Here is a 510,010-nt window from a genome sequence, read left to right on the forward strand (position 1 = left end):
ATTCTCATTTACCAGTTCTATTTAGAGACAAAATTAAATTACATAGAATATCAAAGCCTAGGTGCTCTGAAGTCTTAAACAGCGGCTCCATGGCTGAACTTGCCTTAAAACTCAGAGATTTATGCTCTCTCTTTGGGGATAATAACGCCAGCACCAGAGAATTCGCAGTAGCCATGCCCTGAGAAATTCCTTCTGAAATATACCCTGATTTCTCTTTTCATGACCCCCAGGGAGCCAACCAACTCCCTGTATAACTTCCAGGATCTCCTTTCCACCAGGCTTTGTTAATTTCCAAACACCAATGATCGAAGATAATTTATGCCCTCTTCTCTATACAAAGCACGGCACACTCAGCACTTGAAAATCTTGAGTTGGGAGGAATATGGTGAAGCATGGAGTTGTTTGACAGAGCGGAGAGCTAGGAATTAGAAGCTTCCAGTCACACCTCTGGTCTTGCTTTACTGTGACACTATAGTGATGACAGCACCTTTCCAGCATGCCTTCATGTGCATGATGTCATTCACTCTTATTCTTCAAGTAGGTAAATAGAAATGTCCACAGCTAAGATCTGCATCTGAGCCTTATTTTTCCCTGCCAACTTGTTCACATGAATACACAGCCTGGTGTCTTTAAATTGAATTTAAAAGATAAGAGTTCACAGGCTACTGAAGACTCTAAAATGCATGCAAAAAAAAGTGTAAGACAATGTTTTCTCTAGATCTCTTCTCTTCATCAAGACACTTGTCAACAGTGACAACTTTCTTTTTGGGGTCCTACTATGTGTGACTTTACTTCCCAATGGGAACCTTAGAATGGTGCCAACTAATCTTACTGATGTCTGTGGTCTCTCAATCTCATAGAGTGAATGAATGAAAATATAAATAAACTTTTAGCAGACACAGTCAATTTGATTTTGTTTTATACCACTATATTTGGTGAAAACTCAAAACATGCATTGGGGTTTCCTTCTCTAATTGTATTCTGAAATGCTGATCAAAATATAAAAGTGTGCTTAATGTAAGGAAATTTATTAACATTCTACCTGTGTACTTAGACTTTTCACCCTGAAACCCAACTATAAATCTCTCTCACTATATATTTTGTGTGTGTACCTTTCTGTCTGTCTCTCTCTCCATCCCCTTTCTCCCCTCCCCCTCTTCTCTCTCCATGTCTTCCTTCCTCCTCCTCCTCCTCCTCTTGCTCCTCCTTCTTCTTCTTCTCTCTCTCTCTGTCCCTCCTTGCATTCTTCCCTCTGTCTCCCTCAATTTCTGTCTCTGTCTCCATCTCTTCCTGCTTCCTTCTCCTTCTCTCTCTTTGTGTGTGCCTTTCTCTCTCCCCTCCCCCATTCTTCTCTCTCCAACCCTCCTTTTCTTGTCTCCATTTCTCTGTCTCTCCTACCATTCTTCTCTCTGCCTTTTTGTTTCCCTATCCCTCCATCCCTCCCGCCCTTCCCTTCTTCTCTTCCATTCTCTCTCTCTCTCTCTCTCTCTCTCTCTCTCTCTCTCTCTCTCATGTGTGTGTGTGTGTGTGTGTGTGTGTGTGTGTACATGTCTCAGTAACTAAAGGGAATGTGTGAAGTAGAAGGTTTTTGGTTTACATGTCCTGATCACAGTCTATCACTGAGGGAAGCCAAGGCAGGAACTTGGAGATAGGAGCAGAAGCTGAGACCATGAGAGAAATTGCTTACATGCTGGGTTGATCCCTTTAATTTACTCAGCTTGCCTTTCCTCTGCAACTGAGGAACACCTGTCCAAGGGTGACACTGCCCACAACAGGCTCCGTCCTCCCATATCAATCACCAATCAAGAAAGTGTCCAAAAGACTTGTCAGCAGGGCATTCTAAGGGAAGCAATCTTCTCAACATTCTCTCTTCCCAGATGACTCCAGCTTTTGTTGACAAACAACTTCAGAGCACAGCGTGCATAAAGATGGAATAATTATCCTGAGGAAAGCCAAGGGCATGGCTCTGAATCTGACTATGAAGCAATGAGTCCTTGTTGTTGCAGAGAGCTGGTAACTACTCAGTTTGCCAAGCTCTTTGTTGCTGAAATTGACCTGCAAGTGCTCTGTAGTTATAATCCACACTTGAGGAGGTGAAGTGTGAACGTTTGCTTTATGTTAGGGATTGTTGCTCTTCCCTCCTTCCAAGAAGGTGCCTCAATTCATGCACAGGCCAACTCCTCTCACACATTTTGATTTAGAAGGTGAGGTCTGCCTCCATCCCATTAAAACAACCTGTCACTGTGGAATAACTCACCCACAGATGGGGAATGGGGAGAAAGCAACTGAAGAAGCAGCCAGATGAGTAAGACCATGGTTTGCAGAGTCTACTGCACAATCTGTTCATGCATGGTGCATGCACACTGGCTGGAAATTGGGACTCAGGGATGAACAATGTTTCTCAGCTACTTTGGACTCTGCATATTGAAGAGCTTCACTGGCAGCTACTCACGCCCCTTGCCTGTTGACCTTTTATGGGCCGAGCCCGCATGCCTGACTAACTGATTTGTTCCAGCTGCAGCTATATTTTCTACCTTCCTTGTTACTTAATTGATCCTGGCTGTGCCTGGTCCTGCAAGGAGCCCTCCCAGACCTTGCAACATGTGCTATATATCCTGTGTGTAGTCCTGTGTCCTGACAAGGAACATAAAAAATCAGAGATGGCAGGAGACAAGGGGAGGGGAAAGTCATACATAACACTCTGAATGCAAATAACTTGGCTCTCTGTGGATTCCCTCAACTGCTGTCCACTGTGTCTGGGATCAACTGACTTTCTTCCCACCGGCAGCTCATCTCTCGAGACTTGGATTTTCCCTTTAAACTTTAAAAGCTGTAATCAGCAGCAGAGATTTAAAGACAACAGAAAAAAATTCAGAACAACAAATGTTTCCTTTACTCGTTCTTTGTTCTTGTTGGCCACATGTATTAAAATCTTTCTAAATCCTTGGCACAGTCCCGGCCTCCAGGGAAGCAGGTGAACTCAGAGACCCTGGCTCTGATGCAGCTCTCAGTCTTAGAGAAAAAGCACAGAAACAAAAACAAATAGCAGAAGTATTGTAGTGCTTGCAACAGCCTAGCATAGAAGTTCTTGATGTAGGGATAGGGGACCTCAGATATTTTCAAGATCCCCTGAGAGGATCTGTGAGGTCCAGATTTACAGTAAAACAAGCAGGTCATCTGCCTCTCTGCCTTCATCCTCCCACATGTGTAAAGGGAAGTCTGCAGATGGCATGCCCTGCAGAATCACCACTGTTAGAATTAGAATATTAGAATATAGAACCAGAGGGAAAAACACGGCTGTCCTCTACAAAGCCCAAATCAGTCTTTACTCTCTATACCTTTGCCTTAGAAAATACTTATTCCTCACAGAATGGGTTGTTATTGTTTTTATCATTGATAGTCTTGCTGTATTTAGATGAGTAAACAAATATGTAATGAATTCTCAGAACTAACTTCTAATACAGTGAATACTGACAGATATAGCACGCATCAGCAAAGAGAGCATGCACACAAACATCTGCGGGGAATCTCAATAACTCTGTCAAGAGGCAACCAAAATAAACAAATAAATAAAGGAGTACAGAGTGAACCTCTGTATTTTTTGCCAGCCCATCATAATAGTCCATTGTCATAGCTTGCAGTTTGACATCAGTTCATTACTATTAGCTATATATCCTATTTGCCTGGGTTTATTATATATATAATATATATATAAGTTTACACACACACACGCACACACACACACACACACACACACACACACTCATATATATATCGCCACTGAATGGGCATATCAATTTGTTTGCTCATCACCAATCAACAGACATTTAAATGGCTTTTGGTGTTTGATTGCTAGAAGTAACCTATTCTGAATATTTATTTATAGGTTCTCATATTTTTTTTCCTAGACTAAATGCCCAGAACATGTATTCAGTGGCTCATGTGGAAGAATGACTGATGTTTTCAGCATGGTTTTATTGTTTCTTTCCCCACTATGCTGTGTAAAGGACCCATTGGCTCCACATTCTCTTCAATGCCTTTTTATTGCCAGTGTGTTTTAATTTGGCTATTCTAGTGAGGATGTGATGATATCTCACTGAAACTGTGCCCTGGATAGCTAAGAGCTAATCATACTGGATTTCTTTTCATATGTTTATGCATATCTACCTTTGAACAAGTGTTGGTACAAGGCCTTTGTCCACATTTTATCAAATTGTTTATTAACTTACTGCTTCGTTCAAAGAGTTCTTTTATATTGGGATACAAGCATTTTAAAAGACTTCATTTGCAACTATTTTCATCCAGTCATTGGATTGTTTTTAGAAATTCAGTTTTTTGCTTTTTTTGGGAGGGGGGGGTAGAATGCCTTTGTCATCAAGCCAAAGAATTCTCTGCCTAGCCCTAGGTTGTGATGCTTTTCTTTTAAATATTTATTAAAGCATGTGAAATATCTTTTTAAAGAGTGGTCCAAAAGCTACAAGCCTAAGTATGTGTGCAACACTTTCAAAGGGTAGATGTGGGACCTTGAGTTAGAACTTGCTTGTAAAGAAGAAAATGTGGTAAGAGAAGAGGGGGAACTAGACTTCTCAGCAAAGCAGAATCCCTAGTCACAATGTGGTACTTACCAGGCAAGAAAGGGCTTCCCGTCTCTGTCTCTGTCTCTGTCTCTGTCTCTGTCTGTCTCTATCTGTCTGTCTGTCTGTCTGTCTGTCTTGCCTTCTCTCTTTCCCTTGGCATAAGATGGGACAAAGGCATCTTAAATAGATGGAGCAATGGAGCAAAGGCCAATGGAGATGAAAACCTGGGCTGCAATCAGGAGCAGTGTGTGCCCCAGAGAAGTGGAGGCAGATGGGCAGAGAGGCAGAGCAGAGGTGGACGATGGAGTAGGTGTGGTGGGAGGGACAAGTCAGCTCTGAACAGGCTAGTCCATATCCTCCTTTGAATATTTTTTCCATTGCAGACTGAGCCTTATTGCAATCAGTTAATTACAACAACCATTATATTTTTGTCAGATCACAATGATTTTCCAACACGAACTACAGAGTCATAATCCTATTTACTATATGGCTACTAATTACATGATTGAAGAGTGGGTAGAAAGGTAAGGAACAGAGTTTAACTTCTATGCACAGACTCAATATAGCAAACATTTCACAGCTCCCCTTGAGAACCAGTGAGATTTCCCCCCCAAATGACATCCCTGTCAGCCTTCTTTTCCCATGAGTGTGGCCAGTGGCATCAGGTGATAGGTAAGTCAGGTGACACACACACAGACATTTCACACTAGCTTCTCTGTCCTCTCTCGCCTCTGACTTTAAGCATTTCAGTCGGATGACTCTGGTTGTCCCAAGACTAGGGGAAGGTGCACCTCAGGCTCTATTGAGGAGAGCAGCTGCTCTTGTGAGGAGTACCTATTTGGAGATTTATGTAGTCCATCAAGTTTCTAAAAGGCCACTCACAGTAGGAATTTTATTACAGTGACTAACATGGTAATGCTACAGCTACTAGAGAAAAGTATTTTCACTGTGTGTCTCTAGAGGAAAAGGGTCCCACTGTGTGTCTCTAGAGGAAAGAGGTCCCACTATGTGTCTCCCCTGCCATCCCCACTGGAACTATCTTCACCAGCAAACAAATACCATTTGGTCAGCTTTTTTATTTTAAAGATCATTTGCCAAGCATCATAATCACGATCAAACTATCACATGAAATAACAACGTAGAGACTGAAAAAGAAACCTACATTAAACACCACTTTTTGGTTGAGGGTCCTTTACATTCCCACAGAGAAGAAACCAAAAACAAGTGGTTAAAAATTTAGTATCTATTGCCTCAAACAGCCTCACAGCAGCTAGGTCCTGTTCTACTGTGACACTGCCACAAAACAGCTGCCACTAGTATTCCTGATATGGGCCACTGTTCTCTACAATAGAGCCTAAGGCCCACTTTTCCCCGGTCTTGTGGCAACCAGGATCACTGGCCTGAGGTGTTTCAAGTTAGAGGAGAGGGGAGAGCAGAGGAGTTAATGTGGGTGTCTGTGTCTGCATGTGTCACCTGACGAAACTTTCATCCAGATGTCCCTTGACATACCTACTTGGCTGGCATAGATGGCATTCTGAGGAAAATCTCACTGGTCTTTGGGGAGAGCTGTGACTTATCCATGTCTTATATTGAGTCTAGTGCACAGGAAGCAGACACTTCCATGTCCTAGTGCACAATCTTTATTGATGGCATAAATCTAGTGGGATCTTGGCGCCATAACTAGTGTTGAGCAATCTTTGAGACTTGACAAAAACTTTGCCACCAGCTATAGAAAGGACTGGAAAGTATTCTGAGAATTTTTGTCACATCTTGTGGTGTCTCCTGCTCTCCTGTTCTGCTGGCTTTGCTTCCAAGCAATATAGTGTCCTGCCTGGCTGAGGAGATGGTTCAAGGGGGAAGAGTGTTTGTAAGCATGAAGTCATGTGTTTGGGTGCCCAACACTCATGAGAAAGGCTGTGTGTGGCCATGTGTGTACCTATAATCCTCATCTGCGAGGGACAGAAATAGGAGAATGGCTAGGGCTTGGCCAAATCAGCCCACTCCATGTTCAGTGAGAGACTCTGTCTCAGGGGCCAAATATAACCAAGAAAGGCCCTTGACACCAGCCCAAATCCTCCACATACATGTACAGATACACTCCATCCCACACATACAACTTTCTGTTCCTGCTATAGTTAAGACGACCACAGACACCTTAGTTTCCTGCTTTGGCAAAATACTGGTCTGTCGTACGTTGATGGGAGAGTAGTTTCTTCTTTCTCCATGGTCCTCCTTTCCTAGGTCCAACATTTGAAAATTGGTTGGTGTCATTTCCAAAATCATAGTTTCTAACACCTCTGAAATTCTTTTCTTCATTGTTGAATCCACTGGAGCCACCCCTACAGCCACCAAGCTTACCACTACTGCAGCCACCATCATTGCCTTATGGACATTGAGAGTCTCACTACCTCCACCAAAGCCATTTCCAAGGTCACCACCAGTTATCAGAAACACTTGAAAATCTGGCTAGATTAGCCAGCAGCATCTTCCACTGGTTTCTCAAGACACAGTAGAGTCACCTGTAGGGACTGAACTGGCATCATAGGGTCTGTGCAGAAGGGTCTTTACACTCCAAGCTGTCTCCCAAGCCACATAACCATCACTTAATCCTCTTACAGAGACATTCAGCAACTTTCCCAAAGTGATAGAGCTAGTACGAAACTGAGGGAAACTGGAATCTAGCCCAGAATGTCTCAGTACACCGAGATTCTACTATTTTCTTGATTCCCCCATCATCAACCAATCTAATTCCTTAATATCATTGTTTGTTGTGGTCCTTTCTTTTGAAATATATAAATATCTTACACTTATATTTAACTAAAATGGTTGTTGTCACTAGTGACTGCTAGAACCAATGGATAAGAGAAAGTTCATTCTAATATGATCAAAGATTGCACTTGCCAACCACACGGAGTAGAGCTTATATTGATCCTTTGAGTAGAATATTTGCAAATCAGGTCTGAAGGACCTGGGCACTGGAGTATTATAGTTCTAGAGACTTCTGTTTGCAAAACTCAAGTTCCCTGCTATAGTTAAGACGACCACAGACACCTTAGTTTCCTGCTTTGGCAAAATACTGGTCTGTCGTACGTTGATGGGAGAGTAGTTTCTTCTTTCTCCATGGTCCTCCTTTTCTAGGTCCAACATTTGAAAATTGGTTGGTGTCATTTCCAAAATCATAGTTTCTAACACCTCTGAAATTCTTTTCTTCATTATTGAATCCACTGGAGCCACCCCTACAGCCACCAAGCTTACCACTACTGCAGCCACCATCATCTGTAACTCAAAAGGGTTACAGATAAACATACAGCTATCCACCACAACATAAAATCAACTTCATACACTCATTCTTTTAATTATCTACTAGCACTTTGTGGGTGAACTTGCTATTGTGATTTTCTATAGGAAGAAAAAGATTAACCTGGTGTCTCCTGTCAAAGAGCTTCTGTTCTGAGAGAGACAAACAGTGGTAGAGGGTCATGGAGTTACAGGTGACAGGCAGGCACTTCAAGGGAAGTTTGAAGAAAGCTGTGGTTCCAAGTCCTTGTCCATCTTCAATCTAATGTTCCATTAATGCTGCAAACATTGTGATGTTTGTTTTGGTGGGTGTCTTATAGAACAAAGATGTGCAGAGTGCTCTGAAGTGTGAGGGGAGGAACAGCCTACACTGATGGCTGGAAGATAGAGAAAGCTTAATAGAAGGGATATTTAGGGTGAATTCTGAAAAATAAATGGAAGTTGCCAGAGAGGAGGAGCATTCATTGCAGGTGGAATCAGAAAAGCATGTTCAATGATATAATGGGGATAAAAAGGCAAGTAAACCATTACTGAAGGGCAAGGAAGGGTTGGTTACTGGTCCTATAATGCTACAGGGGAGAGAATAAGAGATACAGAAGTTTAGGGTATCAATGTGAGCTCAGAGAAGACTGCATAGGGCAGGTAAAGTTTGCACTGAAGAACAAAGTAGCTGCAAAGATGTTTGAAGTTCTTCACTTTACTTCGTTGGGATAAAATTCTTTAATTCTGAGAATTGGGAAAGTTGTCTTGGGATATTTGATAAGATGGGGAGTAGAAATGAGAAAAGAGATGCTGAAGTCAATCAAGGAAGCCAGGGAAGACATCTGCAGGAAGAGGTGGGGCTGAATTGAAGCAGAGAGACCAGGTAATTCACCCGAGTCAGAAAGTTCAAGGAAAAATGCAGCTCATGTGGGGAAAGCAAGGGACAATGTGGTATCTGCTTACAGCCACAAATGGATTCTAGCACCTGGAACAACGAGAATCCTTGTAAGGGAAGAGAGAACACTGGTAGATAACCAGAGGCCAGAGGTTCTCATCCTTAGCGTTTGTGGGTCACAGGATCAGTGACCATTCGGAATATGGCAAGAAACTGAAAACATTGACCAAAACAAAATGGTCACAGAGTAGTCTCAATGGATGACCAGGGATTTAAGCATTAAGAACCTGGAGGAACTAGGAGTGCCCCTGGGCCTGAAACTACAGTGGGAAAAATGTAAGATTTAAGGCTGTCAAGAGAATGGATAGCCTGTTAGGAGATGTTAGAAAGGGGTCTATCCGTCTGAGATGTTGCACATGCCCCCTCTTCTATCCTCTTGTTATCTCTCTACCTACTACCTTTGTAATGGCTAATATAGATTACCAGTCTGCTAAGACGTAAACAGCTGTGGAGGATTATCTAGATCATGTTACCCTCTGGGCACGTCTTGAGGGACTCTGTAGATTAACATTGAACCAGAAAGATATTGCTTTACCTCTGCACAGCCCCGTTATTTAACCTGAGGTCTTAAACTGAGCAAGGAGAAGGCAAGCTGAGCATGAATAGTGCTTGCTCTCAGATCTCTGATTGCAAATGCAATGTGACGTTAAAATGCTGCTGTCGGGCCTTCCCTGCTATGAGGGCTACTCCCTTGAACTGTACCAGACATAAACCTTTTCTTTCTTACATTGCTTTTGTCAGGCATTTTGATATTGCAACAAGAGAAATAACGGATACAATTTCCAAATAGGGAAAATTGGCCAAGAACCACCACTCAAAGGTGTCCTAAGGAGGTGGGGTCAGAACTTACAATGAAGACTTCTTCCTTGCTGGCCCATATTCAAAGTGTAGATGAGTCCACACTGATTTTCATGGAGTTTCGCAGGTCCACAGTTACAGGATTTCAAATTACAAATATCTTGTGAGACACGATGTTTAGATGCATATTATAAAGAGGTAGATTCCATTATGATAAGATTCACTTAACAGTGGGCTTGGTTTTCAACATTTTGTTAAAAGCACTCCCATTGATGAAAACTATCTTTGAGAGAGTGAGATGACTCAATGGGTAAAGGTACCTGAGGCCAAGCCTGATGACTGGAGTTCAATCCCCTGGACCCACATGATAGAAGGGGAGAACGGACACTCGCATGTTGTGCTTTGAGCTTTATAACATATACTCACACAGAGACACACCCACACTAAAGTATAATTTTTAAAAAACGCCCATCTCCTTAGACTTTCAAATCTAGAACTAGTCTTTGGAATGCCCCTCAGGTACTAATTAGAGCCAAAAAATGCTTCATGGAAATTTAGCTGAGTTTTCTTGAGTGACATAGAGGTTCAGAGGAGGGCCTTGAGAGGAGATGCTGGTGGAGGAACAAGGAGGGAGAAGGAGAACACAGTAGAGCATTTGTAGAAGCCTGTCACTGAAGCTCTGCACAGCTGCCGGGCTTCTTTGTGCAGGCTATAGACAAGGAAACATCTAGACAATGGATGCAGACTTCAGACTGATGCTCTTCTAACACCAACATCCACACTCTTTTCACAAATGCCACCATGTCTTTGTGTACGTGCAATTTCAGCACTACATTTAAAAGCTCTCTTTAGAAAGAAGGCAAAAAATATTTTTTCCTTTTTCCTTCTGCTACTGCTCCCAATTTCTCTATGTCATGGGCTGTGTCTCATCCATGCCATGTCTCTGAATCATTTCTTGGAAAATCCACCTTACGTGTAACCATGTAACCTTTAGTTTTTAATAACTATTAAACAAATGAAGATTTTATAAAATAAACATTTTTCTATAAGCCCTAACTATATAAAGCATTTCTATAACAAGACAACAAAACCTTGCTTTTTATAGGCTCCTAAGGAAGAAAACAGCTGTAGTATAAAGAGTTATTTCTTCTCAAGAATATACAATAAAATGTGATCTAAAGGAATGTAAAAATGAGGCATATAAATTCTCTTTTACCTGTTCTAGCTCAAGGGCCATATGAGAAACTTATGGAAATTGTTGTCACCCCTGGATTCTTGTGTTGCCATGGCATCCAGTTCTTCCTCACAGGTTTCACCTAAAGTCCACCAAGGCAACTATGATAGGAGGAACAGTCATTCTCATGACACGACAGTTTCCACAGGCTAGTAAAAGCCAGCTCTAAACAGCCAAGTCATCATTATATCAGATGCTTCTGTCCTACGTTCTTGTTCATTGAAGTTGAACTTCCAGGAACACTATGAAGTATTTACTCTACAAGCACCTCCTGAGCTTCCCTGTAAGGCTTCAAATTAAAAGAACTGACACACATTAAGGGCTTAGCCTCATTCATTTTTCTTTATTAACTAAATTTTCTTTGGGCTGTTTCATCCTTGTATATACTGTATTCTGACTGCTTTCATCTCAGTCTTTTCTATCACCTCCCTCCCTATCCACTCATCTTTTTTATTATCAGTCTGTCTCCCATAGACACCTATTTTTGTTTTGTCTGTGTCCTTAAGTTTGATCAAGGCCATGTGTGTGGCCTTGGGATTTCAACTGTCCATCGGTGCCTGGTGGGTTCAGCAGTGGGCACACAACTGGAGACAACCCCCCCTTTCTCCAAGAGCCTAGAAATACATAATAGCTCAGAAGTAAGGACGAAGGTCCTAAGCCCCTCTCCCACCCATGATTAAACATTGAGACCTAACATGTGCAGTTCCAGCATAAGTACAGGAAGCTGCTCTGAGTTCACCATCATGTTAGTGATGCCATGTTGAGAAGACTGGACAGGACTGTCCTCCCTACCAGTTAGATCTTACATTCTCTTTACCCTTATGCCACAACATTTCCTGTGCCTTAAAAATAATGATAGAAACAGCTTGTTTAGAGCTGAGCATGCACCCATCACGTATTCTCAGCCATTAGTCTCTGCATTTGGCAGTCATTAGTCTCTGCATTACTGCTGTTCACTGAAAACAGAGACTTTTCTGATTAGGTTGCTCTAATCCTGAAGTGTTATGTTAGCCATGTGGAGTGATGCAGTGGGTGGGGTGAGAAGTTCTAGTTCAGTGTTGTGACCAGATGCCCTGCTCATCAACTACACTGTGTAACTTATGTCCCTTCTCCACACTTACTTTCCGGAGTTCTCACACCAGACTTCAGATACCCTGAACCAGTGCCATTATGTTTTTCCGTCTTTGTTACATACATTAAAATATAGTTTTGATGTGCTATGAGTATATAAGTTGATTAGCTGTGTTGACAAAACTGACATTATCTGTGCAGGTCAACACAACAAAGTGTCATTATAGCTAGGTGACTATAAAAGGTCTTTGGTTAGCACACTGCCAAGTATCCCATAAAGGAGGCATTGTCTGGGCTGCACACGCTGCTTCCCCTGGCTGTACCCTTCTTATGGGGACTCATACTTCAGCACACTGTAGTCGTTATCTTTTGCATAGTTGTAACAGAAACACTTGGCAGATATAATTAATAAGAGAATTGACTTTGGTTCACGGTTTCAGAGGGTTGTTGGGCCCCACACATTTGAGAAGAGACGTCATGGAGGCAGGAAAATGCAGCAGATGAGGATTGTTCCCTTTATGGTTGACCAGGAAATGGCCAGGGATCATATGGCTAGACCAAAATGCCCCCGAGTGATCTAATTCTTCTAGACAGGCCCCACTGGACTTTCACACTCTCCTAAAAATAGCAGCAGAACCTGCAAAGCATTCATCAAGAACCTCTGCAGGACATTACAGATTCAAACTACACCAGAACAGCCATTCTTTACTTTTGTCATTAAACACAGGCAAAAGTAGAAATAACACCAACAAATCCCCGAATTCTACCCTCAGCTTACCTCAACACTATCATCTCATGTTTGATTATCTTTTTTTCTTGCAGAGTAAGCTACACAGGGAGTGAAGATTATCCCAAAGGACCATAGGAGTTGCTGATAGGAATCAAAAAGGAAAAATGGCAGTCGGCTCTGTTTTTGAGCCAAGTCTCTCTGGTCTTTGAGTGGAAGAGAGACAAGAAAAGAGCAAGATGAACTTCAGGGGTACCAGGAAGGTGGTATGGAAAAGTTGATGGAATCATAAAGTACAAAAGTGGAAGCAAGCAACTCTAACTGTATTCCAGTGCAAGCAGAGTTTATCCAGAAAAGAATGCTGTTTATAATGCATTGGTAATTAAACTTAACCCTTCATTCACGATGACCCACTAACCTTCAGCTGGGAGGACCGAGCAGACACACACACACACACACACACACACACACACACACACACACACACTACAAAATCCAAGCAAATACACATTAAAAAAAATTATTACCATGGGTGTTCATACTTCTAGGATAAAAGCATCAATGAATGTTTCCCACAGTCATCTTGCTTTCTTGAGCTTATTCAAACATCAGTGGTTTTAGCATGAAGCTTAATCTTTACAAGTCTGCACCAGAGTTTCCCCAAACACAGCCTTGCTGACTCTCTCTCTTCTAGTGGTCAGTTCGAATGTTTAATGCACAGGACAAAGTCCCAGCACCAATGCTAGAAAGCTTTTGAGACACCCTCTGTGTTTGAGTACTTGCACTTAGCCAGTGAGGGTTGCCCATACTCAAATGTTAAGCAAGGAATAATCACTCACACCCTCACATGCTAAACAGAATATGTAGGGAAAGTGTACTTAAGACAAGGGCTATTGAAGCAATAGTGATCAAGACAGAAGAAAATGAAGAATCTGTTTCCATGCAAGTTCTACTCCAAAGGGAGAGAGAGCACATGAAACAAATAATAGATGAAATGGTGGTTAGAGCTGTAGAGAAAATTTAATCATGAAGTGAAGCCTTAATCTGGAATGTACAGAATCCACGTGCCTGGGGGACCCAGAGTGGGAGGAGATCCTATTTTATGTGAGTGAGGATGAAAGACCCTCCATTGTGTCTTTTTGTTTAAGTTTTGGTTTCTGTTTCCCACTTCAGAAAAACTGGAGAAACTGGTCTAAACGCTGATGAAATACAGATGATCATTATTTGCAGAGTCCATATTTATGATTTTGCCTGCTAGGTAAAATGCATTTCTAACCCCAATGCTATAGTTCTGTTGCTGTGATAAAACACTCTAACCAAAAGCAACTTAGGGAAGGAAAGGACTTATCTGGTTTACACTTTTAGGTCATATCCAGCATTGAGGGATAGTTTTGTTTTGTTTTGTTTTGTTTTGTTTTGTTTTGTTTTGTTTTAAGATGAAACTTTTGATTCAGGTTCAGGGATGTGACTATGGTCCCCTCACCTATGCTCATGCTCAGCTAGCTTTCCTATTCATCAGAACACATGCCTAGGGATGGTGCTCACTGCAATGGGTTGGATATTCATACATCAATTAATAATTAAGATGTCATTCTACATGCATGCCCACAAGCCAATCTAATAGTATCCCTCAACTAAGAGCACCTTCTTAGGTGATCCTAGCTTGAACCAAACTGACAAATCAATTCTTGTGGTACTATCATGGTCACTTAAGAACCTGTGCAGAGTAACAAAACACTTGAGTCCAGGTGTGCACATTCCTAGTCATGCTCCAGGAAAGTGATGCTTTGCCTTGGTACCTCTGCTCTTCTGTTATGAGCAAATGTCATCATTTTCAGTCTATTTAGCGTAGTTTCAATTACTTCTTTCTTTGTTAGAAGTATGCTATTTAATATGGACATTGTCTAAGTGCAGACTAGTATAGAGGCACATTCCCTATAGCTTAGCTAGTAAAAATACACATTACTTCTAGGCAGGCTAGTAGAATTGCACATTGCCTATGGGCTTGCTAGTATAGAAGTTACATATACCCTAAAGAGGAAGTGTATGTGTTAGAGCAATATGTCAACAACCAACAACATGTCTTTAAGGCACAAGTTCTCAACCTGTGGGTTGCAACTCCTTTGGGGGTTAAACTATGTTTTCACAAGGGTCACCTAAAACTATTGAAAGACAGATATTTTCATTACAATTTCTAACTGTAGCAAAATTACAATGGGGGTGGTAGTCACAACAACATGAAGAACTGTGTTAAAGGGTGGCAGCATTCAGAAGACTGAGAACCACTGCTGTAAAGGGTGTTTTTTAAGGGGAATAGAGAGATAGTTCTGTGGCTATGAACATTATTGCCCTTGCAAGAGACTCAGGTTCCATTCCCAATACTCGGGCTGCTTCACAACCATCTACAACCAGTTACCAGGGGCTCCTGACTTCTGTAGGCTACCACATGCACATAGAGAACATACCTACACTCAGGCATACACATGTACATAAAATAAAATAAATAATTGTTTAAAGCTATGTCTTTAAATAAGACTAGGCAAAAGAAAAAAGTTGTATGTTGGTGAGTTAGCAAAAGAGAAACCTGATCTCATGTTTTGCCCAGAAGGAATGATCTGTGGGCTTTATTTCTCATTCTGAAGTGAGGACACCCCGAAGACAATACTGAAGACCAACTGCATCACCTTCATTCTCTTCTTATGCTGAAAGGGAGTGTTATTTTTTTTAAAGCCAGACACTTTTAAGCTCAGCAAATCCAGATCTTAACCTGAGTTCTGCTGTTTATGTCCATGTAATTTGGGGCCAGGTTGTTAATCTTATTGGTCTCAGTTTTATGATCTGTAAAATAAATGGAATGGTGTCCACCTTGCAGGGTCACAGGGAAGGATAAGTACAATAACACGTGGACACGAATTTGAGGGCACAGAGTAGACAATACTTTAATTAAAACAATTTAAAATACCTCCATTTTCCAGTTGCTTATGTCTTGCTATTGCAAATTGTATGAGGGAAAATAATCACTTGCATACATTTCTTAATCTGAGCAAGGTTTAATTGAAAAGTATTGCATGCCTGGACTGAAAACATCAGAAGATACCTAGCGTACACACGAACACCTTACTTCACAGATTTTCCTCTAAAAAGTAACAGTTGTGGCCCATGGTATATGTTTTTAGAAGACATGTATACAAGCCTAGGTATTTATATATATAAATACTTCCAGAGTGGAGTTTCAGAGCACTCGAGATGTGGTTGCTTGGCCCCATATGCTTGGGCAGAACATGATAGTGATGGGATTATGTCAGAGAAAACAGCTGGACACTTCGTGGCAGAAAGGAAGCACACCACAAAACACAAAAAGACCAAAGACAAGATATCCCTGAGCATCTACCCCCAAGTTATTTCAAGAGCTATACCTCATTTTTTTCTTTACATTTTTTAATTAGATATTTTCTTTACTTAAATTTCAAATATTATCCCCTTTCCTGATTTCCCCTCTGAAAACCCCCTACCCCCTCCCCTTTCCCCCTGCTCACCAATCTACCCCCTCCTACTTCCTGGTCCTGGCATTCCCCAACACTGGGGCATAGAGCCTTCACAGGACCATGGGCCTCTCCTCTCATTGATGACTGACAAGGCCATCCTCTGCTACAAATGCAGCTGGAGCCATGGGTCCCTCCATGTGTACTCATTGATTGTTGGTTTATTCCCTGGGAGCTCTGGGGGGTCTGGTTGGTTCATATTGTTGTTCCTCTTATAGGGCAGCAAACCCCTTCAGCTCCTTGGGTCCTTTCTCTAGTTCCTCCATTGGGGACCCTGTTCTCAGTCCAATGGTTGGTTGAGAGCATCCACCTCTGCATTTGTCTCAGGAAACAGCTATTTCAGGATTCTGTCAGCAAGCACTTGTTGGCATCCACAATAGTGTCTGGGTTTGATTACTGTACATGGGATGGATCCCAAGGTGGGGCAGTCTCTGAATGGCCTTTCCTTCAGTCTCTGCTCCACACTTTGTCTCTGTAACTCCCTTCATGAGAATTTTGTTGCCCCTTCTAAGAAGGATGGAAGTATTCACACTTTGGTCTTCCTTCTTCTTCAGCTTCATGTGGTCAGTGAATTGTATCTTGGGTATTCCAAACTTCTGATTGAGTGCATACCATGTGTGTTCTTTTGTGATTGGGTTACCTCACTCAGGATGATATTTTTCTAGTTCCATTCATTTGCCTAAGAATTTCATGAGTTCATCATTTTTAATAGCTGAGGAGTACTCCATTGTGTAAATGTACCACATTTTCTGTATCCATTCCTCTGTTGAATGACATCGGGGCTCTTTCCAGGTTTTGGCTATTATAAATAAGGCTGCTATGAACATAGTGGAACATGTGTTATTATTACATGTTGGAGCATCTTCTAGGTATATGCCCAGGAGTAGTATAGCTGGGTCCTCAGGTAGTACTATGTCTAATTCTCTGAGGAACGCCAAGCTGATTTCCAGAGTGGTGGTACTAGCTTTCAGTCCCACCAGCAAAGGAGGAGTGTTTCTCTTTCTACCCATCCTTGCCAACATCTGCTGTCACCTGAATTTTTGATCTTAGCCATTCTGACTGGTGTGAGGTGGAATCTTGGGGTTGTTTTGATTTGCATTTCTCTAATGACTAAGGATGTTGAATATTTCTTTTTTTTATAATTGTTTTTTATTTATTACGTGTTTTCCTCAATTACATTTCCAATGCTATCCCAAAAGCCCCCATACCCTCCCTCCCCCCCACTTCCCTACCCACCCATTCCCATTTTTTTGGCACTGGCGTTCCCCTGTACTGGGGCATATAATGTTTGTGTGTCCAATGGGCCTCTCTTTTCAGTGATGGCCGACTAAGCCATCTTTTGATACATATGCAGCTAGAGTCAAAAGCTCCGGGGTACTGGTTAGTTCATAATGTTGTTCCATCTATAGGGTTGCAGGTCCCTTTAGCTCCTTGGGTACTTTCTCTAGCTCCTCCATTGGGAGTCCTGTGATCCATCCAATAGCTGACTGTGAGCATCCACTTCTGTGTTTGCTAGGCCCCGGCATAGTCTCTCAAGAGACAGCTGTATCTGGGTCCTTTCAGCAAAATCTTGCTAGTGTATGCAATGGTGTCAGCGTTTGGAAGCTGATTATGGGGTGGATCCCTAGATATGGCAGTCTGAAACTCCTTCCATGGGTGTTTTGTTCCCAATTCTAAGAAGGTGCACAGTGTCCACACTTTGGTCTTCATTCTTCTAGAGTTTCATGTGTTTGGCAAATTGTATCTTATATCTTGGGTATCCTAAGTTTTGGGCTAATATCCACTTATCAGTGAGTACATATTGTGTGAGTTCCTTTAAGTGCTTCTCAGCCATTCATTATTCCTCAGTTGAGAATTCTTTGTTTAGCTCTGTACCCCATTTTTAGTAGGGTTATTTGGTTCTCTGGAGTCTAATTTCTTGAGTTCTTTTCCCTATTTGCAGATGACATGATAGTATATTTAAGTGATCCAAAAAATTCCACCAGAAAACCCCTAAACCTGATAAACAACTTCAGCAAAATGGCTGGATATAAAATTAACTCAAACAAATCAGTGGCTTCCTCTACTAAAAGGATAAATAGGCTGAGAAAAAAATTAGGGAAAAAAAACTTTCATAATAGTGACAAACAATATAAAATATGTTGGTGTGACTCTAACTAAGGAAGTGAAAGATCTGTATGATAAGAACTTCAAGTCTCTGAAGAAAGACTTTGCAAAAGATCTCAGAAGATGGGAAGATCTCCCATGCTCATGGATTGGTAGGATTAATATAGTAAAAATGGCCATCCTACCAAAGGCAATCTCTAGATTCAATGCAATCCCCATCAAAATTCCAACTTAATTCTTCACAGAGATAGAACAATTCTCAAATTTATCTGGAATAACAAAAAACCCAGATATCAAAAACTATTCTCAACAATAAAAGAACTTTTGGGGGAATCACCATCCCTGACCTCAAGCTGTACTACAGAGCAACAGTGATAAAAACTGCATTATATTGGTACAGAGACAGACAGGTAGATCAATGGAATCGAGTTGAAGACCAGAAATGAACCCACACACCTATGGTCACTTGATCTTTGACAAAAGAGCCAAAACCATCCAGTGGAAAAAGACATCATTTTCAACAAATAGTGCTGGTTCAACTGGCAGTCAGAATATAGAAAAATGCAAATCTATCCATTCTTATCTCCTTGTACAAAGCTCAATCCAAATGGATTAAGGACCTCCACATAAAACCAGATACACTGAAACAAATAGAAAAGAAAGTCGGAAAGAGCCTTGAGCACATGGGCACAGGGTAAAATTTCCTGAACAGAACATCAATAGATTATGCTCTAAGATCAAGAATTAACAAGTGGGACCTCATAAGATTGCAAAGCTTCTGTAAGGCAAAGGACACTGTCAATAGGACAAAACGGCAACCAACAGATTGGGGAAAGATCTTTACCAACTCTACATCCGATAAAGGGCTAATATCCAATATGAACCTCATTTTCTAAAGCATCTATAACCTCACAACCAGCTGGGAGCCAAGAATCTAACACATGAGCTGTGTGGGGACAGTTCACATTCAGAGCATAACATGTTTCTTCAGATTCTAAAATCAATGCCCTGAGCAATTCTAGCTCAGGAGTTTAATTTGAGCTATGTCTTACAGTTGCTGAAAGTAACAGAAAGACTCAGCCATTGGATGCAAATCTCTGTTGGCTGTAAAGATAAGTGACATCATGAAATTCACAGGTAGATCTGGAAAATGTTAAACTGAATGAAGTAACCTAGACCCAGAAAGTCAAATTTCTTATGTTCTCTCTTATCTGTGGATCCTTGCTCTTACTCTTTCATACCTGAGTATATAAGCAATAGTAGCCACAGAAGCCAGGAAAATAGAAAGTAGCTGGGGGAGTGGAAGGAGAAAGAGGGAAAAATGTGGATATGTAGGTACTAAGCAGAGAAAGGTAAGAAAGAGGGGAGAGAGAGAGACAACACCAAGGATGTTTGAAATAAATGTGTTTAAAACGTAGTATTCTATAAATTTGCGCACACACACACACACACACACACACACACCACAAAGAGAGGGGTTGGAGAGTTGTGACACCCATGGTGATCATACAAGAGCCATGGATTATCTAACAAAACCCCTAGTGCCAGGAACAGGAAAACTCCCTTCAAGTTGGTGTTAGAGGTTATGGTGGGTTTCCAAGGGACTCCCAAACAATATAACCTATTTACATTGCCCTTATTTACCTCCAAACTTTATTGCTAGTAAAACTTATTGCTGAGTTTTAGACGCAGGATTTGAAGAAATCAAGCTCAAATTGATCTGGAAGTCGCCTCCTCCTCAAGGACTAACTCCAACATCACCAGCAGGAACTCTACAAGCTGCCAAGGCAGAAAACCAATCAGTAGTCCTGCCCAGCTGTAAGGCCATTGAGTCACAATGAGCAGCCCCACGAAATATTTCAGAAGATGCAATAGTGGTACTTTTATTTTATTTATTTATTTATTTTTTATTAGGTATTTTCCTCGTTTACATTTTCAATGCTATCCCAAAGGTCCCCCATACCCACCCCCCCATTCCCCTACCCACCCCCTCCCCCTTTTTGGCCCTGGCGTTCCCCTGTACTGGGGCATATAAAGTTTGCAAGTCCAAACTCTTTGCCTCTCTTTCCAGTGATGACCGACTAGGCCATACTTTGATACATATGCACCTAAAGACAAGAGCTCCTGGGTACTGGTTAGTTCATATTGTTGTTCCACCTATAGGGTTGCAGTTCCCTTTAGCTCCTTGGGTAATTTCTCTAGCTCCTCCATTAGGGGCCGTGTGACCCATCCATTAGCTGACTGTGATCATCCACTTCTGTGTTTGCTAGGCCCCGGCATAGTCTCACAAGAGAGAGCTATATCTGGGTCCTTTCAGCAAAATCTTGCTAGTGTATGCAATGGTGTCAGCATTTGGAAGCTGATTATGTGATGGATCCCTGTATATGGCAATCACTAGATGGTCCATCCTTTCATCACAGCTCCAAATTTTGTCTCTGTAACTCCTTCTATGGGTGTTTTGTTCCCATTTATAAGAAAGGGTAAAGTGTCCACACTTTGGTCTTCATTCTTCTTGAATTTCATGCGTTTGGGAAGTTGTATCTTATATCTTGGGTATCCTAAGTTTCTGGGCTAATATCCACTTATCAGTGAGTACATATTGTGCAAGTTCCTTTGTGATTGGGTTACTTCACTCAGGATGATACCCTCCAGGTCCATCCATTTGCCTAGGAATTTCATAAATTCATTTTTTGTAATAGCTGAGTAGTATTCCATTGTGTAAATGTACCACATTTTCTGTATCCATTCCTCTGTTGAGGGGCATCAGGGTTCTTTCCAGCTTCTGGCTTTTATAAATAAGGCTGCTATGAACATAGTGGAGCATGTGTTCTTCTTACCGGTGGGGAAATCTTCTGGATATATGCCCAGGAGAAGTATTGCGGGATCCTCCGGTAGTACTATGTCCAATTTTCTGAGGAACCGCCAGACTGATTTCCAGAGTGGTTGTACAAGCTTGCAATCCCACCAAAAATGGAGGAGTGTTCCTCTTTCTCCACATCCATGCCAGCATCTGCTGTCACCTGAATTTTTGATCTTAGCCATTCTGACTGGTGTGAGGTGGAATCTCAGGGTTGTTTTGATTTGCATTTCCCTGATGATTAAGGATGTTGAACATTTTTTCAGGTGCTTCTCTGCCATTCGGTATTCCTCAGGTGAGAATTCTTTGTTCAGCTCTGAGCCCCATTTTTAATGGGGTTATTTGATTTTCTGAAGTCCACCTTCTTGAGTTCTGTATATATGTTGGATATTAGTCCCCTATCTGATTTAGGATAGGTAAAGATCCTTTCCCAATTTGTTGGTGGCCTTTTTGTCTTATTGACGGTGTCTTTTGCTTTGCAGAAGCTTTGCAATTTAATGAGGTCCCATTTATCGATTCTTGATCTTACAGCACAAGCCATTGCTGTTCTATTCGGGAATTTTTCCCCTGTACCCATATCTTCGAGGCTTTTCAATACTTTCTCCTCTATAAGTTTCAGTGTCTCTGGTTTTATGTGGAATTCCTTAATCCACTTAGATTTGACCTTAGTACAAGGAGATAGAAATGGATCAATTCGCATTCTTCTATATGATAACCGCCAGTTGTGCCAGCACCATTTGTTGAAAATGCTGTCTTTTTTCCACTGGATGGTTATAGCTCCCTTGTCAAAGATCAAGTGACCATAGGTGTGTGGATTCATCTCTGGGTCTTCAATTCTGCTCCATTGGTCTACTTGTCTGTCTCTATACCAGTACCATGCAGTTTTGATCACAATTGCTCTGTAGTACAGTTTCAGGTCCGGCATGGTGATTCCACCAGAGGTTCTTTTATCCTTGAGAAGAGTTTTTGCTATCCTCGGTATTTTGTTATTCCAGATGAATCTGCCGATTGCCATTTCTAATTCGTTGAAGAATTGAGTTGGAATTCTGATGGGGATTACATTGAATCTGTAGATTGCTTTTGGCAAGATGGTCATTTTTACAATGTTGATCCTGCCAATCCATGAGCATGGGAGATCTTTCCATCTTCTGAGATCTTCTTTAATTTCTTTCTTCAGAGATTTGACGTTTTTATCATACAGATCATTCACTTCCTTAGTTAGAGTCACGCCGAGATATTTTATATTATTTGTGACTATTGAGAAGGGTGTTGTTTCCCTAATTTCTTTCTCAGCCTGTTTATCCTTTGTGTACAGAAAGGCCATTGACTTGTTTGAGTTAATTTTATATCCAGCTACTTCTTTGAAGCTGTTTATCAGGTTTAGGAGTTCTCTGGTGGAATTTTTAGGGTCACTTATATATACTATCATATCATCTGCAAAAAGTGATATTTTGACTTCTTCCTTTCCAATTTGTATCCCCTTGATCTCCTTTTGTTGTCTAATTGCTCTGGCTAAGACTTCAATCAAGTACAATGTTGAATAGGTAGGGCGAGAGTGGACAGCCTTGTCTAGTCCCTGATTTTAGTGGGATTGCTTCCACCTTCTCACCATTTACTTTGATGTTGGCTATTGGTTTGCTGTAGATTGCTTTTATCATGTATAGGTATGGGCCTTGAATTCCTGATCTTTCCAAGACTTTTATCATGAATGGATGTTGGATTTTGTCAAATGCTTTCTCAGCATCTAACGAGATGATCATGTAGTTTTTGTCTTTGAGTTTGTTTATATAGTGGATTACATTGATGGATTTCCGTATATTGAACCATCCCTGCATCCCTGGGATGAAACCTACTTGGTCAGGATGGATGATTGTTTTGATGTGTTCTTGGATTCGGTTAGCAAGAACTTTATTGAGGATTTTTGCATTGATATTCATAAGGGAAATTGGTTTGAAGTTCTCTATCTTTGTTGGGTCGTTTTGTGGTTTAGGTATCAGAGTAATTGTGGCTTCATAGAATGAGTTGGGTAGAGTACCTTCCGTTTCTATTTTGTGGAATAGTTTGTGAAGAACTGGAATTAGGTCTTCTTTGAAGGTCTGATAGAACTCTGCACTAAACCCATCTGGTCCTGGGCTTTTTTTGGCTGGGAGACTATTAATAACTGCTTCTATTTCTTTAGGGGATATGAGACTGTTTAGATGGTTAGCTTGATTCTGATTCAACTTTGGTACCTGGTATCTGTCCAGAAATTTGTCCATTTCGTCCAGATTTTCCAGTTTTGTTGAATATAGCCTTTTGTAGAAGGATCTGATGGTGTTTTGGATTTCTTCAGGATCTGTTGTTATGTCTCCCTTTTCATTTCTGATTTTGTTAATTAGGATTTTGTCCCTGTGCCCTCTAGTGAGTCTAGCTAAGCGTTTATCTATCTTGTTGATTTTCTCAAAGAACCAACTCCTCGTTTGGTTAATTCTTTGAATAGTTCTTCTTGTTTCCACTTGGTTGATTTCACCCCTAAGTTTGATTATTTCCTGCCTTCTACTCCTCTTGGGTGAATTTGCTTCCTTTTCTTCTAGACCTTTTAGGTGTGTTGTCAAGCTGCTAATGTGTGCTCTCTCTAGTTTCTTTTTGGAGACACTCAGAGCTATAAGTTTTCCTCTTAGGAATGCTTTCATTGTGTCCCATAAGTTTGGGTATGTTGTGGCTTCATTTTCATTAAACTCCAAAGAGTCCTTAATTTCTTTCTTTATTCCTTCCTTGACCAAGGTATCATTGAGAAGAGTGTTGTTTAGTTTCCCCGTGAATGTTGGCTTTCTATTATTTATTTTGTTATTGAAGATCATCCTTAGTCCATGGTGATCTGATAGGATGCATGGGACAATTTCAATGTTTTTGTATATGTTGAGGCTTGTTTTGTGACCAATTATGTGGTCAATTTTAGAGAAGGTACCATGAGGTGCTGACAAGAAGGTATATCCTTTTGTTTTAGGATAAAATGTTCTGTAGATATCTGTTAAGTCCATTTGTTTCATCACTTCTGTTAGTTTCACTCTGTCCCTGTTTAGTTTCTGTTTCCATGATCTGTCCATTGGTGAAAGTGGTGTGTTGAAGTCTCCTACTATTATTGTGTGAGGTGCAATGTGTGCTTGGAGCTTTACTAAAGTTTCTTTAATGAATGTGGCTGCCCTTTTATTTGGAGCATAGATATTCAGAATTGAGAGTTCCTCTTGGAGGATTTTACCTTTGATGAGTATGAAGTGCCCCTCCTTGTCTTTTTTGATGACTTTGGGTTGGAAGTCAATCTTATCAGATATTAGGATGGCTACTCCAGATTTTTCTTCATACCATTTGCTTGGAAAATTGTTTTCCAGCCTTTCATTCTGAGGTAGTGTCTATCTTTTTCTCTGAGATGAGTTTCCTGTAAGCAGCAAAATGTTAGGTCTTGTTTGTGTAGCCAGTTTGTTAGTCTATGTCTTTTTATTGGGGTGTTGAGACCATTGATATTAAGAGATATTAAGGAAAAGTAATTGTTGCTTCCTGTTATTTTTGTTGTTAAAGTTGGCATTCTGCTCTTGTGGCTGTCTTCTTTTAGTTTTGTTGAGGGATTATCTTCTTGTTTTTTCTAGGGCGTGGTTCCTGTCCTTGTATTGTTTTTTTTTTCTGTTATCATCCTTTGAAGGGCTGGATTCGTGGAGAGATAATGGGTGAATTTAATTTTGTAGTGGAATACTTTGGTTTCTCCATCTATGGTAATTGAGAGTTTGGCTGGGTATAGTAGCCTGGGCTGTAATTTGTGTTCTCTTAGTGTCTGTATAACATCTGTCCAGGCTCTTCTGGCTTTCATAGTCTCTGGTGAAAATTCTGGTGTAATTCTGATAGGCTTGCCTTTATATGTTACTTGACCTTTTTCCCTTACTGCTTTTAGTATTCTATCTTTATTTAGTGCATTTGATGTTCTGATTATTATGTGTCGGGAGGAATTTCTTTTCAGGTCCAGTCTATTTGGAGTTCTGTAGGCTTCTTGTATGTTCATGGGCATCTCTTTCTTTAGATTTGGGAAGTTTTCTTCTATTATTTTGTTGAAGATATTAGCTGGCCCTTTAAGTTGAAAATCTTCATTCTCATCCACTCCTATTATCCGTGGGTTTGGTCTTCTCATTGTGTCCTGGATTTCCTGGATGTTTTGAGTTAGGATCTTTTTGCATTTTCCATTTTCTTTGATTGTTGTGCCGATGTTCTCTATGGAATCTTCTGCACCTGAGATTCTCTCTTCCATCTCTTGTATTCTGTTGCTGATGCTCGCATCTATGGTTCCAGATTTCGTTCCTAGGGTTTCTATCTCCAGCGTTGCCTCACTTTGGGTTTTCTACATTGTGTCTACTTCCCTTTTTAGGTCTAGTATGATTTTGTTCATTTCCATCATCTGTTTGGATGTGTTTTCCTGTTTTTCTATAAGGACTTCTACCTGTTTGGTTGTGTTTTCCTGTTTTTCTTTAAGGACTTGTAACTCTTTAGCAGTGTTCTCCTGTATTTCTTTAAGTGAGTTATTAAAGTCCTTCTTTATGTCCTCTACCATCATCATGAGATATGCTTTTAAATCCAGGTCTACCTTTTCAGGTGTGTTAGGATGCCCTGGACTGGGCGAAGTGGACGTTCTGGGTTCTGATGATGGTGAGTGGTCGTGGTTTCTGTTAGTAGGATTCGTATGTTTACCTTTCGCCATCTGGCAATCTCTGGAGTTAGTTTTTATAGTTGTCTTTGTTTAGAGATTGTTCCTCTGTTGATTTTGTTACCCTCTATCAGCAGACGTGGGAGACTAGCTCTCTCCTCTGAGTTTCAGTGGTCAGAGCAGTCTCTGCAAGGCAAGCTCTCCTCTTTCAGGGAAGGTGCACAGTTATCTGGTGTTTGGACCTCCTCCTGGCTGAAGATGAAGGCCCAAAACAGGATCTTTCCCAGAAGCTGTGTTGCTTTGGCCAGGAAGGTGGCGGGTTGTCTGGAGCCGAAGATGGTGCCGCCTCAGAAGCTCTGTGGCTCTCGCCTGTCCCAGAAAAGGCTGGCCTCTGTATTCCACACCGTCACCCGTGCAGCCTGCCCTCCGCGGAGTCCCGGAGCCAAGGAGGCTCCCGCCAGGGCCTGAGGCAGAAACCGCTGGGGCCGGGTGGACCCCTGTGCTCTCACCAGGAAGGTGGCCAATTGTCTGGAGCCGAAGAATGGCGCTGCCCAGTGGTACTTTTATATTGGGGAGATGTGTACAGCTGGTTAATTATATCTAAGACCCTTTCAAGTAGGAAGATAACTAGAGGATGAGGATAACTGTGAATGTCTTCTAGACACTCCAGGGATGCTGCACCCATGAAATCTTAACAATATGGTTGCCTAATAACTATACCAGTCAACATGCCAATTTAGCTGGAAGAGATTTTCCAAGGCCCTGCCCCTTAAATGAACAGTTACAAGCAATCAATGGCTGTAGAGAAAGTGGGGGAGAAAAAATCAGCACCCCCCGTAGGGACAAATGTGATAGGTTATTCAGTCTCAAGGAGTCAGTCCTAAGCACATATACTTAGAAGCAGCACTAAATGGACTCAGCAGTGTGTATGTGTGTGTGTTATTTATAAATATAAAAGAAGGTTCATGAATTTGAAAGGAGATTAGGGATATATAAAGAGTTGGAGGGTGGAGAGGAAAGTAGAAATAATTTAAATACAAGACTCATGGATGAAATTCTCTGAACAAGAAATACTTAAATATAAAGAAATAGAAACGTTAATGTATTGGTAGATTTTTTGTTTTTTGAGATAACTGAGAGAGTTACTAAGAAACAATGACATCAATAATCCCTCCTCCTTCTACTGTCTCTCTGTGTCTCCAGAAACTTGTATATGAGTTGTCACAGATGCTGGGGCCCAGTAAGGGGATGGAGAAAGCAGAAACTGAAGATTCCTCTTGAGGAGGAAGCAATGCTCTTTGGGTAGCAAGATGTTGTGGAATATTCCTTACAGCATTTCTACTCTTTAGTTCCAGAAAGTGGTGCCAGGATCTGTGAGTATCTGGGCAGTGGACCCCAGGAGCTGAAACAGCCCCAGTACTGCACTCCTGTGTCCCAAAACCACATTATGGAGGAGAGGACCTGCTGAGTTGGGAAATTGAGCTTCATGGCAGAGATGTGATGTCACCCAGTAAGACTGAGTAAAAAGGACATTTCCAGCCTCCCTGATATTAAAGGAAATAATGTGTTATGCTTTATATCCAAACACTGTTGCTAAATTCAACTTTTGTCTGCCTTACTGGGAGCTGAAGGTTGACTAATAAGAGTTAATTGAGTTCAGCTCAAGTGGACAGTGCTATACTTAGTTAGTTATATATAGCAAGATGTGGGAACTTATGCCCATAATCCCAGTACTTGGGAAGCTGAGACAGAAGGAGTGTCACAAGGCCAGTTTGGGCTACAAAGTAAGCTCTTGGTCAACCTGTATTGCCAAGTAAACATTATCTCATATAAGCCAACCAATCAACTAACAAACAAAGCACTTCCAACAGTCCAGGGGTGCAGAGAATACAACACATGAAAACAGGGAAGCCTCTGATGATAGAGGAAGTGACAGTGGTCTCTATGTCCATCCCTTATTACAGACTGTGTTCAGGAGTGTGGTCTTCATTGTAACAACTCAAGATGGCTTTAAGTGTGAGTTCAGGGTAGGTTGATCAAAGAGGAAAAGGCATGAAATGATGGACAGATTTTGCATAAATTTCTTTGTCAGAACTGTAGAGAAAGTCACAGTTAAGTAGAGGTAAGGGTAAGGTGTTTCTTAGAAGAACATGACAACTTTTTGTAAGTGGTAATGGCAACTTCAACTAGAATTGGGACAACATGTGAGGGATTTGAGGAATAGCAAATACTCTGGCCAGACCTGGGGCCATTTCTACTGTCAAGGATGAGATTAACATAGATGACCTGGTGGTATGGCCCTCCTTGAGGAGTGTTGTTCCCTGAGGTGTAACAATCCACACAACGGCCAGAGAACATGAGAGAAAGTGGGGATTTCATTTCATTTTGAGAATGTGGTACTGCTGAGACACGTGGTTGAAGGTGAAGAGTTGGGCAGGTGATGCAAGAGAGAAGACTCTATGAGCTGTAGAAATGCAAGCAAAGGCCTCTCTATCTTTAGAGTTCAAGTTCCTTTCACTTCCAGCTTTCATAGACAATGCTGCTGATGGTGCCAGTAATTTTGAGAATGATAGTTTCTGTTGATGGATGATTATTCTAGGCACATGGATACACTTATTTAATTACTGTGATAACACTATAGGTTTGCCTGCTATCCTACTTTCTGTCTGAGAAACTGAGGCCTAGGGGCACATAGACAATCAGTCTCAGAGGTATAATCCACAAACAGATGATTGTTCATAAAAGGAGAACACGGATTATATTTAAATTATACGGTCATTGTGAAGGTCAGATATACAATAGTAAGTGACTTTGTGAAGCACCTATTACACACTAGACACTGTTTTATCATTTATTTTTATTTGTTCTTTGGTGATACTGGGAGTCAAACCCAAAGAGTTCTGTATGTTTGGTAACTGCTCTACCACTATTCTACAAGCCCAGTCCTAGACAACACTTTAAAGGCTCTTTCATTTAATCCTTGCAACACTGTTATGCAATAATGTTATATCTAACCCCATTCTAGAGCTGAGAAAATAAAGGTGTAGAGAACTTGAATAACAGCCTATGGCTGTGAGTCAAAGATAAGAATAGATCCTAAGATGTCAAGATCCAGAGTCAATGGTCTAAATACTATGAGAAACCAATTATTTCAGATTTATGACTAAGACAACTACTGATACATGGTAACTACTCCTGGTATAGTCTAAGGGAAAAAAATCTCAGGACTTAACCTAGAACATTGATCCAGTACAAAAATTAAACCCACATTCCCATTATAGGCTCAGAGCTGAAGTGAAAGGACATCTACCAGGAAGTACATGCTCAACATGTTAAATGAGTTAGCAAGTGGGTCAGTTCTAGGGAAGAGTGGGAAACGGATCAGATGAGAGTTGATATGTCAGCATCTCTTCCATGCATTGTCATTTGCAAATGTATAGTGTGAACTAGGAAAGACACTAATGGGTGCTGGGACATGGCTTAGCGGGTATAACACTTGCCTGGCATGCATGGAGTCTTGGATTTGATCTTCAGCAAAGCATACGTTACACATGGGTTCATATCTATAATCTCAAATATCAGAATGTGGAGGCAGGAGTTGACGATCATTCTTGATACTACCTAGTGGTTTCAGTGCTGCCCTGGGTACAGGAGATTCAACCAAAACCAAAACGAAACGAAACAAAACAAAAACAAGAAGTCAAATGGTGTATAGCTGGATGCCCACATACTTCAATTCTGCTCCTTGATAGACATACTAGTCTTTCACTGAAGTCACCTAGGACTGTATGCTCTTGGAAATCACTAGTGATACCACTCATGATACAACCTGCTAGGTAATGCTGAACTCCTGGATCCTTGAAGTCCCTACAGCTTTGCCATCTCATTGTTGTCTGAACTAAAATGTCCTGATATCTTTAGGTCTTCATGGGTCCATTTGTTGCTTCCCAATGTCTTCACTCAACTCCAACTCTAGACCCTTGGCCTGGAGGACCTATCTTTTTTTCAGGTCACAAGACAAAAGTAGAAAACACATAAAAAAAGAAATCCTACTTGTTCAGGCATCTGACATTGATACTACTGTGGTGACTTGAGGCCTTATACAGCTGTCAGCAGCATCCTTAATGAGAGGCCTTCCCATGTTCCCTTACATTCCCAGAGTTCTCAGAAACATCGGCCCTTTCTGATGTTCTTGTCAGCATTCTGCTCTCTTTAAATTTGTTTCCCTTCAGTTTGTCCACAGCTGCTATCAACCTGGACCAGACAAACCAAATATAAGGGGCTCTGGCAGACTCCTTCAACCTCTGCAACCCCCTGGGGTGTCTAACCTTTCCTTCTTTGTCTTCTCTGAGAAGCTGTGCACTCTGACTTTAAGACGTGTTTTGACTGGACACACATTTTAAGCAGCTCTGGATATCCTTTTCACCATCTGCTTTTAAGTACTTCCACCAACAAAAATGCCTTTGAGCATCATTTCCTATCCTCCTCCCACGCCCCTCTCAACACTGAATCAAGACCTATCACCAACTCTAATTGAACTAAGAATAACAGTATTTATAATTCAGTTGCATGGCTATAAACACTGATCTAACAAAGTGAGCACTGCCACCAACCACCATCCCCAACACCATGGCTAGCCTTAGGGAATTGGCAAAGCAGGCTGGACCAGGACCCTGTTGATTGATCCTGTTCCTGTGGCAGCACCATCAACCACTCTGATCCAAGGATTTCTTTTTCTGTTAAATGCTTCCATGGATTCAGCTACAAGGGCAAGGCCCAGTGTGATCCCAAGAAATGAACTGATTGGCAAAGAGCAATAGTGAGTAAACAGTGTCTTTGGGGCCCTTATCTTGAGGAAAGGAATGCTGTAGCTTAGTGGGTTCCTCAGACTTGGATCTCCTGGGGCTCTCTTGGTAAGGAACTAGCATGAAATACTTGTAGTGTCTGGCTGGGAAACCCATATTGCTTCTGGGTTCTTTCAGATGGCCCTTGGAAGATGCGACAATCAGGATGATACAGTGAGTTCCCTGCAGGTAGTTCCCTCCTGTCTTCCCTCTTACAGTGTGTCAGCTCAAAGTCCATAGGATAACAGTGACCTTTCATGTCTCAAGACATAATGTTCAGGAGTAAACTCTATCAGCTTTGTCCTGTTTGCCCTATTGGTTTGAAGCAAGACAGATTCCAACTGTGCTAACAGGGAGAAGGTTATACAGAGGTGGGATTCCTTGAGTGTCAATGTAGAATTCTCCATTACAAACATTCCATATTCCTATCTGTCCATGAGAATCCTACCTCCTTAGCAGCCCAGGGCAAAGAGGCTAAGGGCACTACTTGTTCTCAGTGGCCTCCAATCAATAAATCTGGAAATATTTGATGACATTATATTAAGACTTTGTGGATTTTTATGATTGTAATGATGATCATGATGGAAACATCTGTGCTGGGATTTGCCATTTATTAAAGTCTTTCTCTCCTTTTGTTTGATCCTTACAGCAACCAATAAGGGGAAAATCTTTATCCTTTTTCTTTAATGTGAGGAAACCAGATGTTAGAAAAGCTTAATGGTACAGCTGAGAAGTCACAACTAGGAAGTACAGCTCCAAAATGAGACTCGGGTTCTTGTCTTCAGGAGTGTGTATTTTAAAATAAAACAAATGTACAGATTTCCAGCAAGGCGGGTAACTATGCATGGGGTAAGTACTGAGCTGTATGAGGAGGGTGGTCGTAGAGGGTATTGCAGAAAATCTAGTCTAGCAGAGGAGGATTTCATAGGGGAAAAGCCCATGGGTTATATCTCAAAGAAAAAAATTCATCAACCTGGTAAGTTGAATATAGACGTAAAAGATCAAGTGGAGATTGTGATGGATAGAGTGGGAACATGGATATCTGTGAGTTACTGGGCATGGGAGAAAGATACCCAGATAGAGAAAAGTGTCTCCAGAATAGAAGTGGAAAGTCCATGTGAAATTATAGAAGCCTCTTTAGGGATCTCAAAGTTGTGGTGTTCATGGGGTCCTAAACCTCCTTGATCTTCTGAAAAATCTCATTCATAAGCCAAGTTCACAAAACTGGACACCCCATATTAAGCTGATGATGTCCGATGAAACTCAGACATGTGTTTCACCTGAAGAAGCAACAGCACAGAAATCATTATGTAGGTCTGGCTAACCATCTGCTTCCTAGGTAAGTGACTTTGATATCTTTGAGTCTCAGAGATTGTGTGTGTGTGTGTGTGTGTGTGTGTGTGTGTGTGTGTACGTGCGCACACATGTATACAAAATTTAAAGGGAGGGGCAGTTATAATTAAATTCCACTAACTCATTTGGTAGGGCTCTGTGAACTGATTTCCCAACACGGGCACACCCAGATAGACAGTCCACACAGTCACTGCATGACGTTTTCCCCCCAGTATCTACCCCTAAGAGTCTTCTTTAGCTGAAAGGTAATTAATATTAAAATTGCTGCTTTTGCTATTTTGTCATCAGTGACAAAAGTGAAAATAAATTCACATGTAGCTTAGGATGGGAGAAACTTCCATAGAACAGAGTATCAGTTCTCAACCTGGGAACATCTGGCTGCTTGCAGACATTCTTGCTTGTTATGGCTTGGGAGAACTCCCACCAAAGGAATTTAGTGGGTTGAGATCAAGAATACTGCTAAACAGATGACAATGCCTAAGAAATCCTCATCACTGCAAAAGTGACTGGGTCCCAAATGTCAGCTGCTTGATGTGGAGAAAAGAAAGAGAGTTGGGTTCTAGTCTTTGTTCTGCTTGAATCAAATCTGGGGTAGTCATGGTGATACTGCAGCATGAATGGGGTGGGAGAGTGGCTTCATCCTCATTTCCTGGCATATAACTTCTAAAATCTTTGGATTCTCCAAGGTAAAGTGATAATCTCTTCTTCTAGAAGGTTGACTGGCTGGCTGCCTTCAAGCAAGATGGGGGCTGACCACTGTAAAGACCAGAAGATAACAAGAAAGTTGAGGCTTCTAGCAGGATTCCCCAACCTCTGAGAACAAAAAAGCCTTAGGGTAAGTTGACCATCTAAGGCCAATGGGTTTAGTCAATCATTTCTGGAGCCCTAGGGAAGGTAAACACATGGGAGCTTTCAGGACAGATAACAAACACATCTACATACTTAGAGACAGACTCTCTCTAAAGTCATGTAGACAGGAACTTCTGTGCTTGGAAAGTCAGGCAGGCTTCTCCATTTATCTCTTCATATAGTTTTTTTTTTATGTTTAAAAATATCCTTTATACCGAACCAGTAAGCATATTCTCCTGATTTCTAAGAGCCACTGTAGCAAATTACCCAAACTGAAGGAAGAAGTTGTAGGAGCCTCGGATTATAGAGGATTGTCAGAAACACACATAAAAGCAGACTAAGGTTGGAACTGGTATCTGAAGACATAGAGAGTGGTCAGTCTAGGGAATGGGACCCTCAGCCTAGCACATAGAGTGTCAGCATACACTAGATTGGTGGACACCCAGTTTATTGCCACTTCTTTAGAGCTGCCAGTTTGCTTGCTGGTCAGGGAAGAAGTACTCATACCCCCCCCCCCCCCCGAGCAGGCAAAGTCTTTATGTTGTTTGGTATGTAGTAACAGCAGATGAAATACAGTAGGTTTTTCCTGTACAGTGACATGCCTGACAAAGAGTTTAATTGGAGGAAGACTCCAGCTCAGATCTGTCTGCAAATAAAGGAAAAAAAAGTGTAATAAAATTATCAAGGCACTTAATAGTTTGCCTTTAGAATACTACTTCTCAGACTGATATGATTCTGTTTACTTCGTGCAAAAAGTGATGCCCTTAAATGCCCTTTGTTTTTAAAATGTTTGCAAGTTAATATGAAAAGTAAGTGAATAAATAAAATAAAATTGTTTAGAAATTTCAAATTTAGAGAACCTAGCAGTCTATATGGTTTCAAAGTATAATCCTTCAACAAAGTCTAATCCCGTCAGAAATAATAAAAGAAGACTTTTATTAAGCTGCCTTTCCAGAAGACATGCTGAATGAGCCAACATTTACCTAGCAATCCAGAAGAACAATGGTCAGCAACTGTTGAGACCTGGGCAGCAAAGACCAGAGAAGCAGCATGGAAGACCTTGACCTCTAACAAACATACTAGCATGTGCACCACAGTTCATATCTATGTCTCCCAAAGGCCCACGTGTTAGAGGCTTGGGAAGTAGGAGAAGGAAGCCCTAAGAGGTGTGGCCTACTGGGAGGCTTGGATTACTATGGCTTTGTCCTCCTTTTCTTTTTTTACCACTTGGTCAGGAGGCCTATGGCTTTACTTGGTAACTCTCTACCAACATGATATGCTGCCTCACCATAAAACCAAACCAATAGGACCAATCAATCATGGAAATGTGGGCCCAATGAAACTTTTCCTCTTTATAAGTTGATTTCTTCAGGTATTTGTTATAATAACAGATCTAACACAAGGTATTTCTCACTCCTTAGCACACCTGACTCATGCTAAGCAGATATATCGTGCGTGTGTGTGTGTGTGTGTGTGTGTGTGTGTGTGTGTGTGTGTGTGAGGTAGGGGGCCATTAGGATATCTAATTCACATTTTTGTATGATGTGGGAATTTTGGAAGAGAGTGTGAGAAAAAATGCTAAGTTTACCAAGCCAAATATCACCATATATTTACTAAGCAGGATACTGCATCATTTCTGTGGCCCCCACCCACATCCCTCTTTCCATACCACTGAAGAATTCTGGGACTAACTCAAGCTTGGGCAGCTTATTTCTTAATGTGCGCTAAGAGGAGGAGGAATCTGAAGAAGCAGGCTACAGTGAATTATATAAATCATTACTGTTTACATAAATGTTTGATTTTTTTTTTTAAGTTCCTGGCCTGATTTGCAGAAGATCATGGGATGCTTTTTGTAGTTTAGAATTCCCTATTAGCATTTGACAAGCCAACAAGTCTCTGAGATTCAAATCCTGTGACCATCACATTAAGCTATAAAACAGAGTTCTGCTGAGGCAGTAATTGCCTGACATGGCTACCTGGTTCGAACTTGTGCTTAGCATGCAAATCTGCTCCAAGAATGTGTTTGACAATCACTTTTCTGTCCACTGAAACTGCCCCTTGACAGAATGTATTCCGAAAAGGGGGGGGGGGAGGGTGGGCTTTCTATTTTTTGCCTTTTGCAAGTCGGTGGTAGCTGAGAGCAACACCATATGCTTATAATTAGGATTACCGTCAGGGAATTCAACCTTTCTGAGAGAAGGGAAAGAGGCCCGCCAAAGGGGAGCACAAAAGCCCTTGGAAAAACAGCACATGAAACGAGCTTGCTCCATTCCTCAGTAATGGGAGAAACTGGATTGTGAAAAACAGTGCTGGTTCCACTCCAGATTCCCAAGAAAGGTTGCATGGGCAGAACGAGAAATGCTGACAAACAAAAATCAAGTTCCAGGCCCTGATTTCCATGCAGGCTGAGGGAGGCTTACAAAAAGCCAGGCCTGCAGCCAGCAGCTGGCCTAGCAAGGACTTTGAATTTAGGCTGGTGACTTGCTCCAGGCCTGTGTGACCTCATCGCTTTCCTCTTGAAGGAGGGGAGAGAACGAGACCCTCTTGTTTTTCCCTACTCTGAGTTTTACTGGATCCAAAGCAGGAGTCCATAATGATGCAAGTTTTGGGTCCCTGCTCTGATTTTTGCATGACATAGGAAAGTGATATACCTTCTCTGCCAGCCTCTAGGGTAGAAAAGAGGATGCCCTCCTCACAGAACCACTGTGAAAATGAAACAATATAGTACAGATGTGTAGAGGAAGATCTGGTGACTTAACAAGCAAGATAATTATATAAGGTATATAATTATACCTGTTTGGTGTGTTTCTGGGAACTGCTTATGGCTATGAGTTTTAAACATGTATGAATTTACTTATTTAGCTGGAAGTTATCAAAGGCCTACTTTGTACCTGGTACTTCTGAGCTGCAGTGGTTCAGAGAACAAATAGCTGCCTTCTGATAGAAGAAAAGAAAAGCAATAGACAGGATACCAAACGAGCAGGATGGTAGAGAAGCACCTAGAAGAGAAACTTTACCCTTGCCTGGGGGATGAAGGAAGGCTCCTGGACAAGGGGTTCTCTGAGACATCTCTCATGAGTCTGATCAAGATAGGTGATGGTGTTGAGGAGAAAAGAAAGGAGTAAAGACATGTAGCTTTAGTCCACAGCAAATGCCAAGTCTCACAATGGAGGACACAGTGGACATGGATAAATTGTTCAACAGAAGCCTGGAGAAGACCAGCAACAAGTCCATGGGTCACATGGTCAGCTAATGGGCACATGGGTTTAAAAACACTACTTTTTCCCAAGGTGATATGCCTGTGGAGTTCTTTGCATCTTAGGGTGCTCTCTTCTTCATGCTGTACACTTCATGGTGTTCTTGTAATAAAATCTTGCAGAATTCTCAATGTGTGACATTGAAACTTTTTTCTTTTCATTGTCAGAACCTGCATTTCCTATGCTGTTGTGAAAAAAAAATTGGCTACCATTCTATCAGTAAAAATATTCTGAAGAAACAAAGGTAATAACCACATGACAGATGCAACCAAGGTGAGGAGACAGATGGAGATGGCAGGAGACAAATTTGTTGCTGGATGTGTAGATAGACCACAGAGCCCACTGTATACCAACATATCTACCAATCTTTAAAAGGAGTTATCAATTATTGTCACAGACTTCTCTTGGTTCCAAGGGTCACTCAAGTAATCCTTATATGATGTTAGAGTCTAATGCCATTGCACTAAGGCTAATTGTAATTTAAGCCCCATTCATAGGAAATCAAGGTCAAGTTACCTACCTAGCAAGGAAGGTCCCTTACTGTATACACTGAAAAAAGTACAGTATGTTTACGAAGCCAAAAGTGTGTGCAATGATCTATTTAAAGCACCTAACACGTAGTAGACATGAAGTAAACAAGTGGCCCCTTTTCTTAGCTCTACACTAGGTAAAGCCAAAGAAAATAATTTTTGAAAAAAAAACATAGTGCCCTCTTGGGTATATATATAGTATCATATGATAGGTAGCACATGATCGTAATTTCAACATGTACTTGGAAGGCTGAAACAGGAGGATGGTGAGTTTCAAGTCAGCCTGAATTACCTAGTGAGACCCTATCTCAGAAAACAATACCCAAGAGAAAATAAAGCCATAATTATTGACAATTTTTAATTTACTTTCTGTAGCATGTCTTCTTTCCCCCTTACAGATCATCAATACACTTAGTGTAGACGGTCTACAAAGCCTCCTGTTTTACAAGATGGACAGATTTGTTTCCTTTAACTTAAGAATGGATCTTATTATGAACATGCAGATTTGAAGATGAAAAGAAGGAATATCAGCTGTTTACCATGGCAGCATGGAAAGTCACCAGGCTTTGAAGACTTGGGACCAGAAACCAAGGGCTCTCAGAATTGAATCCATTCCTTGGCCACACTGTGTCCCACCAGCAGAGGGGATCTATTGACTGTTCCTTAGACACAGGTCACTATGATAATGTGTTTTACCTTCTTGGTCTTCTCTGGGTTCATTTGGTCATTGTCATTTTTTCCAGTGGTTTGCCAAGCCTCCAAATCAACATTTAGCTCTGTCAGGGAAAAAGTGTAATTGGCTAGCAAGCCTTTGGTGCCCTTGTTGGACCAACTTCCAAGCCAAGATTGATTGTCATTATGACCATTGCCTTCTCTAGACTCCTGAAGCCAAGAACTGGACTCATGGAATCTTGGACTAATCAGCTCATTCCTATTCATCTGGAACTCTCTTGACTTAGTCAGTGAAGGACCTAAGTCTCAGGAGAATCTTAAACCAGGCTTAAAACTAAAAGCACCACATCCTGTGAACTCACTCAACCAAGTGCAAATTAGAACAACCAGGGATTATCCACAGTCCCAGAAATGGGATTTTTGCACAGGAGGTGTGAGTGAAACTGGACTTCTCACAGCAAAAGGTTGAAGAGCTCAGGAGTCTGCCAAGGTCTTCCTGACCCCATAGTCCATCTGTCTCACAGGACTGTCCTGGCAGTATGTGGAATTCAATACAGTCATGTGGAAATAATCTTTCAAATGAAAGTTCTAGAATCATAAATTTTGCAAATCTACAAAATTGGAATTTTATTATTTTCATCACATTCCAACTTTCTAGGCTTGTATTTAAAAATACTTGCTCTTGGTCTCAAATTAAATACAGTATTTGAGTTCAAAAGAAAACTTGTTGACTAAGTCAAGTAAAAATCAAAAGCAGTTTTAAGGTCCAAGGAACCCATGTACACAACTATATTTACCAGACTGCACAAACTATTAAGTGTGCTGACTTCCTGTATTTTTTCACTTATTCACTCCTTAAATCTGCATTTGGTAGGAAAAATTTCAAGAAAGTTATAGCATGTGAATACCCAGAGTTGTACACAGTGCAAGATTCGAGTCTTCGGTCAATTCAACATAAGGTCTTAAACACAATTATCACCTCAAAGATAATAAGAAATCATTTGTTCTGAAGCAAAGTAGAGTGGGTTTTAGATGTTATTGGAAGACACACCTAGCTTCAGGATTTGAAGAAGCTAGTGCTATGTTAAGTTCACATATCCAATGTTTGTATCTGACAATTAAAAAGCAGAAATGGTCAGTGAGTGCTTACAAGGGGGCACAAAAGATAGCAAAGAATAATTTGCCTCAAAATCTGTAACATCACACTCCACAATCACAAGGTTCAGCCAAATGGACCTTGCAAGATCTTTAATGTAGGTTCAGCTTTTCCCTTGAAAACTCTAGTTCACAGTTCCCCCTGTTGACCATGTATCACATTCTGTGCATGCAGAGGCCAAATTTTGTTTTAAGTCTTATGTTGCTAGGAAGTTCATCACTTGGATCTAATCAATATGAGACTCAGTAGTGAGCTGAGCAGTCTTTAAGAGAGAAGAGTAGTTGGCAAAACCATTAAAGAAAATATCACCTTGATCATATTAATTTTATTACCCATCATGATCTGGGTTTGTTGGTTTTTCCCCTTACCCTCCATATCTGACATAACATGTACATACGACATATATTAGGAACACTACACCTACAATAGAATACATTATAGCCTAAAGAAGTAAAGGGAGCTGACTAGGAAGGTCCCATCCCACTCTTAGGAAACCCTCTACTTATCACCATGCTCCTGTATCAGATTAACTGTTTGCACAGTGTCCACACCCATTTCTACTCCATTAAGTATTCTTTTAATATTTGGAGGAATTTATTTTAGTCTCTATTTTGCCCAGGTTGACTTTGTAGCTACAATGTCATGTTAAGTGGTTTGTTCTAATTTAAGAAGAACCAGCCTTTTATGTTGAAATTATTGTACCTGTTATTTGTGGCTAATATTTGTATTTGTCCTATGATTTAAGTGCTAGACCAGTTTTAGCTCAGAAGGGGTTAAGTGGACAATTGTATTACACAAATCATAAATTACTCTATTATTTTATGTTTTTTTTCAGTCAAATTATCTCTATATTATGTATCAAGTATGATGGGAGTCAGATTTGTAAGAAATCAAGATTTTGTGCATTTTGTGGTACTAGTCAAATCTTATTCCTTATTTTAGAGTTATGGTGCTTCAGTGAGAAACCATGCTGTGGCAGTGTCTACAACTTCCTAGTGGCAAAATATGAATATTATTTAGCATTTTTCCTATTTCAATTAACTGTCTTAAGACATACTCTCTTACGTTACAATTCTTATTTTTTTTAAAAAAGTCTTTAACATTTTCAAAATTAATTCTTTTTAAGGTGTGGCTTTTAATTTTTTCTTTTAATAGATACAGGCTAGCATAAAATTCCTAGTCCTGTATCTATGTATTCCTAGAGAGTGTTTGACTCTAAATTTGGACAATTTTTATTCAATAATAAAACAACCTCTTACTATGGCTATTGTTGTCACTTGATGTTGATAGCTTTGGTATGATTTGAATGTAAGAGTCAATTCAAATATTCCCAAAACTTTGAGTACCACTCATAAGAATCAATAGAGTCAAAATTACTCTATAGTATACAGAAGCTTGAGTATGCTATATGGCTACCAAGACCCTTTAATTTGTCAAATATTAATATTTTAATATCTGTAGAAACAGAATAACTCAGTTGGTTGGACTCAGTTAATTTCTTTTCTTTTCTTTTTTCTTTTCTTTTATTTAATTATTATTATTATTTTTTTTTGGACAAGGTCTTTCTCTAAATGACTGTGACTGTCCTGAAACTAGATATATAGATTAGACTGGCCTCAAAATTACAGACAACCAGCTTCTGCCTCCTGAATGCTTGGATTAAAGGTATGCAGTACCATACTCAGCATATTTATTATTTTTTAAGCAGGAGAAAGCTCTCTTATTTGAGTGACAAAAGTCGGATCTAAAATAGAAATCCTCTACCAAGTTTAGTTCCACTCAAAAGATTTAAACCAGGCCCCCGGCATCTGAAAAGTGGATTTTCATCCTCAAATTATGTTGTATAGTGAGGTGACTCTCCCATGAGTTTTGGAAAAACTTGAATCTTTTAAAACATGAAGATTTGGCTTCAAAGTAGGAAAGCCAGTAAAGCAAATGAAGGTTAACAAGAGACAGTAGGGTGGTCAGACTCGTTGGAGTTTTCAGTGCTCATGATACCTGATTGCTGATGTGGCTGACGAAGAGCATCATCCAGCAGTGCCAAATTTCAAGTGGAAGTGTTCCCTGAGGTTGCCTCAAGTTTGAGAGCAATAAGAATTTAAGTTTATCTCCTGAAGTCTGGGGTCCTTGGAAGTACAAGGTAGAGTTCTTTATACTGAGGAGTCTCTGGTACAGCATGATTTTCTAAGTAACAAAACCAATGGTTATAATTCTCTTCCTTCTGTTTCCCATTACCTTGAACTCATTATGGAAAGACTGTGTGTGACCAGTTCTTAATTTTTAGTTAATTATTTTCAAGAGTCCTTTACAATGGTCTAAGCTTGTCCTCCTTTAACAGAGATGGCTCACACAGACATTTGTTTATTTTTTTGTTGGTTACTGTGGAAGCCATAAGCTTTAGCCAATGTTAATAATTCAGTTTCTTAGTATTCATTGAACTACTAATCCAGAGGACTAGGATTTATAAGGAAAAGAAAAATCTATAAAATACACCAAATTTTATAGACACTCATATATTTGTCCACAAAAGTAAGTTTCATTATTACTGTGTAACATAGTGTAAATGACCCAAGCAAGAATAACTCTAATATAAATTTTTACTGCTAATATGGTGGTTTCCTGACAATGGAAAATTTTACAGCAATAAGAAAATATATAAACTTAGCATCAAGATATGTTACATCTTGGTGTTGAAGGCATTTGAATAAAATTTGATTATTAGATTTAAAATATTCCATTTGGTAAAAATTAACCAGAAAATCTTTTTAAGCCAATTTTCTGTAATTCTGTAATTTGTTACTAAGAGCAGATATTTTAAGATATTTTATTTATGTAAGTAGAAACAGACTCTGCATATGGGGGTGTTCTAAGCATGATATTTCTCTTGTCCCCTGAATGTCTTTCCCTAACAGAGTTTGTACATACATGTCTTACAATAATCTGGGAAACTTGCTGCCTATCTCATTCCAGTTTATTATGGCAAATTGAAATTCTACTATACTGTGAATTACCACAGTATAAAGGAAAATTACTATACTGTGGTTACCCTCAGTCTCTAGGTAGTTTCTTCTGTGGTCATCAAGCTGACCTCACATAGACTAATGGATCCAATGGAATCCTTGTCATTAGCAGAGCAAACTATCAGGTGTGATCCAGGGACCTCCTATGATTTACAAAGAAAGCCAAGTAAATGTTTACTACACACAACCAAGTGATTAACAATTCGTGTCCACTTTCCTATTAGTCCTCAGAAATCTATGGAGAATAGCAAGCGGCCAAGAAAGATATGCTCATTGGTGCAATACTAACAAGAATTCTATAGGGAAAATCAACTACTATCTGATTGAATCTAAAGTCCATTCCAGAAAATGGAATTTATGCCTGTCACTGTTAATGAGGTCAAGAACCTGGAGCCAGTTAGATCATAGCTGCTAGAAGAGAATCTATTGTTGTTATTTGACTACAAGGAATAGAAACTGTCCAATAAGCACTTAAATTTGTACCCATAAATTAGTACATCTCTCAGTCCTCACTAGAGAAGCTTCCCTCATAACTATGCACATAGAAATGGTGCTATGTGGACCTAGTGAATCTAAAAAATAATGCATGGAACTGGGAGGAAATAGTGGTGGGACATAGGGGCAGAATAGGAAAGGAAGACATGAGGGATATACATGATCAAAACACATTATATGCATATATGTAATTTCAAACAATAAAAAATATCTATGGGTAACACTACCATTATTCTCATGTATGTTCAAGGGTTGGAGGCACAGGCTCACAGGGATGAACATCAGTTCAGTCTGACCCAGCCTTTTAGTTTTGTTTTTTGTTTTTTGATTTTTTTCTTTTTTTGTTTTGTTTTTGTTTTTGTTTTGTTTTTGTTTTGTTTTGTTTTGTTTTGTTTTTTAGAGTAGAGTGTCTAATAGCCAGGATTTGTGAGATAACAAAATCAGAAAGGCAGGGGCCATGTATCCATCAGGGTACTGGTGGAAAACAGAAGATCTATACATTTGTTAGTCTTTTATTTTGGAAAAAAATGTGAAATAGCAAAAAGTGGTGTAGAAGCCTTGTATTAGGCAACAGGTGCATTGTTACTCTAGAGTTCTGACTATCAGGCTGTCTGTGAGAACTGGGTCACAGAACAGTAGAGGCAGCCAGTGTATAGAGAAAACAGTAGAAACAGCTCTCAAAGAATGTTACACATATAAAGTAATGGGTATTGGAGAAGGAAGCTATGATAAAACTGCTCCTCTTAATCATAACCTTTCCATTTATGTCTAACTTGAGTCCTTTTCCACATTGGTTGAAACAACTAATATATTAGAAGTAAGAATGATCATGGAAACAAATATGTATAAGCATCAGGAGACTGCTCAGTGTGGGAAAGGGTGGAGAGGCAGCCTAGAGAGATAAATAGAATACATTTTCACCCTCTGTTCTCTAAAACTAAGTATAGCAAGAAGAAATGAAGAGGCACAATATTGCAACAAGGTAATGGATGTATCAGATGGGGAGGGGAGAACTAAATATCAGGAGAAATCTTGCATCTTTAAGAATGAACACATCAGGCCTGGGAGGGCTTTGCCGGAGCACCTGGGGAAGTCATCTTGATTCCTGGATCCCTCAGAGACTGGTCTGCACAGGTGAGAATGTGGACTACAGAAACTGATAGCTTCTGGGACGGGCAGAGGCTGCACAGCTTCTGGGGCAGACCCTGTTTCGGGTTCCAGACATCTGGTCACCTTCTCTGCCAGAGGAGAGGTATCCACTTCACCCAGGAGGGCCTTGCCGGAGCACCTGATGGAGCCATCTCTGGTCCGGGATCTCTCAGAGACTAGACTGTGTAAGTGAGAGTGTCAACTACAGAAGCTGCACAGCTTCTCTAACAGGCAGAAGCGGCACGAATTCTGGGACAGGCCCTGTTTTGGGCTTTCATCTTCTGCCAGGGGACAGGTCCGAAGGCCAGATATCTGTGCACTTTCCCTGCAAATGGAGAGCTTGCCTGCAGAGAGTACTCTGACCACTGAAACTCAGGAGAGAGCTAGTCTCCCAGGTCTGCTAATAGAGGCTAACAAAGTCACAGGAGGAACAAGCTCTAACCACAGACAACTATAACAACTAACTCCAGAGATTACCAGATGGCTAAAGGCAAACTTAAGAATCTTACTAACAGAAACCAAGACCACTCACCATCATCAGAACCCAGCACTCCCACCTCAGCCAGTCCTAGATACCCCAACACACCTGAAAAGCTAAACCCAGATTTAAAAGCATATTGCATGATGATGGTAGAGGACATCAAGGACTTTAATAACTCACTTAAAGAAATACAGGAGAACATTGTTAAAGACTTACAAGTCCTTAAGAAAAACAGGAAAACACAACCAAACAGGTAGAAGTCCTTAAAGAAATACAGGAAAACACAACCAAACAGGTGATGGAATTGAACAAAACCAACCAAGTCATAAAAAGAGAAGTAGAAACACTAAAGAAAACCCAAAATGAGACAACACTGGATATAGAAACCCTAGGAAAAATATCTGGAACCATAGATGTGAGCACAGCAACAGAATACAATAGATGGAAGAGAGAATCTCAGGTGCAGAAGATTCCATAGAGAAAATGAGCACAACAATCAAAGAAAATGCAAAATGCAGAGATCATAACTCAAAACATCCAGGAAATCCAGGACACAATGAGAAGACCAAACCTACGGATAATAGGATTAGATGAGAATGAAGATTTTCAACATAAAGGACCAGCAAATATCTTCAACAAAATTATAAAAGAAAACTTCCCAAGCCTAAAGAAAGAGATGCCCATGAACATACAAGAAGCCTACAGAACTCCAAATAGACTGGACCTGAAAAGAAATTCCTCCCGACACATAATAATCAGAACAACAAATGCATTAAATAAAGATAGAATATTAAAAGCAGTAAGGGAGAAAGGTCAAGTAACATATAAAGGCAGGCCTATTAGAATTACAACAGACTTCTCACCAGAGACTATAAAAGCCAGAAGATCCTGGACAGATGTTATACAGACACTAAGAGAACACAAATGCCAGGCCAGGCTACTATACCCAGCCAAACTTTCAGTTACCATAGATGGAGAAACCAAAATATTCCATGACAAAACCAAATTAATACAATATCTTTCCACGAATGTAGGCCTTCAAAGGATAATAGCAGGAGAAAAAAAAAACCAAAACAATACAAGGTCAGAAGCTACACCCTAGGAAAAGCAAGAAAATAATCCTCAACAAACCTAAAAGAAGACAGCCACAAGAACAGAATGACAACTCAAACAACAAAATTAATAGGAAGCAATAATTACTTTTCCTTAATATCTCAATATCAATGGACTCAATTCCCCAATAAAAAGACATAGACTAACAGACTGGCTACACAAACAGGACCCAACATTCTGCTGCTTACAGGAAAACCATCTCAGGGAAAAATACAGACACTACCTCAGAGTGAAAGGCTGGAAAACAATTTTCCAAGCAAATAGTCTGAAGAAACAAGCTGGAGTAGCCATTCTAATATTGAATAAAATCGACTTCCAATCCAAAGTTATCAAAAAAGACAACGAGGGGCACTTCATACTTATCAAAGGTAAAATCTTCCAAGAGGAACTCTAAATTCTGAATATCTATGCTCCAAATGCAAGGGCAGCCACATTCATTAAAGAAACTTTAGTAAAGTTCAAAGCACACATTGCACCTCACAGAGTAATAGTGGGAGACTTCAACACATCATTTTCATCAATGGACAGATCATGGAAACAGAAACTAAACAGGAACACAGTGAAACTAACAGAAGTTTTGAAACAAATGGATTTAACAGATATCTACATAACATTTTATCGTAAAATGAAGGGATATACCTTCTTCTTAGCACCTCATGGTACCTTCTTCCAAATTGACCAAATAATTGGTCACAAAGCAGGCCTCAACAGATACAAAAATATTGAAATTTTCCCATGCATCCTATCAGACCACCATGGACTAAGGCTGATCTTCAATAACAACATAAATAATGGAAAGCCCACATTCACGTGGAAACTGAACAACACTCTCCTCAATGATAACTTGGTCAAGGAAGGAATAAAGAAAGAAAGAAGTTTTTTTTTAGAGTTTAATGAAAATGAAGCCACAACATACCCAAACTTATGGGACACAATGAAAACATTTCTAAGAGGAAAACTTATAGCTCTGAGTGCCTCCAAAAAGAAACTAGAGAGAGAGCACACACTAGCAGCTTGACAATATACCTAAAAGCTCTAGAACAAAAGGAAGCCAATTCACCCAAGAGGAGTAGACAGCAGGGAATAATCAAACTCAGGGGCAAAATCAACCAAGTGGAAACAAGAAGAACTATTCAAAGAATCATCCAAAGGAGGAGCTGGTTTTTTGAGAAAATCAACAAGATAGATAAAACCTTAGCCAGACTCACTAGAGGGCACAGGGACAGCATCCTAATTAACAAAATCGGAAATGAAAAGGGAGACATAACAACAGATCCTGAAGAAATCCAAAAACACCATCAGATCCTTCTACAAAAGGCTATACTCAACAAAACTGAAGAACCTGGATGAAATGGACAAATTTCTAGACAGATACCAGGTACCAAAGTTAAATCAGGATCAGATTAATGATCAAAACAGTCCTATATCCCCTTAAGAAATAGAAGCAGTCATTAATAGTCTCCCAACCAGAAAAAGATGGGTTTACTGCAGAGTTCTGTCAGACCTTCAAAGAAGATCTAATTCCAGTTCTTCACAAACTATTTTACAAAATAGAAGCAGAAGGTACTCTACTCAATTCATCCTATGAAGCCACAATTACTCTGATACATAAACCACAGAAAGACCCAACAAAGATAGGAAACTTCAGAACAATTTTCCTTGTGAATATCGATGCAAAAATACTCAATAAAATTCTTGCTAATTGGAATCCAGGAACACATCAAAACAATCATCCATCCTGACCAAGTAGGTTTCATTTCAGGGATGCAGGGATGGTTTAATATTCGGAAATCCATCAATGTAATCCACTATATACAAAAACTCAAAAACAAAAACCACATGATCATCTCGTTAGATGTGGAGAAAGCATTTGACAAAATCCAACACCCTTTCATGATAAAAGTCTTGGAAGACAGGAATTCAAGGCCCATACCTAAAAATGATAAAAGCAATCTACAGCAAACCAGTATCCAACATCAAAGTAAATGGTGAGAAGCTGGAAACAATCCCACTAAAATCAGGGACTAGACAAGGCTGCCCACTTTCTCCTTACCTATTCAACATAGTACTTGAAGTCCTACCCCGAGCAATTCAACAACAAATGGAGATCAAGGGGATACAAATTGGAAAGGAAGAAGTAACAATATCACTTTTGCATATGATATGATAGTATATATACCTGAGGAGTACCTGAGAGGAATTGATGGAGCCACAAACTTATGGCAAGACCTTACTTGTGAAGAAAACAGTGATACGTGTTATTAAACATGGAAAAGTCTGTTTCTGTTTGTTAGTTAGTTTGGTTGTTGAGGCAGAATTTCTGTGAAACACTGTCTGTTCTGGAATTCACTCTGCAGACCATGTTGACCTTGAACTCGGAAATCTCCCTGCCTTTGTCCCTGAGTTCTGGGTTAAAAGTATATGCCACCACTGCTTGGCTGGAAAAAAAAATCTATTCTTAACAAAAGTAACTGGAAAATAAAGAAATGCTAAGTCAGTTGGTTCCCTCTAGCAGAAGAGTGCTACAGATGTGTTATGAAGATGCTAGTAAACATGATGGAATTTTAGGACAATGGTCTCTTGGTGAGAACTTCCTTAAATCTAGACCACTTCAGGAGTCTTTTGGGGAATTAGAAAAAAGGTAGCTATCCTCTGCATTGACAACAGACTCTTAGACTGTGTCTACCCCCCACTTTTTCCTAAAACAAACATATTGTCAGTCCACAAAAACCTGTCTTAAACTACTATGTCTGTGTTCATAGAAATATCACCTTGATAATAAGAGGAAATTGGAGCAGAATACTTTCACATTATTGGCAATGGTGTGATTGTATTTAACAGTAGTAAATAAAAACAGTAGTTAAAAGCTTTGTAAGGCTCAGAAGAAAAGATTAAACCAATCATAATAGACTAATGATATAATATAATTAATATAATCTACAGCATGGTACATACCAAGTTCAAAATCAAGGCTTGCTGAATAGGTCACAGTAGGTTAGTGTCAAAGCTTACCCCAACACTGAGATAGTATTTTGTTCATAACCACAGAGGATTCAGTCTTAAGGGAAGAAAGGAACGAAGAATGGGTTATACTTCCTTCAGTAGTCATTGCTCTCTCATTTGATCACTTTTTCTTTTCTTATTGGCTTTACAGTTTTGTAAACCTGTGGCCAAGTGGCCTTCTACCGTTCATAGTCCACATCACTTAAAAAGACTCTCCTTCAGTCTTCTCTCTCAGTAGATAAGTAAATAAAGAATACCCTATGATGTGATGTTGGAAGAATGCTTGCTTCTCAGATGTTTCCTGTGATCAATATACATGAATGAGCTTTTGGCGATGTCCCTTTTGTTGTGTCTGACCATCCTATGTGGTTCTGACATGCTTATCATACTCAACCTTTGCACTCAGGGAACTCTCTTAGATGCCCCTTCAAAAATCTTCCATAGTCCTCACCTAGACAATTGTAATAGTTCCCTAACTCATTCTATTGCCACTGAGTCATAATTTTTATACTTCAGCTTCCAGACTACTAGAAGGAACTTTACCTGATTTATTTTTGTCTTTGAGATAGTGTCTCACTCTGTAGCCCAGGCTAGCCTGCAACTCACTACACAGTCTAGGTGACCTTCTTCAGTTTCATTATGGGCAGGAACTACCAATGAGCAACTCAAAGGAACTTTCTTGAATTAAAACTACATCACACAATGTTTTAGGAGCACCAATATACCTTTCATATAATATTTATTTGAGATTCTGACATATATTGACCCCTGTCTGACCTCCCAGCCTCATTATCAACTGCTATCTCTTTCAGACTATATTAAGCCCAATGAATGACGTGTTCCTCTACTGTTTCTGGATTCTATGACATACCCATCAAAACAAAATTCTTTAGACATGACTATCTTTCCAGTGTCCTACTGTGATGTGTGCATTCTTTTTTTTTTTTTTTTTGAATCTGGTAAATTATATATATATATATATATATATATATATAATTTTTTTTATTTTTTATTATTATTAGGTATTTATTTCATTTACATTTCCAATGCTATCCCAAAAGTCCCCCAAACCCTCCCCCCCTACTCCCCTAACCACCCACGCCCAATTCTTGGCCCTGGTGTTCCCCCATACTGAGGGATATAAAGTTTGCAAGACCAAGGGGCCTCTCTTCCCAATGATGGCTGACTAGGCCATCTTCTGATATATATGCAGCAAGAGTCAAGAGCTCCAGGGTACTGGTTAGTTCATAATGTTGTTCCACCTATAGGGTTGCAGATCCCTTTAGCTCCTTGGATACTTTCTCTAGCTCCTCCATTGGGGGGTCCTGTGTTCCATCTAATAGCTGACTGTGAACATCCACTTCTGTGTTTGCTAGGCCCCGGCATAGCCTCACAAGAGACAGCTATATCAAGATCCTTTCAGCAAAATCTTGCTGGTGTATGCAATGGTGTCAGTGTTTGGAGGCTGATTATGGGATGGATCCCATGGTATGGCAGTCTCTAGATGGTCCATCCTTTCGTCTCAGCTCCAAACTTTGTCTCTGTAACTCCTTCCATGGGTGTTTTGTTCCCAATTCTAAGAAGGGGCAAAGTGTCCACACTTCGGTCTTTGTTCTTCTTGAGTTTCACATATTTTGCAAATTGTATCTTGGATATTCTAAGTTTTGGGGCTAATATCCACTTACCAGTGAGTACATGTGAGTTCTTTTATGATTGGGTTACCTCACTCAGGATGATGCCCACCAGGTCCATCAATTTGCCTAGGAATTCCATAAATTCATTCTTTTTAATAGCTGAGTAGTATTCCATTGTGTAAATGTACCACATTTTCTGTATCCATTCCTCTGTTGAGGGGCATCTGGGTTCTTTCCAGCTTCTGGCTATTATAAACAAGGCTGCTATGAACATAGTGGAGCATGTGTCCTTCTTACCAGTTGGAACATCTTCTGGATATATGCCTAGGAGACGTATTGCAGGATCCTCCAGTAGTACTATGTCCAATTTTCTGAGGAACCACCAGACTGATTTTCAGAGTAGTTGTACAAGCTTGAAATCCCACCAACAATGGAGGAGTGTTCCTCTTTCCCACATCCTCGCCAACATCTGCTGCCACCTGAATTTTTGATCTTAGACATTCTGACTGGTGTGAGGTGGAATCTCAGGGTTGTTTTGATTTGCATTTCCCTGATGATTAAGGATGATGAACATTTTTTTCAGGTGCTTCTCAGCCATTTGGTATTCCTCAGGTAAGAATTCTTTGTTAAGCTCTGAGCCCCATTTTTTAATGGGGTTATTTGATTTTCTGGAGTCCACCTTCTTGAGTTCTTATATATATTGGATATTAGTCCCCTATTTGATTTAGGATGGGTAAAGATCCTTTCCCAATCTGTTGGTGGCCTTTTTGTCTTATTGACGGTGTCTTTTGCCTTGCAGAAGCTTTGCAATTTTATGAGATCCAATTTGTCAATTCTCGATCTTACAGCACAAGCCATTGCTATTCTATTCAGGAATTTTTCAACCTGTGCCCACATCTTCGAGTCTTTCCCCAACTTTCTCCTCTATAAGTTTCAGTGTCTCTGGTTTTATGTGGAGTTCCTTAATCCACTTAGATTTGACCTTAGTACAAGGAGATAGGAATGGATCAATTCGCATTCTTCTACATGATAACCGCCAGTTGTACCAGCACCATTTGTTGAAAATGCTGTCTTTTTTCCACTGGATGGTTTTAGCTTCCTTGTCAAAGATCAAGTGACCATAGGTGTGTGGGTTCATATTTGGGTTTTCAGTTCTATTCCATTGGTTCTACTTGTCTGTCGCTATACCAGTACCATGCAGTTTTTATCACAATTGCTCTGTAGTAAAGCTTTAGGTCAGGCATGGTGATTCCATCAGAGGTTGGAATATCTCTCTCTCTCTCTCTCTCTCTCTCTCTCTCTCTCTCTCTCTCTCTCTCTCTCTCACACACACACACACACACACACACACACACACACCAAAGCAAATACAGAGTTGTATGTTCACAGTCATCCATTAGACTGAGCACAGGACTCCCAATGACTGAGCTAGAGAAAGGACCCAAGGAGCTGAAGGGTTTGCAGCCCCATAGGAGGAACAATAATATGAAAGAACCAGTACCCCCACAGCTCCCAGGGACTAAACCACCAACCAAAGAGTACACAAGGAAGGATTCAAGGCTTCAGCCACATATTTAGCAGAGGATGGCCTTGTAGGACATCAATGAGAGGAGAGGCTCTTGGCCTTGTGAAGGCTCGATTCCCCAGTGTAGGGGAGTGCCAGGACAGGGAAGTTGAAGTAGGTGGACTAGGGAGGAGGTATGGGGTAGGGGGTTTTGAGGGGAAATGAGGAAAGGGGATAAAATTTGAAATGTAAATAAAGAAAATAATGAAAAAAATGAAAAAATTAAAATAAAACTAAACCAGAATAGGACAAGAAGGAGGGGGAGGAAGATGAAGAGAGAAGGGAGGGAGAAAGGAAGAGAGAGGAGGGAGGAGGAGGAAGAGAAGGAGAAGGAGGAGGAGGAGGAGGAGGAGAAGAAGAAGAAGAAGAAGAAGAAGAAGAAGAAGAAGAAGAAGAAGAAGACATGTTTGCACACACAGAAAATTACATAAAAACACCAAGTCTGAAAACATCACACACACAAAGGACTTATAAAATTATATTTAAAAAATGGCACTGAGTTCTATTCATCTACTGTTAGGCATTAGATCTGTCCTTAGGAGTGGTTTGTGTACCCAGTGAGACTGATGCAGAAAACAATGTCTTCTTTGGGAGTGATTATCAACTGGAGATAGCTTCTGGGTTAAGGATGGGCCCTTGTGTCTACTTCCCTCTCATGCGGGAATCTCATCTGGCTTAGCTCCATGCTGGCCCTGAGTATGCTGTCACAGTCTCTGTGAGGTCATATGTGCTTCTGTACTACTGTGTTGTTTTCTTTGTGTCCTCCATCCTCTTTGGCTCTTACAAACTTTTTGTATCCTCTTCTGCAGAGTTCCCTGAACCCTGAGTGGAGTGGTTTGCTGGATACATACCTTTAAGGACTAAGTGTGCCAACATCTCTCACTCTCTGCACATTGTCCAGGTATGGGTCTCTGTATTCGTTCCCATCTACCGAGGAAGAAAGCATCTCTGATGACGGGTGAGCAAGACACTGATCTATGGGTATAGCAGAACTCATTTTGTTGTTATTTTCGTTTAGCAGTAGTCTTTGGTTTCCCCTATGTCTATGGCCTATTTAGTTTCAAGTTTTTCACCACCTGAGCAATTTTAGGAATGGGTTTTAACTCATAGGATGGCCTTAAATCCAATTATATGTTGGTTGGTGACTCACCACTACTGTAGCAGCATTTCTTGCAAACAGGTCACCATTGTACAATTGAGGGTTTATAGCTGAGTTGGTTTTTACCTTTTTCCTTTAGTAGTGTGCAGAATACCTTCTAGTATGATAAGCAGTAGTCAGTAGGGATGTAGGGTCTACATAGGTACCAGCTTGACTTTTCCATGTTTAATAAGACGTATCAATGTTTTCTTCACAAGTAAGGTCCTGCCATCAGTTTGTGGAGAACAAAAAAATAGATTTGGCAATAGCCTGGGTTGTTTGTAAGTTTCCATTGGGCCCCTTTGGCCAATAATCAGTTAGATGTAACCAATTCCCCCAACTGAAGGTTATATTTGGTGGCAAGAGATGTCTAGTTGAGGTTTTGTCTCCTCCATTATTTGCTGATCCATTGAGATTTCTTTTATATATGTATATGAAAGAAATTTTCAGGCAGTGGTGGTGCACGCCTTTAATCCCAGCACTTGGGAGGCAGAGGCAGGTGAATTTCTGAGTTTGAGGCTAGCCTGGTCTACAAAGTGAGCTCTAGGACAGCCAGTGCTATACAGAGAAACCCTGTCTCAAATAAATAAATTAATAAAATTAAATTAAATTAAATTAAAATTAAAAAAAGACATTTTAAGAAGCTTCTACTGCCTTGGTTTATTATATAATCCCACAAATGGCTCTTAGTTTTAGCCATTTATCTCCCTATTCCCTCCTTTACCCTCTCTTCCATCTCTGTCCCCATTTGATCCATTCATTTCAGTCCTTCTCTCCTATCCCTTACTAGACAGATCCATCCTCCCCCACAGTCCTTTGCTTTGTACCTGACCTCTGTGGTTATATGAGCTGTAGCCTGCTTATTGAAGACTTAACAGCTAACATCGGCATATAGCCTTATCAAAGGACTTAACAGCTAAAATCCACACACGAACTTTGCCCTTTTGATGACCAAGAATTTAAAAAATGAGGCCCTCGTGGTTTTGCTGCTGGTTGAACTGTTACAAGTGGACTGGCCACCCCAACTCACAAAGCTGCCCAGGGCCTCGTGGTCTTTCCTACACTTAACGTATTCATGCCACCTTGGAACATTCCAAAATGCTTCTGCCTAAGAGAGGGAACTAGGATGCTGATATGAAATCTCATTTGATTTCACTCTTTCTACCTTTCCTTGAGTGTGGAAACTTAAAGCATGGCTGTTAAGACTTCTGTCTTTCAAAGGTTGGAGCAGAGACTGAAAAAATGACAATCCAGAGACTGCACCACTTGGGGATCCATCCCATAAACAACCACCAAACCCAGACACTATGGCAGATGTCAACAAGAGCTTGTTGACAGGAGCCTGATATAGCTGTCTCCTGAGAGGCTCTGCCAGTGCCTGACTAATACAGAAGTGGATGCTTACAGCCATCCATTGGACGGAGCACAAGGTCCCCAATGAAGGAGCTAGAGAAGGGACCCAAGGAGCTGAAGAGGTTTACAGCCCCATAGGAGGAACAACAATATGAACTAACCTGTGAACCCAGAGCTCCCTGGGACTAAACCACCAATCAAAGAAAACATATGGTGGGACTCATGGCTCTAGCTGCCTATGTAGCAGAGGATGGCCTAGTCAGTCATCAATGGGAGGAGAGGCCCTTGGTCCTGTAAATGTTCTATGCCCCAGTATAGAGGAATGACAGGGCCAGAAAGCAGGAGTAGGTGGGTTGGGGAGCAGGGGAAGTGGGGGAGGGGATAGGGGATTTTCTGAGGGGAAACTAAGAAATGGGATAACATTTAAAATGTAAATAAAGAAAATATCTAATAAAAAATAAATAAAAAATTTTAAAAATGTATATGTTAAAGATTTCACTATATTGTCAACATATCACATGGGTATGAAAATATCAGTGTGAAGACTTGGTCATTCATAGTATATGATATTGGAAAAACTCAATGTACTTTCCTGTTATACGTATGTTAGTTTCAGTATGTGAGAAGCTCTGAAGGAAAAGCAGAAATTTAAAGACTGAAGAAAAAAAAAGACTTCTGTCTTTGGGAGACTACAATGCAGGTCATGGAGCAATGGTCTTCAATAAGCGTCCTTCTTCTCTTTATCCCTAACTGAACTTGTGAAACCCCATCTACGTGACCTGAACCCTTTTTGACTTTTTTGAAGTGTCAGAATTTTGTCTTTGATCATAGACTGATACTGATAGGTTTAAGTCTCTCTTCATAGGTAAACTGGCAAATGAAGGTACTCATCCAGTCTCATGAGAAGCAATGGGGAGTGAATACAACCCAAACAAGGGTTAATTAGAAGGTCAGTTGCGATCAAGTCCAGGGCTATAAATATCTGGCCTTGATTTTTGAATGAGTTACTTTACATCTCTGTATCTTAATTTAAAAAAAAAAGTAATACTGAAGATGCATTTAATTACCCCTAAAAGAGGTTATAAAGTGAAGTAAACCCCCCAAAAGAGTTCCTACAAAGTTCTTAATAATAAGTTCTTTTGGTTGTTGTTGTTGTTCAGCCTCCTCCTCCTCCTCCTCCTCCTCCTCCTCCTCCTCCTCCTCCTGCTCCTCCTCCTTCTTCTTTTCTGAAGACAGTCTCACTATGAGTCTTGGTACTTACTACGTAGGAAAAGATGACATTGAACTCCTAAAAATCCACCCGCCTCAGCCTCCTGAGTGCTGTGGTTAAAACAAGTGTCACTCTTGATGTGCCAGTGTGGGATCTCTCCCTTCTCAGAGAACAAGAGGAGGAGGAATGTGGGAAAGGCTGTGTGAGAGGGGGACTAAGAGGCAAGGCGAACTGTTATTGGGATGTAAAAGGAATAAATAAATTAATGGAAAAATTTTAAAAGGCATGTGTTACCATATCCAGCACAAGGAATTCTTAATAAAACACTTGTAAAGAAGCTAAGCACATGCCTATCTCGTTTATTTCCATTTATAAATATAATTTCCTCTCACATAGACAGATACATGATGAAAGGGAGACTTTCCTAAACATTTATTTTAGCCTTTCTCATATGGTACCAGGCTATAACAGAGGAAATATATTTGAATGGGCTATGGGTACCATTGCCCATCCAAATGAACATAAAGGGCCTCTTTTTATTGGTTATTTTATTTATTTACATTTAAAATGCTATCCCTCTTCCAAGTTTGCCCTCCATAAGCCCCTATCCCCTCCTCCTTTTCCCTGCCTCTATGAGGGTGCTCCCCCTTCTGCCTCAGCATCCTAGCATTCCCCTACACTGGGTCATCGAGCCTCCACAGGACCAAGGGGCTCCCCTCCCATTGATGCCATATAAGGCTATCCTCTGCTACATATCCAGCTGGAGTCATGGGTTCCCCCACCCCCATGTACTCTTTGGTTGGTGGTTTAGTCCCTGTGAGCTTTGGGATGTCTGTTTGGTTGATATTGTTGTTCTTCCTGTGGGGTTGCAAATCGCTTCAGCTTCTATAGTCCTTGCCCCAACTTCCCCATTGGGGTCCCCACACTCAGTCAAATATTTGGCTGTGTACATCCACGTCTGTACTGGTCCAGCTCTGGCAGAGCCTCTTAGGCGACAGCTATACTGGGCTCCTGTCAGTAAGAACTTCTTGGTATCAGTAATAATGTCTGGGTTTGGTGTCAGCAAATGGGATGGATCCCTAGATGCGGCAGTCTCTGGATAACATTTCCTTCAGTTTCTGTTCTACTCTTTGTCCTTATATTTCCTGGATTAATACTTTTGAGGTGGATGGTTGACCCCATCCCTCAACTGTGGGCTATGCCTATCCTCTGGATATGGTTCTATCTCCCCTTTGTTGGGTATTTCGGGTAAAGTCCTCCCTGTTGGGTCCTGGGAACCTCTTGGGTCTCTGGCATCTGAGACTTTCTAGTGGCTACCCCTTCCCCCTCCCCCACTGCTACACACCTACTTTCAAATTCCTGACCCTCTGTACTTCTCCCTCATCTCCTCCCATATCTGAACTGCCCCCCCTTTCCTCCCTCTCTCCTCTCCTCCCAGATCCTTCTCACCCTCTACTTGCCAGAGATTGTTCTTTTCCCCTTACTAAGTAGTACTGTAGCATCCACACTTTGGTGTGATCTCCTTTCTTCTTGGGTTTCATATGGTCTGTGAGTCACAAATAATATGAAATATCTTGGCATGGTGCTAACCAAGAAAATGAAAGATCTGTATGACAAGAACTTCAAGTCTCTGAAGAAAGAAATTGAAGAAGATCTCAGAAGATGGAAAGATCTCCCATGCTTATGGATTGGCAGGGTTGATATAGTAAAAATGGCCATCCTGCCAAAGGCAATCTACAAATTCAATGCAATCACCATCAAAACTCCAACTCAATTCTTCACAGAGAACAATTCTCAAATTTATCTGGAATAACAACAAAAAAAAAAAACAGGAAATCAAAAACTATTCTCAATAAAAGAACTTCTGGGGGAATCACCATCCCTCACCTCAAGCTATACTACAGAGCAACAGTGATAAAAACTGTATGATGTTGGTTCAGAGACAGACAGGTAGATCAATGGAATAGAACCGAAGACCCAGAAATGACACAAACACATAAGGTCCCTTGATCTTTGACAAAGGAGCCAAAAGCATCCAGTGGAATAAAAGACATCATTTTCTTTTTTCTTTTTCTTTTTTTTTTTGTTTCATTTTTCTTTTTATTTATTTGTGGCGGAGTTTTATGTGTCTGTGCTTATTCCAAGTGGATGTCAGAAGTCAATCACAGGAGTGAATTCTCCCTTTTGACCATGTACATCCTGGGGTTCAAACTCGTCAGTGTCTTTACCCGCTGAACCATCATCTTCTACACAACCAATCTGGGTTGTGGTGGTAGAAGACATCATTTTCAACAAATAGTGCTGGTTCAACTGGCAGTCAGCATATAGAAGAATGCAAATTGATCCATTCTTATCTCCTTGTACAAAGCTCAAGTCCAAGTGGATCAAAGACCTCCACATAAAACCAGATACACTGCAACTAATTTAAGAGAAAGTGGGTAAGAACCTCGAACACATTGGCACAGGGGAAAATTTTCTGAACACAACACCAACGATTCATGCTCTAAGATCAAGAATTGACAAATGGAACCTCATAAAATTGCAAACCTTCTGTACGGTGAAGAACACTGTCAATAGGACAAAACAGCAACCAACAGATTGGGAAAGGATCTTTACCAATCCTACGTTCAATAGAGGGCTAATATCCAAAATTTACAAAGAACTCAAGAAGTTACATTCCAGAGAACCAAATAACCCTATTAAAAATGGGGTACACAGCTAAACAGAGAATTCTCAACTGAGAAATCTCAAATGGCTGAGAAGCACTTAAAGAAATGCTCAGCATCCTTAATCATCAGGGAAATGCAAATCAAAACAACTCTGAGATTCTATCTCACACCACTCAGAATGGCTAAGATCAAAAACTCAGATAATAGCAGATGCTGTAGAGGATGTGGAGAAAGATGAACACTCCTCCATTGCTGGTGGGATTACAAGCAGGTACAACCACTCTGGAAATCAGTCTGGCAGCTCCTTAGAAAATTGGAAATAGTTCTACCTGAGGACCCAGCTATACCACTCCTGGGGATATACCAAAAGATGCTCCAATTTGTAACAAGGACACATGCTCCACTATGTTCATAGCAGCCTTATTTATAAAGGCAGAGGTAGGAAACAACTGAGATGTCCCTCAACAGAGGAATGGATACAGAAAATATGCTACACTTAAACAATGGACTGCTACTTAGCCATTAAAGCAATGATTTATGAAATTGACAAGCAAATGGATGGAACTTTAAAATAGCATCCTGAGTGAAGTAACCCAGTCACAAAAGAACACACATGGTTTGCACTCACTGATAAGTGGATATTAGCCCAAAAGAAGCTCAGAATAAAGGGCCTCTCATTCATCTGCCCAGTGGAGAAAAGACATTTTGAAATTAAATACTTGAATTCAGCATCTTGGTCTGCTATTGTTCAGCCATGTAGTCTTGACCTCTTTGAACCTCAGTTTCCCCTTGAGTTGCGAACAGCTAGAGATCAATGATATGTGCCACAGAGTAAACACTGAGACAAAAGCATTAAGAAGTTTCTTCATTCCTTTGAAAGGAGGCCAAATCAGTCTTGCCATGCAACCTGTGAGAGGATTGCAATGGCACCCTCCACTGCTGTTTCTGATCCTTTTTTTCCTGAGAAAGTTCTGGGAAAGGGATTTGTTGATATGCCCTACATGTTAACAGTGTGGTTTTATGAGCTGCCAGTGCTAAACATTGTCAATGCACTTTCGGCCTGTTTTTATTTGAAATTTTTTGCATAAACTTCTCTTCTGCGTTGATTTGACCTTTTCAAACCTGCGTTCTCCAAGTGTCTGAGACAAGATGAGGAAATGTGTGGTGACATTGTGGAGCTCCCACCCTCTGGATGGAGAGGAGAGTGAGTCCAGGCATCCCTCTCCCATGCCAAGGAAGCCTATTAAAATATTAAATGAGGAGTTACTGACAGGTTTAACTAGCTTCTGTGGCAAGCCTCCAGATCTTAACTTAGTAAGGTTGGGTTGAGGCTGTAACAAACCAGCTGTCTCAAGCTGCATGAGCCCATTAATGATGTCTGTGGGCACTGATAAATTAACACCTGACAGCCATGAAAGGTTAGGGGTTTTGATTGTTCTGCCTTCTTTTGGCTTCTCTCTCTTTTTGTAATAGGAAATTAGCAATGGACTAGTTGTATGTACAAGCAAAAGTTAAATGAATTGAAAGCAGGAGCATAGCATTTACAAAGAAAAGGTACAGCACACTGGTGACCGCAGCAGATTATTCTCATGTCCGGTTACCTTTCATGGCATTTTATAATCCTGTCCTGGGAAAACATGCTCAATGAGTCAGATGGACTTACAAGAACTTTCTTGTACTTTTCTAACCAAGAAATTTAGGCTTTATTCTGAAGGTCTGCATTTGAATGATGATAGTTGTTTTTATTGAGCAGTTCCTGATGTGTTAGAATGGCGGGTCGTGTCTCAACAGCACACTAGGCCAAGACAGTTCCACGTGGAAGAGGTTTTATTGGGGGAAAGAGAGGGAAGGTGGCAGCAGAAAGAGAAGAGGGGAAGAGAGAGGGAAGGAAGGCTGTTCTCCTTATTTATATGGAGAATGACGTAATGCAGGTAAAGATGGGAGGTGAGTCAAGTGGATGTTGGGAATATGGTGCCTGTTGTCTTGGCAACCGGTCTGCAAATCTCAGGTGGTGCTGTCACCTATGTGATGTCATAGGTTTGAGAGGTCCTAATGCCAACAGTTATAAAGTACTAGCCACCCAGTTGTTAAGATTACCAATTTCATTTTTCTCCCAGTCAAAACAGCATATGTGTAAGACAAAGAATAAAATGTCACACTGAAGCATGACTTGCTGTGACCTAAACAAGGAGAATATAGAAAAGAGGAGGAGAGTTTGAGAATTTCCATTGTGTCCAACCCCCTCAAATTATAGCTGCCTTAGAGAGATCTCCAGCTGGTATGGTACCCAATTAAAGATAAGAGGTCTAAAGTAGGGATAAAATGGCTCCAATAGTTATGTTTGACTTAATGCTATGGACGGTTGACAGCTTATGTAGGTAGACTGGAAACAGGAGATCTCATGCTGATCATCGGAGCATTGGTGGACTGGCTGTAGTGATGGCTCCTGCTCGCACTCCTTAATGTGATCATTCCTCTTGACATGTTCCTTTACTGTCCTCTTATCTGTCCTGTTCACACACTGAATCATGGACTGGCTTTGTAACATTTCTTAGCTCTTGACCTTATGGCCACAGAAATGACCTTGCCAGCTAGTTCCTAGCTCAAGTCTTAGGAGGCCTAGCTTTTCCACCTGTTATTATATTTGGGAAACCACCAGGGCTATCTCACTGGACTAGGAGACAAAGCAGAGCTGAGTTGCTTCACGCGTCCTAGTAAAGGCCACTAAAACCGACCAGCAGCCATCAAACTGCACAACTTGGATTTAGTCCAGCCAATATCTACGAGGCATCCAACAGACCAGTCAAGGTTGGAAGAACCCTGGAAACCCAGGAACCAAATATTCCTCGTCTATGTTTGTCAGGAAGGGCTTCTGGTTTGCTATACAGCGTTACTATGAACACAAATAAATTGTATTCTTCTAAAAGCTACTGTTTCATTCAAAAGTAACAAAAACAAATTCATGTATGAGATCATTGCATATGGTTTGGGTCAGAGCATGAAAGGAAGGGATCTTAACACTCATTTGGCTTGTCTGTCCAATCTGAAATACTGGTCCTAGAGCATTCAATTCCACTTAACAAGTACACATTGGGCATTTATTGTATAACAGCTTATTAAGCACAATTCTGACACTTGGAAATCTGACTTTCAATGGAACTGTAGTACTAAGGGGACAGAGAAGAATGACCACACTGTAATTTACATAAATCACCTCACCTAACTCACTGAAATTCCCTCCTGATATTTCCCTCTTCAAGTCTGTAAATAGCTAACCTCTATTGCTAATAGGAAGAACTGTGTCCTTCAGCTGAACTGGTTGGGAAACATTTGAGACCTGTCAACTTTTAAAGTCAGAGCTAACTTTCTGTTGTCAAACATAACCCTCATTTGTTGAAAAAGGAGGACCCATGTGTGTTATTACAGCCGTGCCTGCCAGGCAGTCAGGAAACAAACGGCAGCACTCACAAGTGCCTGTGATTTGCAGCTTTGTTCTCCAGCTAACCCCCTCTCACTCAGTGACAATTCACAGATAGGTACAAGCTCTTTCTTGAGCTGGGAGACAATTATTCATCCAAAGCACTATACATGGGGCTCTTGTTAATGGATTTGTTCTTTATTCCATAACATGAAAACAGCATCACGTGGTTCACTTATGTCATGTCTTCCTTAAAGCCAGGCAATACAGTGTGATTCCTAACTCAGGCAAGGACTAGAAGTAAAAGCTTGTTTGTTTGTTTTTTTCAGTCCACACATGTATATGATAACAACCAGAAAAATCAGTAGGGTAAGTCACTCTCTAAAATTTATAGCATGTATTGCTAAGACCTACAAAACCACTTAAGTACTACACATAATCATCATGTTTCAATATCACACACACACACACACACACACACACACACACACACACACATACACACACACATACACAGTGGTTTGCCTAATCACTAATCTAGATCCTTGGCTTGAAATTATTTAAGATATGGCTAGCTTCTGCAGTCAGGTGACCGTCAGTAAAAGTTACTTTTGGTAACAGGTGAGCCTACTTCAATTAGATCAGTATTTTAAGAGCACAAAACTAAGGTTTACCAGGAAAGAAAAATTCCCCTTCAAAACTAACATTAAATCATGCCTGCTTTAAGCCTGCTGGGTTGTCTTACCGTTTGTTTGTTTGTTTGTTTGTTTGTTTGTTTGTTTTTTAATTTGTCCATAACTGCATCATCCAACTCATTAAAATGAACCCATTCTCTAACTCAGTATGAAATATATACAGATATCACATGCAATATGTATCCATAGACACATATATCTTAATGTGTTTTTCGTGTGTCTGTATGTGTGTATCCATGTGTATTCGTACTTGTGTGCAGGTACATGTCAGCATGCGTGGACATATACTTATGGAGGCTTGAGATTGTCACCGGGCGTTCTCAAGCAAGTCTCCAGTTTGCTTTATTTTTTACTTTATAAAGACTTATTTTGTTTTTAATTTGTGTGTGTGTGTGTGTGCATACATGCATGTGCTCCTTACAAAGGGCTATGGGCAGTAGCAAAAATGGTTGTTAATTCAACTCCTTGTTCTGGTGAAAAGGGCGCCATGAACACCAGCATCAGCATTCCCTCCTCAATGCTCCGTTCTTTGTGTGGTCCCCAGCTCCAGCCACAGAGGTTTCTGCTGCTCCTCAAACATGCCTGGCATGTTTGAGCTTTGTGTTTGCTTTCTCCCTGAAAAGATCCTCCCCCATCTCCATGGCACCTTTACTTCTCAGGAGTCTTTGATCCAAGTTTTTCTTAGTAGCTAATGCCCACCGTGTATAGCCTTCATTCTTCATAATCACTATCAACTCCATGTCCACAGGCTGTTTTATGTATAGTTTTGCCTCTACAGGAATACATTCACTAGTAATGCAGGATATATGTACTTAATTTTTTAGGTATTCTGTATCTTTTATTCACATCAACACTAACCACTATGTCTAATACAGAATGTATTATTTCAATAAATATCTTGATGAGAAAGTAAATTTATGCAATGCCAAGGCCTATAAACTCGTGTTATTTATTCATAGTATTTTTTGCAAGGGTTATGAGTGTCTCTGTTATCTCTCTTTCTAGCCACCAAGTTCTCTTACCTCCACAGGTAAACAATATGATTTTCACATATGTCACATCACAGCAACATTCATCACACATAAGAAAACATACTTTGTTTTAATATATTTACTGTATTATTTTTGGTAGTTTCACTTGAGTGGACACATACTATGCACACTGTTTTAGTAGATGAATAATATAACAGAGTTATTTCAGATAATTCTAAGTGGAAATGTTTCATATAATGTAAATAATACTTACACAAAATGATCTACCATAATTTATTTAGCTAGCCCCCCATTGATGGACACTGAGATTATTCCTCATATGTGTTATATTTTTGCACTGGCTTGTTTTGTGTGTCAACTTAACACAAGTTAGAGTCATCAGAGAGAAAGGAGTCTCAGTTGAGGAAATGCCTCCATGAGATACAGCTGTAAGGCATTTTCCCAACTAGTGATCAATGGGAGAGGTCATAGCTAATTGTGGGTAGTGCCATAACTGGGCTGGGGATCCAGCATTCTATAAAAAAGCAGACTGAGCAAGCCATGGAAAGCAATCCAGTAAGCAGCATCCCTCCATGGCCTCTGCATCAGCTCCTGCCTCCAGGTTCCTGCCTTGCTTGAGTTCCTGTCCTGACTTCTTCCAATGGTGGACTATGATCTAGAAATGTAAGCTGAACAAACCCTTTCCTCCCCAACTTGCTTTTTGGTTATGGTGTTGTTTCATCACAGCAATAGAAACCATAAGTAAAGACATTTGTACACTTATTATTTTGGTCATTTTCAAGAACTGAGTTTGATCATAAAATTGTATATATTGAGGGTTGGGAATACAGCTCAGTGGTAGAACATATGTATATAATTGCAGATATTCTAGTACTTTTGGCCAACTTAATCAAGAGTTTCATTTGATTCAGTTTACATTAAAAGGATAAATTTCTAGAGATGGAATCTTTAGATTAAAGGTTATGAACATGTAAATAAGTGTGGTAGTACTGTCAAATTTCCTTCAAGGGATATGTGCCAATTACATCCCTATTCTAGGAGAACTCAGATTTTCCCCCACACCCCACTGGCTCATAATGTTATAAAATGTTCTTAATTTTACAAACTTGATAGGTAGAAAAATGAAACCTCATTGCAGTTTTAATTTGCATTTCCTTTATATTAGGCAAGTATTCTTTCTACATTTATAAGAACCATTTATATTTCCTATTATATTAACTTTCTATTGAAATAATTGGTTTGCTTTTCTTTTAGGCTCCAATTCTTTTGTGTATTTATTTGTAGATGCTCTCTAAAATAAAATGACCTCTGTATTTACAATAAGTATTTTAAATTTGTCGCTTTTTGGTTTGTCTTCAACATAATTTTTCTCTGTGTACAATTGTGTTCTTACATATATTGGTAAAATTTATATAATTTTCATGTTAGTTTTATGTTATAGGAAATGGCTTCCTACTTCCAAGATTATTTTTAAAGAATTGTTCAATATTTTCTTATAGTATTTTATGGTTTCAATATGTACAGAACCATTAAAAAATGATATGGAACTCATTTTTTATATGTGTGGAAAAGTTAGATTCTGTGTGGGCAACTGTGTGAATGAGTGTGTGTGCGTGCCTGTGTGTGTGTGTGTGTGTGTATGCAAGACAAAGACAACGTGGTTACCTTATTTTTTCAGTTATACCTTTTGAATGTTTTTTTTCCTGTTTTATTCATATATTATGCCTTCTGTGCAACTGGGTTTATATTCTGAACATCCTACCTATTTCCTGGTAATATCTACATCTGCATGTAGCAAAGTCATTGTGTTTTAAAATATCTCTAACACCTAGAATGTTTCTAAATTCACCTTTTCTGTTTTGAATCCACACAATTGTCTATTTTCTGTGTTTCTTATATTCATTTTATCCACATCTCACCAAAGTTCTATCTCAACTGAACTTAACAAATCTGCTATTTATTCACTGAAGATGATCTTGACTTTGAAGGTAAAGTGTATTTGGCATACACGGTTCTATAGTTATCTGTCATATGAAGAAGTGCTCAACTCATCCTTCTTATTCACATATTTTTTATGATAGACCCTTGAATCTTGTTGAATAGTTCATCATCTCAAGATAATCACACTATTGTTCTCTTTTGATACTTTTCTATGATAAATTATATGAGCAGATTTTCTAACATTTAGCATCCTGAAGTTAATTCCCACTTGATTGTAGTGTGTTCACCTCTTAATGCACTTCTAAATCCTCTTAGTTATTCATACAGGTGAATCAGCTTGTTCTGCAATTTGTTTTATTTCTCTGTTTATATCTGGTTCAAGTTCAAATGCTACACCAACTTCATAAAAAGTGATTTTTGAATGTTTCCTTTTTACAACAATGTTTCTGGAAGAGTTTCAGAAGCAATGGATCTTTTTCTTTAAAGGTTTGCTGGCCTTCCTCTGTAGAGTCGTCTGGGATGCTTGCTTATGGGGTATCACACTTTGACAAAGCTCCTAAGTTTAGTAGATACCAGTGAAACTTCAGCTTCAGAGCTCATTTCCCTGGTGCCTAATATATGCTCCAAGGTCCCTCACAGTTTGTGACTAGGGTCCTAGCTTTTGTGACCTCTGCAATGAAAGATGTTTTCCATCTTAACTAGCTTAGGCCACGATCTCTTCCCATGGAAGTTTATGATTGGAAAGGAGGTGTCGTTAGACAACCACAGGTATTTGGGTCTGGGGAACTAGCTAAATTTAACTTGGAGGTTCCTAAGTATACACCCAGATAACCTATAGCCATTAGCTACTTTGTGATCCTTTAAAAGTCTTTAAAACCACCTTGCTGAGGCAGCAGAATTCTAGTAATACATTCCCCACCCCCCCCACCCCCAATTTTTGGTAGCCATTTGAAGAGAATGTAAAGGCTTGGTTGGGCACTTCAGGTCATCTCATAGATGCACTCTCACCGTGAGTACTGAGGCTGTCTCTAAGCTTCTTAGCTTTAGAAACTAACATCTTTTTTAAGGCTGTTCTACTTTGCTCCTTCTTCCATGCCATCTGTTGACACCAGACGACTATCCTATACCCTAAAATACTTCCTTATATCTCTTTCTAGGCAACCTGAAATGCAAGAGGAATGATGACTTTAGTATATTTAGTTTTTTTTAAATTTGATACTACAAACATGTACATAAATATATGGTTTTTCATCATTTCTGAGGTATTTTGTTACTTTGACAGATTTGGAGTATAATAATGATTTCCAAGTCCAGTCTTTCACACACACTGACTTTGGTCATCTGTAATCACAACATGAAAGCAGAAAGCAGGAAGTTTTCTTAATAGATAAAGTTTCCTTGGGGCACCCAGCTTTGGAAATAATGGAAGTAGAAGACAAAGTTTGAAGTGTATTGGAGTCAAAAGTTAATCTGTAGAAAACTTCCACTTATAACAGATATAAATATGCAAATGAATGACTTCTGATCAATATTCAGTCAAAATGGAAAATTTCACTAGGGAGAAAAGTTCTCAATATAGGACATAGCCACTTAACAAAAGTGTCACTCAAAAACCAAACTGCATAAAAGAAACCATCAAAGCCTCACCTATGGGGCAAGTATCTGCAGCAGTACTGAAAATAACAGGTAAATCTGCATGTGCAGCCACACACTGCCTGTTTATTTATTTCTGAATCTCTGAGCATTGAATTGTACCTTAGCAAGTCTTGGAAATTCCACATGAAGGGCAGTCCAAATTACCACCCCAAATTGAAAGAGCTTGAGAAAGTATTCCAGTGAGAAAACCACACATATTTATCAATATCTCAATGCATGTACTTTATGAGTAATTTGATTACACAATTATGCAGTTCAATACAACATAGCAGCAATTTAGAAATGCATTTAAATTGCTCTGGGTAATGAACAACATTCATTCAAATAGTATTTAAGATTAGACACTGCACAGGAAAACATAAAATACCTGAAAATACATCTCATCTATGAAAGAAACTCAATAGTGTTTTTCTCAAATTTGCCAACAATACTAGAATGTTTTTACATTATCAGTAATGAGCTGTGAAGTTGAAAGAGTCTATAGAGGGACAACAAAAAATTAATTTTGATGACGATTGCCAGAGGATGGACCTGATTGTCTTTTTTTCATCTTTCTATGGAAAATAGTGCTCAAACTGTAAGATTAAATAAAGAAATGTTAAAAAAAAAAAGCCAGCAGAAAACTATTGGTGGAAATCTATTAGATATGTATTAATATTCAAAATTGTACTACTTTCTGGGCTTTATGATATTGCATTGGCTTTAGAATTTTCTTCATTTGTCTTTTTATATATTTTAATTTTAAGTAAAAAGTCACTTTGCTAACATCTTCAAATAAAAACCTTTTGTGTTTTGTAGGGTGGTGACAAAATTTCTAAGCAAAAAATCCATTTATGTCCCATGTGTGTGTACATCTCATGTGTTTTGTAGCTTTTTCCATTTCTTCTATGGTCAGTTTTAGCAATATGTGCTTCCCTGGGTAGTCTACATTTACCTAGGGCCTCTTGCTACCTTTCCAGGTTCACACTTTTTTTTTGGGGGGGGGCGGGGGGGGAGGTTTGAGACGGGGTTTTTCTGTATAGCCCTGGCTATCCTGGAACTCACTTTGTAGAACAGGCTGGCTTCGAACTCAGAAATCCGCCTGTCTTTGCCTCCCAGGTGCTAGGATTAAAGGCGTGCGCCACCACGCCCGGCCAGGTTCATACTTTTTATATTAAAGTTCATTCTTTGTCAGTCTCCTACATAGCCTTTGCCTGTGCTCTTTATTCTTTTCCTTCCCCCCAAGCTTCAGTCTGTGCATTGAGACTAGACACTGGGGTCTAGTTACTGGTACTTCTTCTTCCTTGTCTGTTCCTACTTTGCAGGGCAAGAGACCCATGTGTATAACTGCATGCTTAATTAACACAGAGCCTTGGCCAGAGTCCTGCATTCATTTCCCCTCATGTGTCCGTGCTTTGACATCTGTGTTACTTTTCAGGGTCTCTCAGACTGGCCTCTTGATTTTAATTTGCTTCTCATTTGGTCTCTTTGAGTGACTAAGCCGCCACCTTCTTTCTTCCCTGGGAGAGGGAACCTGGCTTAATTATTTCTAAATGGAATGCATCTTTCCTTATAAAACTAATTAATTTCTCAAATACATCTTCAGGATGCTGAAACATATGCCTGGAAGTTCAGACAATTGCTGCATAGCCATAATTCTCAACGCCTTTTCTCTATGTTTTTAAAAAGCAAGCAAATGAAACCATAGAATTTGGAGAAAAAAATTATTCTGGCTTCATCACTTGGCTGTGATTTAGAAGAAAATATACACCTGCTGAGATCTGATTTCCTCACTCAAAAATTCTTGTTGTTTCCTTGAGCTATCATGGGGACCAGAAAAATTGATGTGCATGGGGGAATGTTTAAAATTTTAATGTATTACCCAACAATAGTTTTAATTGAAGTATCAAATTGAATCAAACCTAACCAGATCTGTTTTAAACAATCAGTATGTTTCTAGAAAAATATCAAATATAACCACTAATTTCCTTGCACACAAATCAACAAAGACCACTATTTAAATTTCTAATATATCCTAAACTTGATATCTTCTATTTTTTTTCTAGAATCTTTTTTGACAACTCCTCTCCCAATACCAGAAAGTATGAGTTGAGATTTTGCTTAAGCTTACAGATTTCTGCATCGCACTCATCAAATGGTAAGACAGCTAAGCTTACTACTACCCACTTGTCTTTTCATGTGTGAATTTGGGACACCCTTCCCAGCTGTACCCTATAGCAAGCTGTGTATACAGTCCTGAAAAACTAACTCCATTCAGTCTTATGACAGTGAGATCCAGGAATTATGCGGTTTATTTTGTGTTGGTCTTTATCATAAGACCCTGGTGTTCAATTTCAGTTTGTTTTTGTTTTTTTGTTTTTTTGTTTTTGTTTTTGTTTTTGTTTTTTTTTTTGATTCAGGGATAGTAAATTCTAATGAATAGCAATGACTGTGTTATATTCAAAATCTTTCTGTAGCTATGCATTTTAATAAATTAACAAAATTTACATGTTTTAGATTTTAAAATATGTCATGTGACCCCACTATATATGGTAATAAATATTCTAAATATATGCTAAGTACTTATGTTAATATCACCTTACTTCAGTATAGAAAGAATTTTCCCCCTTCTTATTAGAATTTTTTAATTTTCTGCTATTTCAGTCCTCTTTTTACTGGTTTCAAAAGTGAATATGTACTGAATAGCATTAACTATACAAATGCACAAAGGTACTTAATGTTTATAATATTTGTATAGTAGCTTTAAAATATTGATGTAGTATTCTAATTAAACACAAAGATATATATGTTCTCACATTTTCTAAGTAAACTACACATAAATATTTCATGTGAGATATTTAATATTTTTATTTTTGATCTTTTCTGTATACTACTTATAGAAATTTTGACAAGAAAGATATTTTTAGTCATCAACTCACATTAAAGGACACAGAACAACAAATTGCTAACTGGAAGAATGCATCTGTAAAATGACTGGTGGGCAAATGCCTAGAATCAATAATATTCAGAAAGTTCATTTAGATGCATAATGAACAGATTAGCACTCAAATAAAAAGTGGACTTCAGAAGACTGAGTGGGGATCAGATGCAAAATACAACTAGCTAATAATAGTATACAGAGATGTTTAATATCCATAGTAAGTGGGAAATATAACTCAAGACAAAAACACAATTCCAGAGCCAATTGATTGACAATGAATGCTTCAAGCCATTTTTGTGATAGACAAATTTATACTAGATTGATTGATACCAAAATTTAAAGATGAAAATCAAAGGGATTTGTTTTTCCTTTTTGGTTTTTGAACTTGAACCTCAAAAGAGTAGAGATCTCTCACTAAGCTACTTTCTTACCACACCCCCACCTAAATTCTTATATATAGTCCTTAAGAATAAATATAAGCTACAATTTGCAAAACACATGAAACTCAAGAAGAACGAAGACCAAAGTGTGGACACTTTGCCCCTTCTTAGAATTGGGAACAAAACACCCACGGAAGGAGTTACAGAGACAAAGTTTGGAGCTGAGACAAAAGGATGGACCATCTAGAGACTGCCATATCCAGGGATCCATCCCATAATCAGCATCCAAACGCTGACACCATTGCATACACTAGCAAGATTGTGCTGATAGGACCCTGATATAGCTGTCTCTAGTGAGACTAGGCCGGGCCTAGCAAACACATAAGTGGATGCTCACAGTCAGCTATTCGATGGATCACAGGGCCCCCAATGGAGAAGCTAGAGAAAATACCCAAGGAGCTAAAGGGATCTACAACCCTATAGGTGGAACAACATTATGAACTAACCAGTACCCGGGAGCTCTTGACTCTAGCTGCATATGTATCAAAAGATGGCCTAGTCGGCCATCACTGGAAAGAGAGGCCCATTGGACTTGCAAACTTTATATGCTCCAGTACAGGGGAATGCCAGGGCCAAAAAGTGGAAGTGGGTGGGTAGGGGGGTGGGGGGTAGGGTATAGGGGACTTTTGGGATAGCATTGGAAATGCAAATGAGGAAGATACCTAATTTTTAAAAAAGAATAAAACTTCTAGAAACAACAATTTCAGCAAAATTGCAGAGTACTTGTAATAATACTTACATAATGCCAGGCAGTAGTGGCACATACCTTTTATCCCAGCACTTGGGAGGCAAGGCAGGCAGATTTCTGAGTTCAAGGCCAGCCTGGTCTACAGAGTGAGTTCCAGGACAGCCATGGCTACATAGAGAAACCCTGTCTTGAAAAAAAAAATCTATCTATCTATCTATCTATCTATCTATCTATCTATCTATCTATCTATCTATCTTTCTATCTTGTAAGAATCAGCAGCCTTTCTATATATCAATAACAAACACATTGAAGATGCACTTTTATTTTCAATAGCATCAATGACAATAAAATATCTTGGAATAAAACTAACTGAGGAGGTGAAAAACCTCTACAATGCAAATTACAAATCTTTGAAGAAAGGGATTGAGAAATAAACTAGAAAATACAAAGCCATTCTGTGTTCATGGGTCAGTAGAATTAGTTGTGAAAATAGCCAAGCTACAAGTACAAGCTTCTTTTACAAGCTAAAAGAAATGTACAGATTCAATGAAACACTAATTAAAATATCCACATTCTTGACAGAATAAAATTCATATGAAATGAGAAAGGATCCCAGAGAGGCAAGCCATTCCTGAACCAAAAGAATAATTTTAGCGGAATTGCTAGCCCAGAGTTCTAGAGATGCCATAGTAATAAAACAATATGGTACTAGCGTAAACCATACATGTAGAACAATGGAATAATAGAAGACCCACATGTGAGTTCTCATAACTATAGCCATCTGATATTTGACAATGAGGAAAAACCTCTCGAGAGAAGAGATAGCATCTTTAACAAATGGCACTGGAAAACCTGTATGTCCACATACAGAAGAATAAAATAATACCAATCTCTATCACTCTGTACAAAACTTAGATCCAAATAGATCACAGATCTCAATTTTGTTAGTTTTATTTGTTTTTAATTTACTTATTTATTCACTTTACAACACAATATCAGCCCTTCCTCTCCTCCCAGTACTCCTCAGGAAAGCCCTCCTCCTATTCCACCTTCCCCTTTTCAAAAGAGAATGTGAAACCCCCTCTGGGTGTCAAACACCTAACCCCTCACGACCCCTACCCCCACCCCCTGCACATCAAATAGCTGCTGGACTAGTCACATCCTCTCTCACTGAGCCAAACAAGGCTACCCATTTAGTGGTATGGAGTCCACAGGCACACAACAGGCTCAGGGACAGCCCCCACTTTAGTTGTTGGTGGACCTGCATGAAGACTAAGCTGCTCATCTGCTTCATATGTGCAGGAGCCTAGCCCAGCCCATGCTCACTTTTGTTTTGTGATTCAGTCTCTGGGAGTCCCCAAGTGTCCAGGTTAGCTGACTCTGTTGGTTTTCCTTTGAGGTCTGTGTCCTCTTCAAGTCCCTCAATCCTTCCTCAAACTCTTCCTTAAGACTCCTTGAGCTCCATCTAATGTTTGAGTGTCGGTCTCTGTATCTGTTTTCACTGACTGCTGGATGGAGCCTCTCAGAAGACAGTTATGTTAGCTTTCTGTCTGTAAAAACAAACGAGTATTGTTAATAGTGTCAGAGATTGATTCTTGACGATGGGTTGGGTCTTAATTTGGGGCAGCTATTGGTTGGCCATTCCTCAGTCTCTGCTCTATCTTTGTCTTTGCACACCATGTAGTCAGGACACATTTTGGATCTAAGGTTTTGTGGGTGAGTCTATGCCTTTATCCTTCTACTGGGAGTCCTGCCTGGCTATAGGAGATGGCTGCTTCAGGATCCATATCCCCCACTGATAGGCATCCCAGCTATAGTTGCTCCCATAAACCCTATATGGTCTTTCCCAGTGACAGTTTGTATATGTTTGGCCCAGGGAGTGGCACTATTAGAATGTGGGGCCCTGTTAGAGTAGGTGTGACCTTGTTAGAGTAGATGTATAACTGTGGGTATGGGCTTTAACACCCTCATCCTAGCTGCCTAGAAGCCAGCACTCTGCTAGCAGCCTTCAGATGAAGATGTAGAACTCTCAGTTCCTCCTGAACCATGCCTGCCTCAATGCTGCCATGTTCCCACCTTTGATGATAATGGACTGAACCTATGAACCTATAAACAGACCCAATTAAATGTTTTCCTTATAAGAGTTGCCTTGGTCATGGTGTCTGTTCACAGCAGTAGAACCCTAAGACATTCACCATGCCAGGTCTCTGATATATTCTAGAGATTGCCCGCCCCCCCACCTCCACTTTCCCTTCTCTCTCCCTACAAATACTCTTCCCTACCCTCACCATCCACTCTCCCACCCATCTCCCTTCTTCCCTTAACCTCCAATATCTATTTTGTTTCAACTTCTGAGAAAGATTCAGCCATCCTCCCTTGGGCTCTATTAGCTATTTGGCTTCTTTGGGTCTGTTGATTATAGCATGGTTATTCTTTACCTTACAGCTAATATACACTTATAACTGAGTATATACAATGAACTAAAAAAAAAATCATCATGAGTGAAGTAACTCAGACCCTAAAGACCTCAATTTGAAACATAAAACAGTGAAACTTCTAGAGGAAAAATATGTATAAGACTCAGGTGTAGAAAAAGACTTTCTGAAAAGAAATCCATTTGCCCAGTAATGAAGGCCAAAAGTTGACAATCAGGACTAAAAACTATAACTATAAAGCCTCTGTGAAGCTAAGGAAGCAAGTGAAGGAAAAAAAAATTCACAGAATGGAAGAGAATCTTTGCCAGCTATACATCTGACAGGGGACCGATATCCAACATATACAGAGAATGGAAACAAATCACACAATCTAACTATTGTCTAGGAATTTAAACAGAGAGTATTTGATAGAAGAAGTAAGTATGGCTAAAAAAAATATACCTCATAGTGTTCATCATCCTTAGTAATCAGGAAAATACTAATTAAAGCAACTTTGAGATATCATCTCGCCTTAGTCAGAATGGTCCAGGTAAACAAAACAACTGATACCAAATACTAGTGAGGTTGTGCAGAAAGAAGCCTTCCTGTACTTATGGCAGAAATGCAACTTGGTGCAAGACACTCTAGAAATCAATATAGAAAATCCTCAAAAAAAAAAAAAACAACCCTAAAAACAAATCTACCATATGACCCAACTACACAACTCCTTGACCTGTGCCCAAAAGAACTCAACATCTTCCTCCACAGATACTTGCTTAGCATTGCTCATAGGCTAGCCAGAGAGTGGGAGCAACCTGAACGTTCTTCAACTGATAGACAGACAACAAAAATGTGGTACAGATAATACAATGGAACTCATGAAATTTGCAGGTAAATAGATGGACCTAGAAAAGGTAAAACTGAATGAGGTTAACACAGGCCCAGAAAGAAAAACAGACTGCTTGTTCTCATTCCTCTGTGGTTCCCAGATCCAAACCCTCAGATGTGAGTATGCAGCACAGAGTAAGCGCATAAACCAGAAAGTATAAGTGTGTGTGTGTGTGGGGGGGGGGTTAAGAAGGGAATAGCAGGATACAGGTTATGTAATGTAGGGAACAGAAAAATGAGGAAGGTCCCCATTTTGAGGTGAAGAACAAGGGACATCAATACAGAATGAGAAGGGACAAGGGAGAAAATAGCATCAAACTGTTTTGGTAAAGTCTCGATGGATCATTTTATATTTACCTAAAATTATATATAATGCAACACATACTAAAAGAATAGTTGCACCACTTGGGCTTACAATGTTCCCCACAAGAACCATAGACTAACAAGAACCCTAGGACCAGGCATGAGAAATCTTTCAAATGGTTGGTAAGGTTCACATAATTTTCCCAAGCAATATAAACCATCAATATAGCCCCTTGATTGTCTCTCAGGGGTCTATGGTGTGCCTCTATTGTAGAGGACATCACACATTTAAGATTCGAGACTGTAGCAATTCAAGCTGGATCTAGCATGACCACCTTTTTCATCTCATCTAGCTTTCACAGTACTAGAAAATATTATGCAAGCTGCAAAGGGAGGGGCACATTCAAATAGTGCTACTGAGTTGCTGCAACATCTATAAACCGTGACAATGACAGCATGAAAATATATCTCTAAGGGTACAGTAAGAAACACCCACATGTGGTGGTAAACCAACAGTTATCTAATTGGATTTAAGGCCCACTCAGGAGGGTGCTGGAAACCTAGTCAGCTTCTTAGACCTATTTAGGTCCTGGACCTTAGAAAATAATCTATTACTACCATTTTGCTAGACCAGCATAATTCTTTATCCTTATACCCACAGATAAGTGTAGCTACTATCTGTCATAAACAAATAAAAAAAACTTATTTAAAACAAATGGAGACCATCACAGAAAATCACAATTAGACACAGTGAAGTGATAATAGCTCGTGGGATGCTCAGCCCCAACAGACGCAGTTCCTGCATCTGTGGCTCAGAGAACATCACAGAATAGAAGATGGAAAGATTTAAAACCTCTGGGTTTATCAGACTCTTTTTTAAGTGGCTGCATAAAAGAGTTTTGGACAAAGGCAGTGTCAGTGGACATGTTAATGGGAAAGTGGAAAAGTTGGTGGGGGTGCACCTGTAGACAAAACAGTACAGACAACTAATGACTTTTCTGAGTGTGTTTGTGTGTGTGTGAGAGAGAGAGAGAGAGAGAGAGAGAGAGAGAGAGAGAGAGAGAGAGGAAGAGAGAGAGAGAGAACAATAATAAACATAGGTAAAAGGTCTATCAACTTGAGAGAGGGGCATAGGAGGAATTTGAGGGAGGGTGTGTGGAAGGAATAGAGGGAGAAAAGATGGGAGGGGAGAGTGATGCAATTCTATCTCACTTAAAAAATATATATTTTTTTGAAAAAGAATACAAGCTACCACACACCTTCAGGAGTTAATTTGGAAATCTCTGACACAGATAAACATTTGCACCTCCCATCAATGTTCTATTTCTCTTTTTGTCCATACTCAAGTGAAACTCATTCACATATGTACCAGCTATATAACAGTGTTCTGAAAATTCAATTTGAAGTAGCAAAATGTTGGGAATGAACCAAACTTTCATTGCAAAGTAAACAGATAAACTGGTGGTTTAACACAAAACACATTTTTTTTATATAACAACAAAGACGGGTGAGGTGTGCGCATTTGTTATTCTGGTTACTGCAGCACTACACCGCACTTTAGAACAAAAAACAGAGTGGGGAAAAGGGAGTGGAAGTAATGACATAAATAAATAAAAACTAAGTGAGATAAATAATCAGGGTCATGCACAGTCTGAGTCATAGTCAATAGACTTTTTCCATGCTACAAACACATTTCCAAAGACAAATTACTTCATTATATATGTTTTAATAAAATAAGAAAATTTAACTTCACTTCGGAGGTCAATTTTAAAATTACACACAGAATATATAAATATAAATTACATCTAATGCATATACTATATACCCATAAAATATATATATACTGCACACATGTGGATTTTGTATTTGTACTATACCTAAAACAGTATACATCTTTTATAAACACTGCTTGCATATGTTTTTATTTCTTGAAGAAAATTGGAGGTACTTAATTAATGATTTTTCCTAGGCTTTTCATAGCCTTTCAAATGGACTCTCACACAAGCCTGCACCCTTCCTACAACAGTCTTACTCCATGGCTATTCTGCATGCTGGCCCTGCCAGAATCTTATCTGGGATACTGGTGACATAGCTTCCCAGGAAGCCATCTGAGCCTCCATATCCCAGCTCACACTGGTCCACTCTCATTTCCCAGAGTACAATACTTCAGGCTCATCATCATCCAAGCCTGTTCCTTTCTATTCTTTTTCTTTTCCCTTTCAGAGTCATTTTTATTCATTAAGAGCTAACTCGTTATGCTCATTGGAACATTTCAACAATAACAACAACAAAATCTGCCTTCTCAAAATACACAGACTTGTGACATAGAAATGAGAGACATGGTAGCATACCAGAGAGAACACAGGAATCAAAAACAACAGAGAGTTGCTGGACACCAATGTCTAAATGGTTTGCGTGGCTTTAGGTTCAATGCAATCCTTCCCTCCCTATTTTTTTCTGGGCTGTTTTTACTGATCCCTCATTTTCTTTACATTTTCAGTGTCTCTCTTCTGTTTCCAGTGGTTTCTCTCATTGTACATAGAAAACCATCTCTACTCTGCTTCAAATACTGCATTCCACCTTCTTGTGAGCTCAGTGGGAACAAACAGTCTGCTATGGACTGGTGATCGTTTAATTGTGGACCCTCAAAGTTTCTTGAGATCAGAGGCTAGATTCCCTGGGTAGCAATTTGAGGGTGTCGCATAACCTTTTATGAGTAGTGCTGAATGGAAGAGCTTAGGTCACTGGGATATGTGGTAGTCTTCTTGTGGTCCCATGGTAGTTTGCCAGAGTGGATTGTTACAAAAGGAACAACTCAGGGCCCACTCATCTCTGTCCTGGAATCAGAATGTCACCAGGGTGCTGGATAGGCAGCTTAACAGTTAATAGTAGCTATCTCTTTTGAAGAGGGCATGAGTTCATATCTGGGTGGCTTAAGCCCACATGTAACTCTAGCTCCATGGGACATGATACCTCTGGTATAGTACACACATACACATACACATACACATACACATACACATACACATACACATACACATACACATACACATACACATGGAGGAGAGAGAGGAGAGGCAGATACAGACACACAGACAGAGACATAGAATTAAATCTTAAAAATAGATGTCACCAGTTTGTTCCTACTGATGTCCACCATAAGATGATACAGAAAGGGATGGCTCTCATCAGAACCACACCATGTCAGTTTGGACTTTGAACCTCCAGAACTGTCAAAATAGATCTTGTTTCTTCATGAGGAGTCCAGATCAGGTATTTGATTTGGGCTGTGAAAAGCTAACACCCCCTGCCACCACCACCACTTTTTTTAAACTAGTCATATATAGCCATCTCAGAGACTATTCTTCCCTACTTAAATGCTTACTGCTCACTAGCTGAACTTTTGAAGCCTGTTGCTCTAGGAAGTAACCAAGCTTAAGGTGTCCAATCTGAGATACAAAAACTGGAATCCTCTTAGGCTCATGTCTCTTGGAGGACGCAGTGTGGTATACTAGACAATGAATTAGACAATGAATGCATGAATCATCCATGTAGACCATGCTGCATTGTTTCTGTAGTATCTAGTGAAGTAGACTTGATTGACAGCAAGTATTTTGTTGTTCAATTTGCAGGCTACTTTTTCAAATTGTCTAGATACTTATTTTTTTCCATCTGCTATCATTACTATACCTCTAACCTAGACTTAGGTCAGAGGGTTTAAGACCCTCACTGATCCTCTTGAAGAAGTCTTGTCCGAAGCCCTAACCTTCAGAGGTTGTTTACTATGGGACATTTCCCTATGAGAGTCTAAATCTCCCTCCAGTACCTGAGACCAGCCTGGGTGGACAGTGAGCAGTGTCTGGGTACTCTGGCTTGGGTGTGGTCATTAGCATGGCCTCGCTTGCAATGGTCTGAGCTCCTCTATTGTTCCCTGTGCTTCTTTCCCCATTGCATAACATGTCCTGACCCTTTGCATACATAAGGCTAACTAGACACTCCCAGGGACACCAGATCTACCTTTTTTGCACTGAGATGTTCACCTGTTATGGACACCCAAGCATCAGCCACACCCATTATGGACAGCCAAGCCTCAGCCACATTTCTTATTAAAAGAATCCTCCTCTCTCCTTTATCACAGAGACCACGGTCAATATTTTACAACTGCTTCTCAGAACAATCTGACTCTGAATGATCACCTGGCCCAAGGACAGAGAAATATCAGGTTGATAATTGAGAACAAATAGTTGCAGTTTCCTTAAGATTCCTCAGCACTTGTCTTAGTTAGGGTTTTACTGCTGTGAACAGACACCATGCCCAATGTAAGTCTTATAAAGGACAACATTTAATTGGGGCTGGCTTAGAGATTCAGAGATTCAGTCCATTATCATCAAGGCAGGAAAGCATGATGCAGGCAGAGTTGAGAGTTCTACATCTTCATCTGAAGGCTGCTAGCCAACTACTGGCTTCCAGGCAGCTAGTGCTAGGGTATTGAAGGCCACAACCACAGTCACACACCTACTCCAATGACACACCTCCAAACAGTGCTGCTCCCTAGGCCAAACATATACAAACCATCACAGCACTCCTCCATCAAGGGAATGGGGGCGAGCCACTGAATCTGTGATTGCTTCAACAGAACACTTCAGGGAAGATGGTGCTATGCCAGGTGCCAATGAGGTATCATTGGCCATCTTTTCTTATTTCTTAAGATACCAGTTTTCATGAAAAATATATTTATGGGTCTGTATTTTAGCCTTTAAAACCCAATTTGTAAACCATAATCTAAAAATTTTAATCACCAGAAAAGAAAGTTATAGGAACCTTCATTGTCCCAGGGTTCAAGTACTGTGTCCACTGGTCCTACACATGATGCTCTTTGTCTGAGGGCCATCGTGATTACATGTCCCTCAACTTCCCCACTGCACATAGGCCTTTCAATTCACCAATCTTTACTTGTGGGCAGTATAAATCAGCAGTAAAGATGGAACACCTTTATTATTATGATTAGCTTTATTATGATTGAGTTTTTAAATTCTGATATTTTTGTCTTCAATTTATTTTTCTTTTCATTTTCAAGTTTGATGCCTTTTTGTGAGTATACTTCTGATCTTAACAACTGTAAAAAAAAAAAAAGCACCTTTGTTGCAACTTAGAACAGAGGCTGGACTGACAGGTGTTCCACTTAGGTATTAAAGCTCACAGCTCACAGGGTGAAGGTTAACCTCTGTGTTTAGCTTCGCTGCATTTGGAATCCCCTAGGAGACACAGCTCAGGACAGGGGAAAGCTGTGGGGTGTTTCCAGGGAGGTTTAACAGAGATGCCTAGACCCACCCTGAATGTAAGTCTGCAGTCCCAGATTGATCAAAAAGAACAAAAGCAGGAACTTCCCTGAATGCTGCACTTTAGCTAGCACACTCTGCTTCCTGACTATGGATGCAATACAACCATTGGTCTCAACCTCTTGCCACCATGCTCCCTCCACCATAATGAACGGTACTCCCGATCTGTGACCTGAGGCAGTCCTTTGCCCCTTTAGTTGCTTTTTGTTGAGTATTTTGTCACAGCACTGAGAGTAGATCTAATGTAACATATTATTTTTAATTTAGAGGACCAAAAGGACCTTTTCCAATTTCTGGCCACTGGTACATTCACCCAGAAGATGTCTTAGATACAGGGTTGTGCTTGGCCAGGTAAAGCCAGGGACATCTCCACAAGTGTCCTCTGCTTCCCTTTAGTTGTTTTGTTGCATAGTGACTTCTAATACTCTTTCTGGTTTTGCATGACACAACTTTAAAATATATTCTCTTTAGAAAGAATTAGCAATCTTGGGCTCAGAAGCCATTAAGAACCCAACTTCTACATAGGACAAGATAAAAATGTTAGAGGTACTGGGCAGTCTTGAGTGATCAGCAGTTCTAGTATTTTCCTGGTGAAGGGCACATACTTGTGTCTGCAACTCTGCTGTAAATCACACACACACACACACACACACACACACACACACACACACACACATACACACACACACAAGTAAAAATAAATCCTTTTGAAAAATGATGAGCATCTTAGCATATTGTTGATGGGCAGATCTTTATCAGCCAGTGACATCAACAAATATTGTGAAAGGGAAAAGAAATGCAAAGCAGAAAAAAGAAGTTGAGGAGCTCAAATCAGTCTCTTTGCCCCTTGTTCATTTTAAGCCAACACCAGAGAAAGACACTATCTCAATGCAGAGGGGCTGTGCAGAACATCACATGTGTTTAGAAATAAAAGCTTCTTGAATATTTTAATTACAAAAATATAATTTTCAGCCCATAAAACAGTATACATACATGAATGTCTCCAATTCAAAGATAATAATTTCATAAACTCCCTATTAAAAATGATGTTTACTAGCTGGGAGAAAATGTCTCAGATGATGCTATCACAGCTTATTCCAGCACAAATGAGCTGCTGTTCTGTTACTATTAATTGACTGTCAAATTCAAAGTGGGAAACAGCTGTTATGAATTTGTCATCAATGTCTATTTGGGATGTAACAGTGCCTGGCCATAGGTGACGTATCCAGACTACAAGATGAGGTTTTGTTACACATTTCTATACCACGCGATGCCTCCCTTCCCTTTAACAACTCCCTACAAAATATATTATTTTATCTGTACTATGTTAGAAATATAGTGTAGAGTAAATGCAGGTGAAAACGTTAACTAAAACTCTAAGCCGGGGAAATGGCTCAGCGCTTAGCTCTTGCCACGTAAGTCTGAGAACCAGAGCTTGGATCCCTAGACCGGGTAAATGCCAGCTGGACATGGTAGCAGGCCTGTAGAGCCCCAGTTCTATACCTATACACCTACACACCTACTCACCCACACATACCTATAGGCACACACACACACACACACACACACACACACACAGGAACATGCCAGGTCTCCCAACACCTAGAACCGGGGGTTGGTTAGCCTGACACTTGCCTGCTTGTGGATCCTGTGCCCCTAACTGGGATGCCTAGTCTGCCCTCAGTGGTGGAGAATGTACATAGTCTGCACTGACATGAGGGCCAGGGTGGAGGACCCTCCCCCTTCTAAGAAGTGAAGGCAGGATGGGGAAGGACTTGGAGGAGAGAGAACTGCACTTTGTACGTAAAGTGAATAAATAATTTAAAAAATGAAAATGATTTCCAGCATCAACCTTAGACCTGAACATGCTTATGCACATACATGTGCATATGCATGGACCTACCCACATACACATGTGGCCATATACAAAACATGTATATACATACACACACACACACACACACACCACCTACCACCTACACCATCAACCACCCATGTCTTTTTTTTTTTTTTTAAAGACAAGGTCTCATGCATCTCAGGCTGGCCTCAAACTCCCAATGTAGCTGAGAATGACTTCAGACTTCTGCTACCTCTCCATCCATGTCCTAAGTGCTGGGGTTGCAAACATGCCTAGTTTTACACTGTGCTGGGGACTGAACTCAAGGCTTCATGCATGTTATGTAGGCACTCTACCAACTAAGCTATGTCCTGTATACCCGTAGTCCTTTCTATACTATATCTGAGGCATTGAGCCAGACCTTGGGCAAGTCCTTATAGGGATAAAATGTAAGTATAGTATCTGTGCTTTGATTCTACCAGGGAGAAGACTTGACTCACTGGTAAGGTATTTCATGAGTGATTTTTGCTAGAAATAAAGCTTTTAAATTTATAGATGATTACATTTTTCAAAAAATGAATTAGAGTAGGTAGTACTTTATTGGTTTTGTGTGTGTGTGTCTCTTTCTTTCTTTCTTTCTTTCTTTCTTTCTTTCTTTCTTTCTTTGTTTTCTTTTATTTTTGGTAATAGCTTCCAGTGCCTATTTGAATTCTCCATTTAAGAGAGAAAAGAGATGATGGTAAAGTTTTGGATAGTCCTTATGAAATTGTAGGTAATAATTCTGTGGATCAGGGGCCCATATCTGAACATTGTTTATTATGACTTTTTGTTATACTGCACCAGGAAAAAAATAACAAGGAGCTCTGCAATGAAGAATTCATCATAATGGGTGGTTCTGTCTATAGACACGGTACCTACAGAATAGGCTCTGGCTTGCTGCAAATAGGTTTTTGTAGTAGTTGTGGAAACTAAAGTGACTGTCTTTGCGTTTGAGAAAGAAGAGATCAAAGAGGTATGACCCTGATTCTCACAAGCACAGTACAGCCTTACAGGGGATCTCCTGTGTTGGGCACAGACACAGAGACAGGAGTCAACTCTCACTCCTCACAGGAGCTCCCAGGCGCAGAGGGAGAAGAGCACCAGACAACTAAGCCACGGACACAATAGAAAATATCCAGTTCATGGAGCAAACGGCACAAGAACAAAGAAACCTTTGTGAATGGTCTGTCTGGGAAAGGAAATAAGTAAAAGAAAACAGAGATTCTGGAAGGTCAAGATGTGTGTGTTGTGAAGATTTCAGGTAGTCTAACAAATCAAGCAGGGTAGGAGAGCCTAGACAGGTAAATTTGGACATATTGAAATGACCTGATGTCATGTTGTGTTTGAACTGAAACCTCGTGTTTCCAAAGAAGAGTGTGTATGGATCCTTGGTTATATAACAGATTATTTTAAAATAGTTTTATTACATTTTGTTTATTCTGTGTGGGGAGTAATGGGTGTGATATTCCATGGGACATGTGTGGAGGTCAAAGGACTATCTATAGAAACCAATTTTCTTCTTCTGACCAAGGAGACACCAGAGATTGAGCTCTGGTAGCCAGGCTTGGCAGCACATGTTTCTAACCTCCAAGCTATCTTCCTGGCTACAGAACATTATGATCATTTCTAAAGCTTTTAAAAAATCGTTATTGACTAGCCTCAACTTTCCTTCTTATTTTTTAAAGAATAAAAAAACTTGAAATCTTCAAATTGAGAATTAATGAAGTCGATTCTTAGGCAAGTTACAAATATGAGTAAGTAAATTTATAGGCGATATAGAAGAAAGCACACGATGGTAGACGGCATAACATTGGGAAGCTTATACTAGAAGTCTGGGAGAGTCTGTGGAGCGGAGGGAGTCAGGAATCTCTGGGTGAATACCACAGGACACTGTCTATGGACTTTGTTTTGCAAAGGTCATTCAAGCAGCAGAGAGGCATCCTGGACCAAAAGAGGAAAAGGATGGAGCTCTGAGCTAAGGGGCCAAAGAGAATCTTAAAAGAAAAGAAGAGAGGGACACCTATTTGCAGCATGGCCAGTGTTGACAAAGACCGAGGGACAGATGCAAATGTGTTTCTGCTGCTTCCTGTCAAAGCCATGCATGGCAAACAGGCAGGAAATGAGGAGAGATGGCTTTTTCCCAGGTTGTTATCATTTATGCTTCCTTGTCCAATTACTGGCATTAGAATCATAATGTTGTGTGATGGTGGTGTTTTCTCCCGGTGCCCGGAAGCTGCTTCCCTAAGTGCTCATAAACATCTTTGGGAATGAGTGAGCCACAGACTATGAAATGCACTTCCTGAGTCTGTTATTACAGCATCTGGCCTTAACTGTGAGCCTGCTTGCAAGTGGCAGCATGCAAAAAAAAAAAAAAAAAAAAAAGACACTTCGAAGTTGATAGCTCCCATCAAGTATCAAACGGGAACTAATTCATACCAGGTAGGTTGATGGTCTTTTAATGTCATTTTCTGATGACCTAGCCAACCCCAAGATGCAATACTTCCAGCAAAGATGGTCAAAGATGGTCAATGGAGAATGTAGAGGGTCATGGGGTGGGTGGGGGGCAGAAAGGAACAGCACCATTCAAGTCATTCCACTGACATCTATCTTTATTTCATTTCCTTTGGGCTTCCAACTTTTTGCAAAAGAATTGCTTTGCCCCTTTCCTCCCAGCTGTAGTTACACATGACAGATGCCCATTCACACTCCGTTCTTCACAGCCACAAAGAGTGACTGGCTCTAACATAGGCAGCGGTATAAGGACTGACAAGGAAACTGAGCACCAGTCGGTTTCTTGGCATTATTCAACCAAGACACACTTTGTGTGGTGTTTAAATGCAAACCTGGGAAGCTGTAGAAGCCATCACATGAAGCAAAAACAAGCCCTGTCTGAGGAAAGTGGTGTCAAGACCCTGATGGCGCCAACTGGCCCTTCGATCCAGTTTCTCTTCCTTGAATGTCCAGTTTGTGGAGAGAACATCCTCCCCGATTTCCCTCTAAAGGCCATTTTACGTGAGCCTCTATCACCTGTATAATTCATCACACAGCAAAGCCCTGCAGGGTAGTCCAAAGCAAATTGGGACAGGATGAGTATGTCGTGGTAGGAAGGAAACATTAAAGGACATCTTAGCCCTTATTTTAATCCAATCCTGTAAGTGCTCACTGAGGATTTGCTATGTGAAATGTAGGGTGTTGTACAATGGTGCACAGGGGAATGAGGATATAAGGATTTAGAAAAATAAGGACTTGGGGCGGGGAGGGTAGCTCAGTTGGTCAAATGCTTGCCTTGTACTAGGACCGTTGAGTACTAGGACCTCAGTAAAAGAGGAGAAGGAGGTGAGATGATGGTGATGCTAGAGAAGGGGGAAGAAGAGGGAGGGAGGAAGAAAAGAAGGATGGAAGGAAGGTAGAAAGGAAGGAAGAAGGAAGGTCGCTAAGTAAGAAAGAAGAAAGGAAATGACTTGTCTTTAAGATGGTTAGAACCCATCAAACCAGAAACAAATGTGTTACCCCTTGATTTTTCCCTACTCAAACATGTGCCCTTACCACCCTCTTTCTTTGTCCCATGCTGCTCTGTCTAATATGAACAAAGAGATTGACATCTCAGCCAAAGGATCCCTCAATGTCTTTTCCACCGTATACTCTATGTCTGGGTACAACTGGCACTCAGAGAATTATTTTTGTAAGTGTATATGGAAGGACAAAGTCCTGAACTGAATGGTCAGAAAGGTTGAGTGGTGAAGTATAAAGGCCACCCTGGAGCCTTCCCTCTTCCCATGTCCTCTTCAGCACACAGTGCTTAGCCTTCTGGGAACTGCCCTTTAGAGAGCCGCAGAAATCAAGTGTTGCCTGAAATGCTTATAAAGAGAGAAGGGAGGGAAGGCAAAAAGAGAGGGAGGGAGGGAAGGAGGAATTGAAGGAGGGAGGGAATACTGGCTGCTTCTTGGAGTTTGTTGGCATGGAAACACAATATACTTCTCTCTGAGCAAAGATTCTAGCATACTGCAATATTACTGTGTGCCGGTCTCACAAAATAAGCACTGGGCAGGGATCTCAAAGTACTAGCAAGGAAAGGCAAACTGAACAGAGTCTAGGTAAAAAGTTGGGCAGGCATCTCCTGGAAAAAAATCACAGAAAAGCATCCAGGCTACAATTTGAACTCCTGAAGCTGTGTCCCAGATCAGCAGAGCTAGCAGGAAGAGGGTCTTCCTTGTCTCCTGATCAACCGGCAGAAATCAGGTCATCTGCAGATCTAGCCTGTCCTTTTCTTCCTTTCCTTGAGCTCTAAGAGATTTAAGCCATTTGTCATTTCTGTATGTGTTGAGTTCTTTTCTCCATCCCTAAAAGCAACAATAAGGTCTATAAACACAGTGAAAATTTCAGATGTAGGACATCAGGAGAGCGACCCCTTCTTGCTTTAGCCTAGTGAGGTTAAATGAGCACTGTGTTTGGAAATGTGATCTTCCATCCCAGGCAGGGAGATACCAGGGGAGGCTTCAAAGCAGGTGGTACTATTATATGGCACAATGTTTTCGAAGAAGTCACTTTTGAGGCAGTATCAGCATGAAGAATCCCAGAACAAAAAACCCAGGAACCAAACATGATCATTTTTTTTTAAACCACTACCTGCAGATTACCAAGAGATTCCCCAGAGGCCAACCTTCACTAGTCTTTAATCATTGCCCCACCATGGCTTTGCAGGGCTCTCCTCTTCTGACCTATTTTCAGTCTCCTCAACTTTCTCCTCAGGAGTGAGTTGGCAAAAGCATCACAGTAGAGGCTGAAACAGCTATTCACAGAGAAACCATACTATCATCCCTCACACAGCTCATCCAAGAGGCAGCTCAATCAATAACGTCATGAAACATTTATATTGAGGGGAGAAATGGGGGGAGCTGCTTTTTTTGTTTCTGATAGCCTATTAGGGTGTGACACTACTTAAGAATGGGGTTTAGCATCATAATTGCTCTTACTCTGTTTCAAAACCCAATGAAACCCTGAGCCTTTAGAACCTTGGGACCCTCAACAAAAGTGAAGTCCATTCTCATGTCACCAAGGATATCTACCACTATGACCTCACTTCAGTGCCCAAACCATTGTCTTGTTTGGTAGATGCTGCCCTGTACTGCTTCAAAATTTCCCTTGCATTAGTGAACCTCAGGCATCCCTATCAGTCTTCAGATTCACTAATCTCCCCTTGGCTGTCTTTATCTATCCTCATATAACCTAGATTGTCCTTGTATATATTTGTCTTCTTTCAATTACCCTTATCCATACCCAGCCTTACCTATGTGCCCAGTACCCTCCTCTGTCATTGTCATTCACAGTACCCCCTTCAAGTCTGTAGTAGTCTTACCTCCTTCTGTGGCTCATACACTGTCGGGGTCATCATGTCTGTCCTAGTGTGGCAGTGGCAACAAGATAACCATGATGACACTGTCTCTGGCAAAGTGCACTTTTTCAAGAACTGTCATTAGTCTGGTGGACTTACAGAGACCCCTGACTTAACGGTGGTCAACTTAATGGGCTTTCAGCTTTACAGAGATCAAAAAGAGATGTGCATTCAGGAAGGCAAGGGTCCACATACTGTATTCTCCACTTCTGGTTTTATACCCATTATGGGATATGCGTGGCATTTCACTACAAAGAGGTTTTCCTTCCATGACTTCACCCCACTGAAGGTGAACAGAAGTATTCTTACTATATTTAACATAGGCTAGGCTAAGACATAATGCACAGTAGGTTAGATATACTAAATGTATTTTGCTAACATTTTCAACTTTGACAATATATAATCAATACATGACCCCATTGTATTTATGCCTTTATATTTACTGATAGCTTGTGTCTTCCATGTCATTGCATAGCATTATCATTTAATCCTGCTAAAAATCTTGCAGAAAATGGGAGATTTGCCCTCAGATGAGTAAATTTCATGGCTTATGAAAGTGGAGTTACACCCCCAAGTACAGGCACATGCTCCAGTCCCCGTTTGCAGTACTGTGATGGGATACCATCCAGAATCACACTGAGTTGTGTCCAACTGAACTGCACACATAGTTCACACGTGTGGCGTTTTGTCCCCTCGGTCATAAGAGGAAGGAATTTTATATCAAAGAACCTGGAGCTCAGGAAGCCACCCAGCCTGCCACAGCCAGGATGAGGGCTTTGCATTTGTAAAAGGAAAGGAAAGTTTCAGCTGCAGCATTCTCAATTGGAGGAACTGGCTGAAAGTCTGCGGAGAATGATGAAGGTCTGTGTCCCCCTTTAAGTTCCTCCTTTTACTTCTAACATGGAAAGAAAAATAGGTCAGATATTGAAGTTTTCTGCCTCTGCTACAGTCCCGTCTATCTCAGGCCTTTCTCCTGCAGAGCACATTTAGATCCCTTTGAGTTAAGGCATGAGGTATGTGAGATGCTCTGTTATGCAAATCACAGGAGGAACAAGCAGGCTAGAGGAGGGAGGGGTAGGTAGAACATGCTCTGCTGAAGGGTTTTGAATTATTGAGCTGTAAGATAAGTAGAAAGACTAAATGTTGACCTACTTTGACCTCCACAGCAGATGGAGGATTCTTAAGAAATTGCGTTATAGAGGGGGGGGGGGGGAAACAGACAGGAAATGGAGATAGTACGGATTAAGGACAGACCTTATAGTCATTAGAACCTGAATTCTGCTCCAAGACTGCCTTTGTTCAACTCCCAGCTCCAACCTTGCTCCAGCTTACATAACTCTACAAGGAAAATACTGGTAGAAATAGCCCCTACCCCCAGCAGTGTGTACAACCTGTTCCAAATAAACACCATCCCCATATATTAAATGCACCATAAGAGTCATCCTTTGTGAGGCCCCTCTTTTTGTGGCTCTCGGTCACTTCCCAAGTGGATAAATAAAGCTGCTTTGCTCCTACAGTGCAACAATCTCATTCAGGCTGAAGTATGGAAGAATATCTCATAAAATGGAGAAATGAAGATAGAGAAGCATGGACGCTACTGAACACACAGGGCTTTGTGTAGTTTAGGGCTTTGGAAATACCCCTGACTAAATGGATGCATCTTGCATGGCATCTCTGACTTTTACTGGGCTGTAAGCTCAATGAAGGGACTCTATTGATAGTGCTTTCAACACCCAATAGAAAGAGGCTCTCTGGGGCTAGGAAGAAGACTTCCATTGATAAGTGGTGGTCAAACAAGGGAAAGAACTGGTTTCTCATCCTTTGTACTCACATGAAAGCTGGGTACCCAGCAGTAAGCATTTCTAACCTCAGCACTGGGTTAAGGGAGTAAAGACAGGGAGATCACTGGAGTAGCCAATAGGCCACTAGCTTGGCTAATCGATAAGCTCCAGGTTCAATGAGAGACTCTGACTGAAAAAAATAAGATGGGGAATGATCTAGGAAAACACTGATGTCAGCCTTGGACATGCATGTGTGCACTCAGGCATACACATACATGCACATACCACATACATACATTTGCAGATACAAAGGAAAGAAAAAAATGACAATTTTCTTGAGCTATGTTGGCTCAATAAGTCAGCATAGCTCGGAAACCTATTCCTAAACCAAAAGAGCACATGGGTGTCTGCCAGCTTATAAATCAGGTACCAATGGGTCAGGTGCCTACTCTGATCAATGAACTAAGGCTTGGCAGGGGAGGATTTCAGAGCCAGCTGAGTCAGGAGAGAGTACCATAGGCAAACAGAGTGCTGTAGATTTCCGTCTAAGATTAGGAGTTAATTCATTGTATCTTACACAGCTCAGTGAAGTAAGTCTGATTGTCAGTTTCAAAGCTCACTTTACTATGTGTGATTACTTTCAAGACCATTCTCACCTACTGGATCCAGTGAAAAGTGAGGCTGAAAGCCATACATTTGTGGAATGTAAACTTGAGAAAAATTAGAATTCTCTACGAGATTTTTAATACTGCAGTGTTTTCGTTTCAATAATTCTTAAGTGACCCTAATAAATCTTTGCAAAAATGTTTGTGACACTCTGACTTTTACCACCTGTCATTGATTTTATTATTACCTTGTCTGATGAAAGAGAAGCATACACCCTCATAGGCAAGGACAGTGACACTTAGGGGACAGGCAGAGAATACAAAATAACATTTTCCAAATGGAATTCTCCAAATTTGTTGCACATTAAACTCACCTGGGAAGCTTGCTTTACATAGAATTTTCCTGTGGTCTTATTAACATGCCATGAAATGTCATGATGTTTATGTCTATGATTTAATACTCAGTAAATGTACACAGCATTAAAACATTCCCGCAATGCAGCTGTAACATGGACAGAAACCTGGGAATTCTCCATCATATCAGAAAAGCTTTTCATTTTGGTTTGGATTTCTAACCACTTTAATCTCAAATTAAAACATGACTGTGTTTGGTGGGACTTCAAGCTGGTACAACCACTCTGGAAATTAGTTTGGCGGTTCCTCAGAAAAGTGGACATAGTACTACCTGAGGACCCAGCAATACCACTCCTGGGCATATACCCAGAAGATGCTCTAATATGTAATAAGAACACATGCTCCACTATGTTCATAGCAGCCTTACTTATAATAACCAAAAGCTGGAAAGAACCCAGATGTTCCTCAACAAAGGAATGGATACAGAAAATGTAGTACATTTACATAATGGAGTACTACTCAGTTATTAAAAATAATGAATTTATGAAATTCATACACAAATGGATGGAAGTAGAAAATATCATCCTGAGTGAGGTAATCCAATCACAAAAGAACACACATGGAATACACTCACTGATAAGTGAATATTAGCCTGGAAGCTCGAAAGATAAAATTCACAGACCAAATTAAGCTCAATAAGAAGGAAGACCAAAATGTGGATACTTTGGTACATCTTAGAAGGAGGAATAAAATACCCATGGGAGGAGATACAGAAACAAAGTGTGGAGCAGAGACTGAAGGAAAGGCCATTCAGTGACCGTCATACCTGGGGAATCCATCCCATATACAGTCACCAAACCCAGACACTATTGTGGATGCCAACTAGTGCTTGTTGACAGGAGCCCAATATAGCTGTCTCCTGAGAGGCTCTGCCAGTGCCTGAAAAATATAGAAGTGGATGCTCTTAGCCAACCATTGGACTGAGCACAGGGTTCCCAATAGAAGAGCTAGAGGAAGGACCCAAGGAGCTGAAGGATTTGCAGCCCCAAGGAGGAACAACAATATGAACCAACCAGTAACCCCAGAGCTCCCAGGGATTAAACCACCAACCAAAGAGTACACTTGGTGGGACCCATGGCTCCAGATGCATATGTTGCAGAGGATGTCAATGTAGGTCACCAGTGGGAGGAGAGACCCTTGGTCCTCTGAAGGCTCTAGCCCCCCCTTCCCCCAGTGTAAGAGATTGCCAGGACCAGGAAGCATGAGTGGGTGAGTTGGTGAGCAGGAGTGGGGGGTGATAGAGGGTTTTCAGAGGGGAAACCAGGAAAGGGGACAAATTGTAGGTTGAAGATTTTGTGGCTGGATTGGAGATGGCTGGTTCCATATCCCACATCCTAGGAGTCATAGAGTCACTCTCATAGATTCCGAGGAGTTTCCAGTGCCCAAGTTTTACTAGTTTGTCTCAGAGATGCATCCTACCCCTCACAGTCTCCCCTTTTATCTGATCCCTACCTTATCCCTCCTGTTTCTATCCGATCACCCTCTCCCATCTAGTCCTCTCCTCCCCATTCATCCCACCATGTCTATTCTATTTCTCCTTCTAAGACAAATTCAGTAGCACTCCTTGTTACTTAGCTTCTTTGGGTCTGTGGATTGGAGCATGGTTATCCTTTACTTTATGGCTAATATCCACTTACAAATGAGTACATACCAAGTTTGTTTTCCTGGGTCTGGGTTAGCTCACTCAGAATGATCTTTTCTAGTTGTATCTATTTCCCTACAAATTTCATGATGTCACTGTTTTTAATGGTTGAATAATACTCCATTGTGTAAACATACCACATCGTACTACATTTTCTTTATCCATTCTTTGGCTGAGGGACATCTAGGTTGTTTCCAATTTCTTGTTATTAATGAATCTATTAAAATAATTGAGCAAGAGTTCCTGTGGTACAGCGGAGCATCCTTTGGGTATACTTCCAGGAGTGGTATATCTTGATTTTTTTTATTTTTTTATTAGATATTTTCTTCATTTACATTTTGGTGGTGTTCTTTACCTTACAGAAACTTTTTAGGCTCATAAGTCCCATTTTGTCTTAGTGTTCTAGTCAAGAAGTTGTCTTCTGCACCAATGTGCCCAAGGCTATTCCTTACTTTCTTGACTACCAGGTTCAATGTATCTGGTTTTATTTTAAGGTCTTTGATCCTCTTGGATTTGAGTTTTGTGTACAGTGATAGGTATGGATTTACTTGCATTCTTATATATGCAGTTAGACTAGGACCATTTTTTGAAGATGCTTTTATTCCATTGTATAATTTTGGCTTCTTTGTAAAAAATCAAGTGTCCATTGATGTGTAGATGTATGTGGCCCTTCAATACCATTGATCAATTGTTTTTATGCCAGTACTATGCAGTTTTTATTACTGTTGTTCTGTAGTATCACTTGAGATCAGGGATAGATATATCTCCAGAAGTTCCTTTATTGTACAGAATTGTTTTAGATATCCTGGATTTTATTTTTTGTTGTTGTTGTTGTTTCATATGAAATTGAGTACTGTTTTCTCAAGGTCTGTAAAGATTTATGACAATATAAAATTTTAAGTTTAATTAAATAACACATGTCCATATGTACTTTTATGTACTAATATACTGATAGTAACTTATATAAATGATAAAAATATGTTATGGGTTCTTTTTCATGTCAATTTACATATCTCATTTTCTTATAATGCCTCTATTCCAGAGTATGAATATAACATAATTCATTTTACCCTCATTTTCCCTTTGGATAAAAATACAGGTCACTCATAATTTTGCCATCTCCAGTAGTTGTCAGCAACCCTCTTGAACTACATCCACATCTTCCTGCATCTAGATACAAATGCCTGTTACCTAGCCCTCCTAACATCCTTTCTCCTTCCTACACTCACTACAGGATTTGACTTACTAGGTCTAAGGTGAACCCAGGATTCTGTAATTTTGTCATGCACCTGCCCTGAAGATTCAGATCTAGACATCTCCTCACCATTGGCAATGATTAACATCTAGTCATTGTTTAAGGCAAACATTAATGACTGTAGTCAGAGACCCATGTGGGTTACATCCCAGCTCTGTCACCGAAATAGTATAATCTTGAACCTTCCTCATTCCTGTCCATGCCATACGGTCATTTTATTCATTCTTACCCATGCCCATGCACATAGTCAATCATTCTTTCATTCACTATTGAGTACACAAGCATTGAGCATCTTTTTATATGCTCAGAGTAATAGTCATTCGGTATAAGAGTCAAAGGAAAACAACAGAGTATCATAGATTCTACATTGGAAGGACAGTACACTATATATTCAGTGCAGGGTAATAACTAGAAAAGTCTGAAGTAGTATAGGAAAAGGCACACTTAAGTGACCCTTGAATTAAGTGTAGATTTTGGCCATTTTATTAGGGATGATCCCTCAGAGAAAACAAAGGGAAAAATGCCTGTGTGGATGTCAGCATGCATATCATGAGTTCATATTGTGCAAGGTCCAGGGATGTGGCTGGAGGGAGGTAGGATTACACAAGGCTTGCAACATGTGCCAGATGTCTCTAAAAGAGTTATACATGAGTGTACCATGATGCACTCACATCCTAGCACAGTCTTGGGGCTGAATACAAACGAAGGAATAAAGAGACTTGCATGGTGAGATCAGAGTATAAAATTAGTATGTAAGCTTGCCTTCCTGGTCAGGCTCTAAAGGGTAAGAACCATTAAGAAACCAGATGGAGCTTCTTGGGTCCTTTTACTTGCTCAAGTAATGGACTGATCATTCATGGCCTTGCTTTATTTAATATATCACCAAATCCAGTGTTGGGGTGGTCCTCCTGAAATTGCAAATTCTTACTCAAAAGATGGATGTACTGGCTAATGTATGGGTCAACTTGGCAAGACCATGGCACACATGTACTCAAACATTATACTATGGATCTCTGTGTGCCTTGGATAAAATTGTCATACAAACTAATGAGCTTGAAGCAGATTACCCCTTTTAATGTAGGGGAGACTTATCCAATCATTTGAAGGCTGATGGAAATGAAAATTGACCTTCCCTAAGGAAAAACAAAAGAAGCAAATTTTGCTGGCAGGTAGAACTGCAACATCTACTCTTACATATAGGTCTCTAGCCTGTAAGCCCATTCTGCAAAACTGGAACTTCTTACTCTTATTTTCTTGAGAATTCTCTGTCTATACTTTTGTCTGTCTGTCGGCCTGTCTCTCTGCCTGTCTGTTTCTCTCTGTGTGTATGTGTGTCTCTGTCTCTGTCTCTGTCTCTCTCTCTGTCTCTCTCTCTTTGTGTGTGTGGGGGGGGCATCTGTGTATTCATATGAGGCATGCTTATGAAGGCCAAGGGTCAATGTTAAGTGTGATGCCTTATATTATTCACCTTTTACTGGAAAGGAGAGGCCCATTGGACATGCAAACTTTATATGCCCCAGTACAGGGGAACACCAGGGCCAAAAAGTGGGAGTGGGTGGGTAGGGGAGTGGGGGGAGGGTATGGGGGACTTTTGGGATAGCATTGGAAATGTAAATGAGGAAAATGCCTAATTAAAAAAGAGAAAAGAAAAGAAATAGTATCTCTCATTAGCAAAGCACCTACCAAGTGGGCTAGGCAGGCTGTCCAGCCAGCCTCAGAGCTTTGTACATCTCTGCCATTCTAGCATCACTACTATGCTTGCCTGGCTTTTAAAACATGGTTGCTAGTCCCCTCTGCCTGTTTTCTTGCCTCTACTGGTTCTATTTCTCCAGAGACCTGAAATCACTGTATCAGTGTCCTCAGAGGTTCTTTCTAGGGCTACACTGTAGCCCTCAGAGCCTGATAGGAGAACTTCTCATGACAAGAAGAACATTTAGAGAAGGCCTCTTCCCTTCAGGCTCCAAGAAACATTCATGTTCCCCTAGCAACTGATTTGCAAGAAGAATATTAACACTACAAACTCTAGCCAGGACTGAGTATCCTGAAGTTCATGGATACCAGCTTTCTCTCTGCCACATCTTACAGATGTCTCCTCTGACATCAACCTTTCATTTTCTCTCTTTCCAAAACTGATGCTAGCCTGACCCAGCACAGAGTACCGCTTTGTCTGCTGTTGTTGTTTGTGATGATTACTGCATTTTGTTTTTCTTGTTCAAATAACTAAAGAAGATGCAAGTCCTATCTCAGAAGATGGGGTGTGTTTATTGAAATCCTGCACATATCTCCACTAAAGCAAAGATAGTAATCACATTGACATTTTCCTTGTATAAAGATCACTTTATAGTTTACCAATTCATACGGGGTTTAGTGAGCTTTTAGTCTCCATGATGAAATCTGCAAACAGTCAGATTTGTAACTGATAATACTACTATGATAATGGTGTGATGGTGCCTTGAAGTATTCAAGGGATTATGTGGAAATGTGCACATGAAATGCTTAGGAGCTCATGTGACATCTGATTGCTAGATCTTTCCTCTGCATTGTCTCATGAGATTATTCCAATGAAATAATCAAGATGTGACAAGTTAACTCTGTTTTATCAATGAGGAAAATGTCGGGAATGCAGGCCCTTCCTCAGGACTATCAGCAGTTAATGAGCTAGAACTTGAATTTGGAACTTCTGACTACAGTGCTCATTAATTTACACACTTGAGTTATAAGGCAGACCTTGACTTAGAAAATGCACAAAAATTCTATGCATAATAAGGAATAAAAACTGTATATTATAGGACTTTATAGAAGGTGGCACACAAATAACAGATGTTAGATAAAATTCATTGAAGGGAAAGACTCAATTATTAACTCTTGATTTTGTTAAATTTCTCTACTAAACCCCTCCCATCAGGGCTCAGAAAACCCTGTGGAAGATGAAGCAGACTCTAAGAGCCAGAGAGCATGGAGGATACCAAGGAAACAAGGTCCTCTAAATCAACAGGATTGGTGCCCATATGAACTCATGGTGACTGAGGCAGTAGACACAGGGCCTGCCCTGCTCTGCACCAAATGGCTCTTCTTGATGAACAGAGAAGTGGACACATGTTTCCATCTCTAACCCAGAAGCTATCTCCAACTGATAACCACTTGCAAATGAAATCTTAGTTTTCTCCAATGCAGTCTCATTGGAGAAACAAACTACTTTTAAGGGTAGGGTAATGCCAAGCAGTAGATGGTCAACAGGCAATAAGCTCAATGGCATTTTTGGTTGTTCCTTATCTCATAATGTCAGGTCACGGCTTGAAAAAAATATGTATATATGTAATTCATATGTCTAAATATGTAAATTTAAGTAATATAATATATACATATATACATAATACATATACATATGTATGTACATATGTATATATACAAAAATATTCATATACTCTCTTTTTTAGCATATAGGTCCTTTGAGTATATATTATAGTTTCTAGCTTAGTGTTTTTATGTGATTCCTGAGTGTATGACTGAATGTGTTTCTGTGTATGTATTTGTTTCTTGTGCCTTTTAGGGGGCTTCTTTTCTTCTGTTTGATTGTTTTGTCCTATTCTGATATGTTAGTTTTTGTTTTATCTAATTTTATTTTAGTATTATTCTTTAGAAGCCTGTTTGTTTTCTAACAAAAGACAGGAAGGAGGTGGATCTGGATGGAAGGGAAGGTGGAGAGGAAATGGGAGGAGTAGAGGGAGAGAAAAATGTAATCAGGCTATATATGGTGTGAGGGAAAAAAAGAAAAACTCAAACATATCATCAAATTTTCAAAATTTCCAGAGATCTACAGGTCCAGTGTGCACCTGCCCCAGTTAGGTCTCTGGTAAACACATGTTCCTGAAAGCCCAGGCCTGCAGCTTCCCCTTTTGAAATTCTTCACTGACTTTCTGTTACCCATTTCTTCATTTCCCCTAGTTTCACAGTTGTCTCCCTCATATCACATCACAACCTGCACCTGCTCATAAAAAATTGTTTCCTCCCAAGCCTTTGGAGTAAAGGTCAACTACTCTCACACAGTGTCAAGGCCATCCTTCATCCATTCAGTCAACAAGTATTTACGGAGCTCTGCAAAGTACTAGCCAGGACTCTTTACCCTGCTAAGTTAAAGCTCCTGCCTCTCTGGAGTTTACACACTAAGGAGATAAAATAACAAAGGCCGTTACTTTCCCAGTCTAGTCCTAGTCCATCCCCTGCCTCCAAGCTTCCACCCTCCCAGCTACAGCATTTCTCTAGACCCGAGTATGGTGTGTTTCCTCCTACCTCTGGGTCGCTGTCTTTGCTGTCTTTTCTGTTGGAAATACCCTTGATTTGTCACCACTTTCCAATGCATCCTCATCATCTCAGCTGTCTTTCACAGTATCTCCTGTATGCAGGGTTTCATTTCCATTTCCTTATTTTTACTTCAGTAAATCTAGAACTTTCACGATGGTCCTAGTCTTGCTTGTCATCGTTTTAGTAGGAAGGGGGTGCAGTGGAGGCACTGCAGGGTGATTACAAATGGTCTCTCCAGGGTTTTGCCCTTTTTCCCTTATATAGATGTCAATGTCAACTTATCTTAATTAAAAAACTGTACTCAATAATAGAGATTAAAAAACTGTACCCAGTCCTAAAGTATAATTTTGGGTACATCGGTGAGGATGCTTCTGGAAGATACTCAGTGGACTAAGTGAGAAAGATTCGTGTTCACCAGCGACAGTGAGACCCGAGCAAAGGGATGATATTTGGATAGAACAAAAGTATTTCTCATTCAGGATAGAACAAAAGGACAGAACATTCATTCATGCTCTCTCTCTCTCTCTCTTTCTCTCTCTCCCTCCTTCCCTCCGTCTCCCTCTCCCTCTCCGTCTCTCCCTTTCCCTCTACCTCCTTCTCCCTTCTTCTGTCCCTCCCTCTTTCTGTCCCTCCTTTTCTCCTCCCTCAATTCTTCCCTGATCTTATACATCCACAGTTCTCTGATTTTTACAGCATGGACCTTGCCATATTCCCTAATCCTACATCTCAGGTCTTTGGCTTCAGGCTGAGAATTATACTCTCAGTTCCTTGGCTCTGAGGCCTTTAAGCTTGGACTGAATTATATCCTATAAACTTCTCCGATCCCAGCTTTCAGATAGTCTCTCCATGACTCTTCTCCATGACTGCCTGAGCATTTCCTCTTAGTTATCTAATTATCTATGATTTCTATTGTTACTTTTTCTCTGGGGGACCTCAGTTGCAAGCTTCACAATATGATTTAGCAGCCCCTTCTCATCCATAGACAGAGTCATTTCCCATATCTTAAATCTGATATGGCTTTAGTCTATAGAAGGCCCTTTGGTTGTGAAACTTTATATGCCCCAGTACAGGGAAACACCAGGGCCAAGAAGTGGGAGTGGGTGGGTAAGGGAGCAGGGTGGATTAAGGGTATAGGGAACCTTTGGGATAGCATTTGAAATGTAAATGAAAATATCTAATTAAAAGAAGAAGAAGAAGAAGAGCACAAGATTACATTCTCCCTAGCCTTTGCTCTCTTAGGCTTCTACTTTCACTGAGAAAAACCATGCACACACTTGGAAATGTTTGGGGAAAAGACCTCATGAATCAGTCAAAATAGTCTAGTAAATGCCCTGAGCAGGTGCCTAAGGCAGAAGCAGACATGGCACTTAGCTAACATGTGAATCCATGAGAAGAATTAAATGCTTATCTTTCTGCACATTTAAGACTTGTAATTGTCTGTTCCATAATATTAGTGTACATCTAACTACAGCTGCCACTCCACTGGTTCTTTTCACTCACTCACTCACTCACTCACTCACTCACTTTCACTCACTCTCACTCACTCACTCTCACTCACTCACCCACCCACTCACTCACTCTCACTCACTCAGCATTTGTCTTTTCAGCAGACTTGTTTATAATGTACTAGGTACTAGAATACCTTAAAGATTGGTTTGATACATTCTCTGTGTCACCAAATGTCAGTGAAGTGAATAGTGACTTTCTTATCTTCTTTGGTGCTCTAGAGATAGGACCTTCCAATCTGCTCTGTAGAGCCTGTCCTAAATTTAATCTCCCCATGGGTTGCAAAGTTTCTCTTCTTGTTCACCCAACTCTCTGTTTCTTGTTTCTTTCATGTTTTTCTGAGCATCCATGTTCTTGTTCAGCTGCCCATGAACCTGGGAAGTAATGTTCAGCATCTGCTTCATAAAATTTTTTTCATAAATTTAAATTCAGTCATTAAGTTAAGGAAACAGTTAAGCCACTTTACATGTGCTGAGGAATTTATTTTGGGATATCTCTGTGGGAAGGGATGTTTAGGATTAATTGAGCTTTCTGGATATCTGCACATGAGCACCAGGGTTTTATATATAGAACCAGAACACCTGATCTCAGCACCTGCAAGAGAAATTACTCACTTAATCTCCCAAACTCCAATCAGAGGGAGGAGGGCCCTGAGACTATGGTAGAGAACCTGTAGTGAGAGTTAGGTCCCCAAGCTAGAGGCAAAAAGTACCTTGTCATTCCTTAAGTCCCTCTCCATTGCTGCGGTCTAAAAGCCACTCTGGAACTGGATTCTTAATCATATATTAATGCCATTATTTTTTTCTCTGATTCCTGTGGGTTCTGTCTTCTACTGTATCTAAGAAATTGGCTTTCTAGGATTATATATATATATATAACCTGGTTATTTTTTTCTGGTTTCTGCCACCATAGCGTCTAGAAAGCTAGCTTCTCTGCAGAGATTCTGGTGACTGCTCACATTCCTCTTGCTGCGATGACCGTATTCACATTGCTCTCCACTAGCCTGAGCATTCGTGTCAACAGGCCCCGTGTCCTTTCCCCATATTCACTCACAATGCTTTCGTTTTGACAGTCCTTGCCATCAGCCCACCCCCAGACATCCATCGTGTGTGCTTTGTTGTGTTGCTGATTCTCCACTACCATTAGAGCTTGGAATTTGTTTTGTTCTGTGTGAGTTTCTAACCAAATTTTAGAAGTTTTGTTTCTTCTTCTTCTTTTTTTTTTTAGTTGAAATACCTATAAGACGCTAAAATCTATTTTTGTTAAGCTCTGTAAATTTTGACAAATATATAGCGTTATATAACCATTGGTATAATCTAGACACAGGGCAACTTCATCACAGCCTTCCCCATTCCCTCTCCCCAATTCCCATGTCCCTTAGTAGCCAGCCCTTCCTCCAAGCCCTTCCTTGGCATCTAGCTTTCCCTCTCCCAGAATATTATAAGAATGAATTCATATACAACGTAGTCCTTATTAGTGTTTTTCATGTGCCAAAATGCATCTGTGATTCTTCCCTGTCTCATATTGTCAACATATTTTCTCATTTTTCAATGCTAGGAAATATGTCATTTGCATAGATAGTCCCATAGTCATTTGTAAGTTTGAGGGCATTTGTGTTGTTTACAGCTTGGTTTCTTACAAACAAAGCTGTTGTAAATATTAGCATACAACTGTTTTATAAACATAAGCTTTCATTCCTCTGGGGTAGGTACCTGGGAGCGGGATAGCGACTTCAGAGAGTAAGCATATGTTTAGTCTTACAAAAAACTGCCAAACCATCTTCCAAAACTGCTGTGCTACTTAGCAGTCTCAGTGGCAGTATCTAACAGTTATTCCACATCCTTAATCAGCTCTGGCTTTCATTGTTAGTTGCCAATTTTATTTTGCTCTTTCATGTTCTTCGCAGATATGTTTGTTGAATTTCTTGTCAGTTTTTAATTGGAATGCTTAATTCCTTATTTCTATGAATGTTGAGAGATTTTCATAGATAGTTTTTCATAGGATACATATAAGTCTATTAGCTATAATTTAAGAACTTTTTCAGTACATAGTTTGTCTTCTTCTATTCATTTGATGATGACAATAAAATGTAATTTTGATAACGTTCAAATTATCAATTCATTTTATTGGCTATGTTTTGGTGTTACAACTAATAAATATTTGCCTAAGCAAGGTTACAAGTATTTCCAACCTACTTTTCATATAGTCATGTTTATAAATTTCAGATTTAATACTATGTATGTGTTCCATTTAGGAAATATTTTTGTATTTGATGCAAAATATGGATATGAGTTTATTGCATGAATGCTCAAATATTCCAGCACCAATTGTTGACAAGCCCAGTTTCACTGTTTGGCTTTTCACTGCTGTGGCCAAATGCCTGAAAGGGAGTGTTTAAAGGAAAACATCATGTGGGGAGTAAGAATGTGTTGGAACAAAGCAGATAGGGGGCAGAGAGTGACATTCAGGGAGGAAGAGACAGGAGGCAAGACACAGGCTTGAAAGGCATGCCTGCAATGGCCGACTTCCTCTAAGCTGGCCTTATCTCCCAGTGCTTCCATCTTTTCCCCATAATACCAGTCTATTAGTTGATTCCTAAGCCTGCATGGTTCAATCGCTGCCTCAGAGCCCCAGATATTAGAGACCAAGCCTTCAATACATGAGCCTTTTGGGGAATGTTTTAAATACAAACCATAACATCTGGAAATTTGCTTCTGTTTATTGCTATAGTTCATTAACTACAACCATGTCTGGCACATAGCAAACATATAATAAATATCTGAAAAAATTAATGAATTATTAATTTGGTTTTTCCTATATAACTCATTAGCTCATATACAAACTGATATACTGTAACAACTATGAATTTAAATGGATGTATTTGCCAAGTTATATACTTTATATCAACTTCATTAATTTAGATAAAATATTTTTCATTGACCAGCATTTACTTAATCTAGTCTTTAAGCAGCCATACATTTCATTGACAAAACTGTGAACTACATGCCAAGTTAAGTACTACAAAAGAAATTCCTTTGGTCAACTCTATAAATTCTTTTCTAAGATCATGCATTGACAAGCATGAATACAAGCAAGATCACAAAGGAGGTAGATTATATGAAATACAGCTTTTGAAACATGTTTATGGCACAGTAACATAAAAGTTGATTTCTTTCAATCTCACAATATAGTTTAACAAAAAGTCTAGCAACTACCACAGTGTCAGAATGCTGATGGGCTCAAGATATTCTGAGCTGACAGCAACAACTTGAAATGTGATAGGAGAACATGGGAGATTCCTGATTCTGTGGCGTGTTTGTTGTCTGGTCTCATGATTGAAGGACATGCTAACTTTCTGTTAGAGATTAGTACAAAGAGAGGAACATTCTGTCTTTGTTCAAACTCCCAGCCTCGTGTATTTCAACTGCAGTGAAGAAAACTCTTGAGCTAGAGATATGTATGCATGAATAAAATGAGATTTCTGCTCCTAAAGAAATGGCATTCCAGGCATGGCAGAAGACACGCCAGCACAAGATGCTACCAGACAACAGAGTGTGGTTAAGGCTTCACAAGGTTGGAATTAATCTAAGTCAGCCCTGGAGGAACATAACGAGTCCTGTGGTTGCATGAGAAAGAATAATCAAATCTGAGGAAAGGCTAGGGAGGAGAGAAAAACATAAGAACTTCAATAACCAGTACCAATTTTCCCCCAAGCCCACCATTACATAATGAGAAGTATTATGCCTGTATTTTATGAAGCTTGGCCATTGCCAAACAATTAAAAAATTAAGGAAAGCATAAATCATTATTTGGGGCAAGAGATAGACAAGACGAATATGTTTTTCTGGGTCACAGAAAAGTCTCCTGTTCCTAAGAGGAAGTATTATGCCCCAGAGTTGTAAGGGGAAGATATTCCCTGGCCTCATTACTGGGGCCTTTTCTGGTGAGGAAGCCCACACCATGCAATGGAGAGAAAAGAGATTGGACATCATCCAGCTGCGTCATCAAATGAGTGATTGGCCTGTGTGTTTTAGGCAAGTGATAGACTCCAACTTGGAAATTCGTTGCTAGGAAAAAATAATTTTTATACCCCTAGAGTAATTCCTAAAGAAGGAGTAGAGATCACTGAGTGAAGAATTCAAGATTTGGGAAGGTGACACACCCAAGATATCAGGGTTTTTGTTTTTGTTTTGTTGTTGTTTTGTTTTTGTTTGGGGGGTTTATTGTTGTTGTTTTGCTTTTTGTTTTGTTTTTTGTTTTGTTTTTCAGCAGAGAACTGGGTATGCAGAGTGCCAATCTTTGTGATTCCCTCTTGCCTCTTGGCTTAAGGATAAGCTTGCTCATATCTGGCGCAGGCATTGACTATTGATTGGGGGAAATGACATGGGAAGGGTTAGTGGTTTTTATGTGCCCTCCATCCCATGTGTATTTATGTAAGTGTGAATCAAAATACACTCATGGAAAAGAAACCACACCAGTTATTTGAAAAGAGAGAGGTTAATACAAAGAATTATAATGCTGTTGCCTAGGTAACTGAGAGGATAACAGAGAATACAGGAGCATTACAGAGGTAGTAACTGCCACCCACAGGCCAGGGCCACAAGAAGAGGCTGCATCAGTACAACTCGAAATCTGGAACTGAGATGAAGACCTCTGCAGAGTGGCTGCTATTGGCCTGAGGACCAGAAATGATGGGGTCATGGGGAGTATGATGAGATAAGCTTCACAAATGTTAACGATACTTTCAAGTTGGAATTCAGCCCATTCCAGAATAAAATCTGAGGCTGAGTGATACTCATAGGAATGAGAAGACAGGAATACCCTAGACAGGTCTGGTCTACCCCTTCTCCTGCCATCCCTCCCTCCATCTCTCTTACTCTCTGTATCTGTCTCTATATCTCTGTATCTGTATTTCAGCCCCTGTCTCCCCTCCTCTCTCTGTCTTCCTCCTCCCCCCTCCTTCTCCTCTCTCAGTTTCCCATGTCCCCCATAGGAAGATTCTACCATCAAGTCTCATACAGTCTAATCACAGCCCTAGCTTCATTATGAGAGCTGAGCTTAAAAGGCAGATTTGCACTCTACAAACAATAGTGCAATTGGTATGAAGCATGCAGTGTGTGTGTGTATGTGTGTGTGTGTGTGCACATGTGCAGGGGTGCGTCCCTGTAGTGCTGGTATGAGCTAGAGATGGAACATAGAAAGTTACCTCAATTTATCCTGTTTTAAAGCATTTGGTTTCCTTATGTGACTACTTTATGATTCTCAGTTACCTAAAAATATAAAAGGATCATGTGACATATGACTCCTCACAAATCCTAAGAGACTCCCTTTAAAAACACACACACAAAAAAAAAAATCAACAAAGGTAGATTTTATTCTTTACTCCTCTGTTCCCTGTATACTTGATATAATGGATAGAGAAATTTCTCCCAACCATTTATATTAACAATAACGAATAGAGTGTTGATGCTTGAAAGAGGGGTTTTGTATTTATTCCATTTAGTTCTTGCAATAATCTTGCAGGCAAATATTATTTATTGATTATTTATTATTATTATTTATTCCCATTTTCTTTTTTTTTAGGGGAGACTATTGTTAAAAAATGGTATTTCCATTTTTCTAAGGTAGCTATAGCTCAGAAAATCTGGTAAGGAAGCCAAAACCAATCAATTGAACCAAAATTAAATAGCCAAGCTATGTACTTAATTTTTTATCAGTCTTTTTACTTCAGGGCTCAGAAATACTCCTGAAATTTCTTGATATGGCCAGGTCTGAAACCTGAGGATTCAGAATGTCTGAAGTTCTTCAAGATTTTGTAGTCTTCACAAGCTCTCCACATACCAGATACAGAATGAAGTTGAGACTCATTGGTCTTGCTATGTAGCTCTTTAATTGGTGGTATAAATGTATTCAGGGTAGGGGAGCAATTAATTGATTCCCTGGTGTATAAGATGCTATTTCTGACATGATTATTTGAGATTTCAATAATAATAATTAGTTGGTGCTAATTGGAATCCTTCTCAAAGTAGGATCCTGGAACAGCAGCATCAGGTTGCCAGGAGAATGTGTTGTGGTGAAGACTGCTGGACTATGACAGACATAGAGAATAGAGGGCTTGGTGCAATAGACACTAATGGTTGGGTGAGAAGTGGTGATGGATCTTCTAGAAACTACCACCCCACTTCCTAAACCTCTTCTCCTTGGATGACCAACTCCCCTAGCTACATAAACTGCATGAGCCACTAGTTACCTTTCAGTAGGCTCTGACCTGACCAGTACCCACACTCTGCCCATAATCCCTTATCCTCAGTCTCATCATGCAGACATCTCTGTCTTCCTGGGTCATCCTGTTCAGCCCTCCAGGCACAATTCTTTAAGCCAATGAGAACATGTACGAAACTAATTCTGCCCTGTTTTCATGCTCTTCCATACCACATTCCAATCCAAATAGCTATATGATCCATGTGGTCCATGTGGTCCATCACTCGTGGGTCTTCTCAGTTTTCTTACTTTAATTCCTTTGCTGTGCTGTGTTCTCAAATTCCCACACTGACAATATCCACTACTATACTGTCCTGACCTTGAACTTTCATAGTACACACACAAAGACAAACGTCTTACCAAGCTGTTAAGCTTCACATTGAATTCAGTCCTTGAACCACATCTCTTTGTATCTGTATTCACTCTGAGATGATATCTTTCAGTTTCTCTTTTTTTTATATTGTATGTACCACTCATTTCCAAGTTTGTATATTTTTAATTTATTTTTTTAATTAGGTATTTTCTTCATTTACATTTCAAATGCTATCCCAAAAGTCCCCCAGACGCTCCTGCCCCACTTCCCTACCCATCCACTCCCAATTCTTGGCCCTGGCATTCCCCTGTACTGAGGCATATAAAGTTTGCATGTCCAATGGGCCTCTCTTTCCACTGATGGCCGACTAGGCCATCTTTTAATACATATGCAGCTAGAGACATGAGCTCCGGGGGTACTGGTTAGTTCATATTGTTGTTCCACCTATAGAGTTGCAGTTCCCTTTAGTTCCTTGGATACTTTCTCTAGCTCCTCCGTTGGGAGCCCTGTGTTCCATCCAATAGCTGACTGTGAGCATCCACTTCTGTGTTTGCTAGGCCCCAGCATAGCCTCACAAGAGACAGCTATATAAGGGTCCTTTCAGCAAAATCTTGCTGGTGTATGCAATGGTGTCAGCGTTAGGAAGTTTGTATTTATAACCCAAAATTTCCTTCCAAAACTTTAGCATCATGCAAAATATTCACTTATGTATCTATCAGAGAACTCAAATGTCTCTCCAAAATCCCCAATTTCTCTTCTTCAATGTATAATGAGAATATCACAAAAAGTCAGAGAGAAGTAAACATAAAAACATGCTTAAAACAGGGTTGGAGAGTGTCTCATCAGATAAGAACACTCCTTGCTCTAGCAGAGGACCCAGGTTTGGGTTCCAGTACCCATATGGTAGCTTACGACCATCCTTAACTCCAATTTCAGAGAACCTGGCTCCCTATTCTATCCTCAACAGGCACTGTACACATGTGTTACATAGATACACATGCAGACAAAACATCCATACTTATAAATAAAATCTTAGTATTTGAAACAATAATGACTAAGAATTCCTTCAAACTGACTTTAGACCAAAAAAAAAAAAAAAATCTATAGATCTAAGAAACTTAACCCCAAGAAAAATAAAGGCAAAAGAAAATAATATTAAAACTAAAATAAGAAAGAAGGAAAGAAAGAGAGGGGGAGAGATAAATGGAGAGAGAGAGAGAGAGAGAGAGAGAGAAGGAAGGAGGGAGGGAGGGAGGGGGGAAGGAAGGAAGGAAGGAAGGAAGGAAGGAAGGAAGGAAGGAAGGAAGGAAGGAAGGAAGGAAGAAGGAAGGGGAAAAAGATGAAAAAGTCTGATAGAAACATAAATCAGAACTTTCTGAATCCACTAGCAGTTAAATACCAATACAGAGAATAATATTTAAAAGCTTAGGCCCTTAGCTGGCCATACTCTCAGCTAGCTTAGTCTAAATTGAACCAGACTAACTAGCTTATGACCCACCATGAGGCTAGCTCTTTACCTCTCTACTCTGCTCCCTCTGTGTCCTGTTGGTGAATCTCCTGCCTCAGTGATTTCTTCTTCCAGAGTCCTAATCTCTACATGGAAGTTCCTTTTTCTATTTCCTGCCCAGCTATTGGCTGTCAGCTCTTTATTAAAGCCAATCAGCAAGTGAGGAAGGTGAATGTTTATAAAATATGATGACAGCAATGGGCCATAAGAATAATACCACCAAGGTCCAGGTAGTACTCAGTTCTACCTATTTAGCAATGAACAATCTTTACACAATGTACCCCAACAGAAACCCAAGTGAAAAAACACTTAACGACAGAAAAAATTAATCATATAAAGTTTCTTTTGATAACCCATGTAAGAAAAAAAAAAAAAAAAGGACTGGAGCAGAGTTTTGAGAGGAAAAAACCCTACCAACATGAAATTTTGTACTCAGAAATGTCTTTGTGTTCTCTCCAAATACAAAGAAAAACCCAAAAACTATCTTAGACAAGTAAAACTTGGAGTAACTTGATTCCAATTCACCTACCTTGCAAGGAGTATTCAGGACAAAACAAAACAATACTAACAAAATATTAAAAGGCTTTTCAAGATTCACAAAAATTATGCTGTAGATTGTATCTACATGAAAATATAAAAGAACAGAAAAGTCAAAGAAAAATGTTCCTTTTGTTCTTCTTACTTGGTGTGATAGACAGCAACTTCTTTATATTACAGCAATAAAATGCTTGAGTATCTGTGTGTGAGTATATGTTTACACATATATAACTTATGTACAGACATGAATGACAGCAACAGGAAAGAGGCAGAAATTCTGGTTTAGTTTGTAGGAGGTTATTTAAAAGTGGACTTGGGTAGTGTACTGGCTAGTTTTGTGTCAACTAGTTTTGTGTGTGAGTATATGCTTACACATATATAACTTATGTACAGACATGAATGACAGCAACAGGAAAGAGGCAGAAATTCTGGTTTACTTTGTAGGAGGTTATTTAAAAGTGGACTTGGGTAGTGTACTGGCTAGTTTTGTGTCAACTTGACACAAGCTGGAGTTATCACAGAGAAAGGAGCTTCAGTTGAGGAAATGCCTCCATGAAATCCAACTGTAAGGCATTTTCTCAATTAGTGGCCAATGGGGGGAAAGGCTCCTTGTGGGTGGGACCATCTCTGGGCTGGTAGTCTTGGTTCTATAAGAAAGCAAGCTGAGCAAGCCAGAGGACGAAAGCCAGTAAAGAACATCCCTCCATGGACTCTGCATCAGCTCTTTCTTCCTGACCTGTTTGGGTTCCAGTCCTGACATCCTTTGGTGATCAACAGCAACATGGAAAGTGTAAGCTGAATAAACCCTTTCCTCCTCAACTTGCTTCTTGGTCATGATGTTTGTGCAGGAATAGAAACCCTGACTAAGACAGACAATATCTTGCTCATTCTTGAGCACCTATTGAAGCTGAAAAAATATAATGTATATGTTATAGAAGGGGAAGAACCAAATCAAATGCAATGTTCAGTTAAAACCAGAGGAAGCAGAAAAAAGATTACTAGTTTCTTAACAAAGCTATAGTGAAATACCACAAACTGGATCATCTGTGAGCAATAGAAAAGTGTTTGTCCTAGTTCTGGAGGTTAGATAGTCCAAGGTCAAGGCATCAACAGGATCAGTGCCTACTGACAGCTGTTCCCTGCTTCCAACTTAACTCCTGGCTGCTGCATTTTCAGGATGAAGGTCAGGTCTTCACAAAATGGAAGGAGTAGAGGGAGTAAATTCTATACCTAGGGCCTTATCTCACAAAGTATCTATGTATATGGACCTAATTGCTTCCTAAAAGCCTCACTGTTGAATACTCTTAGGATAGGAAGACATAGAACATCTAATCTACAGTAGAGAAAAAGAAAAAAGGAGGAGGAAGAAGAGGAGAAGAAGAGGAAGAGGAAGAAGGAGGAAGGGGAGGAGGGGGAAGAGGAGGAGGAGGGGGAAGAGGAGGAGGAGGGGGAGAAGAAGAAGAAGAAGAAGAAGAAGAAGAAGAAGAAGAAGAAGAAGAAGAAGAAGAAGAAGAAGAAAAAGAAGAAAAAGAAGAAAAAGAAGAAGAAGAGGAGGAGGAGGAGGAGGAGGAAAAGGAAGAAGAGGAAGAAGAGGAAGAAGAGGAAGAAGAGGAAGAAGAAGAAAGATCATCATCCAGGGAAATAAAAATGGGTAACAGATACAACTTTAAATAAAAACTATATTGACAATAATTTTGAACATTGCTGCTCTAAAGTGCAATTAAGATAGAATTAGAGTATATTAAAACCACACTCCCAAGTATATACTGTCCATAAGAAACTCATTTTAGATATACAAACAGGTGGAGAATAAAGTGAATGAATATGCACTAAGCCCTTGGAAGGAAAATTAATGATATTGACTTCATACGGAACAGACTTCAGAACAAGAAATATTACCATAAAGAGGAAGATTACGTAATGCTGGAGGGAACCATGTTTTCCAACACCACAGAAACCCCTATAGTGTATGTAGCCCCCAATTGACCCAGACCTCAATGTCAAACACCAATATGAAATTCATAGAAGATAATGTAGGAGAATATTTAAAATGACTTTAGTTTGAAAATATGTGTGTGTGTGTGTGTGTGTGTGTGTGTGTGTGTGTGTGTGAAGCAAGTACACAACACACAGAAGAAGGACCTGGTGAGATTGAGTTCTTTAGCATTTATATCTACTGTGTAAAAGTACTGCCTAGAGAATGAAAGGCCATTCAACAGCTAGGATTAGTTAGTTAGTTAGTTAGTTAGTTAGTTAGTTAGTTAGTTTTACTTTTGGTGTCTATTTATTTCACTTTACATCACCCAGAGCAAGATCAAATCATGTTTACATTACCCTCCTCCCCACCCCAGCAACAGGCCTTCTATGTCTTTTTTTTCCATTATTTATTTAATTTACATTCCAGTGTCTCCCCTCCTCCTTCCTGTCCCCTCTCACACACAGCTCCTCCCCCAACAATTGAAGCAGGGGCTGTCCCTAACTCTGTTGTTTGCCTGAGGATTTCATTTCCCTAACTGGGCTAGCATTTCCCTCAGTAGGAGATGATGCACTTAGCCCTGTAGTGACTTGATGTACTAGACTGGAATGATACCCAGAAGACCCCCCCCTTCTCAGGAGACAAAATATTTTAAAAGCATAACTAAAAACCAAAACTTGACATCCAAAATACACACGGAACTTTCAAAACCCAATAACAAATTACAAATAATCCACTTTAAAAAAATAAACTAAAGGTCTTAACATATTCCACAATAGAGATATGGTTGGCAAATACACAGGGGAAAAGATGTTTAAAACCAAGTGCCATCAGGGATACATAAAGAAGCATGATGCACCATTATAAACCTATAAGAATGACCCAAATTCAGAACGATGATGAGAGCAAATGCTGAAGAGGTGTGAACAATAGGAGCTCTTCTTTATTGCTGGTAGGAATAAAAGTGGTCAATTACCAAAATACTTTGGCAGCTTTTTACCAAACTAAGGATACCATATAATCCTAAAAGCACGCTCCCAGTATTTATTTGAAGTTCAAAGGAATTCAAATCGTATGCCCATACAAAGGCTACACACAAATGATGATAGAGGTTTTGTTGCTAATTTCCCAAACTTGGAGGCAACCAAGGTACTCCCAGGTAACTACACAGATAGACTATGGTGCACACAGACAACAAAATATTGCTCAGTGCTCAAAAGAAATGAACTGTTAAGACACAGAAATATGTGAAGAGACCATAAATATGTATTACTGAATATAAGAGGCAGATTTAAAAGGGAGTGATTCCAGGTATATGGCTTTGTGCTTACTTTGAGGACAGTGAAAAGATCCATGATCTCAGGGGTCACATGGGAAAGGAAGGGTGACTATGTAGAAGGCAGAGGTGTTTGTAGCGAGGTTGTCTTTGTTGCTAGAGTGGTGGGCAGACCATTGCACATTTTCTCAAACCCATAGCCACACACTCAAAACTGAGCTGTAATGCAACTATGGGTATTACATGAAAATATATCTGTGAATGTTCATAATCATAGCAAATGCTCTGTGCTAATAGAGAGTGGTGACAATGAAGGAGGAGTGTGTGGTGGTTAAATTGGGGTGCAGGAGATTTGGGCGGATCTTGCCCTCCAATTTTTCTGTGAATTGTTGGTTTTAAAAAACTAGCTGCATATGTATCAAAAGATGACCTAGTCGACCATCAATGGAAAAAGAGGCCCATTGGACTTGCAAACTTTATATGCCCCAGTACAGGGCAACGCCAGGGCCAAAAAGTGGGAGTGGGTGGGTAGGGGAGTTGGGGGGAGGGTATGGGGGACTTTTGGGATAGCATTGGAAATGTAAATGTGGAAAATACCTAATATATATATAAAACCTGACACATGAAACCTACACAAAGCCTATTCAAATAAAAACAAAACAAAAATAGTCTCCCGTGTGAGTTCTACCCTAGATCAACTGACACCAAATATGTAGAAGGGTAGCACCCTGACAAACCCACCGAAACCCCAGGTTAGCATCAGAAGTGCCAAGCTGCAAACCCTGCCCTAAGCCTCTCAATAAGAAACTCTGGAGACACGGACCAGCAATCGGCGTTTCACAACCCTTCCGGGTGATTCTGACCTGCTCTCAAATCTCAGGCTCGGCACGGGTGAGACAGAAGGGACTAGTGTGGGTGGTTGCGTAAGGAGGCGTGCAGAGGCGCCAAAACCCCTTTCTCTTTAAAACACTCTGTCACGTCTGAGCCTTTCTATACTCTGTCCACTGCACTGAGGCTGCCTTATGTGTTAGCACAGCAGTTCTCAACCTGTGGGTCACAACCCTTTCAGGATGGGAGTCACCACAACATGGAGGACTATAATAAAGGGTCTCAGTGTTAGGAAAGTTGACTGTGTTAGAAGATCAACAAGTACTGGCTTTCCAGAAAGAGAACCCAGGAATTTCCCTTGTGCCCTACAGACTCACCTCAGGCAGGGCCTGTCACTGTCTTCGCACAGCGGTGGCCAGCAGCTACTTGCTTTACTGCAGTCACCTGCTCAGATGTCCTTTCCAGGCCACTGGACCCTGAGCCTCTCAAGGACAGAGATAATGTCTTTGCTGTCCCAGCATCTAGCGAGGCTCTGACAGTTAAACAAAAGGTCAATAAATATGAATGAGGTTTAAGCGAGTGGAGATGAGTAAAGTCACCTGACACAAACTGTTATAGTCATCATAATTTATTGACCAGCTTTAACTTCTCAGCGAAGAGCCCTTTAATGATGATAAGCATACACCCATCACACACTTAAATCTCCCAACCGTACTCAGGGATTGCTGTTGCTTTTTCACTTATGCTACTTTTACAGCAATGAAGAATTCACTCAAAAATGTTTCAGCAGTCGTCAAGGCTGCCACCAGAGGAGGAAGAGATGGAATTCAGATTTCCAGGACTGGGCTGATATAGTGAAAAAATACCAGTGAATGTTGTGAAGGGATTGGCCAATGTACTAGAACATCTGTCCAGTGATGGCTGTTTATTCTGTCTTCCAACACGGATGCCAGCACAGGCCCTTGCTCCTTCTTTTGTTCTTTTACTACCTATAAATCTTTTTGGAGACAAGGTCCCTCTATATAATCTTGGCTATCCTAGAACTCTTGTGTAAACCAAGCTGGCCTCAGACACACACTGATGCACCTGCCTCAGCCCCCTCAGTGCTGGGATTGAAGGTGTGTGCCACCATACCCAGCGTCACTACCTTTACATGTTAACTAATTGTTTTAATAACCCACCAAGTCTACTCTGTACTGCTCATGTGTTAATGGGCGTGAGCTCTTCTGCTAAAGGAGAAAATGAAGTTGTGGGGAAGGTGGATAAGGCTGAGGAGTTAGGAGGGAAAATGATCATAATACATTATAAGAAATGCTCAAACAATTGATAAACGTACTTTTAAAAGGTTGACATAAATAACAGTTCAAAAATGTAAATAAAATTTCTTTTTTTTCAATTCTATTTCTTTTTTTATTACATATTTTCTTTATTTACATTTCAAATGTTATTCTTCCTTCCCGGTTTTTCCTCTGAAAATACCCTATCCCCTTCTCCTTCCCCCTGCTCACCAACCCACCCACTCCTGCTTCCTAGCACTGGCGTTCCCCTACACTGGGGCATAGAGCCTTCAAAGGACCAAAGGCCTCTCCTCCCATTGATGACTGACTAGGCCATTCTCTACTACATATGCAGCAGAGCCATGAGTCCCACGATGTGTTTTCTTTGATTGGTGGTTTAGTCCCAGGGAGCTCTGGAGGTACTGGTTAGTTTATTTCTAAATGATAAAAAAAAAAAAAAGCATTTAAAATGCAACCTAACTGGAAGTTTTCCCCTTTTGTATGTTTTTAATTGGAAACAATTTTTTCATTCAACTTATTCTGCATAGTTTTCTTTTTCCCAACTTCTACCAGATTCTTCCCTCCTATCTATTTACCCATCTAACTCCATAACCCCCTCCCCTCTCTCTCTCTCTCAAGCAAACAGACAAAAATGGCAAACAAAAATAAGAAAAAGCAGAATAAGAAAAAGAAAACTACAAGAAACACACACACACAGCCCATAAAATATGCAATGGAATGAATGGAAACAATGTATAAGTCCATCAACTAGTGAATGACCTCATGGTAAGTAACAGAAATAGGGACTGAACTCAAATGTCTCCAGAGCCTGCTTACCCACTGAGATGTCCTGCAGTATATATGAGAAGAGTAGGCAGCCACTCTTGGACAAGTTTTCACTGAGGCTCAAGAATACTATGTGCTATATGAGCTTTGACAATACCAATGGCTTTACTCTGTGGCCCCAAATTTCTGGAAGCTATTGATTTACTATAAGAAATCTAAAAATCTATTATATAGCAAGTACTGTCTAAATATTACTTTTAAACATACAGAGAATTTTGGGAGCATTCATTTCTCAACAAATGTTCACTGAGTACTCATCCTAAGCTAGACTCTGCTAAGAGTTTGATGTACAGAGCACCCCTGCCACCATGCCTTCCTTCAAGTACTTATGTGGAAAGCAGGATACAGTGTGAACACACAGGTAAATGCTGAACCAGATGTTGCTCCAATTACTATGAAGAAAGCCATCCCTCTGTCCCTACCCACTACCTATCTTGGGACAGTAAGGTATGTGGAGACTACTTAGTTAGATTGATGGTCAGGAGAGGTATCTTTGAGTTAGGATGATTAAGCCAAGACTTGAAAGACTTGAAAGATGAAAAATAGCCAGCCAGCTATGTAGTAAAAAATGCTCTCAGCATGAGAAAATGCCTTGAAGCTATTGAATTTAAGCAAGCTTATTTTTCCTAAACACTAAAAATAAATTTTCTATCATTTGAAACCCAAGAATACTTTTTAAGATAGCAAGGAGTCTAACCATATATTTTTCTGGAAAGTAATCCTACTTCCTCTATTGCAGACTCTATTGCATATGCCAGCATGATTTTGCTGAAAGGACCCTGATATAGCTGTCTCTTGTGAGGCTATGCCATTGCCTGGCAAATACAGAAGTGGATGCTCACAGTCAGCTATTGGATGGAACATAGGGCCCCCAATGGAGGAGCTAGAGAAAGTACCTAAGGAGCTGAAGGGGTCTGCAACCCTATACGTGGAACAACAATATGAACTAATCTGTACCCCCGGAGTTTGTGTCTCTAACTGCACATGTAGCAGAAGATGGCCTAGTCAGCCATCATTGGGAAGAGAGGCCCCTTGGTCTTGCAAACTTTATATGCCCCAGTACAGGGGAATGCCAGGGCAAGAAGTGGGAGTGGGTGGGTAAGGAGCAGGGCAGGGGGAGGGTATAGGGGACTTTTTGGAATAGCATTTGAAATGTAAATGAAGAAAATATCTAATAAAAAAAAGAATACTTAACAAAAAGCATACAGGCATGGCCACTTCATTTGAAACTAGCTTCCCCAAAGATCATACCTTTAAATATCTCCAAGTACTTTGCTACAATGAGCTTTCTTCTAGCTTTTCTTACTACAAAAAAAGGGGGGGTCTTGTTAAATTCTAATATGGTATACAAAAGAAAGTTAGGGAGCTAGAGAGCTGGCTCAGCTGTTAGGACATATACTGCTCTTCCAGAGGACCCAAGTTGGGTTCCCACCATACACATTAGACAGCTCATATCCCAACTGCTGTAACTCCATTCCAATTCTAGGGGATCTTAGCCCTCTTCTGGCCTCCTTGGGTACTGCAGGTACACATAACACACAATGATCTACACACAGATATACACAACTTTTTTAAAATTACTTTTAAATTAGGATTTTGCCCAAACATAAAGGGCCAGAGGAGAAATTGAAAAAATACTTTAAAAAGGACTAAATTTTATACAAACATAAATTGGCAAATGGCTCATGAATGAACTGATGATATTACTCCAGACCAGATTTAGACTCAATGATCTATGTATGCTGAGCCTGTGGATCACATCCTTTAAAAATCCTGCTTTTCTACTCTGTATTGTTTTATTTTCTTCTTTCTTTCACCTTTTATTTTTTCTCATTTTTCTATCTAGATGGAATTTTTCTCAAGCAATACAAGAGGACTTTGACACTCATCAAAGATGAGGAAATCTGGACTCTAGGGTCCATTCCAACTATGACATCATTTGATGAATCCAGCAAGCAAACCATACCTAGTATATTCCATATGTTTTCATTTAAGGTCAATGTTATCTGAGCATGCGTTCGCTGCAAGAACCTACCAGCGAGGTACCATAAGGGTGACAAGTCTCCTGGACCATTGCAAACAGAGTCCTGGCTTAGTGACCAACTCCTGGGAGTGCTAACTCTACCCAAAGAATCCATTTAGTTGACAGCATGCTGACTTGTACAGCGTGTACTAGGAGTCTGGGAGTCATTATACACCCCTCATTAGCATTGAAAAACCATCTGTTGGTCATTAGAAAGCAAACATTACATATAATACATTAGGCCCTAAAAACAATTTAATTAACATCAAGCTGTAGTCAAAATCCTCTATATCCAGGGAATTGTAAGATCAGGAGTAACTATTCTTTTCCCTTTATCTCTTGATCAAATGGGAAAATATATCAGGCCATAGTCCAGCAGGCTCTGGGCAATGCCTAGCTGAGATTCAGTGACCTCAAACAAAGGTTACAATTCTCTGGTCAATGTTTGTAACTTTGACTGTGGGTGAAAAAAATGTTCTCTCCAAGATACTCTAAACATAGCACAAAGGGGACAATACTGCACTCCCCTTTGCTGCCAGAGGATGGTTTTCCATTCTAGTATTTGATGTATCACCTTTGAAAGAGGTCTAAATTGGGAGCAGAAAAAAAAAAAAAAAAAGACAACCTGCATCCAGTTCTGCCAGCTTATTGTATATATGATCTTGGGCAGGCTGACTCAACTTCTCATTTTTTTTCCATTATTGGCTGAGCAGGGAGTCTTACCTGAGGCTTTGAGAATTCTACCAGAGAAAACCAAATGTCCATATTGGACTTACCAATGGTTCAGTTTAGAACTGTAGACTCATTATTGCCTGGGCTCCAGGTGGCTTCCACAAGATAGCAGTTCAGTGTGTAAGAGCCATGTCCCCAAGGAAACAATTCATACGCCAGCGCTGTTGATGACACAGTCCAGGGGGAATTCCCCAGCAACTACTTCTCCAGAGTACTCTATGCAATATATATATATATATATATATATATATATATATATATATATATATATATATATAATCTTCCTTCCCCTGGCCCCTGGACATGAGTACCAGTGATGTCTTTCAGGGTACAATAAGATAGACATCAAGCTAGACTCAAGAATACCCACCTCAAGCTTCCTGCCTTGATCTACACATAAGTCTTTCATTAGATGAATCTGTCCTGTTCCTAGCTTAGTCCTACAGCACGAGCCCTACACCCCCTCTTCAGGAATTTTACTCCCTTCTCTAGTCATCTGGATGGCCTTTCTAGTACCTACTTTTGGCTCAGCATCCTGTTGATATGAGTTACATGAGGCTGGGGATATGCTGCTTTGCCTGGGCATCTCAGAGGCAAGGGAAGGAAATATTACCAACAGGGAACTAAAATCCAGTGTAAGGAGTGATGAGGAATAAAGTGTACTTCTAGCCCTCACACACAAATTGTAGTCCTGACTCCACCTGCAAGCTTGACAAAAAGCCAAAAATCTCTTGGGTAGAGTCTGCAGCTCCATGGTATATTGCTTGTCTGTTACATAGAAACCTCTGGTTTCAGCCCTAATACCACTTACCAAGGTAGCCTATATTGTTCGATCAAGTCTGAGTGGCACTGCTACAGAAGACTGAAGTAGAATAGACAGCCATTCTGGTTTGTGTGGGACTGGAGGTATCCTGGCTTAGTGGAGCTATAGAGGCAGAAGTTGGATAGTTCCAAGCAATTCAGAATGGCCAGGCACCCTATGCAAGACACACACTGAGTTAGACAACCATGGAGGCATTGAGCAGATTCAAGAAGACTGATGACAGGAGGCAGGGCAAAGGCACAAAACTGTTCCCAGAGGTAGTTAAGTGTCACACTTTAATGGCTATCAGGAAGACCATGTGTGGGAATAAATGATATGGCTCAAAACCTCCTACCCACAACCTCTGTGAACAGAAAGTACTGTTCCGGTTGTTAACCTGCATACTGTAAGATTTCTTGTACACACAACCCGAAATGGTATGCGGCTAAAAAGAAATAGAGTTGAAAATCTCTGCTGTAGATGGGAAATTAGACTTCAGAGTGGGGAAAATCTCATGCAAATCCTGACACATTTACTGACTGTGTGATCATGACCACACCACGCACATTCTCTGAGCTTTAGTTTGGTCTATAAAATCCACATCATGTCCACGGTCCCCAAGAACAATCACAAGTTTGATAATTCACTAGAACTCAGAAATCAAAATTGCTGTTATACTTTGGTGATAGCCAATTACAGCAAAAGGAGAAATATAAAGTCACCAAGGAGAAAGATGGGCCAGGTTGCTCTCTCCTCCACAAAAGGTAAGAACATAATTTCAGTACCCTCTCTCACTGGCGTCAGGTGACTCCAGACATGACATCTGAGCAGCATGCACAAAGCCTATCACCTAGAGAAGCTCTCAGCAGCCATGGTGTCTGAGGATTCGAATGTGAATCAGTCATGTATGCAAACTTTAGTTCATCAGTCTTCTGCATCTCCAGAGGCCAAATCAATACAGACAAAAGTGGCAGAAGAACAACAGCTGCCATTTACCTTAAATGAATGTGTTGGGCCTCCAACACATTATCCAAATGATCTGCCATAGGAGAGATAGGCACAAGTTATCTCAGAAACTGGTACTGGACCATTCTTTGAATGCAGCAAGTCTGTTGGATTCCCCTATTGCTACACAGGAGACAATAGCCTTTACCTTGCCTGACTAATCTGGCATATACCATCTGAATGATTGCAAGGGTTTGCAGGCTGTTCCTGTTTATGGCTCCTATATTTTCCCCCTCCTTAAGCCTATCCACATCTTTCTTGTCCGAAACTTGCTTCTTTAGAGTTCTTGCTCCAAGTCTTTTTCAAGGGGATGATTCACAGCAACAGTACTCTTGCTCACTGATTCTGGGAACTTATAGATACTTATAGATATCAAACAAACAAACAAACAAAAACCTCAACCATAACAAAAAAAAACTAAACTAAACTAAACTAAAACAAAAAGTGCTTGTGAACTCCAACAAATAGAAAAGTGCAATCACATAAAAACCTAAACTAAATGACATCACCTCAAATGATCCCATCCTGTGGGTGGTTTGAATGAGAAATGTCCCTCCTGGGTTCTCCTATGTGAAAACTTGATCCTGCTGGTGGAGCTGTTTGGGGAGGCTGTTGGGTAGTGTAGTCTTGCTGGAGGAAGCATGCCACTGCAGAGGCAGGGGACATGGCTTTGAGTATTCATAGTGGCACCTCACTTCTAGTCCTCTCTCTCTTTACTTCATTTTCTTTTCTGTGGCTGAAGATGGGATCTTTCAGCTTTCTGCCCTAACCAGCTGCTCCCCCTTCATGATGGATGACAATCACTCTAGAACCATAATCCAAATAAAATCTTTCTTCTATTAGTTGCTTTTGGACATGGTCTTCTGTTACAGCAATAGATCCCTTAGTAACTTCTACACACCCTGAACTCATCACTAATGCTACAGATAAAAATAGTTCTCCATGGTTTCCTATGTGTAAGTTCATATGCTAGATTAGCAGATTTTCTATCTATAGAATGATGCTATTAGCATTGCTTTCCCTAAAGTGTTTACTCTTATTTGAATTTATCCAAACATAAAAGTTAAAAGGAAGTGACATTATGATTTTAGCGTGACTGGTGCTTTTATGTCAATCAATGTTAGGGAATAAACAAGATTGTCACATGTGACATTAGGTGCTTCTAACATTTAGGTTTTGGTTTGCAAAGCATTAACCAACTCCCTTGAACAAGGGACATTTAGGGTTCTCATGCTTTCTCCCACCAAGCCTCCTACCATCTCCTGGCTTTTGTTACAGTGTCTGTCTTTTTTATATTATCAAGGCTTGTAGCATTTACTTTCTCTTCCATAAGAATAGCTCACAGTTGTTTGTACTAGATCTGTACTCAAGGATACCCAATCCTCCCTCTCACCACATCCACCGTTCCTGAACTGAATGCTTTAGTTCATCTTGTAAGCAACCTGATTTCGTTTCCAAGTAACTTTACCCCCAGTAGTAGTTAACTCTTTCGCAAGTTTGGTGAGTTAGATGAGAATATCTGTCTTGTTACTCTGTTTCTGAACAGCAGCTTGGGTACATCTGACATGTTTTTTAGAGATCTGCTAATACTGACTGAATATGTGTGAGCAGCTACACGTATGTGTGGGCACCATAGGCGCACCTGTTTTCCTCAGGGGCCAGAGCAGGGAGTCTGATCACTTAGACTTGAGTGACAGGCAGGGTGAGCTGTCTGATGTAGATGCCAGGAACTAACCCAGAGTCCTCTGTGAGAGCAGCAAGTATTTTTAACCAATGAGCCATCTCTTCAGCCCTGTATGTGATTCTTGACTCATACGTCACTCCAGAACATTCAGTCATTAGTCATCAGGTCATGCCTCTTGTCTCATGTCCCACGTCCCATGTCTCATGTCTCTGTGACTTAATTCTTATTGGATGCCAAACAAGCATATTCTCCTCTCTGGAAGCCCAGCAATTGAACAAGGGTATTTCTACATGCTGGCTCTCTTTGCTTAGATGTTCTGCATCAAATTACTGTGAAGCACAGCACATTGATTTAATCTACAGAGTCTTGGACAGTTTTATTATTTCTTTATATTTTGAATAAATTTTCAGTTCTATTTATTGTATTCTTTCCTTTGAGAACTTCATTTTCATTCATTGATAAGCCTCCAATTTATCGCTTCAGTCAGACTTCTCTTTGAAATCCATCTGCACATCCAACTATCTCCTTGTATCTCTGCATGAATCAGAGTCTAATTCCCATCACCAACTTGCTTCTACTACATTGTTCCCAATCTCATGGGGACACAGTCCTCCCAGACATTTAGGCAAAGCCTTATAATTATTTGTAAAAATAACTTGTTCTCCTGTTCTAATTGTTGTCAAGGGGTCTTACAGCCTCAGTTTACTAACCTAGGCCTGGTTCTGGAAATGTCTAGCCTCTGTACAATCTAATCTAGGCCTAGAATATTTTCAGCCTCTGAGACTTGCTACTGAATAAGCTCACAACTCAGCTGTTTTGGCTCAAAACTCCTATCCATGCTAACTGATTCAATCTGGCTTCTCTCGACTTCTTCTGAATTGTTCTGCTTAACCTCAAACTAACTCTAGCAACCTGTTCTAATCTTCTGGCTTATTTGGGTGTTTCCTTCCACCCCACTGACCTGTTTCTCCAGCCAGACTCTATTGCTTAAGTGGTCTAACAACCTTCACAATAGTACCACAAGCAGGGGATCAAACACGCAAACCATGAGCCTGTAGGAAGCACATCTTAGCTTGGGTTTTAGCTTGGGTTGTAGAGGCAGGGAGTTCCAAATATGTAGTGTCAACATCTGTGAGCCTTCTTACTGTGTCATAACATGGCAGCAGGGGTTGGAGGAAGTAACAGAGGGGAAGGGAGCATAAGAAAGTTGGATTAGAGACAACCCAGGTTCAAGAGCTCAAGTTCATAACAACCCTGTCTTATAATAACCAGCCCACTCCTAAGACATTAGCTCATTCTTGATGGTGCATTCCTCATGATCCATTCATTCTTAAAGACCCAAATCACTTTGCCAACTACATTTCATGATGGAGAAGGCATCCAAATGCTAGCTCTCTCGGCTGTAAGTCACCAACATCCCTTGCTTCCGTTGCTCCAAGAACCTTAACATCCATATCCCTGCCCATCTATACAGTAATCTGAGGACTTGGACTCATGGGTATGATTCTCAATGTTTGCCAGATGAACTGAACTTTGAATAATCTTTCTCTGTCTGCCTTCCCTATCCCCTCCTATCTGTTTGCATGCTTTGCACATGCAACCAGTATTCACGGTGCTGTTACAAGCCTCTGTACCTCTTCTGTAACTGACCTTTCAGTAATGTTTGGTCCTGTTTGAACTTTGTGTTTAAATCTTCAATGAAAATATTTTATCCTACCATTTTCCCCTCTGGGGTGTTATGTTCCCTTGGGTGATGTTCTATTTTTCTTAATTCTCTCATCGTTGGGCCTATTCATTGTATATTGAATTCTCATTAACTGGGCTGTGCAACCCCTAAAAACACTTGCTCAGGATTGCTTCCTGTTCTTGTGTTGTCTTCTTGATTGGATATCCTATCTGCATTTTGAATCTTTTCTTTATTTTTTTCCTATAATTTATTTGTAGACTGGCCATGCTTCATTGCACCCCCCCCCCCCACTCTGACTGACTAGGACAGAACAACTCTTGGGTTAGTCTGGACAGAACAACTCTTAGCTCAGACAGTCATGGTCATTGTTTTCATCAAAGACATCCTCTGAAGGAAGCTACTGCATATATATATATATGCATTGCTAGGATTTCTGGTGACATCTCTTACTTCTAAGGGGTTGTCACATGTCCTCTTCTTTGCACCTTACAACCAGTATTCACTGTGCTGACATAAACACAGTGGTTGCAAGAACACCCCAGACTTCTTCCTTCATCATGAATTCCTGTTACTGGACTTGGTTGATTTGCTTTAGCTGTTGGCTTTGCTGGACACACATGATGGGTGCACAGGAGGATTCCATATGGTGAATTCTGATTCAATTCTGATTTCTATTTTCTGCTACCAGTCTGTTTTGAGTATACTCCAAAGATTAGTCAGTGTGCTGTTGGGGTAATTGTTGGTTTGTAGGGGACCATATATGCTAAAGAAGATTAGCATATATGGTCCCCTACTGCCCATATGGCCTGTTTCTTGTCCTCTTCTCAAATTAATCATAACCTAATATAAAATTTCTTCTTATTCTTTCTTCTTATCAGCCTCCATGCTAACCTAAGTTCTTTGTCTGAAGTTCTGCATGTTAAAATTATTCAGAAATACTTCTCTGAAATACACTGTCATGATGAAATTTATTATTTCTGAGAGAGAGAGAGAGAGAGAGAGAGAGAGAGAAATGGAAGGAAGCAGGAAAAAAGGAAGGAAGGAAGGAAGGAAGGAAGGAAGGAAGGAAGGAAGGAAGGAAGGGAGGGAGGGAGGGAGGGAGGGAGGGAGGGAAGGAGGGAGGAGGGAAGGAAGGAAGGAAGGAGAAGGAAGGAAAGAAGGAAGGAAGGAAGGAAGGAAGGAAGGAAGGAAGGAAGGAAGGAAGGAAGGAAGGAAGGAAAAAACCTGTTCACTTCAATTTTCTTCTTATTTTAAAGAAGGAAAAATTCACATCTGTTCAAGTTTTAACTCTGAACACTTTGCATAATCAGTTAGAAACCTTTTGTTAGCAGGCCAGATGGCTGCTGCACCCACCCCCCAAAAGGAAATTAAATATGTAGGCAGTGACAGCTCAAAGGAGGAATTAGAAACTCCTTTCTAAGAGAAAGGATCTCATCTAGAGGTATCCTGTAGGTCTGGTTCTCTGGCTGTACCGGCTGGTTTTGTGTCAACTTGGCACAGGCTGGAGTTATCACAGAGAAAGGAGCTGCAGTTGGGGAAGTGCCTCCACGAGATCCAGCTGCAAAGCATTTTCTCAATTAGTGATGGGGAGGGGTCCCCTTGTGGGTGGTGCCATCTCTGGGCCTTAGTTCTATAAGAGAGCAGGCTGAGCAAGCCACTGGAAGCAAGTGAGTAAAGAATATCCCTCCTTGGCCTCTGCATCAGCTCCTGCTTCCTGACCTGCTTGAGTTCCAGTCTGGTGATAAACAGCAATGTGGAAGTGTAAGCTGAATAAACCCTTTCCTCCCCAACTGCTTCTTGGTCATGATGTTTGTGTAGGAATAGAAACCCTGACTAAGACAGTGGCCAATGGTTTCCTACAACCGAAACCCTTTCCCAGCCAAAAGTCTTTCAGTACCTGGTCTTTAAATGATCTCCATAGGCAATAGAGAACAGAACCAACAGCCACAATGCCTTTCAGAAGAACAAGAAAGTCCATCCCCAAGAATGTAGGAGGATTGACTGCCCTTGCACCCTTGCAACCTGGTTTACCTGATGACACTTATGCATTCACGTTTAGCACCAGCCCCCATTTTTATAATCTATAGAGTCCAGGGTCCGGGAATATGCTGACATATATATGGATGTGTGTGTGTGTGTGTGTGTGTGTGTGTGTGTGTGTGTGGTTTCTACATCCAACTATTTTATGTACATATGCCCATAATTCAGAGACTTCATTAGTCATGGTTACCCAACCATTAATATTTTTTACTTGGATGATAGTGACCAACTCAGAACTGATCTACTGCTCCTAAGCCAGCATGCACACATGTGCACACACACACACACACACACACACACACACACACACAAACACATACTCATATACACTCAGAAATCAACCCTGCCTGTGTATGTAGAGTTGTCTCTACGAAAGAATATTCATAGTTCTACCCTATAAGGCCTTTTCATTTGGTTCTTGCTTATTTCTCCTACAGCCATCCACATGTACCTTTTCCCTTCAGTAAGCCCTATTATTTGTAGCTCCTTGAGTACACAGGCTATACCTGCTGTAGTTTGGGTGTACTTTGTCCCCTGTGTAGGGTTTGCTCTGCAAGGATTCATGTGCTAGAGTCTTGGCCTCATGTGTAACAATGTGGTTGTATATTTTGCATATGTATCAAAAGATGGCCTAGTGAGCCATCACTGGAAAGAGAGGCCCTTTGGACTTGCAAACTTTATATGCCCCAGTACAGGGGAACGCCAGGGCCAAAAAGGGGGAGTGGGTGGGTAGGGGATTGGGGGTGGGTGGGTATGGGGGACTTTTGGGATAGCATTGGAAATGTAAACGAGGAAAATACCTAATTTAAAAAAATTATCTATAAAAAAAAGAGAGAGAGAGATCAACGTGGTAAGGGGTTGAAGGTGGTTCATTGGTACTGCTGCCCTTAGAAGTTATTAAGTTCTCATGGGGCACTGGGGAGATGGTTTGGTCAATGAAGTGCCCATTTGCACTTGAGGGCTTAAGTTTGACTCCCCAGCAACAGTGCTAAAATAGGTCAGGCAAAGCAGTACAAGCCTGTAATCTGAGTGTGGAGGGATGAGCGAAGACAGAGGGATCACTAAAGATTTTTGGCCAATTAATTTAGCTAAATGAGTGAATTTAAGGCTCAGTGAGAAACTTTATCTCAAAGAATAATACGAAGAGTAACTGAGGAAGACCCCTGACATGGGTTGACCTTTGCCTCTCCATATACATACATATATATGCACAAATTATATATATGTATATATAATTTATATATGCATAAATAATTTTATATACTCACAAGAGCATGTATAGAGCACACACACACGTGCACACACACACACTCATTTGCACATGCACACATGCTCATGCTGTGTATAAACATTTATGGGGAATTTGTGAATAGAAGAGCCAGAGTCCCTGGCTTCCTGTTTTGACATTTGTGCCCTCACATACACATTCACCATGATGCTTTATGCCATGATGTGATATAATACAGGGTCCCTCACCAGAACTAATCAATACTTGTCTGCCACCTAGACAATCAGGTCCACAAATTGTGAACTAAATAAGTCCCTTTTCTTTATAAACTATCTTTCATTTGATAACTGTTATAACAACAAAACATACCAAACCAAGGGCAAAATATCATTTTTGCACACTAGAAAGTGTGGGAGTGGGTGGGTAGGGGAGTGGGGGAGGGTATGGGGGACTTTTGGGATAACATTTAAAATGTAAATGAAGAAAATATCTAATTTTTAAAAAAAGAAGTGTAAGTACTAACTTAACACTGCAGACAATGAGGCTCACTCTCCTCTTCTCCTGGTTTCTGGTCTAGAAGGGGTGTATCAGCAAGAGAACAGTGACAGAATCTGTAATGATCTCATATCTAGAAGGAGAGGGTCTCCTTATAAATGACTCCAGTGATGTGTTTAAATACCTCCCTTAGTCATGAGCATGAACCTATCATATTGTGGAAGCTAAGAAAAAGCTCTGAGTGAGCCATATCTTTCTTAATTATAAAATCTAATGTTTGTGTGCACTGATTACAGCCCTTTGTACATAAAAGACATCTCTCTTTAGAAACTGGTTGAGATGTGCTTCATTCTGCCTTCAACATCATAGTTTGAACTCTGTCCTTTCTAGCATTCCAGGCAAAGTGTTCTTTCTCAAGGATCAGTCTTCAAAGATTAGAAGAATCCTTTTATGCTCTCTCTTGGCCTTTTGTTCTCTACATTAAATTCTTTGAGTCCTTTCAACTGCTGCTCATGAGATGTGGCCACCAGCTTTTGTGACTTTTATTCTGATTGGGAAAAAAGAAAAAGAAAAAGGAAAGAAAGAAAAAAAATCTGTCAAGACTGTAAATGACTAAGATTTTTGTTAGTCTTTCCAAGTCAGAATTTAAAGGATTCAGCCAGAACTTAAAGGATGCAGTTGGAAGACACAAGATCTCCTGGTCAGAAACAAGAAAATACAGTCAAAATGAACAGCAGAGGTGTTATCATATTCTTGGGTCAGTTTTTGAATTTCTAATTCACAGTGATATCTGATTAGGACCAGAAATATCCATTCTTGGAGAACACTGCATCACAGACAAAGAATCACAAGCTTGAGGTTCCCAGTCTATATTATTCTACAAGCAAGCCTGCCTGAAGGCTGGTTAAAGGAGGACATTTTCTTCATCTTCCAAGCCTGTGCTTTACAAACTTGCTCAGAGATCACTCAGAAAAGTCTGCAAAGATCTCTGATTCCATAATGACCAGAAATGTGAAAGCACCATAAAGAATTGCCTTGCAGTACCCACTACACACACACCCCAGCATTCAGGAAATGAAACAGTTATATGACCATAAATGGGCCATACAAAGGAGACAAATTGGAAACAGCTCCAGTCCCAGAAAACAACGGTTTGAGCCTCGTCTTCAAGTTTATAGAACAGAAAGAATCAAACCTCAGAGAAGCCATGGCCCTGAATTATAGAAAACAACAGTCAGTGGATGCGCATCTGTTCATTAATTATATATGAGCCCTTTCCTCCTCGCCCCCGCCTCCCCCCAAACTTGTATTTAGTGAAACAGGGTCAAGACCTATGGAATCCCCTTAGGAAGGAATTCTAAGTCCCTGGTGGATAGTGCCACTTTTATTTATTATTTTAATTACGCTGTGGTAGTCGGTGCATAAAGTCAAGCAGAAGGCGTGTGTCTGTAAAAGCTGATGCTGTTATGGAAATGCCTAGTGGCTTTTTTTATGAGCATAGTGCTCAAGAAACACCTAAGTCCTAGGCAGAATGATTATGAAGTAAAGGCCAAAGTTCCACCCAGATTTTTCAGGATCTCTCAGTCATATGCCTCTAGGCTTGAGAGGAACTTGGGTTCTATATGTCTGTTTACTCAATGAATACACATAAACTATAGTGGGCACTAGTAAAAGTGATAAAGGTCAAAGAAAACAAAAACGTCAGCTGGCCTGCATAGTAGAGCCTACATTCTAAAGTTAAAGGTCAAAGCAAACAAGAAAATACATGGATGAACAATTTTAGGTTCAATGAGTCTGGAGAACAAAAGTTTCCATTGTGTCGCTCATTTCTAAAACCTCCAATGGCCTGGCACTCACAGATCCAGATTCCAAGGAAATACTTGTAGAGCCAACCTCTAGACTTATTTCAGTCTAGGATATCCCTTGTACCTCCAGGTAAAGGGTATAAATCTGAGAACCCATGCACTGGGCCCATTCTTGTGGATTTGATATCCAGGCTTACTCAAGTGGAACCCAATACTAGGATTGTCTCTAAGGACCTAAGAACCAGTCTAATCTAATGAAGTGGGCACCAGGCAAGCCCACTTGACAAGTAAAGCAGAAAATCCACCGAAAGTCCTTGCTAGTCAGCTCATGAAAAGTCACTAGATAAATTAACTGTGAGTTTGAAAAGACTGGCGAAATGGCTACTCCATCAAAGGTGTTCACAATTCAGAAGTACTATGAACGAACACAGAAACACTGAAGCACCAAAGGGACATAGGGAAGTACCAGAAACTTACCCTAAAGAGAGTTTTGTGAAATCCCTGTCAGAGAATTAAAATTGACAGTCTCAAAGAAACTCAGTGAGCTGTAGAAAGCATAGGCACACAGCAAAATGAGAATGGGAAAACAACAAAGGAAGAAAATTGAAAAGTTCAACAACATAGAACCACGTAAAAAGAACCAAGCAGACATTTTGGTATTGACAACAAACATGTCCAAATTGAAGAAAAAGAAAAACAGAAACGGAACAAGCAGACAAACAAAAAACTATGGAGAATTTTAGGAAGTCAACTCAATCGAGCTCAGGAAAGTATTGACAAACTGGGTGACAGTTTATCTACAGCACCCAGTCTGAGGAATAAACTCAAACAGGAAGAATGGAAAAAGTGAAGAGATCCTATGAGACTCACAGAACTCCATCAATGTCACCATACACTAGTCACAGAAAGATAAGTGATACATGGTCTTGATGCATGGAAGCTATGAACATCTAAATGACAAAAACAAATTATTATAAGATGCTGCTTATCGGGATGTGGGGGTGAGGAAAGTAAGAAGAAAGTGGTCAACAGTATAAGGTTTGGAGTACATGGGGTAAATATGTTCTGGAGATCTAATACATAGTGTGCTGATGGGAACTATTAATACAACTCAATATTGATACAGTATTCTCAAAAATGGCAACTATGTGAGGGAATTAGTTTAATTAAGGCAATTACCTCATAGAGTATACAGATGTCAAGATATGACATCAGGTTGCATTTCTTTTAAAAAAACAAGTTATTTTATTTTATTTTTATTAGATATTTAATATTCAAATGTTATCCCCTTTCCCAGTTTCCCCTCTGCAAATCCCCTATCCTAACCCCTTTACCCTACTTCTATGAAGGTACTCCCCTACCTACCCACCCACTCCTGCCCCACTTTAGTATTCCTCTACAATGGGGCATTATGCCTTCACAGGACCAAGGGGCTCCCCTCCCATTGATGACAGATAAGGCCCCTTCAGCTCCTTCGGTCCTTCCCCTAACTCCTCTATTGGGGTCCCTGTGCTCAGTCCAATGGTTGGATGCAGGCACCCGTATCTGTATTGGTTGGGATTTGTCAGAGCCTTTGAAGAGACAGCTATATCAGTCTCCTGTCAGCAAGCACTTCTTGGCATCTGCAATAGTATCTGGGTTTGGTGTCTGCATGTGGGATGGATATCCAGGTGGGGCAGTCTCTGGATGGCCTTTCCTTCAGTCTCTGATCCACTCTTTGTCCCTATATTTACTTTAGACAGGAACAATTCTGGGTTAAAATTTTTGAGATGGGTGGCTGGCCCCATCCCTCAATGGGGGAGGGGGGAGCCATGCCTAACCTCTGGATATGGTCTCTTAAATATACATATATATATATGTATATATATATATATATATATATATATATATATATATATATATATATGTATACACACACACACACACACACATATATATATAATATTCATCAGTTGCATCTTAATAAATTTGTGGGTGACAAATAAGCAATGGTAATCACAGCATAGGACATAAAGAACAAGAAGGGGGTAATAAAAGAGGAAGGCTTGGGGGTTAAGCCTAGGACTTATCAGACAGCTGAGTGGACTGTGGAAACCAGCCTGCCTGCAAGGCAGAACAGCAGTGCAGTGTGTGGGCTCAGCAGTGCAGTGTGTGGGCTCAGTAGTGCAGTGTGTGGGCTCAGCAGTGCAGTGTGTGGGCTCAGCAGTGCAGTGTGTGGGCTCAGCAGTGCAGTGTGTGGGCTCAGCAGTGCAGTGTGTGGGCTCAGCAGTGCAGTGTGTGGGCTCGACAGAGAGTAATTAAGATCAAAGTGGCTAACTTGCAAGAAGATGGGGTGTGTTTGAAGCTCAGATTGTTTTTTGTTTTTTCCGTGTTTGTTTGTTTGTTTGTTTGTTTGTGGTAGTATTATTAAAACACATTGGAAAACAGAAGGTCCCTCCCCCCATGTTAGGAGACAAGTATGTGTTTCTTTGAATCCTCACCCACAATTTAAAACATGGAAACTATCACATAGTGGTTTAAGATAGTTTCATAAGACTACTTATATTCCAATATTAAAACTTTTCATTAACTTTCCATTTCGTAGCTCAACATATAATCATCTTAACAACTTGGGCCATTCTCCAATCTCACCTTTGATGCTACACAAACCCTTTGCCATTGCATTCAGCTATGACCAAGTCCTCATGGATCCTTCACCAAACTACACCTCCGGCCTTTCCTTCTAACAACTTTTCTCCCCAAAGTACTTTTGTCTTCTCTTCTCTATGTTGTTTCAAGACATCCTGAAAGTCTTAGTACTCATATCACTTCTCTGATATCTCAGGTGTAAGCATCCAGTCAGTGTAATATATACCCTGCTATGTCTTCACTGCTTTCCTATGTCTTTCTATTTTCAATTTTAATTGCTTGTTTATTCCTTACCATATTGGTTATTGTGTTCCAAGAAGGGAGAGAATCTTAATATACATTTTTTTCTTGTGTAAATATTCTGGTATGCATAATATATATTCTATTCTCTCATTTTAAAAGAGATTTTTAAAAAAATCATTGTGAGAATGTGTATGTGTCTGGATGTGTGTATGTGAGTACAGGTGCCAGTAGGTAGCAGAAAAGGCATGCTAGGGTCCCCAGAGCTGGCGTCATAGGTAGTCGTGAGCCACTTGATGTAAGTGCTGGAAACTAAACCTGGGTCCTCCGTAACCCCGAGCCATCTCTCCAGCTCCTATACTTTCAATTCTTAACAGGGTGTGTTTTCTTTAGTAGAAACTCCAAACTTTTTTTTTTGAAAAAATATATCAATGAACGGATGCTATCTATACCTCTGAATGCTTTCTCTATTAGCAGGGAACACTTGAATGTACTCTGGACCATGGCAGCACCTTCTCTGATCACACTTGACAACACTGCTGAGCTATGCAGCACATGATCCACTAGGCTGTACTATGAGTGTATATTAGTTACCTTTCCTGTTGCTGTAACAGAATTCTCTGACAAAGGTAACTTAAGAGGGAAAGGACTTATTTTGGCTCACAGTCAGGAAAACAATTCATCATGGCTGCTGTACATTGAGGCAGAGGATCATGTGGTATCCACAGCCAGGGACCAGAGAGTTATGAATGCTGGTCCTCAGATCACTAATCTCTTCTTATTTAGTTTAAGACCACCCAGATGGTACTGTCAAAGGTGGGTCTTTCCACCTCTATTAATCTCATATAGATAATCTTAACAGGCATATCCAGAGACTTGTCTATGAGGTAGTTCTAGAGCACATCAAGTTGACAATCTGTATGAACCATCACAGGAAGATATTTGGTTTTGAGACGAGGTCTATGTAGTCCGGCCTGGCATGAAACACATGATGGAGCCCATCCTGGTCTTGCTTCATGGTAATTCCCGTCTAAGTCTTCCTAGTACTCCTTTCTGACCCCAACTAGCAATCATATCCTCTTCTGGGAAAAGCTAGAGGTAGCCTTGGTTCTGCTGGACCAAGGATCTTTTGGAGGCAGGACCACCCTTGCATCCCTTCTCCTCGCCATCCACCTGATCACATGTATATGGCCTCTGCCGTTCTGTCCCTCTGACTATTTCCCAGCCATAGCTTCTGTGATTAATCACTGTTCACTTTAAGTTGAGTCTTTATCAATTGGTGTTCCTTTCCATTTTGCCAAATGCTTTTGATCGGCCCTATAAATCTCCAGGTACTCATTTGGTTTTGTCTTTATTGTTTTGTTTTACTTTTGGCTTATTTGTTTGCTGAGTGCTAGCACTGTCTTCCTCACCAGACCACTGTCCTGAAACTCACTGACTCACTGTTGTGTATGGATGAAGGTTGTAGGCTTTGGGAGTGGGGGTATTTTTTGAGTAGGAGAGTAGTTTACCTTGATACAAGCTAAAATGGTGCTTTGGAATGTTAAGTACTTTGAAACAACAAACATCCAAAGGCCTTAGAAGCAACCTCAGCATAGGGATCTGTCTTGCGACACCCTGTCCTCCTGACCTGGGCTCATTCTCACTGCGAAGCAGTATAGAAACCAGACTCTTCCCCAAAGCAGAACTTGGAAACTCAGATCCCTCTTCCCATAAACAAAGCCAGTCATTAAAACCATCACCATCAGTGTGACTTTGACACAGCTGTCTCAGAGCTGCTCCCGAAGAAACTTTTTCATCTGCCCTTGTCCATTAGTGGATGAAGAGACCCTTCCTTCAGAGGATGTGTGGCCCAACCCTAAGAAAAACAAACGCTGTGCCTCAGTGATCAAAAGTCTCTGAAAAAAGAGGCCTTGCTTCATTCACACAGTCTCTGCATCCCAGACCATGCTCATTCTGTCTGATCATAGATCTGCATAGCTTTCCCTGATTTATTGAATATAAGAACAAGCAGGCTTTCTGCTGTGTGTTTAAGTTTGAATTCTGGAGGCTGCCACATCTACTTATCGTGTCTTTTACCTGCTTAACCTGCTCCTTTGCCATAGCAATTTTTGCTGTGACCCTTGTGATGGATAGACAGCAGACCTCCCTCTCTTCTCCAATGTCAATATTCGAGCATCTCTTTCTACCTAATCACGTCTGTTGGTTCTCTTTCCATGGGGAAGGATGGATCTTGCTCAACTAATCTTTTTTGTTAGCATTAGAATAGAGAATCCTGAAGTCAACAGCATAACCAGGTATTGCTGTGTTAAGATACTAGGTCTTTGAGAACACTAATTTTTACCAAGTCAAGAGTCTAGCACCCAGAAGGTACAAACCTTGAAAGTACCTTCTGAACACACACACACACACACACACACACACACACACACACACACACACACTCACACACACACACACACAGAGTTCTGCTGGGCATGCTGGCTTCACGTCACAAAGGTTTCCTGAACAGCAGGAATTTTAATTAAATAGGAGAAATCTAATTTGGCCTAAATTGGCTTGCAACAAGAGGTGTTAAGAGGAGCAGAAATTGTTCAGCGACATGGGTGTTTTTGGAAGTGAAGGGCTAAATCCATTGACACCTGTAATGAAAAGTGATGCTGAAAATAGGAAGGTAAAGAACATGATAAAAATTGTGTAGATTCTCATCTGTATATTTTGATAACATAAATAACATAGTATAAACATTCATTCCTGGAAATAATTTTCTCTGAAGCAACACCAGATACCAGAGGTTGATCCCTGATATACCTTCAAAGAAATGATACATATAAACCCGTCATTGTTTAGACTGAATGTCAAGGCTTGAACAGACAATGTAGTGTATTGGCTTCTTTATCCAAGCCATGAGGACTGCTAGACTGATAAAAGAACCTTTGCCAGGAGGGAGGAAAGAATGACTAAGCACAAGTAGATAAGTCAAGCAAAGAGAGAAGGTGGGACATTTGAGAACCAACAGTAGAGCTGGTGAAGTTCTTACCAATCAACCAAGATTTAGCAAAAGAGAAAGTGAAACTCCAAGGAAAGGAGAGGTGACTTTGGTAGCAAAGGGGAACCAGGGGGGATAGCAGCTGCAACATAGCTAAAATTTAAAAGTATAGTAGCCTTATTAATAATAGCCAGAGAAGCAGGAAAGAACCCAGATGTCCCTCAACAGAGGAATGGATACAGAAAATGTGGTACATTTCAAAAACGGAGTACTATCCAGCTATTAAAAACAATGAATTTATTTATTCATAGGCAAGTGGATGTATCTGGAGTACATCATCCTGAATGAGATAACCCAATCACAAAAGAACACACATGATATGCATTCACTGATAAGTGGATATTAGCCCAGAAGCCCTGAAGCTCGGAATATCCAAGATACAATTCACAAACCACATGAAACTCAAAACGAAGGAAAACCATAGTGTGGATACTTCAATCCATCTTAGAAGGGAGGAACAAAGCATCCATGGAAGGAGTTACAGAGACAAAGAGTGGAGTAGAGACTGAAGAAATGACCATCAAGAGACTGACTCACCTGGGGATCCATCCCATTTAAAATCACCAAACCCAGATACTGTTGTAGATGCCAACAAGTGCTTGCTGAAAGGAGCCTGATATAGCTCTCTCCTGAGAAACTCTGCCAGTGCCTCACAAATATAGAAGTGAATGCTCACAGCCATCCATCGGATTGAGCACAGGGTCCCCAATGGAGGAGCTAGAGAAAGGATCCAAGGAGCTGAAGGGGTTTCCATCTCCATAGGAAGAACAACAATATGAACTAGCCAGTACTCCCAGAGTTCCCAGGGACTACTAAACCATCAACCAAAGAGCACACGTGGTGGGACTCATGGTTCCAGCTGCATATGCAGCAGAAGATGGCCTAGTCAGTCATCAATGGGGAAAGAGGCCCTTTGTCCTATGAAGGCTCTATGCCCCAGTGTGGGGGAATGCCAGGGCCAGGAAAAGGGAGTGGGTGGGGTGGTAAGCAGGGGGAAGATGTTGGGGATGGGGGAGGGTGTTTTTCGGAGAAGAAACTAGTCTAGGGGATAACATTTGAAATGTAAATAAATAAAATATCCAATTTAAAAAAAAAAAAGAAATGTAGCCTCATCCCTCTTAGAAGGGGGAACAAAATACCCATGGAAGGAGTTAAAGAGACTAAGTATAGAGCAGAGACTGAAGGAATGACCATCCAGAGACTACCCTACCTGGGGATACATTCCATATAGTCACCAAACCCAGACACTATTGTGGATGACAACACATGCTTGCTGATAGGAGCCTGATATAGCTGTCTTCTGAGAGGCTCTGTCAGTGCCTGACAAGTACAGAAGTGGATGCTCACAGTCATCCATTGGATGTTGGGTGGTTCATCTGCACAGATGTTTTCCACAGTGACTGAAGGAATTGAAGTGAGGACAAAAGGGTTTGTACAATGGCTAGGGTCTTCTGTGTATACAAGAGAAAAAATGTCTGGAGTTAAGAAATAAAAATCAATGAGTAATAAAGAAGGGTATGGGTAGGTATCATTATTCTCTCAGGAATGGGGGTTTTTATGCCCACAAGTATAAAAAGAATCATGATCCAGAAGCAGAAAAAAAAAGCTATGCTTATATCCCCTTGAGGCTTGAAATATGAGAGAAAATTAGCCTCCAGTCAAAGAGGAATCAAGCATCCTTGCAGGTCCAATGGCTGCCGATGAGACATGGTACTTCCCAGTGTGCTCTGTGAGGACTAGCTCCCTTGGATGTGTGAGGTGAGAACCAATAACAGATTGCATGATTGTATAAGTCTAAGATACACTGTGCCATGTTGTTTCCCTCTCCATGAAGACCACGCTATGGATTAAAGCATTAGGAATGTTGTGTGGTAGATGCAAGGTCCCCTAAACTTTTTATATGTTTTTGACCACTGAACCATTCATTGTCCTGACAGAGACATCAAACAACATCATAGAATACTAAACAGGCATCCTATATGTTCTGGTCAACGTTTGTCAACTTGACCCAAACTAGAGTCATCTGGGAAGAGAGAAACTCAGTGGAGACTCTATCAAGACTGATCTATGGACACATCTATGGGGTGTTTTCATGATGAATGTATAATATGGGTTATTGCCACCCCTGGGCAGGGGCTTAACAGGCTGAACAATTCACTGAGATCAAGCCACTAAGAAGCACTTCTACCTCCAGGTTCCTGCCTTGAGCTCCTGCACTGGCTTCTCTTCATGATGGGTTTCACTTTAAAATGTCAGATGAAGTAAACCCTTTCCTACCCAAATGTCTTGGTCAGTGTTTTATCACAGCAACAAGGAAGCTAACTAAGACTCGTTAGCATGAGGAAACACAGAGTTAAGGTAAGAAGAAAGGAGGCCTCTGTGGAAAGGTAAAAAGATTGAATACAGGAAGACCTGTATGGAATGCAAGTCAGCTTGGCTGGATTTGAACTCAGCTCTGACATTTCAAGGCTCTTTAACCTTGGATAAACCATTTTACCTTGTTATGCCTGTGTTACTTTTCTAGGGAAGAAATAGGAGGATGAGGGCCAGGAGCCATGTGACAGGATGATGATAGAAATTTGATTCATAACCACAAAACAGCTTAGAAAACTGCCTAGCATGTGGCATGTGTCCCTCCAGATAAGAGATGCTATTATGGAGTCTATCTGCCACAGCAGTTATTCTGAATGACAAACTGTTCTCCAAGCAGCAAGACCTACTAGGAAGGAGCAACTGCAGCTGCAAAGAGAGAATGCAGGAGGCCCAGCTCTCAGATGGACCTGAACTGTATAGGAACCCAGATCCCATGTGCTGGCTCCAGAAACATAATTAGAAATCTTACCTCCCTGCATAGCCTAAGGGCTCACAGTGTAACCATTTCACAGTCACTGCTATATGGACTGTCGGAAACAAGAGAGACACTTCCCAGTGCCCTGATCATGGGAACTTCCTCCCACATGAAACTTCTGTGCATTTTCTTTGCCCATTAGTACAGAAAGAGCATTAGTGATCTTTCATCTGAAATGTACGTAGCTCTCCCAATCTTCCACACTGCTTCTCTTTCCACAGCCAAGAGCTGGTATATCTCTACTAGTTGAGGGAATAGCCTTCATCAGAATAGTGAGAAGTAAAGTCAATCAACTTTGTGTGTGTAATGTATGCATCATATGTATGTGCACATTGTATATATGAATAAGGACACATACACCATAGCATTCATATGAAGAACCTTGCCTCACGCCTTGTTTGAGAGAGGATCTTTTTGTTGTTTCTCTGCTGTGTATGACAGACTAGTATGCCATGAGCTTCAGGAGAGTTTCCTATCTCTATTTTCTATCTCCTTGTAGAAGTGTGACAATTACAGAGGCCTAAGCTCTGTGTCTATTACTGGGTTCTGTGGATTTGAACTCAGGTCCTCGTGCTTGTATAGCAAGTGGTTTTATCCACTGAGCCATCTCTCCATCCCTTCAGCCTACTTTATAATAAGGAAAGGGAGTGATAGATACAGACGTATTTCTAATCAGTTTCTCTTCAGACATTTAATGGTCATTTTTTTCCCTGTTCATTTATTATATTTTCCCAAGGCATCATTGCCCTCACTTTAGCTAACAGTTTTGAATTGAGAATATTACACTGTGTCTACACCTCAAATTCAATAAGACAGAGCATGCTTTCCCTGCCCTCTGGTTGAGAATGAAGGAAGTAGAGAAGGCTGCTCTGGGTCACAACAAAGGTGCCCCGCCCAGTTAGCTACACAGCGCCAGATAAGTCACATATTTATTATTCAGGACTCAACCTGAGAAAGCATGGTGAAGTGGAAGTTTGGGGAAAGTTTCAGATTAAAATGATTCCTTGCTGTGTGTCTTAACCCATATGGGACTTTATCAGAATCTCCCACTTTCCTGTTGTTGCCTATAACAACCGTATTTTCACAGGCAGGCCAATGTTGGTGAGATAATACCTGACTTCAGTATTTCTTTATGTATCAGGACATCTGAAATGGAATAATCTATGTTTTCAGAAACAGTCAGGGGACTACTTACTTACTGTGTTAACAGAACTGATCACAATAAAGGTGCTTGTTTACTCGGTGATCTGATGTTTAACACCTGTTAGGCGGCTTATTGAAGCACTAATTACCTTTTATTTGGTATTGATGGAGTAGACCATCAATCCTGGGCTTAGCAGCCTCTGTACTTGGGTTTATTCTTAGAGTGGACAGGAAACCACAATGAGGAGAAAGGGAAGATGTGGAAGAGGAGTTAAAGATAATTTAAAAGACAAGAAGGAAGGTGCATAGGTCTACAAAAGAGAAAAAAATGTCTTTTGTCAACTAAGCAAGATTCATAACTGGCACTCACATAATGAAACAGAATAGTAAGAGGAAAAACATACTAAATTTGCCAATATTATGTTCACCACACAGGAATTTTAGAAATGAAGACGTAAAGACTCGGGGAAAACTTCTTGATATACATACTGTTGCAGAAGGAAGATGGGTTAACAAAGACACAGCTAATTTTGAGAGAATTCAGCAAGGCTGAGGTTTGGGCTGCTCACCTATTTCCTGAGAAGGAGGAGGGAAGCCCTTGAGACTAAAGTAACTTAAAAAAAAAAGTGAAGTTTTCAAGATGTGGGAAACTCAAAAAGCTAACAGACTCCATAGGTCCCCAGCAGAGCTTATACAAGCAGAAATTGGCTACTGGAGAGGGGGAGATGTTAGTGATACTCCCAGGTGGGCAAAAAGCTGCTGGAGATGCAGCATTCATGAGTTGTCACCTATGATGGGTAGGGCTTTGGTGATGCAGATGTCCCTGAACCATCCAGTGTCCTAAGTAACTGCAATAAACCCGTTGGTTCACTAATCTGAACTTGAATGGAATTGTTTCTTCCCTCTGCTGTTAGTACCCTCTCTGAAGGGAGAGCACAATTGTTCAGTTCTCCCCAGGATAAGTACAACAGCAGTGGTTTGTTCAGATTCTCCTTGGTCTCCTGTGTGACACTGCTTCTCTTCAGGTTGGGGCAGGACACCTGTCATATGAGGGTGATCAAGAGAGAATAAGAGAAGGGTCCGAGAGTAAACTTCCTAAAAAGCCCTGGCCCTGCCAAGGAGCCACATTTGTAATTAACATGTTGGAAGCCCTAGTAAGACTAAGAGACAGATTTTTGGACATGACTTTCCTGCCAGTTTCTTTCCTGGGTACTACATAGAAAGCCATATCAGCACTTTGAGGTCTGTACATGTCATTTTTTCCTCAGAGGGCCCTCTTAATGTTGAGCACAAAAGCTACAAAGCAGTAGAGATCTCATTTTGCTTTAAAAGCTAATGCAACACTTCTAACAACCTTTGCCTTATATTCTTACCACTGCTTTGCAAGGAAATGCTCTGTTGATGGGCTGGGTCCAAAATGACATGACCAAGATTTTTATTGACCAAGGCTTTCAGGGAAACTTAATACCAGTTTGTTCAGCTTCTAGGCTCGGTCACTCTGTGGATTCACCAACAAGAGGCAGAATGTGAGCCTTTCTGGGCTCCCTTTCCCAACTCACCAAGAGCTGCACAATTCACATCTGTAATATCAACTGGGGTTCCGTATTATTATATTGCCCAAGGTTTCTATTGCTAAAAACAATCAAAGTTTGGAAACCATAACATTACACTGGGCTGGAAAGATTAGAAAATGCTTTTCTCCATAAAGTTGCTCTCTAGGGAAAGCAGTTGTCATCATCCTCAATGAAGTTAGAATCTATTTGCGTGGACGAAGTCTCTGAATGTTAGCAAGCCCCAATCAAATGTTCTGCTCTGTAAGCGTTCCAGGGTCATGATGTCTCTTCACAGCAATAGAACACTGTCTAAGACAGCACCCAAAAGTTTATTTGAAAAAGGTCTTTCTAGAAGTTACAGTTTAAACATGGGTTCTCCAGCATTTTTTTCCTGTGTGTGTAATTGCATATGTGAGTGATGTGAGTACTTTGTATGTCTTTACACATTTGAATGGAAGCCATGGGATGACCATATGTGCGATTTCCCAGAATCTACCCATCTTTAATTTGAAATAAGGTTTTCAAATATGCCAAGTAGGCTAGTCTAACTTGAAAGTAAGCCATAGGCATTCACCTACCTCCATCTCACAGTTCTTGCATTAAACATCCATGCCAGTTCAACCAGATTCTTTCATGGGCTCTGATGATTGATCAGAGGTCCTTGTGCTTATAAGGAAAGTACATTTCCAACTAAGTTACCCCAGCCTGCTTACCAGAATTCCATGAATTACTTATGTACTATGAGAGAGAAAACAGGGCAAAGTGAAGATGGCCATTTACATAAAATATATATATTCATGCAAACATATACATATTCATATAAACTATATTCATATACACATATACGTATATATTCACATAAAAAGTATAGCATAGAAAATAAAGCAAGGAAGACAGCTTACTAATTCCCACCTTCATTATACCATGTGTTGTTTATGAATGGCCATAATTTCATTCTTAGTGAGTGTGTTGATACACACCAGTAACTGAAACATTTCAGACACTGAGGTATGAGGACCACAAGTTCGAAGCCAGCTTGGGCTGCTGTGTCTTGAAAGAAAAAGAAAAAGAAAAAAGAAAAGAAAAAGCAAGCATCTTTAGAGTAAGTAGGCCCATTCACATGCCTCCCTGTATAGGGATTCTTATAAATTCTCAATACCACTCATTGATAATTGCCTCAACAATTTCCTAAGGGAACCAGTTGATTCAATTTTTAGTCACATGTTTCAAGGCTTAAATGTTCTAGTCTATTGACTCAAGATACGCCATTATAATCTTCTCTCCAAACACTGAAATTAGACTTTGTGTATCTCTGCACATGTGTTCAAATTTCAGTACACCATCTTTCTGCTTAACTAAACTCACATCTGTTTCTGTTCATGGTAGGAATCTGTTTGATTGGGGTGCTGGGAACCCAACTCAGGTTGTATACAAGAACATTCCAGCCCTCTCACATAATGAATCTCTTAAAGTGGGATATTTAAACTGTTTCCAATTTTTATAAGCTATTACTTGTAGATATTTCCCTTAAGTGAAATTATAAAGGAGGGAGTCATATCAGAAGACATTCAAAAGTCTGTATTTTATGAATGCTACAGAGTCAAATTATCGCACAACAAGAATGTTGACAGCTTTGTCCATGACAAAGACAGGGTAATAGATGACTTCTCCCGTTGATACAGATGTTCTAGCTACCTACCATCCTATTTGATGCCAAACTTGAAGGTAAAATGATATGTCATTATTTCTATTATACTTCTATAAGTATGTTTTTATTTTGCATTATTTAAATGAGCTCTTTTGTGAATGACCTTTGCTAAACTTTCCTACTGATTTGTGAAGATCCCTCAATTTGTCAATTATATAATTACTGATAGATGTAAAACAATAACCCACTCTTCAAGAGCTAAGCTTGGTGACATGCAATGCACATGAATTTTCAACCAATAATTTTGTCAAAAACTCTCCACTGTGATTAATTTTTCTTATGTATAGACATTCAGGGTCCTTTGTTTATTAAATAACTAAATATATAACTTTTTTCTTTTGTTGTATCATATTTATGATGTCTAATCTTGATTGTGAACTTGCTAGGATCTAGCACCAATCAGGAGACATAGCTCAGGATAAGTTGTAAAAGAATTTCTATGAAGGACTACATGAGAGGAATTTCTTCTCTAGAGTGGACACATCTTCTGGCATATGGTCTAGATACAAAGAAGGCTGGGGGACAAAAGCAACATTTAACTTTTCCCATTTTTTATTAGATATTTTCTTTATATACATTTCAAATGATATCCCAAAAGTTCCCTATACCCTTCCTCCGCCCTGCTCCCCTACCCATCCACTCCCACTTCTTGGCCCTAGCATCCCCCTGTACTGGGGCATATAAAGTTTGCAGTACCAAGGGGCCTCTCTTCCCAGTGATGGTCGACTAGGCCATCTTTTGATACATATGCAGCTAGAGTCAAGAGCTCAGGGGTACTGGTTAGTTCATATTGTTGTTCCACCTATAGGGTTGCAGATCCCTTCAGCTCCTTTGGGTGCTTTCTCTAGCTTCTCCATTGGGGGCCCTGTGTTTCATCTTATAGATGACTGTGAGCATCCACTTCTGTATTTGGAGGATATCATCCTTAGTGAGGTAACACAATCACAAAAGAAGTCATTAGATATGCACTCACTGATAAGTGAATATTAGCCCAGAAACATAGAAGACCCAAGATACAATTTGCAAAACACAAGAAAATCAAGAAGAGGGAAGACCAATGGGTGAATACTTTATTCCTCCTTAGAATAGGGAGCAAAATACCTATGAAAGGAGTTACAGAGACAAAGTTTGGAGCTAAGGATGGACTATCCAGAGAATACCCCACCCGGGGATTCATCCCATAATCAGCCACCAAACCCAATTTTTTATTAGATATTTTCTTCATTTACATTTCAAATGCTATCCTGAAAGTCCCCTATACCCTCCTCCCACCCTGCTCCTCCCACTTCTTGGCCCTGGTGTTCCCCTGTACTGGGGCATATAAAGTTTGCAATTGCCTTTACTTCTTGTTGATAAATGTGCCCTTCCTACTTCTGCTGCTGCCATCAGTGACATCATATTCTAGTTCCTACGGCTTTCCAAAATGAACTGATGATCAGTGACTCTTGGGGACATCCTGAAACTTCAGCTTCAGATTGGAACTTCTGAGATGTCTGGCTTGTAGTCTGAGCAACTATTAGGTTCTCAGTTTCTCCAGCATGCACATGGTGCCATTGTTAGACATTGAAGAATTACCTATTGTGTACATTTATCAGACTATATATATAATTTACATATTATATATTACACATATAATTTGATTATATATTATATATAATCTGATATAGACATATACATATAAAATCTGATATATATGAGATAAACACATCCATATGTACATGTATGTATATACTCATGCATATATATGGATATTTATATCTCTATGTATATGTATGTATATGTATATGTATGTATATACACAGATACACACACACACGCACACACACACACACACACACACACACACACACACACATATATATATATATATATATATATATATATATATATATAGAGAGAGAGAGAGAGAGAGAGAGAGAGAGAACTCTGCTTTCTATAGACTGTAGTACTAAGAATGAGGTCTTTCTTTCAAGGCACCTTTTGAATTTTCCCTGTGCAGAATACAGGAACCTTTTTAATGGAACTAATCTCTTTAACAATTTGCAGCTGCTTTCTAATCACCACTTATTCAACAACTTCCAATTCACTCACTTCCCAACAAATAATGATTTTTCATAATTGCTGGCTGCATTCGATGCTGTCTCACTGTAGAACTAGATAAGAGCTATAAGCAGTAGCTATGACATAGCCTGAATATCTTCCACTCTTGAGATTTTTCTCCACCGAACACATTAGTTCATTACTCTTCCATCAGCCTCAACAAGTTCTCTGAACACAAGCAAAATGCAGCCATACTGGTTGCTGCTAGACTATACCATAAAACCAATAGCCCAATTCTTGAGAGAGTTCCAGTTTTTCTTTGGAACCTCAGTAGTCAGACTTCATTGTGCATATTTCCTGCCACATTCTGGTCTTCTAAACTCCCATCAAAATGATCCATCAAACTCTGCCAAAAAGCCTTTTAGTTATTTTCTATCCTTAAGTTCCAGACTGCTCCACATTCCTTGAATAAAGCAGTTCCAAAAGGTCTATAAACCATGCAATTAGTTTTATTGCAGCATCAATGTCCCTATATACAGAATCAATTTTTCTGTATCACTTTGCTCACTGCTATGACCAAATAGATAAGAAGATGTAATGTAGAGGGGGAAAGGGTTTCTTTTGGCTTGCAGCATAAGGACTACACTCCATCCTGGTCAGGAAAGCATGGCAGCAGGAATGTGAAGTATCTGGGAACTTTAGTCAGTAAGCAGAGTAGACAGGAAGTAGAGTTAGGCTATTAAACCTCAGGGCTCACACCCAGTGACTCACTTCCTCCAGCAAACCTTTACCTCTGAAAGATCTCTCAGTCTTCCAAAACAGCACTGCTATCAGGGTACCAAGTGTTCAAACACCTGGGGCTGTGGGGGAATTTCACATTCCATCCTCAACTATATACTCCATAAATACTCCTGTATTTTCTTCTATTGCATTTTATTTTCATATTTAAATCTTTAATGTGCTATATAATTTGCAAATGGAACAAGGCACAGATCTAAATTTTCCTCCAGAATGGGCAATATTCGTGATAAGCCATTGAATAATTCTTCCTTTTCATACAAATTTTAAATGCTATGTTTATCCTTATGTTAAGTTCTCATAAATGTCAGGCGATGGATTTCATTCCTGTCCTAGACAATTTGTACACTTCCAAGCAGTATCAGGCTACTTGAATTCTTTTTAATTTTTATTCTTTGATAGTTATATTTTATCCTGTTTATATTTCTTTCTCTTTGTGCTATATGCTTATTTTTCTTTCACATTAAAGAATCTTAGATTTTCATCTCTTTCAAGAATGTCATTCAAGTCTTACTTCCTTTACCTCATTAATTCATTTAACAAATGTTAATTGATCACTTACTATAAACTAGGGAACAAAGGTTAATGAAGAGAAAGGATTGAGAAAGCAAACAAGTACAGCTGTACCTTCAGACTTGGCCACAGATGGAAGACTGTCATCTATCTAAAAAGAATAAAAGTCATATTCACTTAAAGTAATAATGTACTGGAGAGAGAAATGAGGAAAGATGGAGAGTTTATTTCTAAACCTTTGCCATGTTCCTTTTTCCTTATTCATTTTGTATTAAGAACAGTCTCAGAAGCTTTGCTCTTTTTTTTTTGGATAATTTTGCTTTATTTCTTCATTATCATTTTCCTAAGGTTTTAAATAGAGTTATGATTATAATTATCATTCATCTCACATTCATGAGAATACAAAGAAAACTTCTTTGAAGTTTTATCAGGATGGATTATGCTGGACATTCTACACCAAAGAGAGAGGTAGAGGAAAGAGAAGGAAGGGAAAAAAGAAGGAATAAGAGAAGAAGGAGGAGAAGGAGGAGGAGGAGGAAGAGAAGTTAGGGAAGGAAAATAAAGAGGAGGAGGAAGAGGAGGAGAAGTTAGTTGTAGGAAGAGAAGAAGAATACAAGTCAATTTCCTAAGGAAATGTAAGTGACCAAAGCTAACTCATGAGATGTTGGTCCAGGAACATCTGTGGACAATATGCTCTTGTTTTTTCATCTTTCTCTGTATCTGGGATATATCTTTTATATCTTTTATCATCTCTAGTGTTATGTGTGTGCTTTTACTGTTCTTTCTTTCATGAAGCTTCCAAAAAATATGCTTCTTTTATGGGTCTTTCCAAAGAACCATCCCATAAACATTGCTATCATCACTGCCTATTTCGTCTCATTGATTGATTTCTCCTTTTATCCTTTTATCTTTAACATTCCTTGATTTGTTCTTCTTTCTAATAGGGTTATAAGTGAGAAAAGGGCAACCCTTTTGTGCCTCCTGTTATCATGTTTCTATTCTATTCCCATTGCTAATAACCACATTTCATAGGATGCTTGGGGTCATGCTCAAGAATGTAAATCCTGGTGTGTACCAGTGGTCCAGTCTCATCACTCAGCTCTGCCCTGAACAACTGTGTATTATGGTTACACAGTTCCACATATGCAAAGTGAAGAAGATGATGATGATTATAAAACATCTCCCAGGGTTAATATGAAGATTACTTGAGCAAAGATCTATAAAGCTCTTGAAGCAGGGCTTGGCACACAGTCGCTGCTGTGTAATGCATGAATAAATTACATTGATGCAGTACTTGAGTCTTTACAAAGCTTTTCACATTAATTTTCTCCCTTAGAGAGCAAGACAATCCCATGAGGCAAGCAGTCTACATCATGACTTTATGTAAGATAAACCCTAACTCTAAGCGGATTTAATTTAGTGAGCAGGAGAGCCAGGTCTTAGGGCTCTCTGATCTGGACATTGATTTAAGGCCAAGTGAACTCTTATGCTCTCTTATGCTCAGGACACTTGGGTGGGTCAACATCAAGAAGTATGTGGCTGGCTCAAGTCCAGGGATTGGCAACAAGAGCAGTCTAGGAGCTCCTCCTTGGGACTGGGCTGCAATCTACCCAACACTAGGACTAACAGTTCTGTCAACTGCTATGGGCTTGCCTGGTTCTACCCAAGTACAGGCAGCTATTCCAGGAAGCAGTAGAGGAAGATCTTGTCCAAGTGCAGATGTGTGTTTCTGTTGTGCTCCTGACTGGACTTTATTTAGTAAGCCTAGGATGGATAATTTCCTCCACCAATCTTGATTTTCTCCAACAGGAAACAGGAAAAATAATTTGTATCCAGCCTCCTTTATAAATGCACTACAAAATTCAAAGGATGCTGGTGTTAGTATCCAACCTGTGGCCTGTGGCCTGTGGCCTGTGGCCACATATGTTTCAGTAGAGCTAAATCCTAAATCTGATAGGGGGCTAATATCCAATATATACAAAGAGCTCAAGAAGCTGAACTCCAGAAATTCAAATAACACCCATTAAAAATGGGGTACAGAGCTAAACAAATAATTCACAAATGAGAAATACCGAAGGGCTGAGAAGCACCTGAAAAAAATGTTCAACATCCTTAATCATCAGGGAAGTGTAAATCAAAACAACCCTGAGATTCTTCCATCTCAAACCAGTCAAAATGGCTAAAATCAAAAATTCAGGTGACAGCAAATGCTGGCAAGGATGTGGAGAAAGAGGAACACTCCTCCATTGCTGGTGGGATTGCAAGCTTGTACAACCATTCTGGAAATCAGTCTGGCGGTTCCTCAGAAAATTGGACATAGGACTACTGAAAGATCCAGCATTACCTCTCCTGCACCAAAGGTGTAATGTGGAAAGTAACAGAGCAGGATGGCCGACATCCTTCTCTGTCTTCCACTTGCCCACAGAGGTATGTATACACAATGTTATATTGCAATGTCATAATGTTTGCCATCATGACTGTTGTTTCTCACCACTAGAGACATCTCATATACAGAGCTGATATCTATATCACAAATGTCTTTGCTTACCCAACTCAAGAATGAAATGTAAAATGGAAGCAGCTTCCAAGTTTCACAGTAGGTTCCACAACTGTATGCCTAGGAAAGTTCTCCACTCATGCTCATATTAGGAGCATTGATACTCTCATGGCAGAGGAAAAAAAAAAACTTCTAGCCATTCATTCATACAGAAACACAGCTTCTAATTGTCTTCTACTTGTTGGTAAACTGTATGTAAAACACAACAGAATTTTCCATGAACAATTTTCAATGTAACCCATGCAAAACTAAACAAGAGAGGGCTGGGTATGTAGCTCAATGGTAGAGAGCTTACCTACCATGGACAAGGTCCAAGACTCAACTCTTAGTATCACAAGAGAAAAAAAAATACCTACGTAAAGGGATAGGGATAAATCTCTGTGGGAAAGTCTACTTGCTATTCAAGTATTAGGACATAAGTTTAAATCCCAGGGACCTACAAAAGAAGGTGACAGTGTGTATGCCTATAAGTTTGACATTGTTAAGGGGGCAAGAAAAAAGGATCCCTAGGCTTGATGGCTGAAAGCCTAGTTCCAAGTTCAATGAGGGACCCTGCACCAAAGGTGTAATGTGGAAAGTAACAGAGCAGGATGGCCGACATACTTCTCTGTCTTCCACTTGCCCACAGAGGTATGTATGCACTTGCACAGTCATGTGCCTTCACATGCATGTAAACACACACACACACACATACACACACACACACACACACACACACACACACAGGAGAGAGAGAGAGAGAGAGAGAGAGAGAGAGAGAGAGAGATCTGCCCTTCTGGTCTTTGCTACTGGGACAGACCCCTAGTTAGTCTGCTCCCATAAAGACTCCACATCCCAATTCATCATAGAGGACCCGCTACACTCAGAGCAGTTGATACAATCCTAAATCTGATAGGGGGCTAATATCCAATATATACAAAGAGCTCAAGAAGCTGAACTCCAGAAATTCAAATAACACCCGTTAAAAAATGGGGTACAGAGCTAAACAAAGAATTCGCAAATGAGAAATACCGAAGGGCCGAGAAGCACCTGAAAAAAATGTTCAACATCCTTAATCATCAGGGAAATATAAATCAAAACAGCCCTGAGATTCTTCCATCTCAAACCAGTCAAAATGGCTAAAATCAAAAATTCAGGTGACAGCAAATGCTGGCAAGGATGTGGAGAAAGAGGAACACTCCTCCATTGCTGGTGGGATTGCAAGCTTGTACAACCATTCTGGAAATCAGTCTGGCGGTTTCTCAGAAAATTGGACATAGGACTACTGAAAGATCCAGCAATACCTCTCCTGGGCATATACCCAGAAGATGTTCCAACTGGTAATAAGGACACATGCTCCACTATGTTCATAGCAGCCTCATTTATAATAGCCAGAAGCTGAAAAGAACCCAGATGTCCCTTAACACAGGAATGGATACAGAAAATGTGGGTACACTTACACACTGGAGTACTACTCAGTTATTAAAAACAATGAATTCATGAAATTATTAGGCAAATGAATGGATCTGGAAGATACCATCGTGAGTGAAGTAACCCAATCACAAAAGAAGTCACTTGATATGCACTCACTGATAAGTGGATATTAGCCCAGAAACTTAAAATATCCAAGATAAAATTTGCAAAACACAAGAAAATCAAGAAGGGAGACCAAAGCATGCATACTTCATTCCTCCTTAGAATAGGGAACAAAATACCCATGGAAGGAGTTACAGAGACAAAGCTTGGAGCTGAGATGAAAGGATGGACCATCCAGAGACTGCCCCACCCAGGGATCCATCCCATAATCAGCCACCAAATGCAGACACTATTGTATATGCCAGAAAGATTTTGCTGAAAGGATCCTGATATAGCTATCTCTTGTGAGGCTATGCCAGTGCCTAGCCAATACAGAAGTGGATGCTCAGAGTCATCTATTGGATGGAACACAGGGCCCCCAGTGGAGGAGCTAGAGAAAGTACCCAAGGAGCTGAAGGGGTCTGCAACCCTATAGGTAGAACAACAATATGAACTAACCAGTACCCCCAGGGCTTGTGTCTCTAGCTGAATCTGTTCTAAAGTCCTATATCATGAAGTTAATAGAGTCCTTTAAGGAGGATATCAATAACTCACTGAAAAATATCCAGAAAAACACAGGTAAACAGGTTAAGGAATTGAATAAAGAGATCCAAGACCCAAAAGTGGAAATAGAAACAATAAAGAAAACACAAATGGAGGCAAAGCTGGAAAAGGAAAACATAGGAAAGAGATTAGGAATTACAGATGTAAGTATCATCAACAAAATACAAGAGATAGAAGAGAGAATCTCAGGTGTAGAAGATACAGTAGAAGAGATTGATACAGCTATCAAAGAAAATTCAAAACATAAAAAACTCCTAACCCAAAGCATCCAGGAAATTCAGGACACAATGAAAAGATCAAATCTAATAATAATCAGAATAGAGGAGAATAAAGATTCCCAGCTCAAAGGACCTGAAAATGTCTTCAACAAAACTCATAAAAGAAAATTTAACAAACCTAAAGAAAGAGATGGACATAAAGATACAAGAAGTCTATTGAATAGCAAATAAGTGAGACCAGAAAAGAAAATCTTCTCATCACATAATTATCAAAACACTAAATGCACAGAGCAAAGAAAGAATATCCAGGGATCCACCCCATAATCAGCTTCCAAACGCTGACACCATTGCATACACTAGCAAGATTTTATCAAAAGGACCCAGATGTAGCTGTCTCTTGTGAGACTATGCCGGGGCCTAGCAAACACAGAAGTGGATGCTCACAGTCAGCTAATGGATGGATCACAGGGCTCCCAATGGAGGAGCTAGAGAAAGTACCCAAGGAGCTAAAGGGATCTGCAACCCTATAGGTGGAACAACATTATGAACTAACCAGTACCCTGGAGCTCTTGACTCTAGCTGCATATGTATCAAAAGATGGCCTAGTTGGCCATCATTGGAAAGAGAGGCCCATTGGACACGCAAACTTTATATGCCCCAGTACAGGGAAACGTCAGGACCAAAAAGGGGGAGTGGGTGGGTAGGGGAGTGGGGGTGGGTGGGTATGGGGGACTTTTGGTATAGCATTGGAAATGTAAATGAGCTAAATACCTAATAAAAAAGGGAAAAAAAAGCTGTAAGATAAAAAGGCCAAGTAACATGCAAAAGTAGACCTAACAGAATTACACCAGATTTCTCAACAGAGAAAGCCAGAAGAGCGAGCCTGGCTAACAGTCATGCAGACTCTAAGGAAACACAAATGCCAGCCCAGGCTACTATACCCAGCAAAACTCTCAATAAACATAGATGGAGAAAACAAAATATTCCAGGACAAAACCAAATTCAGACAGTATCTATCTACCAACAGAGGATCCTGGAAGGAAAACTCCAACACAAGGAGGATACCTGCACCAAAGAAAGGACAACAAAGTCAAAAGCAGAGAGTCACAACCACATAAAACCACCTGCAAAAACAAACATATCAGGAACCAACAGTCATCTCCCTTTAATATCTCTCAATATTAATGGACTCAACTCACCTATAAAAAGACATAGGCTAACAGATTGGATACTTAAACAAGATCCAGCATTGTGCTGCAGACAAGAAACACACCTCAATAACAACAGCAGGCACTATCTCAGAGTAAAAGAATGGAAAAAGGTCTTCCAAGCAAATGGTCCCAGGAAACAAACAGGAGTTGCCATACTACAATCCAAGAAAATAGAATTTCAGCCTAAAGTTCTCAAGTGTAATGAAGAAGGATACTTCATATTCATCAAGGGGAAAATCCAACAAGAGAAACTCTCAATTCTCAACATCTATGCCGCAAATGCAAGAGCACCCAAATTCATAAGAGAAACATTACTACAATTCAAAACACACATTGATTCCCACACAATAATAGTGAGAGATTTTGATATCCCACTCTCACAAATGAACAGGTCATTGAAATGGAAACTAAACAGAGATACAGTGAATCTTAGAGAAGTTATGAACCAAATGGACTTAGCAGATATCTACAGAACATTTCACCCTAAAACAAAAGAATACTCCTTCTTCTCAGCACCTCCTGATATCTTCTCCAAAATCTAACATACAATTGGTCACAAAAACAACCCTCAACAGATCAGATCACCTATCAGATCACCATGGCCTAAGGCTGGTCTTTAATAACAACAAAAACTACAGAAAGTCTACATACACATGGAAACTGAACAACTCTTTCCTCAATGATAACTTGGTCAGAGAAGAAATAACGAAGGAAATTAAAGATTTCCTGGAATTTAATGAAAATGTTGGCACATCATATCCAAACTTATGGGACACAATGAAAGCAGTGCTAAGAGGAAAGTTCATAGCACTAAGTGCTAAGAAACTGGAGAGATCTTACAGGAGCAACTTAACAGCACATCTGAGAGCCCTAGAACAAAAAGAAGCAAACTCACCTCAGAGGAGTAGAAGCAGGAAATAGTCAAACTCAGGGCTGAAATTAACCAGGTAGAAACAAAGAAAACAATACAAAGAATCAGCAAATCCAAAAACTGGTTCTTTGAAAGAATCACCAAGATAGATAAATCCCTAGCCAAAGTAACTAAAAGACAAGAGGCAGTTTCCAAATTAATAAAATCAGAAACAAAAAGGGAGACATAACAACAGAAACAGAGGAAATTAAAAAAAAACATTAGATCTTACTATAAAACCCTATACCCAACAAAACTTGAAAATCTAGATGAAATGGGTGGTTTTCTAGTCAGATGCCACATACCAAAGTTAAATCAAGATCAGGTAAATTACCTAAACAGGCCCATATTACACAAAGAAATAGAAGTAGTCATTAAAAACCTCCCAGCCAAAAAAACGCCTGTAGCCAGATGGATTTAGTGCAGAATTCTACCAGACCTTCAAAGAAGACCTGATATCAGTTTTCCTCAAACTATTCCATAAAATAGAAACAGAAGGAACATTACTTAACTCATTCTATGAAACCACAATTACTCTGATACCTAAACCAAACAAGGACTCAACCAAAAAAGAGACCAGTCTTGCTTATGAATAACGACGCAAAAATACTCAATAAAATTCTTGCAAACTGTATCCAAGAACACATCATTCACCATGATCTAGTAGGCTTCATCCCAGGGATGCAAGGTTGGTTTAACATATGAAAATCCATTAACATAATCAACTGTATAAATAAACTCAAAGAAAAAAATCACTTGATCATCTCCTTAGATGCAGAAAAAGCATTTGACAAAGTACAGCATCCCTTAATGTTAAAAGTATTGGAGAGATCAGAAATTCAAGAAGTGTGGACACTATGCCCCTCCTTAGAAGTGGGAACAAAACACCCTTGGAAGGAGTTACAGAGACAAAGTTTGGAGCTGAGATGAAAGGATGGACCATGTAGAGACTGCCATATCCAGGGATCCACCCCATAATCAGCATCCAAACGCTGACACCATTGCATACACTAGCAAGATTTTATCAAAAGGACCCAGATGTAGCTGTCTCTTGTGAGACTATGCCGGGACCTAGCAAACACAGAAGTGAATGCTCACAGTCAGCTAATGGATGGATCACAGGGCTCCCAATGGAGGAGCTAGAGAAAGTACCCAAGGAGCTAAAGGGATCTGCAACCCTATAGGTGGAACAACATTATGAACTAACCAGTACCCCGGAGCTCTTGACTCTAGCTGCATATGTATCAAAAGATGGCCTAGTCGGCCATCACTGGAAAGAGAGGCCCATTGGACACGCAAACTTTATATGCCCCAGTACAGGGGAACGCCAGGGCCAAAAAGGGGGAGTGGGTGGGTAGGGGAGGGGGGGTGGGTATGGGGGACTTTTGGTATAGCATTGGAAATGTAAATGAGCTAAATACCTAATAAAAAATTAAAAAAAAAAGAAATTCAAGGCCCATACTGAAACATAATAAAAGAAACTTACTGTAAACCAACAGTCAATATCAAATTAAATGGAAAAAAACTTGAAACAATCCGACTGAAATCTGGGACAAGACATTTATGCCCACTCTACCCATATCTATTCAATACAGTACTCAAAGTGTTAGCTAGAAGACTAAGACAACAAAAAGATATCAAGGGGATACAAATTGGTAAAGAAGAAATAAAGGTATCATTATTTGGAGATGATATGATAGTATACATAAACGACCGCAAAAATTCTACCAGAGAACTTCTCCAGCTGATAAACAACTTCAGCAAAGTGGCCAGATATAAAGTTAACTCAAATAAATCAGTAGTCTTCCTTTATGCAAAGGATAATCATGCTGAGTAAGAAATTAGGGAAACAATTCCCTTCACAATAGCCACAAGCAATATAAAATATCTTGGGTCAACGTTAACCAAACAAGTGAAAGACCTATATGACAATAACTTCAAGTCTCTCAAGAAAGAAATTGAAGATCTCAGAAAATGGACAGATCTCCCATGCTCATGGATTGGCGGAATTAACATAGTGAAAATGGCCATTCTATCAAAGGCAATGTATAGATTCAATGCAATCCCCATCAAAATCCCAACACAATTCTTCAAAGTCATGGAAAGAGTAATTCTCAAATTCACCTGGAAAGGCAAAAAACCCGTAATAGTGAAAACAACTTTTAACAATAAGAGAACAGTTGGGGGAATCGCCATCCCTGACCTCAAGCTTTACTACAGAGCAATAGTGATAAAAACTGCATGGTATTGATACAGAGACAGACATGTTGATCAATGGAATAGAATTGAATACCCAGAAATAAAACCTCACACTTATGGTCACTTGATCTTTGACAAAGACACCAAAAATATACAATGGATAAAAGAAAGCATCTTCAATAAATGGTGCTGGTCTAAATGGCTGTCTGTATGTAGAAGAATGAGAATAGATCCATATATTCATCTTGTACAAATCCCAACATAAAATCAGATACACTGAATCTAATAGAAGAGAAAGAAAGTGGGAAAGAGCCTTGAACTCATTGGCACAGGTGAAGATTTCTAAAACAGAACTCCAATGGCTCATGCTTTAAGATCAAGAATTGATAAATGGGACCTCGTGAAAGTGGAAAGCTTCTGTAAGGCAAAGGATATAGTCAATAAGACAGATCAGTGGCCTACAGATTGGGACAAAATTTTCACTAACCCCCATCTGACAGTGGGCTAATATCCAAAATATATAAAGAACTCAAGAAGTTAATCACCAAAAAAAAAATTAACCCAATAAAAAAATGGGGTATAGAACTAAACTGAGAATTCACAACTGAGGAATCTTGAATGGCTGAGAAGCACCTAAAAAAATGTTTAAATTCTTTAGTGATCAGAGAAATGCAAATCAAAATGATCATGAGATTCTACCTTACACCAATCAGAATGGCTAAGATCAAAACCTCAGGTGACAGCACATGTTGGAGAGGCTGTGGAGAAAGAGGAACACTCCTCAAATGCTGGTGGGATTGCAAACTGTTACAATCACTCTGAAAATCAGTCTGGAGGTTCCTCAGAAAATTGGAAATAGATCTACCTGAAGACCCAGCAATACCACTCTTGGGAATATACCCAAAAGATGCCCCACCATGCCTCAGGGGCATGTGTTCCACTATGTTCATAGCAGCCTTATTTGTGATAGCCAGAAACTAGAAACAACCTAGATGTCCCATGACAGAAGAATGGATGCAGAAAATGTGGTTCATTTACACAATGGAATACTACTCAGCTATTAAGAACGAGGACATCCTGAGTTTTTCAGGCAAATCGATGGAAAATATCATCTTGAGTGAGGTAACTCAGACCCAAAAGGACATTCATGGTATATTAGCCAAGGGAAAAAAACAAAACAAAAACAAACAAACAAACAAACAAAAAAACACATACAGAATACCCAAGATACAGTCCACAGAACTCAAAAAGGTCATCAAGCTGAAGTGCCTGAGAGAGGACACTTCAGTCCCACCTTGGAGGAAGAAAGCAATCATAAGTGGGGAGTGACAGAGGGTCTGGGAGGGAAAGTGTACAGGGTGGGGAGGGAGTGGAGGGGGAGAGAAACCTGATCTGGTATTCAGTGAGGGAAAAGACTGAAGCCCTGAGGGCCAGCAGAAAGAATGTAAACAGACAATCTCAGGAAATAGGAGGTTGGGGGGCAATCCCCTAGAATGCACCAGAGACCTGGGAGGTGAGAGACTCCCAGGACTCAAAGGTAGGGACCTTAAATGAAAGCCCAACAGTAGGGAGAGAGCCCACCTCCGGGAGGAAGACAGGACATCAAGTAAGGGATGAGGTTACCATGCCACAGTCTCACCTCTGACCCATAATTGTTCCTGTCGGAAAGAATTACAGAGATGGAAATGCAGAGGAGCCTGAGAAAAAGAAGATCCAGTGACAGGCCCAAAGAGGGACCCAGCTAAAAGGGCGTTCCCAAGGCTTGACACTATTACTGAGGCCATGGAGCGCTCACAAAAAGGGACCTCTGAAAGACTCAAGAAGCAGCTGAAAGAGTCAGATGCAGATATTTGTAACCAACCAGTGGACAGAAGCAGCTGACCCCTGTTGTTGAATTAGGGAAGGCTGAAAGAAGCTGAGGAGAAGGGCTATACTGTAGGAGGATCAGGAGTCTCAATTAATCTGGACCCCCGAGATCTCTAAAACACTGGACCACCAAACAGGCAGCATATACCAGCTGATGTGAGGCTCCCAACACACATACAGTAGAGGACTTCTGGGTCTGTGTTCATTCAGAGATGATGCACCTAACCATCAAGAGACTGGAAGCCCCAGGGAGTTTAGAGGTCAGGTGGGTTGGGAGGTGGAGGCATCCACATGGAGTAGGGAAGAGGTGTGGGATGTGGGAGCAGAAGGCAGGTGGATGGGGGTGCAGGGAATGGAATATGTAGTGTAAAAAATAAATTTAAATTAAAAGAAAAAAGAGAAAAATAAAGACAGATATGTGTGTATGCACATGCATACACACACGCGCATACACACACACACACACCACACACACACACACACACAACACACATCTAACCACAAAACCTAAACAAGAAAGATAAGAAACCAAAACTTTCCCTAGCTTTTCTTTGTTGTTGCCAGAGTATAAGACACCTGGAGCAAATTAAATTTCGTGGGGAAAGAGATTAATCCACATCTGTTCATCTGCTACTTGTCACCAGGACCATGCCCACTGAAATTTATGTCTGGATTCTGAGAACTGTCCACTGTAATTCCCTGACATTTTTAACTTATTATATTTTGGTCTTACTTCTTGTAACATGGGCTGAATTTGTCCATTAACTAGCTTATATTTTCTAGATGAGCAGTTAGTTTCACTTTCATAAAAATTACAGAATAAAAATGGAAGAAGATGTATAGGTCCCAAGTGTAAGAAAGGCTGGTAAGCAGGGGAGGCCAGGCCTTAGTTTCTGATTTCTATTCCAAGTAGAATCCCCTCCCTGCTCAAATATGTGAATATGGAGTTTAGAATGTTTTCTCCCTTTGCAAACACATGCAGATATTTGCACCCAACCAGTGGACAGAAGCAGCTGACCCCTGTTGTTGAATTAGGGAAGGCTGAAAGAAGCTGAGGAGAAGGGCGATACTGTAGGAGGATCAGGAGTCTCAATTAATCTGGACCCCCGAGATCTCTAAAACACTGGATCACCAAACAGACAGCATATACCAGCTGATATGAGGCCCCAACACACATACAGTAGAGGACTGCCAAGTCTGTGTTCATTCAGAGATGATGCACCTAACCCTCAAGAGACTGGAGGCCCCAGGGAGTTTAGAGATCAGGAAATACACACAGAGGGGGGAAGGGAGAGGGGTAGGGAGAGGGGAGGGGGACAAGAGGAGAGAGATTTTTTTTCTGAGAGCTAAAAGGTTTTATTCTCTTGCTGTGGGGGGAGGCAGGGAATGGTGGGGAAGGAAAATATTAAGTAAAGAAAATAAAGAAATTCATGTTCAAAGGATTTTTTGGAGAAGACCTGGGCTAGACTTGCCATTTGAGAGGAGGCTACCATTGCCCTGTGGCTACTCATGAACACACCCATGCCTATTCAGGCCATCAAAAGAACCCCAGGGTTGCTTCCCCAAAGCTCCTCTGAGATAGGATTCAATATATGTCCTTAAGGAAGTTATCATCTACCCCAATTCTTCTGCCCTCATCAGATGACCTTAGAGCCATACATTCACTTGCAGGCCAGAAAGGTAAGAAGGCATGAATGCCGATTTCAAACCTACTGCTAGATGCTTAGCTATACACATACCTCAGATAATCTCAGGGAAATAAAAACAAAACTAAACATCTCATCTAACCCACTAGAAAACAACATTTTTTCCTGTTTTACTCACTTAATATATGTAAAAAGTATATAAGCAATGTCTGTAAAATGAATGAATGAGTCTTTATAACTCAGTAAAGATGTCATAATTATGATGATGTTACAGTTCGTATATATGGATTGAACATGTATGATCTCTAATGCAGCAGTGTGCATAGGTGACAATTTGAGGAAATGATCACGAGTACTCTACTTACAGTAATGAATTAATCTATTGATGGATCAAATTTTAATTGATTATTAGGAGGTAATGGAACTGTGAACAGTGGAGCCTCAGTAACAGAAGTGTCACTGATAACATGCCCTGGACGGATATATTTATCCTAGATCTTCTTCTGTCCCTCTGTCTGCTTCATGGCTACCATGGGGAAAGAAACTCCATTCTTCTACATGTCCCTCCCCTACGATGTTCTGCCCTGTCCCCTTGTCTGGAACAATAGGGCAAAACAATCATGGGCTGAAACTATGAGTGATGATAGCTAATATTTGCCACATGTTTATCCCAGCAATAAGAGGCCAGGCAAATAAAATTAGTCTGCAACATTTCAGAAATGCTAGTGGGATTCAAGGCCAGATATACCTGGACTATACAACCAATGCATTTTAATGTACCTTATTGCCCTCACGTAGCCATGATGAATGCAGAGAATGTGATCTGGGACTTCAAGTCACATTCTACAAAGATCCAGTAAGGAACGGAAATATTTTTCTGAGAAAATAATGTCTCTACCAAACTATACCAAAGCCCCAGACTGAAAGGGTTAATCCAAGGACAAACAATTGACTTATATACTTCCACCCAGAACTGCTATTCCTATAACAGCCTGCCTTCCAGCATTCCTTCCCACTGAATACTTTCAGCAATGGTCCATGCACCCTTACCCATAGACTGAAGCAAGATGCTCGATAAATGTTCTTTGATGTCACTAGGCTAATTTCCAGTGCCCCTCCTTCAAATTTGTTTTTATCCATTGCTGTTTTTTTTTTAATCTTATCCTTGTTTTTTTTTTTTTTTTTTTTTAACAATGTGAAATGAATCATGAAAGTCTCCATTCTACCCCAGAAGTCATGGCACAAAAGCCCGGGTAGACTCTAGGTGTTTTCTAACAGTGTTCTCTATTAAAACTGCCTTACAAATTAGAAAACATTGTATTAACAACAGCTCATACAAATGGTGATGGCAGGAACAGATGCCCTTTTCTGGGATTTAAACAATGACTCTCGTAGGTACTGCATCACATGAGCAAGCTAAAGCAAAGGGCTGGGCACATTTTAGATGGAAAGAACTAGCTCTGTGCATTGACTCAGTCAACATTTTCCTGGGTTCTATATGCAGTGAAGACTGCCAGGAGACAAGTTGACACATTGGAAATAACAATTTCTAAGCAGCATCATGTTTGGATTTTGGCCAATCTTGAGAACTATAAAATAAGGGTTTACTTTTTTCCCCCCCTTAATGTGAGTTTCACAGCTGGGTATCAAGCTTTTGATGGTTTAGCAAGAATATGAGGGAAGATTTTATATTGATTTGTTTCCAAGTTTACTTTTTAATAATTCTATCAATGCTATAACAGTATAAAGCTCAAATCTCTACATTTGAAATCCTAGCCTATTTTGGTCTACTTAGGGTTGGTAGTTTCAAACAATAGAAATCAACTCTGATTGACTTAAGTATTAAGTAGGAAGTAAATGCACAGGATAGACAAGGAATGGATCTGATGAGTGAAGCAATAGGCTCAAGAGCCTGGACATCATGGGAAAGCTGGCCTCAAGGGTGAGGGCATGAGAACAAGAGAGCTGGCTCTGCCTCTCACCAGCTGCAGCACTTGGGAGAGCTGGTCCTGCACCTCATCTGAGCAGTGCTGGATTGCTGGTCCCAATGGTGTGAGCATTGGCGAGGTATCAGACTGACAAACTCAGCAAATATCTAGGCCAAGATCCAGGCCTTTGAGTTGGTCCAGCCCAACAATGAACTGCTATAGCACATAAAGGGTCTGGTCCTCCAGAACCAAAGCTTCAGAATCTCCATGACAGATGGCAACAAGAGGAGTCCCAGTGAGGATCCAGTACTGATGATGTAGCAGAAGCTAGAGGACCTCAAACAGAATAAGGACTCACTGCAATATCCATTTGCAGGAAAAACTGTTTGGGCAAAAGGGTATTCTGTGTGACACACAGTGACACATTGAAGCTTCCATGGTGAGATTGCTTGTTTATTTGTTTGTCTGATGTTTTGTTTTTTGGTTTTTGTTTTGTTTTGTTTTGTTTGAGGGAGAGGTTGCAAGGGCAGAGGATAGATATGGAGGAATGGGGAGAGGAGTGGGATTGGGGTGCACAATGTGAACCTTACAAAGAATCAATAAAAATTTTGAAAATAAGGAAATGATTAAGATGTCTTATCACAGCCAAAATCTTGTGACACCCATACAGACCCTGATCTCCTTCTCAGCACTCTGCACTATTAGATACAGATGCTTCAGATACTAACTTCAGACACCACACCATGAATCTTGTCTGTTTATCCCTATGTCTTTGCATTATTTTTCATAATCCACTCAAGGATAATCACTCAAAGTTTGGTCCAAGATCTTGCTGTCATCAAGTAAATACAGAAAATAACTGCCCTCTTCTTTGGCTTCTGTTCCCATAGGAAAGTGTTTAAGAGCTGGGCAGTCCAGATGATGAAATCCTGTTAATATGTGCAAATGAATACAAAATAAGTATTTCATGTCAATGAGATGCTTCAATGACAAGTACCTGTAACTTATTACTTAATTTCTTCAATCTAAAGCATTATACAATATATAATATATTATGCATAATATATTATATATGTATACTTTGAGGAAATGCATTATATATAATATAAATAATCTTCATTATCTCTTTAAACTCTACGTAGCATCTCTAGTGTGATAGATATTATCTCATTAAGCCCAAGAAAGAGAAACTCAAGGTTTCACAATCAGGGTTACACAATTTCTAAACACAAGAGCCAAAACTCAAAGGAAATCTTGAAGCCCACACTAGTTCCATAACCACTGAGCTGTACTTTCTCTCAGTGTGCACTGTCACCCTGCCTTGGCTCTGGATATATGATTGCTGTTTGTACTAGATACTCAGAGAGCGCTTTCTATGTACAAGTCAATGTTGGGGCAGATGTAAATATGAGAAAAGCACATACTAGTACCCACCTACAAAGAAATACATGTCAGAGCCAGGGACAAGACACAGCCTACAAAGTACTTGAGGAGAGGACTTGCTCTTTCTTGTTTAGTCTATAATCTCGGTGCTTAGTATGATAATTTCCCATTATAAGCTCTTAGTAAATGGAATAATAGAAATATCTAACAGACACTCACTAAGCTCCTACTATGAGACATGAACACTCCCAAGACATCTATGAGTTAATACTATTGTCTGCCTTGTATCCCCCCCCCAAGAACCACATGCAAGTGAGGGCCACAGCTGCAGTGCAAATCCTGAAGAATGCACCCTGTATATAGAAGGGCCTATGGCCTCCGATGGTCATGTGACAGCTAGCTATATCAGTCTAGGCCACCACATTTGACTTTTGTAGAAGTCAGGCTATCTTTTCAATTGCTCTTCCAAGAATGCAAAAACTGTTTCCCCCAGAACTCGGCCTTGCCTTCCCACTCACCCTTTTGCTACTAAATGACTGGAATAACTCATATATGCACTTCTAATCTACCATCTGTAACTAAGGTGAAATAATGAACTGACTGGCTTCAGCCAAGTAATTAGATAGAGGGACATGTTAAAGGGTAGTAGGGATAAGGCTTAATGGGGTTTAGCCCTATAGTAGGAGGCTCAACTTACCCTAGAGCTATAGACTGTCTGGAGATGGGTATCTAAAAATAAATTGGGATTCAGTAGTCTTGAAACTGCACCTTGCCCTAGCCCCTAAATATATAGTCTCCCACCTCTATTTTCATGTGTATGATCAAATTTATGTTGTAGACTAGTCACAATAAAAGAATAATCGTAATAACCAATAGAAAGACTATGGTGGCAGTTTATAGTAAGAATTATATGAACATGCTCTCTCTCTCTCTTCCTCTCTCTCTCTCTCTCTCTCTCTCTCTCTGTGTGTGTGTGTGTGTGTGTGTGTGTGTGTGTTTGTGTGTGTATAAGTGTCCTTCTACCATGCTTCTTCTTTCTGGTGATGTTGTGAAGGTGCCGTTCCTATGTGGAATAATGAGGTAAGCCTAGTGGTGTAGGTGTGGTGACCTAGCGTCAGCCTAGTACTACACTAGGAGAAGTTTTGTACAAACCCTGCAACACTGAAACTTTGGTTTGGTAGCCATGAGACCAACTAAGGGGATAACAAGTCAGTGGTATTTACAGTAAGGGATGGTTCACGTACCATATCACAAAGCACAAGTTTGCAGGATATCATCACACTGCTTAGACAGGGCGCAATGTAAAAGCCAGGAATTGTTTACTTCTAAAAGTTTACATGTAAAATCTATGGACTAAAGTTAACCATGATTAACTGAAATTAAGGATTCACAGGGAGAATGTACTATGTACACTATAACCTCAATTTTAAACTTCCTACATTACCAGTGCTCAACCAAAGTACAAAAACTACCATGGTAAAGCATCTAGTATCCAACTCAGTATCCAACACCATGTGCCTTCAACCTACTTTTGCTGCCTCATTCCCAGCCACTGTATATCTCCTGTCCTTGCACCTGAAACTAACCATCCTTTCCTTTTAATGTGATTCTGCTCAACGCCATGTTTTTGGTCACGTTGCCCTTGGCCTCAAAGCTTTGCAACACTCCTGAAGAAAGGTAGCATCTTCCATCAGCTCTAAGCATCCCCCCTCCCTCTGCTGAATGCGTATGGAGCTGTGGCTCCCCACCCAGCACTGCCCGGCATCTCTATTACATGGGCCCTGGAAATTGCTGTAGTAGGCTCCTCTCAAAGCTGCCCTTGTCCCCAAGACCAGGCAGAGCAGCTGAAGGATAGATTTGGGGAGGCTATTTTTAAAACTTAGTTTTAACGTATAAACAAATGGATTTCACTTTAACATTTTCACACATTTAGATCATTAGACTTTATTATCCCCCAACTCACTTCTGGTCCCGTCCTCCCTCTTGCTGGATCCCTGCCTTCAAATCGTCTATGCTTTTGCTTTCAAATCAAATATATTCCATTAATCTCTTTTCCCCTTCTCCCTGCCAATCTTCAAAACACACACACACACACACACACACACACAGAGAGAGAGAGAGAGAGAGAGAGAGAGAGAGAGAGAGAGAATGCTGTCTACTATCAATTCTCTTCACATTTCAAAAGTGGGTATTTGTTTACATAATCATGTTTGTTTTCTATTTCTCCTTTGAAAAAAGTACAAATTCTTAGGTGGGGGCATGTCTCTTGCACAACCCCACCCTGCATCTGTCCTAACGGTTTAATAAATATTTGGTGAATAAATATAACATCTGGGGTTAACAGCTGCCTGCAAAATGATGCCAACCATTTTTCCATCCGTTCTGTCTCCTTCACCAATGAAATAATACTGGTATTGGAATAAAGGAGAAGCCCAGCCTTTTTTCCAGGCATCTTTTTATAGCTTCAGTTGGTGCAGAGATACAGACCCAAGTCACGTGATTTTGTATTTAGAATATTAATTTTCCCTAGGTCAGGCAGAAGCAGCAATACTTTCCTTAATGAAATGCTCTTGTACTAATTTCTATTTGTATGCAAAAGACGTCATGGGTTTAACACATTGAGACAGTCTCTCCCAGCTAGATCTGCCTCGAAAAGAAGGGGAAGGCATCTGATTTATTACATATAAACAAAATGAATAAGATAACATTTTATTAGTTAGAAACCATTATAAAAACAGCAATGAAATGGGGTAGTACAAGTGGAAGACGCCCTTATCAATAAATCCTGGGGAAGTTTAGGACCCTGGTACATGTTGGAATAATAAAAAAGATAATTAAAAAGATCACATTGCAGACCTATATCATATGATCAAGGAGCTTTGAAACAATAGGGAACATCAGGGCAGCCATGGTCTGTAAATTGCTAGCCTTTTGGCAAAGGAAAGGCGTTTGCCGTTCAAGTTGGTTTAGTACATTCAAGAGGAATCCATTTTTAGGTTCTGTAGTGTTTGAAACATTTAGACCCAAGTAAGCAATCTCTTTCAGATCAGTGCATTTTAGGGTCTGGTTTCTGGTAGAGAGACAATAATGGCTTTATGAAATTAGCTAGCCTGTCAATTACATTTGTTATAACTAACAGGGGTAGGTGACAAAGACTTGTTTTGTTATTTTCTCTGGGAAAGACTCCTAGTTTTCCTTCCCTTGTCTAAGAATCTTCATTTCATCCCCGAAAATCTTTATGACACATGGAAAATACTTTTTTATATATACGAAAATCATGGCAGGGAAACACAGAGAGCTGGGAGGATTTTCATTTCCCAGAGAGCTGTAGTCAGTTTTTAGAAAGTAAATTGTGTCCTGTGCTCCCTCCCCCAGGTCGGTGTCTTCCTCCCTCCTCCTGGTCAGTTTAATATGAGTCACTGCCAGGGCTTTGTTGTGTGGAATAACATTTTCTCCTGGGACTCAGTTCATGCAAAACACACCCTGCTGAGAGAGTGGAAATTTACCCATAAGACATTCTCCCAGCAGCAAGACCCTGGAGGAAACCTGATCAGAATGTTTAACAACCTCACTGCCTCCTTTGCCTTTAACTCCCCCAAATTTTTCAGAAAGCGAGGGAAAAAAATCCTCAAGCCAACCACATATTTAAGACCCATCATACCAAGTGATAACATACGGTGAGATATGGTCTGATTTAGAAAGAAAACTGAAAATGAGTGGATTTTTTTTTCTGCCGTTTTCCTGCCACTTTGTCTTATTTGGCATTTTCTCTTCTTCCTCTTCTCTTTCCTCACTTTGGTTTATAGTCACTCTGCAGTCATTCATTTGATCAATGCCTGGATATTTCTAAAAGAGAAAATGTAACTGCCACAAACTCAATAAGTTACATTAAGCCAAGCAGGTATTATTCTGCAACATTTTTATAAACTCCGATGTATTTTATGTGGTGTGACATGGATTACCACTAAAATAATATATGTGTTCATAAGTGGTATAAGCCACAAGCAAGATCTGTTGAGACTGCCTCATAAAAAGTGTTGGAACAAGCTCATCTTAGCAATGCATACAGATAGAACATAGTTAATAATATAATATGAAGGCAATCCACAAAGGTAATACAGTTACAATACTAACAGAATTCTATATAACTAGTGGTATGATGTAACAATGTAAGGTACAGAACATACGTGTGCATGCTTCTAGGCACACATACACCTATCGATATACATATTGCTGCGTTTAAGGAGTCAACATAACGATTACAGAAAACATAGGGATGGGAGCTCCGCCCAAGAATTTTGTTCCTCTGCCATCAACATTTATGGGTTAGTTATGTAAAAATAACATTTCTCCCAAGGCAGCTAGCATCTTAGAGAAGGACCTGACAGTGTTGGCAGGAGCCAGCAGGCTTGGAAAGGCATCAAAAGTTACCTGGCCTGATGGTCAAGGCAGCTGAGGTTTGATAGCCTGTGCGCTAGACATTGAATCATCGCACCCCCACCCCACTTCACTGAAAACATTGTTATCTAGGTTTTCAACTGTGTACTTATAATGCACTCCACCATAGTATGTGGAGCTGCACAGTGTAAGCCTGTATAAAAGCCCTGTTAAAAATTTCAAAGTTTGCAAACTGGAAGAATAAGTGAGTGGTTCATTTAATTTATTTTAATCAGTTCTATCAGGAAAATGCAACTCTATTGAAGGCAAACCTTTGCAGAAGCAGGGAGCAATTATGTTTTGCGTGTGGAGTGCTCTTTTTAAAAAGACCATGTGTGCAGCATTAACGGGGAGGGGGGGGGGAGCAAAGCTTAGCAATGTCAATCATCTTGATTTCACATTCCTTCAGTGCAGTCCTTAAACACTGCAAAAATTATAGGAAGCTAAAGCTATTTCTCCCAAGATTCTGTGCAGCTGCCTTCTGCAGTTCTTGGACAGGTTTCAGAGAAATGCTTTCACACAGGTTCAGGTTCTTTAGAAGTTAAAGAGAGAGCATGGGGACGCCACGCCTGTCCTTTTTGTTCTTTGTTTGTTTGTTTGTTTGTTTGTTTTTGTAGGTTCTCATATCTTCAAGTAATGAAACATCCCACACTCATTACCATCATGCTTTGCAAGAGTAGCCCTGAGGTTGAGGAGGAAACGGTAACCATTCAAAATGGCGGCTGTTTCTAGGGAAATGTGTTAGGTTGTTGAAGTTGCTTGTTGGGACGTAGGGACAGCATCTCTACATCATATATCAACTTCCAATGGCAGGGCTAAGATTCTATCAACCCCCAGAGAGAGCATAGATCAGACAGAGTTTCTTCTTCCTTTCTTTCATGGCTTTGAATGTCCTGTGGGCTAGCAAGCTGGCTAAATAGGTAAATGTTGTCAAGGCTGACAACCATATGGTGGAAAGAGAGAACCAAGTTCGAGAAGTTGTTCTCCGACCTCCATACATGCACCACATTTTATGTCCCCCAAAACACACACACACACACACACACACACACACACACACACGTAAACTAAAACCAATGCATGTATCTCACAGACAAAGACATTCGAGTTTCCTTTCTATCCAATGTAAGTACATCAACTCTGAGCTCAATATTGAGTGGAAATCTCTTGAGATACAATGACATGCACCCTGTCTGGGTATTATTAGCAAACGCCTCCAATTAAAACGGGAATATTGATGGCTCGTGACTGCAGCTGATTGCACAAGTTCTCATCACTACATAAAGCCTTAGCTTCAGGTCTTCCTGGGTCCGTAGCACAGGAACTTGTATACATTTTTATTATTATTAGAAATTCAACCAGCAGGTTGAAACTTCGAACAAATACTTCAAATCTCCTGGAAGAAATAAATCACCTAAAAGTAGAGTGTTTCCTACTTAGACACCGCCCCCCCACCCCCACCCCCTCTCTTAGAAGCACACTGAATTCCCAAAGTCTTGGTGAGCCAGTGGTTTAGTATTCAGAGCACATTTCCCAACAGAAACAGTTGCAGACATTACCACAGCTTTCCTAAGTTAGGAAAAAAAAAAGCCTAGTTAACTCCTAATGAGCCAGACGAAAGTGCTAATGCTGCAGTGACATCGATATAAACACATCCTTCGGCCATTTCTGTTACTATAACTGGAGAGAGAAATATTTTAATTTGAATTTTATATCAGACTCCTGAAAGCATGTCTCTCACCCTGTCCTCTAGAATCAGTGACAGACAAGTCACTGAGCAGCAGGGAGGCCCAGCAAATACATTCGGATGTTGGGCTTGGGCGTTTGTTAACTCTCGCAGCCCTGGAATTGCACATGAAGCTGATGCTTTATTCTATGCTATTCATTACCTGTTACTTTGAATCAGGTAATAAAATAACGGCATAACAGACTACCGGTTAGCCCTGTGACCTTGGGCTATTTAGTTACTCTCTGTGTGCCTCATAGAGTTGTTGGGGATATAACCATGATTAATTTTTCTACCACAGACACTGACTTTCCATCATCAGTGGTCTCTCCATCACCTTGAGATGCCCTCATCCTGGTTTTGCTGGGGCTTGGGGGTCGAATACTCTTTCTCTCCTCCAGTTCTTATTTATCTTGTGTAGTTAATGCTCCACCTCCAATGCTAGGATGTGATCTGAAATGGCTTCTGGGGTGGAATCACAGAGATAGCTTCAAAAACAGGCCATCTCCCTGAACGGATCCAGGAACAATGAATCTTGGGATGCTTTTCCCCAGGCAGTTCTATTCCAGACATCTTCTTATCTGCAGGGTCTAAGCCTGAGAAGACAGCTTCAGGTGCAACTGGAAGCCATCTTCATTCACCTCAGTGCTTCTCAGTGACTCACAGGGGACCCTTAGCCATATCTGGAAACATTTTAAGTTGTCACAACTCTAGGGAAGGAACCGCTCTTCTCATCTAATGAGTAGGGCCAGGGATGACTAAATGTCCTAAAATTGAATTCCCCAGCAAAGTAGACCTCCTTCCACGGTGTCAGTACTAGAACTCAGGAGCCTCCTGTATTTCACTGAGAAATTTCTCAACACCAAAGAAGCAGAGCTGAAGATGAGGAGCACTGGTAAATCCTACCTGGTCACTTCTCTCTAGATGAAATTATTAAGTTCAGGACATAATGCCTGCCATTCACTAGGCATTCAATCAACAGTAGCTCTTTTCATTTAAAGTTACTCTCTACAAGGTCACTATGAGACCCCAGATCTGCAGATACTCAAGTAACAGTTACTGTCTGCAAAAAAAGCACATGCTTTATGCCCCATGTCAATGTCACACATCTGTGCCCTTGGCTGGTCACGGTGCATTCTATATTTCTGATTAGTACTCAGAAGAATGCAGACTCAGATTATGGTACTATCTGAGTCTGAAATTTATAGTGTTATCTAACTTAGAACTCAGAATTAACCTTGTCCATCTGATAGGAGACTCAAAAGGAAAGAAAGGAAGGAAGGAAGGAAGGAAGGAAGGAAGGAAGGGAGGGAGGGAGGGAGGGAGGGAGGGAGGGAGGGAAGGAAGGAAGGAAGGAAGGAAGAGAGAGGGGGAGGGAAGGAGGGAGGGAGGGAGGAATATCCATGCAGCAACAATTAAACAAGAAGCCATGGTTCAGTGCTGAGAGGGCATGGGGAGAAGGAAGGGTTTGGGAGATGAGGCAAAAGTGAAAATTATGTAAACAAAATGTTCTCATGTATGAGAATCTCTCTCTCTCTCTCTCTCTCTCTCTCTCTCTCTCTCTCTCTCCCCTCTCCTCTCTATCTCTTTTTCTCTAATATAAAAGTTTATATGCCAGACTTTTCAGGTCTTGTATTTCTAAATTATGTCACAGAGGGAATGGTATCAGACGCTTATCAACAGGATAATTTAAACATCTTTTTCTTTGTTGTTAATGTTGTCAATTCTGCCGAAAGTGGTTCAACTAAAACATACTTGCCAAGTCAAAGAGTTCTCATGCGTCTTGGTTTTGTAAGTCTGTAGCTTTATGGGCATAAGTTTCTCAGCATTTTCATCCTCTTAACAGTTTGTGCATTTTCATTCCTCTGTAATATATGAATATCTTACTCTAAGATATATTATAGAAATGAGACCATTATTCAAGAAGAGAATCTTCCGTACTAACAGAATCACTATTTGTAGCATACAAGACTAAATAGATGTCTCCCATGAGTGAGTAAATGCAAAATAAAAAGTAACCACTCAACTTTAATAGTTTAAAAAATGCTATTAAACATAATGGCTTCTTGACATTCAAGTAGCACTATGTTTTAAGTGATCTTCCTTCTTAAGAACTACTTTATTTTCATTTTAAATATTGATGGCAAACCAAGTTCTCCAGAGTATGGAGACATGGGAGGAAACTCTGAGCATAAAACAAATTACCATGGACCCTGGAGTTCCAAGGTGCTGGGTTTCTGTTTGGTTTTGTGTTTATGTTTGTCTTCTCCTGAGGCTGTATAAGAAGATCATATAGCTGAAGAACTTGAACAATCTTGTTTCTCAAGATTTCCTTCTTCCTCTTTGGTGTATTCTTGGAATCACTTCTACACTTTACCTGAGTTTGACCTTAAGAGGACGTGTGGATATCCTTCATATCAGATGAAGACCATGATGCCCCAATGGCTCAGTCACAGAATAAGTTGTACACAGAAAGGCACAGAGAAGAGGAAGGAGGAAAGGTGAAGATTTTGTCACCTCTTGTCTTAGTCAGGGTTTCTACTCCTGCACAAACATCATGACCAAGAAGCAGTTGGGGAGGAAAAGGTTTATTCAGCTTACACTTCCATACTGCTGTTCATCACCAAAGGAAGTCAGGACTAGAACTTAAGCAGGTCAGAAAGCAGGAGCTGATTCAGAAGCCATGGAGGGATGTTCTTTACTGGCTTGCTTCCAGGGGCTTGCTCAGCCTGCTCTCTTATAGAACGAAGACTACCAGCCCAGAGATGGCACTACCCACAAAGGGACCTCCCCTCTTGATCACTAATTGAGAAAATGCCTTGCAGCTGGATCTTGTGGAGGCATTTCCCCAATTGAAGCTCCTTTCTCTGTGATAACTCCAGCCTGTGTCAAGTTGACACAAAACTAGCCAGTATATCTTTGCAGAGGTCTACACTGGAGTCAAACTGCAAGGGAAAAGAAAACTTTAGGAACATGGCAGGTGTGCCCATCCATGCCCAAGGTTAGCCGGGAATTATGTGATGGGCACTTTGAAGTTTTGTATTTTGTCCTACCCTGACTTACCAGGACACTGATAGAAAGCCCTGGCTAGAAATTGTGTGCCTGGTGTTCTCTATGTTACATTAAGTGTATGATGTTACATCAGGATCAGCCTGGACTCAGGGTGAGCTCAGGCAGGGGCAATGCTTCCAAGTGAATACCAGAGCAGTTGATTATGGGGTGATGTTGTGACAAAGATCCCATTGTCTATCTGTTAGACCCTGAGTTCTCTGAAGGCAGCCTTAAGTCAGTATCAGCCCCAAAGTGGAGTGTGATGTGATTCCTAAAGCCTAAGAGAGTCCCTAGGGCATGGTTGATAATAACTCTCTAGCAGAAGAAAGAAACTAACTGCCACTCAAAGTTTAGAGCAAGTTGCCTAGCCTTCTTGGTTTTGTCTTACTCCCAAGGACAGAACTGGATTGAATAAATGAATTATCTCATCCCACAGTGAATTTATTAAGAAATGTCCTCTATGATTTTAACCCAGGATTCGAATTTTATAGAAATCTACCCAACTGACGACCATTCCATTATATTGTGTCACTCAATGTCACAGTTGATAAAAATTAAATACATGAAAATACTTGTTAGGTTGTCATATTTGAATTGACTACTCAAGTTTATTCCATGCCATTTCTAAAGATGGATCTATTTGAGTGACCATCCAACTGGGAGTATTTTTATCCATTTGTGGTCAACAATCACATGGAAAATGATTTGTTCTGAGTTGTCAGAGATTTTATTGTCAGCTCACTGATCTGCTGCTATTGTTGATATTATGCAACAAGAAAAAACTACATTGCCAAATCATAAAATATCTACAGAGAATTGACAGGCCAGGCATGGTAGCCAGAGGACAAACACTGGCATGAGCTCTGTGGGAGCCTGGACACCAGTACCACACTTGACCTGCTTGAGTGGCAGCATCCTCTTCTGGGATGGGGCAGCAGCTCTTGCTTGATTACATTGTGAAGATAACAGAAAATGATACATGAGAAAGTGCCCACAGCTCATGGTGAAGAGTAGCCACTGCTATTGTGTAAGACCATTCACTTGTTCTGACACAGGAGAAGAGAAATGCAAGGGATAAAAGGGCAAACAATAAGTTCTCTTTAGAAGATGGGAAATTGAAAAATCCAAGAAAGAGGCATTTAGAGTTTAAAAATCCAGAACATCCCCTTTCTTTATCAAATATATGATCTGGGGAAAGTCATTCTATTTTCTTCTTCTGCAGAACACAATTAATCATAAACCCTAGAAAGCATCCTGGAGAGAGAGAGAGAGAGAGAGAGAGAGAGAGAGAGAGAGAGAGAGAGAGAGAGAGAGAGAGAGAGTATTTGTGTATTAGTTACATGCATGCAGGTACAAGTTGTGGAAGCAAAGAGGCCTCCATCAGGTGTTTTTCTCTATTAATGTTTACCTTGTCTTCAGACAGGGTTTCTCACTAAACCCAAAGCTCACCAATTTGACTACACTAGTTGGCCAGGGAGTCCTGAGAATCCTAGTTCAGTTTCTACCTCCCCAGCCCTGGGATTAAAGGTATACTTGAGTGCCTGTCCTCAGGTATTTTTATACAGATCTTAGGTATAAAATTCAGATCTTTAGCAGTCTACCAACTGAGCCTACTCCCTAGCTCCACATTCTCTGTATTATAAAGCACTGTTCAAGTGTTAGGTGCAAATATTGTGTTGCATTGGTGACATTCAGACCAGCGATACAGGTTTGCACAAATGGACAGAGCAGTGCACAGAAGGAAAGTAGGAGCTGTAGATTTACATGTTCGTGCTGTGGAGCTGGGGGAAACTGATCACAGACTAAGGACTTTTCTATCTTTTGGCAATTATAAAGCAAAGGAAGCAGAAATAGAATAGGAACCATTTCCAGGCGATTCCAGCAGTACTAGCAGGCTCTGAAACAGTCAGACAAAACTTGCCTGCACAGGACAGTGTCCAGAATTATGTTCTAAGAGGGAATATTATCACATCTGACTTCAAAGCAGGTTTTGTGGTGTGTTGATTCTAAATTGTTTCATGTACATACATCGGTTTCAGAAGGTAACATACCAACACTGGACAAGAACACTGTCTAATCCTAGTACTCTGGAAGATGAGGCAGGAGTATTGCTGTGAGTCCACGGTTCACATCAGCTACACTGTGAATCTCAGACCAGTATAGGTGCCTGAGTGTGATCTTGTCTCATTTAAAAACATCACATCCTGAAAGACAAGAGAACAAAGCCTTAACAGCAGAAAACATTATTGTAAGATACTTAAAAAAAAAAAAGAATCACACAGAAATTCAGAGAAAAGAGAAGCAAGCTCTTTGTGTACACACCGAGTATATCAAAGGCTACCTCAGAGGTTAGTCAGGATATCCTCTCCAGCCATGTCAATATTGCCACAGGGTTTCCAAGAATCCATAAATCACTCTTCACAAACCAATCCCCGCCAGCTTTGACAAACACTGGAATTCCTTAGCAAGCCAAGGTAAGATGAGGAGTGTTTTGCCGAAGATGAATGGCAAGTTGGGAGGAGTTGGTAGTCCACTGAAGGGGCAGTGGAGGGCCATAAAGCCTAGCTAGGCATCAATCTCCAGGAGAAAGCCAGGGCTAAGGTCATTATTGATATTATAAACTAAAACTGAAAAGGGAGAAAGAAAACGAAGGCATGCTGCTCTTTCCATGGGTGACACAGTTTCAGTTGGTGCATATTGAGCATTTCTACAGATTTAATTAAGCAATCAGATTGCTTGAGTAGTCTCAATATTCAGTGCCTTTTATAGAGTTCTTTAATGACTATGCATAGAATTATTCTGGATACTTTATGGACCATAGCAAGTGAAGCTTTATGTCTTCTTCCCAAGAACAAAGTGTATCTCTCTACCACCACTCAGGCTAAAACAAAGATGGTTATTGTTGGTTTTGGTCATTGGGAAGATTTTTAGCGTCATGGCTAGAAATGTTCAGTCGATGAATTACGATGAATTAAAGAAGAGGTAATTTTGGTAAACAAAAGAACATATGGCTTTACCTCCTCATGATTCACTTGTGAAATTCTGGCAATTTATTAGAGACTTTGCCGGTATCTGAGAAGACAAGGAGAGGCGATGTTTCCAGCACTCTAGACATTCTTTTGTTTATTCTCTAGTCAAAAAGACATAAGCAGTATTTTTAGAATGAAGGCTATACAAGAGAACAGAATCAGTGAGACTTGTAGCCACACAAAGAGCAAGCAGCATTGCTAAAGGACTTAGGATCTTAGGCAATTCGCTTTCTCTATGTGCCTCACTCTCTTTGTCTTTAACATGGGATTCAAAGAATTCTTTCCTCATAGGCTACTGTAAAGAACAAGTAGGAAAATCTACAGAAGGCAGAGCCCTAAAAATAGTTCCCAGCATTTAGTATGAATTATGTAAGTGTAGCTTACCAGGACTACGTTTTTGCCCACAAAAGCAAGGCTGTATGTACAAAGACAAATAGGCCAGATATTTGTAAATAGTGATAACTGATACCACCCACAAGAAAACATCACACTCACACACACACACACACACTAACTAACTAAATCATTAATATAATTGTAGTAGAGCAGATTTTTCACTAAATTCTCTGTGAAGTAGTACATGCATTTAGCCTTGGACCCTGGATGGCAGGGCTAGGCTGGAGAATTAGGTGAAATGGGAGAAAAATAAGCTGCCTTAGCTGATTAAAAATAACACAGGTGAGTTTTAAGAAAAATTAACTTTACATCTTCGAGGTCAGTCAATAACATGATAAATACTCAAACTGGAACCAAACTGTCTAATGGCAATGCAATAGTTTCCTATAAGAAGGCTATATAAGAGAACAGAATCAGTGATCACATGTATAATCATGTGAAATGAATGGGCTATCCTGCATGACTTCTAAGTTTGGGGAACTCTACATTTCTGTGGTTCCAGGGCCTTCATATTTTACTTGATAGAAAATTCACCAGATTCCCAGAGAAATTGGGTCACATACAAAATTACTTCTGTAATTTCTACTTTTCTCAGCCCTTATGAATATGTACAACTTTGTGAGTATCAAGTTTGGATTTAAACAGTTCTAACTTATGGGTACAAATACAAGTAGTTATCTATATCTATAGCTATACCCATATCCATACCCATATCATATCCATACATATCTGTAATTATAAGTACCCTAATCTTTTGAACAATTACTGTGGAAAATTGTTAATGAACAATTCTTTGTTAGACACCACCTGTACACAACATGTAACTTAGAATTCCATTTAACACACACCATTAATAGAGGGAACCATTTTATGAATATTCAGAACCTTGTGACTATCAAGTTTAGGTTTATATATTCCTAACTTACAGATTTAAATACCAGAAGTTATTTGAATACCATATATAATACATGCACACACACATACACACACACACACACACACACACACATATATATATATACACACACATATCCTAATTTTTGATTAGTCTGTAGGATATTGTGAATGAAAACTTTTTCTGCAAAAATCACTAGCATTACACACACACACACACACACACACACATATTCAGAAGTAATAAAATGAACCATTCTTTCTTCTTTCCTTCCACTGAGTTTTTTTTTACTCTCTCTCTCTCTCAAAAAACAGCTTAATACATTCTGCCTATAAATAGAATGGACTGCCTCTATATCTCTAATAATTCATTAGATTCTTAAGGTGTAAGGGGGTTTGAATATGTAATGTTCATCACAAATTCATATGTTGGAAGTGTGAGTTGGGCTTTGGAGAAGTGATTGGATCCTGAGAGCTCTGATCTAATCACTGTACATGCCAAGAAGTAAACTTTGAAATGCAAATAGGTCAAGATGGAAAATTTTCACAAGTTAACAGAGTGATCAGGAAAATGGAAGTATGGAAATTTTCAGAAGTTGGAGAAGTGATCAAGAAAATGGAGGTGCGATCTCATCGTTTGAGCTGGTAACTCTACAGGTTGATGCGTGTAGAAGAGAGGCTTATTGAAGCTATGTCCTACTCTTGTTCCTGTTTCTGTGATAAAACACTGTAACCAAAAGCAACCTGGGGAGGCAAGGGTTTATGTGGCATCCAATCATCAAGGGAAGTCAGGGCAGGAGCTCAAGCAAACGATGAGGCAGGAACTAAAGCAGAGACCATGGGGTAAGGGTAAGGCTGCTAATGGTGTCTTCTTGTGCATTCTTCAGTTTGCTTTCCTATACATCCTAGGACCACTTGACCAGGGGTGGCACCAACCTTCATGACCTGGGACATCACTCCTCAGTGATCGAGCAAATGCCCCCCCACAGACTTGCTTATAGGACATCTCCTAGAGGCAGTCCCTCTACTCAGGTTCTCTCTACACAGGTGACTCTAGTTCTGTCTGGTAATCAAAACTCATCACTGGGTGACTAAATATCCACTGGTTGCTGCCTGGATGGATGAATGATATAATGGCATTATTAGGAGATGGTGAAAGTGGGGGGTGAAGCATATTTGGGTGAAGTAAGTCACTGGAGATGTACATTTGGTTCTCTGCCACTTCCTCAGCTCTCTCGGCTTCCTATCTGATATGAGGAAATATGTTTCTGCTGCCATGATGTTATGTCTCACCATGGCCACCATGAACTGAACCTTCTGAATCCAGGAGCTAAATAAGTGATTCCTCCTTTTGAGTTGCCTTGTTCAGAGTTTACTAACAGAAACAGAACACAGCTGACTACCACAATGGGCTAGGCTTAGAGAATCTTTGCTTCTTCACAGCACCTGGGTGTACAATTAATGGTGAGAAAGTCTTCTTTCTTTAATAAAATATAAAAACAGGCCCTCCAGAATTATCCCTGACCCTGTGTAAGAACACTGAACACTGTAGGAGTCCATGGTCTGCACAGGTCACATAAGATTAGTTTCTATTTGAATTGTGTAAAATAAACGTTTGTTAGTCTAACATCTAACATCTCTAGGGTGGAATCACATGCTAACTCAGGTCGCAGAAGGAGAGTTATCCAGACTCCTACATTCACTATTCTTGTCCATCTTCTGTGCTCACTATTCTTAATGAGAAAATGAGATCCATTTTCTATGCATAATTTGGGCTGAAGCAGAGGTAACTATCACTTCATGAGAGGGTAAATGGGGACATAGTGGTGTCTAGAGACAATATGATACAGTGTTGAAAATCCAAAGACTCATAATTACTTCCAGCTGTATCATTAAGGGGTCTTGGGAGAGTCACCCTCGTCTCTCCCTTAACTCACGCATATCTTGGCCCTGAGCCTATTTAGGCTTCTCTAAAATGAGTTTAGAACTTCATTCGTTTTCTCGTGGTGTCCTTGACCCCTCTAGTTCCCTCAGTCCTTCCTTTTACTCTTCCATAAGACTCCCTGAGCTCTGCCTATCATTTGGCTGTGGGTAAACTGACCTGGGCCGACTGAGGCTCACAGAGACTGAACCACCCACCAGAGAGTATGTATGGGCTGGACCTAGGCCCCCTACACATATGTAACAGATGTGAAGCTTGGTCCTCATGTGGATCCCCCAACAACTGAATCAAGGGCTGTTTCTGACTCCGTGGCCTGCCTGTGGATTACTTTCTCCTGGCTGGGCTGCCTTGTCTGGCCTCAGCAGGAGAGAATGCTTATCCCTGCTTTGACTTGATGTGCCAAGGTGGACTGGAACACTTGGCAGGCCTCCTCTTCTCTGAGGAGAAGGGGAGGAGAGAATGGGGGAGAGAGGATGGAAGGGTGGGACTGGGAGGAGAGGAGTGGAGAGAAGAGAGGAGGGAGGGGTTGTGATAATGTTGTAAAGTGAATAAATAAATAAATAAATAAATAAGGTAAAAACAAGAATTCTGTCACTATTTGCGATATTGTAGTAATAAGATTATTTTCTTTTTTTTTCTATTGAATTTTGTAAAATAAATTATTCTAACACCGTGGTCTTAGCCCATAGTCTCTGCTTTAGTTCCTGCCTCATGGTTTCTGCTTGAGCTCCTGCCCTGAATTGTGTAAAATAAATTATTCTAACATCTTAAAAATATATCACTAAGGCATTAAAAAAAGAAAAGAATTTCATCCGTGGCTAGGGTTAGAGAAATACCCAAGTGCTTGAAAACACTTAAGGCTCTGTCTGAGAACGCCAGTCCAGATCCCAGCACCCATGTCCATGCCTGTAACCCCAAAGGGTCCAACGTCCCTTCTGAGCTATGTGGGTACCATAATACATGTGCATGCACACACACACACACAGAAAGAAGGGGGGTGGAGGGAGAGGGAGGGGGGGAGAATCTTTTTTAAAAAGTCAAGTCTCTCAGGTTGAAGTCCATAACTCTCCCTCAAACAGTCTCCAAGACAATCGGGTACTCGAAGGGAATTTTCCTCCTCAGAGCTACATTTTTTACCCTGTATCCTCAAGCACACTGGATTGTGAGCCTGTTGCCTGCACAGCTGCACACTATTTAACGTACTCACACACCCCTTCCACCTAATGTAAATCCAGGTCATTTGAAAGAGACCAAAGGTGAGAAGCAGTTAGATTTCCAGATATTAATGACCCAGCATGGGGACAATGCAAAGGGTTCAGCATTCAACAGAATCAAGGAAAGCAAAATGAGTGTGAGAACTCCAGCCAGCCTGGAACCTGCCCTTTGCAAATGCTTAAAGAATTTACTTAAGGTCTCACTTCATTCCAGTGTAAAAGTGAATGCTATTATTTATAATTACCATGCAAATTACAGGAGAGCTCAACAGGCTTAGCTAAATATACAATAAAGCAGCTAATGCATAAAGTCTAGGAAAAATTGAGCCCCAGACTATGTTTTTTTATATTTAAAGATGTTTTATACTATAAATATGTGCTTATGACTAAAGAACAAAGATAAGAATTAACAGTTTCTGTAATTGCTCTTCATGAGTGTATGTCTCTTTGTATTTTTACAAAGTATAAACATCTTAACTAAAATTGGACAATATTGAATACATTTTTAAATCTGACTTTTTAATACAATATCTGATTATCAGTTTAGTTCAAACTGTACACCGTATCACCATTGTTTTATGTTTCTTATGCAAGTCTGGTTTTCCATCCATTGACTAGATAACTCTCATGAATTCAAACCACCAGCTATTGTTAGAAATATCAGTTATTTCCAGTTTTTCCAAGAGCTATGAAAATATCTCTAACCAGACCTTTGCCTTCCTCGAGGAATATCTGAATATATAAAGCATATGCAAACTTCTTGTTAAAAATTTCAGTGTGTGGGTCCCCAAATCCATCCTTACCACTACTACAGTGTGTGCTGGATACTATCAGTCTCTGTACTTTTAAGCAAGGTTTTAAAGACTGCTTTACTTTCTCTCCAACACTTTACTGGTCCTCATGTCTTGGGTTCTTTCCTCAATGTGAGGAACTTTCATCAGTGGCTAAGGATTTAGCACCAACACAAGCTGTGCTCTGGACCTTGGATTTTCTCCTTCTACTCTCTGTGACCACGAACAATTTAATAGCCTAAGGTTTCATCTCACGTCCACCAATGACTTCCATGGCCTAATCCCAGGGAAGAGATTTTCTTTTGTCCTGGTATCTGTGTGGGATGAACAGTGGTCCCTCAAAAAATGTTGCCAGAGAATCTGAGACTGTGCCTTTATTTGAAAAAGAGTACAAAGGTAAGAGTCTTGAGATTAGAGCATCCTAATTTGATTTGATCTGTCTAAAGACAAATATATAACCTAATAAGAAAAGATGGAAGTCAGATCAAAGAAAACACAGACAGCAGAGGGCATGTAAAAATGTGGTAGTCAGGAGCCAAGCATCTTACTTTTCTATTGCCATGAGAAAACACCAGCAACTTAGAAAAGAGAACATTTAAATGGGAGCTTGCTTAGAGTTTCAGAGGATGAGTCCATGGCCATTCTGGTGAGGCAGACATGACCCCGGAGCAATAGCTGGAAGCTTACATCTGATCCACAAGCACAAAGCAGACAGAGAGAAGACTTCTAGAATAACATGAGAATTTAAAACCTCAAAGCCCACCTCCACTAACATACCTCCTTCAACAATGCCACACCTCCTAATCCTTACCAAACAGTTCTATAAAGTGAGGACCAAGCAATTAAGTATGTGAGACCATGGCAGGGGTAGGGGTACATTTTTATTCAAACCACCATATCAAGGAATGCCCAGAGCTACTAAATACTGAAGAAAATAAGGGAGGCATTAAGGGAATACATATCTGCATTTTAAGTCCCTACATTTCTGGTAATTACTGAAGCCCTTTAAAACCTATACAATAACCTATAAGAGAGCCCTGTTCTGAGTGGCTGTTAGTCACTAAGGAATTCTTAGCAAGCAAGCGTCATAGCAGTTGATAACCATCTTGGTTAGTCTATCTCACTCATTAGGTAAGTATGCATTGAGTACTTACAAGTCTTGTTCTAGGTGCTGGATGGAGACAAAAGTGAAGAACATACACTCATTTCCTTTGAGAAATAAACATTAGGTAAATAGCCACTATTTCTCTATTTACTGCAATAGGCTAAGTACATAGCTTAAGGCCATATAGAGTACCAAGTGTAAAGCTTGCCTTGCCCTAATAGCTGATGGGGCTTTGCAGGATTCAAGCAACTGTTACCAAGCAGGCTCCTGTCAGACTAAATTTCCTTGACATCTACTCTAAAGCTAGCCTCTGCCTGTGCCCATAGCTCTTGGTTGAACTCACCTGATTCTCTGTCTACCTACTCTGACTTTATTACTAAAACTCAAGTTCATTCTATCTCCAAGTCTCCATGGTCATGCTCACTGCCAAGTACATAGCTACTTTTAACATCTGCTCCTGTGTAAGTGGCCATCTGAGCCCAGGTTGCCACATTTGTTCATTTAGATTGGCTTACTTAGCACATATTATTTTCCAGTCTCTGATGGTTCAGAAACTAGCAAAATATAGACTGTCCTGAAGACACTTGCCATCTATAATTTGATTTCTTAGGGTGCCATAATAAAGTTCTATAGAACAGATAGCTTGAGTAACAGAAATTTTATTTTTTTATCATTCTGGATATAAGCAAGGTGCCAGCAAGGCTGGGTCTGGTGATGAATTGGGTGGTAGATGATCACCTCATCTACTTCATGTAGGACAATACATCTTTTTCTCTGAGCCTGCATTCTTTTGGTTCTCCTCTTCCATCTAATTACCACAAGGTCCTGTCCTTCTAATCTCACAGAAACTTAATTATCTCTTCAAAGGTTCTCTTTCTCCAAATACAATCATAATGGGCTCAAAGTGGAGTCCTAATTGTCATGGTTGTCTTCCTCTCATTGTAAATAAACACCACGATCAAAGCAACTTGGAGAGAAAAGGGTTTGTTTATTTCATCTTACAACTTACAGTCAACCATGAAAAGAAGTCAGGGCAGCAACTCAAGGTAGGAACCTGAGATAGGAACTGAAGCAGAAGCTATAGAAGAATGCCCTTACTCACTCCTGGCTTGCCCCTGGTTTGCTCACTTTGCTTTCTTATACAACTTTGGACCATCTGTCCAGTGGTGGCACTGCCAACAGTAGGATGGGCTCTTCCTCTTCAATCATTAACATGGAAAAAGTCCCATAAGCATACCTACAAGCCAATTGTATAGCTATATTTTATCAGTTGAGGTTCCATCTTCCCAGATGACTCTAGTTTGTGACAAGTTGACAAAAGCTAACCATCCTACTAATAAAATATGAAGCTTGATGGAGGAAACATCAGAAGACAGTCTACCCCACAAGAGTGCCACCATCTAAGTTAAAAGGGCAAGCCTAATAACAGGTAACTGCCCTGCAATAGGACAAATAGCATAAAGCTGCTGTTATCTCTGTGGTGAAGCATCTCGTCCATCCAGGTGGATCTTGAAAGAAGACAAAGTGTAATTCACAGGGCTGGATGGAAACAGAAAAGTCTAAGTGGAGGGAATGATTTTTGCAAAGCACATATAGAAAGCAGCACCTTCTGCAAGGTAGGTGACAAATCATTTAGAGTGACCAACAGAAAGAGAAAGTGGCTCTGGGTTTCATGAAGCAATATGCTGTGTTCTCCTAGAACCATTGTCCCTCTGTGACAGCCCAATTGCCATTGCTATAGTAATTGTAACTTCTCTTTCTTTAATCAAAATACCTATACCTTAAAGGACTTACATATTTTATATAGCACTTAAGAGTTTGCACACAATTGTTCCATATGACTTGTCTCTCAGTTGTCCCAGTGGAGGATACACATTACTATACACATCTCTAAGATGAAACTGAGATTCTAGTTATCTCTAAGATGAAACTGAGATTCCAGTGATAATGAGAGTACCCTAGCTGTTCATGTTCTGTTAAAAAGACCTGATTTGCCCAAAAGCTGCATGAGAGGTAGCTTAGGGGTGAAACCAAGATTTGTACTTTGGACTTAACTGCATTCTTAGTTTTTTTGTTACTTGTGTTGTCTGTTGTTTGTTTCCGATGTTTTACTTCTCCAGTCGTGCAGCTATTTAGTTACACCTTGATAGAGTTTTCTGTCAAATAACATGTTAACCAAAAGAAAAAAGTATCTCTCAGAGAGTAGAAGTGTTGGGGTTAAGGTTTTGTTTTATTTTATTTTATTTTATTTTATTTTATTTTATTTTATTTTTGCCTAGACGGCCTGTCAAAGCCCATTGACTCACATCTGCCTCACAAAGAGGCAACCCAGAGCAAAACCCATGGGTATACTTTGCCAAAAGGAGCAAATTAAAGCACTTCCAAGTCAGGAAATGCCAAGTAATGCTTTTCTGTGGTGTTAACTTACAGACCAAAGTAGACCAAATAGTAATTTACCTACAGCCTCTCCTGCTTCCCAGAATCCTCCTTTGGACCTTTGTGTGTGTTGCCAAGGCAACAGTAACTCCTGCCACTATGGCAATTTTTAGTTTCAATCACAAATTTTGTATTGACTTGGCTGAAAGTTTGACACAGAAAGCTTGAAGTCAGAGGAATGCAAAAGGAAAAAAAGTTCCTCCATGTGTAGCAAAACTCTGGTCCACCATGTTGGGTAGGAATTTCTGTAAAACTCTTCTCTCCTGCATGACTCTCTCATGCAATCAGTTGGGGTATAAAATAATTGAAGTTTCTTTCTCATGACTTGGGTGTCAGAGTGACCCTTAATAGAGTACAATTCCAACCCTAAATTATGTCTAAACTTGATTAGTTTGGGCAAGGTCATGCTTCACACTCGTCTACCTTTCCAACCTCATGGTTCTTAGTCTTTCCACATCCTGTCTCTTCCAGGAACATGGAATTTACCAGGAACTGAGGGACATTCACAGAGCACACCATGTTCTTTTATATTTCTGAGTATTCTATACAGCGCAGCCCTTCGTCCGTCTCTCTGCTTAGAGCATAGCTTTGCTCAGCCATGGCACTGCAGCTAAACAACTCCCTCCTACATGCAACCTGTTTGAATTCTTTCAGAAGCCCCTCTGCCATGATTCCAGGGCATTTTTTTCGATAAGCTGTGATAGTAAATATTGAAATGCCTTATTTTCTCCCCTCATCTTTGTTCAGTGACATCTAGTTAGAACAACTGTGTGCTGATGTAGATGCTAAGCTCATAATTAACATTATTGTCAAATAAAAACACAATAAAATCTGATTCATAAACACCATTGATGTGATGTATGTACTATGTGTCAAATGCTGTCACTGAAGCCTCTATACAGTTTTCGCTTAATTCTACAACAATCCAGGAAAATCATGCTCCAAATTGCACTGGTCTATCCCATCTTCCAAATCCATGCAACAGAATAAATAAACACACTGAACTAAAAGCAACATACCATGCTTGATGATCAACTGAAGAGTCACTTTGGAATTAATGCCATGTAGCAATTGAATAGCAAAGACTAAAGGTAAGCTGAGAGAAGCGAGGGCCAAAGAAGTAACGAGGTAGGAGAGTGTGAGCTGGAATCGGAGGTCAGAAAGCTGCTATATAGAGTTGAAGAGGGATTCTGGAGTTGCAAAGACAAATATACAGAACCCAGAGTCAGCAGGGTGACAGTTTTCAGATGGCCTCATCGCTAAGAAAACAATGTAGGAGATTAAAGCAAGCCACATCACTTCTACTCAAAACTTCTTCTCCAGTCTCACAGAGTCACATGATCCTCTGGGTCTAACTTCTATTTCTCTCCTGATAGTGATCTACGTACATGAAGCATTGTACATTGACTGATGTCCACAGTAGGAGAAACAATAATGCATACATGGTGAAAATGGCAGTTGACCCTGGACTTCCAAACAGATGCTATCACAGGACCTTGACAGGCTCAATTTCAGGAGTAGGGAGGAGTCTGGAAATCATTTCCAGATGACAGGAATGTGAAGAGAAGCTGGGAAGTTGTATAGTTATGTGAAAACATGTCTTCTGAAAAGACAGAGCCATATGTAAACCTGCTTAAGACATTATATAGAACCCAGCTAAATCATTATCCTATGGAGATTTCTAAAACATGGATTCTGGGGCCCCTCTCCAAAATAGTCTGACTCACTGGATCTTAGTGGAGCTGGACCATCTGCAGTTTCTGCAAGCTCCCAGGCAAAACCACACTCAGAAGAGCGCTAAGCTATAAGCTGCATCCAGTCTCACATATCCTGCTTGGTACCTTAATCCCAAAACAAAAAAGAGGGGGAATGAAAACAGGAGATAGCACATCAAATCCTGGTCCCACGGAAGCACTTACCATTTACTTTGGTGAGTTTCTTGGGGAATGTATTCCAGAATAAAAGATATAGGACATCAGACCTCTAAAAGAAAGCTTTTACACCCCAATGTCAACATAGAAGGTGTTCACGAAGCTACAAAGGTACACATACAGTCTGCTGCAAATCAGAAAGTCCCAGACATTGGAAGATGAGATGGAAAAGGGGTGCATAAGGGACCTGATATACTTTGGCATGGAAAAGTACAGACCAAACAGTAGCTCACTAACAATCTTCCACGGGAGAGCAGAACTTCTGGGAAGATGGTGAACAGCTGCTCTCTGTTCCCAGCGAGGCTCAGCTAATAGAACCTGAGCTTTCCAAACAGCAGGCAGGGTTGAAGTAGAGAGGGAACTCTGGTACCTACCAGCTGTGAAAGGGAAGTGTTGATTGCCTTGGGACCCACCATCTTTCAGAGCTCTAAATCAGATAAATGATGGGCTCTCAGTGTTCAGGGGCCCACCCTGTTAGTGTTTCTCAAAGTGCAACACTCCAGCTACTGGTGAAGAAGGTTTGCATGTTTCAGAGACGCACGACTATATATGACTGTGGATAGTAAATGACTTGAACATTTTCTTTTTATCTCAGTACTCTTTAATCCTTTCATGTGTCAAGGTGAAAATCTTCCTGATCTGCTGATATTTCTGACCCTGTAGCCTTTGCCCACTGCCTCTTTAATGGATACGGAGAAGACCTAAATTGGATGATATGCAGCAGACGCCAGGCTGATCAGCATTGTGTTATTTTATTATTTTTTATGGCTTCCTCTATGACACATGATGCTAGCTTATTGTTCAACAGAAAAATTTTAATTTCCCTTTTTAGGCCATAGTCTATGGAATTGTAGAGAATGTAAGGTAAAGGTACTGATAGGTGATGGCCATAACAAAACTGTGCAGATGGTCCCTAGAAGGATGACATTTTGGAAGCAGTGACTAGGTCTAAGCCTCTCCTTTCTACATGAAAAATGTGAGGCTTGCAAAGTTCAAACATATCCTTAGTTTCATTCAATTCACTTGGAACTTAGTTGCTAAAGACCAGCTTGCCCAGGAGATGGGCAATGGAGCATGTTGACTATGTAAGGTGCATCTGTAGCAGCCCCCACTCAAGAACAGTGTCAGGTCAACTTCAGGCTGTGGTACATACAGACCTGCCTGAAATGAGCCAATCCTAATGCCGAATACTACTTGTCCACAAAGCAAAGTGTCATAGGACCATACTTAAGTAAGCTCTACAAGGTCTCCACTTGTAAAAGTATCAAGGACATAATACCATAGTCTACTGCTACTTCTCCTAACCCTCATACTAATGGCTTAGTAGCCAAAAACCAACATCAATTTTCTCATTGATCTTATGCTATTTTAAACAAAACAAATTCACTTAAATGTAACTGTAAATTTCTTCTTTCATCTTCTTCCTCTTCCTCCTCCTCTTCTTCCTCTTCCCCCTTTTCTTCTTCTTCTTCTTCTTCTTCTTCTTCTTCTTCTTCTTCTTCTTCTTCTTCTTCTTCTTCTTCTTCTTCTTCTTCTCCTTCTCCTTCTCCTTCTCCTTCTCCTTCTCCTCCTCCTCCTCCTCCTCCTCCTCCTCCTCCTCCTCCTTCTCTCCTTCTCCTTCTCCTTCTCCTTCTCCTTCTCCTTCTCCTTCTCCTTCTCCTTCTCCTTCTCCTTCTCCTTCTCCTTCTCCTTCTCCTTCTCCTTCTCCTTCTCCTTCTCCTTCTCCTTCTCCTTCTCCTTCTCCTTCTTCTTCTTCTTCTTCTTCTTCTTCTTCTTCTTCTTCTTCTTCTTCTTCTTCTTCTTCCTCCTCTCCTCCTTCCTCTTCTTCTCCAACTTAATCCTCACGTGTAAACTATTATTCAGCATGGCTCAAAATTATATATGTATTTTCTTGGCAGTTTAAATTTTTCAGGCATATCAAAACTTTCCTCATTAAGAGGGTAAGAATGCTTCATAAACTGCATATTCAAATATACTAGCTTCACCAGAGGGCTGTGTTCTTAGTTAGAGATAGCTAAGCATTTAAAAGCAGGTAATTTTGCTTAGGATATGTATGTTATCCTTGAAATTGTGTTCAAACCATTTAGATGCATATTTACCTATCATTTAGCTATCACTAAATATGAGCTTCAACCTAGGATATGACCAAATAATCATAGATTCCAGCGTGATGTGTTCAAATTAGTAAATTTTTGCTATAAGCATATTAATGATTCTTAATCAATATAAATGCAGTAAATTTTTTTAAATTATTAAAAAGCCTTCAAGTTCAGTGCAATAAGAATTACATTTACAGTCAGCCTGCCAAAGGTATTTCAAGAAACGCGTGATTTCTAGCCTCTGGTCATGTAAACTTGTAGCATTCATCGTATTGTGAAAATAGATCAGTCAGGAATGTAAAGGCTGCTCCCAGAAATAATAGCTGCATAAAGGTGTTTGGTTCCCCAGCAAATTAAAGATTGCTGCCTAACCTTCGCTTTCCACAGTGAGCCGCACACTGCAGCAACCTATTAATGGCATCGTTAGTTTCCAGGAGGCAGCGAGCATCCATGGAATGTGGATCTTAATGTACAGAAATAGATGCTCATCTACTCTTCAGCAATGCAACAGTCGTAATGCAATAAGCTTTGCGAGATGAAAACCCTGCCCCAATGAAAGTTTCTCCTTTCACTGAAATAAGAAAGGGCTGCCATAGAGTCAAGGCTCTTCATTTACATGAATGATCTCATAGCCCCACTAGAAATGTATAGTTAAACCCGGGGATTATTTGCTGGAAATGTTAATGTTAAACTACCTGCAGAATACATTGAGCTGTAGATAATACAAACCAATAGACATTGAGAAGAACTTTTCCTGAAAATGGAACTTATAAATATTTATTTAAAAGGTCAATAGGCTAACTTTTCTGCTGCTGAACGAAATTTATTACTACCATGTAAAGTAGCTGAAGCTAAAGAAAAATCAGTATTTCAAAATCTGTAGTATGTTAGGGCAGGTAGCTGAATGTAGGTACAGCAGACTTCAGTCCCATGTTCTAGAAATGAATTCTGTAGTAAACTAAACTGCCCTTGGGAACAACCTGTCAACCTGTGTGTGTGTGTGTGTGTGTGTGTGTGTGTGTGTGTGTGTGTGTGTAGCAGCTCTCTACCAGGATAAGAATACCTCCTAGCAAAGAAAATGGATATTTTTTTCTAGTGAAACTGAATTATAATATGAAACAAATCCCCTGAAACTGTGAAACTGCAACCCATACTGGTTGACCTGTGTGGTTAGCCCAAATATGGTGACTATTGTCCAAATGCCAGAAAGAAACAAGGTTTGTGTTGAAGAAGTGTATCCATGGGCTGTCATGATGGCTCAGGTAATAAAGGACCTGATATTAATCACAAGGACCTACAAGTAGAACGAGAGAACTGTCTCCTGCAAGTTGTTCTATGACCTCTCCATTCACTCTGTCGAATCTATATACACACAGATTTACACACACACACACACACACACACACACACACACACAGGCACACATGCAAGTGTATGCACATATGCACATGCACTCGTGCATGCACACATAATCAATAATATAACATAATTATTTTTCTTTATTTGTATGTGTGTGGATGTCTAGTAAGTGGTGTCTGTCACGTGTGTGCAAGGTGCCCATAAACATCAGGAGTGGATGCCAGATCCCCCAGACCCAAAGTAACAAGTAGTTGTGAGTTTCCCAATGTGGGTACTGGGAACTGAACTAGGGGCTTCTGGAAGAGTCGTATCTCCTGCCCAAATTAATTCATTAATTTGTAACTGTATCCATGCACTTTTCCAATGACACTTTGCAGACTTTCCCACCAAGAGGAAAGATTTGTGTTTTCAAAGTATGAATCCAGGCTGACCTTGTGGCTTGTCCTCAGAGTGACATTACCCTAGATCTAAGCCTAAGCCCTAAGAACTCTTGTGTGCTTGTCCTCTCCCTTGTTCAACACAATGGTCATGGCATGAGAAAGCCCAAATCATCCCTCTGGAAGGTAAGGGATCAAAGAGAGAGATGGAATCAAGTCAACCAAGACCATCCCAGCGAATCAGATCCCAGCTACAATCAGCCCTTCTTAGGCTGCAAACTAATAAGTTCCTTGCCTCATGAGCAATCGCCAATGGTGGTTGCTCATAATCACTCAGATTTGGGGTGATTGTTCATATAGCAAAATCTGCTACATCTTGTAACAAACTCAAAGCTAAAGAAAACGGTCAACACTTGAGCTTCATGTGAGGCAAATGGATGGATCTGAGCATTGTACTTTGGAAGACATGTCACTAAATCTGAAAGGCTTAAGGTACCTTGAGAAAGTAAGGATGCTTCCCTCCAAAAGGCCACTGGCTTGTGTTGAGTAACAGAGAAGCAGCAGCCACTGGCATGAAAGAGATTCTGCTGCAGGGTCCTTGCAGCAGCACTCGAAAGGCAGAGAATGGCTTGGGCAATTGCAGACTAGAAGGAAAGGAATTGGACTCTGGAGTTGAAGTGGGATGGACATCTTCTATAGCCTGCTAAACCTTCCTGTGTTTCCAAGAAGGGCAAAGAGAGCAAGGCCTCATCAGCATCCACTGCTCTCCTTGTCAACCAGATGCATTCAATTAAACAAAATTTCAAAGTTACTTGGATTAATATAAATATACCCTAAATATTTCAGAACTACACATACATGCTGCCCCCAAATAAAGAATCTCCCCAAGCCTCACTCACCATCTTTGATCCTGACTGTGAAAATGATATAAATATTATTATCAGTCTTTTGATCACTTACAAATTTGTGAACCATGTTTTGAAATAATGCACTGTAATGTATACTTGAAAGAGTGCAATAACCAGGACCAGCCAGACAGTTGGTAGAGAGTGGGCCAAATGGCGGCACTTAATGAAGCATGTTCTGTCGATACTCAGCCAGGGCTGAGAACTACTGATCTGTGCTTCCCCTATTGATCCCACGAAATGGGCCAAGTCCTCAGTAGAGATTTACTTTTTCTCTGAACTGTCAAGTCTGCCTGGCTTTCTGGACAACACCTGGAATTTCTCCTCTTCCAGAGTTTCCTTTTCTTTTTTTTCTTTTTTTTTTTTCTTAAACACTATGCTTCTTGTGCTTTGAAAATTATTTCCATCTAATTTTAGCTTCATTAATAACAATTATTTAGGCCTAAGTATGTGTTCAGCTGGTTCCTCTGCTCATCTGCATGTTATTTTCAACCTCTCCTGTGAGGAGTTAATGTGTCAATTGACATATTTTCAACAAGGGACAGCAGCGGTTTGTGAGATGAGGGCGTTTTCCATCTCACACCTCTAAGAAATGGACACAGTTTCTTCCCAAGTTGGAAAGGTAGGCACTTTCACTGTCTCGTCAAGGCACCAGGTCACCTAGCTGGTTCGGCTGGCCTCAGCATGCCACTCAGTCCTTTTGTTTTTTTAACATGACAGTGACATTTTCTCAGTGTCACCTTCAGGTAAATAGCACCTGGGAGAAGAAAAGATGCCTACTCCCATAGGGCTCAAGGAAAACCTTCTCCAGAAACACCCCGCTCAACTCCCAGATGGCTTTGTCATTTAAGAAAAATGTCATTCCTTAAGCATGAATGGCAGTTTGGGTGGCACGTCTGCCTACGTCACACAGGCTTCTCAGGATGTCTTCTTAATCATTGATCCACTTCAGCCAAAATCTCGAAAGTGAGTTTTAAAAGTGATTTTTAACTTTGTTAGCCTCTGTATATATGAATGTGAGTGCAGAGTGTACGGAGGCCAGATGAGAGCATGAGAACCCTCCCCGCCCCCAGATCTCATGTGAGTTGTAGGTGGGTATGAGTCATACAGCGTGAGAACCAACCTCTGGTCCTCTACAGTACACATTCTTAGTAGCTGCGCCATCTGTCTAGACCCAGAAATTGAGTTTTAAAGAAGTAGTAAAATTAATCTAAAAGTCGACACAGAAAAAAAAATGTGTATGGAACAAAATCATTAGAGACCTCAGAGCCAAATGACAAACCAGGAAGAATTTTAAGTCGTACCAAAACTTAAAGAATGGATATTCTAAATATATAAACATCTTTGTAAAACAACACTGCACACTAAGGCATCTAATTACTATTTCCACTAACAGGAATCCAGGATTCCAGAAGCAGTAGCCCACTCCTACTCTGGGACAGAAATGTAATAGATAAGCCCCAGGGTAGGAGGCACTTAAAGAGGTGCTTCCCAGCCAAATAAGGGATAATGTGAACTTGAGTAAGAGAATTAAATGCAATGGATTGAAACACATCTGTATATTCAAAACTATCAGTTCACAATGGTATCTGAAAACAAAACAAAATTGTGTGAACAAAACATTTTGTTGAAGTCATTGGAAGCAACTAGGGCAAAGGCCATTTAGTCCAAAAGTTAATCACTGAAAAGGAAAATAATATCAGTATGTATCTATTTGTTTATTTATTTCCTTATGTTTTCTGTAAAACTCTATCTCTCTGGGTGACCAAGAGTTTGATAAAGGGGAAAATACTACATATAAATACTTCTATTTCCTGGTTGTTGGGCAGTAAGGAGCCCCTTCTACCAAGCCTCATTGCTGTGATGTACTGCCTCACTCAGACCCAGAAGCACTGGAGCCAACACAGAAAATTGGTACTGAGAATTCTGCTGTTTCTGTGACTACCTGACCATGGAGTACAGAACTTTGGAATCAGTTTGTGGGAGGAATTTAGAGAAGTTGGAGATGCAGACTACAGAAACCAATGGGTGTTGAAAGTACAGCTTAATGAATGGCACCATGGGAGCTCAGGCGAGCAGAGCACAGACAGGAAACATGGCAGAAAATGTGATGGTGGTGGGGAATCAGGAGGGAACAGGACTATTTGAAATCAGACGCAAGGTCATAAATGTTTCATTATGTAACAACTTGTCTGCATTTAGCACACGTGGGGAGACTTTGAGATAGTTTTATGATAAACTAATCAATCAAGTCAAAGCAACTGTAAGGTAGACTAGACTATGACATGGGGATTGCTGGCTGCTTTTTGCCAGGGATTGTGTGTGTGTGTGTGTGTGTGTGTGTGTGTGTGTGTGTGTGTGTGTGTGTGTGTGTGAGAGAGAGAGAGAGAGAGAGAGAGAGAGAGAGAGAGAGAGAGAGAGAAGAGAGAGAGAGAGAGAGAGATTCCCTAAGGGCTCAATGATAACTCAAGATAACTCAAGAGTTGGAATCTATCATCATAGGTTCAAGGGTAGAAAAGTGGGAACTGATTTGAAAGACTAACAATTTTGTCTAATGGAGAAGGTAGGCGGTCCTTTGAGAGGATGAAAGATATTCCCAGCATGCAATCATGTACTATAATTATAGAGCTCCCATAAGAGAGATCCATGCCTTAATTTAGTGCTTTGGATTTCAGATGCTCTGGCTACTTGGCATTATGAAGACTCTCCTTATCTCAGGTTTGATCTTGCTCCTATCCCAAACTTTATAGCACAAGCTATGAAAACACAGGTGCATCATACTCTCTCACATAAGAGATGACTTGTTAGAAGGTTAGGCCAGGGGCAAATACTATAGTCTCAAAGCACTGAGTAGCCTTCAGTATAGTGCTCTGACCAGCTTCCCATGGCTTTATCCCATGGTCAGATATAGAGTTATATAATATATAATTTAGTTTTTAGGTGATATAGTATTAGCTCATGTTTTAGGCCATATAATATTATTAATCTCAGATTTGATACCGTTTGGGGAGGGGTGCTGCAAAACTCCTGAAATCACTATTCCTGACTTCCACATCTTGTTTTGGAATTCTTTTTTGTATGTTTCTTTCCTGCTTTTATTCAGAGAAGGGGCTGGACAAAAGTTCCTGAGTATGGTTTCATAGTCATTTTGAGCTGATTTGTTATTTTAATCTTAAATTTAGTTTGTTTTAGATAAAATTTTACATATAAACAAATACAATAGCAAATGGTATTAAATATATAGTTATCCCTTAGCCCTCAGGTTGTTCTTTAATTTTAATTATTTAAAATACAAATAGGTTTCTCATAACTCATCAGCTATTTCTTTAGAGAGAGGGTCTCCTTTATCTCAGGTTAGCCTCTACTGTGCTGTGTAGCTGAGGCTGGCTTTGAACCTCTAATTCTCCTGCCTCTGTCTTCTAAGTATATTATTTTCTTTACATTGATTTTAAATGGCATTATTTTTAATTTTTTTAAATTTTCTTTGTTGGGACATAGCGAGGAGATTGACTTTATGTTTCTGTTTCTGTATAAGCACTCTTGTGGACTTCACTTATTAATTTTAAGAGCACTTTTGTATATTCTTTATAGTGTAGTCTATGTAGAAAATTATGTCATATCCAAATAAGAAAAGTTTTGTTTCTTCCTTCCTGGTCTATTTTGGCAATGCATTTTTCTTGCCTTTTTGCACTGGTTAGGTCTTTAAAAATCTGACACTGAACACGCTCAGTATTGATTAGTGTATACTTTCATAACTGATCCACACTTGAGAGGCAAAGCATTTAATCCTCACCACTACCAATCATGTCACTAGTTGCTTTTCTGTAGGCAGTGCTGACAGTTTTTGCCTAAATGAGTATTAAACTTTGTCAATAGTTTTTTATGTAGCAATTGACATAAATAATCCTGTGCTTCTTCTCCTATATATTAGTGTCAACTCAGAATTCTACAGAAAATCACAGCCAACAGGATGTGTAGACAGACAGACAGACTGTCTAGACAGACAGACAGAAACACATACACACATGCACTCTCACACCCCCCCACAGAAGGAGAGAGAGAGAGAAAGAGAGAGAGAGAGAGAGAGAGAGAGAGAGAGAGAGAGAGAGAGAGAGAGAGAGAGAGGACACATAGGTGTTACTTAATGTTAATATTAAGACTTACTAATGCAACTCTGCAGAGTATCTCAGTTCTAGTCTAAAGTGCCTACTGCAGCACTAGAAGAATCCTATGCAACATCTGAAGGACATCATGGAAAAAGATCAGATGTTCTGGTCTAAAGATTATCTGGTACCAAGATCCTCTTCCTCTGGAGATGACCAAACCTGTGTTCTATTCAAGCTATCAACCAATGAAATGAGGCCCACTCTGCATCCTGCTTTCCTCAACCAGCTCTCTCATCCAATAAACACCCCCACAGAAACACATGGAACAATATGTTGTCTGGGCATCCTATGGCCTATGGTCTCCATTGTAGGCTGCTGCTGGTTTATTACAAATTGTACCTCCTGACATTGTTTTATCAAAGAGTTACTCTCTTCTTGCTTTAACTCAGCAGATAATCCCAGTAGGCCAGGAGGAAAGGCTATGCTATCACACAGCCTTTATCCTCCCCTCACCCTCACTGTTCCAACTCTCCCTCTAGCATAACTTTCCTTTTGTCTAAAGACGTCTCATTAGCAATTCCTAACAGGAGCAGGGAGTAAATTCTCTCCCATAACCAGGAGCTCAGGGCATCTTTCATGTTGAAGAATATTTGTACTCCATTTAGAACTTCTTCCTATTCTTTTTTTTTTCTTTTTCTTTTTCTTTTTTTTTTTTAAATACTTTTTTTTTCCATTTTTTATTAGGTATTTCGCTCATTTACATTTGCAATGCTATACCAAAAGTCCCCCATAGCCACCCACCCCCTCTCCCCTACCCACCCACTCCCCTTTTATGGCCCTGGCGTTCCCCTGTACTGGGGCATATAAAGTTTGCGTGTCCAATGGGCCTCTCTTTCCAGTGATGGCCGACTAGGCCATCTTTTGATGCATATGCAGCTAGAGTCAAGAGCTCCGGGGTACTGGTTAGTTCATAATGTTGTTCCACCTATAGGGTTGCAGATCCCTTTAGCTTCTTTGGTACTTTCTCTAGCTCCTTCATTGGGGGCCATGCGATCCATCCAATAGCCTACTGTGAGCATCCACTTCTATGTTTGCTAGGCCCAGGCATACTCTGACAAGAGACAGCTATATCAGGGTCCTTTCAGCATAATCTTGCTAGTGTATGCAATGGTGTCAGCATTTGGAAGCTGATTATGGGATGGATCCCCGGATATGCTAGTGTCTACATGGTCCATCCTTTTATCTCAGCTCCAAACTTTGTCTCTGTAACTCCTTCCAAGGGTGTTTTGTTCCCACTTCTAAGGAGGGGCATAGTGTTCACACTTCAGTCTTCATTTTTCTTGAGTTTCATGTGTTTAGGAAATTGTATCTTATATCTTGGGTATCTTAGGTTTTGGGCTAATATCCACTTATCAGTGAGTACATATTGTGTGAGTTCCTTTGTGAATGTGTTACCTCACTCAGGATGATGCCCTCCAGGTCCATCCATTTGCCTAGGAATTTCATAAATTCATTCTTTTTAATAGCTGAGTAGTACTCCATTGTGTAGATGTACCACATTTTCTGTATCCATTCCTCTGTTGAGGGGCATCTGGGTTCCTTCCAGCTTCTGGCTATTATAAATAAGGCTGCTATGAACATAGTGGAGCATGTGTCCTTCTTACCAGTTGGGGCATCTTCTGGATATATGCCCAGGAGAGGTATTGCTGGATCCTCCGGTAGTACTATATCCAGTTTTCTGAGGAACCGCCAGACTGATTTCCATAGTGGTTGTACAAGCCTGCAATCCCACCAACAATGGAGGAGTGTTCCTCTTTCTCCACATCCACGCCAGCATCTGCTGTCACCTGAATTTTTAAACACACTTTAAAACTGCTGTGTCACTGACTCCTGGACTTCACAGTTGTTAATGAGAACTTGTTTCACTTGGATAATTCTTCTCTAAGTAAGGCATCCATTTTTGTCTGGTTTCTTTCACATTTTGTTCCTCTCTGTTTTCATCAATGTTATTGCGATTTTTTTTTTTTAGCATAGTTGTCTTTTATTTTGTGCTGCTTGGTATTTCCTACATTTCTTAACTCTATAGATTGATTTCTTTGTCAAAATGAGAAAATTCTCAGTCCAACTGTTTTAGCTTCACACTCTTCTTGAGCTCAAAGACACCTTTTAGCACTCCACCCCATCACGAATTGTTCACAATGGACAATTGCTACCCATCTGTCTTCAAGCTCTCTGAAGCCTTCTCTGGCACGCCCATCCTTCCATAGAGCCCAGTCAGTCGGCTATTTTCTTTTTGTCATTGACTTTACAGTTGTAAATTCTGCCGTTATTTCTTCTTAGCTTTCTGCTGAAAACTATCCTTTCGGTCATGTTCCCAGCATCTGCTGTCAACTTTCACATTAGCTGTTTTAAGTCCTTGTCGAATGAACAAGCAACTATGTCACTGTAATCAAAAACAAAAACAAAAAACAAACAAAAAACAAAAAAACGTGTTTGAAGTTATTCTTTTCTATGAAAGTGGAGGTTTTTCTGGTTTCCCATATGCCAAGGAGTTTAGGATTAATTAGGTACACAGGAATAGAACATATATTAAAAATGTAATCATTAGAACAATTTTTGCTTGCAAAACAAATATATTTCCAGTAGAGAAGAATTTTTAAGTTAATAACAAGGAAAACAATCTATGACCCAATTGTAAGAATGATTATGTATTTCTCTTTATATGTAGCCTCTCAGAATGCATTGGACATTTCATGTCTACATAATTAATTGGATATTATAATGCCTATGCTTTCTCAATTAGAGATCTGAATCCTCTGGTTGCGATGTTAGCTTCTTTGCAAGCCACTCCTCTCCTCACGTTGGTCCCTGTCATGCAATCCTGGTGCCTTCGTACTTTCTTCTTTCCTTTTGAATCTATACCATCATCTCATTTCTCAACCAGGAAGCTGTCTTATCAGCCTCTGTCCCTCTAAGGACTCTCTTGCCATTATTGAGATTTCCAGAAAGCTTCTGATGTGCCCTGTATCCAGCGATAAGTCACTTTCCACCCGCACTGCCTCTGAATTGTGAGGTGGTCTAAATCTGCAATAAGTCCTCTGTTGTTTTCACTGTGGACTCCTCCTCCTACTCACATGGCAATGGCTTCTACTGAAGCAGTGCTCCTGGATTTTATTAACAGAGCACAGCTGATAGGACATAGTCTGCAACCTAATTCAGCCTTCTCCAGGCCGTCCTATACATCACACCTAGATCTGTTGAAAGTGAAAAGTAATGTTTATATCAGACAGAGAGACACAAACACACAGACACACACAGAGACACACAGAGACACACAGACACATACACACACACGGTAGGAAATACCCCTCACTTTCAGCACCCTTCTTGTATATCCCTCAGAATGTGTCATAGGTTACAATCTCTCAGCAAGACAGTATACACTTGGCTGCACGTAATGTCCTTAATCATCTTACCAAACCTAAGACAATCAATTTTATGGCTATCAGAAGTTTTATCCCAGCTCCTAACAGTATGATATATTTTAAGGTCTACTCTATTTTGTTCTGGTTCATAAGAAACTGACCCAGGTGCTAGCCATTTAAGCCACAAATGATTGAAGTTTTCAAAGTGTCAGTTTATATGAAGTTATCTCATTTACATATTTAAGCACAGTTACTGCAAACCCAACAGACAACTAGAGCAGATACCCTCAGTGTTGGTAAGAACTGTCTTTTCTCTAACTGAACCTGGTTGTCTTTAAAATTTCCAGCACACAAGCGACAAATGAAAATGCAGTTCTATTATCCTCAGTTGTCCAACTATACCCCTTAAAGGAATGTTTACTATGCCTATGGTACTAAATGCTCAGTGGACTCACTATAGGGAGTTATAAGAATTGTTCTGTTTTCTTTCTTAACATTTATATAGAAAATGGAATGTGTGACATTTATAGTTTTGGCAGTATATCTCAAGATACATGGAAATAATTGAAAATATATAATTAAAAATGACTTGATGACGACTAGAAAGATGGCTAGAGCAGTACAATGCTTGCCATGCATGCAAGGGTGTATGATCTGACACCCATCTCCCATGTTAAACAAACAAACAAACAAACAAACAAACCAGGGGTGGTGGTGTGCCCTCATAATCCCAACACTGGGGAGGTAGAGAAGACTCATAGGCCAGCAAGTCTAGACTAACTGGTGAGCTCCAGGTTAACGAGACCTCCATGCCTCAGAGGGTGTGGGTGGTATTCCTGAGGATGACCACTGATGATGTCCTCTGGCTTCTACACCAGGCATGCTCATACGGAAGCATATACATATACATAGCAAAGAGAAAGAACAACTCAATGAAGAAGATTCCACAAGATGCCATGCAATAGGTGGTAACTATGTGGCTTTCTCACAGTTTAATTTGATCCTTGGATGTAATTCTAAATATCTTGGGAACTCCTTAAGCAGAATCTTTCAAATAACCTGTTGTTGTTTTTTCTTTTTTTTCCTTCACTCGTCCTTTGGACAATATTTTGTGGGCTTTCATCTAATATTTCAGTCACTTGCGGTGACATTCTTACCCTTATTAAATTGCATTTGAGGAAGTGGATGCTCTGAGGAGTTAAAATGTTTTCTGAAAGGTTGACAAAGGGAGCTATAGTCCCTGTCCTCTAAGAGCCAGTAGGAAAAACAGACACAAAAAGCATGTTTTATGCAAGTCAGTGGCCCACAGAATGCTGGAGGCAGCAGCAAACACAGAGCAGACCATTGGGGAGAGAAAAAAAAATGCCGGTGGGAATCAAGATTTTTGGCTGTCTCTCTCAGATCCTTCTAATTGTGTGACACATATTTTCACTATCCCAATTGTTAGAAGAAACACAGATGAAAAGGGCAGGAGCATCATTTCTTTCAGGGACTTTACAGAGCCTCTTGGAAAAAATCCAAAGCAAAGGATGAATGGCTTGTTACACTGGAGGACCATGGTGACAACATCCTCAAAACTGAGGATGAAAGGCCTGCAAATATCAAATATGGGAAGTATGTAAAATGCTGAGAAATAATGTTTCTATTCCTAGAGTGCTAGAAAGAGCGCTGAGTCTAGAAGTGGATCAGTAGGGGTGATTGCTCTGAGGAAGCCTGTGACAGCCCATTTGATATCAGCCACTTAGTGGTTGATAAATACAATCACATTTGAAGCCAAATCTCATGTAAAAGAGATGAAAGAGGGGTTACTCCAGTCAAACGAATCATGTCAGTCTGTTTTCTGTTACTATAACAAATCAGCTGAGACCAATTTATTTAGATGATGATGATAAACAGTAATAAATAATATCACCATTCTGGAGCATGGCACCATCATCAGGTAGGGACTTTCTCAATTCTTTATATCAAGAGCATCACATGGATAGGCAGAGTAAATACTCTTGTTTAGTTCATTTTCTCTCTCTCTCTCTTTCTCTCTCTCTCTCTCTCTCTCTCTCTCTCTCTCTCTCTCTCTCTCTCTCTCTCTCTCCACCTCCAGTAAAGCTACTAATGTTATTATGGGGCTCCACTCTCATGAAATCATTTAATCCCAAGTACTTCCAACACATTTCATCTTCAGATGCTGTTCATATGTAAATTTGAGGTTTGATTTTCCAACATTGGAACTTTCAGTGGTCAGCCAAGCCCCAGCCACCCACACTGAGTCACTGTCTCCTTTCTGACCACGCCTCCAAGTGAACATTGAAGTATTGTTTAAAAAGTGGTGTGACGATTCTGACAACTCAGAGGCCCGAGACCCTGGGCTCTAGAAAATAGTTGCTTATAGTTACCTCTCTGGTGGAGACCATGGAGCAAGCTGTTAGCAGCCTTTAGGGAAGCACTCATAATTTACATTTCTGATTCTTTTGTCACCTTCAGTGGTTCAAAGGCAGACAAAGCAGCTAGGCTTTGAAAGCTCTGATTAAAAAGAAAATAAAGGAGAGTTCACAGGAATGAACCCTCCCAAGAAAATACCTAGCAATCTTCTAGCTACCTTAACAGTACTCGCAAGCCCACCCACCACAGCACCTAATTGAAATATTGATTCTTTGGTTAGGTCTCTTAAAATTCCAGGGCAGAGAGCCCCACCATCTAGACTCCCCTTCACGGAATCACAGCACAGGGCGCACAGTGTTTCCTTAGCATTAAGCTTCCCCAGCCTTTCATTTCAATTAGTCATAAAAAAGACGAGGAAGGAAAGCATTGTCGGGAAGATTCCAGTCAGTGTTTTATTGCCTGAAGCGCTTCTCGGGCTTAACTATTTCATGGCAAAAGGGGGAATGCTGTTTCCTTGTAGGTAGGGAGCTAAGCAGAAAACAAACTAAATCTACATTCTTTTAAATGATTTATCCAGTATGTTTGTATTACCCAATCTCATTTACGACTCCCTTTTTTCCTTAACAAGCACCCAATTTATGATGAGAAATTATCACCAATCCAACTTTTGCTATTCTTACTTTTTCATTTAGATTCTAAGAGCAACGAAGTCCCTTGACATCATTATCTCCTGTGAATACTAATTATGTCACTACAACTGTGTGCCTGCTAATCTTCCAGAAATAATGTGAGAATTACTGGGACGTGATAGGAGCAGAATGGAATTAGAAACCTATTTGTGAATTTGTTAAAAAAAAAAAAAAAAAGAAAGAAAGAAAAAAAATCCCAGCTTTCTAAGAGTGGTAAAATGTGCATAGCCCAAAATGCTTTCAGAAAGAGACAGATTACCACAATGAAGACAAATGATGGTTCCTAATACCACACTCTGAGCACAGAACAGCCACCCTGGCAAGGCAGCTTTCTGAAGGCTCTTTCCTCCTTTCTAGAAATGTAGTCCACAGAATTTTTAGCTCAGAGACCAGCCTCAACTCCAGATAAGTCCTGTTTTAATCACATTTAGTAGATTCTGGTTCCCAGGAAAATAAAAATGAAGGTAAAATTTTCTCCAGTAGGGTACAGAGACAGTGTCCTAGTACCCATAGCACCTCTGCGATGGAAGGATGTATTTATTAAGCATGGTGGTGGCCATATTTGTTGACTGTCTGGATACAATTTGTGCTTCCCTCAGGTAGTCAGAGATGAAACCTATAGCTTCTTGACTTGTTGCAGTGGCACCTTCTTATGACACTACAATTGCTGAGGCATCTGAGGGCCACCAGGTGAAGGACTTTACCAACAGTGTCCACCCAATCACATGGGGCCAAATCACACAGGTGCTTATTCTCCAACACTCTGTTCATGGTTCTTCTCTATAGAATACAGCATCTCGCATCACCTTCAAAACCAGGTCTTGGGTATTTATCCAAATCATTTCTCTTCACTCTCAGCTCACTGAAGTGACCCCGGCATCTCTTTCTAGTCCCCAGATGCAGGCTTCGGCCGTTCCCTTGATTCCAATCCAGCTCTTGTCTCACCACATAACCTCCAACCTCAACCATGCTCCAGGTCTTTTTCTCATCTCATCTCTGACACTCATTTCCATATCTCTGTTCTGTACGCACTCATGTGCGCGCGCGCGCCACACACACACACACACACACACACACACACACACACACACACACATGCACATACCATGTTGGTGTACACATCTGGGTCTATTTTTACTTTTGAGGTCTAATGGAACTCACTTTGCATCCACCTTGCTCTTCCCGCTCCGTGTCATCCTTTCTCCTGCACCTGTTCCTCTTCCTTCCTTCGCCCATACTCCAACCAATGTTAGGTTTCTCTATTTCCCCACTATCTACAATGCCTACAATGGTCTGTCCTTGTCATTGCACTATACAGAGACATCAAAGTCCTCTTACAGCTGCTGTGGTTTGATTACAAAAATGCCCTCTAAAAGCTCATGGTTTTGAATACTCTGATCCCCAATTTATAGCACTGTTTGGGAAGGTTATGGAGCCTTTAAGGGGGTGTAGCCTTGCTGGAGGAAGTACCTCAAAAAGGAGGTGGGCTTTGAGGATTTATAGCCTTGCCCTATTTCCTATTTGCTCTCTGATTTTCTGACTAGCTTGCCAGATTCATGCTTTTGCTGGTCATGCCTTCTCCTTCATGATGGATTATAGCCCGCTAGATCTGGAAACCAAAATAAGTCTTCTCTTTTGGTTGCTCTTGTCAGGGTATTCTATCACAGCAACAGAAAGGTAACTAATGTGAGACTACTAATGCAAGCCTGGCTTCTCCCAGTTGCTTTAACCAATAAGTATGCAGGCATCCTTTGAAGCTGCATCTGTTGGCTTATAAATATTGACACAAATGGGTGACAGGTAGTTAGGGAGTGTTTATCCAACCTCCGTGCAGCTCTAGGCATCAATTACCCCCATCTCTTTTTAGCTCTGCGAATTATTGCAAATACAGTGCACCTGTGTTCTTTCTGATCCTCTCCCAACATCAAAACGGAAACTCTGACACAATTTGGCTTCGGAGTTTTAAAATTTGATGTTAGCTGAGGATAGTAACTGTGGTTTTCTCTAAAAAGCTCCATCACTAGGCTGAAAAGGCTACTCTATCTGAGAAGAATGAAATTCTTAATTGTGTTTGTGATAAAATATATGAATAAATAAATAGGACACATTAATATTTCAGTAATGCTGTGGCTATCTTCTAGAATAGTACATGCACTGCCAAGTGCAGCTGGTTGTGATCTAAGTATCTTTTTTATATGTTTATTTCCCACACTTGATTCCAGGCTAATTGCCTGTTCAAATCATGTGGCCAGAATCTAGCATGGTAGTTGGCACATGATAAAAATTCAATACTTCTGAGTGAAAGATTTATATGGCCCTAAGCCCTCTGTGGAACCTTGGCTAGGCTTAACCACTTGTCCTAACATCCTGATCAAAAGTCCGTCCATACATAAATTCAGTTCATAGTCCACCACTTCTAAAGTTTGTGTCCTATCAAAACTACTTGTTGTATTGTATATGTCTGTTACTCCAGAGCAGAATTTAAGGATGGTGATTTCTCTGCCAGGATGACTTTCCCCTGATCCTCAGCCATCTTCTGATGCTACCACTTGACCGACCTCTAAAGACCTTTGAAACATCTCTCTCCCATTCAAACTGTGCCATCTAAATTCTATACTGCAGTCACTGGGATTCTGTCCAGAGCAGATGTCAGTAGGGAGAAGTTCCTTGGATATTAATATCCCTTTACTTATGAGTTCCAAGTGAATCAGCATTTCAAATAACTACTAACTAAGTTATCGATGTCCCACCCCCACTCTTTTCCCATTTCCTGTTCCAAGAAGAGAGATCCCTTCTTGGGATGTCAATTCCTTCCAGGTGACTCCTACACCAGTTTGATTCTGGCTCTCCAAGGATTTTACACCATCACCCACAGCCCTCTTGCTTCTGTGTAACCTCTTCCAGTCTATCGCTCCTTCCACATAGCTTTGAGAGGCATTTGTGCCTCTCATCACACATGTATGATCTTGACTGTACCCATGTGTACATCTTCCATATTATGTTTGTGGTCTCAGAGCATCTTGTCATTGTCTTCCCAGGGTCTCACATAATTTTATTTTTTGCTAAATCCAGAGGACAGTCTAGCCTTCTCTTTGGCTACTCCATCAGACACGGACAAAAGCTCTTCCCCTCAGTACTGTTTCCCCCTAGCTTCCAGGGCATTGCCCTTCCCAACTTTCCTTCTACCTCTGGTCACTCCTGCCATTCTAGATGTGGGTTCCTTCATCTCGATCCATTCTCCAAATGGCATGTCCTCTGGGCCTAAACTTGCAGTCAATTTTCATTCTCATTTCTAAGGGGAAAATGTCACATTCCATTATTTTCTTTCTTTTTAAAAACAATTTCTTGTTCTTGAGTGTTTCATACATGTATATAGTGAAACATGTTCATACCCAATTTCCACGTTGCCCTTCCAACATGCCCCATACTATCCCCACCCAACACATCCTCTCCTTTGATGTCTTGTTTTTATTTATTTATTTTTATAACTCATTAAGTTCAATTAGTGCTGCCCATATTTGCATGGGTTTGGCCACTGGCTGGAGTTAGGAAACATATCAGTGGCCACGCCTTCAAAGAAGAATGATTCTCCCTCCTACAACAGCTATAGTCAAATGTGTCTCCTAAGCTTTGTGCTTATAAGAGAAGGTGAGGTCATGCTTGCTGGTCACCCGTTGCCCTGTGCCATGCAGGGCATCACCCCACTCTCTATTACTCTCTCTTCTTTTAGTCCCTCTCATCTGTCAACATCAATCTTACATGATGCTCCCCAAGGCTCACAGGTAAAGACTCTCAGGAGTTTTAGAATTGATGGTCAGGGGAACTGAAGGAGGTACAGTTTTGTGTTAGTTTGACCTTTGCCTATAATGGTCTCTTGCATCAGTTACTGCTTCCTGCTTGGGCCCCATGCTTGCCCTGGAGCCAAACTTCAAGCACCTTTGGATCACCATTCACTTATGAGAGTAGATTCACCGAGCTCTGTGTCTTGCTTCCATGTATTTCAAAGTCCCATTTGACTTCATCAAAATTAGATCTCTCTGTTTTCATCCTCTTGTACCAAGCTCTGCCTCAGTTTAGACTTGTTCCTTACCCCAGGGATCCATACCAAGGAGAAGAGACAAACTGGAGCTTTTTCTCTTCAAAATTTCCCCTGTGTTTTTCTGTGACCTCTGCTTCAGGCCTGTCATCTGAGAGTACATGGGAGTCACTGAGTGCCTTTAGACTATTAACAACCATCACTTGACTTCACAGAATTGAGACTACCTCTGAATACAGCACCGAGGGACCCTTCCAAATCTGGCATCTCCAGGGTCTCCGTTTCTTTTTCTCTGATGAATGCAGTTCATTTCATTTCCCATTGCCTTGATAATTTTAACTCCTAAACACACTGCTTGGCCACCAGCTCATAAAAAGCAGGAGATCCATTAGGGGTGTTTGTAGGTAAAAGCGAGACATGAGGAGGCTGTAGTGGTAGTCTTGTGTTTCCAAAGACTAACATCAGCAAAGTGCCTTGTTACCATTCTTATCCCTCCCGATGCTGTTGAGACTAATGCAGCATTTTTCATTCCATGTTACAAATGGGTCACATATATATGTTTTTAAAATCCTGATCGCACTTCAGATAGGGAAAGTTTGCAGCCTTGCAGAGTCCCTGGCAGTCAGTGATTCATTTACTTCTGAAATGGTACAACTGGTGACCCATGATTGCATCAAAACCTTTTTATTTTTTCCAAACGTCTTGACTGTCATGTAATAGTTTGGTTGTTTTTCAGCCTTCCTCTTGTCTGATAACATATTTATGCTTTGGGATTACAAATATGAGAATGATGTCGTTGATCAAACTTTTGTCAGCAGTTGTACAGTTTGAAATAAAACCTTTGATAATCTCAGTGCTTCTTCTTGTGCCTTAAATCACAACCTCCAGTGCAGCAACATTTCATTCTAGGCAATGCTAACCACAAATTATAAATTTGTGTGAGCATGCCTGTGGCTTATTTTAATGTAATTTTAACAGAAACAATGTCTGTGCTCAATTTAACGGGAAAAATAGTGGTCCCTTCCTCCATTCCCACTGGCAAAATTTTTCAAGCCTTTTAACTATTCTTCAATACTTCTCAATAACATCAGTAACCATTCCTTGTTGATTTGTTCAACTGTAAGCATTACTTTCAGCTTCTGGGTTGGGACATGGGTTTAGATACTACGACAGAGACTAAAATGGCATGACCTTTAAGCAGAACTTTAGCTTTCTTTCATGAATGGCCAGGCATCCATTGGTTTAGATGCCTTTAGTCACCTGGGGGAAGATCAGTTGCCACTCCAAGCTCATTTCATCCCATGTGAGAATGGAACATGGGGAGAATGGAACAGGAAGAGTTCGTAGCTTCTTTGTCAGGATGTGGCCCAGAAAGTGTGTGTGTGTGTGTGTGTGTGTGTGTGTGTGTGTGTGTGTATACACATGCATATATTTCAGATTATGCGTATATCAATTCAATTTCTATCTTGTTGCCTAGAACTTGGTGTCATTCATGGTACCACCTAGCTATAAGGAATGTGGGAATATTGACCATTGTTCTTGGAAACTTTAGTATCAACTACAATTCTCTTACTATAGAAGAAAAGATTGTACGTTTCTAGGCAACCTTAGCTTCTTCTACATGTTTTACTTTTAAATAGAAGCACTTGACCCTTATAAGCAAACCACACACATACAAACACACACACACACAAACACACACGCACATAAACCTATATGCACACACACAAACACACACACACACAAATTTTGGGTCCAATTCTATTGTATATCAATTTTGATTAAAAAACATTTGATGTTAAAACTGAGAAACACTACAACTAAATCATCACACACTTCCTCTCTTGACCATCAGGAATTAAAAATACTGTGATATCTCCTCTGGTTTGTCTGTACTCATTCTTTTCCTAGGACTATCCAGCTTTTGGGAATATCATCTCTACATGGTGAAAGAGGCTGAAGAGGCAAATCAGATATATAAAACCTCTTAAACCTTGTCTTATAAGTGGCAGTTGTCACTTTGACCCATATGCTCTTGTCCAGGCAAGTCACATGGGCAAGCCCAAAGCCAATCCTTCCTACTAAGGGCAGATGCCAAAGATGAGACCAAAAGGAAGGCCAATGGATAGGACAAATAATACCAGGGCTCAATTCTCCTGCTTCTGCCCAGCAATTGTTCTACTGTCTTGCTGTGTGTTAACAACCTAGCTTTTTTTTCTCATGTTCCAAGCAAATGTTCTTAGTCTCCTCCACATATATTCCAGAATCACATGCCTCTCTGATATTTGGTTTACTTCTCTCTTTCTAATGAATGTCTGAACATGTTCTTGGTTAAGACAGTAAATGTTGAGTGTTCTTTACTGTGGGTCTTGAAGAACTCATGTTAAGGCAAACAGCAAAGACCCAATCCTTTGAAAGAGATAACCTCAAATATCATCATCTATGAGTTCTTTCTTTAAAGTTACCAATTTCCCTCAAAGTGGAATTTTTCACATTTTAATCAGGGGAAGGTGATGGCTGCCAACATTTTTGTAGCAGAGATGGGAAAGTGTGACGATCGTCATTAAAATAACTCTCCGAAGATGATTCAAGGAAAGAGAAAGGCATCCATATGGGAAGTCTAAAACTCAAGATGGAATAGTAAGCAAGTGGTAGATCTAAACCGGGAAGGAGGAACACAATGCCAAACAGTTTTCAACAACCACCCAATTTCTCACTCCTCACTGTGTGCTCCCCTGATGGCAGAAATGCTTGTAGCAGTTTTGTTCCTAACTGAAAAGGCAGGGATGGGGCAGTGGAATACCCATCAGCAAGATAATGGATAAGGGTTAGAGATGGGAAGGTGGAATGTCCCTCAAGAGGACGGTAGATACAGTCATGGTTTTCTCATTCAAATTTGTATGAAATAGTGGTGAGCAAGGAAGAAATGCAGTGGCATAGAACAATATGTATTCTTGGAAATAAAATGTCAAGCTTAAAAACCAAGGCAAATCCCAAGAGAGATTATAACATTTTAACACCCTAACAAAAGTTTCTAAGCAAGCTTAATTAAAAATAAATGTTATAGCTCAGTGGTTAAGAACACTAGCTTCTTTTCCAGAGGAAATTAGTTCAGTTCCTAGCGCCCATATCAGATGTCTCACAACTACCTCTAACTCCAGCTCCAAAGTTTCTGATTCTCTTTGGGAACCTGATCACATGTGGCATGAACACACACACATACAAGAATAAAAATAGAAATAAATCTTTTAAAATGTTTCTGTGCTTATTGTGATTAAATAAGGCAAAATTCAGAGAAGTGTTTCCCTCTGAGAAAGGAAGAGGGTAGAATATGTAAGTAAAGCTTAAACCATGCATTTGGAAGTGGGCATACAATGTTCCATATATTATTCTGTTTTATAACTTGTATAAATCATTAAATATATGGAAATATTTCAGACACATTATCAAAAGTAAAACATGAGATAGAAATAAAGACCAGAACAGAGTTTCAGAAGATGTTTTCAGAAGATGTTTCTAGTAGCCTTATAATATTTTGGGTAAGTGTAGAAATGCTAATTTGAAGTCTTAATCTAGAAAGGCTTGTTCAAATTGTAGGCAAAACAGGCAAGTATAAAGGAACTCACCCTGGAGTGGTAGTGCATACCTGTAATCCTAGCAGTTGGGAGGCTACAGCAGGAGGATCATAAGCTTTGGGCTAGCCTGGGCTACATAGTGAGATTCAGTCACTAAACTAGGACAAAAGACAATTTCAAACTAAGATAAATTATGGAAAATTATACTAAATAACAGAACAAAATAAAATACTGAGCAAGTAAAACATAAAAATGAAATCAATCGATAACATAAGACATAAATATGCATGCTCACCAATTGAAAGGGATACATAAGAATTTGTAGAGCTCTAGGAAAATATTATATATTAGATAAAAGAATACAGAATGATAGGGAGGGAGGAACCTATATAACAGGAAAAAAGTAAATGAAAGAAATCTGACTTTATATCAGAGAAAAGATAAAGATCAAAAGCATTCTTAGAATTAAAAGGCATCACTATATAATAGCAACGTTTTCCTTTACATCAAAGATACAACCACCATGACTAGTGAGACATAATCATAATATAGCCTCAAAACTTACTGAGAAAAAAAATATGATCTGGAATTAAGGTGGCTCCTTTCTTTTTCTTTTTTTTTAAATTAGGTATTTTCTTTATTTACATTTCAAATGCTATCCCAAAAGTTCCCTGTACCCTCCCCCCGCCCTGTTCCCCTACCCACCCACTCCCACTTCTTGGCCCTGGAGTTCCCCTGTACTGGGGCATATAAAGTTTGTAAGAACAAGAGGCCTCTCTTCCCAATGATGGCCGACTAGGCCATCTTCTGCTAGATATGCAGCTACAGACAGGAGCTCTGGGGGTACTGGTTAGTTCACATTGTTGTTCCACCTATTGGATTGCAGACCCCTTCAGCTCCTTGGGTGCTTTCTCTTGGTCCTCCATTGGGGGCCCTGTGTTCCCTACAATAGATGACTGTGACCATCCACTTCTGTATTTACCAGGCATTGGCATGGCCTCACAGATATAGGCACAGGGGCAAAATTCCTAAACAGAACAGCAATGGCTTGCACTGTAAGATCAAGAATTGACAAATGGGACCTCATAAAATTGCAAAGCTTCTGTAAGGCAAAAGACACTGTCAATAAGACAAAAAAGGCCACCAACAGATTGGGAAAGGACTTTTACCAATCCTAAATCTGATAGGGGACTAATATCCAAATATACAAAGAGCTCAAGAAGCTGGACTCCAGAAATTCAAATAACCCCATTGAAAAATGGGGTGCAGAGCTAAACAGAGAATTCTCAATTGAGGAATACCGAATGACTGAGAAGCACCTGAAAAAATGTTCAACATCCTTAATCATCAGGGAAATGCAAATCAAAACAACCCTGAGATTCCACCTCACACCAGTCAGAATGGCTAGGATCAAAAATTCAGGTAACAGCAGATGCTGTCGAGGATGTGGAGAAAGAGGAACACTCCTCCACTGCTGGTGGGATTGCAAGCTTGTACAACCACTCTGGAAGTCAGTCTGGAGGTTCCTCAGAAAATGGGACATAATACTACTTGAAGATCCAGCAATACCTCTCCTGGGCATATACCCAGAAGATGTTCCAACTGGTAATAAGAACACATGCTCCACTATGGTCATAGCAGCCTTATTTATAATAGCCAGAAGCGGGAAAGAACCCAGATGTCCCTCAACAGAGGAAAGAATACAGAAAAGGTGGTACATTTACACAATGGAGTACTACTCAGCTATTAAAAACAATGAATTTATGAAATTTTTGGACAAACGGATGTACCTGGAGGATATCATCCTTAGTGAGGTAACCCAATCACAAAAGAAGTCATTAGATATGCACTCACTGATAAGTTGATATTAGCCCAGAAACATAGAACACCCAAGATACAATCTGCAAAACACAAGAAAAACAAGAAGAGGGAAAACCAATGGGTGGATACTTCATTCCTCCTTAGAATAGGGAACAAAATGCCCATGAAAGGAGTTACAGAGACAAAGTTTAGAGCTGAGATGAAAGGATGGAACATCCAGAGACTACCCCACCCAGGAATTCATCCCATAATCAGCCACCAAACCCAGACACTATTGCATATGCCAGAAAGATTTTGCTGAAGAGACCTTTTTATAGCTGTCTTGTATGAGGCTATGCCAGTGCCTGGCAAATACAGAAGTGGATGCTCACAGTCATCTATAAGATGAAACATAGGGCCCACAATGGAGAAGCTAGAGAAAGCACCCAAGGAGCTGAAGGGGTCTGCAACCCTATAGGTAGAACAACAATATGATCTAACCAGTACCCCCAGAGCTCGTACCTCTAACTGCATATGTAGCAGAAGATGGCCTAGTCGGCTATCACTGGGAAGAGAGGCTCCTTGGTATTGCAAACTTTATATGCCCCAGTACAGGGGAATGCCAGGGCCAGGAAGTGGGAGTGGGTGGATAGGGGAGCAGGGTGGAGGGAAGGTATAGGGAACTTTTGGGATAACATTTGAAATGTATATAAAGAAAATATCTAATAAAAATAAGCAAATAATGTATTATTATTAAAAAAAATAAAGAAAAAAAAAGAAAGTGGAGAGAACTTACACTAACAACTTAACAGCACACCTGAGAGCCCTAGAACAAAAAGAAGCAAACTCACCTCAGAGGAGTAAAAGGCAGGAAATAGTCAAACTCTGGGTCGAAATCAACCAAATAGAAACAAAGATACACATACAAAGAATCCAGCAAAACCAAAAGCTGGTTCTTTGAGAGAATCAACAAGATAGATAAACCCCTAGCCAAACTAACTAAAGGGCCAAGAGTCAATATGCAAATTAATAAAATCAGAAATGCAAAGGGAGACATAACAACAGAAATGGAGGAAATTAAAAAAAAAAATCAGATCTCCAAAACTTGAAAATCTAGATGAAGTGGATGGTTTTCTAGACAGATGCCACATACCAAAGTTAAATCAGGGTCATGTAAACTATCTAAAGAGGCCCATATCACACAAGGACATAGAAGAAGTCATTAAAAACTTCCCAACCAAAAAAGGCCCAGAACCAGATGGATTTAGTGCAGAAACACTAACTCATTCTATGAAGCCACATTTACTCTGATACTTAAACCACACAAGGACCCAACCAAAAACAAGAACTTCAGACGAATCTCGCTTATGAGTATCGATGCAAAAATACTCAATAAAATTCTTGCAAGCTGAATCCAAGAACACATCAAGATGATCATTCACCATGATCAAGTAGGCTTCATCCCAGACATGCAAGGTTGTATTAATACACAAAAATCCATTAACATAATCCACTTATAAACAAACTTAAAGAAAAAAAATCACTTGATCATCTCCTTAAATGCTGAAAAAGCATTTGACAAAATACAACACCCCTTTGTGTTAAAAGTCAGAGAGATCAGGAACTCAAGGCCCATACATAAACATAATTAAAGCAATTTACTGTAAACCAACAGTCAATATCAAATTAAATGGAGACATACTTGAATCAATCCCACTGAAATAGGGGACAAGACAAGAATGCCCACTCTTCCCATATCTATTCAATATAGTACTCGAAGTGTTAGCTAGAAACATAAAACAATCAAAAGAGATCAAGGGTATACAAATTTGTAAAGAAGAAATAAAGGTATAACTATTTGCAGATGATATCAGATGATATGAGAGTATAGATAAGTGACCCTCAAAACTCTACCAGAGAACTTCAGCTGATAAACAACTTCAGCAAAGTAGCCAGATATAAAATTAACTCAAACAAATCAGTAGCCTTTCTTTATGCAAAGGATAAACAGGCTTTGAAAGAAATTAAGGAAACAGCTCCCTTAACAACAGCCACAAATAATATAAAATATCTTGGGGTAACTCTAACCAAACAAGTGAAAGACCTGTATGACAATAACTTCAAGTCTCTCGAGAAAGAAATGGAAGAAGATCTCAGAAAATGGAGAGATCTCTCATGCTCGTGGATTGACAGAATAAACATAGTAAAAATGGCCTTCCTACCAAAGGCAATCTATAGATTCAATTCAATCCCCATCAAAATCCCAACACAATTATTCAATGACATGGAAAGTACAATACTCAAATTCATCTGGAAAGACAAAAAAATCCAGAATAGTGAAACAATTCTTGACAATAAAAGAACAGCTGGGGGAATCACCATTCCTGACCTCAAGCTTTACTACAGAGCAATAGTGATAAAAACTGCATGGTATTCATACAGAGACAGACATTGTGATCAATGGAATATAATTGAAGATTCAGAAATAAAACTACACACTAAGGGTCACTTGATTTTTGACAAAGATGCCAAAAATACACAATGGAAAAAAGAAAGCATCTCCAATAAATGGTGCTGGTCTAACTGGCTGTCTGTATGTAGAAGAATGAAAATAGACCCATATTTGTCACCTTGTACAAAGCTCAAAAGTGGATCAAGGACCTCAACATAAAACTAGATACACTGAGTCTAATAGGAGAGAAAGTGGGAAAGAGCCTTGAACTCATTGGCATAGGGGAAATTTCGTAAACAGAACTCGAATGGCTCATGCTCTAAGATCAAGAATTGATAAATGGGACCTCATGAAACTGGAAAGCTTCTGTAAGGCAAAGGACATAGTCAATAAGACAAATCAGAAACCTACAGATTAGGAAAAAGTCTTCACTAAACCCGCATCTGATGGAGGGCTAATATCCAAAATATATAAAGAACACAAGAATAGAGTTTAGAGCTAAACCGAGAATTCACAACTGAGGAATCTGGAATGTCTGAGAAGCTCTTAAAGAAATGTTCAAATTCCTTAGTGATCAGAGAAATGCAAATAAATTGACCCTGGATTCCACCTTATACCAATCAGAATGGCTAAGATCAAAACTTCAGGTGACAACACATGTTGGAGAGGATGTGGAGGAAGAGGAACACTCCTCCATTGCTGGTGGGATTGCAAACCGGTACAATCACTCGGGAAATCAATCTGGAGGTTCCACAGAAAATTGGAAATAGATCTACCTGAAGACCTAGCTATACCACTCTTGGGAATAATACTCAAAAAGATGCCCCTCCATGCCACGGGGGGACGTGTCCCAGTATGTTCATAGCGGCCTTATTTGTGATAGCCAGAAGCTGGAACAAACTAGATGTCCCAAAACAGAAGAATGGATACAGAAAATGTGGTTCATTTACACAATGGAATACTACTCAGCTATTAAGAATGAGGACATCCTGAATTTTGCAGGCAAATGGATGGAACTAGAAAATATCATCCTAAGTGAGTTAAGTCAGACCCAAAAGGACTTATAAAAAAAAGTACAGAATATCCAAGATACAGTCCACAGAACTCAAAAAGGTTAACAAGTTGAAGTGCCCAATTGAAGATGCCTCAGTCCCACTTGGAAGAGAGAAGAAAGCAATCACAAGTGTGAAGGGAGGGAGGAATGTGGGAGGGAAAGTGGACAGAAGAGGGGAGTGGTAGGGAGAGGGTTACCAGATCTGGTATTGAGTGAGGGAAAAGGACTGAAATCCTGAGGGCCTGCAGAAAGAATGGAAACAGGCAACCTCAGGAAATAGGAGGTTGGGGGGACCCTCCAGAATTCACCAGAGACTTGGGAGGTGAGAGACTCTCAGGATTCAAAAGGAGGAACCTTAGATGAAATGCCTGACAGTAGGGAGAGGGAACTTATAGAGCCACCTCCAGCCGGAAGACAGGACATCAAGTGAGGGGGTGCATCCCACAGTCACAGGTCTGACCCATAATTGTTCCTGTCTGAAAGAATTACAGGGATGGACATGGAGAGGAGCCTGAGGAAAAGAAGGTCCAGTGGGAGGCCCAAAGTGGGATCCAGCTCAAGGGGAGGCCCCAAAGCCTGACACTATTACTGAGGCTATGGAACACTCACAAAAAGGGACCCATCATGACTGCCCTCTGAAAGACCCAACAAGCAGCTGAAAGAATCAGATGCAGATATTTGCACCCAGCCAATGTACAGAAGCAGCTGACCTGTGTTGTTGAATTATGGAAGGCTGAAAGAAGCTGAGGAGAAGAGTAATCTTGTAGGAAGACCAGCAGTCTCAATCAATATGGACTCCCAAGATCTCTCAAACACTGGACCACCAAACAGACAGCATACATCAGCTGATAATAGGACCCCAACACACATACAGCACAGGACTTCCAGATCTGTGTTCATTCAGAGATGATGCACCTAATCCTCAAGAGACTGGAGGCCCCAGGGAGTTTAGAGGTCAGGTGGGGTGGGGGGTGGGGACATCCACGTGGAGACAAGGGGTGGGAAGAAGGTATGGGATGTGGATCATCTGGAGGGTGGATGTGGGGGAAGAAAATTTGGAGCATCAAAAATAAATTAATAATTTTTTTAAAAAAATTAAACATTCTCAATAAAATACTGGCAAACTAAAAAAAAAAAAAAAAAAAAAAAACTAGATGATGAGAGTTACTGACAAGTGTGGGCTCTGCTCTAAACAAGACATTGATAGCCCTCCCTCTAAGGTTCAGGGAACATTGCGGAAAAGTAAGTATGAAGTATTTAAGAAGTGAAATGTAAGGTACAGGACTATAAAATGTCATTCTTTTTTTTTTCCATTTTTTATTAGGTATTTAGCTCATTTACATTTCCAATGCTATACCAAAAGTCCCCCATACCCACCCACCCCCACTCCCCTACCCACCCACTCCCCCTTTTTGGCCCTGGCGTTCCCCTGTACTGGGGCATATAAAGTTTGCGTGTCCAATGGGCCTCTCTTTCCAGTGATGGCCGACTAGGCCATCTTTTGATACATATGCAGCTAGAGTCAAGAGCTCCGGGGTACTGGTTAGTTCATAATGTTGTTCCACCTATAGGGTTGCAGATCCCTTTAGCTCCTTGGGTTCTTTCTCTAAAAATGTCATTCTTTAGACTTGATAAATTATCGCAAACAACATAGCTCACAACGGCTGTGCTGGGGCCACACAATATTGATGCTATTAACAATTAGCTGTGGAGGCTATTCTAGCATCCTAGCCCCTACTGTTCAGCTATTGGCTACTGGTAGATACTGAGAGAGTGAGAACTGTTTTCCCTTGTATACCCACCGCTGAGCCCATCAGTGACATCCAACTGATATCTCCAAAGTCATGGTCTAAGAGATGGCCCCTGTTATACACAGTGAGTCACAAAACAAAACAAATAGATATAAATGTGTGAGAGAGATTTGTGGGGAGAAGGTCGGTACAGGTGTGGTAGAGAGATTGGAGGGGGTGAGGATTGAGTGTGGTCAGTATGCATTGTATATATGTGTAGAATTCTCTAAGAACAAATTTAATTAATTAAAAAAACAATAACTCAAATAGCAATATGAATTCAAGAAAATGAAATTATATTTAAGCTAAGTTAATCTATGTGAATTGAATTGATATTTAAATTGTTTTCTTTATATGAATTTCATTATAATTATCCAAAACAACTCATTATGCAGGGTATTAAATAATTCATGAATAAAGCTGAAATGCCAACATTAGTAGCATGGCTGTGCAGAGAGAAGAATTTGGGGCTTAAACTCAGAAATGATTGTTCTTCGTGAAAACTGAATATTATCCTAAGTATCTTAAGTATCTGAGAAAGATGACATTTTAGGCATAGAGCAAGTGATAAATTAGCTACCAAAGTAAGATTTCAGAATAGGGGAGTTTGGGTGAGCACATTAAGAGCTTCCATACTCACTAGGAACCATTTTTCATTTCTAGCTGGCTTAGTTGGCCCATTTTGATCATGCTCTATTGGTCTTGGTATTTTTAGAGCTGCATGTTAACCTTATGCTACCCAAGGCAGTAGTGGATAACTCTACACTCTCTACTCTAGGTTTTTTTTTGTTTTTTTTGTTTTTTTTTATATGCCTGAGACATCTGAATTTTTCTATTCATTGTGATCACAACCCAGTACAGGCATTTGATTGGTCACTGTAAGCAGACTGATACTGTTGAAGCTCTACAAATCCAAGAATGGGCCCCCAAACACTATAGAAATGTGTACAAAGATCATAAGATAAACATGTCTAGGTCTCTACCCTGTTGCTGTGAGCATTATCTTCATCATGATCATGATCATCAGCAAATCATCTACATGATCCCTTATCTTTACTTAGGACACTCATGTGGTACATTAACTTTTTTAAAAAATTAAAATGGTTCACAATCATATATATCCAGATTAGCAGAGAAGCAATGTTCTTGTCTCTGCTCTCATGAATTAATAAAGAGCTCCAAGGGTTCTCATTGTACTTATGCAGTGCTTGCTTGCTGCAAAGTATTCTTGGAAAACTTGTTGGTACTGTGGAAAATCCATTTTCAAGCCCTATTTTCTTCTGTGTTGTATCTGTAACTGTTGAATGGTTTTAGTATTGTAAACAGAAGGATATGCCTATCAGGGATCTTGTTTTTTTAATTATTGGAGACCCATTCATCTCGTTGTATGGATGGAGAAGGGAAGAGTCCTTTCTCCACAGTGTTATCTTTGAGTTGGAGAGGTCTCTATAATCTAACAAAATGGACAAGCTCTTCTAGAGGTATTTTCTTGGGAGATCCTGCTGCTCCTTTGATTTGTAATAGCCAAGGATTTTCTGAGTCAACTCTGGTTGAACTTGGGTATTATAACTCTTAATTCTTTCATGCCATAGTGCATGGAAGTCTCCAGGAGAGCTATGTAAGAAGACCACATGGAGCACATGATCTCAAGGCTCCTCCACTTCACCTTGATTCCCTAGATAATATGCCCTGGAAGTCCTTTCTCCCCTCTGTCACACCAGGATTTACATTCTGTTACAAAAGACATTGTGTCTAAGAGTCAAAACAGTTAAATCCTATAACAAGAATAAGAAAAATGCAAATATAGCAATGATGCCTAAAGTGAATATAGGAGGCAAGTTTTTTTTTGTTTTGTTTTGTTTTTGTTTTGTTTTTGTTTATTTGTTTGTTTTTCTTAAAGCATGGATGTTTTTGATGACAAACTGAAACCCAAGGGACTGAATGTCTTACTCAAGAAAACAAAGTAGAGATAGAAATAGATCCATGTCCTTTTGATTTCTAAAAAGGAGCAAATAGGTATGAACATTATCTTGGCTGTCTTTAGTTGGGACAGGCACATCAGTTGGGCGAGGCTCTGAGTATACAGATTTTGACACCAGTGTCTACATCAAGAACAAGCCTAGGTTCTGACAAAATCCACACAGGTTGGGAAAGCAAGATGGCTTAGCATGTAAAGGCATTTGCTGCTAAGCCAAATAATCACAGTTTAATCCGTATCTTAGAAGGAGGCACACTCACACACTCATGCATGCACACACTAAATCAATGTAATGAAACTATCTTTGAGAATCCATTCAGGTCATCTGCTGTAGCTACACCTCTCAGAGCTCCTTGGTCTGATGCTGTCTACATTATTGTTGGTTTTTCCTTCTACCAAGCATAAGGCCAGGATAAAAGTTTCTATGATATTTACACATTGATGAAACCCCCTTTCTTCTCAGTTCTGTCCTTCATCGGAATAAGAAGATGGGAATGAACCTACCTCAAGGGCTCAGGTTTTGGTAGGGACTGGCCCATTGTAGACTCTTGATTAATGTTTGTTGAATGTACAGAGATGGGTCTCCAGCAGCCACATTTATCAGAGTAATTGCCAATTCACCACTCCCTCAGAAGGCAGCAGGGCCACACCAGAACGACCTGAGCAGTTTCCCTAAACAGAGAGTAGCACTTTATCAGATTAGCAGCAACCATTTGCCTTGTAGGGAAGCAATTTGTAAGCTGGCGATTGAGTCATCAGGAAACCTGGCCTGAAAAACAAGGTCAAATGAAGTCAGAAGGATCACTGTATTGGCTCCTTTTGGAAACTTGCTGGAAAATGCATAGAATGTACCAGTTTGTAAGAAAGGAGAAATAAGAAGACACAAATAGAGAAAGAGAAAGAGGCAAGGCTCAGTACTAATGACACTTCTTAAATGAGTTGAGGAACTTGCTGCTTTTGGGACCATGCCCCTCTCATTGAGTGCATATAGTGACAAGATGCCTGCTGTTTGAGGAGGCTTAACAGAGAGCCTCTGTTTCTAGAAAAGCCAAAGGAATCCTCTCTGAATTGGCTAAGAACATGGTCTTGCTTTAAGAATACCTACTTAATCTCCGCCTGACAAACCGTGATCTGGTCTGCTTGTGTGTTTGGTTCTGTTCAAGCTGGACCTTAGTGCTTGCTGCTCTTGATCTTATCCATAGCAAGGAAATGGCCCATGGCTTTTTAAACATAGAAGTCTCAGAGCCTACCATAGGCCTACTGAGCTCTAGGTGGGCATTGAAGAGGTAGATGGTGTTGGCAAGAGCAGTATTCCTATTATCATCTCTGTTGTCTTGGGGCTTGGTTCCCAGTCTGCTGCAGAAATAGTCTCACCTATTTCTTTCCTGGGCAGCAGCTAGTCTTTCTTGGTCTGACTGACTTTTATCTGTTCCTGTGCTTCTCTAGTTTCACATGGCTTCCAACTTCTTTTACCATTTAAGATCTTCCCAGGGAGAGCAGCTACATCAGCAGGAACCTGAGTGGACAGTAAGAGCAGCTTCCAGATATCTGTGTTGAAAGAGATTTTCAAATCAATTGCACATTGGCAATTTTATTTTCAAAGAATTGTTTAGCTCTGATGAATTAAAAAACCTTAATGGGGGTTGATCAAAACTCATTTCTAGTTTCTTTTCTGCAGTAATAGAAGAACTCTGCATTCTGTGTTGGATAGCTGTATGTCAACCTGGCACAAGCTAGAGTTTATCTGAACTAAGGACCTGCCACTGAGACAATGTTTCCTTAAGATCTGGCTGTAGGGCATTTTCTTAATGATTGATGGAGGAGGTCCCAGCCCAGCTGGGTGGGGTTACCCTTGGGCTGATGGTCCTGTGTTCTAGCCTGAGTGAGGTAACCCAATCACAAAAGAACATACATAGTATACACTCACTGATACGTGGATATTAGCCCAGAAGCTCAGAATACCCCAGATACAATTCACAGACCAAATGAAGCTCAATAAGAAGGAAGACCAAAGTATGGATACTTTGGTCCTTCTTAGAACGGGGAACAAAATACCCATGGGAGGAGATACAGAGACAAAGTGTGGAACATAGACTGAAAGAAAGACCATCCAGAGACTACTCCAACTGGGGATCCATCCCATATACAGTCCCCAAGCCCAGACACTATTGTGGATGCCAACAAGTGCTTGTTGAGAGGAGTCACACATTCAGAGGTGGATGCTCTCAGCCACCCATTGGACTGAGCACAAGTTCCCCAACAAAGGAGCTAGAGAAAGGACCAAAGAAGCTGAAGGAGCTTGCAGATAGGAAGAACAACAATATGTACCAACCAGTACCCCAGAGCTCCCAGGAACTAAACAACCAACCAAAGAGTACACATGGAGGGACCCATGGCTCCAGCTGCATATGTATCAGAGGATGGCCTTGTTGGACATCAATGGGAGGAGAGGCCCTTGGTCCTGAGATGACCCAGTGTAGGCGAATCCTGAGATAGGGACGCAGGAGTGGGTGAGTTGGAGAGCAGGGGAAGGGGAGGATGGGATAGGAGGCTTCCAGAGGGGAATCCAGGAAAGGGGATAACATTTGAGATGTAAATAAAGAAAATATCTAATTAAAAAAGAAGAAAAAGAAAGCAGGCTGAGCAAGCCATGGGGAGCAAGCTAATAAGCAGTATCCCTCCATGGCCTCTGCATTCACTTCTGTGTCCAGGTTCCTTCTCTATCTTGAGTTCCTGTTCTGACTTCCTTATATGATCAACAACGAATCCTTTCCTCCCCAACTTGCTTTTTTTGGTCAGGGTGTTTCAGGGTGGAGCAATAGAAGCCCTAACTGGGACAAGGGCTTAGCAATTTAATCTGTCCTGAAGAAAAGAAGGGACAAAACCTTTGTTTAGTTACAGATTCCCTAAAGAGTCCTTAAATCATAATCCATGTTTGATATCTTTCTACAAGAGGCCCCCCAGATCCACCATATTATTGATATATAAACACTATGTTAATTATGTATAAACTCCATAGTTCTTATGTGTATTTGATTGTAATAAGAATGTAGTGATACAAAACTACATTATGTGTGTGTGTGTGTGTGTGTATGTATGTATGTATGTATGTATGTGTGTGTGTATTTATGTGTGTAGTTTCATTTAAGACTTCCATTACCTCATAAATTGATTATTACTGTTCTGTCTCCATTTCATAAATAGTAAAGCAGGATAAGAAAGATTAAGCAATAATCTTGATAGCAGTTCTTATTTATTAAGTGTGTACTCATAAGCCTGTTCCAAGTGATCTGCATGTATCAATTGAATCCTGCTCGCAATGCCTTTACATTTTTAAAAAACATTTATGTATGTATGTGGGGTTTGAACTCAGGACTTCTAGAAGAGCAGTTAGTGCTCTTAACCACTGAGCCATCTCTCAAGCCCCCTGCAATGCCTTTTCTAGGGAAGAGTTAATATTAAGTGAATTGTCTGAGGACACATAGTCTCTATTTGAGGTTGATTTCACCACTCTTGAAAACTGTCATGGAGAAAACACAGATAATTCTACAGCAGATCAGTCTCCCATGTAAAAATACATGGGAAATTTCACACACCCAGCATTAAACATACAAACATCTATCGCATTTGGGTCCTAGACAGAAAGGAAGCTCTGCAAGATGGTGGGAAAGTTGATTTCATGTTTGTCTCCCAAGTATAAACACTTGGCAGCCTGAGGCTTAGCAAGTGTTATTAGACATATAAGTGAATGAACATAAAATAATTTTGTTGCTCTGTCATTGACTGATTTTGTGATCTTGGCAGTAATTTGGTCTCCCTGCTTTTCTTCCTTCGCACAAGATGCTGAAAAAAGAATAGAAGCGTAGAATCAGTCCTTATCACTGAGACTGCCCTAGATGCTGGCTGTATTTGGGGGGGAGGGGATGTTGAATATTGAACCACTGCCTCAGAGAATTCAAAGGGCTGGGAGAACAATGTACAACTTGGTCCTACATATTCAGGGTAATTTCCCCTGAACATCAAGCCTTAGCAGGAATCACCTGCATAGTTCAAGACACTATTAACCAAGCAAGGCATAGGAGTGATAGGTGTCCCTCATTGATGGATTTTTTCCGCCCCAGGATCTTTCCCTCCTGCCATTAGGTCTGTGACAGCTTGGCTCCCTGGCAGTGGGGCCTTTGCAGTTGGAATCAAGGCTGTTCCCAGTAGACATGAAATCAGGAAGTTGTTCTGAGTTGTTTGAGCAGGCCCAATAAAATTACATGAGCACTTAAAATCAGTAGAGTAACAGTCAGAGAGAAAAATGGGGGGCAGAGTAGAACAGCTATTGATGTTCACCTAACAGGGGATTGATTCCATCACGTAAAGAACTGAAAACACTGAACACTAAGACATCAGATAATCAGATTTTAAAAATGGGCAGATGAACAGAATAGATTTTTTTTGAAAAAAATTTCTTCTTTCTTTCAAAAGATCTGTAAGTAAATGAAAAATGTTCAGTATCTTTAGTCATTAAGGAAATGCAAATCCAAACTACTTTAAGAGGGAGGGGCTTACCAGGTCTTTCTCCTCCCCATGGACCTACTGCCAGTTGAAAGCTAATAGGAGGGAAAGTCGGTTTGCAGCATGGTAGTGGCAGCTCATAGCTTTGCCATGATGCATTGATGGTCCTATGGCTATGGACATGTACCAGCACTAACTGGACTCAGTGGGAAGTTTACAAAAGAAGACCCAGAGTTGAGAGAGACTTGGTGAGAGGTATCTGGAGGAGTGAAAGGGTAGAAATTGCCAAAGAATAATTAAAGATCACCACCATGAAGATTCCATCTTACCCCTGTCACAAAGATTATCCTCAAAAAGAAACTAGTTGTAAATTCTGCTAAAGATGGGGGTGGGGAGGAACTTAGACACTGTCAGAATGTAAATCAGTACAGCACCATGGAAATCGGGATGGAAGCTTCTCAAAAAACTAAAAGTAGAAGTACCATATGATCCAGCTATAACCGTTCTGCGTGTGTATCCGAGTCTGCTTACTATAGTGACACTTGAATACTCACATTCCTTGTGTTGTTATTCACAAGAACCAAGCTATGGACTCAGTCTCAGTGTCCATCAGTAAATGAATGGATAAAGAAAATGTAAGTATATACCCTTGGTTTTATTCCACTGCAGAGAAGAATGTTTTCACAAAGACAAGGATTGTATTTTTTTTCCCTTATATATGAAAGTGTGGCATGCGGTAAGGACAAGAAGAGAAGGGGAGGGGGCTACTAGGGAAGAGAAGAGAGGAATATAAGAAATTATATACTACTATGTCTACATACAAGTACCCATGCTTGCAGGTACATGAGTGTAGTACTATCCACTAGAGAATGGGCACCCTTCCAGTGGCCATACCCAAGAGGAAAACTGACTTTCTCTACCTAAGTATTCATCAACTACCAATAGGGTAAATATAGCCAACAGTATTATGTAACATATAGAAATGTCATAATATATGAAAATGTATAGAAATATATTGAGATGAAGCCCTCTACTTTATGCAACATAAAAGTTTAAAAAGATGTCATAGAAGAGAAATAGTTGAAAGCAATTGGAGAAAGATATAGCATTGTGACCCTCTGTGTTCTGGCTTAAAAGATGAAGACAAGGACCATGAGCCAAATATGTAGGCAGCCTTAGGGCTGAACACAGATACTGGATGACAGGCAGCAAGGGACCAGGAACTCTATAATAACTGCATGCAAGGAAAACTTTCTAATACCATGAGTGCCTATAGACAAAAAGCCTGCTCTTGTCTCCAAGAAGAAATGAAATCCAGGAGGTGCCTTAACTTCAGCCTTGTGAGACTTGTAGTACAGCAACCATCTAATCTACCAGATTTCAGAGCTCTAATGCTTGTGACATAACAAGCTTATTTTGGGAGCTTAGGCCACCTACCAAAGCAGGAACATCTTTTAGTGCCTCAACAATGAGTGTACTTGGGTACTCTACTGTGAATAAGACAACGAGCCTAAAAGGAGACACTAAGGAACTTAGTGCTTGTTGAGTCAGGGGTGGACAGCACCCATTCGTTCTAGTAACAAAGGGAGCAGTCTGGACTTTGAAACTGAGGTGGGTTAGCAGGTGGCATCTGAAGAGGTTCTGAGTCCTGTTGCTGGAGATGTCTTATTTGGTGGGGAATGAGAAAAATGGCTTCCTATTAGCTAAACCTGGTGGTAAGCCAGCAGTCTCAGAAACCTAGGAGAATACAGTTGGCAAGAAAGAGCACACCTGAGCAAGACTGCGGTATGGGGAACAAGGAGGGGAGCAAGATGAATCTCAGATAAATAAGTCTAAGACAGAAATGACATCTCTTTGGAGAGATTTGAAAGGAGCCACCATTGTGTAAATGTATCCATTCCAGTTTCTTTACCAGGGTACTTAGTGCTATGAACTCTCCTCTTAGCACTGCTTTCATTGTGTCCCATAAGTTTGGGTATGATGTGTCAACATTTTCACTAAATTCCAGGAAGTCTTTAATTTCTTTATTTTTTCCCTGAACAAGTTATAATTGAGAAAAGAGTTGTTCACTTTCCACGTGTATTAGGGCTTTCTGTAGTTTTTGCTGTTATTCACGACCAGTCTTAGGCCATGGTGATCTCATAGGATGCATGGTATTATTTCAATCTTCTTGTATCTGTTGAGGGTTGTTTTGTGACCAATTATATGATCAATTTTGGAGAAGGTACCATGAAGTGCTGAGAAGAAGGTGTATTCTTTTGTTTTAGGTTGAAATGTTCTGCAAGTATCTGTTAACCTCTCTTAGTTTCACTGTGTCTCTGTTTAGTTTCTGTTTCAATTACCCCTGGTGAAAGTGGGGTGTTGAAATCTTCCACTATTATTGTGTGCGGTTCAATGTGTGTTTTGAGTTTTAGTAAATTTTCTTTTATGAATTTGGGTGCTCTTGCATTTGGTACATAGATGTTCAAAATTGAGAATTTCTCTTGATAAATTTTCCTCTTGATAAATATGAAGTATCCTTCCTCATCATGCTTGATAACTTTTGGTTGAAAGTCTATTTTATTGGATATTAGGATGGCAATTCCTGCTTCTTTCCTGGAACCATTTCTTGGAAGACCTTTTCCATCCTTTTATTCTGCAGCACAATGCTGGATCTTGTTTGAGTATCCAGTCTGTTAGCTTATGTCTTTTTATAGTTGAGTTGAGTCAATTAATATTGAGAGATATTAAAGAAAGATGACTGTTGGTTCCTGATATGTTTGTTTTTGTAGGTGGTTTTATGTGCTTGTGGCTCTTTGCTTTTGACTTTGTTGTGAGATGCTTAATATATTGTCCTTTCTTTGGTGCAGGAGTCCTCCTTTTGTTGGAGTTTTCCTTCCAGGATCCTCTGTAGAGCTGGGTTGGTAGATAGATACTGTCTGAATTTGGTTTTGCCCTGGAATATTTTGTTTTCTCCATCTATGTTTATTGAGAGTTTTGCTGGGTATAATAGCCTGGGCTGACATTTGTGTTTCCTTAGAGTCTGCATGACTGTTAACCAGGCTCTTCTGGCTTTCATAGCTTCTGTTGAGAAGTCTAGTTATACTATTCTGATAGGTCTACCTTTGTTTGTTACTTGGCCTTTTCCCCTTGTAGCTTTTAATATTCTTTGTTTGCTCTGTGCATTTAGTGCACAATTATGTGATGAGAAGATTTTCTTTTCTGGTCCCATTTATTTGTTGTTCTATAGGCTTCTTGTACCTTTATGTCCTGCCTTTCTTTAGGTTGGCAAAGTTTTCTTCTATGATTTTGTTGAAGACATTGTCAGGTTGAGCTGGAAATCTTTGTTCTCCTCTATTCTGATTATTCTTAGATTTGGTCTTTTTATTGTGTCCTGAATTTCCTGGATGATTTGGGTTAGGAGTTTTTTATGTTTTGAATTTTCTTTGACAGCTGTGTCAATCTCTTCTATGGTATCTTCTACACCTGAGATTCTCTCTTCTATCTCTTGTATTCTGTTGGTGATACTTACGTCTGTAATTCCTGACCTCTTTCCTAGGGTTCCCATTTCCAGCTTTGCATCCATTTGTGTTTTCTTTATTGTTTCTAATTCCACTTTTAGATCTTGGATTACTTTATTCAATTCCTTATCCTGTTTACCTGTGTTTTCTTCTATTTCTTTCAGTGAGTTATTGATATTCTCCTTAAAGGACTCTATTATCTTCATGATATAGGATTTTTGAACAGATTACTGATTTTCAGGTGTGTTGATGTATTCAGGGCTTCCTGAGGTCGTAGAATTGGGTTCTGATGATGCCCAAATATTTTGGCTTCTATTGCTTATGGTCTAGTGCTTGCCTTTCTCCATCTGGATATCCATGGTGTTTGTTGGTCTAGGTGACTGTATGTAGTCTGCCTCTTTTGTCCCTTTGTTGCTTCAGTTTCCTGGTAGGCTTGTGGCCCTGGCTATATCAGACCACCTCTGGGATCTTCCAACTGGGGGCTCTTCACAGGGACAGAGAAGCTGCTGATCTGTTGTCTTGGCTGGAGTAGATCTCCTGGGAGGTCTTTAGACTGTTGGGTCTTCAGTGGAGCAGTCAAGCTATTGACCAACTGCCCTGAGTGCAGCTGATCCTCAACTGCTCTCAGTACAGAGGGTTCTCAACTGTTCAACTGCTCTGAGTGCCTTGGGTCCAACTGTTCTGAGTGCAGCGGGTCCTCTAGGATGGGTCTGGATACGGTGTCTTCACAGAAGCAGACCAACTAGAAGTCTGCCCCCAGAAGAAAGGACCAGGCAGAAGGGGTAGAAGGCACTGAGTGGAGTGGTATTCAGGAAGGCAGGGGTTTTGGTGGGCAATGGGACCAGAGTCCACTAGGCTCCCAGCAGCAGTTCTGGGACTTGTGGAGGGATGGGGGATTCTTACCAACCACTCTGAGCGAAGTGCTGTAGAATGGATCTAGATATGGAGTCTTCACAGGAGCAGACCACATAGGGGTCTGCCCCAACAGCAAGGACCAGGCAGAAAGGTAACAACTCTCATCATCTTAAGCAACCATGAGTCTATACATGTACCGCCATTCGCTGTAAGTGGGGAAAAAAACCCTCTAATTATGGTTGGAAGTAGCTTTAGTCTATAAATAAAAGCACAGATATTTAGACAACAGTTCAAAGCTAAAATGACTTTTTCTTTCTAAGATGTAAAGTGAACTGGGCATAAAATGACAGTCTCAAGCTTCCATTGCTGAAAAATTCTAGAAGCTGTTAATTAATAAAATAGTTCCAATTGAATTGGTTACCAAATGAAATAGGAATTGTTTGTGGGTGGGGGTATTTTGGAATGTAGAGAGGTTTCCTGAATTAGAAACCTGTTGAGAGAGGGCATGCCCTTGCCAAGTGAGCATGTTACCTGTGCTAGAGTTTGGTTGAACTCATCATGTTATTTGTGACTTTAATGAACAAGATATAAAAATATAAGAGGAAAAGACATAACATGACCTTGTATTTGTTATATGGTAGACACCAAATGAAATACTTTGAATACAGAATTAGTATTTTATTTGACGTTGTCCTTAGATATATCCTTAGACCTCTGTTTAACTCTTAAGGATAAACCCCTGTTAATCCTTAGAGTTAATCCCTGCTTCTTCATTTACAGAATTAAGAATAATAATGGTACTTGCTTCACAAACTGGTGGGTCTATGCATAGAAAAAAATTTAAAGCAATAGGTGTTGTTGTGGCTGTTGCAAGTGATGATGGAGTTAATGTTCATAGTCATCTTACAAGACAAGTTCCATATGGCCTGCTCCTGATTAAACATCAAGAAAGCAACAGACTCCACACTAAGACCCAGATCTTCAGGCTCTAGTCCTTCTACTATTTTTACCAATATTTCAAGTATGTACAATAACATTTTCATCCCAAATCAAGAGCTAAAACATTTCTGAAGCCTTGAAAAGGAGAAAGACCAGAACATAATGAAAACATGATTTAAGTATAATTTTCGGGAAACTGGGAGATGGCTCAGTTGGTAAAGGGTCTCTGGTACCCATGCAAAGAAAAAAAAAAAAAAAAGGAGTGGCCTTAATCTCTCTCTCTCTCTCTCTCTCTCTCTCTCTCTCTCTCTCTCTCTCTCTCTCTCTCTCTTTCTCTGTGTGTGTGTGTGTGTGTGTGTGTGTGTGTGTGTGTGAGTGACCTGGGAAGAGAGACACTCAACTGCCTCCAACAGAAAGGACTGAGGCCATATCTGTGAGAGATTGTCTTTACTTTTACATTAATGTAGTAGGGCTCAGCCTACTGTGGGTGGCACCATCCCTAAGGAAATGGGCCCGAACTATATAAGAAAGCTAGCTGAGTATGAGCCAGTAAGCAGCATTCCTCTATGTTTTTTTTAATTTTCAGCTCCTGCTTGAGTTCCTGTATTGACATTCTTCAATAATGAGTGATGAGCTAAAAATGAAAGCTAAGTTGGTTTTGATAGTGTTGTTTTATCACAGCAACAGAAAAGTAACTAGAACAAACATAAATATTTTTTTTAAAAATCCCCAAAAGATAGCAAAGTGAGAATGAGGCAAATTAATTGAACAAACTTTGAATACATGACAAGCTAGCTACCAAAAAGGAAAAATCAAAACAGAATTAGAGCACAAATTCTCTTCTGTGAACAGCTGTGCTATTAATTTTGTCATTTCAGCTTTATTTATGAGCCACTTAACACTCCACACAGCAGTATGTTTTGGGGTAACTATAATAAATTTTATATACAGAAAATAACTTAGATGTTGCTTAATTCAATCTAATGCACACAGAATGAATTAATAGTGATCAAAAATTTCCCTAAATTTGATGAAAAGAATCAAACTATGCCTAGGACATCATAAACCTATTGAAAAATCAAAGAAAATGGTAAAGTTTGAAAGCAGCCAGAGTGAAAAACACATTGCAACCAAAGGGTCAAGGAAGCAGTCATTGCTGGCTCTGAACCATAATCATCACAGAGCACAGGCAAGAGGAGTCCATCCATGAGGTGTTGGGAGCAGGTGCATGTCGCCACAAACGTCACAGAGCACAGACTATAGATTTGCTTCCGTGCCTACAATATCTGTGTCTAGTACAACTGTCATCTGAAAGATATGGGGTGTAGGGAATTCTAGGTTAGGCGGAAAGATTTAGTTGCTATCAGACATACACTGAACAACAACAAAACAAAACAAGCAAGCAAGCAAACAAACAAACAACAACAAAAGCAGGTAATCTTTGGACCTAAGCAAAATAATTGCAGTGTAACCTCAGACCTACAAAAAGAGTTCAAGAGCATGGGAAGCTGCAAATAAGTAATGATTGTAAGTGCTTGGCTGTTGCTTTGGAATTTTGGTTCAAGGATTGAACTCAAGGCCAGAAGCAGAACAAGCCAATGTGTGTGCACTGAGCTACACACCCAGACCCAACAGTATGTATTTGATATCTTTCAATTTTTCTTTGAAATATTACTTTTAAAGCAAAATGAAACCGAAGCATTGTTTTAAATATATTAATTGATTGCAAATTAACATTATTTTATTTAAATATTATTAGAAGCATAATCTAAGTAGAGTCAATAGATCCTTATGTGAACAAGAGTATAAAGAGGTGTGCTGGACACATTTATGTCAAGCTGACACTTTCTCTTCACTGGGAAGAGAAAATCTCATTTAAGAAAATACCTCCATAAAACTGGGCTGTAGTCAAGCCTGTAGGACATTTTCTTAATTAGTGATTGATGGAAGAGAGCTCAGCCCATCATGGGCTGTGGTCCATGGTTCTATAAGAAACAAAGTGAGCAAGCCATGGGGAGCACTCCTCCATGTCCTGAGCATCAGCTCCTGCCTCTAGGTTCCTGCCCTGTTTGAGTTCCTGTTCTGACTTCCTTATATGAACAAAGATATGGAATAGTAAGCCAAATAAACCTTTTCTCCCCAACTTGATTCATGGTCAAGGTTTTTCTCCACAACAATAGAAACCCTAACTAAGACAAGGGATAGGGAGGAAATGCTTGAAACTTATTACAATTAAAAGTGGAAAATGGGAAAGCCAAGAGCAGGAAGTTTTAAGTAGGAGATGGTCCAACATGGACTAGCAGTGGCATATGGTAAGTTAAGGCTACTAAGATATTACCCAAAAAGTAAAATTTTTATTCTAAAAGGTATTAAATAATCATGGAGAAAACAAAGGGAGGCAGATACCAATGAGGGGGGGAAACAGAGAAGGTATAGAGAAATATCCAAGAACAAAAGAGTCAGAACAAGATGAGATATGGACAGTGGAGAAGCTGGAGGAGGCAATGGTGGCTGAATATGGTCAATATATATCCTATAAATGTACATGATTTTCAAAAATAAGCATATAATTTTAAAGTCTTTACTAATAAATTATAGGTAAATATACTGTAGGAATTAAAGACTAAATAAAATATAGGAGTATCAAACTAATTTCTTAAAAAGCAACGTGTTCCATACAGGACCTGTACTTTCTCTGGCATATTCCTCCATATCTGCCACCCTCCCCTTTCTTGCCCCCTCCTCTTCCAGCGTACTATAATACCAATAAGTCTGCTAGGCAAGATGTGCCCACTGGTGCAATACTGGGATGCCTGTTATTAGGATAGCCAACCACTTTTAGATTAGACTGCTCTATAAGAAGAAATTTCTGCCTGGTACTGTAAACCCAATCAAACATCCATGGGGTCTGAGTGGAACATACTGTTGTTTTGCTAAGTAGTCATATTATCAAATGGCCTTCTAAGCATTTATGTTTAGAACTATAAATTTATACTGCTTTCAACCATGGTCAGAAAAGCTCCTCTTTGCAGTGGGCAGTGGTTTATGCAGTCCCAAAACTGACTAAAGTACTAAAAATAAGTGAACATGAATGCTTAGCTATGGAGAGGACATCTTTATCAACCCAACCCAAGGCTCGGAGAACACTGCAGAAGAGGAGGTAGAGAGAATTTAAGAGCTGGAGGACTGGGGGAACACATTGAAATGTTGTCTTCTAGATAGGACATTTCCCTTTCACCCATGAACTTATAGTAGCTGTGGTTACCTACACAAGACCTGCATAAGACCAAACCAGTTAAAGTTCTAGCATGAATGGGAAAGGTGGTCCGGAGGGATCGCTCTTACCTGAGGCTATTAGCAGTTGATGACTGATGGGGGACGTATTGCCACTTTTCTTTGGAGGTATAACCAGTCAGTTTGCCCATGCCCCTGTGAGTAGCCTCATACCAAAGTGCTTTTGAATAGCAGAAATTTGACCCAGTGGGTTATTTTAAAAGTTAGAAAGAATCTTGGGAGTGGGGTATGCATAATCAAGATGCATTGTATACATGTATAATCTTTTCAAAAAGCAAACTATACTTTAAAAAGAAAAATTATGTGAGCCATATCGTTCATCAGACTAAATATAGAAAAAGCATTTGACAGACTGTAGCACGCATTGCAGATAAGAATCCTTCCATAAACTAGAGATAGAAGGAAATGATAATAAATAGTTACCAAAAGATTATGTTTAACTAAATATTTAATAGTGAGCAAATATTTTCCTTATAAAGATGAGGGGAAAATACAAAAGTATATTCTTCCTAAGTAATTCAAAATTGCTGAGGGCTCAGTGGTATAGAAGCTAGCCATAGTTTTGCTTTTCAGACTTGGTCAAGATGCCTCACTAGATACAGTACTTCGTATTTCCACATTATCTTTTAGACTGCCACCATCTTTGGAGTGTATATATCAGTTTTACCTATAAAGAAAGCATCACTCAAAGAAGTAAGCAGAGGGACTAGAGTCCATCCAGTCTGTTTCTACAGAGCAGAAAACTCTGTGACTCTAAGTCTTGTGCCCAGTGAACCCAAACACCAGAACAGCTCCTGTTAGGTTCACAGGGACAATCACCAGGTCAAAGTAGACTGACCTTCTGCTATGAAATAGCTGTCAGAACCCCATCTTGCTGCCCAGAAACAGCCCCGTGCTGTTCTACTGAACTATTTTTAGATCATCTAAAATATGTTTAAAGAGAGTTTATATGTACCTAATGCAAAGTATTGTGAAAGCTACTTGCCCCAGTAACTGGAGAAGTTTAGAGACAAAGAAATGTAGATAGCTGAGGAAGAAGGGTAGTGCCACAAAGTCTGCTCACAGATTAGTAGACTAGTATAGTAGTATACTGTTCTTTTTCACTCTGGTATGTCTTAACCTAATGTATGTTAAAGATAGTTAGCAATGAGTATTCTCTTCTCTGAGTAATGCTATTCAGGCAATGTGCTATTTTATAACCATTAATTCAGTTTTCCTTTTGGCCCTTTCCTTTTGATGGCTAAAGGAAAGGAAGACTCCCTATCATAATTTAAGAAGTAACAGAGCCTGGCAGCATTTCCTCAACAGTTAGTTCCTATTGTGCCCAACAGCCTTCACTTCAGGTAGTAAAACACAGCTGGCAGTTGTAAAATAATTGTCCCAAAATAGTAATAACTATACTACTGTATATCAGAGGCCTTTGTTGGAAAAGAAGGAATGACTCTGACTCGTAAATGCCAGAAAGACCAAGTATCAAAATGTAACCTAGAATCTAAATAGCATTTATTTGCCATCTTGCCAAGCATCATAATGGAATAAAAATAAAACCATCAGAGATTGCCTTCAGATTTTCCTTCAAAAAGAGGAGCTCTCAAGCTCACTGTTTTTTTTTTAATGATAAAATTGTTTTTATAATTCCTTTCTTTGAGATAATAGAATTTCATCATTTTCCCTCCTTCCTTTCCTCCAAACCCTCATATTTACTCCTCCTCACCCACGCCTTATGAATTTTAAATTTTTAGTAATTATTGTTACATACATACACAAATGTAACATATATACAGATGTTCTTAAATATATAAATACACTGTTCCCAGTTTGTATAATGCTACTTGTATGTATAACAACATCCTTCATAGCCCTGGCTGACTTGGAACTCACTATGTCGCTGAGAAGAACTTTGAATTTCTGATCCTTCTGCCTCCACCAGGAGCATCATAGGAAAGAGGTCACTGTGAGCATGTCCGTGAAGCATGTTCATGAAGCGGCATTTGGGATCCCAGCCCTTCCTGTCCCACTCTTTGTTTCCTGGCTTCCAGAAGGTAAGCAGCTTGCGCTGCCACATGCTCCCTGCCCCCATGTGGCACGCTCTTGTCTCATGGGGACATGATGTAAAACCTGTGAAATATGAAGACATTTGTTTTTTATTTAGGTTGAGTCTTTCAAAGAAGCATCCCTGTGATGAGAAGCTAACTCGTCAGGGACATGTGGGTTCTAGAACCTTCTCAGATGCCAACTTTGCACTGTCTTGTTATCCTCCCATAGGATCCTGGCTTCCTTACCTGAAAACAACCTGTTACATTTCTTAGTGCCTGCTAAAATTCTTGACAATGGGGGGAAATAATTGGTCACATGAAACAACAACAACAACAAAACCTTGTGAAAGCTGAGAATGGAGACTGTGCAGGAGGAACGGGATTCTTGATACTTTGAAGCTTACTTGTCCAGGGAAGGAAGTCCACTCATGTGAGCTATAGACCTCCTGAGTGAATGGACAAGTGGAGGGTCTAGAAGCAAAGCACCAGGAAGTAGTAATAAAGGAAGTGTCTCATGGAGGTTAATTGAGAGCAATGGAGTCCCGAGGAAAACACAGGGGAAAGGCCAAAATATCTCATTGCCTCTATCCATCTCTTTTTTTTTTTTAATATTTTTTTATTACGTATGTTCCTCAATTACATTTCCAATGCTATCCCAAAAGTCCCCCATACCCTCCCCCCACTCCCCTACCCACGCATTCCCACTTTTTGGCCCTGGCATTCCCCTGTACTGGGGCATATAAAATTTGCGTGTCCAATGGGCCTCTCTTTCCAGTGATGGCCGACTAGGCCATCTTTTGAAACATATGCAGCTAGAGTCAAGAGCTCCAGGGTACTGGTTAGTTCATAATGTTGTTGCACCTACAGGGTTGCAGATCTCTTTAGCTCCTTGGATACTTTCTCTAGCTCCTCCATTGGGGGCCCTGTGATCTGTCCAATAGCTGACTGTGAGCATCCACTTCTGTGTTTGCTAGGCCCCAGCCTAGTCTCACAAGAGACAGCTATATCAGGGTCCTTTCAGCAAATGCTTGCTAGTGTATGCAATGGTGTCATCATTTGGAGGCTAATTATGGGATGGATCCCTAGATTTGGCAGTCTCTAGATGGTCCATCCTTTTGTCTCAGCTCCAAACTTTGTCTCTGTAATTCCTTCCATGGGTGATTGTTTCCAATTCTAAGAAGGGGCAAAGTGTCCACACTTTGGTCTTCGTTCTTCTTCAGTTTCATGTGTTTTGCAAATTGTATCTTATATCTCGGGTATACTAAGTTTCTGGGCTAATATCCACTTATCAGTGAGTACATACCTTAAAGAGACTAAACATTTATCTTTTTCCCTAGAGTCTTTACATTCAGGGACTGTTCTACAGATCTCTGGCCCCAGGATCTGGCAGGGCTCCTGGGAATAGGGCATACTTATGAATTGTGGTAGACACTCAGTAAAGAGCAATATGTCCACGCATCACTCTGAGAAGAGAGGAACTAGTTATCTAAATCATGGTCCTTGCTGACCCAATACAAACAAGGAGGCTCAGGAAAAATGCAGGGCTCTCCAAATTTCATGTCTCGTACCTGGGAGCCATCAATCTCTTCCTAAACAAAAAATTTGTCTTGCATGGTCTGCCTCTTTCTTTACACTAACAAGAAAACCTGTAAGATGCACAGCATGCTGACTTAGCCTCCCCAAAGCGACAACTAGACCATTGTCCTCCTCTGTACTACCTTTTAAATAAGGACAAATGCTAAGATCCTGGTGGCTAAGTATGTAAACAAAACAGTTTGTCAGAAGACAGGGATAGGAAAAACTAGGACAGTTCTGAGGAGATGCTATCAGAAGCTGGTAAACCACAGCAATGAGTATAATAACAATCTTAGCATTGAGCTTCAAGGCATACACACTTCTCCTTTAATTGAATTCTGTTAGTAATCACATTATAAAAGACACTGCTGCTGTACCCCATTCGTAGCTGCAGACACTGAGGCACAGAGAGAATAAACTCTAGCATTAAAGATTCAAAAGGTAATTAAGAAAGGACCTGGAGGGGTTGGGAGAGTGAAGTGGGGGAGAGGTGCTGGAGAGATGGCTCAGCAGATAAGACCACTGGTGGCTCTTCCAGGGGACCTGGGTTTGGTTCCTCAGCACCCATACAGTGGCTCACAATCATCTGTAACTCCGGCTCCAGGAATCTGATCCCCTCTTCCCGTCTTCTGCCAGCATCAGGTACACACATGATCGACACAAAGTCATGCAAACAAAACACTCATATACATGAAATAAAAAAATAAATATTTTAAAGGAAAAAATAGAACTGAGGATAAAGCAGATTTATGGATACCATAATAAGATTTCAAGGAAGAGCATTCCTAAAGCTACACAGGATGCAGTTTAAAAGGGGGGGGGGGAATACACATTTGTCAGAATAGGCTGACATACTAAGGGCAGGAAGGAGGAGAATGACTATCATTGTTCTATATGTAGAAAGGCTTTGATTCTAAGAAAGAGACTGCTCCATGGAGCTAAGATTGGCACAACTTGAAAACTGCTTCACATCAAAAGTAATATGGGATTATTATAGAAAGTTAGAAAAGAATGAAAGAGAAAAGAAAGGCTTTTCAGCGAGCATTTTTAAACCATCCTAAAATCTCACTGTATAAAGTTCAGCTTCCTATCACTTTCTATACATATTTTTATTTCAAAGCCTTTTTAAACTTATACATTTTAATTTTTTAACTGTATGTGTGTGGGCGCTTTGCCGCATTTGTACCAGTTTACTACTGTGTTCTTGATCTAGAAAGAGTCTGGGACAAGGTATCAGATCTTATAAAACTGGATTTGCAGTTAGCTATGAGCCACCATGTGGTTGGTGGGAACTGAACCTGGGTCCTCTGGAAGAGCAGTCCATGTTCTTTACCACTAAGCAATCTCTCCAACCTTTTTAAAGCCCTGGTCATGTTGCCTGTCACCTTCCTCCTAATATAAAAATAAGTGTTACCATTTTATCCTATCTTAATTAACATTGGATGTTATTTAGTTTAAATATCAAATAAATTAATGGGGAATCTGGTTGAAGGGGGAAAAACTAAACCTTGGTATCACAAAGTTTATATTTATTTGATTACTTAAGAACCCTGGTATCCCCCATAGTTATTTGTCAGTATTTTTCATACCTTTCTTTTGCTTTGTGGGTTTTTTTTCTCCATTTATTTATCAAGGACCTCACATTCACATCATTGAAGTTATAGGAATTTTATATTTATTATAAAACATAACTTTTGGCAATTTCTCACATAATTTTAGCTCTAATTTTGTTGATTATATTGTAGTCTTAGCAAAGTTTTATCTATGAAAGCTTTAAATTTTCATTGTCATTCAGCCAGTCAAGTGTACTCTGAGCTTAGGAAGCTTATGTCCCTAAAAGGCTCGCTAAGGATCCATATCTGGTTATTTCTATACTGTTAGTAGCTCAAGGGATTCTTTCTCGTGTTTAACCCTTTAATCCATCTGGTATTTAGTGCACTGTTAGTTATAATGTCAAAGTTACAAAATGTTCAAAGAGGTTTGGGTTTTTTTTGTAATAAAAATTTAACTCAGTGTGTTTAGCTGATATTGACATCAATTTTGATGGTCAGGGGGTATTCACATCAAAGGCTGCATGTCTCTTAATGGTGTTTACTGTTCCCCCCTAATAGCACAGAGCACAAAGGACACAAGCGTGCTGGCTGCTGTTCCAAGTGAGTTTATCAGTGGGCTGCACACCCAGCATGTGGCCTCTTTGTCATTATTAAGAAAAGTAAGTATTAAACAAGAGCAGGTGCTCCCCTCAATCATTAGCTGATCCTGTAAGGAAATCAAGCATATATTGCGTTCTCGTCTCACAGACTTGCACAATTTCCCTGACTGAATCTTGTAGCCACAGAAACCTCCCCTTTCTTCTAATTAAGCTTTCCCCTTAAAAGCGCGCGGTGACTCATCGGAAAGCGCAAGGTCTCAAGAGTCCACCTGTTTCATCCCTCTCCAAACTGAAACCTTTCCCTGCTTTCCAGCCCAAAGGTCTGGTGCTGTACTGGAAAAGATTTGTGGCTTATTGTTCTGTTGGATGGGAGGGTAATGGAATAGCTCCATGCTATGTTCTGGAAAGGCAGCCAGCAAGGCATTGTGCAACTGATGGCTCACATAGTAATGTGAAATATTGGGGGTGGGGCACATTACTGAATAGCCACCCAGAGGAGAAACAATAGCCACAAGACTTCCTCGAAGGAGAGGAAAGCAGACATAAAGGAAAGGACGAGGGGATGCTTCAAAGGGGAAAGACGTTCTTCCTGGGAAGAAATGTCTACCTGGAGCATATGTTGATACAAAGCTGTTTGCTGGGGTGGCTATCTAGAGAAGAATGGTCACTACACCACAGTGTTAACACCACACATGCATTGTCAATTTGTACAGCCCCACTGAGCATGCACCGGGCTTGAAAGCCAGATTTTTCTTTTAATATAAACAACTGTGTTCTGTTTAACACATATGCAAAGAAAGACTGGCAAGGGTCAGTTCTGGTAGCTAGATATTTTGTATAAAACCTGTCAGTAGTGTGTTTAAAAGAAAACACAAAGGCTAATGCATGGCAGTAGGACCAGAGCAGTAGAGCAGTTGCATTTCAGCCAGCAAACTACTCTGTGCTTCTTATAAACGAGAGTGAGGAAAGCAAGACAAGAGGACTAAGAAGTTCCTCTTACGAGGTCTGCATCAGAAACATACAGGGGTTCCAGTGCTCACTACAGACAGTCATAGGATCCATGCGTATGGCTGCTTGGAATGGCCAGCGTTAAACCCAACACATAACTCATAATAAATGGAATAAACTCAGACCCGGGACTTCATTCTGGGCAAATAATCACGATAAACATATAGATTTACTATAAAGCTTTATATTCCTTTCATCATTGTTTATCATCACAATAAGTGAGCCTTTTTGCCTAAAGTTTTTATATAATGTTATTCTTTGAAATTTTCATACTTATACCATGTATCAACTAACCGACCTCCAACAGTCTTCTTCCAACTTCCCCACTCCTAGATCCACACACCCCAATTTTTATATCCTATTTTTTTTTAATTTATGACCCCTTGGGTCCAATGAGTGCTGTTGTGTATCCATGTTTGTGCAGGTGTGAAGCTATGCATTCCGTCAAAAGCAACCAGCCAAGAGCCAGATGCAAAAGAAAAGTGGCCCTCCCCCACCCAGCAGTCATCATCTGCTAATAGCATCTCAGCTAGGAGAAGGGCCTCTACCCCTCCTCTCTCTATGCTGGAATTTCACCCAGGTCATATGCAGGTAACCACAGCTGCTGTGAACCATGCTTGGAATTTCCAACAGATAATGTTTCTAAGCCCCTCTTCCCACTCTTCAGCTTTTATATTCTTCCTCTTCCAGGATCTTCTCTGAGCACTGGGAGTGGGGAGATTGCCATTTTGCTAATAATAAATTTCCTTACCTAAAGATATATTGGGGGAGCTTTTTCTTAAGTGACATAGGGACTTTTCATTGATGAGCACATCAGAATTAAGTACATATTATACCCATGTGGATTTAAGGTTAACATTGCATATACCCTTCCTATGTTTACTAAGTTGCAAGAATACATTAAATAAAGACCATAAATATTGTGTAATTTATTTCTATTTTTTTCCTGAAGAAACTCTAGGAGCCCCCCTCTCCAGAAGTTTCAAGAGATTTATAATTTCTCTATTTTATTGCCAACACAATGCCTACCTACAAGACACTTTCATCACATCCAGTTTGCCATTTAAGTCATTTAATTTTAACCAGACTCTCAATTCGTGTTTTTTAGTGATACACATACCAAATATATTCTCAAGTTATTATTCTCAAGGTTACAGAAGATACATGTAGAAAAATAAAATTATGTAGAGTATACTAGAATTGCACCCAAGGAAAATGTTAAGATGGTGTGTCAGTTATCCAGTGTTCAACGAATTTTATAAAAATGTGGATGCTTAAGGTAAAACATACCAGCACTTCAGAGTGTAAGATCCAGCTTCCCATTACTGTGAGTAAATACCTGAGAAGCCATCTAAAGTGATAAGGGGTTTGGCTCACGGTGGCTTCAGAGGTAGACTATGGTCACTAGGGTCCTTTGTTCCTGGGTCACCTGTGGCATAGAGTTAATAGTGGGACAGAGCTGCTTACCTCATGACCACTGGAAAACAAAACCAATTATGTCATAAAGCCATTGAATCAACCCACTGATGACGTCAGAGGTTTCTTGGTCCAACCACGTCTCATTTCTTACTGAGGATCAAGGCTTCAGTAGACGTACTTGGGGGCATGGGGGACAAATACAAACCATAACACAGTTTCTGAGAATCAGGGAAACTGGTCTTGACTCAGCAGACTGTTCTGGCTCTGACCTCTTAGGAGGCTGCATTTGATGTGTGCTTTTTGGGGGTCATCAAAAGTTAACTAGGAATCAGTGCCAGTTATAAGTTCATTTAAGTGGTTGTTGACATGAATCTGCATGTTTCTCATGAGCTGTTGAGTTGAGATCCATGGTCCTTCTCTGACAGCTAATGCATAGCTCATAACATGACAGCTGCCTTCACTGGAGTGATTGAGAACATACAATAAAAGACAAAAGTTATAGCCTTTTATTGATGAAATTGTCATATTTAGCAAATAAAAGACCATCTGGGCCATAGAGAAAGCCCAGTGGTTAGGGCCACTTGCCACTAAGTTGTACAACCTGAGTGTGATCCCTGGGATCCACATGATCAAGAAGAGTGCTGACTCCTGAAAATGACCTCTACAAGTACACACACACACACACACACACACACACACACACACACACACACACACACTGGGGCAATGGGCTATGCACAGACAGTCTGGTCTCCAGTCAGGTTGAAGTCTGAACCCAGGTCAAACCTGGTGGTGGTAATTCCCACATAGATGGGACAGAAGGCATTCCCTCATGTCTCCTGGACCCCTGGCTCCTGTCGAAGTTACTGTCCCCAACAGCCCCCACAGGAGAAGCTGTGGCTAGCAGTCATGTAGACAATGTCCCAAGCTTCTGACCTTCAGGCTAGACTCCTCCCAGTTACCTAGCAACAGCAAGATAAAAAGTCCACTATAAGAGGTGCTGCTTGGCCCCTCCTCACTCTCTTAAGCTTTTACTTTATTTACTCTCCCTCTTACTCTAGCCTTTCTTCTCTCTATCCTTTTCCCCCTTCTCTCCTCTTGGCCATGGCCGGTCTCTCTCTCTCTCTCTCTCTCTCTCTCTCTCTCTCTCTCTCTCTCTCTCTCTCTCTCTCTCTCTCTCTCTCCCTTCTCTCTTTCCCCCTGTCTAGAAAACTAACTCTAAAACCATAGACTGTCTCTGAAGAACTCTCACCTGCTTGGGAACTACCCAGTACCCCCTCCTTACCCCCTGCCCCCTCTTCCCGTATATCTGGGGCCTGGTGCTGCTCCGGGAAAACTCATCTTGACTCAGGAGAGTTGGCCCCTATTCTGTTCTCATCTCCTCTGCTGTATCTAGCATGGGATGCTGGAAACTGAGAACCTGGTACAGGGGCTGCCCCTTGTGCACCCCCTACCGTATGGGGTCAGTGACTTTACACGGCCAGATGCCCACCTGGGGCCGAGTGGAAAGCATCTGGCAGTCCTCCCACATCTGCCTGCCCAGAGCACAGGAACTCTGGCCGGATGTGGGCATTCTCTCCCACTCTCCTCTTCGCCTACACCCCAGGCCAGCAACAAACCAATATATAAATGTAAAATAATAGTAATAGTAATAGTAATAATAATAATAATAATAATAAAGGTATAAGACACAAAGCAAGTGGAGTGTCATTTATAGTTTAAATACACACATTAAAAAAGGTAAAACGTAAATATGGAAGCTCATACATGTAATGAAAGGCAAGTTAAAAGCTTGCCTGAGCTATATATTTACAACCTATCTCAAAAATAAATACATATTTTCAAAAGATGAAAAGAAAAAATCTCTACTTATGGAAATCTAACTTTATGGCATAAAGAATTAGGAAAAAAGAATGAATGACAGGGAAAACCAACAGAAGAAGGTAAATAATACAGATTGGAGCCAAGGTAAATGGGCTGGAGAACAGAAAAGAGAGAGAAAAAAATCAACAAATTAGACTTGGTTCTGTAAAAGATAAAGAAAATTCAACAAATCTGTACCCTGATTATCAAGGAAGCAGTTAGATCCACGCCTGTTTCAAGCAATGTTACACAAGTTAGAAGGATTCTCAGGGCAGAGTGCCTCAATGACACAGTCTGACCTAGTGAGTGTGTGGACCTGGGTTCAACCTCCAGCACAGCAAAACAAGGTAACAAGGAGAACCATAAGAAAACACTACAGGCAATTACATATGCAAAAAACATACAACTTGGATGAAATTAACAAGACCTAGGAACAGACAACCAAGAAAAAAATCAGGAAGAAAATTTTCTCTCTCTTTTTTTTTTCTTTTCTTTTTCGAGACAGAGTTTCTCTGTATAGCCCTGGCTGTTCTGGAACTCACTTTGTAGACCAGGCTGGCCTCTAATTCAGAAATCCACCTGCCACCAGGTGCCACCACGCCAGGCTCAGGAAGAAATTCTGAAAAGCTCAAATTGAACAAAAATTAGTAAGAGATTGATGCAGCCATCCAATTTCTTCCAGTGAAGAAAAGCCAAGAACCAGGACGATTTTGCTGGTGAAGTCTATCCAATACCTATAGGAACAATTCCTACCAGTCTTCCTCAAACAGCTCCAGAAGAGTGAAGAGGAGGCATCACTTCCAAACTCATTCCATGGGCTCATCGTACCAGCTCTTAAATAAAGGAGACTGCAGAGAGAGGAACAAACTGTAGACTAACACCTACTGATAAAGACCAACTGATGCAAAAACAAAATAAAACAAAACAAAACAAAATAAAAACCACCTCATTAAAACAGTAAAACGTAGAACCCAACCATGTTAAGGACACTAGCTCCATGTGGAATGTATTCCTGAAATGCAAAGATGGTTTAACACTCCAGAATGTATCAAGGTAATATTAACAGCACAAATGCAGAAGTAAATTTTCATCTTTTTTTTTTTTTTTTTTTTTTTTTTGCTAAATTCCATTCATTGAACCTAAGTGACTGAGCCTAGTCCTGTCCAAAGGAGGGAAAATTACATAAAGTCCTGAAGACCAGAAGACAAAGGTCACCAGGAACCATTATAAAAGCCAACTACCTCTATCTGTTACTTTTGCACTGCTATAAACAAACACTTGACAATAAAAATAACTTCTGGAAAGGAATATTTATTTTGGCTCATGATTTTGGTAGTTCCACAGTTTATTGTGATGGAGGCTGTGGTAAGGTAAAGCATTTCACATGCTGGCAATATAGAAAGCAGAGAAAATAAATACAGGGATAGTCTGGAGGCAGGTCCAGCTCCCAAGAACACATTCTATAACTTACAGCCTCCAACTATGACCCACCCCCTACCTTTTGCCACCTCCCATAATGCTATCATGTTAGGAATCAATTAGGGTGTTAATACCTTCATTAGGTCCAAGCCATAATAGTCTAAGAGTTTCTGGAAATACCTTTCACAGACACTTCTAAAATTGTAATTTGTTGATCACCTAGATATTCTCAGCCCAATCATGTTTGTAATTAAGACTACACACCTATGGTCACTTAATCTTTGACAAGGGAGCTAAAACCATCCAGTGGAAAAAAGACAGCATTTTCAACAAATGGTGCTGGCACAACTGGCGGTTATCATGTAGAAGAATGCGAATTGATCCATTTCTATCTCCTTGTACTAAGGTCAAATCTAAGTGGATTAAGAAACTCCACATAAAACCAGAGACACTGAAACTTATAGAGGAGAAAGTAGGGAAAAGCCTTGAAGATATGGGTACAGGGGAAAAATTCCTGAATAGAACAGCAATGGCTTGTGCTGTAAGATCAAGAATCGATAAATGGGACCTCATAAAATTGCAAAGCTTCTGCAAAGCAAAAGACACCGTCAATAAGACAAAAAGGCCACCAACAGATTGGAAAAGGATCTTTACCCATCCCAAATCGGATAGGGGACTAATATCCAATATATATAAAGAACTCAAGAAGGTGGACTCCAGAAAATCAAATAACCCCATTAAAAAAGGGGGCTCAGAGCTGAACAAAGAATTCTCACCTGAGGAATACCGAATGGCAGAGAAGCACCTGAAAAAATGTTCAACATCCTTAATCATCAGGGAAATGCAAATCAAAACAACCCTGAGATTCCACTTCACTCCAGTCAGAATGGCTAAGATCAAAAACTCAGGTGACAGCAGATGCTTGCAAGGATGTGGAGAAAGGGGAACACTCCTCCATTGTTGGTAGGATTACAAGCTTGTACAAACACTCTGGAAATCAGTCTGGCGGTTCCTCAGAAAATTGGACATAGTACTACCAGAGGATCCTGCAATACCTCTCCTGGGCATATATCCAGAAGATGTCCCAACCGGTAAGAAGAACACATGCTCCACTATGTTCATAGCAGCCTGTTTATAATAGCCAGAAGCTGGAAAGAACCCAGATGCCCCTCAACAGAGGAATGGATACAGAAAATATGGTACATTTACACAATGGAATACTACTCAGCTATTAAAAAAATGAATTTATGAAATTCCTAGGCAAATGGATGGACCTGGAGGGTATCATCCTGAGTGAAGTAACCCAATCACAAAGGAACTTGCACAATATGTACTCACTGATAAGTGGATATTAGCCCAGAAACCTAGGATACCCAAGATATAAGATACAACTTGCCAAACGCATGAAATTCAAGAAGAACAAAGACCAAAGTGTGGACACTTTACCCTTTCTTAGAAATGGGAACAAAACACCCATGGAAGGAGTTACAGAGACAAAATTTGGAGCTGTGATGAAAGGATGGACCATCTAGTGATTGCCATATGCAGGGATCCATCCCATAATCAGCTTCCAAATGCTGACACCATTGCCTACACTAGCAAGATTTTGCTGAAAGGACCCAGATATAGCTCTCTCTTGTGAGACTATGCCGGGGCCTAGCAAACACAGAAGTGGATGATCACAGTCAGCTATTGGATGGGTCACAGGGCCCCCAATGGAGGAGCTAGAGAAATTACCCAAGGAGCTAAAGGGAACTGCAACCCTATAGGTGGAACAACAATATGAACTAACCAGTACCCGGGAGCTCTTGTCTTTAGCTGCATATGTATTAAAAGATGGCCTAGTTGGCCATCACTGCAAAGAGAGGCCCATTGGACTTGCAAACTTTATATGCCCCAGTACAGGGGAACGCCAGGGCCAAAAAGGGGGAGTGGGTGGGTAGGGGGTTGGGGGGGTGGGTATGGGGGACCTTTGGGATAGCATTGAAAATGTAAACGAAGAAAATACCTAATTAAAAAATAAAAATAAAAAAAAGAATACAAAAAAAAAAAGACTAGCAATCATAATAAAAGACAGTAACCAGTACAATAAAGGGCAAAAAGAGATTCATGAGAGTTACCACTAATCTCTCTTACCAGTGAGTATACAAATCCTTTGAAGATACACCATAGATAAGATGAACTGATAATTTATCATTCAGAGCACAATTCTTGAGATCATGAAATGATAGTACCTATAAATAACCATACTAGGTCAACAAGATTAAAAAGAACTGGCTCTATCAATCCACATATATGGAAATACCAACCAAAGATCATGGCTCTGAGTATCTTAGCTGGTAGCACAATGCCAACATGATTCAGTTACCAAATATCTACTTGTTGAATGGAGAAATGACTCCAAAACATACAAAGGGCTGGAAATAGTAAATGTGTGGGGATCTCCAAGAATTTTTCTCACAGTCTAACAAGGAAAACTGAAAATCTCTCCAACTCTGTTATCCTAATTAGCTTCAGCTGTCAGTATGACTATCAACCTTCCTAATGCTGTGACTCTTTAATACAGTTCCTCATGCTGTGGTGACAACCCCCCCCCAACCAAAACACTATTTTATTTGCTACTTCATAACTGTAATTTGCTGATATGAACAGTAATGCAAATCTCTGTGTTTTCTAATGGTTTTAGGTGACCCCTGTGCAAGGGTTATTCGACACTCCCCAGGAAGTCTTCACTCACAGGTTGAGAACTATTGGTCTAGACTCATCTGAGGGAGAATTGCCCAGATCAGACTGGCCTGAGACCATGTCTATGAGAGATAGCTCTGATTATTGATTGGTGTGGAACGCCCAGCACAATGTAAGCAGCGCCGACCCTAGGCTGTGTAAGAAAGCTGAGAGTAAGGCAGGGAATGACTCAGTACAAGTATTCCCCATGTTTTAGTTCCTTCTTGAGTTACTGCCCTGACTTCCCTTAGTGACTGTCTGGTACCTAAAAGTATAAGCTGAGATGAACCCTTCCCTCCCGTTTTGTCACACTGTTTACCACAGTAACAAAAACCATGTTAGAGTGCCTACAAAACTCTACTTTTCAATCAGAAATAAAATATGCAGTGACATAGAGACTTCTCTCTAGGAACAAACTCCAGCAGAAGGGTTAGAGCACATGCGTAGCCATGCCTTAACATCTGACTGAATCAATCCTCATTTGTGTGGTGTTACATTGAGACTGTAATCCAACTCATAGACACACTAAACATTCAACCGACACCCTCTAAACCCCAGTGAACTTCTTGATAAAGAACATTTAATTAAATGTGACACTATTCACATACACCTAGCACATATATTCATTATATCAACAACTCTTTGAACATTTCCTACATGCCAATATATAATTCCTAGAAAGCAAAGGTCCAGGAATATTCGCTATAGAAATGCATATGGCTGTACAATCTGGGGATGCCAAAGAATCCTCAACAAACCAAATTAGAAACCCTAAACTTATAGTCACTTGTCATTTTTGCTGTCAATCACAGAAGTAACTGAGTCCTGTATCCAATTTAAGATACAGTTGTCACTCCATAGATGGAGAACTATGCTCCCTCCAAATTATAAGAAAGTCAATCATTTGCATGAGTCCTTTCATTGAAAGAACTTTTCAGTTTTGTGCCCAGACAGTGAGATAAAATAATGAGTTCAAATTGCAATATGTTAAAAAAAATGTTGCCATTTTTAGTGGACAAAAAAAATTATGCCACCTTTTGTAAGTCAAAGTGACTAACATTATACATAATATGGAATTTTACCTCTTGTGCCTATAAAATTGGATAAAAGTTGGTTTTAGGGATTTGTGTGTAGTTAGGAAAATCATACACCACAAATGACATAATCATAAATATAAATTGCATGAATGAGAATAGAACTGCACAGCTTGTGACATCATAACTGTTGCAATAATTCTCTCTTGATGTTACAACAAATTAGCAAAAACTTAGCGGCTTGTGCAAATGCAAATATATATCTTCCTAACCTGGATGTCTGGCGTCTGACACAGTTTGCACAGAGTTAAAATTAAGAGCTACCTTCCTCTCTGCATCTAGAGAGTGGATTTTCAAGCTTTCTCTGACTTCTCAATGTTTTCTGGATTGCTTGACTTTAGGACCCTTCCCCCATATGAAATCCAGCAAAGATGGACGTGGTTTCCTCCACCGTTACTCTGTATACTTCTCTGTTTCCATCTCCCACTCTTAAGGACATTAGAGATTGATGGAGAATATTTTTTGTTTAAAAAGTCTGCTGCTTAACTTTCTCCATTCTGTGTACCACTGTGATTCCTCTTTCTCATATAGCAGAGCAGAGACACAAATCCTGGGAATTGGTTCTTGGATACCTCCCATTGTTATAATATCACATATATTATAATATAGGTGACATTTTTCTGCCCAACACAACTGTTAATTCCAAAGTTTGCTATATGCAGTATGAAGAACAGTTTCTCAGCGTTAGAAAGATGCTGCTTGCTGCAGCTCACTCCTGGCAGTGCCCAAGAAAATCGAAGAGGCCTGACTGACTAATTTGAAGGTGCAACCCATTTTTCTCTTCAAGCAACTGTTGACATTCCAGTAATTAGGGTACCAATCCTGCAAATCTCTAGAAATTGAACAGAAGGTGAGACTCATAAGTCACCTGACCTAGCCTTCTGTTTACAAAAATAACCATTTGACTCCCAGGACTGAGAGTTGGTAACTCACTACAGAAAAAGGTATCCAGCATTACTCTGGATGCAGGAAATGAGATGGAGTCCAGAGACACAATGATTAAAGTCCAAGTCTTCTCAATATCTATCCATTGAGGAACATAAGCATAAAGAAAATAATTCCCAGGATACCTGGCAGATGCACAAGAAGAAGCTGAATTTAGTTCCAGAGTGCAGAAGCAGTGTCGGAAGTGGGTAGTTGATGTCTACCAGGGATGGGGTATACAACACAAGAACAGCAGTCCATCTGAATGAATGGAAAGGATTCAAGTGCAAATTCTGGTCAAAAAAGAAAAGATTCACATAAAAGACTTGTTAGAAATACTCAAAAATCAGCATTTGCACTCGGGTTTATACTGAAATCTATTGATTATCCAAGTCAAAAAAAAAAAAAACCCTAAAAAGTGATCCATTCCCATAACTAATATCCACTCAAAAATTCTGCCTGACCATATCACTAAAGGCACTCCCTCCTGGCATCAAGTTCCTCTGGGAGATGAGTAAAGACATTTCCCACTCCAGAAATGGCCTGGCTGGCACTAAAGAAATAACAGATGTGATTTATTCAGCCTTAAGAAATTATACTAAATTATATACTTGCTTTGCATGTCTTAAAGGTTTTTTTTTCCCAAGTTCATTTTCAACAAAGGTAATTTTATTTCCCTCTGACCCTGTTTTCAACAGCAGGACAAAGAGACATGAGTGTTTTTAAGTGACTACATCCTCTTTCATGACTGCAAGAGAGAAAGTCATGCAGGTTGAATATCTGCAAGAATGTGTGAGCACATTCCCTGCTCTAAATTGTATGCACTTTAAAAAAAAAGAAGTTCCATTTAGTTGTGGGGTCTTAAAGGAAGGCCACCCATGCTCAGTTGTTATTGCCACTGTTTCTTAGCACAGTGAGAAGGATTCTGAGGAGACAGTAAAAAAATGCTTTCTTGTAGAGACTTGGGCAAAACAAACTGATGACTATAACAATAAAAACAGTGACTCAAAGAGTTAGACCTCAAAGCAATGCCCAGTGCATCTCCTTGGATATTAGAATACGAACAAGACGGGAGAGAGATGACAAGTGTAAAACTGATATTTGTGCCAAGGACTGTGTTCAGTTTAATTCTCCAAACTGTTCTCCACAGTAAGCCAAAGTCCAGTAAATCAGTCTCTAGAGAGGATATTGCCCCAGACTATAAATGTAAGCTAATTCACATTATTAACTCTCATCATGACAGTTTCTGTAAGTCCTGGCACATCTCTGGAGCCCTGGAGTTGTGTCCTCACAGCCTCCTCAAAGCCTGGGAATGCCACGAGGCACTGTCTATGACAACCCTTAATGTTGGTACCACACTTTAGTTCCCCCCTCTGCAGTCTCTCACTGAGGTGAAAAAAGTATTTCTGCCAAGTACCTAATTCTCAAGTTTCTATGTTCATCAACTCTTACCCTATCAGACCAAGTCTTGTTTCTGCCATCATTGCCATACCACAGCCATGCTTGAGGTCCATGCAGAGTTAGGAGGAAGAACCTGAAATGCCACCCAGAATGCTTCTCATTTTAACTCCTAGTTACCAAGGGCGAATCTTCAAGGCCACCATGAAACTGTTCCCTATAATTTCTACATTTGACACAGTCTTAAATCCTGGCTTAACGACCCTCACCCCACACAGATTCCATCCAGGCCTTATCTTTTTCTGTCTCTCATTAGACATCTTCAGAACTCTATGCCTTTCATTTCCTTGAGCCAATGACCCATGTGATATGTGACACAGCTATAAATTGATTAATCAAATGCACGAAGGCATCCCTAGATTACAACTGTTGCTCCAAGGAGACTATATCTACAAATAAATGAAGCTTTGGGAAGTTACTAAGTTGATGAAGTTTTTACAGGTTGGAGTTGGAAGCCCAGGTCTGCTTCAGTCTAAGTGATTGCATCTTCAGACTTCCTAAACATAGCTTATGCAGCATGCCTAAGAAAGAACATCAGTTTATGAAAGTGCCAGACTTCTTCTTTTAGTTCTGATGGTTACAGTGCATCCGTCTCATCTCAGGATCTAATTTAGTCTCTCCATATAAGCCTGGGGGATCGAAGTGCAAATATCTCTGAAGTGTCCTTCCTCATTCCTTGCTCATAGACAACCCAATGACTCTAGATCCTGTGCATCTACCACCTTAGAAGGCTTTTTTATTTATTTGCTAGGTGTCAAATGGAAGCTCTAAAATGCTGGAATTTATGTCACCATGAGCCAGGAAGTCAAATCTTCATAGTTTATAAAATTTAAGAATATCCTGAGGATGTCTGTAGAATGTAGCGAAGTAGCCACAACTCCAGAAGACATGATGAGGTATTCCTCAAAGAGTAGCAATCCTGCAACAATAATTCACTTGACCATGTCTCCCAAGAATGCTCTTGACAAACCTACAATGATACAGGTAAGATTTAGGACTCAATTTAGTAAAGAAAGTTGTCCCGAAGGAAGACAATTCTTTACTATGTGGAACCTCTCCATAAAAGTGCACATCTCTGGAGTCATCTCATTGCTTGTTCCCTATTCAGATTCTTTCAAGAAAAAGAAAAGAAAATTTTTCTTTCTTTTTAGAGTTATTTATTTTATGTGAGTACATTGTCTCTGTCTTCAGACACAGCAGAAAGATCCCATTACCGATAGTTGTGAGCCACCATGTGGTTGCTGGGAATTGAACTCAGACCTTTGGAAGAACAGTCAATGCTCTTAACCACTGAGCCATCGCTCAAGCCCCAAGAAAAAATTTTCAATGTTTTATGATCTAGCTTGCTTCTGTTTCCCTTAGAAGCCATCGTTTATTAGGGGTGGGGGGGATCTTACTGTATTAATGCTGAGAAACATCTTTCTCCAGTTAAGGAAGACTGATGTAGGAGTATCCTGATATGAGACTAAATACAAGAAGTCAAACATCCCAACTATAGAGACTGTGGCTCTGTGAAGAAAGGTCCTCAGAAGGTTCTACACTGAAAATGTCAACCAACAGAGAAGAAAATAGAAAAGCCATCTTTTGGTGGCTACTACTGAAATAACTGTGGCAGGAAGAATCAGTACCAAGGACCTCAGATGAAATCTTGGTAGAGAGCACAATGCTTCCATGGTGACAAATGCTGCCTACAGTGGGGTGAGGCAACTCTACATTTCAGGGTTCTGATCAAGCTGTCACAGTCTCACCTACTTCCTAGACTACGTACAGAGGACACAGCAAGTGTTTTCCTGCAAGTGGTTTTGCCAAATGCTTGCTCTGGATCTAATTAAGTGTTTATATCCAATTTTTAATTCACGCAGGAATTAGAACTAGAAATCCAAAGCCACAGCAAAGTATTCAATAATTTAAGAAAGAAGAGCCTTCTCCGCTAAACCGGAATCTAACTCCTGTCACAGTTGCTTGTTATGTCTCTTAAGTATCTTTTAACATAGTTCAACTTCCATTTTATTTATTTGTTTATTTTTATCACTCAGACTTGTTGAAGACTTTGGGGACACCAAGCCTAATCACTTGGGTAGTAAGTGCATCAACTGGTTATTTGATGAATATGGCCTTCATTCTTTACAGATTTGTAAGTATTTATGGATAAAATGTTGTATCTATAATTTGCTTTAAAATTCAGCATACAAAAATATGCAACCAATACAGTAAAATACACATATTTGAATTGTATAGACTTGGCAAGTCTATGATGGCTCAGATGACATACTGTCTTCTCTACTTTTTGACATTTGACATAACTATTTTTAAAAGAGCTATATCACCCTACTGGCTTTGGGATGAATTGGAGTAAGGGAGGCATGTAGATTCTAAGAAAGCCCTTCCCCTATGCTTTCGAAGTCCAACGACATCAAGGACAGTGGCTTACCTCTTCCTTATCTTATAGAGGAGAGTGTCTCCCGAGAGACAAAGTGACTTTGCCCAGATCCCCCATCACTAACAGGCATACCCAGCATCTCCCCTCTGTGCCAGGCACTGTGTAGTCTTGCAATCTTTGAGCTTTTGGACAAAATGGAAATAGAGTCAGAATGGAGATAGCTTATACTGCTTTCAGAATTCCAAGGTGGGACAGCCTGGAATGTGCTTTCTCTGCCTCAGTTAGACTTGCTGATTGGAGGAAGGTCTGGGTGCATTCATTTCCAAGCCAGGATATAACAGAGTCAGTGGAAGGACGTAACAAATCAGAACATTTTCTTGAATGAGAAGAAATCCAAACCTCTTCTCTTGGATTTTTCTGAGCCTCCAATGAAAAAGATTTCTCATAAGCTCATGTGTCTGCATATTTGGGCCCCAGCTGATGTTTAGGAAGATGTCCTAAGGAAGTGGAGCCTTGCTGCAGGAAGTAGTCACTGAAGGTGGGCCCTGAGTCTTTATAACTCAAACACTCCCTGTTCTTGCTCTATGTCCTAAGTATGGATGAAATGTGACTACCACCCTCCTGCTCCCATTACTATGGCTCCCTGCCTGCTGCTATGACTTCCTCACCACAAGGGACTGTATCCCTCTGGAATTGTGAAACAGAATGAGCTTTTTCTCTTGTAAGTTGCTTTTATCATGATATTTTATCGTAGCAATGAAATGATAACTAAGATGGAATATTTTTTTTAGATATCAGAATACTTTATTTTTTCTTTTTTTAATTAGGTATTTTCTTCATTTACATTTCCAATGCTATCCCAAAAGTCCCCCATACCCTCCCCCCCCCATCTCCCCTACCCACCCACTCCCACTTCTTGGCCCTGGCATTCCCCTGTATTGAGGCATATAAAGTATGCAAGACCAATGGGCCTCTCTTTCCAATGATGGCCAACTAAGCCATCTTCTGATACATATGCAGCTAGAGACACGAGCTCTGGGAGGGGGGGGATTACTTATTAATTCATATTGTTGTTCCACCTATAGGGTTGCAGATCCCTTCAGCTCCTTGGGTACTTTCTCTAGCTCCTCCATTGGGAGCCCTATGATCCATCCAATAGCTGACTGTGAGCATCCACTTCTGTGTTTGCTAGGCCCCAGCATAGCCTCACAAGAGACAGCTCTATCTGGGTCCTTTCAGCAAAATCTTGCTGGTGTATGCAATGGCAATGGTGTCAGCGTTTGGAGACTGATTATGGGATGGATCCCCAGGTATGGCAGTCTCTAGATGGTCCATCCTTTCGTCTCAGCTCCAAACTTTGTCTCTGTAACTCCTTCCATGGGTGTTTTATTTCCAATTCTAAGAAGGGGCAAAGTGTCCACATTTTGGTCTTCATTCTTCTTGAGTTTCATGTGTTTTGCAGACTGTATCTTGTATCTTGGGTATTCTAAGTTTCTGGGCTAATATCCACTTATCAGTGAGTACATATCATGTGAGCTCTTCTGTGATTGGGTTACCTCACTCAGGATGATGCCCTCCAGGTCCATCCATTTGCCTAGGAATTTCATAAATTCATTTTTTAATAGCTGAGTAGTACTCCATTGTGTAAATGTACCACATTTTCTGTATCCATTCCTCTGTTGAGGGGCATCTGGGTTCTTTCCAGCTTCTGGCTATTATAAATAAGGCTGCTATGAACATAGTGGAGCATGTGTCCTTCTTACCAATTGGAACATCTTCTGAATATATGCCCAGGAGAGGTATTGCTGGATCCTCAGGTAGTACTATGTCCAGTTTTCTGAGGAACCACCAGACTGATTTCCAGAGTGGTTATACTAACTTGCAATCCCACCAACAATGGAGGAATATTCTTCTTTCTCCACATCCTCAACAGCATCTGCTGTCACCTGAATTTTTGATCTTAGCCATTCTGACGGGTGTGAGGTGGAATCTCAGAGTTGTTTTGATTTGCATTTCCCTGGTGATTAAGGATGCTGAACATTTTTTCAGGTGCTTCTCAGCCATTTTGTATTCCTCAGGTGAGAATTCTTTGTTTAGCTCTGAGCCAATGGGGTTATTTGATTTTCTGGAGTCCACTTTCTTGAGTTCTTTATATATATTGGACATTAGTCCCCTATCTGATTTAGGATAGGTAAAGATCCTTTCCCAATCTGTTGGTGGCCTTTTTGTCTTATTGATGGTGTCTTTTGCCTTACAGAACCTTTGCAATTTTACGAGGTCCCATTTGTCAATTCTCCATCTTACAGCACAAGCCATTGCTGTTCTATTCAGGAATGTGCCCATATCATCGAAGCTTTCCCCCACTTTCTCCTCTATAAGTTTCACTGTCTCTGGTTTTATGTGGAGTTCCTTGATCAACTTAGATTTGAGCTTAGTACAAGGAGATAGGGTTGGATCAATTCGCATTCTTCTACATGATAACCACCAGTTGTGCCAGCACCATTTGTTGAAAATGCTGTCTTTTTCCACTGGATGGTTTTAGCTCCCTTGTCAAAGATCAAGTGACCATAGGTGTGTGGATTCATTTCTGGGTCTTCAATTCTATTCCATTGGTCTACTTGTCTGTCTCTATACCAGTACCATGCAGTTTTTATCACAATTGCTCTGTAGTACAGCTTTAGGTCGGGCATGGTGATTCCCCCAGAGGTTCTTTTATCCTTCAGAAGAGTTTTTGCTATCCTAGGTTTTTTGTTATTCCAGATGAATTTGCAGATTGCCCTTTCTAATTCGTTGAAGAATTGAGTTGGAATTTTGATGGGGATTGCATTGAATCTGTAGATTGCTTTTGGCAAGATAGCCATTTTTACTATATTGATCCTGCCAATCCATGAGCATGGGAGATCTTTCCATCTTCTGAGTTCTTCTTTAATTTCTTTCTTCAGAGACTTGGAGTTCTTATCATACAGATCTTTCACTTCCTTAGTTAGAGTCACACCAAGGTATTTTATATTATTTGTGGCTATTGTGAAGGGTGTTGTTTGCCTAATTTCTTTCTCAGCCTGTTTATCCTTTGTGTACAGAAAAGCCATTGACTTGTTTGAGTTAATTTTATATCCAGCTACTTCATTGAAGCTGTTTATCAGGTATTGGAGTTCTCTGGTGGAATTTTTAAGGTCACTTATATATACTATAATATCGTCTGCAAAAAGTGATATTTTGACTTCTTCCTTTCCCATTTGTATCCCCTTGATCTCCTTTTGTTGTCGAATTGCTCTGGCTAGGACTTCAATTACAATATTGAATAGGTAGGGAGAAAGTGGGCAGCCTTGTCTAGTCCCTGATTTTAGTAGGATTGCTTCCAGCTTCTCACCAATTACTTTGATGTTGGCTACTGGTTTGCTGTAGATTGCTTTTATCATGTTTAGGTAAACACAGATAGCCTTTGTGGCTCAGTCAAGCCCTGTAGGACTGTCCTATTATTAGGACACTTGGAAGGAACTTCGTGATATAAAAGACGGCTCACAAACTTAGCCAATGCTCAAATGCCTCCATTTTACCTTTCTCTCCAAAAGATATTGATCTGTCTCTGTCATAAACCACAGACAAAGGCCTTATCAGCAAGACGGCCATTTAATAACAAACTGTGCAGGTTTCCTCACATTTTTCTTTGCCCAGAAAATAAAAAAAACTTTTGCCTATCAAAATATGTACTTCATATTAGCTCAGGAAACCAAAAAGAAGGGGGAAAGATCTTCATTCTGTTACAGCAATAAAGGTTTCCTTCTCGAGCGATAATCAAGTCTGCATAATTAAAACCGCTCCGACTGCTGAACTCATTTTCAGACTGGAGCTTTCTTCCTGTAGCAACACTTACCAGAGAAGTTCTGCTGTGAATGAATTTAACCGTGAGTCTAATTACAATTTTAATGAATATCTTCAGCCCTGCATGTAAACGTGCACTCTAAGGCTTAGCTTTCCGTTAGGGTGTTTTAAGGTCTTTTCATTTTTAATATAAAGGAATGTGTTTGGCAAAATGATTGTGCAGAAAAGAAATACTCTTTTTGGTTCTGTTTGGTTCTGTTTTGATGATCAAGTGGAAAATGCAAAATGCCAGCTATTTTAAAAAGCCTGTGTGGTATATAGACATTTAATCATTAATTGCCAAGTAGTAAAGATGGGCAACACCTGGGCGTGTTTGTATGCCCTCTTCACTTTAGGGTGAATACTTCAAAATCCTGAAATCCAAAAACGTTTTATCAAATGAGGTAAAATAAGAGGAAGGATAGACTTTTCTTCTTTAAAAAACATTTTAAAGAAGAACACAAATGCTGAGATAGCCTCATGCATCGCCCATGGTCTAGGAGGGCCTATGTTCTTCAGACTAGTCCTCCATGAACAGCAGTGTTGGGACTCTGAGGTTAACATAAAAAGTAGAGCAGAGTGGGGGAATCTGGGAAGCTTGTTTCTTTCAACAGCACATATAAAGTACACAGTGTTGTGGTTGTTGCTATTGCTGCTGCTGTTGTTATTGTTGCTGTTTTTGTTGTTGCTGTTGTTACTATTGTTGCTGCTGCTGTTGTTGTTACTGCTATTGTTGCTGTTGTTACTGCTGCTGTTGTTGCTGTTGCTCTTGTTGTTTGATAGTGTCTCATGTAGCCCAAGTTGATATAGTATAGCTGTCTGGCCTTGAGCTTCTAATCTTCCTACCTCTACCTCCTTGGTGCTAGGATTATGCCTGGCTCTTTCACCTTTACCCTTAGCTAGCACATCCTCATAAACAGAGCTGCCAATGCCTTCCTCTAATCCTCTAAGAATCACTGTGAGGATAAGACAAAATGGGTGTGGGAACAGCCAGTCCTTGGTCTCTCCCACTGCAAGGACTGTGAGTTTCCTTCCTCCCTCTCTTCACAGGCTGTTCCCTATCTCTTCTAGGTTTGTGTGCTAGTTATCTCATGAACTCAATGGCCCAGAACTGAAGAGACAAAATGACACACCCTAGTTCTATGACAACAAAAAGAAACATATGATACACAGTCTTTTTAAATTAATTATATTATTATTATTATTATTATTTTCTTATTCACTTTACATCATGTTCACTGCCCCCTCATGATCACCCCCCAACAATTCTTCCCTCACCCCTTCCCCCTTCTCCTCTGAGTGGATGGAGGTCCCCCTGGGTATCACACACCCTGGCACATCAAGTCTATAAGGCTAGGCACATCCTCTCCCACTGAGTCCAGACAAGGCAGCCCAGCTAGAAGAACATATTCCAGAGACAGACAACAGTTTTGATAGCCTCCACTCCAATAGTTTGGGATCCACATAAAGACCAAGCTGTACTTCTGCTACATATGTGTGGGGAGGCCTAGGTCCAGTCCATGTATGTTCTTTGGTAGTTCAGACTCTAAGAATATCAAGGGTCCAGGGTAGTTGATTCTGTTGATCTTTCTGTGGAGTTCCTTTCCCCTTTGGGGCCCCAATTGCTCCTCCTATTCTTCCATAAGAGTTCCCAAGGTCCATCCACTGTTTGGCTGTGGGTGTCTGCATCTGTCTAAGTCAGCTGGTGGGTGGAGTGTCTTAGAGGACAGCCATTCTGGACTCTTTTCTGCAAGCATAACAGAGTATTATTAATAGTGTCAGAGATTGTTGCTTGTCCTTGGGATGGGTCTCAAGTTGGCCTGGTCACTGATGGCCACTCACTCAGTCTCTGCTCTATTCCCCATCCCTGAATTTCTTATTGTCAGGATTAATTTTAGGTTGAAAGTTTATAGGTGGATTGGTGTCTCTATCACTCCATTGAGGTTCCTGCCTGGCTACAGGAGGTGGCCTTTTCAGGTTCCATATTCCCAGTGCTGTGAGTCACAGCTAAGGACACTCCCACTGATTCTTGGGCGCCTCCCTTACCCTGGGTCTTTTTCACTTTCTGGAGATATCCACTACCTCTACACCCCCATCAGTTGATTTTTAATAAAGAAGTCAAAACCATACAATATAAAAAAGAAAGCATCTTTAACAAATGGCTCTGGTCTAACTGGATGTCTACATGATATGCAGTCTTATAGTCAGGATTTTAAAAATGGAAGGGCTTCTAGCAGAGGCAGCTGTAATAGGAAGGTAAGACTAATGACAATGTATGTTTGAAAAAGCAAGAGAAATGAGATGCAATTGGTTGACCAGAATCTCTTACAGTTGAGCTTGTCTTTCTGTTCATGTTGTCTGCCTTAATGTTGCATAAGCACAATTATTGTTAGGGAGAGTTTTTATAGTGTACATTTTAGTGACAAAAACCTGTTACAGAGCAGTAAAAGCAACATGAAACCATTTTTGTTCATAATATATATGTATGCATATTATAAATACATGTTGCATATGTTTATAAATTTGTGTGATGCATGTATTTTTATACATGTAATATGAAATGAATTTTAATAATATTCAACTTCAGGCTGTGATAGCATAATAATATTTTCCAAAACACCTATTGACTTAAATAGAAAAAATATATCATATTTCCTAATTTACCTCAAAGGAAGACATTATTACATTTACACAATAAAATAAAAGCTAAAGCAAAGAAAACCACTGCATTCCTAGCCTTCAAACATACAACACCTTATTTCTCCATTTGCTTGTGGTTCTTCTTATAAAAATCACTGTCCTTAAGCAAGTACAGTTTTGTTTTTCTTAGTCCAACAACAGAGGAATGGATAAAGTGTGCATAATGGACTTTAATTCAGACATAAAAAACAACGAAGCCATGCTGTCTGCCAGAGGAGGAGTACAACTGGTGTTGATTATATTAAGTGAATTAAGCCAGTCTCAAATGACAACTATGTTTTCTCTCATCTGTATTCCTAGATTTTCTAAGCACAGAGGGCATGTACATATGACAAGAGAGTATAACTAAAACTGTCCAGGGAGTAAGGAGACCAGCGGGAATGAGGGAGGGCAAGGAGGGGGAAGGCTGCTGACTATGTTCCCTGTAAACTTACACAAATGCTTAAATAAAAACAGGGGAAAATCATCTCACCATCGTTCAAATCTCCACACTAGAGTTTAAAACAAAAATTCTATGTCCATTTTCAACAGTAAAACCAAAACAAAGACAGGCAACATATGTATTTTCCTAAAGGAGCTTAGCATAGCAGGGCCAGATGACACAAGCCCATAATGCCAGCTACACAGGCGGGGGGGGGGGGGGTACAGAGGATGTCAGGTCAGAGATGACCAGGACTGCCCAGTTTACAGAGTGAATTCAAGGTCAGCCTGGAAAACTCATTAAGACCTTGTCTCAAAATAAACGGTAAAGGGGGGGGGGGGGTTGTGGATGGAGATTAGTGGTGAAAAAGTTATTTCATATGATGAAGGGCCCTAGGTTCTATCCTCGGCACCACTTACAGTGCACATGTACACACACACACACACACACACACACACACACACACACACACACGTGAATTTAATAGCCCATTGAATCTGTTTCTTGTTCTCCCAAAACCATCCCGGAAAATGCCAGCAAGTTGCTTGAGAATTGAACTCTGAATAGTTTAAGAATGAAAAGCTGAGGTCAACAAAAAGAGATGGGGAGGGGGGAATGACTGACATTAAGGCTTTTAACTCTAGGATGACAGACAATATGTGAAATGATTGGGCTGTCACCAAAGGTGGGACTTAAAAATACTCATTAAAACAAACATACTAAGCATTATGAGATGCATAAATTTCACATTGGTTGACTAAGCTACCAAGGTGTTTATCTCCCCTCCAGTCTCTCTCTCTCTCTCTCTCTCTCTCTCTCTCTGTGTGTGTGTGTGTGTCTCTCTCCCCCTATGTCTCTGTCTCTCTGTCTCTATATGTGTATATGTATGTGTGATTTTGTTCAAATTAGTTAGAAACTTGGACAATGTTTTCAAAATTCTCATCTTGAAGAAATGGTTCACTGCTCCAAATATCATGTATTCAATTTGCTCTCCTAGTTCATAGCATTGATAATGCTAAGACTGTATGGTTACAGACAATAAAATAGCCCAACTCTACGTGAAGCTTTTGTATTAAAAAATTATACATCTCTCTATATGATATTTCAAAGCAAGTTTTGTTTTACTGTAATAAATGGATTGTTTCGATGAAGGCAAAGCCATGATGTTCAATTGGAAAGATAGCATGTGTGAAAGTACCTGTCAGTAACAACCATTTATAAAACATTTAAAGGTTTGTAGCTGCTTTGTGAATAACTATTTGTGGGATGGTAAGGGGTGGGCGAGGGGGCATCAGCAGCCTGTCAACTGCGGAACAATTTACAGACAAATATCACTGTAACCTATTCACATTACAAATCAGAGTCGATATTTCACATTGTCAGAGCTGTACCATAAAAGGTGATATTTATATAAATACATACACACTGAGAGATATGATATATATGGACACTATGAGAAGCCTAGTAATTCATTTCAGCTGTGGCTACAAAGGGCTAAAAGGCTTCATGGAGATGACTCAGGAGGGTCACAAGGTACAGATACTTGGATCTTGAAAAATTATGTAATATACTTACCTGAAACACGGCCATTATTTTTACAAGTCAAATATCAGGAGAGTCCCCATATACCTTTTAATTTCAAGGCTATGTTCTTCTTAGTCTTTTTATAGGGGTTGAATCAGGTTGGAAGGAAAATTCCAACCAAATGAAAACCAGTTCTTGCCAATAGCCAGGCTCAACCTCAGATCCACATCCAGCAAAATTATACAACTTAAAATGCAGTCAGGGTAGTGCTTCAAAAAGTGATAATGAGATTCCTCCAAGCTGGACCCGTTTCCCAGTTCTTAAGGACAGCTGCTTTGCCAGGTGGTGTGATGTTGGATCACACAGGGGTCCATGAAAACTGTGCACATAAGAACAGACGTCATAAAGCACCAGGCTGGGTGCTGCAAGAGTGGGGGTCAGTCCTCTTTCCTCATTAGAGGCTGGGTGACCTTGAGTGAGTAAATTAACCTCACCGAGCAATCCTGAATATGCTTGATACTGGGGAAATTATGTCACATTTATTTTGATGTAAGATGCATGAAAAAATATAAGCTAATGTTAGTATTTTTAACTGACACTATCCTGAGAAAATTCCTAAAAATTCTGGGAACATTGACAGTGGATTTTTAGCCCGTGCTAGGCAATCTGAAACATATGCTAGAAAAATATTTTGAAAGTTTAAAAAGATCATATCAATTATATTCATGACAAATTTAATGGATCTTGGTTTGGAAAAGAAAAAAAAAACAGTTTCTGAACATTTACCATGAACTTAATCCTGTGCTCCAGGCTTCAACTGCCTTTTAACTCAATATAACTAAGGGAGTATCCAGCCCCCTTTTTTCAGAAGGGAAAAGACACCAGCCTGGGGATGAGGAAGTGCAGGTCCTGGGTCTTCTTACATACTTTATTCTGCTATGGAAGATGCAACTGTCCTACCAATGAGATCTGAATGTAGAAACTAACATACTTCTCTGGCATGAGAGATATAAGGTGAATAAGCACAGAAGCCTGGAGGCTCACAGGAACATGAACACAATCCAAGTGACCATTGCTGACCATTTGGAGTCATTACTTAAAGTAGGGAATGATGAAGAAGAATACAAATAAGCATTAGCAGTTTTTCTTTAAAAATATATCAATATTCATTTATTCCATAGAGCTAATCATTAAGAACTGCTTCAGAAAAGCAGTACATTTCTCAAAGTATTGGGACAGTTTTCCTGAATCATAACACAGGTGGGTACTGGTTCAATCAAATAAAATACTTCCCAGAGCAGCTTGACTTCTGAAATAAGACATAGGCTCTAGACTTGACATTGTATCCGCTGCCCCCTTATTATTTTATTCATTTCTTTCTGCCATGGTATGAATAATTTTTCCCATTTGTCAGGTATGTGCTGCAGTAATAGAATAGAGAAGGGACAGAAGGAACTGAGGGGGTTTGCAGTCCCACTGTGAGAGCAACAGTGTCAACTGACCAGACCCCCCCAGAGCTCCAGGGGACTGGACCACCAACCAAAGAATACACACAGAGGGACCCATGGCTCTGGCCGCATATGTGGCAGAGGATGGCCTTGTTGAAGATCAGTGAGAGGAACAGGCCTTGGGCCTGAGGGGGTTCGATGCCCCAGTGTAGGGGGATGTTAGGGCTGGAAAGTAGGAGTGAGTGGATGGATGAAAGAGCACCCTCATAGAGGCAGGGGGAGTGGGAGTGGGATAGGAGGTTCTGGAGGGGAGACCTGGAAAGGAGAAAACATGTGAAATGTAAATAAAGAAAATAGCTAATAAAAGGAAAAACAGATTTTTTTAAAAAGTGAATTGTCTTATACCATATTTCTGTAAATTACCAGAAACTCTCCTTTGGAATCAGTTACTAAACCATGCTGTTAATTGCTTTCCTGCAGTTCAGATTTTGTCCAGTGTTGTCAAGCAGAGGCAGTGGTACCCCTTCCCTAAGACATAATAAAACTAGAACTGAAAATTTTATTCCCCACAACATGTGACATAAGAAAGAAAGGGCCCGTTATTGTTAATGATTGCTAATAAGTGCAAGGAACTTTCATATCTTTCTCTTACTTTTTTTCTAGAATAAAATTCACAACTTATTTTTAAGGTATATTATAGCCTCTCGATCCATAACTTGGAACAAGGAAGTTGCATTCTGTTATAAAAACCTGGCATTTATTTAAATAAGCATCTTACATTATTCATAATCCAAACCTGAGAAAGTATTATTTTAGATGAAAATTCCTTAAAGATTTGCACACACACCCCTAGAAATCAAGGCAAAGAAAAGTTTATACCTCTGCTAGAAATTTCATATCACATAACCAGACATGTTCACACACATATGCATGATTTTCACAAGATATCCTAGAAACATGCTATACACACTAATACTTTCTATTTTGTTTTGTTCTTTTCATTTCATTTTTAAACTTCCTTTTTCCAACTCAAGAAATTTGTTCCATGGCTCACCAAGAGCCAAGATCTACAATTTGAAAAACACTGATAAAGCAAGCACAAGTCTCACAGATATCTGTTTCCTCCAAATTGATCTTTAGAGAATGGCTGGTTCATACGGGGGTTATCAATCTATAGCACAGTGCAGAATCTATGTGCTCTGGGTTTTGTGAAATGTACTTACTTATCTTGTAATATATATATATATATATATATATATATATATATATATATATATCTTTAATTTTGGGCACTCTTTCTTTAGACATTATAAAAATCAAAACTTGGAATTCCACATGCATGGTTATATGCAGCATATATAGAAGTGAGCTTGAATGTTGTTGATTCTGACAAATCTTACTATGATGTTGCACCATGGTTTTCTAGAAAATGTCTCTTATAGTGGAGAGTTATTCTCTAATCATAATTACCCTATTGATATATGGCTTTTAATGATATATGGCAATTTTTAAATGACAGATTTTTCAGTCAATAATTTTTGCCTTCCAATACCTGGCTTTTTCCTAATCAAGCTTCATCAACTTTTGCAGATTTTTCAGAGACACCAGTGATTTGACAAAAGTTCAAGTTCTCTCTCTCTCTCTCTCTCCAGTTCCCTGCCACTTTATGAGTGTGTGTGTGTGTGTGTGTGTGTGTGTGTGTGTGTGTCCCACCTGTAGCTGATACCCACAGAGGCTGAAGAAGCTATCATATCCCCTGGAGCTAGAGTTAAGGGCAGTTATGAGCCATCCAGTGTGGCTGCTATGAACTGAACTGCTATCCTCTGAAAGAGCAGCAAATGCTCTTAACAGATGAACCTTCTCCAGCTCTATAACTGACTCTTAGTAAGCACATACTCCCAGTAGAAACATACAACATCAAGGCAACTGGATCTACAGAAGAAATGGAAAATGGGAGACAACCCAAAGATAGGTTCAAAAATGTGTTAGAATATCTCCACTAATGCATCATTGAAGTTATAGACACTGTGGGGGAGTGTCTGAAAGTATCATAGCTTGGGGTCTCTAGAGAGAAGAACCCAAGAAAAACTCCAGCTCTCTATGACTCAAAAAGGAGCAAAAGCAGCTGGAGTTTGGGGGCCACCCCCATCCCTCTCTCTAGATACATATGGGTAAAGAATCTCTTCATAGAAAGTACGTCATCCCAGACTTCAGGCTGCTCCCTCCAGTTCCTCAGCATCCCTTAGGTCCCAGATCTCATTATCCCTAGTTGGATTTTAAGTTCAGACTTAAAAACCTGGAATAGCGGGGAATATTAGTTTATTACATATGAGGGCAATGATGGTTCAAGTCTCCAGTTTAGACACCCAAAAGCTCATGGAATTAACTCATAAGAATGTCAGGAATGAAGGTAATATAGCCTTCTGCAGAAGTTGCACAACAGTCTTAAAAAGAAGAAAGTAGCTGATAAGATCTGAGAACATGAACAAGGCTGATATACAACAATGAAAACACAACAAAGAAAGTGATACAATTTACATATTGAGTATCCACTGAAGTGTTACAGGGTTGGTCTCCAGGGTAACAATATCAGAAGGTATTGGAATCTTTAAAAGGTGACACATAAGGAATGATTCTTAAATCACTACTAACATGCCCTTGGAGAGGACTGTAGCAACTCTGGCTTCTTCCTAATCTTTTTTCTTGGCCATGGAGTGAACAGTTTTCCATACTACTTGCTCCTCACCATTGCCAGCTAGCATTCCGACCAGAAGCCCAAAGTACTGAATCCTTCCAATCTTGGACTGCTTCTTAGTTATTTTTCTATTGTTATGAAGAAACACCATGACCAAGTTATTGCTAAAGAAACAGTTGGATTTTGGTCTTGCTTACAGTTTGAGAAGGCTAGACTCTATGACTATGATGGCAGGGAGCATGGCAGCAGTCAGCCATGGCTTTGAGCCAGTAGTTAAAATCTTACATCCTTATCCCCAGTGACCAACATCCTCCAACAAAGCCACATCTTATAATCCTTCCCAAACAATCTCAACTACTGGGGAATAAGTATTGAAACGCATGAGCCTATACAGATCAATCTCATTTAAACCATTACTCTCTGTTATCCTTAAAACTGAGAGCCAAATAAATTAATTCACTCCACAACTCAATTGTTTCAGGTATGTCCTTATAGTGAAGAAATGCTAACACAGAAATCTCTGCCTTTGAAATGACAGAAGAATGGAACGAGACCCTAAAGGTGCATTTGGAACACTGGATGAGGGGATCTGTATGCTATGCAATCCAATGAATGGAGAAATTGTCACAAACTCGAGACATAATGACAACCACATTCTGTCAGCCAGGAAGTGGGTTAAATGTTGTTATATAACCACAATGGAATTGTACCTATCTTTTAAGAAAATTTACAACATTATGAACCCAGGGGGCACTTTGTTAAGTGAAATTATTCAAATTTGAAACTCCTATTGTGTGAGTTAGGCTCTGTGAGGAATTTAGAATAGTTAAACACATAGAAGACAGTACAATGGTGATTTCAAGGTCAGGGATGAATATTGTCTCAGTTATGCAAGAGAAACAGATATTAGAATCTACTGTACACAACAGTGCTGCTATTAGGCCATATTCTGTGGCTGATAACACCACATCGCAGGCTTTCTGTATTATAAAAAGATATACTTAAAGTTTGGCTCATGGTTCTATTCAAATGTTGGGATATTTGGTGATAACTTTCTGGCTGAGAGACCAGAAATAGTCCAGGATATTCTTTGGTGCATGTGGTGAGTGTCAAGAAGTAAATATGTGCCCTGCTCTTGTCTTCACATAGAGCTACAACCGTGCATTCCATTCATTCACAGAGGCTCTCACTTTGATTTTTTTTACATTTTTATTAGGTATTTTCTTCATTTACATTTCCAATGCTATGCCAAAAGTCCCCCATGCCCTCCCCCCAACTCCCCTACCCACCCACTCACACTTCTTGGCCCTGGCATTCTCCTTTACTGAGGCATATAAAGTTTGCAAGACCAATGGGCCTCTCTTTCCAATGATGGCCAACTAAGCCATCTTCTGATACATATGCAGCTAGAGACACAAGCTCTGGGGGGGGGGGGGGTACTGGTTAGTTTATATTGTTCTTCCACCTATAGGGTTGCAGACCCCTTTAGCTCCTTGGGTACTTTCTCTAGCTTCTCCATTGGGGGCCCTGTGATCCATCCAATAGCTGACTGTGAGCGTCCACTTCTGTGTTTGCTAGGCCTGGGCATAGCCTCACAAGAGACAGCTATATCTGGGTCCTTTCAGCAAAATCTTGCTGGTGTATGCAATGGTGTCAGTGTTTGGAGGCTGATTATGGGATGAATCCCCAGGTATGGCAGTCTCTAGATGATCCATCCTTTCGTCTCAGCTCCAAAATTTGTCTCTGTACCCATGGAAGGAGTTACAGACACTTTGATATTCTTATATAATCCTAGTGACCTATCAAAGCCTCCCCTTTAAAGACTGTAAATGGTTCTATTTTCACCTTCTTAATACTAAAATGAAAATTGCATATCAATAAGATTTCCAGAGGTGGTAAACCATATAAAACCATAGCAGTGCCTCTAGTCAATATTACATTTTGTACTTTGTAAGATGTTTAGAGGGTAGAACCTATGCTAAATGCTCTGATTGCAAACATATAAAGTTCACAGAATATAAGGGGTACTGGGAGGTGATAGATATATTTGGTGCCTTAACCATGGTAATAGAACACAAGTTATGTGCCAATGTCCAAACTCATCAAAATTTTATATATATATATATATGTGTGTGTGTGTGTGTGTGTGTGTGTGTGTGTGTGTGTGTGTAGTATTTAAGTAATATATATGTAAAGGAAATTGTATCTAACAGTACATTCCAATAAAGTTTTTGAAAGACTCAGTGGGACGTGGTGGGGAGAGTAATAGATCCTGAAGGATGACAGGAAGCAAGATCACCACATTCGCTGAAGGCAACTCAGCTCAATTCACAACTGGTTTACAGAACTTACAGTAGCTAAAACCTCTACATTACGTTTTTCTACACCATATCAGATTAACAGCACAGTACTTTGATTCTTGATTTCCATCTCCTGTGCTACATGCCCACCAGAGACCATTCTCCTCACCAGTAAGGCACTTATGGGAAAGATGGGATCCAAACAAGGCTTAGAGAAAACACAAGTGCTCACTTCTCTCAAGTAATGGAGCTTCCATATTTCACAGAATTAATGTTGACAGAATTCGCAAGGTTTAGGAAAAAGCCAGACTCAGAATGCACGTGATTTCTTCCAGCCATTTCAGAGCTTGCAGTTTCTTTGCCATTGGTAGCCCTACCATGGAGAATTCATTTCATGCCTGTCTACTCTGGTAAAACCTTGGAATGAATTGAAATGTTACAAAAAAAAAAAAAAGGTGAAAATTAAGAATGCCAAGAGTTATTTGAGGCAGCTAATTAAGAGTCGTCATCGCTACAGTTTTACACACATTTCTGACTTCCTTTACCTGTAGAGTTAGTTTCTGAAGTTGCATCTGATAAAGGCATTCTGAGAGACCCCTTTTGTCTGTTGCCAAGGAGAAGGTCTCATCTCTTAACACAGAAGCACTGCAGGAAAAAAAATTCACTTATAAGGGATCTTTTTGATACTGAAATTATTTTGATCACATGAAAACCTCTGCACTAAAAGTTAGTGTGATTAATTATAGTGCTAGCTACAAATAATGAGGAATGAAAGAAACAGATATGCCCCTCCCGTGATTAGTAGTATATGTAGATAGAAATAAGTCCAAACCACCTATGCTTGTTAACAATCCTTGTGATGGTTAAGGTTGATCGACAGTTTGGCACCATCTAGAATCACTGCAGAGACAATCCTCTTGGGATGTCTAGATTAGGTCAATTGAACTGAGAAACCCCACCCTACATTTAGATGACATGGTGACATGGGGTGCAATCCTGTACTGGATAAAGAAGGAAAGCTGTCTGAGCACATTCATCTGTTTCCACTTGCTGACAGTTGATGCAGGCTGCCTCTTCAAACTACTACAGCCCCTACCTTCCATCCATGTGACTGAAGCCGAAAACCAGGAGCAGAATAAACCGTTCCATCCTTAAGTTGCTTTGACTTGTATTTTGTCACAATGAGATAAGGAACAATTACAGCACAGTCCCTCTCTGCCCTCTGTTTAGGCTCCCATCAATTATAACTCCTCCTCAATTATGCCATGGTATTTATGTTCTAGAGTGGCTAAACCTTGCAGCCCTCATTCCCTTGAGCTCTTCACACACCCTGGCTTCTTTGTCATACTCTTTTACCAGCTTGAAAGTCACCTCCTCATCAAGCCCCTCCCTGACTCGCGTGTATCATCAGCAAAGACATAAGTAACAAAGCTGAGCAGGAATAGCCAAAAATGAGACTCCAGGAAGGAATGCGGCAATGCATAGATTCAGGATAGTTGTGTGGACAATTCAGCTTCATTAGAATTTCATCAAATATTCAATTCTTTCCTATTTGTTTATTCTGTTATCTTCAATAGATCAGCAATATATACCCTTTATGGTCCCAGGGCTACTGTGACTGTCCTAGACTTAACATTAAAACTCTACAATAGGGACTGAAGGTGAAAGGTAATTGTTTTCTGACTACTCAGTTCTTTGCATTAGCAAGACCGTTTCCTAGTGATCCCACACATAGCCACTGTCTAATCCCATTGGCTAGGATCTGACAGTCCAAAACTAAACACTGGTCAGATGGAAGCTATCAGTATGATTGATGGAGATGAAATTTGGTCATATGACAAACCTGTGAGATGATAGTTAGTGTGATTAATTATAGTGTTAGATACAAGTGAGGAGGAAACAGAAGAAACAGACCTGTCCCTCAATAACTTCCACTATAAAGAGATAGAAATCCAAACACCCTACCCTAATTAACCCTAACATGACCTGAGGGTAATAACCCACCCAAACAAAATCAATACTCTGCCAACTAGTTCAAAGAGTGAGGCCAAGGTTTGGGGAAGAATGGTTTAAAAGACAAACAGAAACAAATGACCAGAGAATCCCATCCAAAATTTCCCCAGTCAAGAACTATTCCTACAGAAAACTCAACCTCTACATAAAACTTATAGTTCTTACAATTAATTGTTTATTAATTTTTCTGATGCTATTATGCAAATATCGATGATGGCATGAACCCCATGTACTGCAACATTGCAGTGTATTTCTCAGCCCCAGAATAGTGCCTGGCACACAATAAACACAAAATGGATTCTTTGATATCATACAAGAATGTACCTGCATGTACACTCATTGTGATCTGATATCCTATGTAGTAGTCTCATGTTGATTTTGACAAACAGGAGAACCCACCAGCTAAAATTTCACACCCATGGCCATAATCTCAGAAGACACCCTTCTCATGGCCACAATAAGTTTGACAGGGAACTAAGGAACATGCAGTTCTCCCCTCTTTAGTCTCTTTTTCACTATTCCTGACTCCATGGTAACATCATTGCACACCTAGTTCTCTGAGGAAGAACACCTGACATATTCACTCCTTCTTGACTGCTTCCACATCCAAAATAGCCAAGTGCTGCAAGCAAGACGGCAAAACTCCATCCCACTCCTCAATTTTCACAGTTTAACTAGACTATGTTAGATAAATCTAATACTTTTACCAACAGCAATTTCCATTGGCATTCTGACTTATTTTCCTGGACTCTACGTTAATATGCAGCTATCAGAAAAGGATCGAGTTCATTATTGTTTTGTAGTGTCTTCATCCCAGCTTTCTTCTTGCTTTAGTGAGGTTCCATTTGAGATGAAAGAGGGAGAAGAGGCTGTTTAAGCCATTTCTTTAAATGGCCATTACTTAACAGTGTAAGAGAAGCTAACACATAACTCAGCGATTTTAGCTTGGCCCTCAGCCAGTTGTACAGAGTCCAGCCTTATAAAAATAAAAATCTACAAATAAATAAAATAAATGAAACAAAGATAGTCCAATATCTTTTATGATTCTGAGATGTTAGCCATGGAAGACTTCTCTTTTTTCTTTTTTCTATTAGATAATTTCTTTATTTGCATTTCAAATGTTATCCACTTTCTTGGTTTCCCCTCCCTTCCTAGAAACCCCATATCACTTCCCTTCTCCTCTTGCTGGCCAACCCACTCACTCCCTCTTTCTGGCCCTGACATTCCCCTATACTAGGGCATAGAACCTTCACAAGACATGGAAAACTTCTTGCTTTCAAATACATATCATAATTGCTGGGATGATTTTAAAGAACAACATGTGACAACTGCCTTTGTTCTCCAATCAAAGAAGCCATTTCACCTTGGAATTCCCAAAAGCACTTTATAGAGCCCATTGCTTCCCCTCCTTTCTGCAGGTGTTATTTTTGGCCTCATTACATCTGCCCTACTCACCTATGAGCCCACTGAAGCCTGAACCAAAGTGTCCCAGAGAGTTCATTCATAGAGGTCACACACACAGCCTCTTAGTCTCTCTTTCCTGCTGCTGTTTTTGATCATGTTCTGCTGAGTTCCTCTCTTCCAACTCTTGATGATGCTATGCAGAATACTTAACTTCATGGCCTCTTTCAGACATTAGGAAGACTGTGTTTAGTACTTCCCTTCTGTCTCTGATATGCATGTGCTAGCCCTCTGTCTCATGGGCTCAACACAGGGTTTGAGAGAAGCTGAGTCAGAAGGCATTTGGCCTGATTTTTTACTTTCTTTCTCTCCTCCCTCCATCAAGATTGTTAACTTCTCTATAAATTGACAGAAATGGAAGGGATGAGGAACATGGAGAGAGCCAATGACATGCATGCATCAGAATTTCTTTTAGTGTTTGTTGCTTTGAACCACAGATATCATCCCTTTACAAGTATGTGCCAAAATGCAACTCCATGGAAAGGATCCATTCCCCCTGTATAGGTCCCTTCCAAGGATCACATGTAGTGTTTACTAAATAAATCTATTAGCTGGAATTCAGATCCCAAGAACTCAAGTAAAAGACAGACATCTTATTATATGAGCATGTATCCAGGAAATGGGCAGAGGAATCAACAGTCAAAACCCTATGACCAGCTTACCTGGTGTAAGAAACACTGTATCCCGAACAAGACAGAAGGTAAGGATCGAAACAGGCAATTGCTCTCCACCTTGCTTTGGCATATACGTGCCCACATTCATATTCATTCATACACATACACACACACACAGCTGAAGAATGTGAACAAAAATTTGGTTTTCCAAATAAACATAACAAAGCCAGGGATGCAACTGACCTGTGATAATGCCAACCTGTGACCTGTGATTAGTACCAGATTATGAACTGCATTATATTTAATAAACTACAACCCTCTAGAAGTTTCAGAAGGGAAAAAAAATCCCTTTCCTTCCATAACTAAGAAGCAGTTTATGTGGCTAGGGAAAGGGGACAGAAATGTGTGGTGGAAACCAAGGAAAGATGAGGGCACAAAAACAAGAGACAATGAGTTGGGACAAGGAAGCAGACAGGACCAACTGGAGGCTTCAGTTAACACAGGTGGGTCTGCATCACAATAAACAAAAGAAAAATTGTGAAGGAAAGATGGAGAGCATTTGTGTTAATCAGTTTGTGAGGTCACTAAGGAATCAGAGGTGGGGCAGGGAAATAGCTCAGTCACTGAAGTGTTTGCCTTTGTCTAAGGAGCTGAATTTGATCCCCATGTTGATCCATGTAAAACATAAGCCCGGTAAGATGGCATGTGATTGTACTATAAGGGGTAGGGAGGCAGTTAGTGAGTTCCTGGGACTTACCAGCCAGCCAAGCCTACTTGGCAAGCTCCAAGCCAGCAAGAACCATGTCTCAATAAAAAAACAAAACAATACAAACAAAAAACAACAAAACAAAAAAATTACCAAGGTGAACAGCTCCTGGGGAATGAGAGTTGAAGCTTCCTCTAGTCTTCATGCATATGCACAGATATGCATGTTTATATACCTGTACAGCCACACACACACACACATACAAAGAGTGAGTGAGTGAGTGTGTGTGTGTGTGTGTGTGTGTGTGTGTGTGTGTGTGAGAGAGAGAGAGAGAGAGAGAGAGAGAGAATTTTTCAACTAAGCAGAATTTATGCATGTCTCAGATTGTTAGCTGAAAATGTGAACTTTGATCAACTCTCTCATTGCTCCCATCCTCTAGAAATAACCATCATGATCAGATAATTGCATTGTACTTAGAAAGTCAAGAGGTAACTGGGCTCTATCTGTATCTTACTTGTCTTGTACGTAACAGCATCTCCTCTCTGTCTTCTGTCACTCGCGTATGTTCTATTCTTCCTCTACAAAGGAGTGCTCTACCATTCTGTACAAAATCACCACTGGTTGCTCAATGAACTGCCACCTTCCTCAGCTCTCCTGGAACACTGAGCTACCTGGCCTGGACCAAGGCCACTAGTAAAGTTTGTTTCTAAGTTGTAAGGTAAGCACTCGAGCTACACCAGTGGAATGTAAGAAAGTCCCCTCCTTCCAAAATCTCTACTTTCAGCCAACCTGAATTTTTAAATCACATGCTGACACTATAAACTGTCTTTCATACACCCAAGAAATATTTTCTGGTGTGAGCTGACAGAATAACATTTTGAGTTGTTTAATAGTAGTATTCTTCAAGTTCCTTTCAGAAAATGTCACCATCTTGGGCTGTCAAATAGTATTCAGTGCATGCAGATGAATATAACATTACAGTGATTCTTAAATTGGGTTTGGATAGGCATAGAACTACCTCTGAGACCTCATTTGCCTCTTTCCACTGAATCAAGCCTGTGTACATCTGTGTAAACTGGATCCTGGGTTGATTTTGTGTGAAGAAAGTTATAATGTCTAATTTGTTCTTTTAAAACAAGTCTTGTAACAGATATCTTTTAAAAACATAATTTCCAAGAGAAATTAGATAAGATAGATGTCATTAGATAAATTGTGGGAAGCCAATATAAACATTTCAGCCAAAAGTAAGATGAGAATCGATCAGCACATCCAAAGCAAAACAACCTCATTTCATTTCGTTGTTTAAGAAGCTTGGTATGTGTCAATCTGACACATGATTAATTGTGAAGGAAAGGAGCTGTAAGGTAAACATGTACACACTACTATTAATAATATATGGTTGAAGATTGAGCCTAAAAGCAGAGATGTAATTATAAGGATCTGGATGTGTTTTGAGCTCTCTAGAATGTAGCCCTTACCATCCCATGAGTATCTATTAAATCTTTTGCATATTTGAAATTAGCATATGCATGCTTGGGGAAATATGTTTGCACATAAACAGGAAGGCAAATGTCCCCAAACTGAGAGAGTTTCATTTAAAAGAGCCAACCCTGAAAATATACATACAGGTAGCATTCTATGGATTGAAATGATTATATTCAGGAATATTTGGTATAACATAATACATGTATATTACTCCTGAAATAAAAATTAGTGAAAAGGGGGCCATGAATTTGAAAGAGAGAAAGAGAGAAAAAAGAGGCATATGGGAGGATTTAGAGGTAGAAAAGGAAAGGAAGATATGTTGAGATTAAGTTATGACCTCAAAAGTAAAATAAAAAACAACAGCATGCAAAAAAAAGGTTAAATGAAAAAAATATCATGACCTAATGAGCCCCACCCCTCCCCAGATGCTGCTTCTCAGATATCGCCTTCTCAAAATCCACAATGCACAGTGTAGTCTTTACCTTGGATTCACTGTGCTGGTCTCTGTCTTCTTATCTAGATCTAGTTTCATTCCGAATCTGCTTTATTTGTTTCTAATTCTAGCTTCAGCTTTCACTGGGGATTCTAATCATTATGTTCACAAATGAAGATGCAATCTGTGCATTTGAAATAACACCTGATAGTGGCTCTAAAAGGAAAGTTGGCAAGGCTGAGAAGAACAAGTACCCAGATGGATACATATCTTGGTATCTAGGGAAATGATTCCAGGACACCCTGCAGATATCAAAATCTAAAGATACACAAATCTACTATATGGAATAACTTTGTGTTTGTATAAAAATGATGTGCATTTTCAAATTCTTTGTCGTGTCTACGTTATTCTTAAAACCTTTACCATGCAAACGACATAAAATGGTGGATACAGATATAATAGTTGTTTAGAAAGCAATGACAAGAGAAAGTCTGTATATGTTTAGTATAGACACAATCCCCCATGTTCTCCATCAATATTTTCCATTTCTAGTTGGTCAAACCCAATGGCATAGTATCTAGAAATAAGGAGGGCTGACCAACAGCTAAAGCATGAGGCCCTAAACTCAAAGCTCTGATATTCCCTTAAGACTCAGGAGGTAGTATGGATTGATATGATAAATGAATAGAAACTCCTTTGTTTGGAAGTCAGTTTTAGTCTTTTAATGGCCATGGTATTAAGCAGACTCAGAGACTGCAAGGCCAGCAGGCACTATTAGCTTCTAAGCCATCTCTCCAGCCCCAGCCTCCACTATCTCATACAGTTGCCTAAGTGAACTAGGATACTATCAGCTCTGTGTATTTACATGTTCCTAACCCCTTCTAGTCTAGCCTTCTCCAAATCTCACACTAACCAAAATTGTAGAGTATTTTACTGACCTACAGTATTTTGCTTAATGAGAACCACAAGGCTGACTTTCCACATGATGAGAAGGTACAAGCAGCCAAAAGATTCAGTACCTGCAACGTGTGTCTCATGATCTTAAAAAAAATAAAAGCATTGAAAGTCGTGACACTTAGCATAGTCTAATCCCAGCCCCCTTCCTGTCTGCTTTACTTCAAGTCATTCAGAGTTTACAGAGTCTCTGGATGTGTCTCATAATAATAACAGCAACAACATAAATCCAGCAGGAGAGGCAGCAAATGTGGACATCCCAGGTGTCTCTGGGAAGTTGAAGAAAGAAGATTTACCAGTAGTTGGAGGTGGTGTAGGCTGCACAGAGATTTCCAGGACAGTCTGAGCAAAGACCCTGTGTCAGAAACAAAACCACATAAAATAACAAGACAGGGCCCCATTATTAGGAAATAAATATAACAGAGATCCATTTTCTATGTCAGTGACAGAATTTTATGAGCATTAAGCAAATAGAATTACTATGCAGAGGACTGGTCTCCTTCAAACATCGAAAGAATGAAAAATTCAAGAAGCCTTAATGGGCAAATATTTTAATAACAAGAGCCTTGAACCTGCTCACCCAAATCCTCCCTGTCTTGCTAGCTGTTCTCTTCTGTTACTTGGGTTTCCAAATCCTTTCCACAGACAGCCCTTCTGCAAACATTTAGTAATTCAGCAAAGGAGGTTAAAGTTCATATCGTGAGCAATACGATATCCAAGGTGCTTGGTGAGGCATCATTAAGATCGCCCTATGGATTGTCAGCTTAGCGGGGACTCATTCATATATTCCAGCAAAAACAAATTTTAAAAAGAGGAGGGTCTTCTGTTTTGTTGATTTTTTTTTGAGAAGTTCAGGCTAGATCTGGCTTTGAAGGCCTAGTGTAAGTACACAAAGCTTACAGTATTGTATTGTATTCAGGCTACTGTGCAAGACAGGGGAAGGTGAAGCTCGAGACTTGGCTTAGTGGTTGAGAGTGACTGTTCACTGTACTTGCAGAGGACCCAAGTTTGGTTCCTGGCACCCACATCAGACAGCTCATAACCACCTGCATCACCAGCTCAAGGGGATCCAGCACTCTATTCTGTTCTCCTCAAGTTCCCACAGTGACACATAAAGGATAAAACGAATGAATCTTTAACTGTAGAGAGCTAAAGAGATAGCTTGGTGATTAAAAGTAGATGTTTACTCTCTTGCAGAGGATCCAGGTTTGATTTCCAGCACTGACATGGAGGCTCACAAACCCTCCACAACTCCAGTTCTAAGGGTTTGATGCCTTCTTCTGACCTTCATGGGTACTGGAATGTACATGGTACATGCATATACATGTAGGCAAAATACTAAAATACTCACACACATAAAAAATATATAGTTTTTAAGTGACACTGTACTGGGGGGGGGGGGGCTTAAATCACAGTTCTGGAAGCTGAGAAATCAAAGATCAAAGCATTCACAGATATGGTAGCTTTTGAAGGTCTGCTCCCTGGAAAATAGGTGGTTGGTTTCTCATCATGGAGGAAGGATCAGGGAATGTTGGGGTGACATACATAGGGTACTAAATCTATCCATGTGGTTTAAGTCTACTCCATATTCTAAAGGTCTCACTTCCAAATTTCACTCAACAGGGTTTTAGACTTCAAGGTACGAATGTAGAGGAGGAAGGCCACAAACATTTAGTTTATTGGAGCTTCCTAAAAGGGAACCTGTGCTAGACATACCACAATGGCAAAGTACAAAATGGCTCAAATGAATCAAGAACTTGGGCTTTAGATACCAACAGGGTTTTAATTTGAATCCCAGAGGTTGCTATGTTCAGTGTTTACTAACCAACTGGGAGTGCTACTTAGGAATTTTCTGGCTACATTTCAAAAGTAGATCATTGGGAATATGACCATTCTACCACCAAGATATGCTGCCAAGGACTGTGGAATGATACCCCTGAAACCCTGAACAGTAATGAAATAGAAACTGCAAAACTAAGATTCAAACCCCAGATGGCCAAGCCAATTCAAACACCTTGGGAGTCATGAAATAGTTACTTCCTTCTTTGCTGTATAGAAATATGATGTTGAAATATAGGTATTGGTACGTTGTGTTGGCACAATTCCCCACAATAAACCCCTCCTTCTTACCATCTTATTTATGTTGTCTTGTCCTTATGCTCAATTACCCAGACATGTTAAGGCCACGCACCCTCTAGATTTAAACTGCAATCTCTCACTTCAAAGTCCTCAGTCAGCCAAGATCAGCTGCCTACCTCCCTCTCCCACCCCCCACCCCCCACTAGAATCTGTCACCTCTCGTTTTAACCACCTTGGAAGTTTAGCATACATGCAACCTGTTAAGCAGTCAGGACACTAGGGAACAAAGGACACCCAGACCAGACATAATTCTACCAAATTGACATTTGCTCTTCTTACTTCTCAATGTCAGTTAAAACACTAAGCAAAGGCACTTGGCCACAAAGTCTGATGGCCATAGTTTGACTCCCAGGACTCACATGGCAGAAAGAGAATAGACTCCCGATCATTGTCCTGTGACCTCCACATTTTCCCACCCACACCCAATAAGTAAGTAAAATATCCTAAGGTAATAAGTTTGTAGCCATCATATGTATTGCCTGAGCCTACTATGCTGGTCATCTGTGTTTATTTGTAATAACCCATAAACAAACAAGTTAAAAAAAACTGTACACCTCTAGTTTTCAATGATTTACAAATACAGTCTCACAAACTTTTCAAGCCAGCCTGAAGTTAGTGGGGTTGGTATTCACCATGGCCACCCTGGTTGCTTATAGATTGCCTTCATCCTGACTGGCCATGGTCATGCTATCCTGAAGTTAAACACTATTTAATTGAAGTTAAATACATGGGGTAGGACTATGATTACAACTGAGAGATGCATAAATGAGCTAAGAGAGGTGAGGTGACATATTGGAGTTCACATTGTTGGAAAGCAACGGTGAGGAGATCCAAACTCAGATCATTTCAGCGATAAATCCATGCCCTGCTTCTCATATCACACAGTACCCAGAGTCTGCAGACTCTTGTTTTTGATCTGAATTCAAGTAGACATAAAACCAACCATATGAACTTAGATGACTACCTAGCCTATGTGAGTCTAATTTTCCTTTCTGTAAAAGGAAATTACAATATCCAACTCAAATATTTGTCATGGGGGGTGGGAATTAGCAGACACTAAGTTATTCAATTGGATTATATTATAGTATATTGATAATAGTGCTTTGTTATTGGCATTAAAAGAAAGCCCTGTCCAAAAAAAAATGTTGAGACTATACTAGCTACTCCTCTCAGAGTTCCTTAGCTCTATTTTTGTCATATCTGTCCCAATACACACATAAATATAGACACAGCTCATTCCTTTTGCTTGTGCCCATGCTGGGCTCCATCCATAGAAATGTTTCTAGGAACTGTTAAATCTGTGCTTTAAGGCTACCTTCAAGGAGCTCTTCCATACACCCTGTACCAGCATCTACCACTTCAAACTACTAGTGTGTATCCCCTGTAAGTCTAATGAGCAATGTCTTCTTTTTTATTAGTTATTAACAAGTTATTACTTGTTTCTCCATTTCCCTGAAGGTCTAGAATCCTTTTGACTCCTATGCCCCCATGGTATCTAACCAAATGTACAAAAGAAAGAGAGGGGAAAAGAATTAGTGAGGAGAGAAGAAAGGGAAGTGGGGGAGAGCTGGTGTAGAGTGGAGCTCGAGGGGGAAACATGAAGGGAGAGAAACTGGTCAAAAGCCAAGCAGACACTCTGAATGGTGTGGGAAATCAATCCTGGACATCATCATACAACAGGGTGAACCTTACAGGTCTTAGATTCCCATACAGATTCCAAGGAGTTGGGTGATTTTAATAAAGCTGACTTATGTCTCTGGGTTTCTGTAGTCTTGCTTGTGAAATGAAGGCAGTAGAGTCAATACAAAAAGGTTCATCCAACCCTGCAGTCCATACATCTTTAGCCTACTTCCTACATCTTACTATTACCTGAGAACTCAATGCTGCTGTGCTATAAAACTACCCAGCTCCTTCCCTAAAGCCAGGGCTACATCTAGAGCTTACACAACACAGGGATCCTACTAGCTGCTTTCCTACATGGTATGCTGGAACTGGCACTCTCTGCTAAGCGAATGCAAGGACACGAGTGGATGAGTTGTCCGAAAAAGTGCAGCAATCTAAGCAAAAGTCCAAGACCAGGCCAAATGACAGCAACTGTAAAAATCAGTGGCTTCTGGGAAAAGTGGAGTATGCACAGGTGACCATATGTCCTCACTTGCCTGGGGTGGTTCCAGTTTCCAATGGTTGTCCTTGCTCACTGAGAGTGACAATGATCAGTAGGGCTTAGGGGTCCTAACACATCTAAATGCATATCCATCCTTCCATAAGCTATATTTTTATAAAAAATCCCCTATTTAACCTTCTGAACATCTCATGCATTCTCTTGACAGTCCTAGGTACCCACATGTCCCCTTTCTGTACCCATCACCCACTGCCATGCTCTGTGTCCCTCCCTTTCCCTCTACCAATATCTTCAACTATGACTCCAGATGGATTTCTTTTAAAGTGCAAATCTATTCATATCACTTGTCTACTTAAAATTCTCCAATCATTTCCCCTTGCCCCCAGAATCAAGTTGGAGCATCTTGGAGAGAATTACATATTCTAGACCTCATCCTACCCCCCATCCCACCCCACCCTTCCCTACTTTTCAGCCACAGAGAACTTCTCTTGGTTCCATCATAAGGACACACTGCTCCTCTCCTCAGAACTCTTGTAATGCTGTCCCCTCTGGCTGTTCCCCTCCACACTCACTCACTCTTCATCTGGCTAACTCTTTGAGGGTAGTGTGGTGTGGGGTGGGGTGGGGTGGGGTGGTGTGGTGTAGTGTGGTGTGGTGTGGTGTGTGGTGTGCTGTCTGGTGTGGGTGGTGTGGTGTGGTGTGGTGTGTGTGGTGTGGTATGGTGTGGGTGGTGTGGTGTGGTATGGTGTGGGTGGTGTGGTGTGGTGTGGTGTGGTGTGGGTGGTGTGGTGTGGTGTGTGGTGTGGTGTGGTAACTCTCTGACTTATTCCCTTTTACAGGGTCTCTCACTGAACCTAGAGCTCAGTCTTTTGTAACTAAGCTGGCTGCTCAGCCAGCAATCCCCAGCGATCCACTTGTCTCTGCCTGTTCTCTGCTATACTGCCCAGCCCTGAACTTATAGGAGGCTGTGCCTTTGCTCAGCTCTTTTACATAGGTGCTGGGATCTAAACTCATATCCTCCTGCTTATGCAACAAGTACTCCTGCCTAGTTGGTAATCTCCCCAGCCCTAGTTAATTCTTATTCTTTAAGTCTTTGTTTGAACTTCTTTTTTAAAAATAACTGGTTACTTGTTCTTCATGACACCCTAATCCACTAAATTACTGATGTCAAAGTCCATTACACTTTTTCTTCTGGACATTAGTCTATTCATAATATCCAGCCAGAGCTCTTCTCACTACCACAGAAGAGCAACAACTACATGTGGCTGGTGCTCTGCCATAATCTCATACAATATTTTATTCATTCATTCATCCACTCATTTAATCTTGTTTCATTTGTTCATCCATCCATTCTTTTCATCACTTAAGACAGACATTTCTGTTCATTGATCTTCTCTCTGCTACCTCCAATGCTTAATAAGTCTGTGAGAGAGAACTTTACTTTTTAACTCATGAGAGAGAAAACCCCCATCTGTGTGCATAATACCCAGTAGTGGTGGAGTCTTGAAGTGCACGATGTTAGGAGTCTCATAGGTCCTCTTCTCTGAAACTTGGGCAAGAACGCTTTCTCTTTCTTCTCCTCTAATCTAGAGATATAAAGACCCTTACTTTATCTTACACTCATTACCATCTGTTGGACAAGAGAGAGCAAAAGTGACTGACAACATATATTTAAGTCAAATCACTGGGAGAGGATAGAAGCATTTGTAAAGCTTATTGCATTATTTACTCATGGTAGCATGGGGCACATTACATGTATGATCAGAGAATAATGTGTAATAGTCTTCTCTCTTTCACGATGTGGATATTGGGGATAGTACCACCAAGTGTGACCTGTTGAGACATCTTTTCAGCCCAAGACACACTTAGATGAAATAAGTTACAGGATGAAATTAATATATAGGTTTGTGGAATAAGGCACAAGAGGAGATGTGATGGTGTCAATGGATCATGAGAAACCAAGACTAACCCTTCCCACCTAACACTGGACTAAATAAGCCATCTGAATCCCTGCCACTCTGTGGATTCTGGATCATCGGATTGAATATTTGCTAAAAGTTCCTGGGTATGCTCCAATGGCTGTTTCACATACAGTTGTCTCCTCTGTAGACAACTATAATTACCAATTAGAATCTATTTCTTCCTTTGTTCTTCAGAATAGAACTGAAGCATGATTGCAACAAGCCAGGTTGCAACAAGGCTTCACAGGCATCCTTCTGCAGGATGTATAGGTGCACTATTAACTAAAAAAGATGGGAATAGCAAAAGATGTGGGATGTCTGCTTCACTTCTAAGCCACTTGCCCTAGAGATCCTGTAGTCCACTTGAGCTTCCCACAGAGGGACCACAGACATGGGAGAAATGAGGATTAAAGGAGGGATGGCCACATGAAGCTCACCCAGGACATCAGTCTTGACCACTAGCCTCATGAATAATACAAGAGACTACAACTAACCCTCTCTTAAATTATCCTTTATAATGTTATCTTTGTTGTAGCAGATTAACCTGTACCAGAATTAACACAGAGGCTCTTATTTTTCCATGTCAAAATGCAGAAAGCTGGGTTTTCTGTGTTTGGATCTGTGATACAGCAAAGAACTTTCCAAATGAATTTTGTCTCTTACTTAGCAGCATACAGTAATTCTAACATTATTCCCTCTGGACTTATTAGCCAAGCAAAGCAATGCACATTAAATATCATGCACACTGAATTTAGACGAGTTTTGAAGTGTCTAAAAATACAGTCAACTCCCCTTAGGGTTTTCCTTTCCACATGTTCAGTCACCTGCAGTCAGTTGCAGTCTGGCAATATTAAATAGAAAACCCTAAGAATAAATAATTCATAAGTGTTAAATAGTGCCACCTTCTAGGTAATATGACCAATTATTGCACCAACCCATTTTGTCCTAACCAGGTTGTGAGTCATTCTTCTGTCCAGAGTATCCACGTTGCATTTGCTACTTGCTGCAGGAGTCATCTTAGTTATGAGATCAGCTAAGGAACTGTCATTAGCTTTGTTTCCAAATAACCCTGATTTTACTTAATAATGGCCCCAAAACACAAGAGTAGAGACACTGGCAGATCAGTAATGTGGGAGAGAAGTTGTAGCGTGAATCCTTTAAGTACAAAGGTGAGAATACAATTAAAATATGGAAGAGAAAATAAGAACAAGATCACATAACTTTTAGTCAAGTACATTTGTATAGTGTATTTGTGGCCCAGTTTCATTGCTAGTCATCATTATTGATCTCTTACTTAATTTATAAGGTAAACCATATGCTGGTGTGTATATACAGGGACACATAAAATGAATAGGGTTCATTCCCATTAGTGGTTTTAAGTGTCTACTGGGAATCATGAAAAATCTTCTTGGCTGGCTAGGGGAGAGTCTTCCACACCATTTCTATTTATTTCCTTCTGTAGATTGAGGAATGAGAAAATGGTTTAAACTTTTTTTCTCAAATTCTGCCTCCCCAGGTGATACTCCCTGACTCTTCCTTAGCTCTGATCTCCTTTCTTAAGCATCCTGTGTCACTGTAATGCCTCCTTTGCCTGCTCAGAGTAGTTCATGACCCGCTTCTCTCCCTTCAGCCACCTGTCAGAGACACCTCGTTTGTGTCATTTTCACACATTGCCTGTACACTCTGTGTCTGTTACTGTGCTGGGGTCTAGGACTAGAAAGCCAGGTAAAATAGAACACTAGGCCTTTGTCTGAGGGAGGAAGTGAGGCACATCAGTCCAAAATGACAATATCATTTTTCACTGCCACAGATCATGTGGGGAATACTACCATAAAATCACAGGAGCAGTGGCTCCAGAATTTGCTTTGTTTTAAGGTTGTAGTTATTGTTGTTTTGGTTCTGGTTTGTTTGTGTTTGTTTTTGTAGTTCTGGCTGCTATGTAGACCAGGTTAGACTCCACCTTCCTTATCAGTTAATTCTTCCCAGAAATGTCCTCATGTTCAACTTGATGAACAAAATTAAGCATCATATTCCCTGAAGTTGAAACTGGATGGCACACCACCAAAGAGCCTTGTCCCTATGTGTTGAGGATCTCTAACATGCAAAAGGAAGTGTGGCATGCCTGGTTTAGTGGGATTGAGTTGAGAGTATGCAAAGGACCTCTTCTCCTCTTAGCCTTATTAACATTTTTAAAATAAAATATCTTAAACAAACTACTTCCATATGACAAAGAAAAATTTTAAAATTTAAGTTCAGCCAAAACAAAAGACCACGAACCTATAAATTCAATTAAACTATAATTGAAAAGGCAAATGGTTATGAAAGTCACACAGCCGAAGGGACCTTGTTATCTATTTAACTGCCTTTTTATTTCCTTTTTACATGGGCATTGTGGTGAATGGAAGTTGAAATTTAAAGTAGAACATAAGCAATTATCCATAAAGCTAGCAAAGAAACCGACCAATAGGGGCCTTAAAAACTATTTGGGAATCCGTACTGATTCCCTGTGGAGCTCACTCTTCTCCCTGCCTGTAAGTTGTACCTCAAAGTACAGGCTTAACTGGAGGCTATGGAGAAAACAAAGTTAATTAGAAACAGCCAAAATTCGCATAATGACTAGATTTGGGATTTTAAGTACAAAAATGTTCATGTCCTCTAAGCTTCCTATTCCACGGAAAAAGGAACAGGACTCTAGGCGGGGGTGGGTTGGGGATATGGTGTCACCCCAAACATTTGTGCCGTGGCTTGCATACAGTTGGGTTGGGGGAATGGGTCAGGAACATCTCCATCAATCACTGAGAACAGCCATGTTTTAGGGGGAGCTTCATTTCTAATTCAAAGGCTTCCAAGAAGAGAAGATGCCAAGACAGTTTCTGAATGAAATAAGCCATGCTTCCTGTCCCAGCTCCACATTCTCACTTCCCACTGGTTTGGCAGGGAAAAAAAGAACACAAAAGCCATTGACAATAATTACTTGGGCAATTAGCTGAGGGTTTCCCCCTGAAAGAGTCTGAAACAGGAGCTTCGAAGAAGCCCATCCTATCCAGCTAAGATTCCTCACTGGATCAATACTCTCATTAGCCGGAGTTCCCTGAAGGAAGCTGCCCAGTACAGAACTGACATTTAATCTGCCTCAGGTGGCACACATGTAAACATGTAAAGAAGCAAGATCCAAGGTATGGAGGATTGGGAAAAAGTACAGAACTAGCCCAGCCTAGAGGAGGAGGAGGAGGAGGAGGAGGAAGAGGAGGAGAAGGAGGAGGAGGAGGAGGAGGAAAAGAGGAAGAGCAACCATCAGATCACTTATGAGAGTTAATAACTGCAGCCAAGCCACAAGGGTATTCAAAGAGTTCAAGGCCTGTCTTTGGAGAAGAAAGCCCATGCCTCTGTGGGCACTAGATAATAATATCTATTATGTCATGTCCCCATCACTGGAGGCAAGAGCAGTACAGTCTTGTGGTATGAGCAAGGAGTTAAGAACAGCTCAGTAAGCAACATGGAGCCTACAGGACAGGGTGGGAATCCAGTTCTATGTTTTACTTTCTCCAGACGACTGAAGAACTCTGGCTAATATTAAGGACTGAGAGTTCCAGGGTTGCTGGCAATTCCTTGTAGGCTATATAAAAGTCTGGTAAGCACAGTGGCTCTCCAAAGCACAGACAGTCTCTGAGTGAGGCTCTCTGAGGATTCGTTTATACAACAGGGCTTCTTAGAGTTACACATTCTCAGATTCCACCCTTGACCTAATGCCAAATCTAGACGAAAGACCCAACATCTGCAGTGTGTAGGTGGGGTTTTTTGTTTTGTTTTGACACAGATTCTCATGTATCCCAAGCTGAATTCAAAATTGAAGGATGACCCTGAACTTCAGATCCCCGTGCTGCCACCTGAAAGTGTAGGACTACAGGTATGTCACAGGTATGTTGCACCATGTCTAGTTTACCAGTGCTGGGGATGGAACCTAGGACTTTATGTTTGCTAGACAAGCACTCCACTGACTGAGCTACATACTTATCCATCTTTAATAATCTTGAGAAGCATCACTTAGTCATCATGTAACCAGCAGAGCAGTTACCAATGGCCTGGCAGTTCGTTTGCATTGTGTTCTCACACTGGGCCCAGAAAGAACAAACGAAAAATGGATTCACTAGCACTAAAGTTTGACATCACCATGCTGAAATTAAGCTGTTTATCTGACCTTCCAAGAAATCTGGAGAGAAAGTTGCCATAGCAGCCAGATCTAGCAAACAGACTAGATTTAGCCAGCAGCCAGCGTGCTAGGACAGGACTCTCTGCTTTAACGCTAACGGGGAAAGATGCTTTTGAGCAGGCAGTCTATGCTCTGTTCCCGGTTTCTGCTGTCTTCAGCCTTTTGCTGTCTATAAATATTCACTGGCCATGCTACAGAGCATAGTTCTCTGATTTGTATTCTGAGAGTTGCTTCATTCATGAATCATCCTCTGTTCCCTACAAATGCTGCCAAATCTGCTTTGTCTAAAGTTCTGCTTTTATCATTGGTCTTATGATTTCTATCCTTTCTAGCTTATGCACTAGCTGACGGGACCTTGAGAACATTGACCAGCCTTTGTTTGCTTGTCTATAAAATGGGGACACTAGGTAAATAAAATTATACATATGTTTTGGGATTGTCATAAATATAAAATCAATTAGTACACATAAAACCCTTGGAACAGTTCCCACAATGCTGTTAGTATCAATCATCAGCTGTTATTATCAGTGTTACTGTTATTTTTTTATAATGCATGGAAGCAGGGAAATTTGAGAAACACTAGGTCCCATGAAGTGGGAGGATTAAAGGGATCCCACACTGAAGTGTTTTCGAGTAGAGTTCACTCCACTCCTGCCATCAGCCCACCTCTTCCTTTGTTTCTCTTGAGCTACTGTTGTCTCACAGGATCTCAGGACATGCTCAGAAAGTAGCTAGTCTTTGAGAACAAATCTTCAAGAGGATACGAGTATCTCTCATTCATATCTTTTGTACCTCTTGTGGAACCTCAGGCCTCAGAGACAAGGTCCCAGCCTCCAAGTATACTAGAGATGAAGAATTAAAACACAGATGTGTGGTAGTTCAGTTCAGACACAGAGAACTAAGATGATACATAGAACAGTGGAGAAAGGCATTTCCCACTACAACACCCCATAATTTGCATAATTTGCGTTGTTGCTCTGGAACTCTTTAAACATAATAAAAATGTCTATCTGAACGGGAAACGCTGAGATAGCATTAAAAATCTTTTTTAAATAGTTTTATAAATGCCTCATCTTGAGGCATCTTGGTTCCCGGATTCCACCAAGACTGGTCTGCACAGGTGAGAGGGTGAACTACAGAAGCTAACAGCTTCTGGGACAAGTGGAAGCCACAGAGTTTCGGAGGCAGACCCCGTTTTGGGCTACAGACATCTGGGCACCTTCCTTGCCAGAGGAGAGGTGTCTGCCCAGCCCGGGAGGGAGTTGCCAGAGCACCTGAGGGAGCCAACTTGGTTCCTGGATCCTGCTGAGACTAGTCAGCACAGGTGAGAGTGAGGACTACAGAAGCTAACAGCTTCTGGGACAGGCACTGTTTCGGGCCTTCATCTTCTGCCAGGAGGCAAGTTGAAACGCCAGATATCTGTTCACCATCCCTGAAAGAGGAGAGTTTGCCTGCAGAGAGTGCTCTGACCACTGAAACTCAGGAGAGAGCTAGTCTCCCAGATCTGCTGGTAGAGAATAACAGAATCATGAGAGGAACAAGCTCTAACCAGAGACAACTATAACAACTGACTCCAGAGATTACCAGATGGCAAAAAACAGACATAAGAATCTTACTAACAGAAACCAAGACCACTCGCCTTCATCAGAACCCAGCACTCCCACCTCAGCCAGTCCTGGGCACCCCAACACACCCAAAAAGCTAGAACCATATTTAAAAGGATATCTCATGATGATGGTAGAAGACATCAAGAAGGACTTTAATAACTCACTTAAAGAAATACAGGAGAACACTGCTAAAGAGTTACAAGTCCTTAAAGAAAAACAGGAAAACACAACCAATGATGAAAATGAACAAAACCATACTAGACCTAAAAAGGGAAGTAGACACAATAAAGAAAACCCAAAGTGAGGCAATGCTGGAGATAGAAACCCTAGGAAAGAAATCTGGTACCATAGATGAGAGCATCAGCAACGGAATACAAGAGATGGAAGAGAATCTCAGGTGCAGAAGATTCCATAGAGAACATCGGCACAACAATGAAAGAAAATGAAAAATGAAAAATGATCCTAACTCAAAACATCCAGGAAATCCAGGACACAATGAGAAGACCAAACCTTCGGATAATAGGAGTAGATAAGAATGAAGATTTTCAACTTAAAGGCCCAGCAAATATCTTCAATAAAATTATAGAAGAAAACTTCAAATCTAAAGAAAGAGATGAACATGAACATACAAGAACCCTACAGAACTCCAAATAGACTGGACCAGAAAAGAAATTCCTCCTGACACATAATAATCAGAACAACAAATGCACTAAATAAAGATAGAATATTAAAAGCAGTAAGGGAAAAAGGTCAAGTAACAAATAAAGGCAGGCCTATCAGAATTACACCGGATTTTTCACCAGAGACTATGAAAGCCAGAAGATCCTGGACAGATGTTATACAGACACTAAGAGAACACAAATGCCAGCCCAGGCTACTATACCCAGCCAAACTTGCAATTACTATAGATGGAGAAACCAAAATAGTCCACGACAAAACCAAATTCACACATTATCTTTCCACGAATCCAGCCCTTCAAAGGATAATAACAGAAAACAAAAAAAAACAAAAACAAATACAAAAAACAAAACAAAAAAAAAAACAATACAAGGACGGAAACCACATCCTAGAAAAAGCAAGAAATTAATCCTTCAACAAACCTAAAAGAATACAGCCACAAGAACAGAATGCCAACTTCAACAACAACAACAAAAAATAATAATAATAGGAAGCAACAATGACTTTTCCTTAATATCTCTTAATATCAATGAACTAAACTCCCCAATAAAAATACATAGACTAACAGACTGGCTACACAAACAGGAGCCAACATTTTGCTGCTTACAGAAAACCCATCTCAGGGAAAAAGACAGACACTACCTCAGAATGAAAGACTAGAATACAATTTTGCAAGCAAATGGTCTGAAGAAACAAGCTGGAGTAGCCATTCTAATATCTAATAAAATTCACTTCCAACCCAAAGTCATCAAAAAAGACAAAGAGGGGCACTTCATACTCATCAAAGGTAAAATCTTCCAAGAGGAACTCTCAATTCTGAATATCTATGCTCCAAATGCAAGGGCAGCCACATTCATTAAAGAAACTTTAGTAAAGCTCAAAGCACACAAACAGGGACACAATGAAACTAATAGAAGTTATGAAACAAATGGATCTAACAGACATCTACAGAACATTTTATCCTAAAACAAAAGGATATACCTTTTTCTCAGGACCTCATGGTACCTTCTCCAAAACTGACCATATAATTGGTCAGAAAACAGGCCTCAACAGATACAAAAATATTGAAATTGTCCCATGCATCCTATCAGATCACCATGGACTAAGGCTGATCTTCAATAACAACATAAATAATAGAAAGCCAACATTCATGTGGAAACTGCACAACACTCTTCTCAATGATACCTTGGTCAAGGAAGGAATAAAGAAAGAAATTGAGAGTTTAAGGAAAATGAAGCCACAGCATACCCAAACTTATGGGACACAATGAAAGCATTTCTAAGAGGGAAACTCATAGCTCTGAGTGCCTCCAAAAAGAAACTAGAGAGAGCACACACTAGCAGCTTGACAGTACACCTAAAAGCTCTAGAACAAAAGGAAGCAAATTCATCCAAGAGGAGTTGATGGCAGGAAATAATCAAACTCAGGGGCAAAATCAACCAAGTGGAAACAAGAAGAACTATTCAAAGAATCAACCAAATGAGGAGCTGGTTCTTTGAGAAAATCAACAAGATAGATAGACTCACTAGCCAGACTCACTAGAGGGCACAGGGACAGCATCCTAATTAACAAAATCAGAAATGAAAAGGGACACATAAAAACAGATTCTGAAGAAATCCAAAACACCATCAGATCCTTCTACAAAAGGCTATACTCAACAAAACTGGAAAACCTGGATGAAATGGACAAATTTCTAGACAGATACCAGGTACCAAAGTTAAATCAAGATCAGGTTAATGATCTAAACAGTCCTATATCCCCTAAAGAAATAGAAGCAGTCATTAATAGTCTCCCAACCAAATAAAGCCCAGGACCAGATGGGTTTAGTGCAGAGTTCTATCAGACCTTCAAAGAATATCTAATTCCAGTTCTTCAAAAACTATTCCACAAAATAGAAGCAGAAGGTACTCTACCCAACTCATTCTATGAAGCCACAATTATTCTGATACCTAAACCACAGAAAGACACAACAAAGATAGAGAACTTCAGGCCAATTTCCCTTATGAATATCGATGCAAAAATACTCAATAAAATTCTCGCTAACCGAATTCAAGAACACATCAAAACAATCATCCATCCTGACCAAGTAGGTTTCATTCCTGGAACTCAGGGATGGTTTAATATATGGAAATCCCACAAAAGAACTAAAATGATATTTACTCACTGATAAGTAGATATTAACCCAGAAACTTAGAATACCCAAGATATAAGTTACAATTTGCAAAACACATGAAACTCAAGAAGAAGGAAGACCAAAGTGTGGACAATTTGCCCCTTCTTAGAATTGGGAACAAAACACCCATGGAAGGAGTTACAGAGACAGAGTTTGGAGCTGAGACAAAAGGATGGACCATCTATAGACTGCCATATCCAGGGATCCATCCCATAATCAGCCTCCAAACGCTGATACCATTGCATACACTAGCAAGATTTTGCTGAAAGGACCCAGATAGAGCTGTCTCTTGTGAGACTATGCTGGGGCCTAGCAAACACAGAAGTGGATGCTCACAGTCAGCTATTGGATGGATCACAGGGCCCCCAATGGAGGACCTAGAGAAATTACCCAAGGAGCTGGGGGGATCTGCGACCCTATAGGTGGAACAACAATATGAACTATCTAGTACCCCCCGGAGCTCATGTCTCTAGCTGCATATGTATCAGAAGATGGCCTAGTCGGCCATCAGTGGAAAGAGAGGCCCTTTGGTTGTGCAAACTTTATATGCCTCAGTACATGGGAATGCCAGGGTAAGGAAGTGGGAGTGAGTGGGGGAGTGGGTGGGGGACTTTTGGAATAGCATTGGAAATGTAAATGAAATAAATACCTAATTAAAAAAAGAATAAAAGTAATAGGATGATATAAATAAATAAATAGCCCATCTTTTCTAGGCTGGCTTTCAGAAACTGGATCCACTGGCAAGAGGCAAGAAAGTAGTGCCATCAAGCCTTGTGCAGGCAGTTCTCACAGAGCATGATAGGAGATAGAAAATATCAGCTCCAAACCAGAACACCATGGGAAAAGCCAAACCAATGCCCTGATCAGGTTTTCTATATTGCAGCTGATTTAAAAATCTTCTATTTTCCACTGTGGTCACTTAGATGGATAGATTAAGACATAATCTCTGTAGGAGTTTTGAGAAGCAAACAGAAAGGGAAAGCCCTGGAGCTATGCACAGAAATCCTTGGAAATACAGAACTTGTGGAAAGAGAAAGTAGAAGGTTGATAAGCAAAGAGTGGGATGAGAAAAGAACCAAAATGAGAGAGTATCAAAAGAGGAAGGGTCTTGGAGCAGACCAAATGATAGAGAGACCTCATAACTTCTGTGTGAGCCAGTTCAGGGGAGTAGAGAAATTTGATCATGAAAACGGCAGCAAACTCTAGCAGGGTTGAAGAAGAGAGTGGATCTAATGACCCAGCCCTAGGCTTGTAACTTCATGATGATTTACCAGACATAGCACAGAGGTGAAGACCCCTGACTGGGAGAAAGTGTGTTCAGTAACCCCTAAGGGAAGGCAGCTTCTTTGCTGTTCTTCCAAACTCCATGAGCCTCTGCCCCTTACATACATAAACACACACATTGCCTTCATCCTCTGGAGTCTCAATCACTCACAGAAAGGTAGTATCCCATGCGAGCAAGGCAACCTTCAAGAGGGTCTCATAAAGCACAGGTTCTTTATGTGGGAAAAATAATGAAACACCTTACTGGGGAGGCGAACTTCAAAGTGTAAAAGTATTGCTCAAGCAGAGAACAAAGGAAATTACTTCCTTCTGCAGCCAACTCATGAACGCAGGCTCCATGTTGGGGCTTTTGGAAGAATGGAGTGGGGGTAGTTGTCTTTCTTGTTCTTGTTCAGAATTTAGTAATTAAATAAGGCAGCTGTTGATTTCAACAGAAACATGTGTTCATTTGTGCAATAGTGTTGACTGTCAACTTGACAGAACCTAGAATCTCCTGTGAGATGGGTCTTTGAGTACACCTATAGGAGATTAGCTTGGTAGTACTAATTGACTTGGGAAGATCCGTCTTGACTGTGGGTAGGACTATTCACTTAGTAGATGATCCTGGACTATTTAAAATGGAGAAAGAAAGCTGAACATTAGCAGGAATTCGTGTGTCTGAATGCTTGGTCCATAGGGAGTGACACTATTAGAAGGTGTAGCCTTGTGAAGTACATATGGCCTTGTTAGAGTACATGTGTCACATGGGTGGGAGCTTTGAGGGCTTAAATGATCAATCTATGCCCAGTATGAAACACATCCAGTCTCCTCCTGGCTGCGTTTAGATTAAGATTTAGAACTCGCCTCGTCCAGCACCATGTCTGCCTGGACACTGTCATGCTTTCTGCCCTGGCAATAATGGACTAAATCTCTAAAAAACATAAGGCAGCTCCAATTAAATGTTGTTCTTTATAAGAGTTGCCTTGGTCATGGTGTCTCTTCACAGCAACAGAAACCTTAAGACAAACTCCTTTTTATTTCCTTTCTTACATGCAATTTTTAGGGTATATTTAGGTACCCTTAACACTTTCCTGCATCATGGCGGGTTTCTTTTGCTTCAGTCAGGCAGAGAGAGAGAGAGCAAGAAAGAGAGAGAGTCAGAGACAGAGACATAGAGAGAGATGTTTACTTCTAGTTCTTTCTTATTCCCAATAAGAGCATCTAGGAAAGCTACATGACCTCAGCAGTAAAAGCATTTTGGACCAGAAATATTGTAGGGGCAGCTGTTGTATATTACAGAACATTAAGCAGCATCCTTGTCTCCTACTCACTAGATGCCCATGATTCTTTTCACTATAGCAAGAGTTCCCAAATATTATCAATTGTTCCTTGAAGATGTAAAAGAATCCCCACTGAAAACTGCTGTTCTAGAGTATATTTCTATAGAATTCCAAATGTTCCCCAAGAGTGGTCTGTCTTAGTTTTAATTCCTGTTGTTTGGACAAAAGCAATTTAAGGGAGAAAGTGTTTATTCTACCTGACAGTTCAAGTCACCATCCATTATGATGAAGAAGCCAAGGTAGCAGAAGCTTGAAGCAATAGGTCATAGTACATCCACAGTTAAAACAAGAGAGCGATGAATCCATGGGGCTGCTCTGCCTTCTTTCTCTCCTTCTAAACTCCAGGATCCCTGCTAGGGAATGTATCACCCACAGTGGGAGAGTCTTTAAACCTCAGTGAGTGTATCAAGATAATCCCACCAGGGGCCCATCTCCTGGGTAATTCTAGTCCCATCAAACTGATGAATAACACTAACCATCACACTGTTCAAATGCCACTCCTTCTCAGCATCTTTGCTGCCTCTTTGGATGCAGGGAAACTGCTCTTAACATGAGCTATTGTTCATGGTCCTTGTTTCTCTCAAGGATGAAGCCACAGGACAATCCTGGTTTTGTTGACCTGGCCAGATGTGTATGTGTCCATTTCCTCTTACAGTCGTCAACAGACACATAGGTTTCAAGTGCCTCGCTTCTCATTCAAGAATTAAGAAATTTCAGAGATTTGGCAGCAAATGTTAAAAAACCTCCATTGAATACGGACGCAAATGTTCTCCACAGAAGCTTTTGGAGCAGTGCCCAAAGGGGAGCAAGCTAAAAAGAATCAGTTTGTTCTTAAAGGCATTTCAGCCTGGATGGTTATCTGTTGTGAAGCCTAGGAGCACTGGAGGATGTTTGGCAGGGTCTCTGACCTTGAGCACCCACCTTAGAAAAGTTCATATGACAGTCAATACCATTATAGTATACATACATTTATTTATTACTTATTTTATGTGTATGAGTGCCTTGCCTGAATGTGTATCTGTGTATGAAGGGCGTGCCTGGTACTCTCTGAGGCCAGAGGGGATATCAGACTCCCCAGAACTAGAGCTACAGATAGTTCTTAGCTGTCACGTGAGTGCTGGGAACTGAACCCAGCTTCTCTGAAAGAGCTGCTACTGCTTTTAACCACCAAGCCATCCCTTTAGCTCCAAGGTTTATGTACATTTTAAAACACAACAAAAATATTGACTGGAGGGACAACTTGGTAGACTCTGTATTACCCCTGTAGAGGATCCAAGTTTGGTTCCTAGCATCCACACGGAGTGACTCACAACCACCTTTAACTCCGACTCCAGGGTATCTGATCTGGCATCCATGGGTACCTGGACTTAAACATTTGAATGCACATGTGTGAATGCACATACATATGTTTTTCTTTCTTTTATTGAAAATAGATTTTTTCATATGATATATTTTGATTATGGTTTCTCCTCTCCCCTCCTACTCCTAGTTTCTTCCTGTCTGCCCCCTCATCTGGATCTTTTTTGTCTCTGGTTACAAAATAGAAAATAAGAAATAATAATAAAATTAGATAAATCAAAAACAAACAAATCATAACAGGACGAAACAGCCAAACAAGATAAGAGCCAACAGAAAAAAAGACACGAGGAACACAATAGATGCAGGGACACATGTGTGTTCATATTCAGGAATCCCATACAAACCCCAAACCAAAAGTCATAGTATATACACAGAGGACCTGTAAGGTAGGAAAAAAACTGCTTTTAAAAAATAAAAAATAAAAATTTCAAATGAGCTACTATATACATACACATGTTCAAGTATAATAGGAAACTGTAGAAGATATTTATTATAAGCTAAATCCAAGCCAATCATTACTGGATGTGTGACCTTAGCCAAGTCAGAGCTCAGGGTCTGCTCCAAAATGAGACTGTGGGATAAGAGAATTGATCACACCATTGCTCCCAGCCCCATTAGGCAGTAAAGCCTATCAGAAAACAGATGTGTGATCCTTTTAGAATGACAACAACAGCTGAAGGGAAGCAGTGTGTTCACGAAAACTCAACCCTCTATTTAACTAACCCACTCCTACGTGATTGGCATTCCTCATTCAGGAAGTGAAGGGACCTTTGAGACATGAGGCATCTGGTGATGACCATTACGTTCTGGGGAAACAGAAACATGGGCTGTAGGGTGGATAACTTGGATGCTTTCTGTCTCTCTTACACTGAAACCTAAGGAATTCCCATCACAGTTGCATGCAGATCTACAAGACCTGTATGGGGTAGAATGCTCCTTGATAAACCAGACTCTCAACACTTGGGAATCCGTCAAGTCTGTGAGTGTTTCCAAATGGGAGGAGAGAGGTAAATGCTAAGTCACTTCCCTGCTCTATCTCCCTATAGCCCACTTGCTCTTGAGAAGAAAGTGTTCCTTCCTCTTCCATATCTAAGCCAGCCTCACTTGTGTTTCTGACTTCCAAGGCTGCATCCTTGTCTTCCTGGTCACTGCCTTCCCACAAAAAACCTCTGTATTTGATATCCACACTATCACAGACACAAGGCAGTTGTAGGTAGCAGATTCCTGCTGAAGTTGGGGAGGCAGCCAAGAAGATTTATAGAGAGCAGAAAATAGCTTCCAATTAAACGTTAAACACTGAACAAGAAAGGCAGCTTGCACCCCTTGCTAAGGAGGATGCCAGATCACTTTGTCATTGCTGTTTTTGTTAGCACCCCAAGAAGCCACATGGCTCTTCATCTCTCCTACTCTAAGCTTCCAGACACCAGAAACTTCTTGCCTTGCCTTCTTATCTACACTGAGCTCACCATGACCCCTACAATGGCCTGCATGATGTAGGAAAGGTATAAGGGAGCTTGCCTTCATCAGCTAATATGTCCACTCATTCCTTAAAACCACAGATTTATTTATGCAAGCAAAAAAAGCTTGTCTTTTATAGACAGTACATCAAAAAAGTCTCATTTTCCTTATAACTTTTCCACTCATTCTCTGCAACTACAAAAAAAAAAAAAAAAAAAAAAAGAAAAGAAAAAAGAAAATAAAAATAGGCATTTGCCATGCATGGTGGCACATGCTTTAATCTCAGCACTCAAGAGGCAGAGGCAGGAGAATTTCTATGAAGGCAAAAACCAGCCTGGTCTACTACAGTGAGGTTCAGGATATCCACTTCTATGTAGAGAGACCCTGTCTAAAAAAATAATAATAAATAAATAAATACCTAAAGTGAACAAAGTGATTATTTTCAAATTACCTATTTCTGGATTTCTCTGATCATGTGGCCTCATCTGATTTGTCTTTGTTGTGATTTCAGTATGGAATGTCCTGCTCGCTATGAATGGGCAGCCCTGTCTGGAAGGTTATAGAACCTTTAGGCAGTGGAACTGTGCTGAAGGAAGGGACTGAGTGGTGGGATCTGAGGTTTACTAGCCTCTTTACTCCTTGCTTCCTGACTGTGAATGGCAACTGTGAATTGCATGTGACCAGATGACCCTCATGCTTCCCCATCATGATAGGTTGTACCCCCTTAAACTGTGAGCCAGAATAAGCCCTTCCCCCTGGAAGTTGCTACCTGTCAAGCATTTCATCTAAGCAACTAGTATCACCATAGTAACTAAGGCAGTTTTTAGATGGATAACTTCCTGAGAAACGAAAAGCACTAAGCCATCACTCAGCCAAGGAGGTTAGGATGATTTCTATGTGCTCAGCCCAGGGAGTGGCACTATTAGGAAGTATGGCCTTGTTGGAGTAGGTGTGTCACTGGAGGTGTGGGCTTTAAGACCTTCCTCCTAGCTGCCTGGAAGTCAGTCTTCCACTGGCAGCCTTCAGATGAAGATGTAGAACTCTCAGCTCTGCCTGCACCATGCCTGCCTGGATGCTGCCATGCTCCCATCTTAATGATAATGGACTGAACCTCTGAACCTGTAAGCCAGCCTGAAATAAATGTTGTCCTTACAACAAGTTGCCTTGCTCATGGTGTCTCTTCACAGCAGTAAAACCCTGACTAGGACAGGATCAAGGCTTACAAGGATCAAAACTTCCTAGAATACACCGCTGATTTTCACGAATTCACAAATCCTTTGTGCAGTTGTAGAAATCCAGCTATACTCTCATCTGCATTCACTAAACAGATGCCTGAAATCCAGTAGCAGTATGAAGCAATGACAAAAGATGAAAACCAGTAAAATTATTTGAAAAAAAGAAAAGATATACAAACATGCATCTATAACCTGGGGAAATGAAATGCCTAGGCCAGAAACTGGAATGGACCTAACGAGATTCAAAAATACCACACTCTATTTGGTGCTAGTGGGGAGCTGCAAGCATTCCACATATTTGCATGTTCCTGGTGTTCTAGTGGGAAGTGGGAGGGATCAGGACAGATGGCTCTAGGAAGTGTGGGTGATCCACCATCAAGTATATGAGCCAAATGGTATTTTCCCAAGTTCCATCTCTCCAGAAGCCATTCATGAAACCCGACACCCCACATCCATGGCCCACGCCATTCTCTCCTGCATACTTAAACATTGAAGCTTTTCTTTTCCCGTAATAATTTAATCATTTAAAAATTATCATGTGCTGCCTTGTTAAATGTTGTAACTAGGCTTCATCCATCAGGTAGCTCTTTGAGCACCACCCCCAGGTCTTCCCTCTGTATCTGTCTAGCCTGATGGTCCTCCATGTACTCAGCCCACCTTTACCTGACAGATTCCAGATTCCCTGTGCTGTGCCATAGAGATCTGCATTGGCAGCAAACCATAGGAAGGTCTTTATCTCCATGAGGATTTTACTCCAGTAAAGAAACATAATGAACATATAAATAAGAATATGGAATCTTTCTCCTATTTAAAGTCTATATATATTCTTTCTCACCAGTCACCTTAACAATGACCCAAGACATGGGCACAAACAATTCACTGAGAAACTCCACTGAGAGAAGTGAAGAGCACTGATCCTCAGTCCCCAGTGTTTGGCACTCTTCTGCCCATATCATAATTCCTGGACCATAGCCTTCACTTCTAAGTTCTCCTTCTAAGGTCACGTTCCTCCCTGTAAGTCCCTACTATAGATAGTGTGGTGGTTAATGTTCATTGTCAACATGATTGAATTTGGAATCACCTAGGAGACATACCTTTGGTTGTATCTCATAGAGTGTGTCCTAAAAGGCTTAACTGAGGAGGGAAGACCCGTCCTGAATGTGGGAGGCACTACCCTGTGCTGTCATGGGAAGCAGAGAAAGGAAAAAGCAAGCTGAGTGTGAGCATTCATCTCATTCTGCTTCCTATGGCAAACACAGTGCACCCAGCTGCCTCACCTTCTCACCTCCATCTTTCCACACCGCAATGGGCTGTCTCCTCAAGCTAAAGCCAAAATCACTTCTCCTCCTTTAGGTTGGTATTGGCTCTCTGTCAGGTGTTTTGTCACAGTAATAAAAAAATTTACTAACACAATGCCCAGGACATTTTCACTTCCATCCTCACCAATCCCAGGGTTCATATAATTGTTCTCTCAATTGTACAATACAACCCCAAGGCAGCTAGTACAGCCAGCCTTCACTGTTAACCTTTGGACTATTTCACAGGACACCAGGAGGAGAGGTTCTCCCTCCTAGCTTACCTTCTTGCTTATGTTACTCTCTTATGCGCTTTCACTTTGAGTAATGGCTCTGTGTGTCAACTGGATGCCAAATGTAACTTTTAAAAATTGACTTCAAATTTTCAAAAGAATGCCAAACTAAGAATAACACATAAGACCTGCTAGCTTATTTCACCCCCAACAAATTCTGGTGATACATATGAAGGTACAGACCACCATTCATGATAGACCTTGGTCATGAGAGCCATAGTCTCCCTTGTACCCATGGCCTGGGTGAATTATAAAGAGGAAGGCATAGGACCTCATGGAGAAAGGGCTCTGGGCCTCCAGTGGTACATTGAAATCAGAGAAAAGTGGGAGGAAGATTCCTCAGGCAGCCTTCCCAGCTCAGCTCACAGAACACAGTGGAAAATGAGAGCCTGCCTTAGGCAGCTGCCTGGGAGGCAGCCTGGCCTTCTGAAAATAAGAGTTAAATGGAAGCTGTATCCAGTGGGCAGAGTAGACACAGTGCACACTATTCAGAGATGCCTGGTTTCCTGGCTAGGGTCACTATACCTGTGATCAAACACCAGGACCAAAGAAACTTGCAAGAAAAGTGTTTATTTGGTTTATGCTTCCATACCACTGTTCATCATTGGAGGAAGTCACAACAGAAACTCAAGCAGGGCAGGAACCTGGAGGCAGGACCTGCTTATTGGCTTCCACAATGTCTTGTGCATCCTGCTTTCTTGTAGAATCCAGGACCACCAACCCAGTAATGGCACCACCCACAATGGGCTGGGCCTTCCTCCATCAATCACTAATGTCCTACAGGCTTCTGTACACCCCAGCTCTTGTGGAGGCATTTTCTCAATTGTGTGAGGCTACCTCCTCCCTGATGTCCAGTTGACATGAAATTAGCCACACCTGGCCTGAGCCAGACTGAAAGGGCTTTGCCATAAAGTGACCACTTTCGTAGAGGGTCCATAAGGCAAAGCTCTTTCCGTGGAATCACGGGCCAAGGTTTTATGCAAGATGAGTCAGGTAGACCTGTGAAAGAAGCAAGATGATGACTCCAAAGGAGAGTAGCTTTCCTTATTTTCAGAAAGAAGAATTGTTGTTTGAACAGAGGGCATGTGATAGACACAGAATATGCTGGTGTGACTTTGTCACTATAACAAATGACATGAGGCTGGGTAACTTTATAAAGTAAAGAGGTGGATTTTTCTCATGGTTCTTAATATTGAAGGGCAAGGCATTGCTGATATCAGTTGTGCTTTGGTTAGGACCCCATGGCAGATGACACTACAGCAACAGGAGTGTGTACAGGAGAAAGATACCACATCTCAAACAGGAAGGCAGAGAATAATTTGAGTTAGACTTACCCACAACTCATTGCTTTGTGACCTCAAGAGTCCCCAAAAAGAGTTACTTTAGTTCCTTCTGAGGGTAGCTCTCTGGAAAGCCTAAGGATATCCCACTAGGTTATACTTTTAAAATCCCACTAACTCCTTCCTAATTATCATAGTGGGAACTAAGCCCTCAACATGAAGCCCTGGGTGCTATATTCAAACCACATCCAACCAAAGAGGACAGGACTATGACAGCACCCACTGCCTGAAAGGATCTTTTGCACACTCACCTCTCAGTCCTCAACCACTCCTCCTAAACCTGACACTGGATTTCAGGGTGGGACAGAGGACTGAAGTAAAAGGGGACCACATGGAAGAGGAAACCTGATTCTCATGCTCCTACTGGTCAAGCTCAAGCCAGGAGGGAGGGAAGATATCTAACCTAGATGAGGAATTGAAGTTGAGGCATTATGTTGGATTGAACCAGTAACTAAAAGCAAATTGATTTTAATATTTATAAATTATCTTTTAAAATAGTGAGATTTTACTCTCATCATTGGCAAAGCTTTCTCGAGCAGGCTGAAAACTGTGCTAAGTAAAAATAGTTATTTCCTATCTTACCTCATCTATCTCATCAGATTTGTTTGTTCAGAAGCCAGCTACAAAAGAAAAACAGAGCAGAGAGAAAGAGATTGAGATAGAGAGGCAGAGGCAGAGGCAGAGGCAGAGGCAGAGGCAGAGGCAGAGGCAGAGGCAGAGGCAGAGGCAGAGGCAGAGGCAGAGGCAGAGGCAGAGGCAGAGGCAGAGGCAGAGGCAGAGGCAGAGGCAGAGGCAGAGGCAGGAGAGGGGAGTGAGCCGAATTGAAGTCTGCTTTTGAAACTCCTCCTTGGGAAGAATGAGGAGACAAATGTCAGTGAGAGAGAGAGAGGCCATCCCTGGTGAAGAGTGGGAAGAGAACATGGAAGGATCTTGTAGCACAAAGGAAGCAGTTATAAGGCAAGAGGTCCCGAGGAAGGCAGAGTCTGGGAAACATCTAGGCTGAAGCTGTCATGGTGCAGAATTTGGGTTGAATGGCTGGGCATTCTAGAGTATAAGCAGAAAATTGACATAGTCTGACTTACATATTTAGAGTCAATTTTCAAGTTGTCTCAAGAATGATTATGAAGGAGGAATGGTGGCAGCCCATTAGAATGACACAGTGTGAGTTAAAAAAATAAAATTACATCAATTAATCAACCACAATGGTTGATTTTCTAAAGTACATAGATTCTAGAAAACCAGGACAGTGGCCCTAGGTATTTCTGAACCTTCATGACTACAGCAATTTACTAAAAGTTACCAAAAGAAAATCACAAGGAAAGAGGCTCTCCTAGAAGAACAAGTTTTCCTGAGATCTACACGATGTGCATCTGCACGTGTTGCATGTAAGCTTATATTATTAGCACACTGCCTAGAGTGAATTGCACATTCTTCTAACCTCTCCTTTAATAGAACTTCATCATGAAAATGTGTTTCTTAGTGGTTCTTATGCATTTCAAATCCACTTTTGTACCAGACATCAAAATAAATTTGAGAGATTTTTAAGCCATTTGTGAGGAAAGGGGAAAAACTATTCAAACTACTTTTTATTTATTTCCCATTAATAATTACATTGAACAGTCTACCTCTGGCCTGACTCTTGGGCTGTTTGATCCCTCCAGATCTACTACCAGCCTGTGAAGGTCACCGGGAAAAGACCTTCTAATTTGTGAGACTGTTTCTAGGAAACATCATCTATTCCCATGTATTTCCACCTTATTTTAATTCTGCTATACATTGAGAGCTTGTCTAATGCCAGGCACCATAGTAAATACTTTACATATAGTCTAAGAATCCATCATTATAAAATCTCTTGAACATAGGAGTCGTTACTTACAATCATTCTGTTGGGCTTTGCTTATGGTGTTTTATAGTTACTCTAGGGTATTGCAAACTGAAGGTCTATGGCAGCTGTCATGAGTAAGTCCTATGAACACAATTTCCTCCCAATAGTTAGGTGGCTTTGATGTTGTTTTAGCAATAAAGTCTTTGTTTAATTAAGGTTTGTTTGTGCATTGTATTTTATATGTGATGATATTGTACCATTACTGAGTTAGAGAACAGATTAAGAACAACTTTGATATACACTGGGAAACTGAAAACACTAGTGTGACTCATTCTATTGAAATAATTGCACTGATAATTGCACCATGTCTCTCAGGTGTGCCTACATAGTCCTATATTACAGCAAAAGCAATTGTGTTCATTTAAGACAGTTTCATTCACATAGGTGGTCAGTGGTACCAACCTCCAGTGATAAGCCTGGAGAAATGGCTTGGTGGGTAGGAACATTTGCTCTTCTTGTGGAGGACTTGGGTCTGTTTCATGGTGGCTCATAACTATCTTTAATTCCAGTTCCAGGGAATTCTATGCCTTCTTCTATCTTTCATCAGTACCAGTCACACAGACACATATAAGTAATTGCATGCATATAAAATTTAAAAACAATTAAAGACATTTAGCGTTGACCCCCACCTTGGAATCTCACTGGAGCTTCGGCCTGCCTTACATGACAAGATGCCTGCCTGTGCATCTCTAGCTCGCTGCCATGTGCCTTTTCTGTCTACCATATGTACTGGCTTGGTTCATGGCTTACCACCACAACCCATGGACTCCTGTAAGAAATCCAGAGCCTAACTCATGGCTTTATGCAGCCTCTCTGTTTCCCCAGAGGTACCAACTGAATGAAGAAAGACACTGATATCCTGAGTTCACACATACTGGCTGATAAAAGCCAATGATGAACAAGATCTGCCAACTTAATATCAGCTATGATGGGGAAATTTACATCAGGGAAATTGGCAAGCATCAAAAATCAAGGATTTGGAAAGGGGCATTGCATTTGCCAGCACACAGTTTCAACAGACTATAAAATAACAACCAAACTGTCTCTGACCTGAGGCAGGCAAACTTCACAGCTCTTGAACAGCAAGAATGTCTTAATACTCAAGACCCCAACCAAAGATGCTCATTTGAAATTATCCTCTCAGAAACCAGTTCTTCTTGGTGAAAATATGAGTATTTCTTCCCAACCTGCTCTGCTTCTCTTCTCCATTAAGGGTCTAGGATAAGTTTTTAGGCTTTACTACATCCTGTTGAGCTTGCTGTCTTGCTGGGAGGAGAAAGCCAATCTCAGGTGCTGAGCATCAGATGGCTTACTGGGACAGCTCTTACTCTCAGCTGAGTGAGCAGGACATCCACAGGTTGCACTTGCTTGCCATATGCTACAGCCAGTTAAAAATCAGTGTCAGGATAGAAAGAAGGGGAGAACCATTTGATGGTGTCGTGTGAGCTACAAAAAGAAGCCCCCCCCCAACAATGCTTTAAAATACACTGTGGGATAAAGGGAAGGATTCAGAAAGAAGATAAGAAGGATCTGCCTCTGAGCTACAGGTCTGAAGGTTCTAGAAGGAAAAGATGTAGTGAAAAGGAGAGGGAGTTCTACCGGCTGAAGGAGAGAAACCATAAGCTTGATGATCGTTTTTAGCACATTTGCTTGCTTACTGAATGGACACCTACTGTGTGTCCTGTGAATATTTGTGAAAGACAGGGGCAGAGCTACTGCCCTCATGGAATATACAGTTCAGTGGGAAGTGAAACACCAATCACATACTACTACTACTGAGTCTGAACTTTCTTATGATAAAGAAGACCATCATGGAAAATAACAGGAACGGATAACTGGGGCTAAACTGGCCCAGGAAACAGACACTAATGCCCTCAAGCGCCCATCACCTTACAGAATCCTGCACCTGGAAGGAAAGGATAAATGGCCTCAGATCCATAACAAATGTTGACAGCACGCTGAGACTCTTGGGAAAGTGCAGATGATTGAAGTGAGACATCACAGTTTTAGAAGTCCCAGGCCAGTGTTCAAATCCTGACTCAGCCTTTGAAATACTGAGCACACAACTTAAACCTTTCCGAGCTTAGGACCTTCATCCTATACAGGGGCAGCTTGAATGCTGAACTTCCCTTCCAGATTCTCAATTTGAATAAAAGACAGAGGACCCATAATGTTGCAAACCTCCAGCAAGCTCTCAGTAGATGACCACTTTATGTAATGATACATTGTGATAATGTTCTCTTAGAAATTCAGGCTCTCTTAAACTCTACAGCGGCTACTTGGTGAGTGTATGTCAGACTATCAGTCAGCAGAAGGACTTAACGAGGATTACCAGTCCAGCACCATAAGGACGCTTGAGAATCTGCACAGCAAGGGGCTTTGAAAGTGCTTATGCTGAACATACTCATTTATAGTCAGCATTTGAGGCAGCAGCAAGATGCACACGGTCCACCCCAGTGTACCACTGCTCCTTCACCTCCACCTGCGTTGATTCTATAAGTTCCCAGATCATCCCAGGGATTTTCCATTTCATTGTTTTCAACAAATACCAACAGGACACATGGCATTTAATTTGTTTACCTTTGTCAAAAAATACATATCCATTGCCCATGATATGTCAAATTGGTATTAGGAAACATATGGCCACCCCTGAAAGTCTGAGTCAGAGTAAATCGATTTGATTGCTACCAATCGCTTCACTAAAATGCGCTACCCTGCTGCTCACCCATCTGCAGGTGTCTCTAAGTGTTCACATCTGCAATACTTCATTCCACGTGCTGAATGGGCAGGTGGGGGTGGGAGGGCAATAAGCTGTGATGCTTGCAACTCTTGCACTTCTGCTCACCTTTAGCACACATTATCAAAGAATGTAGAAAACTGTAAGTGGATCAGTCGGCCCACAACAGGCTTTAAATGAGCACGGTAGGTCGTAATGGATTTGTGCCTCTGCCAGACCTTCCAGAGAACTAGTTCACGTAGTAATGTGACATGACTTAGAGAGTCATAATCACTATGACAACATAAAGGGAATCAGTTAAAGGCCAATTAAAGCCATGTGGGTAACAAGCAGAACCGTGTGTTTAGTGTCTTGTGTTCTTTGTGGCTGGGTTGGCAAAAGGGAAGAAGATGCTTTGTGGCAAACACAAGGGCACCAATTAATGCAGAGCACCTCACCCTAGAATGAGTTCATCTCATCAAAATAGGGATCAAAAGGAAATGAGAGCTGGTGAAATGGCTAAGCCGGCAAAGGTACCAAGTCTGATGGCCTGTGTTCAGTCCCTGAGACCCACTCTGACTCCTTCACATTGTCCTCTGACCTCCACACAGAAGCTATAGTATGCATGCGCCCACACAGGTACACATAATAAATGAGTAAACGGAATACAGAGTTTTACAAAGGAAATGAGACTTGTAATACTGACACCTAACAGCTTCTACTCTCTACCCATGGGGCACAGAGGAAGAGGAGGAGCATGAAGGTCTTGGGAACTGAGAGGCAGGTGAGCACTAAGCTACTGTCCTTGTTCATGTCCTATTGCTGTGAAAAAAACAATATGGCCAAAGCAACTTAAGAAGGAGATGGTTTGTTTCATCCTAAAGTTTCACGGTCCATCGTGATGCAAAGTCTGGGCAGGAACGCAGAGGCAGGAACTTAAGCAAAGACTAGAGGAACCCTGACTACTGCCTTGCTCAGCTATCTTTCTTATATAACCCAGGATCATGTGCCCATAGTGGTTTGGGCCTGTTCACATCAATCATTAATCAAGAAAAATGCCCCACAGAAGGACAAATCTGGTAAAGGCTACTCCTTACTGTATGTTACTTTTTCCCAGAAGACTCTGGCTGGTGCCAAGGTAACACAAACATGAGCACAGCCTGTGGTTATTTCTTAGTGTGCAGCCAGGGCCGCAAATCTGACAGAAACTATTGAAAGATGTGAAGATTTGTTTAGGGCGACAGGTTCAGAAGCTGTGTTCATCATGGCACTTGGTGAGTGGCAATTAGTGGTAGATGAAGCAGTTCACATCATTGCAAACCAGTAAGTTCACTGATCCAAGAGCCACAGGCGAGGTATGTCCTTTAGAAGCCTGCCTCTGGAGACCTACCAATGAGGTCTCCAGATTCTCCAAATAGTACCACTAAGCAGAAAGCAGGTGTTCAAAACATGGGACTGTGGGGACCACTTCATATCCTCATGGAGTAGCAGGTTACCACATTTCTCCATGCTTACGAAGCATCTTGGAGCACTCAATGAAAAACTGATGTAGGAACGTAATCGAAGACATTCATATTTGATCAATCTGCCACCACAGATTTAAATCTTCACATTTTAGCTAGCACATTTCAGCACTAAAGTTATTTCCAATAGAAATGGGTTTGGTTATAATAGAAGATGAGAGGAGATATTTTGATATCATGTAACTAGCCTGTCCCTCATGAATCTTTACTCCCTACTTTGAGCATCAATGGATGAGCCTTCCTGAACCAATTGATGTCTATCACAATTATAAAGTGGTACTAGTCTGACTCCTACATTTGTTGGTATTTATTATTTCTGTCTTCTGTGTTTATTAGTTGGAATCCCTGGAGTCTCTCTTGACCCCTTTTTATATGCACTACTTGAGATGTCACTCTTAAAAAGAGCTTATTAGTCACAAGTACTTATTTTATCCCGTGGATGAGTGAGTCCTCACTGTTGTTTACATGTAATGCTCATATTGCCCTCTATTTGACCACAGACAATCCCTCCAAAATGGCTTCCCTATGTTATAAGTATCTCCTTACTTTCTGGGCAACACCATGTTCCAACTGCACTGGTCTCTTCCCTGTCTAGCCCCCTAGTGTGGAAACATAAAATACTACAAATGCAGAGAAACCACCATCACTAGCATAATACTCCCACCAAAAACACACCATGGAGCTCCAAGCAAGAGAAGCATCAGACAAACTGAGACAGAGGACTTCCCTAACAAACAAACCTAAATCCTACCCACCCTCAAGTTCTCAATGTCATGAAAGGCAAAGAAAGGGTAAGAAAGTGTCCCCTGATAAAGAGGACCACCCCCTCAAGATATGAACAAAAAATGGCAGTGATTCTAGCTAGAATTATGGTTGGATTTTTAAAATTCTCTATTGAGAATATTTTCAGGCAAGAGGTCAAATTGGAATGAAGACTACAGATGAGATGATTATACTGCAAATACAAATCTTTCTCAGGGACAGCATAATAAAGCAAATATTTTGGTATGTGCTAAAGGGCATCTAGGAATTCACTGTGGACTTTTGGTAAATTTTCTTTACGTTTCTATTTATCTCCAAACTATTTATAAAGTTTAGAATTTTGGCAAAAGGATGCCAAGGCAAGTATCTAACATATAATATGGTCCAGGAATGTCGCGTCCGCTCTCGACCAGCAAGAACGACATGACCACTAGTCCTTCTAACAGCAGTTTATTCAGCAAACTTCCGTCTTCATCTCTCTCGCTTCAACTTTTTCTCTCTCAACTTTTTCTCTCTTTCTAACCCGGGCCTCTCACTCTTATATACTCTCAGCCCTCATCCTCTCATGGCAGGCCATGTCACCTCACCAGGCATGCAGCTTCAGCTAATCAGGGCAGCAGGGGCATGTCTCCACCAAAATGGATTCGCCAGTATCCTGGTGCACCTGCGCAGCTCTCACGATGGTTGTGGCTTATTTTCAGGTGTATGAGGAAGTCAGGTGCAAGTCATAAGACTTAGCTGCAGTCCCTGGCGCCTTCTTGGGACTGCTGCCACACCCGCTCCTCACATCTCCCCGTTTTTTCTTTTTGGCAGAGAGAACGTCTGTCTTAGATTGCCCCCTGCAGCAATGCCCCTTACCCGTCCTTGGGAGACAAACAGCATTGGTTTGATCCCTGTCTTAGGTTGGTGACATGCCCAGGGAGTCTTATCCGTCACTGACTACTTCTCTATCATGCCAAGCCACACTTGGGGAGATTGTCCTGATTGCATGGGGCAGGTGCATCAGAAGGCCAGGATACTGATTAATCTATGGCCAGATCTTGATTGCTGCAAGCAAGCCTCATGGGTGAAGGTAGAGGTCTGATCCCCAGTGTGCAAGCATAGGGGCCCTACACAAAACCATCCCTTGGGCTCATCACCCAGAGAGGTCTTGGCCAGCTTCCATGTCGTTTTTCCTGGGGGAAGGGAACTAGGACACTGAACCTTCATGCAATCAGACGTGCCTTCCACAGGATGCCAACAGCAAACTATCCTCTGTGCAGTGCTTAGCCTCACAACCCATGGCATAATGCAGCATTATTTCTTTAGAGCGGCAAACCGAATCTGGAGATTGTCCCGCCTCCACTGCGGCAAAAGCCTGCGCTACCATGGCAAAAGTGCAGGCCTGCACACGCTGCACCTGACACATGCGCCAAACACACAACACACACACTATTACAAGCATACATCCCAGGGCTACCATTCCCACTCATCAGCCCTGAAGCAAGGGATCTTATAAACAATAAACACAAAAGGAGGTCACATACAAACAGGCATAGCCTGAAAAGAAACATTCCTTCCTCTAGCAAATTGAAATACAGAAGTTTCAAACACATTAGAACCATTCCAATAAAATTTGCATTATCCCAGGCCCCTCCCGCCACCTGGCTTAAGGGGGAAAAATCAGTGCAACTACCATTCACCCCACATAACAACCATACATATAAGGGGCACTGCCCAAGGTAGAAGAGAATCAGGAACATTCCTACAAAAAGGAAGGGGGGCCCATCTAGGTTGGGAGGGTATAGTGCCATTGCCCTTGGATATACTGGCAAGCCAAACCCCTCAAATCCAGGTAGCATTAGCTTTAGTAGATACAGCTGAACACAATCACTCATCTATGAAATATTTTGAATCATCTGAAAACAGAACAATCCCTTTAGCTGAAGCAGCATAGAAAAAAGGCAATTGTAGCGAAGCATTAGATGTAAAGAATTGAGGAGAGACAACCGGCCACCTTCCTGGTTAGAGCATAGGGGTCCGCCCGGCCCGAGAGGTTTCTGCCTGAGGCTCTGCGGGAGCCACCTTGGTTCTGGGACTCCGCAGAGGGCAGGCTGCACAGGTGAGGGTGTGGAATACAGAGGCCAGCACTTTCTGGGACAGGCGAGAGCCAGAGACCTTCTGAGGTGGCGCCATTTTAACCTCCAGACAACTGGCCACCTCCCTGGCCAAAGCAACACAGCTTCTGGGAAAGATCCTGTTTTGAGCCTTCATCTTCAGCCAGGAGGAGGTCCAAATACCAGATAACTGTGCACCTTCCCTGAAAGAGGAGAGCTTGCCTGCAGAGACTGCTCTGACCACTGAAACTCAGAGGAGAGAACTACTCTCCCACATCTGCTGCTAGAGGGTAACAAAATCACCAGAGGAACAATCTCTAAACAAAGACAACTATAACAACTAACTCCAGAGATTGCCAGATGGCGAAAGGTAAATGTAAGAATCCTACTAACAGAAACCAGGACCACTCACCATCATCAGAACCCAGAACGCCCACTTTGCCCAGTCCAGGGCACCCTAACACACCTGAAAAGGTAGACCTGGATTTAAAAGCATATCTCATGATGATGGTAGAGGACATCAAGAAGGACTTTAATAACTCACTTAAAGAAATACAGGAGAACACTGCTAAAGAGTTACAAGTCCTTAAAGAAAAACAGGAAAACACAACCAAACAGGTAGAAGTCCTTATTGAAAAACAGGAAAACACATCCAAACAGATGATGGAAATGAACAAAACCATACTAGACCTAAAAAGGGAAGTAGACACAATAAAGAAAACCCAAAGTGAGGCAACGCTGGAGATAGAAACCCTAGGAAAGAAATCTGGAACCATAGATGCAAGGACCAGCAACAGAATACAAGAGATGGAAGAGAGAATCTCAGGTGTAGAAGATTCCATAGAGAACATCGGCACAACAATCAAAGAAAATACAAAATGCAAAAGATCCTCACTCAAAACATCCAGGAAATCCAGGACACAATGAGAAAACCAAACCTACGGATAATAGGAGTAGATGAGAATGAAGATTTTCAACTCAAAGGACCAGCAAACATCTTCAACGAAATTATTGGAGAAAACTTCCCAAATCTAAAGAAAGAGATGCCCATGAACATACAAGAAGCCTACAGAACTCCAAATAGACTGGACCAGAAAAGAAATTCCTCCCGACACATAATAATCAGAACAACAAATGCACTAAATAAAGATAGAATACTAAAAGCAGTAAGGGAAAAAGGTCAAGTAACATATAAAAGCAAGCCTATCAGAATTACACCAGATTTTTCACCAGAGACTATGAAAGCCAGAAGAGCCTGGACAGATGTTATATAGACACTAAGAGAACACAAATTCCAGCCCAGGCTACTATACCCAGCCAAATTCTCAATTACCATAGATGGAGAAACCAAAATATTCCACGACAAAACTAAATTCACCCATTATCTCTCCACGAATCCAGCCCTTCAAAGGATAATAACAGAAAAAAAAAAAAAAAAAAAAAACAATACAAGGACGGGAACCACGCCCTAGAAAAAAACAAGACGGTAATCCGTCAACAAAACTAAAAGAAGACAGCCACAAGAACAGAATGCCAAATTTAACAACAAAAATAACAGGAAGCAACAATTACTTTTCTTAATATCTCTTAATATCAATGGACTCAAATCCCCAATAAAAAGACATAGACTAACAAACTGGCTACACAAACAAGACCCAACATTTTGCTGCTTACAGGAAACTCATCTCAGAGAAAAAGATAGACACTACCTCAGAATGAAAGGCTGGAAAACAATTTTCCAAGCAAATGTTATGAAGAAACAAGCTGGAGTAGCCATCCTAATATCTGATAAGATTGACTTCGAACCCAAAGTCATCAAAAAAGACAAGGAGGGGCACTTCATACTCATCAAAGGTAAAATCCTCCAAGAGGAACTCTCAATTCTGAATATCTATGCTCCAAATACAAGGGCAGCCACATTCATTAAAGAAACTTTAGTAAAGCTCAAAGCACACATTGCACCTCACACAATAATAGTGGGAGACTTCAACACACCACTTTCACCAATGGACAGATCATGGAAACAGAAACTAAACAGGGACACAGTGAAACTAACAGAAGTGATGAAACAAAAGGACTTAACAGATATCTACAGAACATTTTATCCTAAAACAAAAGGATATACCTTCTTCTCAGCACCTCATGGTACCTTCTCCAAAATTGACCACATAATTGGTCACAAAACAAGCCTCAACATATACAAAAATATTGAAATTGTCCCATGCATCCTATCAGATCACCATGGACTAAGGCTGATCTTCAATAACAAAATAAATAATAGAAAGCCAACATTCACGTGGAAACTGAACAACACTCTTCTCAATGATACCTTGGTCAAGGAAGGAATAAAGAAAGAAATTAAGGACTTTTTGGAGTTTAATGAAAATGAAGCCACAACATACCCAAACTTATGGGACACAATGAAAACATACCTAAGAGGAAAACTCATAGCTCTGAGTGCCTCCAAAAAGAAACTAGAGAGGGCACACATTAGCAGCTTGACAACACACCTAAAAGCTCTAGAACAAAAGGAAGCAAATTCACCCAAGAGGAGTAGAAGGCAGGAAATAATCAAACTCAGGGGTGAAATCAACCAAGTGGAAACAAGAAGAACTATTCAAAGAATCAACCAATCAAAGAGCTGGTTCTTTGAGAAAATCAACAAGATTGATAAACCCTTAGCCAGACTCAGAAGAGGGCACAGGGAAAGCATCCTAATTAACAAAATCAGAAATGAAAAGGGAGACATAACAACAGATCCTGAAGAAATCCAAAACACCATCAGATCCTTCTACAAAAGGCTATACTCAACAAAACTGGAAAACCTAGATGAAATGGACAAATTTCTAGACAGATACCAGGTACCAAAGCTAAATCAAGATCAGGTTAATGATCTCAACAGTCCTATATTCCCTAAAGAAATAGAAGCAGTCATTAATAGTCTCCCAGCCAAAAAAAAAGCCCAGGACCAGATGGGTTTAGTGCAGAGTTCTATCAGACCTTCAAAGAAGACCTAATTCCAGTTCTTCACAAACTATTCCACAAAATAGAAGCAGAAGGTACTCTACCCAACTCATTCTATGAAGCCACAATTACTCTGATACCTAAACCACAAAAAGACCCAACAAAGATAGAGAACTTCAGACCAATTTCCCTTATGAATATCGATGCAAAAATCCTCAATAAAGTTCTTGCTAACCGAATCCAAGAACACATCAAAACAATCATCCATCCTGACCAAGTAGGTTTCATCCCAGGGATGCAGGGATGGTTCAATATATGGAAATTCATCAATGTAATCCAGTATATAAACAAACTCAAAGACAAAAACCACATGATCATCTCGTTAGATGCAGAAAAAGCATTTGATAAAATCCAACATCCATTCATGATAAAAGTCTTGGAAAGATCAGGAATTCAAGGCCCATACCTAAACATGATAAAAGCAATCTACAGCAAACCAATAGCCAACATCAAAGTAAATGGTGAGAAGCTGGAAGCATGCCCACTAAAATCAGGGACTAGACAAGGCTGTCCACTCTCGCCCTACCTATTCAACATTGTACTTGAAGTCCTAGCCAGAGCAATTAGACAACAAAAGGAGATCAAGGGGATACAAATTGGAAAGGAAGAAGTCAAAATATCACTTTTTGCAGATGATATGATAGTATATATAAGTGACCCTAAAAATTCCACCAGAGAACTCCTAAGCCTGATAAAGAGCTTCAATGAAGTAGCTGGATATAAAATTAACTCAAACAAGTCAATGGCCTTTCTGTACACAAAGGATAAACAGGCTGAGAAAGAAATTAGGGAAACAACACCCTTCTCAATAGTCACAAATAATATAAAATACCTTGGCGTGACTCTAACTAAGGAAGTGAAAGATCTGTATAAGAACTTCAAGTCTCTAAAGAAAGAAATTAAAGAAGATCTCAGAAGTTGGAAAGTTCTCCCATGCTCATGGATTAGCAGGATCAACATTGTAAAAATGGCTATCTTGCCAAAAGCAATCTACAGACTCAATGCAATCCCCATCAAAATTCCAACTCAATTCTTCAACGAATTAGAAAGGGCAATCGGCAGATTCATCTGGAATAACAAAAAACCTAGGATAGCAAAAACTCTTCTCAAGGATAAAAGAACCACTGGTGGAATCACCATGCCGGACCTAAAACTGTACTACAGAGCAATTGTGATCAAAACTGCATGGTACTGGTATAGTGACAGACAAGTAGACCAATGGAACAGAATGAAGACCCAGAGATGAATCCACACACCTATGGTCACCTGATCTTTGACAAGGGAGCTAAAACCATCCAGTGGAAGAAAGACAGCATTTTCAACAAATGGTGCTGGCACAACTGGCAGTTATCATGTAGAAGAATGCAAATTTATCCATTTCTATCTCCTTGTACTAAGGTCAAATCTAAGTGGATTAAGGAACTCCACATAAAACCAGAGACACTGAAACTTATAGAGGAGAAAGTAGGGAAAAGCCTCGAAGATATGGGTACAGGGGAAAAATTCCTGAATAGAACAGCAATGGCTTGTGCTGTAAGATCAAGAATCGATAAATGGGACCTCATAAAATTGCAAAGCTTCTGCAAAGTAAAAGACACCGTCAATAAGACAAAAAGGCCACCAACAGATTGGGAAAGGATCTTTACCTATCCCAAATCGGATAGGGGACTGATATCCAATATATATAAGAACTCAAGAAGGTGGACTCCAGAAAATCAAATAACCCCATTAAAAAATGGGGCTCAGAGCTGAACAAAGAATTCTCACCTGAGGAATACCGAATGGCAGAGAAACACCTGAAAAAATGTTCAACATCCTTAATCATCAGGGAAATGCAAATCAAAACAACCCTGAGATTCCACCTCACACCAGTCAGAATGGCTAAGATCAAAAATTCAGGTGACAGCAGATGCTGGCGTGGATGTGGAGAAAGAGGAACACTCCTCCATTGTTGGTGGGAGTGCAGGCTTGTACAACCACTCTGGAAATCAGTCTGGCGGTTCCTCAGAAAACTGGACATAGTACTACCGGAGGATCCAGCAATACCTCTCCTGGGCATATATCCAGAAGATGCCCCAACTGGTAAGAAGGACACATGCTCCACTATGTTCATAGCAGCCTTATTTATAATAGCCAGAAGCTGGAAAGAACCTAGATGCCCCTCAACAGAGGAATGGATACAGAAAATGTGGTACATCTACACAATGGAGTACTACTCAGCTATTAAAAAGAATGAATTTATGAAATTCCTAGCCAAATGGATGGACCTGGAGGACATCATCCTGAGTGAGGTAACACATTCACAAAGAAACTCACACAATATGTATTCACTGATAAGTGGATATTAGCCCCAAACCTAGGATACCCAAGATATAAGATATAATTTGCTAAACACATGAAACTCAAGGAGAATGAAGACTGAAGTGTGGACACTATGCCCCTCCTTAGATTTGGGAACAAAACACCCATGGAAGGAGTTACAGAGACAAAGTTTGGAGCTGAGATGAAAGGATGGACCATGTAGAGACTGCCATATCCAGGGATCCACCCCATAATCAGCATCCAAACGCTGACACCATTGCATACACTAGCAAGATTTTATTGAAAGGACCCAGATGTAGCTGTCTCTTGTGAGACTATGCCGGGGCCTAGCAAACACAGAAGTGGATGCTCACAGTCAGCTAATGGATGGATCATAGGGCTCCCAATGGAGGAGCTAGAGAATGTAGCCAAGGAGCTAAAGGGATCTGCAACCCTATAGGTGGAACAACATTATGAACTAACCAGTACCCCGGAGCTCTTGACTCTAGCTGCATATATATCAAAAGATGGCCTAGTCGGCCATCACTGGAAAGAGAGGCCCATTGGACTTGCAAACTTTATATGCCCCAGTACAGGGGAACACCAGGGCCAAAAAGGGGGAGTGGGTGGGCAGGGGAGTGGGGGTGGGTGGATATGGGGGACTTTTGGTATAGCATTGGAAATGTAAATGAGCTAAATACCTAATAAAAAATGGAAAAAAAAAAAAAACAACCCTGAGATTCCACCTCACTCCAGTCAGAATGGCTAAGATCAAAAACTCAGGTGACAGCAGATGCTGGTGAGGATGTGGAGAAAGGGGAACACTCCTCCATTGTTGGTGGGATTGCAAGCTTGTACAACCACTCTGGAAATCAGTCTGGTGGTTCCTCAGAAAATTGGACATAGTACTACCGGAGGATTCCGCAATACCTCTCCTGGGTATATATCCAGAAGATGTCCCAACCGGTAAGAAGGACACATGCTCCACTATGTTCATAGCAGCCTTGTTTATAATAGCCAGAAGCTGGAAAGAATCCAGATGCCCCTCAACAGAAGAATGGATACAGAAAATATGGTACATTTACACAATGGAATACTACTCAGCTATTTAAAAAAGTGAATTTATGAAATTCCTAGCCAAATGGATGGACCTGGAGGGTATCATCCTGAGTGAGGTAACCCAATCACAAAGGAACTCGCACAATATGTACTCACTGATAAGTGGATATTAGCCCAGAAACTTAGGATACCCAAGATATAAGATACAACTTGCCAAACGCATGAAATTCAAGAAGAACGAAGACCAAAGTGTGGACACTTTACCCTTTCTTAGAAATGGGAACAAAACACCCATGGAAGGAGTTACAGAGACAAAATTTGGAGCTGTGACAAAAGGATGGACCATCTAGTGATTGCCATATGCAGGGATCCATCCCATAATCAGCTTCCAAACGCTGACACCATTGCATACACTAGCAAGATTTTGCTGAAAGGACCCATATATAGCTCTCTCTTGTGAGACTATGCCGGGGCCTAGCAAACACTGAAGTGGATGATCACAGTAAGCTATTTGATGGGTCACACGGCCCCCAATGGAGGAGCTAGAGAAATTACCCAAGGAGCTAATGGGAACTGCAACCCTATAGGTGGAACAACAATATGAACTAACCAGTACCCCGGAGCTCTTGTCTCTAGCTGCATATGTATCAAAAGATGGCCTAGTCGGCCATCACTGCAAAGAGAGGCCCATTGGACTTGCACACTTTATATGCCCCAGTACAGGGGAACGCCAGGGCCAAAAAGGGGGAGTGGGTGGGTAGGGGATTGCGGGGATGGGTATGGGGGACCTTTGGGATAGCATTGAAAATGTAAACGAGGAAAATACCTAATTTTAAAAAAGATATCTTAATAGTAATATTTCTTGTTTTACTTTCTGATATCTAATTCTATTTCACTGATACTTTCTTCTTTACTAACTATTCCTACTTGTTTACATTTAAAGAAATTTAGTTTGTTTGCTTTTGCTTTGAGACAGCTTCTTACTTTACAACTCAGGGTTGTCTAAGATTGATAGGAATCCTCAGAAAAATAATAAATAAATAAATAAATAAATAAATAAATAAATAAATAAATTGAGGAAACACTTGAATGCGTCAACAGCATGGGCCTCAGGAACACAGACATAATTCCCCAACGTAGCTCTTCAGTTCTCACTAGCAGAAGCATTCCCAGCCACAGGAACATCCACGTCCTCATAGCTCTGCTTGTTTTGAATTGCTCTGGTCAGCTGTTCTGGGACCCACAGCTGTTGTGATCCTGGGGAAACACAAACAGACCGTCTCTCCCAAACCAATTGACAGCGCTCCTCTCTCTGGAGTTCTGCGCCACATCTTTATCTTCTATGCAATTTCTCACTAACTTCCAGACAGGCAAAACCCCTTTTGGTAAAACCCCCTGTTCCTCTGCAAACCTCAATTCCCAATGGTGCTTGGTGCAACTTGTCCCAAAACCATGAACCTTAACTTGTCCCAAAACCGTGAACCTTAACTTGTTCCCATGGTTTCACTTTTACTTTGTGCCTGCTTCCTGGCAACTTTATATTCGCCCCTATTTTATCCGAGGTCCTTCCCAATCTCCTGGGTTACTTTGTGCCTGCTTCCTGGCAACTTTATATTTGCCTCTATTTTATCCGAGGTCCTTCCCAATCTCCTGGGTTACTTTGTGCCTGCTTCCTGGCAACTTTATATTTGCCTCTATTTTATCCGAGGTCCTTCCCAAACTCCTGGGGTCATAAGTTACACTTACCGTGAACTTACCCTGCTGCAAACACTGACTGCTGAAAGTTCTGAACTCGTTGGTGGGGGAGTTGGTTCCCCATACTGGCCACCAATTGTCGAGTCCGCTCTCAACCAGCAAGAACGACACGACCACCAGTCCTTCTAACAGCAGTTTATTCAGCAAACTTCCGTCTTCATCTCTCTCGCTTCAACTTTTTCTCTCTTTCTAACCCGGGCCTCTCACTCTTAAATACTCTCAGCCCTCATCCACTCACGGCAGGCCACGTCACAACACCAGGCATGCAGCTTCAGCTAATCAGGGCAGCAGGGGCATGTCTCCACCAAAATGGATTCGCCAGTATCCTGGTGCACCTGCGCAGCTCTCACGATGGTTGTGGCTTATTTTCAGGTGTATGAGGAAGTCAGGTGCAAGTCATAAGACTTAGCTGCAGTCCCTGGCGCCTTCTTGGGACTGCTGCCACACCCACTCCTCACACAGGAATAAATCGTGTTTTACCCACCTGCATCAAGTTCAATATATTTACTTTAATAATAATATATCTTCAGTAATTGTATTAAGCACATCTAACCCATACTTTCATAGATAATAGTACCTATTGATACTAAGCCTAAAGAAATCAGTTTTTAAAGACATATATTCAATCATATGCAGAAATAGCAAAAAGTTGTAAATTACTCAATAATAAGTATCCTTTAAGGAATACAGGGATGCTGGGGGAAAAAACCCAAGGCTTAAATCAGGAGCTCCATCTAGACATAGCTCCATACCAGTACCTTAAGGAAACTCATGTTTGTTTATAAAATGGGCATACAAATATTTGTCTAAATCATTATCTGTGATGACTATAAAATAATACAGCTAGAACAAGGATCATTGCCCCATCAAAGCAGCTCTGGATTCAAGTAGCGCCCCCTGAAAAGGGTCTGCATTCTTCTATTTGTCTTAGCATTTGACAGTTCTTTCATCTGCTAGCCAACCAGTATGGGTATCATGCTCTTCTCGCCTCCTCCTCCTCCTTCCTGAGGGTGACCCTTCCTGCTCTTGTCCTTTCTGTCTGTTGCAGTGGTTCTCAACCTTCCTAAGGCTGCAACCCCTTAACACAGTTCCTCAGGTTGTGCTGACCCTAAACCATAAAATAATTTTGTTGCTACTTCATAACTGCAATTTTGCTACTGTTATAAATCATAATGTAAATATCTGTGTTTTCTGATGATCTTAAGCAACCCCTGTGAAAGGACATTTGATCCCCATAGGGTAAGAACCGCTAGACTATTGGAAGAGCAGGACACAGAACTCCAAACTCTGGACACACCTTCTCCAAAACTCATTTCCAAAATTAGGCCTTGTGCAGATGTCTAGATTTCCTTTATCCCAGTCATTTGTCACTGAGCTTGGAATGACGTGTGGCTCCCTGGGCATTTGACCACATGAGGAGTGATGTCACCTCAATGCAGGTGTTTATTTAATATCATATTCTGCTCACTCACTCTTGAGTCCTGCATATTCTCTTCCCCCCACCCCCCGCCCCAGTGATCTCACCCTGTAGCTCAGGATAGCCTTGAGCTCAGAGCAATAAAGACACTCAGCAAAAGATGAAAATATCCCAAGTCAAAAATGTATTTAGTGCAATTAATTTACCAAACATCACAGCTGAGCAAGACACTGCCCTGTACAGTGTTTAACTGTGTGCTCATGTGATCATCTGGCCAACCAAGAGCTCATGTAAGAAGGGAGGGAGGAAAGGGGAATGGAGAAAGGTATTGTCCTGCTATTGCTTAGCCCTACTCCAGGAGAAGATCCAAACTCCAAGTACAGTTTCTTACTGAAAGAATGACACTTTCACAGCACCATAAAATATTTTTTTTTAATCTAAGTCAGAAACCATCTGTATATATTCCCTCCACTCTGAAATGGAATTTAAAGCCTACATCTTATCAGTAGAGTATCAATATTAATTGTAATGATGAGGTGGGGCTGCCATTTTTAAATTTTAATCTGAATGCAAGCTCTCTGGCATCTTCATGAAGACGCAGGATTGGATGCAGCAGGTCTGATTGTAGGGCCTGACATCCAGTTCGCAGGTGATGCTGATGGTGGTGCTGATGCTGCCCACAGATCATATTCAGAGTCTCCAGGAACAAAGGCCCTGGAGAGATGGCTAACCCACGGCAGGTTCCACACTCATCTCCTCCTGCCCCTGCCAACTCCTCATTTTCTAAAAGGAATTGTTAACTGAAGGAACTCGCTAAGAAAAGTCAATCAAAAGATGACAAAGGAAAGTGTAAGAAATTCACAGCTCTACATGAGAGAGGTTGATTAGGGTCAAAAGAAGATATATTTAAACCTAATTAAGATAAAGGGTCCCTCATTAGGCTGAGAGAAATTCTAAGAGTAAAAGCTCTGAGGACACATTGATTTCTGTCAGATTCTTGTCAGGAGAATATTGCATCAAGGGAGTGTGCTGACAGCTTTGAAGAGCGACAGTCCTTACTATAACTCTGAAGGCACTTTTAACGCTAAGGAACTCAGGAAATAATAACAGCTTACATGGATAAACTGTTTTAAATTTTACAAGATTCTTTGACGTTCATTAACACATTGCAGTCCTGATTTCTTCAGCCTGTTATGTATGATTCTTATCAAACTATGAGCCTCCTAGAGGCCAGGGACCTGCCTCCTTCATCTTTGTGTCCAAAGCACTTGGCAGAAGCCTGGCATCTATCAGATATATGACAAATATACTGGCTTGAAAAAAATACTTTTCTATGAGTTCCCAAACAGCGGTCATATTTGAATCCCATTGGTTGGTGATATATAAAATTATTTTATATATCTAAGAACAAAGAAATGCTGCCATTTAATCTTTGTGTCTCATAGATTGTAATGTATGTGACAATTCCAGAGGTACTAAAATATGGAGATAAATGTGTATGTTAAGATGAAGAAACTCGGGGTTGGAGAGATGGCTCAGTGGCTGAGAGTGAATATTTTTCTCTGGAGAGGAACCTAACCGGGTTCCCAGCATCAACAGAGAATAGCTCACGATTACCTATAGCTAGCTCCACAGGATTCAGCTCCCCCTTACAGCTTCTGAGGGTGCCTGCACTCATGTGCACAAATTATACAAACATATACACATGTACACACAATTTAAATAATAAAAACAAAATATTTTTAATTGAGAAACTTAATAGTTGAGCTTTGCTATGATGTCAGTCACTTACTTCAGACATGAAATGAATTCATGACCATAAATTGGAGCCACTGAAGATGTCATCAAAAAGGTCGGGGACAAGATGCTTATTTATAAATTCAGTGACTTTGGGAGATGTGAGACTCTTCTTAGACTGTAATCAAGCAAACAGATATCTTTCCTGCCATTAAACCCCCAAAGCAGGAGATCCCTGGAGACACACCTGAAGGATAAAGGCCCATTAATAGAAGGAATACTGAAAGGTGGAAAGGACAGAAGAGGAGCAGGAGGAAGAAAGGGGTGAGGAAAGCAGAAATGATATTTTATATCAAATTTCTCATGTCTGTATTAGAGAAGCCTAGAGCTATAGCTGCTCAAGGAGTTAGCAACTCAAGGAGTGAAGATGCTTGCAGCAACTTCACTTAAACCTTTAGAAACTTTGGTTGGAAACTCTGTCACTGACAGAAAAGCCCATACAAACCAAATGTCTTTCCATTTCAGTCTAATATGTTCCAGGAGCCAGTCTAAAGGTTGACAAAGGAGGCTCTGAGAGTCACAGCAAAAAGCAGTGCCTAGCACCCCATGAAACAGAGAAAGAAATGATAGTGATCCCCAAGTGGGGTGTTGTTGTGAGTTGCATATCACTGTAATTCAGAATAGCTGTCACTCCCCATGCTGCACAGCCATGGCCCACGGTAAAAGGTATTCATACAGGTTCTCTCTAGTACTACTGCCTTGGGGCTGATTATTTCCTTACCATATGCCTTGGTCTTCTCATCTGTAGAGGGGAGAGGGCAAGCACACATATCATCTTGATGTGATCATTAAATTAATACAAAAGAACCTCTTAGTGACAGTCCCTGGTGAGCAAGCCACTGTTCAACAAGTATCCTGTATTCTTTACAATCACTACCTGAACTATAATTTTATACAACTTAGCACAATGATATCATGCAGCATCATTGAAAGAAAAACAGATTGCCTATGCCAGCAACATTCCAAATTGTGTGTGTGTGTGTGTGTGTGTGTGTGTGTGTGTGTGTGTGTCTGTGTGTGTAAGTCAATGGATCTTTTTCTAGAACATTCTCTACCTTATTCTCTGAGACAGGATCTCTCGCTAAACCTAGAGCTTGTGACTATGTCTTGACTAGAGGGCCAGCAAGTCTCAACCATTCTTCTTCCCAATGCTAGGATACAGGCAGTATGCCAGCACTCTTCTCTCTTACATGGGTTCCAGACTCAGGTTCTCACGCTTACACTGCAAGTTCTTCACTGACTGAACCTTATCCACAGACCCACATTCTCAAAAATCTCATCCCAAAATGAGAAAGTAAAATATTGCTTTACATAGACAATAGGAAAATGCTAGAAAGTATCCGAGTACAGGAAGTCAACCTGGGTGCCCATCCCTACTGCTCTGGGAGCAGTCGGGACCAAGCATCTTACAGGAATCAAGTCCTCAGCTGCCCTGTATCTCCTTTCAGGATGCACATGTCGTGCTGTGTAATCGGTCTTGTGAGCAGAGGCATGAACGTGTGGAGTCAAGTGTATCGGTTAATAAACCAACACTCCCCTTACACTGCCAGCCCCCTGGCTGTGTCCCTGCTTCAAAACTGCAGGCATGTGGTGTTTGTCAGCTGGTTCAACTGCTGGGGTTCCATATAATCTGGAAATGTGAAAGATCCCAAATTATCTTATCCCGAGGTGACAAACCGAGCCAGATGCCCACAAGCCCAGACAGCTTACATGCAAATAAACAAATTGAGACAGTAGCAGGGGCATCAATCTTATAACTCTTGAGAAAAAACAAGTTTATTTCTTATCTTAAGATTAATGAACTGGGTTATGACCTCACTTCTAATTGTGGCTGAAACAGAAACGGGATACTGTTTTTAATCTACTCTGCAGCAAGATAATAACATCATGTCACAAAAGTTCAAATGCAAGGGCCTGTCCTTATCTGAAGAAGTATTTAAAATATCCAATGAGTAGATGTTAATGTAGAATCACAAACTTCTCCCTAGATGTACTAATGTTTTTTAAAAAATATAAATAGCTGGTGAAATTAGCTTTTGGAATAAAAAGATTTTTTGCTGTTCTATTGTATGTACAAGTATAAAAATAATCTTATACCACATTCCTGGTATCTTTTTGCCTGATTTTGACCTAATACTGGTGCTCTGGGGGGGGGGGGGAACATTGAACGTTTTGCTTCTACTTCCAAGATTAAATATAAACTTGAAAAATTCAGAGGAAGAAATAGTGATGGCAGACAGGAAATGCATAGAAAACAACTTGGCTTCCTTATGTGGGGTAAGCCCTAGGGATGGCCAAAGGCTTTCAGGGTTCATATTTAAACACACAGGACCTTTTCTCTGAAAAATACTTTTTTTTTTTAAATATTTATTTATTATATGTAAGTACACTGTAGCTGTCTTCAGACACTCCAGAAGAGGGAGTCAGATCTTGTTACAGATGGTTGTGAGCCACCATGTGGTTGCTGGGATTTGAACTCCGGACCTTCGGAAGAGCAGTCGGGTGCTCTTACTCACTGAGCCATCTCACCAGCCCATGAAAAATACTTTTACATCTAATGAAATTTCACGTGGTTAACAGTGATCATACCCACTGATCTTGTTTTAAGTATAAATGTTTAATATAAAATATAAATGTTTGAATTAATATAAAATGAATATAAAATGTTTGTGTGTGTGTTGAGGTGGGGGTGTTCCTCAGTACTACATATCTCACCAGCACGGCTGTCAGCACAGAAAGATATCCTTTCTGATAATCTACTTTAGAGAGAAAGCAAGACAAAAGTCCCATCTCCCAATAAATCCACACAAGTAAGGTGGCACAAGCCTTAGGCTTTGTCACCAGGGAATAGAATCCAGATGCAATTTTAAACTGTTCTATTCACATGTAAACAGATTTGAAAGAAAAATGTAATGATGTGACTCTGAAGTTTAGGTGACACATTATGCTCCCCAGACAGCTCAGGAAATTCTAGACCAGTTCTATCCAGATGAACAGGGCTTTTGCCTTTTGTTGGTTTTATTGTTTCTTTTTTATTGAGCTATTTTTCCATGCCTAAATTATCCATGCCAAGCATAGTCAAAACAATTCCCAAGAATGCTATATATAAATGAAGACATTTTGCTAAGAGTGAAATGAGTAAAAAATCCGCAGAATATCTTCAATGATGAAAGAACTTAAGTGGAAACAAAAATCAATACCTGTTATTCCGTGGTGTGACCCCCTTTAGCGTGTTTGTTATTTGTCTGGCTTTTCTAGACGAGATCTTGTGATATAGCCGAGGCTAGTTTAACCCTCCTGCCTCAGTTCTCCCAAGTACTGGGATTACAGATGTGTGTTCTTAAAGGAAGACTTTACCACCTAGTACAAAGGATGATCTGGAATCAAATAACTGAATACTGAAGCCCCACTGGAGGGAATATATTCCGGTGGAAGATTCAAACTAGATAGTATTGTGCTCTGTGTATACTCTATGTAATTCTATATGTATATACCTATGGTAAAGTTTAATTTAGACATTAGGCACAGAAGAATATTAGCGATGACATAGTAGAACAAGTATTAAAACAGTAATAAGATAGATCATGATTAAGTAAAATAAAATATGCCCAGCACAAGCTCTATAATATTGCAATAGTGTCTGAAAACTCACACAGCTACACATGACTAATGGGGGGGGGGGGGATAGTATATACACCATGGATACACAGCACAAAAGAATGAGTCACATCCTGGGAAGTATGGAGTAGGATGTTGAAAGATTTCATCATTCTATTCAGAATACCAAACAACCTAAAACTCATGAATTATTTCTTTCTGGAATCTCCCACCCATGATTTCTGGCCAATCTAATAATGGTGAGTAAAGGAGACAAGAAATGAGCAATGTGCTGATTGCTGTCTTTGTGGATAGGTGGAAATTAGCACAATCAATCATGAAGAATCAGGTTTGGACACATGAGATGCCAAAGAGAAGCCATGCCTTGATGCACAGGAGACAATGAGAACTATTAATCTGACCAGCAAACCTTATTGTCATTGGAGCAGCATGACTTCCTTAACATCTACAAGATTTAGAGAATTTGACAAGCATGTAGTTGGAGAAAAAAGCATATCCCATGTCCTTCAGGAATTTATACTTCTTGGGGAACTCAAGCAAAATCCAGATTTTCATTTAAATTCTAAACTAATATAAAATCTTTGCCTGTCAAAATTCTCTCCAAGTGCCCCTTTTTTATTGTAGAGCTTAATTCCCACCAAGAAGTGTTTTTCTTTTCTAGGCTTACAAATATCTCCTCTCTGAACCCTACTATGGGCTAGGCCAGGGGCATGGCTCAGTGGGAGAAGGCACTTGCCACCAAGCCTGATAATTTGATTCAATCCTCTGGACTCACCCAGTAGAGGGAGAAAAACAACTGAGCCAAGTTGTCTGCTCTCCTGCACATGAACTCCATGGCACATACAAGTTCTATCACAACACACACAAAATAGAGAAAGAAATGTAACAATAAAAATGGTTTTTAGAGGGCTGGTGAGATGGCTCAGTGGGTAAGAGCACCTGACTGCCCTTCCGAAGGTCTGAAGTTCAAATCCCAGCAACCACATGGTGACTGACAACCACCCATAATGAGATCTGATGCCCTCTTCTGGTGCGTCTGAAGACAGCTACAGTGTACTTACATGTAATAAATAAATAAATAAATAAATAAATAAATAAATAAATAAATAAATGTGTGTGTGCACCACAAAAAAATGGTTTTTAAAAATTCAAGATGATCATATCTTTCTTTGGCATTCATGTGATGCCTTGTATCTAAGAGTCAGTTATGTTTTTGACTTTTTAAATGTCTATTGTTCTTCACAAATAAGTTAGGACTGGCTTCAAAGTCAGGAGATAATTAATGTAATTCTTCTTTGTTCCATCCTAAAGTCTTTACTCAGTGACCAACAGAGAATAAACGTTCATTTGGGTAAGATCTTCTACACTTAGACCTTCAACACTGCTTAAATTGACACCTTGGACAGGATATTTGCTCTATGCCTCGGTTTCCTCATTTATAACTTAAGACAATAACCATGCTTATTTCATGAAGATCCAATCAAAATTGAATAACAATTGCAAAGCACTTTCTAAGTTTCCAGATCAGAGCAAACGTTTAATAAATTCCAGCATGAATCAGGATATACTATGTTTGCAACAACAAACACTGTCTCGGTGGCTGGGAATAGCTGATTGATTTCCTCTTAATATCACAGGTTGAATGGGTCAATAAGGGATTTCTGCTCCACAAGCTCTTCACAGACCCAGCTGGATCATATTGAAAGTCATGGGCTATCTTACCAAAATAGGATAGATCCATAAATGTCCTGTGCCAGCAACTAAATAATCTGTAACTGAAGTCACATGTCTCATTTCAACTCTGTCATGGCCACTGTTATAGTTTAGATATGTGGTATCTCCCCAAAAGCTCATGTGGTCCCTAAGGCAATGTTCAGAGGTATGACTTGGAAAGGAATTGGATCTTGAGGCCACTAACCTTATCAATTGATCCATCCACTGAGAGACTCCTAATTGAATAGACTATTATGAGTGAGTAGAAATTATAGAAGATGGTGCCTAATTGGAAAAAGTGGATCACTAAGGACAAGACTTTGAAAGCTATCTTCCTCCCAGCCTCTTTCTCTTTCTGTCTCTGCTGGTCTTTTCCTCCTGCATGACGAGAGGGGAGTGTATATATAGCCTATTCTTTCTGCTATAGCCTGTTCTTTCCACCACGATGTCCCAAATGACCCACACACACTGAAGCCAGTCAGTCAATCATGGACTGCAGTTCTATAAAGCAAAATAAATCTGCCCTTTACTGCCATATCCGGGGATCCATCCCATAATCAGCATCCAAACGCTGACACCATTGCATACACTAGCAAGATTTTGCTGAAAGGACCCTGATATAGCTGTCTCTTGTGAGACTATGCCGGGGCCTAGCAAACACAGAAGTGGATGCTCACAGTCAGCTATTGGATGGATCACAGCCCCCCAATGGAGGAGCTAGAGAAAGTATCCAAGGAGCTAAAGGGACCTGCAACCCTATAGGTGGAACAACAATATGAACTAACCAGTACCCTCAGAGCTCGTGTCTCTAGCTGCACAGTGGAAAGAGAGGCCCATTGGTCGTGCAAACTTTATATGCCTCAGTACAGGGGAAGCCCAGGGCCAAGAAGTGGGAGTAGGTGGGTAGGGGAGTGGGGGGGTATGGGAGATTTGAAATGTAAATGAAGAAAATACCTAATTAAAAAATATATACATATAAAGAAATGTAAAATAAATAAATAAATAAAAATAAAAATAAATAAATAAATCTGCCCTTTAAATAGTTTCCCTGTGGAATTTTATCACAAACATACTGATTATTATAGAAAATATGTGCCAAGAATGGGATTCTATCTGCCCATTCTTGACTATGTTCTTTAGACTTTCAAACTGGCTTGGGGGAAGAATTTCAAAAGATTTGAAGAAGCCAGCTAGAGGAAAAAACTTAGAAGTTTGTAAGCCAACCTTAACAACAAATTCTGGTGTGTGAGTCCAAAATACCAGAATGATGATATTAATGTGGAAAGCAGAGACTGTGCTCCTGAAATTTCAGATGGGACTGGGACTAGACTCAAAGTTAGATTAGGGGTCACTTACATTACATTCTAACACATAACTTGTCTAGATTTTTTCTATTTCCCAAGACTTTGTAGATGCTAATGTTAAAGGTAATCATTATTCTACAAAGCAACCTAGAGTGCATGCCATGGCATGGTTTTTGTTGGCTTCTTTTAGCCATATTTAGAGCAAAGGTAAGTCAGTTAAAGTAGGGCACAAAGATTTGAAAATCATGCTGCTTGGGCTAAACAGGAGAGTGTGGAGAGTTTAGTTCAAAGATGATGGCTAAGATGAAAGCTACTGAAAAGAAACCATGAACTTTGTATCAGGTCAGTAGGAAAGCTGACCTAGAAGGAACTTAGGAATTAGTTACACCACACCCATCAAAGGGTGAAGGGTGCAAAAGTGGAAACTCACTTAAAAGATATCACTTTGGGAAGAGATGTCTAGCGTTTTCTGTTTCTCTGTGAGGTAGTTTGAATGAGAATGGCTTCCATAGGCTCATATGCTTGAATACTTGGTCCCCAGCTGATAGAGCTGCTTAGAAAGGATTAGGATATGTGGCCTTGTTTGGTAGAGTGGTTTCACTGGGGATGGACTTTGAGGTCTGTTCAAAAACCCACACCAGCCCCATCCATCCACCCACCCATCCATCCATCCATCCATCCATCTACCTATCTGCCTATGAATCTGCCTATCTATCTATCTGCCTATCTGCCTATCTGCCTATCTATCTATCTATCTATCTATCTATCTATCTATCTATCTATCTATCTATCTATCTATCTCTCATCTCCTGCTGTTGGATTAAATGTAAACTCTCAACTACTGCTCTAGCACCACTCCTGCCAGTCTGCTGACATGCTTTCTGTCATGATGGGGGACTCTAGCCCTCTGAAACTGTAAGTAAACCCCAAATTAAATGCCTTCTAAGTTGCCTTGGTTGCATTTAAACATTCTGCTCTGGTTCCAAAGGTTTATGTCTATCTCACAGTGTAAAGTGTATTGCCTATATTTCATAGTCTCCAAGGACTTAAAAGTTATAATATTTATCAAAAACATAAGCCAAATTAGTATAGTATTGCTTCATAGCAGTAGGAAAGTAATTATGATCTCTCGTGTTCAAGCACCTGGCTCCACTGTAGCCATAATCCAAATGGGCCTGCCTCCTGTTTGAACTAGCAGCAGACCATTGTACCAACCACATGATGCCAGTTTTGCAATCATGCAAAATGCAGGCAATATTGAATCTTGAAATCTTTCACTCATATTTCCAAAAGAAAACAAGGCAGACCAGGCAACTTATCACAAAGCTGAACTGAAGTCTTTTCAGGATGTCTTTGATATGGCAATGTATGAAACTATAAGTGTGGTGATCAAAGTCACAGTGGAAAGCTTGGGAAGCTAAAGGTGCCAGGAAGATCTGCCAAGGAAAGCTCCAAGCAAGGAATAAAGCCAACCTATGAGAGATGCCTGGCAAGGCCATAAAGACAGGACTACCCAAGACCTTTATATCTTACATTACACTAGCACATACCTCGGAGACCAGACATGAAACTATAGGGATTAATGTTTATGCTGTGGGATTTTTAATTTCACTTTGAAATCATTCATTCTTTCTATTATTACTCCTCCTTTGGTGGACGGAAATGTTTATTTTGTGACATTACATGTTGGGAGAGTGTTAAAAATAATATTTTGAGTAAAGATTATTATGGTTTTACAAAATCTCATTGTCAAGAGTTTGACTTGAGTCTCAGAGAAGATTTTTGGCTTATGTTTTTGATAAATATTATAACTTTTAAGTCCTTGGAGACTATGAAATATAGGCAATACACTTTACACTGTGAGATAGACATAAACCTTTGGAACCAGAGCAGAATGTTTAAATGGCTGAGATGTAAAGTGTCCCTGAACAAATAGGTCCATATGTTGAATCCCAAATGCAATTTTTTGAGATGAGAGTTTGGGGATATGATGGATTCAATATGGATCTGATCTAATCAATCCTGAATGGTTCATAAATGAGGGAGTTATTGGGAAGTGGTGGAAAATATGGAATCTGAGGCCTAATTTGAGGAATTGGGGACTGAGGGTGTTTTGTGGGTTTTTTTTAATTAGGTATTTTCCTCATTTACATTTCCAATGCTATCCCAAAAGTCCCCCATACCCTCCCACCCACTCCCCTACCCACCCACTCCCACTTTGATAACCTTAAGGTGTATTTCCAAGAAACATAGAATTTCCCAAGGTTGACGTAACTATTTAAGAATTTTAGACATATTAAAGGCAGAACTTTTATAGTAGAAATTCCAAGGAATAAAGCATCTCTTATCTTTACAAATAGTTGTCATGAACCATAAGCTCCTACCCTTTCTTGCTAAAAATTCTTCTCTTGCACACTCTTTAAAAATGTACCTACACTATTATGGTTATATAATAAGACTGCTAGCACTTCTGGTGCTTCGTAATAACACATTTGTATATTTAGAATCTTGGCCTTGTGAATTTTCATATTTGTAAATGTTTGTATGTGAGGGGGGGGGTTCCTGAACCAATCCTGGGAATATTGAGGTACAGCTGTGGTTCAATCTAGCTAGTCTTCAACTTTTTTGGAACTTAGATACAAGTTCTAGAGTGCTGTTATAAATGAGAAGACACACTTTTTCCTAAGGCTTAGTATCCCTTGTATATTCATTCATTTATCCATTGGCAGACACTCATGCTGTTTCCACATCTTGGCTATTGTAACTAATGTTGTAAACAATGCAGGACCTCAGATATCTATTTAACATACTTATTTAATTTCTTTGGGATATACACTTAGTAATGGGATTCCATGAGGATGGGTTGATTTATCTCTAAAACTGCCGATATGCTAAGATCTCATAAAATCTTACTAGGAGATGTTTAATAAGATATCAAACAATTATTTACTTAGTTCTTCATGTTTTGAAACCTTTGTTCCATAGTAAAAATAGGAATAAAGCAAAGAACAAGGATATGTCCTGATCTCCTTGAGCTCAGTGTCCAGCAGTTACCAGCAACCTTCCAACTGAATACACAGAGACACACCAGAGAGCACATAGGAGCACTTGGAGAGATACACAGACAAGTCTTTATATTAATAAGATCCCTAAGAAAGTGGCATTTAGCTGAAGGAAACCAGGAAATGCATGAGGAGGAGGAAGAGCAGGAGCAGGAGGAGGAGGAGGAGGAAATGTGTTCTGAGATGAGCAGATAGTAGTATCGCTTCTGGAGTAAGAGGGAGCCTAGTTGGAGATACTGAACTACATCTGCACCAGTAAAGTATTGAGTTCATGGGAAAGAATAGAAAGAACACTGGAGGGTAAGTACCAAGATACATGAGCAAGTTTGATCATTCTGGATAGGGGTAGAGGGAGGGGATGGAAGGAGAGGAGAGAGGGAAGGAGAGATTATAGGCAGGAGGGGAGGGAGAGGAAAAGAGGGAGGAAAGGAGGGAAGGAGGGGGAATATCAGGGTTCCAAGCCTCACTCTGATGGCAGGAAGAACCCAGAAGGATTGAAATGTGTTTCCCAATGCTACAGGTTACTACTTAAGCTTAACACAACAGAAACTGATTCTCACTCCTGGAGCAGATAGAAGCTTGAAGCCAACATATCCATGGTCCCCCACCCCTACCCCCACCCCCACCTCCACCCCAAGACCTCCAAGGAAGATGCTGTATGGCCACTTTCAAGTTGCTAGAATTGGCTGCCAAACTTTGCTCACAGATCTATTACTTCATCCTCTGCCTTTGCCACCATCTAGCCCTTCTCATCTGTGTGCCTGCCCTACTTCTGTGTCAGCCTCTTCCTGTGTCTCTCCCTCTCCCTCTCTTTCTCCCTCTCCTCCCTCGCCCCCTCTCTCTCCAACAGTCAGGGTGGACTGAGGAACCTGATCCAACATGACTCGTTTTAATTTGATCACCCATGAACAGAGCCTGTTTTCAAATAAAGTCAAATTCATATGTTCTAGCTAGTCTACAATTTTGGAGGAATACAGCTCAGCCCGCTCCAGCAGAGGCATGATATAACTTAATGTGCCTTCTGGAAAAACTATTTTGAAAAGAAAAAGAGAGAAATGAATGAAAGTAGGAACAAGATCGGAATGATGAGCATTAGCTTCATTTGCATCTTTGTTTGGGAAACGTGAAGATTGTTTTGAGGTCCTAGGCATATCTCTGAGCCAAGAGCTGTTTTCAAGAGCCACTGTTCAGTTCTTACCCTGAGGTGTAAAGAAGATCAGAGAGGTGACTTCACCTGTCCGTGATCACACAGCATATCGGGTAGGCAATCAAAGCACCGTTGTCTTCTGCCCTCCCCCAAGGACGGCAGCCGAAGACACCTCAAAGTAGTAAGGAGCCTTCCGTGTGGATTTCCAGGATGTCGGACTGTGCTGTGGCACCATTCTGGCTGCAAGCACACTTTATATTCCTTATGCAAAGCCAGGGCAAAAGGTGAGTGATTAACACATCATCAAGCAAGACTGTGTTGTAAGGAGACAGAGTCGGAGGGTTCCCACGCGCTGCCCTGGGTCCACTTATTCAACAGCAGGTCAGTAATGTTCTTAAAAAAAAAAAAAAAAAAAAAAAACTAGCAAAACCCATGCTCACACATACATGCCCATACTAAAGACGCCTGCTCGTTTTTAAAAGAATGTGGAAAGGTGAGGCTCTTATCTGAAACGTTCAGTTCCAGAAATGAATCGTGAGACAAAGAGAGGTCAGTTGAGGGAAACTGTTTGGACAGGTCGCTGGTGTCAATGAAGCACAGACAATGGCTACCCTTCCCGCATCCCCTCTCCGCCTCCATCAAGCACGTTTGGATGGATGTTAAGAAAAGACTAAATAGAGACCAAGGCCTCTCTCTCTCTCTCTCTCTCTCTCCCTCTCTCTCTCTCTCTCTGAAACTTAGTATTTTTCAGGGGAAAACATGAATCTTGAGGCACGGGCTATGGATTTTGCAATGCATAGCCCTTCTGTCGCCTCAAAAATCCTATCAGAACACTGATCCCTCCGTCTTCACTTTTCTGTTCTATATCTTTTTTTTTCTGCAATGTTAAATTAAAATTGAAAAGGGGATGGAGGGAGGGAAGGAGAGAGAGGGGAAAAAGAGGAAGGGTCAGGCAGACAGGGAGAGGGGGACAGAGGGAGGGAGGGGGAAGGGGGGCAGGCAGGCAGGTAGACAGGAGGAAGAGAGGAAGAAGAAGGGAAATAAACTTGAAACAAGGAGATTGAGCATTCAAAGATGGAAACGACAATGTTCCAATTGATTATTTGGGTATTTATTACTGGTGAGGAAAAAGAAAAGAAAAGAGGAGGGGATAAATAACTTTAAATCAGTTCATAAATCATAAGCTTGTTCCTGAAAAATAAAAAATGAAAACATGTTTGAAAGCAGTTAATAAGCATTTTTTTTTCCACTAGGAAGTGGGTGATTTTTGTGCATGGGGAAAACGGCTCAAGGCTCTGCCTCATCTCCTAGAAGCAGCCCATATTCTTAGATGTGACGTTGCCTTGGAAACCACAACTTGGTGACCTCGTTATTTCAACCTAATCCTGCTTTGAAATTATAGTTGCTCCACCCTTTTGCCTGGCTAGCCTGATAACATAATCATTGTAAATGAGGATGGGAAAAAAACAGCGTGCTATGGTCCCTCCGGTGACACCAGACAGGTCTCACCTTATCGTGGAAACAGATGAACAATTAAACGCTATGAATCAAAAACCCTAAAAGTAGATTTTCTTATTTTTTTTTATGGTTTGTTATGCTTACTTTCAAAATGTACTAGTGGATTCAATATAGCAGGCTATCTTGATATTACTAAATGAAATGAAAATTTTTCTTTTTTGCTTTTGAAAAACTGTCAAAGGTGAGGCATTTAATTAGGTATTTGTTTTTCCCATAGCCAAATACAAACCAGAACTAGAACATAATTTTTGAATGAATAGACTGACTGTATTTGGGAGTTATTTGTCCTACTTACACTTGTGTTGCTAAAGCCCCACGAGTCATTGTCATCTTAAGTTCATGTTCATTTCATAACAAAGGTACCTTGGAGATGACATTTAAATTCAGAGAGCATCAAGGACAGACGCAGTTTAACAAAAATGCAACTTATTCGTTTGTCTCTGTTTAGATGAAATCAGTGCTTAGAAAGGAGGGAAATTCTGCTCTCTGTCTCATTTACCACTCCCTACTCCAAAGAACTTGTATCTCAGTAACACTTCCATACCTTAATAAATTCAAATGCTGACAGCCCAAACAGCTATGAAATGTGGCACTGCCTCTTAGGCTCCTGGGTGTCCCTCAGCTTTCCCTCCAGGACAAAGTCACTGATTCTGCCTGCCATAACCAGACCTATTATCTCCCCAAAGATGCTCAACTGTGGCTCTTGGGATGAGCAGACTCACATGTCGCATATAGCCCATCCTCTTGGTGGTGACTGGCCTCGCCCTTTTGCCTGATTGCTGTGTACCTCCCTAAATATATAAACATTGTTGTTGTTGTTGTTGTTGTTGTTGTTGTTGTTGTTGTTTTATAACAGGATCTCACTTTGTAGCCTTGGCTGGCCTGGAACTTACTATGTAGACCAGGCTGATCTCAGACTCACAAAACTCTTCCTGCCTCTGCCTCCTTGATGCTGGGATTTAAAGCATACACCACCACACTTATTCCTGAAATAATTATTTGATGCTGATAAATATAGTGTTGGCCTCAACACTGGGTACCACTGACAGGGGAGGGGTGAGTCTCCTATGAGAGTCATTTTCTCATTCGATACCTGGACCACACTTGAACATGAACAGAGCCTCAGAGCATCTATGCTGACATCCCCTCTCCCTGTCAACAGAGCTGCTTCCTCTGCCCCCTTCTTCCATCTACCAGCAGCAGAGTGAACATCTTAAGAAGAACTGAAGCTACGCAAGAAACCTCCTAAGTTAAAACTTTAGTGCCACAACAAATTGCTGTTGAGATAGAATTTGAAAGGAGATGCATTCCAGTTAAAGGTATATTCTCCCTTTGCTGGGAGATAAGTAAATAGAAACATTTTTCAAAACATAAGCTCAAGATACAGAACAGAGAGCCATTATAAACCCCAGAAAATTGGACATAGTATTACCTGAGGACTCAGCTACACCACTCCTGAGCATATACCCAAAAGATTCTCCAACATATAACAAGGGTACATGCTCTAATATGTTCATAGCAGCCTTATTTATAATAGCCAGAAGCTGGAAAGAACCCAGATGTCTTTCAACAGAGGAATAGATACAGAAAATGTGGTACATTTACACAATGGAGTACTACTCAGCTATTTTTAAAAAAAATGACTTCATGAAATTCTTAGGCAAATGGATGCAACTAGAAAATATCATCCTGAGTGAGGTAACCCGATTACAAAAGAACACACATGGCATGCACTCACTGATAAGTGGATATTAACCTAGAAACTTAGAATACCCAAGATACAATTCACATACAGACCACATGAAGCTCAAGAAGAAAGAAGACCAAAGTGTGGGTGCTTCAGTCCTTCTTAGAAAGAAGAACAAAATACTCAGAGGAGCAAATACGGAGACAAAGTCTGGAGAAGAGACTGAAGGAAAGGCCATCCAGAGACTGCCCCACCTGGGGATTCATCCCATATGTAGTCACCAAACCCAAACACTATTGTGGATGCCAAGAAGTAATTGCTGATAGAAGCCTGATATAGCTGTCTCCTGAGAAGCCCTGCCAGAGCCTGACAAATACAGAGGCAGATGCTCACAGCCAACCATTGGACTGAGCATGGGGTCCCCCAATGGAGGAATTAGAGAAAGGACTGAAGGAGCTGAAGGGGTTTGCAACCCTATAGGAAGAACATCAATTTCGACCTACCAGACCCACTAGAGATCCCAGAGACTAAACCATCAACCAAGGAGTACACATGGAGGGACCCATGGCTCCAGCCGCATATGTAGCTGAGGATGGCCTTGTCGGACCTCAATGGGAGGAGAGGCCCTTGGTCCTAAAAAGGCTCGATGCCCCAGTGTAGGGGAATTTGAGGTCAGGGAGGTGGGAGTGGGTGGTTGGGTGAGGGAACACCCTCATAGAAGCAGGAGAAGGGACAATGGGATAGGGGGTTTCCGGGAGCAGGGCAGGGGAACCAAGAAAGGGAATAACATTTGAAATGTAAATAAAGAAAATATCCAATTTTAAAAAGGGAAAAAGAAAAGAGAAAAAATGAAACCCACTCACTAGGGCCACAAGAAGTTATAGGCTGGGGCTGGAGAGATGGCTCTGCAGTTATAAGCAATGGCTGTTCTTCTTGAACCCAGGTTCAGTTCCAAGAACTTACATGGCAGCTCACAACTACCTGAAACTCTAGCCTCAGGCTATCCAACACCTTCTTCTGGCCTCCAGGGGCATCAGGCACTCACATGGTATTCAGACATGAGTGCAAGCAAAACACCCATATATAGAGAAATAAATTAATACATAAATTTATATTTTTAAAAGAAGTGTAGGCTGTACATGTCTCAACCCAAAAGTCTAAAATTCAAGTGTTCTAACACCTGAAACTTGAGTGCCAAGGGGAAGAAACATTCTACAGCTGAACATATGATGCCACACAGCTAAAACACAGGTACACTAAACAAAGAGTAGACAAAGTGCTTTTCAGGTTGCTATAAGGTACATATGATACCTAAGTGAAGTTTGTGTTCAAGTTTGGGTTCCATCCTCAAGATTGTATATATATGCATCCTAAAATCCAACAGCAAAAAATTCAAAATTCCCAAATATCTCTGTTTCCAAGTATTTCCGATAGGGATGCGGGTGGTGGTGGTGGTGGTGGTGGTGATGGTGGTGGTGGTGGTGGTTGTGGTGGTGGCGGCTAACATTAGTAAGTTCTCAGACCACCTTTGGGCACATTTTACAGAGGAGAAACTGAAACCTGGCCAGTGAAGTGACTTACACAGAATCCCAAGGCTCAAATGAATACTATACTATTCTAGTTGCCCTTTTCCTATAATCTGAAGATGTGAAGAAAAGGGACCAATGCTCAGACCCTGTTAAAAATCACACTGAAAACTCACTCTAAAAACAAAATTCTCAGTCATTCAAACTGCCTGGAGACACAAGGCACAAAAGAAACATAAATCCTAAAAACAAATGTTCATCACCTCCCAGAACGAGCCAAGCGTGTTCCTCTGCCCTGTCAGTCTTATCACATGGGATGTTGTTTTCTGCTTGGCACTCTTAAGTAATATGCATATATACATGGGGGGTGTGAAAAATTCCTTGGCAGATACAAGAGTGTATGCATAGGGCAGGAAAGAAAGCAATAGTTAGGAGAATGGTTGTAATCTGAAGATGTGGGACAAATAAAAGACAAGTTCAAGGACCAGGCTGAGAGCTAGCAAAAGCTCGTTAGCATGTAGAACAAATGGTATCATGAAAATAACAGCAATGGGTGCATTATCTCCTGAGATGAATGTGAGGAACCTTTAACATAGACAGCGGGAGGCCCCAGGGCTCCTGAGCAAGCAAAGCCATGCAACCTGACTAAAAACCTGGCTCTCCTCAATGTATGTAAGCCAGGAATATATGCCAGGAATCAACAGGGACCCATAGGAGGCCTCAGGGACAGTGAGGGTGACAGGGCTGCCTTGCGGTGAAGAATGAAATCTCTGAAGGAGAGGTCTGACATCACTGGGGTTCAACATCCCACATCGCTTCTCCTAGCCCCTCTGCTGGTGTGGGTTTGAAAGAAACCAAACAGAGGCTCCTTCCTGCATCTCCATCCTCCTGCCTTCTTGGCCTCTTCTCTCCTGTGAGAGGTTTCAGTGTCAAAATAAAGTTCCTTGTGGCAAACCTTAATAAAAGCATGTACAGCCAGGAGGCACTGAGAAAGAAGCCCTCACTCATGTATATTTTAGCAAGAAAAAAATCACAGGGGACTCAGCTGGGACCACAGCCGTGTACACAGATACCACAACCTTTCACAGAACACCATCAGGATGTCTACTGACAGCTATCATTTCAGCCCCTGACCGATGCCAGTTTACAACGGATTCTGAGATACTCCTGATATTAATATTTCTGGCTAAGGGGTGTTGATATATAATTTTCTACTGGATCCCTCTAATCTCCTTAAAGTGCCCATCTCCTCCAGTCTTTACCGAATGTGGCTAATGGTGCCCTTGGTGGCCATGCCATGTGCATTTCTGTTTTGCAGTAGTACCTTCTTATTCCTAAATGGATGCCATTATTATTTAGGGATTATTCCTCAGTATCTTTTGCTAAAATTCCAACCCCCAATTCCTCACCTGGTTCCTCCTTCAGCTTGGCTGTCTCTCTCATGTATAGTTTAGCCTTCTGACTGCCACATGCTATAGAAATTCCTCCTGGCACTAAATGCTAGACCTTCCTTTGCTCTTCAAACATTGTGTTTACTCCTCCTCTCTACTGTTATGACTCTTAAAATGTATTCCTCATCACCTCCACCCTATAGAAACTGTAAATCCTATGACAAGAAGGACCACACTAGGCATTCCATAAGTTCAGTCATTCATTTACTTGACATATATTTACTAAATATATTCTGTGCCATACACTGAAGTGAAGGACTGAGCAAGCCCGATAAAGTCCTGACTCTCCTCTCTCATTCTTTGAAAGACAAAGAAGGGTGTGTGTGTGTACGTGTGTGTGTGTGTGTGTGTGTGTGTGTGTGTGTGTGTGTGTGTGTGTGGTATTAAATTAAACAGGATTATAGATTGCTTAAGCGGCATGACAAGAAACAATATGATACCATGAAAGAAGAAAATCAGCCGGGCGGTGGTGGCGCATGCCTTTAATCCTAGCACTCGGGAGGCAGAGGCAGGCGGATTTCTGAGTTGGAGGCCAGCCTGGTCTACAAAGTGAGTTCCAGGACAGTCGGGGCTACACAGAGAAACCCTGGCTTGAAAAAAAGAAAGAAAGAAAGAAAGAAAGAAAGAAAGAAAGAGAGAGAGAGAGAGAGAGAGAGAGAGAGAGAGAGAGAGGAAGGAAGGAAGGAAGGAAGGAAGGAAGGAAGGAAGGAAGGAAGGAAGGAAGGAAGAAAGGAAGAAAGGAAGAAAGGAAGAAAGGAAGAAAGGAAGAAAGGAAGAAAGAGAAAGAAAGAAGAAAATCTATTAGTCGCATTCAGTCTCAATCTTTGGATCCTGAGAGAATATGTCACCTGTGACTGGAGCCCTGCCCTCTGGCATTGGGCACTAATGATGGGGATGTCTTAGAAAGCACCAGGTACTGAGGTCCTGGGGAAATCACAGGTCAGTAGGGAGCACTGATAATGGAACCAGAGATATCAATCACAAGTGGTGGGATTCTGGCAGAAGCTCATTCTGACAGGGCTGGAATGGTGGAAGGAAAGGTGAGACGTATTTGAAAACTGAAGAAAAGTATGCTAGACTGACTCCTGGTAAAGGAGACTTGCCTCCCTGTGATTCAGAAAACCAACAATCCTGAGACTTCCTGTACTGCCTTGGTTGGAAACTGTATCCACCCCTTACTAGCCACGTGATCTTGGCTGTATTCTTCACCTCCCCGTGCCTTGGTTTCCTCATCTGTGAAATGAGAGAAATGTGAGGATTAAGTCATTACATCATGTGAGGAGTAAACCAGTTCACATACATAAACTATTCAAAACTGGAGAAGCACATAACGCATGCTACCTGAAACACCACTGGACCGTGCTTATGAATGTGCTCCATGAAGAGGAGAGGCAGTGGAGTATTACAGGAAAAGCAAATGACTGTACATGAGAAGAAACAGTAATGACTCAGGGTACCACATCGTCTTTAGCAGCTCTGCTTTTGTCCATGAATGGTCCTAGGGAGAATCCAGTGTTTCCAGAGCTATCCTGTAGGTTAGGAGCAAGCCAGGAACAATAAATGATGGGACCGCCATTCTCTACAGCACATTTACAACAGCAAGCATCAGAAAGGAAGGCTAGACAAACAGGAAGGATACAAGCCAGCAGGTAACTAGTGCTGACCTATGTAACCAGACTCTGAAGATGGCAACAAAGAAGGGTTTATCTGTGTTTACAATGTGCCAGACATTATAAACAGTCTTTAGCATGGCTTTCCTGACTAAATTCAACCAAAGGTCATACTACTTCCTCCAAAATTAAAACTTCTTGAAAGACTTCAGAGAAGGCAGAAAGATCAACCAAGAAGCCCCATGAAGATGCAGAGCTTGGGCTCAGCCCCAAAGGAAGAAAATCTTGTTTAACATAAACTGATTTTTAAGTTTCTACCTGTGTGTGTGATGTATGCATGCAGATGAGTACACATGTTTCATGCAGGTGAACAGGCATACACACCTGTGCATGCCTGTGTAGGTCATTGGTCTACAGCAGGATCTTTCTCAATTGCCCTCTACCTTATTTATCAAGGAACGGTCCCACACTTGAATCCAGAGTTGGACAACTCAGCTATCTAGCTGGCCAGTGCCTCTGACAACTCAGTGCTGGGATTACAGATGGGCTGCCTCTCCCACCCAGTGTTTACATGAATAAAAGGGTTCAGAATTCTGGTCCTCATGCATTCATTATAAGCATGTCAGCCCCTGAGTCATCTCCCTGGTCCCTATTTAATTAATTCAATAAGCCTACATGGAAAGAAATGGATTTTTATCATGGAATCTTCATACTTCTGTGTTGTTATTGTCAATCTCATTTACTCCACTGCCCCGACTATGCTCCTCCCTCCTGTAGCTGCTCTATCTTCTCCCAGGACATTCCGTCTTCTGATTTCCTATTATGTGTATGCCATTACCGTATTTCCTAACTCCCTTAAGATTTCTTCCTCTTCTCTCCCAAGCTTCGTTTTTTGGCTCATGCCATGCAAAAATACAATACATACATATAGTATTAGCCTGAGTCTAGTTTCCTAGACATTTGACATAATAATTTCAGACAGTACTCCCACTTTCTACAAATATCATGATTTCATCATTCTTCATGGCTACGTAAAATTCCATTGCATGTATGTGCCATACCTTTTTAATTTTGATCAACTTATCAGCTGATGGATGTCTAAGCTGGTCCCATTTCCTGGCTGCTGTGAATCAAGCTGCAACAGGCACAGATGCATGGGTATCCCTGTGGTATGTTGACACAGACTTCTTTGAGTGTATATTTAAAAGCAGTGTAGCTGGGTCACATGGAAGCTCTACTGTCAGTTTTTAGGAAGCTTCCATGCTGATTTCCATAATGACTGTACACGTTTACATTCTCTCCTGCAGTGAATAAGGGTTCCTCGTTTCCCACATCCTCACCAGGGTTTAATGCTTGTTTCCTTGAAGGCTATTTATGATGACAGCAGTGGGGTGATACCTGAAAGCACATGGGATTTGCATTTCACTGGTGTCCAGAAGGCTGAATACTTTTGACCACTTGTATTTCTTCTTTTGAAAACTGCCTACTCGGTTTTCAAAAACTGATCGTTTGGCTGGTTAAACAAGACCCCATTTATTTATTTACTATTTGTTTGTTTGCTTAAGGTTCCATTATTCTAAGGACAGCTTCCTAGGAGGAAAAAGAAAGCCACTGTTTTACTCAATGTTAAGACATTTGCAACTGGTAAAATAAATGTTCTTTTTGACAGAAAAAAAAAAAAAAACTGATCGTTTGGAATAGTGCACTCCCTACTTGTTGAGTGGATCATTTTGTTTTGGATGCTTACATTTGGCAGTTCTTTATATACCCTAACTAGAAATCCATCTCGTGCATAGTTGGCAAAGATTTTTTCCTATTCTGTAGGATGTCTCTTCTCTGTGGTGACTCTTACCCTTTCCTGTTTCAGTTTCTTGATTCCATGTGTCATTTCTTTGTAGTATTTTCTGTATTATTAGTGTCCCATACAGAAAGCCCTTTCGGGTACCTCTGTCGCGTTTCCCCTATGGTTTCTGCTAGCAGTTTCAAAGTTCTTTTACTTGTAAAAATCCAGTTTTCCTGGCACTGTGTTAAGAGATTGCCAGTTTGCCTATGTCAAAGAGGGGTTGCAGGAACCTGTAGTCTATTCTCCTCGTCTCTGTTTTTGTGCTGTGTACTCTTTTGTCCTCATGGGTCTGTAACACAATTTAAGGTATGTACCTCCGAGTAGTGCTTTCCAGTAAGGATTGGTTTATCAATTTACAGTCTTCTGTGTCTCCCTATAAGCTTTAGGATTGCTTTAGGAATTTTCTAGTTCTGTGGAGAACGCCATTACAGTTTTGATGGCCATCCCACTTAACCTCTATTTTAATATAACAATTTCTTTCAGTAACAGGGCCATTTTCACAATATTCATTTTGCCAATCCATGACTATGAGTGGTCTCTCTACTGTCTCATATCTTCTACACTTTGTTCTTCAGTGTCTTCGTGTCTTCACTGCAGAGGTCTTTCACCTCCTTGGCTAGGCTTATTTCCAGATTTCTGTTGCTTTATTTTCTGAAGCTATTGTGGATGAGGGTTTTTTCCCCCCTAATCAAGTTAATTCTGATGTATAGAAAAGCCAGGGGTGTTCATATGTTGATTTTGTATAATGCTACTTTGCTGAACATATCTATCATGTCTACCAGTTTTCTGGTGGAATATTTGGACTCTTCTCAGTATGGAACCATGTGGTTCACAAATAGGAATTATTTGGGTTCTTCCTTTTTTTAATTTGCATCTTTTTTTCTCTCTTGTCTTACTGCTGTAGCTTAGACCTCAAGTAGTGACAAGAGTGGAAAGCGAAGGCATCCTCATCCTAGTCCAGATTCTAGAAGAAATGCTTTCAGGTTTTCCCTACTTAGTACAATACTGGCTGTGTGTCTTTCATATGTAGCCTGTTTATATCGAGGTAGGTTCTATCCCCAGCTTCTTCACAGCTTTTATCATGGAAAGATGTTGAACTTTCTTGAATGCCTTTACCCTATGGATTGAGATTGTCATGTGGCTGCTATCCTTTTGTACTTACGGGTTGGATTGCAGTTATCAATTTGTATATGTTCAACCAACCTTGGACTGAAACCAACTTGGTCACAGTGTAGGATGTTCTTAATGTGTTCTTGAATTCAATTTGCAAGTATTTTATTGAGATTTTAAAAATATTTACCAGGGAAAATAATCTACAGTTTTCATTTTTTCTCTCTCTCTCTCTCTCTCTCTCTCTCTTTCTTTCTTCCTTTCTTTCTTTCTTTCTTTCTTTCTTTCTTTCTTTCTTTCTTTCTTTTTCTTTCCTCTTTCTTTCTTTCTTGTTTTGTTACCAAGTAATGTTGGCTCTGCAAAATGAGCTTGGTAGTGTTGAATGGTAGTATTTTAGTAGACAGATGAGTCCTAGAGGGACTAGGGTAGCAAAATCAAGCAGAAATAAAGTGTGAGATACAAATATAAGCCATTTGTAAAAAAAAATATTCTATCATGATTATTTGTATAATAATTGCCTAGTAGCCATATTTTCAAAAAGTAGCATAAGATTAACTTTTAAAAGGCACTTTATTCAAGCACATATTTGCAACCAATTACAACATAAACTTAGGATCTGTGTAAAAATTGCTGGAGATGTCCCATAGTGTTTTCGGGGCAGTCTGTTCTCAGTGCACCAGTAGCTATATTTTGAATGTTCTGTCGTTATACATGCTACCATCATGGACTGCAAAGTTCAAGGAATAGTACCTATCATAGTGTCACTAAGTCTGGATCACCTTACACTTCAACATTGCTACAACCTACCCATCACACCCTTAGGGAAATACCAGCATTATTCCATTTCACAGAAGATAGCAATATAAAAAAAGAGGTTAACCCCTTGAAAGTCCTGAGTGCACCCAGACGTAGTACGTTTCTGTAACTGTGCTGGACACATACCAGAGGGGATCGTGCACATAAACAGTATGGGTGTGAATGTACAGTTTAGGAAGAAACTGAAAAGACGCTGAAGTCTCCAGAGTCCCCAACAGTTTACCAGGGACTGGACTTGGAGGTTTGGAGGGGGCAAACAAGGAAAGCCCCCAAACAATGGCACAAACACTTTCCTTTTCTGTAAGCTGCTCCCCAACAGCAAACTGCAAAGGGGTACTGCAGATGACCCCTGAAGGGCACCTGGGGCATAGATATTTCACTTCTGTTGCAGAAGACCTCCATCTGAAGCAGCCCCTAGATAGGGTCTCTTTGACCAGCCTGGCAAAGTGGATTTCCCTCGTTTTGCAGACTCTTTATTGTCATTCTCTAAAAGTATTAGGAGAAGAGAGATGGGTGTAACAAAATTAACAGTAATTCAAGACCTGAAAGGGGACAGTGGGAGTTCCAAATCTGTCTCTATTAAGATCCTTCTGACGATGACTCCTCCTCCTTTTCCTCCTCCTCCTCCTCCTCCACTTAAGCTTCTCCCAGTTTAGCAGCCAGGAAGGCTAGTGAAAAAGACTGTTTACACAGCACTGCAGAAAGCTATTCTCATGCTCTGAGCAGGGTACTGCTCTTCTGGACAGGGTTACATTATGCGGAGCTTGTCAGCTCCAAGTGCAAAGACGCTTGGCCCTCTTTTGTTTATTTCTTGCTAGGTGATCCCTCACTGGATTCCACTGGGACTTTTGCGTCTTTCTCCGCTACATTTTCCTCATCAGCAGAGCTCATCAGGAAAACCCCCTACTCAGCGGGCTTCCGTGGGAATTCAATGCTCTCTGCCTTTGATGATTCCGAATTCTATGGGACAAACTACACTACCTCGGAGTCAGGTTTTATGCCACCCAGTTTAACCTTGCAGAACCGGTTTTTCAAGTCAAGGCACACCGAGTAATCAAAAGGCAGGACCAGCTGCATCTCCGATATTTGTCTAATTCTTTTCTGTTTTTCCTTTCCTTTCCTTTCCTTTCCTTTCCTTTCCTTTCCTTTCCTTTCCTTTCCTTTCCTTTCCTTTCCTTTTATTTTCTTTCTGTTCCCTTCTCTTCTCTTCTCTTCTCTTCTCTTCTCTTCTCTTCTCTTCTCTTCTCTTCTCTTTGGGGATGGGCATGGCTACCTTGCCACAGCCTAGGCTCTATACAGTCCTCTGCCACGTGCTTAAGAGCTGTTCAACACTAATGATGCGATCAAGTTTTCTGCCAAATTCTAGAACCAAAGGGAGAGACAAGAAAGAAAATTTCATCAACCGCCCCCAGAATCCATTCCCTGAGGCATTCTGCTGTCCTTATCAGCCAGTCTCGAGTCGCTAGCGACCCCAAGTGGCCAATTTAAAATAACAGTCCCATCATCGACCTCTTCGTTGCTACCACACACCCCTTCATTTTACAGAAAAGAAACACACTTCGAGGTTTTTATACTCCCAAATCTGGATAGAATTTTAAAACTGCAAAGATTGAAGAGTCGCTAATGCCACCTGGACTAGCCACCTCATTTTACCTTATTTTATTTTTGTAATTTGATCAAATTCAAGACTAAGACCTCACACCAGGTAGGTAAAGCTCACACCAGGAAGTTAAACACTAAGCAATGTCCCCAGACCTATCTTATGTCATAGGAAGCAGAGATTCAGACAGGTAAAAGTGTGTTCCATAGGTCACAGAGCACATTAGAGTCAATTTTAGGAATAGAAGAAATGGCTCCCAGAGACTTCATGCTTCTAGATCTTGGTTTCCTAACCAAGAGAAGAAGTCTTTTGTTTCTCCAAACCCCAAAAGAAGAGCTGTTAGGAGACAGCATGCTTTAACAGAGTCAAATTTCAGCCACATACACTCCTAATACACGCACATCCTCTCTTTTCCCTTCTACACTCACAACTGACCAGGAAACATGAAATTGAGTCCTGGCCAAAGAGTCAGGAGGACACTATATTTGGTAAACACAGACAAGAGTCTTATTCTTAGGGGCTGGCCTTTGAGTTAAGGGACAATTTAGATTAGATTTCTACCCTCATAACAGCACAGAGCAGACATTATTGTTCCTATTTTGCAAATAGGAAAACTAGAGCTCATGGGCATGAAGTTGCTTGTCTATAGTCAGGCAATGACTAAATTGTAAAACTTATTTGCATAGTTTTATTTATTAATGTCTCAATTTACCAGCCATCAAATGGCATAATAAAGTCAGTATCTAGAGTAAGAAGATATTAGTGTTCCAAGGGGTCCTTTGTAGAGACTGTCTTCAAACAAAATAAATACACAAGATAAAAATGACTGGTGTCACTTTCAGCAGGAAGACAGGACATAAAGTGAGGGATGGGTTTGCCATCCCACAGTCACACCTCTGACCCATAATTGTTCCTGTCTGAAAGAATTACAGGGATGGACATGGAGAGGAGCCTGAGGAAAAGAAGGTCCAGCGACAGGCCCAAAGTGGGATCCAGCTCAAGGGGAAGTCCCAAAGCCTGACACTATTACTGAGGCTATGGAGCGCTCACAAAAAGGAACCCATTATGACTGCCCTCTGAAAGACCCAACAAGCAGCTGAAAGAGTCAGATGTAGATATTTGCACCCAACCAATGAACAGAAGCAGCTGACCCCATTATTGAATTAGGGAAGGCTGAAAGAAGTTGAGGAGAAGGGTGATCCTGTAGGAGGACCAGCAGTCTCAATTAATTTGGTCCCCCAAGATCTCTCAAACACTGGACCACCAAACAGGCAGCATACAACAGCTGATATGAGGCCCCCAACACACATACAGTAGAGGCCTTCCAGGTCTGTATTCATTCAGAGATGATGCACTTAACCCTCAAGAATCTGGAGGCCCCTTGCCGGGCAGTGGTGGCACATGCCTTTAATCCCAGCACTTGGGAGGCAGAGGCAGGCGGATTTCTGAGTTCGAGGCCAGCCTGGTCTCCAGAGTGAGTTCCAGGACAGCCAGGGCTACACAGAGAAACCCTGTCTCGAAACCCCCTCCCAAAAAAATAATAATAATCTGGAGGTCCCAGGGAGTTTAAAGGTAAGGTGGGGTGGGGGTGGGAGCATACACATGGAGACAGGGTGTGGGGAGGAGGTGTGGGATGTGGAACAGTTGGAGGGTGAATGAGAGAGGGATAAAATATGGAGTGTACCCAAGGAGCTAAAGGGATCTTCAACCCTATAGGTGGAACAACATTATGAACTAACCAGTACCCCTGAGCTCTTGACTCTAGCTGCATATGTATCAAAAGATGGCCTAGTCGGCCATCACTGGAAAGAGAGGCCCATTGGACACGCAGACTTTGTGTGCCCCGGTACAGGGGGACGCCAGGGCCAAAGGGGGGGAGTGGGTGGGTAGGGGAGTGGGGGTGGGTGGGTAAGGGGGACTTTTGGTATAGCATTGGAAATGTAAATGAGCTAAATACCTAATAAAAAATGGAAAAAAATAAATAAATAAATAAAAACAAAAAACAAAACAAAAAAAAATATGGAGTGTAAAAAATAAATTAATTTAAAAAATGACTGGTGTCTTCCTGCATACATAGGATCAACACCCTACATCTACACATGCAAGTTGGTATGGATCACAATCTCAGGGAGGATGACTGGATCTGAAATGAACATGAATGAACTCTTTTTTATTGTGACTATTGCCTGAGCAACACAGTGCAGAAACCGACTACACTGTAGTTACACAGTAAGAGTAACAAGTGACTTAGAGGTGAGTTTAAATATATGGGAAGATGTGGGTGGTGACAAACATTGCACAATCTACAGATATGAATATCCACAGGGATCCTATCACTAACACCCTATGAATATACAAGGTGGATATACTGGGACAACAGAAGATGAACACCCATGCATCTAAATCGGGATTCCCTCAGTGTTTGCAGCATTAGGTCCTATTTCTATCTGTTTCTCTCTGTAACATGAGTTCTGGGGTTTGTTTCATTTAGGTTTGGTAGTCAGCATTGCCAAATTGCTATTGTTCAAACCATAGTCTGGTTCTTTTATTTTAAAAATATTTATGCATGTGTACTGAGGAGGGGGAGGTGAGTGCAGTGCCAAGGAAGGCTTCAGATCCCCTGAGATGGAATTACAGACCACCTGGCATGGGAACTGGGAATCCAACTCTGGCCTTCTACAAGCACAGTTTGTGCTGTTACCTACTGACCTGTATCTCTCAGGTACCTCAAAATGTGCTTCTTAGCTCAGGACCCTCTTCAGGAGAGAAGCAGAAATGAATCATTCAAACTTTGTCCCCAAACCACTTAAGGAGAGCCCTGGGGTCTCTATAAATTTTAAACATGGCACTCTAGACTAAAGTTAATTGTGTCTGTTGCCATTTTTTTTTTGCCACAACTAGAAGAGCTTCCAATTAGATGCAGTTGATTCTTAGCTCAAATAACACCATAGCTTCCAAAAGTCTCAAGAGAAGGAAGAAAAATTTGAAAATCCCTATACCAGCCCTAGGTATACATCCAAAGGACTTTGAACACACCACAGAGATCTCTGGGCCTCCACATTTACTGCAGCGCTATTCACAGCAGCCAAGTTATGGAAGCATCCTGGGTATCCATCAACAGATGAGTGGATAGAGAAATACAATATTCCTTATTCAGTCATTTAAAAAATGAAATTTTGTTACCTGCTGGAAAGGGGATACAACTGGAGACCACCATATTGAGCAAAATAAGCCAAACTCAGAATGACAAATATTATGTTGTTTCTCATTTATGGATCATAGAATGCATGTAGAGGCAAACAAACACGCACACACACTCACACTCATACACATACACATACTCACACACATACACACAGACAAGCATGCACACACCGAGGCAGACAAACATATACACATACACTCACATACACACGGACATACACAGAGACAGACATACACACACACACACACACACACACACACACACACACACACACACCATGAAAGCAGATGAGAGACTAGGGGAAAGAAATAAATTAGCGAGAATGACCAAGGGAGGGAGAGAAGAAAGGGGAGGACCTGGAGAATGAATGTAGTCAAAGTTGAAATAAATTTAACTTGAAATAAATTATCTTAATAAACCTGTCACTACGTACAATGAACATACACGAGTGCTGGGTTGGGGGAGGTACTGTCTCATTCAGTCTGCTCCCAGGAGATCCCATTTTCCCTAAAACAAAACCAGACCCTTTGACTTGGCTGAAAAACAAAATAGAAACACCAATCCCCTACCCCGTGTGTCACCTTTCAGCGACAAGTCTCTATGCTCTTTCATCAGTCAGCTGCCCCTCTGCCCTCCCCCCTTCCCCAGCAGGACACTGCCCACACTGGCAAGCGCTTTCCCAGGCTCAGACAGAGCAACCTTTGCTGTCTGCCCAAGCACCATGGAGACCATGTGGAATTTTCTCACTGAAGATACTGAAGTTACTGCAGGAGACTAGGAGGGAACAGGAGCAACAGAAACACGAAGTCAGTCTGACTTACAAGGCATGCTATTCGGATGCTTACCAGAGGCATGCTCTCTGGAGCCAGAATGCCCCCCTGTTCTTGGAGGCCAACATAGTAGAGTTCATGGAAATTGTTGCATCCCTTGTTTTAAAAGGATGCATATACCATGTTTCAAACTCTGTAACAAAGATTATTCCATCTAAATCCTGGATTCTACTATGACCAATTCGCCTAGCTGAAATAATCTAACAGGGTGGGTAGTAATTTACAAAGACGCTCCTTGCTAACTTACTCAGAATTACAAAAAGTCAAAATATAACAATGAATCAAACCCAGAAACATGGTACACAGCAACTAGGCTCAGGATGCCATCACAATAGATACGATTGAAAAATGTTGTACAATAAAAGCTGGGGCTTTTATGATAATTCATGAAAAATAAAACAGAATTTGGATGGTTTCAGTGGAAAAGGCAAGGTGAAAATGGTCCATGTGTTGAGACCAGACATTTTTGAACTGAAGTAAGAGAAATATCACCATGAAGAGGAGGTTAGTAGGTCAGTGAAGCCTCATGCTCTCACTGCCAGGATATCCCGCCCAAATGCATGGCACACATGTGACCATAGAAGGCACACTCTGAAATCATGAGCCAAAGTAAAACGTCTTCCTATTGTTCTCTCAGATATTTTGGTTTCAGATGCACAAAAGTAACTAATAATTGTCCTGACTCACACAGTTCAGACACTACTGCCTTTTCTTGATTTCTTAGCATTAAATGGATTAACTGGGTAAAAAAAGGTCACATTCCCTCATTATTTGAGAATACTACTTTCCTTCTTCCTACTTGACAGGCAGGGTATCCCAGTTAGCTTCAACTGTCAATTTGACACAACCTAGAGGTAATTGAGGCATTGCCTAGATCAGAATAGCCTGTTAGTGTAACTGTGGGAAATTGCCTTGATAGTTAATTGATGTATGAAGGCCCCCAGCCCACTGTGCATGGTACTATGCACATGGTACTAGGCAGCTGTTCTTGACTTGTATTAGAAAGCTAGCTAAACAGGAGCCTGAGTGAGGAAGCCAGCAAGTAGCTCCATGGCACCTTGATGCTCAGATATTTAGAGAGATTCACCTTGTTCAAGGCTGGTGCATCCGTGATGAATGATAGAAGCTGCCACAAGCTCTCTGGAAGTGCATTGCAGATAATATCAAAGAGCAAACACACTCACATCAGCCAGGGCCAGGAGATTCTGGTGACTCAGAGACATTCCCTCCATCCTGTCAAGTAATGCAGACAGCAGGAGAGACTGGAAAAGGGCTGTGGTAGGGCTGGTGAGACTTAATCATGTCTTCCAACTAATAAACTCTTTGAAATGTGCTCTAGGGGGACCGTGGCTTACCTCAAGTGGGGGTTGGTGCTCATTTTTCCATTTTTCAAAAGAGTAACAAAAGCATTAGCATAAGCTACAACGGCTTTACATTTGTTAAGCTTCCTCTATAAATAACTAGAGATCTGAAAGTACTGAAGCACAAATGAAATGTTCAATGGGAAAGAGAGAATAATGAGACTCCAAAGAGGAAAACTCAAACTCACTGTTTTCCCAAAACTACACTGCCCCCGCTTACACCACACCCCACCTCCAAATGCTTTCCCAGGCATTCCATGTTATTGCTTGGGTATACATCCAGAAAACTGTCCCACCTTTCTGTAACCTGTATAACTTCTTCCCAGATATGGATTTCAACCAAGCTCAAAACTGTCACTAAATCTCAAAAAGATTCATCAAGCACCAAACAGAACAGGAAAAAAACAGTTTGAAGCTGAAGGTAAAAGATTAAAGCAAAAGCTCTGTCCTGGGGAACTGCTTAGAACAGGAAATCAAATGACCTAAGGTGGTTGCTGAAGGGAAGGAAGGAAGGAACTGACATAAATCAAGGAAACAACAAAATCCCAATTGCTCTCATGCCCATGGAAAATTCTCAGAGAAAACTCAAGAAAAGGAAAATAGAGCCAGTCCTAAATATATCCCAGATGTCCACTTTCAACTCCCAAGAAATGGAAAAGAGAAATGGAAAAAAGTATTTAAAATAAAAATGAACTACTTGAGATCTCTTCACCCACTCTGGCCTCTGCGATGAATCTTCTCTAATTTCAAGCCAAATAGCAGCTTAAGCAATTGCTGTTTCGCTCACAAAAGCTGTCTGCATATATATTTTCCTCTCCAGGTGTGTCTACAGCATTGAGGAGAGAAACCAGTTTGTCCCTTAACCAAGGACCCAGCTGCTAGTGGATGCTCGATGCATGGTTATTGATTGACCTTAAAGTGGGAGGGTCTACACATACATGTTAATAAAATGCACGCACACAACCAGGATACTCAGAGTTTATGAAGCCATTGCTAATCATAATAATGGGAAGTAATGGCCATTCAGACTCTGCACTTTATATCTCATAGTCTTTATTTCTCTTCTACGGCAGCCATGTGAAAGAAACATTGAGGGTAGTTCTTCAGCCTCTCCACCTTTCTGAGAATAAACTAGATGGACTAATTACTCATTTCATAAAAGGAATAGATCCACGCTAACCCCAGGAATCACACGCAGAGCTAAGCTGCAGAGACAAACAGCTGTTGGCACTCTCGCACGTCCTCGGGCAGAGAGGTAGAAGCTGAAGCTTAGCAGCTACATGAACAGCAAAGCTAATTTCCCCGGAAAAGAAACAATACATTTCTCATCCCCCTAACCTTGTTAGCTCAGGTGGGTTTTGTTTTATTTTGTTTTCAAATGCAATTTTAAAACAAATTTTAGATCTCTTTAGCTTATATGTACAAATGCTTTACTTGCGTATGAGCATCATGGGTCTGCCTGCTTGCTCCGTGGAACTGGAGTTATAGATGGTCATAATCCAATGTGTGGGTGCTAGGAATGGAACCCAGGTCCTCTGCAAGGACTGCAAATGCTCTTAACTGCTGAGCCATCTCTCTACCACCACCCCCCAAACATGATTCATAATAGCTTAGCCTACTCCCCCAAACTTATGACAATAAAAAATGGAAATGGAGGGAAACCTGGAATATACATTTCTTGCAGTCGTTCATAGTCAAGTTGCTCTATTTTGACAAAAAGTTCAGAGTTTGAATCAAGAAACTCATAAGTCTATTTTTACAATGGTTCTAGATCAGCTGATTTTTTTAAGGCTTTTGGAAAATGAATTTGAGTTGTGCAGTGGTCCAATTTTAAGATTTTTACAATTTTAATCTGTAGTTTATTTTGACATACATCTATATATGTATGTAAAATATGTATGTATACATACTATATTGAATCTACATATATCTGTATCTATATCTACAAATCTGCATGTGCGCATGTGTCAGTTTCACTCTATCCCTAGCCCTTAGGATAGTTTAGTTGAGGTCTTTGAGATACCCAATGATCTCCTTTAGTGGAAAAACCTAACTTAGATGTTGTTTTGAATCTGTCACATCAGTTAACTGAGAATTCTCTTACATGACCCAGCTAGTGTACTAGCTAATCCTATCACTCACCACATATGCCTGCAGCAATCTTTGCCATTTGAGAACGCCAAGGAGCAGAGAACTAAGGCTTCACCCCATTCAAGAGAGCAGACATATGACATTATCTGTCCTGTTTACTAATAAATGTTAACGTGAACGATAAAACTCATTGTTCACTGCCCCATCCGAGAGCAACCTCGTGGGAAAGGAAGGAAACAATGTTCTCTCGGGATCTGTCGGAAGAAGGTAGCACCCAACAGAACCACATGATATTCAATGCTGAATGCTTCAGTAGCTTCACGTTGCTATAACAAAATTAGTAAAATAATTTACATCATAAAGACAAAGGGTTTTATGTTGGCTCATGACTCTGAAGGTGGCACCTTTGTTTTGGGCCTCAAGCAAGGATAATAGTGCATCAAGGGAAAAGAACAAGGTGTAATTAAACCACTTACATGATAAACCAGAAACAAAGAGGAGGACAGGCCTGAGTCCCACCATTCCTTTTGATGCTAACCCCCCAATAACCTAAAAATTTTCCATAAGTTTCCAGCTCCTTAAGGCCCACCACACCTCTCAGTAATGTCACTCTACAGATGAGCCCTACCTAACACATTGGGAACATTTGAACATTTACTGGGTCACCCTGCATTATGATAGTAATAAACAATTGTTCTTCACTCCATCCCTTATTACTTTCTCTTTCCTCCTTCCTTGGGTGCAGCAGATCATATTGAGGGTTTAAGCCTTACAGCTTCCATGTGGTTGACACATCTGGGAAGAATCTACTACATGAATGCACAAGTCAAGCTTCTCTATCACACTGGGCTTCTCTGTATGGTCATCAACTATGGTATCACTCATGGGACCAGGAAAGAAATAGATTCAGAGTCTCTCTGTCTCTCCAAATCTATCTGTCTGTCTGTCTGTTTCTGTCTCTATTTCTCTGTCTCTGTCTCTCTGTCTCTCTTACACACACACACACACACACACACACATATACACAACAAACCATACAGTTCTCAAGAATCAGAGTTTCAGATCTAACCAATCAATCCTTTATCTTGTATGAGGCTATGCCAGTGCCTAACAAATACAGAAGTGGATGCTTACAGTCATCTATAAGATGGAACACAGGGCCCCCAATGGAGGAGCTAGAGAAAGTACCCAAGGAGCTGAAGGGGTCTGCAGCCCTATAAGTGGAACAACAATATGAACTAACAAGTAACCCCAGAGCTCATGTCTCTAGCTGCATCTTTAGTAGAAGATGGCCTAGTAGGCCATCATTGGTCTTGCAAACTTTATATGCCCCAGTAAAGGGGAATGCCAGGGCCAAGAATCGGAAGTGGGTGGGTAGGGGAGTGGGGGAGGAGGGTGTAGGGAACTTTCAGGATAGCATTTGAAATTTGAAATGTATATAAAGAAAATATCTAATAAAAAAAAAGTTGCATATTTGGGAGGTTGCCCAAACATCACTTAGTAAAACAGTCCAACAAGTTTATTTCTCACTGGAGTCCTGGGCATGTACTCCACTGTTTAGAAACCAAGAGGATATGAAAAACTGGCTCCCCAAACTTCTACCAGAATACTCTATGCACAGCAAGATCTTTTTTCTAGCAATAGTCACCAAGATGGTAACATGTCCACAATCCAGTTGAAAGTGAAAACAGCTTCAGACTCAGGCTATGTAGGGTTTTCCTTTTGCATGGTGAAGAGCCTGGCAGAAGGAGGCAGAGATACCACACTAGCTGACCTAGAATACTCTGGATAAATATGTATCTGACTATCTCACAAAATGGTATCCCTAAAGATTTCTAATGTTATTATTCTTTCAAAAGTATGGATTACTTTAAACAAAAGCATCTATTGTCAGATTTTTGTAATGTTACTACAACAATTTAAGTATTTGCTATGTCCGAGGCTCTAAGCCATGTCTCATACGAATATAGTGTAAGCCATGCAAGGTAATTTTAAATTTTTTTTTATCATACCTTAGATTTAAAAATGCAATTAAACTCCATTTCAGTAATATATTTTATTTCCAACATGCAAAAATCTTATCACTTAAATGTGAATATAATAAAATTGGTGATATATTTGCATTCTCTCTTTTGTACTGACTCCTAAAAGCTTGATGTGTACCACATGTTTAAGGAATTGTTTGCATCTCCGGCTTACACTATGTTTTAGCCCATTGTTTCTATAATGAAATACTCAAGGTCCGAAAACATTAAGAAAAAAAGCTCAGTTGACCTCAGTTAGTTTTGAAAGCTGAAATGTAATCAAATCATCCATAATGCTATCTCTGACATAGTCTCCTTGGTTGCATTGGCTTGTAGCAGAAGGAATGAGCACACACGTATGAGAGGGAGAACTAACATAAAGACAAAAGTCAAAGGGAGGGAGGGGCTAGCAGTGACCTCTCCTTGGAAAGGTACCACATTTCAGCATTGCCACATACATAGAGGGCCAAGTTACTAAAATACAAGGCTTCAAGGTATAAACTTCATCCATCATAGCACCACATTGAAAAGGTCAATAGATGCATGTGGCTAGTGGGTCCCACAATGGACAGAGCTGCAGACTAGCAACAGAAACAGCAGCATGCCATGAAAGAACCCAGCAGACTGTATGTCTCACCTAGTGTATGTAGACTTTAACATCCTTACATCATCACATTTAAAGGTTAGGATTGTAAATAATACCATTCTGAGAGTAAATATGAACACTTCAACTTGTCTAAGACTCATGGAACCATTGTTGTAGTTTTGGCTGTTCATTGGCAACTGAAGATAATGAGATATAAGCATATGAGCTTTCCCATGTGAGAGTGAGGGACCATGATGAGTTGGGGCACGGAGAACACAAGTTTCCTAAATGAGGTGGCATTGATCTGGTCCTAAAGATAAGCTGAGATCTTGGCATAGGAAGTAGAACAGGCAATAGGTACACAAAGGTGCAGCCTCTCTCCCTGGAACAGAGGAAGTCTAGAGGTGTCACAGGATACATCAGGAGTCTCAATGGGTAAGTGAGAGACAGAGTTAGCAGAGGGCATGGAATGAACAATAAATTGAAGCATTAGCATAGTATCTGAGAAAGTCCAAGATGACTATGCAATAAAGGATATATAGAGTGGCTAGTAACAGGAGGACCAATTAGAAAAAGATTACAGTATCCAGGTGACAGCTGATGGTGTCTGAATCACATACTTGCTGGTGATGGAGATGATTTAGGGATGGCGAAGAAAAGAGACATGATTTATAAATTTTTCTACCCAATGACATAGGGTATCTGAGAGGGTGAATACTCATGACCATGAATAATGGAAGATATCTGCAGAGAGGAGTCTTAATTACCACTAGGTGTTATCAATTTCAGCCTATCATGTCCAAGCCTGGGATGAATCTTGAGTCTGAATCCCCCATAGTCAGCCCAGCAATCTTTTCTAGAACACTGTACTTCTCAGAACTCAGGTTCCACACTGACCTCTAGCCTTGACTTGCAAATCCAAAGAGGTTTCACCCACCTTATAGCCTCTGTCCTGACGTTCCTGTCCTATACAGACTCAAAACTACCATATTTCTTCCTTAAATTTTTTTATACTATCGTAAGAGGGGGCCCAATTCCCATCATTCCTCCTAAATATTGCCTTCCTCTAACTTAATGTCAGACTGGCTCAGAAAAGTAATTTCAGCAATACCAAAGAGCTAGTATTTTCCTTCTAGTGCCAAAATCATATTTCCAGCAAATGGAATTTCTGTCCTAAGTACAAATGTGCAGCGCACAGCAGAAAGTACCAGGAATGTGATTCCCACTTCTAGATTACTTGGTCATTGCCAAGGCCCCCCAGGGGTTTCCAGTGCACCTAAAACAATGCCTCAGTTTCTGTCTTTTACCAGGCTGACCTTTTCACAACCTGGCCCCCTTCCTCTCCAGTGGCTCCAGCTATTTCTCTCCCAATCTCAAGTCCTACTTTCCCACCTACTCCTGACCTACACTGGCTTCTTCTTCCTCTCTCTTTGCCTTCACCTCTAGGATCTTGGTTGTTCTTCTCCTGCCTACTCTCCTTCCAGAAACACATTCAGATCCAACCCAGCCCTACTCTACAATGATACTAGCGCCTCCCTTAGTCACTGACACACACCTCATGCTTGGCCAGGCCACACTGCTGTAGAAGGGCATGCCCGCACTCTATCCCTAGATTAATGGCATCTGTGGCACATTCTTCTTTATCCTTTTTCATCCCAGCAGAATTAGTTGCATGAGTTGGGGAAATCATATTTTGTTCTTGGTTTTGGTGGTAGTATAGCACAGGTTCAAGCAGAAGATAGAAAGGATATGTCTAAATCCTAACTCTGGTAACAAGGACCTGAATGTAAGGTGATTTAGAACTGGACTCTTTGTCGCTTTAACTAAGCTGAAGATTTCTGGATGAGGTCATTTTGGATCTAGAGTAGACCCTAAATTCAATGACTATTATATTTATAAGAGAAAAGAGAAGGAGATTTGAGACAAAGAGACACCCAGGGGTCAGGGGGAGAAAAATCATGGGAAGAGAGAGGCAGAAGTTGGAGTGAGTGATGTGTCTGTGGGGATTCCTGGAGCCTTCTGTTGTTGAGGAGCATAGGAAAATTTCTACCTCAGTCTCCAGGAAAAAAAATAGAACCTGCTGGCCCCTGGAAGTCATACTTTCTCTAGACTTGCTGGAGAATGCATTTCTGCTATTTAAAAGCATCGCACTTGTGACAATTAGGTACAGAAGCTACCCAAGCAAAGGTAGGGAAAGGTTTCTGAGAAAGAAAACATGAACACATACATACTTGGGCAAAATTACTCACTGTGTAACATGATTTCATTTTGGAAATCTCCATAAACATCTAAACCGCTTCATCCCAATTTAAGAAGCCCTGCCTGGCACCTACCCCTATCAGGGGGAATTGTCTGCCGTGGGAAAGCAGCATACTGTGGGACAGTAGCAAGGTCAACTGGGGTGTCCCTCAAGCTTTCCCTTCCCCCACAGTAGTGGAGTCATCTCTTTCAGTGACCTGAAACAACTCTTGCGTCACCACAAGCCTGTAGCCTCCTGGCTTCTCCTTTCTGCTACCTAGACCCACAGATGAATTCTCAAAAGTGGTCCACAATCCCAATTCTGATTCTGCCCCCACCCCCACCCCCACACCCCCCCACACACACACACTTAGGTCTGTCTTCCTAACACAGCTAGGTTTATAAGACACAGAATCTGAGGGCATGTAACTGCTTCAAACACATAATAGATATATCAAAATGAAGGCAATCGCTAATTTGCAGCTTCAGTGGTTGAAGGAGAAAGGTATGTCTATAACTTTCTAAATTATGTCATGTTTAAAATCAGATATTATTCCTCACATTATTGTCTTGTTTACTTCTTCAACATAAACTGAAGAGTCACCTCAATGAAAATTAAGGCATACTGCTTTTCACAAATGATACCAGTTTGATACATGACTTTTAAAGTTAATAGCTAATCCTACCAGCATCTGTTGGCTAAGGAAGTAGAAAATGTACCTTCTCTAATTCAGCCAACACCCACAGCCAACACCCACACCCACCCCCCCACCCCACCCCACCCCACCTCACCCCACCCCACCCCACCCCACCTCACCCCACCCCACCCCACCTCACCCCACCTCACCCCACCCCACCCCACCCCACCCCACCTCACCCCACCCCACACCACACCACCCCCCACACACACAGTTCTTCCCACAAAAATACATTAGATTTTGGAAATGCATTGAAGACAAATGAAGAGATACTATGATCCTGGGATACTGCAGGAGTTTCTCATGAGTAGGAGTGTGTCAGCGTGAAAATAAGGAATGTGTCAAAAAAGCAATATTAGCCCTCTTGTCCACACTAGAGAAAAAGGCTCAGTTGAGAACTCCAGGGATTATTGCTGTAGTTTTGGCAGAAGTCAGTACTTTGCTAGAAGGTCAAAGGGCCTGAAGCAGATGGTGGGCCTCCTCTGACTCACAACTGCAATGTCCTTCCTACTCATTCTTGGCCAAGGTCTTATCTTCTCTGCTGCTGCTGCCAAAGCTTCCTGCCCAGCCCTTTGCCTCCTGCCACACCCCTCTGGATGTGGAAGCCATAATTCATGCAGTCAATGATGTCACTCCCAGGTTTAAATTTTTCTCTCACTATTTGATTGCCTTGGGGATAAAAATCTGATCTCCCTACCCTAATCATGCTCACTACACTAGCTTCTGCCTCCCTACGGTAGCTATGTGTGCCTGATCTCAAACCATATCATTGCAATTAAATGTCTAGCTCATTTCATAAACGGAGAGGGTTCGCCTGTAGCTTGCTATTCATATAGCCTCCTAGTTCTTATACTTTTGGACATCTAAGGCACTTTCCTTCAAATTTTGTTTTAATTTAACATATGTGCTTTATTTTGGAGTATTTTTCAATTGATATTTTAAAATCCTGGGAAGATTAAACAATAGTAAATTCTTCAAAAGAATGCAACCTGTGCACAAACTTGCACACGCGCACACACACACACACGTTCAGAGGTGTGTTAACGGGGTGCTGATGACAGAGCAATTTCCCAGTAGATCTATGCCAAAACATTAGTCTAAGACATTGAGATTCTACCAAATGAGCAATATTCTCTCCAAATGTCAGTCAAAAGAAAATATGTGGCTGTGAAAAGAGAAAAACAATGTAGGACATTTTCGAAATAAACCTCAAAGGAAGTAGGTTCAACTTGAGTAGAACCATCCTAAGGGAGCAGGTCTGTGGGCATGGGGGCGGGGCTTGAGGGCTCTACAGTCTGGGGTGGGGGCGGGGCTTGAGGGCTCTACAGTCCGGGTGGGGGCAGGGCTTGAGGGCTCTACAGTCTGGCAATGTTCTCCTATATTGAATGCCAAGAGAAGCCACTCAGGCCTCAGTTTAATTACAGTTTTGATCTCCCTGCCCCCATGCTGATCTGGTGCCTCTTTCTTGTACGAGAGTGGAGTGCTGTCTACACTCTTTGTGCCTGCAGTCACAGCACTGATTAGCAGTTAACTTCTCAGCAGCAAATTAAAAACTAGAGGGGCTTGGGCTGGATCTATGCATAGAAGAAGGTGCCCAAAACACTGAACCAGAGGGAATCAGTAAAGAAATAAGGAAATATATGAAAATATGCTACCTATTCTTTCAGAGTTCTATCCTGTTATTCTATGGGGCAATTGAAAGAACTGAGCTGCATGTATGTAGGCACACACACATACACATGGGGGACTAATGAAAGAAGAGAAAAATATTTAAACAGAGATAAACGTATATATAATAAAATATATTAATGAAAAACACAAAGATAACTGGGAACAACCCAGTAGAATAGGACACAGGAGGGGGCAATGGGAGAGAAGGACAAAGTATAATTACATATATGGAGAGAGAGACAGAGACAAAGAGAGACTTATTTTAAATCCATGTTTGTACGTGTTTGCTCTCAAAATTAATAATTTTACAAAATGGACTGAGCTTACAAAAACCCATACTTATCTTGAGAAACCAAAAATCTATAATAAGAGGAATGGACTGTAACGTGAGTTTGTATGGAAATATCTCAGCAAAGAGACCAAGGAGCATGAGCACTCTGCATGGCAGGTCATTGTCACACCAGCAGTGCACCTGCTATGAGTCCCTGAAGGCAACAGCTATGGGGCTACTTTCTGACCACATAGCCTACATCACACTTGCACACTTAGGAAGACTGCTGGTGTATCATCTCTGTGATCCAACAGGTTTTCAAGGCCTCAAGTAAAGCTCTGCTACATGTGGTGGAAGACCAGAAATGGGGCATTGTAGCCAGGCATCATATAGCCCTGAAACACAAGAAGTTTCAAAAATGAAAATTTCAGGTGTCCAGTGAAGCCTAAGAGGAGAAATTTTATAGCTGTTTCACTTCAGACCAGCTCCCACCTACTTTGTTTCACACCATCTTTTACACCTCTGACATCTGCCATGCCCTTTAATAACATCTCCTGTCCACTGCAGAGCCCCAACACTTCATATTTCAAAACACCTTCAATCTTAAATTAGCCTCTAAAAAGCATTTCTGTTTCCACAATGTCTTTCCCATTGTATAACATGCTGATCTGCATACATTGCCTTCCTTTTCTCCAGAATCTGTTTCCAAACCCTTGGACTATTGCTTCAAATGATAGGTTTGAGAATAAGATCATGATTTTTTATCCCTGCTGAACTCTCTCATTCCCACCTTCTAGTGAGAACTATTAGAGGTGGCATAGAGAAATCGAAACCATGTAGATTTTGCAGGCAGCCCAGGGGTTAGAAGACTTTCATAAGTATTCACTCAACTTCCGAGGCCTCAACTCTAGTTAATAACAGTATTTGTGCCAGTCTCCAAAGACTTCCCTAAGTAACATATAATATAAAAATGCAGGATGCTCAGCCCATGTTTATAACAGCATATATTCAAAAATACCTGTGCCAAGGTTCTCTAGAGAAAGGAAAACAAATAGGATAGAGGGTGAGATTTATTATAGGTCACTAACTCAAATTATAGATATCGAGAAGCCTCAAAGTATGCCATCTACAAGCCAGAGACCCAGGAAAGCTGGTGGTGTCACTCAAAGGTAAGAGCTCAGAAGACCAAGGTCAGATCCACATCCCAGCTCAGGTAGCCAAAGAGAACTCAATCTTCTCCTACCTTTCTGTCCCACCCCAGCCCTAAACACGTTGGATGGTGTCAACTTACTCTGGTGAGAATAGATCTTCTTCGTCCAGTTCCCCAGTTTAAATGCTAATCCCTCTGAAATGCCTCAGGGGAAAAAATGTTTAGGCAGCTAGTTCGGGCATCTCATAGCCCAGTGAAACTGATAGAGAATGAATCATGGTGATGTCATTTCCCTTTCTCACTTCTAATAGCAAAAGCCGAAGCCTACTGGGCACTTACATCATCCAAGGGACTCTGAAAATCTGAGAAAAGAAATGACAGCAACAAGAAATGAAAATAAGGGACCAGCTGCTCAACTGGGATCTTAGAATTGTAATTCTAGGAGCCCAGAGACCAGTAGAAACCCCAATATGTTGCTGTGTCAGGAAGGAGGTTAGTGAGTCATTTCAAGGATAAAAGGAGAGTTGTACAAGTTATTTATCAAGAAACTATTCAGTCTCCCCTGTGTATAGGTAGACCAGTTGAATGGACACCGCTGTTCTAGGAAATAGTAAGAATCTGCCCAATGTCGTGATGCATCTCAGCTTCAAGTTTATAATAGTAGTCACCAGAGCAAAGACAGAGTTCCTGGTGTCAACTTTCTCTCACACTTGCCATGTGCCTTACATGTATAAATGCCTTAATCATTCCAGCATCCCCATAAGTTTCTATTCACAGAGGAAACATGAAAGGGAAAGAGTAGAAAGTGACAAAGTCAAATACAAAAAAACATTTCATTCTAGAAAAATAGCTAAAATGACTCTGGCACAAAAGAACATTGAACAATGTGCCTTTGAACATGCAAACCTAGTTGAAAAGGTTCAGGAAAGGTACTGGAAGTTCATGGAAGTATCAACAGACAGGAAGTGCCCCAGCTCCTTCAGTTGCTAGCATTGTGATTGTTGATGGACACCTGTCTCAGGCCACGGAGGTGATTAAGACTACGCTGTTCCCCTTCTCCTTATAATGGATGGCTCTGCTGGGCTGTGACTATTAATCCTGTAACCATAGAATGTTACATAGAATGTTCCTGAAAGATAGGCTAACACATCTGCATTGTAAGAAGAAATCTACAAATGTTCTGCCAAAAAAAAACCCCAAAAAAAAACAAAACAAAACAAAACAAAAAAACAAAAACAAAACAAAAACAAAAAACAAAAAAAAAAAACCCTTTGTTTGGAAATCCATGCTTCTTATTTCTATACTCAAAAGGGGCAAATTTTAAGTACTAAGCAGTTGACAACGTAGAATCACAATTTGTTACCATTGGGAAATATTTTTAAAGACTGTCCATTTCCTCCTCTTATAGGAGCAGTCACCCAGCAGTCTATTCAAGGTTATAGGCAAATTCCTCTGTAGCCCTCTATAGCACAACCACACAGATCAACAGTGGGTATCAGGATCATTTGACCAGGAAAAGAGACACCTCATCACAGATTAAAAGGATATTATCTGGCATACTACATACACAATGACTTGCTTCTGCCTCATAGTAATCAAAAGAAATTAATCCAGGCCTAGTCTAGAGAAAATATTGGGATTGTAGATGACAAAATGTCCTCCCTACCAGAGTATGAGTGGAAACCTTGGTCCCTGGGGCTGGGACTATTTGGTCAGGTTCTAGAAACATTAGGAGACAACATAGATCACTAGGGTAAGTATTTATAGGTTTCTTGTCCACGGTCCTTTCCCATTTCACTCTCTGATTCCTACCAGATGTGAGATAAACAACCCTAAGCCACATGTTCCATGTCCTACCCAAGTGCACAAGGCCAAGAGAACATGGACAGAGCCCTCTGGGATCATATGCACAAACGAATCCTTCTTCCTTTGTGTTATCAATACCAGATGCTTTAACATGACGACACACACACCCCACCAAAAAAAAAGAAAAGAAAAGAAAAGAAAAGAAAAAAGAAAAAAGTGCCTAGTAGAGTCTGACATGCTCTGAAGCACCAACTTTAACTAAGCAGAGTCACTTCAGTTGGAATTTTTAGCCCCAAACCATAACCACGGTACTATTTCAAGTTCCATTGTGAATACTGAACTTTGAAGGCAAGTCACCGTCCTAGTTAAGAGATCTGATGCCAGAATCTCTGTCACCTTCAAGGGGTATGCGATTCCTTAAGCTATTTATTCATCCATTACTTTGATTGAAAGAAATAAAATTCCCACATCACAAGGTTATTATGAAGTTTAAATTGGTAAATCTACGTAAGATATTTAAAATGGTGTTTGCCATAGAGTTGGTAGTGGTATTATGGGGATGCACTTTAAAAGCCCACACTATGGTCCAAAGATATTGGAGCCCTGGGGAGTAGATCTCATGCAGAAGCTTTCTGTGAATTCTCAAATGAACTCTTCAAATTTTGCTTGGGGAACATTTTAAAACATGCCCTGTCCAATCACTAATTCAGAACTGCAACATCTGTGGTTACAAATCTTACATGTTTCTGGGCTCCAGTGGGCCTTTGCCCTGTGTTCTGCCACCCCAGAGCACTGGCTTTGACTCATAGAGAAGACGATTGCATTCACATGCTGTAATAAAATCATGCATTCTGATGCCTAAGTTCTACCATGGCTAGTTCACAGCCAATCAGTTCTTCACTGCATCTGTTAGAGACAGACACAGGAAAGGCTAGGTTATAGAAAGCTATATATTCACGATTGGAAAGCCTCACATTTTCTGAAAATCTCGTGGAGTTCAGCCCATGACATCACTGACTCCGTTCCTGAGACTCAATGTCTAATCAACCTACACATTGTGACCCCGTCTCAACAAGTTGTGATCTGAAGTCACTCACAAAATTTTAAAGAGACACACATATTGTGAGGTCAGTGGCAGTGGAAAGCTGGGTTGTCATAGGTTGAGAGCCCAATTTTTTATTTTTAGATCATCTCTATATGTTACTTAATATCCATACGACTGTTGCTTAAATCATTTTGCTTTATACAAGCAGACCCTAACTTTCATCAACCCAGCAGTTTAAAATGTCATCAGATAGCACCTGAGCCCTGTAACAGAGCTACCTGACATTTCCAGCAATGTACATAAAAAGTATCTATTTATGACTGTGTTCTGGCTCTACAAAAAGTTCATGAAATTCTTACTATGTTGGAAAAATTGGGATAACCTGAATCTATGCTCCTCATGTTTGGCTCCAATATAAACCATCTCTTTTTCTAGAGTTGTGTTTTCGTATCACCAGACTCAATGACTTAAACTTCAAACACTCAATAGACAGACACCTGTCACATGCACACAGTTTTGTGTTTGGTGAAATTTCCTGGCTTGAGACAACAGCACACACCCATGTAACTGTGCCCAACATGCCTGTACCCACTTCTAGCACTCAGCATATACCAGGTTATAATACACTCCATGAAGACTTGTTAGAAGAGGGGCTTCTAATCATTTCCACGCACTGTACAGCTAATCTTTAAGCTATTTCTCACAACAGGTTTTTTTTTCCTTACACTCTTCATTTTACAATTAATGAAACTAAAGTCCCTTTTGATTCTAGGACACAAGCCTCCACCTGTATCTCTGAGATTCTTGTATATAATGTCACTGTATGCATATAAAACATCAGAGGGAGCAGACAGAGCTGAGATGTCTCTCAATTAGAATGCCACACATCTCATCTCAGAGACCCCACCAGCCATAGAAAATATCTTTTTTACACTCCAATCAAAATTTGGCAGTACACCTGAGAAAGTTGACAATATGCTACCACAGGCAAGCTGAGGATCTCTCTCAATAGGGAGAGTTGTCAAGAAACACAGACGGCAAATAGAATCCTGGGAGGTCTAAATGTGGTTGGGCTTAAACCTATCTCTCTTACAACCCTCCCTCTACTCCAGGCTTCTCCTAGCTGCTGCAACACTGCTAAATCTCTATTTTATCACCTCCCACTCACCCAATCTGCTCTCCCCAGCTCCGCTCTCCTGAGATGGTTTCCTCCAGTGCAAAAGAGGCTTTTCCCCTTCACTTACAAACACCATTAGAATAGGATCCAGTCACTTGACTTTCTTTCTATTACCATGCCCAACTTAATAATTATATCCAGCATAAAATAACTGGCATGAAGAAGAAAAATTGAAATGATTACACTAAAATCACCCAGAATTCCACAGGTGAGAGTGATACAGTTAACTTGGCACACATCCTTCCCGACTTCTACATGCAGACAAGCACATGGCACATGTATTGCAAAACAATACAACACAACCAATTCGAAACCTGTGGGGAGGGGTGTCTTTGTTTTGTTTTGCTTTGCTTTGCTTTATTCGTAACTATGTTAATACATGAAAACAAGTAAACGTCATCACAACCACATCATCAATTCTCTATTGGTGGATATGTAGGTTGCTTACACTGTGTTTAATGTTCTAGCAACACTTTATGAGCATCATTGAACATTGCTCAGGTTAAATGCAAAGGGTCTGGTTAGACCACTCTCTCTAGAGAATCCTTTCATGGCTTCCCTTGATTTGAAGGATAAATTCCAGACATACTGGCTTACCTCCCTCCTGTCTTGTGCCCCTTCACTTTCTTACACAGTGCCCATGTGAGTTCTGCTGTGGTTAGTCTTGGGTGCATTCCCTCCACTTCATTAACCCTTTCTTTTTTTCTTCTGGTTTCAAATTTAAGCATAAGCATAATTTTCGAGAAGTTCCTTAAGTTTGACTTTGCCCCCACTACACTAAGACACAGAAAATTTAATCTTAATGTGTTAAGGAATAATTTAAGGTATAATCATGACTTTATACAAATATATTAATAAAATGATAATGTGACAAAATTTTAATATAACTCATTAAATAATGATGGAACCAGTAATATTATTAGAATTGGTTGAAATGGGAATTTGAGCAATCACATACATATCTAAGCAGAAAAGTGATGCCAGAATGAATTTATGAATATATGCAAAATGGACCTGTCATAGGGCAAAAATCAGTTACATCCCATCTCACCTAATTTGCCTTTCTATAATCAATAATCGTCTTCAAGAGCATTAGTTTTCTGTAAGTAACAGGTCTGTAAAAGAGCTGATGGACATGAAAGGCAGAAATGATTAGGCAAGGAGTGTTTAAATGAAATTCTCCATCATACTTTTTGTCTATTGTTACCTGTCCAATCATTCCCAAAAGTTACTCCTTGGAATCTTTGTGCATGTGTACATGCACATGCATGCACATACAGACACCCAGGTACATACATGCACACCTACTTTTGTAATCTGGAATATATGAGAGCTCTAACATAACAGAAAACTCAGAACCTCTTTCAGTGTCTATTCTACTCTGGCCACTGCTGGACGCTCAATGGCTTTCTTGTGGTGCTGTGTAGCAAGGGTACTCTATTGCCTCCATGGTCATTTATTTTGAGCATATGAGATACAGATTGGAGAACAAAAGGGACAATTTGTTCAGAAGGGACAATGTCCACTGAAGGGGGAAAAAGAAAATAAGACAGAGATAGAAAGATGAAAGAACTGAGTAATCAACGTTTAGTCTCATGGAAAAATTCATTTTATAATGAGCTATTCTATCTAAGGGACAAAAAAGATGGGGTATTTACACTAAGCTCTTTGGGGTCTTTGGTAGATGGTCAGTTCCAAAGCAGTCCTTTGGGACTTTTGAGAGACATATAGAGCCAGGTGATTGGAAGCCCACAGAAACATACAGAAGGAACACCACCACCCCACCCCACCTCCAATATAGCATTTGTAGTGCACAGACTGAAGTGAGAAAGCTGACTGGACCTGGGAGCTCTGCAGCATCCTGAAGTATTAGGCTCACCTCTGGGCCCTGCTTCCTTCCTGTCCCAGGCATTCATGATGGCAGAGAACATGGGTCTTGTACTTATGAAACCAACAGCTCCTCTCCTTTTCTGGTCCTGTATCTCCCTTCACCCACCCAAAGCCGACCTTCCTACTCCCACCAATGTCCATTTCTCTCTTCAGTTTCCCATGAGGAGCTCACACCATGCAAAACTAGAAGCCCAAATAGGAAGCACATTTCCCTGCAAGCCACAGAAGCACTGAAGCTGAAGTCTCAACTGCTAACAATAGAGACAAAAAAAAAAAAAAACTATTGAAAACAAAATATGAGTCATGTTTCAAACTTTATTCTGCTGCAGACACTGTGCTGCAAGCTGCCACAGGGAAGAGATTGTAAACAGGCAGCCTCTTCAGTCTCTTGGGATCTGCTGCTGCCTGCACAAACAGTACCCTCCTCTTGGGTTCCTGGGATGGCTCACTGGGCAGCAGAATGAAAATCCAGGCAATCTGAGGACTGCTCAATTCTCAGCACAAACACATAGGACATCCCAACCCCCACATCCCAGTGGGTGTTTTCTAGACTGTTCCATCATTAAGGAAGCTGTCTTCCCTGCAAAGTCAAAACTCTGAGGAAGATTTCGTTTTAACTCTAGACTAGGATGTAACTGTTTAACAGCCTGCCTTCTTCTCCATGCAGTCCGCATTATTATTTTAAAGTTATTTTATCTCCTAGAGTCTTGATAGGAACAGACATATCTGCCATTTACTTGAAAATTTAATAAGCAGCAGCATCTACATACATATAGTCTCTTAGGAATTTCCACAGGCACAGAGTACAGGAAACATTTTTAAATGAAGGGTTTGGGTTCAGAGAGAATAAGAATACCTTTTGGGCCACAGGGAAACAGCTGAAACTGGGGTTATGACCGTCTACATCTGACAGCCTACTATACACCATATAATACATAGTAAGTATTTTGTTTCTTAAATTCTGAATTAAATCTTGGAAGATACTGGAGGTATTATCCGATGCTACAAGTTCATGAGGAAGCCTGTAGAGAGGCTTAGTGGCTACAGTGTTTACTGTTCTTGCAGAGGACCTGAGTTCTGTGCGCAGCACCCACATCAGGCAGCTCACATGTGCCTGTAACTCCATATCCAAGGGATCCAACACCATCTTCTGGCCTCCATTGCTCACATTCACATACCAACATACAGATACACACACATATATATGCTTTTTTAATCTTTCAAAAATTGTTATGAGATGATAAAAACAATAGCTTTCTCCCTCAAGTTTCTTTCTTTTTTTTTTTAAATTCTATACAGGAATGTTTAGCTCTTTCAATTGTTTGACTAATAGGTGCAACAACATTATGAACTAATCAGTACCCCAGAGCTCTTGACTCTAGCTGCATATGTATCAAAAGATGGCCTAGTAGGCCATCACTGGAAAGAGAGGCCCATTGGACATGCAAACTTTATATGCCCCAGTACAGGGGAACGCCAGGGCCAAAAAGTGGGAATGGGTGGGTAGGGGAGTGGGGGGGAGGGTATGGGGGACTTTTGGGATAGCATTGGAAATGTAATTGAGGAAAATATGTAATAAAAAAATAAAAAATAAATAAAGTTGGGATCTGGAGAGATTACTCAGTGTTTAAGAACACTGGCTGATCTTCCAGAGGATCCAGGTTCCAGTACAAGCACTCACACAATAGCTAACAGCCACTTCCATTTCCAAGAGATTCAATGTCCTTTTATAAGCAATAGCCCTCTGGTGCCTCCATGGGCACCAGACACATGCATGATAACCAGATATACATGAAGGCAAAGAGACACACACATATATACACACAAACACACACACACACAGGAGTGAGTGACAAAGTTAGGTATTTTCCTCATTTACATTTTCAATGCTATCCCAAAGGTCCCCCATACCCACGCCCCCAATCCCCTACCCACCCACTCCCCCTTTTTGGCCCTGGCATTCCCCTGTACTGGGGCATATAAAGTTTGCAAGTCCAATGGGCCTCTCTTTGCAGTGATGGCCGACTAGGCCATCTTTTGATACATATGCAGCTAAAGACAAGAGCTCCCGGGTACTGGTTAGTGACAAAGTTTTTTAAAACAAAATTACAAATTTAAAATAAGGAAAGAATTCATTGCTTCAATTAGCCAACATGAAAGCCAGTTTTCTAGGTTCTAGAAAGTGATGAGCTACCCAGCAGTACACTCTTTAGTGACCTTAGTAAGAACAGGGTTTGGAGTAGTCTTCACTGATGATCCAATGGTTCTTCTAAAACACTACTCCATCCTTTTCCTCTTATGCTCATGGGAGGCAGTGAGTGTTCTTTTCACACAAAAAGAACAGAGCTTTGCAGACAGACCTAACTTCTCTCCCAATGCTGTTTATGTCCAACAGTGGGATCTTGAACTAGTCCTTCACTCACTTAACATATAAGGAATATTTACCTCGGGTCAGGCTCCAGATACCACCCTGAGAATTATATGTCGTTATTCAAAGAGCCAGACAACAGCCAAGCCAGCCCACAACCACAATTTGAAGTAAACATTATGAACATGTTGCACAGAGATTGTGAGGTGTTCCTTGGTGACCCCTGCCTCCTCACAACCTCATGTAACCCTTTCCTGTAAATATAATCTGAACCCAGTGACTTAAGTCTTCTAAACAATATAACATGATAAAATAGTAGTGGGGGTCATCGCCTCCAGGATTTAAATTTGGTCAGCACTACACTGCAGCATGCAAGATCATATGCTAGGTAAAACAAAATGAGGTCTTTAGTTCTCCACAGCACTGTTTATATCACAGTGGAGGGAGCATATAGTGGGGTCTGGTCACATCATGAGGGACCAGGAAGCAACAGTGAGAATGGAACCAGAGACTGTAATGACCTTCAACGCATGGTTTCTGGTGACCTACGTCAAACTCTTAGGCACTGCCTTCAACAGAAACCCATAATAGTGCCACCAGGTAAAGAGGAAGTGCACACAACTTGAGACTGAAAAACACTTCAGATTCTAAACCATATAACATTAACTCATTCCTAAGATAAAGGCATCACATCATCAATGAAAGCAGAGGCCCCTGGCATTAGACTCCTACCTCCCAACATTTATATTGTGATCTAAGTCTATCCATAGCTCCAGAAATGGAATAAATAATCTCTTCACTCACCTCAGCCTGCTTCAGTCATTGCACTAAATAGACTGAGTGATCATTGTATTTTCACTGTGGGTTCCACCTCAGTCATTTGTTACATGGGCTAAACCAGTAGGGTTGAAGAGCCAGCCCTCCATGCGCCAAAGATGAGGATTCAATAATGTATACGTCTGCAGGCAGAATGGGGAATAAATAATTTGTTTTAAAATTATATTATAGTCAAACCTCCAGTTGATATGTATCCCAGGTGTTCTTAGTCTGAGGTGTCTGGGTCTTAGCCCCTGGAGAATCTAGAAATGCTTCCTGGAAGAGGCCATAAGGGATATTAGCCTTAAAACTAGAGGGTGAAGATAGATTGAATTTTGTCTCTTTCCAAATTACAGTGTTGAAATCATAGCAAACAATGTGATGATATTTGGTAATTAAGTCATTGGAAAGTAGTCAGAGGAAAGTTTAAATGAGACTAATGAAACTTTAATTTTTTCAAGTCATAATTTGAATAATGGTTCTTAAATGCTTTAACCTCCCTTGTAGCCTACCACCCACCAGAAGTAGTGGGAAAGAAAGGATACAGGGGTAAGGGGAAGTGGACCTGTTTAGAAAGGTTTTTTGGAGCAACTCCCTTCCGTGTTGTCTGAAAATTGGCAGTTCTGTTCACAGGTCAGCAGCAACAGCTTGACCCACTCACAAACATGTCATAGATACACCAGCAGTCCGTTTTGTTAGAGTTGGAATAGCAAACACAAATCAGCAGGAGTGGCACCACCTAAAAGAGACATCCAGCCCACAACCTCAGCTCGAGTCAGCAGGAGGAACCATGAGGAATGCTAGGAGAAGTTCTCAGCTGTACCTCTCTCAGAGAAGTGAAGATCAAAGAAGACTTGAGACCAGAAAGTATTATACAGCTACCTCTAAAAGCAAGCCTAGATCAGCCTCCATCACTGTCTGTTGAGTCCTATGTATACCCTCCAAACATCATGTGTCCTTCACAGGTCTTGTCTCAGTACATGTCTCTGACAATCAGTCCCAGTCTGCAGAAGTGGCAAGAAATAGCAGCATACCACCAGAAGTTTCTCTCCATGGAGTCCCGACAAATTCAGCTCAACTATACAATGTAAGGCAAACCAATACAAGCATGTTGCTAGCTTTAAAAGAAAAAAAAAATTCACCACGTGCTCTTTCACATGCTTGCTTTAGCAAAACATCTTTTCATCTGTGTACCACTCAGCCAAACATTTCTTCATGTTTGCCCTAGCAAAACACCATCAAATCAAGTTTCCAAAGAACCCTTAAGTTTCCACTTCAGATTAGTGCCTCCAAAAAGAGATGTGTTAAAAAGCCTGCTTTCGGGAGACATAACAACAGATCCTGAAGAAATCCAAAACACCATCAGATCCTTCTACAAAAGGCTATACTCAACAAAACTGGAAAACCTGGACGAAATGGACAAAGTTCTGGACAGATACCAGGTACCAAACTTGAATCAGGATCAAGTTGACCATCTAAACAGTCCCATACCCCTATAGAAATAGAAGCAGTTATTAATAGTCTCCCAGCCAAAAAAAAAGCCCAGGACCAGACGGGTTTAGTGCAGAGTTCTATCAGACCTTCAAAGAAGATCTAATTCCAGTTCTGCACAAACTATTTCACAAAATAGAAGTAGAAAGTACTCTACCCAACTTATTTTATGAAGCCACTATTACTCTGATACCTAAACCACAGAAAGATCCAACAAAGATAGAGAACTTCAGACCAATTTCTCTTATGAATATCGATGCAAAAATCCTCAATAAAATTCTCGCTAACCGAATCCAAGAACACATTAAAGCAATCATCCATCCTGACCAAGTAGGTTTTATTCCAGGGATGCAGGGATGGTTTAATATATGAAAATCCATCAATGTAATCCATTATATAAACAAACTAAAAGACAAAAACCACATGATCATCTCGTTAGATGCAGAAAAAGCATTTGACAAGATTCAACACCCATTCATGATAAAAGTCTTGGAAAGATCAGGAATTCAAGGCGCATACCTAAACATGATAAAAGCAATCTACAGCAAACCAGTAGCCAACATCAAAGTAAATGGAGAGAAGCTGGAAGCAATCCCACTAAAATCAGGGACTAGACAAGGCTGCCCACTTTCTCCCTACTTTTTCAACATAGTACTTGAAGTATTAGCCAGAGCAATTCGACAACAAAAGGAGATCAAGGGGATACAAATTGGAAAAGAGGAAGTCAAAATATCACTTTTTGCAGATGATATGATAGTATATATAAGTGACCCTAAAAATTCCACCAGAGAACTACTAAACCTGATAAACAGCTTCGGTGAAGTACCTGGATATAAAATTAACTCAAACAAGTCAATGGCCTTTCTCTACACAAAGAATAAACAGGCTGAGAAAGAAATTAGGGAAACAACACCCTTCTCAATAGTCACAAATAATATAAAATATCTCGGCGTGACTCTAACTAAGGAAGTGAAAGATCTGTATGATAAAAACTTCAAGTCTCTGAAGAAAGAAATTAAAGAAGATCTCAGAAGATGGAAAGATCTCCCATGCTCATGGATTGGCAGGATCAATATTGTAAAAATGGCTATCTTGCCAAAAGCAATCTACAGATTCAATGCAATCCCTATCAAAATTCCAACTCAATTCTTCAACGAATTAGAAGGAGCAATTTGTAAATTCATCTGGAATAACAAAAAACCTAGGATAGCAAAAACTCTTCTCAAGGATAAAAGAACCTCTGGTGGAATCACCATGCCTGACCTAAAGCTTTACTACAGAGCAATTGTGATAAAAACTGCATGGTACTGGTATAGAGACAGACAAGTAGACCAATGGAATAGAATTGAAGACCCAGAAATGAACCCACACACCTATGGTCACTTGATCTTCAACAAGGGAGCTAAAACCATCCAGTGAAAGAAAGACAGCATTTTCAACAATTGGTGCTGGCACAACTGGTTGTTATGTAGAAGAATGCGAATCGATCCATACTTATCTCCTTGTACTAAGGTCAAATCTAAGTGGATCAAGGAACTTCACATAAAACCAGAGACACTGAAACTTATAGAGGAAAAAGTGGGGAAAAGCCTTGAAGATATGGGCACAGGGGAAAAATTCCTGAACAGAACAGCAATGGCTTGTGCTGTAAGATCGAGAATTGACAAATGGGACCTAATGAAACTCCAAAGTTTCTGCAAGGCAAAAGACACCGTCAATAAGACAAAAAGACCACCAACAGATTGGGAAAGGATCTTTACCTATCCTAAATCAGATAGGGGACTAATATCCAACATATATAAAGAACTCAAGAAGGTGAACTTCAGAAAATCAAATAACCCCATTAAAAAATGGGGCTCAGTACTGAACAAAGAATTCTCACCTGAGGAATACCGAATGGCAGAGAAGCACCTGAAAAAATGTTCAACATCCTTAATCATCAGGGAAATGCAAATCAAAACAACCCTGAGATTCTACCTCACACCAGTCAGAATGGCTAAGATCAAAATTTCAGATGACAGCAGATGCTGGCGTGGATGTGAAGAAAGAGGAACACTCCTCCATTGTTGGTGGGATTGCAGGCTTGTACAACCACTCTGGAAATCAGTCTGGCGGTTCCTCAGAAAATTGGACATAGTACTACCGGAGGATCCAGCAATACCTCTCCTGGGCATATATCCAGAAGATGCCCCAACTGGTAAGAAGGACACATGCTCCACTATGTTCATAGCAGCCCTATTTATAATAGCCAGAAGCTGGAAAGAACCCAGATGCCCCTCAACAGAGGAATGGATACAGAAAATGTGGTACATCTACACAATGGAGTACTACTCAGCTATTAAAAAGAATGAATTTATGAAATTCCTAGCCAAATGGATGGACCTGGAGGGCATCATCCTGAGTGAGGTAACACATTCACAAAGGAACTCACACAATATGTACTCACTGATAAGTGGATATTAACCCAAAACCTAGGATACCCAAGATATAAGATACAATTTGCTAAACACATGAAACTCAAGAAAAATGAAGACTGAAGTGTGGACACTATGCCCCTCCTTAGAAGTGGGAACAAAACACCCATGGAAGGAGTTACAGAGACAAAGTTTGGAGCTGAGACGAAAGGATGAACCATGTAGAGACTGCCATATCCAGGGATCCACCCCATAATCAGCATCCAAACGCTGACACCATTGCATACACTAGCAAGATTTTATTGAAAGGACCCAGATGTAGCCGTCTCTTGTGAGACTATGCCAGGGCCTAGCAAACACAGAAGTGAATGCTCACAGTCAGCTAATGGATGGATCACAGGGCTCCCAATAGAGGAGCTAGAGAAAGTACCCAAGGAGCTAAAGGGATCTGCAACCCTATAGGTGGAACAACATCATGAACTAACCAGTACCCCGGAGCTCTTGACTCTAGCTGCATATGTATCAAAAGATGGCCTAGTCGGCCATCACTGGAAAGAGAGGCCCATTGGACATGCAAACTTTATATGCCCCAGTACAGGGGAACGCCAGGGCCAAAAAGGGGGAGTGGGTGGGTAGGGGAGTGGGGGTGGGTGGGTATGGGGGACTTTTGGTATAGCATTGGAAATGTAAATGAGCTAAATACCTAATAAAAATAAATAAATAAATAAATAAATAAATAAATAAATAAATAGTCTGCTTTCTCCTTCTTAGAACTGGGAACAAAACACCCATGGAAGGAGTTACAGAGACAAAGTTTGAAGCTGAGACAAAAGGATGGACCATCTAGAGACTGCCATACCCGGAGATCCATCCCATAATTAGCCTCCAAACGCTGACACCATTGCATACACCAGCAAGATTTTGCTGAAAGGACCCTGATATAGCTGTCTCTTGTGAGTCTATGCCAGACTAGGATACATAGTTTTTGTTTGTTTGTTTGTTTGTTCTCAATAAGAAGTGGCCATCTATAAGCCAGAAATATGACTCTTACTAGAACCTAACCTAACTTTGCCCAGGATCCTAGCCTTAGACTTATAACACAAGAAATGCTACAGATAAGTGTTTATTTTCAAGTCCCTTGGTCTATGTTATATTGTTTTGAAAGTTGGCGCAGAGCAGAACAAAAACAAATGGATCTAGAATATCTGGCAGGGGTATCAGAAAGGCACAGAAGCATCACTCAGCACAGAAAAGGAGGCAGGGACCTTCCAGAACTGTATGGGGCAAATACAAGTTAAGACAGGCAAGAAGAGATGCCTCACATAATACTAGCTTACAGAAACTCTTTTTCTCTGAGTTCTAAGCAGGTGTTTTTTCTACATGACCTTCCTTATAGATTATTAGCCCATGGTGTCCATGTGACCCCAAGATGAACCAATCAGACCCCCTTGGTGTATCCAAAATTGATATGAAAAACTATCTATAATTGTAGCCTATTTTCTTGAGTGGAGAGGAAACTATATAAATTACTAGGTAGCCATACACAAAGGGGAGTAGGGAACTTGAGAGTGGAAATAATAAACTAAATGCATCCAGCATCAAAGTCATCAGAAAGAAGAGAAAGAAGTCTAGAGTCCATGGAGGTTCCATTGCAGCTACTGTTCTCTGATCCTTGAAACACTCTCTTCTCGTTTCCCCATTGTTTTTGTGGCCAACATCATAATCGAACTCAACTGAGTAGGGAAGAGTTTATTTGGTTTACAGGCTACAGCCCATCATTGTGGAAAATCAGGGCAGGAACCTGAAGCAAAATCCATGGAGAAACACTGCTTGCTGGTTCACTCATATACTCATGCTCAGATAAATACCTTATACATCCCAGACCACCTTTCCTAGAGAATGGTGCTTCCCACAGACATACCCACAGTCTAATTTAATCTAGATGATCCATCAAGTGAGAAGCCATTCTCAAGTGACCCTAGGTTGTGTCAAGTTGACAGTTAAAGCTAACTAGGACAAACCCCAGAATCTTTCCAGGTGATTCGTTTTTCTTTCTTTCTTTCTTTCTTTCTTTCTTTCTTTCTTTCTTTCTTTCTTTCTTTCTTTCTTTCTTTCTTTCTTTCTTCTCTTTCTTCTCCTTCTTCTCCTTCTTCTCCTTCTCCTCCTCCTCCTCCTCCTCCTTCTTCTCCTTCTCCTTCTTCTCCTTCTTCTCCTTCCTCTCCTTCTCCTCCTCCTCCTCCTCCTCCTCCTCCTCCTTCTTCTTTTTCTTCTTCTTCTTCTTCTTCTTCTTCTTCTTCTTCTTCTTCTTCTTCTTCTTCTTCTTCTTCTTCTTCTTCTTCTAAGTATGATGAACATATTTTTGTCAGCTACTACTAAAAATGCTTCTTCAAAGCTTACTTCTCTTCTTGTGCTTATTCTTTTTCAAGGACTCCCATATACCTTAAACACGAACAGATCACTCATCAGCCCCACAACACCTAGAGGCAGCTTCACTCCCAGGTGCTCCAATGCACCCAGGATCAGAGGATCGAGGATCAGAGATGAGGAGGACACGACATCTGTCCACAACACGGGAAGTAACTTGGACCAGAGGGACCCAGGCATGCAGGAACTCTGCCAGACCAGCAGCACAGGTTCATTCTGGTCTGTCTGGGCTAGCACCCTGAGCAGACCTTGAGCACAAAACATCACAGCCAGCCCCACAACACTCAGAGGCAGCGCTACTCCCAGGCACTCTAACACACCCAAGATCAGAGGATCATAGGATCCCAGGAGCTTGGTCACACCAGGATGTCAAGGTCCCAAAGGCAGCTTGAATCCCAGGAGCTCAGACACACCCAGAATCTCAAGATCACAGGATCTAAAAATCACAGGATCACCGAGACAGCTTGACTCAGAGGAATTCTGACACAGCCAGGATCACAGGAAGGACAGGCTCCAGTCAGACATAGCCAGGGCAGGTAGCATTAGAGATAACCAGATTGTGAAAAGCAAGCACAAGAACATAAGCAACAGAAACCAAGGCTACTTGGCATCATCAGAACCCAATTCTCCCACCATAGCAAGTCCTGAATACCTCAACACACTGGGAAAGCAAGATTCAGTTCTAAAATCATTTCTCATGATGATGATAGAAGACATTGAGAAGGGCATAAATAAATCCCTTAAAGAAATACAGGTGAACACAGGTAAACAGCTAGAGGCCCTTAAAGAGGAAACACAAAAAAAAAAACTTAAAGAGTTACAGGAAAACATAATCAAACAGGTGAAGGAAAGGAACAAAACCATCCAGGATCTGAAAAATGGAACTAGAAACAATAAAGAAATCACAAAGGGACACAACCCTGGAGTTAGAAAACCTGAAAAGAGATCAGGAGTCATAGATGTCAGCATCACCAACAGAATACAAGAGATAGAGGAGAAAATCTCAGGTGCAGAAGATACTATAGAAAACATTGACACAACAGTCAAAGAAAATGCAAAAAGCAAAAAGCTCCTAACCCAAAACATCCAGGAAACCCAGAACACAATGATAAGACCAAACCTAAGGGTAATAGGTATAGAAGAGAGAAAAGATTCCCAACTTAAAGGACCAATAAATATCTTCAACAAAATTATAAAAGAAAACTCCCCTAACCTAAAGAAAGAGAACCATGAACAAACATACAGGAAGCCTACAGAACTCCAAAGAGACTTGACTATAAAAGAAATTTCTCCTGTCACATAATAATCAAAACACCAAATGCACTAAACAAAGAAAGAATTCTAAAAGCAGTAAGGGAAGAGGGTCAAGTAACATATAAAGGCAGACCTATCAGAATTACACCAGACTTCTCACCAGAGACTATGAAAGCTAGAAGACACTGGGCAGATGTTATACATACCCTAAGAAAACACAAATGCCAGCCCAGGCTACTATACACAATAAAACTCTCAATCACCATAGACGGAGAAAACAAGATATTCCATGACAAAACCAAATTCATACAATATCTTTCCACAAATCCAACCCTACAAAGGATAATAGATGGAAAACACCAACACAAGGAGTGAAACTACACCCTAGAAGAAGCAAGAGAATAATCTTTCAACAAACCCACACAAACATAATTCCACCTCTAACAAGAAAATTAACAGGAAGTAACAATCACTTTTCCTTAATATCTCTTAATATGAAAATTAATATTACCAACATATCCTAACTGATTGAAATTCAAAAATATGAGGAATTAGAAATTTGTAGACTGTCATTCCATGGTCTCTATAGTTTGGTATTGGTAGAAATATGTCCAATATTGTACAATCCATATACACTTTCTGCTTGTTTGTACATGACAGGGTCTTGCTGTGTGCCATATAATGGTCTTGAAATCATGCTTCTCCTATCTCAGCCTCTCTATTAGTAGGATTGTTTATTTGATATTTTTACACTATACTATGGTTTTCAGAACAGCTTATGTATTTCAAAATTATTTGTACAGCCAAAAGAAATGTAGACAATTAATTTGGGAGGTGGCTTGTAAGAGAACAGCAAAGGGTGAGACTGAAGGCTTTTTGCTTGATATTTATTATTATTGGATCAATTTTGAAGAAGAGGACTTTATGTTACTCTGATTCTGAGATGAATGCTTTTCAAAATCATCACAGCCAATTAACCAGAATCTTACCCTCACCTAACATCTGTGCCACTGTCCAAGCAGAACCATTCTTCATTGAAACAGTTGATGAATGACTTCATGGATAGACTGTCTTAATACACACACACACACACACACACACACACACACACACACACACACACACACCATTTCTTAAATGAATGTAACCTTTTCTCTGCAGGCTGAGAATGATGACAATCACTTAAGTCAAATAGCTTTGACCATATCAGGAAATCTCTATCCAAAAATCATGCCTACAATTCAATCCTTGGTACAGCAGAATTGTCAACTCTAAGCTTATCTACTATGGAGGTAAAATCCTTTGGTGATGTGAGGGACATTCAAGTACAGCCTTATTATAATGAACTCCAAGTCCAAAAACTGTTTTTATTTTGTGTTTGAACCACAGTAAGAGTCAAGATTATAAGCTCTAATAAAAGCAAAACAAACAAACAAAAGGACTTTATCTATTTATATTCATTAAAAAACTAATAGTGATATATTATTTTAAAATATCATACAGTTAATATATTTGGAGTTATTTAAAATTTATGTTAAGAAAAACATGTATTTTCAGTATTGCTATAGACAAACATTTACATAAGACTGTTCAATTGATTGTTATTTTATATCAGACAACTTTTATAATACTCATTTTTATTATTATAATATTTTATAAATTTTAAAGAATATGATAAAAACAAAAGGTATTACAGGTTTTGAAGGGGCGATCTCTGGGAGGAGATCGGGTACAAAAGGGAAGGAAGAATGTGATATAAGTCTATTGACTCAAAATATGTTTTTAAATGTTAACAAATTCAGATAATTGAAATTGTGTATCTTTTCTCATCATAATGCAATAAAACTTAAATCAAAGAAAAAAATTTTTTAAATATCACTCATGTTGTCTCATGTGCTAAGCATTTGTTCCTTCATCATATCCATCCCATCCTTCAATTCTTGATTTGCAGTAGCTTAATACATTTTAAATTTGTCATATCCATTAGATATTTTAGACTTCACCTTCCTTTTTAAGCATTTTTCATTCAATCTTCCCCGTCTCAATAAATCTGTATATAATAATACTCAAGATTAACAGCCTAGAATTATCTTTGACTATTTTCCTTTCCTTTAGATCTCTGAGTCATTCATGAACCCAGGCAACCCTATATAGAAAACGCATCTAAGATCTATGTAAATCTGTTGATTTTAGTAATCTTCAACTATCAAATTGATTTAAAAAAAACAAACAAACAAACAAAAACCCTAGAGTTACCTAAGGAAAGAGACTCAGTTGACAGATTACCTAGGTGAGACTGACCTGTGGTCATGTCTATGAAGAAGTGTCCTGATTGTTTATTGATGCAGAAGGACCCAGCCACTGTGGGCAGTGCCATCCCTAGGCCAGTGATCCTGAGACTAAGTCAGTCAGGAACATTCTTCCTTGATTCCTGCCTTCAAGTTGCTGCCCTAACTTCACTCAATGATGAACTGTGACCTGGAAGTGTCAGAAGGAATAAACACTTTCTTCTTCCTCTAGGTTGATTTTGGTTATACTAACAGAAAAGAATCCAGAACACCTTTGTACCTCCACAGCTCAAATCTAAGTCACCAGTTTCTTAAAGTCCCACTTTAGTCATGAAATTCTCCCTGTAGCCATTCTTCCTGGCCTCACCCAATGTGTGTGTGTGTGTGTGTGTGTGTGTGTGTGTGTATACATATAGATATATGTATATTTATATATTCATACATACATACATACATACACAAGGGCTACCATCAGGGCTTCTAAAATTGTATCTTTAGAATGTAAATAATGTTGTGCAACTAACTCATCTAAATTCTTATGACTGTGCACTACAGGTAAGAAGACATTGCCTTAGCCTAGAAGTTCTAACCACCGTGTATGTCTCACTTTTCTCAAAAGTTTTCCCCTTTGCACATTAAGCTTTAGAAATTTATTTCTGTTACTTTGCATTTTTCCTATCCTTTTACGCTATCTAGGTATCTCTCATCTTAAGTCCTTTGTGCCTGATGCTGCCATCACACCTTCTGTCTCCATCTTTTCAGATTCTTCACATGTCAATCAAATGTAACCTTCTCAGGAAGAATGCACAGCTCTCAGTTGTAAAGAAGCAACATCTAGATTACCTACTCCACATTTCTGTTTTTTCTTTCAAGCCCACGTTATGATCTGGAAAGACCCTTAAAAATGTTATTGTTCATCTATTTGTTATCAAAGTTCTTCTGAAAAAGTAAGTAGGAACCAAGGAGGCAGATACCTCGTGCTGCTTGCTGGTATATTCAGTATCTCCAGTCAAGGGCAATGTGGGGCTACAGCAATTGCTCAGTAAACATCTGTTGAATGAATGGATGAAACAAGATTAATACTAAAAACAGGACAGTGATGAGAAATGTCTGTACCCTTAGCAACTTTGTGAGGACAGATTTAAGAGAAGAAACCAAGTCCATACTTTCTTTTTCTCAGCGTCCGTCTGTCACGGAACACTCTATTCTACTTTTGTTTAATAATGTTATTTCCAACCAATGCCATCACATAAATAAACAAGTAAATAAATAGCCACTTGCCTTGTGTCTGGAGAGATGGCTTGGTGATTAAGAGAACTTGCTGCTTTTCCAGAGGACCATTTTCTAACACCCACATCTGTTAGCTCACAACCACCTGTAACTCCAGGGTGTCCAACATCTCTGACCTTCATGGGTATCTACATTCACATGCTGCACTTCAACTCACTCAGGCACACAAGCATGCACATAATTTTTTTAAATGAATAAACAATTTTTTCATAAAAAATATACTTGCCTTGATTGCTTGGATTGGGAAAGAGAAATAAAACTGTTTCTAATAACACACACACACACACACACACACAAACTAGAAAACCAAGCCTCACTTTTATACTGGAAGAGCCCAGTTTGAGCTCTCTTATAGTCCATAACAGATGTATATTTTTAAAAACATCTGTTGCAATCAGGATACAAAACAAACTACATAAAGGGGAATTCTTACCCCAAATCTATGCCTAAATCAGAAAAGAAACAATCAAAAAAGCCATAAAACAGAAGTTGAAGGCACAGATAGGTAATTGGATGAATAACCTGACAGGCACTATAGTAGATATTGTAGATGCTTCATGAAGATGGGCAGATAGAACAGGTGTTAAGACATTGTCTCCATGTGTTTCCATCAGGCAGGACAGCTTTTGAGAGAAGCTGGTGGCTCCAGGGCTTCTGCCCACAGATGTGTTCACTCCTTACACACTGCTTTCAGTATTAGTTCCTGCTATTCCAAATTTACATTCAAGATTCCCATCCCTCCCTTTTACTCCTTAAAAGCTTCAAGCTCTCATTTCAATAAAAAGGTGTCTTGCTTGCAGCTCCATCCATTCATGGAAATTATCAACACTAATGCTGCCTTTGGGGACTTCCAAAAATGCTCCTGTAAATTCTCACCATGCCAACACTCTGGTTAGAGCGTGAAGGTAGACTCCTCTATTCCAAGTTTCTCTGTATGGCTGGGGTGCACACTGAGTCATTCACTATGCACCATACTGAAAATGTTCTTGATTCCTAATGTACTCAGCATGTCTATGAACACAAATCTAGAGGTAGAGAGCGAATGTAGGACTCTACTCTCTTCAAATCCTATCTTACAGATAAATCTTAGTAACAATATCCTCAGGTTGGGGCTGCTAACAGTAGCAGTCTTATCACTGATGCAGCTTCAGAGGAACTCTGTTCTATTTTGATTGGGTGTTGGCGACTATCCATGCCTTTATTCAATCAGCATTTATTGAATACTCATTCTCTGCCAAAGTTTCTGTTCAGTGCTGAAGATCCCAACATGATTATTGGTTCCTTCTTCAGCTGTTTCCAGAATCCATCATCTAATGCAAGGATTGGTATAGTAAATAAATTGACCCTCATGAGTCTGGTTCCTGGTATTTGTGCCTTGCTGTAATCTCCTCCCCTTGGATGCTGAGAGAATGTGTGACTTGCTTCCAATTAACATAACATGGCTTCAAAGGTGATGGGTGTTGCTCAGTGACTAAGTTACATTGTGTCATGCCCCTTGTTGCTTGATGAAATAAGATTTTGTGTTGAGGAAATCCATATGGTCAGGAAGGTGGTCACTATCTTCTAGGCAACAAAGAGCGGGGACCTTCATTTACACAGCCATTAAGGAGGACTAACAATTTAACTGAGTGGTTTAAAAGTAGGATCTTACTCAATCAAAGCCCCAGACAAAACACAACATGGCTAATGTCCTGTGCCATAGCTGTTTAAGCATGAACACAGGACTTAGCTATGCTATAGGAATTGACATCACTTAGTATAAGTAGTGTCTCATTGTCTAGCATCATGAATACTAGAAATGGATGTTGATTGATGAGCTTTAAGGTATCAAAAAGATATGAGAATTGTCTTAAATATTTTAGAGCCCATCCCCAACTAGAGTCACTTCATAAAGCTATGACAGCAAGTACCATCAACAGTTACTTTGAGTATCTTAAAACAATAGGAACTTTCTCATAGCTCTGACAGTCAGCACAGCCATGCCTCTGCAGAAGGCTTCTACAGAATTATCTTCTTGACATCTAGCATATGGCAGCTCCTGGTGACTCCTCAGTGTTCTCAGTTTTATACTTGTATCTCTTCAGTCTCCTTCTCACTCTTCTTGAGCTTCTTTCTGGTTCCTTGTGGGTTTTGTGTTACCTTTTAATAAGGCCATTGGATTTACGACTAATCCTCACCCATCTCATCTTACTTAGTTATGACTGAAATGTAAATTTTGTAAGAAAAGTTGCATCTTGATGTTTGTGATAGACCTGAATTTGGGGGCCACACTATTTGATACATGGTAACAGACATGCTTGATGAAAATATATAAATAAATAAATAAATAAATAAATAAATAAATAAATAAAACCCTTTAATTTTAAAAATGGTGAATGACACTTGACTCTTACAAGCCCCTGGGTCAGAGAGTTCTCTTGTCTTATAATTACTAGAGAACAATGAAATTATACCCCTGGAATACTGTCACATGAGCCTCATAAACATGCCATTAAAGTGAAGATTGTCTCACTAAAAAGGTCAGCGAGTAGGAAGTTCCTGATGTTTTCAGGACATTTGAACCCTCTGCTTGCTGGGTAATATATGCTTTGTCAACCCATGCTGGTGTGCATATCAGAATTTGGTCTGAATCTTTCCTTCATTGGTGATGAGATACTAAGATACTAAGAGAAGAGTCATTTTCACATCCACTGACAGCATTGACCCATAAGCAGCAAGGAACTGAATATGACCTCGCTGGTAAGACTTGTCTGTAATACCCTTCAATCTTATTTCCCTCTCTCTCTCTCTCTTGCCTTTCTGAGCCAAGCCTCTGCAGCCTCTAATCTGCACTTTGATACTGCTATCTACTCAACCCGAAACTGAAATTCAGTTTGAGCCACCAGCAAACCAATAAAATGTCTTTCTCAAGGTCACCCATGTTTGTGACTCAGCAAACTGAATGGATGATGCTGTGATGGTTAACATTCACTGTCAGTCTGACTGAATTTAAAATCACCATGGAAACATCTCTTTCTCTCCTCCCCTCTTCTAAGTGTAATACAATGGTATAAGCTGCCTCATACTCCTACCATGCCTTCTTCTGCAGAAAAACTGAACCTTCAAGCTGCAAACCAAAACAAGCACTTTCTTTGCTCCATAAGTTCCCTTTGTCAAGTTAGAAGACAAGCAACTAATAAGGTGCTTTCCATCTCTCCTTTCGGCTGCAACACTGGACTCTAGCAAGCATTCAATTCTTCCTGCAATCCTGTCTTCCATGGGCTTCTTCAACTTGTCTATCCCTAACCCTCTAGCTCCTAGGATATTGCTCTTTGATCTGTCAACAGCTCTTCTCCCTCTGTCTTCTTTCCTCTGAATATTTCTGAAAGTAATATTCTAAACTCTCTTCTGTTTTCATCTTCAACATCCTCGCAGGTAATCTAATGTCTCTAGCTTTATCCAGTATTCTACAGTAATGACTACAAAATCATATTTCTTTGAGTTCTGCATCTATATGTTTGGTGTCTATTGGATGTCTGCCTGGATAACTCATGTGTGTTAGTTACCTATATTGCATTCATTGGGACTTGCAGTTTGAATAGATATATTCCTTCATGTGGAGACTACACACAGTAGGAGAGGTTAGCTGATCACACCTCATCCAAAAGCAGAAAGCAGAGAATGAGCAGGAAAAAGAATCCAGACAATAAAACTTCAGGGCCCACAGCCAGTGGCCTACTTTCTCCAGCAAGGCTTCACCTTCTAAAGGTTCCACAACCTTCCCCAACAACAAAATCAGCTGAAGACAAAGGGTTCAAACACCATTTCACATTCAAACTACAATACTGCAGGAAGTTCAAACCAGCTTGCTTTGGTCTTGATTTCTTCCTGTTAGTAATTGTTCTTTCTCTCTTCTTGACCTCTTTGCTCACTCACTCGAAGTACTTACCACTCTAGAATTTCTCAACCTAAGAACCACTAATTGTTGAAAACAGTACATCCTTTACTATGGTAGCTCTCCTTACATTGTAAGATATTTAGCCCATATCGCTGTCCTCTTCCCACTAGCAGCCATTTTGAGCTCAAAGAAAGAAATATTCCAAGACATTGCCAATTGTACTCTGTGGAGTCTATAATTTCCTCTTAAGAACTTTCTCACCTGGAGAATAAAGTCAAAACACTCTGATAGAGCAAATAGTACTTCATCAGTCAGTTCCCAGCTACTGGACATCCCTTCTTTCTGCCGTTATTGTGATGTCCCTGAAGCCCTACAAAAGTCTTTAGTATTACATTCCATATATTGCACCATAACCCATTCTGCTTTTCCTATGAGCCATAAGCTCCTCAGATGTGAAGGACCTCTTTACAGTCAGGCCTCTGTGTCACTACATGCCACATCAGCAGATTCAAGCAACTTAAGATCAAAATGAACTAAGAAGCAATTACTGAACATGTACAGACTTTCTTATTTTTGTTCTCTGAATAACACTGCAATGGCCTACAGTGTATCTCATGCTATAAGTAGCCCAGATGTTATTTTAAGTGAATGAGGGGATATGTAAATACTGTGTTGTTTGATACAAGGGACTTCAACTTCTGAACACAGCTTGGAACCAGAAACAATTCTGGTCTTTGCACTGGCCACTGGCCAAACATAGTCCTATATTTTCCTCTTCAGTTTTTGAGCATTTGACCAGAATATTCTTGAGTTGCTCTCTACTTTATAATATACACTTTGTTTTCCTAGTTATAGGAAATCTTTAAAAACTATGTCCTTGTTCTAAACATTTTTTGCTAAATCTCATACACTGAATACAGTATCCCCATGATATAATTGATCATAGACTTTGAGAAATACACTGACTTGCTATAAAAACTTTTTCCATACAACAAGAGCCTTAGAAGAATGGCAGTTGAGTCCATGGATTCTAGAGTTCAAGAATCCAAATTAAAGATCAGGTTTCCATCTTCCATCTTAAGATGTAAGTAAGTTAGTAACTACCTTAACCAGGCACTTACTATTTCTAAGTTTAGGTTTCTTAGTATGCCAAAATAAAGACAGTGATAGTATTGATCCATTCATTCAAGAGACATATTCAAGAGCAATGAGGGTATAGTTGACATCAAAGCAGTTAAAGACAGACAAACATGTTGTTGGTACATACCTATAATGCTATCTCTAGAGAGACTAAGGAAGAAGGACTGTGAATTTGAGGCTAGCTTGGGTTGTGAGCAAGTTTTATGTTACAGAGCCAGACTTTGTCAGAAATAGAAAGAGAGAGTCAGGAAGGAAGGAAAAAAGGAAAGAAGGAGGAAAGGAAGAAAGGATGGAGGGAGGGAGGGAGAGAGAGAAGGGGGAGGGGGAGAGGGAGGGGGAGGGAGAGGAAGGAAGGAAGGAAGGAAGGAAGGAAGGAAGGAAGGAAGGAAGGAAGGAAGGAAGGAAGGAAACTAGTTAGCTCAAGAGATGACTCAGCAGTTAAGAGCATGGGCTACTCTACCAGAAGATCCAAGTTTGGTACCCAGCACCCACACAGCATTTCTTTAACTCAACTTCTATAACCATCTATAACTCCAGTTCCAGGTAATCTGATGCCCAGTTCTGGCCTCTGATATCCCTACATGCTCATGTTGCACAGATCTATATACAGCAAAAACACTCATATACATGGGAAAATTATAAAATAATTTTAAAATAATAGTCTGGACATTTATTCCTTCACTTAAGGTTATAAATATGTAGACAAAAAATGTAATTCCAGATGATATTCAGTGCTATAAAGAAAATCTACCGGGGCAGTAGCTGAGATACCCAGAAAAGTTTAATGTTTATGGGGAACAAGCTTTACTACCTGGTGGTTCATGCCTACAATGCCAGCATTCAGAGGTAAAGGAAAGGGATGGGAAGTTCACTCTGTCCTGGGTGACAGAGTAAAGTCCTGCCTCAAATAAAGAGGAGAGGGAAGGGGAAGGAGAAGATGAAAGAGGAAGAAGAGAGAAAAGTGTTGTCGATAAAATTAAATTTGACCTCCTAATCTATACAGTAATACTGTAAAGTCAAAATAAAATCAATGAACTTAAAAAAAAGTAAGAATTTTTATAAAGATTGCAACTATACTGTGGATGTTTATTATTGCTACTAAAGAAAATATATCCTCTAGAGGGAAGTATCATTCATTGAGTCTCTACCATTGTGACAGGGATTGGGCTGTTACTTAACGCCTAGTTCTAATTTAATCCAGCAGAAACAACCAGGAAGAACAGGTAACACTGGTCCCATTCCACAAGGCTGGGGCTCGGGGAGCAACTGGCTCTGGGTCTCATGGTTCCTGTTTGAATGGAACTGTGCTGACTGTCTCACATCAAACCTCTGCTTTCCCAGTTAAGTCCTGTTACTGCCCTCTTGATATTGACTTCCCTCAAAGACAGAGAGACGTAGAAGTGCTGGGCAGAGGAAGATCAATAAGTGGGAGGGGAAAGAAGAGGGATCCATACTGAGTTGGCAGTTCACAATTTGGAGTCAGAAGCACTGGTGAGCCATGGAGTGAGCAAGCACCTGACATGAAAAGAAAATTCTTCAGAGCTGTTCTCAGGAATGGGCTGGCTTTCCACTCTACCCTGGAGCCACCAGATGAGGAGAGTCCCAGGAAATCAAAGATCCAAGCTCCACTTCCTTGCCCTGAATCAGAACTGACAGAATCACTTCCCTGAGGTCCCCTCAAGAAAGAAGTAGGTAGAAATTTCTGCCCTTTGAACCTGACAGAGATTTTATGTTTGGTAAACAACATTCTGGTGTGTCCTGCCTGACCTCCCAAAGAGTCTGCCCAGATAAAGAAGTAAAGGGTCCTACAAGCATCTATTTCAAGGCACAGCGTGTGAGATGCAGCTAGAATTCAATGTTTCATCATAGAGTCAGTAGCGACAGAGACCAGAAGCTCTGAAAATGGGTGGAAAAATAGAGGTGAACCCCACGCTGCGGATAAGTTCACAAGCTGCCTAAGAAACCAGTTCAAACTGCCTTTGGAGACAGGAAGAGATGAAAAATAAATCCCCACATGATCCATACAGTTGTCCACCCAACAACACTGGGAATTATAATTAACTGTTGTTGTGTGTCTTAAGGAAAACACAAGTCTCATTTTTTGGCATTATTTACACCATTAACTTACACAGGTATTTCACAAGTTAGCACAATGTTGTGATAGTTATTGTAATAACGTTATCCTCTATTTTTCAAATTATAAGAAACAACGGCTTATGGGTAAAAGTTTAGCAGCTGTCAAGGAAAAAGAGTGGAATGGACCCCTCAGTTTAGAACATTTGCTAATTTCTGTGGTACACACCTATCTGTCATGGCCAGTTTTGAGCTCCCAAGGTGAAACCATTAAACTGAGGGCTTCAAATCAGCTGCTCACTGCCAGGTCGTGTCCAACATAGAGCTCACTAGTCAACTTCCCAGCAGCTGGTGAACAGGTAAAACTTGGACCAGATTCCAAGTATAGAAGGAAGCACAATGTCACAGGAAGTGCAGAATGAAAATTCAGGGTCCTTTTGCTCTGGCCTGCAGCTGCTCAGATGCACTTGGAGATTTTAGGTTGGTCACTTGCCCAACCTTGGACCAAGAATATCATGTGTAAAGGGAGGGGTACGGAGGAGCAGATGACTTTGTCTAAAGGTCCTTGCCACCAAGACTGACAACCTGAGTACAATCCCCAGAACATACATGGTGGAAGGAGAGAAACAGCTCCTGCAGCTTGTTCTTTCCTGTAACCTCTACACACATTCGAGCGTGCGTGCACACACACACACACACACACTACAAAACCCTTTAATAGAAGAATGTGACTAAATCTGTAATGTCAATCAAGGCTACACATCTGAGCATGTATTTAGCCGTTTATTCATTTTGACCTTTTGCCAAATGAACTCTGTCAAAGAATTATGAAGCAGACCCCAAGGAACTTTTTGATTGTTTTTGCCTTTGTGTAACTCCACAGGGTTTCTTACATGTAGCCTATCAAAGAATCACCAATTGCTTGAGGCCCCACGTAAGTTTAATATCTACATCTCTCGTTTCATGCAATCTGGTCCTGGATAATCTGCGTCTCTTGGTCATGATATCCTTGTGTTATAGCCTTTGGAGGAGAGTCCTGTGATTGTTTCGAAGCGATAGAATGTGGCAAAAATCATGGGATGCTCCTTCAATGACTCCATGATGCCACGGTCAGGCTCATTTTCCAGACCTTCTCTTCGGCCACCCTGGGAGGAAGCAGCTGCCCCATTGTGACCAGTTCTAGATGGAGTGTCACAAGGAATGTGGAGTAAGACCTAAGAGTTGGCCTCCAGCCAACTACCCTCCAAAAGCAACCACAAGAAATAACCGACAGCAGGAAGCAAGCTCCTCTTAAGCGGAAGCCCATGTTTTCCTGCTGACTGTCACCTAGGGCAGCTCTCAACATTGATGTGGGATCCTAGCCACAGAGCCCTCCATGACTCTCTGAATAGGACAGATCTTATTTCCAAAGCCAAGAAGGATGGTGTCTCTGCAAGTTGCTAAGAAGGAGCATTAAAGACTGACACCTACCCATTGCCATTGCCTTAGTATATTGGACAGTCCAAAGGCCCCTCCCATATTCAAGTAGCCTCTCTCTACTCAAAGGATAAACACGCTGAGAAAGAAATTAGGGAAATAACACCCTTCACAATAGTCACAAATAATATAAAAATACCTTGGTGTGACTCTAACCAAGCAAGTGAAAGATCTATATGACAAGAAATTCAAATCTCTGAAGAAAGAAATCAATGAAGACCTCAAAAGATGGAAAGATCTCCCATGCTTGTGCATTGGCAGGATTAATATACTAAAAATGGTCATCTTGCCAAAAAATCTACAGATTCAGTCCCCATCAAAATTCCAACTCAATTCTTCATAGATTTAGAAAGAGCAATTCTCAAATTCATTTGGAATAACAAAAAAAAAAAAAAAAAAAAAAAAAACAGGATAGCAAAAACTATTCACAAGGATAAAAGATCTTCTGGGGGAATCAGCATCCTGGACCTCAAGCTGTACTACAGAGCAATTGTAATAAAAACTACATGATACTGGTACAGTGACAGGCAGATAGATCAATAGAATTGAATTGAAGACCCAGAAATGAACCAACACACCTATGCTCACTTGATCTTTGACAAAGGAGCTAAAACCATCTGGTGGAAAAAAAGACAGCATGTTCAACAAATGGTGCTAGTTCAAATGGTGGTTAGCACGTAGAAGAATGCAAATCAATCCATTCTTATCTCCTTGTACAAAGTTCAAGTACAAGTAGATCAAAGAACTCCACCTAAAACCAGATTCTCTGAAACTAATAGAAGAGGAAGTGGGGAAGAGCCTCGAGCAGATGGGCACAGGGGAAATTTTCCTGAACAGAACACCAATAGCTTATGCTCTAAGACCAAAAATTGGCAAATGGGACCTCATAAAATTGCAAAGCTTCTGTAAGGCAAAGGACACTGTCAATAGAACAAAATGGCAACCAACAAATTGGGAAAAGATCTTTACCAACCTTACATTCACATTCGATAGAAGGCTAATATCCAATATATATAAAGAACTCAAGAAGTTAGACTCCAAAGAACCAAATAACCCTATGGGGTACAGAGCTAAACAAAGAATTCTCAACTGAGGAATACCAAATGGCTTAGAAGCACTTAAAGAAATGTTCAACATCCTTAGTCATCAGGGAAATGCAAATCAAAACAATCCTGAGATTCCACCTCACATCAGTCAGAATGGCTAAGATCAAAGCCTCAGGTGATAGCAGATGCTGGTGAGGATGTGGAGAAAGAGGAAAACCCCTCCACTGCTGGTGGGATTGCAAACTGGTACAACCACTCTGGAAATCAGTTTGGCAGTTCCTCACAAATGTGGACATAGTACTACTGGAGAGCCCAGCTATACCACTCCTGGGCTATACCCAGAAGATGCAGCAAAATATAATAAGGACACATGCTCCACTATGTTCATAGCATCCTTATTTATAATAGCCAGAAGCTGGAAAGAACCCAGATGTCTCTCAACAGAGGAATGGATACAGAAAATGTGGTATATTTACACAATGGAATACAACTCTGCTATTAAAAACAATGAATTCATGAAATTTAGGCAAATGGTTGGAACTAGAAAATATCATCCTGAGTGAGATAACCCAATCACAAAAGAACACACATGGTATACACTCAATCATAAGTGGACATTAGCTCAGAAGCACAGAATATCCAAGATACAGTTCACAGACCACATGAAGCTAAAGAAGAAGGAAGATCAGAGTATGGATACCTCAGTCCTTCTTAGACGGGGAAACAAAATACCCATGGGAGAAGATACAGAGACAAAGGGTGGAGCAGAGACTGAAGGAAAGACCATCCAGAGACTGCTCCACCTGAGGATTCATCCCATATACTGTCACCAAACCCAGACACTATTGTGGATGCCAACAAGTGCTTGCTGACAGGAGCCTTATATAGCTAACTCCTGAGAGGCTTTGCCAGAGCCTGACAAATACAGAGTTGGATGCTCTCAGCCAACCATTGGACCGAGCACAGGGTCCCCAATAGAGGAGCTAGAGAAATGACTGAAGGAGCTGAAGAAGCTTGCAACCCCATAGGAGGAACAAAAATATGAACTAACCAGTACCCACAGAGCTCCCTGGGTCTAAACCACCAACGAAAGAGTACACATGGAGGGACCCTTGGCTCCAGCTGCACATGTAGCAGAGGATATCCTTGTTGAACATCAATGGGAGAAGAGGCCGTTGGTCCTGAGAAGGCTCGATGCCCCAGTGTAGAGGAATGCCAGGACAGAGAAGCAGGAGTGGGTAGGTTGATAAGCAGGGGAAGGGAGGATGGGATACAGGATTTTCGGAGGGGAAACCAGGAAAGGGGATAACATTTGAAATGTAAATTATGAAAATATATAATTAAAAAAGAAAATAAATAAATCTTTTATAAAATGTTCTCTGGCATTGGTTTACAGCAGCCCATCCCCTTTTCTGTCAAAAGGAAATTTTCACTTTCAAACTCAGAAAGCAAAGTGGCTAGATCACATGGCTTTTTTTTTGTTCCTTTGCTTCATCCAAGTATTTTATGTCAACATTCAGGAATTTGGGAGAACCCTCAAGTCCAAAAGTCAATCTTGCTTGTAAAATTAAATTGAAAATGTTAAGTGGTATTTTAACCCTAAAGAAAGATTGTCACTGTAAAACTGAGTGCAGTAAGGAATTTGGCTGGGCCTTTAAGGAGGATCTCTGCACACATACACAGGTTCACAGATTTAGATTATAAAGAGAGCCTCAGGACACAGCAAGAATATAGTGCAAACTACTGCCTTAGCTTCGAAGGAAGAAAAGCTTCCAGCGAAGTGAATGGGAGTGAAAATCTTCCCAGCGTCAGCAAAGGCAGACAAAATAGACCTGATCTTACTCACAGTTCATCGGTTTATGTACTCAAGCACCAAACGAATGAGCTACACCCTCAGCCTCCAAAACAAATATTAATAAAGCCTATTTCAACTTAATTTCTTATTTGCACTCAATATTCATTTTTATGTGAAATTCTCCACGGTCAGTATGAGATCGTCCCACAGGCATACCCATAGCATTGGGACGAGATTCAGGTGTCTCTGTAAGATTCAATAATAGTAAAAGCTATGTAGGGATGGAGAGATGGTCCAATCAATAAAGTTTTTGCCATACAAGTATAAGGACCTGAGTTCCATCTCCAGCACCCACGTAAAAACCCATGCATGGTGGTGCATGCCTGTAATTCCAGTGCTGGGGAAGCAGAAACAGGGGAATCCCTAGCCAAGTCACTGAGTTCCAGACTCAGCAAGAGACCCTGCCTCAAAATGTAAGATGGAAGGGCTGGAGGGCCCACTTGGTAGTTAAACGCACTCGCTGCTCTTCCAGAGGACCCAGGTTTGGTTCCCAACATCCTCAGGTGGCTCGCTACTCCAGCTCTTGGGGATCTGATTGCCTCCTGGCCTCTGTGGGCACTGCATACATGTGTTGCACCTATATACAATGCAAATAAAACCCTTATACACACAAAATAAAAATAAATAAATATTTGAAAACAAATAAGGCAGGTAGCAATTGAAGCACATTCTCTCTTTCTGTCTCTCTCTCTGTCTCTCTGTCTGTCTCTCTCTCTGTCTCTCTCTCTCTGTCTCTGTCTCTCTCACGCACACACATGCACGTGTGCATGCACATACACACAAAAACACACACACAAGAAAAGGAAGTACATACATACAAATGTGTATTTACATATAGTCCACTTTCTTAAGGCCAGGTGTTTACCACATTGATCTTTTTCCTACTTGTTCTCTTTTTATTTTACCTTTATACATGTTATTGTACAATGTTTATGCTTTATCCATCGATACATTGTTGGCTTATAAAAATAAGTATTAACAGTAAGTATTTTCTTTTTTTTTTTTTTTTTTTTTTTTTTTTAAGATTTATTTATTATTATATGTAAGTACACTGTAGCTGTCTTCAGATACACCAGAAGAGGGAGTCAGATCTTGTTACGGATGGTTGCGAGCCACCATGTGGTTGCTGGGATTTGAACTCTGGACCTTCGGAAGAGCAGTCGGGTGCTCTTACCCACTGAGCCATCTCACCAGCCCAAGTATTTTCTTAAATTCTTAAATAAAAGTTAAATATAAGGCTTAGCTGTATTTAAATACTTGTGTTTATATATTTTTATTTCTATATTCTATAATTATAAGCAATATTATAAATGAAAGTTTCATGGATAAATAATATATTTCATAGTTCCCAAAATACCTATAACTAAACAGTCTTAATTTGGAGTATAAGGGTTCTCATGTAGAAGTGATGTACCAAAGATCCTTTTCAGGGCTGGGGCTACACCTTGTCAGACTCTGAATTTATCTCTGAATGACCAGGACCTTTCACATAACTGACACTTGAACCACATCAATGCTTTTGAGTTAAATGTCCAGAGTGGATTCAAGGTTCTTTTCAGTATAGACCAAGCTCAACTTTTTTTATATTACAGATATTTCTTAATTCACAGTATGGGTTATGTTATAATAACCCTATTGTAAGTTTAAAATACCATAAATCAAACCAATTTACAATCCAGAGTTACCATTTGTAAGTACACACCAAAGGAATCCAGGCAAACACACCACAGAGATACTTTATTATGGCACTATTCACAATAGCAAAGTTATGGTATTGACACAGGTACCTACCAATGGATACATCAATGAAATGTGATATACACACATATACAGAGAGACAGAGAAAGAGACAGACAGACAGACAGACACAAACAAAGAGTTTTATTCAGCTGCAAGAATGGGTAAAATGTTATTTGCAAGAAAATGATAGAACTAGAGATCATATTTAAGCAAAATTAGCCAGGCACAGAAAGCCAGACATATTTTTCTCCTGCATCTAAATTTTAAAAAGGGTGGGAAAGAGAAAGAAAGAGTAATGAGAGAGAGAGAGAGAGAGAGAGAGAGAGAGAGAGAGAGAGACAGAGAGAGAGACAGAGAGAGAAGAAAAATATAAATAATTTCTCCCATATGTGAGATTCTTGTATGTGACAGGAAATCAGAACAAAGGGTACTTGAGAGGAGAAAGAGACCAGTGGAAAGAGAAAGGGGTGATAGTGTAAAATAGGAACCAAGGACAAATATACACAGGTGTGAAAAGCCACAATGATACCCCATTTTATATGTTAACCTAAAGTCTTAATAAAAACCTATTTAATACACCTAACCTTTCTACCAATTTCTCTGCTTCATCTACTGTCAAACTCACACTCATTTACGAATGATGACATACCAATTGAAGTCACGAATTTCTCAGCTTAAAAGAGGTTAGCATTTGTCTGTGTCTTGCTTATCATGACACAGTAGGTATAGCAGCAAGGGGCTGAGGTGGCTGGTCACACTGCATTAGGTATGTGCTCATCAGGCTTTCTGCTTCTCCTGTTTTATTCAGTCTAGGATCCCAGCTCATGGGGTAGTACAACCCATATCGAAGTGGATCTTCTCTGGAAATGTCTTCACAAGCATGCCCAGTGATACATCTAAGTGATATTAAATCCAATAAAGTTAAAAGTGAAGATCAATAATCCAAGTCCATCCTTGCTGACTTGATACATGCCACATCACTTTAAACCATAACATGCTGCCCCTAGTCCTCAAAGGATCATGGTATCTCATAATAAAATTTATCCAGCGTTGTTTAAAGTCTACTTGGAGACTCAAAGTAATAACAATTGTGAGCCCCCTTAGATTCAGACCCAAGTTACAGGGTCTGGGGATGTACCTCAGTTGGCAGAGTGCTTGCCTGGTATGCATTAAGCCCTACCAATGCATAAAACCAAGCACGGAGCAGATATATGCCTCTAATTCCAGTATTTGGGGAATAGAGGCAGGAGAATCAGACACACATGATCATCCTCAGCTACCAATAAATTCAAGGCCAAACTGAGTCACATGAGACCCCATCTCAAATAATAATGATAATAATAACTTACTTCTAATATGTAATGGCAACATATTGACCATTCGTACTCCTAAGGGGGAAAGGAGTGGTAGCAAGAACAAAGGAGACCAAAGCAAGACTAAAACCCAATAGGAGAAGCAACAGATGCTGCAGCTCCATGTCTGGCATCTAGGGCACATGATGGCATCATCTGGGCTCCAGTTGACTTGGAAACTTCCATCCCTGTAGCACTGCAGGTTGAAGCACATGTCAGCTTCCCTTTGTATCCACTTCACTGTACCTGCAACTTTACTTAACGTGCAATCATCCATACCTTGAGGTTTCTATTGACACTTGGGCTCCAACTTCACAGCTTCACAGGGCATCCTTGAAAGAAATCTAACACTGACACACACGGACCAGTGCCAGGAGCTTTCTAGAACCTTGGTAAAAGTCCTGAGTCCACATAGATTTTGCATTTACATGTCTGAAAACCAACAACACATAGATGGTGATATCATTCCAAATGAATTTGTAACCTTACACCTTGGAGCCTCTTATGACTAGGGCACCTCCCTCAAAGCACCATGCCTATTGTCCCAGTGCAGAGTGAGAGGTTCCTCTTTAAATGTGCTAGTCTCTTCTAACAACTATGCCCACTGTGTCCACAGCTTTAAGGTCATTCTCCTTTCTAGTCATGCTGTGCATTTTCAAAGTCTTTCTTCTCCATTTTATGTTCTCTCTCACTGTAAATTTGGCTGTGAGCAGGGACAGGGGCTATGCCACACCCTGAATGATGTACAGCTGCCTTGAAACAGTTTATAAAACAGAATAGTCATTTATTTTTAATTCAGTATCACTCAAACTTTGAGGACATGATCAAACACAGTTAGGTTCTGTCTTAGTTAGGGTTTTACTGCTGTGAACAGGCACCATGACCAAGGCAAGTCTTTTTTTAAAAAACAACATTTAATTGGGGCTGGCTTACAGGTTCAGATGTTCAGTCCATTATCATCAAGGTGGGAGCATGGCAGCATCCAGGCTATCATGGTGCAGGCAGAGCTGAGAGTTCTACGTCTTCATCCAAAGGCTGCTAGTGGAAGACTGACTTCCAGGCAACTGGGGTGACAGACTTAAGCCCACACCCACAGTGACACACCTACTTGAACCAGGTCACACCTATTCCAACAAGGCCACACCTCCAAATGGTGCCACTCCCCAGTCCAAGAATATACAAACCATCACAGGTTCCTTGCCTGAATATCATATAAATGGCCTCTATCTCAATTCTTGATAGAATCTTTGCTCCTCTTTAAGACATTATGAGCCCAGTCATTATCCACATCTCTTTCTGCATTCTAGTCTTCCTAATTTCTACCAGGATGTACCTTTAGGCTCGACTTAGAACATTCTAGGGCTACACTGGTCAACAGCTCCAAACTCTTCCATATTTCTTCTACAAACCCATACCAAACCACATAGCCACACAGCCACAGCTTATATCAGTGACTTTTCTCATTCTAAGGATTTCTTTTGGCATGTGTTTTTATGAATATAGTCCAACATGCCGGAGAGTGAAGCTGGTCACACTGCATTGAAAGTCAGGGAGCAGAAAGATGTGAACTTTGCTGCTTACCAGGCTTCCTATCTCTCGCTCCTCTGAGACACCCTCCCAGGCACACCCAAGGATGTGTCCTGCAGGTGATTCAAAACTAGTGAAATTGATATTTAAGATTAACAGTCACAGCATTGTACGATAGGGACAGTTTTTGTTAGGGGCTTCTAAAGAAAATAGATTCTTCCTCAATACCGATGATGATGATGATGATAGTAATAATAACAATAAACCAACTAGTACATCACCAAAGAAAACCATGTGCCTTTATTGCTAAATTAAGTCCAAAGTTCTTGCGGCAAAAGCCCATTTTCTTTATGAAGAGCTGAAGCAAGTCATAGCATCTGAGATTAAAAAGCATGCATCTCCAAGATATGGACAGTATGAATCCTGCAGTTGTTCTTAGCAAGGTTTTGCAACATATTCAAATATAATCGTGTGTGATTAGTACTTTTAAATCATATGTGTACACATAATTTGTTTCTTTAGTCAACACATCTAATTTACTAAAGGCCAACATAGGGGCAGGTCCTAGGATGCTGTGAGTATCTCTGCCTATTCCTGTTGGAATGAACACTGCCTTACTTGCTGCTTCTACATGGCATCAGTTTTATCTCCTTTGGTACCTGGAAATCTCGTATTTATCAGCACAACCAATATGCTAGCAAGGAATTCAATGTGTGCAGCTCTACTGAGAATGAGATCTGACCACTACAGGCTCCATATCCCCCTCTGCTATGGGTGTGGGGGAGAGTCCTGTAGTCAGGTAGGACTCTCAGTGGAGGGATAAGGACACCAACATATCCACAAACCTCCGACCCAAAATTTGTCTTACCTACAAGAATTGCAGGGACAAAGATGGAGCAGAGACTATGGGAATGGCCAACCAATAATCAGTCAAACTTGAGGCCCATATTATGGGCAAGAACCAATCCCCAACAGTCTTAATGATACTCTGTTATACTTACAGACCGCAGCTTTGTATAACTGTCCTCTGAAGGGCTCTAATCAGCAGCTGACTGAAACAGATGTAGAGACCCACAGCCAAACATTAGGTGAAGCTTGAGGGGTCTTGTGAAAGAGTTGGGGGAAGGATTAAGAGACCCAGAGGGGATAGGGAATCCACAAGAAGACCAACAGTCAACTAACATTGATCCTTGGGGGCTCTCAGAGACTGAATCACCAACCAAAGAGCATACACAGGCTAGACATAGGCTCCCCACACATATGTAGCTTGGACTCCAACTGGAACAGGGGCTGTCCCAGACTCTGTTGTCTGCCTGTGGATCCTGTTCCCCTAACTGGGCTGTCTGGTCTGGCCTCAGTGGGAGAGTATGTGCCTAGTCCTGCAGTGACTTGAGGTGCCAGGGTGGGCTAGGGGGGTGCTCTTCCTTCTCAGAGGAGACAGGAGGAGGGAATAGGGGCATGGGCTATGTGACTGGGGATGGGGGGGCCTGGAGGGGGAGGCCAGCAATCAGGATGTAAAGTAAGTTAATTAATGAATTAATTCATTCATTCATTAAGTAATGGAAAATAAAAAAGAGCAGGATTTGCCTGCCACCACTGTAGTGAGGAAGTGTAGTGATGTGAAGCGGGATTACCAGGACAGAATTCATGGGCTTTAATTCCATTTAAAACCTGTGGGATTTCAGACAACTTGCTAACCACTTTGTACCCAATACCACATGAATAATAAGGTTGAAAAAATAATACTCACCTGTTAGTCTGTCACAAATATTAAGTAGCTTTTAAGCTGTTCGACCAAAGCTTTGTGCTACATGCACCCCATATTATTGTTCTTTTTCTCTAAATGTTGGCTCAATCTCAAGACAAATGACTACACAGATCTTTACAGTTAAAACCGTATCTCAACCTCCAACTTATATCCCCAGATAACAGTCATTCATTTTGATACCTCCATGAAGCCTTCCCTGACAGAGACTTAATTAGGAAACATTCTTTGTACTCCTTTAAACCCTGTGATCACTTCTTATCCTGCATCTAAATAGCTTGAAATGGGACCCTCTGCTACATTAATTTGCTATCCGGCACACAGTAGGTGTTAAATATGCTCATTCACTTATTGAATGGCTACACAAATGGGTCAAAAAGGGGTGGGGGGCATTTGATACCTGCTAGTTGGAAGTGTCACTGCTATGTGCTAGATCAGAAAAACTAGTAACAACAACCACAAAAAACGCCATAACTAAATTGAGAAGATAAATTCTACATGAATAAAAAGTTTAATGATTGTAAATAATGCATAATTACAGAAAAAGAAAAACTCACTCACACATATCACCAACTGTGACATCTGAGAGGCAAGCAATCGTCTAAACAGCACAGGAACTCCATCGCAGACAGAAGGCAGCACCAGGCCAGGAATCAGCTGTCTATGTTTCATTCAAGAGGCATGGCTTGCTTCAGGATTTCTGAATGCAATACACAAAATACACCTTATAAACTACAGCACATCAGTGTCTAAGCAGAAGCATCTTTCTGTGCACATATTAACAGTGGTGTATTTTGTAATCCATACTGATCTAGGTTTGATGAAATAAGGTCACAGGGTCAAAGAAAAACCAATTATTGTATATACATTTTTTTTCCTGCGGAGGAAATATCACACAGTATAAAGGCTACCTGCCTGAAGATTGTGTTAATCTCTTCTGCAGCATGTAATTAAAAATTAAAGGTTGCAAGTAGCCTAGAAAGAAGCTCCTTTCTGCCTCTGGAAGCCCGATGTGAATAGTTGATGAACTTGAGTCCAGCCAGGCTGACTTTGACAGCCTTGTGATGAGGGCACAGGCTGCAGTGGCCACAGGGAAACACTCTGTGCTTCTTTACTGTGCTCTGATGCTTTCTACTGCAGATCATCTCTCACGGCTTCTAACCTGTCTTGTGAGTTTTACAGAAGACAAAAATACAGCTATTTTGCAAAACCTATATAACTCCCTCTTTTGCCCAATGGCCACCAATGTCTGTAGCTGTATTTGGAAAGGTGATCAGCGGTTTATCAATTCCACTGAAGACATCTCCTTACTAAACGAGACTTGCTTCTTAAGTGTGATGCGATACCAGCTAGAATCATACTTTGCTACATACATCACAGGAACTGAAAATCTCTACTGCTTCATAAACACACTACAACCAATGTCCCACTTGGCTATTTTAACGTTTAATTTATTTGATGTCTTGACTGATTTCACACTTACATATTAGGAATTTCATATTGTAGTCACACTAATATTTTTAAATCTCCTTGCAATGCCATGACAAATAGGAGAAAATAGATTTTTTTTTGCCACAGACTTTCTTTAGAAAAAATTAAAAACATACTTTTCTGCTAGCTTATATTACTCTCTATGTCTCTTTTATATAAACAAGAGTATGTACGCGTGCACACGTGCGCGCGCGTGCACACACACACACACAGAGAGAGAGAGAGAGAGAGAGAGAGAGAGAGAGAGCAAAGTAATATTCTCCTGTCGAGCTAAAACCATCTTATTTTGATATATAAACACATATCACATAATTTGTATCTTTAATCAACACATCTAATTTGGCTAATGCACATGGGTGATTGGGTGTCTATGTGCTAATAACAGTGTCTGAATGCTAATGGCTGGGAAAAGCTAAGTGCCCGAGAATAGACTTGGATTAACGATGAGCATTTGCCTCACGGCTTTCCTAGAACTGTTTGGTTTCACCTCCATTTAACCTTGACATTTATAAAGAAAATCTAAAGGTTTCATAAATAGGAATCCAGCTTCAACACAAAGTCAAATGCCAAAAAGCCCTACACAAAAAGCCCTATGGGGGAAATATTGGAGGCCAAGCAAGCACATCTTTTTTAAATGTTTGGCATTTTGACCTTACTACAGAAAGATGGCCCCAAAATTAATGAGTCTAAAAGAACTCCCATATGAACCTCTGGCTTTAAAGAAATGATAATGCCATGTTTATATAGTTCTGCATGAATATAGAATTTTCATTTTTCAAATGATTTAGTTGCTGTACATAGTACATTCTTACCCAACTCTGGAATCCAAAATCACAAATCTCCTTTCCAAGGACTCTTTTTAAACCATCTCATTGCTATCAGCATGGGACTTGGAAGAATCAAGCTAGAACTGGCCTAGAAGGCTCCCCTCTGAGGACTAGTTCTCATAGTATCTGAAGGTGTTAAGCAAGATGTCAAGGTGGTTAGAAGTGACCAGTAGTTATCTAACTGGACTTCAGGCCAACTCAAGAAGGTGGAATTCGTGCATAGGGCTGGAAACCTAGCCAACTACCTGGGGCTAAGGATGTCATAAGCCCTGGACAAGATCCTACTCCTGCCACTTCCGTAAACCAATATAATATCCAATTTAATCCTAAATACCTGTCTTTATAGCTGAAGATAATGGTAACTCTTACCCCTCATCAAAGCAGTCTTTTCTTACAGCAGATGGAGACTATCACATAAAATCTACAATTGCTCAAAACATGGTAAACAACTGATCTTGGTGTGCCAAGACCCCAATCAGTACTCTTCTGATGGGTAAGGCTCAGGGAATATCACGAAGGGGTCAGGGAGATGGTGGAGAGATGGTAAGAATCAGGGGTCCAGGACCACTGCTATGAGATAAAGTCTTCTGGATGTGACAGGGAACTGCACATTAAAAACTTTAACAATACAGTAGCCTAAATCAGACACCACAACACCACCACCAGCTGGCATACCAAAGTAGATGTAGAAAAGAGTATCATAAATCTTCATACCTAGATGAAGAGCTTTGGGCAGCTAACAGAGGGAGAGTCTGTCTTCTTCAGGGGTGATAGGTTACCCTGATAGGTTATCCAACGGAAAGCCATCAGCCTTAAACACACTCACATATGAGCCACACTAAATGAACTCAAAATGAACTCAGCAGGTTATACATAAAAGTAATAATTAAAGAATAGGTCATAAATTTCAGAAGGAATTGGCAGGGGCATGGTAAGTGCATGTAAATACAGTGTTTCTATATAAAATTATTGAAAAATTAAATTTAAAAAAATTTTAATTGAAAGAATCTCATAACATACAAACTATTTAAATTCAACTAGCTCATTTGCCCCTCAATTTATCTGAAAAAAGAAATCCTTTCCTCAGCAATGACATTTTGGTAAAGTTGTTTAAATAAAAAAGATAACCAGAAGACAGATTGAAGTACACAGAGCCTGGGGTCAGCTCTGCTTTAATTGCCTGTAAATCTCAGAATGAGTCATGTGCTTATAGTTCATGCTTTTTAGTAAATGAAAAGGTGGGACTTCATGAACTCTGGGGTCTTCCCAGGCTCATAAATTTAAAATTTATGAAAATGAAAATGAGGGCCAGAAGAAAATGTTGGACACCACCTGAAGGTGGCTTTTCTAGATGGAAACAGAAGCAAGACCCTTCAATCCCATTAACAGACCTTCCAAGCAGGCTTGAAGATGTGAGCCTGGCTGTAAAGCTACAGCCTTGCCAGCAGAAACCCAGATCAGATCAGGAAGAAAAGCTTAGCAAAACAAAACGGGTGAAAAAATGACAAAAAAAAAAAAAAAAAAAAAAAAAAAAAAAAAAAAAAAAAAAATCTGCTGGGAGAGCAGGCTGAGAACCAGTCCTCTGTGGAAGGCAATCCGTCTGAAGAAGCATTAAAATGAAATGACAAGTTCAGGGGTGAGACCAAGAACAGGATCATGAACATGACTGATTAATGTACCAACAAGCTCCCATGGAGTGCTCGGCCATAGATGGAACATCTATATTATGACCTCTGGCCCCCAAGGCTCAGGGATTATCAAGAAATAGGGAACATAAAGATTATGAGACTCAGGTTAGCAAGGACCTCAATCACTCTTATGAGTATGACAGGATCAATGCATTCATGAATTTACAGAAGCTAAGATTGCCTGAACAAGATAAAGCCAGTTATATCAGCAAGGAGAAGGCAGGGGCTCAGAGACCCAACCCATAAAAGAGGACCATTAACAGTTGACAGTGACTAGGGGAGGGAAGTCAGTTTTCCTTAAGGTTCTGACCCCTGGTAGGTTACCTATATTTCAGTGAATGGCCCAACATTCATGAGTATAAAAGTAGATCAAATTGAACTTAGTAGATTATTTTTTAAAGGGGGGTGGAATATAAAGCTGGTAGGTGTTCAGGGGAGGAGTAGATCCAGGGGGAATTAAAGGAAGTAGCACGTAAAACAATCAAAAGGCATTTTGTACATGTATGAAATTCTCAAATAATTAATTTAAAATAGTGTGCGTGTGTGTGTGTGTGTGTATTCCTTAAAAAGAAAGAAAGAAAGAAAGAAAGAAAGAAAGAAAGAAAGAAAGAAAGAAAGAAAGAAAGAAAGAACAAACCCACGATACCCAAGATTCTGCAAGCACAGTCACCTGGAGCAAAGAAATTATAATATCCTGGATGAAAAATTAACCTTATACCTCATCTTTTCCATGTGAATCAACTGGTTCTTTACAACTATTATTAGCTTAGTGTGAAATGTGCCTTACAATTCAGTAAATAAATAAATAAATAAATAAATAAATAAATAAATAAATAAATGCAAACACATAAAGTAGTTGAATGTGATCAGTTTTTCAGTCCAGAATCCCTCAGGGTACATACATCTCCAGTCTGTAAAAAGAAGAGAGGCTACTATGGTTGAATCCTCAGGCTGTGAGTAAGGAGGGTGGCTGCTACTGACCTCTCCAGAGTATAATGTGGAGCCAGGAGCTAGCTTGGCTTAGGGAAATTCAGAAATGGGAATTGCAAGACCTGAGCAGGTTTAAAGCTGAGACTCCGGGACCAATTCCAGGGAAGGGGTGACACACTAACTCCCAGTGCTACTTCACTGTGCACCATCCTTCCAAATATTTTTGAGTAATAACTGTTTGTTATGAAATAGGCATAGGAAACAGGAATATCTCATTTTAGCCAATGAGATAAATGCATATAAACTTCTGAGACTGTGCCACTCTTAAGATGGTCAGCATGTGGCTTTGGAGGCCACTGACCCAAAGCTCATCTCAGAGCAAGGAAAGGTGGGATGCAGATGGCAGGCAGGCAGTAGAATAGGTGGCAGGAAGCATAACTGGAAAGCTCATCTGGGTGCTGGAGTGTGTGCATCGGGCTGGCTTCAAGAACTGCACAGAGAAAGAGCAGCAAGGACTTGACACACTGCTTAGTCGTAAAGCCCTTTTATTAAAGACGTGTAAGAAAAAAAATGTGCAAAAAAAAAAAAAAAAAAAGAAAGAAAAAAATGTGCTTCTGCCTGGGAAAAGGCCACTAAAACTTAAAAATAATAATTTTCTAGAAGCTGGACTATAATGTCCATCCATTCAGTGTTGTCCCATCTGGTACCTTATAGACAGCATTGCTATTTAATTCCTGAATGTCCCTGCAAGGTCCCCAGAATGTGGCCATTGAGACTTGAACTCTTAGAGCATGGAGGTCTTGGGGGATGGGAAGGATGGGGAGATGATTCAGCTGTGAGAGCTTTGAAGAGTAGAGTTGGAATTCCAAGAAACTCTTGTAAGCGTTGAGTGGGCATGGCCTTTCCTCCCAACCCCTCCCCCATGATCCCTGGCCCATAATTCCATATTCAAAGCAAACTAGCTAGCAAGATGGCTATGTCAGAGTCCTGGATTTGATTGAGAGACCTACCTCAATGACTAAGGGGGTAGAGTAATTGAGGTTGATTACTGACTTTGACCTCAGGCCAGCCTCCACATGCACATGCAAATGCATACATGTGTGCCCATACGCATTCAAAAATACCATATACATGCATACACACACACACACACACACACACACACACACACACACTATCAATCAGGGCCTAGTGAGAGATCTTTAGATCATCTTAGCTTATGCTTGAAGGGAACTGTGCAACCTCCTCCTCTTCCTCTTCCTCTTCCTCTTCCTCTTCCTCTTCCTCTTCCTCTCCCTCTTCCTCTCCCTCTTCCTCTTTTGTATCCTAGCTATGAGGTAAAGTCTTTCCCACATACTCTCGTCAAGGCAGAATCAAAGGATGGGGAAGAAAAGCTTGCCACCATGGAACTGGCTGTACAGAGAGAAATCCCAGTAAAGAATCCTGTTGCTCAAGTGTCCTGATCCAAAGAATGTTGAATGTGGATGCCAAGGAAACCAACCAGGGCTGCCCTGGGGATGCTCCCTCCATAGCACTACGCTCTTCCTAGTTAAGCATTCACTTTGCCCGCAGAGGGCTCTACCCAATCAGAGCTGCAGTTCCTATCTTAGAGAGAGAAAGAGTGAAGGCTCCTGCTGCAATGATTGCAATTATTATCACAAATATAATCAAGCACTAATGAGAAATCAGAGGTGGTAGGATAATGAAGGGCAATTGCATATTATGAAACATTGAGTTAATTTGAAAGTATATGGTACAAAAATATTAATAAAGCCTCCAAGTTATGCACAAAATTCAAAATTATGCAGTTTCAAAAAGGTTGTTTGATTCATCAGGAATTGTTTAGTCTTGATGCTGTTATGCAAAGTGGGTTATAGGCTGTGTTTACACACTCTTGCTTGAGCCGGTAAACAGAAATACCCACTATCAGAAATACTACTGTCAGATCTGTGAGGAAATTAATCTTAATTATCTAGGTTTTGAATTATGTAAATTCTTCAAAAATCTATCCCTTGCATAAATAGTTTTCTCTGTAGAAGAGAGCTTGGAAGGCATTTCAGTAACTGACAGTAGTAGTTGCAAATACGCACAAGCAAGAAAGAGGTAAAGGAGAGAGAAAATGAAAGGATAAAGGAAATTTGAAATAGTTAAGAAGCATAGGAAGAGAAGGCCGACTATAAGCCAATGATTGCCAAATACTAGTGTTCCTTTTCAGTCTCTGGCCATGATGAAGTTCTCTGTATTGCTAGTAAAAAATGGGGAAAACAAAGACACTGATGTTCACAAAGCTTGGGCATGCTTTCAAACATCCTGGATTATCAAAACATGTCCTCCATAATCTGTTGACATTAAAATCCTTTACCAGCTGTGTATGTTGGCAATGGCAGGTGACAAGTAGGATTGGGTTGGGTTTTATTTGACTTATGGGGGGCAGGAAGCACATGTGTGTGCACAGTCACACACTACACCATGTGTGTGGAGGTCAGAAGACCACTTGCATGAGTCAGTTCCCATTTCCGTCCTGTGGGTTCTGGGACTCAAAATCAAGTCATCAGTCTTATTTGGCAAGCACGTATACCCACTGAGACATCTTGCTGGCTGAGGATTTGGGCTTTATTAGTATCCTCAATAAATCAAACTTTGATGATCATAGCTCAGCCGATGGTTTGTTTGTTTTTTTTTTTTTTTTTCAGAAATATCATTGCTCCATATGAAGGCACATGGAACCACAGCCCCACAGGAAGAGGCTTAATCAAGCAAGATACTAGATCAAACACACAGAGAATAACTCTAGGTGTTGATTTTTTAAAATATTTAAATGCATATCAATAATTAAGAGAAAATGCTTAGAACAGTAGCAGTAGTATCTGTGGTATGTGTGTATTTCAGTAATTGAGGAGAGATGGATAAAACAAAATCATTACAAATTCAACAAAGAGCAGAAATAACCAGAAACCAAGAAACATAGCAGCAATAATAGATCCAAATGTTTCACTAATCATAACAAAAACACCTGCCTTATAGCCATCACACAGAAGCATACAAACTGGTGATGATATGCTAACTAAGATAAATTAGAATACCTATGCCCTGGTTATAAGAACCATATTAAAGTGAAACTAAGAAGCTAAAAATAAGGTGTCACAGGCCTGTTACCAGGCCGTAAAGTAAAATCCACAAAGCACCTATAGTCACATGAAATAGTTTCAAAATGCATAAAGCTATAAAGTTTAGTAGACAGCAGGCACAGATGGGAATCATTCTTTGGCATAGCAGAATTGTTAATGTGAAAGACATTCCGTCAAAAATGATTGTCATTTTCTATGAAAGTAGGAACTTGGATTTTAGCCTTGGTAAGCTTAACTAAGTACTTACAACAAGAGCTTATATAAACAGAGATTAGACATTTTTAAACATTCACAAGAGATTTAAAATATGGGTCAGACTCAAATATCTCAGCCCCCAAAATAGAAATTATCACACAATCCAATGACTCTCGAAATTTATAGCAAAAGATAGTGTGCCAGCCCATAAAATAACAACTCAAAAATTCTCAAGAGATCTTTCGGTTACTTCTAAGTAAAAGCAAAAATTAAGATTAAAAGTACAGATTTTTCAAAAGTAACACTGATAGTGGCATTATATAACACAATCTTTGAGATGTAGCCTCAATGACATTCAAAGATCTTTAACGTGACTATTAGTTTAAGTTACCTATGATCTAATTGAAGTAATTAAAGGCAAATAAACATAAAGGTACTAATATATAAAATAATTAATGGAATGTAAAAAGAAGTGTGAATGTAAAACAGGATATTAGCTAATCTGTCATTATTCTAGTTCCCTTTCTGTTGCTGTGATGAAACACTCTAACTTAGGGAGGAAAGGGTTTGTTTCACCTTACACTTCCAGGTCATAGGTCATAAGGTCAGTCAGGGCAGTAGCTCAAGGCAGGAAGCTCAAGGTAGGACTCCTTGTTATTCTGTACAGTGTTACCTCCAGCAGGGAACTCACCTCCACCAGGAACTCATTCACAAGCAGGGAAAGGAAGAGCATCCAAGGAGGATACTGCTTCCTAACTGCCTGACTAACTTCCTGGTATACGCCAGGACCACCTGCCCAGGGATGGAACCAGCCACAGCTGTCTGGATCCTCCTGCATTCATCAAGACAATCCTCCCACTGTGGTGTCCACAGACTGACCTGATAAAGACAGCTACACAACTGACACTCTTTGCAGGTGATTCTAGTTAAGATGAAAAGTGACCCTTTAGATTTAAAAAAAAAAATCACAAATATAAAATTGATTATACTCGAGCAAGTCTGTGCAATTAAAATGATTCCTACAACAAAACTAATACTAGCCTTTTAGGAGAAAGACTCTGGGCCTAACTAGAGATGATGCACACAGATTAAAATAATGATAGTTGCATCTACAGCAAGACTACCTGGGTTTGGATTTTTAAGTAAGTTAATAATTAAAGAAGAAATTTAAAAGGTAGCCAAAGATGTAAGACAAAAACTAGCATTAAGCCTGTTTCATATGATTGTTTTCTTAGAAAAAAAATGTGAAAGCTATTTCAGAGCATGGAAAAGCATTGATTATTTCACTCTGTTCAACTATCATAGACTCCTCTCTACTAAAATAGATTGTAAAAATGCACACACTATAAATGCATACACACACTTAGACACATGCACGAGCCATTAAAACTGTAAGCCAAAACAAACCTTTCAGCATTCAACGTTGCCCCCAGTGTTTTGTTGCAGCAACAGAAAGTGAACTCATTCTTCCACAACTTGCTTTTTCCCTTCCCAGTTTGACTCAGAAATTTTGTATACCAATGTGTGCATGAATCTTATTTTATTTAAGAAATGAGTAACTGCATATTCCATGAAGGTGAAAATCAGACAGTTTTCCTAAATCCCCTTCTGATTAATATGGAACTGTTAAGTTTCAAACCCAGGACAAGCTGCCAAGGTGCCCCTAGTTGCCTATTTAATATATCAAAAAGAACCTGGCCTCCAGTTTCTCCTAGCATCCTTCAGTCCCTACCTGTCACAGGGTGTGGCTGGCATACTCTATCCTCTACCCTGAACTCTCCAACCCAGAGACGAGGCTGCATTTTCCTCAGAGGTTCTTATCTGTATAATCCAGGCATTTTAGTTACCAGCCCTCCTTTTTGTAATTTTGGCCTCCTGGCTACTGTACTTGGCTCCCCCTCCCCACCCCACCTCGACACATGGTTCAAGATCATGACCACTCTGGACTCTCTGAGATCTGTCTGCCTCTGGCTATGTTCTCCCACAAATCTATAATACTTTCTTCTCCATCATACCTAGAAGTCGTGTCTTTTCCTTTTTATTTCTTTTTTCACTCAGGAAGTAGTATGGTTGATTGAAGAAAAAAAAGTCTTAACTTTCTATCTTTCTCAACATACACACATGTGATAGTGCAGCTCCCTAAATAGGAAGACGTGAACAGAAAAATAGAAGGCTAATTATTCCCCCTATCTCTCTAGCATAGCTTAAAGTAAGCCTCCCAGTTGTGTTCCCTAGTCCAGGTGATTGAATGTTAAACCTCCAACAAGACCAGAGAGTCTATGCTTCAGATCAGAAGTTGCTCTAACTCTGAGGACCACCAAGCTACTACTCACACACTTTCTATTGGAAGGTGAAAGACAAGAACATTTATTCTTGAGTGTGGTGTTGCTCAATGACCTGGTGCACTTGAATCCTTTTAGATACTAGTTTCCTTATCTACAAATTAAGGCTATGCAAACCTTCTACCTGGTAAGACAATAAGCAGAAAAAAAAATGCTGATATCTAGAACACACATAAAATATAAGGCCGTATATAAGAAACCCTGCATATTTTAGGAAAAGAGTCCAGCCTCATGTAAGTAAAGAATGTGAATAGCATCTACCCTTCCTGTACTTTGTTAGCATATGTTCTTATTTGATTGGAGCCAACAGTCAAGCCACAATCATGAGAAATCAAAATGGCTTTATGGATTTGAGTTTTTAACAAAACCTATATTTTCACAGATTTTTTTTTCTTTTAACTTAGCTTAAATTGCCTTTCCTGAAATCAATACACTGCATTACAGTGATACTTTAGGGGAAAAGGGACAATGGCTTTTTTTTTTTTAGGATCAATAACAAATGACTTGATTCTTATCCAGGCAACACACATCCAGATTAACTCTTGAGAGCTAAGAGAAGTCATCCTCTGAGCTGAGGCTCACCCAAGATTTGCTCTGATTTCTCAAGGCTCAGTTTCTTGTTACTTTGAGGGTGGGAGGACAAAGAGGAAGAAAAGAGAAAAGGAGGGAGAGGAGGGTAAAGAAAAAAGGTCAGGGAAACATGCATAGGTCAGTCAGACCTGGTGCACACCCCAGCTTAACCTTTAACTAGGTCTGTGATCTACAGTCCATCACTTGGTCTCCTTACATTTCAATTTCCTACTTCAATAAAAGGTTATGAGAAAATATTCTAGCATCATAGGCTGTCAAAATTTTTAATTGCATATACCTTAGGTCAGTGCCAAGGACTGAATGCATCTTCTAAAGAGAACGTTTTAGAAATTTAATATTCAGGGCAGCAGTAGCAGTGGTGAGAGGTAAGGCTAGAAGAGATATGAGTAATAGCTCCTTATAAGAGGATAAGTTCATTCTCTCTGTCTCTCTGTCTCTCTGTCTGTTTGTCTGTCTGTGTCCTTTCTGTGCTTTCATCCCTAATAGAACAACAGTGGGAATGTCTTCATTGGTCCTATGCAAGTTCCTTATCTTTGACTTCCCAACTTCCAAGATTATGAGCCAAATTTTCTGTTCATTATAAACTAACCAGTTTCGAGTATTCTGTTATAGGAAAACAAAATGAATGAAGACAGACAAGGCTGTTGAGCCAAGGTTGAGAACTACCACAAAATAGTTTCTGAAATGAATTCCGGGGATTGAAATTTCAGTTTTCTCACAAAACATCATCTGTGTGACAATGAGAGACAGGAATGGGCAAGAAGAGAAGTTTCACAAGCACACAGCCATGAAAAGACCTCAGCACACACCACAAGAAACTTGGGGGCTGGGATGACTCCCTCACAGCTGAGGTAAGGTATTTGTCCTTTGCACTTCCAAGTGTCAGTCACTGGATGTAGGCTTTCCCCACAAGGAAGAATAAGCATAGGGGAGGCACGACTCTTTAAGGAAAATTCTTCTGGTCTATCAGCTCAACACTGGCCAAGCTGGAGGGTGAGTCCCAGGGTAGGTAAAGCAAACAGTAACTGTGATAAAGAAAGTCAGGGTATTAGATTGCAAAAGCCAAAGAAGTTCCCTCCTTGACTATTTGCAGTGTCTAAAAATACCTCCCATGGTATATATAGTATATGCTTAACAAATATTAGTTAAATGAATAAAAGATGCTTCATAATGATTATCTACTATTACTAATGAGTCCTTCCTGATCTTACAGGATAGAAGTTATTCATCAGTTAGTTTCTTTGGCCATATCTTATTTTACCCGTTGAATAGGAGTTTCCTCTAAGTTGAAACAGTCTATTCTAGAGGAAAGCACATTAAGATTTAGAATATTCTAAAGACAGGCTCCTTAAGATTTATTAATTTTCCCTTCCGGTCAGGGCCAGCACCTGGTCACCTTGGGCACAGAGTCGGCGAACACGCTGAAGGCCCCCTAGTGGATTCTCCACGTGATCTTAGGACCACCGGTGAGTGGAACACAACTTCTGTTCCAATCCCTTCACACGGGACCTGAGACAGCATTAGGGAAGCAGGAAACCTGGCCTGACCAGGGTCACAAGTCCCTTCCGGTTGGCGCCAGCACTTGGCCACCTGGGCACAGAGTCGGCAGACACCCCCAAGGTCCCTAGAGGACAGCTTCTGAGACAGACCCTGTTTTGGGCTCCAGACATCCGGACACCTTCCGTGCCAGAGGAGAGGAGTCCACTCTGCCAAGGAGGGCTTTGCCAGAGCTCCTGGGGTAGCCATCTTGGTTCCCGGATCCCCCTAAGACTAGTCTATGCAGGTGAGAGTGTCGACTACAGAAGCTAACAGGTTCTGTGACAGGCCGAAGCAACACAGCTTCTGGGACAGGTCCTGTTTCAGGCCTTCACCTCTGCCAGGAGGGAGGTCTAAACGCCAGGTATCTGTGCACCTTCCCTGTAAGAGGAGAGCTTGCCTGCAGAGAGTGCTCTGACCACTGAAACTCAGAGGAGAGAGCTAGACTCCCAGGTCTGCTGATAGACACTAACAGAATCACAAGAGGAACAATCTCTAACCAGAGATAACTATAACAACTAACTCCAGAGATTATCAGATGGCCAAAGGCAAACATAAGAATCTTACTAACAGAAACCAAGACCACTCACCATCATCAGAACACAGCACTCCCCCCTGGCACAGTCCTGGGCACCCCAACACACCCAAAAAGCTAGACCCAGATTTAAAAGCATATCTCATGATGATGGTAGAGGACATCAAGAAGGACTTTAATAACTCACTTAAAGAAATACAGGAGAACACTACTAAAGAGTTATAAATCCTTATAGAAAACCAGGAAAACACATCCAAACAGATGATGGAAATGAACAAAACCATACTAGACCTAAAAAGGGAAGTAGACACAATAAAGAAAACCCAAAGTGAGGCAACGCTGGAGATAGAAGCCCTAGGAAAGAAATCTGGAACCATAGATGCATGCATGAGCAACAGAATACAAGAGATGGAAGAGAGAATCTCAGGTGCAGAAGATTCCATAGAGAACATCAGCACAACAATCAAAGAAAATGGAAAATGCAAAAAGATCCTAACTCAAAAATTCCAGGAAATCCAGGACACAATGAGAAGACCAAACCTACAGATAATAGGAGTAGGTAAGAATGAAGATTTTCAACTTAAAAGGCCAGCAAATATATTCAACAAAATTATAGAAGAAAACTTCCCAAACCTAAAGAAAGAGATGCCCATGAACATACAGGAAGCCTACAGAACTCCAAATAGACTGGACCAGAAAAGAAATTCCTCCCGACACATAATAATCAGAACAGCAAATGCACTAAATAGAGAATATTAAAAGCAGTAAGGGAAAAGGGTCAAGTAACATATAAAGGCAGGCCTATCAGAATTACACCAGACTTTTCACAAGAGACTATGAAAGGCAGAAGATCCTGGACAGATGTTATACAGACACTAAGAGAACACATACCAGCCCAGGCTACTATACCCAGCCAAACTTTCAAACCATAGTTGGAGAAACCAAAGTATTCCACGACAAAACCAAATTCACACATTATCTTTCCACGAATCCAGCCCTTCAAAGAATAATAACAGAAAAAAACTAATACAATGACAGAAGCCATGCCCTAGAAAAAGCAAGAAAGTAATCCTTCAACAAACCTAAAAGAAAACAGCCACAAGAACAGAATGCCAACTCTAACAACAAAAATAATAGGAAGCAACAATTACTTTTCCTATATATCTCTTAATATCAATGGTCCCCAATAAAAATACATAGACTAACAGACTGGCTACACAAACAGGAACCAACATTTTGCTGCTTACAGGAAACCAATCTCAGGGAAAAAGACAGACACTACCTCAGAATGAAAGGCTTGAAAACAATTTTCCAAGCAAATGGTCTGAAGAAACAATCTGGAATAGCCATTCTAAAATCAAATAATATCGACTTCCAACCCAAAGTTATCAAAAAAGACAAGGAGGGAACACTTCATACTCATCCAAGGTAAAATCCTCCAAGAGGAACTCTCAATTCTGAATATCTATGCTCCAAATACAAGGGCAGCCACATTCATTAAAGACACTTTAGTAAAGCTCAAAGCACATATTGCACCTCAAACAATAATAGTGGGAGACTTCAACACACCACTTTCAAAAATGGACAGATTATGGAAACAGAAACTAAACAGGGACACAGTGAAACTAACAGAATTTATGAAACAAATGGATTTAACAGATATCTACAAAACATTTTATCCTAAAACAAAAGGATATACCTACTTTTCAGCACCTCATGGTACCTTCTCCAAAATTGACCATATAATTGGTCACAAAACAGGCCTCAACAGATACAAAAATATTGAAATTGTCCCATGCATCCTATCAGATCACCATGGACTAAGGCTGATATTCAATAACAACATAAATAATAGAAAGCCAACATTCACATGGAAACTGAACACCACTCTTCTTAATGATACCTTGGTAGAGGAAGGAATAAAGAAAGAAATTAAAAACTTTTTAGAGTTTAATGAAAATGAAGCCACAACATACCCAAACTTATGGGACACAATGAAAGCATTTCTAAGAGGAAAACTCATAGCTCTGAGTGCCTCCAAAAAGAAACTAGAGAGAGCACACACTAGCAGCTTGACAACACATCGAAATGCTCTAGAACAAAAGGAAGCAAATTAACCCAAGAGGAGTAGACGGCAGGAAATAATCAAACTCAGGGGCGAAATCAACCAAGTGGAAACAAGAAGAACTATTCAAAGAATCAACCAATCGAGGAGCTGGTTCTTTGAGAAAATCAACAAGATAGATAAACCCTTAGCCAGACACACTAGAGGGCACAGGGACAGCATCCTAATTAACAAAATCAGAAATGAAAAGGAAAACGTAACAACAGATCCTGAAGAAATCCAAAACACCATCAGATCCTTCTACAAAAGGCTATACTCAACAAAACTGGAAAACCTGGATGAAATGGACAAATTACTAGACAGATACCAGGTACTAAAGTTAAATCAGGATCAGGTTAATGATTTAAACAGTGCTATGTCCCCTAAAGAAATAGAAGCAGTCATTAATAGTCTCCCAACCAAAAAAAGCCCAGGACCAGATGGGTTTAGTGCAGAGTTCTATCAGACCTTCCAAAATCTAGTTCTGGTTCTTCACAAACTATTCCACAAAATAGAAGCAGAAGGTACTCTACCCAATTCATTCTATGAAGCCACAATTACTCTGATACATAAACCACAGAAAGATCCAACAAAGATAGAGAACTTCAGATCAATTTCCCTTATGAATATCGATGCAAAAATCCTCAATAAAGTTCTTGCTAACCGAATCCAAGAACACATCAAACCAATCATCCATCCTGACCAAGTAGGTTTCATTCCAGGGATGCAGAGATGGTTCAATATACGGAAATCCATCAATGTAATCCATTATATAAACAAACTCAAAGACAAAAACTACATGATCATCTCCTTAGATGCTGAGAAAGCATTTGACAAAATCCAACACCCATTCATGACAAAAGTCTTGGAAAAATCAGGAATTCAAGGCCAATACCTAAACATGATAAAAGCAATCTACAGCAAACCAGTAGCCAACATCAAATGGTGAGAAGCTGGAAGCATGCCCACTAAAATCAGGGATTAGACAAGGCTGTACACTTTCTTCCTACCTATTCAACATTGTGCTTGAAGTCTTAGCCAGAGCAATTCAACAACAAAAGGAGATCAAGGGGATAAAATTGGAAAGAAAGAAGTCAAAATATCACTTTTTGCAGATGATATGGTAGTATATATAAGTGACCCTAAAAATTCCACCAGAGAACTCCTAAGCCTGATAAACAGCTTCAATGAAGTAGCTGGATATAAAATTAACTCAAACAAGTCAATGGCCTTTCTGTACACAAAGGATAAACAGGCTGAGAAAGAAATTAGGGAAACAACACCCTTCTCAATAGTCACAAATAATATAAAATATCTTGGCGTGACTCTAACTAAGTAAGTGAAAGATCTGTATGATAAGAACTTCAAGTCTCTGAAGAAAGAAATTAAAGAAGATCTCAGAAGATGGAAAGATCTCCCATGCTCATGGATTGGCAGGATCAATATAGTAAAAATGGCTATCTTGCCAAAAGCAATCTACAGATTCAATGCAATCCCCATCAAAATTCCAACTCAATTCTTCAATGAATTAGAAAGGGCAATCTGCAAATTCATCTGGAATAACAAAAAACCTAGGATAGCAAAAATTCTTCTCAAGGATAAAAGAACCTCTGGTGGAATCACCATGCCTGACCTAAAGCTGTACTACAGAGCAATTGTGATAAAAACTGCATGATACTGGTATAGCGACAGACAAGTAGACCAATGGAATAGAATTGAAGACCCAGAAATGAACCCACATACCTATGGCCACTTGATCTTTGACAAGGGAGCAAAAACCATCCAGTGGAAAAAAAGACAGCATTTTCAACAAATGGTGCTGGCACAACTGGTGGTTATCATGTAGAAGAATGCAAATTGATCCAATCCTATCTCCTTGTACTAAGGTCAAATCTAAGTGGATCAAGGAACTCCACATAAAACCAGAGACACTGAAACTTATAGAGGAGAAAGTGTGGGAAAGCCTCAAAGACATGGGCACAGGGGAAAAATTCCTGAATAGAATAGCAATGGCTTGTGCTGTAAGATCGAGAATTGACAAATGGGACCTAATGAAACTCCAAAGTTTCTGCAAGGCAAAAGACACCGTCAATAAGACAAAAAGGCCACCAACAGATTGGGAAATATCCTAAATCAGATAGGGGACTAATATCCAATATATATAAAGAACTCAAGAAGGTGGACCTCAAAAATTCAAATAACCCCATTAAAAATGGGGCTCAGAGCTTAACAAAGAATTCTCACCTGAGGAATTCCAAATGGCTGAGGAGCACCTGAAAAAATGTTCAGCATCCTTAATCATCAGGGAAATGCAAATCAAAACAACCCTGAGATTCCACCTCACACCAGTCAGAATGGCTAAGATCAAAAATTCAGGTGACAGCAGATGTTGGCGAGGATGTGGAGAAAGAAGAACACTCCTCTATTGTTGGTGGGATTTCAAGCTTGTACAACCACTCTGGAAATCAGTCTGGCTGTTCCTCAGAAAATTGGACATAGTACTACCATAAGATTCAGCAATACCTCTCCTGGGCATATACCCAGAAGATGTTCCAAACAGTAAGAAGGACACATGCTCCACTATGTTCATAGCAGCCTTATTTATAATAGCCAGAAGCTGGAAAGAACCCAGATGTCCCTCAAGAGAGGAATGGATACAGAAAATGTGGTACATTTACAGAATGGAGTACTACTCAGCTATTAAAAAGAATGAATTTATGAAATTCCTAGGCAAATGGTTGGACCTGGAGGGCATCATCCTGAGTGAGGTAACCCAATCACAAAAGAACTCACATGATATGTACTCACTGATAAGTGGATATTAACCCAGATACTTAGAATACCCAAGATTTAAGATACAATTTGTGAAACTCATGAAACTCAAGAAGAACAAAGACCAAAGTGTGGACACTTTGCCCCTTCTTAGAATTGGGAACAAAACACCCATGGAAGGAGTTACAGAGACATGGTTTGGAATTGAAACAAAAAGACGGACCATCTAGAGACAGCCATATCCAGGGATCCGTCCCGTAATCAGTCTCCAAACGCTGACACCATTGCATACACCAGCAAGATTTTGCTGAAAGGACCCTGATATAGCTGTCCCTTGTGAGACTATGCCGCGACCTAACAATCACAGAAGTGGATACTCACAGTTAGCTATTGGATGGATCACAGGGCCCCCAATGGAGGAGCTAGAGAAAGTACCCAAGGAGCTAAAGGTATCTGCAGCCCTATAGGTGGAACAACATTATGAACTAACCAGTACCCCAGAGCTTGTGTCTCTAGCTGCATATGAATCAGAAGATGGCTTAATCAGCCATCATTGGAAAGAGAGGCCCATTGGTCTTGCAAAGTTTATATGCCTCGGTACAGGGGAACGCCAGAGCCAAGAAGTGGGTGGGTAGGGGAGTGGGGTGGGGTGGGAGGACTTTTGGGATAGCACTGGAAATGTAAATGAAGAAAATACCAAATAAATGAATGAATGAATGGATAGATAGATAGATAGATAGATAGATAGATAGATAGATAGATAGATAGATAAAAACATAATGAAAACTTCAACGTAAGGAGAGCCTTTTCTGGTGGGCAATGTTAAAAAAAAAAAATCTGTTAGAAAAAAAAATTAGTAACTTTTTTGTCTCAAGAAGGCCCTGAAACCAACCCTGTCAAAGCCCTTCTTTCCCTGGGTAGTAGTGAGGACTGCTAAGGAGACTAAGGCCAGCAAGGTCAGCAGCCTGGAAGAGACTCTCTGACTTGTCTGCTGCCATCAGAGAGGTTCAGAGGTGACAACTCTTATGAGTTGTCAGGCATGTTGGAATATGTTTTCAGAGATACACCTTCCTTTGCATCATCTTTGTTCCTGTTAGTAACCTCTCATCTACATTCCTGTAAATAATCCCAATTAAGTCACTGCTTCACCAAGTATCTTTACTTTGGTCTGCTGTCAGTTCCCTATCCCGGATGAGTAGACATTTTATATTGCTTCTACCCAGAAAAAGTGTTACACAGCACTATCTTATGACCCTACTATGTGCATATTTAATTATAAATGCTCCAGCCCTTCCAAAAACATAAGGAAGTCCACAATGTTATCTTCTCAGACAACATTAGTCACTCTTCAGCTGAAAGGGCATTGTAAACTAAACCATGTTCTCCCTAAATGTCCTATATTGTAGCATAACCCTAAGTAATTCAGAATAAATGATGTACTGTGTAGAGTAACAGGCTCTAAACAGAAATTACTAGGGAAAAAATGGCAGCCCAACAATATCTGACTTGCTACTCTATAAAAAGAGAACATAGAGGGGAAATTCTAAGGGTATAAGCTCACAGACAAATGACCACGAGAGGGAACCCCAAGAGGGTAGCCATCTACGTCTTGTGTTTCTATTTCATATTTTGATAAACGATTATGAGAAAATATTCTATCATCATAGGCTGCCGTTGGGCTTTTTCCAAATTGCATGTATCTTAGGTCAATGCTGAGGATTGAAGGAAGAAAGATCTCTGAAGAAAGCAAACCTATCAATAGCTTAACTTTGACCTTTCAGCCTTTATAACTATGACAAGTCAATTTCTGCTGTTTAAGTTGACCAGTTCATGGCAATTTTTGTGACATCTCTAAAAACCTGAATGTAAGGCTTGAGAGTCTTCAAGGAATTGTGAGCAGGGGAAAGCCAAATTTAAATCCTGTCTTTCCAGAGAGGAGAGAGATAATGCCTGTGTTAATATATGGGGCCTTGGGAATAAACACTTGGGCTAAGAATGGAGGCATCTTCTTCATAAATAGCTTTCTAGTGTATTAATTACTTTTGTCACTGTGACTAAGTACTGGACAAGAAGTACCTTAAGTGAGTGCTGATGTAGAACATAGCTCTTGTTTCACAGAAAATAAGGCATATTGTGTTATAAGTGTCCAAGTTCCAAGAATACGGAGTCAGGTTATCCCGAATGAGTAGTTACACTGTGGAAGCAGTTACATGAGTTTTTATGGTCACAGCAAAACAAAAGAAAGTTATAATTTTTTTCCATTTTTTATTAGGTATTTAGCTCATTTACACTTCCAATGCTATACCAAAAGTCCCCCATACCCACCCACCCCCAGAAAGTTATAAATTAATGCATTCACCAGATACATTGGTGGGAGCATTGGGCACGTGGTGACAGCCAAACAGGGAAGTCTCCGCTATTGGCTATGAATGTTATCTAATGACAGACTCGGCTTTTGTATTGATGAGTCTGTTGGGTCAATGCATTCCAAACATTGTACCTGATAACTGAAAGGCCATTTGATAAGATGCACAGCTGCAAGATAGGGGAATATTAAAGTAAAAAGGGGGAGCTAAAGAAAATTTTGGCTCAAGATTTGTAACACAGTCCAATGCTCCACATTATGGAGATCTAATCAATCAGCCTACAAAAGCCTTCCCAAATGTGTGGATGTTCAAGAAAACTCCAGTTAAAAGGAGGATTTACTTCAGCTCAAGGTTTAAGACGATTCAGTCCACTATGCTGAGGAAGACATGGGGATGCTCCTGAAACCTTCACTGGAGTGGGAACATAAAAGGCTTAACCACACAAGACACAAAAAGAGACTGTACTCTTAAGTTTCTTCTCCCAGCAACTCACTTCTTCCAGCTTTGCCTCACTCTACAAGTTTCTACAACCTCCCAAAACAGCATCACCCGCTAAGGACCAAGTTCAAACACTTGAGCCTATGGGTACATTTTGTATCTGAACCATAGCGTCTCTTCTGCCTTTTACTGGTATTAGGCTAAGTATTTCCCCAATATAGCGCCATAGAAATCCTAATCCTAATACCCAGCACATTCAGAGTCACTCAATTGCAATTATCTCTCCCTCAGACTGCAAACTGCGTGAGGTCTGGAGTCACTCAACTAGGGGTCAGAACGAAACCAGAATGAACATCTGCATGTAGACCAACTATTTACAAGCCATCTCTGACTGCTCTAGCTCCATCCTGAGTGTTCTGCATCTATAATTTACCAGATAGCAAACTTTTTGAAAATCACCTCTGCTTTAGACCCTCGGGGTACGATCCCAACAAATAGGAGAAGGTAAATAAATATTGACTGATTGATTGGTGGATTGTGTGCTTAAGTCTCAGAATAATAAAGGTAAGTTTTGATTTTTTTTTTCACATGCGACTAAGCAAATCTTTGCCAACTACTTCCATCTACCAGGCCATGTCCCAGTGCTGGGTAAGAAGCACAAGTGAATATCATCTCATAACCTTAATCAACCGGTAGGAATCATCTAAAAGAAATGAGTAGGCAATATAAAGTTTCTAGAATCCTGAGGAAAGGGGATGACCATCTGAAGGACAAATTTCATGTCAAAATTCAAATGCCCATGCTGCCAAGACGGTGATAAAATGCCTGGGATAGATGATGCATGACACCTAAGCCCAAGAGCGTGGGCTCTAGGCATCAAGGAAACCAGAATCTCTTTTTCTTGAATCTGACTTTTCATAGCACTTTGCCCTTCCTATCCCAGGGACCAATCAACCCCCAGGATGCTGGAAGTTCTGTAACATTCTGTATCGCCTACAGGGTTAAAACATTTATACTTCATAGGTGCAATACTCTACAAATAGTCGGAGCAATTTGAGCAAAATGTCAAGTTGATACCAAAAGAAAGCACAGAGAACAAATTCAGTTGCCTTGGTGATGATCCCCCGTCACAGTCTTTAATACTATAATATTTTTTTAAAGCCATAGGAAAATAAAGAACTTGGGAATGAAGCAATAATGGGCCGAATTAGAGAAAGGTCTTAGGAAAAGTTGGGGGAGGGGATGTCCAAGGCCACAGGATAGAATCATAAAGAGATAAGCAGGCAATAGTGACTGTAGACCCATGCTTCTGAGAGCATCTTTAGTTCTACTGTGCACTGACCAAAAGCAAAAGGTTTGCAAACACTGAGTCCCCTTGAGGGTTCAAATATGTGCTTGAGTTTTATTTTCTACACTAATGAAATTCCTACCTCCCCCTATATAGGAAAATCTAAGAGTTCTCCAACATAGAAAATGTATTTCAGACTTCATTAGGACCAGCAGGCTCTCACTGGCTAACATTCAGTTTTAGTAAGTGTCTCCTCGCTAATAAGATGATTCCTATCTTTAAGACTATGCTTTTTAGGCTTACTATTTTCATATACAGTTTTTCATGTCTTTAATATGCAATATTAAAAAAACTAAAGCCAAAGAAAACTTTAGGTTATTGTTTCTCCCAAACAATTTCCTAAGCAAATCTTCCCTCTCTCCAGAATGACTTTTTCCTCACCCCTTAAGTTAGTGTTTCTTTTATAAAGCCAATGAATGATAGCACACTGTCACATGTCAAGATACAATGATGGGGTTCATGGGAAAAAATTCATAAAAATTGTATGAGGCACAAATGTTGCATTTTATCCCCTCAAGTAGCCTGTCTTGCTCCAGAATCACTTTGTTTCCAGCAGGGACCCAGGCATCTCCAGCCTACAGCTTCTAGTAGCTGATCTAGCAGATGGAAAATTACCAACAACATTTGGAGGACTTGATTTGTTTGTTGCTTGTTTTTAACTTCCCTAGTCATGGATGTTTATGTGGCTTTGGAATTAAAAGGATTCCCAATTACTAGCTTTTGAAAGCAAGGAAGACTAATAAAATGTCATTTTTTTGTGCCATGTACAGAATTATTCCATGAAGGAACACTCAGTACCAACCTGTCATTTGAAGAAGTTTGCTACGGGTGTGTACGGGTCAAGTACAAAAGCCTGTGTAGTGAAGTTGGGTTCTAAACCATTTGTATTCCAGACAGGAATGAAGTGTGCCCTAATCTCTGAGCAGTTGACACCTAGAAGGAGATCAGGGAAGGGAGTCTACTGTTTCTTTTAGCATTAAGCTTGAAGAATGCGTTTTATCTGACACAGCTTTATGATTCTCACTGATTGTAAGTACACCAAAACTTCTATTTTGGAGGGAGAAAAATGTTACCTGTATTGCTCAGCTTGAGACAGGATGAAGAACACAAACTTTGAAATCAAACAGCTCTATGTTCAAGTCTCGGGGCCTATCACTCACTTTTCAACCAGCCGTAAGATGCTTAACCTCTCTGAGCCACACATGCACACTGCCATGTTAGTGTAATAATAATTTATTTATGGTGTTTTCAGAAGAGTTATATGAGCTTATACCTCTACCGTGCCTGGAAAGACTCATTTTTTTGATAGATGCTAGAAATGATGATTCTAATGATAATGATGGCAGTGGTGGTAGTAGGGTACTGGTGATGACTGGATGAAAATAAGGTCAGCGGGGTTGATGGGAAAGGATAAAGGCCAGCTTTCTATATCTATCCATCAATGCTTTCTACCTATGAAACCTGGAAACTCACCAGCTATTACTCATCTGTAGAATCCCACTTTATAGAGCTTCTTCAATTCAGAATTTAAAAAACATGCCTGAGAACCAAGCAGCAACTAATTCAGGACAAGAGAAAGACAGGGGTCTTTTCCAGCAATGCATCCCCAGGATGATGCATTTGTGAATACAAAGCATGGCTCCCAGGTTCACCACAGAGGCCTGTTGACATACCGGTGCTCCTGTTTTGGTGCAGCCTGAGAATGTTTGCTGGGATCCAAACCAGTCAGCAATTTCTCATCTGGCTAAGATGCAGACATTTCCCTCAACATGATACTGTTAAAAAGAACCTTTGTCCCCTGATATGCTAATAATTGGAAACAAGACTGGAGGTGTTACTTAAACATAAGATCTAGTGGGGGACAGAGAGGGACTGAAGAATTTGGGGTATGAAACATGTGGTAATAAAAGTCACGAAGTTGGAAATAGTCTAAGCTGGTTCCCAGAAACCAGGGGCTCAAGGCAGAGATCGACAATAATTAAATTGCTGAGAAGCAGACAGCATGCATAAATCTGCTGCGTCAAGCCCAGCTTTTGAATTTGCTTTCCAAATCTCATCCTGGCAACATCCTTTTTTCATCTGAATCCCCTCTTTCTACCCAGAGATCTCAGGTCAGTTCAGTCTGAGTACGTGTAACGATTGTCAGACTTTTCTTTGTTTTTTCATGTTTGTTTGGGTATTATTCTAGGCCATGTCCTTCTGTCTCTTCATTTCTGCCTGGTGCATTACCGACCTCAAGAAGGAAGAAAAAAGATGGCTGTTTGGGTGGGGGATGGAGAGCTCTCTGCTTCAAAGAGTCATTGAGTGTTTCCTCTCTGACAAGGTGGATTTGAACTAGGGCTTATGTAGCAAGCCTCTGGAATCCACTGCTCAAGCATGTTTTAGTCACTAAGCCAGCCTCTTTATTTAGCCTGCCTGGAGACCTCACCAGAGATCATGCTGCCATAGAGTGTGTCCACAAAAGTACATTTAAAATTTGTCACGCTGAAGGAAGGAATTGGAAGTGTCAGAAGAAAGCCCAGTTTATGGTGCAAGTGCCAAAGGAAAAGGAAGAATTTTAAAGCCACGGGCTTTCAAAATTCATAGACAAATTAGCCAACGTGCCTTTTAGTAGCAAGATTAGGTACACATTTGAGTGAATTTTCAACTTGTGAATCTGATATCAATCAAAGCATTAACTTAGGAGATACTGTGTTTGGAGAGCTTTAGTACTCCCAAGCCTTAAATCTTGACAATGAAGAAATAAAAATAGAGCTTCTCCCCTACCTATGATGTGGTTATGTCCCAGTAATCCCATCATAAGCTGAAAATATAAATCAAAAAGCACTTAATACTGCCAAATACCAAAGTATTTGGCCTACCTTACATATGACCAGAGAACTCAGACTGCCTTATATAGTTGGGCAAAGTCATCTAACATAATTTCATCTTACATGAAGGTGTGAGATATCATGTGACTTGCTGAATACAGTGTCCCCAAAACACTGCTGGGTGCCATTTGTTTCCCTTGGTGACCACCTACATTCCATGAGTGCCATACCACAAGTGAATAGCCTGGGAAAAGGCTCAGACTTCAGAGTGGAAGTGTGGTTTATACTGACTATGTGTTGTTTGTACAGCATCATTAAGCCAAAAGCTCAAAAGAACTTCAAGAGAAGTTTGGAACCATCTCTGCTAAGGAAAGCCTCTGCTTTGAGAAGTTCTGTAATGCTGCTGCCATTCTTCAGAGTCTAGAACTATAGCAATTCCAGAACTTGGGAAGCTGTGATAGGAGGTTTGCTACGAGTTTAAGGTTAGCCTGGGCTACGTAATGAGATACTACCTCAAAAAAAAAAAAATCCAAGTCAGGAGGGTCAGCAACCAAGAGAGGATGGACAACAAGGGGGACTGGAAGGAAAAGCAGCCTGGAAGGTGGACTTACCTCCACGTATTAGCATCTTCCCCTCTTGATATATTCACTGACATCACACACACACAGACACACACAGACACACACATGCATGTGATGAGAAGAACATGGGCCAGCATAAGTGAATCAAGAGTGAACTGTGAAACAGATCGAAGCTCTATTTATTCTGAGATGGTGTCTTTACCACAATTTATTCAAAATTAAGGTTAAAGGATGTAATTGAGTTGATAGACTGCTTGTCTAGCCTCTACAAGGCTCTGGATTCAACCCAAGCACCACACAAACTACACGTGATGGTGCATACCCATAATACGAGCACTTAGAAGCAGGTAGAAGCAGGAGGATCAGAAGTTCATGGCCTTCCTCAGCTACATAGCAAGTTCAAGGCCAACCTAGGCTACATAAGATCTTGACTCCAAAAGAATACCAAAAATAAACAGAAATCTGGAGTATCATGTCATAGAGTGACCTCTGTTAGAGGCTTCATGTTCTTGTTGTCTGTGATTTTTTTTGAAGGGGTGATATTTTTCTGAAGTAGCGGTTATCAACCTGTCTACTGCTATGACCTTTTAATACAGATTCTCGTGTTATGGTAACCCCCATCCATAAAATTATTTTTGTTACTACTTCATAATTATAATTTTGCTGCTGTTATGAGTCATACTATAAATGTCTATATTTTCCTATAGTCTTAGGGAACACCTGTGTAAAGGTTGTTTGAACTCCCCCAAAGGGGGGAGTCGTGACCCACAGGTTGAGAACTACTGTCGTACAGGATATCTTTGCAGAGGCCAACCTCACAGCTTAAGAGATAGAAAAGGTGGGCAGCCGTGTTCTCCACTCCTCCCATCTCTGGCAGGGACTGAGTTTCTACTGCATCTGCACCAGGTGGACATCCCAGGAGGTATCAGTCTTCTTCCTTTGCTTCCCTCACTGCCTGGTCCAGGAGAGAGAGCAGACAGCTCATCTGATTGGAGAGTTTGATGAGGGAGGAGTGCATGCATCCAGCTGTGCCTCTGTACAGGGGTTATACTTTCTGCTCATCCGGCAGGGTGAACTTCAGAGATTCACCTTTATTCTGTGCAGGAAGCAAGAGGTTAAAGAGAACGAAGGTCCTCGGTGGCCTAACATCTGCATCTCATTATCAACTCTAAAAGAAAAAGAACTGTGATCACCATTTTACTTTTTGCCTTCTTGTATTTAACTTGGTAAAATATGCTCAAGACAAAAATATACTATTTTAACCATTTTAAAGTGCAGAGTCTGCCAGTGCTAAACATACTCAGTTCAGATTATTGGTGCTAAGCACACACAGTTCACAGTGGTGATGCTAAGTACACTCAGTTCACATTGGGGATGCTAAGCACACACAGTTCACAGTGGTGATGCTAAGCACACACAGTTCACATTGGGGATGCTAAGCACACACAGTTCACATTGGTGGTGCTAAGCACACACAGTTCACAGTGGTGATGCTAAGCACACTCAGTTCACATTGGTGGTGCTAAGTAAATTTAATTCACATTGGTGGTGCTAAGCACACTGAGTGCACATTGATGGTGCTAAGCACATTCAGTTCACATAGATTGTGTATGCATACTCAGTTCACATTAATTGTGCTAAGCACACTCAGTTCACATTGGTGTGCAGCTATCACTACCATCCATCTCAACATCCTTTCATGTTCCAAACTGAAACTCATTGCCCATTGCATAAAACTTCCATTCCTCTCCCCCCACCACCACCACTCCCCACTCTCTCTGTCAATGGATACTTTGGTTTACATCTGAATTTTGCCTACTCTAGGTTCCTCATATGAATACAGCCAGAACTGGTCCATTTGTAACTGATTTACTTCATTTAGCATATTCTTGATTCTAGATCCTCCCAAGTGTTCCTATATGATTTGTGCACAAACAAATGAAGGATCACCTCCCCTCCCCTTTGTGGATGGCTAGAGTGGTCCAGGCATTTTGGGTGTAGGGGAATGCTGGACCACTCTAGCCATGTGAAGACCTTATGCTAACAGCACAGACTGTAAGACTTCCACAGTAATTATTATCACTTTCAATCTTTATTACAAATGCCACTCTTGTAGGTGGCTAAAGTCCTTTATAAATGGCAACCCCGTGGTAGCAGACTTAAGAAGCAACATTTGTTAATTGGCATGTTTTATTAAGAAGCCAAGGAGAGCTTAGGCAACTACGTCAGGCTTATTACTGCCACTGTAAAAAGTTACCATCAAGTTATAAATAATTCAAATATATTATCTTCTAGCCCTGTAGATTAGAAGTACAGATAGGTCTCACTGAGCAGAAATCTAGGTATAACCAGGAATGTTTGCCTTTCCCATATACTCTTTGACAGGTCGCCCCTTCCTTCATCTTCAAAGCCTCACTCTGGCAATTTCTTGTAAACCATATTTTCCTCCTTGATCTCTCTCCTCTACTTGTGAGGATCCTTATCATCTCCTTATCTTGAGTCATTTATAGCTATCCCATGAACAAACGATATCCTTCTGCTTTGTTACCAAGTACATTCAGAGGTCCCAGGAATCATGATATGGATATCATTGGGGGACCATTATTCTAGGTATCATAGGGTAGGTACATAAAACAGTAAAGCAGGCCAGATATAAGTCCAGGAGGAGATATTTATTTTTATGTGAAAACCTCTTGGTTATTAAACATTAACAGCTAAATCAAAACTGTCTGCAGCAAGAGGGCTCCATACCCAAATAGCACTGGGAGGGAGGGACCTCCCAGGATGTAGACTGGACTGTGAGTGCAGGTAGAAACAACACTAATGCTCAGAGGAACCACCTGGAACCCTGAGGACACAGGAACCAAGGGGTTGCCTGAGACAGGAGTCTTCTGGTCTCTGTCTACACCCAGAGCTGATCCTGTGCCACAAAGCTACATACACAAATACTGCCAGGAGAGAACTGGTCCCCCATTAGTGCCTAAACTCCTGTGAGCACCATTTCTCTTCAAATCCCTGGCACAAGAGGGACACTCACAGAGCCATCAGGACACAGGAACTAAGGATCAACTAGGGACAGGATCCTTCTGGTCTCTGTCTGCACCCCAGAGATGACCTTGCACCACAGCTCTTCATACCCAAATTCCTCCTAAAGAAAACTGGTCTCTCAGGAGTACTGACACACAGGCTTGCAGAAGGGACAAGCCAAAGTCAGAGACAGCAAACCAGATAACACCAGAGATAACTAGTTGGTGAAAGGCAAGCACAAGAACATAAGGAACAGAAATAAAGACTACTTGGCATCATCAGAACCCAGTTGCCCACCACAGTAAACCTTGGTAACACCAACATACCAGAAAAGCAAAACTCTGATTAAAATCACATCTCATGATAATGATAGAGGAATTTAAAAAGGACATAAATAAATACCTTAAAGAAATACAAGAGAACACAAGTAAACAGGTAGAAGACCTTAAAGGGGAAACATAAAAATTCCTTAAAGAATTACAGGAAAACGCATCCAAACAGGTAAAGGAATTGAATAAAACCTTCCAGGACCTAAAAATGGAAATAGAAACAATAAAGAAATCACAAAGGGGGATAACACTGGCAATAGAAAACCTAGGAAAGAAACCAAGAGTCATAGATACAAGCATCACTAACAGAATACAAGAGATAAAAGAGAGAATCTCAGGAGCAGAAGATACCATAGAAAACATTGACACAACAGTCAAAGAAAACACAAAACACAAAAGGCTCCTAACCCAAAACATGCAGGAAATCCAGGACACAATGAGAAGACCAAACCTAAGGATAATAGGTATAGATGAGAGCGAAGATTCCCAACTTGAAGAACCAGTAAATATCTTCAATAAAATTATAAAAGAAAACTTCCCATACCTAAAGAAAGAGATATCCATGAACATACAAGAAGTCTACAGAACTCCAAATAGCTTGGACCACAAAAGAGATTCCTCCCATCACATAAGAATCAAAATACCAAATGCACTAAACAAAGAAAGAATATTAAAAGAATTAAGGGGAAAAGGTTAAGTAACATATAAAGGCAGACCTATCAGAATTACACCAGACTTCTCACCAGAAACTATGAAAGCTAGAAGATCCTGGGAAGATCTCATATAGACCCGAAGAGAATACAAATGCCAACCCAGACTACTATACCCAGCAAAACTCTCAACTACCATAGATGGAGAAACTCAGATAGTCCATGACAAAATGAAATTTACACAATATCTTTCCACAAATCCAGCCCTACAAAAGATAATAGATGGAAAACACCAATACAAGGAGTGAAATTATACCCTAGAAGAAGAAAGAAAATAATCTTTCAACAAACCCACACAAACATAATCCAGCCCTACAAAGAAAAATAGATGAAAAATGCCAACACAAGGAGGGAGAATATATCCTACAAAAAGCAACAAAGTAACCTTCTTTGAGCAAACACAATAGAAGATAACCACACAAACATAAAAATAACATCAATAAAAAACAGTGAGCAATAATCACTATTCCTTAATATCTCTTAATATCAATGGACTCAATTCCCCAATTAAAAGACACAAACTAACAGACTGGATATGTAGACAGGACCCATCATTTTGCTGCATGCAAGGAAAGCACCTCAGTGTCAAAGACAGATACTACCTCAGAGTAAAGGGCTGGAAAACAATTTTCCAAGCAAATGGTCCCAATAAACAAGTGAGAGTAACCATTCTAATATCGGATAAAATTGACTTTCAACCAAAAGTCATCAAAAACAAAAAGGAAGGACACTTCATACTCATCAAAGGAAAAATCTACCAAGAAGAACTCTCAATTCTGAACATCTTTGCTCCAAATGCAAGGGCACCCAGAACTCTCAACTGAAGAATACTGAATGGCTGAGAAGCACCTAAAAAAAAAAATGTTCAACATCTTTAGTCATCAGGGAAATGCAAATCAAAACAACCCTGAGATTCCATCTCACACCAGTCAGAATGGCTAAGATAAAAAACTCAGGTTACAGCATATGCTGGTGAGAATGTGGAGAAAGAGGAACACTCCTCCACTGCTGGTGGGATTGCAAGCTGGTACAACTACTCTGGAAATTAGTTTGGTGTTTCCTCAGAAAATTGGTCATTAAGGGTGCAGCAATACCATCCTGAGTATATGCCCAGAACATGCTCCAACATGGAATAAGAATACATGTTCCACTATGTTCATAGCAGCCTTATTATAATAGCCGGAGCTGGAAAGAACCCAGATGTCTCTCAACAGAGGAATGGATACAGAAAATGTGGTACATTTACACAATGGAGTACTACTCAGCTATTAAAAACAATGAATTTATGAAATTCTTAGGTAAATGGAAGGAACTAGAAAATATCATTCTGAGTGAGGTAACCCAATCACAAAAGGACACACATGGTATACACTCAATGATAAGTGGATATTAGCCCAGAAGTTCAGAATAACCAAGATACAATTCACAGATCACATGAAGCTCAAGAAGAAGACCAAAATGTCTACTTCAGTCCTTCCTAGAACAGGAAACAAAATACCCATGGGAGGAGATACAGAGACAAAATGTGGAGCAGAGATTGAAGGAAAGGCCATTCAGAGACTGCCCCACCTGGGGATCCATCCCATATACAGTCATTAAACCCAGACACTATTGTAGATGCCAACAAGAGCTTACCAACAGGAGCAGGAGCCTGATATAGCTGTCTCCTGAGAGGCTCTACCAGTGCCTGACAAATACAGAGGTGGATGCTTTCAGCCAACCATTGGACAGTCCTGAGCACAGGGTCCCCAGTGGAGGAGCTAGAGAAAGGATCCAAGGAGCTGGAAGGGTTTGCAGTCCCATAGGACAAACAACAATATGAACCAACCAGTACCCCCAGAGCTCTCAAAGATTTAACCACCAATCAGAGGACACATGGAGGGAACCATGGCTCCAGCCGCATGTGTAGCAGAGGATGGCCTTGTCAGTCATTTATGGAAGGAGAGGCTCTCAGTCCTGTGAAGGTTCTATGCCCCACTGTAGGGGAATGCCAGGGCCAGGAAGCAGGAGTGGGTGGGTTAGTGAGCAGGGGGAGGAGGGAGGGGACAGGGGGTTTCGGAGCGGACGCCAGGAAAGGGATAACATTGGAAATGTAAATAAAGAACATATCTAATTAAAAAAAAGAAAAAATCAGGAAAGAAATTAATAAAATGAAGATTAAAAGAACAATACACAAAATTTTTTTAAAAAGAGATGAGAAATGAAAGTTTCCTAAGAATTCAACTCTCTCCACCCATTTTTGTATATGCCTGGCCATACCTGTCTTTGATCCTTTGGAGTTGGCCAGTAAATAAATGGCCTTCATGTCCAAAAAAAAAAAAAAAAAGTAACAAAATAACCGAGGAAATCGACTTAAGAGGTTTATTTTGGATTTTCTGAGGTTTCAATCTATTATCCATTCTCTTTGATTCTTGTGGTCAATGGGGTCAAGTGCATGGTGGAACAACGAACAAAGCAACTCACCTTATGATGACCAGGGATTGTTAAAATGAGAGAAGGAAAGAAAGTCCCAATATCTCCTTAAAGGGCACACATTTAATAAGAAGAAATTATTCTTTCCATCAGACCCCACTTCCTAAAGGTTGGTTCTGCCATCTCCCGATAGCTCCACAGGCTGTAGACAGAGACTTCAACTCATGGCCTTTGAAGCCACTTCCAATTCAAACTGTATGTATCAAATGGCTAACAGCTTTGAACTCAAGGGGACAAAAACAATCTCCAGGACCCAAAAGAGCAAACAAAGAATGGAGCTTCTCCAAGGCCTTGTTGTCCTCCAGCTTCATCCAGTGTTTCCCAGGCATCAGTCATAGTAAAGATCATTCCAGGAGTCCATGGGAAATTCACAAAGACAATGAAACATGACCTCTGACTCCAAGATCTCAGCATGTAAGACTGATGTGGTGAGGCGGGGGAGGCCAGCACAGGAACAGGTATTGACGGAAAGGCCTGAAGGGTTATAAAGAGGCATCTCTCCAGATAATTAAGGGGAATGAGTGCTAAGTATCTACCAGGATAAGCAAAGATGACACATCTTCACTTTTTCTTACCTTCAATATCTATGATATGGAAATCCAAAATAGCAGAAGCATATTACTATGCTAAAATGGATTTTTTTAAATAAAAAGGAGTAATAGAATAGATTAAAAAATAAAAAAATAAAAAGGCATAAGTAAAAGAGTACTCTGTGCAAAGAAAAAGGTACAACCATAACCAAGAGACATATGATAAAGAACAATAGAGAACAATAAAAGAACAATTTAGAATTTTTGGGGGGAAAAAACTGCAGCAAAAACAAAAGCTGTCCTCTGGAGGCCATGCTGAGATTGTGATCTCTGTTCTCTGTACAGGAAGCCATTTGTAACCTGTGCTTCATGACCACAAAGCAATCATGATATCTATGTGGGCTCTGTGTTTTGATAAATACAAATGAACAAATATTGTTTATGAAACAAAAATTTATATTTTGGTTATTGCAACAGCTTTTCTTTAGAGCCTCAAATGGACACTGGACATCCCTATGCACAGTACAGAGATCATTAATGATAAAAAAAAAATCAGTGGGAACTGGACGTTTAGTAAACATCGGACTCCACACTAAGTACTTCCTACCCACTGGTGTACTCCATCACAGCAACTCCCTGAGATCAAACTGGCATTTCCTCCATTTGTAGATGAGAAAAATCAAGGCTCAATGAGCTATTTCCCTGGAGTAGCACAGGTAATGAGTAGCCGAATCCTGATCTAACCTAGGTCTGAGCACATAAGCCAGATTTTTTTTTATTCTGTCAATAGAGTCCTAATGAAAGGAAATAAAATCACATGGTTTCAAGTATCTAGACCACCTCCTGGTGGATGAACACGGATGCAATGCTTTGACGTGCTTAGAACAGTCTTGTATCTCTGTTGCTTCTTTGTGTGATTCTACAGGACTGTGCACGAATCTAATTTGAAACAAGTTGAGCAAAGGCAGAAAGATAAATAGAGCCTCTTCTATCAATAAAGGCATCACCAAGATGCCCAGAGAAGGTATCACTTCAAAGCCACAAAAATGAAGAACTGACTAGGATTCATACATAGGAAACTCTGGCCATCCCATGAAAGCCTTGAATTCTACTTCCTGGCAAACTTTCTATGTGATTCAATTTCTAGACTGAAAAAATAGCTACTGTAACCTTTGTACTTCCTGAGAGTAGAGCTTCTCTTGTTACCTGCCATGCTGTATGGGACTCAGAAATTCTGTTATTGATATTCTGTTATTGATATTTAGGGATGGAGAGATCATTCAGAAGTGTACTTGCTGCCTACCTAAAGAACATGGGTTCCAAAGGTGAGTTGAGTATGAGGTCCCCTGATATCCATTGTCTGACTCTGGGCTTGCTCTGCCATCCAGAGGAGCCTTGTAGGATCCCAACAGAGTCCTGATTTCCCATGGAGACCTTCAGGGGCCTCAAGAACAACCAGCTTAGAACCCTGCTGCACCAATCTCTTCCCAGTCTGGTCTGCCTGGGACAAAACCAGCAGACAGCTCTCCCTGCCTTCTTGAGGTGTCCTGCTGACATCAGGATCATCCAGACAACACCAGGGAAAACCAGTTGGCTAAAGGACAGCTTAAGAACACTGATCAACAAGAGCCAGGGCAATATGGCACCATCAGAACCCAGCTATCCTGCATCAGCAAACCCTGGATATCCTAACACAACCAAAGCACAAGATGATCTAAAATGCAATCTTATAAAGAGGATAAAGACCTTTAAATTGGTAATTAATAAATCCTTTAAAGAAATACAAGGAAATACAATCAAACAGGTGAAAGAAATGAACAAAACTCTCCAGGAACTGAAAATAGAAATAGAAGCAATAAAGAAAACACAAACTGAGGGGATCCTGGAGATGGAAAACCTAGGGAAGAGAACAGGAGCAAGAGAAATAAGCATCGCCAACAGAATACAAGAACCTGGGTTCCATTCCCAGCACCTTACGTGCTGGTTCACAACCATTGGTAAGTAACTTTAGTTAAAGGCCTTCTAGAAGCAACAGGGATATGTATGCTGTACACAATATACTTGGGCAGAATATTTTTTTTAAAAAAAGGCTTTATGATGGCTCTGCTCTGCCATTCTCAGTCTCCTCCATCAGACTGTTATCCCGCTTCAGTCCACTTCTTGTGTATGAGTAAGAAGTGTCAGGCTTCTAGTTACTGTCTTCTCACAGAACCCTTGGTTTTCCCCCAGTCTCCTGTCCAATGAGGAAACAGATTACCTGTGAACATTGGGCAGGTTCCTGGAATATCTGAACATCCAGCAGAAGAGGAACAGTAACACAACTTTTCAGTAAAAGTTTTTCTCTCCCATATATCTTTAAGGTCCTAGAACTTAGCACACTATCTACAAATCTGTGCTCAGAAGAACAGAGGACCAAGGAGTGACGAGAAAACAGCGAGGCACTGTGTTAATGCACTTACAGTAAACTGAGAAAAGCAAAAGTATAAAGATACTACTTGGACATATAAACAAAATCTTATTTAAGTAAAACAGAAGGCCAGCATCTCCAGGACTCACTGAAGAAAGATTAGCAACACTTCCGAGGAAGCAACCCTCTTCCCAGAACCTTGGCCTTACCAGCCAGCTCACAGTTGCTGAGTGATCGGTTGCAGACGTCTGACCTTTTGGCAGCTCCGCTGCCCAGCTTCAGCCTAGAGCAGTTCTGGGTGTCTCCTAGAGAGCAATACACCGAGGGCGGGCACACCTCATCAATCTTAAAGTTACACAATACATGGTATGATTGAAACAGGGCCAATGCTGTGTAGTTAAACATGAGCAAAGTCATTCATCACCCTCAGCATCCACTAGCTAATTCAGCCTGGGTTGGTTCTTAGACTCACTGAATTAAAAACTATAGAATTAAGACAAAGGTCAGTTCCCAATTCTAAGAAGGGGCACAATGTCCACACTTTGGTCTTCATTCTTCTTGAGTTTCATGCGTTTAGCAAATTGTATCTTATATCTTGGGTATCCTAAGTTTTGGGCTAATATCCACTTATCAGTGAGTACATATTGTGTGAGTTCCTTTGTGATTGTGTTACCTCACTCAGGATGATGCCCTCCAGGTCCATCCCTTCTTAGAATTGGGAACAAAACACCCATGGAAGGAGTTACAGAGACAAAGTTTGGAGCTGTGACGAAAGGATGGACCATCTAGAGACTGCCATATCCGGGCATCCACCCCATAATCAGCTTCCAAACGCTGACACCATTGCATACACTAGCAAGATTTTGCTGAAAGGACCCAGATATAGCTGTCTCTTGTGAGACTATGCCGGGGCCTAGCAAACACAGAAGTGGATGCTCACAGTCAGCTATTGGATGGATCACAGGGCTCCCAATGGAGGAGCTAGAGAAAGTACCCAAGGAGCTAAAGGGATCTGCAACCCTATAGGTGGAACAACATTATGAACTAACCAGTACCCCGGAGCTCTTGTCTCTAGCTGCATATGTATCAAAAGATGACCTAGTTGGCCATCACTGGAAAGAGAGGCCCATTGGACACACAAACTTTCTATGCCCCGTTACAGGGGAACGCCAGGGCCAAAAAAATGGGAATGGGTGGGTAGGGAAGTGAGGGGGAGGGTATGGGGGACTTTTGGGATAGCATTGGAAATGTAATTGAGGAAAATACGTAATAAAAAAAATAAATTAAAAAAAAAAAGATAAAGGTCAGCTACCCAGTGATCTCTGGAAGTCAGGTTCGAGGCTTAAAACCTAAGTCTGGAGCAAATTCTGAAGACAAATCATGATACAGTAGGAAAAGGGAAAGGAAGAGGGAAGAGTAGAGAAGAGGGGAGGATGAGTAAGTTACTACATCTTAAGCACCTAACTCTAAAGCTAAGTGGGGGAGTGCATTGAGTACTCGCAAAAAGGTCTCCCATCTTTCTGTAATCTGGAAGCAGCACACTTCCTTTGAAAAGGCTAGGCTGATTCCATAACAGGCTTCAAATTGGCAATTAAGGAGACTGGGCCTCTGTTTCCAAGAACTGGGCAATAGCAAGCAAGTACAGGCCTCAGAAGCTGCCCCAGCACCTGGCCTGAGGCAAGGACAATGGGTCAGCAAAGCACTTTCCAAGCTTCCTCATCAAGTTTCCAGCCCCCACACCCTGGTAAAGGACTGTCTGTAGAGATGGACCCAACAGATTAACATAGAGGTCACCTACCCTGGAATCCTCTAATGTGCTTTAGATCAGGCCTTGCAAGCTTACTTGGATGTCTCTCTACTCTGGTAATGGGAGAGCCCAGGATGCTGGACTTCTGCAGAATAAAACATCCTTTGCATTTACATTCTATTTGAGTATCATTCTTTGGCAAGTCACCAAACCCTTACACCTAAACATCTTCTTAGTTAGGGTCATGAGACAAATTTGCTAAGTCCCAGATGACCACTTTCCCTGCTGGTTAGTCACACAGGCTACACCTCTGAAGAGATGGAAATGTCACAACACTGATGTTCCCTCTGGAAAGGTATGGAGAACTCAACTTGAGAGAAAAAGAAAAATAAAAAACCTAGTTAACTGAGCCACTGAGATTTGGAATGGAGGGAGTGGTGTTTTGTTAATGCAGCATAAGTTATCTTAACCTGACTAATATAGGAAATTAGAGGCAAACATTGTCAGAGCCAACTTACAACAGCCCTCTGAATTTTTTATGAAGTAGAGTTACACACTGCCTAGGGCCTAATCAGAGCTCAATAAATACCTGTTGAATATTGCATGAATGCTTTTCTCAACTACTTATTAGTGATATATCTCATCTCATATGAAAAATATATTTCCCACTGCTCCCTAGCTTGTATCTTCCTGTGCCCTAATGACTATCTCCAAGTCATGAAGATTCAGTGACAGCTATAGAAAGTGCTTCAGTACAGGGAGGACTCGGGAAGTTTTAGCTGCTGATAACATTCTGCTATTGTTTGTTGTTGTTATTGCTAATGTTTCTTTATTCTTTCAAATGCCATCTGAACTGTGCTTGGTTGTTGTTGTTGTTGTTGTTGTTGTTTTGAGACAGGGTTCCTCTGTGTAGCCCTGGCTGTGCTGGAACTCACTCTGTAGACCAGGCTGGCCTTGAACTCAGAAATTCACCTGCCTCTACCTCCCAAGTGCTGGGATTAAAGGCATGTGCCACCACTGCCTTCCGAACTGTGCTTTTAAATTGGTCTATTTCTCTTTTGTAACTCACTCCTCTCTCCTTTAATTCCAAACTTTGCTTCCTTTAGCAGCCAACTCAAGGCTTAATTTAACCAAAATCTAGCATTTACATCTAATTTGATATGGGTCCAATATAATAACTAGTGCAATCAGACTCAATAGCACCCAAGGCTATGAGCTGGGAGATTGTTTAATGTTTTACATTAAAATTAGCAGCAGTTCCATCAATATTTATTTAGTCCATCATCTGGGAAATAATTATTTTTCTTTAAGTGAAGAGTTCTTATCCCAAATTCCAACCCTTTGGTCCACTGCCTCCCTTTCCTCCTTTTGTCTTCAACTGAACCCTAACGGAACAAAAGGCCCCATATAGCAAGCATACCATGTTCAAAGATCCCTGATTTAATAATTGAGAACAATAGGTCCTGCCCTATTTGTTCCAATTGTGCTAGGTGACGTCAGTTCCTTTCTCTGGGCCTCCATGTGAGGGTATTGGTCTGATATTTGAAAAGAAGTGTTAGAGAGGTTTATACAGATAGATTCTTTTAAGATGGATTCTTTTAAGATTTATTTTACTTAGTGAGCTTGGTCATATGACTGGACTTGAATTTTTAAGAATTCAGTGGCTAAATTTTTTGGAAAGCATTAACCTAGCTAGAAATTTCCAGTTCTAACAGCCTAGTGGCCTCTGGTTGTATCTAGTAATGTCTTTTTATAGAGGACCTTGAGTAATTTTCTTCATGAATGAAATCCATCAGACAGGGCAAGCAGTCACAAGCCAGCATTACTATAACTGTGATTGGGAGAGGTATTTGGGGGTGGGGGATCAGTGCTCAACATGTAGCACTGCACAATGAACATTATTTCCTCTCTAGAAATGATACTTTCCTGCTCAAGGGAGTTTAACTTTGAGTGTCCTTGACCTCTGGAAGCCAATACAACCAACAATACACACCCAGTCACTGATACCCTGCACCACGGACACAAAATAATTATGGAGGGAAAAACAATTACAGGCTGCCCATAAATGAGGGATAGGTTCACCTCAAGAGGAAAACTGAAAAGAAAGTGAGAACATGGTTCTCCCAAACTGTTGCTACAAAAGACTTGAGGCCTGCAGCCAACACACAACAGCCCCCCCAACCCATGGCGACAATCCTTTGGATCTCTGCTCTTGGCTTCACTGAGCCTAGTGAGCCATACTGTCTCCCTGTTGATTTAAACCCTAGGAAAAGTCAAAATCCCAGGGATGCGTGCGATTCTTTTGTAATAAAATTACAAAAGCAAAAATAGGCAAGCAGGCCCAAAGTAAGGTAACTTTTAAAATAACTTTGGCACATCTTTTAAAGCATGAAAAATTCAAAACCATCCAGAGCTTAAAACAACATACTCTGTTTGAAAAAGTTGACACAGAGTGGATTGAAGACCTAAAATGTCAAAATTAAAACTACAAAACTCTCAGAAGAAAACAGAATGGGGGAAACATCACATCGGATTTGGCAAAAGTGTTCATGGCTTTAACATCAGAAACATGGGCAGCCCAAGTAAAAGTAGATAAACTGGACTCCACCCAAAGTCAAAACTTTTGTGCAGGAACATACACTATCTATAAAACAAACAGACACGCTACACTGAAAGAAAATAGTCATAGATCATAAATCTGATAGGAGGTGAATGCCTAGAATATAAACACTGGAAACAACAAGACAATTATAAATTAGACAAAGCTTGGTGGACAGTCCTCCAGAAATATATACATGGATGATGGACACATAAGAGATTCAGTATCACTCATTATTAGAGAAATACCAAGAATAACAAAAATAAAATCCTGATTCACCCTCGCTAGGATGGGTAGTTCTCAAAATATACTGTTGGCAACAACCTAGAGTAAGGGAAACCCTTATTCATTATGTTAAAATGGCACATCCACTCTGAGAACAGCATGGCAGTTATGGAAAGTACTTCAGATGGAATCTCCTTATGATCTCACAATTCAACGTCCCACTGTAGCTCTGAAAATAGGGATTCCAGCATGCACACACCAGTGTTCACAGCAGCATTCCTCAAAGTGAACTGCTAGGGGTGTGGCTCCTGTGGCAGAGTACTTGCCTAACATGTGTTCAACTCTGCAACCGCAGAACCAAAAAAAAAAAAAAAGCAGAAGAGAAATCAAGCCAAACAAGTATCATGTATATAGACAGCAAAATACTGTCCAAACTTGAAAAGGAATGGTATTCCCTGTGTGGTGGCAAATGCCTCTAAGCCCAACACTTGTAGTCAGAGGTGGCAGGATGATAGCAAGTGTAAGGCCAACATAGAGAGAATCTATCAATAGTGGGGGGACACTCTGACAGGCAACATGGAACATCATTCATTTTGAAATCATGACACTAAGTAAAATAAACCAGAAATAAAAAAAACTTGTTGTACAAAGTTCCTAGAATAGTCAAACTCTCAGCAGAGCAGAATGGTTTGACCTGGACAGGAAGAAAAAGGAGTGAACTTTTAGTGAGCACTGAGTTTCAGCTGTGGATGATGAAAAGTTATAAAGGTAATGGTGGTGGTGGTGGGTGAACAAGCAAACATACTTGATGTCACTGACTTGTCACCTAAGATGTTTATAATGATTTATTTCATGTTATTTATAGTTTACCACAATAAAAAATACAATTATATAGGGAAAGAACACACACAGTGGGGATGGCACAACATGGAGTGTCTGGTACCCTTTGAAGAGTTTCCATGAAGATCGGGTAGGTGACGGATGTAGGGAAGCTCTCCACAAGGAGAAGTGGCCACAAGAAGGGAGGCTGTTGGTGTACTGGGTGGTTGATCAAATAAGAAATCATCAATAAGGAAACAATGAAAGTTAGGCTTCTCACTGGGACAGGAGGAATGTGTAAACATTAAAGATGGAAAACTAGAAACAAACTCTGTGTTATAAGGTTGGAACTGAAGGCGTTGGTATGAACTCATGGTTCATGCCTGGTACACAGGCAGATAATGTTAATGCTACTGAACACAGAGATGGCATATATGTGTTTCTGAGAATAGATACATAGGTATGATATGTTCCATTTGTTCTGTCCACCAAGAGTGTTTAGGAGCAACAACGCTGTACTATCAGAGCCAACAACTGGTTTTTAATCTCTTGTCCCTATTTATTCTTTTTTTTGTTGTTGTTGTTAAAAAGAACCAGAGCACCTTACAAAATTAGTTGATTCCAGTATTAGAACAAGAAAAATACAAGGTGAGTCTGGAAAATATTTGTTATTCCAAAAAGTAAGGAACTAATCAAATAGGGAAAGATCTGTTGGAGGCTGCAACATGCCGATGTGGGAGAATCTAAACACTAAAGATGCTGCTAGTGACAGACCATATTCATACTCAAGAAATGAAAAGGGAAAATATGAATCTACCTGATGTAAGCAGAGCTGGCTATATAGAGGTGGATACAGAAAGAGGAGGAAGAGTGAGATCTTTGTACAGCTCCAAAGCACCACTCCATCAGATGCTTATAAATTCCAAAGACAGTGAGAATTTTTACTATATAGAGGTCCAATGAGCACCACAGTGATCAAGTGAATGAAGGACACAGCAGCACCCTTGGCTCCAGGACATATTGAAACTGCATGTCATTTATCAGGATGCACTCACAATACAGCACCATGTTTGTGACATTTATGCTAGAAAATTGTAACTATGAAAGACTGCTCACTGCCTTACTCTCTGCCTCATGATCAGCCCACTTCCTTATACAGCCTGACCCACCTGCCTAGGAACGACACCGCCCAGGGTAGGCTACTTCTACTCAGTCACCAGTCAAGACAGTTTCTATCAGACATAGTCACAAGCCAATTTGACACAGGCAATTCTTCAAATGAAGTTTCCTCTTCCTAGATGGTGCTAGGCTGTGACAAGTTGACAACAGAAACTAACCAGAACAATAATAGTAGAATCACATGTGACAGTTTCCTTTATGAAGTGTCTCTCAAACATTCTCAAAGTGGTGTGCATTCTTTTTGTCTTATTTTCGTGTCTTTTTTTTTCTGTTATAGGTTTCTGTTATTCTCTTGTATTTTGGTAGTCTGCCATCTTACAATTTGATAGTCTGCTCTATTTCTTGGACACAGTCATTGGGTATATTTCTCATTGTTTTAATCCATATGCCACTTCCTGTAATTTCTTTCTTAGCTGCATGCTCCGTTTTAGCTCATTACCTAGCTCCATTTCCACTTGTTTAATTCTGCCTTTAACCACTTATATATCACAATTTTGTGAACTCTTTTGTTTATTCATTTAGTTAGTTCAATGATGACACCTTTTAATAAAATTTCTCCAATGTTGAGTTGTTTCTTCCTCAAGTCTACCTGTTCGTTTTTCATAATTCCCTATTGTTACTTACTAGTTTTTCTACTTTCTCATGATGAATATTGAAGTAAAATTATTTGAAAGTCTTTCTTAGACTTGGTTATAAATTTCACTATTTCGTGCATCTCTTGACCAGATTTTTCCCCTAACTTATGTATAATTCTATTTTCCATATAATTTGGCTTCTATGCTTCCCAGACCCTAGTTCCTCCCCACATGCACCTGATTCAAGAGATTTACCTAATGCCTGCAGACCTACCCCCAACTCAGAACTCTCTCAGGCCTCTGTGAGGACCCAGCACTAAACAATGTCAGATCATACATGGGAATTATCACACTCATTGGCTATGAAATTCTCAACCACCCCTGCAGTATGAACAGTCTTATAGTGTGGTGTTTTGAATGAAAATAGTTCCCATGGTCTCACAGGGAATGGCATTATTAGGGTTTGTGGCCTTTTTAGAGTAGATGTGGCCTTGTTGAAGGAAAGTGTGTCACGGGGGAGGGGGTGGGCTTTGAGGTATCAAGTGTTCAAGCCAGATCTCTCTCTCTCTCTCTCTCTCTCTCTCTCTCTCTCTCTCTCTCTCTCTCTCTCTCTCTCTCTTCCTGCTGCCTGCTGCCTGCTGATGTAGATTCTTGCCTCGTTCTCCAGCACCATGTCTGTCTACATGCTGCCATGCTACTTGCCATGATGAGAATGGACTAAACCTCTTTACTTATAAGCCAGCCACAATTAAATGCTTTCCTTTTTAAGAGTTGCCATGGTCATGATGTCTCTTTACAGCAATAGAAACCCTAACTAAGACATACAGTAAAGTTCTCTGACCATCTTTCTCCCAGCCATGGAAAGGCAGTAGGGCCGCTTCTTACGTCTCTTTCTGAATGATGAGTTTCATGAGTATGCCTGCTAGGCCTTCCCTTATTGCCTGAAACTGTGCTTTGAAAAACAGAAAAACCAGAATTGGAGGTGATGTCTTTTCACTCTGCCCAAGCCACTGTAACACACATGCACGCACATACACACACCACACAGCAGACATGGGCACATTCTAACCACTGACTGGGTTCCAGAACACAGTCATCTTCCTGTCCTAGCTCCCATGGGCCTGAGGTTAGAAATTGTGTAATAGGCCCTGGATTCACAGTTTATGTTCTTCATCTGGTCACCACTAACAGCTCTAGAACATAGACACTTTTTATAGCCATTCTTTACACTAAGAAGATAAAACAGAGAAGCAGAGAACTAAAGAGGGCCACACTATCCCCAAAGCCCCCTATACCCTCCCCCAACTTTGCTCCCCAACCCACCCACTCCTGCTGCCTGGCCCTGGCATTACCCTGTACTGGGGCATATGATCTTCACAAGACCAGGGCCTCTCCTCCCATCGATGGCTAACTAGGCCATCCTCTGCTACATATGCAACTAGATACATAGTTCTGGGGGGTACTGGTTAGTTCATATTGTTGATCTCCTATAGGGTTGCAAACCACTTTAGCTCCTTCGGTACTTTCTCTAGCTTCTTCATTAGGGGCCCTGTGTTCCAGCCAATAGATGACTTTGAGCACTCACTTCTGTATTTGCCAGGCACTGGCATAGCCTCACAAAAGATAGTTATATCAGGGTCCTATCAGCAAAATCTTGCTGCTATATGCAATACTGTCTGGGTTTGGTGGATGTATATAGGATGGGTCCCCGGGTGGGGCAGTCTCTAGATGGTCCATTCTTCCATCTCAGCTCCGAACTTTGTCTCCGTAACTCCTTCCATGAGTATTTTGTTCCCCATCCTAAGAAGGAACGAAGTATCCACTCGTTGGTCTTCCTTCTTCTTGGGTTTCGTGTGTTTTGCAAATTGTATCTTGAGTAGTCTAAGTTTCTGGGCTAATATCTGCTTATCAGTGAGTGCATATCACGTGTGTTCTTTTGTGATTAGGTTACCTCACTCAGGATGATATCCTCCAGGTCCATCCATTTGCCTAGGAATTTCATAAATTCATTCTTTTTAATAGCTGAGTAGTACTCCATTGTGTAAATGTACCACATTTTCTGTATCCATTCCTCTGTTGAGGGACATCTGGGTTCTTTCCAGTTTCTGGCTATTATAAATAAGGCTACTATGACCATAGTGGAGCATGTGTCCTTATTACCAGTTGGAACATCTTCTGGGTATATGCCCAAGAGAGGTATTGCTGAATCTTCCGGTAGTACTACGTCCAATTTTCTGAGGAACTGCCAGACTGATTTCCAGAGTGGTTGTCCCAGCTTGCAATCCCACCAGCAATGGAGGAGTGTTCCTCTTTCTCCACATCCTCGCCAGCATCTGCTCTCACCTGAATTTTTGATCTTAGCCATTCTGACTGATGTGAGATGGAATCTCAGGGTTATTTTGATTTGCATTTCCCTGATGATTAAGGATTTTGAACATTTCTTCAGGTGCTTCTCAGCCCTTCCATATTCCTCAGTTGAGAATTCTTTGTTTGGCTCTGTACCCCATTTTTAATAGGGTTATTTGATTTTCTGGAGTCCATTTTCTTGAGTTCTTTATATATATTGGATATTAGTCCCCTATCTGATTTAGGATAGGTAAAGATTCTCTCCCAATCTGTTGGTGGCCTTTTTGTCTTATTGACAGTGTCTTTTGCCTTATAGAAGCTTTGCAATTTTATGAGGTCCTATTTGTCGATTCTTGATCTTACAGCACAAGCCATTGCTGTTCTGTTCAGGAATTTTTTTTCCGGTGCCCATATCTTCGAGGCTTTTCCCCACTTTCTCTTCTATAAGTTTCAGTGTCTCTGGTTTTATGTGTGGAACTCCACCCTTTCTACAAGCATGTCTTTAACTTTCTTTGGAGCTACTCTGATGAGCCCTTCAGGAAATGACTTCTCAAATTTCTGAGTATCAGCCACCGGGAATATGCAACATTTATTAAATTAGCAAATGGCCAACTGAATAAAAGCTCCATTAAAGTGGATTGTAATCAGCCTTCAGCTCTTCCTAATGAAGTTTCATGTCCTTTCTTAAAGAAGCCAAGTTCAGGGTGAGAGGTGACTAGACTCCTTTGCATCATTCCCAGGAAGAGCCACTTAATGCAATGAAGTCTCAGACCTGTCAGAGGACTTCTTTGAGCTGAGCTTCCTGGAAAGAGTTCTTAACGTTCCATTTGCATTAAAATGACCTCCACTGTAACTCACTAGGCCACTTGCATAGCATAGACCAGGGAGACAAAGATGCATTCCAACAGGAAGAAATCAGAATGAATTTGACTGCTGTTCTATCTTCCTCCTGCATCCCTTTTGAGGGAGAGGATGAAGCTGCTTCCTAAATGAGGCTGTTGCCACGTTTAAGTCTGCACACTGTCATCTCAACCCAGTGCACATTAACTAAGAATCCTGGAAGACACCGCTCAGAGCCTCTGTGCCTTCCCAGCATAAAGTTGAATCCCCTTGAACTGAGTCTGATTTGTAGGCTAGGATCATCTCCCATGTTTTCTTTTCTTAAGTAGAATTACAATAACCAAAAAAAAAAAAAATCTCAAACATTTCTCACATCTTATTCAATTATCTAACTTCACTGCTGTTCTTCCTCTTTATATATGTGTCAGGGTGTATGTTGTATTGCAACTCTATTGCTCTCTTTGCATAGTTAGTAAGTTCTGGACTGGTCCATATGTGATCAAAAGTCACCCTGTTCCTGAGCTGGCTCTTTAGAGTTAGGGAAAGTATCCACAGATCCTTAGAATGTTCAAGTCCCTCTTTGGCCAGCCTGCTACCTTTATTATTGCTACTTTGCATGAAATGAAGTTCTCAGAGGTGGAAAAGCATCATCTGTATGAAAAAAGTCTGCAAGACATAACCAATAGAACCTTTGTGGTTGTGGAAAGTTGAAATGTGAAGGTTCAGGAATGATTTATCTTGGTTATCTTTAGCCCTTAATAGACAATTACCTCTGTGTCTAGCTTGACATGTTTATAATAATTAGGTAAATCCTTTTGGAATATACAAGCAGACCACTAGCTCCTACTACCACAAAAGTTAATAATGTCACCAAATAGCACCTGAGGCTTATAAGAGATGTTCTCACTTTGTACAGCTACTTGATTTACCTACCAACATAGCTTAAAAGTATCTCAACTCAAGACTTTCTTTGTTCTGTTATTATAAAAATTTCATGAAACTATCACATGTTCAATCATAGTGTTTGGGGAAACCTGCATCTATGTTCCTAGGAATTGGATACTTATATCTGGTTGCAGAGTAGACTATCTCCCATTCTCTTTGAAGTGGGATCTGCATTTTGCATAAACAAGCCCAAATCAGAGCTTCAGGCCTTCCTCAACCAATTAATTAGCTAAGTCCTATTTGCCCTACCAACTCCAACTGAAGGTTGTTCAAATAGCCTTTCCAGGGCCTCCATTTGCTACATCCCCAGCACTTGAGCTCTTCTCCTGATGGCATCAAAAGGGTACAGAGGGGAAGCACAGCCTGTAGAATGTCTGCTCTGAGCTTACATGAACATTCCCTTCCACTAGATCCTCTGGCTAAAAAAAAATGTATCCTTGAGTAATTGAAGCTTCTCTTCTGGACAGATATGAATGGAATTTACGAAGGACTGGAAGAAAATGAAAATCCACACAGATCAAGAGCTACCCTTGCCAGCCAGAGCCTGTTCCCATGCTTGAGTACCATATGAAATCATTGAAGAATTATGAGTGGAAGACACATCTGTGTCCTTCTTACCTAGTAGAGACAGAACAAGCAGTCGGGGTGGAACTGGGTTCAAGCACAAAACCATTCCACACTCTTACAGACATCCTTGCATTCTGACATCCCCCTAAGTATCAGTTAGTGAAAAGGGGTCCCACACCCCTCTACTTAGCCCACAAAGAATCAGCAAGAATCTGCTGAACAGCTCCTCTTTACAAAGGTGTCAGTCACATTATTTAAGATACTCAATTCAGCTAGAGAAAACCCAGAAACATAAACAAGAAGTAAAACGAGGTACAAATGCAAATAGCTCATGAGACAGGAGCAGAATTCATTAGCTGTGTTACATGTATAATTAAAGTAGCAAGTTCTGGAGAGCTGTTATCACAGCTCAAATAGACGAGCATGTGTGTGCTGAACATGCAAAGCAATGGGAAAATCAACAGGTATCAAATATTCACAATTCACAAAATATACATGACGCACCTGAGTCTCCAAACAGTCACAGTCCATACACATGAGACTTGGGGTATTTATAAGACCTTAAAGTAGCTACCCATTGCCAACACCCAGTTGCCTCAATGAGTCCTCTGTCAAATGAAACCCGCAGTCCCTCTTCAGGGTAATGGTGAGTTACTACCATGGGCCAGCTGTGACTCATGCTATATCTCTAAGATTGAACTGGTCCCAAGCACCTTTCTTGACCAGTTCCTTTTATAACCTCAACTCTGATCTTCGTAAGCTCTACATCATCAGGGAAGGTCTGATGTCACAGAGATGGAAAAACCCAGGAGGCTGAACGAAAACAGGGATCAGAGTCTGTGGTCTTCCTCCTGTGAGTGCATTCTCTACACCTCCCTTCCACTTGCATCAGCCAGTGTGTTTGTATGCTAAACCATGCTTGGCAAGCTTCATAGCAAGGTCTTTGAGCCTTTCTGTCATGTGGGCTTTTTCCCTTACAGGATGCCCTTGACATTCTGATACAGGAAAACAAGCAATATGTTTGGAGTTAGGCCTCCTGGATTTCAAAACTGCCTCCACATCTGCCCTCCTAAAACTTTCATCCTCTCTAGAGCTGTCAAACTAGAGTAATAATCCCCCTCTCACAGTGCTGTTGTTAAGATTAAATGATGACATTTGTAAAAAAACATTTTGTAAAGCCACTAGAGCTGAATGGCTTCTTCTATGACATGCTGATAAAAACATTTCTTGATTTATATTTCAGCATTGGTAAAGACACTAATCCAGGATAGGCTTATCCTGATATGGACATTTGAGAGTCCCGGGACATTAGCAGAAATGGAGGAAGTATCTCTGGTGCTCAGAGAGGCCCCTGAGAGGCAGCTCAGACGAGTGGATCAAGGGTGCATGCTGGGTATTCACAAGCCACCAATCTGTAGTTTCCCTATTGGAAGCCCTGCCATTTGAGGATAGTTAAGAGTGAGGATCACAAAGGCTGCTCCCCTCCTCATGGACTGGGGCTCAGAGCATCTCTCCAACACCATGGCCATCCTCTGAGAGCCAGCTCTACTCCAGTGTCTCAAGTGCAAGTGCTGCTGGCATTAGCTTGGGAACAAAGAGGTTAACAGCACAGAGCCCTGAACTAGAAAAAACTTGACAAGGAATAAAGGTCAGCAGGAGCTTCCTGTCTTGCTGTTACTGTGCTCCCTTGGGCAAGATATCAGTAACTGTCTGTAAAATGGGTTTAATAAGGATATCTACTTTGCAGAGTTATTCAGGTTAGGCAGATTAAGGATGCTTGGAATGGTGGCCATGGCTTTAATCCCAGCATGTAGGAGACAGAGACTGGCCGATCTCTGTGAGTTCAAGACCAGTCCAGTCTATTCAACGAGTCCCAAGCCAACCAGGGTTACATGGTGAGATCGTGTCTCAAAAAGAAAAAATGCCTACATCAATGTCCAGCATTAAGAATACACTTAGAGCTCATGGCCAACACTTATATTTATGTGTGTATGTTCTCTCTCTCTCTCTCTCTCTCTCTCTCTCTCTCTCTCTCTCTCTGTGTGTGTGTGTGTGTGTGTGTGTGTGTGTGTGTGTATGTGTGTAGTAGATCAGAGGATGGGTGTCATTTTTGAGGTGTCATCCACCTAGTTTCTTGAGACAGGCTTTCTCTCTAGAACCTGAGACACCAATTAGGCTAGTCTGTCTGGCCAGTGAGCCCTGGAAATCTGCCTGCCTCCACCTCCCCAGCACTAGTCCTCAAATGTAGACCACCACCTTTTTTAACCATGGACTCTGGAAGTCAAACTTTGGTCATCGTTGTGCTTGTGTGGCAAGCACTTCCCAGACAGCCATGTCTACAGCCCTGCTAGCAACCTTTCTGCAATGAAAAGCAATATAGGTGACAAGAGCCGCTTATTCCTTACATATCATAAGGGATATACAATAAAATGTGCACACCATCACAGTCTGAGGAGCACCCTCCAGGGACCATATTCCAGCCATCATCCCCACAAACCCACTGTTCTGATTCATGTTCAGGTTTTTATGACATCTCGTTCTAAACTTAGCGTCTCATTTCTGACACCCTTACACTGTGGGACACAGGCTAGATCATAGGTGTTCCACTGGATAGACTCAGAAGTAGGGTAAGAGAATGAGGTCAGCCAGAGTGGTTCTCTGTGGGGTCAGGGCATCTAATTCCCCTCCCCAGGCCCCTGGAAGCTGGCTGAGTCAGGCAGAACAAGAGCAAGCATGGAAGAAGCCACAGCAGGGTTGGGCTAGACCTGCTCTGGGCAGGTGTGATCAATAATTGATTTGATGACTAGGACTTTGAGCAGTGCAGACTTAGCATGTGGACCCAAATCCCAGCACCCTTCATCTCGCCAGGCAGCCTCAGGCAACTGACCCAGGGCAGCCTAATAATTTTAACACATTTCACGTGCACAGTTTGATTCACCTCCCAAATAAATTAATTATGGAGACTTTAAAGGATTTTCAGAGGGAATCTCATTACTAACTTCGAATTCTGCAGTACCAATCAATATTTCTTTCATTTTTACATAGCAACTAGGAGAGAAAAAGAGGTTTAACAACCAAAAAAAAATCTCTCTATTTCTTGTTTCATCAACTGCAGCCTTGGCTTTTAACAAATACTCCAGAACATTCAAACTCTCGCTCCTTGAACATAACCAACCTCTGTGTGAGTCACCTTTTTCAAACTTGCTTTTCCTCTACCTTGAATGCCCATCAGCCCTGTCTACATGAGAAACTCTCGGTCATTCTATAAAATCCAACCATATTCATAATGGGTGGAGGTCAGCTGGGGTGATAAGATGACCAAAGAAGATGTCAGACATTCTTGATTGAAAAGATTCTCTGGTAGTTCCTAGCCAGGGTACTGTAGGGAAATAGTTTGCCTCAGGGTTTCTCTCTGTGAGATGTTATCAGTAGGTCCAGGTAGCTATGAGAAGCATATGTTATAGTGAGTGAGGAGAAAGAACAAAGCCATGCATCTACATTACATTTCGTGTTTCCTTTTTCCACATCTGTAGAAGCTCTGCTATGTGAGATATTCTGCTTCCATGATGACTTGTATAATCTAACTCTCTCCAAATGTCCCACCTTTCTGTTTCTTGCTCCATCAACACACATCTCACTTCATTTCATGTTTGGTTGTTGCCTGTGCCCAACCTTACCTGCTCTTGGGGGTTGGGTGTGAGGTGGTGCAGTCAACCTCTCAATGGGACCAGGTGAGAAACGCAGGAGCAAGCTCTCTGGACACTGCTGCAAGCTCCTTCAACACCCTCCACCCATGCCCCAATTGGTTCTGAGAAAGCATCTCTTCTAAACATCAGTTCCTGATTGGATGGCATTGTCTAGACCAGCAGTCCTTGGTCTCTTAGGCAGTTCTCAGTTAGGTCCTCCTGCCGGAGTTGCTTTTGTGGCAACACAGCCCCCAGCATTTATATAGAGGTGGCCCCTGCTGTTCCTGCTACATTTGGTAACTTGCCCTCTCCTCATCCATCAATGTTGAAACACTGAGCTCATAAAGAGGACCAATCTTGTTAGGCTTTGCATATGCAGAAGTTCACAGGATGTGTGTTACACAATTAGCAGTCGATTTGTTAGAGTTAAGATCTTTTTATTTGGATAAAAAGGGGAAAATATCACAGGATATTTGATCATACTGTGAACCCCAAGATTGTGTTATTTGCTGGAAAAATATGTTTCTAGTTGTGGTGTGACTCAGCCCTAGCACACATCTTTAATCCAAGAGCTTTCTGTTTATTGTAAACAGGATTAAATAAAGTCAACCATGGGTAAAGAGGCAGAATAAGCAACCAGTTGACAGGAAGTGAACTTAGGAAGAAAACAGAAAGTAAGAGGAAGTCAGCAGACAGAGAACCACATAGGAAGTAGAAGGGAGGGACATTGCATTTGAAGAGTTTTTGAGATGGTGTGGAGAGAGAGAGCTTCCTTTTGGGGCTGAGGAGGAAGGTGAACTGGGTGCTTTCTCTACATCTCTGTGCTAGCAGGCTTTCACCCCAGCATTTGGCTCCCAAGCCTTTATTGGCAAAATCAAACATTTGAGATTTTGTTTAAAAACAAAACTCAAATATTGGCTGAGCCGTTGCCATTTAAGGACCCATAATAGAGACCAGAAGAAGGAAACACAAGATCGCTGAGGACAAAGAACACAGATTGCCTTCAGGAGGTAGAGGATTATGGTAGATGGGAGAGGGGAGCAATTCTTGGAGGAGGGGGAGTTGTAGGTAAAGTGCAGAAGGGAACTGCAAATGGAGAAGTCCCAGCAGTTGTTGCCACCACACTACCCATGAGACAGCTCCTCCCTCCTAAATCAAAGCTGTAAAGGGACTCTGGGCCCAGAAAGGACACCACTCAGAAGAAGCCATGGAGTAAACAGTACATGAGTTAGTGACTGAGGCTGGAGCCTGACCTCAGAGGAGCTTGCACATGCTATGGATGATGGAGCTGTTCTATGAGAGACAGCACTGCTGGAGGGCTACAGGAGAAGAGAAACTATGTAGACACGTATTCTGTAACACCTTCCCTTGCGGATTCCATAGAACATAGTCTGGTGAGCAGTGAAGGCTAAGAGAGGACTGCAAGAACTGTGTGGGTGACTCCAGGCCTGACCATTGTTATATCCATGGAGGACCGGCACACGGAAATGCCTACCAAACAGTGATAGAATAATCAGGACAGCATCCTGAAAAACAGGGAGAAATTTTAGAAGACAGCCATGTTGAGATGAAGCAATGAGAATCTGGACAAGGCCTGCTGTCACGGGAGCTTTTAGTGAGGGTGAAAACCGTCTGTCTGAGCTGTCCTGTGACATCACTGCTAACCACAGGAGGCCACTGCGCTCTGAGAATGTGACTAGCACCACCAAGGAACTGAATTTAATTTTGATTAGTTTGAACACACATGAATCGCGCATAATGCACACCCACACTGAGATTAAGACCACATAAATGGAGAGAAGTTTCCCCTGTGGGCTCTCATTGTGAAATAGTTAAATCCCTGAGGAACACTGAAGCCACAGTTTTTAATACATTTTTATGCATCACCATGCCAATTCATATTTCTGATCAGCACTGATGCAACTCAAATTAAAGTTGGATATCCAAGACAGCTAATAACAGTAATACAGCCAGCCTTCTACACAGGCTCTGTATCTATGGAATCAACCAACTGCACGTCATAACTAGTCAAAACCAGACAGTAAGTATATGTTCAGACAAAAGTTCTGAACATATACAGACTTTTCTCTCTCTTTTTGAGTGTTCAAATGTATGTGGCCTATACCTATGTACATTTATGTGTGTGTTTATGTGCATGTGTGCATAGAGGTCAGAGGTCAGTGTTGGGTGAATTCATTTACCACTCTCTACCTCAGTTGGGGGAACCAAGGTTGTTCATTGCACACAGAGCTCAGTTTCAGAAGACAATGCTGGCTTGCGAGCATCTGAGATCCTCCTGCCTCTGCTTATCTGAGAGCAGGATTGCTGGCGTTCATCACCAACACCTGAGGGGTTTTGGTTTTTTTTTTTTTTTACATGAACGATAAGGATCCAGACTTCATGCCCTTATGCTTGCATGCCAACCAGCACTTTACCTACTAATGAATCTGCCCAACCCCTGAGCAGACAGACTTTCTTATTATTATTCTGTAAATAGTACAGTGTAACAAGTACTCACATAGCATTCATATTATTTTAGGTATCACAGGTTATCTAGAGGTGATGTAAAGTATAAGGGAAGATTTGCATAATTTGCATGAATGTATGACTCCATATTATATATTATTATACTCCACGGAAGCATGGTGATTACAGGGAGTCCCTGAGCCTGTACCCCACGTAGTCATGGGTCAGGACAAGTATGATGACCCCTTTCTGTGTATTCCCATGGTGGAGAGATACAAATTATTGAATCTGGAGCCAAAGTCCTGAATCTGAGTTATTCCCCGCGTACACAGACTCTACCTCCTGCCTTGGATAAATAGTACTACCTATATCATGAGACTGTTACAAAGACCAGACTAGTTAATTCCCTTAGAAAAAACCTGGCAAACGCTTAACCCAGATTAATTATTTATTTAATTTTGCATCAACTCTCCAAGGCAAGTATTATTATTCCCATGGCACAATGAAAAAATATGGCCAATGGAGATAATTGCTAATCAATAATCTAGTGCACTGGAGCCTATAACTAAACCCAGCTTTAGTTACAGCCAAAGGTCTTCATTGAAACAAATATGTTAGAAGATCGCTTGCCCTGGCTCATGTAGAAGAATCCATAAAAAGGAGGCAGCAGCCACAGTGTCTACAAATGTTCCATCTGACATCTCAGGGAGAATTTTTCAGCCAGAGTACAGGAAGATACAATGTAGTAGCTGCCCCACCCCCACCCCCACCCACCCCCGTCATGAGAAGAGCCCAAGAGCCCAGAAAAGGCAAAGGAGCTACACTTTGCAGAGCAGAGTCCCAGAGAGGAGAAAACCACACAATGACATGGAGGCAGAGAAGATGCTCTGCCCAGGTGCTCTGCTGATTTGTCAGCTGAACACTGATGTGTGAGGAGACTCCCAGGAGCCATGAAAGGAACCACAGGAATGGAACAGAAGGAACAGTGCTAGAGAGTTCAGTGAGACCAGAGGTAGTCGGTGTCTCCATGTTCCACATCACAGGCAGGCATCAGCTAGAGTCATCAGGAATGAAGTGTTGCAAAAGTAAGGTAGATCCTTTCTAATCAAACTTTGTTTGCAGGAATCAGATGTATGTATTCCAGGGAGGCTGGACCCTTGAGTTCATATATAGGAGTAGAGAAATATACAGAATCCACAAAGGTGAAATTTGCAATGCCTATCCTGTAATAAAAAAAAATTACCAGGCATTCATAGAAACAGAAATAGTCTGCTTGTTTGCTCTCTGTTGCTGTGATAAACATGACAACCAAAAGCAGCTAAAGGAGGAAAGGGATGCATGTGGGGGTCAAAGGTTTTGTGGGTGTGTTGACCTGCATATTCTTGAACCCCAACAAGCCTTCAGAGGTCCTTCATTTGCTAATGAGAAAATTAAAGATGGAACATGGAAGGCAAACCAGGTCTTTCTCGTCCCTAAATATATATTCCACTAAAAACATAAAATAACATAATCCAGAACTGACTGGAAAACACACTTAACCATTTCCACATAATGTTTTCACCAATTCTTTTTCTAAAAAATAATTGACTATAAGTTTCAGAGACTCCTCATATCAACACATGACTTAAAAACATGGTAGTTCAACTGTATTCAGTCCTTGCTCCAAAATATAGGCTTGGGGTTGGTGAGTTGGACTTAGGGGTAGTTCTTACATTACAAGCATGTGAACTTCATTTCAAATCCCCAGCACCTACATTTTAAAAGCAAACATGGATGCATGTGCTTTTAGCCTCTGCATTGAAAAGCAGATAGATGGACCCAGAGCTTGTGGGCCAGGCAGCTTAGCCAAAAGCAAGCTTCTAGTTCAGGAAGACCCTGACTCAAGACAATAAGAGAGAGAGCAGTAACAAAGAACACCCAGCCTCCTGCTCTAGCCTTCAGGGGCACTACACTTGGGCACAGACAAACACACACACACACACACACACACACACACACACACCATTTGAATGTCCACTAAGGCATACTGTTGGTAAAGATAGTCTCAATAAAAATGTTTTATTGTCACTAAAGGCTTGGCCAAATGTTAGCTGATTGATTCATTGGTTGGTTGGTGGATTGAGCTTTGAAATGGGATCTCACCATGTGACTCTGGCTGACCTAAAATAGCTGTGTAGACCAAGCTGATGCAGACTCAAAGATCCACCTCTCTCTACCTCTCACATTCTGCCCAGCCAGAGAAAGTAATATGAATGGCTGTAGTGTAGGTCGTTGTGAAAAGCATGGCCCCTAAAGCTAATTCTTGGGTTCGAATCTAACCTGTATTTCTTACCAGAGAAGTGACCTTGACACAGTTTTTCTCTTGTCTGTACCTCAGTTGCTTCTTCTATAAGTGGCAACAGTGGTGTGTATGCCCTCCCTGTGCATCATTGTGAGCATGAACAAGTTGGCTGACAGTGCTACACAAGCATTAGCCAGTCGGTCTTAGGACAGAGTTGGCGTCCTACCAGGAGTAGAGCCACATTCATGTGTTTGAAAGGCATGATTGATTAAGTCAAAAAGTGAGAAATCAGATGTTGCTTGCACAGGGAACCTTCCTGGGTTAAGGGCTGCACTCTCTGTCTATGTCTATGCTGCTGGATCAGCACTCTGACTCCTCCCAAGCCAATCAGAAGTGAGTTTGTCCACCTTGAGATGGAACGGGAACTTGAGGGCCACTTTGTCATTCACCCACAGTCCAGTTCCAATTTCCAAATATCATATTTATAGAAGTGCCAGCCTGAGTTCACTTAACCCTGAATGGGTATTTTAAGCATTATTTTCTATATTGCCTTGAATTTCTTTTAAGTAACATCAGACGAATAACTTTCAATTAATACCGAGCAAGTGGAATGGAACTCCTTGAGATCAATACTCATTTTTTCCTTTGCTTTATAATTAATGGAGTGACTGCTATGCTTTGGCAGCTACAGCTTACTATTGGAAAGAAGAAGAAAAAAAAACCCCACAGGATTGGGGAGTAGAAAAAACTGGTGAATTCACACTGTGTACATATTAAATATTTCAGTTTCTTTTCCTGTTTTACATTGGGCTTTCTTTGAAAGCTTCTGCCCCATTCCATTTTCCCTCATTTTGTTGAGAATGATGGCATAAACTCCATCAATTTGTTTCGCAACGAATCAAGACCTAGGCTTGTTGTAGCTTTTAGACGTGTTTAAAGAGAACCGTCTGGGCTGCTATCAAGGCATTAAGGGAAGCTTATGCACAGCCGTGTGATGAAGCTGCCAAGCAGAGGTGCAGAGAAGAAATTACAAGCTGGAAGGCTGGGGAATGGCAGCTCAGCCCTGACCTGCTGCTGCAATGCAGTAAAAACAGGTTTGTCCTCCCGGGAACTCACTCATCTTCTCTAACCCTCTCTTGGCTTAGGAATTTCCAGTGGGACCACAAAGCCAGAGCATCTTAAGAACTAACATTTTGTTATTTAATTGTGTATATAAAATTTTTAGAATGTGTATTTTCCAATGCACAAATTTGCCTTATTAAATTGGTAGGTCCACAAAATAGTTCTATTCTAGAATCATCTTTCTTTTTTTTTTTTAATTACTTTTATCTTTTTACAGTCCAGTCATCACCCCACTCCTGGTCTACCCTCCCACAGTTCCTCGTTCCTCCTCCTCCTCCTGTCTTCAAGAGGACGCCACCCCCACCCCAGCCAGATCTCCCCACTCTCAGGGGCCTCAAGTCTCTCATGGGTTAGGCACATCTTCTCCCACTGAGGCCAGACCAGGCAGTCCTCTGCTGTATATGTGTTGGGAGCCTCAGACCAGCTCGTGTATGCTGCCTGGTTGGTGGCTCAGTGTCTGAGAGAGATCATTCAAATCATATTTCAATAATACGATTTTTTCCCCAGAAGAAACTGTGCCCAACCATTTAGCATACTGGGTAGGGAAAGGTATTCTCTTTATACTAATTTCTGGACATTTAAAATAATAAAAATAGGTGGGGAGATTCCTCAGTGGTCAGGGCATGCATATGGATCTGAGTTCTAATATCAGCATCCACACAAAAAGCCAAGCATTGTTGTGCATGCCTATAGCCACAGCTCTGGAGGCATGGAAGCAGAAAGATCACAAGGGTTCACAGGAGTGCTAACCTGGTCAATAGGGCAATCCTCCAGTCCAGGGAGAGACCCTCTCTCAAGACAACAAGACACAGAATGATAGAAGAGGCACCCAACCTCCTGATCTGGCCACCAGGAGTATGCACATGAATACACATAGCTGCACATGGATACACACAGCTGCATGCATGTACCACTATACATACACACATACTAATTATAATAAAACAATCATAATAATATGATAATATATCATAATAACAATATAAACATAACAATAACCATACATTGCTAATAATCTGTTGTGGTAAATCTCCAACCCAAATATGCCCTGACAATAACAATACAACTCAGTTAATATGAATACATACTGTATGCCTAGATTAGGCAGATCTACCACTACACTACCATCTTCCACATCTATGAGACCCCTTAGAACTTGCAGTTTCTCTAGGCCATGTGCTTCTACTCAGCTTTTCTTCTTCCTCCTCCTCCTCTGTGTCCTATTGCTCTTCCATTTCTCCTTCTGCTCTCCCCTCATCTTCCACTCCACCTTCCCTTTTATCTGCCCAATCATCAGCTCTCCTTTATTTTACAAATTAAGGTGGGAAGCAGGTTTACAGGAAATCACCTGAATGCTGACTCATTCCTTCTTCTTCCAAGTCTCACTCACAGGAGAACAGAATTAACATCAAATATAATTAGCCTCAGGGCCTTCCACAACAATAAACAAATCATACATACATACATATACATATATATATATATATATATATATATATATATATATATATATATACATACATGTATATGTGTGTGTGTGTGTGTGTGTGTGTGTGTGTGTGTGTGTGTGTGCGTGTGTGTGTGTGTGTGTTTTGTCTGCATGTATGGCATGTGCACATCTGGTGCACATAGAAGCAAGATGAGGATTCAGATCCTTCAGAACCAGAGTTACAAACACCCTATAAGCCACCATATGGGGCTGGGAATCTAACCCAGGTCCTTCGGAAGAGTAGCTAGTATTCCTAAACACTGAGCCATCTATTGCTCCAATCAATTTTTTTAACTATCTATTGCTTGCGTGAGTCAATTCTCTCCTTATACCGTGTGGGCCCATGAATGAAGTACAGGTTGTCAAGCAGTAATTTCTTTACCCTCTGAGACATCTCACTGGGCCTCTATTCTTTTTAATTGAATGTCACAATTTACCTGGGTACCACAGTAAGTTACATGTACAGTGAAGATCGAAGCACAGTTTTCCCTCCTAAGTTTTATCACGTGACTAAAAGACACTGTAATTGTGTTGCACCAAAGTTGAATCTATATTACTGCTTTTGCACAAACTGTTTGAGCAGGGAACATAGCTCAGAAGTACAACACTTGCCCCACATGCGCAAGTCCCTAGGTTCAATCCCAAGCACCACAGTAAATAACTAAAACTAAGTAAGTAATTAAATCCAAATTATATCATCAGTGTTGGAGTTGTTGAAGGCCACAACATTCAGGGCTAGAGAGATGGCTCAGGGGTTAAGAGCAGTTGCTGCTCTTCCAGAAGATCCAAGTTCGGTTCCCAAAAACCACATCAGGGAGTCCACAACTGCCTGCAGCTCCAGCTCCAGGACAATGCTACTTCTGGCCTCTGTAGACACCTGCACTCACATGCACAAACCCACACATGTCCATGTGATAAAAATATATAAAGAACTCAAGAAGGTGGACTCCAGAAAATCAAATAACCCCATTAAAAAATGGGGCTCAGAGCTGAACAAAGAATTCTCACCTGAGGAATACTGAATGGCTGAGAAACACCTGAAGATTATGGGGATCTATCCCATAATCAGCCTCCAAACGCTGACACCATTGCATACACTAGCAAGATTTTGCTGAAAGGACCCAGATATAGCTGTCTCTTGAGAGACTATGCCGGGGCCTAGCAAACACAGAAGTGGATGCTCACAGTCAGCTATTGGATGGATCACAGGGCCCCCAATGGAGGAGCTAGAGAAAGTACCCAAGGAGCTAAAGGGGTCTGCAACCCTATAGGTGGAACAATAATATGAACTAACCAGTACCCCGGAGCTTGTGTCTCTAGCTGCATATGAATCAGAAGATGGCCTAGTGGACCATCAGTGGAAAGAGAGGCCCATTAGTCTTGCAAACTTTATATGCCTCAGTACAGGGGAACGCCAGGGCCAAGAAGTGGGAGTGGGTGGGTGGGAGAGTGAGTGGGGGAGCGTGTGGGGGACTTTTGGGATAGCATTGAAAATGTAAATGAAGTAAATACCCAATAAAATAAATAAAATTAAAAAAAGAACTTCAAAAGAAAAAATAAAGTAAATGTTGATTTGAACTACAACATTCATGAATCGTTAGATGTTGTTGTTCCTCCATTAGAATAAATTTCCAAATTTAGTTTGTTTCCAATCATTGGGTTAAAAAAATGTTAACCATTATAGAAATTAGTTGTAGAAACAAGCTAAAGGATAATTAATAAAATGAAAAATTAACGTGAATCATGTAATACTTAGCCCATCCAAGTAGGTGATCTTACATGTGAAGTTTTCCCTCCCATTCACTCTATCTTAATGATAGCTCAGCCAATACCATTCCAATCAGGCCTTTTAAAATGCCCTGGCATTACCCTTCCCATAGACCCAGTTTTTAGACAGGGCCTTACTATGTAGCCCTGGCTGGCCTGGGAACTTTCTTTGTAGACCATTCAGACCTGGACCTCAGAGATCTGCCTGTCCCTGCCTCTCAAGCACTGGGATTAAGGGTGTTCATCATCACACCCAGCCCAACAGATGCATTTTTAAGAAAAATAAAGAGAACAGATACTTCATGATTGTTTAATGTTTCATGGGGAGGGATGATCAAATATTCATTTGCCACAGATTTAGCAACAACAGACAACATAAATTACTCCACCCAAATAGATATATAGTATATGTAATTATATATGTGTATATATACATGTATGTTATATAATGTATAATACATAAATATGTGTATATATGTAATGTATTATATATACAACTAGATAATATATGTAATATATACATATATATGTATTATTGTGTGTATGTGATAGAAATACAAAGATTTAACTATGGAATGATTCTGATCTTAACTGCAGTTGTCTTCATGAGAAACACTAAATCGTTAGGGAAAGAAATGACCCCATCCTGATGCAATTTTTTCTTCATTATCCGAGAACCTTCTTTTAACTTCATGTTTACCAATATGCCAGTCTCTGATGGCTTACTTGCTAATTAAGGGTAGCTCTGTGTTCTCAGTCTTTGCTCAGGGTCTGTTTCATCACCTACAGGTCAAACTATAACTATTATTTAACCCTTAACTTGATACTACACGATTGAGAACCTTAAGAAGGCACATAATTCTCGAATTATGCTTTGTAAATGTCCCAGCCTAGCAAGCTCTTCATCATGAGTGAAGTCAAGGGTTATATTTATAATGAGTTTGGATAAAATAAGATGATGATGACAATGATGGTGGTGGTGGTGGTGGTGGTAGTGGTGATGGTGATAACAATAACAGTAAAGAGAGTAAGAAAAATCCATTACTATTTAGTAAGATGATGCTGTCAAATATTCTGTCACCATCTGAATCAGGGCTTCATTTCTAAAAAATAATTCCCACTTATTATGATAACGGTGACCAATAATAAGGGCCACTTAAATAGCACAAATAAGTGTCATGGAATTGGGGGAGGGAACTTCCAGGCTTCCTTTTGTGTTCCTTCATCCATTCAATGAGCCTTTACTGATAATTGACCAAGCCCCAGGATGTAAGCGAGGCAGTGCTGAGCAAGTTAGATGTGTTTTTTCAAACATCGTGAGCATTTCAGTTATACAGGAAATGGTCACACAGAATAATCACAAAATACAAAAAGACCTACGCCAGGAGCTCATAGGAATAATGGTCAATGTGGAGTGGCCCATGATGTACATTTGGAGGGAAAAGAGGATTTATTTGGGCTATAGTCAATAACTACATTTATCATTGTCAGGAACTAACCATGTTCATATATGTGTGTGCATGTGCACACATGTGTGGTAGGGGCCCCTGGACAGAAAGGATAACTTCTGGGTACATTTAAAGAGTGGGCACTAATACTAATAAGTTGATCCAGCATAGATGGTACATAATACTTCCTGTAGAAACATATGGACTGAAATCTTAAGACCCATCTGGTGGTCCCTCTCATCTTCCCTCTGTCATGGAAGTCATCGGTATTCCAGAAGCAAGCTGTTCCACATCCTGAGTCCTGGAGTGAGGATGACACAGACACCCCATAATGGGCAGGCAATATGAGCACGAAGTAAACACTAGTGAATTAAGCCCTTGAAATTTCATAGCCAGTCATTAACATGGGATAGTGATAATAGCAGTTCTCAAGTGTGGTCCTCAAACACTTGTGCATGCTCAGACCTTTTGTGAGTATCTATGGAGTCAGAACTACTCTCATGATGATGCTGAGACACCTCTGACATTTCCATTAGAGGCAGAGAATTAACTGTGGGTGAAACTGTTGGACCTTACATGTGTCAAAACAGCAACAACAAGCTGTATTTAGCACCATCGGCTTCTTGGCCCTACTCAGTCACCGTTCTGACAAAAACATCTTTAGTCCACCAGTTGAAGAAACACAGGAAATGACTAGTTTGATGATTCTTTTTTTGTTAATTAGGTATTTTCTTCATTTACATTTCAAATGCTATCCCAAAAGTCTCCCATACCACCCCACTCCCCTACCCACTCACTCCCACTTCTTGGCCCTGGCGTTCCCCTGTACTGGGGCATATAAAGTTTGCAAGACCAAGGGGCCTCTCTTCCCAATGATGGCCAACTAGGCCATCTTCTGATACATATGCAGCTAGAGACACGAGCTCCAGGGGGCACTGGTTAGTTCATATTATTGTTCCACCTATTGTTGGGAGCCGCGCCCACATTCGCCGTTACAAGATGGCGCTGACATCCTGTGTTCTAAGTGGTAAACAAATAATCTGCGCATGTGCCAAGGGTATCTTATGACTACTTGTGCTCTGCCTTCCCCGTGACGTCAACTCGGCCGATGGGCTGCAGCCAATCAGGGAGTGACACGTCCGAGGCGAAGGAGAATTCTCCTTAAAAAGGGACGGGGTTTCGTTTTCTCTCTCTCTTGCTTCTTGCTCTCTTGCTTCCTGCACCCTGGCTCCTGAAGATGTAAGAAATAAAGCTTTGCCGCAGAAGATTCTGGTCTGTGGTGTTCTTCCTGGCCGGTCGTGAGAACGCGTCTAATAACAATTGGTGCCGAATTCCGGGACGAGAAAAAACTCGGGACTGGCGCAAGGAAGATCCCTCATTCCAGAACCAGAACTGCGGGTCGCGGTAATAAAGGTTCCCGTAAAGCAGACTGTTAAGAAGGATTCAACTGTATGAATTCAGAACTTTTCAGCTGGGGAACGAGAGTACCAGTGAGTACAGCTTTACGAGGTAAGTCCGATCTTGAACTTTCTAACGAAATTCAAGACAGTCTATCAGAAGTAAAGTGGAATATGTTTGGCCTTGAATTTTTTCTAGTGTTAGAAGCCCTTTTGTTCCTTTTCACATGTTATCAAGTGGTTAAGATAGGGCGGATTCTAGATGAAATTCAGGACAAGCTATCAGAAGTAAAGTGGGGAGAGAGAGTAGGAACAAAGAGGAAATATGGTACACAAAATAAGTATACAGGCCTTTCCAAGGGTCTTGAACCCGAGGAAAAGTTAAGGTTAGGTAGGAATACCTGGAGAGAGATTAGAAGAAAAAGAGGAAAAAGGGAAAAGAAGAAAGATCAATTAGCGGAGGTCTCTAGGAAAAGGAGCCTGTGCTCATCGCTGGATGGGCTCGGGGAGCCAGCTCTTAGTAGCTCTGAAGCAGGTGAAGAATCCTCCTCTGAGGAAACAGACTGGGAGGAAGAAGCAGCCCATTACCAGCCAGCTAATTGGTCAAGAAAAAAGCCAAAAGCGGCTGGCGAAGGCCAGTTTGCTGATTGGCCTCAGGGCAGTCGGCTTCAAGGTCCGCCCTATGCGGAGTCCCCGCCCTGCGTAGTGCGTCAGCAATGCGCAGAGAGGCAGTGCGCAGAGAGGCAGTGCGCAGACTCATTCATTCCCAGAGAGGAACAAAGGAAAATACAACAGGCATTTCCAGTCTTTGAAGGAGCCGAGGGTGGGCGTGTCCACGCTCCGGTAGAATACTTACAAATTAAGGAAATTGCCGAGTCGGTTCGTAAATACGGAACCAATGCTAATTTTACCTTGGTGCAGTTAGACAGGCTCGCCGGCATGGCACTAACTCCTGCCGACTGGCAAACGGTTGTAAAAGCCGCTCTCCCTAGTATGGGCAAATATATAGAATGGAGAGCGCTTTGGCACGAAGCTGCACAAGCGCAGGCCCGAGCAAACGCAGCTGCTTTGACTCCAGAGCAGAGAGATTGGACTTTTGACTTGTTAACGGGTCAGGGAGCTTATTCTGCTGATCAGACAAACTACCATTGGGGAGCTTATGCCCAGATTTCTTCCACGGCTATTAGGGCCTGGAAGGCGCTCTCTCGAGCAGGTGAAACCACTGGTCAGTTAACAAAGATAATCCAGGGACCTCAGGAATCCTTCTCAGATTTTGTGGCCAGAATGACAGAGGCAGCAGAGCGTATTTTTGGAGAGTCAGAGCAAGCTGCGCCTCTGATAGAACAGCTAATCTATGAGCAAGCCACAAAGGAGTGCCGAGCAGCCATAGCCCCAAGAAAGAACAAAGGTTTACAAGACTGGCTCAGGGTTTGTCGGGAGCTTGGGGGACCTCTCACCAATGCAGGCTTAGCGGCTGCCATCCTTCAATCCCAAAAATGCTCCATGGGCAGAAATGATCGGAGGACATGTTTTAACTGCAGGAAGCCTGGGCATCTTAAGAAAGATTGCAGAGCTCCAGGTAAACAGGGAGGGACTCTCACTCTTTGCTCTAAGTGTGGCAAGGGTTATCATAGAGCTGACCAGTGTCGCTCTGTGAGGGATATAAAGGGCAGAGTCCTTCCCCCACCTGATAGTCAATCAACTGATGTGCCAAAAAACGGGTCATCGGGCCCTCGGTCCCAGGGCCCTCAAAGATATGGGAACCGGTTTGTCAGGACCCAGGAAGCAGTCAGAGAGGCGACCCAGGAAGACCCACAAGGGTGGACCTGCGTGCCGCCTCCGACTTCCTATTAATGCCTCAAATGAGTATTCAGCCGGTGCTGGTGGAGCCTATACCATCCTTGCCCCCGGGAACCATGGGCCTTATTCTCGGCCGGGGTTCACTCACCTTGCAGGGCTTAGTAGTCCACCCTGGAGTTATGGATTGTCAACATTCCCCTGAAATACAGGTCCTGTGCTCAAGCCCTAAGGGCGTTTTTTCTATTAGTAAAGGAGATAGGATAGCTCAGCTGCTGCTCCTCCCTGATAATACCAGGGAGAAATTTGCAGGACCTGAGATAAAGAAAATGGGCTCCTCAGGAAATGATTCTGCCTATTTGGTTGTATCTTTGAATAATAGACCTAAGCTCCGCCTTAAGATTAACGGAAAAGAGTTTGAAGGCATCCTTGATACCGGAGCAGATAAAAGTATAATCTCTACACATTGGTGGCCCAAAGCATGGCCCACCACAGAGTCATCTCATTCATTACAGGGCCTAGGTTATCAATCATGTCCCACTATAAGCTCCGTTGCCTTGACGTGGGAATCCTCTGAAGGACAGCAAGGGAAATTCATACCTTATGTGCTCCCACTCCCGGTTAACCTCTGGGGAAGGGATATTATGCAGCATTTGGGCCTTATTTTGTCCAATGAAAACGCCCCATCGGGAGGGTATTCAGCTAAAGCAAAAAATATCATGGCAAAGATGGGTTATAAAGAAGGAAAAGGGTTAGGACATCAAGAACAGGGAAGGATAGAGCCCATCTCACCTAATGGAAACCAAGACAGACAGGGTCTGGGTTTTTCCTTAGTGGCCATTGGGGCAGCACGACCCATACCATGGAAAACAGGGGACCCAGTGTGGGTTCCTCAATGGCACCTATCCTCTGAAAAACTAGAAGCTGTGATTCAACTGGTAGAGGAACAATTAAAATTAGGCCATATTGAACCCTCTACCTCACCTTGGAATACTCCAATTTTTGTAATTAAGAAAAAGTCAGGAAAGTGGAGACTGCTCCATGACCTCAGAGCCATTAATGAGCAAATGAACTTATTTGGCCCAGTACAGAGAGGTCTCATGCTGGTTAATCAACTCATAGATCTTGTCCAGATACAACTAGATGTATTATGACAAATAACTCAGCAGGGATGTGAACAAAAGTTTCCGGGATTGTGTGTTATTTCCATTCAGTATGTTAAATTTACTAGGGCAGCTAATTTGTCAAAAAGTCTTTTTCAGTATATGTTACAGAATTGGATGGCTGAATTTGAACAGATCCTTCGGGAATTGAGACTTCAGGTCAACTCCACGCGCTTGGACCTGTCCCTGACCAAAGGATTACCCAATTGGATCTCCTCAGCATTTTCTTTCTTTAAAAAATGGGTGGGATTAATATTATTTGGAGATACACTTTGCTGTGGATTAGTGTTGCTTCTTTGATTGGTCTGTAAGCTTAAGGCCTAAACTAGGAGAGACAAGGTGGTTATTGCCCAGGCGCTTGCAGGACTAGAACATGGAGCTTCCCCTGATATATCTATGCTTAGGCAATAGGTCGCTGGCCACTCAGCTCTTATATCCCATGAGGCTAGACTCATTGCACGGGATAGAGTGAGTGTGCTTCAGCAGCCCGAGAGAGTTGCAAGGCTAAGCACTGCAATGGAAAGGCTCTGCGGCATATATGAGCCTATTCTAGGGAGACATGTCATCTTTCATGAAGGTTCAGTGTCCTAGTTCCCTTCCCCCAGGCAAAACGACACGGGAGCAGGTCAGGGTTGCTCTGGGTAAAAGCCTGTGAGCCTAAGAGCTAATCCTGTACATGGCTCCTTTACCTACACACTGGGGATTTGACCTCTATCTCCACTCTCATTAATATGGGTGGCCTATTTGCTCTTATTAAAAGGATAGGGGGAGATGTTGGGAGCCGCGCCCACATTCGCCGTTACAAGATGGCGCTGACATCCTGTGTTCTAAGTGGTAAACAAATAATCTGCGCATGTGCCAAGGGTATCTTATGACTACTTGTGCTCTGCCTTCCCCGTGACGTCAACTCGGCCGATGGGCTGCAGCCAATCAGGGAGTGACACGTCCGAGGCGAAGGAGAATTCTCCTTAAAAAGGGACGGGGTTTCGTTTTCTCTCTCTCTTGCTTCTTGCTCTCTTGCTTCCTGCACCCTGGCTCCTGAAGATGTAAGAAATAAAGCTTTGCCGCAGAAGATTCTGGTCTGTGGTGTTCTTCCTGGCCGGTCGTGAGAACGCGTCTAATAACAACCTATAGGGTTGCAGACCCCTTTAGCTCCTTGAGTACTTTCTCTAGCTCCTCCATTGGGGGCCCTGTGTTCCATCCAATAGCTGACTGTGAGCATCCACTTCTGTGTTTGCTAGGCACCGGCATAGCCTCACAAGAGACAGCTATATCAGGGTCCTTTCAGCAAAATCTTGCTGGCATATGCAATGGTGTCAGCATTTGGAGGCTGATTATGGGATGGATCCCCCGGTGTGGCAGTCTCTAGATGGTCCATCCTTTCATCTCAACTCCACACTTTGTTTCTGTAACTCCTTCCATGGGTGTTTTGTTCCCAATTCTAAGAAGGGGCAAAGTGCCCACACTTTGGTCTTCGTTCTTCTTGAGTTTCACGTGTTTTGCAAATTGTATCTTGTATCTTGGGTATTCTAAGTTTAGTTTGATGATTCTTAATATAAAGCTCTCTCACCACTTATCAAAGCACTCATTTGGGGCTTGAGAGATGGCTCAGAGGTTAAGAGCACTGACTGCTCCTCCAGAGGTTATGAGTTCAATTCCCAGCAACCACATGGTGGCTCACAACCATCTATAATAAGATTTGATGCCCTCTTCTGGTGTGTCTGAAGACAGCAACTGTGCACTCAAATAAATAGATAGATAGATAGATAGATAGATAGATAGATAGATAGATAGATAGATGGATGGATGGATGGATGGATGGATGGATGGATGGATAGATAGATAGATAGATAGATAGATAGATAGATAGATAGATAGATAGATACATGCATACATACATACATACATACATACATACATAGATACATACATAGATACATACATACATAGATAGATAGATAGATAGATAGATAGATAGATAGATAGATAGATAGATAGATCGATCTTTAGGAAAAAAAATATTAAAGAAAAAATACCTGTATCTCACCAATGCCCCCCCTTTAAAAAAAAAGTACTCATTTGTCTTGAGGAACAACACAGGAATCATTAGATGACAAGACAAATTAGTCATTTCCTTTAAAAATTATCTTCCTGTTTGAGAAGACAACTGACAAATAAATTGTGATTACTTGAAATTAATTGTTTGGAAAATGTTTTCTTACCAATGATAAACTACATACTCTTAGATGGTTTGGAAAAAAAATATGCCTGCCACTCTAAACTTAGTAACTCCTAATACTTGGTTTTGAAAATAATATCGGTGGTAACATGAAGGAAAGTAGTTTGCTTGTTGTATAAAGAAACAAAGCAGCATTGCAATATCTGAACAACTCAATGAACCAGTATTTTCCAAATGGCCAATAAATGGCATCACAGTCATTCATGGGCAAAAACAGAGTCAAAATACCAAACAGACTATGGATTTTAGTTTCAGAGTGGTTGCTGTATTTGCCTACTTTCTATTTAAGGAAATAGCTTGTACCAGCTGGTTTTACTTTTTAATAAAGTGTATTTTATTTTATTTATTTTTAATGTATTTTATGTATATGAGTACTCATCTGCATGTACATCTGCTTGCCAGAAGATGACACTGGACAGTTGTGAGCTGCCATCTGGGTGCTGGGAATTGAACTCAGGACCTTCAGAAGATCGGTGGATGCTCTTAACCACTAGATCAGCTCTCCAACCCGCAAACCAACTTCATAAAGAGAAGAGTCTGGTTTCACTTACAGCTCTGGGAGGTCCCAAGGGCACAGCTCCTACATCTTCTCAATCCCACCTTGCTCTGACAAATTCCTCAAGGTGGGTGGCAGAACACATGAACGATGAAGATAAAACCCAAAAGAGGAATGCAGAGAGATTCCTGGTCATCTTCAGTTTTCATCTTGAGCAGTCCCTCCAGGACAGCAGCATGCCCTCGCGAACAGCTCTCCATCTTCCACATTCCCACACTGGAAACCAAGCTTCCAGCACAAGGATCTCCTGTTGACAGTCTCTCGGCTATAAAGCCTCACTACTGACCTGGTAGATTCTACCACTGTGGCCTTGTGCTTGACCTGAAACACAATGGGGGTCAGGGGAGGTAGGGGGCCACAATCAGAACAAAACTACCACTAGTTGAGGTTTGATGCAGCATCAAAGAAGCACCCCACACTTACTTAAAGGGTTATAAACATCCTCCTCCATTTATCGCTACGAATCTGGGAGGAGCTGGGGATTTCTGAGCTACATGACCTATCCCAGCAGAGGAGGAATAGGATATGAGAGCCGTGCAAAGGTCTTCATCAGGTATAAAGACCTTTGCAAAAATGACTGTCTCATCTCTTCTCACTAACGCCTTGTGTGTTGAAAATGTAGATTTTTTTTTCCCAATGTTGTAATGTAATAGGTTTCGCCCCTTTAAGGAATCAGCTTTAAAACGTCTTTCAAATGTCTTACTTCTACTTCCCTGTATAACAAATATCAATAAATACAACCTACCAGAAGCACTTTGGGGTCTTTAAGGATATAAATGGACCCCAAGGTAAGTATTTGAGAGTCATTTATTGTATTCTGACTGTGTGAGTCACGAATCTAAGGAGACGAAATTTGTATAGGAACCAGAGCAGGGCAAGTTTGACACTAAAGCTTATTAACCGCAAGAGAGTAACTATAACGATGTAAAGTGAATGTAAAATGAATGCTAAATATTACTCTAAGGCCAAGGGAAAGTACTCAAGGAAGGACAAATTTGGAAGTAGGATTCTTCCTCAAAGCAAGGATTCGGATACGATTAAAACATGCGGGGTTGGGCTCTTCAGATTGCAGAAGATCCTTGAAATGCCAGACAAAGCCTGATCCTCCGTGTTGAGGTAAATAGAAAATCCCTCTAAAGAGTGAGCCTGAGGGCTGAGCTCTACAGTTGAGAGCACTGTGGGGCTGAGCGCTTGGAGTCAAGTAACAGCACCGCGAGCCGCTCCTTTCTCCTGCAATGTTCCTCCTGCGCCCTCTACTGACGAAGCTGGAGTTTGCCGCAAAGGAGAAATACTTTATGTTTCCTTTATGCTTCAGGAAAAGGTGAGTATGCAGCTGAGAGATTATAAATAAGAACAGCAATCTGGGGGTGGGTGGAGGGAGGCAGGGAACCACATATAAGCCTCCTAGCATATAGTACACCTACTAATATTTCCAAAACTGTTCCATGGAATCATAGTTTAAGAAACTGATCTTTGTATGGTGCAAACGGTTGGTTTTCAGCCTCCTGTCTTACATGCACCCATTATTACGAGATTCCAAAGTCCACGCGTTAAGAAGCACATCTGGAAAGGACCACCACATCAGGAAGACTGCCAAGAGCCAAGTCCATGGTGTTACAGGAGAGTTAAATCTGAAGTATTTCTTGTTATAGTGCAGAAAGCCAGAGGGATCGATGACTCAATAAGGGCAATTCAGAAAAAATACATCAACAAAATGTTGCATTCAGAGACAATACTATGAAGATTTCCCTGTTAGTCCAGACCTCTCATTATGTGGGTTTTGAAATGCCCAGATTTCATGCACCTCCTAGGCTAGTGTATCTGTGGCATGGAGCACAATGTCCTAAAGTTTCAGAAACAAGGCCAGTTGCTTTTCAGAGCTCACAGAAAACTCTCAAGGTCTTGGTTGTCCTTCAAGTAATAGTAAATAGGCTCGAGTGCCTATTTACCCAAATCAAGATAGATCTCTGCTTCCTCGGGACTCTGCATCTTTCATCTTTTTTCATCCCCGGAGCTAACTTATTTTGTCTATGTGGTCCTTTTCCCCGCAGACAGTGAGCACCTCAAGGGCAGGAAGCAAGCCTCATTCATCTTTGTCCCGAGAGCCACGCACAATGGATTGACGTGAACGTCCCGAGAGCCACGCACAATGGATGGACGTGAACTAGTCTCCCACCTGTATTGGTTGACCCAAATATGTTAACATTAAGTGAAAGTGAATCTTGCACTTATTCCCGGCTTGCAGGAGGGCGGGCTAACACACTTAGCTGGGTTTTGCCGTGAGCAGTCTTCGAGGCATTTTGAAAATGGTGGTCTTCAGGGCAATCACTTTGAAAGAGGCAGAGTGTTCAGAATTTGTGGATCTGGAATGCACGAATATAACTAATTCAAAACCCTGAAAAATAAGCAGGCATTATTTTATACAGCACTTCTGATATCACTTGCCTAAATGTGATGTTGCTCTTTTCTCCATCCTCATATCTCGTATCTCTTATCTGAGTCTTGATCATCCATCATTTAAGACAGTACTATCTGGTACAACCTAAAGATCATCAGTAGCATGTAGATTGCCAAGCTTATTTTAAACCTTCTCTAAAAGTAGCTGGTTATGATCAACTGGCTTAAAAGGCTTGAACGTGTGTGTGTGTGTGTGTGTGTGTGTGTGTGTGTGTGTGTGTGTGTGTGTGTGTTACACAAACATACATTCAAAAGTTCTCAGGTTTCAATATGAATTTATTTCTCATGATTGAAAAGTCCTCCGCACATAAGAGCAGCTCTCCAGGGCGACTACAGTGCACGTGACTCCGTGATTAATGCGACACTCACATTGAGACTCAGACTTCTCAAGACAAACTTGAATGGAGTGGGAATATCGTGTCTTTGTACCCTGTGCCTGGGCTCTGAACTGGCATTGCAGAAGCCATAGCACTATGGCAGAATCAGACACATACATATACCTCTTTCTTGCTCCAAGGATTCTGGGAAACACATTCCTCACTGGGTTGGTGAGCTCTGATGTCCACTTAGAAAGCATCACAGGGGCTTTATCAGTTAGCCACATACAGCAATTCTCCCATCAGCCCACTCCCCTGGAAAAGCCACCCAGGACATGCACATAACAGAAACAACAGGTGGAAGAGACTGCTTGCTGCTTCCACTGAAAGTAAACCTGAGCAGAGACCTAGTGCAGGTTCCCTGCATGCCCTGGAAGCAGAAACCCCTTCACCTTTCTCACCCATGACCTTATTATTATTATTATTATTTATTTTTAAAAGATGTATTTATTTTTTGTTTGTGGGCACACCTGAATATATATCTGGATCAGATGGTTGACCACTGAGGATCTCTCCAGATCCTCTTCTCTTCTCTTCTCTTCTCTTCTCTTCTTTTTTTTCTTTCTTCAATTAGCTTACTAGGTAACTGATTTTTCATGGCATTTTCATAAGAACTTAGTTTTGGTTGACTCTCCTCCCACCCATTCTTCCATTTCTATACTCCGGTCCCTGCTTAGACTTCCCTTCCCAGGACTTCCCTTTCTACACTCCAACTGCATGTGTTCTAGTACCCTTCTCATCAGCTCCCTTAAAGGCTCTCTTCTCCTCTCATGCATTCCTTTCTACTTGCCTGGCCGCCCACTCACTTGAGCAAAGATACGAACATACACAATTGAGAAGCTGCACACACAAGAGAGAGAGAGAGAGAATGCACTCACCTTATTTATGTGAATGCTTGTTTGTTGAACACATGTGTTCCAATATGGTTGAAAGTATTAATAATTTCATGACATCTGACCTGGAAGGATGTCTTAACCAGAAAACAAAACAAAAGTTAACCCTGAAAGGTTTCAGCATTCTCAAAAAAAAAAAAAAAAAAATCAGAACACCATCTAGGAATGGAGTCATGTGTGAAGAAGAATCTTGAGTGCTGGTGAGAACATCCCAAGAAAACAAGAGTCTTGTGACCTCTGTTTCTTCAAAGCACAGACTTGTTCTTGGAATGTGTTTTCATGCTGCTCCTGGTGAGTCGGATAGGAGTGAGCTTATTTCAGATTACTCACTATTGCTTGCTGTTGTTAATCAATTAAAATGCTAACTATCCTTTATATGCCTCTATGCACAAACAGGCTCCTGCTGCCTGTGGCTTGTCCTTGTGTTGTATACAGCTTGAACTAATGAGAACTGTACTTATGTGGTTTCTCTTAAACCTCTGGGTATAAATTGCCGGATGCTCTGAGTTTGCTAGTGCATGAGACTTTAGTCTTGCCTCGTTCATTGGCTCAGTTCTCCCAGATCCCCTCACCTCTAGAGCAATGGCAAAAAATAGCTTATTTTATTTTTTTAATCTGGTTATTAATATAACTCACCACCTACAACAATTCTTTTAACAATTCCATAAATCCTCAAAAGGAACATGAATGCAAATAATGGTAACTATAGAGCTCTAAGTCTCACACTAACTCCTTTCTTCAAAGAAATGGCTTCATTCTTTTTGTTTGTTTGCTTGCCTGCTTTGGCAGCCCTTTGAGGTTATTGATACTCCCATTTCTTAGTCAAGTAAACTGAGGTTCAAAGCACTAAGTCAAATGAGGTAGCCAGTGGGTATCTTAAGCCACCCTCGGTCCTGCTCACAAGAAACCTCCCATAGGCACCTCACATCAAGCAGAACTTGAAGACACTGGGCTGACAGCCAGGGTCAGACACTGTGCTGCATGATAAGTGTAATCAAGAGACCTATCATCAGAGTAACCACAGTTCTGTTAAAAAATACAAGCTAATCATATCCTTTTGTACTCATCCTTACACCAATTTCTTTTTCTAATGAGTCACTGAACAAAATGTAGTCTTGGAGCACGGTCAGAACTGCACTCCCACCCACAACTAAATAAGCACTCAATAAAATCCCTATAACAAGTAAGTAAGCATATGGATTTTTTTTTAAAAATTCAGCTTTTATTTTGTTTGGAAAATTTGCAGAACACTGGTTCTTACTCTCTTATAATAAATGAAAATAAAATAATAATGAAAAATGCTAATAAACACCAGAAAGCTAATAGAACTGAGGTAAACGAGACAATAATTATATTCACATGGCTGAAGTGACAGATCTTTAGCTTCAGATGATTATTAATGGGGTGCGTAATCAATTGTGATCATTATATGGAAGAATAAAACTAAACTAAAACTACCAGGAACCAATGTGATGGCAGCACACCTTAAACCCAGCATTCAGAAGGAAGAGGCAGGTTGGTATCTGTGAGTTTAAGGCCAGCTTGGTCTACATAGTGACTTTCAGGCCAGAAGGAAGGAAGGAGGGAGGGAGGGAGGGAGGGAGGGAGGGAGGGAGGGAGGGAGGGAGGAAGGAAGGAAGGAAGGAAGGAAGGAAGGAAGGAAGGAAGGAAGGAAGGAAGTGGGGGAGAGAGGGAGAGACAGAGAGAGGGAGGGATGGAGGGAAATGGGGACAGGATAGAAGAGGAGAAAAAGACTGAGGGAGAAAAGGAGAGAGGGGGGGTCCTAAAATTATGAGCAAACATCAATGCAAGCTATAAATTGAGGCTTTCTAACATTTTTGGTTGAGACCAAACCCTTCCTTATCTTACCTGTGATTTCATGCACATTGTCAGTAGCCACCGTCCACACCATTCTCACAAGCAGTTTAGTGGTTGCTGCTGCTGCTCCACCCAGTAAGGCTCCTTGTCTACAGTACCCCAACACTCAGTGCAGTACCTTCCTTGAATACAGCCTCTTAGGAAAGGTATTTGTTAACATTACACATGACCAGATCACACAGTACGTGATGCTATTTAGGGGACAGGACAAAACAATTCCAAAGTGTAAGCTAAATATTGATGAAGGCGAGACCTCCTTTCCCTTAATACACTGTGATGGCAAACTTCACCTGTCCGCTTGACATAACCAGGGGAAGCCAAGCATTTGGTCAAACATTCTTTTAGGCACGTGTGCAATGGCGTTTGTGGATGAGATCCACATCCTGGATGCGCAGACTAAGTGGACGTGATGGTCCTCTCTGAAGTGCTGGGTTCTGAGCCTCCTACAGTTCACTGAGGAGAGCCCTAGAGTTTTGAAAGAAGGAAGTTATGATAGGTTCCCTAGGCTGGGACTTTGTCTCTTCCAGCTGTTAGATGTGAGCTGAAATATTAGCTCTACTTGAGTTTTGAGCCTACACTTTTGGACTGAAACTCACATTGGATCCCCTGGGTCTCTAACTTGCCCATGGCAAAGTTAATATCCTTCCAATTTCCACAATCACATAAGCCAATTCCCTTTATAACCTATCTGTTGGTTTCAGAAGAGAACCCTGACTCATCCCTAGTTACAAGACATTTCTGTCAAAGGAATAGCTTAGATGTTTACCCATCCAATGAAGGTGGGTGTTGTTCTAATGCTTTGAATTAATCCGGTCCCCCAAATTGGGAATCTGTGTCCAAATGCTGAAGGTCCTTGTCCCCAATTGGTTTTTGGGTGATCAATAAAGAGCCAACAGCCAATGGTTGTCAGATAGACTGAGGCAGGACTTGGAGATTTGCATGGGATGGGAACTGGGAGACAGAAAGAGCTGAATCCTCATGATGACTGTAGGAGAGAAAGCCATCCAGCCATGTAAGTATTCAGGTAAGTGGCCACTGGCTGCTTCCCTGATTGAGCCTGGGGTAGCATAGGAATGTTAGGAGTGCCCATCCTTTGAGCTAGTTATGGCATGTCAAAAATTGACATGTTTGTGTGCACGCATGTGCATGTGTGTCTTTCACAAATCCAAAGAACTCCTGGGCAGATGCCTGGGCGGGGCGTATATGCAACCCACTTGGAGCCAAAGCAGTTAGCTAAACTCACTGCTACAGGTGGGTGCCTGATGTTGAAAGGAATATGCAGGTGATTTTTTTTCCATTTTTTATTAGGTATTTCGCTCATTTACATTTGCAATGCTATACCAAAAGTCCCCCATAGCCACCCACCCCCTCTCCCCTACCCACCCACTCCCCTTTTATGGCCCTGGCGTTCCCCTGTACTGGGGCATATAAAGTTTGCGTGTCCAATGGGCCTCTCTTTCCAGTGATGGCCGACTAGGCCATCTTTTGATGCATATGCAGCTAGAGTCAAGAGCTCCGGGGTACTGGTTAGTTCATAATGTTGTTCCACCTATAGGGTTGCAGATCCCTTTAGCTTCTTTGGTACTTTCTCTAGCTCCTTCATTGGGGGCCATGTGATCCATCCAATAGCCGACTGTGAGCATCCACTTCTATGTTTGCTAGGCCCAGGCATACTCTGACAAGAGACAGCTATATCAGGGTCCTTTCAGCATAATCTTGCTAGTGTATGCAATGGTGTCAGCATTTGGAAGCTGATTATGGGATGGATCCCCGGATATGCTAGTGTCTACATGGTCCATCCTTTTATCTCAGCTCCAAACTTTGTCTCTGTAACTCCTTCCAAGGGTGTTTTGTTCCCACTTCTAAGGAGGGGCATAGTGTTCACACTTCAGTCTTCATTTTTCTTGAGTTTCATGTGTTTAGGAAATTGTATCTTATATCTTGGGTATCTTAGGTTTTGGGCTAATATCCACTTATCAGTGAGTACATATTGTGTGAGCTCCTTTGTGAATGTGTTACCTCACCTCAGATGATGCCCTCCAGGTCCATCCATTTGGCTAGGATTTCATAAATTCATTCTTTTTAATAGCTGAGTAGTACTCCATTGTGTAGATGTACCACATTTTCTGTATCCATTCCTCTGTTGAGGGGCATCTGGGTTCTTTCCAGCTTCTGGCTATTATAAATAAGGCTGCTATGAACATAGTGGAGCATGTGTCCTTCTTACCAGTTGGGGCATCTTCTGGATGTATGCCCAGGAGAGGTATTGCTGGATCCTCCGGTAGTACTATATCCAGTTTTCTGAGGAACCTCCAGACTGATTTCCATAGTGGTTGTACAAGCCTGCAATCCCACCAACAATGAAGGAGTGTTCCTCTTTCTCCACATCCACGCCAGCATCTGCTGTCACCTGAATTTTTGATCTTAGCCATTCTGACTGGTGTGAGGTGGAATCTCAGGGTTGTTTTGATTTGCATTTCCCTGATGATTAAGGATGTTGAGCATTTTTTCAGGTGCTTCTCTGCCACTCGGTATTCCTCAGGTGAGAATTCTTTGTTCAGTTCTGAGCCCCATTTTTTAATGGGGTTATTTGATTTTCTGAAGTCCACCTTCTTGAGTTCTTTATATATGTTGGATATTAGTCCCCTATCTGATTTAGGATAGGTAAAGATCCTTTCCCAATCTGTTGGTGGTCTTTTTGTCTTATTGACGGTGTCTTTTGCCTTGCAGAAACTTTGGAGTTTCATTAGGTCCCATTTGTCAATTCTCGATCTTACAGAGCAAGTCATTGCTGTTCTGTTCAGGAATTTTTCCCCTGTACCCATATCTTCAAGGCTTTTCCCCACTTTCTCCTCTATAAGTTTCAGTGTCTCTGGTTTTATGTGAAGTTCCTTGATCCACTTAGATTTGACCTTAGTACAAGGAGATAAGTATGGATCGATTCGCATTCTTCTACATGATAACAACCAGTTGTGCCAGCACCAATTGTTGAAAATGCTGTCTTTCTTCCACTGGATGGTTTTAGCTCCCTTGTCGAAGATCAAGTGACCATAGGTGTGTGGGTTCATTTCTGGGTCTTCAATTCTATTCCATTGGTCTACTTGTCTGTCTCTATACCAGTACCATGCAGTTTTTATCACAATTGCCCTGTAGTAAAGCTTTAGGTCAGGCATGGTGATTCCACCAGAGGTTCTTTTATCCTTGAGAAGAGTTTTTGCTATCCTAGGTTTTTTGTAATTCCAGATGAATTTGCAAATTGCTCCTTCTAATTCGTTGAAGAATTGAGTTGGAATTTTGATGGGGATTGCATTGAATCTGTAGATTGCTTTTGGCAAGATAGCCATTTTTACAATGTTGATTCTGCCAAACCATGAGCATGGGAGATCTTTCCATCTTCTGAGATCTTCTTTAATTTCTTTCTTCAGAGACTTGAAGTTTTTATCATACAGATCTTTTACTTCCTTAGTTAGAGTCGCGCCGAGATATTTTATATTATTTGTGACTATTGAGAAGGGTGTTGTTTCCCTAATTTCTTTCTCAGCCTGTTTATTCTTTGTGTAGAGAAAGGCCATTGACTTGTTTGAGTAAATTTTATATCCAGCTACTTCACCAAAGCTGTTTATCAGGTTTAGGAGTTCTCTGGTGGAATTTTTAGGGTCACTTATATATACTATCATATCATCTGCAAAAAGTGATATTTTGACTTCCTCTTTTCCAATTTGTATCCCCTTGATCTCCTTTTGTTGTCGAATTGCTCTGGCTAATACTTCAAGTACTATGTTGAAAAGGTAGGGAGAAAGTGGGCAACCTTGTCTAGTCCCTGATTTTAGTGGGATTGCTTCCAGCTTCTCTCCATTTACTTTGATGTTGGCTACTGGTTTGCTGTAGATTGCTTTTATTATGTTTAGGTATGGGCCTTGAATTCCTGATCTTTCCAAAACTTTTATCATGAATGGGTGTTGGATCTTGTCAAATGCTTTTTCTGCATCTAACGAGATGATCATGTGGTTTTTGTCTTTGAGTTTGTTTATATAATGGATTACATTGATGGATTTTCGTATATTAAACCATCCCTGCATCCCTGGAATAAAACCTACTTGGTCAGGATGGATGATTTCTTTAATGTGTTCTTGGATTCGGTTAGCGAGAATTTTATTAAGGATTTTTGCATCGATATTCATAAGAGAAATTGGTCTGAAGTTCTCTATCTTTGTTGGATCTTTCTGTGGTTTAGGTATCAGAGTAATAGTGGCTTCATAAAATGAGTTGGGTAGAGTACCTTCTACTTCTATCTTGTGAAATAGTTTGTGCAGAACTGGAATTAGATCTTCTTTGAAGGTCTGATAGAACTCTGCACTAAACCCATCTGGTCCTGGGCTTTTTTTGGCTGGGAGACTATTAATAACTGCTTCTATTTCTTTAGGGGATATGGGACTGTTTAGAAGGTCAACTTGATCCTGATTCAACTTTGGTACCTGGTATCTGTCCAGAAATTTGTCCATTTCGTCCAGGTTTTCCAGTTTTGTTGAGTATAAGCTTTTGTAGAAGGATCTGATGGTGTTTTGGATTTCTTCAGGATCTGTTGTTATGTCTCCCTTTTCATTTCTGATTTTGTTGATTAGGATTTTGTCCCTTTGCCCTCTAGTGAGTCTAGCTAAGGGCTTATCTATCTTGTTGATTTTCTCAAAGAACCAACTCCTCGTTTGGTTAATTCTTTGAATAGTTCTTCTTGTTTCCACTTGGTTAATTTCACCCCTGAGTTTGATTATTTCCTGCCGTCTACTCCTCTTGGGTGAATTTGCTTCCTTTTTTTCTAGAGCTTTTAGATGTGTTGTCAAGCTGCTAGTATGTGCTCTCTCCCGTTTCTTCCTGGAGGTACTCAGAGCTATGAGTTTCCCTCTTAGAAATGCTTTCATTGTGTCCCAAAGGTTTGGGTACGTTGTGGCTTCATTTTCATTAAACTCTAAAAAGTCTTTAATTTCTTTCTTTATTCCTTCCTTGACCAAGGTATCATTGAGAAGAGTGTTGTTCAGTTTCCACGTGAATGTTGGCTTTCCATTCTTAATGTTGTTATTGAAGATCAGTCTTAGGCCATGGTGGTCTGATAGGATACATGGGACAATTTCAATATTTTTGTATCTGTTGAGGCCTATTTTGTGACCAATTATATGGTCAATTTTGGAGAAGGTCCCGTGAGGTGCTGAGAAGAAGGTATATCCTTTTGTTTTAGGATAAAATGTTCTGTAGATATCTGTCAGGTCCATTTGTTTCATAACTTCTGTTAGTTTCACTGTGTCCCTGTTTAGTTTCTGTTTCCACGATCTGTCCATTGATGAAAGTGGTGTGTTGAGGTCTCCCACTATTATTGTGTGAGGTGCAATGTGTGCTTTGAGCTTTACTAAGGTGTCTTTAATGAATGTGGCTGCCCTTGCATTTGGAGCGTAGATATTCAGAATTGAGAGTTCCTCTTGGAGGATTTTACCTTTGATGAGTATGAAGTGTCCCTCCTTGTCTTTTTTGATAACTTTGGGTTGGAAGTCGATTTTATCCGATATTAGAATGGCTACTCCAGCCTGTTTCTTCAGACCATTTGCTTGGAAAATTGTTTTCCAGCCTTTCACTCTGAGGTAGTGTCTGTCTTTTTCCCTGAGATGGGTTTCCTGTAAGCAGCAGAATGTTGGGTCCTGTTTGTGTAGCCAGTTTGTTAGTCTATGTCTTTTTATTGGGGAATTGAGTCCATTGATATTAAGAGATATTAAGGAAAGGTAATTGTTGCTTCCTGTTATTTTTGTTGTTAAAGCTGGCATTCTGTTCTTGTGGCTGTCTTCTTTTAGGTTTGTTGAGGGATTATCTTCTTGTTCTTCTAGGGCGTGGTTCCCGTCCTTGTATTGGTTTTTTTCTGTTATTATCCTTTGAAGGGCTGGATTCGTGGAGAGATAATGGGTGAATTTAGTTTTGTCGTGGAATACTTTGGTTTCTCCATCTATGGTAATTGAGAGTTTGGCTGGGTATAGTAGCCTGGGCTGGCATTTGTGTTCTCTTAGTGTCTGTATAACATCTGTCCAGGCTCTTCTGGCTTTCATAGTCTCTGGTGAAAAATCTGGTGTAATTCTGATAGGCTTGCCTTTATATGTTACTTGACATTTTTCCCTTACTGCTTTTAGTATTCTATCTTTATTTAGTGCATTTGGTGTTCTGATTATTATGTGTCGGGAGGAATTTCTTTTCTGGTCCAGTCTATTTGGAGTTCTGTAGTCTTCTTGTATGTTCATGGGCATCTCTTTCTTTAGATTTGGGAAGTTTTCTTCAATAATTTTGTTGAAGATGTTTGCTGGTCCTTTGAGTTGAAAATCTTCATTCTCATCCACTCCTATTATCCGTAGGTTTGGTCTTCTCATTGTGTCCTGGATTTCCTGGATGTCTTGAGTTAGGATCTTTTTGCATTTTCCATTTTCTTTGATTGTTGTGCCGATGTTCTCTATGGAGTCTTCTGCACCTGAGATTCTCTCTTCCATCTCTTGTATTCTGTTGCTGATGCTGGCATCTATGGTTCCAGATTTCTTTCCTAGGGTTTCTATCTCCAGCGTCGCCTCACTTTGGGTTTTCTTTATTGTGTCTACTTCCCTTTTTAGGTCTAGTATGGTTTTGTTCGTTTCCATTACCTGTTTGGATGTGTTTTCCTGTTTTTCTATAAGGACTTCTACCTGTTTGGTTGTGTTTTCCTGTTTTTCTTTAAGGACTTGCAACTCTTTAGCAGTGTTTTCCTGTTTTTCTTTAAGGACTTGTAACTCTTTAGCAGTGTTCTCCTGTATTTCTTTAAGTGAGTTATTGAATTCCTTCTTTATGTCCTCTACCATCATCATGAGATATGCTTTTAAATCCAGGTCTACCTTTTCAGGTGTGTTAGGGTGTCCTGGATTGGGCGAAGTGGGTGTTCTGGGTTCTGATGATGGTGAGTGGTCCTGGCTTCTGTTAGTAGGATTCTTACGTTTACCTTTCGCCATCTGGCAATCTCTGGAGTTAGTTGTTATAGTTGTCTTTGTTAAGAGATTGTTCCTCTGTTGATTTTGTTACCCTCTATCAGCAGGCGTGGGAGACAAGCTCTCTTCTCTGAGTTTCAGTGGTCAGAGCAGTCTCTGTAGGCAAGCTCTCCTCTTTCAGGGAAGGTGTACAGTTATCTGGTGTTTGGACCTCCTCCTGGCTGAAGGTGAAGGCCCAGAACAGGATCTTTCCCAGAAGCTGTGTTGCTTTGGCCAGGAAGGTGGCCAGTTGTCTGGAGTCGAAGATGTCGCCGCCTGAGAAGCTCTGTGGCTCTTGTCCGGAAGGAGGCCGGCCGTCTGGAGCTGAGGATGGCGCTGCCTCAGAAGCTCTGTGGCTCTTGCCGGGAAGGTGGCTGGTTGTCTGGAGCTGAAGATGGCGCCACCCAGAAGCTCTGCGACTCTCGCCCGTCCCAGAAATGGCTGGCACTCTGTATTCCACACGGTCACCCGTGCAGCCTGCCCTCCGCGGAGTCCCGGAGCCAAGAAGGCTCCCGCCGGCGCCTGTGCCACAAACCTCTCAGGCCGGGCAGACCCCCGTGCTCTCACCAGGAAGGTGGCCGGCTGTCTGGAGCTGAAGATGGCGCCGCCCAGAAGCTCTGCGACTCTCGCCCGTCCCAGAAATGGCTGGCACTCTGTATTCCACACGGTCACCCGTGCAGCCTGCCCTCCGCGGAGTCCCGGAGCCAAGAAGGCTCCCGCCGGCGCCTGTGCCACAAACCTCTCAGGCCGGGCAGACCCCCGTGCTCTCACCAGGAAGGTGGCCGGCTGTCTGGAGCTCGCAGGTGATTTTTTTAAAAAGGAAAATGAAATAATAACTGCAGGCCCCTGAGCTGTCTGGAAGCCATGCCTCTATGTCATCCACTGAAGACCATTAATGTATGTTAGGCTGGACTGGGAGAAGAGCTGGGAGACAAAGCTGAGAGCGATCCCAGAGTACCCTACTCTTTCTGTTTTATTGCCAACTTTCAAAATATGGCCCTCAGTTTTACCTTAATAAAAGACACATACGCCAAAAGTTGTGATTCGCTTATGAAGGATCCACCTTGTTGACTGGATGAGGTCAGGGCTAAGCTGTCTGGCCCTTTCTGAAGGACACTGATGCTTCTTCTATTTAAGAGAGTCAACTTGTATTAAAATGTTCCTTCCTTTGCTCAGTTATAAACTGTGAAGTGTTACCTTCTCAGGGGCTGCGCTGCCCTTGACTTTGGTGTGGAGGTGCCTCTGCAGTAACAGTGAGTGTCTGCCAGGCTATCGCTCGTGCATTGGCATCATGGTCAAGTTGCATCTGAACTCAGCCCTGAGTTTAGCAGGCAGTTTGCTCCTTGCCCTGAGGACTTCATATCTCCAATCTGACACTATTGGCACTTTTGAGACAGGCATGACAAGGAAGGTTTCATCCAACCAATCAATTTGATACAAATAATAGAGAAGAAATCGCCACACCAATGGCAATTCTGAAAGGTGATAACACTATATTTTCAAGAAGCATCAGGAAACAGTAGAGATTTCAGTTCAACTAAGATGTTTTAAAATCTGAATTTGCTGCAGATCTGCCAAGTGTAGGGGGCAAGACTGGACCAGACACACATATACCTAAGAGACAGAAAAACAGTCAATAGCCACACATGTCTTCCCATACCTGATTCTCATACTTTAATCAGAAATTTTAATACCCAATCTCATTTTCTTGTAAACATTTACATATCACAAAACATATCTTGTTGAAGCATATCCTACACACAGACATCTTCATGAATGCACAGCTCAATTAATTTGAGCTAAACTGATACAGTCTTGGTCAAGAAATAAAATCTACTAATGCCTGAACTTGGTACCTTCAGACAGTTATTTTTTAAAATAGATTTTCTAGCTCACATACTTTTAACATGGGAAGAATGGCTATCACTTCACCCTTAAGCAGAAGTTCATTGTTTGTCACTGAGTTTTCACAAATGCCTGTGAGATGGTGGGCCAGTTGCTTTTCTTGTCACTGCAGGAAAACATCTGAAAAGAAACTTCTTGAGGGAGTGAACACTTGCATAAACTCACAGTTCTGGGGACAGGACCCATTGATCAGCTAACGAATAGCAGCAGTGGGCTCACAGCTGCAGAGACAGAACCCTCTCACATCTGGGCAGACATCTGCTTCTCTCCTTCCTTCTTTTGTATTCAGTCTGGGGCTCTGGTCTATGGTATGTGGGTGATGATATTAGGGGCGTGTCTTTCTAATCCTCCCTGGAAATGCCATCTTGTAGTAAGAAACCTTGAGCAAAGTTTGCCAGACCCTGACCAAGACACTTTCCTCCCCCGAGGTGAATTGAAACCCCCAGCCTCCATGTTGAAATCCCAGCTTCTTCCAATCTCACTGCCATCGCCACACTCAGTCACCTACTATGGCCAGCATCCTGATAGATAGGGCAAGGCAGTTTCTAAAGATAAAGCCAGTCTTATCTGGACAAACAACTCCAGAAACTGTCGCTTGCATGGAGCCTCAGAATTTACATCTAACTTTCATCCTCCCAGCCTCCTATACCCAGTCCAAGTATCCCCATTCCTTTTCAGCAGACACTCCTTAACTTCTCACTGATTCCCCCATCCTTTCTGACTCTAGTCAAGTGGCCACTCAAAATGAACCATCCTAAGCCAACCTCTGGTCAACTTGAAACCCAAATGGCTCACTTGAAATCACAACCTTCCACCCCAGGCTCTTGTAGTCTCGTGACCTTGTCATAATTTGAAATGCATGAAGCCCATCTTGAAGTCTCTCCCAAATCTTAACAGGGCTCCACTGTAGGACTCAGTCTCAAACAAGCAAAAAACGGAAAAAATATTACTATGATTTAGACATTTATGACCTTGCCAAAATCCATGCTATGATTTATCCCAACATTACAACATTAAGAGGTAGTGCCTTGAGGAGGGACTTTGTCCTCGTGAATAAAATAAATGGCATTACCAAAGGTTGGAAGACCTGCCTGAGCCCTTCCTGCCATGCTGTCTTCCACATGAAGACACAAGGCAATGCTCAGGCTTGGAAGCAGAGAGCCCTTCCCAGATACTGAAGTTCTGGCAGCAAGATCATCAATTTATAAGCTCCCAGAACTGTAAGAAATATATCTCTATTATCTACCAACTATCCAACCCTGATTGTTTTGTTATGGCATCATTAATAGGTTATTATATATAGGTTGATATATGGGTATATTATATAAGATGAATTCTATTTTTAAGATATTACCTCATTTCATTACCACAAGGCTCCCAGGAAAAAGGAATTGGTCTTCTAACATGAAATACATGAAACCTGAAGCTGAAAACATCTATAAACCTTTCCTAAGTATATGGCTAGTAAATACTGTGACTCCAGAGACTGGCCATCCCTCTACTAATCAGAACCAGCCCATAAATCCATGCAATCTATATTTTAAAAGAAGAAATAATGTAGTATTCACTTGTAACTATAATTTGATAACCAGGACAATCCCATTGTCCCGAGATCATTCCCAAACCCAGAATGGTGTCTACTGAGTAGCTTAAAGTCAAGCCCTGAGAGAAGGGATAGGATTCCTTCATCATGTGGCATCTTTGTTTTTTTCTAGGACAACTATAACCTATCTCCAGATATATATATATATCTCCTTCCTGGCCCTAAGTTATTATTTACTCTTAAAACATAGAAAGTGGGAGAAAAGAAGCTGGTATACTCGGGGCTGGGTATACAGAGTACTCTGCTAGAACTTAAATATGGTATCTTTAGGTTTTGATAAGCTCAGAAGGGAGTGGCTAATCTTCCAGGTTAGAGATAAGGAAGTAAAAAACGGAGAGGAGAAGTAACCTGCCAGAAGTCACACAGAAACCTGAGGACTGGAGAGGTGAACTCTCATCTATCTCACAGTGCAATTGTAGGTCCTTTTCTGGGATCTAAAAGCCTTAAAGGCAGCAATCACCCATAGGCACAATGTCAATCACATGGTGAAACTGTCCATAATCAGTTACTAAACCTCTATGGTTCTCAATCCTTGTCATGCTGCCTCGACAACATTAGATTTATGGGAGATTCTGCCTTATGCTCACTTTCCTATATAACAAGAGCATACTCAGCAATGTGCTCTCTGGACTCAAGGTTCTATTCTACTTAGGAAAGGCTATTTCACTTCCTACACAGACAACCCATCCATGAATGCTACACAGGAAGACAAGACACATTGACCATTGAACTGTCTTGTCCTCTAGGAATGTGACTTCCAGCTTGGAACCCACAGCTCAGGAAAGTACCTAGCCACTCACAAAGCCTTGATAGAGGGTCAAAGAAAACCAGGAAAAACAGAATCCCTTCCCTATATTGTCATCCTCTCCATATTAATTTTCTTTATTTCAACTTTGTTATAAAATCAAGGAAGGCTTTCTGGGTAGTGTGAGACATGCATTAGACAGCCCATAATGTCTAAATGTTCTAATCCACTGATCAAGTCAGTAAGACATCAATATAAGGTTTCTTTTTTTTTCCCCAAATAACAGTAACATTTAATTAGAGTTTAACCTGGTTGCCTGCTTTCACCTAATGACGTACAAGACACCACAGTTCCCTGAAACAGGAAAGACCTACATCCAGAACAAATGCCATATGTCATAGAGCTGAACACTGCTGGTGACTAATTATAAATCTCACTGTCATTAATTACATACTTTTCAAGTAGCTTGGGGTTCAGCAGGATTTGGGTCCTTCATATATGATACCAAGTTAGGTGGCATCTTTCCCAGGCTATCACGACTGCTTTGTGACGATTACTTCTACTGAATGAGACCCCCACACTCATCCCATGAATCTGTGAAATGACTCATTATGTTTCTTCTAAAATTACAAAGAGAAGAAAGCCTAGCATCACCCCCGGAACACAATAGTTCTTTATAAACTGTAGTTATGCGCATAGTGAATGCTTACACCCTTAAAATAGTTACCTTATTTCTAATTATATGTCTATCTGTGTGATGGGGTGGAGGGTGATGACATGAGTACAGGTGCTCAGAGGTCAGAGAGGTCAGAGATCTCTCTGGAGCTGAGTTTTAGGCAGTTGTACAATGCCCAACATGAGTGACGGGAACCAAACTGTGGTCCTTTGAAAGAGCATGTGACTTCTTAATTGCTGAGCCATCTCTCTAGCCCCAAATGTTATAGATTTTTTTTTTTACTTTTTATTGATTTTCTATGAGTTTCACATCATGTACCCCAGTCTCACTCATCTCCCCAGCCCCCCATATCTTCCCTCTCTCTGCCTTTGCAACCTCCCTCACAAAAGAAAATAAAAACCAAATAAAGAAATAAAACAAAGCATAGAAAACATCTCGTGGAAGCGGTAGTGTATCACAGTGTGTCCCACAGTGTATCCCTCTGTCCACACATCTCTACTTGCAAAAAATTCGTTGGTCTTGTTCAAGGCCTCTAGCTGCTGTCATTAGTGGATCCTCATCCAACTCCTTCCAGTTTTCCTGTTGTTGCCCTGTGTCATGGAGATCCTGCAGCGTTGGATCAGCAGGACTGGCCCTTTCACATGTCCCAACAGTTCACAAATGAGATAGATTTTAGGGCGGGCCAACTCAGAGCCCTGGATCTGGACCTGGGTGGTAATGGAGGTGATCAGTTCACTGGCCTCTCCCTTATCTGCAGCACCAGGGCAAGCTCTCCAGCACTGCTGCAGCCAGCTCCACAGTGCCGCCTACAGGCAGAGGGCAGGGTCAGCTCTCCAGCTCTCTTGATCTTGGGGTCCAGATCACCTGCACCCACCAGAGCCAGCTCCACTGTGCTGCCCAGTCAAGGTGTGGGCCCCACTCTCCTGAGTGCTGGAACCAGCAAGAAGCAGGGCCAGCTCCACTCTCTCACGCCTTCAGGGCTGGCTCACCCTTGCCTTCAAGGCCAGCTCCACTGTGTTGCCCAGGTAACGTGCAAGGTCCACTCTCCCTAGTACTGCAGCCAGTGAGGAGCAGAGTAACCTCTTCTGTTCTCATGACCACTGAGCCAGCTCTCCCAACTGCCACAGGGGCGGGGCGGGGGGGGGGGGGCATCACTCCATGCCCATGCCATATCACAGTAGACACGTGGTGGGAAAAGCTCTCCCTCTTTCTTGAACTAGGAGCTGACTCACATACTCCCAGCCCTCATACCCTCCCAACCCCACCACCACCCCACCCCACCACCAAGGCCAGCTCTACTGTGCTGCTCAGGCAAGGGACAGGGCCCGCTCTCCTAAGTGTTGTACTGTATGTACCAGAGCGGGCCAGGGCCAGTTCTGCACAGTCCTTGGACATCCATGTGGTTTCAGGCTGCTCACACCAGGGATGCCTCCATGTCTCTAGTAATAATATGAACCACGGACCAACCCCTGCCACTGCCTGACCACAGACCCAAACACGGCCCTCAGCACTGGCTGGGACTTCATCACAGCCACAGGTAGCAACTCTGGCTATTCAAAACAGAACGCTCAATCTCTGCTTCTCTTTCTCTCCCACGTGTATATGTAGTAATCCCGCTGCCAGCGGGCCACACAGTAGGCCTCTGGGTGACCTCCTCTGCCCATACTATCTAGCAGGGCAGCAAGCAGGTCTCTGTATGCCTACAGTCTGCCCATGTGGCATGGCAGTGGGTGAGTCTCTGAGAAGTTTTTTCCTGCCCACACTGCATGGTATGGTGGCATGTGGGCCTCTGTGTGTCTTGGCCTACTATGCCATGCAGGAGGCGGCAAGTCTCTGGGTGTCTTTTCCTGCTTACCCCAAATGTTATAATTATACATGTAACCATTGCCATAGCTGAGGTTATACTAAACTGTATAAACTGGGGGAAATCATCTTTCTCGCTTTAGCCTCCTGAAGTCAATCATCCATGACATCTACTAACTAGCTCATGCCACACACACAACTGGATACTTGCTCAGTGCTAGGCACAGCTTCTTTAGACAGTGACCTCAAAAAAACCTCCCTCTTAGAGATTTACAATGCACATATTAGAGGCTCAGAGAAGCTCTTCAAGGGATAGTTCAATACGTACATGTATACAATCACACACATACATTCATACATATATGCATGCAATCATACGCACATTCACAATTATACACACATACAATTATATATTCATATACACAAATTTATATATACATGCATACCTGATAAATAATGATAAAAAGATAACAAATGGTGCAGATTTGAGGCATAGACAATAGATATAGATCAACTCATAGATGATATGGATTAGATATTAGAGATAGATGATAGATGACAGGTATATGGTAAATACATTGATAGAAAAAGAGATGATAGAAGATGACAGATGATGATAGATGGATGGACGGATAGATAGATAGATAGATAGATAGATAGATAGATAGATAGATAGATAGATAGATAGATAGATTTGGGTATTTTTCTTGGCAGTGATACCTTAATGTCAAAGCCTCCTGGTACCACCATGACATAATGGTATACTAAGGAACACTCTTGGTCATGGCATAGAAGATACTCTTGACCAAGATTCTCTCCCTAACTACATTTTAACCAAGTTCTGAACTCTTTCCAGACTGTTTATCAAGCTTGGCACAAAAAGACTTGAGAAAAAAAAAAATTCACTTCCATAGTTCCTAACAGTTCAAGGCTATATCACCCTCGGCCATCTTACAGTGCCTGCCAGAGGAAACTAGAAGCTTCCAAAAGAGTGTGCTGCCTTTTGGAAGAGTCTCTGAAGATAGGGCTCATCTCCCACGCTCTGTGAAAGGGAGGGGCCTGACCTCATTAAGTGTCAGTTAGCAAACCTAGATAGGTTGCACAGAGACCAAGTCCTCCATCCCACACTTCATAAACTGTCACTGTCCAGACTCTCCTGCCCCTCCCCCTCTATTCCCCTCCCCCTTCATCCTTCCTTGAAAATATCTAGCCAGCTCTGCATGAAGTTCCGTTTTTCACCCATTATGCTAGCCTGTTGCTGACTGAATCCATCCTTAACACTTCAGTGTCTGGTTTTGTTGATCTTTGATACCCCATCAAGAGCTATTCTCCACACCAAACCACCATCAGGGAACAATTATCCAGCTTGACCCTGAAGGATCAACTTGATACAATGCTGAAGTCCTGGCAAGACTTGAGATTAGCAGATCCGAAGCAGGCACCAGCATACGTGTTGCAAATTCCAGAACTCCCTTGGAGCCACGCAGAGTTGACTGGAATTCTAGCTGGCTCTTTCAAGGCCAATGTATAGTGTTTGTGGATCCAAGGGTCACGGTAAGGACTCCTGGGTTAAAGTGAGAGGAAGACCCAGGCTCCCCCGATGTTTGGCTCAGGTTTGCTCTCCAGCTTGCCTGTGTCTGTGTCACTTATCACCATGGGTGCTCCTCTCTGTCACTCAAGATACAGATAGAGAAATCAGCCTTCCCTTAACCGGGGAGAGGAGGGGAGCAGGAAGAAAAATTTTAGCCAGCAGGAGTCCGTCATTTCTTTGAAGCACATATGATGTGCCTGTGCGTGAACACACACACACAAATTTCCAAATAACAGAAAAGTTGCATGGCAAAAATGAAACCCTCCGGATAAATCATGAGCATGCCAAGTGTGCACAGCCTTGATCCACCTCAGCAAAGCTGAGTGCAGCCATTACTCTAAGTCTTCTCAAACCTTCGTGTGGACAGATCAGCTCTTTGCACCCTTAACTTCCAGGTTTAACTCCAGGTCACCAGTTCCCCGAAAGGGGATCTCATGACATGGCCTACACTTACTAGTAAGTGATTTCACTTTCAGATACTGAAGTCTTCCTCTGCCTAAACCTTATCCACAAAGGTCCCAAAAGAGTGCAGAGTCCCAAAAAGGCCTTTAAGGAGGCAGCTGTGACATAAGGCAGTATTTGCTAACCTTTACTTGGAGGTGTCCCTGTATATTCATCCATGTCTACTGTAAGATAAAATAAGGCCCCCAATATGTAAGGGGCCTGATTCCTGGAATCTAAGTGTATGATATTACTTCACAAAGCGTCCTTACACATATGATAAAATAGGAGATAGAGGGGAAGATGGGGAGGGGGAGGGGAAGAGAGGAGAAGGTAGAGGAGAGATTTCTGCTAGATTTCCCAGTACCAAGTGTAAGAGTCGGAGTTTACCTGTAGGCCCCACTTATGCAAGGTCAAGATAACTTTCTGGAATACTGGAAGCTGTAGTTCTTGGGAATTAACAAGCCATGCATTTTGACTCCCCTGAACAAGTTTACTTAATTTTTTTTATACCAGATGTATTTGATTGGATGTAGGCAGAAGTCACATAGGCAGGAAAATATGTCAGGATATATGTTAGCCCCTGGTTTGGAACTAATGGGAAATGCAATGAATTGTGGGTTTTGCCTTTTTAAGTCCTTGAAAAATGTAACTTGTGGCCATTCCCTGGGAACCCAGGAGTAGACCTGGCCAGAGTCCTCTACCTGGCCAGCATTTAATTAAAGCTTGCTTTAAATTTGGTTCAAAATTGTGGAACTGAATTTTTTTTTCTCGAGAATCTCAGGGTGGACACAAGCTTGACACATAGTAAGTACTCAATAAATGTTAAGTGGGCCTAAGCTAGGGTCACTTACCATTTTCTAAGTATGGAGAGTGACAGAACCTATACCAGGGGTGCTGATACAAATAGTAGGGGACCAGGTCTTTCCCTGGGGCTAAGATATGTGCTAACATGGAGGCTACTCCCGTTGTCTGTGCTGTGTTGTGTTTCTCTTTCAGGGACTTTAAGGGCCTGCTCGAGCGATGGCTTAGAGCAGTGGCTGTGACCCTTGAATACAAATCCTCCTGTTGTGGTGACCCCAGCCATAAAATTATTTTCGTTGCTACTTCACAATTGTAATTTTTCTGTTGTTATGAATCATAGTGTAAATATCTGTTGTGCAGGATACCTAATGTGCAACCCCGAATGGGCTGCCACCCACAGGCTGTGAACAGCTCATTTAGAAGCACCTACCTTGAGAGGTTTAGGAAGTGTCTGCTCTGTAGTCAACCAATTTTCATTTCGGTGAAAGAAGTAAACATGAAGGATGAGGGAGGGGGAGGTACATGAACAAGAAGGCGGCAGCATGCACAGCAGTGGTCTCCAGCACTGGCAGGTGGCTTGTCATCCTATGTCTGCACAGAGTCTGAGTCTAAGGAGCCTTGTTCCTTACGGAGTTGCCCAGCACCTATGTGCATCTGTTGCCGACGCCTGCCCCCTTGTGGAATTGTTTCAAACTGCATACTGCCTTCAAAATGCTCTTTTCTTTTCTTTTCTTTTTTTCTTCTCCTTTTTATTGGATATTTTCTTTATTTACATTTCAAATGTTATCCCCTTTCCCAGTTCTCTGCCCTAGAAAAACCCCTGCCCCCACCTCCCCCTGCTTCTATGAGGGTGTTCCCCACCCACCCACCCACTCCTGCCTGCCTCCCTGCCCTGGCATTCCCCTACACAGGGCCATTGAGACTTCACAGGACCAAGGGCCTCTTCTCTTATTGATACCTGACAAGGCCATCCTCTGCTACATATGCAGCTAGAGCCATGGGTCCCTCCATGTGTACTCTTTGGTTGGTGGTTTAGTCTCTGGGAGCTCTGGGGAGATCTAGTTGATTGATACTGTTGTTCTTCCTATGGGGTTGCAAACCTCTTCAGCTCTTTCGGTCCCTTCTCTAACTCCTCCATTGGAGACCCGGTGCTCAGTCCAATGGTTGGCTCTGAGCATTCACCTCTGTATTTGTCAGGCTCTGGCAGAGCCTCTCAGGAGACAGCTATATCAAGCTCCTGTCAGCAAGCACTTCTTGGCATCCACAATAGTGTCTGGGTTTGGTAACTGTATGTGGGATGGATTCCCAGGTGGGGCAGTCTCTGGATGGCTTTTCCTTCACACATTGTCTCCATATTTCCTCCTGTGAGTATTTTGTTCCCCCTTCTAAGGAGGAGCGAAGCATCAACACTTTGGTCTTCCTTCTTCTTGAGCTGCATGTGGTCTGTGAATTGTATTTTGGGTATTTCAAGCTTTTGGGCTAATATCCACTTATCAGTGGGTGCATACCATGTGTGTCCTTTTGTGACTGGGTTACCTCACTCAGGATATTTTCTAGTTCTATCCATTTGCCTAAGAGTTTCATGAAGTCATTGTTTTTAATAGCTGAGTAGTACTCTACTGTGTAAATGTGCCACATTTTCTGCCGCAGACCCTCTGGGTGCAGATGGGCAAGGAGTTGGCGAATGACAGACAGATCAACACAGGAGATTGTGTAGAATCTGAATGTAATTTGTCAAGTCAAGCATCAAACTTTTTATACAGAAGAATAGCAAGAAACCAGACGAGATACAATCCACCAAGTTACAGTGACATAATACAAAATGAATGTATACATCAAAAGAAGGCAGGGACCAGGTCACTGCCACTGAGAAGGGAGCCAGGTGTAAAGCTAGTCTATTGTTAAGCCCACCTCCAGGGGTTCTACTTTAGCAGACCTCCTCATGAATACTGCAATACCACAACCCCCCTATCCTGGGCCCTGATAATTTCTTGTGTGAGTGTAACTTTTAAGTATCTGTGGAGAATCTCCATTTGTCAGAATTCACCAACTTGCTTCTAATATGCAATGTAGCCAGTACTAAAGATTTCTATCTCAGTGGGATTCCCTGGCTCTTTCATGGCATTCCCTTGTTTGGGTGAGATTTGCTACTGTCCTTAGTAAATACTCTGCAGACCAGCTCTGAGCTGCTGGTTCTGTCTTTTGTAATGCTTAATTAGTTACTGAATAGGTAACTTCCTTACTGCATTCATACCGGATTCCAAGCTCAGCTTCAAGCATTTTCTAGGACATTGGAACACTGGCAAAGGCTTAACTATGTCAGAATTCAATCTTTAAAAGCACTTATAATAAAATAATACTAAAAGAGAGCACGTGGATCTATACACCAGACTAACACGGGGATAGGGTATGAGTATACGGGTTAATGAGAACGCCAAAGCTCCAGGAGGTGAGTTTCTGTGAAACTCTTTGCCTCATGAGTGCTTCCAGGCCTCTCGGCCTGCCAAGCAAACTTCACTGGAGTGTGCGTAGCAATTTTCTGAATCCATTCCTCCATTGAAGGACTTGGTTTCAGTGGTCCAGTGTGCCCTGTAAACTACAAGATAAAACTACTAGCTAAGTGCATTTTATGATGTGGTCTTTGCCACCTGAGTCTTCCTCCTCTTTCTGCATTCCCTCAAGCCTGTATTCTCCCAGAAGACTTGTCCATGGTTCCTTGGTAATTCAACAGAAGATTCTTGGGAATCAGTCTAGAGCTCAAAATTGATGTACTTCCTTCCCAAAGCCATGTGACTCTGCAGCCTAACCTCTCTTACCTTCTTCCTCATGTGTGAAATAGGTTCTGCTATCTAGGGTTATTGTAGATTCAAGGAGATTAAACAGAAAGCTCATTAGGGAGACCATGAGCCTCCAGTGCCTAGCCTGTGGGTCATTTACAGACCCATGATCTCTCTCTTTCTAGACTAAACAGCTATGAACCACCACATGACTGATGAAGCACTCTCTGCTGACAAGATCTTGCAGTCTGATGAGACAGGAATTCAATATTAGCAAACTTAACAAAGACAGTTGTAGAGTTTTAAGATAGTTTACATTGCCACCACCCTCCAAAGAGGAACAGGAAAGATAAAGGTTGCAGGCGAACTGAATTGAGATAGAAGGTCTGAGGGCAGGAAACCCAGGAAAAGAAACAGGGAGGCAGGGGAGGCAGGGGGCCAACACATCCCACTATCAAGTTGGGTCAGTGCTGGGCAGTAGAGCCTGGCCCTTAACCTAGGTTGTGATGAGTCCCCCAGCACCTGGATCAGCAGACAGCAGTAGAGCTGCCTGTCAGCTGTTTAAACTTATGTGTGGATTTAAAGCACTTTGATGTCCCACAGTCCAAAGGATTCCTCAAAGGACAAACCCCAGAAAGGCTAATGAGAGAAGGTGAAACTGTCCTAGTAGGGCAGGTTTTACCAGTCATTCATATATATAGTCGTACCTCATTGCACCTGTTTTCTCATCTGTAAAATGGGAGCTAACAATGCCTATTCAATAGGGTCATCGTGAGGATGGAGTAAATGGTGAGGAGTTAGAACAGTGACTCCTCAGTACACCATGACCCACAGTAGTCACCAGGCATTGTCACTCCTGAGACTCACAAGTAAAAGAAAGTGTCAATCAATAAGTCAGTATTCATTAACATCAGGGTGCAGATAAATAAGGTCTGCTATTGTTCATCAGCCAGCAAGAAAAATGAACAATACATAACTGAGGACAAATAATTAAATGAGGAGAAACTGAATAAATCATATTTCTCCAACAGAAGACAGTACTGGGGATCAACTTGTGTCTAAACTTAGGGAACCTCCACAGGAGTGGGAGAGATGGCTCATCAGGTAAGAGCACTTGGGACTTTTCCAGAGAACTCAAGTTCGATTCCCAGAATCCACATCAAGTTGCTCACACCCTTCTGTAACACTGGCTCCTGGGGGATCTGGAGCCTTCTTCTGGCCCCTGAAGGCACTGAACTCACTTAATATATACTCTGATAGACAGACAGATAAACACACACACACTAAAAAAAATTAATAATTCTAGAACTGACTCTGCCAGTATTGGGTAACCTAGCTGGGGCCGTGCTGGAGAACATGCCCTGGTGTTGTGGATAAGGGAGAGCCCAAAAGCTGACTACCTTGGGTACAACCCAGCCCCAGATGCAGGGCTCTGAGTTGAACTACCCCAAAGCTGTATCATCTATGAAGAGTTGGGATGCGTGAAAGGGCTAGTCTTGCTGATCCAAAGGTTTCTGCATCTCTACTACACGGGGCAACAACCGGATAGCCAGGAGTCCCAGTGCGGATCCAATATTGATGATGTCACAGAAGCCAAAAACCTTGACTCGTTGCAATGAACATTTGTAAGCGAAGATGTGTGGACAGAGGAACATACTGTGGGACACACTGTGACATACTACAGCTTCCATGATGACATGTTTTTATATGCTGTGTGTGTGTGTGTGTGTGTGTGTGTGTGTGCTTGTGGGGGGAGTGGGTATGAGGGGATGGGGAGATGAGCAGGACTGGGATACATGATATGAATGAAATTCACAAAGAATCAATAAAAGGTTAAAAAATTAATAATTCTAAAATAAGACTTCCTATGACCAGGGTCCCTAGCTCATGTTGATGTTTGCATTTTTCATCTAGCCTTTTCTATCTATGCTACTCAGTATTTCACTGAATCTATTAACAGTTATTATATAGATTCACCATTACTCAGAACATAGCCAGCCACACCCTGACCCACTAGCCATGACAGGACAGCAATGATTTCAGTAATGGTGAAATCTTCATGATGACAGAATGTTTTAGTGTGATTGGAATGACGTCACCTACATGACATGTGTGATGAGGACTTTCTTACATCACTAAGAATTATCTCAAACAGATCCTTAATAGCACCATCATGTATATTTTTAACAGAGTTGTGCTAGTTAAGTGCACTACTTACTTGCAGTCTGATAAGAGTGCAGTGCCCTGAAAGCCCGGCTGGCTGTTGCTATGTGATGTAGCTGTGTGATGTGGGCAAGATTCTCTCTTTTCTAGGACTGGGGGTTGGGAGGGAGACAGTAATTCTCCATTCTTTGCTCTCCTCAGCAAAACAGACAGAGAAACAGAAGGTCCCTTCCTGAATCTGTGAAGACTGCAGAATACCCATAAAGTCGATCCTATAACAGGTAAATGTTAGAGAAATATTAATGTGGTGGGTATTTAACAGCATCCGACTGAGGGTCTTCGGGGTTGTTCCTAAGATTTCAGTAATTTATGACATAGGATACGTCCATTACCAGCCTTTGTCCTAGTGACTGGTTCTTACCTACCATATACTGGAATTATTAGCTCAGATGATGCAAGAAAAATGAAAACATACAAATAAATTTTCACATGAATATTCATAGCAGCACACTTCATAATGGGCAAAAGGCTACAGGGACTCAAATGTCAACCAACTAAAAAGTGGACGTGATATATCCATATGAGATGTTATTTGGAAATAAAACTGAGTCACTAAACTAACCAGTACCCCCAGAGCTCATATCTCTAGCTACATATGTAGCAGAAGATGGCCTAGTCGGCCATCACTGGGAAGAGAGGCCCGTTGGTCTTGCAAACTTTATATGCCCCAGTACAGGGGAACGCCAGGGCCAAGAAGTGGGAGTGGGTGGGTAGGGGAGCAGGGAGTGGAAAGGGTATAGGGAACTTTCTGGATAGCATTTGAAATGTAAATAAAGAAAATATCTAATTAAAAAAAAAAACTGAGTCACTGAAAGCAAAGGTAGCTCCATAAAGAAAGCTTATAGCTGTGGTTACATTAAAAATAAAAATAAATAACTCAATGGTATACCTCATGGTTTTATATAATCGAGAACAAGCAAAACTCAAAGCAGTATATGCAAAGAAATAATGAAAGTTAGGGAAAAATTAATAAACAGGGACTAAAAGAACAAATATTTTCTTTCATATGGGGAAATAAATATAGGCATAAATATATATGTCATATCAAAGGAAAGAGGTATTACAAAAGGAGGAAGGGATCTAAGAAGAGGGGACAAGAGGTTAAGGTAAAATTTCTCTTATATGCAGAATATAGATTGATTTATATATATATATATATATATATATATATATATATATATATATACATATATATATATATATGCACATATAAAACATGTGTATGGGTCTCCCTTCTCAGGGGTCACTGACCACTCACTCACAAAGGCAAAGGGACCAGAAGTGGCAAGCAGAGTTCAAACAGCTCTAAGTATGATGTAAGGACCTCCAGAGAGACAGCCTCAGTCAGACAGCTCTACTCCGGGGTAGAGTATATAAGGGGTTGGAGAGTTATAGGTGGGAAGGGTTAATTATTGATCATAACACAGTTCTCAATTATCATTATTGGGAAAGGCTGAGTGGGACTTATGTGCTGATCCATGCAGCGTTTGCAGGAAGCTCTATGCGGGGTCCAGATAAGGTCAGTAGAGAAGGAAAGCAGAGTTCATAGAGCTATCCAGACATGGTGGACTGCTACCTTAATAATAGGGTCTCCCAACACGTGCATATATATAATATACATGCACATGGCATGAAGATAGAAGGGTACTATTTGAAGGGAACCAGGGAGAGTGGTGGGCGACTGAGCAAGGTGCAATGACATTCATGTACATAAATGTCATGAAATGCATTGCTTTGTATGCTACCTAAAAACATGAATAAAAATGTAAAGACCAGTGATAGCTGTCAATAAAGCAAGCAAGAGGAGCTGGGTTCAACCCCCAGCACCACGTGAAAAGCTGGACACAATGGTGCACAGCTGTGATCTCAGGGCTGGGAGGTGAAGACAGGTGGATCCTGGGCTCACTTGCCAGCTAATCTATCCCTATGAGCGAAGCCCAGGTCCTAGATGTTAGAATAATACCTGAGGTTGATCTCTGGCTTCCATATGTGCACACACATGCTCACATACCAGCTCATACATGTGTACTCACACACACACATGTGTATGTGCATGCATGCACACACCACACACATACACACTCACAAACACACACACACAATGAGCTGTTGATACACACTATCTCATGAAAGGCACAACATTCTGAGCGCGTGAGTATGCCAGACCATTAGCCTACATTTGTTTCATCCTTGGAGATGATTTTGACCTTACCCTATTACTGAAACATGCAGAGTCTCAGGCTTATACAGAAATAAGTGGAATAACTGAATGCCAACGCAGAACCCCTTCCTCAGACTACCTAGTTCTCCACCCCACTGCTGTGGGTGAGTTAGACTCAATCTCAATTGCTTACTTAACAGACCACAACAGGCACTTCGTTAGCAGTCTACAGCCATGCCATGCAGCTCTGACCATTCCCAGAAGCTGTGAAAAAGCTGGGCTTCCAGAAACTCACAGGCTGACCTCCCAGCTAGCAAAACCCATTTTGAGAACAATCTGGCTGAAAATGAGCACCTAGGGGAGACACACTCCAGACAGGCTGACGGAACCTGAAAGTTCAATAAACCAGAATCCAAAGCCCATGTATTGTATCGACTCCTCAATAAACTTTAGCAGTAGAGCCTACCTAGGAACAACGCAGAAACGAAGCCTGGTAGACACGTCTAGATTATATGCAAGGACTAAGTTCACAGACCCCATCCAGTAGGAGTTAAAGGTGTCTGTACACCAATTCCTCTACTCATATAAGGCTCACTTGTCTTCTCAAACCTGATACTGTCCTGAAGCTTCCCCTCAAGATCCCAATGGAAGTTGTCAGTAGCTAATTTCCAGCTCTCAATAGCCTTCTCAGCAGCGTTTAACACCATCATCCACCTCTCCTTGACATGTTTGTAATGAGTTTTGGTTGCTTTAAAAGCCCAGTTCTGTTCTGTGAATACAGTTCTTGTTTTAATCCCAGGAGTAGGATAAGAGGCTGCTTCCCATCAGGTGACTGTGATTTGCTTCCTGCACTAGCAGAGGTGTGATCTTTCCCAGCTGCATATAATTTAATTCTGGGAACTCTGGAAAGGATACAAATGAGAGCGCCTCAGGGGGTAGCTCTAGGAAGCTGCTGTTCCTCCTTGCTGTTGTTGCCGCTTGAATAGAAATTGGTGGTGCACGCCTTTAATCCCAGCACTCGGGAGGCAGAGGCAGGCAGATTTCTGAGTTCGAGGCCAGCCTGGACTACAGAGTGAGTTCCAGGACAGCCAGAGCTACACAGAGAAACCCTGTCTCGAAAAACCAAAAGGAAAAAAAAAAAAAAAAGATTATGCTTGCCTCAAGGAACCCAACACACCTGATCATTAGAAAATAGTCTATTTTGTTGGCTAAAAGAGGCCTACACCCTCTTTTCCTCTAATCATCTTTCTCTCCTACCTAGTGCTGGGGCAGTTGTAGGGGATTAGGGTGGAATAAAGGTTAGAAGGAAGTAGAGATAGAACCCAGTCTGCTATAATTTGGATATGATTTGTGTCTCCTATCTGTTGACATGCTGGAGCTTAACCCCACAGCTCATGAGAGCCTGTCTTAGGAATATCCCACTATGCTGGTACCAATTTGTCTTGGTCAGGGTTTCTATTCCTACACAAAACATCATGATCAAGAAGTTGGGAAGGAAATGGTTTATTCAGCTTACACTTCCACACTGCCGTTAATCACCAAAGGAAGTCAGGACTGGAACGCAAGCAGGGCAGGAAGCAGGAGCTGATGCAGAGGCCATGGAGAGATATTACTTACTGGCTTGTTCAGTTTGCTTTCTTATAGACCCAAGACTACCAGCCCAGGGATGGCACCACCCATGATGGGCCCTTCCACCCTTGATCACTAATTGAGAAAATACCTTACAACTGGGTCTCATGGAGGCATTTGCTCAAGGGAGGCTCCTTTCTCTTCAATAACTTCAGCTTGTGTCAAGTTGACACATAAAACCAGCCAGTATAGAGCCCTTGAACCTCTTGAAATGTTAGCAGCATAAACCTTGTCTCTTTATAGTTACCCTGCCTCTAGGATTTCTATTGCAGTAGCACAAGATTGACTAGTTTTTCTAAAGTTCACTTTTATGTGAATGGATGTTCTGCTAGCATGTATATCTGTGTACCACATGTATACCTGATACCCACAGAAGGCATCCGATCCCCCGGAACTAGAGTTACAGATGGTTGCTGGGAATCGAACCCAGGTCCTCAATGCTCTTAACCACTGAGCCATCTTTCCAGCCCCTCCCTGGAAATTTTATTTTATATATATTATTTTTAATTTTATTTTGTATATTTTAGCAAACTCAGTCCCTGGTCTTCTCTGCATAGTTTTAGTGCCAGTAACCAGCTAATTTCCTCTCTGCTCTAGTCAGCCCATTGCCTGCACTGACAATATGCGAATACACCTATGTGAATGTTGACAGAATTAGTCACAGCAGCAGGAAGAAGAAGCCCAAGTATCAACTGGATGAATAAAATGTCTTTTGATACAAGGGAGTAAGTATTATTCACCCATCACCAGGAGAAGTGTACTCAGGCATGGTCTAGAGAGAGATAGTATGGAGACCATGCCATGTATGAGCCAGACATAAAATATCAGCTAACTGCCTCTTTGTGAAATATCCAGAACAGGAAAATCCGCTGAGACGGAATGAAGATGGGTGGTGGCCAAGAGCCAGAGGGAGTAGGGCACTGAGAACTTCGTAAGGGCCATGAATTTGATTTTGCCAATGAAAATACTTTGGAACTAGAGGTGATGGCTATACACCAGAGTTGTATCCTAAATACTGAAGCCCTTGCCTTACAATGGCAGGGATGTTTCAGTCCATGAAAAGAGAAAGCAAACTAAAGGTCTTTATAATTTGTGACCATCTGGCGATGGGATTCTAGGCTCATGAGACTCCTAGGGGCAATGAGGATGCTAATCATCTTTCTGGGCTGCAGCTTCCCCATCTGTAAACTGACCAGACTGGATCACATCCCAGGTCCTTAACCAGAAGGCTGTGAATCAGTCACATGGAGAGCTGCTTCTGACCTCATGGAGCCATCCCACCCTCTAGTCATGTGCACATGGCCGGCTGGAGCCTGTGTTGCCATGTGAAATATACTCATCTCAGATCCATTCTACCCTCTTTTACTACAGCAGGAGAAAGGACCCTCATACCTCATACTCCCGTTCTTCCAGGACCCCTATGTGTAAGTCAGGACTTGAGTGAAAAAGACAACACAAGACATGAAGTGTGTTTATTAGGAAGAACACTCCAAGCACTCACAAATGGCTTTCACAAACACTTAGCCTAGGCTGGAACACAAAAGGATATCACAACAGAGTCCATTGGGTTTTACTTGCTTACATCACCAAAGAATGTTCATGGCAGTTAATTTTCAGGCTGTAAAAACTACATCTATGGCACCAACATGGAATTTAAAAACAAGTTGGATTTCAAAGTACCCCAAATGCCAAAAACTGAAAGTACTATCAAACGGGTCTCCAAAGAAGTCTAGGATGCTGTGATGCAGGCCTGTCCATATACCTCCCTGGACCCTCAGGTGCTACCTACAGGCCTCTGCTCATTTCCCATAAACATACCTCACCATCCCAGGACAACAAAGGAATGCCATGTAAGAAACAAACAAGACTGGTTATCTCCTACCACAAACAGGAATACAGAAAACATGGGGCCAGATTCGGCAATACAGACAGGTTAGTGATGTTTCGAGAGGGCTCTCCCAGGCACTGAGATGCAGCTTAGAAATATGCTGGAGTAAGCTCTGTCTTCCCATCTGTGGTTACCACCTGGATTAGGCTTCCTGAGTTTGGCCGTTTGTTCCCAGTGATCCAGTCATGGAAGGTTCTAGAATAGCAAGAGACATGTTATACTCTTAAAGCATTCTCTGGGCACATGCTAATATTCATACTGGTAGCCTTGGGTGTGAAGGGTGGTTTCTAGAAGGGACTGTGAGGAAGCCACTAGGCATCAGAGACATATACACAGGTCCCCAAAGAACTCAGTACCTGACTCAGAATTAATGTAATCTTAGCTTTCACTTTTGCCTTTTTCTACATGGTCAAAATGCTTCACAACACAGTAGTATGATTTTAACTAACGAGGCAATTTTAGGTGATTAACTGTAAGAGACAGATATATGCACCAGACAGGCATCCCTACAAGTTTTCCAGACTGCTGAGGACTCTGCCATCCCAGGAGGTCAGTCTGACCCTTTAAATAAGAGGACATGCTATCTGCATATAATACACACATTCTCTCAGATGTTCCCCAAATCACCCCCAGACTATGGACAGTAACTTACATGACACATATGGTATGTAATAAACAGCAGATAAAACTATACTGTCTTTAGAGAATGGCAACTGGGGTGGGGGGAGTCTCCACCTATTTAGCACTGAGCATATCCAGCGGTTTGATGTGAAGTTGGTTGAAGTGGCCATGAGAACACAACACAGAAGAAAGCCAGCTTATGTTCTGTTCCTTCTCAAGTTTAAAAAAAAAAAAAGAAAAGAAAAAACTCGTCCTTCAATTTTAGCAAACATGCCTTGGGTGCTCAAAACAAGTTGTAAAAAAAGCAGGCTGTTACAGTAAAGTGTATTGGGACTTAAAGCAACCAGCTGATTGTGGAGGGGCAACTAAGTCTACCTGGACCATAAGGGAGACCCTGTCTATGACATTAAAAAAAAAAAAAAAAAAAACAGGGAGGAAAAAAGGCTCAAAATTTTGTGTGAAAAAGCAAGGAGCAGATGACAATTTCTAACAGTGAGGCATTTACACTGGAGTCCCATCCACCTGAGGATCCAGTGTCAGGACCTCAAACCCCTAGCACTTGGCTCTTGGGACACTGTGGTCCCAATGTATAACCCTGAGGACTAGGTTAGACATTCAGTGGCCAGACACTCGGGTATCTTCTCTTGATATTGTACAAACCAAGAAAGTGTATGGACTCAAAACCCAAAGCACTGATAAAACACCCTGAAATACTGCCAACAGATCATGGTCCCATCTCTGGGGCTAGAGCTGAGCTGGGTGTCTGGGAAAAACAAAAGTGACATTTGGAGACATTTAAGGGTTTCTATTTTCATCACAGAAGTCTGTCCTGCCTTTGCCTTCCCAGGAGTGTGGAGTGGATGAGAACGAAGGCATGCTAAGCACAGGGGGTACAGAAGGTATCGTGCTCACAAGCATTTCAGACAAACTTCACGCTAACTCGCCAAGAGAGTTTCAAGTGGGAAAACTGATGCTAGAGCAAAGGGTGCCTGATACCCCATGTCGTGATTGGGTACTCAGGCCCAAGAGCCTCATTGCTGGGTCCAGAGTCTAGATTCTAGGTTAATATGTCACTCAAGCATTGTGGGAACATTGGCCTTTAAGGAGAAATGGAAAAGCAACCACAAACCAAACCATGGTGTCTTCTCGACTTATCTTCTCAATCGTGTGTTAAAGCATGACTGCAAGCTCACCATCGGGTGTGCAGGCCCACCCAGTCCTGCAGCCATACTGTCTAAGTAGGAGCCTGGGTTTGCTGGTCTTTGGGCAGGTTACTCAGTCTTAAATAAAAAGAATCTTTTATGAGCACTAAATAAAGTACTGGGAAGTGTGTGGGCTGGGCGGGTCAGGGGCAAGGGTTCAGTTCAGTCAGTATAATGTTTGCCACAAAAGCATAAGGATCTAATTTAGATCTCTGGAAAGTGCATTGAAAAAAAAAAAAAAGGCAGGCCCAGCTGCACATGCCTATAATCCCCATACTGGCGAGGTGGAAGATATGAAGCCCTCTGGTGTTTATTCCAGCCAGTAGAGCCAGAACAGTGAGCTTCCAGTTACCGAGGGACTCTCGTAGACTAAGGTGGAAGGGCTGCAGAGGTGACTCAGTGGGTAAGAGCTCACACTGCTCTTGTAGATGAGCCCAGTGCAGTTCCCAGCATGCACATCAGGCAGCTCAGAACCCCCTGGAATTCAAGCTCCAGGGACCGTCATCCCCCTAACTCCAGCCCCATGGACCTCCCAACACCTGCCTTCATGGGCACACATCCACAATCAGACACAGCGCATATAGAAATTAAAAATAAAATACATCTTTTAAAAAATGGGAAATGGCTGAAAATACCCAATATTGATCACCTCTGATTCCCAATGCATGCATGTACACACACACACACACACACACATACACACACACACACACACACACACAATAGTAGGAAGGGTTTAGAATAGTGCTTACCATATAACTAGCACTATGCGGTTAAACATAAGTAGAAGTTCTCTCTATTTAATTTAAATGACTTGTAACAGTAGGTCAGATGGCAAACACTGAGTACAGACATCAAAGCAGCTATGGCATTGGCACCATGGGGAAGGTCACCTATAGGGACGGACGGTGACTTAGCCATCTCATGTCCAGGCAGCACCTGACTGTGGTAGGTGCCCAGTGAACCTAGACTTATTAAAGCAGGCTTTAAGGAACTGAGATCAAAGGGACACCAGAAAGAAAGACCTAGTCTTTCTCCAGGGGGCTTTCAAAGTGTGTCCAGGTTCACTAACAGTTGACTAGGATTTTGGAAATGAAGACATACATCAGTGGCTCAGCATCGATTGAGTCATGAGACTGTGACTTCCTCCTGTCTTCCTGCCCCCGAGTTGCTCCTGGATACACTACCAGTTTATAAGGAGGAGATGGGGCTGACAGAACACTTGGGTCACACACTGCCAAGTGCGTAACACACACGATCCCTCTTCCTTCTCATCATGGACCCTCGTTACACAGGCGAGCAGTCTGTATGCTAGGACAGTTTACAGATATGCATACTTTGGTAGGACAGGGATAAGAAATAGAGTCAGGACTCATAGCAGGGCTATTAACCCCTTCATATAACTGCTCTTCTCCTAGACCAGCTGCCTCAGGCCCTCAGAGCCCCAGACCCTCACCCAGGGTCACTGAGAGTCCCCAAAGGGCAGGGAACAGAGCCTGGGGGCTGCTTAGTCACCCCCTTTCCTGTGATACTCACTCCACCAGGAACTCTAAGGGTGTCCAGGAGCTGAAGTCTGCCTCAGGCATTGATTTCCTGTTCATCGGGGTATCCAGGGTAACGCTGCAATGTAGAGATAAGTGTGTCATTTGTGCATCGTCTTCATAATAACAGGAGTCTGGTTCTTGACCATGAAAAGACAAACACAGCACCGCCACAGGGAGCCTCTGGCACTGAGAGTGACATTTACATGGAGAGATCAGACAAGATAATCAGAGACCAGCAAGCTGTCCACATTAACAAAAATCACAGCTGAGGGGAATCCAATAAGGCTCTTGGTGACTTATACTTGGGGCAGACAGAAAGAAAACAAGGTGAGTCACATTTTACCTTTATGTCAAACACAGCCTTATCAAAGGCAAGTGCCTCATTAAGGCCTCCAATACTCTCTAAAGATTTATGTGAAATAATATTCCTCAAAACATCAAAATGGTAAAATGTCATTTTTAAGCATATGGCTGCCTTCCAGGAAATTTTATGATATTCAGGAAGAGAATACAGAACTGGCTCAACACATTCGGCCATCAGTCAGAACAACCAGCGGGCAGCTCAGCCATCAAAACCTCACAAGTGAAGAACTGGAAAGCTAGCCAGTCCCGGTGCTGCCCCGGGAGCCCTTACAGCACAGAACGCAAGAGGCAAGCCAGTTGGCACTAGAATTCTTCCACTGAGAAAGGACACGCCATGCCCAAGGCAGCAGCCTCGACCTGAGACAGACAGCTGACTGGGGATTTGCTTCCTGTCAATCAGAAATGTCCCTGTGCATCCCCACAGTCTCCTACAGAACTGCCCAGGCTGCTGCACATGCCTGGCTCTACACACACGCTGACCTTACAGCAATGTGAAAACACAACTATATAAAGAAGAATAAAGTGTGGAGAGACTTGAAAAGTAAGAGTGGGCTTGAAAAGAAGGCACAAAAAATGAAAAAAGATAGATCCGTCCTCAAAACAGATGAATGTCTGAGATACTGCTACTGGCTGAATGTGCCTCCCAGGTCAGACTCTTAGGTTGAAACCAAGCCTGCAGGGTAACAAGAGTAAGGCCTTTAAGAGATAATTAGGTCAGGGTGTGGCCCCATCGATGGACGGGGCACTGAAAGAAGGGCCTGAGAGAGCCCCTTTGACCTCCTACCATATGACAGTAGAGAGGTATCATCTAGGAATAGGCTCTCACCAGACACCAACCCTGCTGGTACCCTGTCCTTGGACTTTCCAGCCTATACAACTGTAATGAGTACGAGGCTGTGGCTTATAAAATACCCAATCTAGGGTGTTTTGTACAGTAGCAAGAATACAGACAGGAGCTTAAGGGTCTTCAGTGTCACACACTCAAAGCTCTGATAGAAAGAGCCTCTCAAACTGTCAGCACTCAGCAGTGGACAAGATGTAAGCAATGGGACTCCCGTCCCAGTCACTTACGGGAGCACAGCAATGGCAGCAGCCCCAGGGGGCATGCCACTGTTCTTCCCTGCCAGGCTCTGGCAGAGCTGATGGACGGCTCCCTTGGCCATGCCATAGCCGATCATCCCTGGGAAAGAGGAGAAAACAGCTGGTTACGTCAATGTCCGATGCTATAGCTCCTCAACCTCTCTGTTCCCTTAGAACTCTAGCCACAGCTGTGTCCTTTAGCATGGTACCTCCACCAGCCCTGCCAGAGTAACAGCAAACAGAGCAAGGTGATGGGAAGGTAGGCCTCTGGCCGGTTTCCAAAAGTGCAGGTTTTTAAAGGGCATGGTGCCACAAGCTATTCCCCTTCTTCAGATGACACGGAGGAGTAAAAAGAATCCTAGGTGTTTTTTGGTTTGTTTGTTTGTTTGTTTGTTTGTTTGTTTTTTGAGGCAGGGTTTCTCTGTATAGCCCTCGCTGTCCTGGAACTCACTTTGTAGACCAGGCTGGCCTCAAACTCAGAAATTCGCCTGCCTCTGCCTCCTAAGTGCTGGGATTAAAGGCATGAGCCACCATGCCCGGCTCTGTTTCTTTTTTTAAGACAGGTATATTATGTAGTTCTGGCTAGATAAGAACCAGCTATGTAGAATACACTTGGCTTCAAACTTGCAGCTATCCTACCTCTGCCTATGAATTACTGGCATGAGCTACCATGCCCAACTTCAGAAAAAGGCATTCAATATATTTTTTAAACTACTTTATTTATTTATTTATTTATTTATCGTGTGTGTGTGTGTGTGTGTGTGTGTGTGTGCGTGTGCATGTGCGTGTGCGTGTGCGTGTGTGTGTGTGTGTGTGACTATGCACATGTACACACATCATACCACATGTATGGAAATCAGAGGACAGCTTGTAGACGTTGTTTTTTTCCTTCTACCATGAGAGTCCTACGGATCAGATTCAGGTCATCAGGCTTGGTGGAAAATGCCTTTTCCCACAGAGCCCATCTCCCCAGCCCTCAATACATTTTTATTTATACGAACATGATAGCCATGGTGGCACATACCTCCCATCCCAGCAATTGGAGTATGAGTTCAAGTCCATCCCAAGATACAGAGGATGAACTCCACTCCAAAACATAAAAAATGCTTTTAATATAAAAATGTGTGACTAGAAAGAGAGTGTGGTTGTCTGCACATAAGAACACATATAGAATGCTTCTGAGTGCCTGAAGTCTGTGACTAACTGTACCTGGGGAGTGCTGTAGGGATCAGGCACTTGAGCAGGCGCCAGCTTCCCGACTAAGTGTAGGTCTTTCAGCCCCATGTGAAATTTCCTATATATGCTGGTGAAAACAAGCTAAAAAAATTACACTAATAAAAATAAGACATTGCCATCCACTTTCTCCCTAAGTTCTACTCATCCCTTGGTCACATCAGCTCCTCCATACAACATTTCCAGGGACAGAACCTTCTCTATTCTCTCTTTTTCCCCCATTTCTCCCCTTGACTCATCCAAGGTATTTGCTTAGAAAGTAATTTAGCAGCACAGGTTCCCTGCTCCCTGTTGCTGTGGCAGGCCCTCAACACCCTGCCAACAGTCAATATATGAACCAGATCAATCTGCCATCTGCCAGCTCACTCCTCACTTCCCAGCCAGGTGGTCTCAGAAAAGCCACCTAAAATCACTCAGGTTTATCTCAACTGTAATCAAGAGACAGTCACTTTCATATCTTCCAGGTACCTCTCTCTGGTAAATAAAAAAAACATTACACATAGAATACCTAAAATCTTAGACTTCAAAAATAAATGTACCAGTGTGCAATGTGCATAAAAAGCTGCACATGTTCAGGGTGTCCCATTTGAGCCCATCTTGACACAAGTACACAGGCCTCCTTCAGCTTCCTCTCCCCCCACAGCTCACTGAGGCTCTAAGTGAAGTCAGAGATGCTCTGTCACAGACTGTCACAGGTCTGCAAGTGTAATAGCTCAAGAGGCATCCCAAGTCCAGGGAGGTGGGATTCACAGCCCAGTCCAGGAACCAATCAGTGATCAGCTTCAGCAACATCAGATTGCCAAAGAAGGTCAAGGTCTCAAGAAGTTACTTAGAGAGGGATTTCACCATCCTCCTTTCTCTGTCTTATCAGAGGGCGGGGAGCCAATGGTTTAAAAATACAACAAACTCAGCGAAGCACAGGGAGCTCTCTACCTCTCCACTCCCAACGCTGGAACAGCTGGGAAGCTCTGAGAGGAAGAAAATGAGCACCAAGCAACCCAAGAATAAGTCAACAGGACTACACAGATTCGACGAGGTTGTCTGGGTTAGGTCCTTTGCAAAATACTTTTTAAAAGTACGTACAACTACAAAGAACACTTTCTTCCAAATTATAACGTGATCATACGTTCCCTTAAGAGTGGCTTCCAAACACAGCACAGGATGGCTGCAGAGCAGACAGGTCATTCAGAGGAGCCATCACATCGAACTATCTGCACTTATAAACCAATGGAAATGGGAAACTGCTTTGTCTTTGAGAAAAATTAGTCTTTCAGTCCCGAGGTTTTGTTTTTGAAATGTCAACCTATTACTCATTTCTCTGTTTACTTTCTAGTGCCTCTGCCCTATGTCCCGTTTAATAAAAAGCAGCTCTCAAGCAGAAAGACACCTAACAGTTATACAGCTTTAATTACTGCAATAGTCACGGACCTGTTAGCTCTTGTGCCCTGAGAAATGCAATGAACAGCAAGAAATTACTAACTAGCAAGAGACTCAGGGTTCAAAGAGTTACATTTAAAACTGAGAAGGGGCCCTAAGATCTCTACTACTTAGATATTCAAAGGAATACATTTTAAACCCAAGCAGTACAGATAAGACTGCTTTCCAGCTGGAGAGATGGCTCAGCGGTTAAGAGCACTGACTGCTCTCCCTAAGGTCCTGAGTTCAAATCCCAGCAACCACATGGTGGCTTACAACTTCCTAAAATAAATAAAAATTTAAAAAAAAAAAAGCATCCACAATGAGGAAAGAATTAAAAAAATAATAATAATTTAAAAAGACTGCTTTCCACCAATCTGTGTCACCTACTTAAATTCCTATAGCCTTGGCCCTAAATGAATGTATAAAATGCACCCATCCCCCAAATGGGTGCTGTCCTAATCCTAAATTCAGAAAGGTACTGTGTATCTAGAGACAAGGTCTTTAAAGTGGTAATTAAGTTAAAGTACGATCGTTAGGGTGTGACCCTCATCTAGAATGACCAAGGTGTTTCTAAGGGGTAGAACTTAGGACACAGACACACAAGGCAATGACTATCTAGAGTGCAAGAAGGCAGCCATCTATAAGCCAATGAGTCTTGGGTATCTCCCCTCTAGAACTGTTAGGAAACATGTATTTGTCGTTTAATCAAGACAAGGCATGGCAGCCCCAACAAACATATACAGGGAATAAGAAATGCAAAAGAAAGGGTCTTTGTGGTGGCACATACCAGAAACGATCAGAGGTTTGCTCCAAAGTATATTCACTACATATTAATTAAATAATTATGGACAATTCATTTAATTCTCTAAATTTTGTTTTCCTAGCCAAGGAATTGAAAAGGTAATAAAGATGCCTATAGCAGGACTCAATAAATACATGTGTGAAGTGGAAAGTATGTATAATAATACTTGATATTTCATATGAAATATACAATAGTAAGCTCTAACATGTGGTAGGCACTCTATGTCTATATAATAATATGTCTGTATAATAATACTTGATATTTCATGTGAATATAGTAAGCTCTAACATGTGGTAGGCACTTTATGTCTATATAATAATATGTCTGTATAATAATACTTGATATTTCATGTGAATATAGTAAGCTCTAACATGTGGTAGGCACTCTATGTCTATATGTCAGCAACTTTGTGGTTGCTCGTAAGTTAGATAATACAGTTTGCAATTAAAGAAACTGGCAAAAATTTGACCAGGAATCAGGGTCAAGAATCCACCTGCCAAGATTATTTCCCTGGGACAAGATTAAGAGTGCTCCTCACTCATAAGAGGATTCGGCATAAAAGGCAGTAGATCCACCCAATGGGAAAGTTCTTGTGGCACAAAGGGATTTGCACCTCCTTAACCCAGGATGTATCCATCTCTGCAGCAGGAGAATTATTCACACTGCACACATGGAAAATGAAGGCTTACCAGGAGTCCCATCCAAGGCAGCTTTGGCCCCAGCCAGGGTCAAGAGGCCTCCTTCCTTCAGGTGCTTTGTGGCCAAGTGGCTGGAGATAGTGGATGTCCACATACTCTGCTTCCACATCATGTCACAGTTTTTAAAAAGCGCTGAGGAATAGGACAAAAAAAAAAAAATATATATATATATATATATATATATGAGCTCATCATTTCCAAAGAAGAACCCAGAAAGCAAGCTCAACTCACACTACCTGTACTACAGGGAGCCTCCAGAGCCTGCTGGTCTACCACAGCATCATTTACAGAGAAGAACCCAGAAGGCAAACTCAACTCACACTACCTGTACTACAGGGGCCCTCCAGAGCCTACTGGTCTACCACAGTGTCATTTACGGAGAAGAACCCAGAAGGCAAGCTCAACTCACACTGCCTGTACTACAGGGACCCTCCAGATCCTGCTGTCTACCACAGCATTTAATAAAAACAGCACAGGGCTCAATGGTCAGAGTTGCAGGTTTAAACACAGGCCATGCCGTCTCCCAAGGCTCAGCTTCCTTGCCTGCTAACTGCCAAAGTTTTAGCCAATAGATTTTAGCAAATAAGTCTGGGGTAAACAGACTCACCAGACTGTCATGGCTTCAAAAATGGTTTTACTTTATAAAAATGCTTAGATTAATAGTAGGAACACCTACCCCTATTCTGGCTTTTACCAATGATAAAATTCCATGGAACTACTACCCCACAGCCATAAAAAGGGTCTTTACAGAGTTACATTTTCACGGATAAAATTTTCATGAGAGCCTTTAAGAGTCTGTAAAAGAGCACTGAAACAGTGACCACGTCACAGCTGTGTTGGCCTTCTGGCCCTGCCAGAGAGACTGGGAAGGAACAGGTGGTGACACTGTCACACTGTCAGCCTCCCCCACCCTAGCTCTCATGCTCTCTTGACCTCCCTCCTTCCACCACAGCATGATGCTGGAAGAAAATGCCCACTAGACACCCGCCTGTGACTCTGGACTTCCCAGCCTGTAGACCTATGAGCAGTCAGTCTCTACAAATCACCCACTGCTATCACCACAAACCAAAGAAAGAGACGGAGCTGTGGCAAAGATCCCAAGAGACAAACAGAAAAGCAGCTGGCCTGCCGCTTCACGTATACCAGAGCTCTGTCAGCTAGGCAAAGAGCAGAGCAATAATTAACTCAGAGAAGGACTCACACTTGGATTTGGCATTGCCCCCGGCCCATCCTCCAGCCACACAGAGAATTGCATCCACCTTCTGGTCACCTAGGAGCTTTCCAACATCAGCAGTGACCTTAATCAAAAGAGGCAAAAAGATGAACAAACTGGAAGAGTTTGCTTCTTTATAAGCTAGTTTACCAGCCGAGCAAATGGCCTGGAATATTAGATGGGAGAAGTTCCATACATTTTAGATAGTAAAACCAACCACCTCTCAATATGGCTTCCATAAAGTAGCACCTCTACATGAACATTCTATAGGGCAGGGACATAAGCACTCCCTGAAGCCAAATAATAAAGAAAGGGAGGGAAGGGGGTTTTAAGAACATCACTAGGGCCTTGTGACAAACAGGTGAAGTTTTGGTATTGCCTTTCCAGATTTTCTTCAGGAGTCACAAACTCATGATCTGAGAAGGTTCATTTCACTCACCCTCCCCTACCTCAAACAAAAAACACTTTAACAAAGAAATATCACTAAAAAACAAAAGAGGAGGAAAAAAGTCAACTGCAAAACGCTAGTACATGCGGAGTACACAGAGTTCATTTCAATGGTCTCTATGTTTAAAATCTTCAAGCCCTGAGAATATACCACACACTCTCACTATCATTTATTAAAACGGAAACCTGGCACACAGGCTATGTTGACTGGCCACTGTAGCTCTTATTTGCTGGAATGTCTGAGGTAATGCCTCTGAAGTATTCAGAATGCTCCATTTTTTGAAAACACATACCAAGACCCAACATCTCTCCAGTGGCCTCTCCATGGAGCCATTACTTCTTCTCTGAAGGCTATTGTTTCTGTAAAAGTAATGCTCAGCCAATGAAAGACAAGCTTTTCCTGCATACCACAACTAATGCTTTCCTTTTAGACAGATTCTAGAACCCTGGCTGGGCCTTTTACCTAATCAGGTATATTATTTGTTGATCTTCCTTCTATGGCCCTCAACAATCCTATAGGCTCCTCCCTTCTTTCAGAAGCCAAGTCTCTCTGGTCAGAACCTGGACCCTGACTGCCAGAGGCTGTATTCACTCCCCACATATGCATGGGCCCAGTATCCATGCCATCCTACCTACTCGTCAAGAAGCTCATCAACGCTTTTAACCTTTCTTCACTCTTACAATAAGATAAGGCCAAATCCCAGCCTCTTACATTTTGCTCTCTGCCCAAGAATCCCCTAGAGATTCAATTCTCTTCTCACTTCTAGAACTCTTGTCCCTAGCTGAATCTCTTGACCAGGAGACCAATTTCACACACGCTAAAATTAGAATTTCCTCTTCTGGTACCTCAAAATTCAAAACCAAGCATCATGTAGTTAACTCAGAAATTCACAATGGAATGGAAGGAAGAAGATCTATAGACTTAGCATAAGGCATTTTGCCCTACTGATACATTCCACGTAGTCAAGTCTTAGGCGGGGAAACTTTGACATTCAAAAACCTATACGGTGGCTAGCAAGATGTCTCAGCAAATAAAACTGCTTCCTGCACAGACCTGTTAGCTGACTTAGACCCCTAGATCCAGCGGTGTAAGGCAAGAACTGCTTCCAAAAGTCACCCTCAGGTCTCCATACAACCATTATGGCATGAGCATCCACAATAACGTTCTCATTCCCTCACTCTCCTCCCCTTCTTCCTCCTCTCTGATGATAACAATAACAACAGTGATACTAAATAGATAAGTCCACACTGGTATCAGAGCTTATACTCAACAAGAACTGAGGAGACTCTAAAAACAGAACCCTCACCTAGAAGAGCTATGCCTTTCCAAGACCAGGCATTGCTCTTCACAGGAGTTTTTCCTTTTATTACTTTATTCACCCGGCATTAGCTTGTTTTGAGGCAGTATAGCTCACTACAGAAGAGCACAACCATAAAGCCCACTGCCCAGGCTCAAACATTAGCTATGCCACTCTCCTACCTGTGTGACTTTAGGCAAAGATCTTTCCCACATTTGGGATTTAAAACAGTCAAGGAACATGAAACCTCAGCCAGCGCTGAGACCACCGGAGAAAGCACAACAAAGCAGACCGACTTACAAACTAAGTTTGGGTCAGGAAACCTGCTGCCCTAGCTGTAGCACCAACTAGCTTTTCAGACTGTCACTGGCTGAAACCGAGTGGCCCCACTTGCCTCCCCGTCCAGTAGTCCTGAAAACATTACTATTGCAGAGCAGGGGCTGGAGATTCCTTGGGAATGAGGGTGGGAACACAGGCCTGAGTCCTCCAGGCAGTGGGTCAGAGGCCTGCTCCAGAGGCAGGACTGCTTAAGAACTCTGAGATACTCATATTAAGATAGCCATGAAATGGGCAATATCATCCCTTCTGAGGAGGAGTGGTATCTTGGGAAGAAGGGTGATATCACCATTTACTTACATGTCTGTAGAGTTTTATTGTTTTCCCTGTTTTATAATTTGTCCATAATTTCACAACTGAAAATACTAAGTTCTGTCAGTATGTATGCTATGAACTAGCTTAACTTCACTTTTCAAAAGATACTTAACCACACTATTCTCATTAAATAGTAAAAACAAATTAATTTAAATAAGAAAACCTGAAGCATACAATAAGGAAATCTAAGTAAGCCACAGCCAGCCAACAAAATAAAATTTTATACATCACCAAAGTGTTTAGGTGAGATAAAGTATTTAAACTAAAGGGTAAATTTTTTAAAAAGCTAACTATCAAATATAGAACATAAGACATGCAAAAAAAAAAAAAAAATCACAGGACACACACAGGAAAGACATTTGCCAAAATCAGCCAGTCAGAAATAGAGCCTAGAATTTACCTTTTGTTTTTCAGGTTTTCTAAGTGATCCCCCAGAGGACTTTAGAATTGGCAGACAGAGAACACAGCTGGCAGAACCTTCCCTGGGCCTCTCCTGTCACAGTGAGGGATATTAGAATTACCTGGTCAGCCTGCTCTGTGAATGAATCTGTCATCTTAACAACCACGCTGGCACTGGCCTCTTCGTTCTCCACCACATCGATGCTGGCAACCCACTGGAGCAAGAAAAACAGCTTTGTTCAAGAATTGGTGGCTTGTGACTTCTCTAAAGAGCAACCCCCAGAAATGGGAGCAAAGAAAATTTAGTGGAGAGACTTAAACTGAACTACACAAGACCAGAAACGTTTCCAGTTTGCAATTTGGTATTATGAAATGTTCGCATATACTTATCTTGGGGATGGGACTAAAGTCTAAACACAAAATTCACATGTTTGATATAATCTGTATACTCAATCTAAAAGTAATTTTACATAGTACGTTAATAATCTTGAACATGCAACAGGTTTCATTCATGGCATGAAACTTCCCATCTGGGGTATCATATAGCCCTTTAAAAGCGCAAGATTTAGAAACATTTCAGATCTTTGGATATTTACCATGTAAACAAAAACCCACTAGAGAAAGGTAATAACAACCGACCTCCCAGACATCCTTCAGGGACCACTAACTGCAGCCCAGGGTGCTCTGAACACTTCCTTCCCCTTCCCTGCTGGACTCTGAAGGCCAAACCTTATCTGTATCTAGAGACACCTGATCTCTGCCACCAATACTTAAACCTGCTCCCATGGGAGACAGCTACAAACAATATGGAGTTGGAGGGGCAGGGATGGGCCACCCTGAGAATGACAGACGCGGAAATAGAAACTATATGTGCCACATATTGTTACTCTTCTCATGTTATAAAGCCATTTAAAAATGTAAAACCCTTCGCAATTCACAACGCTTGGGCTCGTAGAGATGATGGCCGGCCTATGGAAGACCCCTGCCCTCCAGCAGTGGCAAATGAGCCTTCAGTGCGGACGTCCGACTGAGGTATTAACGTGGCAATCTTTTCCACCATACAAAGTGGGTGACTGATTAACAGGGTCAGTATGAACAAAATGATGTGGATGCTCAATCCTCCATGGCAGAGATTTACCTCAGAAACCTCCAGGTCCTTCAGACTGAAGACCCAGATGTCAGTGTCTACCTTTAAGAGCAATTACAGCCTCACTCAGCACTCATTACTTGTAAACCACAAACCATGGGGAATAATACAAAATCAGCTCCACCCAGCCCTCCCTAGGGTGCCAGGGAGGAGAGGGAACAGAATCCCGGCAAATCATGTAAATTAGCATATCCGACTCAATACAGAGGCCAAGGAGGAACAATGCTTACTGGCTGACTCCCTGGCTCCTGTCCAGCTCCTTCCTAGCCATAGTGTCACCTAAGTCCTCCCATATCAACCATCCACCAAGACAGGCTCTCACAGACATGGCCACGGGCAAATCAGCCTGTGCAATTCATCAGCCGAGGGTCCCTCTCTCAGGGTGACTCTGGATTGTCAATGTGACAATACAACTCAACCAGCTCAAGAGGATGAATGAAGTTAGAGTCCACGAGAGCTGCTATGTAGGAGTACAGAGCCCGGTGGGGGCAGACACACGCCGCACCTTCAGTGCTGCCTCTGTCTCCACTCTCCAGTACACCAGTCTTCAAAGATTGTGGAAGACATCCCAGTCTCCCAAGGATCTAAATAGGTCGTGGTATTATTCTTGTACCACACTTAAGCCAGAACAAAATTCTGTGTTCCTCTCTGTAGTCCCAGGAGATCCTTTGCCCAGGCTGTGCTGCTTCTGCTAACTAAACTCTCAGGAAGGTGCTCCAAACTCCAGGGCTTACTTTAGAAGTGTCCAGTGCTGAGCCATTCTGATCCCTGCTAAGAGGCTAGGGCCATGATCAGCTCTCTGCACTCACTTGCCACCATCTGAGGGGACACCTGACCCGACAAAGTAGGTGAAATATCCTTTACTAAGCAAAGACGTCAGCAACTGCGGGGCTGAGCCTTCGACTACGAGTTCCAACAAGGCTAATAATATTGCCTGCAACACAGACTGCAGTGTCGGTAACAGCTAGCACTTAAACGGCGTTTACCTACTATCTCAAAAGACTATTTACTCATCACGATTGGCCCAAGAATAAACAGGAAAGTTATTGCTATTTTATTTTACAAGGGAACTGAGGCTAGCGGGAATTAGGGAAATCAATTCAAGGTCACTAGGCTAGTAACTTAGGGCAGCCCAATTCCAGAGTCTTCATTCTGCTTTTCCCCTCCCAGTTCGCCCACACCGCTCCACTTCCCTCCCAAGTCACGCTGGACCTTCCGGGCCTGGAGGAGGCCTAGGGAACACCTACACCCCACGCTCTTTGCAGGGCAAAGGCCAGGCACCTGTGACCCAGAGCAGACCGGCGCGTGCGCGTGCAGCCTAGTCACGCGTGCACATGGCCGGCAGTCCCCGATCTCCCCGCTACTCCTAGAGTCTGCCGCTTGCAGCGGCCGTCACGCAGTGTTACCCAGTTGCGGGCCCGGAAGGCCTGTACGCAGCGCGAGCCCAGAGCGCCCCTGCCGCCGTACACCAGCACCCGGCGCGCCTCGCCTGAAGCCGCCATCCTGCTCCTGACAGACTCGCGCGGTACTGAACGGCGAGCCCAAACGCACTTCGAGGCTCGCAGCTTCCCTGGGAGGAAGGAACTCAGAAAGGTTGCCCAGAACACCCGCCCCTGCCTGTGCCCCGCCCCCAAAGCTCCGCCTCGAGGTGGAGACGGAGACATTGCGGAGCCACGCCTCCTGCTTCGACCAATAGGCTTGCGAAATCCGGAGCGCGTGATCTCGACTGTGCCCCGCCTACCTTCCACGCCCTAAAACTAAGATACAGTAAACCACGCCTTTCTTCTGTGGACCTCTAGAAACTAAGCCGCGAGACACACGCGCTCTACTGCGCCCCGCCCATCTGCCCCGCCTTCACCTCCCTGGAGCCAATAGGAGTGTAGCAACCTAGGCTCGTGCTCTAAGCTGTGCCCTGCCCACCCGCCCCGCCTCCTCTTGTAGCCCAGTAGGCGCGCAGCACGCTCTCTGCAGTGCAGTGAACCCTACCTAGGGCGCGGACAGATGCTAAGTTCCGCCCTCAGGCAGGGAGCTTTCTGGAGCGCTCACGCAGCCAGAAGCAAGGGTTTATTAGAGCAGAAGTTGCTGGGCTCAAATTAGTGAAAGTATTTACAGATACAAACAGACCACAATATTTTAACTCCCAAGTAAGACATGAACTTTGACCCATTGTCTAATAGCTGCATG

The 510,010-nt window shown here is 41.0% G+C and overlaps 1 protein-coding gene and 3 long non-coding RNA genes across 4 annotated transcripts; 2 read left to right on the forward strand and 2 right to left on the reverse strand.

Annotated features, from left to right (window-relative positions):
• The first annotated feature begins 25,426 nt into the window (after positions 1–25,426).
• 4930431F12Rik (RIKEN cDNA 4930431F12 gene) lies at positions 25,427–38,031 on the forward strand. The gene is made up of 10 exons (NR_073013.1): positions 25,427–25,536; positions 25,761–25,814; positions 26,025–26,369; positions 27,016–27,185; positions 30,795–30,830; positions 31,306–31,505; positions 31,867–31,995; positions 32,721–32,844; positions 36,283–36,388; positions 37,044–38,031. It is a non-coding gene; the product is annotated as an RIKEN cDNA 4930431F12 gene (long non-coding RNA).
• Positions 38,032–68,396: 30,365 nt separating this feature from the next.
• Positions 68,397–483,626, reverse strand: D5Ertd615e (DNA segment, Chr 5, ERATO Doi 615, expressed). The gene is made up of 6 exons (NR_131933.1): positions 483,462–483,626; positions 392,991–393,129; positions 374,263–374,338; positions 363,406–363,560; positions 214,124–214,291; positions 68,397–71,602 (listed from the first exon to the last, which is right to left on the reverse strand). It is a non-coding gene; the product is annotated as a DNA segment, Chr 5, ERATO Doi 615, expressed (long non-coding RNA).
• On the forward strand, positions 222,270–234,216 carry Gm46912. Its single transcript, XR_001784853.2, has 4 exons — positions 222,270–222,628; positions 228,641–228,752; positions 232,433–232,533; positions 233,906–234,216. It is a non-coding gene; the product is annotated as a predicted gene, 46912 (long non-coding RNA).
• A 9,631-nt stretch (positions 483,627–493,257) lies between the features above and the next one.
• On the reverse strand, positions 493,258–509,455 carry Qdpr (quinoid dihydropteridine reductase). The gene is made up of 7 exons (NM_024236.2): positions 509,233–509,455; positions 506,802–506,894; positions 503,873–503,969; positions 502,663–502,803; positions 498,511–498,619; positions 497,069–497,152; positions 493,258–493,904 (listed from the first exon to the last, which is right to left on the reverse strand). The coding sequence occupies exons 1-7, from the start codon at positions 509,326–509,328 to the stop codon at positions 493,799–493,801; spliced, it is 726 nt and encodes a 241-aa protein (NP_077198.1). The 5' UTR covers positions 509,329–509,455; the 3' UTR covers positions 493,258–493,798.
• Between the last annotated feature and the right edge of the window lie 555 nt (positions 509,456–510,010).

The sequence above is a fragment of the Mus musculus genome, chromosome 5 (genome assembly GCF_000001635.26).
Source record: "Mus musculus strain C57BL/6J chromosome 5, GRCm38.p6 C57BL/6J".
Lineage (NCBI taxonomy): Eukaryota > Metazoa > Chordata > Mammalia > Rodentia > Muridae > Mus > Mus musculus.

Bases quoted from the DNA above. Each gene is read 5' to 3' on its own strand.
- Qdpr (NM_024236.2), bottom strand. From the start codon at position 509,328: ATGGCGGCTTCAGGCGAGGCGCGCCGGGTGCTGGTGTACGGCGGCAGG. The intron at 506,895-509,232 runs GTAACACTGCGT...TTCTTGCTCCAG, and splicing joins CCTTCCGGGCCCGCAACTGG to TGGGTTGCCAGCATCGATGT. The intron at 497,153-498,510 runs GTAAGTGACTGG...TCTACATTGCAG, and splicing joins GCTGCCATTGCTGTGCTCCC to CGTTACCCTGGATACCCCGA.